General features: G+C 39.5%; 7 protein-coding genes and 1 non-coding gene across 25 annotated transcripts; 5 read left to right on the forward strand and 3 right to left on the reverse strand.

The window, feature by feature from the left end:
* Positions 1–21,783: 21,783 nt before the first annotated feature.
* Positions 21,784–57,279, reverse strand: TXNRD2 (thioredoxin reductase 2). 6 transcript variants are annotated; one of them, XM_068412483.1, is made up of 17 exons: positions 57,190–57,279; positions 55,959–56,024; positions 55,199–55,255; positions 54,410–54,554; positions 54,019–54,093; positions 52,677–52,755; positions 51,990–52,052; positions 51,394–51,464; positions 47,538–47,557; positions 47,068–47,159; positions 44,341–44,515; positions 36,225–36,361; positions 30,765–30,860; positions 30,432–30,524; positions 29,048–29,119; positions 27,132–27,229; positions 21,784–24,875 (listed from the first exon to the last, which is right to left on the reverse strand). In XM_068412483.1, exons 1-17 carry the CDS (start codon positions 57,263–57,265, stop codon positions 24,752–24,754), a joined length of 1,539 nt encoding a protein of 512 aa, XP_068268584.1. In that variant the 5' UTR covers positions 57,266–57,279; the 3' UTR covers positions 21,784–24,751. The 6 variants fall into 6 exon arrangements, with proteins under 6 accessions (XP_068268584.1, XP_068268583.1, XP_068268588.1 ...); XM_068412482.1 differs by having other exon boundaries at positions 54,019–54,111; XM_068412487.1 differs by having other exon boundaries at positions 54,019–54,111; positions 57,206–57,266.
* A 6,252-nt stretch (positions 57,280–63,531) lies between these two features.
* COMT (catechol-O-methyltransferase) lies at positions 63,532–83,029 on the forward strand. Of its 2 annotated transcripts, none has more exons than XM_068412587.1 (5): positions 63,532–63,603; positions 75,587–75,869; positions 77,657–77,850; positions 79,092–79,223; positions 81,723–83,029. In XM_068412587.1, exons 2-5 carry the CDS (start codon positions 75,587–75,589, stop codon positions 81,900–81,902), a joined length of 789 nt encoding a protein of 262 aa, XP_068268688.1. In that variant the 5' UTR covers positions 63,532–63,603; the 3' UTR covers positions 81,903–83,029. The 2 variants fall into 2 exon arrangements, with proteins under 2 accessions (XP_068268688.1, XP_068268687.1); XM_068412586.1 differs by lacking the exon at positions 63,532–63,603 and adding an exon at positions 64,981–65,135.
* Positions 83,030–86,887: 3,858 nt separating this feature from the next.
* Positions 86,888–359,355, reverse strand: ARVCF (ARVCF delta catenin family member). Of its 7 annotated transcripts, XM_068412184.1 has the most exons (20): positions 358,865–359,229; positions 358,349–358,407; positions 339,857–339,922; positions 265,633–265,698; positions 188,713–188,751; positions 180,094–180,252; positions 170,430–171,037; positions 162,191–162,690; positions 155,196–155,379; positions 140,604–140,721; positions 139,173–139,344; positions 132,371–132,442; positions 107,100–107,227; positions 105,991–106,141; positions 104,428–104,620; positions 103,132–103,243; positions 102,468–102,558; positions 101,223–101,276; positions 95,782–95,873; positions 86,888–92,158 (listed from the first exon to the last, which is right to left on the reverse strand). In XM_068412184.1, the coding sequence occupies exons 5-20, from the start codon at positions 188,749–188,751 to the stop codon at positions 92,153–92,155; spliced, it is 2,679 nt and encodes an 892-aa protein (XP_068268285.1). In that variant the 5' UTR covers positions 265,633–265,698; positions 339,857–339,922; positions 358,349–358,407; positions 358,865–359,229; the 3' UTR covers positions 86,888–92,152. The 7 variants fall into 7 exon arrangements, with proteins under 7 accessions (XP_068268285.1, XP_068268287.1, XP_068268284.1 ...); XM_068412186.1 differs by lacking the exons at positions 339,857–339,922; positions 358,865–359,229 and adding an exon at positions 359,249–359,355; XM_068412183.1 differs by lacking the exon at positions 339,857–339,922.
* A 252-nt stretch (positions 359,356–359,607) lies between these two features.
* TANGO2 (transport and golgi organization 2 homolog) lies at positions 359,608–392,828 on the forward strand. Of its 4 annotated transcripts, none has more exons than XM_068412267.1 (10): positions 359,608–359,791; positions 362,212–362,348; positions 367,133–367,254; positions 371,022–371,110; positions 373,019–373,138; positions 374,179–374,293; positions 381,363–381,433; positions 382,712–382,865; positions 385,440–385,544; positions 386,649–389,680. In XM_068412267.1, exons 3-10 carry the CDS (start codon positions 367,199–367,201, stop codon positions 386,767–386,769), a joined length of 831 nt encoding a protein of 276 aa, XP_068268368.1. In that variant the 5' UTR covers positions 359,608–359,791; positions 362,212–362,348; positions 367,133–367,198; the 3' UTR covers positions 386,770–389,680. The 4 variants fall into 4 exon arrangements, 3 of the variants coding, with proteins under 3 accessions (XP_068268368.1, XP_068268370.1, XP_068268369.1); XR_011049191.1 differs by lacking the exons at positions 359,608–359,791; positions 362,212–362,348 and adding exons at positions 362,810–362,874; positions 389,837–392,828 and having other exon boundaries at positions 386,649–389,102; XM_068412269.1 differs by lacking the exons at positions 359,608–359,791; positions 362,212–362,348 and adding exons at positions 362,810–362,874; positions 389,837–392,828 and having other exon boundaries at positions 386,649–386,787.
* Positions 392,829–398,839: 6,011 nt separating this feature from the next.
* On the forward strand, positions 398,840–421,551 carry DGCR8 (DGCR8 microprocessor complex subunit). Of its 2 annotated transcripts, XM_068412674.1 has the most exons (15): positions 398,840–399,032; positions 401,651–401,791; positions 404,652–405,652; positions 406,102–406,264; positions 406,684–406,826; positions 407,546–407,828; positions 409,501–409,698; positions 411,131–411,232; positions 413,210–413,308; positions 414,539–414,621; positions 415,824–415,924; positions 416,385–416,491; positions 416,706–416,833; positions 417,257–417,370; positions 417,679–421,551. In XM_068412674.1, exons 3-15 carry the CDS (start codon positions 404,930–404,932, stop codon positions 417,760–417,762), a joined length of 2,328 nt encoding a protein of 775 aa, XP_068268775.1. In that variant the 5' UTR covers positions 398,840–399,032; positions 401,651–401,791; positions 404,652–404,929; the 3' UTR covers positions 417,763–421,551. The 2 variants fall into 2 exon arrangements, with proteins under 2 accessions (XP_068268775.1, XP_068268774.1); XM_068412673.1 differs by lacking the exon at positions 401,651–401,791.
* Positions 421,552–423,354: 1,803 nt separating this feature from the next.
* On the reverse strand, positions 423,355–430,314 carry TRMT2A (tRNA methyltransferase 2 homolog A). Its single transcript, XM_068412196.1, has 11 exons — positions 429,616–430,314; positions 428,815–428,923; positions 428,150–428,331; positions 427,129–427,243; positions 426,757–426,872; positions 426,012–426,123; positions 425,800–425,922; positions 425,078–425,153; positions 424,463–424,579; positions 424,140–424,236; positions 423,355–423,803 (listed from the first exon to the last, which is right to left on the reverse strand). The coding sequence occupies exons 1-11, from the start codon at positions 430,224–430,226 to the stop codon at positions 423,515–423,517; spliced, it is 1,947 nt and encodes a 648-aa protein (XP_068268297.1). The 5' UTR covers positions 430,227–430,314; the 3' UTR covers positions 423,355–423,514.
* Positions 430,315–430,731: 417 nt separating this feature from the next.
* Positions 430,732–442,139, forward strand: RANBP1 (RAN binding protein 1). 2 transcript variants are annotated; one of them, XM_068412197.1, is made up of 6 exons: positions 430,732–430,925; positions 432,948–433,084; positions 434,960–435,117; positions 437,126–437,254; positions 439,180–439,245; positions 439,434–440,200. In XM_068412197.1, exons 1-6 carry the CDS (start codon positions 430,911–430,913, stop codon positions 439,586–439,588), a joined length of 660 nt encoding a protein of 219 aa, XP_068268298.1. In that variant the 5' UTR covers positions 430,732–430,910; the 3' UTR covers positions 439,589–440,200. The 2 variants fall into 2 exon arrangements, with proteins under 2 accessions (XP_068268298.1, XP_068268300.1); XM_068412199.1 differs by lacking the exon at positions 439,434–440,200 and adding an exon at positions 440,245–442,139 and having other exon boundaries at positions 430,746–430,925.
* LOC137670279 (small nucleolar RNA SNORA77) lies at positions 439,333–439,465 on the forward strand. The gene has a single exon (XR_011049236.1). It is a non-coding gene; the product is annotated as a small nucleolar RNA SNORA77 (small nucleolar RNA).
* Positions 442,140–444,227: the final 2,088 nt, after the last annotated feature.

The following is a 444,227-nucleotide window of genomic DNA, read 5'->3' on the forward strand; positions in this document are numbered from 1 at the left end:
GCTCGTGGTGCCGGCAGCGGGACCCCACGGCAGCGAGAGCCCGCGCGGCCGCCGGGAGGCAGCCCCACTCTGCGGGTCCCCCGGCGGCGAGGGGCTTCGCGCCCGTCCGCCGTCGCCGCCACCCGCTCCGTAACGCGGGAGGATCTTGCCGTCACCGGGAGAGAGGGCCACGCTGGGCCTGAAACGTGTCACTGCTTTGTAGAGCCAGACACGAACACCAGGACCTGCGAAGGACAAGATCTGCCGGCACAGAGAGTTGTGGCACTGACGAAGAGTGCTTGAACCAGCGGGGAAGGCCTTGGCTGGGGCACTGGTGTCAGGCTGTTCTTGCCATCGAGCATGTGTCGAGTCAGTTTGTGACTTACGTGATTCACTAGTTCTCGTTACAAAGTTTGATCAGTGGGATGCACGCTAGGCAATGTTTTTGTCTCTCTTCCATTCATTTGCCAGGAGCTCTGCTGAGCACAGGGTTATTGTGTTCCTGAATTCATTTGCCTCTTCTGGCAACTGCTGTCAATCTGGATTTGTTCTGGGATAAACAGATGCAAGTCTTTCAGTGCAGCATAGCCACACTTAGTTTTCCAGATGCTGTCTTGCAGTAGAGCCTCTTCAGAGAAGAAAGTTGCCTCCTGAAATGGTTTCAAATGGAAGTTTATGGTTAGGTGTCATAATTGGACTAAATCAGGCAACAGTTAAATCACCCAGTATGTATCGTGGCTACGATACCCATCCACCCTCCTCACAGGTGATAGCAAGCTCAGTGCAGGCATGTACACATGACAGCACTGCAGAAAGGCATAGTCTTCCCCCTTAAGTGTCCCCTGTTGCTCTCCAGTTACACCAAGACTTTCTCAAGGAAAACAAATAAACCATAATTTGCTTGTGTCACCTGGCTAGGAGATAAAAGCTTTGTCATTTATGTAGCTTCTCAGAAGGCTATACTGCTGTAATTCCAGCTATAAAGATTGGTACCTCATAAAACTAATGTTTTTCAGTTTTCCTGCCATTTTTGCCTATGGAGCCAAAGAATCTTTCAAAGCTAAATTACACCTAGAGTACCACAGTGCTGCTAAATTTAAGTGCTATTGTGTTCCATTTCTGTTGGTGCAAACAAAGGCATGGAGATTTTTTTGTGAGTTTGTGAAGGTAAATCTGGGGCTTGCATTTCTGCTCCAATTATATCAAACCTCACATCAGTAGGAACACAGATTCCTAAATCCTTGCTCGAGAGGGCTCTTAAACAGCATTCAGTGGTTATGAAAACGCAGTACACTGAGGAGGCTATGCCTCTCATTATTAGGTATGTCCTAAGCACAGATAAATACCTTAGGTATTGTATAGCGCACAAATATAGCCCCGTATTTCCCCACATGTTTTGCTGAAATTATTTGAATTAAGAGATTTAGAGCAGCAGATCATTGCTATAAAATGCTATGCATAATGAAACCACATGTGCAGTATACTTTCAGGTCTTTAATTTGTTAGGAGCTAAATGTTTATTAGAATATGGTACAGTTAATATTCCCTACAGTTGCCTTGAAAATAAAATACCCCTTTCACAACACAAAGATAATGAGTTAATATGGCAAGATAAGGTAGTTACCAGAATTCAGGAATGACAGAATCCAATTAATTTAACATGAATTAATGCAAGATCAAATTTATTACAGTTGGATGCAATTTGTAATTGAAAGTTCCATTACAGGGCACGTTTTTACATGTTATCTCCCATCAGTAAGGTCTAAAAAAAGCAGATTCTCCATTTTGAACAGCAGCAACGTATTTATTATATCACCAATAACTCCTTATGTGTTTGCTGCAAGGAACTTCAGGGACTAGCAGCCCAGTTGTGCACTTGCTGTGCTTTTGCTCTTTCTAACAGGGAGCCATGACTGAGGCTTAAACAGAAAACTGGGTTTCATCTTCTTTGGCTGCTTTGCTGGGCTACTCCTGCCTTGTTACTTGTTCATCCCTTTTCCCCTTTTTCACTCTTCTGGGGATCACTCCTCTTCTTTTTTGGGTAGGAAGGGTGAAATCAGCCCTCTAGTCAAATAAACCTTTCAACCTCCTATCTTCAAAATAAACACTTTTATTGTGGACAGTCCAAGCTCCTCAGGTAAAGCTTTAGGTCTCAAATCCAAAAGATACACTGTGTCCTTTTAATAATTTCATAGTGGAAACCCTTTATTTGCCCATTCCTGTGGTGTTATGGAGGTTTTCAATGATTCTGGTTTAGGTTTCGGGATTAGGTGAAACCAGAGTGCCTTAAACCTCTTTAGAGGTTTGGGATTAGGTCTGCATCAGGCCTAATATAGCCTTTCTGTGCAAGTCTAAATTAAATGGCAGGAATATTTGTTGTGCGCTGATTCACAGGTGTTTGGCAAAATACCAGAAAACATAAATGAACCACTGGAAGAATCATGAAGGCAAAGCCATCGAAACATGAGTATTAGCTAAGTACTGCAGTATCACTTGCAACTGTGAGGTCTTTCAGATTGCTTCTAAGTGATTTTAAGCATGGATATCATTTTTATGTGTCTCTTTCACATGAATGTGAGTAAATTGAAGATCTGTCGTGCAAATGGATCATGGATTTTTATTTGGGTATCACATTCTGGTAATTGCTGCCTGTTTTATAGCAAATGTATATTAAAGTTCGTCAAACAGCTGATATCACTGAAGCTCTATTGTTTTATTGTACACATAAATTCTACTCCTTCTCTGGGGTATGCATTGCCCTGACAGAATATGCTAGGTCACGAGGAGAAAAGCACAATAGATTTATGCCTGTTATTAAAACATCACCCTGTCTGGCTCAGGAGGCAGAGACATTTGCCTCATTGATGACCATGGACTAATTGGAGGAGACTCGTAGTGTAGGCTGTCTACTGTGAGGCTTTTCAGCACTTTTCACTAGCTTTGTCTCTGGTAGGGATATTTTTCCTCTACGTGCTCAGCTCCATAGTTTGTAATACTGGCAAGGCCTGACTAACTGGCCATACCCCTAAGGTACTCTCTGAGCTGAGCAGATTTCATCAAGCAGAATGAAGAGCAGCTCAGCACTATAGTCGCAGGATCTCTGCAAACTGCAGCAGCTGGTTTGGCTGCATTTGTGGGGAAAAGCTGAGCTTCAGGTGCCTGGCTCTGCGAAGCCTGGCCCCGGTATCAAAAGGAGCCGGATACGTAGTTATCGGGAGGCGATGCACAGAGCCCAGTGCGTTAGTTCCTACAGCTGTCCAAAAGCATAACTACTGATTATGTGCCTGTCAACCCTCTCCAGAAAAATGTATTTTGAATGCATTTCTCTTCCCAGAGAGACAGATCTCAATTTCAGTTGTAGACTTGCCTGTATTTAGAAAGTCAACTACATCTCAGAATTACAGGGATTCTCTGGAGTTTTTTTCCATGCCAACAATCAGTTCTCTTGCAGGCAAGCTTTTTTGCATTCCTATGGCAAGTCTTCCAATCAGCAATGCATACAGCCAGATCCTATCTTCTCATGTCTGCTTGCAAAAGCAAAACAAATAGTTAAGTTTCAAAAGAATATGTCCCCTCTAATCAGATAAGCTGTAAAAGTAAGAGGGAGGCTAACTAGAAGCATTTAATAATCTTAGAATCTGTATGAAACATTATTTATGGCTTAAGAGCTACACAAAGCTTGAGCTTTAAATGTAAGTTCTTTCCCTCTTTAATGGTGCATGTAAGGAAGAACAAGAGAGAAATGTTCCAGTCAAGGACAAAATAATAAAATAATGAGCAGAAGAATAATGAAATGGAAGTATTAGGGGCCAAAGGAGGCTGAGTGGGAGTTTGTCTTCATACATGATTGATCTAAACTTGAAAAGAAAAAACCAAAAAGACTCCTCATCCTTAAATGAGATGGTTATTTGAGCATAAATAACAGTCTCATGTCAAATATGTTGCTATTTCCAATAGAGTCTTTTCACTACAAAACCACAACATTCTCAGCCCTAATCTCCTCAGATAAAACAATGGGGCTGGTGGCTGTGAATCAGCACTTTGAAACCAACCTTTGAAAACAGCAACACGTTCAGGGTGAAGAGAAATGGAGGAGACAAAGAGCTGCTGTTTATAGAGCTTTGCAAAGCGAGGCCCCACCTTGCTTGCTTGGAAACATGCTGTAACACCCGAGAATTGTTTGTCTCTCTGGGTGGGAAGTCCAGCTCCACACAGCTACCTCAAGGGACCGGGTTATTGATGTGTGTGTGTGTTTAGTCCCACACTAGGCCTAGCTGTCACTGAAATCAGGAGCAGTGAAACACAAAAAGCCTCCTGAATGCTTCAGCCTTGGATTATTTTACCTTTCAAAGCAACAAAGGGCTCTGACCAGAAATCTGAAGGGTTCTTGCATTTTTGGAGCTCATGGAAGGTGGTGGGTCATCCCAAGCAGAGAGAGGGGGAACAGGAGCACGACAATGTCAAATGGAGACTTGCTCAGCTCCAGCCTGGGGAGGAAGGGTGCGGTGAGAATGAACAGCTGGGCTCTCATGCCAAAATGAGTGCTCCTCCTTTCCCAACCCATTTGCAGCCACATAGCCATGTCCCCTCCCTCGTGCTCACCCTAGGACTCATCTGAGGAGCGTCAGGACTGATGCAAGGCAGGAGCGTGGCGCCAGGAAAGGAGAGGGCCTGGAAGGGAGAGCGATCACACTGGAAGAGACCTGCCCTGAGTGGTTGCACCCAAAGGAGCAGGCCAGCCAGGACACAAAGGTTTCCATCCAGCAAGTGACACCTCACCTTAAGCAGGAAGCGCATTTCCCTCCGCAGCCAGTGAGGAAAAATAGCCTCTTAACTACATGGGAACATTCCCTCCACCTTTTTTTCTGATTCCACTGTTTCCTATCATAACACACAAACAACAAGCTTTGAAATCCAGAGATGCCATCCCACGGGAAGTGGAAGAAGACTGGTCTCAGCACAGACCCCAGTACTGCTGTGCTCTGGCTGGGAAGACCTTGCGCTGGTAGTGGGGGGTGTCCTATGGCAGTAAGATCTGGAGCAGGACCAAATGGGGAAACACTGTGGCATTTGCATTTTCATGTGGGTTTTAAGGGCATCGTCTGTAACTCAGGGAAATTCCTGATGGTCTTTTTGAGCCCTTCTCAAAAAAAAAGATAAATGGACTGGGCATTGTTCTTCTCAAAAGGATCACTGGAAAATGGCCTTTGGACATGGTCTGGAGGCATCAGCTGCACAACCACCCCACCAGTGATACCCTTGCAGCAAAGCTCCTGAGGCAGAGCCCAGATGAGAGAGATGCTGACAGGATGCCAAATCCAAACCCTCTGGAACTAGGCAGAAAAGAGCACCAAGGGGCAAACCTATATCTGTGTCCAGCTGCAAAAGCCCATGCTTTTGTTAAGTGCGAACAAAAACCTTTGATCCAAACATCCCCACTTTTTAGGGATTCCAAAGTCGAGTGAAAACACAGTGGTTTCACCCTAGCTTGAAACACAGCCTCACACCTTTGATTTCTGAGGACAGATCATTTTTCTTGGGGTAGGGCACGTGGACAGCAACAGATACTTCATGTCTGGTTCAGACAGACCAACCAAAAGGCTTAAGTGGACACACACACTACCAGCAGCATGTGATGGGATTTAGTGCAAGGAAATCCAACTCTCTGCCCCACCTCCTGAGCTTATCCTTTAAAGACCAGTCCTGTGCTCACAGCTGGAGTTTATGTGAGTCCTGCCTTATTAATTAAGTGTAGCCAGTGCCTTTTCCCCCTGAATTCCAACAGAAGCAATTAGAAAGCAGATACTTCACACATAACAGCTGGTTCATTTAATGCCCTCCCCATGCTGTTTGCTCCCCTTCCCCCAGCCAACTCATGTCCCCCTTTTCCATCCTTTCATGTAATGGAGAAGGAGAGTAAAATCAAGGTGGCAAAACCAGGGGCAGCAGATAACCATATTCTTATTAAAAGTCATCTAGTGTAACACTGAAAGCAGAGGAGTGCTGTTAAGAGCACGTTTCTGAGCAGGGAATCGTAACATTCACCTAACAGATGGGAAAAAGAGCCTTGGGTGTCTACTGTGTCCTCCTTAAAAGGGGATCTGTATCAAAGTAGCAGCATATTTTCTTCACCGCAGGCTGTTGATGTCATTAGAGCAAGTCTCTTTTTTATTTAATGCCAGAGTTAAGAGTCACATAAAATTGGCACAGGTGAAGGCACCAGGCCCATTAAGTTGTGCAACGTGACTCTCTGGGAACTTTCTGAATGTTCGTGCACCTCCAATTTATTTATGCTTGGGCAAGCCAGCCCCAGAGCCTCTCCTCCCTGTTTCCCAGTATGAATACAGCCTCAATCCTGCCATTAGACCTGTAAAAACCCCATTCAATCCACTAAATTTCCCCCACTCCCAGGAAAGATCCAGTTACAGGAAGGGGAGTCCTGCCCTTCTCTGTGTTATGTGCATCACTGGGAGATGCTGTGGATGTAAAATCAAACCCACAGCCAAAAACACCCACCGTAACACTGAAGGTGAAATCTGCCCTTGACAAACAATTTTAAGTGCATGTTCTGCTCCCAAACAGGTACTCTAGAGGCCAGCTCTTGACTTAAGACAGGTAGAGCTTTTCAGAGGGAACCAAGTTAAGAAGAATGGAGATTAATTTGCCTCTGCAAAACACTTTTGAAGGAGGCAAATAATTCCAGTGTATTTGAGGCAAAGCGGTGCTCAAGAGTCACAACATCTCTTTTCCTAACGTGGCTGGCATTTTTTTAACATAGAATTTATAGGTACAATAGAGATCTTGTCCCACACAGAGCATCTGCTCATGACATCGATAGGAATAATAACATAAGAGTAGGACAGCCTAAAAGTACCCCAGTGCTGTGAGATTTTTCTGCTAGATGATTCCTCACTGATCCTGAAATCAGGCAGCATCGTGAGGACATTTTCAGTTATAACATGGGGAAGATTTAGGTCCAGCTATAAACTTCCCATTTCCTTCCTCAAAGAGCTAGGTGTCAGAGAGGCTGCTATTGCAGTTATCCATCCAGATGTTTGCCATCTTTATTACAAATTTTCAGGAATCTTACAACACTTTTGTACTCTACAGCTGCCTGATGAGGCAGCTCTCTAATACCTATGTTACAGACAGGGAGAAAAAGTTAGGAGGGATTAAATGATCTGCCCAGCTTCCCACAAGACAACACAGGTGTGGCTAGAAATCGAAACCTCCCAGCTTCCAGTCTTTGCTGTGTTATACTAATCTGCTTATATGCTTTGCTGTTAAAAAAAAAAACAAAACACTAAAAAAACCAACCCCAAACATCATTTCAGTAATATGTTTGTTGGAAAGTAGTATGGGTAATCCCCATCAAAAAGAAAGATTAGCATAGTCTAGAAACTGCTACGGCTGATTAGTCAGCTGAACCCCCTTTTTTTTTTCCTGGACCTTTCTAGAAGGAGAAAAATAAAAGGGAGGGACATCCCTTTATAACTGCAAAGGCTTCAGCTAATGAGAGCAGAAATCGCATTTTACATTTTGGCAGTTAGCAGTAAACACTATTATTAAAGCTATAATAAGATCAGCTAATGTATGAAATATTAGTGATGTCTGAGCACAAAGTAGAGCCCTCATCTCTTTAGTTAAAATTACAAAATGATTAACAGCCCAATTAAAAACATTTTTGTTTTTGACATGATAAATTATACTTTATCTACCTATCTGTAGATATAATTGATTATTTTATCCGTTTGCTGTTGGCTGTCATTAAAAAAGACAGATACCATGGCTTTCTGGCCTCTCTCCCGCTGAGAGAAAGAACAAATCCTGCTATTAACGACAGACAGCATCATTATGAAAAAATTCCATTTGCCACTAGGCAACATAGCCGAGTTCCAGTAATTATTGTATTAGTCAAGCCGTTGAGAAGTTCCATAAAATTGAGAGAGTTTTTAAGGAGCATTCAGCGTTATTTGGCAACTTTTGTGATGTAACAATTAAAACCATGCTCCAGGCCTCAAAATGTGCAGGAGATTGCCAAAATCAGATAAAACCCTAGAGGGCCCCTGACTCGCAAAGAAAAAAAAAAATCAAACTGTTTACTTTTAGGATCAGACATTCATCAACATTTGGCTTTTGTTTCAGCCTGTGTCAGATAATAACAGCACCACGTTTTCAGTCGGTTTCTAACAAAACTCTACACAGTTTGATGTCAGGCCTCTGAGAGTTAGCTGGGGCTGACACCAGCCTCTCCTCAAGAGAGGGAAATCTTGTGGGAGCTAATGCTACCAACCTTGCTTGGCAGATCAGACACCTGAGAGCACTCAGCAGTACCTTCTGGAGTGAATCATGTCCATTCCTCAACAGTGAGCATCAGGAAATCACTGGGGAGAAGTGCAAGCTTTTCCTTCCTCTCACGTCTAGGAGCTGAGCCAGGCAACACCTCAAATTGTCAGGGCTCCAGGGGATAAAGCAGAAGTCTCCTCTCGAGGTACCCCATTAACCTGTCAAGGAACTGCTGAAAAAAAATTTCTTTTAAAATCACTCTTTAAAACTGCCAAAGGAAATTGCTACTGAACAAACTTATGGCCAAGTTTATCATCTACCTACTTCTCAACTGAGTGGTGTTAAGGAATAATGATTTACAGTACCAGAAATTAAGGTACAGTATCAGGCTTCTTCAGTAGAAGCTGAAGTTGGTTACAAAATGCAGACCTGGTTTAGCCTAATACAGACAATAGGAACCACTTCAAGAGCACATCTGTTTGTAAAAGGGATTGATCTTCCTTCCCAGAAAAATATGCCCAAGTCAGGAAGTCTCCACATATCAAAGAATTGTGATGGGAGCAGTAGTTTCCAGGGCAGTCAAAGGGAGCTGGGATCTGAACACGGGACAAGGAGCCAGGATACTGCTGTTGTCAATAGGGAACGGCAGTAGGGCAGGGTTTAGCACTAGCACCCTGCCAGTCTCCACCTGGAACATGCCGTACCAAGTAGGACAGATAAAAAGATACACTGGAGCCTGCCATAATATGGCCTTTCATCACACAGCTCCCGGATTGGAGATGGCTGCCAACTGTTAGGGCCTGCTGACCTATTTAATAAAAAAACCCAAGCCCACAACCCTTAGCAGTCATGGCTTCTATCTGATTTAAATGGGAACAGCGACACAGCACTACAGGCAAAGGGCCAGCCACCTGTGTCGCACGGGCAGCTCTTGAACCATATGTGGCATTGCCAAGGCAAAGGCAGGAGCTCAGACTTGTAAGAGAGAGGGTGTGTGAAAGAAAAGCTGCTCCTTTCTCCCAGCTCTGAGACTTATCTTGCTGCTATGCAAGGCAGGCATGCCTGAGTCCCACTAAGCTCAGGAATCAGCAAACGCTGGAAGCTACTGCCACATTTTCCAGCATGTTTAACCTCTAGTTTGGGTCTGGCAATTGCTAGGGTGTGGTGAGATGTGTTGCTATAGAAGTATAAACCCCTCAATAACTAACTAGCTGCTTTTTGGGAAACAGCTTGCAGTTTTCTTCAGCAGAGCTAAAGCCTATATTGTGGTAGTATTAAATTTTCTAGCATATGGAGCTGTCATCTAAAGTGAAGCATCCTAGGTCAGCTCAAGAACTTCGGTCAGTATCTGTCAGCTTGGAGAATGAATAATTTCAGCTCTTATTCCTGAATTATATGAGTAAATTGTGCCAGGTCTTCAACATATTAGACTAGTGCCAGATGAAGGCTTAGGAAGTTTTTTTAATATATGTTCTTTATTAGCATTAAAACTTTTATTATTAAAAGAATTATGTTACAACATACGTGCACAAGATCCATCTAAACTTTAAAAAAAATCAACTGAAAAAACTACATTCCTAATATTTTTTGTTAGTCCCTTTGGCTATAGCTCATCTGAGCCATGAGTGAGGAAAATGCAAAGTCCAGCACACAGCAACAGGAACTCAATGACGAAAGAGGGAGAGTGAAACGGGTTGATAGTGCAGCGTTTGTGGGTATTTCTGAGAACAAGATGAACTGATTGGAAAAAAATGATAACTTTGTAGTGAAATTGTGGGGACTTTGGATCAAGGGCTGCAAAGAAGGCTAAACTCCTTGATTCAGCCAGCTCTCCTCAGACCACTCCTTAGTTCCCCTGTGGACTGCAGGAACAAGCCTGCACAATTCAACCAGTTTCTACCCCAGCCTGGCTATTCAGGTTCTAGTTTGTAGGTGCTTGCGTCTCCCCTCGGTTGTGCCAGCTGGCTGGTGTTGCTGTTCAGAAGGATGCCAGATGGCTAGTAGTTTAGCCAACCTGATTTCCAGATGACTGATTTTTGTAGCTACTGCTTTAATTAAAATAAAAAATATATGTAAAAGACACGAGTTTATCACCTGCTAACACATGCCACGGTCATCTCTTGGTCAGTCGTCATGCAACAGACAGAGCTGCAGACTTCTCTTCCACAACACCAGTATCCAGAAGAAAAAAAGATTAGTCCATCTGCTAAAGCTATCAGGCCCTCCGTGCTTCACTGTACCAATTCCTATTTATAGGATCCAGTGCCCTCTACTGAGCAGAACCTAAAAAAACATTAATGTGTCCCAGGCCCCACAAAGGTATTGTTAAAGTACAGCAGTATTAGAGCTGAACAGTGGGAAGTCTACATCTCCCCCCTGCATGCCCACACATGCACCCATTGCCCCATCTGCCACCAGCGTTTCCAGGTTATTGTAAAGCAACACATGGAAAGTATCGAGGAACTTGCAATGGCTACAGAGCTGTCAGAAGAGTAACATGTCACTTGCTGGAAGGGGAAATCCATGTGGACATATGGTAGTCGTGAAAGGAGCTGGACTAGCAACCTTGGCAGGCTTGAGTCGACCAGAAATGTTGCTGCTTTGCCTTGATCTTTATTTACAATAAACGCCTTGGCTCCAGCTCAGCGTTTTATCTGGGAACAGCCGCCGGCGTTTCTGCGACCATGTTCCGTCTCATTGGTGCACTGACATATTTACACGCGGGCCGGGGCCGGGGCCTTGGGCAGCTGTGAATAAGGGGCCATATATCAAGAGAGGAAAAAAGGATGCAAAGATGAATTTTATGAAATATTTTCCATTTTTCTTTGACTTCGTTGTGCATTTTGCTACGGCCCATTGGGCACTCACTCAGCACTTGGACACTGTGCTCCATGCAGTCTCGCCTATATTTCTAATTGTGTCTACATGCCAAGCCTAGCCCAGTACCTGAGGCAGCCCACAGGGAAATGGAGATTCAAAAAAAGAAAAAGGTGGGCGGGAGGGAAATTTCCTGCCCTTCAATGGCATGTACCACAGGAAAGAGAATGATGTCTTGTAAGTTACCAGTCTTTTCTGAGTCCTGCAGGACACAAGCTGTTGCATTTTACATCTGAGTGCCAAGTGAGAGGAATTATTTCCACTACTTTGTGAGAGAAAACAATCAAGATCCTTTTGCAATTTAAGGAGGTCATATCATTTTTAATTTCTTCTTCGGGCAATGGAAAGGGTTAATTCCTTACAGTGTTGACTTAATCCTTTCCTTTTTCCCTGTGGCTGACTAATAGGTTAGAAGTGTTCACTCTGTTTAAAAAGACAAGCTTTGGACATAATATTAATGATATTGTATGTGCAATAAAATTAGAAAACAAACACAGAGGCACCTGGGGAGTCTGAAGGCATCTTCTGGCCTTTCTGGGCTGACAGCACAGAGTGGCCCTCCAACATTTCCATGTGGAAAAACATTATCTAGCACGAGAGAGTTTACTCTGAGTGACCCTCTTGCCTTTCAAACAATGGGAAGTCAGGACCATTGTGAAGCTGAAAACTTGTTTCATAAGAACAGACCATCGCTCAACAAGCTGAAGAGGGGAAAAAATAAAAAAGGAACACGGAGAAACAATCAGAAAGAAAAGCTGGACATCTGAATAGAATAACTGCTGGTGTCTTTCCTCTGACATTGACATCCTAACAAAGGGTGTGAGAGTTTTTCCCTTGTTTTTTTGCAAGGTGAAGATGTTTGAGAGAGCACTGTTTGTTTACTCATTTGTCTTAGAGTTCCACTAGCACAAAAATGTCACTGCAAATACTCATCCAAGTCTCAGGTTCATCCCACTGGAATGCAAGAACTGCATGGTCCCTTGATAGCCTATGTGAGATCCAAACCAGCACGTGGAAGTGCTTATTTCTCTGTATTGTCTATTTAGGAGGTCTACGGGAGAGAAGCACAATTCCAGTTATGTCACCTTGGTATGGTCTGAAAGCTAGGTAGGCCTAATTGATCACTTGTAGATACCACAGATGTGTACAAGGCCTTGGTACAAGTGTACCACACTTCAAAGACTTGTCAGGCTTTGTGCAGGTGTCCCATCCTAAGTGTCATAGTACATGCAAAATAAACTAGATGCCCTACTGCTGCCAAACCATAGATTTTTCTGGTACAGCTGTGCTTAAATGGAGCTGAATCAAGGCAATCTTACCTTGGATGAAGGGCCAGCAGTTCCAAGGAAGAGATCTTCTCCACTGAGTAAAACATCTGTCAGTACTGTTGAAGAATCTTCTCAGATGGCTCTTTGGAACTCTCTTCTCTGGATGATTTCATTACCTGCACTGGAGCAGCTGAAGGTGCACTGGAAAGGAGTGCTGGAGGTCCTCAAGCATGCCCAGAGCTCGGCAGGAGACTAGCAGGGGAAAAAAAGACAGTCACCACTTTAAGCTAAGGCATGGGGATCATTTAGTGACTCACCCAAGATCACACAGTTGCTGCTTACACCAAGAATTAGACCCATCAAGCCATCCAACACCTCTGGATTGTTCATTGAGGATTAGAGTGCATTTAGGAGTCCATTTTAATATATAAAATGCAGGATTTGGAGCTATGATGGAATGGTAAATTAAATACTGAGGAGTTTGTCACATCTCTGTTCAAAGCAGGCTAACATTTCATGTAAGGAATTACATGCTTCAGACAGTTGCAATCTTCTGCGCGAATAATTTAAGCTTACTTTGTCTGTTGTATTCTGATTTAAATTTTTATTGGAAATATAAATACCTATGTCGGTCACCAAACCAAATAAAACAAACATATTGAGTAGGGTCTATTATAGACTAATATGGAAACAAATAATCTGCAAGTGTGGTTTTATTTATAAGCTTATTTGAGTTTTTACTTTAGGCTCATATTAATCGGGTTTGTGGTTTCCACATCTGTACTGCTGATGCCCAGTGAAGACAGCATGCCAAGTCGGACCTGGGCATCCTCCAAGCTCTAAATGGAAAACATATGCTTCAACTCTAGCTACCTCAAGACAAGCAGGGCAAGTAACCTACCAAGTAACCACAGCGGGTGCAGCAGGCAGAGCAAAACTCTGGGGAGCTTTCTGAGGTGCCTGCTTGCAAGCTTCTTGCTTCTGACTTGTTCCAGGGGCAGCCAGGCTGCCGCCTGTATTATATTTGCTCTCTCTGATGATCAAGAGATACCAATTCCCTTCACAGCCTCCCTTTTCCTCTAGCTTTAGCTAGAAATTCCCAGACTGGACCAGTTAGTTCACAGTGTCAGCTAGTAATACATATTCTAGAGGAAGATGGAAGAACTCCTGCAGGATGATGGCAATGCAGTATGAATTCTTTCCAGAACCCTTGATTATTTTTAATATTTATAAAAAGCATTCTGAATGTTCACGAGAGCCATAAATATATATAAAAAAATGCCCATGCCCCTTGTCAAGCCAAAATGGATCCAGCTGTTCCGCAGTGCTGGTCTCTGATTGCAGAGAATCCCTGTATTAATGAAAGATGTATAAAGGGAATCCCAAACTAGAAATATGATCTCTGCTAAAGACTGTTCAAATCAACTATTAGAGAATATTTTAGTGAAGTACGTGAATACAAAGCTGATTCTCAATACAGCTGAGACCCAGTCCTGAGAACCCATCTCCATGAGGACATCTGTACTGCTTGCAGACACTTTTCAGAGCAAGCTGCTTCCAGACAAACTTTGTTTTGTGCTGGTACAACATCTCCAGAGTTTTGTGCCACTATAACTGTATCACTACAAGCCCATCCCCTGGGGCCCAACAGAACCTCAGCACAGTATGAGTGCCAGACCTGCTTCTTCCTTGAGCACAGGAGGGAGACCAGTATGCAAGCTGTAGCAAAATGACCTATATGACAGTAGTGAGAGAAAAGGAAGCAGTATCACTGGTGTAAACACTAGAAATTTGGCAGAGGCAGTCAAATTTATTCCCTATGTACCCTCTGATGGTCATCCGGCAGCCTCTGCCACCTGTAGCAATTATCTTTCCTGACAATTTTGACAAAAGTGACGCATAGCAGTGCCATAAAACATGTTTTTTCAAGTTACTATAGCATCGTCTGTGTGTGTTGTTCACACACCAATGCCATGATTCATTTTAAGAATTCAGAGCAGGGAAAGCGGGACTATGGGGAGGATAAAAAAAAATTAACACAACCTCAGTGCCCCAGCCATGTTGAAGGGAATCACTCCATCATCTATCATTCTCCTCCTCACAGAACTGCTTTGCCCAACACGGCTGCTCCACTGGCTCCCAGGCAGAGGCAATTGTTATGAAACTGAGATGGCAAAAGAGCAGTGTCTGATAACAGAGGGGCAGATCTGTCATCAGCACAGAAGGCAGTCATTCCTCGTGGCAGTGGCTAGAGAAAAGAAGATGCAATTAACAATTAGCTTTGGTAAGAGAAGACAAAACCCTTAAAACACAGTTTCTACTGCAGCAAATCAAGCCACAGATTTAAGAATTAATGGTTCAAAGTCTTGGTTCTTGCTTTCCTAGATACACTACAAGATGAAAGAGAGAGTGAATTTCTCCTGCCACTTCATTCTGGCTAGCTAAGAACTGGGGCTTAGCCATGGAAAAAGGCCAACCTCTCAACAGTTACAGGAAATGAGAATAGCTTTGCAGCATTTCCAAGCAAATCCAGCACACCTTCAGCTTTGTATTTTAGGCACAAAATTCAGGCTTCTCACCCCAGAAAACAAAATGGAAGCTTTCCAGTGGGTGTTGCACTATCTTCCCTTCCCATCCTCCCCTCGCAGCTCCCCGGTTTCTGAAGCGAGAACCAAATTCACACAGAGCTCTTGGTGTGTCAAACAGGCTTTGCTTTCATGGGTTTGACCTCTGAGACGCATCTTCCTTCTGGAAAAACATGGTCATGCCAGTTACACTGTTTATATACATAAACTGAAGGTTTATCTACATTGCTTTCTTCTAATCAGCTCTCTTAAATACTGCTGTGAGTGCAGCCCTGGCAACAACTGACCCAAGAAGCTGTGTCCCCAAGCAGTCAGTCTAAGCTATGCTGTAGGAAAAGGCATGATTCAGAGGACATCATTTCTAGACATGTGTGTCTTGTCAAGCACTGCCTCAGAAGAATGGACTGGATCTTTAGCTTAGAAATTCCAGCTATAATTTAGATCTGTTGGACTTCATTTCCAGCAGACACTAGATCCATGCAATTCAGATCAGCAATTCAGATTATGTCATCTTCCACAAGCCAGTACTTGAAAAAAAAAGAAACAAAATCACTCCCAGTTTTTTACTAAATGTACAAAAAAAGTGTTTGTGTGATTATTTTTAATAATTTTTATAGATAAAAGTATATCTAACTACGCTATCAGTGTTGCCCACTTGACAGATGCAGTTTAGGCACAGCTTGGTCTGCATCAATGGCCATAGCTGCAGATTCTCCTAGAGCACCTAATTATTACAAGCCCCACGAGCATGCTTCTGGTGGGGCCACATCTAGAGATGTGCAAGGAATATCATCAACTAACATATGCATAAAAGCACTATTTCTGGTGCAAAGTCAGGTATATTCCTCTCCCTAAGACACGCTGGGTGTGGATTAATTAAGACTCAAATGACGTTAAAGAACTACCTTGTTCCATGATTTCAGAGTCCACAGATGCAGGAGACCAAATCCAGCACAGCCTACAGGCCTACCTCAACATCCTCTACAGCACTGCCAGCCATTCTCTCCTCCCTCCTTCCGATCACTTTGGTTCTTTGTGCCCTACAATAATTTCCCCGTCTGTTCTTCAGCTTCTTTTCTTCCTTTGTCCATAGCACACTACAAATTATTTGTGGTTGCAATGATTAATTTCACAACTCACACCTAATTTGACCCTAATAACTTTGCTGCAAAGTAGCAAAAGGGACAATTCCTTGTTGATTCAGACAACTTATCACCCCATGAACACAATAAAAAGGCAGAGCTGGTTATCAACAGGGAGATGCCCATTAGTATTTTTACAGGCAGAATGTCGTGAGGTCCCTTATCAAGCGGGGAGAGAGTTGGCATGTACTCCAGGCATGCAGGGGAGAGGCAGACTGCTTTTAGCCTGCAAGGCCACACAATATGGGAAGTGGTCGCTTGAAAGAGGAGTGGGAAGAATGACAGATGGTTTGTGCCTGTGCGTTTTTTTAGAGGACACCAGGTTCCTGCCATGGGAACAGCGTGGACAGTAAAGGCAGCGACTAGACGTGAAGAGTGACAAAGCAAGTCAGCCACGGACGGCCCGTGGGAGGCCAGAGGAAATGCACCATTAGTCAAAGTTGGAGGAAAAATAAAATGCGATGACAACTGGGCCATTCATGTGCTTCCCCTTCAAGGACTGGCCAGACCCTTCAAAACTCAAAAGACTCAAGTATCAGCTTCTTTTTCTCTTCAGCCAGGCTAATGTGCACCGGCACAGTCTGAGAAACTCCCTTGTCACTTATATTAATTCTTATCTTGTTGTTCTTGGCTACACTTCACTGAAGTACAGTGAGGGAGAGGGCCTCAATCAATAATGTAGATCCAAGTGAGCACCCCCCTCTGCTGTTCTTAGGCATCAGCTCAATAGCTTAGAGCAAATGCTCACTCAACTTGTGAACTTGGGAAATATTAGGACTTCCAGAACTTAAGTGTAAGACAATGAGGTGGCCTTACAAGGATGTTTAAGCCCCACACATGGACAGTCTCATAAGCCCAGGGTAGCTTTCTGCACTTCGCAAATTTGCTACTCGATACAAAAAAATGCAAGACCTTAGAGCTCTCCATAACCACAGCGACAGAGAAGGCGGCCTTGCATTTCACAAGCAGATTTCATCAGATGTTCCACTTTGCCACTGTCATGGGAACCCTGAGGCGCTGTTGTCACAGCTTGCGAATCTGATGCATTTTGTCATTAAGAAAATATGATGCCCATCATCAGAAGGTCCAACTGTAAACATTCAGAAATGGCTGGTCTCTTATTCTTCAATGGGGACTACACCACAGCTAAGGAACTTATTGAGAACTGCCTCCTTTGGAGCTGTGGTATTTCCAGATTTGGAAAGTACAAGGGAGTTATAGGAAGATGCAAGCAGAAAATCCTGAAATGCTCTCTTGCGAACACATTGGACTCTTACCCCATTGAAAGGGAATTAACTTCTTAACACTTAAATAGGGTTAAAAGTAGCTAAGTAAAATAGAACGAACATCTCACAAAAAAGCAGAACAAGAAAAATTTGAGGAGCAAGGAAGAATACAATTAAATCCCCAATTAAGGACAAGAACCAAAGTCCTGACCTGAAACTTTAAGGTATCCTGGATATATGTAGAATGAACAAGGCCATAAATCAATGCAAGCAAAGTCTGAAGTGTCAAGAGAATTCTCCTTATTTTTCCTGTGTTTGAAATATGTCTAAGAAATAAACTCAACAAGAATTAAAGAGGTAAAAATCAAAAGCACTCTCATTTCATGATTCAATTAGATCCCAGTCTGGTGTAAATTAAATGAGTCAAAAAAAAAAAATCCTTTGACATTCTGACAGCCATTTCTTAAGTCTCCAAAGCAGCCAGTATTCTTTAAATTGCTTTCTGTATATGGTTAATAATCTCTGTTTTCTACATTACAGGAATCATTCATCTAAGCTAGAAAAAGTGAACAGTGCTATCAGAGTATGAACACCCTGCTGCCTAAACTACTATGTCTAACAACATCTTCCCAATTATTCAGGAGTCTCTTGCCAGCAGAACATTAGTTGACTCCATTTCTCTAAGGAAAATGCCTGGGTTTCCTGATGTTTTCAGCTGTGTTTGTACAACTTGCCTTCGTGTGAAGTTGAAAATTAATGCACTTCCTCTTGATCCTTTGAGAGAGAGACAAAAAGGAAGATTATAAAGATTAAATAAAAATGCCAAAACTCAATCCTTTGTCCCTGTTGAACAAAGGTGTTTAAAAAAAGATTGCTGTGCATCACTAATTGCGTTACAACGTACGACATTGTCATTTTTGATGGCTCAAGCTCCTGCATAAAGCTAAAAGCTGCTACGTAACCTGTTGCTCTGATACAGTGTGAATAGAATATTGGTTGGCTGCATTACAGTTCACTCACGCATTAGTAAGAGATAAAAATAAAACAAGCTTTCAATTCTAACTATTTTGTTAGGAGTACACAATGGAATAATATATTTGGGCCTTGTCGCACAGGGAGCCTGCAAAGGAGGAAACATTTATTTATTTATTTTCTTGATTTTTGTTTAAAGCCTAAAAGCTGTCTTTTTTCACTGTTTTCTTTCCCTTGGTATTTTATTTTACTATTTTATTTTACTATTTTTTATATTGCAATAGACAAAGACTGAACAGGTACCTATAGGCCTTTTGTTTTAGATTTGAGTTATGTTACCACCTAGCTAATTCTAACTCCTCGCACAGCTTTGGGAAAACTGAGTCTCCTTGTGAAAGATTTAAGAAGAGGGATCTTGCTGTTCGGTTTTATGCCGAAACAAGGAAGAACAAGGCTGCTTCCCATGTTGATTTAAAGTAAAGGGAAGAAGTACAGGAAAAAAAACCAACAGTCTTTCTGGTCTTCATATGATCTGAAGGAAAACGGGGGAGGAGGTGCAGAAGGCCTGAGTATCTTTACAGTTCATCTTTCATGAAGTATAAAGGGTTTCCTTAAATTATTGTATTAGTATATTTGACATACTCTACCACAAACTGCTGAGACTTCTACCTGGAAAAATTTCCCCCCACCCCCTCCTTGGAGATGCTGGTTCTGACAGGCTGTAACTCCCAATACCTCTACCTAGCTAACAATGCAAAGCACCTTGTTCAAACAAGATTGGTCTCCATTTCACACTACCCCCCCAGGGAATATCCACTTTTCTCTTCATACTATATCTTTCTGACTGATGCAATCAGATTCTGGAAACTTGCCGTATTAGTTTATATTCCAGCTTCTTAGGGATGATGTTAATTTTCCATTGTAGGACCAGAAGACTTTAGATGTGCTAGATCTTGTCTATAAGAAACAACAAAAAAATGGTGTGCACACTACTTAGGTGCCATGCTTAGAAATGGACTTCAGTGAACAGCACTTCTTGCAGAGAAATGCTAAGGGTTAAAAAACAAGACACTCTCCTACCTCCAACGGTGCTTGAAACAAGGTATTTTACAATTACATGGTGAATAAATAACTATGAATTTTATTACTTATTCACATGAGATATTCTGCTTAACTTCTGCACCAGTTCACCATCCTAATTGTTTTCTTCCTAGATCAGTGGTTTAGTACTAAGCCTTTATACTGCGATGGCCAAAGAGTTCCATTATATCCACTAAAGATCAGATCATTTTCTTTTGTTTCCCACGGCAAATAGGATCCCATTCATGTCCCAAACAGAACATCAGTAGTTGGAATGGTGTTTTCTTAAGGTGCATATAAGATTAAAGACTGAAATCAGATGCAGTGTTGCCAAAGCCTTTGTAATACGCATGTTTTTCATGGCAAGATGATTGACGAGAATTGCAGTAAGGCGCTGAAGGGGATATTTCACCTGGCCCATCAAAACTCAATGTAGGGGATTAGAACTAAGAAGAGCTGACAATATTGACTTTGAGTGCCACAACAGAAACATAATTAGCTCTTTGACATGTAGTGGACAGAAATACTCCATTTTTAAAAAATCAGTTAGAGTAATTACACCATATCTGTTGCATGCTGCCCTGGAAAAAAAAAAAAAAGGTCTGCTCCGCCATTTCCTCTTTTCCTAGTAAAATTCATGTTTGGCACTAGAATAAATGCATGCAAACCCAGCCTTTCTGCTGGAAGAACATCAGGAAAACTTTGTGCATAAAACTAAAAAACGTCTCTTAAAAGAGAGCACACAGATCTGAAAGAATGAAAAAGTCAATGAATTTTATACAAGTTTACTTATTGCAAAACAAACTGTCTGCACTATGCTTATTAAAGGCATATTTCATTGCCTAATCATAGATGTCTATTGTACCTTTTATGTTTTGAATCATAATTGCAGTCTGTTCCCCAACTGTAATAATGAAAGACATTTTGGCATATGCTTATATTGATTCCCCTTTAACAAAGCACTTAAGACACATACTTGCATCCCACTGAAATTAATGGCTAACATTGAGTACATTTATTTCACTGGGATTTAGACAAATGGCAATTTATACAGGCACAAAATTGCCTACTTTGTTCGATAAGCATGAGCCTCTGAAGAGAAGACTTCAAACTCAGAAGTTTGTACAATTTGCAACTGTTTTGGTTAAAATTGCCATAGTGCAATGTATTTCTGTCAGAATAACCATGCTAGCAAGAAAAAAAGTGTACCTGCTGTACTGAAATATCTTTTCTGACTCCTGGTCTGCAATAATCTAAACTGTAGAAACATTTTCCAGTAGGTATAACGACACACAGTGCATGCATAAATGGGAAAAGGTAAAACTTAATTGTACACAATACCTTAGCATTGAGAACAAGCTATCATTAGGAATAATATAAATAATGCAGTATATTCAATTCCTAATTTATAAAGATTACTGTCTATGTGCTTGTCTGTTATTCTTGTTTGCTTCAGGATTAAGTGGTATATGAAAATAAGGAGAAAAAAACATCAAGAATTATGCTTACCTTATTCCCTTTTTTAGCCACTGTTCTCAGCTATCCTAATCAGTTAGAACCTGCAACGAAATATTCCAGGAAATTAAAACAGATTAAAAATGCAGACATAAAAATGCCTTTAAATACAATAAAGTCAATATTCCTTCTCAGCATCAAATCCAGGGCATACACTGAGGTAATATTAAAGTAGCCTGTTTCAGCAGCTCAGCATCACCTGACTTATCATCAAAGTAAGTGGATTTGAAGAAATAAAAGAAAATTTAGGTAAATTTGAACAACGTAGTCCCTTTCTTTTCTGACACAGAAGTTTCTCAGATTTTTAAAATATATTTTGCTAGTCATTTCCCAATTCATTTTTCAACATTTTTACCTAGCAGTACCCATAGCTACTAACTGGCTTTGCTGCAATGCATTTTTCCACTACATGTTCTAGTCTAAAACCCCAAGTGAATAGCTAATGTTGAATAATTTAGCCCTGTACAATACTCTGACTCCACTGTATTTCAAGGGAGTTTCCTCTTGATGAGTCTTCAAGAAGCATGTCAACACACATGGACTGTGAAAATACCTGTTAGACCTCATTAGCTGGAATAAACAGGACAGTATTTGAAACCATACTTACCAAGTCTAGAGGTTGTCTTAATTTAAATTTAAAATAAGAAGGTCATCCAGCCTGGAATAATCTCCATAGCTATTCGGTTTGCACACTAGAGACAGAGAGGTATCGACATTTCCTTATTAAAAGGTCTGTCCACTTCTTTGTTTCCTTAACACATACATCAACCAAGAAAAACAGCATTAAGATCAAAAAAGAAATCTTTCATAAGCAGAAGCCATATTTACAAAATTAAACAAATACAATAAAACATTTACTAGAAAAAAAAATTTTTATTAATTCACAACAGAATAAATATTGGGAACATACATATGAGGGACCCAGCAATACTCAGACTTGTTTGCACCATGGTGTGGTTTGACAAACAAGCCCTCATCAGCTGGCATCCTGAGAAGAAGCCCGACTAATTTTTTTTTCCACATTTTCACATATAATCAGTAATTTGCAGTGCACATCAGTCATTTCAATTGACGTTAGTCAGGCTTTTAAAAACAATTCTTAAGGACCATCCCTGGAGAATCCTTCAGGAAAAAAAAGCACAATCACAGTAGTTGTCATTATTCTGTCTTGCTGTTGATTCTGACATTAGGGTTATGTAGGTGTGAATGTATGTGTAGTTGCTGTTCAAGATACATCAATTTTCATGCAGTCCACTCAGCAATTCTAAAACCAAGAGAGTTCTATTACTTCTGAGAACAATGACATGCCTTAGTTTTACACCCCATATACACTGAGGACACATCTCCTTGAGATCTCTTTACTTGTTGTCCCAAATCATTATTTTGAACTTTATGATGAATGAAATTATCTTACCATTTGTCTGTAGGGGCAGACAACTCAGTCTGCTGGATGCATTGGTAGGACAGAGAAGAGAAGCAACTTTCACATGGCTAAACACCAATGTTTTCATTTATGGGTACAAAAGGAACTGTAATAGGTAGTCACTAGGAAAAAAAATATTGCATGCATACACATTACAGTTTAGTCAGAGGTGGGATATTTCTCACAGCAAAATCTCTGTAGACTGAGATGCTCAGTATCTCAAAGTTTTGAAATATTAAGAAAAACTTTTTAAAAAAACCCTAACTTACTATGAACTTTTTTTTTTTTAAACAGCTGGGAAAATCTAGTAGGGTTTTTGGCTGTATCATACTCATAAGGCCTTTATTAAAGGAAATAGGAACTTCTGAATGTGCAGGTATGCACACATTTATATACAGATATAAAGTTTTCATCATTTCTTCTAAAGGCAGTTGCAATATTCAGGCAGCGTTTCAACTACACTTCCACTCAAAGTATTTCTTTTCAACTACAAGCTTATGGATGACTTCATAGATGAAAAATGGCATCAGCAGATCTGATAGGGAATGCCACTTGCAGTCAAACTGTATCACTCCTTCCTCTTTTATGGACCAGAAATATCAGGAAACTTCATAAAGAAAGCATTTAAGATTTCTTTTGTTGTTGTTTAAGTCAGAACAAATCTTTGAAAATGGAGTATTCTAGTGTCAATGAGAGTGTGATAAGTGCTATTACATCGTATTTTAGAAGGAAGGTCTGATCACTTTTTGTCCAAGTTTCTCTTCCTTTCTCACGGAAAGGAAGATTTCACACTTGAAATAAACCAATCATTTGTCTGTGTTGCATGCTGCAGCGGTGAAATAGCAGTCAAAGAAAAAATAACAAAGATACACATGATCACCAGGCTATTCTTCCAAACTGTGCAACAAGCAGAAGGACAGCTATGAAAATATCAAATTTCACACACAAAAACACTGATATAAATTAACTGCAAAAAGATACATTTTGTTTCACCTCAAGCTGATGTCTTCTTTTCCTAAATGCACTATTCTACTGTAAAGGGTGCAAGAAACTAAGTGACTATGCATATAAAAATGTTGGCAGCTGCAACTTGGATTGAAATTCAGGGCAGTTAGTTTTGTGTTTGCCTGTGTTAGGCTACCTCTTTAACAGGGTTCTGCTAAAGAAGCTTCACCATCAGATTTCTGTTTCTTTATTGCCACAAATTAGTCAGCATCTCCCCCTTCTGGATAGCAGGAAAATAAGCAGAAATTTGCAACAGATGAATGCTTTCTTACTCTCACCAACACTCAAAAAAAAGTTTGCAGATAATTATTTTCCATCTTTGTTCTGAGCAGGATCATTTCTTTTCTAGATCACCGTTTAATATAGTTCCCTTCAGTAACATGTTTTATTAAAGCCAGATCTAAATCCATTCAGATGTAGTATCCAGCTCACCAGTGAGAAAATCTTAAAAACAAACCAAAATGTATCACTGTGTCAGCCAGATTTCTGCATTCTATAAAACAGAAAATGCTGCATGAGTTGGATTATTAATGGCTTTGATTCTACTTGTCAGCATTGCTTAATATATGGTGTTCAAGCAGTAATTTGTGAGATGTGTCAATTTAATTTGAACTGAATTAGAAATTTCAAGAGTAAGCAGAGAAGTCACCATAAAATTCAACTCTTTCTTTAGCACCTCTGAGCCCATTCATTCTCAGCCTTTACCATAATGTTATGACCAGGCTGCCACTGATTAATCCATTGGGATTCATCCAGTAGCAGCAAAGCTTCAGTGATTAAGTGATTTTCTATTAAATTCCTGTACATATTACATTTTAAAGAAAAAACCTAAAGATGACTACTTACCCATTGTTACACACTCTGGGAACTTGTTTCTACTAGTGAGTACAAAGTCTCAGTGTTCAAGATTAGGATCAGTAATGAGCTATCCAAGTACTTAGGAGAAAGTATCATCACCAAAATTCTAAGGAAGGTCCTGTCCGATTCCTAGCATCTGTATGAACATTACGTGGGACACTTCTGTTGGCAGTCAGTCATGCCAACAGAGAAACTCAAATGACAACTGTTTAATTTGTAGATGGCCTCAGATGTCACTGGCTTCTGTTATATTTACATATATAAAACTGTGATTATTCCCTAGCTCCCAGCAAGAGACGAGTTATAGGCACTTCGAAAGAGACAGATTTGTTCCAGCAGGACTGCATTGGTTTTAGAACTGTGATGGTGTGAGGACAATTTCTTTGTCTGGCTGTGAGAAAAAGCTGTCTACAGGGAGAAAAGAGAAAGACTCCTGAAACTCAAACCGTTAAAGCTGTTTCAACTCTCAGCACCCCTTTTCTTTACAAATATATGTTGTGCTTTTTTTCCTTCTTTCCAGGGATGGTATTTAACCTCAGCAGCCTGTGACTGTTGCATCCAAGCCAGAACGCTTTGTAATATGCAACTTGGTAATTTCTTCAGCACAGGTAGGGTGAATGCCAATTGTCTTCATTAGTTGAGGATACGTAGCACCACATCTACCAAAAAAAAAAAAAAAAAAAGGACCCATAAAGTCAAACACTATTCACGTGAAGCAGCTAGAATCTCCTAAAACATCAAAGTAATTCTGCTCTTGCGCATTTTATCAGGTAGAGGAGTTGCATTTATTCTTCAAACAATGCTGTCTATTATTTCTCACATACTTACACAACAACATTTAAACGCCCAGCTTCACAACACTGTTAGCTAGGGAAGAATTGTCATAAGAGTTGAGACAGAGAGAATTAAGCAATTTACCCCAAGTCACAACCGAGCCTATGGCAAAAACATATGACAAAACTGCAGCCTTCAGCTTTTCTTGTACACACATGTGCGTTTCACTAACTCTGACTCCAGATGGAAAAACACACACATACACACAGAGGAAGAAAATCTTAATTAGGACTGCTGGCAAGAATCTGTCGAAGGAAATAATACCAGAATATTCTTCCATGATCTTAGAGAAAGTCTGGTGCTTACGCTGAAATTATCAACATCATAAGCAGGAGGAAAAAGTCACTCATTTGAAAAAACAAAACAAAACCACCAAAAAACCCCTTGAGCTAATATCCCACTTGCTTAATTCCTTTACTCGTCTAATAACATTCTTAGACTTGATGACTTTCCTTTGAGCTGCTATTCCTGGCAGGTCATGCTGTAAAAATAGCTGAAATGGCCCTAAATTTAAGAACTGTTTCAAGCTCTCTATGGAATAATGTTCTCTCTCTCTGAAAAATACAGGGAAGAGAGCCATAGATGTCTTCTGCTGTCCCCACCTACATCCAAAAAAACACCAACAAGCAAAAAATCGTTGCTGAGTACAGATGTTACTGGAGTGCTAAGTGGGGAGGGAAGATGGAAAATAATGCTTTGGAGAGACTGAAGTAAGACCTAACATTTGACAAAGGGAAACAGCAGCTCTTGCAGCGGGTGTTCCACATTGAACGCTTTGGATTTGTGAAATACAATAGAAACCAATACAAGAATGTGACCTGTTGAAAACCTCTTACTGTGGCTAAAGCTTTAATTTCCCTCAGGCAAGGCAGAAAAGCACTCCAGTTTCATGTGCTTCCTTTTCACTGGTTATTTTGGATAAAACTTCAAAACAATGACATCCTAAAAAATGTAGTTCTAGAATCTATACCACTGGCAATTAATGGACTACAAACACATGTTGAAAATGTGTACTGAGGGTACATTGCAATCAGTGATTTCCAAGATATTGCTCACATGATACTTGCGGTCCTGCCTTCTTAATCCTTTCTGCTTCTCATTTATGCTAGTCACTCACAACTGTAAGACTAAAACTGCAATAAAATGGTGATGATATTTAGGAAAACGAAATACCACCACAACTGGAGGTGATTTCTTGTGTCCCAGACCACTTTTTCAAAGAGGAGTTAAAAACTATAATTTAGTAATATAAATACACAAATCAACATTTCTGAAGATGTGAATCAGCAATAAGAAAAGAAATGAAAAAACAAATAAGAAATAATTGTAGCACACAAGAGGCAGAGCAGTAATTCTCCATTTAACCGGAGAGGACCCAGAATCACTCCTTACTCCTTCAAAGGGAGGACTTCTATATCAATATTTGAGCAAAATGTTAAACAACATCACAAAGGTCCACCTATTTGAGTAAGTTTGTTATTGCAATTATCAGATAGCTCCAGACAAAAGTACCTCCCCTCTCCTATCACCCTACAGAAGTTTATTTCTTTATCATATTGTGGTTAGCTTATACCCCAGAAACATAAAAAATTCATGCAAGTCCTTGCTGAGCTTTTGAGGAGCAATGGCTGTGCGCATTTAAGATGAGATTAGGAAAGGAAATGCTTGGCAGGTGTAAAGAAAGGTTTTTATGAAAAGCACAAATATCCTTTTAAAGAAGTGACTTGCAAAACTATATGGTGATTTCCTATCCTGTGCACAGAATGCAAAAGAAGCTACGCTCTGAGAAGACTAACATTAGCAAGTTAATGCACAATTTTATTCTTTGCTTTAACTATATCAAGCCAACAATATATTTTCCTCAGTTGTTCCTTAACTATATCCAGTATTACAGTAACTAAATCCAGTACATCTTAATGAAGAACTGCAGTATTTTTAGTGAAAATATGCGCAATACTACATAGAAGTAACAAAAAGCATGGATTCTTTATAGTGTTGCCAAAACTAGGCAGCTATCTTTTATAATCTTACAATAACTTAAAAAGAGGCTTTAGAAGCTAGAGACATTCTTTTGTACTTACTTGATTCCAAGAGCAAATCCTTGAATAACTTCGCCTGCATTTGGTCCAATGAAATGAAGGCCAAGTATTCGTTGCTCACTTTCTCGTAAGCACACCATCTGAAAACAATACATTACATAGAGATCTTTTCTTAGAACATCTAAAGATAAGGCATGAAGTTGAATTAAATGAAACTGAAGTGCCCTGAAATCCTAGTTCAGCTGTTGATTCCCAGTGTGCCAAGAACTTGCGCACTTGCTTATATCTTACTGACTTCAATAGGTCTTATGCTTGTCCTTAAGCACTTTCCTGAATCGAAGCTTTATTAGTGTATTTCTTTCAGACTTCAGGGAGCCACTGACAACAATAATTTGTGGTAAATTTAATACTTTGTTGTTTGTCATTTGTATGAAATCCTCAAAATACGTTCTGTAGTCTAGTAACCAGACTAGTGTTATTTTGACACTGAATGGCCGCCTTAGCAGTTCTCCAAGCCTGCGCAGTTATTCTCAGCAGCTAATCAGCTGTATTTCCAAAGATGACGACTACCAATTATAGGATATTTTGTGCCTTTGTGATTCAGTCACTTAGAGTAGCATGTTTGGTGACACACATTTACCACATCAGCCACATAACCTAAAAAAGAGTCAAGCCTTGGAAGCAGCCGAAGTTGAAAGTGAGTTAAGTATCTGGGAGGGCCCAAGTCACTGCACCCTGAACTTCTATTAGAGAACTTAATGAAAACGTTTTAGTTCCTTTAAGGACGCTATCTTTAGAATTATGAAAAGAAAGTCAGTCTCTCTCCCTGTGTCCTCCCATCAAGCATTAAATCATCACTAATCTAATAGGTTCTGCTATTCAGTAAAGGTTTGGATTTCTTCATTAGGAATCCCAGGAACAGCAGCAATCCTGATGTAGTACTTTATATATTGAGGAGTTTTAAAGAAAAAACCCTCTTGCATTAAGAGTTTGAAACTCTCAAGTTTAATGTTTGTTCATGTGTTTCAGGAGTTTAGTAAGGACTATATTCAATATCATCCAACAACTATTATGCTATTACTACTTCACCCTCAAATATTTACTTTCATTGACATAATGTAAAGGGAATAGCTAAAAAGAAGTAGCATCACCTTAGTTGCACTGATACTTGGGACAGTTAAGGCAAGCTACTAAGGCACTTACACGAATCAAATGTGACAAAATATAGTTAGAAAAACTGGTTGCAACTATTGACAATGGATATTCCCTTACATAACACAACAATAACAACATAATAATTAGTGATGGACCTACAGAAGTTACTACATTTGTTCAAAAAAAGATTGTTCTATGATATTGAGGAGAAAAGAAAGAAAAAGAAAATTATGATACATGTTACCAACATGACACTTCACCTTATCTAAGATTCTCTACTATGGGCAAGTGCATCAAAAACCTTTACAAGACTGAAGCAACTGGATTGCTCTAGAAGACACATTTCAAGTGCAACACTTTGGTCTAAACCAGGAGGTTTTTGTTTTCATGAGTAAGACTGAACAGTTACTCTAGTTTTGTAAGCCTTATGCTTAATTTTTTTGAAAGTAGAGTACTTTCCCCAAGAGATGACAACTCAAATATTACATATAACTAGTTAAGAACTTTCCTGGGGGAAACAGAGATTAATCTCTATAGAATTTGGAATATTTCTTAGGACCTTAAGAGCAGTTCAAAGATGGTATCAATTAGCAGAATGTCCGCTCTGAAAAATGCCAATATCTGTAAAGCAATTTCAAGATGCAATGGGATATGTAATGAATATTAAACATTTGAAGTTACACTAGAGAAATAGGCTGTCACCAAGAAAATATCTCATCCATCTTGAGCAGTCCTCCATAAAGCTGGCGGTACCATATCTCCTGTTTTAAGTTAAAAGCAAGTTAAAAGCTCACAACACTCACTTTCATATAGCATTGAGTTGCATCTCTTTCAGCCACTGTAAACTCTAAAGGTTTATAATACGCATGGTATACCTAGTAGGGAAAACAATAACATTTTGTGTTAGAAAGTACTATTATGTCAAAAACTGCTATGTAGTATTATAATGACTACTATTACTACATATTTATAATGTCATAGAAAAAACCCTATTTATAACATATTCATTATTTTAAAGAAAAATATGGAAAGCACAGTAAGAGTTTAACACAAACTTTTCTTAGAGAACCATTAGCTTAAAAACAAAACTGAAAAAAAAAAAAAAAAATCACAAATAATCATGTTACTCAAACCAGTGTCCCAAATTAAAAATACTAGTTTTGTTCCTTTAAGCTTCTTCCAAAAGTTTAATACCATGTTTACTGAAAATAATGAAATCCAAGCTTTCCATATCTATAATAATGCATACCACAAGACAACCCAAACTATAATTTTTGCATTCTGAATACTAAACACCTATTTTTTTATTAATGATTTTTGTCTGGGGCTCCAAGCTAAATCCACCAGCTGAACTTGCTCTCCAATACATACATAACATTAGCATCTTATGACACACATACATCAACTGTCTGCCTTAATCAGATGAGAGCAATTGTTTTACAGTAATTTATATCATTCTAGATGGCACTAGCACCCAGAAACACAGATAACAGTTCTAGAACAGATTTTTGAAGTACAAACTATATTTCAGAATCATAAAAGACAAAACTAATAACTGACCGGAGTATTGTGCTTTGTATTTCCATAGCTTACCGAGTCATACGCTGACAGTCTTTTTGATGAGTGAATAAAAGTAACACAACATATCTTTTCAAGGGTGACTTGTTTTAATTTTGTCTTATTATACAGTGATTGTGAATTTCTTCATCATGAGTACCTTAATATCATTCCTCATATCAGAGGGCTGGGTGTGAACATATGCCATAACAATATGCAGTGCTCAGGCATATTATATCAAGACATTTTAGCCACAAAGACACTTAGCAGCTTGTGTGAATATTTCTGGGGAAATCCCAAAAATTTAGACTAAAGGACCGGGCCAGCAATTCTGACAATTAAAAGGAACATAACCGTTATTTAATGATGCTGCACAATATAACTTACTAAAATGGCAGGTAGTTTAAAGCTGTCACACCCTATCAATAATTTTAAGCCCACTAGGTAACAGTTTCCATTGTGACATGCTGCAACACTTTTAAAGTCCTGAGCTTTTCTGAAGACACCAACTTCCTAACTGTGAACACAGTATTTTGGGGACCAAAGATTTTGCCTGATACAACAGCGAAACTTCGGTCTTTTCATAGTGCAACTCTGACACCAAGTATAAAATTAAAAATGCTTTCATACCTCAATATTATCTGATCCATAACACTGCACAGCCGCTTCTTCTGACAGTCCAACACAACCATATTCCAAGGGAGTGAAAACTGTAGTAGGTACCTGCTTGCAGGGAAACAGAAAGGGTTACTATTGAACCATATGAAGCAGCTGCAAGGCAGATAGAGGGGAGACTTTTGCATGACTTAGAAGTGTAACTCTGTCACACACATCTACTTTTGGCTACTGTCAAAGCTAGATTCCAGATGACAAAATGCAATTCCTTTAAAAATTCTTTTTCTTTTTTTAAAAAAAAAGCATAAGATTTGTTTTTTCTTATTGAAAAAAGAAATAACAACTCACATTGTCATAGTCCATCATTTCTGAAGAATGGCCAAAAAGACGCCGAGCCAGCAGTTTTCCTGCAGCTATTGCTGTGGGTGTTAATTCAGGACGCCCCTAAGAAGAGAGCACAAAGCTTGATTTTACCTAAGAGAGAAGTAGCATCCAAGAATTTCTCCTGGGACAATGGTCAGAGGAAGGCCAAACCTTTGGAATTCCAGCCTACTAGCCAGGGCTCCAAACAGAGAAGGCAATAATAATTTCTGTCCAAACATGCTTTTCAGTCTCTGAGTTTAATATCTGTCCTGATGAGGGTGGAACAAATGCCATGGATGTGTCAAAACCTTGAATGTGTCAATCTTATCATGTCACCCCTTGAAAAGCAGAGGATGTTCACATGCTAACCATTCACTTCCCCCTTTCCTCCCACAGTAAGTCATCAAGAAATATTTCAGATGGTCTTTTTGAAGCAGGAAAAGCCTAGTATAAAGCAACAGTGTTTTTATAACATCAGACTTTTTAAAAAAAGTCGTCTGCCACATTTTCACAGAACACAGGCACAAAACGTAGCTATTTGTAGGCACTATTACTGACTTCCTCTGTTGGTCCTGGATCAGAGAAGTAGAACGCTATTTTGCTAGCGCTGCAACCTATAGGTTGAGTTGGTCCTAGTCTCAGGCTCTGGTATTAGAGAGTGGCATGAAAAGGATTGCCATTGGCAAATGCTAACCTCCTGCAAGTGAGGAATGGAACGATAGCAGGATATGACCAGGACGTGCTCCAGTTCGAGCCGTTAGTCTTGGCTACTTTTGATATCCAAACAGGACTATGCAGTGTGCCAAACCCTAATTTTGAGGGGTAGCACAATACCACCGGTGCATCAGAACTCCAGTACTAGTTTTAAGGAAGCTGGAAGTTTTTGCAAATTGATGGAAGGCATTTTCAAAGGAATTTTTTGAAGTCTGAGGAAGAACAGTCCATGTAAGTTAATACGACCTAACAAACTTCATAAATCTAGTAAAAAATGTTATTTAAGAGTTCATCCAAGACACATCAAGATGTCTGTCTGAGATGAAGAAAGATGTCACAAATCTAGAAGGATGATGTAGAGACATAAGAAAGCCATAACTGAAAAACACCTTTGTGGGACAACACGGAACGCCTTATAAAGCCTGTGCAGTTTTGATTCATACAGGTCCTATTTAGATACAACACTTGTCACACTCCTGCAAAGCCCCACTTGGAGGTAGTCATCCAATAAGCCCTCAAAAACAGCCTTCCACAGAAAATAAAATAAGGATTCCCCACGACACACATTCAAGTTTTTCAAACTTGTTTTTTCATTATTATTGGTGGGGTACCAATATTCATTATTTCATTATATTAATTAATCATTTCAGCATTTACTGGAATCCATTCCTCTTTCCCAGTTTATCTTTTCTGTACATTGCTGGATAGATTCTGTACATGGTATTAGCTACTTCAATACACATACCATATCAATTAACTGCATATTAATATGCATTTATGGTTTTATCTGTACTAATAATCACTTAAGTCAAAACTTCCATTGCAAAAAAACAAACTGAAACAATTGTCTAACCTGATAACAGAAACTGTGATTCTAATTGTTAATGAAGACCAACCTATTTTTCTACACAGCTCGTGACAAATCACAAAACTGCAAGTCTGTCCCTTTTTTCCCCCCTAAGATCCAACAAATAATGGTTTTTCAAACCCAGCATTTTGACTTTCAAGTCTGTAAATGTCATTTACCAGATGAAATTTGCCATTTGTTTTTTCTTATACACATTTGCCTGAAACATGGCTGCCAATCATTTCTGTAGCAGGAAATACAGATGTTGTTTTGGCATTCCAGAAATGAATAGAAGATTGGAACGAGAGATAAAATTGTGAAAGCACTGCCATGCATTCCATAAAACCCAACTAATTACTAAAACATCCATGCAGATAAAGCCTACTTTCTCATAAACAATGACTTAAGGACCTTCCCTGGTAAATATTTTGCAATGAACATTCACTTTGCAGTCATGTGTAGAACTACTCTGCTGATTATTATGGATATGAATTGTTCATAAGAATCCTCCAATGTATTATACATTTAAACGAGATGGCTCCTAAGAGAGTTTAAAAAGCTTTGAAGTAGTGTGTATTTGTTCTAACACAACTCTTTTTGGTCTTATTTCTATTCAAAGCAACGTACTGTACATTCCACCTTCTCTACACATCTTTGTTATAACACCCTTTGAAATACAACAGATGTATAGCAGCATGACCATATGATAAACCTCCTTCTGAGAGAACTTCTTTATAGTGTATGCCATGCTTTTCAACAAGAATACTACTGGAGGAAGGATTTTAACACAGAGAGTTTATATCAGCGCTGAAAAAAATTTCAAACTAAAATTCCAGCTTGATCTCCCTCATCCTGATTACAGAAGATCAAAATGCCTCAATGCAATTTCACCTGCCAGTTGAAAATAATATTTTGCCAAAGCTTGAAAAACTTTTTTTTGAAGGTAGACAAACTGACTGACCTCTGGAGGGTTTTTTCCCCCCCTTTTCTCCAAATGAACAGCTTGGATAACACTAGGATTCCATTTGCCATACAAGGGTGCAACAAGACACCCATGCACACATAGCTTCCCTGTTGTGCCAGCTGGATGTGACCCCCAAACGAAAACAGTCATTCTGAGCATATCAGGAAACTCGCCTTTCCCCTCTCTCACTCCTGTTCCAGCCAGGGCACTGAATTAAAACAAAAATAGCAGTTCTCGCTATTTGGTAGCAATTTAGCGTCTATTTAGTGTGGCATAGTAAAGGAGCGAGGCAGAGGGCTTGAGAACTACTTGCAAAGGTATGAGCAAGAGCACTTTATGGTAGCAAAGAGACTCTGACAGGGAGAGAGCAGGGTAAAGAGAAATCCTGAGCAGGAACACAGGAGAAAAAAAAAAATCTTGTTCTTATAAGTAATATTAGGGATCATTGATGCTCATTCACAGGAAACATTCCCCTTCCTGCGCTCTTTTAGTAGGTCTCACCCAGAAAGTATCACACATCACGCTCCACAGCTTTGTGGTTCTTAGCAGGATACACTTGATTCTTCTGTGTGTATTCTTTGAGATGTGCACCAACACAGAACTTTCTTTCTCTGCTGGTTCCCATGCCAATGAAATTTATTATCCAAATTAATTCTGCTTTAAATAAAAGACAAAATTAATTTAAGTATTCAAATAAAATAACTTTATTGCTTAGCAAGTGGAATTACATGGCTCACATTGTACTGGAGTCAGATAAGATAATGGCAATGACTTCTACCTTTTAACTCTATAAATGCATGAGTACTATACTGTGATTTCTTTAATTCTCTGTATTGAGCCCATATGCAGATAAAAGCTTAAGAGAATATTTCTACACAGCACTGATTTAACTCTTCAGTTTTTCCCCAGTTGTACAATGGGCACATTATAAAATTGTGTTGCTGCTTTTAACACATTTAGAAGTGCCTATTGAACAACTCAAGTTCAAAATGTGCACTAATAAGGACAAAAGCAGGAAAAGGAAATCCAAGTTTTAACAACAAAATGAAAATGACAAATAAATGAAGATCTGATTTTTTAGATCCAGAGTAGGAAAGAGGAGAGCATCCTGCCTCCAACTTTATATTTCTTACTTGACTAAATCCTCAAAGGGCAGAAGACAAAAAGCACCCAAAAGGAAATGACTTGCCCAAAATAACACTGCAGATTGGCAGCAAAATGAGCAACTGAATCTAAGGCCCTGCCAGCATTGCCTCTAACAACTGCTTCTTGGATGAAATTAAAAAGAAAAGTTTGGAAAGCAGGAGGCCAACCAAGGCACATATCAGGGACAAACAGGTGTAGGAGGTCATTGCAAACAGAAGGAGGACTTCAGGAAATATCCCAGAGCAAGAAGTGACAAGTACAGAGGGAACCTATATGTGAAGTGAAAAGAAAGGAGAGGAACTGTACGTAATCCCAAAGCTCTGAGTGACTGGACAGGACAGAGAAGCTGTGGAGAGTAAGAAAAAAAGGAGAAATAGCTGAGCAGGAAAGAGTTTTAACACAGTTTAAAAGGAAATGGCAAGTCATTCACATGAAGATGGAGACAGACAGGAAGAAACACGTGTCTACATAGAGGGGAAAGAGGTCAGGAATGGTCAGCAGATTTATGAGATTTAAGCATCTCTGGCAGTTCCAGAGTCCAGTCAGGAATTTGCAGGGCTATTCCCAAGACATTAGGTAACCTGTTACTTCTCTTCAAAAACTCAGAGCACCTGTAGGGTTTATAAATTTGAGAGACTTTTAAAAGATGTTAAACATGGCAGAATGAGAAATCTTTAAAAGGTCTCTCATATTATATACTGTGTATGGTGTTTGGATATTGCTATAGTATTTGGATTTACCAGACTTTTTAAACAGATGTCTTCACTATATCAAAACCAATCTTGATAGGAAGGCATGTGCTCAATTCTATTAAGTTCAATAACAGCCGAAAGAATTCGGTATCTTGCAATGCCCAGCCTCTATATTCTACATATTGCCCAAGTTCTTCAGGAACAGCAGGCAGCTGGTGAAAATATCCTCCTGTAACTGTTCAGTTCAGAATCCAGACAAACATTATTTTTTATGAAGACAAAATATTTGAAGATGCCAAACTTACAGTAGATACTGAGTTCTTCTGCAAACTGAAAATTGAGGGATTGAAAGTATTTAAGTGCACTTTGATCAAGACAAGACATTCTTGTCATAGATAACTGTAGATTATCAATAGCACTAGATTAAGGCCACAGAATTCTTTTTTTGCATCTATAATAAGTAAATTATTTTCCTTAAGTTATAATGTCCCCTCCTTTAAAAAAAAAGCACACAACACACAACTCATGTTTACTTGGCATAATTATTCACGAATCGTGAATGGAAGTCAAATACATTTAGTATTTGCAGCAATGACTTCTTATTCTAGAGAAAGATACTTTTGTCAGAAGCATTTTGTGACTAATCTCAATTAAAATCCAAAATACTAAAAATGTAATTACAGAACTTGCCACAGTCATTCCCACTAAGTGTATTCAACTCCAGAAGGTAAGAACTGCTTTCACTCAGCATTCACAGGCAGTATGAAGTCATACGTCTGAAGTGATAAAAACATTATTAGAAAGATAATTGAAGTGATAAAGACATTATTATTAGCCTCTGACCAATGATGCATTCCCTGATAAGCATCAGTAATAATCTCTAATGTCGAGATACTTCACAAGATCCATGCAAAGGAAATTACTGACCCAGGTGGCTGGCATAAACACTACAGCTCTGCAAAATGAAAAAGAGCAAACCACTAAGATATATGCTAGAGCATGACAACATCTGGGGACTAGTTATTAGTCAGGAACAAGGTTGGCTTCCTGTTATTGTAAAATAGTTTATGTAGGCTCAGTACCTCTGTTATGTCTCCAACTGCATAAATGTGAGGAACAGAAGTAGCTTCACTGGCATCAACAATGATCTTTCCAGTTTCAGAATTAGTTTTCACTCCAACTGCCTCCAAATTGAGAGTTTCAGTGTCAGGGGCTCGGCCTTAAGGAGAAAAGAGAAATTAAAGTAAAAACTATTGTAAAACGTCAGCTATGTTAATCTAAAAAGCTGGCATCCTCCACTGTAGGTTTGCAAGAAGTTTGTGCTATTTGATAGTCCAAGTAGAGACATGAGAAAACTTATACTGAAAACACTGTAAGGGTTGAAAGTATGGATATTAATTTCTTTGTGAAAGGAGCTCCATTACTATTGCCTTTGCTCAGACTATTTCAGAGAAAGTTATCCTTTAAAAATGTGCAGGACACCATCCACTGCAAAGAGTGCAAAAATCAGACAGTTTAATATGTCTTGCACGTTCTAAATTCAGTTTCCTAATGTAGCATCAATATACATATAATAACTAAGCAACTTCTACACCGAAAATTTCCATTAAACACTAACAGAATGGCACTCAATACTAACAAACAGCCTGTTGTGCACACTTGTGGATAAAAATTATTAATAATGCTGTTCAACATTAAACATTACTGATGTCATCTTTTCTTGTTATCTCACACACTAATTTTAAAGCTTTTTTAGTTCCCTCAGCTTGAATGAAAAAGTTTACCCACTTTGTTCTCAAGTCCTTAATGCTGACTTATTTAGCTCAAACTCTGAGCTATTTCTGTAGTTTAGAAAGACTATTCCTAGAGTTTAGAAACACTATTTTAAATGGATTTTAAAACAAATGAGGCAAATTTTACCAAGCGTAGATTTCATTACAGCTTCCTCTTTCAACAATTTTAAATTATCTCATCTTTAAAATATATTTTTGTAGTGTTTTCTGCATAAGAGTTACCATTTATCAAAGTCTTGATAGCATTACACTGAGCTTTCTATAGAGTATCTAGCAAAGCAATTCCTGATCCAGCAATTGGAATCTTAAACCCTATCCAATTTTTCAAATGTATTTGAAGGTTAATAAGCATAGTGAAATTACCAGGTACTCCCAGAATTTGCAGGGACACACAGGATCACATAGAAAAGATTACCTGAATACAACCAAATGAAAGGAAATTTTATAACATTGCATCCTTTTTTAGAGGCAATAAATGAATATGGATATATCTACACCTACATATATAGGTCTCCTTTGCGTGAGTCATGATTTTGTGTTTGATGTTAATACAGAGGTATAGCAAAGCAAAACAAAAAGGGAAATGTGTTTTCATTATAAAAACAAGCTCTTTGATGTTAATGCAGGAAATTATTAAACAAAAGGAAAACCTGGCTTGTCAATACAGACCTAATTATACGTAAACATATGATTCACTGCTTTATACATCTGCATATAGCCAGGCCCTGCAAACAATGTCACATCTGAATGCCTCCGTAAAGACTTCTGTGTATTAATTTCATCTGGTGAAACCAACACTTCCTCTGGGAGTACTGACTGAAGCTGTCGGCACTTGGCTATCTGTCTGTCTTCCCTTCTGTTGTCCCCATGGGATGTTGATCTGCTGTTCCTTCTCTGCCCCCTGCTCCCCAGTCCTGATGCTATCAGGCAACAAAAATAATAAACCTCCAGGACCTTATCTTGGCTCGGATGTGAAACAACTTCCTACCGTTGTATTTCTTTGTGTATTGAGAGTAAAGCCTGGATATTCTGCAAATGGACAACTAATGGGGTTTTCTAGTTTCCCCTTTTTCCTGCCAGGCAGAGCCAAGAGAAAGCTTAGCACGCAATGGCAGGCACTGAAAGAGGGAAAAAAGAAAAACTGTCAATAGAGTCATTTAAAGACTTGTGACAACAACAGCTGAGTTTATCAAATCTGCAGGATAACACTTAACCTTTCGATTCCAATCTATTTTAACATGTGTACAGTTTGGTATTAATAGCTAAGAGTTACAAAAAATGTGTTGCTACTCACAGTGAAATTTCCCTCTCAGCTTTGCTGCCTAAATATTATTTCTGAAAGCAAACCCAAAACTTTAAAAAACTGAACTGAAGCTTTATTGGCCTTTAGCCCCATGCTGGCTCACCTCAATAAGCCAGAATTTTACTGATCTTGCTTCACCTCAAATTCTGTAGCTTAGGTTCATGATTAGCCAATGTGTCTTGGTAAGTTTTAATGTCAAATTCAGGAAATTCTGATGTTTCCTAACATTCACTTACTCGTATTAGAGAATCAGTTCTCACCATTTCTCAGTGGAATTGGATCAGAAGGACGTTTGTTTCATACACGTAACTCCTAAGGTTTTTATATTTACAGCTTCAAGAAAGCATGAGTTTACAGCTCATTTCTAAGATCCAGAGGGCAATACAAAACTATACCAAATCCTACCAGACACACAACACAGAGATGGCTCCCCTTGGCAAAAGCCGGCACATGTGCTTTTAGTTTCAAGGTGTCCACTGCCCTGAAACTGCCACAGAACAAAGAGTGTATGATTGTATAAGATACAAGACTAGATTTAGCTTTTATTCAAAACAGTAAGATATTATGCCAGACATCTAGAAGAAAAGTGCCAATTCAAATCTGACCCTTACAAAGGTTACCTGACTCCTGCACTTTTAATACCACATCATAATCTCATCTTTAATAGACCTGTACAATAACCACACAGCTGTGAAAATCACACAGATCCCTGCTTTAAAGGCCTGACCTCCTTCACTTTTAACTTTAAAAGAAAAAACAGCTTTTTGATCTGTTTTTGTAAAATCTAACAACATGGCTTCCTAAGGGGGCTTCCAGCCAGCTTAGCTACAGAGAGTGACAAGACTGGTTAAAGCACCCATCTCAGACACGTGCCAGGCTGGTTAGACTGTGATGTAACATTTCTGTCCCATCATCTGCTGAGGGGCTCTGGTAATCACACTTGCACACAGAATAAGGTGAAGGCAATATCAGGTTGCTGTGAACTTCAGGTGCGGGAACTTCAACAGTGGAGACTGAAGCAGCTAAACTGAGAAGAAATCATAGGAACAGGCATAGTCAAGTAAGTAGCAGTAGTAAATGAGTGATAGCATACTCTTGCATCCAGTAAGATTTCCCAGGGTGATAAAGGTGCAGCTGACAGCAGAATTTTATAATGGGTCTTTTGCCCAATAGTCTTCTCCACTTCTTCCCTATACATTGGCAGTTTGACACATTACTTCATAACTTTACCCAATCTGACCTCAGTTTGGCCATAATCAAAATCTCAGCTGTGTTCCCAGTCTTGGTACTCTCTCATCTTGTTCTGGGTGCCTGACACACTCCCTAGATTAGTTTCAAGACCACTACCCTGTCCTCCTTCAAATCCCTCCTCAAAACCCACAAGGTTTTCATTAAAACATAGCCAGCTGATAATGACTAATAAAGACCAACTCAGTGTAACTAATGCTCAGATTACAAGAAAATATTGACTACAGTAAAATTAACTAAGGTAAAAGAAAGTTCAGAACCCTTACCACATTGATAGCAGTGTGCACTAATTTTACAAGGATGTTTTTGAACATTTCATTCATTACTGATAAACTTTCACCATGCCTGCCACAATTTGAAAAAAATCTGCCCCTTAGTCAGTGCTAGGGCAGTAACTGGTTCTTTGCCAAGTGTGCTAAGCTGTACTATTTCTTGTAGCATTGACTAGTAATACTTATTACACAGAGGAGTCATCTCAGCAGAAAGCTTGTGGCAGCCATGGTGTATTCAGTAAACACCTGAGCATCACCATCCACTGTACATCTGAAGTTACTTGTGTCTGGAGACCTGTTGCTTTGGTCCTACCCAAACAACAACAAAAAGCAACTCTCACATGCAGATTAGAGGCATAGCCTGGCATATAACTTTTCTTCAACATGCATAAGTGATTTTTGTAGTTACAAGCTGGTAAAATAAATAGCATAAAATAAGAGTTATACTCAAAGTTTATGGGTGGGTTAAACAAAAGAAGGAAAATGTACCATCCAGGCCTCTTTCAATGCAAACAAATAACTAGCACATTAAAAATAGCCCTGTTGAATAAAGTCTGACTGAATGTCGTTAAAACTAGATATTGGGAAAAAACCTAAAAGCACTGGCTGATGTAATGGGAATGACAATTTTCATTAGAACTGCAGAAACCACATCTTACCAGGACAGTGAATTAAAATTAATGAGAAAGAGACATGGGAACTTCAGAACAAAGACCTAGAGCCTCAGCAAACCACATCACATTAGCACTAACCGTTTTCTGAGATCAACCAAGGTGCATTATTTTTCACTGAATAGTTCAAAGGTTAAAAAACTGGATGGCAAGATTTTGTTTGCAAAGATGAATCTAAAGCCCTTTTTATAGGGGCTGGCAGAGACACGCTCACAGGAGATCACAGCAATATTTTACCATATGGGACTTTTCAAAGAAAATCTCCAAACAAGATTTCTGTTTTCTTAGTTAATCCAAACTGATTTGGTGGTAAGACTTGAAGAAAACTACTATAAAAATATGTTATGTACTTAACCCTTTCATGATATTTAAGAGTGAGGATCTCATTTTACTGCACTACAAAATAAATCTGCCAAGCATCCAGTCTGACACAAAGGACAATATGCTTGATAGCATATGATGTGCAACACCTGATACCTGTTCAGCTATACACTGAGCTAAAGTCATAATTCCTTTTTATAGCAAAGATGATATTATTTCAAAGACATGGTGGCTTTCCTCTAAACTTATGAATGCAAAGAAACTTAAGAATGGTGGTTGTTCTGCTCTCATCAAGGAGAAAACTTTTTTTGTAAAGCTCAACTTAAAATCTGCTGCTGGTCATTGCTCCTTCTGTTAAGAATTTACTAGCACACTACCTCACTTTCTCTGTCAAACTAATTCCAGGATATTTTGTAAACACCTGCTTAGTTTATTCATAAATTCAGTGTTGCTCCTGTACACAGTAAGACCCCATTAGGTATGTATTAACTCAGTATCTTTTCTACGGAGTTTGTGAATAATCTGGACAAATTCCAGTTACAGCAGTGATCTTTTGCCATCTATTGCCAATTCCTTTTATATATTAGCTGTGCTGCAACTGGTAAAAACATTCAATCCACAGGTTTCAGTCCTCCAATAGCTGAAACAAACCCACTCTACAAAGCTTGACCTCCTGCAACTTTGCCCTGCAGTTCAGCGGTTGCATCTGTTTATAAAGGTGTCAGTCTCTATCCTTTTCTTTGGATGAAGACTCTATGTTCAATCTGTACATGCACACACTTACCATTGCTTTGTAGCTCAGGTATATCAGGCACCTAACATAGAAATTTTTTTGTGTGTCCTTAGGGGCAGGGGGAACACTATGCAATATTAAAAGTTTATTGGTTCCATATTGAAAGAAAAAAAAATCTCAAAAGTTTATAATTTCAGAAGAATTCTCACAAAAGCAGAAGACAGAGCACTACTGAAAGACAGAAGGACATTATAGGACTAGACAGGCAGAATCAAATAAAGGTCAAGAAAGAGCTGTTTCACTGATCTGGAATATAACAGTATAGTCACTCAGCAAGGTAACACCAGCCCATAATAGTTACCTACAAAAGCTTTGGACTGAAACCTTTAAAGTTATCAAAATGAAGGGGGTTTTTGCATCAAATATTTTGACTGGTTCAAAAAAGCTGCTAGAAAAGCAAAGAGAGCATTGTGCCTGCTTTTATGGGCTTACCCATGCAGGCAGAAAATTACACATTCCAAAAGATAAATAAAACTCTTCATAGAAACACAACATAAATTTTTCAAAGGGCCTACATCAAGAGATAATACTGTGGCTTACCAAACTCAAACTATGTCCCACTGTTAGTAAATACTTTTAACATTATTCATAAAATCCTACCAAAATTCCACAATGTGCTTACAAAAATTAAGGAAATATCTACTATAATTCAGGCTACAATTAGTTAACAATAGCGGCTGCTTTTTAACTAACTCTACAAGCTGACTTTCTTCAATCAGTATTGTAACTGGCACATCTGCAGACAGGAAATCCTCAACACTACCAAATTTCCCAGCCTATTATCTGAGACACCTGGTGTGGGTGTGTTGATACAGAGCAAAACAATGAATCATACCGACTGCACATCAATTAACCAGCTTTAACTGTTAATGTGTTTAATCCGTAAGGGTGGAGTGCCAATTTGAACACTAAAAAAAAAAAAAAAAAAAAGTCAACACAAGTAACCCAAACCCTCAAACTGTTAATTTTGCAGTTTCTAAATATGGATTGTAACTCAAATCTATGACAAAAATTATAATACATGTAGTTCCTCTATATCAAAATAGTGAGTGGAGTCACTAAACCAAGATTTTTTTTCATATGATTTCAATTTAATAGCTCTTTTTTCCATCTTTGACAAAAGTAAACAAATTGACTTGACATTTCACAGGTGTGACTCCACCTCAGTGTACTTTTACCAGAAAGCTTGAGAAAATTAAAATACAGCATTTAGAAACCCACTTTTTGGAAACATTTTCATCTCACCTCATGAATATTATTCTACAGTTTTCAGGATTATCGCATCTCCAGATAGCATGACCTTTTTTACTCTTGGCAAGCACTAGTGTCTTTGATTGGTTCTTGTGAGCATAATCCATTCTTCTAGGCTGTTTCTACAATTTATAGAAGCCCATTACACTTCTAAGAGAACAGTAATCACAGCAAGCAAAATAAAATGTTTGTCACAACACACAACCTGCTCTCTGTTTGGGGTATTAGGAAGACATAAAGCTGACTTAACCAGGGGAAAGGAACAACAGGACAACAGATTTAGTCCACTGGGCAAACTATAAAATATTGTAAATGATCTGTTCCTCTTTCCTGTAATGGATCTATTCTACAACCACAAGAATTTAACTTTATCTGTTATCAACAAATGAAAGAGTAATGCTTCCCCACTACTGTAAAACAGTAGCGTCAGATAAAAAGAACAGGTTAAAAATGAAGCAGTTAAAGGAATTCCTAAAGCTGCTAGTAAAACTGATCATTCTCCTGCATCAAAACAGATTTATTGGGCAGTAAGTTTAAGCCTGTTCACTTTGTTCGCCAGATATCATCTGTTTGCCAAATATAACTACTACCTTTAGTCATCCATTATTTATCTAGAATTCCAGATATTCAAAAGCATAAGAAGCACAGAAGACAAGAGGTCTCCTGTTCTGGTAGGCTTGCAGTCCATCTGAACCAATACATGAACTTAGGGCTAACTCGTAACAGCAACAAACGAGCAGCTTGGGGAGGCAATGCAGGAGGAGTATTTTCGTTCCTGTGGGCTGGAGCCTTGTACCATACATCATGTAGCGTGTTAATCCTTACAAGAGGTAGCATTTGACTCAAAGGAGGCAAAACCCAGATTTAATTCCATTTCTCGTGATTATGCTCATAGCCATTTGTCACAAAAATCTTTTAAACTGATTTACTCTGACTTAGGTATCATATGTCAATTCCGAGGGGTCTGAGACACCTGAAAGTTCCTAAACAGATTTCAAAAAAGCTCTAAAGTTCCAAGGTTCCCTGTAACGAGCTCAGATTTTTAGGGACAATGACTTCTTTTTCTCCAAATTGGACGATGGCTGCAGTAACAAACTTAAGCAGCACAGTTTAGAAAAACTCCTAGAAGAAACAGTAGCCTCTTGAACAGGATAAACAGGAGGAACTTGTAGTGAATAGCTTCATGAATAAGTCAAGAGTATGGACTTAGAGAACACTACCTGCACCACAGAGGTTGCTGGAATTCATGCTCTCACCTTCTAATAAATGTGAGGAAGACTAAATGGTCTCCCATTTATTGCAGCTCATGCAAAAGTAGTTACCATGGATTTCTTCCATTCACTGTAACTTTCATGTGTTTTTAGACTAAAAGTGAACAAGTCAGGCATGCAAAAAAAGAATTAAAAAAAACTATCAATGTTTACGTCACTAAATATTTAATGTATAAAAAAAGGAGGGGGCTGTTTGGCCCCACACAACATGATGAGGGAACTTCATTTTCAGAATGGAAAGTGTTGCAAATAAATGTTAAGATAATCAAGTTTACCTACTGCCCACATCACTGTGTTGAAGGAATCGGCTTCTTCTGTGCCCAGGTCAGTATTTTTCCAGGTGACTCGCAATCTGTTGCTCTCCAATTTTTCAACTTTGATTGGGAAACATCTCTTTAAAAATTTTGTGCCGTAAGATTCCATGTGCTCAGTTACTAATGATGCCATTTGCTGTTGAGTAGGGGAAAAAAATTGTTTATTCTGAGATATATGACCTTTTTAATGTAAAGCCCTCCTTCAGCTGTCTGCATGAAAATCCAGTAAATACACTGCGCATTTCAAACATTCTTTGTCACTTAGTTACTATGCATTGTCAACACATGATAATTCATTGAGCCACTGACCTGCAACTCCATTCCAAGAGGCATCTACATCTGAATATTCAAATTCTTTCAAAAAAGTAAAATAGTATATGAATAAAATGGTTGCTTTTAAATCATTTGATGCTTATACAAAAATAGCATATAGATCATATTCAATTTAACATTACCACAACTACCATTTTCTGGCAGCTTGATGAGAATTAAATACTTTCGTAAAGCTAAGGAAGAAAAGTATTTCCCTTTGCCATGACACCTGTCATTTCTCTGCAATGACTATGAATCACTAAGGTTTCCTGGAAAGTTCTACTAGAAAAAGGAAACAAAGCTTTTGTCCTAAGAGCCTGTTTGAAATAATGCCACACCACAGTCAAGTAGTAAAGTGTCTCATTAACAGGTTTATCCAAAGATGTCATTGCTCTTGACTGAAGTAATTCTGGTTGCACTTTGTCAAAGAATATGTTTCTTACTGAAGGGATATTATCACAAAACCACTCACACAGAACAACTACATGCAAGCTCTCAGCTTACAATACTTTTAAAATCAATTTTCAAAGTTGATATTAACTAGTATGAAGGTAACGGCAGGGTTATATCTCTTCAGAAACATGATAGCTCACTAACCAGTTTCCATCAGGTTCAATGTGGCTACAGACCGAACATAATTATTTTATGTCTATTAATACTTTCTTAACTTTGAAATGTCCATTGTGCTCCTCCTACAAAGGATCAAGTTCTCAAAGAAAGCCCTACTGTAAGTGTTTTATGAAGTGCCACACACACACTCTTAACACTATTCCCTGCTTGCTGAGATCTCATGCTGTTACATGTGTAGATTTCTTCACTGATGAGTGCAAATCGCAAGACACATTCTTATACAATGTTTTGTAAACCCTGGTACACATACCACTAGTTTTAAGGAAGCCACTTCAAAGTGGGAGTGGCTGGCATGCAACCAGGAGCTGTCACTACCTGCAGTGGTACTTGTCATTGCTGCTTCTAACAGCAATACTTCTTCCTCAAAAACTGTGCTGTTACATATGAAAATAATTTTCCTACACCCTGTGTATGCAAAGAAGTTCTTAAAAACAAGCCCGTAGCTCTATCACTCTTTCATCAACTTTGGCCTGTAAATGTTTTGCACTATTGCAACTAAGCATTAAAAAAAAAAATCTTAATTCACGATACCAGGAATAATTAAGTTAATGTGCATTCATTCCCATTCTGAGAACACTATTTTCAAGTGATTAACATGACACAGGCTTCATTCTTGAGGCAGACATTTTCCAAAGTTATATGCCTGTGAAAAAATTTATTGGAAACTTCAAAGAAAAAGTTCACTGCACATGTGAGTGAAAACCCAGAACTCTCTCAGTGTTTTAAGGACACTACAGAAACTTTTCCTTCAAAGTAGTGTTAGCATCAAATCTTGCGGGGACAGAAGATTCACAATCATCTTTAACATGATCTACCAGAAGAACTATCAGGCCATCAAGGAGATCATCTAACCTGTAGAACAGAGGCTACAAACTCACATCCAAGTAATGCCTTTACTGGATCCAATAACTTGTCTTTAACCTAAACTTGCTATACTACCTTCTACTGCTTCTTTAGACAGTTAGACTTTTTACACAAATCCTATATAAAAACTTTTGATGTTGTTGTTGCCTTTTGTAGTTATTATTTGCAATTGCTTTTATTCTCTATATATAGTAATGGGTTTCTGGCCAGAACTGTTTTCTGTTTTGTCAGCACAATCATGACCACTTATACTTTTAAATAAAACTCCTCAAAAACCTTTCCCAATTTTGAAATACAGTTTTTTCTCTTTAAATTTCCCTGCTTTAAAGTTTTTGCTTTTAATTTTCTCTAGTTTAGGGTTGATAGTTTCACTGAAATCACTGGGGTTTTTTTACCTAGTTATAACTGCCACTGTTTTGGAAGTGGTAAGGTCAAGATTTCCAATTCCTAAGTCTTTACAAACTTTCAGCTTAGTGATTTGTTTATATTTCTCATAATGAACTCCACATTGAACTACTTCATGTTAAGTCCAATAATTTATTTTAAAAATCATTATCTGTAACTCTTAGAAATTCAGGATTATTTTAAAGAGATTGTCTAATGTTTTTAGCAGTAGCATAAATCCCTCCTCTGCTTCCCAACCTTTTCAATCTTGTTTTCAGTTAAGCAGGAAGAAAAAAAAAGATTTACTTTTCTGAGTACAGTATCAAGAGATACGATATGAAAACAAGAGCTAATATTTATTTAGTTTCTCTTCAGAAAGCACATACTAGGAAATGTTTGGAGAAGCCAACAACACTTTTTATTTAGGAGACAAAAATAATCGAATATACTTTTTAATATATTTGATATGTAAGGAGATGTAAGATATTCCATACTCACCTGATCAAACCCACGAAGTGGGATACTTCTCATCATGACTGTAGTGTCCAATCCAACGCCCGTTAGAAAACCAGCACACTCAAGTGAAACATCTGGTGAAGCATCAGTTAAGGAAATATAAACAATAATTTCATATAAATGCAATATAAAAGGGTAGTATACAAGTGGTTTTTTTACCTAGAGGTATCAAGTTCTCCTCAGAGACATGTTTAGCTTGCTTTTGTTGCATAGAATAAAATTCCAAAGCCTTAGAATACTTTCCTCCTAGATAACATTGTTTTTAAGATCCTGAGAATTTATCCTCAGCTGACCTTAATTCCCATGATGCTACTGCACAGAAAACTATTACTATTCTATTACCAACTCAACTACAGGGCATGAGCAAAGGAATTCCAAAAACTGAGCTTTCATAGGAAAGACAGTTATGCTGCTTAGAATCATAAATCATCACAGCTTTTTTCAAAGGATACAGCTGGCTCCAACAACCAACCTGTTACATAAAAAGAAAAAAAGAATAAAGCAGTGGAATGAGCTTGTGCATATTTCCGCACAACCAAAAAGTTATTTTCTGAAGTATGCACAGCTACAAAATTACAGGTTTCAGGAGTGCATCCAATGTTGTTAGATGGGAAGAAAGAGTGTGGCTTGTCAACTCCAACAAAGGTAACACTATAACATATGAGCTTATTTTATTAACAGAATAAAAAAAAAGAACAGGCTTATAACACATAAGAAATTGGTTTCATATTGTAAAGATACACATATTCTGAAAGACAAAGTGAAGAAAGCCATGAAAAACTCAGAGACCAGCAAGGTTAAGAGGCATCACAAATATTTCAGCTGTGTTCTATGATATACCTCCGTTGGAAACATCTGGAGTGGACACTGACAGGTTTTGCCCGCAGTGCCTATTGCTGCTGGTGCCTTATCTTTACAGGGTGTCTCAGCACCTTTGCCTCTGAGACAGTAGGCAACATATAAACATACAGACATGCAGCAGTCTTGTCAGAACTCAAGTATATCTCAGAATTTCTAAAGGTATCTTAATTACTAAATATATATTTTAAACTATTTTTGAAAAAACTTAACACAACCAGAAGTTAAGCACATTTGAAATTCATCATCTTCCTATCAAGTAGATTATAGTCCCCAACATGAGATTTTATTCATTGCTAAATTTCATTTTGATTTATAGCCATCTGTTTTTTAATCACCTTTTTTATCCAAATGCCAAATATTTGCCCTTCCTCTCTTTAAAAGTTTGTGTATGCAGTTATAGAAAATCTGTTTAATAGATTTACCTACACTGGTATTTATCAAATACGTCCATTTTAGATCTTAATTAAAACTCCAGCTCCCATCTCTCACCATATTTCATATCCTTTCAACCAAGAATATCACTAAAGTTGTACATCAACACTTAATTTATGAGGTGTATCAGCTCTCCAGCACAGCAGTTTCCATGCCTGTCCTCAGATGCCCTATACAATGCAGCAGTTCTCTCCCTTCAAACCATATCCTCAGTTCCCTGTCTGCTGGGTACACAAAAGGCAGAACGCTCAGTCACTGTTCCAGACAGAAAAGTGGGTCCAAGGGGCCAGTCACTGACACTCAGCTGCTGGACAGGCTGCGCTCATATGCCTTTGCTGTTCATGTGTTATGCAGATTTGTTAAAATCTCACAGTTTGGAGATGCATTCCACATAATATTTCCACTTACAACAACGTCTTTTGTTAAGTTTCTGAATTAGGGAAAAAAGCAACATTAGGGATCAAAATTTCTAGTTACTATGAGAACAGCGTAGAATGTTAGTCTCTTTCTGGCTATGATTTTCATCTCTGGAAATACATGCTTTATAAAGAACTTTTCATCAAAAAACAGCAACACAAAACCACTGGTATACATGCTTACCAGGACAGAAATATTTTTCTAGAAGGACATCAAGAACCTTAGAAAATTAAAATATTTTATATGTGAACATGTATGGCAACTAAAAGCAAGTTTTAGAGGCATGATGGAGCTCTGCAGACAGCAAATTTGGCTTCTCTTTTTGGCTCTGCCTCTGACTAGTCACATATCCCTACGAAAGTTATTCTTCCGCAATACTGCAAGAAAAAAAAAAGCTCTTTATACACAGTCTATTCTACATTAAGAGAGGAGAGCAAAAATAGTAGGTGAAATGCTGGTTTGTGGCCTATACCTTACCCCAAACCAATCTGCACCATCTCCTAGTTCTAACAGAGATGCTTTTAAACTTCTGAAAAGTGCAGACATGGGGGCTGCTGCTCCGTAAGCCCCAGGGATTGCAGAGTCAGTACAACATGTTTTCTCACAAAAGACCCTAGATAACATCTATCTATCGTATAATAAAAACATACAACTTCTGAAGGTGTACAGAGAACAGGTTGAGCTAAAGAGATTAAAATCTGCTAGTCTGGGTTTTATGTTTGGCAAACAATTTAACATAGTGGGAAATAAATTTTTGCAGCATTAGGGCATCTGATTCATCTGTGATAGATGCTCTTTCAGCATGTAGCTCCTGGGAAGTGCTGCAAAAAGCCACATGCTGCCCATAAAGAAATAACTACTGGAGATTCACAGAGAATAGAATATCTGTAATTTGGGCATAGGTTTGCTCTTCTTTTTCATTAGATGAAAAATAGATGCCAGCTGGCACTCATTCATAGTATCAGCAGTACATTATTCACAATTTCTTCTAAAAAGTAGAGGGTTCCTGTGCATTGTCAATGTCTAGTAGAAACGTTAAGAAAGCAGAACCTAACCTCCTTCACACCTGCTCAATCTCTCACTCATTCTGAACATATTTCAAGGCATCTTTTCTAATTCGCTCTGCCAAAACTCTTCATCTCTAGTAGCAAGAATTTCTTCACAATGTTTGTATATCTAAGGGACTTTTAAGTTGGTTAACGGTTTGCTCTTTTTTTTTGTTTTTTAATATGTACAACTGCAGGACTGACAGTTCTGAAAGCCCCAGGCATGTAATTTGTAGCTGAGTTATGTACATTTGGAGAGGGAGAAAAGAAAGAGTAAGTACAGCACAGCTCAGACTAAAACAAAAGGTGTTAAACTGAACCTTGGGAATATTTATAACAGAAACAAATCCGACAGAAACAAACCTTTAACAACTCCCCCCTTCATTTGCTAGGACACAGACTGATAAAGCACAGAAATGCTACTGTAGCCCCTGCAGGCTTATTTTGACTAAATCTCAGGAATGCAACATATAAACACTAGACTCCCACATTACACTGTTACAACTTGCATTAGCAGCAACTGGACAAAAGCCACATTTTCAGAGAAACATCTTACAGGGATAAATCTTATGTTTAGTTTTTGTGCAGGGTTTCGGTGTTTTTGGGGTTTTTCTTTAAAAATAACTTCCTCGCATAAATCATGGTCTCAAAATTCAAGAGGTGACTGATATACTACAAGCAGCAGCAAATTTACTTTCCTTTCTAAACTGTACCAAGGAGCTTTGTTTATCTATTTGATGTTTAGCTTAACACAGTACATTTTTTATATTAGAAAGTCACAGCCACGAACAGCAGCTCTGTTTTCTTTCAAACCACCAGTACTATAGTTGCAAGTCTCTTTCTTATATATACTTTGCTTTTTCTAGAACTGCTCAATAGAGAAGAGAAAAAAATAGTATTATCTGACTTCCATGATATCAAATGTGCATTTCCTATCACAGTTATTTGCATGAGGAAATTGCTCTGTAGTGCAATGTTGACTCAGAATCTTACTGTGCTACGTGCTCTAAAAACAGACTATGGCATTTTAGTATTTCCATTAAAAACTTTTTTTTTAGTATTTCAGTTAAACAATAGCTCCCAAAGCATAAGAAAAGGCAAAAATAACCCAACTTTCTCATCATATTTTCTTTTGTTATCAGAACTGCCACCACTTAAGAGAACATAAAATTATGCTGGAGTTTCTTTCCTAATTGAAGAGCAATTTCACATATATCTGTAGCACAGAATAGGGACAGTACAGCCTTTGTTTAAGTTTATGCTGCCCTCTTGTGACTTCCATGTATAATTGCGACAGCAAACAAAGCCTAAAATTGTGAAAATTCATATTTAATTTGATTTTAGAAGGGAATTTCATAAGGGAGGGGGAATCTCTTAGTTACTAATGAAGGTTGGTAGTGTGATGTTGAAGCATAGCAAACAAATTCTCAGAAGGAAAACGGAAGGGCAGAAAAACTGGTGTATAAAAGGCAATCTTGAACATATGTTCACTTTGCCATAAAGAAAAAGTACAAATGCCAGCATCTATTAAAGCCATGGTAAGGTAACTTACGTTTTTCCAGGAGATTCTTTTAACCAGAATAGATCATCACTTGTGATTCCATACTCCAGTGCACCTGCAATCTATGAACACACTGGTAAGATCTTGAATCTACAAAGCAAGTACTGGCAGCAAAGAAAGCTAATAGCAACTTGAGCTATGTTAGCTGAAGTATAGCCAGTAGACCAAGGGGAGCATATCTGGGGCTGCCCAGATATGTTACCCAGTCTTTGTCTTTGGAGATTTTCAAAACCTGACTGTAAAAAGCCCTGAGCAACACGATCTGACCTCACAGCTGACTCAATAGCTGATACCAACCTCCTTGAGCAGGAGGTTGAACTAGATGACCTCTAGAGATCCCTGCCAACCTGAATCATCCCACGGCTCTAAGCAACATCAACATACTAAATTAATGCAATTTGTTTTCTATGGAAATGTTTTTCTGCAAAGCCTGTGCTTTATATAAAAGATAATTTTTCACATGACACAAGTAGGAAAATCTCTCATGTGTTACTTTATATTTACATTTTTCGTCATTCAAGCATTCCTTTTATCTGCACCAAAACCAGTAAAGCCACTGGAGTTGTCAGATGGCAAGAGTAACTTACATGCGTAGGATATTTTGGTCTCCCTCCAGTAGCAATGACAATATTTTCTGCAGTAACAATAGTCTACAAACAAAAATACAAAATCAAAATCAAGCATCTGAAATCCTTTTATCTGTCTTTAGATTTTACCTATGTACAATGAGCGATAAATGAGAAAGCTGGCACTACAATCTGCTATTTATATGACATAATAATCAGCAATGCATTAAAAAAGGATGGAGATAAAATAAAATAATACATGCAGGAGTTTCTCCTACACATTCTCTCAGTTTTTGTTTTAATATTAAGCTTACAATTGTTCCTATATTGGACAAGATTCTGATGACTACATGGAAGTACCAGTTTTGCACAAATGTCAGCTTTTTAAAATCAGTTTTTGCTTATGACAAAACACACAAAGATTACAGCAAGTGAATTCTGTCTCTAAGGCCTGGAGTTAAGCTACCTAAAAATAGCATGTTTTTAGAAAATGCTAGGCATCTACCCCCAAAAACTTTTGCTCTCTCAAGCTGATATTAATAGTAACATTATATAATTATTCTCAAAAAGGTGTTAAAAATGCATGTTCAGTCTCTTGTTAAGTATGCAGACACGGCTACCATTCTGTTACATCACCTAAAATCCAACACATGAAGACCTGAAATGTTTGAAGTGAATGACACTGCAGGAATCAGCACAGCGGCTCACCTCTTTACCTGCTTTTGTTAAACCACGGATTGTATGCGGATCAGAAAAACTCCCTTTCATGTTGAAATATTTCACCTTCCTGTTCAGAAGAAAATAGCAACATAAATGCACACTTAATGAAAAACAGGAATGAAATACAATCAGCTACTTTTTCCATATCTGAAGTGCTAAAGAGGATAGCAAACAGGCATAGAAAAGTAAAAGGAAGCAAGCATCTCATTTCATAGGATTGTTTGCAGCTCTCACATAATTTAAGTCACTTAATTCTTCTGTCACAGTTAACTCCTCTATACAGCGGAGTACCTAACCTTGTAACACGCTTTGGGATCAGATTATTGACCTCTTCAAATAATATCTTTTCCACTAGCCATAGCATTACTATTACTATCTATAACATTACTAATATAATGCTCATTTGAGAGAATACAAAAGTGACTCAGCAGGAGTCATGAGACTAGCACCTGTTAAATTATCTATTAATATAATTTCTCTATAAGAGGAGCTGCATGTTGGAAAACTTGGAACCATTTCTGCACTGAAAGCAAAAAATTCAGCTGCCCTAGTACAGTTTTATCTGTGGGCTTGTATAGCATATAAATTTTGGTGGACAAGCTTGAAATTATCTTGAGAAACCCTGACTGCTTCATATTAGTGCAAAACCTCTTCAGATTAAAGAGGGCATTCCCTGATCACTATGCTGTTAGAAAGCTTTCACGTATGGTCACTTTCAACCAGTATTTCCCAGAGAAAAAAAGGAAGGGAGCAGGGGGAATCACTTACATTGTGAGCATTACAAGCTCCTCTTTAGCTTGGAGAAGAGGAGACTGAGGGGTGACCTCATTAATGTTTATAAATATGTAAAGGGCAAGTGTCATGAGGATGGAGCCAGGCTCTTCTCAGTGACATCCATTGACAGGACAAGGGGCAATGGGTGCAAGCTGGAACACAGGAGGTTCCACATAAATATGAGGGAAAACTTCTTTACAGTGAGGGTAACTGAACACTGGAACAGGCTGCCCAGAGAGGTTGTGGAGTCTCCTTCTCTGGAGACGTTCAAAACCCGCCTGGACACGTTCCTGTGTGATATGATCTAGGTGATCCTGCTCCGGCAGGGGGATTGGACTAGATGATCTTTCGAGGTCCCTTCCAATCCCTAACATTCTGTGATTCTGTGTGTGATTCTGTGATTGGCAAGGGCACTTAAGAGTTCTGAGCAGAAAGGACTTACAAATTCAAAATACTAGCTCTAATGAGAAACTCCAAAGGCATTTCAGCAATTCTAAAAGGAGAAGAGGAGCTCCTTGATTACGGGAAGAAACATGAACTTCAAAGTCTTATTTACTTGTCTTGTAGTTGCACTCTGTGTCCCCAGTTCAAGGATTTCACATAATTCTGAACAGCTTGTGCCATCACAGACCTATCACAAAACAAGAAACTGAACATGAAGTCATCATGTTACAAATTCAGATTATGCAACTCAAAGATACAGGCAATTGCCAGAAATTAGGAATGTTTTACAGTACTTTTTGTTATAAAAGTAAATTATCAAGCCCAAAACAACATAATATCTGCCCTGATAAACCACCAAATATAGTTTTGTGTTTTAAACAAGGAGCAGTCTAAAAAGCTTCATGCAATATTCATTTCCCTAACTGTCCCTAAATAAACACTAACTGGGAAAAGCTGTTACGCATTTGCAGCACATAGGAGTGGATATGGGCAACAATCTTTACCAGGTATGATGAACAGGTTGGGCTATATTCCAGCCATAGTGTTGGGCATCTTTGAGGGCACTCCCTAAAAGGGCTGCTTGATGCATAAGCTTTTTAGGAATGCAGCCAACATTCACACAAGTTCCACCAAGTCCCCATTTGGTTCCTCGGGGAAAAAAAAAAAGAAAGAAAGAAAAAAAAAGTAAATGCATCAGGTTAGCATAACAATGCAATTGGGTTACTTAAAGAATTATGTTGTTCGTACAATTAGTTTGAAAGTTCTGAAACAACAGAGTTTACTATCTCCTACAGATCAGTTTCTAACTCTGCTTATGTTAATTTGTTTTGATAAAAACCATCTCTATATATTTTTCTTCTAAAATGCAAACCATCTCAATATGTTTCTCAGAGCTCTGAAGAACCACTTAGTTACTACACATTCACATTTGCTTATTTGCATATCTCATTTTACATATCGTACACTGAGAGCCTCAACATGATGCAATTCATAATTTTTAGAAATCGTAAATGACATTTTGACAGACACAATAGTCTCACATATTTAAGGCTAAAGTCTACTGCAAATGGTAGCATCAAACACTGCTAACAACCTTAACGTGCAGGGGAAGCAGGCAGAGCTGGGACATCATTGCAGGAATGAGCAGTACAGCAAGCTGGGCTTAAGGACTTGTACTACAAGCAAAGCAGGCAGCGTGGCTTTGGCCACTTTGCTGCCTGGAGCAATGTGCTCACCTAGGCAACCGTTTTACGCACATGTCCAAATATTATCCTAGTATTTCTCTTCCATACCTTGTGGAGAAGGTTCCACATAATCCAAAATGGCCACTTTCCTTCCAAACTGAGCAGCTTTAAACAAAAAGCAAGACAAGGTACTTAGAGGAGGGAGAAACACACAAATCTCAATATTTTCAGTAGCACAGGCACAGATTAAGAGTACAGGAGATGACAGCTGGTGGTTTATATTGCCTAACTGAAGATGCCAGACTAGGGATCAAGGCTGCCTATGTAGTCAGCAGATTCTCCAGAGGCAATTAATAACCCAGACTAGAGCCTCCAGCTTCCACCGACCCTAAAAATGCAATTTGACCCCAAATGAGGTGTTTAAGAACTTTGTGCGTTGTTGAACATTTTACATTACACATTGCAAAGCAGCAAGGTTCTCTATAGCAGTTAAACAGTTCTTGGAAACAGTCTGAAGGGAGTGTTAACACACATATAAGAGACAGTATAATTTAAAAAATACAGTATCTATGGATGCACTCAGAGTATTTTACAATAACAGTGAAATAAAAGCTTATTAGATTTTCCCATGACAAAAGAAATATTTTTTAAAAGGTTAACAGGAAAGCCAAACAAGATCACCCCATCTGGGGGTGTGAATTAGTTTGCAGATTAACTGTATGGAGCCAAGTTAATGATTAACGTGCAGGGACTGACGTATACCACGTTTCTTAAAAAGCTTTAGCATTATCGGTAACACTTCTCTTAGTTTCCATAAACACCACTTATGCTAAAACAAAACTTTTGTTAGTTATTTGTACATACAAACCTTCTTTTGCACAAGCAAGGCCTCCAGACCCTCCACCAATTACCAGAAGATCATACTCATTCTTTCCTGTGAAGAGGATGTGAAAAAAGAAGGAAAAGAAACAGGCAAAGAAGACGGGAGACATATGTAAGAAGGTAAATATCAAAAAGTACTCTGTTTTTTACAATTGATTGCTGCTGATTTGGGTTTTCTTTACTTTACTAGAGCACTGTATTTTTTTTAGTGTCCCAAAGCATTCTCCAAAAATCGTTAAACTATCTATTCTGGTTTCATGAATGAAATACAGAAGATAAAGCAATCCAAAAGAATTGAGGAAATAGATTAGATTTTTTCACCATGTCCCAAGAAGCTCTTTCTGCATGATTAGACAGCTGCACGTGGGATCCAGTATAGGTCTTCTGTCTCTGCATTACAGCAGTAAGTTCTACATGTAGATTTTTCAACAGGGTCATCTTATTGGACTCACAAAGCTTCAGCTGCAATGCAGGCCTTGCAAGGGTGCGGGGGAGCGGGCAGAGGGAGGATGGCCCCTTCTGCCACCTCAGCCTCCCCACAGATCAGCTAAATATCCCAGAGCAGTTTTGAAGCAGCAGAAGCCCACGGGTGAGCCACAACTCGTTTCTTAGCAAGGGCAACCCCTGCTTTCAGAGAGCTGCCAGTGGTTCAGGGAGGACAGCCAAAGCCTGCAGCATCCCCACACCAGCTGTGCCACCATAGGGGTGGGGGACTTTTCTCAGCAGTTCAGAGCGGGCAGTCAGACTAGAAAGGCCGATACCCCCCGGCCGCTGGAATTAAGCCTAGAGAAAAGGTTTGGCCGCCCCTCGGGCTGCCGCGGTACCTCTGCAGAAAGCCCCACCGCAGGGCCGCAGGAGGCCTTGCCCCTTTCACAGCCACCTGCGGTCCGGGGTGTCCCTCAGCAACTCAGGGGCCGAGGGACGGGCTCCGAAAGCCATTACGGATGGAGGCAGCCCGCCAGCCTCCCCGCCTCGGCCGCTCAGGGAAGAGAGTGGCGTCTCCGGGGGCGGGAGGGGAGGGCGGCGGTCTCCAGTCCCCACAGCGGTCGCTCAGGTAAGGCGCCCGCGGGCGTCTCCCCGCCGTGCGTCTGGTGGGAAGGGCTCGGGGGACCCTCCGCAGGCGCTCTCGGCGTCAGGAGGAGAGGACAGCCCGCTTCCCGCGAGGAGAGGCGGAGGCGCGGCCTCTACCAGGCCCGAGCCCAGCGGGCACCCCGTACCTGAGAGGGCTCGTACCGTACGGCACAGCCCCGACACCCCCAGGAGACGCTCCCGCCTCCGCCACAGCGCCGCCATGCTGTACGGCAAAGGGCCTCCGCGCCGAGCCAGGACCCCTGCGAGGTGCCCGGGCAGCGCCTGAGTGGAGGGCGGTGAGGGCGGTGCAGCCCCGTGAGGGCGGGGAGTGGGGCGGGCGCGGGGATCACCGCGCGGGCTGTACCCGCGGCGCGGGCGTGAGCACGAGCACGATGCGCGCCCTGCGCGCAGACCTGAGGGGAGGCGGCCGCTTCCCGCCCGGAGCTCCGGCTGCTGGAGCCGATGCGAAGCCGCGAGAGGCCGTTTTAGAAGGCGGGCACAGACTGGCGTTAGAGACGAGGGCTTGCGTTAAAATTAGACGTATTGGAAGGGGAAAAAATCCTCCGGTTTGCTTGACTGGCTTCCCCCAGCGATGCTGCTGCAGAAGGGGTTCAGGGAAGGCGTTTTGGGAAAGAAGAGGAACACGACACCTGCCCAGAACCTTCAGCGATATTCAGAGCCCTGTTTTTTCCCCCTCTGAAACCGCGTATCCCTTTGTGACAGACACGGGGAGAGGTGGGCTGTCACAGCCCCTTCCTCAGGTGCAGCATGCAGGCTGAAAGTTAAAATCCTCTGAGAAGGTGGTTTGAATAAAGCATCTCCCTTCCACGAGGTGTTAACAGGCAACACGTGATGCTGTTTCAGATTCATGTGGCTAAGATACAGTGTTGAGAGCAGGCGCTAGGGATTCAGGTCTGAGAGAAGAGGGGCTTCCTCAACCGAAATGGCCTGTGCTACACAGGTCATTGAACTAGACCAGCACAAACAGCTGTAACACAGTGGTTAACTGTGGTGGTACAGACACCTGCACAGGACGACCTGTCAGAGCACCTCATGCTTCACAGCCTTCAGCAGCGTTTCATGTCCCTGGGCCATATGCCAGCTGTTGACTAAACAAGGGCGATGCTGCTGACCTACTTTGGATAGGAGTTGTGAGAGTTATTAATGCTTGTAATGTATTCTGGCAGCATAAGGTAAAAGGCCTCAAAGTAGACATTGATCAAATAATACCACAGGGAACAATGTTTTTCTCATTCAGAAGCGTTGGCTGTTGGCCTTTACTGAAGCACAGTAGTGACCCTGCCCGCTGCTGTATGTAGCGAGTCGTATGTGATAAATACCACCATAGCCAAATCAGACATTGGAACAAAGAATCAGCCGCTTTTTCTTGGGGAGAAGGAGCTGGCGACAGAGAACAGTTTTAGGCAGTCATGGTTCAGCTGACTCCGGAGCAGGGGCCTGGCTCACAAGGGGGCAGCATCCAAACATTTTGTTTCAGAAACCATCAATTATCTGCTCCACAGTTGAAGAGGAAATGGCAGGAAATTAAATTACTCAAAATACAGTTTTGCAGAACTAACATCACCTCCTAGTGTAGGTCTGATCAATTTATTTCACTCCATTAATGTTTGAAAACACATGAAACAGGAATTACTAACACTTCAGTAAATAGATTGACGACTCGTCCAGTATCACTGCTGTAAAGAAAAAAAAAAGGCAAAAACCCCTCTCTGTTGCCTCCTGCATCACTAATCAATAATTCACTAGAAACACTCTTACCCACTGCAGCAGCAGCAGAAAGACATGACTAGGGCGTACTGAGAGGCCTTTGAGTTAAAGAAACCTCAAGCGTATTCAGATACTAATCTTTCATGCTTTTCAGGTACATGCATGCAAAGTTGTTTTGGCTGTTCATTTTAGCCACTATCATGAATTGAATCAGGAAGTGTTGAGCATATGCTCTTCTCACAGCATTTAGTACAGACACGTAGGATCAAGGGTAGAATTAAATCTCCCCAAACACAAAACAAGTTTATATGAAGAAATGGTCCTGCAGCATTATGGTATTTTGCTAATAAGGAAAGGCCTTAAATGTAGCAAAGCTGTTGATAGAAAACATTACCTTTAAACAGCACCTACAGTGGCAATTTAGGAAAGAATTGATGATAAATTTGGAGTAATGCTTCTAAACTCTTAAGGATGGGATCTTGGCCAAGTGAAGATTGTAACAGCCACATCGTACACTAGCATTACTGATTGCTTTCATTAGTTTAGAGCTCACAGTGTAAGTGAACCACAGCCTACGCAGCAGTGGTGAGATTGTTGCTTCTTTTAGATGTTTGTGTGTTCCTAGATGCATCAGCACACACCCTCTCTTTTCAGTGAGTCAGATGCTTTCACTTGGCATCCTTCTTAAGTCATCTGGGAACCAGAACTATCCATAGCTGCTGCTGTGCCACTGGCAGACCGCGTGAAGCTGGGCTGTCACCAGCCCTCTGGCTGTATCTCACAGCTAAGGATAAAGCACTGTGCAGTTCCACAGGCTAAGGCTTTCCCATCATCAGGACTGCCATCGTCAGAAGAAAGTACAAAGTCTGTGTAATGCCACTTGGCTTGTTTTTGCAGATTCTTACAAGCTTGATCATTGAGACCGATAGAGGCAAATATCAGCAATGAGGAGTAGTTTTTGCCCATGGTGACAATAGTAGTTAGAGGAGTAGCCACTGATATTTGCTGCAGTCAGCACTGGGCAGGTGTGTCTACGCTGCACTTCAAAAATCTTTCTCAGGGACCAGAGACAGATTCTGGTTATCAGGTGTGGTTTCTAATGTATCTTTGGCTCATCTCCTATAGCTTTCTACTCTCTTATTTTAAATCGTTTGTGGTTAGCATTAAGCTGATCAGAACAATTAGTGATATACTAATTTTTTACATATATATAAAATATATATCTTAATTTCTTTTAAGAAAGCAAGCATTAAGTCCTTTAGCGGCAAATACATTCTAGTATCAGGAATCACTTACATGAAGCATTGTGTTTCTGCAGTGAAAGCATATTTTTTTCAAAACCTGGGATTAAATAAAAACTTTTTACAAGATAGGTATGAGACTTAACATCATACTTCCACAGAATTTTGTTAGTTGGAGCCAGTCATATTTAAAGTCGTAAATCAATACATTAGATGTGGTTTGGTTTATTTCCACAGGGAGATGTTTATTCAATGTACTGTAAACAGTGTGGTATTAAAAGGCTAAAGGAAATATACATTTCAGAAATGTATATAAATCCATTCAACAAAAATAGGGGTTTTGCAAGGCATTAATTGGTTCTGTTAACAGGCAGACTTTCTCCTTTTGAATTTATTGTAAGGACAGCTTGGAATTCTGTACTTTATTTTCTCCATATGAAGATACCTTTCGTTACATTTATCAATAGCTTACTTAAATTCTTCCTCACTAAAACAGCCAGGACCAAATATCTTTCCTACCTAACATTTTAGAAATTTTGACTTTTCAAACACATCTTCTTGTCTTTCCTATTTTTCTGGCATGTTTTGCTTTGTTTTATGTTCCCAGATTAGTGACCTGGCAGGGTGGGGAAAGAAGAGAGATGTCAGGTAGATACCATCTTTGGAGGTCATTACATATTGTTTCTTTTTTAGTGGGTGGGGTGGGAAATGGGTTATATCAGAGGTTGCATTTTGTGGCATGACTTAATGAATAAGTTACAGGAGTGTCAGTAAACTGTACTGATCACTGGTTGAACTAAGAGGTCTCTGCATGAGGTAGGACTTTTCGGTTTCTTCCATCTCTCTTGTGATTGATTGTACTCTTTTTTAAAATTCTTTTTTCTTGTTGTTCCTCTGCTAGTGTGTAGCATGGTGTCCTTAACATTAAGGAGTAAGGAGGAGGGAAAGAAAAAGCACCTGGAAGAAAGGCATGTCAAATGGCAAATACAAAAGTGGAAACAGTGACTTAGTCCCTGGCAATTGAGAGAACCATATTCCAGAGCTACAAAAAGGACAGAATAAGTGGTAGCAGGGGAGGGGTGGTTACCAGTCCTTAGACTTTTTTCAAACCAAGGTAAAACCTTCTCATCATTCAAATTGCTAAATATATAGATGGTATTCTAATGTGGGGGTTACGCTGACAAGTGAGGACCCTTGTTCGAAGACACAGATCCTGGGTAAACCACAGAAGTATTTTTACCACTTTTATTTGAGGCTTCTGCACTGGCTTGTGTAGCAAGAATTTTCTAATATTACTTTTTGTTGGGTATTGCTTTAGATTGGCATGAAGGAATCTGTGGCTGTTTGCTTACAATCAAACTCTGCTGTATTTTTCTGCATTTTTGATACCTGCTTTTAAGAACTTTGACAAATCAGTCTTTAGGAGAGTTAAAAGTCAAACAACTGATAAAGGAAGAAAAGTGATTGATTTTGGTTTATGAGATCGAGGTGGTGATCAGATTTCCATGTGAAGTCTACAAAGTTTACAGCATTTTGTTAAGATGGGACAAATATATCCCATTAGCTAATAATTGTTATGTAAGGTCTGTAAGTGTATCTAAGACAACTACACTGAAAAACCTAAGAAAAGTACACACATCACAGAATTACTCTAGATCAGGTCATAATTTAAATTCCATTTTAAAATTTAATTCTAAAAGAAAACCAACCATTCTTATATTTGCTAAGTGCCCTAAAAAAGACATCTTGTTACAAAGAATACATCCTTCAGCTAACAGTGTTTCCTCTGCTGTAAACATTTGTGCATAGGTTCATAAACCAACAAAAAAATGGTTTAACATTTCAGCTTTGTTGCTATTTCTCCCTTTGTTTGCTTTTTTTTATTTTCAGAAATTTGTCTGAGAGTAAGACTCGTTGTTGTTCAGAATTTAATCTATACCATTTTATTCCTTCCTTCCTTAATATAGAATCTTCTGTTCATAGTTTGTCTTAAACAACTAATTGATTGCAAGTGAGGGAAAAAAACAGCAGAAACAGATGAAGCTTCAGGTAACACAAGTTCTTGACTTCATTCAAATGCTTCAACATATATTACCAAAATAGTGAGGGGAGGAAAGACAGAAATACGGTAGACTTAACTGAGCTCCGAAGTTTTCATGAGGAGTTACAGTGTCTTTGAAAGCGGGAAGTTTTTTTCAGTCTACATGATAACCTTTTAAGATGCACAGTAAACACGAAAGAGATTAACTGCTTGTGTAATCTGTTACATTTTGGACTACAACTTTGCTGGCCATCTTTCTTCTCTTTTAGCTGTTTCCTATTTTAGATATATCCAGCCAGTTTTGTGATTCATACAAGTCATGCTTCCTTCCTCAAAATTCCTCTTCTGCCTGTTTCTCAGCAAGAGAAACTAATTTGACTGTTGAAACCAGCAAATTCACATAAAAGAAAATCCCTCCTGCTATTCTGAAAATGCAAGCTCAAAAGAATTTTCTTCCACTCAGTGTTTCACATGATCTGTGGGGTTTATGATAATGTGCTAGCTCTCCTGTCTCCCTTTGTTTAGGCTTTTAAAAACCAGTCTTTGACCAGGATTATTAGAAGAAGGGAATGCCATTTGTTGTTATGCCAGGCATGGATTTACTGGGAAAGCTTTAGCTCTGTGCTATGCACAGCAAGGGGGGATAGCACTGCCACATTGCATCATGTGATTGCAGCTGTATATCTTCCATTTGAGACTGGAAGCTCTGTACATGAGTAAGTCTACTCAAGTTTGTGCGGACAGATCTGAGCTTAACTTTGTCAACTGTCAGAGCAAGTCAATCTGAACTAGCCAGTTATTCTGACCTGTTGCCATTCATGTGATGTTGCTCCCAAGCTAAGGCATCCTGCGTCTACATCTTCCCATAGATGTGCTCTGTGAATGCAGTATCGTGACGTTCTGCAATACCAAATCCATCTTTTAAGATCTCGTCTCTACGTAAAAATTGTATAACACCAATACATTTATAGCTTGCCACAGTTCTCTAACCTGGATGTATTAATATCAGGGTAAATTTTCACTGTCTAGACGAGGATGTCATGTGAATAGTGTATAAATGTATGCGCTCTGGAGTTTGTAGCATTGTTATTATGTTAGTAAAAACTTACAAAAATATCCATACCTATATATGCCCTGTCTTGGGCAAAAAGGTAAATTTGAGAAAGGCATAAGCCAATGTCTAACAGTCTACCAAAGAAACTTCTCTTGGAGAAAAAATTATCCCGTAATAACGTTATTACAAGATTTCAACTTTCTATTGACTTGGAAGCAACTTGTGGATATTATCACACAGTTTGGGTGGTTTAACTAACTGAACCTCTGGTTTTATCTAGTTTGCAGTTATTGCCGTTCACCATTTTTACTTATGTAATAAAATATCTAGACAACAGAAAGGGTTACTTTGCAGGCATAGCCTTTATCATACAAGTAAACAGTTGTGGGCAGGCAGAAGCAAGTTTGCTCCTCCCATGCTTCTAGCCTGAAGAATATGATTCAGCTCAAAGTTAGAAGTCCGTTAGAAGTGTTGCCATGGGACACTGCTTAATCTGGTAAGTCTTGGCACTAATTCATGCTGCTAAGCAGAAGCTGGGCTGATAGCAGCCACCAGTTCACAACAAGCTAGAGTTAACTTCAAGGACATCTCCAAAAAATAGGTGTATGCTTACAGAACGAGGTCAGTGCATAGAATAAGTTTTACTGTTTTAAGCTCTTTTCTCCACAGCCCGTCAGTAAAAGACATTCTCAGTTAATTTTAACTGTGAATGGCATCAGGGATCATGCAGACACAACCTGTCATGTTTTTACAACCAGCTTTCGACCAGACAGGCAATTACTGTCAGTGAAGCTGGAGTGCAGTATTGCTTATTTCATTCTTTGTTCTGCTTGATGTCTGGATTATAAGAAAATATTTGTGGAGCTAAAGTGCTGTTATACATGGAAGGGATACTTCAAAGTTACTCTGTACTGACATTGGGTACTATGCTATATTTGCAGGGTCTTAGTTACATTTTGTTTAGAGTTAGTAAAAACACTTTGATCTTCACCTACCTCTTTTTCCCATAATTCTTTATTCAATTCATCCACATAAAATTTTTTATTCTCTTGTCATGCTCTCAGGTAGTTCCTAATTCTTTCAAGGACCTCCCCACTCATGTGACAAAGCCTGTTTTCAGTTCTGCAGCTCCTGTTTCTGCCACATTTGATACAAACCTTTTCTTTGAATCTTTAAAAAGTTTCTAGCCTAGATCTTCAAACACTTGCTCACTAGGTCTGTGTTTTGTAGTGAGAATACAGCAGAGAACTACTAATACGTTGTGTTTGGTTTTGGTTTTTCTTATTATTTTCTTTTATGGTGCAATTTAATGCAGCTTGATTATATTGCTTCCACCTCAAAGGAAACAATATAGACAGTCAAGCTGAGAACAAGGTTTATTAGAATAAGGCTCTTCTTTTATCTTAGAGCTGTTTGTAGCAGAATATTTTTCCAACTAGAAGCTGTAGAAATTCAAATATACTGTTTATAATGTATTGATTACACCTCCTTCTGTAGTTGCTGTTAAGCAATTTGCTGTGTGTACCTCCCCTCCCTCCAGCAGCACACACTATATTTAACTTGCATGCCTAGGTCTTGTTTCTACGACTTCTGCACTGGCTGTAGCATGCCACGTCTGAGCTGAAAAAAGAAATAAATCCCTTGGGCCAAATTCATTCCTGGAGTTGCTTGATTGAACATAGTGCATTTACACTGAGCACAGATTTGGCTCATACCTGACTTTGTCAGCATTCACTGTGCTGTAACTAAGTAACAAGAACACTGTCATTAGGGGACAGATGAATAGCTTTCTCTAAGGTTATTAGAGCACTGAGCACCTTTAAGGAGTGCAGAAATCTGTGAAAGGAGGAGTTGGGGGAAAGGACACCGCTCCTTTTAGAGTGTGTGTAACAGAACTGATAAGCTATTCCTGTGATGTGATCGAATGTGACTGAATACTGCAGGCTCTTGGACTCTTATTCTATAAAATCCACATCAGAGCAGCACAGGAAAAGATCGGTGGGAACAGCTTCTGCTGTACTGAGAAAGGTACATATTTTTATTTTCTTATTTCTCAGACTTAATATTATTTGTTATCTTAGAGAATGTCAATATTTTAAACAGTGGTGAATAAGAAAGAAGCGGTGTTTTCCACATTCTGACTCGCACTCATTGTCAGGAAGCCAGTCTGTGGGCAGCAACAGCTTTCACAGAGAAAGAGTAGGACATATTAGTGTGTAATGCATTTGTACGGTATTGTAAACCTTGACAGTTGGAAGAAGTGAGATGAGATAACCCCAACTAAATTGAAAATGTAATTTATGGCTATAAGTATGCTGGAATTTGGTACTCATTTGTATTCAAGAAAAAACTGAATGCAAGTCAAGCTTCAGTTCAGTCATATTTGACTGAATAGCTGCTTTCATAAATGTGTTGCTGCAGCTGTATTTTATGGGGGTTTTCATTCTCAAGAGGGAGTTCTGCTACAGCAAAATGTCTGTGAAGAACAGACAAGAAGCTAGTACTTTTGCTTGCTAGCCCTGTTGCTGCTTATAGAGTATCTTTCTGATGCCCTTTATGGACACTCTTTACCTTCTGTCCTTTAAAAACAAACTCATATTTACCAATACTGTCAACCACATGTCATACTGGTGATCTCCATAAACAACCTTTACTTCATCTCTGCACTTAAGCTTACTTTTTTCTGCTTACTCAGCCGTGGACTCTTCTAACAAAGCCCTCAGGTTCAGAATCTCATGCATTTGCACAGCATTGAAGTATTTAAATGCAAAAGAAACATTCCCTGATTTACAGCTTTAGTTTGAATCAGTGGAAAAAGAGTTTAACCACATTAACACTGCAAACAATTTACTTGTCACTCAAGTTTAGCAATATTTCTTAGCAGCCTGCAGCTGCTATCAGGTTTATCTCTGCCAGTCCCACACTGTTGTCTTTCAGCATTCCTTCAGGATTACTGGAATTAGAAGTGACGGGGAATTTTCTGAAAAAACATAATTTTGGCAGCAGTCTGTGAAACCAGATCTTAATGTGTGAGGCTGTCTGTACCAGTTTTGCTAAAACTCTCTCAGGAGAGATTTCTCAGAAAGCAATTTCTAGCTAAAGTAAGAGACACTCTATGCCCACTCCAGCTACTTTTCTGGGGAGGGCATTCACTCAGGATTTGAGACCAAGGTCTCAAGCCCTGCCCTGTCTCAGTTAGGGTGCCTCTTCCCACGCAGTGCTTTAGTTACCTGCTGTGCTGTGGTGGATCCCACCTTGCCTGGCCTGTAAGGGCGGTTCATTTCCATAGAAACAAGCCATCATTTCAGCAGCGATTTCCTTCCTACTCTTTCAGATCCATCAGTGGGTGTCCTCAGTACCAAGTTTCAGTCGTGCACCCCCCTGGCCTGAAGAGCAGCTTGTGGAGAGCAGAAAGCTGTGCTGGCAGAGAGACAGATTTACACTAGATTAGCTGGTAGCCTTGGAAGCAGGGCAGGAGCACGCAGCGGGGATTTGGGACACTGAGGATTCAGCCCTTCATCTTTCTGATACAAAGAGAGAATGTGAAATAGGTCTGTCACAGATGATTATGCTGAAGACAACTAGCCATTTTGGTCTTTCCTCTTCCAGCCCTTTCTCCCTACCTCCATCTGGGGCAAAATCATTCAATAGGAGCTTGTTTTACCCCCTGGGGAACATGAAAATCTCAGCTGAGAAAACTTTTTACAGACCAGCTCCTAGTGTGCTGACAGGGCAGAGCACTTTGTACTTTTAGCAGTCCACTGCCTCCCAGGTGGGATTTGTACAATTCAGCTGAGCTACACCAACCACTGGCCTCAAACACTAGTACAAATAGTACAAATGCCTCTACAGTTCTGGAGTGGGCATAAGGACTATCAGAAACATGCTTCCTAGGGGTACCTGAAAGGATCTTATTCCTGGAAAGCTGTCTTTGCTCACGGCTTTGTAAAGTCCATTTCTTATCCTTGAAGAATTCTGTCACCCCAAACTCTAGCTTTAATCATGCTGTGTGTTTACTAGGCCAGGCTGGATCAGAACACTACAGATCCACACAGACTTGCTTGTTGGATGGAGACGAGGCCTCTCTGAGTGGCCAGTTTATTCTAAACCCTGCTCTTCTTTATGGGGCACATAACCTTTATATAAACTTTTTCCTTTGGGTGATAGCACCAAATACCACTTAGACAATGGCTACTGTGAAGGGAGTTTTAAGTGGGTAGCAATTATCCTAATTGAAATCTATCTGGGGGAAATGGATTAAACACCCTTATGAAGCTTAGTTGATAGGGCTCCCTAGTAGGCAACATGCACTTTTCTGTTCTTTTCCTTTCATTCAGTAAGAAGAAACCTGTATTTTTTTCCTTTCAACCCAAGAAGAGGGGAAAAAGAAAAGACAAGAGGCCTAGGGGGAAAAAATAATCATCAGAGCTTTGCATTTATATAAGTCTGAATTTGTATCATCATGGTAGCAAAGCTAAATTGTAGTAATTTGAAAAAAAAATAGGAAGATGGAAATTTAGATTTCATGCAAGAAATACTTAGTGAAAAATCATACAAAGTCTGTTCAGCTTGCTTTCGTGATGTCAGTGGAAAATCTGAATGTCAAACTCCCAGACTGAGTTTCCATTGAAGTACAAGCTATTCACATTTGGCAATATGCTGATTATTCTTCAGAGTGTTGCACTCGTTTGAGAATACATAAACAATAATGAAAGAATAGGAGGTAAAAAGATATTTTTTTGACCTTTAAAAGTACTAAAATATGAAGCTGTTGAATTGTGTTGCCTGCAGCAACAGGATACAATATGTTTGGCAAAAGTTAGTTTAGACTTTCTGACCAAAATACTCTGCCTTTCTTGCTCTGGGAAAAGATCAAGAAAAGCAAAATGCCACGAAGCAGAGATTGCCTCATTCAAGACAGCACAGAACAAAGAGTCAGGAACTCCAGTCCCAGTCATGGCACAGCACGGATCTCCTCTGGCCTAGTGCAGAGCAACAGACATTGTTAAAATATGTGTAGACATGTGCTGACTCTTCTGCACTGTTTTCGAAATGCTTCTTAAACAGCTAATACATCCTTACTAATATGCAAATCCCCTGCATACCTTAGTGCATGAGATACTTAAAGGCATAATTTCAGCAGAAACTTTTGAAGAGTTTGAACTTAAACCTTTTTAACCCTTTTCTAAAAATAGGGGGTACATCTACCTCCTTCGTACAGGTGTGTGTATGGGAGGGTTTAATCTGTGAATTTGTATGGCCTTTGTAAAAAAACTCTAGAAAATTGCATTATAACATTCTTCTCTCTGCAGACGTAGCAGCAAGTGTCTCTGCAATGAGTTAGGCCCCGTTGTCCTCAGGCACTCTGCTATTGTAGACCATTTCTATACCCTCAATACCATCAGACCGACGGATAGATTCTTTTGTGAAAAAACATTGAATCGTATAAATTTACCAAGCACTCCCCATTCACCAGGTTATATGAGCTAATAAAGTTTAAATTAGATTCTAAACCCAATTCTAAACCCTAATTAGATTCTAGCATCAGAATGCTAGAGTACTGTCTGGATGCTTGGAGACTCGTAATAAACTCTTAAACAACTGAGCAATACTTGGCAGTTAGATTAAATGCATGAAAAATGATAGCAAGATCGGTGTAACATCATCTTTCCTCAAAGGCCTGATTTGTCAGCAGGCTGAAATCACTTAAGGAAAGTGTTTGAAGCACTGTTTGTCTCCACATTTTCCCTGTTGTTCATAAACTCAAGAATAATAATGTTACATAAGTGTTTGCTGTCTTGGTATTCCAAAATTGATCTCTTTAGTTAATGCAGATAAAATCACTTTGCCTTTCCTCAGGTGTTATCCATATATCCATAGCAGGGACTTTTCTGACACAAATTAATTCAGCTTTACAACACCTTGAAAGTTACAGAAGTAGCAGTAACTTTAACTTACTCTTGTGGCAATAAAGATGCAGGTAGGACAGCTCATCCAAGATCAGATCAGAAAAATATTGCCAAAATGAGACTCAAACCTAAATCCACTGATTCAGGATCACAAAGTTTACTCTCATTCCAGTCCTGGAGAATAGCAGTCTAATGTACATGCTGTCTTTGTAGAAGAGATTTTTTTGTGATTATGTTTAGGACTTAATTTTCAGTACAAAGTAAAGCAATATCAGTTTATCCGAGCTAAAATTATAATGAGAGGTTCTGTAATTAGGCTTATAAGCATTCACCTTGATTAGAAAAATGTTCTATCCAACAGTTTTCAATCTCCCAAGTATTTTAATACCTGTCAGCTCTTATTTTTGCATCTGTAGGAAATGAGGTCTTGTTAATTACTCGTAACATAATGAACTAAGCTTCAGAATAGTTAAATAATCAAATCTGATACTTCTTTAATTCACTGTGAGGCTCACTAAGGCATATGTCCTTATTAAAACTCAGAGCATTTAAAGGTGCTTACTTTCAAGATGTTTATTTTTCTTCTCAGTAAAAATCAGTTTTTAGCAGAGGAAGGTTGTTTTGGAATCAGAAAGAAAGAGTAGCAATCAGTAGTTGAGATCAAATCTCCATACACCTTCCTCTATTAGTGTTATGAAAGCTTCATTCCGTTTTTATGAAACTTTGAGAAAAATCTCAATTTGAATTCCCCTTGTTACTTGGAGTTACCTTAAAAACTGATGTTATCAATTGTTCTAATCCTTATTTTTTCACTTCAGGGAATTCTAAGACCAACTATTTTTTTAACAGTATTTGGAAAAATTTACCAGAAAGACTGATAAATAGCATTACTGAAAGATCCTTATTGTAACCTTTGGTGAAATGGCTGGAGTCACCTGTACAAGAATAAAGAACAGGATGTATTGTTTTGTGCTCTGTCACATGGGCATTTTTATGTTTTTAGAAAAATTGGAGATCATGTAATAGTAAGGTGGTAGTGAATCCCCTAACTTAAAAACTACTGCCATAATAATAGATCCCTAAGTCTGAGCCAGTCTCCTGAAGCTTCTCTTATAGCCACTGGAATGACCTAGGTATTTTATCTTCAAGGGCAGGTGAGTTGGGAGAGCAGATTCCCACAATTTGTGTTTGTTTCTCTCTTTGAAAGTGTCTTTAAATCTCTGTAAGCTGAAACAGAGGCACTCCCATTTAAATACTGATTGTTTGATTATGGTTTGCATCAGGGGAAAATTGCTGAACTGCATTGTCAAGTTATGATTTGGTCTTATGAAACCTGCCAAAATGAGTAAGATTAGATGCATAAGAAAATAAGCCAGTGCTTTAGAAAGACTCATCAGTAGTTTGACAAGTTTGGGCATGAAATTTTAATATGTTTTCTTTTAAACTCTGTCTTCTCAAAAACAGATTTAGTGACATGTGTTATTCATTCCTTTCCATAATGTTATCCCTCCAGTTTTCTGTTTATTCCCTTGCTCAGTTTTTCATTTTGCCTATTTTCCACTTCAAATTCTAGCTTTCAAAGAGAAGGCTCACTTTGTCATGGTGTTACTAATGCACAGAAGAGGTTGCAGTGCTAACCCGTGTATTTGGAACCTCAGTACAAGTATTAAATAATAAGAGCGACTGCCTGTAATAAGTGGTTATGGGAAACTTGACTATGTGCAAGTTCAGTTTTATTGCATATTTAATGAATCTCATGAATCCACATTAAAGCTAAAATTACAGTTGCATTTTCTAAAGCTGTCATAACATGACTGTCTCTTAGGTAGTGGTAGTTTTAAATTGGTTGAATTACACTTAATTTTAATATCAAATATTTTCCAGCTAAGAATAGGAAAGCAATTACCTATTTTGGTACAGATATTTTTTTTTTTTCCCCTCTGGGTGCATCTTGCTCTTGGCAGGCTGCTTTTACAGTCTACTGCTATCCCTAAATTTATTTTCACATCTAAGAAGACAGAAATTAAAAGAGAGAAAAACTTTGAAAAAGAAACTGTGTTTAAAGAAAAGAAAAATAAAAGAAACAAGATGTGTCTGCTTTGCTCCTTTTAAAAGTTACCTTCTCTGGAAAGTGTTTTTCAGGATAATTGCCTCCTAAAGGATCACTGCTAAGAACAACCCATACTGCCAGTTTATGAAGGTGCTGGGGTGTTATACAGCAATAATAATAATTTAAAAAACCCCAACAGTTAAAAAACATTCCGTGATACAGCAAAAACAAGTGGACTTGTCTAAGGAATGGAAAAAAGCAGGATATACTGTATAGTTGCTACCTGTAAGCAACATCTAAGGATCTATGGAGGCAGGTGGGCTCTGCTGTTATGTATGGTAGCATTCATGTGGGACTCAGAACTGCAAAGATTTAAGTGAGGCATTGTAAGAAATGGATCCCTCTGAGCACTTGATCACAGGAATGGCCAAGCTGAATTGCTTCCTTGTGTAAGTTTTAGATCTAAGACCATCCCCAAATCATACGCATTTGAGCTTAAATTTATAGCTTTTTTTGTCTTCTTGACAAATATGTTACACAAAACGTGTAAACAAACCAGTGTTAACAGCCACCCACCAGTCTAGATCCAAAGAGACATGAAGAGAAATGCAGGTCAGTATTTTGCCTTCAGAGGGATTCTTGGGTGAACTTGAAGCGATAAGGTTTCATCGCTGAAGATCCAGAATTTGTTTCCCAGATGGCCCAGCAGTTATCACGGCCAGCATAGTTATCAGTTGTTGCCCTTCCAGACAAGCTAGAGGGCTGTCAGCCTGCTCATGGCTTTTGCATAAGGAATGGCTAGAAGAGAGACAAGGCTATGGCTATCTGCATAGCTCAGAAGCATATCCCAATTTACACCTTCTTGTCAAGCTAGTTGCATCTTGGTATCAGGACGTCACACTGCAGTACCTGCCGTGGGTGGCACCAGCCTAAGTACAATCTATACCTTTGAACAGATAGGGCATGTACATCTCAAACAAGGTGTCTTTCTCTGCACAAACTGCACTCTTTTAAAACATGAAATCTTTAAAAGGATACTGCTGTTCAAGTAAGGATGAGGGTGAAGTATTTGTTTGTTCGAGATCAGCTGAAGTTACTAAAAATCAGCAGGTCTAATCCAGGTAGAGTGCTATTCTCTTTTCTGGCTAAGAGAGACACGTTAAGAAATAGCATTTCACAGGCTGCAGACAAGGAAGAAGCTGTCCTCCTTTAATACATGGGCTTTTGAGCATGTGATGTCTTGTAATTTGGGTGTATAAAGCCTGTAGCAGCGTGGGAAAATAAGACAATGGAAATCTGGTTTGCTGACATACCCTTCCATGCCTGGGAAGCAATATGAAAATGGACAGGCAGGATTTTACTGTCAAGCAGATCCTTTTTGTTAAGGTATAATAAGTCATCATCACAGTCTGTTCCCTGTCTGAAAAAGAAGTCTCAATATTCCTGCAGGACAGGGAGTGGGGCTGAGTTAGCCTACAGATGCTATCTCTCCCTGCTTTGAGAAATCTTGCCAAATGGTCTCATATCTATACTAAGCAATGAAGGAGGAAAGCTGTTCCTCAAAAAATACATCACCTAGTTAATCCTGTGGCTATCCTCCATTCTTGTTGTCCGACAGATCTTTGAAGGGCAGAATCACGTAGTGCCAAAGCAACAGCCTGTGGCAAGTTGTCCTCAGAGGATGCCAAAGTATCCATTGTAATCAGAGGATTATGTCTGGCAGTAGACTGAAATAATTCTGAATGCCAACAGTCTTCAGTTCTAGAGGGACCTGAATATGGTTGGACTGCCACCAAGTGAGTCACTGCTATGCAGGGCACACGTGGTTTCCCTTGTCCAGAGGCAGGAAGGTTAGACACCTGCTGGCATCAGTAAATGGTTTCTGGGCTCCATCCATCCATTGCAGTTCAGAATAATTATTTCTCAACTGCATCAGTAATCCAAATCCATCAACAATGACCATACAATCAACTAAGCCATGAAAGTCAAGTGAAGACAAGCCAAGTGAAGGTAGAGATATATTTTTCTGTTAAACTAATGATATTTTCATAGCCCAATCCAAGTTCTCAGTGGACAGATAATGTGGAACATCTTCATGTAGAAGAACTAGAAAGTGCAGAAGTCTCATCTGGAAGGTACAGGACAGTTGGGCCTGATCAGCAGAACTACTAGGGCATAGAAGGGAAGAAGTAAAATTGACATCTGGCCTTCATGGTTCTTATTAGCTAGTGATGCTAATGATGCTGGTGAGCCCTGAAAGGAAATGTCTCAGGTCAGACTTTGCAAGGAAAGCATTAAAGGTAAGTATTAACATTGGTGACTACTTAAAGGCAAAAGAAATAGACTTCTAACTGCTCCAGACAAATCACACTTGCTGTGCAACTAAGATAAGTGGATGGGTGAACAAACATCAGCTGTACTGTAGGTTAAGCATATCTCCATGGAAACTCAGTCATCTTCTGAACTCAAAATGTGTTCTGCATGATGATTCAGAATTTAAAGCAGTGGAATAGATTTTTCCCATGTGTAATGTGCGTGTGCCAAGTACCACTACAGAATGGAGGTCCAACCACCCATAAAATTTAGGATTTTCCTGGGACAGTTTTGGGGGAAACAAACAAAAAAGGGAAGAAAGAACAGGTCGGAAGAGATCTGGGGGAATATTTAGCTAATCATACAGCCCCTTTACCTCTGGTCTTGGGCAACTTAGGCAAGATTTTTGAGGATGTTGTAGCTCCTCTGTTGGAGCAATGGTTTTGCTGAACTCCGGGTAGGTGGAACATTAATACAAGTGCAAGTGGAAGCTGTTCTCCATTTTTAGCAAGCTGGAAGAGAAAAAGACTTAATAGAGAGAATGAGAGACTAGAAAGAGCTGATTGTCATGTTCTTTAAAAATACCAGTTTAAAAAACAGTGCAACGCAAGCCAGCCTGCTGAGGTTAAGAAATTGGTTCTGAATCCTTTAGACTTGTGTTCAAATGCCTAATTAGACTTGAAGAACAAATGAACTTGGCATTCATTCATCCAAATACTAACTGGAGCACATTCCAACCTGTGCTGTCCTCCCAGTGTGCAACTGTCAGCCCCCACTTGTGGGAAGCAGAGGTGGAAAAGTGGAGGTGTTATAAGCTACTTCATCAGCAATGAGGTGTGTTTTCAGTTGCACAAGAGGAGCTTCACATGCAGAGAATCCTCAGGCAAATCACAACCCTTAGTTTGGCACCCCCTCAAAGGCTAAATCAGTTGCTTAATTTTAAGAACCCTTTCTTTATGACTGAACTGAAGCTTGACTTGGATTCAGTTTTTTTCTTGAATATAAATGAGTACCAAATTCCCACATATGAATAATATTACATAATCACATGCTGTGACTCCTGCATGGAAGTAAATGCACCTTCCTGTATACTGGTGTGTCTGAAATCCATCTGGGTAAATGGCTTTGACGGGATTTATTGCTTGAGCTGTACAGGGTGACATGCATCCCCCCATCTGCTGATCTTTACGTTGAGATGCCCTAAACTCACAAACAGAAACACACACCACCCGTGCTGCACACACATAGGCACCTGCAGCTATGACACTGAATTTCAGGGGGAGAACAGGCACAGTCCCATCAGATAATTTGAACTGGCCCATCAGAGAAGTACAATGTGCCCTTTTGTTACATCTCTTCAGTTTCATGAGCCTGGGCTCTTCTCTGATTCAGGGATTCAGCTTTATGTTTTTATAACTAGTGAGAAAACATCCCTACTTTATAAAAGGGAATTTGTCTTTTGTTCTCAAAAGTATCAGATTGATGGCTCATGTCAAAGGTTTTATAAGCAGGGAAAAGGCTACTATCTTTTGTAAACCATTTCACCTGGGTGCCTCTGCTGCAGGCTCTGAAAGGAAGGAGCAGGTCAAGTCCTACTGAAACATCAAGGTCAGCTTCTCTGCAGAGCATGCACAGAGGGCAGGTGCTAGCAAAGAGGTCTGCATGCAAGGTAGTCACTTAGGACCTGCAGACTGATTTGAAACAGAACGTTACCTAACAGTGCCCAGTTTCTGCTGATACTGTGCTGAAAATTAAAGGGTGAGATGTTCCATATTTTCTTACCAAGGCCAGTTTAGAAGTTTCCCAGTGCTCAAAAGTTAGGAGAGTGGGATCACATGCAGGCTCTAATTTAAGATTTTAAATCCTTTGAAAAACGGTTAGAACAGATTTGATGCTGAGAGGCTCCTTGTGCAGTGGCATGCTTGGAGCAAGGACTGAGCAGCTGTGTGGGGGAAGGGACCAGAGCATTAAATAAAGCTACTTGTTGAATGCTTGTAAAATTGGCTTCTAAAGGGAGTGCCACAGAGCACCATCCATTACCAAGTAACAGAGAGTCATTTTCAGCTACTCTGGACAATATCATAATTAAACTCTGTGTGTTCCTGTTCAGTATGGTTGGTTGTGGGTTATTCAGCTTAATATTTACAAAAAGGATAGCTCTCTCCCGTGCCACCTTAACCCTAGGCTGTTTTTCTCTTTCCTTCCAGATGCTGGAGAGCTCTTCAGTCCTTTTGTTCATTGTCTTGGTCCTGCTTTTCATTTTGCTGCTCCTTGCGGTGCTCATCAGGAAAAACGGCACTGCTGCCCTTATCTGGAATGAAATCATCCGAGAGAAAATAACGAATTTCATCATGAATCAGACCAAAGAACAGAGGATTTTAAATTTCGTTCTGCAGAATGCAGTCCGAGGAGACCCCTGTAGTGTGGTGGACACTATAGATAAGTACTGCTCCCAGAAAGAGTGGGCCATGAATGTGGGCAATGAGAAAGGTAATTGCAGCAGGGATCAGTTTTTGAGAGATCATTCAAGACTAGCACAGTACAGGACATCTTATTGTATTCACATGATAACTTCCATCTGCTGCAAAAAACCTAACCCACAACAGCCTTGTGGTCAGCAGAGCAGTTCTGTAAACAGTAATGCATGCTTGTGCAGATGTCTTTGAGGAGGGGCATCCAGTGAGCAATCCAGGAAGTCACAGGACCATATCTGGGTTTGTATGTTGTGGACATTGCAAGTGTGTAAGCAGAGGGTGACAATTTATGGGAGAAATCTAGGTTGTGTTATACCTCAGTTCCTATACAGGGTGGCCTTAAGGCGTAATTCATTATATTAAGTACTTTCAGATCCTTAACCAAAAGACAGCAGATTGAAAAAAAAAGTATTTTAACTGTATGGATTTTGTATATGCAAGCATAAGATAAGTCACTGTTGAAGACAGAAATCCTACCCATGTAATACAAAAAAGCAGCTATCATACATCATTGCTACTTAGAGAGTAAACCATCTTGTTCTTGCCTCCTAAAGGAAAATATGTGCACAAAACATTTTTTTCTTAGCTGCAGAAAAGTACAGTCTTTTAAAAAAACTGTAATGGCAAAACTTTAACATGTTCCCTCATGAAGTAGACACAAAAGTACCTCTTGCTGGGAAATTGCAGGGGAAATTAACTTAATCTGGGATTAACATAGCTAATGAAATACAACTGTAGGCATTGTAATAAAAATGCTTCTCTGTCATGGGTTCATTTTGTGAAACTAGCTCCTCTGCATACCAGGCTGGGGTGCTTAGGGCAACGGAACAGTAGGTGGTGGCTGAGTAGGAATTCTTAAGGCTCTAAACATTGATCATTTGGGATTACATTCTTAAAAATTTCACTCTACTTTTGCTCTGACAAGATGACCTCAAGTAAGAGCCATCAAAGTTAATGCATCTTTAATTCCTAAGATTTCAAGAGTGACCGCATGATCTCAAGATGCAAGTGTCATCCTCACACTATTCATAAACAAATGTCACCCAGGAAAATATCATGTAATGAAATGTATACGTACATTGAAAAATTCCATGACTCAGTAAAATCCCTTCAAATACTTTTTCAGATTAGTTATCTAGTTTCTAGCCATACAAGTAAGAGGAAACAGTCTTCCTCACAAATAACCCCCTTTCTGCAGAAGGAGCGAATATAGTACACTGTCACTTCTTTTTGGGAACGTTTTTTGTTGTTAACAATTGACTAATGTTTTCCATCCCACAAATCCGTGTAGTGACTCCAAATACTTTGCAACTTTATAACTAGACTTTTCTTTTGTACTTAAAAAGCAAGTATTTAGGATAAGAAATTTTGTATCAGGCTACTGCATGTAACATTTGCAACAAATATGAGCACTCAAAATTCAGGAGTGATATATTTCACAAATATGGCCAGTTTCTGCAATAAGTTCTTGGAAGAAACCACTGCATGTTTCTCTTGTAACACTATAAATATTTTCATTAATTCAGGCACTTCCTTACTCAGAAATGTTTATATTGTGAAACTAAGTAAGATTTTTTTAGTTGGAAGTTTGCATTTTGAAACTTAGAATGTTCATTATCAACTGGAACACAGATAAGCCAATTTGCAAAGGAAACAGTATATAATTTTACATCAACCCTTAATTTTTGAATGTCTGGAGCAACTGAGTAGGTGGACTTTGCAAGTTTCTTGTCACTAACTTGCTATCCTGTACGTGAACCAGTTTGATTTTGTTAAAAGTTAACCTATTTCCATTTTATTTAGGTTTAATTCTAGACAAGACAGTGGAAGAGGTCCAGCCATCAGTTGCACTAGAGCTGGGAACATACTGTGGCTACTCAGCAGTTAGGATTGCTCGGTTACTGAAGGCAGGAGCTTATCTTCTCACTGTGGAGTTCAACCCAGAATTTGCTGCTATAGCTAAACAGATGATTGAGTTTGCTGGAGTACAAGATAAGGTAAATACCATTTGTCTCTGGTTGGTACGAGGAAGCAATACATGAAGAGTGGGACTTTATCAATAGAAACTCAATAATAGGTTTAAATTTGGTATTTACTTGTCAAGCAAGTACGACACCCTAAGTGTTTGGGAACATGCAGAATTTAACCATCAGGCTCGATAGCAGGGAAAAGCTACCAGTGTCCGTGCAGAGGACCAAGGTCATCTGCTCTTTTGTATATACAGTGCAAGTGAGCTAAGTTTGTTAGCATCAGTCAGGGGTTCAAGTACGATGCAGACCCAGGTGAGAGTCAGGGTAGAGTTTGAGGCTTGTCAAGATGTGTGTGTGTGTGACCAAAACAATCAGGACTGTTCTCCAAAGTTCTTTGCTGTGTGAGTCAGGATGAAGATTCACAGGAGCAAGACCAGAAACAATCATATACATCCGTATCTCCTTAACATTTTGAAAGCATTTAGACTTCATTTTCCAGTTTGGCCTCTTCACTGGTTAGTAAAGTAGACAGGCCATTTGCTGAGAGCTATTTTCAAAACCTATAGTGACTGTAAGAATAATACGGGCCTGGAGGGAGGCTCCAGAGTCAGTTATTTCACTTATAGTCACAGGACATCAGCACACACAGTCCTTTTCACAAAATTAGTAACCACTATTGCAAAACTGGTTAGATTTACTGCCATTATTGAACTGCAAGACTGCCCCACACATTCCTCCTCCTGGTAATCAGAAGCCTTTCTATGATTTCCATCTGACATTTATTCATAGGCATTTTCTATTCTCTTTTTTTTCTTGCACCCACAGTCCTTATTAATTTAACTAGCTCCATGCCTAGTTACAGTCCCTGACCTCTCACAGCAGTACAGCTGAGGACTTCACTATATTACCTCCCAACAGCTAGACTAGAATACTGTTATTTTCTATGTAACCTAAAAGGTTCAAATCAGTGTCAAGACTGAGTACAACAGAAAACTGAACCATAGTCTAATTTGTTACAAAAGCTCACAAGAAGCAGCTGCATTATGTGCAACATAATGTGCAACAAACAAATGCATATTTTGGAACATAACTGAGTTGATTTGTCAAAAATAAAAAAGTTCACTTGATCTAACTCTATGAAATAATTCAACTGAGGCAATATTGAGCTATAAACAGGATTGCTGATGTGTGACCACAATGTAAAATGAGCTAGAGGCATGTGCTTTTTCTGCATGGTTCACAGTTCATCAGATGGATTTGCGTTTCAGGTGAAACTCCTAGAAGGCCCTTCAGACGAAATTATCCCCCAGCTGAAGAAAAAATATGAAGTGGATACTCTGGATTTTGTCTTCCTGGACCACTGGAAAGACAAATACACACCAGACACCATCCTGCTTCAGGTCAGTTTGCATGCACAATTCCAGTCTTAAAAGTAAAGCAGCAAATGCCTTGATGTCTGTGAGGCCTATATTCTTTATGAAGGACCTCATCCTCTGTAAAATGAAGAATGGCAACCAACATTTCTTACATGAAAAGAGGATTTGGGGGGCAGGATCCCAAACTTTTGTTAGGGACAACTGCCAACACTACATAGCTCAGGACTTGGCAAATATTGTTGAACCATTTTGTTTCCTGAACAAATGGGTCTGCAGAGGAAATCCTGGCTGGAGGAGTGCATGGTCTGGGTCTTCTGCTCCCTAGAAGGATTGTCTGCCTGGTCACTAACTGGAACACTTGACCCAAAACCATCCTGATTGTGGGAGCAGGTAAGACTTAGGACCTGCATATCCCAGCTCCACCTCTTCACTATTTCCTCAGTACCCCTTTTTTTTGTCTGGGTCTGTCATGCCAGCAGAGCTTTTTGATGAAATACTATTTTGGTAGCACAGCTGAGTATCAACTTTCTGTCAGTCTTTACTCCACCTAATTAATTGGCTACAAAGCAACATTTGGAGGAGTGCAGACTGCCCCAGTCAGGCACTTGCTAAGGAAGTGCTGTCCCACTCTATCTCCAGCCCGGAATGTGGAAAAATGATGCTCATTTCATCCCAACCTGCCTTAACCATTACTGTTAGCATTGCAAAACAAGTTTGCTGTAACAGCAGTAGGCAATGATAGGTGAGGTAACTACTAGAGGACTTCTGGATAGGAAGGTATTTTCAAGTGTTAAATAACTGAGATTGACAAGATCTGTATCTATCAACACAGCATATACAGATACTCTCCTAGCGTTGGAGTTGCAGGCTGATAAAATTTTCTACAACAGCCTAGCTGTTTGTATGGGAGTGTATTTTTTCAATTATTTTCTTCACAAATAAATCCTTTTTTTTTGAGGCTGCCTCTTACGTTGAGAACCTGCCAACTACTTCCTGACCCCTGCTTGAGGACTACAACATTATTTTCTCATCCAGGCTCCTCTGTTTTTTGATTTCAGCCCTGTCTTCCAGATAGCCGTTTGAAAAGGAAATTTGTTTGGGGTTATGAACAGCCAGTATTGAATTTACACAGCAGTAGCTGAAGAAAATGTTCCCTCCCTGCAGTTATTTTGTACCCAGAGAGTGTTTTCTTTTAAACTGGCTTTGTAATGATGACTGAGCAATTCGTACTGGGAAGAGCTAGTGCATCCTTATCAGAGCTTAACCTTCATAACACAGCCAAAACAAACAGTTTTGGCTGTGTTGTGATGGAACAGTAGTTTAGTTCCATCATAGTGGTCTGGTCAGTCTGATGCAACTGTGACATGAAGTTGCTTTGCTTGAAAAAAAACCTTATGAAATTAAGAGGAGAAAGATGAAGAAAATATCCTCACATTTTCTCAGATGTTACAAACCTTTTAACATGCAATTTTGGCATGTATTGCAATATGAATAGTGAATATGAAATATGAATATAAAATATTCAGATAAAATATATATGGAAAGTGGCCCAGACAGCATTCCTTTTCATGCACTTCTAGAAAAGCCTGACACAAAGAGCATCTGAAGTCCTGATCACCAGTGGAAAATACAGCATATTGTCACTTGTAGGCTTCTATAAACTGCACAACAGACCAGAGGATATTTGCTATGTCTCTGAAATTGCTTCTACTGTGCTGACTGGTGTGCAGTCACCAGAGGCAAGAGCAGTAAGCTAAACAGCCTCCACAGCACACTCATCAACAGGACTTCTCTGATATATTGGGAGCGACAAAAAACACACCATATTTTGGCTACAACTGCTGCCTGTAACCACAGGATAACAACCAGCCTGATTAACTACAGACTTTTAAAACAGCTGGTAAGCTCAGATAAGCAACTTCTACTAGACAAAAATACCAGTAAAAACTAGGTTTGTAGGTTTACTGAGGATAAGCACTGCACTTGAAGTGAGTATTGCAAGTTACTTATGCCTTGTGGAAATGTCAGTGATCTTCATTGTGCACAAACCCTGCTTCATGCCCAGCTCCTGAACAAAGTGGCAGAAAGTTGTACAAGATGAAAGGTGACCTTAAGAGCTACTACAACATTTTAATGCCTTACTAAAAAGTTTTTCAAACGTTAGGCATGAGAGCTGAACAAAACCATCTAACTGATCATGTAGACATAGTTGGAAACAATTTGAGCAGCAAACTGCACACCTCCACTGTACTTGATGTGCTATTTCAGAACCTAAATAACCCAACATGTTACTAGCCTAATGTTCTACTGATCGTGTTAAGAGGAAAAGTCAGCATTTTAAACATGACCACAAAGGATTAGAGTTACTCAGCTTCTCCCATGTCTTTTCTTCCCTTCAAACCCGTAGTACAATGGGTTTTCAGATACAGGCACTTGAGTATGACATGGTTAACATGAAAGCACATTACATTCAAGCCAATGTCTGCTTAACAGCCACCATAAAGCCATTTTTCTTCTTTCTAGGAATGCAACTTGCTGAGGAAGGGCTCGGTTCTTCTGGCTGACAATGTCATCGTCCCAGGAGCTCCAGAATTCCTTAACTACATCCGTAACAACCCCCGTTTCCAATGCACTAACTACCCATCTCATCTGGAATATATGAAAGTGAAGGATGCTATGGAAAAAGCTGTGTTTTTGGGATAAAGAGAGCCATTAATACTCAACCTTTTCTTCAAATGACGTAAATGCAACTGCACAGGTTAACTTGTCCATGCTTTTTTTTTTTTTTAATTTTGGAGCCTGTAATTAAAGCAAGTGCTAGTGGAGATCATTTTAGACTAGGTGGAAACCGAGACTGGGAGTAAGTAGGGTAACTGCTCAAAGGTCTGTTCATTTGTTTCACATAATTCAGCAAACCCCAGGTGATGCACTTCGCCTTGCCTTGACCAACACATCATCAAACAACACAGTCTATGACTTTGACCTCAAACCCGAACAGCCACAGTTTGGGCTTAGGGTGAGGTGGAGCAAGTTGCTGCAACTTCTGAAGACTTGTGTCTCCAAGCTAAACTGATTTATCATTATCAAGAGTGGAAAAAAAGCATGCATGTTGCAAGACAAGACCATTTCAGGAGCCCTGATTTTGCTAAATTACCAGCACGCCACTTAATGCAGTGAAGGCTGCTATCGTGGTACTAGATACATTTTGCATAGTTACTGCAAAAGTGAATCATTTCTGTGCTAGAGAGAAGGGCATGCACTGAAAGAAGAGAGACTTATGCAGTGAAGAGAAAATAAAACAGAATTTTGCAGAAGAAAAACAAATAAAATTATTAATCTGTCCATGCAGAGATAGGGAAAACTGAAGTAGTAAACAGATTAAAATAAACACAGTAACAGACAGATAGCAAAAGGAGCAGGCTCTTTCCAAAAGAGCACTGAAACTACATAGTATCGGAGACCTTGAGAAAATGCTGTTTATCCCCTCATATTTACTTATCCCCTCATTATATTGTATATACATAGCGTGTGCTTTTTATGGGAAGGGCAAGCTGCTTACTCTGAAGTGCTGTGTATGTCTAAAACGCTGTATAAAAATAAAGACCAGAGAATGGGTTTTACTAGGTGGGTCCTGCACACCCTGCTTAACCTCAGTGTTGTTAACACTGTATGAATAGTGAGGGTTGTCACTGAGAAGATACAAAGCCAAATCTGAAGTCTCTTAACTCACCTGACCAATGCAAAAATCCACCGGCATTTCCTGGCATGTCCTGCTGTGATTATATAAGGAGGCAGCGGTTACATTTATAAATAAAAACTGAAAAACAATAGACCAGGCACGTGACTTCCTTTGTTTCCCATGAATTCTGTACCACATTTGGAATTTCCAGCCTTGGAACAGCCATAGAAAGATCCAACAGCTGAAAATCAGACTGAAAACCAGGGATAACCATTCTCATCTTTCCCATTATGGATTTTTTCAGACTTGTTATTTGTTGTTGTCTTCCTTTTATATCCCACCTCACTGAAGTGGTATCTACCCTGACCTGTGTGCTACAGGAAATCCATCTCCAGGACACCAGTAATGAGCATAGCAGAGGATTGCCCCACAGTATAAAAGAAAACTAGAACAGGCTAAGGTGATAAAGTCAGTTTAGAAATGGACCAAGCAAACCACGGTGATCCAGTCAGCTTGTAATGTGTGCATTTCACAGGGACAGGAGAAGGCAACATGATCAGAGTTTCTTTAACAATTTAAACTCTGTCACATTCAGAAAGACAGAAGATTTACTGTACTGGATTAGATTATGCAGAAGCAGCCCCTTGTGACTCTGTTGTGCTGTCCTGCATAGAAGCAGACCCTGAGCTCTAGCACTTCCATCTCCCACTGTGCATGTCAATGATTTATTCTGTAAGCTTGCTTAGCAGCATGTCCTCTTGGTATTCAGGCTCAACTCAAAGTCAGTAGGCCAAAATCCTTCAGGTGATTCCAAGGAATTTTTGCAAAATTTGCAAAAGAAAATAATCTTCAAGCCCATTTACTGGCATACACAAGTTTCTAGAACACACTGGAAAGTCTGGATACATACAGTTGACCAGAAATTTCTTCTGTACACCTAAGGTCACAACTCCAAAGAATCCTCTTTTGTTCCTAGCTTTAAACACCTTTGTACCTAAACAGACACTCCTGCCATAGCACGGCACTTAATGCATACTGATAAACAGACCAAAGTCTCATAGATACATGCTGAAGGATGCATAAGAAACAGACTGTTCTGCACTTTACAAGAGAGGATCAGAAAAATACATTCCTACTGCTAGTTAATGGCTGAAATTGCTATCCGAGAGACTGTCAAGAAAATTAGGGAAGGAGGGAACCTGTAGAGTTAGCATGGGTATTTCAGAAGATGCATTAGTGAATAATGCATGTGTAATATATGTGCAAATATAACAGCCACCTTTTAGTATAAAAAAGGTACTCGAATTCATTAGACAGTATCTCCCACATAGCAAACTGTAAAAAATAAACACAGTGTATGTATCATCAGATTATTTACAGAATTCCATATGCAAGAAAAATTTTTCCAGTTGACCACACTTCTGAAATGCTCTTAATTATTGGTGGCAAGGGATGAAAAGGAAAAAGCCTGACTCTGTTTGCATGACTGACAATTAGAAAAAAGGCTTTTGGTCAGTTGAGCGAATATGATCTGGAGTCACTGGCACGTAAATGTGAAGTCTCCCAGGGAGAAGAGCTACTCTTCAAAATAAAGTCATGCTTTGAATTCCAGGAGAAGCAAAAGGTGGACAGTGGATCTTCTAATTCAAATATATTCTAAAAACCTACTGAGTGTTACTGCAACAGGTCTGGAACTGTGCTTCTGGAAGCACGTGTTTAAAGACTGCACACTGAGAGCGTACCACCAATAGAAAGCTCCCAATGGAAAAACTCCCCTAAAACAACACACAGCTTTCAGCCAGTTCTGACAACTCATGTCACAAATGGCTGATCCCACCAAACGCTGCTCTTTGAGATCTGTTCTCCAAATGACAGCTACTCTTGAAGTTGCCTTAGTGATTCAGGCAACACGTGAAAGTGAGGTCTGGTTTCTGCCAGAGCCTCTCTGTTACCTCAAAGGGACATGATGATGTCTTTCAAAATATTGAACCGATTCTTTAAATCAGTGTATAAGAGAGGAAAAGGATTTATGAGGAAGCCAAACCCAGCACTAGTCCCTTTCACTTCCTAATTTAATACCAAATTGAGCACCCATGTAGCAATCCTTACAAGCAGAAATTACTCATCAGTGCAGAGAGGTCATCATACGTTTGTACAGGAGCTAGTGCTTCCTCCCACTGGTATGAGGAAGTGAAAAGCATCCCCCTGAAAAACTTTGAGCGATCAAACATTAGATGCAATGAAAAGAACATATGGAAACCCCTACAAGAGCAGCAAGAGACCACTGACATCCCAACTCTCCCACCAAAGGTGACACCACCAGGACAGTGATGCATGCTTATTTGAGTAGTCAATCCATTAGGAATCAATTATAAGGTATCTTATGAGGAACAGCTAGCTATGTTTGCAGTGCACCCACACTAAATGTAGTAAGAGTTTTAGTCTTTGCCTCTGTCTCTACAGCTCAGTTAACGGTCCCACTATAAAACAACCTCCCATTGTAAAAAATCCTATCAGCTCGTACCAGAATGAGATTCTGCTGTTGCAGACAAGACACTGGGGAAGAGACCCATGAGAACAGAATATTCCCCCAAGACACTGCTGAAACCTGCAACAGATGAGGGCTGTGATATTTCTTGTCTGTTGTTACCAGGTTAACCTTTCACCTGCAGGACTCACTGCTTCCATTTGCCCAACCTGCAATAAGCTGGAAATGAAATTGCTTTGACAGCTATAAAAGGTCAGTTGTAGAAACAACATATTTGTTTTAGCTCTGTACCCTACCTAGAGCATCTGCTATTCGTTGCCGTATTAGTGCATCCACAAAGAAAACATCAGATCCCCCATTGCAGCAGAACACCCATGATACCTAGGGGCAAGATGCTAAGCTCAGGAGACCACATCTTACCACAGCACTTGTGAAATTAGATCCTCCAGCTGCAAGAACAGAATATGGAGATGATTTTACAAAACTCCTGAGGATGCATTCAGGACAGTAGAAATAAGGAGGGAAGGCAAGCTGAAGATGACCTTTCAGGTGCTGTTCGCAAGCATTCACAAGTAAATGGAACCGTATAGTGCTGTGAATGGTACGCTCAGGCATTAACATATGGCAAACTGTTTCTGGCAATGATTCAGCCTTTCCCTCACAGAAAACCTGACCTCCACTCTGTCTAGAAGAACCTGCAGGACACTTATGTCAAGATTTACTGGGCTTGGTCATGATTCATAACGGCATGGCAGTAAGTATGATGTGTTTAGGTGCCTCAGTCTCCCTACCGCTCTTATCCACACACATGAACATGCCAGGGAGAGGCAGTCAAGAGAATTAAGATCTGTCGGTAACTGGCTGTTACTTGAAATACATGGTTGACTTTTCAGTGTTGGGATTTTTCTCCCCCACACAGCAACAAATGTAAATTATTTGGCACATCCCCAAAATAAAAATTTCTCACGTCAACCAAAACTCACACATCGCCACAATAAACTTAAAGATTTTCTGTTATTTTTACACTCTTATGAGAATACTTGCACACATTTCAGAAATGTGAAATCTTTGTAAAGTTATATGGATTTTAACTTTAAAACTAACTTCCCAAATGGAAAAGCCATCAGCAAGTTAGGCTTGTGGGCCCAAATGTGCAGGCCTTTGAACGGTGATGCAGACGTCTTCCCCACAGAAATACGCTTGTATATTAAAAAGGAAAAAAACCAAGATCTACAGTCCAGGGTCCTTACAGGATTTAGTGCTACAACTCCAGCATATGGCAGAGTCAAAAATTTTCAGCTATACCATTTTAAAGGATATTCTAATTGCCCTCATTACCACTGACCTTTTACTAACACAGAGTGCTGACCTGAGCTAGAGTTGAATAATCCCCTGCCACAGAAAACTGCTGTTGCCAAGCCAAAGAATATTTGAGATACCTGATGTAACAAAAAGATAACCAATGGCACATGTATTCTTTCCAGGCATGGTTTATTGAAAACACACCAAATTGTTATCCTACATACCTGGTTTCTAACAAGCATTCTACTTGTCTGCATTATGGAAAGATCCTATAATAATAATACATTCTGTCACGGTAACATTTGTTCTATGAAAAGCATAATCCACCTTTTTTTTCCTCTCCATACTTGTAAAATCAAACCATTCTAAGTGTCTCAGTTTATAGTACAGTGTAAATACAATGCAAAATCCCACCAGTCTAAACTACAGAGAGAATGTTGAGCAGTATTACAGAAAACACATTGTTGATTTTTTTTTTTATTCTCCTACCATGAAAATTTTAAGGCACATGATAGTTACAAACACATTAGCTACTAATTACCAGTAAGCTTCTCACTCTAGTTATTTTGTTTTTCTGAACAGTAAGAACCAGATTGGCAGGCCTTGTATCTGCACTATCTTCCTCCTCACCTTGGACTTCAGAACATCCTACCCTGATGTAAAACTTAAGACAGAAAAAAAAGGTTCATAATACCTTCCCCTTAAATGCACTAGATTAGCTACTGTACCTATAAATCAGAGAATTTCTCTGTCAAAGATACGGAAACACCAGATTTTAGGGGAATCAAAACAAAGAAATTTTGTGAGAAACTATGCCTATATAAACACCTTCAAAAACTGTGAGAGCACGACTCCACCCCAACAGTCCAAAAACGTTGGCTGAAGTTACTGGCACACTGTAGTTTTCACTGAGTGGGCAGCTGGACAGCAGAAGAGGCCATAACCACTCTAATGTGCCCGTTTGGCTTCTGAAGCTTTGCTTACTCTAAGGGTTTAAGATGTGCGCCTCCCTCACAGGTAGCTGAGCCTATATGCCCAACTTTAAGGCAAGTAACAAGGTAACTCACCACCTTCAATCTCATGGAACTACTCTAGGAGTGAAAACTGTTTCGCCCAGCCTTGCATACTAGAAAGCATCACTGAAACTGCTCCTCAGATCTGGCAAGAACGTGCTCATCTGCTGTAACAAACATGCTACCCCCTGCTTCTTGATGTGTCACTTACAGCAAGTCAGTTCCTACTCCCCAAGTCAGTCCCTTTTGTGATGTCTTGGCAACAGAGACAAGGTTTACTTTCCTGATACAGACACATTCCAAATCGGTGTGTCTGAGTGCACAAGAGTAGAACTAGGATAGGCAGGTGTTTTGCCCAGAAGACACTGAAGATCAGGAGCTACGGCTGCCCAAGCTGTTCCCTGGGGAGCATTTCAAGCTGGCAACACATACTCAATACCAAGTTACACTTATGGCTAAACTGCTGCTTAACTCCAAGACAGAAAAAAAATGTCCTAAAGTCTTGACTTTCCACTCTCCTCCTTGGATTCTGCAGACAAACAGACCAGCCTGGGAAGCTGTAAGCACAAGGGCAATTGCTCACACACTCAACAGCCAAACTTGATGCTTCTCCAGGGGAGTCTTGACACACAATGTTTTTTTTAAACCTCCACAGCTTAGTGAAGATGCCTGGGAGATGTGCAAGCCACCTCCCTGGGAAGAAAGTTCTGCAGTAATTAGTTGCCATTGGAAGTCTCCCTCTCCCTTGTTATCTCAGCCCTCACTGGGCCAACAAATTTCCTCCTCCTCCTCCTCTTTAGTAGGAGTCTTGCAACACCATCGCTTCTTTCCACAACCATCCCTCCCACTAGAACTTCTGCAGGTAGAAATCTCTTCTACCCCAGCCCTTGCAGGCAGATTCCCTCCAGTTTTCACAGTGGAGCCAACAGGAAAAGAGGAGGTCACATACCTGAGCCCTAAAAAGCACTGCCTGCCTTTTAGCAGGAGACTCTAGACCCTACTACAGCTTTAGTCACACACACTGCCGCTTTCCCTTCTTTACATACAGTCCCTGCTGCCAAAATACAACAATTACGGGTTCATCCCCCCATATCCCAGAACAGCTCAAACAGCCAGTCACACTTGTGCCAACAAGGGGAGAGGTGAGGGCAGGTGTGGGCACACATCCTACCAGTGAGCTTGTGGCCATAGATAAGAAGGACATTAAGTCACCAGACCTGGTTCAAAGTATCTCGCTTTGGACTTCAGCTGGTGGGCTAATAATACAAGGCAATAGTCTCACATGCAAGTCACCCCCCAATCCATTTTCCTTCCTTGATATCCAAACAACAGTTTGGTGAGAAGAAAAAAACCACAGTAATGTAAATGATATGTTATTGCTACATACTTGGGAATGCGTCGTTATAGTAAGGCATGGGAAGGGAGGGGTAAGATGTGCGATTCCCAGGGGAAGTCTTGGTCCATGGACTTGGCATTTGACTTCTTGATATACCATCCTTTGCTTTTCTGCAGCAATACACGATGTTGTCAGCTCACAACTACGCTGGCTGCCATGAACACTTATCCCCAGGAAAACAAAGAACAGTTTGCTACAATGACCCTGGGCAGCCAATGCCATGTAACTTGACAGGGAGGTTTGCTCATCACAGGATGCAGCGTAAATACGAAAGGGTTTTTTTGGGAAAGTGGGATAGGGTCTGAATTTGCTTCTCCAATACTCCTCGGTGTTTTCAGCCCAGTAATGACAGAGACCAAAGCAGATTCCAATCCAGATTTTGAGTGTCCCCGTAGTGCCCCACTGAGAGCCACGGGGCATCTGGGATAGGAGGTCATGGACATAATTGGCCCCTAGTCACTTCACTTCCCCCTTCCTGCAGTTTTCTCTGTTAACCTCTTGCTGGCTTTGAAATATCTGTACAATAACTAAATCACAAAGTCTTAGCAGACACTCCTTTCAACAGTCAGGTCTTTATTTTAAGTGAACTTTTGCTCAGACTCCTTTGGTAAATATATGGTTTGAAGTAGATCAGGGACAGACTGACAGCACAGCCCTTCTCTTACACTGTTCTAATCAGCTACAAAGCAGGTTCCATTGCTAATTACTGAACGTCTTTAAAAAAATCCTTTCATATACAAAAAGAATACACCAAGTACATAACCAAAAGTGATATAAAACTCTTCTGTGTAGCTTGGTTAAAAGGGTCTCCGCATATTGGCAGAACAAGTATGAAAAGAGCACCGTTGATATAATATACAGTCAGACTATATATCTGGTTTCATTGCCACACTTTATGTCTACACACAGAGAGACACTGCCCCGACACAAATGCAGATAATCACAGATGTATCTCTTTGCTTCCCTTGATCCGCTGAGCATCTTTGGCCCAATAGGACTCTCATGCAGGTGCAAAAACAAATCTTCGCTATCTTAATTTGCTCCAAGCAACTCCACCTTCCCCAGGATCCAGAAGTGACCACTGCAACGTGCGTAGAAGATGAGGGTCAAAAAGGGAGGGTGCAAAGGAGCACATGTATCATCCAAATCACTGACAGCTTCTGGCATCAGTCTTTTTCCCTGAATCAACAAATGCTTCCCTCTCCTGCAAACTACTTTACATGGTTTTGTTAACCTGTTCTCTGCACAACAATATATATATATAGATATATAGACTTTTTTATTTATATATATGTATTCATGTCAAATTTTTAATATACTCAAGAAGATACAAAGCTCTTGGTACTTGCCTTTTTTTTTTTTTACGTTTTACTTTTTTTTTTTTTTTTTACAAAAATTGTAGATGTTTACTATTACAGTAATATTTTGGGGGAGGTGAGGTTGTTGGATATTTCCCCTTTTTAATTACAAAGGAAACGGCAGGCACTGAAAACGGCAAATGATGTTTGCTGGATTCAAAAATGTGCTTTCCAGTCACACCGTTTTTTAGGAGCTTGTTTAAAACTAAATGTGGCAATTGAAGAACAGTGGCAACCAAATAAAATCAGCAAAAGTTCTCTGATGCTACTAGTGAGACATTTGCTTCCTGTTCTCATCTGCTGCCCTCCCTTGACCAATGCCTGGAGAAAATCAGTGATCTCAAGTCATTTAGTTCACGGCATTACCAGATACCATATATGCAGAGTATGTTCTCGTAAGGTAAAAATTCCCCCTTACACAAAGCAGGCCTTGGCATCTTAGAGAACCGTTGCTCATGGGTGATTTTCACACCAAATGAAATATGTAATCTCAAAACAAAAATCAAAGGAACACAGAAATCATGATGATGATTTAAAAAACGCCAAACCAGTTCCCTTTGTGGCATTTTTCATCAGGATCTATAGCCCAAAGCAAACATGGATCCAACAGTGATAAATTTACCATCAAATATAAGCGACAGACCCATCTAAAATTTATAGCGTGTTCAAAATAAGACATCCTACGAAAACGCTCCTATTTTCTTCCAATGTGTTAACAGCTATGGCAAAAGAAATTGTTAATCATCATCAATGCAACACTAGTACATTTAAAATGTAAAAGCTCCTTATTGCAATCTTTGAGAACCAGAAAATAAAAAGCCAGCCAACTCCATTTCTCAGCATGGATTTCTGAACCAGGGACACGGAATCCTTCAATAAACTGCTTTTCAATATGTGAAAATAAAAACAGAGCCATTACAGAATTGAAAAGGCAGAAGTATTGTACACCAGACTATAATGATAATATAGCACTGTGATTGATATAGCTTACTCTAAAAGCGGATTATACAGCTTGCATCAATTTTGTCATCCACTCTCCAGTTCACTTGATGAGCATTTAATAGTTTTTGTTCTGCATTGTCTCCCTTCATTGAAATCCAATAAACCCACTCAACATTCCTGCACTTTCTGTGGAAATAATAAAGAAAACCTAACCATTTTTCAAAAAGCCTTTAAAAATGTTAGATTCACAGTTCCAAAGAAATCCCCCAAAACAAAAAACAAAATAATGAGCCCCAAACCAGAAAAGTGCTATTATCTTCATGGCTACACCTACAATATTATTTCAAATATTCTGCAGTTTCTCTTTCACTTGTGAAGCTGTCGTCTTTGCTGCCGCATGACCTTCACTTCTCATACTTGGCACGGTCCACACCTAAAAGTCACCTAAAAATGCAGCCAGATAGATGGAAGCTTGGATTCTCTCTTCTTGTTTGCTTGCTTTCTTCTTGCAGGAGTGAGAGGGAGGGGGAGGTGGTGGCTATTTCTGGTGGGAATGTAACCGAGTTAAAAAGCAAATTGTCTCGCTGTAAGGCATGGTGCTCCGGGGTTGGCAATGGCAGTCCGCTGTGTTTTCTCCCCACGTCCTCCTAGAATCTGCAGCCTGATCAGTGATGCAGCGCCCTCCAAATCTGAATGGCAGTGGTGACTGATGAGATCCTCTGTGTCGATTCAATGTTTGTTTCTCCCCCTCAATTAAAAAAAATGTGGTTGGACTCTAGCCCTGCAAAACAAAGTCAAAACTGATTAATACCAGCAAGTAACATGACCTTGGTGATCTCCATCACCCAGTGGTAGGGCAATGACTGGAAATGCCAACCTGTCCCCAATATATGGGTTCCTTGAAGGGTATGACTGGGAGAAAACGAGCACAGGCCTCATTTTTCAAAGTCTGTATCCCACCCGTAAGCCTTCACTGCTCAGAGGAAGAGTGCAGGAGTGAAGCATATGGGCACTACACACATACATTTATCTCTGCCCTCTGGCTGAGCCAACAAGGCTGACCATGCAGTGCTGACCAGCTGTGGGAAGCCAGCGGTGCCAGGGCCTACTCCGTGGCTGCATACGAGTACCTGGCAATGTTAGAAGACTGCTCCGGGCAGGTGCTTCCAACCCAGGAACAGAAACAATCTGTAAACGCTTAGCACTTATACTAGACTCTTAAAAGAAGGAGGGGAAAAAAGAATCCATTCTCTCCCCCTAATGCAAGTGATTTCCATGTAGAATTATGGGGGTGGATGATGCTCCATGTTTTGGAATTTGGGCCTTGAAAAGCCTATTGTCCACTCAGATGGGAAAGCTGCCCAGTGCCTTCACAACAGTGAAGATTTTCCTTCCATCATAGCCAGGGGCACAAAACCTGCTGTTCCAAAGGTAGCATCACATCTGATGGGAGTGCCAGGAGGTATAACCAGGGTAGAGAGCTGTCTAGCAAGACAGCAGGAGACAGATTAGCAGTTGCAGGAGTGAAGAAAGGCCAGAGACATTACTGAGGAACTTGGCACGTGGCAAAGGCAGAGAACTAGAAAGCGACAAAAAGGCACCTTTCTTTAGTGACAGAAAAAAAAAAAAAGGAATTGAGAAGTGGGAGTTGTGGGTCAATGTTTATTGGGTACCCAAAATCATCTCTCCTTGCAAAGTAACTTGTGTACAGCCAGCAGCTTTCCTGCAGATGGGCAGGGCTGTGTAATTCATGGGAACCTTGGGGGACATCCATAAATAGTCAAGGATATGCTTTTCCTTAAGTCTCAGGCTAATCCTTATAATGAGCATAGAGGGGAAAAAAATTGTTGGAAGCAGGAACACGCTATTCAAATTCATTCCCATAGACTAACAGCAGAAATCTTTCACATTTTAGCTGACAAACTATCATTCACGATGTTAATTTTCTGCCTGGTTATTTGACAGGTTACTTTTTAATCAAAGAGTAGTGTTTGATTGCATTTCATTTAAGATACACTGAATAATATAAACACCCCTTTTTTTTGAAATGCATTTTCATTTGTCTGAAAGGACCCAGTTAGCAGTTAGTCTTGAAGAGGTTCCACAGAGATACGGATCATGCACAAGACAAGTTAATCACTAGCACCAATTACCATTAAAAGGACCTACCATGCATGCAAATTAGACCCAGGAGTCAACAGGCTGGGGTTTAATGTCACGGGCATCCACCAGATTCACCGAAGCCCTGTTACTCCTGTTAATGTTTTTCCTATTTGTGTCATTCTGCAGCACAGGGTGAGGAGTTAAAGGCAAAACAGAGCGGATTAATCAAACAAAACCACCAAACAAGTCAGCTTAAAGGAGCACAAGGGAAAGTTAGTGGTAGAGAAAGAAACAAGATCAGCAAAGGCACAATACAGACAAAAGCATCTGCAACAGCCGAAAGGCTGCACTTCCCTGTCATCATTATTCACAATTCTCGGCCACCCTTGAGCCTCAGAGCCATGATTATCAAACAGTTCGCAAGCCAGAACACCCCACAGACACATTTCTGTTTCACAGCATAGGAAGAAGGATGAGTAGCAGCTACTCAGCTCTAACCATCTGAGAGCATGGCAGCGCACACCTCTGATGCGTCCAACAGGCTGAGTTCAGGTTACCCTCTGTCCTTAAAACCAAGAGGCAGCACAGACTATGGGAGACACGCTGTCAACATGAAATGTTTTGGGTTTTTTTGTGGTGTTTTTTTTTTTTTTTTCTCTTTCTCATGAAACTAAATCAGCCACTCACTGAACTCTGGGTTGTGTTTCACTTCAGACATACACTGGAGTTTAGGCTGCTTGATGTGATTTTGAGGGTTGTATCAGACCACTTTAATGAATTTTAAGTGGCAAAAATAACAAGTATTTGTTAATTTTCCTACCTTAGCCTGTTTTCATTAGAAAGACATCTTCTGTCAAGCTCCTATTGCTCAACATTCTTATGTCACTTAGTGCATCCACTCCCACTGCATCTTTGCAAAACACACTAGAACTGTGATGAGGTAACTTGAAAGTTTATTTTATTGATGCTGGTTCAAGCAGGGCCATCTCTTGCCACATTGGAACAGGCGGCCACACTGCATGACTTGAGTAATCAGCTCAGTTTTATCAGTTCCAAAAACAAATGAAGGAACACAACCACCTCTACCAAAAAGTCTAACTGGGCAGCCTTCAGCAGGGTGCAGCCGTACCCAGAGCTTGCAAATTGAAGAGAGTGATCTGTGCTTAGAAGTCCAGCTGGACCGAAGCCATTCTCCAGGGTATATCTTCAGGGAAAGGCAGGACACAGCACAACGTGCATGAGCAGGGAAGTTAATATAGGCAGACTGATGCAGCAGGACATCTTCCTAATTCATGATCTATGGAAATATTTTTCCTCCAAATCACATTTTTATTTCCCTTGTTCGATAACAGTGGATTTCCCTTTCAATTGACTGAAGTTTAATTGTTTCCACTGAATATGAATCACCTGGATTTTCTGATCTTATCAGCAACGTGCTGAAGGTTGTTAAGGACAGCCTTCTGCAGACTAACCATAGTGTTTTCTACCACCAGCTCTTTCACCGAATCCTCCTCTTCCTCCTTGAAATTACTTCCCCAGGGGAAAACACAAGTTTGTTCTGAGGCCAGGGACAACCGATGGCCACAGCGTTAGGCGACTTTTAAAAAGGTCTACTGAAAAGGTGTAGCAATGCAACAGAAATTACACAGAGCCTACTAAGCCACGTTTGCACACAACCTACAACACAAAGAGCTTTGTGAAGTAAGATTTTTTCATTAGAAAGTTGTCTACGCTTGTTTTTTAGAAGGCACATCTATAACTCTGCATGTCTCTCCGCCCATCTCCTTGGCCTTTGCCCATAGTCCACCACCACAACTGTGCATGAGTGTTGGAGAAACAAATACTGTTCACCACACTGCTCTACAAAGACACACAAGCTCACACCTACTTCTCATGGTGAAAACAACAAAGCAGTGGGACGGTTTGAAGTGACTACTCTCGGAACACAGTCTGAGCACACCTATACACTTTAGGGCTAGGGAATGCTGCCTGGATGAGGGTGACAGAACAAACACTTTCTATTTTTACAACCTCATCCATTTACAAGCATACAGTGAATGCCTCATTTGCTCCTGCACTGGAAAGCAGCATTTTGTTTTTATTCCTAGTTAGCCAAGTGCTAAGTTACAAAATGGTGCCTTTACCTAAAAAAAAAACCCAAAACCAAACAAACAAACAAAAACAAACCCAAAACAACCCTTTACAGCCCCCTGGTAACTACCCTATATTTCTTGCTGAGGACACCAGGCTTCCTTTCTTTTAAAGGCACTAACTAGCATTCCGCAGTAAGAGGAAGCTCACTTTTAAAGGTTCTTTCTCCGAGGCATCCCCTGTGTTATCACTGGTCTTGTATTTGCGCTCCTTGTCCCGGTGATCGATGGTGGAATACCCATCTGAGAAGAAATAACATGACAGTCAGGCACGAAGCACAAATAAGAGCAAAAACAGAGCTTATGCTAGCAGAATTCTTCAGCTGAAAGGAAGGAAAATAAACCATCAGAACCCAAAGATGCTGGCAGCCTGCTTTTCACATGCGCTCCGGCTCTGAAATTTCATTTTTACCAGCTTAAAACAAAACAGAAAAGCCCTCTTTTTATATCACTGCCAGATGCTGGGACTCATTAGCAAGCAGCACTGTTTTCATCCCAGCCTGCTGCAGTGTTCAGTGTGCCCAAGGAAAGCAGCAAGTTGTCATCTCACGCCCTGTGGCTAATGAGCTCCAAATTCAGCCCAAATCTTGTGTTCCTTGCTTAGCAGCCTGATTAATTGGCTGTGTTCATTCTCTGAACGCTCTGCAGCATGTTCCCACTCTTCCTGAGCCTGCCTACTAGCAGGACATGACAGCAATTTGGAAGAGTCCCTTTCAGAGCTCTGAAAAAAAGGGCCCGTCGAGTTGGAAGAAATCTTGATGCAAACCCTGCTGTGCTTGGACTGTCTTTCATTACAAAGTAGCACCTGTTGGTGCTTTTTCTCCTGACACTAAGAAACAATATGAAAGTGTGATGAACACAAGGAAGAAAAGTGTGAGAGGGTTTTATAAAGAAATGGCTCTAATTATTTCAGAACCTTTGCTTTGAATCAGTCGGCCAATGTAAATCTTAATTTATTTTCCTGATGCACCAGACTTCCCTCATTATCAGTGACAAATAGATCCTCTCCTGCTCTGCTATGACAGCACTGTAATCTGGAGTAAATGACACTCAAATTTATAGCTCCCTGTAGGCTTTTGTTTTCCCCTATGTAATTGAGGGATCATTAATGTTTTCATGTCCTGACAAACTGGGTTCTTAGAATACCACAAAAAGGTTTTACATAAAATACCATAAAATACTCTTGGTTTATTACTTGCCTGCAAGAGGTCATTAAGAAGAAGTCAGTCATGTTTTCTGTGGGGTTCCCATGGCATAAAGAGGCACTGTTTGCCCACAGGACAAAAGCACATGCAGCTACAGTGACTGGTACCAAATACAGTCACAGCGCAGGGCCCTAAATGATGTTTATGCTGGGCACAGCCAGGTTACGTTTTAAGAGAGCTGCAGTTTTCCTGTATGTCTCATGAATCAAAGTGCACAGAGACCTGCAACAAGCACCTGAAGTAGCAGATATTTTTGGCATCATGGATAGCAGCAGATTATTTAACCATGCCGCCTAAAAATGACTAAAGAATTTGAGTTATACGTGTAGTACACAGATCTTAAAGCATGAAAATAATTGCTACACAGAGAATTACTTACAATTATTTGTTGACAATGAAGATGCCTAACATTCTTGGCTATTCCTTTTGAACAAAAAGGAAAAACCTAAAGCCTACCAGCTGCATCCAGCTACCCAGCCAGTGTTTGGGGAGGAACACATGACCAATAATTCTCTTTCAAATGACAGGCATGAATATTGCTAGTAAGTCATATCCTAATCTAAAGATTAATCATTTATTTAGGAGTAAATAGTTCACATAGGTATGTATTTAAATAATGGAAACATGCTGATTCCCCCCCCCCCAAAAAAAATCAAACTCACAACAACTGCGCAGCAGCTTTTTACAATCTAATATTAATTATACTCACAATGATGTAATGGATCACTTTGCATTTTTGTAGTGCCATCATGGGTGATCCACAAACATTTTTTAAATGAATTGCCAATATACAAAGTAAACCTTTAACCTGCCCCCAGAAAGTAACAGCTACTACATGAAGTATGGCAGCTGTGATACTTCCCAGGGAGCAAGGTCAGAAGTAAGGACTGTAATCACAAAAAATTAGACGCAAAACAGATCTTTAATACTACTAAAAAATTAAAAAAAACGTGCTTAGCCAGGACAGCAGCAACAGGAAGATCAGGCTTTTGCACAGTGGCAGGAATCTAACAACAAAGAAAGGTCAAGACCTTTGTTCTTCATATCTAAGTTCCAACATATTTTGCAATTCACACTGTCAGCCCACTGCTGGGTGGTCTGCACGCTAACGGTGCCGCACACATCAACACTGACGGATTATGTGTTTCTAAAAACCACACGCTATACTATGACTCTGTCAAGATAAGCAGCATCAGAGATAGGAAGTTCATGATTTGACCTAATAAAATGAGAAATATCTTGAAGGATGATGCATCAGAAAAGTAATACCTCAGTGCCCCATGGACCATAGCTCTCCAAAGAAATTAGCAAGTACTGCTTTTCTCATGTTTCAGATTAATTCTAAAAAGTGATCAGAATTAACTCTGTTTCTGTGGCATAAAGAAGACCTATACAGATCTTACTGCTCCGAGGTATAAGTGCATCATTCTAAGTTAATACAATCCAACGTATAGACAAAAGTTACATTGGTCAATAGAGGCACGTCCCATTCTTGGCTTGTTTATTCCTCTCTCTCAACTTTCTGCTTGTTGTCTTCTCTGTTGCTTCACTGAACATCTCCCGTTCACTCTGCAGCAACATTTTTATGTCATCACAGATTACAGGACCAAATGCCTGCTGAGTGTCAGTCTATTTGTGCCCTTGCACAGCTCTCAATTCATAAAGATCAAACCTCCAGACCCATCAAAAAGGGGGAGGAGGAGAAAGGAAAACTTGTGCCTGAAGATGGGCATGTAGGACAGGGGCATCGAAGCTATGTGTATCTGGTCTGAACAATTCTCAGCTCACAGATGCTCTTGTCTGACTGACTGTAGGTTAATTAAGGCACACATATAGTTTTAGAGAACTCACTAATTTGGCATACAGCCTTGAGATCACAGTCCTGCTGCTTCTACGGACAGCTCAGGGTCACAGCCACCCTCAGGCAGCACTGTGACAATAAGCATTGATGATCTTCAGATTACTCGGTGCAGAGCCACTTGTCTGGAGCTGATGAGGTCTGACAGACCTGAGCTCTCTCTGCACTGGGCTGTCTAGTGCATCCCACGCTAACTCATAATACATGTTTTCTTCCATCTCCCAGGACATCCACACTCTACCCAGGCCCTCTCCAGACAACAGGAATCTGACTGGTCTAGTACCACCAGCTGATGGGGAATGTATCTTTCTGCCTCCCCAGCCACACTGACAGTGAATTAATTTCTTTTACAGAGAAGGACGACCCGCACAGCATTAGCAAACAAGCTGAGATACCAATAGCAATTTGCTTTTTACAATCTTGAAAAAGAGCCAACATAGGTTAACAGTAAAGGCCTAGGCACCAAGACAGATGAACCCTGATAAAAAGAGGCAACAGATGAGTGGCAGACAGGTGGTGACGTCCTGGAACAAGCCGTCTTGCACACTGCAGGGAGCAGGATGAACACTCTGGGCTGGAAGAACCTGGCTGAACGGATGGGTACCCCTCACATGTGTGTCATGGAAACTCACCGAGTTCTGCACTGGTACACTCTAACGTATTTGAGACAATTACAGATCAGTACCAAAGCAGTACAGCACAAAGATAACTGTGCAACCTGGAAGCATCTGAATTAAATGAAGTGGACAACTGGAGACAGCTGGAGACAGAAGAGAATGCTCTAAAAGACAGTGAATATAAAGTAGAAAGATCTTAGGGCAAGTGAAGTCAGAAAGAGAGGAAGGCAAGGGAAAAACATACAACTGCAACCAGGGCACAGGACTTCCTGCATTAAGAAGAAACAAAAAGGTACACCAGGATGCCGAACAACTTTCTCTGGTACTCTGTCTTGCATTTGCTTTGCAAATGCAAGTGAGGTCAGTCTCTCCTGGAGGCTCAACATAGACTGGTGTGGAGTATGTGGGGACACAACCAAACTGCTTATTGGAGGTACAATCCCAGAGGACTACATGTTGATATTCTGCTCCTTGTATCTGCCAGTTCACTCCAGAGTGGAAAAAGAACAAAGATTCCAGAATACAAGAGTCCACAATGAAGTTAAAATCAGAAAATATAGTCTAGAGTAGCTCCTCATGCAAGTATGCCCACAAGACAAAAAACATACGGTATTTGGAAGAGCCTGAAGGAAAGAGATGAAGTACTAAGTTGTTATTCCAGTTCCTTGGAATTAAGGATAGTAAACTGGATAAATTAATTTAGACCCTTCTCAGCTGACCTCTGAAACAGCACAAAGTTAGTCACACTGGAGTTAAAAACCGCTTAAGAGCTGGGGTCAGGAAAACTTGACAGATTTCATCTTCTACTAGTGATAAAAAGACTGGAGAACAGAACGGCCCAGAGGATCTGCCCGATGTTGTACATATGCTGTTAATTTGCATTTAATTTTGTACTCGAGCTGTACCAGTTACTCCTGAAAGCATACGGCAACAATTAATATTGAGACTACAAACAACCAGCACTGCCCATACTGCAGCACCTGCTAGCACACAGCTATCCTGCCAGACAACCTTCTCTGAAGTTATTTTCTTCCACTGTGAGAACAAGTGTTTCAGTGCTCCCTTAGGCAAAATACACGTGGACAGCTGATTCATGGCAGATGGCACCTCATTTTTCTGAAAATACGAAAGGTAATATATACCTGTTATTTTAACTTCTGAACATGCTTGGCTTTCAGCTTGGTTCTAACATGCTACTTTTTTCAGCTACAATCACAAATAGTGGTATATCAAACTGATTTGGAGGCATTAATATAGGTATTTAAATAAAAATAATGTCAACTGCAAGAAGTAAAGCAGATTCCCAAGAGACCACACAGCACCTTTATCTACCTCAGTAAAGAAAAAAACCCTCTACAAGTCTTAAACTGCAGAGCTTGTCAATCTCAAAGCACTTCACTGACAGCAGGTGGCTGTTCTCAGTCTGTAGGAAAAGCCAGGCCCGGCTAGTTGCAGGCAAATGAAAGGTGGAGCCAGGAGTATCATACATGCTAACTTATTTTTGGTGTTACCTACAGAAAACACAGGCAGAACGGATTTAAACACAAACATTACATTGAAGTAAATTTTCAACTCTTCTTATTTCCTTCTGAATCCCCAGACTTCCAGATCTGTAATAGGGAATGCAGCTGCCTCAAGGGCCAGAGACTAGAATGAAAGCTAGGTCAGCATATCTCCATTATATGCTTAAAGTACTGGAGAAATTGGTGTGTACACTCTACATGTATTTAAAAGAAAAAAGACAGAAAAAAAAAAAGACGACAACCAATCCTTTGTAAGGTAATGTTCTGGTTTTAAATGTCAGCTTTATCTATCTGAAAGAATATCGCCTAGAGAAATAGTTGAACTTTCCCATGAGTGACAGTGTGCTCTACTGAAACAGACAGAGGGTTTGATCTACGACTGAATTTACCTGGGCCAAGTTCATCCATAGGTATCATATCACGACTCCCAGCCTTCTCATTATCTATAAAACAGAAACATTGAAAGAACTTTAGTTACATTTGCTTTTCTCAACACCTGGTATTTTTAAATTAGTCACAGGACCAGAGAGGTCCATAAAGTGCTGTACGCAGAGACTACTGGAAAAAAACCCCCAGACTATTCAACTGTTATCCACTCAGAAAGGGAAGTTTGATTTAAGCTCTCCAGAGAGCACATGTAATCCTTACATTTTCTGCTTTGACACTCTAATATAGAACTCCCTCTCTCCAAGGGATAACAGAAACCGCAGTTCTGCTTTGGACTACCTACCACTATTAACAAGCATCTCTCTGGTTTCTCCAGAATAGAAAAGAAAGAAAATCACTAAGGGTGCAGCCTCACACGGCACACAATCCAATCCAGCAGCCTGCTGAGCCAACAGAGAGCTAACCCACAAAGAAAACAGTAAGTTTATTGTCAGATCAGCAAACTGACCCAAGTCATCCTCTGTTGGCACCATCTGCCAAATTTGATCAAAGGGAAGGTGGAAACAGGCAGAGCTGTGTGGGCCTGTCCTTTCTGCAGTAAAAACATGTCAAACTCTGCCATTGGAGACTAAAGATTTCTGAAAAGAAATTTTAACATCTGAGCATTAGAAACTAGAACCAGGTTCAGAGACAAAGCAATCATAATGAAATTAAGGCTGGAACTACACCAGTGCTGGTACGGCTGCACCAGGCCTCTTGAATAAGCAGACAGGTTTAGCTAGTGTTTGGATAAACTATCTCCAACGAAAAAAACCTGCACAGTAGAGGAAGAAACACTGCCAAAACAGGCACATTTATTTAGAAAGGAAAAGAGTCCAGTACTGAGTAGGGCTAAGGCCAAGCCCACTGCCTGGCTGAGGACTAGATTTATTAATACATAACTCTGTCAAACAAGGCTGTTGTCCTCTTTTGAAGTTCCAACTCATGCCTATCCCAAATTCTCCCAGGATGATTTAACTGATTATGTTGCATACAAGTTCAGAAAACACCATCAGTAGTGTACATTTCACAGGGAAGGAATACCGTCCATATCCAGCTAACAGGACTGATCATTCTGGGACTGTGGGGTAAAAATCACCACACAAATAAATACATTTTTACCCCCTCATGCCATAACACAGATGTGGCAAATCCAGAAAACAAGCAAGCAAAGCACAATAGAAAAAGTGATAAAGAGCAGAACTGACCTTGACTTTTATCCACCAGAGGCAAAGTGCTGTCGTCATAGCCAGACCTGCCAGCAGTACCTTTGGAACCCTTTGGAGTTGCCGAAACAGACTATGAGACAAAAATCACATAAATGTGAAATTGCTACTCAGGGAAATTGAGTAAGAAAAATAAACAAACCAACAGTATGGAGAGAGATTATGGGATGCTGCTAAGGCCCCTTTCTGTTGATAATATGGCACTGGGGTATTTTTTGTTTTCATATAGATTTGTTGGTGGAATTTTTTTCCTGTTACCTAAATGGCAGCATTGTTGGTCTGTAAAAAGAGCAAAACCTTTTCACAAGGAAAGATGAGGAGGCTGCATGTCAAGAACAGGTGGCTGCCCTATGCTGAGAATGTTTCAAATGAGAGACAACTAAGACATGCTAATTCTTCCTCCGGTAAAGCATGAGCATTTGGCCTATACAAGGTGGCATACTTCCAAAACCTAAACAGATACATTCCACAGACCACTGAAAAACATACCCAGCAAGTACATGCATGATGCTGTGACTGAATAGATTACAATACATTGTTCTATCACCTAGAAGAACAGAACCAAAGCCCACAATCTATCAGACTAAGGTAGGACATCTTCCTCTCAGGCATTTTCACAATTATATCTAAGACCCAACATCTTTACCTGGAAGTGGGATTTGTTCCACCCATCCTTCTGCAGGGCATTTCGTAGTTCTTTATAGCTCCACATCATCTGAAGAACGTGAGATGCTGCTTTTGTTTCTCTGGGAGACTGGCTGATTTGCAAGATAAAATTAGAGCTTAAGTATCAAGCAATATAAGACTATTCATATGTTGACCTCTTTGCACCAAAACAATATCCAGGAGATAACTTAGTACTCCATACAGGTATTCTTTGAACCTATAAGCTATAAGATATATGTGAAATCATTCAGTAACTTCTTCATATCTGTAGGTATTTGCTGACAAAAAAAGAAAATCCAAAAGTTGTAACTTGTGCATATTTCTGCGTTTTCACGTGTATTGCTGGGCAAGCATTGAGGCCAGGGTGACCCTTTTGTCTTGTAGCTGTCATTAACAAAAAACAGATGGATTCCATCCTGCCTGCAATTATTTAGGAAAAGAACCAACAAAACAAGTTCTAAGTCACTTTTTAAACCTTCACCCCAACTTACACATATTTCTCACAATTCAGTGAAGTTGCTTCATGGTTTAAAATACCTTACAAAGCAATTTGGGTCAGCAAAAATAAGCTATTTTTAAACACAAAATGACATTTTATCCATTCCCTACTAAGTCAGTACACAAGCACCCTCTATAAAATAATACAGGGCTAGAATCTTGGTTGGCTCTCCTATTTCATAACAATGCAACCCAACAAATTCTTCAGCCACTCTGCCAAAAGTTTGCTGAAAACACACCTGTAGTGTTTAACTGGCTGAACTATACGAAACAAACTTTTCTCTAAAGCAGTCAGAACACAGTTTTCAACAGAACTGCAGAGTGAAAATTTGTCACTTCAAATTACCACCGCCAGCCCTTCGGCCAGAACGATTACTGCACATCATTAATCGTTTTACTTAGAGGAAACGGATTTCATCACTGGCATTCCAGGAATGGAATGCTGCCACAGGAAAAAGGCCTCCCACACTAAAAACAAAGATGGTTTCACTGCAAATGATGTCTGCTAAATGCATACGTGGTGCTAAGATGTACCTGACAAGAAGAGAGCATGTCTTAACATGACTGAAGTGACTACTCAATTAACTTTTTTTTTAATCAAGCAAACCTATTAAAGGTGCTGACTGTTTTTACTGCATATACATTAATTGCTCTGAAATTAAAGGCTCTGAAAGGTTACGATGCTTGAATACTTTCACAAAGCAAAAGCTGCTGTTCATAGTGACATTTTCATGTTTGCAGTGAGGTCTTACACATTTTGCTTTCAACTGTCACTTACCTTGACTTGCTGATAGCTACCAGCTTCTGAATGCCCTGTGTCTGGATCAGAGACCTTGCATTTTCTGAGCTGTCAGTAATGATTTCATGGATGGTGTTCAACACCGCAACCACTGTATCCTCTTCCAGGTTCTTTGCTGATCTCTGCTGCCTGCTGGGCAAATTTCTTACCAGCTCACCCATGGCATAACTACCTAGATAAGAGGAAGAGATACCATTAGTCAGCCCTAATAATCATTCAGCTTCCCATGCTGAATGATAAAATTCAAGGGTGTTTGTCAGGTGAAAAACTTTATAAGGCACATGTTTTGAACCTCAAGACTGTAACCTAACAGTGTATTTATCATTCATGATTTCAAGGTGAGTAAGAGTTGATACCCAAGAAAAACTCCTTCATCATGAATGCTAAAAGGTATTGAGGGGGGAAAAAAAAGGCAATCTTTATATTGAGAATTTTACAGCCAGCATCTATATTTTGCAATGCCTGAGGCAAAAAGCATCCAGTAGCTGCTGCTAATGCCACATATTCATGCTAATACACACACATGGCTTCCTCAGCTTAGCCTTGTAATAGGCCTTCTGGGGCAAGGTGTGCAGCCATGCATTTATTAACCTTCCCGCAGCAAAGGTAAGAGTATCTCCTCCTGGGTGCAGTTAGCCTTCTCAGTGTTTAGTACTGGAGAAAAAACAAGGAGTCCAGAGTTTATCACTCCCAGGTGTGTGTCTGTACCATTTGTCTAGCTACACCTCTGAACTATTAAAAAAAGAACCTGATGTATTAAGGCAGAATCCTACCCTTGCTATTTGTTAGTATCAACTTGGATGACAGCCCTAAACGTGTGACCAATATTTCCTGGCCTGACAAGGTTAGAGTTTAAACAAATACATCAGTTAAATACAGAGGCATCTAGAGGAAAACTCAACTCACAGCTGAATCTTTCAGATTCCTGCTTATGGGCAGGTGAATGCTTATTTACCTCCTTGGATAGGAGCTAGTAAGCACTGCTGAAGAACTAACTTGAAGAAGAGTAAGTTGTTTGGTGTCCAGCTTCTACAAGCAACTACCATGTGAAAGGATGAGAAGGGATGGAGGAAGCAAGAAAAAAGGGACAATTTTAGAGCCCACCGCGCTTCCCTAGGTTAGCTCAGCATACCAAGGGCAAGACTCCCACTCTAATCTAAATAGCAGGCCTAGGGAGCAAGGTCTCTGTAACCACCACATGTGAGTAGGAGCACAAGTGCTATGTCAGCCACAGCTAAGGAAGAGACAAGAAACCTCTTAACCCACCCACTCCTCTGCACACCTACACACACTCCCCTCTCCTGCAAAAATCTACATCTGTTCTGACTCCTGAATTAGAGATCTCCCCTCAAACCATGGCTTGTTTGAATGGGCTGGAAATACATTCTGAGATGACAGCCCTCCACTTGGTGGCTACAGAGTAACCTTAGGTAGCGCAGATGGAAACTGCCTACAAAACGAATCCTCAGCCCAAGTGACAGAAATGTGAGGTCTCTCAAGGTATCCAAGATCCCAGCCTCGTTAGAAAAGTTCAGAAGATACCTATAAGATCTTTATTGCGACGATCCATGGAAAGGTTTCTCAGAGCAATGGACACAGCCCTTACAACCTTGTCAGAGTCGGACTGGAGCAGCTCCACAAGCACTGGTAAGCCTCTTTCCTTCCGCACTGTTGCACGGATGTACGTGGACCACTGACCAGAACACACAAGGGAAAAGAAACAACACAAAGTATTGTGAGTTCATATATCTGCCCCTTCCTTGCCCCTGGCATTTCTTTCAGTGCTGTAACTAATTTTTTTTTTTTCTGCAAAGACTACTTAGGTTGTGCCTGCTGAGGCATCTATAACTTAACCCATCATTCAAGTTCATCAAGCACCAAGGAAGGAAGGATGTAGAAGTTCATCCTACAGCTTAGCAAGCTGCTGGGGAAAGAGGCCAGAAATAGAAGTAAGGAGCATCATCTGCCAGCATCTGTTCTGTACACACCTCAGGGTGAAAACACATCCCTCTGGATTAGGAAAAAAGAGGTCATTTGGAGGGAAGAGTAAAGCATCCAAAGCATCTGTTATCTTCCCCCACCTCCGATTTCATGCTTTTATTCTCTTTCATGATTGATTTTAAAATACAACTGGATTCAAAACAGCTGTGAAACACCATCCTGCTGATCCTCAGGCTGCTGCTCAGTCCCGCTTTGCCACGTGGTTCTAGAAGTGATTGGGCACACCTTTAAGAGAACTGCCTGATTAGTGCTGGGGATGCTTCAGAGAGGATATCAGAGGACACACTGGAGTGCAGTTTCCTGAGCAATCTGACAATCCAATTAAGTATTCAGGACACTTAACCATCTAACAACGGGCTTTTCTGAATGGCCGCAGCAATGGTTAAGTGGTTTTAGTAGTAAAACATGCTCATGGTTAAATCATCATGAGCCCAGTGACACTTCTACTACCTAAACACCATCGGTCCAGAAGATGCAAAACATCTTAAGTGGGCAAATAAGATGGAAATAGTTTCTCTGGAGTTCCCATCTCCTTCCTTTTTAAAGGAGATATAAATGCACAAAGTAACAGTGCGCTTACAATGGGACACAGCTTTGTTCTTTACTTACACAAAGGAAACAAAAGACACTAAAGAGAAGACTTCACTCACCGTCCAGTTGCCAGCACTGAGATTCTGCAAAGCCCCTGCTGCAGCTTCCAGAGTGTTGAAGTTCTGACTTTCGGTGAGGATGGAGAGGTAAAGTCGGACCACATCTGGCTGGTACAGTAACTCAAAGCCTGCAGAGGGTGAAGAGGAGAACAGAAGCAAAAGAAACAGAGAAGGCAATGTATAAATAAACACATAACATATCTTTATTTAATCACATATGAGAACAGCCAAGAGAAAGCTACAGCACAGAAAGAAGGGCTTCTGCCACATACAGGACATTTTATGCACAGTTGTTGAAAATGGTGCACACAGGACATTCACCTGGGCTGAAGGCCCCTTTGCTTGCCTTCAGGTCGACAATTCTTTCTGAAATCTGTGCCTTGCTCTATACTACCTAGGAGGCTGAGTACCTGTGTGTAATAACAAGGTGACAAGAGACAACTTCTGTCTGCAACAATTCTTACTTTGCATCTGTAGACTGGGTTGCAAATTCACCTTGCACTCCTGTTTTCATTCAAGTCTCTCTCAGTACCTTTACAGACACAAACAACAGGGCCAAAGAGAGCAAGCTACACAATCACATCAGCCAGCCCCTTCTCACACCTAGGTGACCAAAGAAAGATGCAAGATGTCAAAGTGACTAGAATCTCCAGTTGGTAGGGGCAGGGAGAAATGCTGACTTCAGTTCAAATATGAGGTAAAGAAATACGCAGCATCGTACCACACTGGGAGACTGCGACAGACACGTATGTTAACTAAATATCCCCAGAGTCACTATATCAGCTTTGCAGTTTAAGCATGACAGGAATGAGAACTCTTTCCAGCTCTGCCACGGATTTCCTTTTATGACACTGAGTAACTGACAGTAGCATCCATGTCTTGACTTCCTCATCCAAAGGATTAGGATTTATCCACCCACCCACATTAAAAAGGGGGTCTTAGGCAAGAACTCCATCATTTCAAGTTGTTGCATATTTAGAAGCAATTTTTTTCTTTCTTCACTAAGTGTGGCATGACACACTGCATCGATGAGGGAAGAATATGCAAGCATACAGTTAAAGGACTTGCCATACAAACACGATCTCAAAGATCATGGTGCTGTTCAGATTATGTGAACAAAAAACTAAATCCCCTGAAGTGTTTTGGTGAGTGCAGGAAGGCACAAGCAACCTATGGTCAACATAGACTCATCTGCAGTCACTGTAGCTGGAAGGTATTCCTGGACTGATGGCTTTTGGGGTGTTTGCAACAAGTAAAGTTCACCGGGCATTACCTAGGAAAGGATTTCTGGAAAAATATGACATGAAAGAAAGCATAAAGGTGTGAATGAGGTTGGGGGCAAAGAGGAAATCTGAAATTTGTTTTGAGCAGAAGATTTTTTTATTATTATTTGTACACACGAAAGGAATGTTTTTCACATAACAAGATGCTGTCCTAGAAGTGTAGCATAATTCAAGGCAAGTTTTCCACAGCAAGACAGGAAACCTACAAACACAAATCACTTCCTCTCTTCAGTACTTTCTCTTCAAAATCACCCATCTCTCATACACATATTTTTCAGCACATATCACAGATTATCATCTTTCAGACATCTCAGATCAAACCTAGAAGGAAGAAAACTGAACAATGCTATCCTATCCAGTGGATAGCCTATCTTTTTTTTTTCTTTTTAAAATTCTCTGTTCCTGAAGGCTTTCTGAGATTAAAGCCTTACATTTCAAACCTAACTGTTTCTCCATATTTTTCATACTAGTTATTGCTGTGGGGCTATGCGAGTCAAGATTTCAGAACCCAATACTTTGAACCCTCTATAACACTACCCATAAACACAGGCCATGTTAACCCCCTGGATATACAGGGCTTATTTATTCCACTGAAAGCAAGAAAACACACTTCATTAGCCAAAAGCTTCTTTGCTCCATACCAAAAAACTGGTCTATGCATGAGGACCCATGAGCTCCCATGTACTGGCTTATACTTGCCCTGCTGAGCTTCTCACATGCATCCCAGCACACTTGCCTTCTTCTCAAACGACGGGATAGTTAACCTGCTCCATGTCTGTGACCAGTTTTAATGCCACCACTTGCTTGCTACGTGACACCCTACAGATATGCGCAAGCCACAACAGATGGCAATCCCCAAAGGCATCCTGCCAATCCATACCACTTACTTTCCTCTTCTCCAATGTCCTCTCCTCGTGTGGGGATCATTGCCCTCTATATTGAATGCTGAGAAAAACTGTAGTTACTTAATACACGAAGCATGAACAGTTGTATAGCTCTTCTCCATTCCTCGAATAAGTTTGTGATTATCTGACTCCAGTATGACCTTCATATCACCTTTTTCCTCTGCCACTTCACAAGGTGAATTGGCAATCTAAGAACTCCTCAAGAAAAACCACAACTGCCTGATAAGCGTGAAATATTCCTTTCCTGAACACTAATACTTAAAAAATCTCTTAGGACATCTTACTGGAATTTTGACACTGTGTTATTTTAAGGAAGCTTTGCTGAAATGTAAATCAGATCAGCAGAAGGGAGGAAGGCAGGTTCATTAACTGATAATATCCCATACAGAACATTTACCTTTCCTGTATCTGAGCTCAGACTTGCCTGTGGTTGAACAGCATGCAATTGTTCAGCCAGTCTTCCCTGATGGCTTTGTTTTAAAATGTCTAGTCATAACTTTAGCATACTTGGAAATAGCCCCACATGTTCACCCTCTCCTGTTATTTAAGTGCAGACTACAACGTGCCCTTTCTGTTAGTCTGTACGCTCCTTTTTGGCGGGACACTCTTCCTTCTTCGCAGCACCTCATGGTGTATGAATATTAAGATGCAACAACCCTCTCACCTCTGCTTACCTCCTGTGGACAGAGCTGCATTCCAGGCATGCACCTCCCACCTGCTTTCTGCCATTACTTCTCTTCATGCATGAAAGCCTCTCTCCTTTTTCCTTCTTACTAATGTAAAAGCATCTCAAAAATGTCTTCACCTTCTCTCTTCAATAATGCACAGCATTTCCCCTACCAATTACCAATATATTTCTGCTTTGGGGCATAATCCCTTAGCCTGTATGGTGGATGATGTCCACCCCACTCCACACATCCCCACTTTCCAACTACATTTATGCCTCTGTCCCATCAGGATCTGTTTTAAACAGAGTCAGTAAGTGCTACATACCACATATGAAACTCTGTCCTCCCTCATGTCTTCCCCTCTCCCCTCAACTGCTGCACGCTTCCAGCACTGCAGCACTCCTGTGTCAGCCTGGCTATGCCAGAAAAAGGCAGGCAGGAGTTGCTAAAACAAAGAATTATGAACGCCCCACATGGATGGCTGCTCATTAGCAGAGATGAGAACCTAATAGCAAGAAAGTTACTGCTGCACCGGAGGGTTTTTCCCTCATTGACAGCAAGCTGACACTTTTCATAAGCGTTATAGTCCCTTAAAAAGAAACAAATAAGTTTTATATTTTCTCCATCTGCCTCCTGTCCTAATGAATCCAGCTCTGCTATTTATAGGATGCAATTTGTCTGAATTATTATAAATTTCCTTCCAGTGTTGTGTGGAGGCCCTGCACATTTTCCATGAAGTGCTTCAAGCTCATTCCTGGGAAGCACAGCTGGTCTCACCTCCATTAAGCACCTGCTTCTCTTCAAAACTGATTTCCTTAATTTCAAGATCATCTTAATTATTTTTTCAGGTAATGCTACTTTTGTGCAATATACGGCTAATTGCTTATATCCATTTTTTAAATGGAAATGAGAAAAGAGGGTCATTAGCGATAGGTAATACATCAAACGAGAAAAATATCCACCGTTTCTCTTTTTCTTTAAAAAGCTGTTTTAATTATAGCCCAGATTCAGCACTACCCTTAAAAGATAATTTCTCCCAGAATAAATGAGACACTTCCAATGGTTACGGATTTGTGCTGAGTTGCAATCTACACTGTTTCCTCCTGGAAAAGCATGAGGATAAATCATTTATTGCTTTTTTCATTGGAGAAAGCAAAGTAAACAAGTTCACTATTAACTTTTGCCTTTTAGAGAAATGGAAAATGCTTTGGACACTGATGTCATTTTGAGTGTCAGACATTTTACAGCATCTAAGCATTCCTCCTAGCTAATGGCACGAACGTGTATACAAAGGAAGATCTTCCACAGTAGACTCATCTTCACCAACATGCAGCAGTCTCATCTTTCTGAAAAAAGGAAAATGAGCTTCTTTGCAGCAGAGTTGCTCAAAATTGGCAAACGGATTCATTCTGTGTGAAGTTCATGCTACCAGGAGATGCCAAGTGGATTATCCTTTATTTGCCCACAGAACAGTGACAGCACAGACAGCAGTTTCAATCCTGAATGGAAAACACCTGAGGAATTAACTGGGGGTGATTAGACATCTCGACCCATTCAACCCTCAGTCCATATACTGAGAATGATGCAGCAGTTCCTGGATTATCTCCTCCACAAACCTATTTGCTCTCATCTTGGCAATGCTGATCCTGTGCCTATACTTAGCTACATTCTGGCAATAACATAAAATACTGCACCAGGTGCCTATCTCCGATACGCCAGCTTAATCCCAAATTCAGACAACTCTTTGGAGCAAGGCTGCCAAATCTATTCCCCTTCACCACCCATCCCATTTAGGATTTATTCTCCCTCTATAGGCGTGGAAAATTATACACATGTGGATGCTGGTCAGATGAGAGTTCTACTGCTGTAGCAGAAATCTGCTGCTTCATTTTCTATCCATACAAAACCTCTGGGTTGCTGTTTAAAAAGAGAGGCAAATTTCATATGAAGCTGGAAGGACGATGGCAACACTGTAGGAAAAATGAAAAAACTCTTAACCCTAGAAAAAAAAAAAAAGATCCCTAAAACAAACTCTGATAGCTACTCATTCTTGCAGTGTCCATAGGCATGCTTACATCAGTGATTTGATTCAGACCACTTTTGAAGTGAATTTCCCACTTACTGCACTTTGGTTCCCAACACAATGAAGTGGCAGCACCACCTGGACTCCTTTGGGGATGAAAATAAACCAAGAGATGCACTCCAGGACCACACTGAGGGTGTGCTGGCCATGAATGGAAGTTCAAGGGCTGATGTGCTCGTACCGAGCCACCGCACTCGTTAACGTGGCCACGGGCTGTGCCGGCCAGCTCCGAGACGTGACCAGCTACCGGCAGATGGAGCGAGAGGAGCCCCAACTGCAACTTCTCTGCAAGGTCATACACTAACAGACTTCGTGGATTAAGAGAGCAGCTCCCTAAGCAACTAGGAAGCTATGAGCCAAAAGAAAGGGAAAAAAAGAAAAAGAAGTAAAAACCAGTAAAGAATCATGTCAGTAAAAGAAATGAACAATTTGATTCTGCAAGAAAGAAAAGCTCCACAGATCCTGGACTCCTGCCCTCTGCCAACATCAGGCTGGTAACTTCATTACAGCCTGTGTAGTTCATTGTTTGCAAGTTAAACAGTTGTAAACCACCATTCAGAATTATTTGCTACAGAAATGTTTTCAGAACATGTAAGCAGCAAATCAGTCCAGCAGTTCAACGCTCCCCTTCCAGGAACATCTCACCCCGCAGCACGGTTTTACAGTAGGCTACATGAAAAACCCCATAGAAGGCAGAGGGAGGCAGCTGGTTACTTTTACAAAAACAGTAATCACATCCTTAAAAAACCTGACCCATCAGCTCATTCCATCTGTGTGCTGTGCTTCAGCACCCGGTGCACAAAGCAGCTTGAACGCCAACATAAACTTGCAAGATTCTTCTAATTGAAAGGCTTAACAGCAGCGAAAATGCAGCCAGCTCCAGAGCCAAATGCTTGGCATAACTGATGGAGAATGCAGCTCGATGCAGATACATGTAGAATACCGAGTGTCATACAACAGAGGCAACAGCAAACTTCTGCCACGAATGGAGAAGAAATAATAGGTGGAAAGTTCTGAATAGTCCCTATAGCTTTCGCTTCAAGGTACAGTACAAGTCAGGACAGGTATTACGCTTACTGCAGAGATTCAATCAAGAATGCAGCATCCACCAGTGAGCAGGGAGCTCTGCAGACAGACAGAACAGCCTTTGAATAGTATTGAAAGAACAACCAGAATAATATGGGACACACGAGACTCAAATCAGGCTTGAGGAAATGTTTAAGAGGAGCTTTTCTATTTAGAAAACGAACACCACAGTGTGTGACCTTTCCAACTAATCTACTAAGTCACACACAAATTCTGAAATTATGTAAACTCTCCCAGCTTACCAGGTCCTCCCACAACGAAAGAAGCAATGGTACGCTAGTTAAAAAGGGAAGCAAGCAACTCCCGACCCCAAAGGGTGTAACAGGAATGTTACCAGCACTACCAAGTGTGGAGCTATGCAATAAAACAACACAAGGAGCTAGGCTGACTGCAGGGACGACAGAAAGGCAGCAAGGGAAGGAAACAGGAGGGGAAGGCAGTGCAGGAGAAGTAAGGATGCCTGGGAAAGCAAACTGTCTTTTGCTATTTCTATTATTCTTTACATTTCCCAAGCTCCGCAAGCTGTCATCAAAGTAACCTGTCCTACAGAGAGCGCTTTGTAAGAGGTTGGTTATACTCCACTTCATATCCAAAGAATATGCAATTCAACAAAGAGATGGCTCAATTAAACACAACCCATTTTGACCTTGTGTGAGTTCCAGCACTTCTGTTTTCTGTGAGCAGACATTTTAAAGCTAATACAGTTTTCCCTTTCCAAAGGACCCGCAAGCAGCGTTTCTCCCAACAGCGTTTGACACACTGCCCAATAACAAAGGCTTTTTTCAAGCCTACGCAGCGAAGTCTCTTGGCAACTGGAGATGTTCCGTTAACAACCTTCTCTCCTCTGTTCACTAATCAGCAGCAAAGGCTCTGGAGGACCAGTACTTAATAAGGATCTGAACGCTGCTGCAGATAACTAGAGCACTACACAAGCTACTAGTTCAAAAGGGGAATGCGCTGTCCCCATAGGCCTGTTAGGGAAGGGCAGGACATACCTGGCAGCCAGGCTGATGCAGAGGAGGGAGAGCTGATGAAGGTCTCCACTGAAAGGGAGAGGAGGCACGCGGGTGAACTGCGGCACGTTTAAACATTTGTAGGTCACCTTTGGCAGTGTTTTTTGTTTGTTTTTGAGAAACACCATTGTTACAAGCAACAATGCTTTGGACCCAAAGTTAACATTAAGCCCTTTGGCTGAATGATTAAAATGGATGGTTCATGTAAATACTTCCTTTACCCCAGTCCCAGAAGACTTGCATCTGACCTTGGAGACTTTAAGTACAGTACATGAAATGTTCACACTTGCTCTCTCGTCACTTTCTCTGATCCAAAGTTATTTTTATTTACTTCACAGTGATAACTGAATGCATTTTCTTTTAAATGGAACAGGACAAACGTTATTCCAAAGGCAAGTCTGTTCTGAAATGCAATTTGTATCTAAAAATCAAACATTAAACAATGTTCTCTCCCTCTCTCACACACAGAAAACACATTGCAGTCTCTGCTTTATGAGCTACATATCAAAAACGATCTGTTTGGAAGTACAGGTTCCCTTTTTCCCATAACCATTGTGTTTGCAAGCCCCCAGAATGCTCTCCAGGCCCTGCATCACCACTGCAAAATCTCAAAATGGGACTTGGTTCAAAATCCTGGCTCACATATGCAAGTGAATAGGAAACTAATTCTCACCAAAGGTCTGCCAGCTCTGCAGGGTTTCACAGCCTGACACTGCCAGCCATACTGTACTCCTGCTAGCTCAGGCTCACCTGACACTCTAAGCTAGGGGTGAACACTCTCTTGCCTGTAGAAATTGTGTGTCTGTGGTAGTCCTAAGGGTTGTTGTTTACTCTTGTCTCAACCACGACAGTACTTTAAGACAAAAGACAGATCAGGCTTATCACGCCAGTGATCTCACTGACAGTGGATCAATATGACAATACAGCAGCAATGCAAGTGCTCCCAGATGCAGCCAATCTTGCCTGCTGCCTCCAGGGAAGCTTCTTCCTGAAGCTTTCAGGTTGGACGCATGCCTCTAACCAGCTGATACCAAAAGGACACTGGGCACATCGATGATGTGCATTGCACTGGGGACTTCTTAAACAGACAGCAATTCGGCACATGCTCACAAGATCAATACCAAGCGTGTCGTTGATGTGTTATGTTTCCCTGGGAGGGAAAACCTGAATTTCCAGATGCCGTCTGCCACATAACAGGAATATCGGAACAACAGTGGACAAGGTCAAATGTCCATGCTTATTCTTTCAGATTTCAGTGCTGCTGCTAGTATTGACCATGGATGCTTCTGACACGTCTGATCCTGTCTCTGCGATGATTCAGGATCACCCATGACTGACTTGTTTTCTTTCTCCTCTCTGAAAGGACCCAGATGGTAGTGCTTGCTGATGCTCACATGCCCTGCGGGGTCTCTCCTTGTGTGTGGCACCAAACAGCTCTGTTGTCACCCCTCCTTTTCAGCCACAGATAGCTATTTGCAAGGATTGCACAATCCACACTGGAAATAAGAACATTGCCTGGCCCAGAGGCTTGTCTGGCTTCCTGCCTTTGGACCAGTTACACCAGTAGCTCAGGGAGGTGTCAACTTACTGTCCTCAGAGCTGCAAGCACAAGCCAAGAACATGTGGGGATGCCACAATAGTCCAAATCCATAGCACAGACAAAGATCATTCCCCATTTGCAGCTCTGGAAAGACACGGTAATGAGGTGATGCTACAGAAAGCCTCATCTGATACAAGCAAGTGTGAAAATGGACCTCTCTTCTTAATGGGGAAAGCTTTTAAATGGAGGAATCTCTAGGCTGGAACTTGCTTACTCTCTGCCGTGGTAGGGCTTGAATTCACTGCTTTTTGGAGCATATTGCAAGCCTTTTCCATTTAGCTAAGGTTTCCCAAAGGAACAAAAGAAATAGAGATAGCTGGCAAAGCTGATGAGGATTGGGAACTTGAGGAAAATTACTACTTTCCAGATTATATAAACAAATGTGTTTTTACAACTGTACATTCATGTGTATGTGCCAGAACATGTGTGTTTTCAGGGACTTTTCCTTAAACCGAAAAAGCCAAAACCCGGTAAAAACACTTTCCTTACAAAACCCACATACAGCTCAGTAAAGCATGCTATTGCTTTTGTGATCATAGCTGCCACGTGATGCCGCTGAACCAGACCCGAGATCTAAGACAGACTCTTTTCACTGTTGTTACTAGTGCAGATGCCTAATTGTCCAGTCCAACTGTCAGAAGGTTTGAGCTTACTGTATAGAATGTATTTATTAGAGAGATACTGAGCGATTCCCTGAAGGAAAGACCATAAAAAAATTACCCACAGCTATGTTCAGTAATAAAATACAATGTGTTGCTGTTAGTATCTAATCAACAAGTCCAAGAGCCTCATAACACAAAAATGTCTCACAACTAGAGTCATCACTGAAAATCAACAGCACTGTTAAGGGACTCCTTCCTTCCACTTGTGGCTGCCTGGACATAACCATTTTCTTTCCTCTGGTCTTTTGTGTGTGTTTAACTAAGGATCATGTGTTCCAAATTGCCCTATTTTTGGCCTCAAGCCCCTGTAAAACTCAGCTTTGCGTTTCCAGATGCCAATCAGCTGCTTTGACTCCAGGAAGCTAACGAGCTTTTTAGCTTCCTCCCGGCTTAGCAGTAGAAAACTGTCTGCAGAGAAAAGCTTATTGCAAAAGGAATCATGCATTGGTCCTTGGCTTCAGATGCCACTTAAGTAAATTTATGTTATGAAAAAGATTCTGACATTATTCAGAACTGTTTAGACGTTGAACAGCTTTATAAACTTACTGTCAGAAAACCTCAGCAAGTAGGGAAGCACAGAAAAGGGGAAGAAACACTACCCAAGACAGTTGCCGGGCAAAATAAAACAACCTCCATGATAATGCTTATTTAGTTGCAATATCCACATGCTCTCAGACATTAAGTACTGAGATACGCAAGAAAGGTAGAAAAAGCACAGGAAACTTTCTCACCTCTGCAGACCTCTTAAGTATCTTCTTTCCTGTCTCCAAGACAGACTGTATGACATGCACTGGATCCCAAGGCTGGGTATGGTCTCAAGTGCCCTCCCTGCTGTATGACTTACATTGGACACAGTAGGGCAGTAAATGAAAGCTCATATGGGGCTATGGAGTGGCAGAGAGGCCTCAGTGCCAAATGGTGCAAAGCTGTAAGATCCAGCATCAGGTGGGAACTGACTGGAGAGCTCTGCGCGCACCCACCTGCGAGGTGGCAGCTACGGAAAAGCAGCCAGCCATTCGGGCAGCCTGGCTGGTGTCAGAGGGGGCGATCGCAGCCAGTGGCCGCTGCTTTGCCTGGATGCAGCGGCCACACTCCCCCAGACCTCCATGGATGGTATTTCTCTCCACCGGGCCCATGCTGAGTCTGGGTGTGGGGGGACCCACAGCACCTTGTGGGATCAGCCCTTCTCTGCCTTTACGCACTGGGGTGCTGGCACTGAATCTCAACCAGCAAGGCAAAACCAAATCCTCCATCGCTCGGGAATTTACAGAAATGGGATTGCTTTGTCACGTATGGGACTACGGGGGTTTCCACTGACTGTGCTTCAAAACACCATCCTGCTGCTGAGGGCCTTTCTGCTTGGTTTGAAAGCCTGCACACTCCTGACAAGCATCTGGATGTACCAGCAATGGACACTGCTTAGAGCTGCGACAGACAAGGATCGACAGACAGTATTTCCACTCGGGCTGGCATCTGTCAGGTTCTCCCGTTCACAGCCTGTCTGAGTTTTATCTTCAGTGCCAAGGGAAAAACATCTTCAAGAAAAAAAACTAAAATCTTTAGAGCTCACACACACTGAACTATGCTTGGAAGCCAATTTGAAAACTTCTTTCTGGGTTACTCATCCTTCACCAAGTCTACTTATACTTCCATTTCTCATCACGATTTTTATATAAAGTCTCATAAATGGTCATAAGCCATTACACAGGTATTTGGTTATTCATATCAATTCAGTTGCTTGTTAGAGACCTGTCTGCTTAAGGCAGTGAAAGGCAGAACTCCACAGCTTGAGTTCCTCAAATAAGAAGGAAGAATAAAACTGTCTATTCTGCAGTGGATTTACCCTCATGGAAACATCAAACAGTTCAACATATTTCCCAGTAGGAAGGAAATATTTGGATATAAACAACGAACCTTTTTTGGGTAAAGGTTATCTGAATCCAAGCTGCTAAGAAGCTAGCAGGTCCAGTCCCAGCCTAGAGAAATGGAAGGTCAGTGATTCCTCATCACCAGGACTAGCACTGGAAGCCTGTTTGGTTCATTACAGGCAGTCCTGCAATCTTGCCTTTATAAGCATTTTATAAGTGCCATATGGAAAGATTCCCTCATGTTATTAAATAATTTATTATATGCCAACCCAAACACTTCCTCCAATCCTGTTTGTGTCCTGAAATTGCTAATTAGATCCTGCTACAGTTTCCAAAGTCAAAAGTGTTTCAGTTCCTCTCTCCATCTCATGAAAGCTGCCGCATGCACCCAAAAGCAGCCCAGTGCTTCTAATCTGCCTCAATTACAGTCACTATGCTGCTGTCAGGCAATTCAAGTATCTCCCAAGCATCCAAGAAAAAGAATATGATGTTTTCAATGTCAAATAAATGTCAGGCCAGAGTGAAAGCAACATGAACAGAAGTTTTCCTTCAACTTCTCTAACAGAAAATAGACCTTGCAGCCCAGGTTTTCACGGTACGGTATTTGGGTACTTAATTCTCATGGATTTAAGCAAGAAACCGTAATGCCTTCAAGAACAGAGATTTTCCACCCATCCTGAAAGCACCTTATCCAGGCAGGAGCTACAGATGGTAAGAGGCAAGAGATGTTGCTGCTCCTCCCTCATTTGAACTGGGATGCACTGGGACGTACCACATAGAAGGCGCCAAGGAGTACCCTCCTCCTTTCTGCCAACCATTCTCTGCAGCTTTTTAGAAAAACAGGTAAGTGTCTGCTTTTACAGAATTGTAAACATGTCTGCTGTTTGATGCACTGACTGAGTATCTGATAATCACAGGCAGAACTGACACAAAACCAGCTTTGCCCACAGAATGACAGGTTTCCTGGAAACATGGATCTTGCTATAAAACTTAAATTTGGACCAAAATGCAAGATAAGACAACATGATCTAGTGAGAAGTAGCTCTCTGAAGCCTTATCTGTCCAAACACACACACATTTTACAACCACAAATAAATCTATTTGCAAGTTTACTGTGGAGGTTGCTCATGCCTATAGAAAACTCTGAAAAGGCCAGTATAGGCGTAAATAAGGTGAGATACTTCCTCAGGAGTATCAAAATTTCCATCATGTTACAACCTATACCCATTTCTAATCATTCATATCATATAATATCATATAATAATTCATGTTATGAATGCCCTGATGGATTCTCATGGGCCATCTGAGTCCGTAGCTGGATCTAGAAATAGGCCTCCAGATTGCACTGGGGGGAGTGGCACCAAATTTTAAGTGTTTCGGGGAAGCTGGGATCCAGCCACACAGAAAACTGCCAATACAGTTTAATTTCAATGGGTTTAATCTCAGCATTGCTTTCAGCAGGCAAGTATGTAGGATTTGGAAAGGACCTGCTTGTTAGGATTTAACTATTAAGCAACACCTTGCAGAACTGCCCAAATCTAAGTCACACATGCCTTTACCAAGTCTTAAGCTTCAGACCCCAGCACTAACCTGAAGGGAAGTACTCTCCTGGAAGCAGTGCTCAGGTAATTGAATAAATGGGATTAGGTCTCATGCTCCTAACACCCACACTTTCTCATTCCTTGAGAAATCCCAAACACACAGCAATGCAACTAACACCTCAGTCATCCTTGACACTTCCTAACTCTGCAAGCTGCCTTTTGTGCTCTCCAGTAATGACTAGCACGTTTTATGACTCAATGTACAACGTATCCCCCAAAGGCGAGTGGGAAACCTGCATTTGCAAGGAATGCAGACTTCCAATTTCCTAAGTATTTAAAGGTCATTGGGGACACCCCAGGTAAGGCAGATCCTTCTCTAGATCTTATTTTTGTCCCCTCACATTTTGGACGAGTCTTTGAAGATGCTTTTTCTCATCATTTTTAAGCTCTCAGCAGGGCAAGATGCAATTATATGCTCAATCGTGATTACGGATTTGCTGGTTGTAATTTTAGAGGTCTCAAAACAAAACTTATCAAATACTCTTCCTGGCTTTGTGTAAGAGGGACAAGAAGAACTGACGTTTCCAAATGGAGCGGGCTTGCTACCTGGCTTGTTAGCATGAGCCAGCAAGAAAGTTATTGCTTTAGGAACCAGGAAACCTCATCTCTGTTCCCAGATCTGCCACTGGAATGCCGTGCAACTGCACAACTCACTTCAGCAGTCCGTGTCCCCCTTTCCCTTCCTACTCTATTTCTTTCTTGCTTGTCTAGACTTGGCCTGTTCAAATAGACTGTCACAGTGTGTCAGGTACTTACACTTTACTGGGGCTACTGGTAAAAAAGAATACGGAGGTGCTCTAAATGTCTCCTACAAAGTCACCAATACCCTCAGTAAAGCAAGGAGACCACAAGGCATGCAAAACATGACTGAACTGGACACGAGGTGGAAGGATTGCTCTTTGCATATCCTCCTTCCAGATAAGCCTGAATCATGGTCTATTCCTAAACAGACAAATAACACTTCATGCTATTACAGACTCCCAACTTTTCCTACGACCAAGACACAGAAAATTCAGGGCTGAAACTAATGCTTTGAGAGGCTGAAATAAAAAAGCTCTCTCCTTTCTACCACATACTGATCAACTTTCACAGTGATCACCTGAAAACGCCTGGGTCAGCAATCGGGCTCTCAGCGGGTTCAGAGCAATGAACAGTTGGATTGACATTGCTTTCCAAACCACGCAGAGGTAAGATTCCCCTCCCTCCAGGCGACAGGTAAATTTAAGTGTCTGCTTTACAATGTAAAATGCCTGCCTCTCACTTCAAGGTCATTTTTCTTCAATCCACAGTTAGAGGTATATGGCACATTAAGTCATATCATTCCCCTGTCACGTTGGAGAAGGGGGGAGCTTTTAAGCCTGTGCAGAGCACTCAGGGTTATAGAAATAAATATGGCTTTATATAGCAGCTTTCACATTCAGGAGATCTCAAAGTGGTTTATAAAGTAATGAGTCAGATAATAGGAATGCAGCAGCTGTGTAGGTAAATGCACTAGAAATGAATGCTGAGAAAAGAGAAGTCTTAATTTTTTTATTCTCTTTATTGGTCTTTTTGCAAAACACGACTGCAGCTTCAGTCTGACTAATGAGCATCAGTGACTTCTGCAATTTAGAATGCACAGGTTATTTGACATTCCAGTTTATTTTAATTTTCAGATTAACTCTATGATTAAAGCTCTCCATTAACTATAATAAATACTGTTCAAGTAAAAGTGGAAAAAAATGCTAGACACCTTATTGCACATACCTCCCTCTTGGCTGTGTTATAAGGAAGGCCTCCTTGCCTGATCTCTAGTACCTCAATTTGCAATTAGTTCAGAATTACACAACTATTTCATTTTTATTCCTCTTTCTCTCCCCCATCATTAGCTGTTATAGCAGACCCTCAAAGACTGATTCATGTAGTGTTGTGAGACCTCCATGGTTTACTGTGCTGGCACCAGAGAAAGTACATATTATAAGCAAAAATATATTTGTCTTTTATAAAAGCCTAAATGTCTCCTACAATTGGGGCAGGGGGGGATGAAAAAAAAAATAAAATCAATCAACCTGAGATCCACCAATTAAGATGCATTTTGCATATATACTCCTTTCCCAGGTTCCATGGGCAAACAGGCTCTCTCATTCTTCGTCCCATCTGAGTCACCTAGCTAGCTAGCTGTCATGGATTAAGTTGTTTTGGAAAAACCTTGTCCCTAAAAAAAAGTGCTGTTTTTTTTCAGACAGACTTTTTTTGGCTGACTTTGTAATCAGTTAACAAGAGTCACACAGAACAACTAGATTGAAAGAGAGTGTGGGAGGTCACCTGGGCCAGCTTCCTGCTCAAAGCAGGCTCAGTGCTGAATTTAGACGAAGTTATTTATGGCTTTGTCCAGTCAGGTCTTGAAACCCTTCAACGATAGAGAACCCTTCAAAACCTTTCTGGGGAACTTGTTCCAATGCTTAATTACGGGGCATTAGCCTGCATTTTTGTGGGCAAAAGAATACCAGACAGGACAGCTAGAGTATCCCAGACAGACGCTTTACGTAAGGCTTGAGAGATGTCTGTCTAGCATTGAGTTTTGAAAGCATCTGACTCACATAGGCCGCTGAGAAAGCTACCCACATTCCTGTTACTCCTAAAGGCACAGCCTTCATAACACTCACCCGGAGCTGTAACTACTTCCTTTACTTATGTACACACTATTTCTGGAAATCTGGCAAGGGATTTAAATCAACATTACACCATTTTTCTGCCTCAGCTGTTCTGAAACTTTCTGCTGCTCTCTCAACTTGTCAAGTAGCTTCATCAGCTGAACTTCGCTGCAGTGCTTTTGATGGACACAAGAGACAACAGCAACTTTGTGCAACAAGGTTTTTGTAATTGATTTTGACATGAAATTTCATCTCTAAATTCCGACAGAAGCTGAAGTTCCTCTTCCTTGCGCTTCACGATAATACTGGCTAGGCAACCGGGACAACTTTCTGATTCGCATCCCTCTTCAAAGTATCGTCTCATTTTTTACGCTTATGCTAAAAGGGGGGAAAAGTCTCTGAGCTTTCATTGTTGTTGTTTCTTAACCAAAATGGAGTAAGTGGCATGGCAGAAGTCTGACATAATGCAACAGGGATGGATGGAGTGAGTTCTTCACTACAATGACTAAGTCCCAAGACTAAGGCAGTTATAGTTACGTGGGATAAGCACCTCCCCACCAACTCCTGCTTTTATTCCTGGCAGACTTTCTTGGCACACATTGCTATAACTAAAGTCAACGTTGTAGCTGGGCTGTAAAACTTGCCAAGGTCTCAAGTTATGTATTGGTTTCTGTATGTACCTATCTATAAGCATCATAAATAATAAATAATACAGTTGAACTTCTCCATAAAACTACACAGTAAGTGTAATATGCATAGCAAGAATACAAAGCAATTCATAGTATCACATATTTTCAAAATACTCTCTACAGCATGAACTCCTCAGTCCATTCACACAATATCCCATTGGGGCAAGCCACTACCATCCACCTTTAACAGAAATTATGGTTTTATTTAATTTTTCTATCACTGTGGTGCTGGCAACAGTTGTGATACACAATACTTAGGCAGAATTTTGCTGTTTTGACAAACATATCACGTACGCTCCATCTGCACTGGTTATCACGGCAGCAGTGAAAACACCAGTGATTGTTCTAGTGAAGGCAGTGGAAGTAGCAGACACTTCATGAAGGAGTTCACTATAGCCCTGGCATCTGAATGCAATTAACTTGCCTAAGGCCACTCGGCAAGTCAGTAGCAAAGCTGGAATGTGAAAATGAGACTTTCTTACTTCCAGCTCTGTCTTTTGCCAAAGCTCCAGATTACTCTATCTCCTTAGTAGCTGCTGTAATTGAGTGGAGTTCCTGCTGTTTTTCATAGGCTACTTTATTATGCAAATATATATAGGCTGTTCTAGTTTAAGATGTTATAACCACATGCATAAGTCTCATTTTCTGTGCATTTATAACTTGGCCACAAACTCACATCAAGCTGGAAAGGGAATTTACCACCTGGGATTCTTGTCTTTTGAAGATACTGCTAGTTATTATAATAATCTATATTCTTGAGTGTCAGCCCCAGGCAAGAAGGAGCTGGAAGCTGACTACTAGAGTTATTTTATAGTCCCATGAGAGTCACAGGTGAAAGAACCTAAAGGTGGAGAGGGAGAATCTTGTCTCAAACTGCCATCTTTTTCCCCCACACACACTGAGGAAGACTGAAAGTTCAAGAATGCAAGAAAAGGATAAAGAGGAGGAATAGTTGTGAATGTTCACTCACTACTTCCAGGATAACCAAAGTAGCTTAGAGGTGCATCAGATTTTTCTCATTCAGAAGGAAGAGTCTGAAACAATTCAGAAAGAAAGCTGTCTTCCTAATTCATCTTGCCTGTGACCTCTAGCTGTTAAGATAGAGGTAGAAAATACAGGGAAAAGGAGGAGCTCTACAGGCAAATAAATTATAGCACAGCCAAGAAGTTATGGACAAGAACAACAACCTTATGACTTCATGAAGGGCTTCACATTCTCAGCCCTGTATAAATATAGAGCTGAATGAAATTCTCGTATCACTACAACTGTTCCTCCTGCCTCCTCCTCCCAGCAGTTGTTTCCCACTGCTCCCTCAGCTTCAACTCCAAAGCTACATAACCTAAAACTGAAAAAGACATTCACACTATGAAGTGTCCATATAGGGGGTGGGGAGATGTTAGAGGCATATAACTATCACAGTTGAAGTTTCTTCAGTTCACATCGGTTATATATCCCCCTCCATGTAGCAGAACTCTTCAAGTTCCCAACTCATATCTTCCCGACACAAAAGGAAGGTTAACTGGGCAATTTATAGGACAGTCTAGTCACACAAACATTGTGCTTCCCCTTACTACAGCTGCAAGAGCTTTTCTGTATCACAGATGCTATCTCACCTCTGCCAGCAATCTAGTCTGTCTCATCTGTAAATACAGTTCTTGCCTGGATGTCCCCACGGACGAAGCAAGGGACTGGAAAGCACGGCTCAGAGCTGCAGTGTCGAGGCATTTGCAGAAGTGAGACAGCAACCATTTGACAAACATGGTAGCAATTACCAGAACACAAAGCCAAAACTATTCTTCACATTCCTGAGCAGACAGATAACACCACAGTAAGAGCTGGTCCTGTAACAGTCTCAAATTCCTCTCACATGACTTGGTGGAACAACTAAACCCCACACAGCAGAGCTGTGAGGCTCTCAGCAGCATTACTGTACACAGTCACTGCACAGGGTTTCAGTCAGATGATTAGTATTTCTCCTGGAAAAATATTTGTTTCCACAGTCTCCAAAATGAGAATGTTGTAGGATAGCATCATATTAATGAGTGAAAAGAATTAGCGGCAGAATTCAGAAAGGTCATACACACTTGAGAAAAGCAAGGTTGAACTGTGAGTCCTTATTGATATTTGAATATTCCTGCAAAAACAACTACTACGAATATACAATATTAAACATCTACATGAATGCAAGTGATCACACCCACCAACGATGACAGTAAAACTACACTTAAGGCAGACATGCATCTTCCACCTCAAGACAATGCTGATCCTAAGACATCGCATGCATATGTCACTGGATAACAAATGTACCTAGTGGCTGACAAACACTGCCATACCTAGGTAACTACTGAACTACAAACATCACTTAAGTCACCTGTATGTCAAGAGAGAGCTAAAAGGATATAGCACTTAAAGAAAACCACATTTGGCCTACAAATGAATAGTAACATAACAAAACAAGCAGACCATAAGAGAACCTTGGACACTCAGTGATGTTCAGTGATATAACTTACCTCCCTCTACAAAGGTTTGCTGACTCCTACACAACAGAGCGCTTTGTTTTATTAAATCCAGATTCTAGCAATGTAATGCCATACAAAAGCATAACTGTGCCCTTTACATGTTTGCCAAAGCCCTGTTGCAGCAGCATGCACCAAGATAAAAGCCCAAAAGACTTTGTCTAGTTGCTGCTGTTCAACGCATTGCACAACAGACTCTCGCTATGGGTACCTGTGGGTAAAACATGCTAACTGGGGAAACTCTGCTGCTTTAACTGCTCAGCTAGTTCAATACCTCTTAAAAATAGTCTTGTTTTTTTTGAACCTTATGCCACTGAGTTACGTAGAAAGAAACAGAGGTTGTTCTACGGACAACATCCTTCAAGGCCAAGCTGTTCCAGGCTTACTACCTGTAGAAAAGCTACAAGGAAGGAACAATCCTTAAGGATTGTGCTAATGATTTATTTTATGTGTGCATGATTTATTTAGCTGTGCAGCAAGGTGAGCTTATCACAAGACAAGACTGTGAATCACTAACTACTAGGACTGCTTTAGCAATGAAGTAGCTAAATAGCATGGGTATGACACAAATCTACCATAAAGAACTGGCTGATCCTGGCAACAGGCAACACACACTGAGAATAGCTAGTGACAGGGAACATCATGACAATGAAAGTGTTTATTCAACAGGTTTCCAAGTCAGCTGTCCCTGAAAAGCGTGGCATACCCTTCTACCCATTCCTTTACCTGCCTTGTTGTCCTACATAAAACTTCTCAAGCAAGAACTGAAGAACATTTCTAATCATGTAGAATCCTGTAAAAAATCAACACTCCTACTGGAACAATTTTCTGTTTTAAGGAAGTTTTATCAAGTTAACCATTGGAGACAGAATTTTGCACTCCATTTAAAATCCACGCTAAGTAACCATTAAACCCTCTCCGTATCTGACTCATGCAAGAAATGCATACGTCATTAAAACACAGGTGTCACAGAATGTCAAGACAGGCTACAACTCTTAAAGGCTTAGGCCAGTCTACTTGAAATGAAAATAATCATTGTTCTATAATACACTTGGTATTAGTTCAAATTGCTTGAGTTGTCATGTTAAGAAAACAAGAAGCTATTTCAGACTCATTCTTTTCATTGGAAGAAGATATGTTAGGGCAGAAACAAGACAAAAGACATAATAGTACTCCTGGGCCACCAATTCACATTCCAGCTGCATCTCCTCCATATGATTTTTCAAAGCCTTCAGTTTCAGCCATAAACTTACGGTCTATGTTCTGCATAACCAAATTTAACAGATCCACAAAGATCGCAAGTAAGAATTTCTACCTGTAGAGCACTGTGCAGCAGGCCAGGAAGCAACCCACTGCCATGTTTCAACCCAGCTTTGAACAAACAAGTGGCTCAACAGAAAAATTGCAGAATATTATGACAGTAAAAGTAGAGTATTCCAGAGCAATTGGAAGTCAGCTATGGAAAGAGTACGTACATAAGAAAGGAAAAAATCCACATGTGCCTGCTCCAAATTCCTCGCAGATGTTGAAAAAAAAAAAGAATGAGAATTTACAGGGCTGGAGAAAGACTGGCAAGGCCAGGCTCCATATGAGAATTTTCCTATTCAAGGTATAAATTTTCTGACTCAAAGCATTGGAAGACAGATGAGAAATCTTTCACTGCTTTGTAAATTATGAAAAACACACGGGACCAAAATGAACACTCTACTTAGTAAAGCAACAGAAATAAGTGATACTTAATAATTCTGATAGGAATTCTCAACAACGTGCATGAAATACTTAAAAGATGTTAATATAAGAACATGTTACTTGCTCTCACAGAGAAGATCTTCCCAGTCCCTCAATTTCCACTAGCACGCACAGGAGGGGTGTGGATGGTACCATTAATCAATCAGCTCTACTCACTTATTCACAATACAACAATCAAAATCAATGACTGAAGGGAGCTGGAAAGGGCAGGTAAGTGCTTGAGTCAACTTGTGAAGATTTTAAGAAAGCAAATTAAAATGGCAGTGAAATGAGAACAGCAGCAGCTAATCTTAACTACAACCCTAAAGTCAGAGTAAAGCTTCAGCAAAGTTCCTCTCTCCCCACACTACACGTTGCCTTTAGCTGAAGACAAATTGCCAGCATTTTTGTAATCTACTAAGTTAAAGTCATTACCCTGACAGTGCCAGGAAGTCTAATTTCCTGGAGCAGTAACACAAAGATTTATAAGTGGATTTAAACACTCACCTTCTGGAACAGAAAATCTATCATCAGCATCAGGCTACACGGAAAGTGACTGAGGATTTCAGATAACGGAGAAAGAAGAAATTCACCTGCTGACAAGTTCACCCAAAATCTCATTCCCTACGTACACAGGCTGCTGACCAGGGTAAACGTATACACAAAGCTGAGCTTTCAAGTAAATTCAGCTTTTCTGTGACGTCCCTGCTGCAACAAAATAGACTTGTTCAACTAGAAGCAGCTTTAGCACTAATTCAGTATTTCCGCTCGACTCTCTCCTAAACTTACATTCCCATTAAAATGGAAGTAAGCTTAAATAAACAAAATGGAAAAGATACATTAATAACCACTTTAATAACTGATTTAAAGGACAAAATGAGTTAGCTCATCCACCAGGTTGAAATGTACCTGCCTATGTCTCCTGATGGCTGAAACCTTTCAACTCCCTAATGAGATAAACTGAAACCATAGCTGAACTTCAACACCTAAAGAACTTTTAAAGCATCTACTTTTATGCCATTAGATGTGTGTGTGCATAAACAAGCCATGAGATTTGCTTAAACCAAATAGCACAGAGGTCTGGATTTAATTGGGAATAACCTGCTAATTCCATATAAAAAGCTGTTTTGCTCTTCTGGACTTTCTCCTCCCATGTTCCAGCACTGATGAACAGAGGCAGACAATCCAACACCTTCCAGACCAGGAGGATTAAATGTTACAACCTTTACAACATCTTCGGAGGGCTGACACATATCAACGCTGATTCTTTTCAGAAAACCTTTTTCCACAGTCTGCCATCTGAGACACCGGTTTCCACTGCACAGATATGATTAATCCTGATCTTCCCTCCAATGCATGAGCCTCCTGTCACTATTCCTGCTCAGAAATAAGAACTCTGCTAACAAAGCAAAGGAATTGTACTACTCTATGTATTTAATGGGCACACAGGAGAAATCAGCATTCGCGCTGTGGTAGTGCAGAAGACAACACGCTGCAGAGGAGACGGCCAACATCACTGTCAGTGACCTACTTTATATTGGGGAAGGGATTCCAGCAAGACTTCCCCCCTCCCAGAAGCAGGAATTTTTGAAAGTACTAAATTTAGCAAGGTCCCAAGGACAGCATTCATATTTCTTGTCAGTGCTGTCCCCTTCTCATATGGCTCTATGCAAGCTCTTATCACTACCCGAAAAATTTATCCTCTCTCTCTCCAACTGTCAGAAAAAAATATTCTCCTTTCAACAAAGAGGAAACAAGAAGCTTCTCTTCTACAATCTTTCCTCATGAGGACAGCAGTACTCTGGACACTGCCAGAGCATATATATATTTTTTTAATATCAGATGAGACAGCTTCTGAAAGCGCTGCAAGTTCTCCCGTCTGACATTATCCAGTTTCCTACAGATAACAACCCTGAACTGGAAGCTTTCCCCTGCCAGAATGCCTAGCACATAGAATTATTAAAGGCTTAGAAATGGTTTCAGGGCTGCTCAAATACTGTGCTGCAGCAAAATCTGATTTCCATTAAAAAAATCAAGAGCAATCAGAAGAAAAGGAGATTCTAGTTCATATATTTGAAAAAAAGAATTGCCTTCCTTCATTCATTCCTCTCCAGACCAAATAAATTCCAAGAAAAAAAAAATTACTAGCATTTAAGCTAGGCAATAACTCACAAGACCCTTCGGACTGTTCAGGATATGATCATGTTCCTAAGCTGTCTTGTATAAAGACTGAGAAAACCTCTGCCTCCCACACAGACACGAACCCGTGCCCACCCCCCAGCTAGAAACTATGAAAGTTTCTGGTTTTATCATGTTCGGCTACAGGATAGGCAGAGATTCCTGCAATTAAGGTAATTTGGAGACCAAACGAAGCTTCCAGAATGATAGAAAATAGGTCTGAAGTAGCTCACTGCATCTAGTTCATGGTTTTTCAAGTGATCATAAGCACACTATCAATTAAGCTCAGTGATCATACCTACGAATATATTATAGGGTAAGTCATGATGTCAAGTTCTTGAAACCTCATCTTTAGATCCACCAGATATGCACCATGGATGTCGACTATAAGATTACAGGAAACTTAACAATACTGCCCCCCAATATTTGTTAACTACCACAACGTTCATTTGCTGCACTGCATGAACAAACCTTATTACTGCAGTTTCATTTGCCCACAAAGATTCCAGCTGAAAACTCACTTTAATATGGCTTTAATAATACATGAAAGAGATTAATCTATAATTGTTGATTTTTGAAATAGCACTTCATTGTGTCACTCAAACTGAGTGCTTTTGATCATTAAAACTTTATGATTTTTCAATCTTAGTAACGACGTCAAGCTTCAGCTGGGAGCTGATCTCATCAGAGCCAATTATACTCTATGGCATAGATCTGACTGGAGCTTTTAAGGGTTTTAAAACTACAATTTTATTTTTCTTATCTTACCGAACAATTCAAAGTCCTAGCTATCTTGTTCGAGCCTTTAATATCCAGGAACTCTCATGTAAACTAGATGCTTAGGAGGAAACTACTAGTAAAAAAGCAAACAAAAATGCATCACTGAATTTATTTTTTACTCTTAGCACACAAATGAATAGTTTCTCGTGACTTTTTCCATGTCAAAGGGCTTCTTTTAAAATGCTGCAGAATTAATCTCCTGACCTAATCTAGCATGAGATATGTAGTCAGACTAAAATCTATTCTGCTTAGATTAAATGGGGATATCTCAAAATTATCAAACAAAACCTCTTCAGGACTGTGTGATTTCCAGCAATTGAATACGATAACCAGCCACGTAAGCGCAGAGACACATAGACACGTGTCTCCCATCAGATACGCCTCAACACTTCTACCATTAGCAGAGACACATGAAAGATTTTTATCTTAAAAGAAAGTCATGCAAGATCCATTTCTTTGCAGAAATCCTTGATTTCCATCTTTTCCCTTTAGTGGCACCTACATTCCAATCACATTTAGAAAGGAATGAAAGTGCTGAAGCCCCTGCTATATTTTGCATTCCTTTCTTGTTCTGCACCCTTAAGAAGTCTCCCTGCTCTGCAATGTAACCAACGCCCAGCCCTGAACTGATGGCATTAAAGTGAAGGTCGGCTAGGAGAGGTTTCCTGCAGCTCTCCAAACAGGATGGCATTGCACCTTCGAAGAGGTGCATTAATATCTTGTGCAATAATGCACCAAATGAAAATTAGTGTTTAGACATTAGCCTAGAAACTGCACCCATTGTACAGGGTGTCTGTAAATGGATTAGATCCATCTATATACTGGGATTAGTTTGCACACTATCAATCAGAGCTTCACTGCCCATGAATTTAAGTGAGAGTGTTGCACTTTAGATGTGTAATTACTATACCATTACTGACTATTGGTACATCTCTAAGGATGTTAGATGTGGCCTTGGTTGCTGCCCTCAGTTTAGAGTAAGGAACTTGAAGCACAAAGTAGTTGATTTGATCAAGGTCACTAAAGCAGTATAATTCAGGTATCTCAAGTCCAAGGATCTCTCCATTGAATCACACTGTCTCTTTATACTCTCTGAAATTGTACAAGTGATGCAGGAAGAGTTTAGGATTTTCCTTCTGAAGAATACTCAGGTAGTTCTTTGTATCCACAGATCATTAAGGCAAGGGTGCTATGGGAGAGCTCTTCCTGCAAGGCTAGGCTGACAGGGTGGCACTGCAGCAGTTTCCATGACAATGGCTGAATCTTTGCAATGACATTGCACACACTTCAAATGAAAACCTGTGCAAGTCTCAAAACACCGTCCAATACTGTAAGAAGTCTGACGAGATCCCAAATCACCTCCTAATCTCCAATTAAAAAAAACACCATGCATGCAGGAAGGGAACGCAGATTGTTTGTGAAAGATTTCACCTCTGACAGAGCTGAAATACAAAAGCACAATGCAGAAAAACTTTCCTGTGAACCTCCCAATTCTGGAAAACTACAGGTACTACTCACTACTGACAGGGAGGAATACTGTATTCAGGAGAAGACTGACTATCAGTACAGACAAAAAATTGAACTCAATTGAACAGAGATGCTAGTAAGGGAAAAGGTTAGTGATAAGTGCACTCACCTAATGCATTTCATAACTCCTTACATTCACGTCTCGTGCAGGCAATTTGCAAATGGAGTTGTAAAGGAAGGGAGCGTGCACTCACCCCTCAATGGAGTTACAATCACCTAACACCAAATCCGATGGGCTTCTACAAGATTCCACCCATTTAGTAGCTTTATATAAAAGCTGGTTATACCCAGTATTGAATACAAGATAACAACAAGCACTAACACATCTATTATTTCAATTAACTGAATACGAAAGAAAGATCAGTGCGATACGCTCACGTCTCAAGCTCCTTTAAGAGCCTCCAGCTCCAAGGCTACTTGTTATTTCCAAAAGCACAAACATTAGCATTACCTTTTGCTGCTTCAGACCGCTTCGGCAAATCAAGTGTATCAAAATTCCTGTCCAAATCTCCATTCTTCTTTCCTGTGCAAAAAAAATAAGACAACAGATGGAAAAGACTGTCAGCATACTGACAGGTAAGTTACTGTCGTGCATCTACAAGATGAGAGAAGATACAGACTCAGAATATAAATCACAGACTATTACCCATATTTGTACATATCTGACTTGCAATCCAGCTGCATAGCTGTGGTTTTAGCAAGAGAAACTTAGGGACAAAAATCCGTGCTACTTTCAGGTTGATCTGCAAACATGCTTAGCACCAGCATTTCAGTGGGTCTTAGGAGTGCTTAAAATCCTGGAAAATTGTGCCATTTCCCTTCTTGGCAAAGCTATGCCTCTCCCTCAGAAGCCCAGTATTTACTTGTTATTTTCACAGAGGAATTTTGATCTGAAGCTTAGCTGAAGCAGAAACTGAGCAGCAGAGCAATATACAACAGGCTTACTTTGCAGCCTCTATTCTCATTGCGACTATCAGGCAGGAAGGCCTGGATTTAATATATTGTGCAGGCAGCAGCAAACAACTTAACCTGGAATTGCTCCTCAATCAATAAAGTGCCATTTTCACTATTTATTAGAAACTAACAGAAATAATTCCCTACTTTTGCTAAGAGACAGTTCCAAACCATTACATCAGCTTTAATTTATACAATCCTTCATAGAAAGCAGAACAAAACCTAGGTTTAGGTTTAGTTAGGTTGGGAATTCAAGGTTACGTAAGCAGCTGGGGAGGGCAGGGTTAATTTTCATCCCCTTGTCTCCCCCCAAGGAGAGACACTGCCTTGGGTAAGCTGCATGGATGCGGTAGGATAAGCAGGCACCTTGCAGTCAGGGAAATACTGACAGCAGAGAGGTATTTTGAAGTGCAGGAATCTGCACAGCTTCCGAGGACAGCAGTGTACAATTTAGCTTTCCCAAATTATTTTGAGGGGGAAAATCAAAGTTATTTAGTCCCTCTCCCTCAAGAGCTGGTGGGGGGCAAGTGCGACAGGATGAACTCAGAACACCACAATTTAAGCTGCCAGAGGCGGCTGCTGAATAAACAGGGACTCCAGCAGGCTGCTAATGGGGGTTTACAGGCAGGGCTGAAAGCTCCACCAGGCAGGATGCTTAAAAACAAACAGGAAAATGGTCCTTGAAAATGTAACGTGGAGATTAGTCTTGACTGGGAATAGGTCACGGAATGGAAAGGCCAACCCCTGCCCTGTTACAGCAGGGAGCCAGTACAGCTTCTGCACAGTGACTTCGATGGGCCACTCTACCTTTCCTCTTGACATATGGATAAACATGTGCAGTACTATATAGAGAAGAAATAGAGCTTTTCAATACCAATATGAATATTTAGAAGTAACCTCAAGACGGGGAAAAAACCCCACCTCAAGGTAATACCCTGTCCCCTCTCTTTCTTTGGAAATAGCACACACTTCTGTTTTGAAATGCCAACCCAGAACACCAGCCAACTTTAACCACTGTGCAAAACAAAACATGCCTCTAGAAGTTCTGTTCATCTGAAGTAATTTGCTTAATTAGATAAAAGTATGAAAAAGCCCATCCAAGCTGCCAAAAGGTCATGCAGCCAGGTACCATGGCACTCCTTTGAAAGGCATCTTTTCTAAAGGAAGGGACAGGAATTAGCTGCACTTTACAGCCCTCCATCAAGTTTTTGCTCCATGAAAGAACCAGAAACACGTTGCTCGGGGAACCAAATACCAGAAAGAAAAAATGCTGTGCATCACCAAAGGACGTTGCATACCATAATGGCAGCTGAACCCAGTTTAGTGGCTGCAAACCCTTGTTGATGCTTAGAGCATTGGCAGGAAAAAGCAGGGCAGAGGGAGGGGAAAAAAAAAAGCATTGAAGGATGGAAGTCAGTGTTTAGGAATGATCAGAGACTTAAGGCAGACCAATAAACGTGACTCCATTTTATCTACAAGTAGGACAAACTGTTTTTTCACATGACCCCAAATTTCATGTCTCTGGTATTAGCTAGTTTAAACCTCAGAACATTTACTCGGAGTGCCAGACCTTATTCAACACAACCACTCATTTCAGAAGTTCTCTCTATGATTTAAAGGTTGGGGTTTGGTACTTCTATTAGCCCTGCAGAACTGAGATGGCACAGTAAGAGTTCCCTTCTTTCTTGTGCAATGTTTAGTAAGCAGTATGTATTTGTGCACAACTTTTTAAGGAAGAGGTTGTCCAGGAGAGCAGTGTTGGCTGCTACGTCTTTTGAGCCAGCAATGCACAAGCAGCTGCCTGTTTACTAAACCATCTTTCATTATGACAGCACACTCCACCTGCGCTCTGGGATCTTCGGTTGCTGTCTCTCAATTTCTGGGCCTGACTGCAAATACTGGCCATCTTCTGTGAAGCCTTGCTAGTTTGTCTCTCAGCCCTCCAAGAAACTAACCCGCCTCGCAGGCAAAAACACGTCTGTTCAAACCAGAGGCTGCCAGCTGTTTACGAATGGAAGCGATTCAGAACACAGAGCTCTGACCAAGGGGATTTCAACTCTACAAATTACTTGTTTAATCAACTTGAACAAGGGCCAGGTTCAGAAATACCCGAAGCACCCACATTTTCCAGGGTTTTCCTATAGAGAGGAGGTGACCAAGCTATAAGAAGACTCCGAAAGAAATCCATCCAGAAGGCAAAGGTTTCAGTCTGTGGCCCAGCTGGTACTTTTCCCATTTGATTTTCACAGAACCCACAAATATTGGTTTGGAGTTTCTAAAAAGGTGACCAAATTTAGCAAGTTCAAGAGCCTACCAATTACAGATATTAGCCATTCCCTGGCCTGACTGGTATCATGAGAAAACCAGCTTCATGGCCAGCTTCTGTAGCTCTGAACACCCCCCTCTGCCACTCAAACCTATCAGCAATGCCAGTGCACAGGGATGCTGAAATGACCACATTAGCAGGAGAAGTCTAAGACCCTGTTTTTGTACATCTCAATTTCTGCCCTCCTTTGCCTCTCCCTGCTCCCCAAGTTTTCAAGATACGCCAGAGAAAAGAGGCTGTTGGATCAGCAGCATAGCTCCAAACTTTGCCAAGAGACAGACAGCTCTGAACATGCCAGCTGACAGGTCTGTTTTATGAGACCTGGCTGCAGGAACTGGCACAGCGCTCTGGTTTGAGAAAACTGCCTGACATGCGACTTGCTGGTGCAAGATGAGATTTACAGTCTCTGAAACAGTGGGATTAAAATTCTTTCCCTCTCCCCCCCACTACTTTTCATTATGTAAGAAACAACCAAAACATGACCTTCGGCATTTTCAATCTGTCAGAAACTCAGTACGGACTTTGAGGTGTGACCCAGCGTTATTAACCACTAACGTTGTTGATCTTCATCAAATGTCGTTTTGCTTTACTGGATAATCAAAACAGCTATTCAGCTAGACCATTTTTGCTGAAGGATTAATTCCCAAATGCTTTCTTTTTAGTTTAAAAAAAAAAAGTTGATGTGAAAGAGATCCTTCATAATAACCCCCCTTCACCCAACTCCCTGCCATCAGTCAATACTGTGCTTGTTAATACATCCACTGAACCAGACTGCATCGGAGCAGCAGAAAGCGAGGGATGAGCTCTGTCTTGCCAACATGCCCATCCTCCACAGGCTCACCAGTCATACGCTGAAATCCGCATCTCAGAACACTACTGAGCACCAGTTGTTAGGTGAAGCAATTAAATTTTTTTTTTTCCCCCCAATATTTCTCCTTTGGCTCAACTCTCCAGAGCCCACAGATCTGGAGCAAGCGTCACAAACTGCAAATGACCCTGCCTTTACCCCCGAATCAGTCTCAGTAACACAGTGGAAGTCTCCTGGGCACTCACAGCCTAAGAACTTCCCCGCGGAGAAGCGAGGGAGGCAAACTTTAGCCTCAGCCTTGTGTATTCCAATTGCAATTTTACTTATTGTGCTGGGATGAGAAACTAAAGGGCATATCCCCTGAGGCGTTCACTGGGAGTAGCTTCATCTAGCTAGTCTGAGTGCCAGTAATAAAGATGCAACAGCCCAGGCATGCAAGCCCAAGCAGCTAAAATACCAAGGATCCCCAAGAATATACATCCAAGCTGCTGGGTCTTCATGGCTACTGCTACCCAGACCAGCTAGCAAAGCTCTGCTTTGATGTGACAGCGTTGGTGAGGCAACCTGCACACTTTGGTGTTCCCTCTCTCATGGGGTTATCAGGCCAGCTGCAAATCAACTCCCTTACTGCACTTACACCAGAAATGAATAAAAAACCTTGTCTTTTCTATTCCCACTGTGGGAAGACCAAACTGAAAACGCTCACTGAATTCGAGGATTTCCCTGCCTACTGAAATGAATGGGAAGATGCACTGCGGGAGCAGAGGAGAAGGTGAATGAACAAGACCTTGATCTCAGTTCTTAGCCTTGCACGTAAAAGCTGAACAAAGCACATAATGGTGATGATGAAAAGAAAGTATTGCAAAGACTCACCTTGATTGAACCACTCCTCTAATTACCAGAAAAGCAGCAAAAGAAAAACAAAAATTTACAGGAAGGAAGAAAATACAAAGGAACAGTCACAGAGAGGCAGAATTTCACAGAACAGGTTCAGAACCTGAGTATTACAAGAATACTACAGAACTTCCACCAGTTAAAAAACAAACCAAAATATTCCACTTTCTCCCTTTTGTTCCTGCTGAAAACACAGTCTTTATCTGCGCAGCTATTTTTAATTCCTCTTTTCATTAAATGAAAAGGTGCTGACAGAATTGAGGGGACAGAAGGGTGACTAGCCCTTTGCAGAGGTGTCTGAAATGCTGTGATCAATGGCCATGAAATAAAATAAAATAAACATGGAAACATTGCAAGAATAAGTGAACAAGAGGGGAAGAGAATTGATCTGTTTTAAAGCCCTAGACTGAGAAAATTAAGGCAGGTTCAACCAAGTATTCATATAAATTTAACAGTGAGAAAAGGAAGTTTCTCTTTATGACTTTAAAAACACATTTATTAATGGATTTTAATTTTTATTTTTTTAAACACAACAGTTGCCTGTCCCCCTCAATCCTTCTGATCTGCATACTACCAGTTGCGAGCTCTGCATTATTACCAGTTGATTTCCCTCTAGAGAACAGCACATTTTAAAAAGAGCACTGCAAAAGCGGGGGAAAACCATTAAAATATACTTTGGAAATTGTTATTTCCTGCTGAACACCCAGAGCCAAACCCAAGCTGTTGATGAGTGTCCGCATTGCTTGCTGAAATCTGCGGGTTCATCCTCAGTGTCAGATGATTTTGAGACCCATTTGTCCAAAAAGACACGATCAGATGCTTTGGCTGATAAATAGAAGCTATCAGGGCGTACACAGAAGATATATAGAGGTTGGCCCCAGAGGAACCGGGCAGACACTTGACAAAGGACAGCCACTCGAGAGCGCTCTCTTTTCACTGTCATCAAGAGGATGATGGCAGCTCTCAGTCAGCACACTCCCCTCCTCCTCCCACAGTCCACACTCACAGCTTTTATGTCAAAAAATGTTTTCACTGACTGTGTTGCTCTCAAGCAGCAAAACAACAGGGACCGCAAGTGGCAGGGAACAGGCTCGAGTCAGCACATGTTCAAGGTTTCCAAGGATATCACACTGAAGTTTTAGTCATTCACTATGAGAACAGGCTGGCCAGGCAGGTAAAATTCTTCCTTAATTTTTTTTTTCCCCAGTTATTAAAAAATTCCCATCAATTTTTTATTTTATTTTTTTTTTTAAACAGAGTTTAAATCTGGTTGATGACAGACCAGTCTGCAAAAGCAAGTTCATACTGTGGTGACTTCCCTAACACATATGGAAACACGTAACATTTTAATAACATGTACAGGTCAGATCAAAGGAAGAGTAATGTGCAGCGCACAGTCTGTCAAGTTCAAACAATTCCATATCAGCTCTTCAGGACCAAAACCTTCCTTAGACCTGGCTATAAACAGTAAGCCAGGATGTGAGTACACATGAATGAGGAGAACAAAGCCTAGACAGAAAATTGAGTTAATTATCTCTGAATTCAGTCTAGAATAGTAATTTCTCTAAAATAACAAAGAAAACTGATAAAATTTGAGTGTCTCTTTCTAAAGGAAAGATGGAAGGGGGGTTACTGAGACTATTAATCCTCTCTTGTAATGAAACTCATTTGCAACACTCACGCCCCAGAGGAGAGAACAGGTCTAAAAGTGACTGACAAAAGCTACAAAATCATGTTTGCAATTTAAATTACTGAGAGAGTGACAGCATTGGGAGGTTGCATGTTTAGGTTGCGAGTGGGAGGGTAGGCTTTTAGGTTGTTTTCAAATGTGAGAGACTGGAGGCACAGAAGATGTACAGACAGGACTACCATGCACGGAGACAAACACATGCCGGCCTGCGTTCCAGAGGCCATGACACATGCTACACAGACAAGCAAATGGACTAAGCATAAATTTAACAGATGCAAGAACACAGCAACGCCGAGGAGAGGCAGAGCACATCCACCTTTGTCCAACAGCAGTGTCATCTGTCAGCACACACCACTCCTATTTAAAGCCAAACAAAACGATAGCAATTATGGAAAAAATTCCCAAATGCCTCGTAGTAGTGCAACAGAGCAGACAAACGCATGCCACGACACTACATACACATACTCCACAAACTGCACCATTGTAAACCAGCATGATCAATGTGCTTGCAAAGAGCAGGCCTACACAGCAAAATTCACCCCCAAATCCACTTCCAGTTCTGAGCTCTCTGCAACACATACCTTTAGCTTTTTTCCCACCAAAACAACCAGCATCGTCTTTCTTCTTCTTCTGAGAGCCTCCCATGCTTGTAGTCTGACTGGCATCTAGTTCTTGGTACTTATCAGCTCCAGGGACCTCTTTGTGGACGTGATACGAAAGGTTCCGCATGATGCACACGCAGTTCTCCACAGACTGTTACAGAGAAATGTATGTCATAATAAGTATTGCATCCTCTTGTTTGCAAACCATTGTATCACACAGTGGAGGGTTTGGGGGCATTTTAAAAAAGCCCACCCACCCCAAGAAAAGAACGTAGCTTTCAAGAAAGATTTAGTCAAGACCTCTTAAATGAAGGTTTGTTCTTGCTCTAAACCCAATTTTATTCTTCCAGGAGTGAAACGCTTCATAAATAAGTACCCATTCAAAATGAAAACTCTCTAATCAAAAATACCACCTGATCTTACACAAAGAATACAATTCACCAAAAGATCAAACACACAGCAGACAATGATCATATAAGGATCTTATTTTAATACAAGCCTCTCCCACTCTTCCATCCTTTACAATCCCCAAGGGGCTGGTTTTATTAAACTTTCTCTGGGTCAAAACCTAGGCCTTGTGAGGATTTCAATGAGAACACACGTTGTCCTGTAGTAATAACTAATCCATAGCACATCAGGCTCTGACAAAAGCAATGCTCTGTAGGTTGCAATGGAAACCAGCAGGTGGTTACAAAATCCACTTCCAAAATTATCTGATTAAGTGAAAGGGCTTTAAAATTCCCTTGTACAGTCCTTCACACAGTGGGACTCAAAAAAGAATAAAATAATGATGATTTACAAGCCTTAGTGGTGTGATAAAGCAATAGCATACTCTTTCTTTTTTAAACAGGTTAGACTTATGATATTCCTTATGCATACAAATACGCTTTTAAGCGCCACAGGATGAGATGCTGATAAAAACAGATTAATCAAAATCTGCTCCTAAAAAAAAACCACAATGAAAGTGCTGCAGGTCTGAAGACATATCTTAATGTCTAAGCACTACAGTCTTTAGAGATGGTGCTGAATAAAGTCTTTGAAATGGGAACTAACTCCTTTGCCGGTATTGTGCAAAGCACAATACAATGGGACTCAATTCTGATTTAGAGACTGCAACTTATAAATGTCAATTAAGTAATGCAGAACAATAGTAAAGGACCACTCTCCCCACCTATCACAACCATTTGCCTTTGCCCATCTCAGCCACACAAGGTAACACAACAGCATCATGCTGATACCCCCTCAGTAGTACCGTGGATATCATGACAGAGATGAGAGGAAGATAATTACTATATTTTCTGAAGCAAGCATAACCCTCTTCTGAGACTAGCAAATAGGAGTCAGATCCCAGTGCAACACTTCAGACTAAATTAATGGAAATAACCATTAAATTTTAATACTCAAGTTCACCTTATTGTCTGTATCCTTCTTGCCAACTGCAGACTGTAGAGCATGAAGGAGGGCATCCACCAAGCCATCACACTCTCTTAGTCTTCTGCGTGCTTCTGCTCCATCTGAACTTACATTCCTAACAGGAGAGATTTAAAAGAAAATTTAGCCCTCTAACCTTCACCATGAAGTTGAAGGTGTGTCGATTTATACTACAATTATTAAGAACTCATTACCTTGGATGAACAATTTGGAGGCGAAGTAGTCTGACAAACCCATTAAATCTCAGTAAAATATTGGCAATGCACATCTGCAACTCCCTGAATCTGAACAAAAAGGGGAAAACAGTCCCAGAGGCACCTACAAACACACTTTTCTGAGTTGTTGGCGAGTTCAGTCATATACCTTAAACTGGATAGGAGTTTTCAGAGCAAACAATACGCAAACCAAAAATTTAATTTCAAAGCCAGAACTTTTAATCTGAAAAATACTTTCACCACCTGAAGAAAAAGATGCAAAACCACAAGACTCCTCAGCAGTATTCAAGGCCACAGAAACTGAAAAATGAAAGAGATTAAAACCAGGTGTATAATAAGCTATATTTTATTTAACCAATCTCTATATAAAATTGTTCTTCACTTTCTTTGGCTCCCCATCTGCTCCACAGAAGTCAGGATGGGAGTCACCATGTACAACCGCTGTCTCCTCGACTGCTCAAAGCTTCTCCAAATCTGTTCTGTATCCCCACCTTTCTGACTGGAAGCTACTGACACCCTGTTTAAATCCCACGTGTTGACATTTAAAGCCCTCCTTTCACACTGTGTGCAGCAGATTCAGCACAAAGCCTGTCTCAGTCACATTTATAAAGTAAAAGATGACAGTATGTTTATATGGCTTTAAATTTCTCAAAACATTGCACAAGGGCATGATACAGGTAAGAGATGAGAGACAGCAGTGAAAAGCTACTCTAAGTTGTTAAAAGTTGCACATATCAGTGACTGTAGAAGTCGTCAGAGGGCAGCTATGAACTGAGCCTCACTTGCCCAGCGAGCACACACGCTACATACTGAAGCCCCAGCCTTGCACAAGCATCAACCTGCCATTATCCAATAAACAAATAAAACTCAAGTAAATTTTCCAAATGCTGCCTTTTTTTCTCTCTCTTTTTTTTTTTTAAATTTGTATTTTTCTTTTTTTTGGGAGAATGAAGTGACAAAAGGATTGTTAACAGTGCTCACTGGCAAAACCTATGTGTAAAGTTTTCTCAAAGCTGAAATGCACTAATTTCGACAACAACACAGCCAAGATTTCAGCTTTCAGGGTCTTTGAATTCCACAAACACGTGTAAGGTTTGCTCTCAAAAGCTCAGGACACAATCATTACCTTCTGCTATCAGGATCATGCAGCCAGTTTTTTTTAGCTAAAAAGAGGGACTGCCAATCTCCAAGTAATTAACAAATCAATCACGGTCCCCTCCCATGTCCCTCATCACCCAGGCAGGCTGGTACGTTAATTGGATGACTAGGAAAAAACCCACATTTTCTCAGAGACCTCTCAAAATCTGAAGACACTTAACTGTGACCTGGTTGCTGTAACAGCACATTAACTTTCAATTAAGAACACAAATGAAACGCACAGATAAATGAATCCTTTCCCCAAATCCTAACACACAGCCTCACCTCTAGCCATGGCTGATACAAGGCAGGTAAAGTGGATATTAAAATATGATTCCACAGGATATATAGAAAAAAGAATTCTACATGCTGGTTTTCCATCTCCAGTTGTATTAATGCTTTTGTATCAAAAGCCTAAATGTGAATTTTAATGTAAAGTCTTTCTGAAACTGAAATTAGAACTCAAATTCTCTGTGAAATCTTTCAGGAGTTATAACAATAAACGATAGCAGCTCCACCATCCAAGCGTATCTATTAAAGTGGAACACTACTTATTAAGCTTGAGGGTGTCAGAAATGCACTAAAAATGGTCTTATCTGGAGCTGTGTATCACATTTCTTATTTCCTCATTAAGTCTTAGAAATAGAGAGCTAAAATACATAAGGAACACCTGCAGAACTCAAAAATTAAATAAAACAAATTTAGCCAAAAAAAAGAAATCCTTCACACCTTTCTTGCCCCATGGCCCATTCATAAGAGATTTTTCTATGGTCCATTTGTGCTACCACACTTGTAGTGCATTTTACTGCTTTGGTTATCAACAGCATCACAATATTTTGTATCCTGCTTTCTTATTTCTTGATCTGTATTAGGATTAACATTAAGGTAGACATTGATAAGGCTATAATTGAAAAAGATACTACAAAAGTGCATCAGTAAGAGTGTGGTTTGCTGATATCACTTGCTGTATCTTCAACTATAGAAAATTTTACTGAAAATTAATGCCTCAAGAAAAAATGTCCACATATATCACACATAAATAAGCATGAAAACTCTGCAAGATAATTAATAGCTCATTAATGCTATGAATAAGTTATCCATCTATCAAACTTTGCAGTTTTAATGTTGTAACTAACATCAGAAAATGTATCCTTAGAAGCATCTCATGCAGAAACATCTGCTCTATAAATACCCAACGCTCTGGGGATTCTGCTAGTCCTCCCTCCTTGGGTGATTAGATTCCTGCAGCCCATGGGATTACCTAACATGGAACAACAAAACCCATTTCCTTGTCTGTAACTATAACCCAGACCTACTGCAGAGCTCAGCTCACATTTTTCTCCACAGAAGTCTGGGCAACACAGATCTCAGAAAGACTAAGTCCAGGGAGATCAGCACCTGCTTCACAGGTGCTACTCCTGCTGCTGCTCCAACACCGCAAAAGGCAGTGAAGTTCTCCCAATTCCCACGGGAATATTTGCATTTCAGGTACATGCACAAATATGCCAAACATCCCTAAGCACTAAGCAAAGGTGGGCATGGTGAAAAAGAAGACAGTATGGTTTGAGTAAGCTGTCATCTTGCAATCCCACGAGAAGAGCTGCCAGGGTTGGTTTTCATGATCCAAAGCAACCTTGAAAAGCTCATGCAACTCAGGAAAATGCCAGGTTGCATTTCTGCCTTGGGGTGTTAGGGCTCTATACTATCTACATCCTTGAAAAACATCACCCGGTAATCATCAGTCAAATTCACATCTTGGGTCTTCAGGGGGGACTGTAGCATGGAGACAAAAGCGATCATACGGACAAGACAGCTAGTGCTAGTATTGGGCATTAAAAAGGACAGAAACTGCAACCTGGTATCACACTCCACTGACCAGTGTCAGGAAAAATCTCTTCCAATTTCACATCTGCTCTAAAATTGTTCTTGATGCATCTTACAGATTTATTACATGTTATGGAATGAAAGACGTAACTAAATCATGTTCCAAAGGAAACTTTCAAGGCAAAGATTCTAAATGCCCTTCTTTCAAGAGTGATGAAAATCAACAAACAGGCGACAGATTCCAGCAGACGTTAACAGAGGGTTTGTAGTCATCTACACAGGGTGACACTCCACAGAAGGAATGCAAAGCCTCGACCAGGGCAGAAATCCCCTGAAACTCATGCAACAGACAGATATGCAACATATGGCAACCAGACTTGGATAAAGTAGAGAGCTTTCACTGAACTTTTCTACACATCTGACTAGCGTTGCTTTATATCAGAAGAAAATTAATTCTTCCGTGGATGGAGTGTTTGATACAAGACACCGAATAGAAAAGGAAGCCAAAACCCGACCTGAGGTGCTTCTTCACTCTCTTACTTAGAAGCTAGGCTGCCATGCAACAACTGGAACGGCCCAAGGATTTTGGAATTAAACACATCATCTCAGTGACTTGCTTGCTGGGGCAGTTTAATATCAAGAACCCCTACAGATGAAGTCAAAGATACTTTTTAAGTTTGAACAACTTGAAACAGGAACTCTGCAGGGCTTTTGAGGCACTGATGATGGGCAAAATCCTGTTATAAATGAAAATAAAGTTGACTGCCTGTTCAAATGGGTGGGAACAGGGAGGAGGAACTACCCAAACGACTTTTACACAAAACAGTGACAAACGATACCTGCCATCCATCCCTGGTGTTCTGTACAGTCTGCTTCCCTTGCCTCGTCTCTTCATCCCCAGAGAGGCTGCTGGTACTTTCCCTGCTTTTCATTATTTTCCCAAGAGTCCACTAAATGAAAAATGTATTTTAAAAACAATAGTATCTTTCTCACATCACACTGCAAAGAGTAATACAAAGCTTCACAGTGTGCTTACTGTGTTTATATAACACACTCAAAAGAGCAATTTTAGGAGCAAGACATGGAATTACTGTCCATGTTACTCAAAGTACATCAGAAGGGAACCAACTGTATGACTGATTTTATGTAAAACAGTAAAGCACAAATCTCATTCCAGAGACTTTAAATCCCCCGTCTTTAGCTGGAAAAAACAACCTGGATTCTTCCTCAAATTCTTGGAGTCCAGACTGTAAACAGGACTAGTGAAAGAGGATTTGTGAGGATGTTCAAATATATGCTCTCCCTGGGAAAACAAAACAGAGGAGCACTAAGTAAATGTTAAATAAAAGTAAATACCTACAAGCATAGAAAAACATCAGGCTAGGAATCCAGCCTGTTGGTATTAAAGACTTCAAAAAATGGCAGGGAATGTGCTGAGAAATCTGTTTGTGCTTTAGATAAGGTTATCATTATCACCAAATAGTCGTCTTAATAATATTCAAGTCTGAACGTAACATTTACATCCGCAGCACAGAGCTGGTATTCATCACGTCTAGGATAGGTGAGCTGTTACTATCTGTGCCACACACCAAAATTATCCTCAAGAGAAAAGATTTAAAAGTAATTAAATGCATGGCACCTAATTTGCAGTATTTCCATGCAAATCATGTAGCAATGCCCCCACTGTGCTCTCCCTAACAATCCGAAAGATAGAGATGCGGAGAGCTTTTGTGTTTGTTTTTTTAATGATGAAGAGAAACTTGAAAATACAAGCATCAGAGAGACACATATTTTTCTCTGAACACTACAACTAGTATTTCCAAGACTGTTGCTGTGTCTGCTGCCTGGCTGGAAAGGGCCATCAGCTGTTATCCCACCGTGCTGCAGATGAAGCTGAAAGCCAGAGGCTAGAGTGTTACTGAACACTTACCATCCGCTTCAGCAGGTGTAAAAAGCACTTTGTTTAGAGACCCAGCTGGGGATGAAGACAACAGGTTGGAGACTGTTTTTTTATATAAAGCGAAAGCTGAACTGGAAATTTTTAAGATCTCCTAGTAACATTTCCACTTTTTTTCTGGAAGAAGCATGGACGAGAGCTGAAGCAGAGACAGCAATGAGCTCTTGTCAACAGCCTCTGTGTCCACACTGCAGCGTCTCACACTGCCCAAATAAATCCTACTTTTTACTACTGTAAACAACCTTCTAATAGCTATTTTTGTATTGCCAGGATAAAAAGTAACATTGGCTCCTATACAGTCTGTCTCAGCACCATTGAATAAGATAAGGATACCTGTGATCATTGCAAGCCAGAGAGCTACAAACGACCAGGGCTTCCTGGTGGGTTGAGTGAGCGGCACTTCACAAGCAACGGCAGTGCTGTGGTGGAGCTGACAGGCAGTACATGCACCTCGCCAGACCTTGACTAACGCCATCACTGAGGCTTCGCTGCCCAGACACTGAGTTTTATACATTTCAGTTGATAAAAACCTACAAGGTACTCACAAGGCGAACTTAAATATATTAGTTGTTCTATCCACCTAGTCTGACAGTCAGAACCCTTGCTATAAAAACACCCTTCCACACCCACACTTTGCTTCGCTATTAAGAAATTTTTATTTGGATGTCAGCCAAAGGAGATTGATAAAATAATAGTTGCAGTAAATGTACTCTATTTCTGAGCGTATTTCTAGGTACCAAATGTCCCAACGGAGAAATATACAGCATTTAAAAATCATTCCATCATTCATGCAGAAATAGAATGAATTCCATACTTCAGTTCACATGAAATACCAGAAAGTTTAATTGGTATTCAGTTCATTGTTCTGAAAATAAAAGAGAAAAAGAAAGAAGCTGCCTGTGACACAAAGATAGCCTGATCCAGGCAGCACTGGTCAAAGAGCCCTGCACAACGCAATGGAGTCTGGCAGCAGACAGCTGAATCGGAAATCAAGCAGAGAATATGGTAAAGAAAATAGGAAGAAGTCAAAGTCCAAAAGAAACAGAAAGATAGGGGAGGTCCTACTGATGGTGATATTAGGTAGGGAGCAGCTGTTCAACTGAGAAGAGGTGTATCAGACCTGGACAGGAGATCCCACTGGAGATTTCTGCTCCACTTAAGCATCCACTTGCCAGCTAGATCCAAGAGAGAAGCAGTGGAGCAGCCCCAGTTGCCTTTGCATGTAAAACCCTTCCAGCACTTTGGGATTGGTTTTGTTTAGTTGGTCAAATGCTCAGAAGAGGACATACCAAAAGCCACCCCTGAAAAAGGACTTCCCAAGCTTAGTCTGTGCTCCAAAAACACTGGCACAGAGCAAGAGATCTACGAAGTACATTGTCACACGTCTCACAGTCATGTCAGCACTGTCTATAAGAGGTCCCTGCAATACGCAGGGGCTCAACAGCCAGCAGTACAGTTTAACAAGGTATAGATGTCAAGTCCACCCTTTGTTATTTGTGGCTTTCTATATCCAAAACATAGTGTAATGCCTTTTCAGTAAAATGCTGACTGGTTACCTCCTGCGTGACCTACTTAGAGGGCCTTAGCTTGCTCTCCTGTAATGCAAAATGAAATGTACTACACAAGAATTCCACGATGCCCAGCAGCCACTTAGCTTCCAAATTACTCCAGCCTCTGCTTGGAGGAAAGGCTATGGGGCTCTGCTTGCTTTATCACACGTTTGCTGCAATGTGAACAGAATCTCAAAAATACAAAAATGAGGTGGTATGTATCTAATAAAGGATCATGGCTTACATGCCTTCCAAAGCAAACTATGTCCATTACAGTGACTGCAGCGAGCTTTGTTTCAGTCTTGCTCTTCATCCCACCACAGTGACAGACATTTTTGTAGATTCCTTTCGCTGACAGCCAAGGGAGAAGGGACCTAGATTCATTCCTAAGGAATGACAGAAGGCAATAAGCAAGCTCACAACCTTAAATTTATACTTCAGATTTGATTGTAAAGCATTAAGGTTGCATGTAACTAGGTTATGTCTCTGCTGCTAAAATCTATGCATAATTTATTTATATTACAAGCTAAACATCAGGAACTGTCAGGAGGAACCCTAACAGCTCCTTACTAGCACGAATTAAATGCTCTGCTCATCACATAAGCCCCAGGACAGCCATATGCTGTGATCCTGCACAGTATCAGTAAGCTAATTAAGGAACTGCCTTTGCTCACTCCTCTCTATTGTGTGGGTTTTTAATTTGAGTTGGGTTTTTTCCAGTCTGGGTTGGGCAGATAAGCTTCTCCCTTCTCCGTGCTGCTTGCTGCCTTGAAAGTGAAGATTCACAGCCAAATTTCTGTTCAGTTTTTATCTCTAAAACTACTGCTTCACTGCAAGTCCAGTTCAAAAGTACCTGTTGCACAACAAAACACTGACAGTATCATTAGCTCCAGCATCTGGAGCAGCAATCTCCCAAAGGCTGAACCCAGTATGAAAACAATACGAGTGCACCAGCCTCCAAGCACAGTGGGTGGGTGGGCAGAGACATGGTGGCATCTGCCCTCATCTCCCCTGGGTGGGACAGGGAAGTGCTAAGCTTTGTAAGAAGTCCTGTCCAGGCCTCCTTGGTTAAACAACTTCCCTACAAAAGCATACAAAAGGACTACCTGAGCTATGAGAGGGGAGCACACCGATTAAGAGGAAATGTCAACCAAATGACTTTGTCAAAGAATCCTTTTTGGAGTGGGGGAGAAATGTAGCTGCCACAAGGAAGGCTCTGTCCTAACGCTAGACTCGTGAAGCTCAATTACTAATTTGCTGCTGATAAAAAAAGAGAAAATTAAAGCCAGCACCCGAAAACTCACATTTACATATCCTCTCTGTCCTACCATGTTTCAGTAAGCAAAGTTCCCCTGACACCAAGAGCAGCTCGGCTGGCAGCACAGCAGCAGCATCACCTGAGCTTCACCTCCTGTGCCCTGCTCTCCACTAGACAGCGCTTCCAGGTCAAAGATTTGCACTTCAGTGCCTTCTTTCTTCAGTCAGTTGGAGATGAAGGCTGCCTCAAGTATATGAGAGTGCAAGTAGGACAAATACTATGTGACTGTCACCACATACTATTATCATGCTTGCAGGATTTAAAGATGGATAGAGCTTGAAGGTAATTCACTGTGAAAGCTCTAATTCCCAAGCACTTTTCTTCAAAAAAAGGCCATACATTAATCATTAACAAGAAAGGAGGGCATAAGCACCTGGCTTTGACAGCCTTTCTTCCTTTCTTTCCTCAAATTCAGCATGCAGAGATGGGAAGAAAAAATGGACACACCAGTGTAACCAAGACACTCATACAGTCATTTCCAAGGTGCAGAGAGAAAAAACAAGACCACAGATTCTGTTTGACAAACCTTCTTCACCCCCATGTGCTTCACAGACACACAGACTCCTGCTACAAACAGTGCTTGCTGTAGGTGTCTGCATGCATACATATATTCACAAGTATATGAAGACATTAGGACTCCAGGAACGAGTTCACTACCATTAAGCTGTGTTACGTATGACTGAAGCACTGTAAGTTACATCTGCAGGACAAGATGCACATGCATGTACCTTAATGCTCTCTGTCCTCCTCAGAAAAAGGCTTAACACATTCTCATACAAAAACTCTATTTAGCACATCCTAAGTATGAATGATTTACCATCAAGCTCCTGCCGTCCTCTTTCCTCTGAAGTACATAAAAGTAACAGGAGCCTGCAGATACTTATAAATCATTTCTCATGCTGGTGGAGTATTTTTCTATCTCTGAATCTACCAAGTCCTCATCTCATGTCTTCAAACATCATATCTCACACTTACCATAACTCTTAGGTTTTGATTCCATGGGACCAAACTCTTAATTTATACCTTCAGGAAGTGCTTATTCCCAGTTGTTGTCTCTAGGACCAACTACTTCACAATCCTCGAGCTACTGTTATTTACCAACTTCAGGGGAAGGTAAGGACAGAGTGCCAATCCCACGTTAAATGCAGGAAAGTGAAGATCAGCGACTGACATCCAGATCCACTCAGGCACTTAGAAGCCTGAATCTCACCAAAACCAGAAGGAGACAAGGCTATTAAAAATTAGACCACAAAAAGGTTTATACCATTAATCTTGCCTGTAATTAGGTCAGTCTAGCAGCAGAACAGCAGTTAAATCCATACTCCTCAAGAGTTACAGCTCAAGTGGCCAGGTTGTCCCCTCTCTTCTCAGGAGCTGATGTTGGACAAGCTGTTATGTGAGATTTCCATCTGAAGAATGCATGTTTTCAGTGGAAGTCAAGTGGGTGCAGTTTGTTTGCGTTCATACACCCACGGCCAGGTCTCTGAACCCTGAGGCTATTTGTGAATGCGAATTTCCATGTACTTGGAGAATTGACAAGATATGTTGCAACTACAGATGGCACCCTGGAAAAAGGAACACTTTGCATCTGTTTGCTATGCAAATTAATTCATTTAACATTTGTTGACAGCAGGTCAGTTTAGTGCAGGAATCAGGCTAGAAAGTTGGCAGTTTAGGAACCAAGTTCTACTCTGTCCTCTTAGAAGTGAAAAAATCCAAGGGAGAATTAAAAGTAATTAGGCAGGAAACAGCAATTAAGCCCAGAATGAATTTCATTTTTAAACCATTAAAATCCTTGCCCCTTCCAGAGACCTAGGAACCATGGTGGATATCTACACAGAAACCAAAAAAGGTAACGAGCCTGCAGCAGTGCTCTCTGACCCATAGATGCGACACTTCCCCTCTAAAGCAGAGCAGCACCTCAGGAGAAGCCTGGAGACACAGCGAAGGTCTCTGGCACTGCCCAGGTACGTGTGAGCTAGCCTTAGCTCCATCAATCCCACACGCAATTCAACTTGTACTCTTCTCCTAATGCACCTTAATGTCTTGGTCAGAGCTGTAGCAAGGATCTCAAAATGGCCTTGTTAAGATGCACCAAAACATTACATTATTTAAACTGGAGGAGAGTGTAATTTAAAAACGCTTCTGGATTGCAAATCCCAGTAGGGATTTAGGGGTTTAAAGACAAAGACAGACAGTAACTAAAATAGACATTCTCCACATTCCATTCTTCACATTGTCCACACAATATGAAGACGTGAAACTTGTACTCCAAATGGAATAAAGGAACATCTATGCATATTTAATGATCCTCCTAGCAAACGCCTTCCTTACTTCTTCCCCTGTCCTACTTTTCTATAACCAAAAATCCACTTAATTTCAATAAATCAATCTTTGCTTTGTTTTTTTATTGTTCCTTTCCAGATTTTCACCATACCTATTTCTCTCAACAAGTTCAACAGAATATAACAATACCTTTATTTTATAAAATTACACCCAAGGTAGCATCTATCACAAGGTTTATGACCATTTTAAGCAGTAAAATTATTACACACATTGTAGATCCATTCATCATATTGGGTCCGCCCCTACAAACAAAACACAACAACAGAGGAGGAAACATCTTTTTCCTGATCTCAGGACAAGAATGTAGACAAAATTATAATCCCCTGCACTAGTTTCTGAAAAGTTCAGTCTGTCTTGGTAAAGATTACAGAAAAAGCATGCAATTAATTTCATTACCAGATCATAGTTTGCGAATTGTCTGTGCTGCCAAGTCTTTATTTTGCAAAGGGGAATACAGGATTCCCAAAACATTTGTTTGAAAAGAGTTTTTAGCAAGTCAGGTACAGGGTAGGATGGCACACAGAACCCACTCGTGTTCCAGATAGTATCAGGATTCAAAAGATCCCTACAATTGCTATAGTCACGGGAGAAGGCTTGACTTTAGAAGGAGCCCTTAAAATAAACACTAGTCTCCAAAGTCAATATAAACGTTAACCAGTTGCCTTTCCCCCCCTTGATTCTTACTGGCTACAAATACATTGTCAGTTAGCTATGGTAGTTTGGTATGGACATCGCTGAGTATCACAGGTAATCCCAGAGTTATTTATCTTATGGCAAAATAATATCTGAATGGCATTCTTGAGGATGTAACAACCTTTGCACAATTTCTCTGATTTCCAGCTTGTAAATGACCAAGTCCAATGTTAATCAGTATCATGCGCAGGGCTTTCTCAAACAGCAGCTCAGACAGATCCATTCCTCAGCACAAGTCCCCTGGCCATACAGACTAAAATCAACATCAAGCAACACATAGGGATTTTTGTTACTTTAGAAAGCGGGCAGAAATCAGGGCTATACTAAGCCAGGAAGCTATCGTAGCTTTGGGTAAGAGACAGAGGAGTGCACGGATCATGGTTCTTGTCTTGCAAAGTTAATTCCCAAGTAAGGCAACTCTGGCGCAGGTACAAATGTCTGCTAAGATATTGGCTCCAACTCCTCTGCTAAAGCATCCTTCCATCCTACATACACCTGCAGCACTACACTAGCTGTGCTGCTAATACCAGACATTAATACACCCTTTGGCACTAGCAGTCCGAGCTGACTACTTAGATACAGTTCACCCTGCCCTACTCAGACCTCAACATACACCAGCACCTGAACTCCCCAGGTGAGGAGGGAGAGAGATAAACTACACAGTAAAAAAAAAAAAGTATTGTAGACAGGATAGGACTGGAAAGGAAAATGGAATGGATCAGGATTTTCAGAAGAGGTAAAGGCAAATAAGTTTTGGTTGTTTTTTTTTTTTATTTCAAAATAATTGAAAACAAGTAATAAGTGTTTCCAAGGCCCACATTATTGAAAGAGAGACCTAGATTAAGAACAAAGCAAAGATCAGAAAGCAGTGTTTAAAAAAAAAAGTGCAAATAATTAACAGACAGTTCATGCTGTGAATCACTGAGTTTGAAATAAACTCAACCACATCTGCTGATAAACTTCATTAACTGACAAAATGATACTGAAATGAATGCCATTCTGCATGCCTAATGCCTATCTTCTGCTTGGGTATCTAAACTGCAAGGACATCTGAAACCTCAGAAGTTCAAAGATTCCCTCAGCTGTTTTGGAAGACAACGCAGCACACACCTGAGGCTCACTTCCAAAGGGCACAAAGGAGGCTGGCACACCATCAGGAGGACTAACCTCCCAATTAAATATCACATTGGCAAACAGTTTGTAGTCTGCAATAAGCTCCATTCATGGAAAATTGAATTTCTAGGAGCAGCTACTGTGTCAATAAGAGAAGAGCAGGCAAAGGGGTTTTTAAACACTGACGTCTGTCAGACAGATGGCTGCAACAATTTATTCTCTGCTGGTGTTAACTATCTCATCTTGCTGGTGCTTTTAAGGATGAGCTGCAGACGATTTCAGCAAACAATGCAAAATGATTTCCAACAGTAGTAATGATAACTACTTTTGATATGTCCATTTTTATCCCTAGATCTGGAAGTGCTCTACAAAAGGTACATAACATCATTGACATTGTAACAAGAAGTATGATCAACAAAGACAGCTCGTATCTCACCTCCTCCTGCATCTTTGTTGTCCTGGACTCACTTTATCTCACTGCAAGAGGTAAGGAGACAGCAAGACAGTTCTCCCCCTTCCTGTGCAAGCAGTTGCTCTCTGTACAGAACAGCAAAGAGACATAGACAAACTACCTTTTTCAGATTACCTTTCCCTGCTAACCTGCCATCACACCTCCATTCACCTTAAGCAACTACTTTCAAGCATGAAATCACCTTGTCCCACATCTGACTGAAGCTTCAAATTTTCCACAAGGAAGCACATAGTCTCACATGACTATGACAGCAGAGACTAGAGATGAAAGGACTGAGATACATTTTCCCCCTTCAACAACAGAAGCAGTCACTTTCACTGGCTGCTGTCCTGATGCATCTGAAGTGCATCAGGACCACTTTTAATTACCAAAAGTTGAAATTCTCTAACTAACATATCTCAGTATTGCTATGCTCCGTGTCCCTCTTCAGTAGCCTTTAGGAATATGAAACGTCCAAAGTGGCACAAGCTTTTGCATGTCCTGTAAAACCAGTACCTTACTTTAAAATTAAAAAAAACCACAAAAACACAAACAACAAAACCCCCAAAGCTATCCTGGAATGTAGAATTTCAAGTGGATCAGGGCACTGCACATGCTAAAAAAAATTTATGATGTGGATTAGGTTAGTCTACTAATGACCAATTTATTGTCTACATTTACTGGAGAATCTCATGTTCATTCAGATAATCCTGTTATCCCCCACCATGACTAATTTCCTCTTACAGAACACCATTAGAAAATGAGACACTAGTAAGTAAAAACCTATGATGTCTGGAGCCTACTTAAAAGACCTTAGTTTCCAGTGGGACTGCAAATAATTTCAGTAATGGGCCCTTTTAGAACACTTCTCATTACTTTCTTCATTTGTGAAGTTACTCAGGGGAATAGTTATTGCCATTTAGAGACCACAAGCCCAAGAAACAGAAATGAACCAACTTCTGAAGACGCATTAATCAGTAGAAATCTGACAGAAGTATACTTCAGAGCAACAGAAGGGACAATGCCAAATCTTTATTGGTTTTGTTCAAACTGACTTCATCATAAAACTGAAGAATCTAACGGGGCATCTCCGCTATTTTATCTCAAAGAAAAGCAAAATGAAAGACTGTTTAGTGAACATGGTTTTTCAGACTGCATTAGGACTCCTCCTGACCCCAGCTTGTGGTATGTACTGTCCTACTCTCAAGGTGCTCTGAGAAATGTAAATACAATTTCTAACCAGAAATTTGCAAGAAATATTAGAAATAGGTTCCTAAGTGGTCAGTAGTTCAGGTTCTTAACTGATTTCCCATAGGTCCTTAGTCACTTTAGCTTAAAATAAGAACGGAGTTCACAAAAGTGTTTGTGGCTAAAACTGGATCCACGTTTCATGCTCAGTGTAATTCCACGAAACCAGTTCCCCAGCACCTGCAAAAAAATGCCCTTTGATGGAAGAAAGCCTAAAACCAAGAAGGGAGTTGTGTGAAAACACACTTTTCAAATAAATAAAACCAGCACCATCAAGGGAAGCAGAGAAGGTACTCAAAATTTGTAGAAACAGCCCACTGATCACAGTACAATCAGCAAATGAAAGTGTGATTCTCAGTACATATTGCACAGTTTACATTGCAAAATGCCTTTTTTATACTTAGCTTGGCAGTTAACCTTACCTGGGTCACTCTCCATTGTATTATACACCTCCTTATATAGATCCACTCCCCCTAACCTGCATAAATGACCTGCTCTTCACACTGACCCCACAGGACAGACCTACATTGACAAGCCCTGCAACAAGAGAGTCCGTAGTAGGCAAATACCTCCAAGCATTGCTATTGTGGCCAGTGAAATGGGGATATCTCTGCAAAAATTAAAGACAGATGATACTTTATTTCAAATCAAAATAATTTTAACAAAATCCTGAACACAGGAAATGACGTACAGATTAATACTCCACAGTTCTGCCTTACCGTAAGCAACCAGAAGTGTTCTTGAAGACAGTTGTCCACTCAGCATCGCGAGGCTTAGAGTCCTCATTTGGCTCACTCTCCCAACCTGAATGGGGTATAATCACCTCGTTGGTAAGTGTCTGCAGACCATGGTTGATGATGACCATCTTCAGAGGCTCATAGGAGGACAGGTTCCACAGGGTGCCTGCAGGAGAAACAGTGGTTATTAAATAGCAAGAGAATAATAACTATTTAAAATCTCTAGATTAAATAGAATCACTAGATTCATAGAGAATTACTAGGAGGTTAAACCATAAAACTAAACAAAAAGGCGAAACCACTTGATGAGATACCAGACTAGCACACAGCTTAGAGAAAATTCTATGGTCTCTGCAACAGAAACATTTCCAAAAGCATGAAAGCACTTCTACCAAGACATGGATATTGTTGAATTCAAGTCCTACAACAGAGTACATAAGTGTGATGTGCTATTGGAGATTAATAGGATTTTTCTGCTATATACAAATTTTGTCACACTTTAAGTCTAGCTATGTCTCAAAAAGTAAAAATTCATCCAGTGTAGCAGGCAAGTATATTGAGCAAGCCTTAAAAACAGGGATGAATTTACAGAGAATCATTGATCTTATCCTTACCCTCTGCACAAGACAATATTTCATTCAAGACTCCTCTCTATTATTTACTTTCACATTTTCCTGTCACAGGCAGTATCTGTGTTCAAATCACCTGATGCCACAAGCATATGATTCCTTGAAGGAGCTGAGAACCAAAACTCCTCTGTCTTTCCATTTTTACCTCAATTATGAGCCAAAGTAGACAGAAATCAAACATCAAAACAATATAACAGAAGAACAGCCTTACACCTGTGGAAGTACCCAGTCTTAGATAAGTGATACAACTTCCCAGCAGACCTGCATCAGTGTCCTGACAGTTACGGCTCATTAGGTTAGGACTAAACCAGGACATTCACTTCAGAGATAATTTCTGCATAGGCCCAGCCTGGTCACAATTGGGAACTATCAGTAACAACACTTGGAGGGAGCCAGATGCACACCTTTCATCTCCAAGGAAAAGTGTGAAGACTAGCAAAGTTTCAGAGATTGAATGGAAAAGCTACATTCCCCAGAACACACAGGAAATGTTTCCTAAGTGGATAAAATATTAACCTGAGGCTCTGTGTGTTACTACAACTGAATTTGCGCATATTATAGTGCAAGCTGTAGATACTCACCTCTTGGTACACATCTCTAAAGCAAAACACAAAAGAACAGAAAAGGTGCAACTTTTTGTTCCGGTCTCTTTCAATCACTCCGAGTTTTAAAACCTACAATTTTCAAACTTCAAAAATGAATGGAAAAAGAGTTTGGATCTATTACTTTTCTCACACAGTCTAACACACCCACGGACTCTCTGGCCCCTGTCACTGGAAAGCACGTAGTAGTGACAGAGTCTGGAGCTGTGCAATGACCCAGCCTCCGCGTGAGCAAGGGCAGCTGTCTCGTGGGAACTCGCCTCCGCACTCAGGCTTTCACTGCTACAAGTCAGAAGTGTCAAATGCCAAACATCCTACTTTAATGTCAGAGTATTCTCCATATAGGGTCATGGCAGGTACCAGGTCAGGACGGGAATTTTATCTCCATTTGAGCAGTGACTGGCACTTACACGACAACCCCAAAGGCTGATGATTAGCAGAGCCTCAGAAGTCAAATGCTATGCTGTCTCCTATTCAAAGTGATCTTTACAAAATCCAGGCATCTGTTCAGACTTAGGAGACCATATTAATTAATAAAGAAACCCTGACACAGACCACAGAATGAACACCATAACGTTTCTTTCAGTCTTCTTCTAAAACCATACAAAAATACTGCTTTTTTGGCCTGTTGCCCTTGCCATTCATAGACAACACACTGTATGAGATTTTTATAACTTTTTAGGTTTCAAACAAGACTGTACAGGTGAAATATGAATTCATTTTCTCTTTGTACCCATTACAATAAATCAGCAAACAATGGGCAATAAGAAAAAAAACAAAACCAAGCAGAAAATGCTAATTGGTCCCATTCTGTTATAGAAGAAAGCCTTAATTCCTCATAACAAATTGGCTGAAAACCATACACCATAGAAGAAACAAACGCAAGTCAAAATTTATAGTAAGACTACAAAAACTGCAATGTAAGCCACCCAATCAATTTTAAATACATCATTAGACAATCTTTTTTTAGTTATTATACACCAATTCCTTAAGCGTATCAGACTCACTGATACAAAAAATAATAATTACAGTTAAATCCCTAAATGCATTGCTGGCTCAGTACTTCAAAATTCAAACGCGAAATCCGAACATCCAGCACTGAACGAAATGGATAAATCCCAGGAAATTATGCAGGATAATAATCTCTGGAGCAAACCTAGACTCAAACGGAAAACAGTGGAGGCAGAATACCCTTAGACTTAGAGATATGTGTCTAGATTTCAAAACCTTCAACCCCAATGTGTTAAATAAAATCGTCACCTCCAAACTCCCTCTTCTCCTATATTCTCGTTCACCAGTAGTTATTTCAAGAGACTAAAGGCAACTGGGATTCAACAGTATTCTAACAGGACTGCAACACTGAAAATAGCACTAACCTGCCAATCTCGCACACCCAAGTCAGCTTCACTGATGTTAGTAACTCCATCCAGACCAAGAGAACTACCTGCTTCTACAAAAGCATCATACTCATCCAGAATTTTTAATAAGTGGCTGACTGCAATTAATGGAATAAACCATTTAGGGCAAACACATTTTGACTGTCGATCTCATTGAGTGGCTACCAGACAACAGGGATTCAAGTTAAACACAATGCCTTTCCTCCATCCTCTTCGAAGCAAAAAACCCAACTGGTGACAAGCTGTCAACTTGTAGTGGTCAAGCTGAGAACTTCAACATTAACTATTGTGTTACAGAACACACCATGAAAAGGGACCTTCTTCTGACAAGCCTTCTAATAGAAAATGGAAGGAGTAAGCTCATCTGTAATCAGAAAGTTCCAGACAGCATGGTACTTCAAAGAGAAATTAGTGTCTGATCAGCTGACAGGATCTCAGCATGCATAAATGCCCAGAAGGTGTGAATTCTGAGCAAGCTGATCAATCTGCAAGTTTCTATTATAGTATTAGATCAAAATATTTCCTCTGCAGAGCATTTTGAAGGTCAATCATTTTTCAATTAAAACCAGTTTGGCAACATACAGCACCAGGAAAATCACGTTCTGCACCACTTAAAATCAGTGCAATGTCATTAAACAACAATATTACTTTCAATGTTCTCACAAAGAACAAAATTATTCATTGAAGCTACCAACTTCTGATTGCTTTTCAAAGAACTTAATAGAATTTTGGTCTTGCATATCTGATGGGAACATTTCCTCCACAAAAAAAACCCTTATCACTCAAGATAAAACTTTTTCAGCTTTCCCAATCAGAACAGATTTAATTTCTTATCAGCTAAATCCTCATTTCTCTCAATTTCTCAAGAAAAATGATCCACTAAAGTTTAGCAGTACAGTTCCAAGACCTGAAAAGGATGCAAGAAAGGATTTTGTGGAATATTTCTCATCACAACTCTACTCATGATTTACTTATGGACACACTAACAGTTAAATCAAGCTTTTCTCAGTGCAGTAGATGGGAGACATTTTGTAACTCCACACTTTAAAAGGAAAAAAAAAGTGAGATTTGTGATATTTTATGACTGTATCTTGAGTTTTCAAGGTATTTTTACACCCCTCACATCTTACCTTGAGGGACATCATGTTTTAGTGCCATCTGCAGATATATCAAGAACATCTGGTAAAACAGAGATGGCATTAACCCAGAGAAGGTTTTCAAATTCTGCTAAAACCAAATTCTGCTATCCGAAAGAAAAAACTACAGAATTGCTTAATCTGGCAGTAGCATTGTATCAGTATACTCATTGCATGTCAATACATTTGTCTAACTCGTGTTCTCCAAAACATATATTCTGGGAAGTAGTCAAGTGAACACGCTTCTGACACGTCAAGTCTCACTCGTTCAGCACTGAGCATCACACATCCGATTCCTCCCTCATGCTCCCCTGCCACTGCATCTACCTCTTCTGCATTTTTAACTTATTAGTGTGGCTTTTTCCCCCCTCCATTAACCCACCGAGCAGACCCAGCTGGCTGGCCTGATCATACTGTTCTGGACAGCTGCAGCTGCTGCATCAGATCACCAAGTTAATGAGAGGCCATGGAGCTGTACTAAAGCCAAGGACTGACTCTCAAATTAGATGAGAATTATGCTCTCTTTTGCCAGAAAGCACCCTCTCCAGTTGCATATAATGTGTCTTATTGTACACTCCCATGCCCCTGTCCTGCAGGCAAGGTCCCACCACCAGAGAAGTAAAACTTCAACACTGGAAGTGCTCAGAAATCTAAATTATTTAAATTTCTTTAAATTATTTAAATCTCTTTGGGAAGCAAGATTATTTTGTCATTTGTCTACATCTGGGATGACCAGCTGATGATAACTATTCAGCTTTCGAAAGCAGCCAGCATTGAGTTAAAGAAATATTAAACCACAGAAAAGTCAATGTGTCATACCAAATTTGAATTTGCAGCCTGTTAAAAGATATAAACAAGCAAACTCTGTATGCTGTTGCCTCTTCTTTTTTTTTTTTTTGTTTGCATTGCTGCAGAAGTCCCCAGAGATTTCACTCCAGACAGAATGAAAAACTTTCATGGCAAAGGCAGACTTTAGTTTATCACTAGGGAAAAGTACCCAGATAGGAAGTCAAGATTTCTACCATGAGAACATCTGAATTGTGATTGGAATTTTTGAGGCTGCAAAACACAGTCCTTTTGTAGCAGCGCTGGCTGAATGCTCCCTTTGCATTTCAAATTGACTCTTGTTTCTCTCTGCTGACTTTTGGAGCTCGTTTTTCCACTGGACAATTCCACATTATCAGCCGATGCTTTGAACACTGACTGCAAGTAACACCAGCATCAGTCACAGAGGCATTGCTGGAATACTCCTCTCTTCTATATTGATGCTTGGATGTCTCACACCGGATCTGGTGATATCATCTTAGAAGTGGAATGAAATTATTCCTGGTTAGGTGGAGATTAAATGCACATCATCTGTTGCTGGACATCTGTTCAGGTTAATGCCCTCAGTATTCCTCGTGTTTCTCAGTAAGGGGAAATAAAGAGCTTTAAATACCAAAAACCAAAGTGGAATAAAAATACTATATTCATTTAGCAGGAGCTACTGTCAAATAAAATGCATTTGAACTGTAAAACTAATTAATCAACTGGAAATCAAAGCAATTGCTATTTAGAGTGAAAAGGGAAAACATCCAGTTTGGTTTTGCCATCTCAAAAGTGACTGATTACCACTTAGCGTTATAATGATACTCCTTCAGAGTAAATTATAGACTGGCTTCTCCTTTCTTGAATTTAAAGAAATATATTTATTCCTTCTCAGTACTCCAAAAATAATTTTTCAGTAAACTAGAACAGTAGATAAACAGATATTCTTTATCTAAAAAAAATTAATAAATTTAAGTCAGCCATCACACTAAACGAGTGCAACAAACAGTACAGAAATACTGCCTACAGAGTTTCCATATTAAGAGACAAAGCACAGACTGCAACCAAAGCACAACCAATACATGCTGCTTAGAGGATCTCTAACAAAACCAACAGCTCTCTTTTACTAGCTCACTGGAAAAGGACTGGGAAAATATCCCTGATAATATACAGCGTAGTAACTTAGACCTAATTTGCTAAATATCCTATAATGGCCAGGCTTGGAACACCCAAGGCCACTCTTCATCTCAGAGAATTATGATTACCAGTAAAAACTTGGGAGAGCTGCTATAATTTTTTGGAGGCGATCATAGAATTACGATGTTTACTTCTAATGGCTTAATCCACATTTGCAACGGATTTGCCTGGAGAATCCGACACTGATAAGGTAGCTGAATAGTTTCAGCTCTGGACCCATTTTCGCACTCACAAAACTTTCTGAAAAATTATGTTCTGGCACTGAAATTCATTGCAACTGCCCTGGTCTCCATCCAAACATCCCCCGCTGCTTCTGAGAAGAGAAAGGGAAATCCACTTCACTCCTCATGAGTTATGGGAGACTGAAGAACAATATATTTCTCCTTAGTTTAAGCGCTTAAGGACATACTTTTCCACCCTTTCCCACTTAATGGCTGAACTTTGAAACTTGGCATATACTTTATTACTCTCTTTGGACCACGTCCAAGACTAAGTTCAAATAAAAAACAGGCTGAATAATGGAGTTGTAAGTGATTGAAAACTCCCTGAAAAGTGTGCACAAATTCAGTAACTTCAAAATTTAATTCTCCATTTTCTGATTATTGCAACAAGCAAACCCCGTGTCCAGAGCATCTCAACAGCACACTCCATGCTCCTTAAAATCTGAGTTTTCCAGCCCAGAAGTGCTGCAACTTTATACACAGCCTCAGAGGCCCCAGCACCAGGGGCTGGAAGTGCTCCTGAGGAGACCGACTGTTCTATCAATGTGAAGTAGTGGGAACATGGCAGCAGGATTGTTTTATAAGAGATTAACAATGCAAGTTTTAGATTAGTATATCTTACCTCATGATTGTAACACGCTGAGGGCAAGTGCACTACAAATTACCTGTCAATGAAGTTGCTATAACTCATTTAAGCTTCAGTAACTCAACCACACGCAGTCGCATGCTACATACAAGAAGCATCATCCATCTCCCAGCAGCCAGGGAAACCCAAGTGTGCTACATACACAGATGATCTCCATTTCCTCCTGATGGGCACGTTTGCCTTAGGCTTTCTCATACCACAAACATAGTATAGCTAAAGAAACAGCTGCAGCCAGTGATCTAAATATTCTTCTTCAATGCTCTAATCTCCAGAAATTCTTGTTCCTGAAGCTGAAAGTATTCCTCTAAAGAACAACTCATTGAAGAAACTACAGACACTGACCTGTAATTAGCTCTCTGACTTCCATGTCATTTGTTTTTCGTAATAGTCTGATCAATGCAGGGATCCCATCACAGTTCTTTATAGCCACCTTGTTTTCATTATCCTTCCCATAGGAGATGTTTCTGAGAGCCCCGCAGGCTTTGCGATGGACCTCTGGCTTTGGATGATCAAGCAGGCCCACCAAGATAGGTATCCCTTTAAGGTGCCTCACGTCCTTTTTGATTTTATCATTCTCATAGCACAAGTGCTGCAAGTAGGCTGCGGCGTTAGACTTGACCGGATCAATAGGGTGGCTGAGCATGGCAATGACTTCAGGGAGGTCAGGGTCCCTCCACCTGGGGTCTTTACGAATGCTGTCAACAGAGGGGGAGCGCTTCCCCAGACGGTCAATACTCGCCATGCTTCCTCTCTCTGGCTGTGCCAGCGGTGCTGCGTAGCCACCATGAAGGTAAGGGATCCTCTCTTCAACCATCTCTGTCTCGATGGGGTCATCGTAGCCCCTGTAAGAAGCAACAGTCCCAGGAGAAAGAAAGGGAGGGCAAAAAAAGCAGATTTAAACACTGTGTACCTCTGAGTCAGTATGGAGATTTCAGCTATGTGCAAACCTTTTAATATCACAAACATCATTAGAGGCAGCATATTTACACTTTCAAATAATTTATTTGTAGTAACTTGAAAATTAACCATAGCTGAGTGGTCAGCAGTGATGGGACTACAGCACAGTATTTGTTTGGCTAGCAATGAAATGATGACAGGAACTGCAAGTCATCAAACAGATTGCTTTCATTTTGGTCACTTAGCAAAACAATTACGATAGAGCTGGAATACATTTAGTAGGAAACACTGAGCTTAATTAATGCCGCCAGTTCCGCAATAACCCAAAACTCTAATTAAAGGCATTCAACGCCTGGGCAGAGACCACAGACACGTTTCAGCAAGTCTGAGAAGTTCCCCTACATTTCCATGTTGATACTCACACAAGTATACTGAATGCATCAATACACATAATGTCAAAGATGATGGAAAACCTAAGTCCTGAGCCCAAGCATGTAATAAAAGTCTATCTTGCACAGAATCATTTGGAATACAGGTAAGAGGCTGATGCTCAGGAGAGTTGGGTCCAACTTTAACACCAATTTGCTGGACGTCCAAAACAAGTCCAGTACTCTGAGCTTTCCTCCCCAGATCAGCAACTAACCTGGATGTTAGACACTCTTAAGATCATTTACAGCATCAGAACGAATGGGACCCATCTTGTTGTGCCGTAATTCACTGTGTGTAACTGAAGTAAGGTCAGTCACAACCAGCTGACATGCCTATTCAGATATTACTGTCCTAGCTCACACAAGAGGCAAAGTTACAATCAACACAGTTGAAAATATTCTATTATCTCACACATCTGTGAGATAACACTCAAGTCCTTTGAAGTACAAGAGGAAATCTGAAGCTTGCGCACAGTGACCCACTGGTCACAAATTCTTCAGTTTTGTATGTGAATAAGCCCGCCGGGCAATAAGGCGACCTGCACCTAACAGTTATGAACTCCCACAAACACCTTCAACTTTGCAATCTATCCTCTCTCAGGCTTTGCCTCAAAGGGCATAAATTGACTTCTTTTATATATATATATATTTTTAAACAGCAGCAGCTTTTTGCCTTACTGTTTTTTCCTGGACAGATTAGCTACTATCTCAGTATTGTAGTTATCTCAGTCAAGCAAGTAGTTTTAATTGCTACAAAATGATTCTTAAAAATTTTCATTTTAAGCACTGATTGATGTTACCGAACAATTTCTGATGTCATGCTGAAGGAAGTATAGACCATTAGAACTCAGAAAGAAAATGAAGCTTGCTGTTATCCTAAAGGGACTGCTAATTAAACTAGACTCTGGGGAGAAGAGCAACCGGAGGTGGAGACTGAACTTAGTCTTGTACAATTAACACTTTTAACGTTAAAAGCACCTCTACTGACTTTAAGTTGCTTTAATTGCTGTTCTAAACCATAAACTGAATGAAAGGATAAAAATGGGCCACTATCCAAAACTCAGAATGAATCTGAAGAAATTCTTTTATTGATGCAGCTCTTTGTGTATGTATTATTCAGTACTTGCTCTACACACTAATTTACAATGTCTGGACAGCCGTTGTATTTTCTGTTACAGAACAAAGCTGTTTCCATCATTTCAAGCAGAAAGTAACAACATTGAAAAGATTTACTTTTGTGCATATACACAAGGCAGAAGTAATAACAAAACTCCTTAACTACTCCTCAAACAAAATTGTGTTTTTACATATCCAAATTTGGGACAACCATCATTAAAACTACAACAAAAACTCATTTCTCAAACTCATCCTCATGTTAAATTCTTATTGACTGCATAAAAGAATAGTAGCAGAAGATTAATTTTAATAATCGCCCTCTGCGCAGCTGTTGCTTGCTTGACTTGGTACCTCGCAATTCAGCACGTCTCAGTCCTATGAGCTGCCCACAAGATAACTGTACACCACCTCAATTACACCCGCACCATTAAGTTTCTCTCTCCTTCTCATCCATGCAAAAACACAAAGGCAATTACTGTCTTGGGATGCAGTTTGTTTGCATTATTTCTATCAAGCCTTCCAAACAGAACCACGTGGATAGGCCCATCTTTCTCATTCTGTATCCTCTCCCCTGTGTCACGCAAAGCTCCTCAGTTTCATTACATCTGCCCAAAATAAAACTTCCAGAGTTAGGACTTTAAATTGCAACACTGTCATGACAAGGCAGAGCACCACGTAACTCCTGTACCACAAGTACTAACTTTTAAAAACTGTCAGTCACTGGTTATTAAATAGGAATGTGAATATCTGAAGTAAAGAAAGAAACAGATGCCAAAAAAAGAGAAAAGTATCCTGCCAATCTCAACCTGATTCTGCTGGACCATCTCCTTAGTAAAAAAAAAACATGATTGCAAGTCTAACACAACCATTTCAGTACACAAAGACAGCTACTTTGAAACAAGACAGTGTCTTCTCAAGAAAGAGAAAGGATGAACACCAGAAACACTGTTGCTGAAACAAGCCCACAAAGGTCAGATCCAACAAACCTCTGTAGGATGAAACAGTGTCAACAGTTACCAGCCACTGGTTAAAACACCAGTAACAAAAACCAATGGCTTTACCTGGCAGCAAAGATAACACCTGGACACGTGACCCTTCAAGACCCTGAATAATTATCTACAAACTCTGAGATACTGGTGTGATCTTAAGAGCTGTACAAGAAAGCTCAGCTAAGGCAAGTATCACACCAATTCTGATTCACAAGACTAAATGATCAAGTCTGGAGAAGGTGGAAAAAAAAAAAGAAAAAAAACCAAAACAACCCACACCATAATTAAAGGAAAAGAATCCTGAAGTATTTTACAAGGGAAGCTCTAAATTTCAGCTCTGCCATTCTTAACAGCATTGAAGGGAAGCAGCTTACCAAAACAGATCATCTGCAAAGGAGCAAAATAGTTGATCAGGCAGCACAATGCAGAACCACTCCAAGGCCTTTGTCTGCCTCAGCAGACAGAGATCCCCACTCAGTGCTGATGAGGATGATCTGGCCCAGGCCAAGGGTCATCTCCCCTCCTTTACCAGGGGGCTTGGGACCCAGAGAGGTGCAGAGTAGGCAAAGGGTGAAGAAGTCAAAAGTAAGTATCTATCAAGGAGTTAAACACACCCAGTTTCTGAAGACAAATGAGCACAATCAGCAACACATTTACACACAGAGAGAGTAAAGAAATCATCTTTCTGAGTCGGACTGGTTGGGGCCAAATGTGATTTTTCACTTTCACACCAGCAGAGCAGCTACGTGGGAAAGGCAAGCCACTAGTCACAAAAAGAGTAATGAGAGCTTCAGCAGATACAGTCATCCACGCTCAGGAGGCCAAGAGCTCTCTACTCTCGGGACTGAAGAGATCTGGTAGTACGCCAGAGTTGCTGACTACAAGCATCTTGTCTTCCATCTGTCTGCAGCAAGGCAGCTGAGTTTTTAGGATGCCGTGGGTCTCGCTAATCACCTGTCTCAGGGAATTGATCAAAAAACATTCTAGCATAGATAAAAACTGGGAGAGAGAGCTTGTGGATTTATCATCTTCTTGTGGCTTCAACATAGGCACATTTGAGTAAACAGGTGAAGGATTTACACATTTAATCCTCAACAATTTATACAAGTGTTACATTCACCACAGTTTGCAGCTGATGTCTGCTTAGGATAAAAGACCAGAAAGGCTTGGGATTTCATTAAGAGACTTTGTGCCAAACATTAAAATATAAAGACTTTGCAGAATGAGGTCCTACTTTTGCCAGTCTCTGTTCCCTGACAGGAGAACACACAAGAGGGTTCAAAACTGGATTGAATCCTCTGCTGAGACAAGTCTGAGTTATGGGCCATACAGTTAAAACATAGGAATCACCTTGACTGGAACCACCTAAAAGCTGCTAATGGATGAGCTCACTCAGGTTGCAGCCTGCCACATAAAACTCAGCCATACCTTGGTCTTCTGCTACCTGTATTCAGATCAACAAACTCCCACCAAAAAGGGAGCCTCAGAAAAATCTTCTCCAAACTGACCGCATTTTTTGCTTTACTCCGTTCATGCCCAGGCGCGTCCATACACTCCTGCCCACAACTAGACGACATCCCAGTGTTGCCTACAGCCTGGTATTACACTTACGGTTGGTCACTAAACCAAAGAGGCTGACCTACAGTGACAGGCATCTCCTCAGCTTTAAACGTGCCTTTAAAGTGCTGCTGTAAGACCACATTTGAAATGGGTGAAGTTAGGCCAGAAGTGCCAAGTGACAGTTTATCTACAAGTATAAGCCTTTATATTCTAGACTGAAAAAAGACTCCAGCAGTAGAACATGAATAACATGTATGTGATACCAATATTCTCGCACTGCCTATACATAACAGAACCAAGCGAGATCTAGTGTTACAGTTACTCAATCTGAAATCTGGTTCGTTTCCTGGTAATAATAATTTGGACCATGAAGCAACCACCAAACATAGCCTTAGTCTCTTAGATCAGGCTTCTGCCATAGAAAATTTAACAGCAGAATACTTTTGTTGTTGATTTAGTCAACAGCAAAAATTCATGTCCTGCCTACTCTGGAATCGTAACACTGGCAATAGCTGCTCCAGGGTTTTTAGGGATAAAGAAGTACCATGAATGCTAGCACCAGTGCAAACTGCAGTGATCCACTCTGGGTAGAAATTACCACAAGGGCAAGAGACAAGAAGTTAAACAGAAGATAATTAAAAAAAATAAGATGAATTATGACTTGCCTTTTTTTCCTGCTCATTTGTGTTAAATTCAATCTAATGATAAAAAAAAATAAAAATCAAATAATAGTACGGATGTTTTCTGTGAATGAAAAATTGGCATAAAGCCAATTAAAGATGTGTAAATACCTTCACAAGTAAAATTTGAGTAGTATTACATCAGTATTATACACTCAAATACCTTTCTCTCACCCCAATTTATTATGCAGTCTGACTTAAACCAAACCAGAGCACATGCTGAGGAAAAGAATATTAAGTGCCAGGTATTCTTCTTGCAGAAAACGATATACCTTACAGCAGAGACTTGATATAAAAGTAAACAAGAAACACTCAGACACAGGCACTGAAGAGCCAACAGAAGGAATATTTGCCTTTGTGCACTTATGTGAGAAGGCACATTTTTCCCCAATTTGAAATGAAATAAAAGTAGCTTAAAACGAGGCTGGTGATGACAGAAGCAGAGCACAATAGATATTGATCTCTGTGATCAACTGGAGCAGGAAAGGGATGGAAAGAACAATCTGTACTTGTAATGCCCTTGACTAGGATCCCCTCCAGACACAGCTGGGCTTCCTCCTTATCACGCAGGGTCTCACCCTGTGGTAACAGATTCAGATGAGAAACCTCCATTCAGTCCTCTCTGACAGAACAGCATCAAATCTAGTAACTGCCAGTAAGGATTCCTGATTCTACCTTTAAACTAGTAACAAACGAGGGCAGCACTTACTGGGAAGCAAATGAGAGAATAATTGAAGTTTCCACAGCGAGTTAGCCAACAGAAGAATTCTATTCACAACACAATGAAGATGCCCAATCTGACATTCGATGTGATGTAGAAAAGCTTCTAACAGTGTTATTACACCTACTCTACACATACAAACTTTTTGGATTCAAAAGTGCCATCAGTTTATCACATTCATTTAATCATTGTCACAAGGAATAACTTATTTTTAAAAACCTAGAGAGGAATAATCAAGTAGTAATTACCCTCATCTATTTGTAGTCTTCAGTTTCTTGCAGATCAGTAGCATATCTGAAATGCAGGGTTATTGAACTGTTCAAGTATTTCTTTGAAATGTCAAAAAGTAACTACTTATGAAAAGGCCCTCATAAAACCTTCTTATGTTCTCACTAGCTAAAGTTTGCTGCCACAGTCAGGCTAATTACTTGTCAAAGCCTCTTGATCATATTAAATATGGAAAAAACTCACAACAAAAGAAATGTAAAACAAAAACTGTGAATTGGTCCTATCCAAACTGCAAGGAACAATAAATCAAAGGGATGTTTAAAAAACAAACAAACAAAAAAACTTTAAAAATGCAAATGGACAGGTTCTAAGAATACATTTAATTATTCATCATGCATACAGTTTGAAAAATGTTAATACAAAAGCACTGCTGCCTGATTGTTTTTAATGAAAACTGCAAACTTGCTAGGATGCAGGGGAGCACCAATTAAAGTCTGATAGATTGATCAGTATATTGGCACCCACTGGCTGCAGGTATTCTCTTTAGCCCCACAAAATGCTGATGTGGTTCCACTGGTTGGTAAGGTTCCAAGACCAAAGATGTCACAAAGGACTTAAAGGGGGTTCTGGGAGATAGGCCTTGATACCTTTTTTTCTCTCTCTTTTTTTTTTTTTGTAAATAGAGATGACAATTTGCAGGTGCTTGATTCCATTTAACTTTAAAATGAACTTCCAGAAATGTGAAGGAAGATAGGGATATGAAAGTACAAATGAAACCACGAGTGATGTAACTTCTCCAAGTAAGAGCACTCCAAGACAAGCGAGTAAAAAAGGCCTACCCACATCCCACCAACAGCTACTGCTGATGAAGTGAAGCCTTCGTACCAAAGTATTAAGCCTAAAGACCACCACACACACAGAGGCAGGTGGTTTCCAGACTCTTTACAGCTCTGGAAACTACTCGAAATTAAAAGGAAAATAATGAGAACTAGATCTCTATCAAAACATGAATCATGAGGATATGACTTCATGCAGGTACACACAAAAGTTTGTACACTGCTTGGAAAACAAAGTATACAAGTTTTTCAGGTTCATACTCAGATGATGACTTTCTCCTGAGCAATAAGACTCTCTTCTGAAGCTTGTTTTCTCTTTTCCTCCAAATGCAAGAGCTGATAGCTGCAAGCCCAGCATAATCATCTAATATCAGAAAATATGGCATAAAATAGAACATCCCTTGGAAAGGAGACTGAACCAGAAGTAATTTGTGACTGGTCACTTCAGTTACATTAAGTGGAACACAGATGTTCTTATCTCCCCTTTATATAGGCACAGGACAAAATAATGACCTCGCCTTACACAACACTGAAATACTTCAATGAGGTTCAGCACAACCTGGTCATGCAGCTGAGGGTGTGTGGCTAGCACAGGATCTGGAGCTGAGGCTCTCAAATGCCTCACAAGACAGCTTTTATAGAACAAGGCATCCCTTCACCACCAGGTATCAGCTCGTCTGCAATCCCAACCAGCTGTTCAAAAGTTTTGTTTGGCAGATGTGCACATAACCAGACCTGTCAGAAGTCTCACAGATTACAAATCCCTCTTTTCACCTTGCTAGTGTGGGATGGCTCTGGGACAACACAATGCAGCCACAACTCCTTTTTAAGGAAGAGGAAAAAAGGTAACTTAGCCCACTTCTACAAGATCAACTTTTTCTTTCTAAATTCAACCTAAACTAAGCATCCCAGAAACACAGTGACAGGGTTCTTGAGCACTACCCTCACTCCCTTCTGTATTTCATATGCATTTTGCAGTCATTTACAAGCTTATGAAATGATGGGTTCTACTTCTTTTTGTGTCAAGTAATTCCAGAACTTACCAGCCCATCAAGAGTTCAAATGTACATGTTCAACTAAGCAAAACAGATGCAGATTAGCATTGTAGAAAACAAATGGGTTTTACCTTCCTTTGTGAGGTCTTCCTCTCTCTGGCACACCTGCAGATGTCCTCCGGTTCACAGTGGAATAATCAGGATCCAGTTCATATCCTTCATCATCTACTCCAAGGCTGCGGTTATCATCTTCCAGTCCATAGGGCTCTGGCTGGAAGCGTTCGGGCTGGGAGCGGTTCAAGTCAACATTGCTACCCACTGGCACCTGAGGCTGGGCAACAGGACCATAGTTATCCCTTCTGCTTGGCAAAGTGAAGCTACCATCATCTGGCCTGTAACTGTTTCCTGGCATGTAGGCATAGCGAGGACGGTAGTTGACACCACGAGACAAGCTGCCATAGTTATCAGATAGATCTCCATAACCATCATGACTGATATAAGGGCGATACTGGCCTTCGTGGCTTTCAGGGTAAGAATCGTTGTAGCTGTTGTAAGATCTGGTTAACGTGGAAGATGCTTGTGGTGTGATGTACCGCTCCCCATTCTTCATGTACCTTCTGTCTATTGAATCTGTGTAGCTGCCCATGGGCGATGAGCCATCCATCGATGGCAAGCCATCAGGCCCAAGTGGCACCTGACGCACTGTTCTGGTGGTGACTGTTTTGACCATTTTGGTAACCTGTGAAGAAGTAGTGAATAAATATATTAATTTTCTCCTTGCTGCACAATGTGATGAGACATACGGGGAGCTAGAAGAGTAAAACGGAGAGGAAGCATCATAAAGCATACTAGTGACATGCCTGTTGAATGGAAGCACTGGTGTACTCATGAGTTCACCTATTAGGTTCAGGATTTAATAGTGGGAAAACATTTCTGTAAGAAGCTGAAAAGACAGGTCACAGAACCAGAGTTAAGTGCACTCTGGGGCTTTTACTACCAAATCAAAACCACTGCAGCCATGTGACAGTGCATGAAAGCAGCACAAACTCATTACACCAGTTCAAATTTGCCCAAAATATTTTCAGGAGGCATCTTTCCTAGAGCAGACTTTACGATGTCGAGGAGCCACAGCCTGTCTTCCCACAATGAGCATAAATACCACATCACATTCTCTAGTTTGACAGAAATACAATTATGTGCTCCTGCCTGATCTGTACCACTTGGTAACCTGATGGAGCTCAAATCTGGCAGCAGTATTTAGGAAAACATGATCTCAAACAGAAAAGTTTTGGGCTTCTAGCTTTTGCACAGCACAACCACTTTCTCTTTTAAGATATGCTTACATCCGACCATCACCATACAAGCCAAACAGGTAGATGGTGTCATTCCATTATTTTGGTGACATTATTTGGTAATAATGAACACTAATGCCACACAGCTTTTGCAACTGCAATCACCCTAAACATACTGGGCTAGACAAGCTTCTTTAAAACATCAAAGAAAAATCTGTACACAAATACATCTTTATCTTTTCATCCTATAAATCACATCTCATTTCAACACAGCTAGAATTAGACTACGTCACATAACTGACAAAAACTGGAAATGGTAAGTGTCCAGAAGGCACTTGTGTTCCAGCTTTCTTGCTAAAGGGCAAGAACAAAAGAGTCCTCAAGAGTTTCCAAGAACTTTCTGCCTTCATGGGAAAGGTCTGGTAATCTGCGTAAGACAGTGCCAGACAAAAGCCACTACTATTTATAAACTAGCAAAGGACCTTCTGTGTTGGTTGGTATCTGGGGTCCATCAACTTCTGTACTGTCTCCCAGAGCAACAAGCAAAAGCTGTTTTGGGGAGAATACAAAGTCCAGCAGAAGCCAATTTATCCTTACCCTAACCCTAATAAAGTTACTTTAACCTATAAAAAGTTACCCTAACTCTAAAACAATGCACCCACAAAGATGAGAGGAAAAATCAATCCACCAGAGAATATTACACACAGGGAGGGGAGGAACACAAAACAAAATTGTTAAGAGACATTTTGTGTTTCTAAAGTATTAGAGTTAAATAAGCATCAGTAAATGACACTTTTCTTCATGTAAGCCGCAGAATGAAATGTGTACATCAAGAGAAACAGTAACTATAACATGTATTCCTGGATTGCTCAGTGGCTCTGAAGTCCAAATAGATATTTTGACCTATAGCCTCTGATTTAAACATTTAGATTGGCACCAGACTAGCCAAGCTGCTGCTAAAACAAAATAATTAAGAGTACATCTCTTGAAGCGGCTCCAGACATGTCCTCTAGCCAGATGTTTTCACACAGAAACCCCAAACAGAAAAAAAATCACCCAAACAGCATTTCTTTTCCTAGAGACATCTGTGAGCAAATGATACTTCAGCCTAATGAAGTAATGAAATCCTGCAAGACTGAAAGCAGCACAAATGGCTCTCCACCAACAGCACAATTAAACAGCATCACGATGCTGAATAAAGCATAGCCAGGTACCAACATGACCTTAGTATCTAGTTTGGCCCAGAGCTGAAAGAATTTTCCTCTTCAACCCAAAGGAATTTCCTTAGCAAGTAAACACCAGGGAAGATGCTAGCTTCCATGCCTCCAAATCTTCTTACTTCCCCCTTTTTTTTTTTAAAAAAGCACACATTTTAATAACTAAAAGAAACTAGAAACTAAACATTTATTTCATGACATAGAATCCAACAGCAGTTTTAGTTTATTACCTGCACACAACACTTCTACTTTCCACTCAGTTATCAGCATCACTACTGTCATGGTGTTTACAAAACTAGACAGCATTCAGAGAAAAAAAAAAAAAAAAGAAAGAGCTGGCATAGCTTACAGTAGCTCTTTGTAAAGTGGATATACACAAGGCAGCACAGCTCAGTATTCTCCTACTGAAGCCTGAAACAAAAGTTTTATTCGAAGTAATATGTTCAGAAGTGATCTTCTAAGAGCAGAAAAAGCACCAGGTCTGAAATTTCTCAGGCCTGAAATCTGGGAGTTTTGCAAAGCAACGACAGAACTGGATGCAAAGTGTCGGGCCTTTGCGTTCTTGAATTTGGGAACCAGTAACAGGAATAACAGGAAGGAAGGCAGCGTTTCAACAATCTGATGAATCAGAAATTGATACTTTTGCCCAGGAAGGAACAAAGAGGCAGCTTTCTAGATGCCAGGAAGAGCACTCACATAACCTCACAGAGCCCTTCCTCTCAGCACTATTCAACAGGAGCCAGATATTTTAAACCTAATCCCGAGTTTCTCTTTTCAAGATATACATTGACATGCATGCACAGTTTGTTATGTGTAATTTTTCATAAAATTGTCAAGATTGGACAATGTAAGATACGTAATAAACACGTCTGGCTGCAGCAATAGCACAAAAGAAGGAACAAGCTTTGACCTGCAGGATCCTTGGCCAAAGGCTTTGCAGCAGAGGCCTCGCTGCTGTATGTCCTCACCCAGCATTCCTACCGCCTATTCTGGACTCTTGCTCATTTCTGACTGCTTAATTTGTTTTGGAGAATCACTGTTATTGTCAAACAGGATGAGGAGGTAACACAAGGCAGAAATGTTATTGCAAGGACAATTGCCTACAAATATTCAGTACATGCACACAAAAAAGACAAAGGAGAATTTCAGAACACTTTGAAAAATCAATTCCTAGACAATCTGTGACTCACCACTTACATTTTAATGCTTTTTTCACCATCCTTTGGTACTCTGTTTACAAAGATTTTTTTTTTGTATGACCAACACAGAATGCAGGAGATTCATGTGCAATTTTTTCCCATTTGCCTTATTTCCCCGTCTTCAACACGAGCATAGACAAGTTTTCAATGGCCATGGCTAGTCAAAAAGACACACTCAGCATCAGCCAGCACATGTAAGAACAAGTTTACAATGTTAGCACAGCTTCACCTCTATCATTTTCTGAATCCTGCCCTGATTAATGAGTGGAAAGAATGAGGACAATCAAACCCCCCTTGTCAGATGCATAAAAAGGAACATTTCACTCAAGCATTAAAGTACACATATCTTTTAGCATAAAAGCACTGAATAATGCTAAAGGTGTTATGGTGGGGAAATCAAACTGAGTCTTTTTATATTTTGAGAGAGAGTATTTGCACTCTTGCCTCATTTGTCTGGAGTAGGCATTGAGATAGAAGATTTATCATGTGATAAACAGACTTTGTCGCCTACAGGACAATAAAGGGAAGCTTTTTGGAAGCAATTAGCCAGCACACAGAGGAAGGTCCATTTATTAGGTTTCCAAGAAAAAAAAAAACAAACCAAACCCTAAACCAACCAACCAACCATCTTTATTTCAAGAAATCCAGCTCCAGGGAATGATTCTTTATATTTCTTAAAAGAACACAGGCAGTCTTGAACAGCTGACAGCACAGTAATCTTCACTCCCAACATTTTTGTGGTTCCCTTAATACTGATGCATTACCCAGAGAGAACGAAGTTATTCCAAATGGGAGTCCCAGCAGATTGTCTTATCTGAGAGACACCTGATCCTTCAGATGCACCCAATCTTGAGAAAGATTTATTAGCATGAACTCCTCACTACAAATATGCTCTAATGAAAAATTTAGAGATACAAGTTACTTTGAGAAAGTGCAATTTGACTGCCTCTATTTCCATCTCTAAAGAAAACCTGTTTAAAGAGTTTTTTTATCCCCATTACAAATCAGAGGTGCTCAATTGTTTCAGTGCTACATTCTCATCAAGTACCAGATGAAAGCTTCAGATTACTTCCCTATGAAAAGGCTGAGTATGCTTAAAATATATTTGCAATTCTTTATTTCTTGTAAACTATATTAAGGTTTTAACCACAGTAAAAAAAAGAAAAAGTTCCAATATACCGACTTATTCAAGCTCTCTGGAACCAAAATCCTATGAGACTGCAAGTGGGTGCTTCCATTGCTGCTCCCCCTGCCCCAGAACATAACTACATGTCAGGTTTATTGACCTTACCATTGTTCTCCCCTGCAAACAGCAATTATTTTGTTAAATGATTCCCCTACAGGCCCCATGATAATGTTTTCACTAATTCTGTTTCTGGAAATACATTTGCCAATAGAATATAAAAGAAATAGTCACAAATTTGAAGCGGCTTCTGTATTTTTCTGTCCCTCATCCTTCTATTTGTCTTGAAGGACTGGAAAACTAACAAGAAAATATCCAATGATTGGACTTACTGGATGCATGTGCAGATGGTACAAGTGGATCCCTCAAAGTGCACAGTGCTCAGATACAAGAGGAGGAAAGACAGTACTGAGATTCCAGTTCAAGGGGGCTATCCTGGTCAGATGCAGTCATCTTAACTACTACCTCTTATTTTGCCTTCCATTTTGCTACTGAGGTTGGTTTTGTTTTGCTTTTTTTTTTTTTTTTTTATAAATTTAAGTATATTATAAAAGCTGACAGGGCTAAAAATTTTGTTGAAATTGTGTTATAAAACAAAAATCAGATGAGAAGAAATGTGCAGGATAAAAGCATTCTGACATTTCTGAGAGCTTATTTTTCAACTATGGACTGTTAAAATTAATCAGCCCAAGCAGGCTGAAGCTATTATCTTTCTATTAAATGCTGTGTAAGAACTCGCCCGTAGGTTTTCAAAACAACAGCTCAAATTTCTCCCCTTCAGTTTTAAGTTCAACATTTCACATTTTCAAAGGGCCCTCAACTTCGGCTGAAACCCATTCCTGCTCTGTTACCTAATCCCTTGAATTTTCTGCAAAGTTTCAAAGAACTGCAGCTTCGGGTACCTGGCACCACCACAACTGAAGAGTTTTGGTCACAAGCACTTTCCCATCGCTGGTGCTAGGAAGTGGGAGCAGCAGTTAATCACTGCTGGGAAAGATCTGGCCTTGCTGAGTATCAGAAAGCACAAGGCAAATGGGTGGACTGGAAAATGAAACAACTCTGTACACAGATTGATTTCACAGTTTGTTATCATAAAATATCATTTTCAATGAATAAAAGCGACCTAAATCTCTCCAATCTTTCAGCATTTCAAAGATAAAAATAAAAGGTGCCTGAAGAAAGAAAAAAGCAAACACTAACACAAGCACACACAAATCGTATTTGCTTTACTGGGTTCTCTTGAGCCACTTACAAACAGGCTCCCTTTGACACGTGGCAGTGTTCCAGCCGACAGGCAAGAAGTGTCCTCTCCCCAAGGTGACTTTCACTGTTACAGCATGATAGGTATTTGGCTTCCAGAGAGATTATAAAGTTGAAATGAAGTATTATCTACTACATCTTTTGTGCAGTGAATGTTATGCAGAGACTTAGTATAGCACTAAGAGAATAACAGTTTGAGGAAAATTACTCAGAGATATCTCATTTGAAAAGGCAGATGTTCTCTACTTAAAATATGTCAAATATTAAATTTTGTAATGCCTTCTTCCTGCTTCACTGCTACAGGCATCTTCAAAGATGTCGGGAAAAGCACAAAAAAACTGTCAATGCTACTAGCTTAAGGTTGTTTACTTAATACACTACTGAAGAGAATAACCTCTATAAATTATGGTTTTGAAACAACAGGGGGGAAAATAAATAAAGGAACAGCAGCATACAGGAGCACTCACGTTACAGCTTTTGCTATCCTCCAGTTCAAGAGGAGGAATTTCAGAAGCATCACGCTCCAGCAAGCTAAAGATTCATACAATTCAGCAAAAATAAATGACAATTTTCTCTTGAAGAATCAAAAAATGCATACTAAATGGCATTAGGTTGACTAGTCCCCACTTAAGCTATCCAGAAAAAAAAAGTGTACATTTGGAAAACATCTATGGTCTCTTTGGCTTTTAAAAAAAGCACGACCTGTGTTACTTACTCTGTCAGAGGAAGCATCTTGTGCTGCCACTTTCTTTGCAAGACAGATATGCTGGAGATTGTGACTGGCACTGTCCAGTAGAGCCCTCTAGTTACAGAGGTAATAAAAATAGGTTCTAAACCCTTCCTCAAAGAAGCCTAGAGCAAGAATAGCAATGTAGAGCATAAAAACCTTTATTTGTATGTTGTGCTAACTGCCTTAACTGATCACCCAAAGAAAAAAAGCTGAGCATAAACCTAACCCCCCTAATATTTAATGAACACAGCATGACTATCTCAACTTTAAACATTACCCTTATTTAGTAACAGATTAGATATTACTGAAAATAGATGTGAAGATTCCCACCACAAGAAATGTTGCTCCTTTACACAGATAAGAAGCACATGCACACTAAAGCAAGGCCAGATTAATGGGGGTTTTGGTTTGGGTTTTTTTTTAGCATTCATTTCCCCCCACCCCTTTTTTTTAAATCTGTAAGGGAACAGGCAGAGATACAGAAGAGCAGTTTCTGGGCTCAAAGATCCAACTAGTGCACAGTGCATGCCCCGTGGACATGTGTTTGCATCTCTCATCCCAGAGAAACGCTTTCCTTCACCGTCCTCATCTGAGCAGCAAGGTCAGAATTTTGCCCTTGCACTGAGATACCAGGAAACTTAATTTTCTCTGTAAGGCTCTCACATATAACAGTATGACCTATAAAAGCACTATGATGACACCTATTAGAACTGATAGTAAGTCGATGCCAATTAACTCCAGGACACTTAACTGATGCTACTAAACCCCAGTGACATGAGTTTTCATTTTCCAATTCCCTACCAAAACAAAAAGCAAGTTGAAGACCAATGTGATTAAAAAAAAAAAACACAACCTGACCTCAGATTCATATCTAAGAGCTGTTGAATTTATGCCATATTATCACAGCAAAGAAAAGTTAAAACAAAACCACTTCAGAGACAACAACCACCTCAGCAAAGTCACAGCACCTCTTCTGACAGAGTTAGGGCTAAGCCAGCCCCATCTGTGTTTTGACATTTCAGAACCATTTTTCTCAACAACTGGATTTTTTTTAATAATTTTTTAAGAGTTGGTCTTTTTAGCAATGAAATACCAGGAAACACCTCCAGATAGTACGAACGTTGAAGTCAGTGGCATTATTTGAAACAACATAAATGCAGAGCAAGGCAGCTATGCACCCTCCCCCTAATCCTGGACACCCTTCAGTGCCTGGAATGAACTACAGTAACAGGAGAAAGCCTTGCTCTTTGAAATGGAACAGTAGCTCTAGGGTTGCTGTTTTTCCATTTTTTCTTTTCCCATATGCAGACACAATGCCTGTTTTGGAGCTGCCACAGTCCTTTTCTGTGGGAAGATGAAAAAATAGCACATAGGAGAAAATCGCACCTTTTATGCTATGACAAACACGCAGCTTTATCAGTGGTGTGACTATTTCAGACAAACTATTTCATTCCATGTGGTCCCGTTATCTAGGGACCACTGCATAGCCTCGCCTCTATTTTTACAGTCGTAGCTATCATTTTATTCCTTTGCATAGCTGCACTTACAGTCTCCTAGAACTATGCACTACTATTACTGCATATAAAAAGGTGTCCATCACCACTGTAATTTTATCACTTCCTTCCTGTAAATAACAGTTGTTGATGCTGCCATTAGAAAGAAATCAGCATTTCTTTCAAATAAGTCACAGACTAAATACATTAGATTATTTGAAGAGCTAATCAAAATGTGGGGGGTTTTTTGTCTGTTTTATTTTTAAGACCTTCATCTCCTTCCAACAATGAGAAAATAGGCCAGTTATATTTATCTCCTAACTAAATGCAACAAATATTAAACCAGATACTCAGTTTATAGCAATGTGTGCAGGCCCACTGACCTCAAGAAATCAACGTTCATTTACTCCAACCTGAGGATCTGATGGCCTGAATAGATATCTTAGAGGACTGCAATTCTGGAACGCCAGTAAAAATAAACACTGATTCATGCAGCGACCTCTCTTCAACTCCTTTTAACACAGAAAGCAATTGAACAGTCTCTTCTTTTTAATCGGTGCTGTTCAGAAGTTTTAAAAAAGAGAATCACCCTTCACCTTTCACAAGCCTAAAACCTAACAAAGATTTCAGCTCAACTTCCAAGACTCAAATGACAAGGCATATTAATGTTCCAGTGGTACCCAGAAGCATGCAAGGCAGCCATGAACATACAACACCTGCTCAACAGAGATTGCAAAATTATCTTACACAAAGGAGCAAAAAAACATCAGGAAAATTAGAACATATGCAACACCTGTAATCCAGCCAAACCTGAGGTACAGGTCACTTGAGAACACACTCAGCTCTCCCCACGCATGAGGAGTAAAATTCCATTCACGAGATTATTGCGGAATTTAAATGCTGTGGTGTTATTTAAACAGGGTGTTTCTTGTTCTAAAGGACAAATGTGTAATCGCATATTGTTATTATAAATCGTAACTATTTGAAGATGTATTTCCAAGCACATTTTTCTCAGTTGCAAAAGTAATTTACTCCAAGCTCTACCAACTCATCTAATTCTCTTATCACCGTATGTGTTGCGGGGCAATGCTGTGAACTGTTTCAGTAAAATAAAGTGAATCTTAAAAGAATAAACAGTCTGGGAAGGGGTTCTAGTGTTTTTGTTTAGTTAACCTGGATAATTTCTACTGTTCAGTTCACAGCTCCGTGAACAGCTGTATCAGCACAGCTGATACAGAGCAAACTAGACGTAGAGGCAAAACTGAAAAAGCCCTGAACTCAGCTTTGCTGGCAAACAGAACATTCAAAATCACTGAGGATCACAATGGCATGATTGTCATCATTCACGCTACTCCCTGCTATTTTTATTTTGTGATTAGGTGGTATCTTGCCAATTTCCTCATTGGTTATTCACCTCTCACCTTGGTTTCAGTTCTCCTTGTGGTTCCATCTTCAGAAGTGACAATAGACACGTGGGAAGTGGGAGTGCCTGGGTCTTCCTCCACAGTAACTGTCTCTTCCACCATTTCTTGAGGCTCTTGCATCATTGCTATTGATGTCTGGTTACTGGGGCTTTGTTCCTAAAGAAGTAAAAAAAAAAAATTAAAAATTAAGCTTTCACTTCTACCACCATGGTATAATTGTTCTATAGATTGCAGCTTTCTCAAGTGAAAAACACATTTTACCCAACAACTGGCAAGTAGAGACTGAGAGAAAGAGTTATTTCCTGTCTCAAAACAGCAGGCTGCAACTATGCTGGTATGGCTGGGCTCAGCTCAGTAAATGGAAATCATGTGAAGCATCTATCAAGGACTTCATATTTATAGGCAACCTACTACAGACTAGCAGACTACTACCTTATATTTAAACCTGCTTCAAGCTTTCTCTTCAATGCCCAGCGTAGGAAGGAATTTTTGTCTGTAAAAACACTCATTCTGTTCCACAGCGAACAGGACCATTGGCTTTCAGAGCAGTTAATCTTACGCACCATTAAAAGTTTACTTCCATTTGATAAAATACACTCAGTTGCAGACTACAAAAGGCTATAAAACATCAAGACCTACTATTAAACTGACACCTTTCTCAAACTGTCCAAAACAATGATAATTTAAAAAAAATAGCTAGCTAGAGATTAATAGCTGAATTATGCGAAACGCTGCCCTTCTGACATCTTCCCTTTGCTATGTCCATAAGTTTTAACTGGCTATAAGCTTATTTAAAGTTTATAACAGATAGACAACATAAAGAAACACTAAACAGAAAGAAAATAGATCAAAGGCCAGTTCTTGCAGTGATACCGCCCAAAGAGAACGCTTCTGCTTCTCGCCAGCACTAACGTCTGAACTTTCCTTTTCCATACGCAATTGCGTGTCTCTGCACAGAAATCAGAGAAGCTCCCCTTTGGTAGATGAATGTATTTCAGAAGTTTCACAGCAAGTGGCCAACAAAGAACCAGCTTACATACTGAGAAATAAGCCTTTTCCCCAGCATTATGAATCCTCAGCTATGTAAAATGAAATGACAGACTGTTCATTTCATTATATGCCCTGAAGGTATTGGGCTACGCAGGCCTCAAAGCCAAAGCAGGGCTTCCATTTGCACGTCTTGTCCAACAGGCACACAAAGAATGTCCTTTATTAAGGAATATATATAGATACACACACAGACACACTTTTTTTACATTAAAAAAAGTAAAGGAATGACACAGGGCCCTAAACTGCAAAGTGAACACACTTTCCCTAAAGAAATCACCGTGGGCAAATTCAGTATACCTTTTCACATCACAGGAAAACAAAATGATTGGGATGAAACTGTTGCCATGCAGGTGTTGAGTCTAATTACATCAAGGTTTAAACATTCTCTACCCATGAGCAGCTTCATCACCAGGGAATGACAACATTTTATTTTGTAACATCTTATTTAGAAAAATTTCATTTTATCCCAGTGATGAACTTCAGATTGCTCCCTTTGCTGTGCCATGTTTTATGCAAGCCCTGAAGGACAATATCCTTTCAAGTGACTTTATGTTGCTGAGCAGGAGCAGGGTACTGAGGTCTCATTAAGCTCCACAGGGAAAAGTGTCATTTAATCCTTGTGTGATCTATAATTTCCTTTGAAGCCGAGATGCCCCTGTTCAGTTTCCTTTATTTACAGGTGTACTCTGACATTCTGCAACTTGGACTTCAGTAAGGAAGCCGCTTTCATTTTCAGGTAAGCGCTAAAATTAACCAACACCATGACAATAACCCTCAGGCAATCATCTCAGTCAAAACCCGACATGGATAGCCTTCAAAGGTAACACATGTTGGACCACCAGAGGTGATACAAGCAGACACCACTTCCATTTCTATTGAAACCACAAAGTAACTCAGGCTACAGAATGAATCAATGAGAATACAGCTTCTGAAATCCTAAAGAAAAACCACTCCTTCCAGTCTGCAGTACTTAATCATTATGGCAAATAACTTATGATACACACTGCATCCTTTATGGTAGGGTTCAGATGTCAGATTGTGTCTTCTGCCCACAGCTTCAGAAGGGAAACTATTAATCCCTTCACATTTTTCTTGAAGATACTATATTCTACCTGCAACTCCCTCTTCCACACCCCACAGTAAAGCTTCCCTCTAAACAGAAGAACGTACACAATATTGTAATACAGTAAAGACTGTGAACTTCTATTTGTCTTCGTGCAACCCCAGCCTCGCCAACAGCAAATAAAACAGTTACATGTAGAGATTTTTTCCATTACACCCTGTCCCCGTAAACCTCCTTGTCATCTCCAAGACATTGAATGACAGAACTGCTTCAAGGTGGGACCCTCTCACTCCTCTCACACATGTATGTACATACACACATCTCGTCCATAATCCTCATTACTAGTTGCACCTTGAGGTGACCGCATGAATTTACGTCTCTCTATTTCCCTCCAGATTCTTCAGAGGCGAACTCTGCTTTGTTGATAATAAACCTGAGGACATGGAAGGTGGAAAGAAATATTTTGCTCTTTGAGCTTTTGCAAAACTTTTTCTTTATGAAAAAAATTAAGTTTTCCTTTGTATTCAGACTGCCTGTGGGCAAAGAAAACCTTTAAAGCTAGGCACTTAGACATGAGCAAATTGCAAACTAGAGCATATTGATTTTAAATGAGCACTGTGCTAGTTTTTATCCTCTGGCTGATTCTAAAATGAAGATTCAGGGAGATATGGTACAGATCTGCATTCCTACAAGAGAAAACTATTGTTAGCAAGAGACCGTCCTAAGCATTAGAAAGAATAAAAGCTTGCAAAGTTCAAGGTAGACATCCCAACACAGACAACTAACCAGACTGCATCTCCTTGTGTCCTCCTCCTCATAATGGGAGCTACTGAGGACAGCATATGAGCAGTGAGCAAAGAGGACAGAATATCACCCAGCTTAACTCTTCCCTGAATTAGCTTAAGGAGGTGGTTCTTTGATCTCCAAAACCAGTACTTTCTCCATGTTGCTGACTTGGAGTTGTCACAAGCTAACATTAATGTAGAAAAGACGCCAAGATTTTGTTACCTGTTTTCAGTTTCGATCATTAAGGATTTTAGGTCATCACAAATTGCAGAAACTGGGTCACATTACTCCTTTCAACCACCTTCCTCTGTGATCAGCTTCTAAGTCAGTATGAAGGACGCTCTTTTGCTAAATACATCTCAGCATCTCAGATTACAAACGTTTGGCAGGTAAGCCTAATTATTCAAAGTAAAACACAAGTTGCCAGATAGAGCTGGAACATGACACCTCTAATGAATAATCCTACCAGTAGTTCCCTGCCTGCTAGAGGTAGGCAGTTCCAGTTCAGAGCAACACACACTCCTTCATTTACCTTGCTGGAGGCTTTCAAAGCAAAACCAAAAGCAAGCAGACGATTCCTCTTTTCCTACCACACTGGCCAAGACCCTGTGGTCCTTCCCATACTGTCAAACAAGAGGGTGTTCACCAGCACAAGAGGGATCTGCCATGCCACAGCAATCACTGTCATCAGCTGAGCATCTGGGAAGATCGAATCTAAAGAGAGCTTCTTTCCAGTCCTCCTCAATGGGAGACCATCAGGATCCTTGACAGTTCCTGCAGGTTGGCTCCCTCCTTCTCTAGGGACTCTCCCTTTGAAACACTCGAGGCACAACAGCCAAAGTACAGAAATGGTGTCACAGGGAGCATCAAGGGCCAGCAGCTCCCCAAGGGACGTGGTGCTGAGGAGGATCCTTTGGATGGCTGGGCAGGGGCCTTGCTGCCTGCGGCCCACTTCCACATCACCCAAGCGAGGTGGCAGCCAGGTCCAACCAAGAGGAAATATCACAGTGATGAGGGAGGCTCAAGGTCAACCTGGGAAGCAAATCTGCAGGTCAGGATCAGGTCCAGGGATAGCCAGGCAGGTCCACAGTGACAAGGCAGGTTTGAGGTCAGGCTGGGAAGTCAGTCTGCAGATTGTGGTCTGGATTAATAGGGTCCATAGCCAGGGACAGGCATGGCTGTAGCTCAGCTGGAGACCAGTACTCCTCCAGCACAGCCCAAGCATGAACTGAGGGCTCAGGGCTGAGCTTAAATAGAGCTCCCAGGTCTCTGGGTAGAAGCCCCATGTAAAGCTGGTCAGGGCCACTGAGGTCTTTCAGCACCCTCAGGGCTCTGAGGGATCCCACAGCCCCTGTAAAATGGCAGCAGGAGTTCTCTTGCAATAAACACACACCTATCAAGGTGATATCCCCCCCCCAAAATTGCAAAGCGTTACCCATGATGTTGTTTTCAAACAATAATCTTTGTCTCCTTCCAAGAAGATTATAAAACAATACCAAGTTATGAGAACAGATTCCAATCCAGTTATTGCACAGGGTTGTCAGTAGTCATGGCTTTTCTCCCTGCTTTTTTGAGTACCAAATGAATCCTATCCTGTTGATCTGTGCTTGCATCTCCAGCATGCTTCAAAAAAGCCAAGCTATTTAAAAAGGAAAACAACAATCACTTTATCCCCAGTTTGTAAAAGTTAAGTGCAGATGAAACAGCTAAAGACCTTGTAAAGTAAGCAAGAATCATATAACAACAGTAATTCTTGTTTTGTTAAAAACCAGCATGATTTACCATTTAGGGCATATATCTCCCAGGGCTTATTCTGCATTAGAATACTACAGCTTCTATAGTCATCACTATTTCAATTCCTAGAGTTATATTTCCATCCAAGCAGCTACTTTCTATCTTTTTTTAATAAAAGAATAACCTCCCCCAGGAGGATCAGACATCCTACTTTAAAACAGTAAACAAAGTTCTTTATAGTCTGCCTATGAAACAATTTAAAACAGTCTGGAAATAATATAAAATTGCAGGAGATTATTACTTCCACTAAAACAGTCCCTCTTCAAAAACACTGAAAACACGTACATCGAATCATCCTTCTCCCAGAGATACTCTTTGTTCAGTGGATTGCAACGCAGGCTATTCAGGCTCCTGCTTACTCCAGGCTACTGTCAGATACCAAATTTGAAGGTCTTTGCAAAGCACAAAGACTGGATTCTACACCAGTGGACGTGCTTGTCCTCAGTTGACCCCAGCACAGACAAAGCTCAAGTGTATCAACTCCTGTGAAACACATTACAAGACTGGACATAACTAATGGCACTGGACAACTAATTGATTAATTGTAGATATTCTCTCATCCTACTACTCTTTGTTTAATTTAAACCTTCAACATCTGCGAAGCACGATATTATTTAAAAGTGCAAAGCAGGCAAACATCGGTTTTGTCAGAGTCAAGTTTCAGGCTGACATTCTGCCTCACTGGTCTCCTTCCAACTTCAGTCTGCACTTCCAGCTCAGTCATGTCCTCAAGCTATTATTTGCCGAAGGCACGAGGAGGAGAAAGGAAGACTAAAAAGGCAAGTCTGCAGCAACACTTCAATTCAACAAGTCTTGAGATAGTCATGTTACTGGTTTGAGCATCAGATTGGTATCTCAACAGGCCATCAAAGAGTAAGAAAATCACTGGTGGAGTTTGTTGAACTTGGTGTATTTGTGGCAGACCTTTCTCCAATACAAGACCCAGCTCCCCAGCAGCTGAAGACTCTCGAATCTGATTACTATCACATTCTCCTGCCTTGTCAGAGCTCTCATTCCTTCACCACGGCCTGAAGATCCCTGCTGTGTGCTCTACCCTGAATTTGTCCAGGGAGCTTTTTGTGCATCTCAGTAGTGCAACAGCTGGAATCCAAGCTAACCAGCACATGCACATCACTGAGCCTCTGTCACTGAGAAGCAGCCACCCAGGAGACTGTCTTGCTCTTTTTATATCATGCTTCAGGAACAGAGAAACAAGTAAGCCCTCACATACAGCAGTGCTTGCACTACTGCGAGGCAGGGCACCTTCTGGAAGCGTATGGTGGCCAGTTCAAGGACTGCCACATCCTGCACTCCTCCAGTTCAGGAAACACAGCAAGGACCGGATCTTCAGCACTGAGCACAGGTGCTCAGTCACACTGCTGCACAGCTGGGATCAAACGATGACACATTCAGGCAATATGGCACTGGAACAACGAAAAGCACACGGACTAGCCTGTACTGAAACGTAGGCAGTGTATAACACTGGAAAGAGTCTGCAAGATAGACAATGATTTTAAGATGGGAATACATAAATATCTACTTTGCTGCAGATAAACTGATCTCCACTTAGCCTACTTCTCTGGTTAAATGTCACATGAAACAAGACTTTTTTTTTTTTATATATATATATATATGTATATATACAATGGATTCAGCTCACTTCAGCGTGAACCCAAACACATTAACCTATGACAAGCTTTAAGCTCTCTGTTAGAGCTCTCACGCAAGCTCTACCCTAAGGCTGGTCAGTTCAGAACATAAGGAAAATGTTCTGAAGCCCTAAATGAACGCAGGCTGTGCTGGCATGGGGTACCAGGATGAACTCAGCCACACACCACAATGCACTAACTGTTTCCCGAACACTTACACACTTCCTTTGTCCTTTAGAAACACACACAAGTGACTAACAAATAATGCCAAGAGCTTTTAAAGCACCAAGGTTAAAAAGGAACATTTCAGCAATTGAAAAAAACCTCTCAACTACAGAAGTTTTGAAAAGCCACAGAGAGCAGCTTTTTTGCAAGCAGGCATGGTAATTCACCATCTGAAGGCATCACACCTTTCAGGGAAAGCAAGAGGCGGAGGTGAAGGAGAAGGAATCAAAACCCAGACAAGGCCTGTAGTAGTAATATTCATCCCTCAAGTACTGCAAGACACACTGGGGTTCTGTTCAGCCACGCGGTAACTGCCCATCAACAGGGAAACCTACAGTGCTCACCCAACGGTCCACAAAGAGGGCTTTTATGCTATTTTAAACAATTTGAAGTGTCTCAGTTAATGGAAGACCGGGCAATTGGCCCTCAACTATTTCTAATTGACTGGAATGATGGATGAAGCTAAAGGGAAAGCTGACCCACTGAACTTTTCCATACAAAGCTAGAAAACTGAAGGAGATTGTAAACAGTTTATAAGAACGAGAAGTGGGAGAGGCAGAATCCCAGAGGCTTGGCTCCTCTCAACCTGCTGTTAAGTTGTTTCAGATGAAGGAAAACAAAGAGCTTCAACCCAGAGCAACAAACAACAAAAAACAGGGGGAAGGCCTAAACAAATAGGGTATTTTTCCCATGCTCTCCTCCCCTTTCTCCAGTAGCTACTTAGCTCTGCCATGCAAGCTGGTCCTTTGAATCAGAAAGGGCAATTTGTCACTTTGACAAGTAAGACGTCTCTCAGGGCTCTGTATTGCCTTGCCCTGCTTTTCAGATTGGCTGGGTGTTAACCAAAGATGTCAAGACATTACATCCCAGTCAACTTCAACAGATGTGATAATATATACTTAAAACTTATGTGTTAATCAGTCTCACTACACTAAAGGTAATGCTCAGCAAATCATGCATGTCTGTTGAATTTCAGAACAAAACAATCACTAGTAGTTTTTTGTACTGCAGAAGGGCAATACTGCTGCAATGTGATAGAGCAGTGTGCTCACCTAAACAGCTCCTAGGAGGGAAAAGTGAGGGCACACATCTTCCAGGTAGGGAAATAGATGCATAATAGGTTCAAATTCACGGCACCTATCTTCAGGCAGCTTAGAGAGGTATCTAAACGCACAATGACTTAATTCTTCCTCTTTAGTCAAAAAGAATAGGAGCTCCAGAGAACAGTTCAGATCTTACACAGACTAAATCACCTCCTTGGACATATCCGGCTCTTGCCACCGATTCTGCAGGGAAATGGTATCAAGCACTTCAAGAAAGCATTAAAGCTGAGGCATGAATCCAGGACTCAGAGCCCCAATGTGAGAAGTCCAGTAGAACACCGAACTGGACGAGGGTACCACAATTCATCATTCAGTCCCTTAGTCAAGCCCTTTTTCTCCCCCAGTGGTTCAGCAAGCTCAAGCAGTAAAATAGGTGCATAAGCCATTATTTTTAATATGAAAATGATAAAAGAAAAAAAAAGAACTAACGCTGGCACACACAGTGTTAGGGCTAGCCCTATTTCTTTTAGCTGTCAACAGCATGGCTACTGTTTATCTGGAAAGTTTGCCCACTAGGAAACCATACTAAATGAGCAGGAAATGACCGTTTCTCACCAAGATTTGTACAGAGAGTTCACTATGATTTGCCAAACTACCTCCCAAAGACAAACACAATGCAAATCACCATGCCTAATCTCTGACTAAACCCAGAAGACATCCGACTTGCTTTCTCTCTGGAGTCTTTCAGATGAACTAACCAAGACTAAATTAGGGAGATTTTTAGTGGGCTGAGGTTACATCATGGATTACAATTTTCCAGCAAGCTTTTTCTTTCATCTCCACCTGCTGCCTCTACAATGGCATTAAGGGTGGTGTGGGATGACTCATTTGTACATTCCTTTCTGCAAGACAGGCATTCAGCTTTCATTTCTTCTCGGCCCCACAGAGTTTAGGTCATAAATTAAACTGATGCATGTATTACTAGATATCAAATCCACAAACTTACATGCACATAGGTGTCAGAAGTACAAGCTAGGTCCTTCATCTAAAACAAAAAAAAGAGCCGTCAGTTTGACAGAGTACAGCAGCAAGTTTCTTTATGCAGCCCGTGTGTCCCAGACTCTACCCCATCCACTTAAACACATCACTACTGTGTTAAGCCAAAGTCTGCCAGACCCAGCCTGTCAGTTTTAGGCTAACACATGCACGCCTACTTGCACTGCTACAAAACTACCTTAGAGAATTGCTTTTTTAACTTCAAGGCAGATGTAAACCATCTCTGCACTCTTTGAATTACGACCAAGACTGGAACATTATTTGGGTGTCCTAGCAGCCATATCACATCAGTGGTACATTTAACTAATCTCCTCACCCACCCACAATCTTGCCTGTAGATCTGAACTACACAAAAATGCTTTTTATGGCAAAACATACCGCCACAATATAAAAAGCAAAAAAAAAGCTTTTATAATCTTGAGGGAGACAGAACAAACGGATCACTGATGAATTTTTAAACATGCTTTCCAAGAAAGCTGTTTCTTAAATAAATTATTTCTCATTCTAGGGCATACAAAGTGATTGACAATAAATCTAATCACCTGTCTCCTAAGGAGTGTGCTTGCCAATGTCTCCCACTATTAAGCACCAAAGCAAAGTTTGCTTGGCACCAAGACAGCAGGACTGCTTCAGTCCAAAAAGCTCCCCAAGAGATTACCCACGTTAAATCACACTCTGCTCCTTCGCTCTGCATCTCCCCCCAACCCTCTCAGCCCCACACCAAAAGCTACCATCTAAACAAACCATAGCAGGAAACGTGTGAACGGTCTCTAGCAGAGGCCCAGCTCTCAATAGTATGTAACCCCAGAGAGCAAAAATGCGACAGCAGGAAAGAAACTGCACGGGAGGTCTTTGGATGACTACAAGTGCATTCGAACACCAAAAGATACAAATAAGCCAACAAAGCCAGAGGCCGCTCCTTCTGCTGTAAATCGTCCAAATGGAAGAGATTCCAGCAGAAAGACAATTTTCCCAAGTGCAATGCAGTTACTGTGTTATTTCAACTACCCAAGAGAGTTCACCAAGGGCTTTTTTTTCCCAGTAGTCAGTTTACTTCACACATTCTCTGTTTATTTCAGAAGACTGAGCTTACAACCCCTACTTGTAGATGGACAGATCTCACACAGACTAGAAAGACAGCAGGTAGACTTGCTGAGCCAGCGTTAAACTAGCAATAAACCTTACAAAGAGAAGGGGGAAAAAAAGGATGAAAGAGCACTTGAATATTAGGGAAAATGCTGAGTAAGAACATTTCATCAATTCTGTTTGGCATCCGCATGGTCACTACTGGGACAACCTGTTCAGCTCCCATATCCACAGCTGGGGAAGGATGCAGGTACACAGTGGGCTCAGAGCACAGGTAACCAAACAGCTGTAAGAGAAGGATCAGAAAGGTGTCTCATTCAGCCATAAGGTCCAAGCTATTCACCTCAAAAAGAAGGTCAAAGGGCGATCTGATTACAGCTCTAGTGCCTAAAGGTGTAAAGGAAAGTTGATAGAGAACTCTTCTGTCTCTCAGCTGAAGGTTTAACTACTCCCAATGTCAGGAAGCTGAGGGCTGACAAGACACATGCATTTTGTTTTAATTTTTACACAGCAAGTATAAGTAGCACAAGTAAGAAAAACTTAGATGCTGAAATTTTCATCACCACTTAATAGGTTGGGCCTGTTTATTTTTCAGAAACACGTTTCTATTTAATCAGAAACCTGATAATGGAGAGGTGCCCATGGGCATGCACCCAAGTACCTCTACTTAACTGTTACACTGCTCTGAAGATCTTTCAGTCTAAGAACAAATTATTTAAGGCTTGTGAAGGACTGCCCCCAGCTCATCCCCAGCAAATTACACTTAAATGCAATAAAAGAGGTTTTTGTTAGAGGGAAGGGGCTACCAAAGGTTCCCCATTCAGCAATGGTTTTGGCTTAAGGAGTTGCCCCTCTCCTCCCACCAGTGAGTCACGATGAATCCCCTTCATAGCTGTGCCAGCAGTACTTCAAATACGGCCGAGTTGCAAATCAGAGCATTGTGTCAACTCAACTGAGAAACCACCATCACCAAGGAATGACTGTCCCATCCTCCAGCCTTTGCTATCTACACCACAGCTCCCAAAACCCCTTGTGCCAGCATAACTAAGATGGCTGCATAATAGTAGGAACCACTGGCTGAAGTAAAACAGAAAAAAGAAGAGATGAGGACCATTTAGCCAGACATTGTCACCTAGAAAATTCATGGGAAACCACTGGGTCCATTCACTGTATAATAAGAATGCTAAATATCAAGAGTCAGGCAACTTAGCAAGGACTGCTATTACTGCATGACAAGCATGAATCTCAGAAAGTAAAAGTCATGTAAGCTAAGGTGGAAGGTAAATATCTTCACTAGAAAAGTAAAATAGGTCTTGGTTTCTTAGTTAAATGGGTTTGTTTTTTGTTTGTTTTTTTTTAATTTACATCAGCTCTGGCTAAGTGCTCCACATGCTTGCTGGAAACATGCATCTTTCTGTGATCACTCCTATTGGCACTGCATATACAGCCAGCGCTTCTGGGTTAAAGCCTTTGAATCATAAAATCCAATCACATTTGCCAACCACCCAATTATTTACATAGTATCTTCTTTATTATTATTTCTGTTGTGCATTTGTTTGGCACTTCACAATGGAATTCAAAAACGATAAAGATTAAGACAAGATGCAGCCCTAGAGCCAGTGATCTAAGTCACTTTCAAACAGGTTCTCAGAGGGCTTTTCAGAGAGCCATTTCTCAATTAAACACACAGAGATAACAACAGGAGATCATACAGGATGAAATTAAGGACTTGTTATTAGCGAGCATCAGTCAGAAAATTAGATTCATTCTCCGAATGAGCATGAACTTCCCTACAGCTGGCAAGACAAGCTGCAAGATTGCTGCTTCAACCCCAGGACAGAACAGCTGTGTTTCACTCCCACCCCTTGTTGTGGTGTTATGCCAGGAAAGGGAATCTCTAATTTTTCCAGAGGAGCCCTGCCAAGCTGAGCCTGCAAACAGGATACGGTGTGTTAGTAAACTGCTAGCCAGCTTGCTCATACCCTGGCCAGAACTCTCTGAAGTGCCTAATTCCCTACGTACATGCTGGCAGCAGTGACTACCTTGCCTTCATGCAAGCCAGCCTCCTGTGTTAGTCTCCCTTTGTTATTTAGCATTTTCTGGCAGAATATGCGGCATCCAGGTACCCAGCTTTGCCTTCTCTCCTTTATATAAAACGAACTGCTTCCATTGAGACCCACCTCCACTACTAAAATTTTGGCAGAAATAAACTGGTTCTTACAGTGAAACTCCTGTAAGTGCATTAGAGGAACAAAGTTTTCCGTAAAGCATTAGCAGGCCATGTATCGTCTATACACACAGCTGTCTCTCTCAGAGTTCAAATGAAGTTGTTTTGTTTTTCTTCCAACTCTTCACACAGAATCAAAGAATAAACAGCCAGTCATCCCACCCACCTTTTTTTAAACAGTTGGACAGACTTGATCAGTACAAATTCAGCAGCAGCAAGCCCACCACCAGTGATGAACACCCTGTCGTAAGCAGTTCCTGCCTCCAGGACTCACCCCGAGCACGGCACTGGAAACGTTCTCAGAAATACACACTAGCAGGGTTCATTCCCCTTTGGTTTTCAGCTCTTGGGTTTACCCTGTTTCCAAGTGGAGAACGGTGCCTTTCAATCCCTTCCCAGAGTCCCCAGCAGCACAAAAATATCTCCAGGAAGGTGCTGCTGAACCCATGAGTCAGGTTTGCAGATCTGGACTAACCCATCATTCATGGTGATATTCTTAACAAACGAAGACGTCCTCAAGAACAGGCTGACAGAAATCCATAATACTCCACAGCTCAAGTTGTTAAATCAGGGAGTACAACAGTTATCAAGAGAGAAAACATAAGCATGGAAGGGAGGAAGTTTGGCAGAACGGAGATGCAAAAGCAAGCCTGGGAGCCAGAAGCACACCAGGAAAAGATGGGCAGAGGAGAAAAGGATTACAAAATGCTCGAGTCTATCTAAGGAGGGGAACAACAAAACAGTAAAGCATAGCAGGGAAAGGGGAGGGGGAGAACAGGAGAACAGGAGAGCCAAATCACTGGCTTTCACATGAAAAAAAAAACGGTAGGAAAAGGGGAGGAAGGGGGAAGTATGAGAGAAATATTTCAGTCTTTAATTTCATCATGTTAACACTGCTTTAGTGCACCGTATAAATCTTCTGATGAATAGCAGCTCTCTCCACACACGGCAGTATATTAAGATTCTTTTTTAAGGCTTTCCAAACAACACAATGTCATTCTTTGGCTTTTTATGTGGTTTGCCCAGACTATGTTTTCGTTGCTAAGCTCTCATTAGATGTGTATCTGGGACTCATACTTACTGACAGGGAAGAGATGATAAAACGCAAGAAACCTGAACACAAGCCCAGCATTTGATTTTACACAAGCCAACACTCACAAGCAACGGTATCACGCCTTGCTTGTGACTTACTGATACTTCTGTTTATGTTCAGGATGAACTGATTGTGCCTGAACTGCTCCATGCTGGCTTGTGAGCAACTCATTTAGGAAAGGATAGAAAGGGTTATTTTGAGACCCCCCTGGAGGGCACAACCCCAGATGCATCACGGCTCGTCTCCCACACCCAGAGCTCATGTGCCAGCCACACCATTTTCAGGCTCCCAGCAGGCTGGCTGGCTGGCTGCATCTGCCGCGGGAGCTCAGGGTCGGGGAGAAGGACTGCCCTAAGCCACACACACCAGGGAAGTGCAAGAACAACACAACAACAGAGCCAAAATAATAAATCTTGCTTACAAGAGGTGACAGTTAGCAAGTCGGGAAGAGCAAATTAACAATCTGGCTATTTGGGTGGAAGACAAAGATACCCATCCTGAACGGCAAGTTCTGTCAGACACCAACGAACACCTCACTCACTGCAGGCGGAAAACCAGCCTGATTCTACACTTAATTCAATTATCCGTGTCAACGGTGACCAAACACATCAGTATTTACAGCTTCCCACCATTTATCAGTTCACACATGGAGAAATTAAATCAACTTCTGAATAAGGAATCATCAGCAACTTTGATCACAGAAAAAAAAAAAAAAACAGAAAAATATTTTTGCCAAGAAATTTAAACTGAGTACAGCTCCATCTAGAAAATTAAAGGAAACCTAAGGATAACCATATCATTCACTTAACAAAAGCCACCCAACATATTATAATAGGCTCTTAGTATACATCTAAAATGTGTCTGGAAACCCAGAAAATATACCAGATAATGTGCTCTGTATACCCTCAGCAGCAGACGTTACAGCTATTCTTAATCCTAGCTTTGTAAACCTTGTAGACATAATTCATTGTGCTTTTGGATCCGTAATATTTTGCAAAGCACTGCAGTTTGCTGGCTTATAAACGTGCCCCGCCAGCTCACTGGGTAGAAAGATTTCTGCTGACTTCATGTATCATTTCAGTTGCACTCATCAGGGATTAATAATTTTCCCTGCTAAGAACATAGGCTGCAAGTACTAAGTAGAAAAGGCTACGCATGTGTCTGAAAGACTGGTGACATTTTGATAGGTGATTTTTGACTATACTAATAAAGACATTAAATATAAATTGTACTAATGAAAACCAGAGTCCTTCATTAAAAAGTGAAAAGCACATAAACAACCCAGAAGTGACTGATACTGCACAGCACTGCTTAAGAGTATTGAATCATGTTCTGAAATAACCAAATGATTTCTTATTTATTTACTATTCACTATTTATAGTGTATTCAGAGAGTTTTTCCTTGAGAAAGGGAAACAGGGCATGTGGCAGCTGTTCCATCATACTAATTTATACACGACCACAGATATTCCAACATTAATAAAAGATGCTTTATTCTCAACTAATTTCAAAAATCTCAAACTTTTTGACAAGCTGCTGAAGTAAGTCCTTCTCTAACCCAGATACCTGCTGCTCTTTAGAACATGAGGAATTTACACTTGGAGCTCTCTACCTTCTCTGACCCACAGCGAGCAGCCGTGACAGTATCAGTGGCACAACTTCAGGAGGAACGCTGGGGAAGGCACAACACGAGGCTTCTACTGGCAAATACACCTCTTCATCCAGTATGTGTGTCCAGCCCTACAGCCTCCATTCGCTTTGTCATCATAAATGCATTTTATACCCCTAACTTCTCCAAGAGGAAGTGAGATCATCAGATAAAACTCTGTATTCTTTGCAGACTTTCATGAAGAAATTTCTCCTCTTTTTCCCATAGTTGCACACATACCACAAGACATAAGACCATTTTTTAATGAAGAGGAGAGTATTTCATGTAATGAGAAGAACCTGAGAAACCATAACAGGAGACTAACTTAAGCTTTTCTGGCTCAATCCTCTACCAGCAAGGTCACATCTCAGCACAGTGCCAGTTCTGAAGCACTGCCATATTTTGCAATGAAGGTGATTTTCCATCATAGGGTATTTGCATTCCAATAAAAGGTTTCTATCTTTATACTCAGCAGGAAGTAAAAATACAAATCCACATAATTAGTTCACTGGAATTTTACACAATTAAAAAAACCCTTCAGATGACTGAGCGAATTGCTTCAAGAACATTACCTTCACACCTGCAGCAACGCCACAGCAGAAGAAAACATCACTGAAATCCATTGCTTATAGCATTAAGCAGCATTTTGCATTTTCAGCAGCCAAGCAAGTTGAAATGGTCAGTAGCAAATAGCTTTTGTAAACCATTTATACCCGTTACTACTAAAAAAGATTCACAAGAGAACTAATTCATTGTCAGGCCCAGGTGAAGAGATTTTAAGACCTTCACCGTCAATCACTATACTACAACACAAGCATTGGTTTACTGTTCTCTCTCTTGGAGCTATATGATCTTGATGACAGACAAATGGACTTTTTTCTAAAAGAAGATAAATTAAATGGAGGCTTGTAATTCAGCTGAATTGCCCTGCGGTGTCGATTAACTACTCAGTCTACAAGGCTCAAGTCAGTGCAGCACCACGTACAGATGCAAACAAAGCTGTTTCGTATTAAGAGGAAGGCACTGACAACACACCACCCATTCACGCACGGCCCTTTTTCGCAAGTGTATGTATATGCTTCAGTACATAAAATAGCTATACTCAGAGCTGATAATTCTGCACTGATGAAGTGTGTTTCTCAAAACAAAGAGACCACAGACTGCCGGGAGCTGGCCAGACTCAGCTAAGCAGGCCACAGGGCAATGGTGAAAACCGGCATGTGTTGACATCGGTTATATGTGAGAACGCTGGTGGCTGAGAGACAGCTTAAGCACTAACTGCAGTCTGCTTTGCTAAAAGCCTGGCAGCAGTAGTCTAGAGGAGGCAGCCCCCAGCCTATCATGAGAAATAACAAGTGACAATTTAGGAAAGCATGTTCACTATCCAGTCATGCATGCATGCAATCTTGGGCCAAACAGCGGATGTGCTAAAAGGTCTTCCCCAGAGGAAAAGTGTTTATTAATTAATAACATCTACTGAATTAACTGGTTCCCCATATGCTCTGCTGTATTTCTAAGACTACAGTCCTACTGATATTACTGAGCGGTGTCAGGTGTGGTGACTACCCAGGAAGTTCATCAGGACACTTCAGCCCATCCAAAAAACTAATTTACATTTTTCTTTTCACCAAATTCAAAGTGTGTCCATCTATGCAGAAGTCATGGAAAATGCATTTAAAATCTCCAACCCATAATCACTCAAAAAAAAAGCCAACACATGCTTTTACTTCAGACACAAGTGTGGCATACAGCAGAAAAATTGAAGGAAGATGCTGATCTGAGGCCACCGGCTCATCTACCAGCCCATCACCTGCAGGAACCCTGGTGTTCCTTTCACACACTTGCCGTTACACTCCTTACACCAATCTGTTCCCAGTAGCTGCTGCCACTACCACCAAACTGATCTTTTCATCCACCGTACCCTTTCCTCCTACTCCCTTTCATCAGTGCAGGAGAGGTATTTTTGGATTCTGACTACATCTGGCACACGTCTGCATAGTGACATCATTTTTCCAGTGTTATCAATCTCACTGAGAGGCTTTATTCACCCCACGTCAGTGTCAGCTGGCAGGGTCCACGACTGCACTCATTCCTGGTATAGCAGTCATCCTTCAGGCTGTCTGTGTAAGCTCAGGCTGCAGTAGCAGAAGAGGGAGGGCAGCCCTGTAAACACGTGTGTGCAAACACGAGCTAACACAGGTTGTGCATTCCCATCCATGAGGACAAATTACTCACCACGACGTTCCTCCTCCACGGTGATGCCACCTCTCCCAAAGCCCCTGGATGCACCTGCACAGTGCACAGGCCAGCAGAACCCTTTGCCAGGTTAAGGAAGGACAAGCACCCATTACAGCAGGCTCCCTAGCAGATTCAAAGACCTTTGATGTTTATTTAGTCCAAGTCTCCAATTTCAGCATTCCCTCACGTAGGCAATACCCACTTAGTCCGATTCAGAAACTTGAACACCAACAACTATAATTATCAAACCCAGTGGTGAACTCAGACAGCAGCAGCAGCATCCATGACGCAGATGGAGCTAGCTGCCCCAGCTCCCTTTCAGAAGTATTCTAAGGTCAACATCTATGGTAGAAAAGTGCTGTCCCAGCTAAACTAAAACACTGCGTTCCAAGGTTTTACTACCGTACCACCAGTACAACAACACGCTCTCTACTGCAAGCTGTACAGGCCCAAGGACCAGACGTTTGACCATCGTTTAGACAGAAACTGCTCTCGCAACATCAGAAAGGTCTTGGGTGCAGCCGTAATACCATACTTGAGACCTCAAGGAAATGAAGCTGAAAACAGCCTGTCCGCAGAACTTCAGCGAGACAACTCTGCTGCAGGAAGTGGTTAAAGCATGCCACAAAAGAAACATTTATCAATACACACAAGTGTGATCTCAATGTGTTCAAAACCAGCTTCCTACAGAGGAAGTTGCCACCAGGTCATGCTGGTAAGGAACAGAAGGGGCTGTAGAGAGGCTTAAAATCACATTCCTAAATCAGAGGCCTTGCTAATAATAGTTTCTTTACAGGTACATAATAACTAGAATAAAAATTAAAGCTAACTTCACAGAATTATATTTGCTCTGAAGCAGGCTGCAAATGAGAGTCAGCAGGATTTATGCTACCTGTCTGGCAAACCTATTTTCATTTTATCCTGGGCATATGACAAGCAAGACTTTTGAAGTGATTCGTACAAACCATTAGCGCACAATGCAGTGGTTAGGAATGCAACAAATAAAAAACGGGGGAAGACTCCTCCTGTCTGGGAGAGTAGTTTCTGAAAGATTTGCAATGCGCCACATGGAACTACGTACAGCACTTCATCTTTCTGAGAGATGGCAAATCCCTCAAAGCTATGAACCGCTCCTCTAATTCAGAATATCTGCCCCATCCAATGATTAAATCCTTTGACATTTCATTTAGGAGAAGGTATTTCTCTTCCAGATGCTAGTAAAAAGTATATGACAACAAAAATGATAAATGTTCCGTTTCCAGCCACTCTCATACAGCATAAGCCTGCACAAAGGGTTTGAAGAAGCGGTAACCACAGTACCCACAACATCATGTCAATATAACCTCAGTAACCCCCTTGTGTACAGACTGAGCTGTTCCTAGAGGCACCTATTTGCTCTTCAAGGATTCAGGCCTGAGGGGATCTTTTCCATGCACTTCATTTTGTTTTGGTTCACTACCCTGCATGCAGATATGGAAGACTTCGTAATATATTTGCTGTCCACCTGGAAGACATTAATGATTAATTTCCAAGCAAATTAAATACAGACAACTCTTGGGCTTTCCTCTGTTTCTTCATTGCTTGCTTTGAAGAAAAAAGAACAGAACCATCATGTAAAATCCAGCTAGAGATATTAAAAAATTTCAGTATTTTTCAGTCTCAGCACAATAGCTGGGGAGTCAAAGGTTTTAATCAAAACCCATGGATTAGGAAAAATGATTCCAAGTACACAAAGTGCATGCCAGATCAAATCCTGCCTTCTGTCATATGAGGTAATCATTATACAGTGGATTAATTTGCAAACATTATTTTAACCGGATTTTATATAAATCAGACTAGGGAAAAAGATGTGAAGATGTGATTTGTACTGCCAGCTTCACCCCTAGGAGCACAGACAGCGAGGAGCAAGTGAGGACTTACATGAGGTCCATGCTGAACACAGCTCTGCATGCAGAGGCAATTCACTTGGTGGTGAAAGATTACATCCACCATGACTCCTCGTCCAGCCCTTTGAAAGATGTCATATTCGTTCTTTCATGTCTGCAGTGCAGCTCTGGGGAATGACTGAACACAGCCCAAAAGGCAACCAACAACAGAAGCAACACACTGGCTCATGAAGCGCCAGTTCAGACCCCTACAGACAGCTCTTGCTCTAAAGGTATTTCAGAGGAGCTAACTCAAGCAGGCCACGAGAAGATAACGCATCTCAACTGCCAGAACATCAAAGAATCTGACAAAAGGGAGGGGGGAAATACCAATTAGGGATTGGTGAAAAGGGAAAAAGCCACCGCTACATTTTAATTTATCTATAAATCCACAGTTTCTGCAGTCTGTGGAATCAAGCCATTTGATTTAGATTTACCTCACCTATCAGTCTCTCTGCTCTTGAGAAGGAAAATATTGTTCAGGTTTTTCAAGACAGAGTTAAAAGGAACTTCCTGCAAAGATCTCCCCAGACAAAAAGCGCTAGTGACTTCTTGCAAGATATAAATATACCAAAACTCTTCAAAAAGTTTCTGACTCCAACTTTTGCTTTCACAGTACAGGTTGTCAGATGAGTTGTTGATGTCTTTTGTAGTTGTACATAACCTGGAGGCTGACTGTAGGAAAGATACAGCTATAGCTTCTCAGAGTACCTCCTGATGCAAATACTCTGTCCTGAAGGAAGAACAATGCTCTTTTGAAATAAAATTAAACCACCGGTAAAGCACAGCATTTACTCTGGAGTGAAGTCACTTTTAATAATAATAAAATCCATGCAAGGACAACTATAATGTGTAAAATTTACACTGCAATAGACTACACAGACCAGAACAGCTATCCTAACATATCTGTCCAAATTCACAGGATATTTTCCTTAGTATAAAGGCTTGCAATAGGAGTTCAGGACAATATATGAGAAAATCTTTGACAATTTGATATATAGAACACATAAAATATTAAAAGCACAAAGAAAAAAAATATCAAGAAGCAGCTTTATGAAGTGTGCTTAAATGCTTTGTTTCCTGCCTGAAAATTCCTGCCTGGGAACAGCAGGAGGTAAGAGCCTCAGCAAAAAAAAGCTGGGTGACTAGGGAATGGAAAGTACCAAATGGCTGGACTGTTTTACTAAGGAAAGGGCAGATGAACACGCACACATACCATGCAAAAGAAGACAGGGAAATAAAATTGTCTTGATTGATCTAACATTGCTGTAAAACAACTCACAGCTAGGGATTTACTAATAACGTTCTCCCAAGGTAGGCTTCACATCTTGTATCCCTGGTAACACCTTTAAAAAGAAAGCCAAGCCACACGTAGATTACACACAGCAGCATCCGCTCCCAGTACTGGTCTGTGCAGTCACAGTCAACTTCCTCAGTCTTTTTCCTTTTGTTCTTTAAAAAAAAAAAAAAGAAGAGGGGAAAAGATCACATCTCTGACATACCTTAAAGTATCCGAAACTCGGTCAGCTTTTGCAGTAATCTGAATCACTCCTCTGAATCCCCTTACATTTGTCTCATAAAATACACGAGTCTCACGCAGACAGGATGCTATATTGCAAGAGACAAAGAGAAAGCCTGCAGAAGTGAGGTCAGGGGTTTACACCACTGGTAAACTGCTGTTCTTTTTCATTGGGAGAGGCAGTGGGCTACACATGGTGTGTGTAAAAGAATGAAAGCTAAAGCAAACAGCTTGCAAGTCTTGTTAAATTATCTGTACTAAGACTCATAAAAGCCACACGACATACAAAGAGACTATTACGTTCGGTTAAGCCAACATACACGGATCAGGAAAAGACATTAGCATACTGCCAGAAGTCCCAGCATGAAAGATTTCCAGTTCAGGTTCCAGTCACCAGGTGTGAAGTATTTAAAGTCCTACAGCTGACCAGGGGTTACAAGAACAATCTGTGAGCATTCCAGTGTAAGCATCTCTGCTGAGTGATGGCTCAGCCCTAAAAACTAGTTGAGGGAAAAGAAATAGCAGCTCAGAGAATAGCAAAAATGTAGAGTGACTTCTACGTGTACTCTGACAGTACCCAGAAAACTATGTTATAGACATAATCTAATTAGACAGTAAGTCATATATCAACATTTGGTGAACTGATGGTCTCTACTACTGAATCAAAGAACCTGAGATTTCCTGACATTTAAGAAAAGCAAGAAAGTATTTTCTGAAGTTGCATGTGAGTCACTTCAAGTCTCTGATGTTCTCCCTCTAAAGGAAGCAGACGATTCTGCTGTCCTTCCAGTGAAAGCCACACTATGTTTTCTGTTGGCGGTATTTATTCATTAAAAAGAAAGGGGAAAAAATCCTTTCTGCTACAGCTAATGGTAGAAAGAACTACCTCATTCATCTAAATAAAGTCAGCTCTAAAACCTGCAATAACCATTTAAGTGCCTACTTCGTTAATTATTTCACTGTTTATCTAATTCATTATAAGCATCTAAATAATAAGCTCATTCAGCATAAGCCGAGATCAGAGACACTGAAGACACCCATCCAGACTACCTAACCTTCTGCTCATCGTGGGTCCATCCCCTGCAGCCCCACCCAGCAGCTTTATTGGGCTTCTAACCCCGAAGACTGTTCAGTCATTCCACAGCTCAACACAGCACAGCTTTATGACAGCTTCCTCTGTCTCTTCTAACATCAGTTCCTCTACAGCCTTTGTGTGGACTTTTGGGATGGTTACCTGTGATTTTCCAATTTTATTTCAGGAAAAAAGGCCGCCTTCCAGCATGAACGAGGACACCATTCCCCAAGGGAGAGAACAGGTGAACTACTATATTATTAATCCACTTTCCTTCTCCTCACCTGTTGCTTCTGAATTCATTATTTTGCATGCAGCTGCAACAACAACTTTTCATCTGAAAATCAGGATTTCTATGAATACGTAGTGGAGCTCACTTGGGAAATAAGTGCAACACACCTTCAAGAAGGCAAGAGGAATTGCAACTGTGCCTCCCACGTGCTCTCCATTATATCCTCCATCCAATCCCTTTCAAAAAGGCTCGGCACTTGTGATTTCCTTAAGAGAAAGACAAAGTGCATTTCACCTTTCTATGCCTAATGTCAGTTTGGCATTTACATACCTCAGAAGATAAATACACCTTTTCTGGCAATTTAAACATATATATTTTATTCATACGTATGTTTTTAACATACACATTTTAACATAAATAACATATATATGTGCCTCAAATTGGGGTACTTTCACCATTCTTGGAGATGGTAATTGAAGTCAGCAAACGTACTGGCCTGAGAGGTTGTATGAGCAGTTCAAACACTGTCCTCTTCCACTCCTGAGGAGTGATCTGACCTTCAGGTAGAGTGCAATAGCTGGAGCCTTGGAGGAAAATAAAAATGGGGAAGTGACTGTAAGCCTTTTGCTTGGTGGACAAGCCCACGACAACTTCACTCCAAGTGGCAAAACACAACTGGAATAAATCAAAACAAAGCCCCAGCCCCAACTGAGTTCCTACTAAGGGAGTGGTGTTTTTCTCAACTATTTCCAAACAGCAATCAGTGTGGGTGGGTGTGGGGAGTCAAAGCCTTCAGTACAAACTGTTTATTTAAATAACTCCTTTTAATTGCTCTTCCTCGCATGGCAGTTTTTAACCATGGAATCACTTGTGCTCTAAGAAGGGGTGAGTATGTACCATTGTGATCGCAATTATAGCACAGCTACTAGGACCAATCTCTCAATTTCTGAAATAAAATCTTCTTAAATAATGAATTAAAGCATAAAAAAGCCGTGAAACTGATTTTCCATTGAGCAGTAGTATAGGAACTGTCAAATGGTTTGCTTGACTGTTTACTGAGCAACCTGAAATGATGCAGATCATTACTTCCAGCAGTCATCAGTGATGTTAACCTGAAGATTTACGCAGGAGGCAAAAACCGATATTGTAATATAGCCACAAAAATGCAACTGAACAGTGTACGTAAGTTTTATATAAACAATACATTCTTCTCAGAAATTAGAGTAATTTGGGTGTGAGAGAGCAAAAATACTTAAATCTGGCCAAATACTGTTAAGACAGCCAGGGCACCAAATGCCATTAAAAATACTAACCAAAAGCCAACAATTTTTGCCTCCCAGCTGCTGTGTAGGCACATTATTTAGAGCAGCTGTGTTATTTAAAAAAAAGCGCTCATGCACACACACAATTCTGTGCAGACCTTTGACCTTGCAGTGAAGGACTCAGCGTATGTTTAGGCCAGTAGAACCTACTTGACTTGTGTCCCAGATTTAGCACTGAGAGGAAAATCCATCTGCAGCATAAGTCTAGTAAATGAATGTGGCTTAATTTAAGTCAAGAGCCAAGTCTGGCTCATGCAGCCAATGTACAACTAAGTATCAGGCAAGCAAAATGTTGGAAGGAAGAGAAATTTCTCCATTGAATGTTATAAACCAGGATAAATAAACCACAGTGACAAGGGGCATCTTTGAATTACAACTCCATCACACTTAAGCCATAGATTCTCAGCCACTTTACAAAAGTGAGAAAAAATGCCATCACTTCCCGTTTTGCAGATGGGCACCCACACGCTGAATGCTACATCAGCAGCGGTTAGAGTCAAGCTCTTCCCTTTTGACCCACTCCTGTACCCCAGGAACCATTCTTACCTTTCCAAAAACTAATTTTTCGCAAACTCATGGAATTTACTTTCAGTTTATTTCTTAACACTTCATTTAAAAGATCTTTTAGCAATCTCAAACAGCCTAACTCAGGCCAATACCACAGCAGCTACCCTAAAATGAAAAGCCCAACCTGAGCAGAAAGCTTAGTGATGCAGGACCCCTTTTCACCAGGAAGCCTCATTTAGCTGTCACCTATATTGTCATGTCTCAGGCACAGCTCTGCTAAATCCGTGTCATCACAACAGTACAAGTGAAGGAACACGTTGCTTCTGCTAGGGTAAAGCCATCAGGAGAAGACAAAAGCCGGGGGGGGGGGGGGAGGGGGGGTGGGCAGGGGGAGAATCCAACTGGAAGCTTTTATAATTTTTTCTTGAGTGTTATACTACTCTCCCCCACCCCTGAAATGGTTCAGGAACTCACACACACACACATTCAAAACCACGTATTTGAAAAGAGAAGCATGTAACAGTTTGTCCTGGAGGCACAAAACAGAACTGGGTCAGAAAATTGGGTAACGTTTGACTTGCTCAGGCCAACACAATCAGGCAAAAAATGAAGTTTTGATTGGATTATGGCCATGCTGGCTTGAAGCTGTTATCTCCTACACCGGCTTCAGTACTACATGCCTTGATCAATGACACGATCATGTTGCACATTTTGAGGAGGATGTGCTTGGTTTCATCCCTTCGCGTTTGCACGTGCACAGCATCCCTTCTTCACCCACCATCAAAGAGGAAAAACCTCCCATAACCTTTTCCTGAGCTTAACTAAAAATCACCGGGTACTTGTCAACAGAAGCAAAAGCAGTGCACACAAATGCCATCTTAGAGCAGGCACTTGAACCTCCTCTCTTGCAACACCCGAGGGTGCCTATGTAGGTATTGCCATTTGTGTTACACCATGCGATGAATACGAATGGAGCCCTGAGCTTCCTGCTTCTCACCACTTCCATCAATCCATTTTGAATACCACAAGTACCTTGATATGAGATGACTTCCAGAACGGTTAACCCTGCACTGCTTTAACTATTCCAAAATTTACACTGCTTCTCTGCTGCTAGAAAGAGTCCCAGGGTAGACATTTTCAGATCTGTTCCTATTCACTGTTCCTCTGTAATGGGCTTTCTACTCCCTCCTTTTTTATTTTTTATTTTTCTCTCCCATACGAGGAAAGAAGGCAAGATTTATTCCCCCCAAATTACTGAATCAAGACAGCTGAATAGAGAAAAAAATAGACAGCAGTGGGAGGGTAGCAAAAGTGGATAAACACAGAGGTGAAAGCACAAGGGTGGGAACCCACTGGGAGCCAGCGTAAGAGCTATTAACACCACACAGTGAAAACCATGTTTAGACAAACCCTGGGGATACACATCTGGATGGTATTGACAGAAGTGACCTTGCTACAAAGCAGGGACAGCAAGAGCTCTCCAATACCGCAGGAGATGTCCCAAGCAAACAAAGGCCCTGTTTTCATTCATATTGTATAACTTGAAATAATTCAACCACCTTCCAATAATATTTTACAGTTCACAATCACCACCTTTGCTACGTCCTGAGAAGTTAAAACCAGCATTCATTTTAAAGGCTACTTATTTCATAGAAGAGGAAACTGAGGCACAGACAGATTATCCCCCAGTGTTTCAGTACCTCCAGTTATGCTGAGCTTATGCAACACGTTAGTTGTCAGCAACAGCAAGTAAGTCTCAAGTGTATCGGTGTCTGACAAACAGACTCCTCTCTCTCCCATCATCCAAAGAGGAGACTCCAGTTCTTTAACTTTTCAGGCCACTGAAGAGTTAGGCTGATAAATTTTATTCTTTTTGTGCAGTGGATTTTGTGGAACATCCCACAAACAGAAGGTTGCCTCTGGAACTCATTTATCAGGAATTTCAGCAATGCTGTACACAGATGTTGCATATCACTTTAGGTTCCTGCTAAAACGCAAAACGTTGCTGGACTCAAATATGAACGATTAACTCCACAGGACTTTGAACTGCAGAACTCCCATGAACACTGACAGCAATTCCCTCTCATGGCCATGAGAATACCAGCATTAAACAGTGAAATGGCCAAAGCAAAAAACTCTACAGTCCCCTGAAGTTCACCAGCATGATGTGCCTGGCTAGGGCCCTGAAGCCTTTCCTCATCTTGTCCTCTTCCCCTCATACTTATTTTTCCTTCCATTTACATTTAGCTACAATTCAGATGTTTTTGCTAAACTTTTCCTAAGCATTCCCCATGCCAAAAGCACTCTCTGTCCTCAGTATCTAGTCAATTTTCTTAAATTCTCAACATGAGCTACCATTTCTATAGCACAGCGGTTCTAAACTCCGTCGATATTTTCAAACAGCATTCTCTCTCTGCTGCTTTATTGCCCATCCTACCTTAGCATCTGATGCCCAACATCCATCTCCTTCAGTACGTGCCTGAAGCACTCAGCCTCCCATTTAGTAACTCTGAAAAGCCAGCTCTTCAACCAATACATCAGCATGAGCCATTTCTTCCTCCCCTTTCAAAACAGCCTTTTACAACCATCAAATACAATTCACAGGAGCTCTGCCTCAGAGTTTTTATTACCAGCCCCTTTCAGTCAAAGGCACTGGGCCAAAATAAACCATCTCACTTATTAGTCCTACAACCTACTGTCCATCACAGCCATTCTTAGCATACTTGGGTCTACTTTGCGCTGTGTTCTAGGGATGGCTCGTTTTAATAGAGGTCTAGGGAACAGGATGCTGAAGTGGGACACCTGACTCTACCAGTGGCATAACGGAGAGCCTGGGGAACAGGGATGTATAGCGACTAACCCAATGGCATCCATCTATAGAGGCAAATAGGTACCTTTATCTTCTTTACAAGAAGCTTTATGACCTCTAAGTGTTCAAGTTCAGGTTATTTGTAGAGTCTCAGTTCCAATTCCACAAAGCCTAACCTCAATTTTTGCCCGAAATTGCTCTATTAATACCAGCTTCTTTCCTCCTAGAAGTATCAACACAATCATCTCTCAGATTCTTTAATAAGGGCTAACAAGAAAGTAAGGAAAGCAAACAACAAAGGAGACAACAATCCAGCTTAGAGAAGTTCTTGCCTTTCAGCTGGCCAGCAAGTGAAAACTCCGTATCTACAAAGGTGGACGAAGTACTTCAGAAACACTCCCTGTCCCACATTTCTTATTCCTACATACTGAGAAGCCTTTTCCATTGGATTAAAGTCCTGCAGTTTAATCTCAACACTAGTATGAACTTTTCAAGTATCTTATCCTCTCACAGATCATCCACGTACTTTTTAAAAACCTTTTTCTCAGAAAAATAAAAAAGTTCTCCTCTAGTCTCCAAACTGAAGCCAGCTCTACATACATCCATAGGTCAAATCACAAACCCTGCTATTTCTTTACATTGACACGAAGAAAAGCGTGGCTGTTGTAACAAGTACAAAGCCTAAAGAATTCTCTCAGTCACATGAAGATAAGCCCTGCTTAGATGAACAGTTGGAAAATAGAACATCACTGTACATTTTCTAGTCTTACAGACAATTTCAACTGTCTGTTGTACACGCACTTACACGCTTCTCTTACAAAGTCTCTTTAGTTGTTTTTGTAGCTCCCCAGCTCACTCCTGCCTTTACTTTATAGTTATCCTTCTGGGGAAAACTATTTTTTCTTCTTTGCATCCTTGCTGCTGATTTCCGTGTTAGTTAATCAATAGCTGTGTTTCACTATAAGCAATCATTCCTTGTTACTACACGGCTCACCACGGCACTGGTCTCGCCATCTGCTGCACTGGTGGGGCTGGCTTGTGCAACAGGATCTGCTGGCAGGCTGCAAGGCAGGCAGCCAGATAGCTGCTGGCCTATCATCATCATCATCCTTCTCCATTAGAAATACCACATCCTTCTCCCACAAAAACAGAGCAACTGTTCTCCAACTGAGCCATCCAAACCACTCTACTACCTTAGCATGAAGATACACCCCAAGCTTTGAAATAAAATGGTTTTGCATTTGAAGGATGTCAGCGGTTGCATACAGAAACTTACCCAAATATCTCCCTGTGTTGTCGGAAAGCCAAGCACAGAACAGCAGTCAGTCTGACAGACTAACAGGTTTATTGGGCAACATTTTCAAAAGCACCTGAGTTCTGCTGACACCCAGTACTTCTCCCACCAGTGCAAGCAGATGCGCATCTGGGAGGAACACAACCCTTTACAGTACAAAAGCATTACTTCACTTGTAATAAGCAAACAAAGGAACCTTAAAGTAATGATGGATTTCATCTCCTGTGCAGAAGTAAGTGTGAATAGAGCAACCATGGTCTAAGGAGGTGATAAAAGACAGAGCAAAGCGTTTGAGAACCAGCTTCCACAACAGCGCCTACAGGGACTTGTACGCACAAGCAATCGCGTGGCTGGCACCCAGCATCATGAGCATAAGAATGGCTTGTGCTTCAGCCAGCTTCTGTACGAACACATCCAACAGCAAACCACTTCCTAAAACACACAATAATCTTTTGATGCTCTTAACCCCGTAGGGGCCAGATTCCTCAATATAGTAATACAAAAATAGTACAGAGCACAATTACCTTAACATGGTTGCATCAAGATGATACAGTATGAAAATCATATACCCTGGATGTTTTGTTCGATAGTAACACAAAGTATTTTCCACCAGGACAAGGACAGTCTTTCAGTAGTAGGGTATGATTTCAAGGGGGAAAAAAAAAAGTTTTCCAGTTTCTGAACAGAAAAAAAAGCATTTACAGATATTCTTTTGAAAAAAGGACAGTTAGGACCAATTCTGCTGTCTACTTCAGAGACCTTTAAAGGACATTTTGTAATTTCAAACCAAAGCACATCAGTCTATCATGGGGAAGAAAGAGGAAGGAAAGGGGAAAGAGTTTAATTTCCCCCGCTCATCTGAATGTGCATCAAGTGAGCCTCTCAATAACCTCATAAAAATGTGCAAGGGAGACAGAAAATAATTTAGGATGCCTTTAGAGTTTATTGACTTGGCCTAGTCATACATTTAATAACATATCTTGCTGTTGGTATGGCAAGTGGGGAAAATAAAATTAAAGCTGATCTCTGGAAACTGGCAGGCTTACTTTTAAATGGAGCTCAAAACCAAACCAAACCAAAAAATCTCTGACCTCTCTTCAGAAAATACACTCTTAAACACCTCAAAATTAGGCATATTTCCTCTAAAGAAGTTTCTTAAACAAGAAATGGGCTCCAAATCATTCCTGATGGTAGATATGAGATAGAGCACTTCAAGGCTAGTCACTTGCCCTCTCCTCCTAGTTAAACACAGCCAGTGGAAGCTTCATTTACAGGAGAAGCTTCATTTCAGAACTACTCCCTGAAAGAAGTCTAGTATTTCATGTCCTTCCTATGTCAGTTTGACTCTGCCTTATTTACTTACCTCCCTCTTGAACAAAGTCCCCATATTTTGTTTGGGGATGAGGGGGGAGGTGAGGGTGGTTTGTTTAAGCCAAGAAGAGTCTGTAAAGCATGGATATATGATTTCTGGCTTTCTATTATGCAAGAATTCATCCCTTCCCCAGTCCTTCCCATCATACAGCCAGGATGCTGGCAAGTTTCCCATCATGACTTTTGCAATGATGGCTTTGCATGGCAAGGGCCCATGCCACTAGCTGCCACTGAAAAGTTACCCACACCTCTTAGGAAAGCTCAGGCCTCACTTTAATTACTTGTAACTCCAGTGGTTCTACAGAAGAGAACCACTATTTATATTTATTAAAAAAATGAATCAAACCTTGAGTTGTCTCAAGGCTGAAGTGCAGAAAGTATATTAAGAGACATGAGATGCTTCAATTTTTTTGTGCTTTTTTAACTCTTCAAACTTAGGTCAACTTCTCTTCTGGACCTGGGTCATTTCTGAACCCCCAGGTTGCCAACATAGCACACCAACCAGCACACACAAGGAGATCCCAACCTGGAGAGAAGATAAGGGTACAAGAAAATCCAGACACACTGTTCAGTCTCTAGCTTATGTCTAGAATAAGTCATCTGAATTTGATTGTGTTTCAAGAGAAACAAACTCAAACACCCGGTGGCTTTTTTTTAATTTAGTTTTGAATACTCTTGCGAGAAGGGGCTGGGGAAGAAGCCTCATGTTGCAATGGGAAGCTTTTTGCCTTAGAGCTGGAGGGAAAGCAATCCAACCATTTACCAAAAAATAAACACAGCAGAAAACAAAAACAGCCAAAAGCTCTTGAAAATGATGAAGCATAGTGTTACCTTGCACTCTGCCTCTTGATTAAGGAAGAGGTTTGGGATGCTTCAAAGGGTACAACGTTTTATTGAAAAAGCCACTACCTCAGCATTGACGACAGAACAGCCAAGTCTGCTCTGGGTTCAGTGCTGAAAGGTGCCAACCTCAACGGCCTGTCCCCAGAGGATTATCTTTGTAGCCTCCAATGCAATGCTGTTTAACACATCACAGCACACATTTTAGCTGCTAATTCAAACTCTCCAGTCAAAACAGGCAAGAGAAGCAAATGGATCATTTCTTCCCAGACTTCAATTTTAAACCTACAATCATTTATTTATACACAGCACTATTCACACATTCATCCCCAGCAGCCTCTGGAACACAAAGCTCAGTAATCTAATATGGTTAGCATGAGCCTAGATACATACATTGAAGTAAGGCCCATTTAAAAACCAAACAAACAAATAAAAAACCCCACAACAAACCAACAAACAATAAACTACAAGGGAGATGGATGATGTTTCAAGGCATGTCGCAAGACTCTCCTACTGATCACTATGCCTGTTTTTCAACTGAGCCACAACTTAAAAGCCAGTTTAATAAATACCTCTCACTTCAACAGACAGGACACCACCAGGCACCAAGAAACGTTGCAGCTCAGCAGAAGGATAATGCAGTGATCATCGGATGGGTATAACAGAGGGATTATTTTACAATTACAGCAACAATGAAAAAGCAATTTATACAGTAACACACTGATGTACTGGCAAGCACCTGTCCAAAGGGATTAAATAAATGTCTGACACAGACTACAGACAGAAGAATGTCTTTAGCAAAAGGTTTATGAACTTCCCTAGACAATCATATTTCCGTGCAAGGTCTCTTAAAGACAATATTTTGTATTTAGATCTGCTTTAGATAACAGAGGCACAATGCACAAATAAGACATAAAGAGCGCTTAGAGAATTCTTATTTATTTAAAGAAAAGCAAAAGCGTATATGAAAAGGATAGGTGACTTTTCATTGCCTCAGAAGGCATACTTCAGTAGCCCCCAAAATATCTTTGTTTCTTGGGTTAAAAATGGCCAAGGAACCCCAGAGGTGACACTGGTAGTTCTTGGGAAGTTCCTGCTGCAGCAGTGGCTTTGACAGAGCATCTCGGAAGCCCTGAGCAGGGAATACTAAGAAGCAACCATGAGAGGGGACAGCTAGCCAGGAACATTGTGTGGATGGAAAGAATGGTTCAAAATGTCCCATGTTGCCAAAGCAACATCCCCAGTATTCTCTGAAAAAGATCCTCTTAACAGAAACAACTTGCAAGAGTAACCTGCAGGGAGATCAGGCACCCTCCCAGAGCAGGGAAAATACAACTGAGAGGGGAAAAAATGTGTTTCAGAAGAGAAATTCAGGTAGTTCAAAAGGAGGGCAGATGAACATTTTTACAAACCACAGAGCTTTTAGCTCTGGTTGATTTATTAAATGGGTCGTCCTCTTTTTACTATCACTTCAGGCAACAGTTGAATTATTCAATGAGCTCCAGTTGACTATGTTGTTTCTAAAACACTTGGGCCACCTCTGGGGGAGGAAGACAGAAGGTGAGGGGGAATAAAAACATGTTTAAAAGTTAAAGAATTTAACAGAAGTGGGTCCTATCCATTTACAAGGAGTCTCAGAAGCAGGGAGGGAGGAAGTATTTCTGTAGGCTTTCCGCTAAGGGAAGTTGTACCACATAGGTACTGCCGTGAACTGGAGATGTGCAGCTCAGCTGAAAGCTAGCAAATGAAGACAGCCTTGTCTCTAATACTAGGAGATGGGTGATAACCCTTCTGCTGCTCCAACAAAATAGGATACATGGCTTCAACCTTACGGATACCGACCATGTGTTTCCATGTGTTTGGAAATAAATACATCCTTTTCCCCTGTAAGTTTCCCATCCCGACAGAACTGTCAGAATTTCTCCTGCAGTCCAATGGAGTGAAAAGGTGTTTTCAGACAGTCCTTCAGAGCTTCGAAAATGCAGCACTTTTTTGCTAGGCCAAACCAGAGTGATTCTAACCAGACAGGGAGAACAAGAATGAAGCCAGTCCACAAGTGAGGCAAATACCAAACTATCAGGCTAATAAAAATAACTCCAAATCACAATTTCTGATGGATCACCAATCCCAGGACTCAACTTCATAGTAGCCCATAGTGGCATTTAATTAATGAAAACACTGTGTGATGCTCATGTGATCAGTGGCTAGTTTCCAGATTTCAGCAGCAGCAGATGTGGTTGGTGATGAAGAAGGCAGAATAGCTCTTGCCAACTCTTCCTGACCTAGCGAAGAGGAGGCATTTGCTCCAGAAAAAAAGCAGCTTGCTAGAAGAAAGCCTGTCAACAGCAGGGAATCCTGCTATCATTTGTGCCCACATAGTAACCAAAGCTGGCTGCAGGAAAACACGTGAATCAATCAGCATGTCAAGACAAAACCAAATTAAGCCACACTTAAAAAAATTAATCAGGAACGTGAAGGGCGTGGCAGCAACTCACTGAAGCCAAAACCACACACAGTTCTTCATTACACTGAAAAAAAAACCCCAAACAAACAAACCCAAATCCCTGTCAAAAATTTACTCCCTTATGACATATTTCACTACTGCTCCCAATGAGCAGTTCCCTTGCAAACTACATATGGATGCTTCAAAGTAAAACTTTAGTTATTCATGGGTTTTTTCCTTTTTAAAGATTACAAGAACTTTATAGACACAATCAGAGCATTTTGACCCGAGGAAACTATAGGATTACACATATTAACTAATTCTCAAATATAAAGATTAAAACCAGAATGCAGCATTGACAGCTAATAAGCACATTGGACCTTCACAAGGATTTAATGTTTTCTTCTTAGCACCTGTGAGAAACTGTTATACACAAAGATCCTTCCAGACTTCTCTCAATTCTCAACATCACTGCCCCTGGAATGGTTATTTATACCTACTCAAAGTGATCATAAAGAGGTATAAATGCTACAGCTAATTATATAAATACTGATACCTACCTTCCCGAGATGTAAACAGATGTGAGGCAATAGCAAAGCCTGCTCAAAGACAGACAAGGTTCAGATGTTTGTCACTTACCTCCTCTGGCCTGGTTTTCTGCTCAGAGTTAGTCTGCAGAGCAGCAAGGACTAACATTCTCACGCCATCTCACAGAATGACAAAAATTCAGTCCAGAAATTCAAAGGCTACATAAGGCTGCCTCTCAACTACAAGTCTGGGGTTCGTGGTTTTTTTTTACATATAGAAATCACAGGCATATGGAAATGATGTGACAAAAGAATGCCGAGTTTTCTAAATAGCTGATAATCTTGATGAACGAGAAAGCTTCCCAGTTTCCATCTGAAGTCATCCAGTCTCTCTGGGAATCATGACTTTACGTCTTTAGTCTTAAACTAAATATGCGAGTTATTTAAAGTCTGCAAATAACTATAATGCCAGAGAAAGATATCTAATAGTCAATGAAAGAAGCAAATATTTGTCAAGAACACGTAAAAATGGGAAAAGCCAGCAAAACTAACAGTCAGAGACAATTAACAGGGGCCCAGACCTGGACCCTATGATCTGCTAGCTCTACCAAGTACCATGGACCAAGTACCAGAGACTGGTTATCAAATTACCTCTCTTTGCCCTCAGGTGAGATGAAGAAGTAATAGTTTATATTCACTGGATTTATTTCCCATGAAGAATTCCCATTTCTTCCAATTTTTGTCTTGAACCAAAACATTCCATCCCAACTGTTGCATTGTCTTGGGAACCCTATTTGCTTCTTCCTGCTACATCCTACATGTTTTTTATTACAAAAGAGGCAAGGGCTCTTTCCAGAAATCTTTTCATCTTTTCTTCCTGTGTCTTGATCTTATTCTAAGTTCTTCCTAGCTTTTTTCTTTGGTAGCAGTTTATCTTTTGTACAGATGAAGTCTGTCCATTTCAGCAAATCCAGGCTTTCTCATTACTGCAGAAATAGCATTGATGCAGGAATTTAAAAAATGTGGATTTAGTTTGTGCGTGCTTATTGGGATAACTGTTAATGCAGTGTAAGAATTACTCATTACAATGATTTCAAAAGGATACTTTAACAGCCTTTACGGAAAAAAAAAGAAGTTCAAGTTTCTGAATCACCTATGTAAAACAATCAAATCTGCCTTTTTTTTCCTCCTTCTTAAACTAAGAACATAGCCTTTTTGTTGTATTCCAGTAAAGCTGCTTCATTGTAACCACGCATATCGCACAATGCCAATTTTCAGGCTCTAGTGTCATTGGGAAATTCTCACTCGAGTAACTTCCATTCAGTCCCAGCCAAGAGCATTAGAATATGTATTAAGCTGACATGCCATTACCCAGAGAACAGCACCCTAACCAATCCATTTCAAACATCCATGAAGTTTATTATACAGACCCAAAATTCAATATTGAGGACACATCTTTGAAGTAATCTAGAATACCATCACTTGTAGAAAATTATTCACTAAAGCCACCTTCTTTTCAGGTTAAGTTATTTTTGCCTGTTTTTTTTTTTTTTAAATAAGTAAACAAAAATTATGACAGAAATTATGCAATAGACAGAAAAGAGGCTTATATAAAGTAAATAATGCCTTCTGTTTCCAACTAGCTGAGATCATTTGGTAAGCATTTCTCTCTCCTCTTTTTTTTTTTTTTTTTCTGTAAGAACTACCCTTCCAGTTAACAAATCAACTTTTAGAAGAGATCTGCAGGTGAGTAATGACTCCCTGCTTGGTGTGGCCACTCATGGCACCACTGAGCAGGAAAATTGACAGGACATGGTGCAAATTTGACACTGAGCAGCTCAAACACCAAATGCTGCCTAAACCTGCACACATTTTTTTATCTTCACTTTTTGGAACACCGGGTACATAGAGAAGAGCAATGCAAGCTTGAAATGCACCGATCAGTAAGTTTAATGCAACTCAAAAAGATTTATAGAGAGTTTCTATTCAAACAACTCTACCTTTCTCAGACTTTCAGAAACATCACTCCATTATGCAACCTTGAGACACCTCCCCAAAAAGACATCTTGCATTAATCAAAGTATGCAGCACCAGTAGATTATCCTCTTTCATAAGGGACTGCTAAAGGGTTTTTGGTGACGAAGAGTGTAGGGGCAATAATCTGTTCAAGACGAGTAACCTCTCCGTCAATATCCTCTCTACAGACCAGTTCCCTCAAAGTCACAGGCGGTCAGATTTTCTCCTGAGGGTCAGCAGAGGAAGAAGGCTGTGACCCATGAAAGACCCTGCCAAGGGAAGTAACGGCTCCAGGAGAAGGTGCCTCACATCAGCCTGGGAACAGAGGAAGTCGCCTGCAAAAGCTCCTTGACGACCAAAGAGGAACTGTCAGGATCTGCTTGTGTATCTACAGCTTCTACAGCATTCATGCTTCTGCCTACATTTTCAAACTGCACCTTTCAGGTAACCAAGGACTCCAAGCTGACAGAGGACCTACCATGGCTACACTCATTGCGCTAACAAAGCTACGTACATTAGCACTCTGATGTACCATACTACCAAATAAAGCAGAAAAATGGAGAGGACAGAGGTGCCATGGCATTCAAATGAGATCTTTCAAACAAAAAAACCTAACCAGGAGCAGTCAGGGCAGCAATCTGACACCATCTCCAACAAGGTACTTTAAAACACTGTACAGGAACCGTTCATGAGAGCAAACTCCTAAGTTTTCACCAGCATTCAGGTGATAAACCAGTGGCAGCTTACAAAGAAAGTTTGCTCTCAGAGTTTCATACAAGACAGTGTGCCACATGCCGCCCTGCCAGGGAGGGACTGTGAAACCTCCTTTTAAGGCCAGCCTAACTTTCAGCTTTTGAGTGCATCCCCTTTCCCTACTTCCCACCAAGTGTCCAGGCCTTCTGATGATTACCAATGCAATCAGTAGCAGTAAACAAGATTCACCCTCTCCTTACTCCAATGAGGAATCATGGAGCCTTCTTACACCCAGGGAGGAAGATAGGGAAAGCCAGGAACAGTAAACAGATGAGACCAGCCAAAGACACAGGAATGCTCACAAGCAAGGCCTGAGACTCAGCTCATACAAGGGCAACCTGGGGAAGAAGCAGAAGTCTGGTGAAAGAACAGAAGAAGGAGGAGCAGAATAAGGAACGGCCAAAAGACAGAGGAAGAAGAATTCTAAGGGGAATGAGGGAATTCTGATGGTTGGGAGAGGATGAGCAGAGGATTTTTTTTTTTTTTAAAAAAAGCGCACAGGAGGCCTTGCTGCACAGAAGCATCACACAGAAGCATTTGTACCTCCAAATTTCTCTCATATATTTTTTTTTACTATCCAGCAGAAAGATCAGACGTCCTATGTGTGCGCAAAAACTCCTCACATCTGTACTCTGTGGAAAGTTTTTACTACATATGTTTCACTTGCCATGTCTCTTACCACCTAGTGAATACACGGGGATAAACATCTGGAAGCACCACTGTTGCTGGCAACAGAGACAGCTGAAGGTCCAATCTTCAGCCCTAGAGCCATGCACACTTCCTGGCACATCGCCTGCTTTCATCTCAGCCCACATAGAGCAGGTATTATTTACTTTGCCAAAATGTTCAGAGACATTTAACCCGCCCAAGGACTGTCCACTTGCCTCCCTACAGGGGAGGGGACAGACATTAATCATTATAAAGAAAGAAGAAGAAACTCCTATAGCTCCTTTTCCTCTCTGCCCTGTAAGGAATGTGCCCAGCTGAAGAGATTCCAGCAGAAGCAAATACTCTGAGCCCTTAGGGGTAACAAGAAGGGGGAGTGACCAGGGGGCACACCTCTCCTGGTCTAGATCCCTGAATGGGGCAAGACACTACAGGATGCCCAAATATACCTTTTCTCTTTATATTGCTAGTTTATGTTAATTAACAATTATAGAATGTTACCTATGATCAAATCAGCAGACTTAGTACTTGTATCATCTCAGATTTTGCACATACAAGTCAAAATCACATCACTCACTGGGAAAGAGAGCGCAATTTTTGGTTAATTTATCCCAAACTCCAGAGAGTAACTTCTTCCTGATATTCTCTTCTCATAGAGGTAGTCAACAAACACACAGGATGCCAAATTAGTTCCCCATAGCTGTGCTAACACACTTCTCTGAAAGTAACATACCAGAGCAGGGTTCCCCAAGACAAGAGCCAGTACTAAACCCTTCTTCAACCTGATGATGGGCTCTCAGAGCTTGTACTGCCTCTCAGCAGCAAGAAGAGCACTATACCCTTAAGTATGTGTGAACTTTTTTACTATTTTTTTCAATCTAATAAAAACAAGCCATGCAACATGGAAGGTGAAGAGAGGAAGAACAGATCAGACAGCCCAGGATCCTTTTTTTCAGACTCTTTGTCTAGAAAAATAAATAAAACCAGGGAGCCTTATGGCACAGTAGGTTCTAAATGTTCTTTGTAGACCTTCCAAGCGCAAGAAAGAAAAATAAAGACATTAACCCAGGCTGTAACAATGCCAGTGACCACATTCCAAAAGCCATGGTGCAGTTAACGTACCTCACTGTTACATCAACACCAAGCTATATCCTCTTCGTAGCAGATGAGAAATGTGGAGTTGGAATTATTCAAAACAACTGGAATGGAAATCTCACATCAATTCCAGGAACAAGCCAAAAAAGTCTTAACATTTCTCCACTTGATCAGCATCTGTCACATTTAAAGGAAGACAAAAAAAAAAAACATTTTCTGTTCCCTTAAAGTCTGGAAATTTCACAGGGAGCATTTCCCCCACAATGATCCTCCTACACTTGGCTAACTAGTTTGCTGCCATTCCAAATGCCTCTGGAAACATCAGCAGGATCCACATACCACAATTAAAAGCTGGCGTGTACTCAACCACAGTGCTGAACTACCAAATGTTTGTCCTCTAATTACTGTACAACAACTCCCTCTGCAAAAATGCCCCTCCAGCACTGCGTTCTCCGATCGGCAACAGTCAGTTTTGAAGTTTGCAATAGTTGTAACTAAAGGTATCACTTTCTGAACCAAAACAGTGAAGCTTTTCTAGACATAGTGCAATCAATTTAGCTCTCTTACTCACAAAAGCTTTTAAAATCCGTCTTCAAGACTCTTCTATCACTCCAACTACCTTTTATTGGATAAAAACAGATCCTAGAAACTTAATTTATGTCCTTCTGATAGAACTGCCTCCTGTCTTCATCCTCCACACTCCAACCTGCTAGCGCAGACATTACCACTAACTGAGGCCTCATCTTCAATGAAATCCACAGCATAAAATTGCAGAAATAGGTAACTCAGAAGGGGGGGGTTCACAACCACACACAAAATTTGCGTCCAACACGTAGATCACGTATGGCAAAATAACGGTACACAAATATGCTCAGCCTCCTCTACAGTGCTCTACAAATCATTGCTCTGACTCACAGTTCATGAGGCTCACACAAAATGCCTGTTCTGGAAAGAGCAGAGTAGGACTTTGGAAGAGGCAGGGAAACGAAAAAAGTCAACTATTTCTAGATATTAAGCTACGCAGCCAGCACACACAGTGCACCCGCTACAGAAGAAGAGATGTCTTCCATTTTCCTGCTGTTACCGAACTCTTGTATTTTATCATTATCACAATTCCAGGTTATTTCAAAAGATCCTGCTGCTATTCCCTTCCACCTTCCACAGTAATCTCTGGATAAAAAATAAAAGTACTAATGGTAAGAGAGCTGCATCCTGCCTCTGCAAGCTTACAGCATTTCTGATCCAATTTCAGCTTTAGTTAATTTAATTGAGACCTTTCTGAACAGAAACGAAGATTGATCCTTCACAGAGTTAAAGGCTTCCAGCCTGAACTCATACTGACCCCATGGCGAAAGCACCCACGCTGGCCTGACAGGCCCTACACTTCAATGAAAACCCACTAAAGCCTACTGAGGAGGTGGGCCATGGAACAGCCTAGTGAGAATGAAACAGGCTCAACATCATAGGTGCCCAAAATGATTAAAGATGCAATGAAAAACGTGACGTGGGAACTTTTTGGTTAAAACAACCACCATCCTTTTCTCACTCCGAAAGTCTTAACAGCTATCCTACCAGACAGGTACAATGCAATGTTTTATCCGGTGATGAGGATACACTGTCATCGTACGAGAACAAAAAAAACCCAGCATTGGGCCTTAAATCATCACTCACACAGAATGAAATCAAACTCCTACTGTCAGTAGCGCTACTTCAGAGCTGAAAACTCAAGACTAATCTCTTCTTAATTCTTCCTGTCACTAAAAATAAAAGTAGGACTTAGCTTGAACTTTCTGTATTTGCTTCCAACTACACCTCACAACTCTCTTCCAGTCTGCTTTGGTAGAAGTCAACCTAAGTTTAAAATTCTCTTTATCATTCTCTAAAAGAGTACATAAAAGATTAAATTTTAGTTTGGGACGGAGGGAATCCTGACATGGGCACATGCTGGTTATCCATATTCAAGGGAATAAAAAAAAAATTATTCCACATTAGATTTTAAGGCACTGATGACATCCACTTTCACAGAAGTCATTGAATGATTAAACTTACTGATGAGGAGTGAAGAATAAACATTATCAAGTATGCAGTTTTATTTTATTTGCCATCTAGATGAAAGGAAGTAAAATACGAGAAGGTAGTCTACATTTCACACCTTTTCCCTGGAAATCCAAAGTGTTCAAAGCATCTGTTTCTTATTCTCCTGGACTAGAAAGAAATTAAAATATCCTACAAGAAAATATAACTAAAATATGTCTCCTGCAGTTTCTCCCAATTTAGTAATTTAGTCTTCCTACCTTGCTGCTCTTCCACACACCTACAAACTGTTATTGATGTTTCACATGCCCTTGAATTAGTAATATTCTCTCCCCATTCGTACCATGCAGGGAAGAAAAAAGAAGCAACACCGGGGCTATTCTACCTCGTGGGGTTGCACGAGATGAGCAGCTCAGCAGCACAGGCAGGCAGGTCCCTTCAGCAAGGGCGAGCCTTCGGGGTACACAGAGCCTCAGAAGAGAGAAATGAATTAGCCCCTGGAGATGCTTATTCCTTTCTGCTAACTAAGAAGCCCCTCAAGGCTTCCCAACAGACACTAAATACCTACCTGTCATTCAGAGGTTCTGAGCTCAGTGATTCCAGCCCCACTCATCCACATTTCTTTTTATACATAGCGTTCAAAATTTTGGTCCTTTTCTCTAACTGAAGAGGTTCCAAAGCGCAGAAATGAAGGCCTTTTCATAATTCTCAGAGTGCTAAAAGTAAGGTTGTTTGCAGCTTCTCTAGGAAGATCCTTGTAACTGCATCAAGAGAACTACGGAACAAAAACCTAACCACATTTCACAATCAATTTATTTACATTAGATTTCCTTGAACAAACAATATTCAAATGGAAACCACAAGCGGTTTACTTGAGAAGACAACATGCAGCAGTGAACTGTAACATCTTCTAAAAGCTGAAGTGGATATTCCTTGCAACCGTCGTCCTCTGAGATGGTCACTTGAACAGAGGGGTTCTGGAAACAAACAAAATACTATCAAAATCAGTATTCTGTTTGCTCCAAGCTGCATGAAATAAACACGCATCCTTCTAAATCAGCTGACTGGTTTTAACAGTGTCATCTGAGCTTACGGTGTGCACACCAGATTTTTTAATTTTTTTTTTTAAATGGGCTATGCCTGGAATTTTTCAGCATTTTGACATGCTCACAGTATTATTTTCCAATGTTTCAGACCAAAGGTTATTGTTTAAAAACAGTATCTAAAGAGATGCCAAAGTGTTTTCACTTCAACAAGTTTCAAGTTTCACTTTCAGTTCAACAAGGGGAAGTGAAAAGTCCTGCAGCTGCGGGGGAACAACCCCAGGCTCCAATACATGCTGGGGGACACCCAGCTGGACAGCAGCTTGGCAGAAAAGGATGGGGGGTCCTGGTGGACACCGAGTGGAACGGGAGCCAACCTAGAGAAGAGAAGCATTGGGGGGAATCTTATCAATGTAAATAAATACCCGAAGGGAAGGTGCAGAGACAGAGACAGGCTCTTTCTAGTGGTGCCCAGAGACAGGACAAGAGGCAATGGGCACAAACTGAAACACAAGAGGTTCTGGCTGAACATCAGCAAACACTTTTTCACTGTAAGGGTGACTGAGCACTGGCACAGATTACCCAGGGATGTTGCGGAGTCTCCATCCTTGGAGATATTCAAAAGCCATCTGGACACGGTCCTGGGCAACCAGCTCTAGGTGGCCCTGCTTGAGCAGACAGGTTGGACCAGCTGACCTATGGAAGTCCCTCCCAATCCCAACCATTTGTGGATTCTGTTGTTCCGTTTTAACCACCAAAATATATCCTACTGTTTTTGAAATTATAAATCTGCATTCCAGTTTCTCTCTAGACACTCCCCATCTAAGGCAAGCCAACAGGGGGAAAAAAAAAACCTCAAAGGCTTTCTGACTTGCCTCCCCCACATTCAAATCTGCAGCAGCTATAAATGCATGCATAGTAATTATCATCTTTACTTGGGGCTAAATAAACAGACTTCAGTCAGCACTGCTTTCTTACTGCGACACAAAAGCCCATGAGTTTCCTTTTGCTCATCAGACAGGCAAATACAGATATTAAAATAAGACTAGAACACTTCAGAATAGTTTGTTTTCCAGATATCTACTCAATCCACAACATGTCTGTCCAAATAATTAAGCTAATATGCTACAATCTGAAGTGATACAGATTAAAACACGGAATTCACTTGAACACCTGTTCCACGTAGTTTAAAGCGTGTCTCTACTCTTTCTATATACTTTCAGGTATGGTCTGAAAGTTGGTTTTCTCAAACACCAGAAGTACTGAGGTTTTCCCTCTGATAACCCCGAAGTAACATCCCCTTATGTCCTCATTGCAGAGCACAGCATCCAGGAACTGTAACTCGCTTACCTTGATCTCAATAACAAAGTGTCGACAATCCCTCCAGAATTCACTCCCTTTGGTGAAACAGCAAAAGGATCTTTCAAAGTTATCTTACACAGTTGACCAGAAGAGTGGAGACGTCCTTAAAGCCTTCCCATTCTTTCTCATCTCCACTCCCCCCAGCTGTATCAGATGGCCTAGCAGAGCTGTCTCTGCACACCTTCAGACTACTGTGATCCTGCTAACGTGATTGCTTTAAGAACCCAAAGCACGCAAACATACACTGCACAACCTCTCTTTTAAAAAGCTCTTTAAAATCCAGCTCTTCAATCAACATTATAAACCCTCTCCACTCTCTGCCAATGTGACCCAGCTTACTTAGAGAACAAGTCTGAGGTTCCCATCCTGCAAATCAACCTCCTTAAATCAAGCACCTTTAATCACATGGTCCCAGCTGTGGGTTAAGAGGCATGTTCTCATGTGTGTTCTTTATATCTGCCATGTATTCTTCACACCACAACAAAAACCTGCTCTGTCACACTTCTGTGCTTGTTTAACCTTTACATCACTGTATTCTACAATTAAATCTATATAATTTCTAACAGGCTGTCTCCATGGTATTGACACATCACCGCATATTATTATATGTTGACATTCACAGGCACTTCATGAGAAAAAAGGTCCTCGATTAGATTCTAAATCAGTAGCCATAGTATGCTCTAATGTGCTTCTCACTAAATTGATCCTTGCTATTGCCAGACACAAAATGCAACTGATACATTGCACACAATCTTCATTCATCACATTTCAATCAAACTTCTCTAACAAGGAAAGACTGAATTCAAGAGTGGCACCATTATCACCAGATGGCTGAAAGTTCAACTCAGCACCAGCAAAAATAACTTGCTGTGCCATCAACACTCTTAAGTCTCCTGCTCTTATTTTGGTAGAAACTCACTGGCCCCCACAGCAAAAAAACCCAAAGACAACACAAAGTCTGGATCTAGTCTGACGGTTTGTAGCATTTAAGCCACCTACAAGGCCTTTTGGAGTATAAAGATGACGCAACATCAAGCAAAAGGAATTTCCTTAAAACACCTCATTTCTCAAAACACCACAAACAGCATCACCATGTCCCCAGTGTGCTTCTGACATCACCTCTTCCACTCAGTAGCGATTTCAAAGCACACCAAATGGTGGTGGTAACCACTGGGTATCTATTGCAAATTCCAGAAGAAAACTGAGGAAACGCTTCTTCGTATGCTTCATCATTCTATTTGACTCCTTAAGAGAGAGCCCAGACATATCTTGCCACTGCTACTGATTCATTTGCTTTCCAGCGACAACTCAGCAGGAGGTACAGCTGACTCTCCTGAAGGATCACGCTGCTCCCATGGTCACTCCCCAGACCTCATCACTGAATCTGAGAAGCAGCAGAGCCTCCAGACCCCAGTGCTATGAAGTACTTAGGTGCTCACGTGGATGACTTCTAGCTCTGGAAAACTACAAAAAAAGCTTAAATTTCCGAAAGCGTATTACAACAAGCCAGGCATCCAGTAGCTCCCAAACTTTCTTGACAGCTGACAGCTAGCTTTCTGCATTTACAAAAGTCCAATGAGTTAAAGGAAGAAATATTTGTCTGTTTGTATTGTAGTCCCTCGAAAATAAGGAGTACAAGGCTATAGAGGTTTATCTTCTCTACATCTTATATTACTTCAATAGACAGTCAAATATAGTAAAATGGTGATTATTTAGCACCTCTTTAAAGCAACAACTTCCCTCCCAATTAATTTCCAGTTCCTCAGATTAATTATCTACTCAAATTTTCTTGATGCACACACTGCAAGAAGCTGAATGTGTTTCCTGTAAATTAATTGCCTTCAGAGATAATGGTGCTCCTAAAAGAACTTCAACTAACCAAAGAATTGACAAAACCATTCCGCTGAATCTGCCTGGATGGGTAGAAGGCAGAAACCAATGTCTCCAGACAGTAAAACTCCTGAGCTTGAACCCAAACAATAAGCTGCTTTCACTTGTCCTCAGGGTAATGACCCCAACATAATAACAAGAAGCCGTTCTTCACTGGCCCAAATAACACCGAAACTCAACCAAGACATAATCACTATTGCTCGCAACTTCAGCCATTGTGGACCTGCAGTCTTAACTTCTACTGAGCTTGCACATGGTCCAGACCTATTTGTCACATTTAGTGACAAAGCTCCTGTAAATTTCTGTAAAACCTGATGGGAAACTTCAGTAGAAAAGTATAAAGCAGACCTTCTGCAGAGAGATCAAGTACTTCCTTCTCTGTGTCAGACTGGAAGTACCTAAAGAAGAGTTGCAACTGTACGCTGTTGCGCTCAGAAGCAGGAAGAAGAAAGCATGTAGACCTTTCTCCACCCAGAGCCAGGAAAAGATTCATTCCAACAGCTCCTTATCTTTTCTTGGCACTTCTGTATTCTCCTACTCTGTGGCCTGATCTGAGAAGGGGCGATGCTCCAAACTCCTAGGAACAAAGCAAAAAAGCTGTTCAAGCTCAGTATATGTCAAAATCCCTTTGCTAAGAACAGCAGTTGTACTAAAAACATTTAGTGGAATAGAAACCACTGTCTTTACAGGGAGGAGAACAGCACCAGAGCTGCTTCTCCATCCCTGCACAAAGAGAACAAAGCTCCCCCATACAGAGGAGCACCCACCGCAGTGTGGCATTGCAAAGGTGCCAACGGCTCACTGCTGGACTCTGCCCTATTCCAAGGGCAAGTGCAACCAAAGCTCAGTTCCCCAATTCTAATTTCTTACCACGTTTCTTTCAGATTGTTTTGTCATTGTTGAGTGTTGGAATCTAGTTCTGTGGTCATACACCTGAAGTGTTACTACCATACACTGATTGCTGTGCAGAGACTTTCCTTTCGCAGGACGTTCTCCTCACTCAGCTGCAATAGGACTCATGTTGAAGCAGCGTCTAAAACCTGCCTTCATATTTTATCCTACTGGCATGAACCTGTATGGCTTTTGCCTCATGTTGGAAGCCTGAGGGGACAGTAGACACCCTTCTTTCAGATACAAGATGACTTCAGCATTGTACGGTCAGAACACAAGGGGGAAAAAAACCACATTTCTTACTACTCAAAGCTCTGTCATTTGAGCACAACAAAAGAGAACTTTCAGAACAAAGCATGGCTGAAAACAAATATCTGCTAAAAGCTTATACACTTCAAGCCTGTCTAGATTACTAACAAAGTGTAAGTGGAAATGAACAATCAGACAACAGAACAAAGGCAGGGCTAGCATACCATACACTGATCTTATAAAATATTTAAGCAAAGTATGTGACCATTGATAATACACACTTTGACTGAACAATAGGCTGCACATAAACAACCTTTTCTTCCTAGACCTTTAGCATATGGGTATATATGTGGGGGAGGGAGGAAAGAAAGTTAGTTTAAGAAAGACAAAAACCAACATACACATATTCCAAATTTGTATGGTACAGCCCCTAAAAAGTATATTTGTAATATTATGCACATTCTAGTTTAGAAACAGACACATGTACACACTAATAGATTCTGAAACCTATAGGGTTTTGAGGAAACATACACAAGAGGAATGATTCTGCTGAGAACAAAGCTCTCATAACTTACCTCCAGCCAGCAAGTTCAGCAGGCTGCCTTCTGCACTGAAGCTGGACAAAACCAAACAAGTTCGTGCTTTAATAATTGATAAAGCCCCTCCTCAGCTAAGGCAGGCAGTCAGCTGTCCAAGAGTATAAACACACTAAATTACAGTATTTTTATTTCACCTGCTTAAAATTCAAAGAAGTGTTTTTCAAAAGGAAGTAGAACACCAAAAGACAACAACCAGGTAACAGAGCTAAATTTAGTTTCTCCCCTTCTGGATCACATACTTCGTCAGATGACAGTGGCTCTTCATGAAATGGCCCACAGACAAAGCCCAGGTAGGCTCCCTTCCTGCTCTAAATCTCAGATCAGAAAACCCCCTGAAGAACTAAGCCACCAGTGATAATTTCTACTAAGAAACACAGGGTCAGAGATGATCATTACTTGCATGCCTTGCTATTATGCTAAACAGACTGAAATCAGGCAAAAGCAAGCTCTACAGGACCTCATACAGCATACCAGAAGTAAAATTCAACCAGACAGCAATAGAAAGCTTGCATGAAGGCAATATTCCAGGTATAGGTATGTGACATATCAAGATTCATGGAAAGATGTGATGGAGACTATAGGCTCTAGCTACGAGTTTATGAAATCAATGTCAGCCTAGGGACAGGCACTTCATAAGTAGGAAGCAGGAAAAGTGGCCATGAACCATGCTCAGTTCCAGCCATCACCAGGGACACTGTATTGAACTGCACTGTTTCTACATTACAGCTGACCCACCAGCTGCAAAGAAAAACAAGGAGCTTTGTCTCCTTTTATCTAGGAGCATTCAAATCTTATCAGAAAACAGCCATAAAACAGGCTACTGCTTTTTTGTGGTAAGTGAGGAACTCCACACGAGGAGCAACGCTTAGGCTTACTAGGAAGGGTAACTCGCACACAACAGATGAACTTCAACTTCGATAAAGTAGTAACAACAATACAAAACCACTTACTTCCTATGTTAAAACACAACACATCCTATTTATGCTCAGAGGGAAAAAACGAACAACTAAGAATGCACCATATCATGCCCATTTTCCTACTTACTCTACCCACATTACCACTGATCAATTTTTCTGGAAAAGGGGAACAATGGGTATTATCTAAAAACGCCAAAGTCTTGAGAGGACTTCAATTATTGTCTTTAAGTCTGAGAGTGACCCTTTGTAAACTGAAACATTCTTGTACAGATGCAGTAAGTCTGATCGTCATCATCACCATCCAAACATTACACGTTTTCTGTGATGGAGTTGATATTGTGCAAAAATCCAAGAGATAATGAAGACTCTCTTCTCCAAAATCATAGCTACTGTACCTCATACGCTAGCAAAATACTATACTAGCTGAAACAGCTACGAAGATGAAGAAGATAACATAAAATATAAAAATGTAACTAGAAACAAATTCTACTCTGGAAATTTACATTTTCGAGGCATTTAGACCTGTAACACTAACCCTTACCCATTAGAAGCTGGAGTGGTAGTCAAAGTCTACACTGCAATGAAACTTTCCCTATTTCCTGGCGAGCAGATTTGCCTGCAGTTGTCCTTATCTGCTCACCTACAGGTTAAAAACAAATCAAAACACAAGTTGATATTCTGAAGCACAAGTTTTCCACCATGTTTATGACTATTGTATGCATTTAGGCTCTTTGCCATTTGCAAAGTGTTTCATTAAACTGATGCTCATCAGATACAAAACAGAGAAAGTTAAATTCTGGGATAATCCCAATACTGGATAATCATACAGTTTATTTGGAAAATGCAACCAATATTGGAGATATAAAATATTAAAAAATATTTAGGTAGATAGCTCTAGTCCCTACAGCTACTACAGGATGGAGCTGCACAGTTCTGCCCCTGTTGCTGGGTTTATAAACACCTGGATTCGAATTAAACACAGAAGAGGAATGAAAAATTGATGTTACACCAGAACAAGTTTTTGCTTGGTTTTTTTCCCCCTCTAATAAAGTTGAAACATTTATGCCATTTTTACAACAACAAAATAATTACTTTTCTGTTACTGAAATTGCACAGGATACCCCTGTCACCAAGGGAAGGGGCAAACGCTTCCACGAAAGCATCACTTCTACCTGTTCAACAGGGATCCACGGGGAGCAGGAGAAAGAGAGAAAGAGAGTAAAAAGGAGCAGGGTCAGGTCATTAAGCTGAAGTCCCAGGAGGTGACCAACATCTTACTTGGGGGAAGATTCATTCAAATTTCATAAACCTATTAAGTGAATGAGGTAGGCAGAAAGGATGCTGATATCAAAAGGGAAATTAATGATGACCTGAATTTAAAGCACAGAAATCGCCCACACAGAGACACACTGACTCACAAACATCTCTGTACCGTAAGGATTCGTAAGAGAGGGTTGCATTCTGGGACATGTCAATTAAAATTAAGAATTAAATAACTCTGTGCAACGGTGCTGAATGGCATTTTCTCTCAAGAGACCACAAGTTCAAATTGAGATTTCAGCTGTGCAATCAGATTTCCATTTTAACTCTTTCATTTCCAAGGCAATTGATCAGCTCATGACAGTCTTCCCTTTCCTTCAATTCTCAACTAAATCCAAAGGCATTTTATAGAGACCTGCACCTGCCTGAAGCCCAAAGTCCAGACTGTGACAGTACTTCTACCAGAATTAAGGAGACGCAAGTTCTGCCAGAAAGGCAGCTCCATGTTGCTGAGTGCTATCAGAACTGAATCTGGAATTTCAGGGACCAGTAAAAAACTGAAACGTGGCATTGTAACCACAGACTGAGGAGCACTGCTCAACTAGTCAAACTCTGCAACAACTTTGAGAAATTCATCTTCCACAGTTGCCAGGGCCAATATTTAGTTTATTTTGTCCAACGGAGAAGTTGGCCTTCATCACCCCACATTACCTCCCACACACTAACGACACGTGCAGTCGATCCCAACCATGCTTCACAGCAAAGTTCACAGCCCGCGTCCATTCTGGATGAAACCAGGAGCCCACACGAACCTCTGGGCATTCACGCTGCATTCCCAGCACTGTTATGGGAAACACAACACAGCAGAACCACAAAAGAGTATTTCTGCTTGAGGTATGCTGCATGAAGTGCCACACAAAGCCATCTTGACAATTCTCAGGAGAACACGAAGTTGAATTTTAAGAGGGAGGGAAAAGTACCTTTTCCCAATTTGTTAGCCACCCAAAAATATAGTCTTTATAATCCACAGGAAACATTAAAAACCAACATAGTTTAAGTGGTGCGTTTCTATCATAAGATTAAATTTTAAAGGCATCTTTAAAAAGCATTTATCTATAATTTACACCCAGGAGAAAGCTAATTCTCCCTGTCCCTTTAAAAGAAAACTGTGGATTTTTTAGAAGGATAAAACAAAACACTTCAGGGAATTTTAAATACAGGAAGGAGGGATAAGAGCATGGGGGAAGAACCCAACAGTCTTTGTAAATATTTTTGTGACTCCAGTTGCCAAAACAGTATCCACATAATGTACCTCGGCCAAGTTTCTTTGAACACAAGAAAATTCAAAGAGCGATAATTCACGAAACATACACACACATTTGCAGTATATTTATACAAGCATACACAGCACTTCAGCTGCTGTGGACACAACTCTTCCTTTACTATCTTCATGTACACGGCAGATGCTGATTTTACTACTGTCCCTTTCTGGAAAGTCTCTGGAATCCAGCCAAGCTTGCGATGGGTGTTACACAATATTTGCTATGCCTCTTGGTAGAGGCAGCAAAGGAAGAAAATTACATTTTATTTGAGTATTGAAAAGTTTGCATTGGCACTGTTAAGCTGAAATTTTAAAGTGTCAGCTTTGTGAAAGAAAAAAGAAGAAAAATAAATTGATCCCATGCAACTGAAACACAAAGATGATTTTGACTGGAGTCTCAGAAACCAAGAAGGAGAAAAACTGACTGGATTAACAGTGTGTCACACTAGATTGAAAGCAACCTGAAGGCAGATGTTTCAGTTCCTATTTACACACCAAACCAGCAGCCAGATTGCTCAGTGGATTGACACAGCACTCTTAATTGATCTCTAATCGTATTTGGAGTTGGTTGAAAGGTTTGGAAGTCTGTCCCTCATTGTTGGGTGCCTATATAGCAGCAGTTTTCTCTTTGAAGACTTGGCCCTTGAAGAAACGGTAGGAAAGAATACATTTTTAAATCCATCATATTAAAAAGGGCTGTAACATTTTCAACAATGGAACTGAACAGCATTCTCCCTCTCACTTCACATTCTCATAGAGTTGATGGAAAAAACTTATTTTTGTATGTTAAAACACAGAAAGTGCAACTGCAAATACAAAGGTCTCTCACTATTACACAAATAACAAATTAGCATTTCTTTGCATCTCCTTGTACTGCTGCAGCCAAGAGAGAAGGGTATAGTGTCACCTTCTCTTTGCTTCATATTTACTGAATGTTATCCAAGGAAACCTTTTTTGCTATCTCCTACATCTAAAATGATTGATGGCTGCTGTTTTTGATGTAATTACAAATGGCTCTTCCCTCCAGAAATAACCTACTAAAAAGAACATTGTACCTTAGCAGCAAAGTATTACCCTTAAAAATTGCCAACGGTATGCACTAATACATAGCCCTGGTATTACTATGCCACTAGCTGGTGTCATGACTGTCACTGACAGATGAAAAGCTGAATAGGAAAGAGAAAAGAAATGGGATGTGATAAGATCACATCATAAAATACAAGATAAATGTGTCGCCGTGACCAAGATGCATTTTAACCTCAGGTAATAAAACAACATGTCATGGTAGAAGGAGAAAGGATGACCCTGATGAGATGAAATTGCTAAGGACAAATGCAAAATGTTCCTCATCCAGCATACATTTACATACATTTGCTCACATTTACATATGCTAATATGAGAAATACAATTTTTTAAAACTCTTGTAAGCATACCATAGTCCATTCTTTTGGCCAAAGAAGAGAATGAAGAACCAGAAGGTACAATAAGCCTCTTAAAAAGCAGGGCGGGGGGGTTGGCAGAAAAAAGGAAAAAAGAAAAGAATTAATGCCATAACTAGCAGACTTAAGAAAGTTTCCATGTATTTTATTAAATATCTACTAACTTGCCTGCCAGTGCTACAGGTTTTCCACATAATTGATTCATTGAAATTTCATGGAGAAAACTGTGCTTAACTTCACCCAACCACCAGCGTTAGTCAGCATCCACTCCCACCGTCCGAGCTTGCTGCCACCCTTCCCAGGGAGGAAGACAGAACTTTGTTTCCCCTCCTATTTGCAAACCAGCCATAGGGTTCATCTGTAACAGGATATAAACTACGCAAAGCGCTTTTGAAGCCCTTATCATGAAAATGCAGGTTTCAATGCATGTGTAAACCAAGGCATTATTATGCACATCTTGAATTCTTCAGTTTTGGGAATGCTGTAAGTATTGCCATTCTGACACCCCAGTAAGGTGAGAAGGTTACAATCTCACACCAGTCAGGAACAGGGTAGTAAACTGCTGCTGCTTTAGGATGGGCTTTCACCTGCTCACTTTCTTTACCCAAATGAGCAACAAATGAGAACATGCAGCGGGAAATATCTCACCCATGAAGTTCAATCAACTCTTTCAGGAGCATTCAAGAATCATGTAACTCTCATATGATATGAAGACCACTTCTCAAATATCGAGACACGACTGTATTTGTAAGATCTAGCAGAAAAAAAATGAAAGAGCAACTCGATGGTAAAAAACTGCTTTTGCAGCTCACCAGCTAATTTCAAAATATTACCAACTCAACAGAAAACAACTAAGGCACAATGATGCACAAGCCAAGCAGCATTTAGGGGAAGTAATGAAAACATACAGCTTTTGAAGTTACCAGCACAGCAATAACCATTCCCTTTTCATTAAGGGCAACTCCTAATATCATTAGTTACTCTTAAAAAAAAGAAAGTCAGTCAGCAATCCAGGAGTTCGAGGGGACATCTCACGGTCAGATGCTGTGAAAGCAGCGAGAACTGGATTTTACAATACCAAGCAGCATCAACACGTACTTTATAAATAAAATCTACAATTACAAAGTCACTCTTTACTTTCACAGCAGCTGGCATTTAAGTTGAAATCTTCTACAACCCAGGAAAGAAGCATTTATAACTGTTCCCTCATTAGAGCATCGTAAAAAATGATCTATAAAGAGTGGCACTCTTAAGCTAGTGAAAACCGTATCTAAGATTCATCAGAGACTTAAAATGGCAGAGAGCTCACCAAGACAGCCCAGCTGGGCAACACTGGTCTCCCAAAACATATTGCTGGTTTTATAGATGAGCTGATAACCAATGTAACTGAGGCCAGTAACATAAAGCATCTGCTGGATTAAATTTGAATGGTAATACATTCCTCCTAATTTAACGTATATGAACAATATGAGAATTACTCTGGTTCACCACTGTTACCATTAGGAAGAAGGTTTAAGAAGGACAAAACACTAACAGAAGTCAGCAAGGTGACTGGGAGTAAATGATGTACTTGGGACAACATCTGCATGACCTGATGCAGAACCAGAGCAGTTGCTCCACAGAGTTTATGCCAATATGAGACAGCGGTGCCATGGAAGAGCTTCTAGACACCATTTCAATTTAAAGAATTAGGGTCTGATTTATCAGTGATTATCAAGGATTCAGGAAGATGTTGATAGAGAAATCCAGCCACCTGCATAATCTGTTTTACAAATAAGTCTTTTTGTCCATTCAAAACAAAATAACTTGGTTTGCACTATTGTAACGCAGTCCCGTGTAAGTACAATGTAGAGTCTTATATACTGGTTTCCTTATCAAACCCTTCTCCACAGCTACCTGGAATTTAACATACTTTCAATAGCCTGTATTAAATTCCATCTCATTCAAATTTGGAAAGTTCTTCATCTCTGCATAATATTCTAGTATAAACACTGGTTTATATCTTTGTTAAATACATCACAAAACCAACCAGCTAAGGCCCACATGCTGCCATGCCTGGAAGCCAAAGGGGCCTTTATTCCTCTAACACTGAATTCGCCTGAGAATCAGATCATCAAAAGAGAGGGATGCAAATAGCTTCAGATGCAAAACTTGCTAAAATAATTTGAAAGAGTTTACAATTCAAACAGCATAATCCTGATCACACACAGGGACTGTTCACATCTCAGGGCTCTACCACCCATAAACAAATTGCTGCCCATCTTTTATCAGTTCCTTAATGAATTACAAGTTTGTAAGTTGAAAAGCCTTTTGAACATTCCAGATGATTCTGATTAGTGTTACACTACACACACCCAGAGTAATGCTACTTAAATTAAATCATCTTCTCATCTCCTCCATATATATATTTTTTACACATACCTATATATGTACACACAAACACACACGAAAACGCATTCTCTACAGTATAAAAATAAGCCTTCACATTCTGGTTTCACTTCAGGCTTTCAGGAACTTCTCTTTCTCTGAACATTACAATAGTCTGGCTATGAAAGTTTTACTAAAAATAAAGTTCAGAGCTGTGCCAAGTGATTTAGCTTGCAGAGGCAGGAATTCCCAAGCTCAAAAATTCTCCAGCTTTACTTAGAACAGTTTTCACTTTATTTTTTGAATACCAAAAGAGAAGTGTTGTGATGCTAAAGATATGTGTGTGGGATTAGCCAAAAGGGAAAACTCGGGCACTTCAATTTCCTGCTGTAAGCAGGTGTGGGCTTGACTCATCAAAGAGGCAGAGAACACCAATGAATTTTCACGTTACTGCAGCATACAGGGAGCACTGAGTCTGTGGAACCACCACCCCTTAGTAAGACAGAAGAGATCTTGCCCGCCCATTTGTAGATACAAAAGATTATGATCTGCAAAAGCGCAATTTTAGCCTCTGCATGCTCATCAAGCTTCTCTCAGGTACAGCTACAGTTGTTCACTGCTTAGGCATGCAGACAAATGAATAAAAAGAAAAATCCCAAAGCCTGGCTGCAACCTAATGAGAGGTGTGAGACACAAAGGCCACTGTAAAATCTAAAACCACCAAAGTCTGAGTTTCCGTTTTCCTTCTATCCAAGAATTTGAAATATGCTCTCTCTAGTCTCAGGATTTATTTCAGGGGCTCCATTCACTCTTAAACATCTCCTCTTGCTATTTATTGCATGGTTGGGACACAGGGAGGAATCATCAGGTCCCCCATAACCTTAGAAGGAAAAGCAAAACCAAAGACACACTGAGAACATGCTAAAACCCTCATATTCAGAGAAATGCCTTATTATTTAACACCCAAATACAGAGACATTTTATACACAACAATTTTCAACCAGCAGCCCTGATTCTACTCCTACTGAATCAGTATCAAAACCTTAATTTAGTGGCAGAAGTGAGCTCCTCAGAGAAGGGTGCTTGAGAACACGTTTGAAAACAGCCTTGTTAGAAATGTCCAGCCCGTGCGGTTTCAAATGCAACTGCTTAACATGCTTTTTTCCCCCCATTTTGATCTTCCATAACGAGTATTTCTACATTATGAAAGATGTTGAGTGTCCATACTTTTTTTTTTTTTTAAAAAAAAAAAAAAGTATTTTTAGTAACTGCAGTGTAACTTAAGCAAAAAATGCTGACAGCTTGATTCTCCCCGCACACCAGCTCACCTCACGACCTTTGGGACAGGTGGTTAAGCAGCACAGCCTTGGGAGATGCGATTGCTGGAACGCTTTGCTTGGTATGCCTATTGCTGTTACAAAGCTGTATACACACAGGCAGACACACAAATTGGACCTTATAAATCCCCATATCCCAACAGCACACAACAGCACTTTTAGAAGAACACAGCTCTTCTTGCAAGAGCATCTTCAGAAACAGAGCACTTCCATTCTCACAACCTACACACGGTCCTGCTGCAGCTCCAGAGCATCCTGGCCATGGTGAAGGACCCCACTGTGCAGGCCCCTGTATCAAGAGGTGAAGGCACATCCCTGCACACGAGTTAGGTAGTAACTGCCCGAGAGTTACAACGTCCACCCTCCTGCAGGGAATTACGGCCTCTGCGGCGGAGCTAGCAGAAGGGAACGTGTGCCTCCGCTCAGCTGCTCCAGCACACAGTTCAACATCTTGGTACCTAGTTACGAAACACATTCCCTTTGCCCAGCTCTGCTACAGAGCTCACAGCTGCTGGCAAAGGGTTTACTCTGGGAACCGGGGAGGAGTCAACATTGTAGACTGCTACGTCTCTTTACTCCAAAGTAGCAGAGCACATTAAAGCTGTTGCAGGCCTATACCCACACTGGGCAGCCCATTATATGTGAGAATCCATGTGTGAATTCATATAGAGATCCACATTAAAAATTAAGCTCTCTTCTTAATTGGTTTTTCTAGCATGACTGGCCCAACTGTTTGGAAAATTATGACGCTTTTGCATGCTGCACCTACATGAACATTTCTTTCACAAGCTTTCCATCACTGGTACAGACTCATATCAGTTATATCACTAATGTATTAACCACTTTTTCATCCTGCCAGATCTAAGATTTCATACTCTCTCACATCAGTATCATCCTCTAGTAAAACACTTCAGGGACAAAGCGCTGAGGAAGGGCAACCTTACTGAGTTTAGTGCCTGAATAAGGAATGTTAGCAAAAAACTTTCCGAAGCAGGAATAACACAGAACTGAAGAGTTTTTGGCAAAAGTCACTTGAAGTGACTCCTTTCCCCTTCACAACTTCATGGCCCTGAGGCAAGCCCGCACTTCAGGTTTCAGATCCAGATCAAAGCTGTACGTCATATAGTGACCAAACATATTTTAACAGTCCCAGACTTCAAGACCCTTATGAATTTCATGAACTCCATACTTACATTCAGGTCACTGCAGAATGTCAGACTGCAGATACTCAGCACAAGCTTCAGCAGTCTTCATCCCTCAGCAGCAGGAAGGGCAACAGTCAAGAGAGAACACCAAGAAGGTGACACCTGCCCTGCACGCTCATGGCCACAAGAACTGCTTTTCAGTATTTGTTTCTCCTACCAGGGCTCCCAGGTATGAGGCTGCTTTTGTAGCCCAGAACTTCAGGAAGCAGGACTATCCCCAGCAGAAGCCAAAAGGACAGTTAGAAGTTACTCTTGGTTCTTTTTAATTACGTCTCATAACTATCTTTACTCAGATTTTAATGTGGAGTCTCTAAACACATTAGGTCCTTCGTTAACGTGGCAGAAGTCCCTTCTAGTATCTCTCCCATTTTTGTCTGCGTGGATGGCGCAGACTTGCCATTCACCGTGAAGTCATTTATCCATTAGGCTTAGTTTTACTTAATTGTGATCATTAAAGCTAAAAGATTACTTTCTAGAGGCCCTGTAACTGCACAATAAATTTCTCTGACAATTCATGGTTTAAAACTACTGCCTTTCATTAAGCAAAGCATCCTCTAATACACTGTCGTGGTATCGGAATGACCAGTTATATGGCAAAAAGACCTCAGAATGAATCAAGAACCCTTCCTCCATCAGAAAAGAAAAAATAACATGTCTGTGTCTGATCCTCAACTAGGACAGGCAGCATGAAAATGAAAACCATGAGATTTTTTTTTGTTTTGACATGGAAGAAGAATTTACAAGTCAACTGAAATGCATGACCTAAATTGATTAACTATAACCTTCCACTCTCACTCAAGCTTTTCCTCCTATCAAAATAGAAAACTCAGAGAAAACACAGTTCTGCACAGGTCAAAAGACATTAAACACACCTTTTTTACAGTTAGCATTTTGCTCCTTACCTCCAATTTTTTTCTTCATGTATTAAAAAAAAAGCAAAAAACAAATCTCTGAAGAGCTGCTAACTATATCTATGTAAAAATCAACAACCCATTGCATGTGGTATGGCAGGTACAGTAATTTCAGGTCAGTCAGTATGAACAGGACCACATACACAAATAAAAACCCTTCCTCCCCAAGAAGTCCACAGGTAGCACGACACACAAGCAAGCACCCAGACACCACCAGCATTCGTCACCTCTAGCAGGCAGGGCAGCGATTACTGGGACTGCCTACAGACAAAGAAATGATCACTCAAGGGCCCAACTGAAAGGGCTACTTTCCCCTCAAGACAGCCAACATCCTATTTGCATAGAGAAATGATTCAGCCTTCTTGTTACTGAGACAGACGAGTTGGACACCGCATGATTAAACCAAACTGAAGCACCACTAACAATTCCAGTGCACTGAACATAAACAAGTTCATAGATGTATTATCAGTGATATTTTATCATTGCATTTTCTTATCCTAAAATACCCTGTTGTAAATTAAAAAGGCAGAGAAGAAAAAGGAGGGTTAAGATAACACCTCCTCCTAGTTTGAGGAGCAGCTCTACCCCGCCACCACCTGAATTTATAGGGTTTCCTGAGGCTTACATGGTAGATGATGGAGGTTAACAAGGTAAGCACCTATAAATTACAGAAGTCTACATGATCTCTATTTATTTAAATCTAGCCTGCAACAGCTTTACTCTGCAATGCCCAATGACACTCCAAGATAAAGAATAATATTTGAAATCTTTTTGCACAAAGCTATAAGTCCATTCTAATTATTAAGATGCTAGCTTTTTGTTTAAGATAACATTTAGAGTGAAAAACTGAAGTTATTTCCCTGGTATGTTCAACAACAAAATCAAAGAGAAAGCAACGGAACACAGTATGGGAAAAGCAAACATTCCACAAAAGCAAACAATAGCAAAGCTTTCCTTTTCAAAAGCACTATTTCTAGCTGTTCATGTCAAAGAGTTCCCCTGATTTATTGAGCAGGAGAAGAAGGTCAAAGAAAACAATAGCTTGCTTTTTTGGGTGTTTCACCAGTTAACAGAGACAATAGCAAAATCTCTCTCTAACGCTCTGTTAGGAAGAGCAGCTCAGCTTTTGCTCTTAGTTCTCGGCTAAAAAATGAGAACACAAGTAAACAATCCCTTCCACCCGACAGCTTTCTCCTTCCCACACAGCCAGGACCGCGGCACATGCGGACGCACAGAACTGCCCAGCCCAAGGGAAGGACGCAAGTTGAGCACTAACCTGTGTGAGTTCCGCAGGCATTTATGCGAGGTGCCAGTTTCACAGTCCCCAGCAGAGAACACCGCCGGCTTCCCGCAAGCCCTCTGCGGACCCAGCCTCCTGCTCTGCCAGCCTCCAGAGTCCCTCTCCTCCGTGAAGCTCGCTCCTTTAGCAACCCGACCAGCACCCCCGCCGCTGGAGAGCCCCTCCGCAGCCTCCCTACAGACAGAGCCCATCCAGAGAGAAGAGCCCACCAGCCGCCGCGCCCGCGGGAGCGCACACACCGCCGGCGGCTCGGCCAGGGCCGCCTCCCTCGCACATGGCTCTCCCTCCGCTGCCCGGCGCCCGGGAAGCTCCGTCCCGGGGGGCGGAACTGACGGGCAGCCGCAGCCGGAGCGGGCTGGGGCGCGGCCACGCCCGGCGCGCCGGGGGAGCGGGGAGCGCCTGGCGGCTCCGGCTCCGCGGCTGGCGGGACCGCGCGGGCTGCGGGGCGCGCAGCGGGCGCTGCGGCGGAGGAGCCGCTCCCCGGGGGCTCCCTGCGGGCGGGCGGCGGCCCGCGGGCGAGGGGGGCACGGGCCGGCGGAGCCCCCGGGGTTCCCCGCCCCGCTGGATCTCTCCTGCTGGGTTATAAAGACAAAGAGGGACAACGTCTCTCAGCAAAAGGGCTGCTCCCAGCGCCTCTCCTCGCTCACCCGCTGCCTGCGGAGGCAGAGCCCCTCAGGTGCCGTCTGCGCTGAACGCGCACTTGCCTCTCGAGTTATGGGGAGGGCTAACAAGAAAGCACCAGAAAGGAAATCCTCGCGCTTGCTTACTTTTTGCACTTCACTTCGACATTAATGCCATCCCCGATGCACCAACACCAGAGCAAGATGATCTTCCATCAGTCTCCTCCCTTTTCCACCTCACAGATGCAGTGAGGCTTACAGCTCAAAGTACACCTGGCCTCATTTTTAAACACCATTCACCTGCCCACAAACCTGTCCTGCATTCGTTAAAGGATTGTCTTGATAAACTACTCATTACCAAAATGAAAGCCAGATGTGCTATACCGTGCATTCACCACATTCTGCAACAAAAACTGGGATTTCACAGCATGATACAGCACGGTTTTCATGTCCATTTATTGCCAGTAAATTGGAAGTACTCAGCTTTTAACATTCAGTCTTTGAACAGGCAGCCAGGCTGCGAACCTCCATGAAATCCCTGGGAAGGAGGAGAACCTCCCATACTTCTTATTCTAGGATCTGATCCTTCTTTCTGCCTTTTCCAAGAAACTGCAGAAAGGTTATGTATTAATAAATATACTAAGACATCAAGTCTTATGAGAAGGAGACCGAGGTAGGTGTAAGCCATTCTTAACTAAACCTGAAGACTTTTTTCCCCCCTGGACCCACCACAGGGACAGGAGGGCACGCTTACCCTGCACTGGAACTACAGCCTTGCCCTTCAGGTGTAAGCAGTTAACCAGGTCTGCGAAGCAGCCAGCTAGGTCCTCCCCCCAGTGCTAAATAACCAGCCAAGTCACCATCCAAGGGGTAAGGGTTGTTTTTCCTCTTTTGTACTAAGTTCTTGCAGCAAATCAAAGCAATAAATAAATCCACCACTGTAACAGCTGGTGGCTGAGCAATGGTAATTAGGAACTGAAAGCTACTGGAATTAAATTAGAGACTATCCCTGGAAAACAGGGTAGTCAGACACAGCGAGACCAGCTATAAAGCAGAAAGGAAGGTACATCACAATTTAATCTTCTTTAATTATCAGAATAGGCGCCTTTGCACAAAAGTGTCTTCTCATCCCAGCTTCAGGTTCCCTGAAAATTCTAAAACATGCTTCCAGGGTCAATGTAATTAACATGTTAATTAATATCAGTCCTACCAGGTCAAGATGAAAAGGTGGCATCTCCTATACTGACATTTAAGATTGGAAGGAATGTTTCGAACCTATTTAATCCTAATTTCATGCCAGAGTTCCATCTGAATATTAGAGCTAAGGCTTTGTATTTTAGGGGCAGAGAACGGTACTCAACTCTGATCCTAGTTTGTTTGAAATAAAAAAATGCCACAAAGGTTGACAAGGGCAATGATAGATGTTCCACAAGGTTTACCTGAAACAAAGTATTTGCTTCACTGAAGGGAAAAGATATGCTCCAAGTCTATCTACAGTGGAATAATTTAGATGCAACTGGTAGTGGCCATTAATAAAATACTTTCAGGCCAAAGCAATGCAAAGAGAACGCATTTTGTATGAGTCTCCTGCACTTTTGTACAGCACTCTCCCCCCGCTTCTCCTTGTCCAACTTCTCTTCAGTTAACAAACTAAAATAGCTCAACTTCTGTTGAGGCTATGCTGGCATAGAAACGTACCATTTAATTTAGGCATGTATGTGGATATGTGCCAGACCTTTCTATACTGACAAAGGAAAAAACGTTATGAAGTCTATATCCATGGGGCACTGAAGTAACTACTCTTGCATGCGAAACGATGAAACCGAACACCTTCCTGGATGGACTTGCCAATTCCTACTCACATAAGAAGCCTCTCATGTTGTAAACCCACAGGTATTTGTGCAAGCCATGCAAGATTAGCATTGCTGAATTTTGAAGTCCCACCTTCTGGAGTCAGGTTGTTATTTAAAAACATAATTTTCCTTTCAAAAATATAATAGATGTGTATAGGCCTCCTGGTTGTAAAGTAAATTTTGAAAATGTTTTGACTCAAAGCCAAAGGTTTTTCTTAAAAAAAAAAAAAAAAAAGGCAAAGTACATCTCAAGTGCCCTTATTTCTTAGCCACTTGCAATATTTTACCAGCTCATATGATTCTGAATGCTGGGATTTGGCAATGCTGAAGTAAGAGAACTAATTACCTAAATAAGAGTTATGGATTAGATCCGCTTCCAAATTCTGGCAACAAACAACCTATCCATTAGTATCAGGCTGCTGACTACATCACAACCTCCCACCCCCCCCCTTTTTTTTTAAATTAACCTTAATTTCTTAATCTGTCACATTTTTCCCAGCTGTAAAAGCAGGGTGAAAACCTTCTTTCTTCTCTCTGAAAAATTAAAAATTTATAAGTAGGAAGGGATTTAATTCTCTGGAAGATGGAGCAGTATAGTATCTGGGCCAAGCTCTCTTTTCTTATTTTCTCCCATTACCTGAAAAAATTCTCCATCACTAGCGCTGCACTATAGATTGATCTGCTCTCAGAGGCAGTAAAAATGAAATGGTTTACAGCTCTGCCTGGAAACATAACATATGGCTTCAGTGATATGTAACTTCCATAAACCCAATAGAGCAAGAAGGCACAAGACGAATCAAGAATCCCAGCCAACCATATAGGCAAAAGCACCATGATCCCCCATGACAACTCTCAGAATTAGATAGCCTATATTCATATAGGTCCCTCCATGCCCAGGGTATTTTATTATAGCTCTGTGAATTCATGCAGCAAATAAAGAAGGTAAATGAAAGAACTAAAGAGGAGTACACCATGGTGTGTCAGGGTGCCCTACTGTAATGATTTTAATAGTCAAATGAAAGCAGAACATTGTTTCTCCGAGATTCATTTTGAAAACTTTTCCTGTTAGCATTTCCATCATTTTAAAATATATTTGAAAAACTACATGAGCCCTTTCAAAGAATCCGTACTTGCTCCAAAATGGTTGTACGACTCTAGAAGGACAAATCCACCAAGGTCTTTCTAACATTTCCATCAACGTGGTTTTGCCAATCGTTTTGCTTTCATACTGCAAGGTTAGAAATGGAGACCAAACCAGACTGCCCCAGTCGGGGAGTAGTTTGTATATAAATGGGGATGATTTATGTAGCATGCTTATTTATGAGCCCAGTATTAAAGGAGAGGTCTAAAGGACCACAAGGCTGAAAAACACTACAGCAAAGAGGAAGCAGACACTTTCTGTAGAGGGACACCATTAGGCAGTTCAGTAAGACCAGGGGATTTTCATCTGCATACAAACACAGCTTCCATCTTGCTACATCTCAAATCAGTCAACTCCATTTCATCCAAGTTGTCATATGACAGGATGAGAACAAGGACAGTCTGGCGATAGCACTGCTCACGTTAGAAATAAAGGACAGGGGAAGCTACATGTCACTGCATATAGGTCGCAGTTGAATCAATGACCTATGTTTCTTTCCAGCAGCTTTGTTTAGATAAGAATCAACTACATTTTACAGGGATAAAAATAGAAAAACCTCCTCCAGTTTAAGGAAAAAAAAAATAAAATAGCATTACATTTGTAACAGAATGACAACAGCAAGGAAAACAAATCAGATTTAAGGGTGGTACTGTGACCATAATTTCATGCTGTAGTTATTGGAAAGGAAAACAAAGACACTCAAATGCAGGAGAGAAAGACCCAGTATTACCCATTTTTCATTTCTTAGATTTTGTTTTGGTTTTTGGATTTTCCAGGTGATTTGTGTTGTATTTCAAGCTGCACATTACAATCACTTGCTCAGAAGATCCCAGGTTAACATGCCATACTCTCATTCAGACGGAAAAAATGTGGTTTGCCATTATGTACTGCACTGATGGGCGTCTGCACTATCAACCGATATTTGTGGTAGTTACTATCTTCCTCAAAACAAAACCTGAAGCTGTTTTGGATTTTCTTCTGAAGAGAGAATTAAGGTCTCTGTGTATGAAATTTCATTCCAGAGCGAGTTTCTTGTATTTGAAATATTTACATATGAAAATAAGACTGCAAAAAGGAAGAAGAGCTGATTGAGATAGGTTAGAAACACAGGGACTGTAGTTCCTTTTCAAACTTTTAACTACAGTATTCTAAAAATGCAACTCTGCCAGCAGCTAAAGATACATTTTAGATTAAGTCCCTAAGATGAACTCAGTATTCTGCACCATTCCCCAGTCACCATAACTATGGTTAAAAAATATTCTCTTCAGCTAGTAATTTGGTAGCTTAAAAAGGGGAAGCAGTTTTGGGTTTGTTTTTTTTTTAAAAAAAAAAAAAAATGTATCTGTCAAGAGTAAACTCTGACATTTATTTAAATCAAGGTCTTTAATTATAGTTGGCACGCAGCCTCAGGCTGCCCATGGCCATCTTTGGCCATTCTGTTCTCAGTCACACAGATGACTTCAGTGAATTACTCCACATTTGTGACAAAGCAAGCAAGAGCATCATTTGAACCGTTAACAAGATGCCTAAACTAGCAAAAGGCTCAGTAATTTATCAGTGTCGTCATAACCCAACATTCATTTTGGGCTCTTTCAGCATTAGTTCACAAGAGCTTATAGATACTGGAGGCAGATGAAATGGAATTGTAGAAAATTTTTGGTTTTAAAAGCCAGGTTGAACCTTTCAGGTCCAAAGCTCAGAGGGCTCAGGGGAAGAGGAAATTGACTGTTTGCTTGTTGGTTTTAAAGTTTCTGCAAAACATTCTTGGTGCTACATGTGGATCTGCAAGGGTAGAGGCTTACAAAGACCGACCAGCTCCCGTGCGATGCCTTGTAGGGATAAAGGTCTGCCTCGCTTGTACGCGTACGGATCAAGGCCTGTATTAGTAACAAAACATTTTCATAAAATTGAGAGATATAGTGGAAAAAAGGTTTTGTGAGGGTTTAAAATCTTTCTCTCTGAACATCCCAGCTGAACTAGTACAGTAGTATGCTTGGGAACTAAAATGTAGGAGAAATAAAAATCTTAAAAAGCCAACACAATTAATCATGTTCTGCTGTCTGAGCTGAGAAATAAACAAGCAGCAGAACATGAAAAATAAATCACAGCTTTAAAATGTAAGATGTTTTCATGTTAATTATCAAGAAGCAAATGTGGTAAATGTGACTAGAAAGTTGTTTTTTAAAAAAAACCTGTTAAACCTGATATTACTCTAATATTTTAATGTTTACATTTGAATGTTGCTGTTTTAAGACATTTTTAATAATTTCTTGCAGTTATAGTTACTGATCTTGCAACACTCAGAGACATCATGCAAAGAACAACCTAGATGCCCATTTACATAATAAGGTACACACAGCAAGCAGAATTTATTTTTAATGTGTTTCTCTTATATGTACTTCTACAAGAAAACGTAGTTCTATTAATAAAGCAATGTAAAATCATGGAAAATTATTATGAAACTGAATTTGTCATTCAAATTAAATAATTTTAATTTAAAGCTGGCACAGTTCCAGGCCAGAAAGGTAACAGTTGTGGAATATTATTCTTTCACACATCTTGGCAAACAAAATAAGAAAATCATTGCCTTTCAGTTGCTTCCAAAACCTCATTCAATAAAAATTCACACAAAACAAAAGAAATTGAGACTTTCCAAAGCAAATGAAACTGCAAAAATATTTGTGAGATGCTTAGGCTAAAGTGGTCATTGCTTTGCACTATTATAATCATTAGCATAAACCAGTTGCTGTCCTGCTGACAAACATTAGATGGCACTTTGGAATTTAGCAGTTACCATATAAAGTTGCAGGGCACATACTTAAGAGATGAAGTGTGAGACATGAAAGTGAGGCACTGTTGATGATAGAGAGAAAAAAAAGTGAGATTTCTGCAAAGGCACGCATCTTTGAGCTAAAACATGTATTTTCAACTTGCACATGTAAAACTATAAAATGGTATGTAATTAAATTTTGAAAAAAAAGTCATTGTATTGGAAAGAAAATAATTCTTATAGGACAGAGGGTCAGTTTCTCAGTTGCTGGGTTCCCTTTTTTAATTTTTTAATGAATCCTTTGGGATCTACTTTTTAAACTAGATTTGCTGACAATGTTTTATACAAACTGTTCTCAGATAATGCATCAGATTTTGAGTGGATTCTGCTGCATGCCAGTGGATTTGAGCCCCAAATAACTCTAGAGGCGTTTAGGTGGTTTGCTTATCAAGTAAATCCCTTCTCGAAAGCACTTCACAGCTTCTGATGCAGTTGGTCAAATCTTAGTTGTTGCTGAAATTGATGCTAATATTCCCATTCACTTTTGTGTCCATGTTTGTAGTATCTAAGGCCTTAAATGAAGACTGAATAATTATCATAGGGGAGAAGCTATCACAAGAAATAGAAGAACCAGGGAATGTAAATTTTCGCAAGAATACTACTTTGAGTCCATCTTTCAGAAGCTCTCATACGATAAATACCATGATGCACAAACTGTTTTTGTTAGCCTCGTGCTATCGCATTCCTCCTGCGATACAGGGAGCAGGTTCTACGATTTCTGCTGGAATTTGGGAAATCCCAGCGGAAAGGCAAACAGCAGGAGCTCCTCGAGCTCACAGTGGTGCAATGTGCCATACTGTCACTTTGGAAAGTCTCCATCTAAAACACCTGCAGTAATCCCAGAGCTGCTGCTCTGGCTGAACTTCTGTAAGGTGCAGGCTGGCTCAGCAACACTGTCTTAAGCAATCTGCAGTACTTTGGCCCCGAGAAACATCAGTTCCTTGCTTCCAGTTTCCACTGTTGCTGAGCTTTCAGCAAAAGATCTTGACTCTCTCACTGTAAACCAGGAGTTGATGCTTTCACAGAGATGGGACAATGTCCATAAAAGAGGCGGCAAAAGCTCCAACCTCCAAGCTAAACTCAACTGTTGTCATCTCCAACACAGCAGAGCCAGGGAGGGGATCATACCTCGTGCACAGGGAACACATCGCCCTGAAAAGCAGCTGAGTAACAGCTTCTGGTCCAGTTCCTAACTGTGCTGGGATTCATACGTACTGCAAATATCTCTCAGCTCACACTGAATTCTGATTGAAGAATTCATTCTCCCATGGGAATCATATTCCCAAGTCTACCCCCCTCCTTCCCCCCTGGGAACCTTTGAATAGCTGCACATATGCAGAAGCTGAAACCTGACCCAGGTCGTTCCTAGAAATTCAGTAAGACTGCTCATACGTACTGAATTTACAGGATCTGGCTGATGGCATGGCTAGTGCGTGTGTAGCTGCACAGGGATGTGTAGGCCAAAAGAACACAAGAGCTGAATGAGAGAGAGAGGGGAGCTGGGAGCAGGGGCACCAGCAGCTGGCTGGAGAACAGGCATGGTGTGACCTGACACCGAACCATTCTGTACCCCTGAATCAGAACATACATTCTATGGTTTCAGCTGGTTTTATAAAGGAATTAGGACTATCCCTACAAATTCTTTCAACGTTTTGGAATCTGCTCAGTACTAGCAGAAGTAGAACGTACAAGAGTTAACTACCGACGAGTTTTTTTCTGGGTATTTGGCATTGTAACAGGAAATAGTACTGTAACACCCAATAGTACTGTAACACCCAGGAGCTGTCATGAGCCTACAACATTGTTGTCTGTACCTGACCTTACCTGTAAGGGAGGAAAAAAAAAAAAAAAAAAAGTAATTTTCCATGCTGTTGGTCCCTTAATCTGAGCACAGACATGTTACATATAACACACAGATATGTTATATATGACACAGATATTGTTATATATAACAAAGGAAGCCGAGGCATTACAAACTAGAACTAATGACATAAACCTTTACACACTGAGCAAAGACGGAACTGCATTCTGTATGAGATGGAGAGGAGCAAAAAAGGTAAGCTGATGACTCACTGCAGCTCAGAACCCATTTTTGCTTCTTCTCTCCATATGTTCAAACATACATACAATATTAACGCACCCGTGTTCTTACTATCAAAGCACTGGAAACAGTCTCTCTGCTCTAACAGCCTGCACTATGTCAGTGTGGAGCAGAGAATCTTAAACAAAAGTAACAAAAACCAGACAGAAGAGTTATTGTTGCCCAAACTGTAACTCAGAAAGGTTAACTTGATGGTATTTTCTTAGAAAACCAATTTGAGCTAATCTTCTTGTATTTTTTTAAATTCTCGCCATGTGTTCTGATGTGCTTTAGAGTTCACCTTTTACTTGAAACTGACCTTCAATTCACAAAATGTCATTTTTGGCAGACAGGTACCTCAGGTTAACATAAAGACTGAAGAATATTGGTGCTTAATTGTGGCTATAAAACACCTGCCTTAAAAAAAAAAAGGAAAATGTGGTATTTTAGTTTTAAAGCAGGTGTTATTTCTCTGGAACTTAAGTTGAAAAACAAATTATCCAAACTGCAACTATGAAAATATTCTGTAGCTTTTTTCCATAAGCTGATTTTCCTTGAACAGCTATAATCACATTTGCAAAGTGAAGAAAAAAACAGATTTTATTAACTTGGTTGATTACTGACATTTCAAGATGGCCTGCTGGGGTACTATTTGTTGGGAAGGTGTTTGTGGGTCTTTTCTGGCAAGAGTGTTAACAGAAAAAAAAAAAAAAGTATGTGATTTCTTTTAAGCTTCTTCATTCCCACTTACCTCTCTGTCTTTCTTTCTACTCTATTTTGTTAATACCTTGGTTAAACACGAAGTTAGGGAATGTCTGCACCAAAACTATATATGAATGTATGAAAAAGCATAGTCAAACATATGTCAGACCTGGAGAAACATATGAAAAAAGGTCTTACCAGTTATAGAGGTAGGACACTAATTAAATATGATAGAGAATTTTGAGCCTGTGTTTATGGCCATACCTCTTAACAAATGAATAATCATGGTAGCGATAAAAAAAGACTGACTCAAAAACCTCATCACTTAAATTATTTAAGTTCTTTTTTCCTGGTTTGTATTTAAACAATTTATTATTGCCTGTATTTCCTTAGTTCAGAAGCAACAGCTTTTGCATTGCTGTAACTCCACCACTTTCAGGATGGCCATGTATAAAGGAGAACAACCCACTAACAGGATTTACATAAGATATACTTACCATACCTGGCATTATACTAATTATATTCTTTCAGTTTAAAGAGCAACAGAAAAAAAAAAAAAATCCAAATCTGTAGTGAAATAGTTAAGCTAGTAAAAAATGAATGTAGAGCAGGCTTCAGGGAATTGTTAATAAGCCTTTATAAATGGCATAATCACAAGCCCTATTTCAGAGAAGTCTGTCTCAGTCACGTCTAAGGGACCAAATTATTGTGCACAGTCTTACAAAAGGTTCAAACCAGTTTAGTTCTGCCTCCAACACCATATTCATGCCATGTTAACCACCGCAATTCCACAATCACACACAGGGCTGGCTTTACAAGTGACAAGTGAGAAGCTTGTATAATAATGTATATTACTAGGTGTGTAACCACATAAATATGAGATATTAAGCTATATTCATTGGTATCACACCTGATTCAGCATGGTTTGATTATTAGAAATTTCAGCCCATACAACGCACCTGCACACTTTACCATTAAGAATCTCAGCAAGCCTGATTCCTACATGGTGTGAAAAAGCACAACAGATTGACAGGATGAAACCTTTGAAGCTGCTGGCCTAATGCTGAGTCAAAAATGTATCAGTGAAGCTGGCTGGATTGAAGTTTACAGTCAAAACGTGATCCAAAACTTGTATTTTGCTTTTGAAAACAAAAGAAGCTATTTCATCATTCCTTTTAGGGGAAGAAACTAGTCACCCAAACTGATTTAACTTAAGAGCTGCAGTCATAGGTCTCTTGGCACATGTTGTTAACTGACAGACCTCTAGAAAGCGTGAACAAACCCTACAGCCATTGCTCAGTCACCATTTAGGCATCGGCAGCCTTTGCCAATTCTGTGGCATCAGGACCGTAACGGAGCTTCCTTCTTATGGGAACCACCGTTTGATGTGTAAGAAGTATTCCATAAAGCACAGCAGAATTGTATAAAACCTGCAACAGGGCTACCAATTTAATAGCGCTAGGTTTTAAACAAAAATATCATTCTAATTAAAAAATGTACACCAGAGTGAATTTATGCTGGTAGGCTTTTTTAATAACAGGCTTTGTAAAAAGCACGTGGGAATAGCTATATCTATATTACACTAACATATATGCACACACACACAATCTCCATTTTGGATTTAATCTATTCCAGTACCTCTTTAGCCAAATGTACCAGATGATATATCTAAAAAACCAAACATAACTCCCCAACAAGCCCACCACAGGGAACCTAAAAGAATGGAAATAACAGTCAAATGAAATATATTTTTAATTATTGGATGACTTTGTCTATGCAAAGACTTCTCAGATCAACTTATATTACTTCTTACAGGCGTAAGAGTCAATCTGAAAGTAAGACTCTGCACCAGCATGCAAGGGGCTGATTTCTGTTATTAATACCATGTGAGATCTGCAACTCCCACAGCTTTCCTACCTGTAAGAAGGGGGATACCACCTACCTTTTTTATAATGGGAACCCCTCTCAAATCCCTATACGTCACTGCAAGATCATTGAAGTCAAAGTATTGTTACAGTGTATTTGTTGCTAGCAGAGGTTTATTGATTGCTGTGCTTTGTTTTGGTTATGAAACATTAACAGGAATGGAAGTTGTCAATGTGTACCAATGGGGAAACAATCTCTGAATGCAAACATTGCTGTTCAGCTCCCCAGCTGATCAGACTTGACAGAGCCTCTCTGAAACCCATGGAGCCATGCCAATTTAAACCAACTCAGGATATAGCCTTGTGTTTAATAAGTTTCACATGTCTGATGTTTTAATAAAAGTTTAAAAAAAAAGAGGAATATTCTTTATTATTAAAAAGTTATGCTCTGAATTGTTAGCTATCCAGTGATAATATTGCAGCTTTGTGCATTCAGCCCGCTACAACACATACCCTACACGTGCACTTTCACATCTTCTCCCTGTCCAACTTTAGTTCCCACTGTGAAGAGCAGCAGAAGGCTGATTTCAAAAGAAATGAAATAGAACCAGGTAGATTACACTAAATACCTCACACACGAAGAGTAACAAGATCTATCAAGCTTGTAAAAGACATTATCAACCAGATGCTTTAACATGTAGAAGACACATGATAGGTGCTACTCACCAGTGACTTCGAAGCTTACTGGACTATGCCTGCATTGGTAAACTGATAAAAAGGCAGAGACTGCCAAGACTCCCACAGCTTAGGATACTATAACAACCAAAAAAATTATTTTTTACCTTCTTTACTGCAAAACGTAGGGAAGCAAACACAAATACACGTTAACAGACAGCTCTGCTCTTTTTAATACAACCAGATTTTAACTTTCAGAAACAAACAGCAATGGCCAGCCATGTGGCTCCCACCACTCAAAGCCAGAGTAAGGACCAGAGTCAGGAACATCCTTAAAAACTGGAAGGATTTTTAGGAGATTTTTATTAACCAGATAATAGCTCTATGATTAAAATTTCATTAAATGCTGCATTTTTCAGCGTAATGCAAAGGTTTTCAGGAAGTAACTAATGACCTTTTGTCCAGAGCATTCTTAGTCTGGAAGAGCGCTTTATTTGACCACTTCAAAATCTGAAGTAACGCATGTATAATGTTGCACATCTTAATTTTCTTTTCTAAGAAGGGAATAAGTTTGGGAGCATATATTACAAAAAAGTAATGAGAGAGACTCTGTTAACAAAGCCCTGACTACACACACTTCCCTAACAAATCCCTTTGACAGATTCCACTTTGACAACCAAACAACATGGAAAACTGATGCCTGGTTGTGAAGATGATTAGAGATTATTTGGCATTCTCATAAAATGGAGTTAACCCTCATTTTTTGCCCAGATTCTACTCAGAATAACTAGATTACATATAATCACCTATGCAACTTCCAAATGGAAAAGCTACTACTGGAGTTATTTTGTAATATTACTTACAACAAAAGGTTGGATAGGGTGATAAGCAGAAATTAGCCAGTCCTCACTGAAACACAGCTTCAGGGACAGCTGCATTTCCCTATAGTGTGCGAGCAATCCTTACAGACAGCAGAGCATAGGGGGCCTTTTGCTTTGTGTACTCTTAACAATGAAATGCAATATATAATAGTAAAGATGAAATCATTATATATTCTGCATAAGACTGAGGTTTCATCCTTCATTTAAACACTATTTAATTAATTCTAGTAAGTCAGGGAGGAATTTGGCCCTCAGTACATTTAATGAAAATTCACACAAATAACCTTACATTAATTCTTAACTGCATATTTAGCTAATCAAGCATTTTATTTCATAGACAAGCTACTGTAAAAACCTCAATACTAATTATTTATGAACTAAAGCTCCCCCTCTCCCTTCCCCCCATGGCAATGAGCTGAGCATACACAGATTCAGTCTGGGGTCACTTACAGGGGTTGTTTGTCCATAAGAGTCACATAGATCCCAGTAACTTAAAGTCTTTTATTAAGTTTTCTTGGAAGTGGTTAAAGCTTAAGCCATAACACTTCAGAAAACTCATGCTTCATCAGTTTTGTGGATAAGGAGTTTCATTCTGGAGCTATTAATCAGGCACTTTGCACAAAGTCATTCAGAAGAAGTGAAGGTGAACTTGACCTTCTTCTACTAAAAAAATGTTAGCACATCTCCCCTCTCCCAGCCCAGCTGCTAGTCAAGAGGATAGCAACCTACAGCTCCTACCAGCTACTGCTGTACTTTTAGCCTAACCAGTGCAGGCTGCTCCTTCCACATGAAGTCCCATATTCAAACACCTACACGTACAGAAACACGGCAGCTGTTAATAGAAAAGCTGTGCCAGCATAATATAATGTAAAGTCTGTCTGAATACAGCTCAATGCAAGTATAATTGTAAAACAGTCTGGTATAATTGGGAAACAACTTTTAGAATCCCCATAGCCTGGAGTTTCTCTCTGAATTGAACAATGTTTTCTTAGGAAACAGACCTTCACAAATGGTAGTATTGCTTCTGCATGACTTACCTTGTACGTCAGAGTGATTTGCAAGCTTAAGTAATTGAGAGATGTAAGTAGTTTATCATTGCACATTTAAACAGTTAAAGAACACATATCAAGCAAAACAATATTTGGAAATCTAAGGCTACCACATTAAGGCATCATTAAAATAAAGTCTATCAATTCAATAAACATGAGAAACAAATTATGAAGTCTTCCCTAGACAAACAATACAACTTCACAGGAGGGAAATCCCTGCTTTTCATGCTGTTCCCTCTATTCAAAGTCCAACTATTTCTAATGGAAATTTTGTTTGCTATGGAGATTCTGATTCAGCCTTCTTTTTCAATCACCAGCACATCACCATACTTAAGCAAGTGCATAGATTTAGAGGAGGGTGTGAAGATCTCTTTTTAGGGTTTAATACTCAAGGATGCATAAATTTTTAAAAGTATCCCATGAGCTAAGAGGAAGTAAGAGCAACTTCTAAGCCAAGGCTCTGAAGTCTGAGCTACCAAATTAATTGATGAAGCATACCAGCTCTGGGGTATCGGAAGACAAGCTACAGTATGAAATGCTGATGACAAACAAGATGCACCTCACTTTCTGGAATGGGAAATTCTGGTACAGGTGAACTCTAGCAACAGGTAAAATGAGCAGGCTGTTACCTGCAGTACAAGCTGCTGCCAGGCGGTTGCCAGTGGCTGACCATTGCCAATGTTGCAAATGCTCATTCGGTCTGCTGGCTGATTGGCACGCTCAAGTTGCAAGGAGACATTGCGCCGCTCTTCCTCAAGTGCACGGGTAAGCCGCTCGAAACGAGCTTCTTGCTCCTTAACAGATGCTAAAATGCTGGCAGCAGACCTGATATCATAGTCATCCATGATTGTTTTCAAATGCTCCTGCCTGTTAACTGACCAGGGCAAATGGAAAGGGTTAGGTAAAAGGGTGGGGAGGGCACAGGTCAGAGGTTAAGAATAAAAATGCACATTGTTAGTCACCCTACTAAAATACTGTTCACTCTAAGAAGCAAACTGCACTGCTCTTTGAAAAGACTTCCTTTCCATCCACTGGTTTTATTTTAAATTAAAAGTAATTAATCCAAGGCTTCCCTGTTCAAAAAAGAAAAAACCCCACCTGCTCACCTTGGAGAGAATTTACATTTAATTCCTTTGATCTTTTTGCTAAAATTGCTCTGACAGGGGTTTTCATCCCTCTTGCAAAGCTAATTTCACTGTGCAAATAATAATGTACTTAAAAGAATTGATAAAAAAGATATGGCTTTAGAGGGGATGAGGAACACAACCTTTCTCACTATAGACACCTGGAATTTTTGTCTTTAACAGCAGAAGTGAGAAGTTTAACATTAACTTCATGGTACAAGAAAACAGTTGTGTCCATTTTTTCCAAGTGAATGGAACCCCCCCAAATTGAGCAGACAGTAGCTGAAAATAGTTTTCATTTTTAAACTACAGGAGTACACTGTAATACGGAAAATATTTTTAAATGCAGATAGTGCAATTGCAGTTGAAATGTGCTTGATGATTTCAGCATGGTAGCCAATGAAATAGTCCTTCATGCAGCTGTTTGCTAATAATGCAAATGAAAAAGCCAAAATCAAACATCTTCCATGGAAAACACCCAGGACTGTTTGTCTCAATGCAGGAAAAAGAACTCAGAAACCAGCTAGACGGCATGTATCTTCTGCCTTATGTCTTCTCTAGTAGGGTTATAAAGTATTCCATTTAAAACCCTGTCTCCATGTGTGTGGTGTGTGCAGCAAAACTCCCCACTGATTCCACAGATCTATAATGTGAACATAACTTTAAATGTTTTCATAAGAGTAAAAAAACAGCAACTTAATATAAGCTTAAATGGTGGCTTAACAGAACCCTTTCACTAAAGCTGAGCAAGTAACTAGTCTACTACCATTCACTACTAAACTACTTACAGCACCTCTGAGATGAGCCCAGAGGCAAAATTTTCTCCAGCTCCTGTAATTCAAGAACAGTTCATATTCTGCACTAAGAGTTAAGTCCCTAGAAATTGTCCCTTGATGTGCAAATTGGGAGTGACACTTCCTGCTGCCAGAGATTCTTTTGTTTTCCATCTATCAACAAGGATTTCTATGAGCATTGGCAGTACCAAACCCTGGTTTCCTGAAGCTTTGCATTTCATCGTTCAGTGCCTTTAGATGTTGCACGCTCTTGACTGATGCTTTTCCCATGACTGTTACATTTATCAGGTCTCTCTCCTGTGCTGATTCCTTGGTGGCTAATGATAACATGGTCATATACTGTTATGTTCCCAAAAGAGGGATATTATTAGATATTAATCTGCATTTTTTCACACAGTTTGTTGGAAACTCATAAGTAGGCCCAAGGTCTCCCTTTTGTTGTACTTGGTTGAAATCACCCAACAAACCCAAAAGGCACTGGGGCAGAAGGAACAGACCCCAAACCAATGACACAGATCGTGATTTCATGGGAAATAACCTGCCAGTAGCTCTGTGATTCGTTGTTAACTCCTAGGGAGTTGCTTTTGAAAGGAATCAAGGTGATATGAAATCACATTGGAAACAGTATAAGGATTACCATGTATTAATCTCATAATGTTTATATATAACCACGATTTGAGCCTTTCATATTTTCAGACCAGTAAGCAGAAGTGACTTGTCTCATTTATGCATTGATTTAACTTCTACAGAGATTCTGAAAGAAAACCAAAAACCACCAAAGGCTTTGCCAGATGTCACAAACTAGTCAAATGTAGACCAAGCTGTCAACTTCGGAGACCTTCCACTCTGAACCTGGTTTTGCTAGATTATTAAAAGCGTATAAAACCTTCAGAGGGTACTTTGGTTTCTGCAAAGGAGATTCACAACCATCTAAAAGGACAGCGTGACTCAGGGGAAGTCTGTATAACGCAGGACAGGACTGCGTTACTCACCTGCTACATCTCAGCATGATTTAGCCCTGGCACAGCTACACAGAAACACAGCCAGACTTTCTGGACCTAAGCTGGCTCGTGTGCAGCCAACTTGCATGTTTCTGCTTTTGTGCTTCCCTGCTTTGCGCAGATGGAGACAGCTCTGTTTGTTGTCTTTCCTCCCAGTAGTGCAGACATGCTCACAGACTCCTTAGAGGGAGTGTGAAAGAAGTGGGACTTCACAGAGCCAGGCGCTAGTCATATTTTGGGAACAACATACATGGGGGCTGGGGTGGGGGACATTTCTAGCTACATATTCTTAAAGACAGCTACCTGGTTTCTAATTATCACTGTCCTTACGCTACAGCAGAGGAACAGCCTGACTGACACACTGATCCAAATACACCTCAGATGAGGGGATGCTCCAAGCCCAAGAAAAAAAAAAAGAAGAGTCCTGATGGGCCAGGGATTAATGAATGGAGACAGGCTCCTTAGAGGTGCTGCAGAGCAGGAACTCAGGTTTCCTCAGTCGCTCCCCCGCAGGGGCCCATCTTCCAGGCAATTCACTGTCTGCAGCTAAACCAGCTCTTTCTCACATGCAACTATGATATGACATAGCCGTTATCTTTTGGGGGCCCAAGAGGCTGGATACTTCTATGGACTAATTTCAAACAGTGAATCAAGTAGGGAAGGAGGAAGAAGATGACAAGATGTAAACTACAGTAACTAAATTTAAAAAAAAACAGGTTCCCTTTAGGATATATAATGCAAGTTTCTAAGGAAAAGCATTATCAATAGCAGCATGAAAAATCGAGAAGCACCTCATCTAATACAGATTCTGAAGCAGTAACAGCTTTAATAATAAAAGTCACAGTTGACGACTGAGCTGGTATATAAATTTCAAGTCACATTCTGAGAATGTGACAAAAATCCCATTCAGAAAATCCTTAATGAGCTATAAGCCTTTGATGCCACACATGAGAGAACCTACAAAATTTGGGTTCTATAAATGGTACAAATCCCTAGAGAGCTACAGAGCTCTCCATGCAGAAAATATAACATTAGCCTCCCTACAACCATAAATATTGTGCTTCTTTTCTCTCTGCAAGGAAAAGCACGGGCAGAAAATAAACTGTATAAATTATCAGATGTACAATTAGTGACCATAAAAATCCTAATTGCTATGCAGAAACAGCAGCAGGACCAGTGACTGCCTTTTAAGAACTGTTGGACAAGGGCAGACTTCTGCATTTCAAATGTTTTATTAGCAGATAAATACTTGCTTGCTGTTGATTGCACTTCCAATTATTTACCCAGGGTTTCAACAATTTACATTATCAGCAGTCTAGACTAGAGCAGAAAAATAAAAGTACTGACTCATGAGTTAGTTACTCAGGCTGCCACTTGCAATTTGCTACCATTTGTAAATAAATTAAGGTGCATTGAAAAAGGGTATAAATAAATGAAAATATGAGACCTATAGCAGGCAGGTAAAATTATTCCTTAGGCTGCACTTCTAAACACAGCAAACACTTGCCTACAGAGTGTCAAAAGCTACGCTGACAGCAGCAAATCTCTCTCCTGCCTACGTGACTAAATATATTAGTGTTGCATTAGAGTTAGAGCAAAGTAAGAGGATCTGTTTATTCTGACTGTTCATATGAAGAATTAATGCACCAAATGGCCTCCTGTATTGACTATAAGTCAATACAGCTTAAGTGCTCAATAGGGACGAAAATCACCCCCCAAAAAGGGTGTCCTATGCACTAATACCCCAGTTCATGCCCAAGTTTCAAGGCTCTTGCAAGCATTGACACGCCTAGGGTCACTCAGTACTCTGCAAAAAAAGTGAGTTAACTCTGCACACTAATTTTGCTAATATAGGATGGAGCTGATAGTCAAGAGTTTATTTAAAAAGCCCTTGAGATTAAGGAGGGTCAAGTTGTGTGAGATTTGGGCACCTAAATCCTAACAGTCCTGGAGAACCTCAAATCCCCTGCATTTTCTGAAGTATTCTGCCTGCCTAAGGCAATCAGGTACTTGAGCGAGCTGTATTTGAATAAAGCTGTGTCCACCAGTCAGCTACAGAACATTGCAGAGGCTTCTCTCAATGGGAGGGGAGGTGGCTCTCGGGGCACACAGGAGATTTTTGGGGTCCAATAGTCTGAATACTGAGCATAGCTGTCCCACTATTGCTTTCTCCCAGCCCAACTCCACTAGGTCCTGCTGACAAGAGATGGTACTATGATGAGCAACAAGAAGCTTGTACATACAGCAAATCAGCAGCTGTAGCAGCAAACATGAAGGCCTGTGAGCATGCATGGGAGCAGTAGCTATGTGCTTCTACAGAGAAGAAAACCATCAGAATAAAAGCAAAAGTGGGGCTTAAATAATTTATGGAACTGAAGCATATTTTCACCCTGAAGTGTCACGAGAGATGAGTAGCATAAAATGACTATTAGCCCCCATGCAATATAGTAAAGCATGCAGAGAAAACCAAGCGATACACACCAAGTGGACTACTGAGGTCTGAATGTTAGAGCTGCTGTGGCATCACCCACTAGGACTAGGGAAGTATAGACAAAGCAGGAGAGCAGCCTCAAGCAGAACTAGCTACAAGAGAGAGGAAAGAGAAGAGAGAGTTAGTTAATAAGGTATTACAGCCTTTTCTGTACACAGTCATCTCTCAGGTTCACCTCACTATGTTGTATAAATTATTTTACTGTTTTCCTCCTAACTTGAAGGAAAAAGAAACAATATTCAGAGAAGCCAATCCTGAGACTCCTAAGGAAAAAACCCACCCTGGTTAATCTGATTTATTATCAGTGATCAATACTTGCATGTTCCTGTGAGACTTACTGTAATGTCCTAAATCAGGGAAAACTCTGGACTGGAATAAGGATTTTGAATGCTACAAAACTGGATATTGTAGCCAAACATTTTAAAACACAGAAACCTAACATGACACTCTCAGAAATGAGAATAATTATTTAGGCACGCAACTTTAGGCCCCATGTTTGATGTATGAGCCCCCCCATGGCTCAAGATCATTTCATAGATACCTGTTAGAGGGGGTACATTCCTTTCTAGAAGATGCACACTGTACCATAGCTTACAGCTGCTTTGTTCTGCCTGTCTATAATGTAATCCTGTACGAAAGCCAAGTGAAAGTAGGTTTTGGGATATTAGGTCATCTGTGTAGCCCTGTAAATCTCTGATCTGTTTTGTCTTAAAACGTTTAGCACCAAAACTTCTCTGGGTCAGCAACTGCAAATTTAGTGCCTGTTTTTGCTGGAGAATGTACAGAACAGGATCGATTTCGCAAAGGCATGGTTCTGTGAAGCAGTATATCCAGTTTTAAGCTACTACCACATCAAAAATGCTGGAACCACATGGCATCAAATGCAGAGCCAGTACAAACTCACTTTGCTGGTTCAAATGTTTTAGAACATTTTTAGAGAGTAATTTTGCCCCAGCAGATTATATGCTTGACCAGGTACTGTCTGCCTTCCTGAAGCCAGCATAAACACAATTTCTTGCGCTTCAGCCAAATTACCAGAAATATGATCCTTTCTTTGCATGGATCCAATCTCAAAGGGCATGGAACCATCACGCCAAAACCCTCGTTTTTCTTAAACTAACAGAAGTAATTTCTATGCTCAGAACTTACTAGATATAACAAAACCGTGCAAAGATACGCACAAATATGAAAGTCAGGGGGCAGAGTGAGAGAAAGACTAATTCTCGAGTAAATAACCAGAGGGAATAAATGAAGCATAATTCAGTTTCTACAGAAAAAAGAGCAACACTTTGGAAGGTAAAATTTTATATATATATATTTATTTTTATATATATATATATATATGTTACACATAACAAATTCCAAATAAAGTGCTTCTCAGAACTTGTGGCAAAATCCGTCTTGAGTCTTGCTCCTCTCGTTGCAGCTCTGGTTGACTGAGTTCCAATTTGACCCTTACGTGACAACCTCCACCAATGAATAGCAATGAGGAATTCACAGAGAAAGCTGTTTCAATATAGTTCTCTCATAGGCACAGACAGACATACTGTGTTGGTGTCAAAAGAAACAAACAAACAAAAAAGCTGGTCAGTGTTTTTTTTTTGTTCCTTTGGACAGAAGCAGTCTGTGAAACAAGGCTTAAACTAGGGGAGGAACAAGGGCAGAGGAAATGCTAACAGGAAAACTCCTTGAGAAGGAACTTCAGATGTTAAGGACATAGCAATGAACACTGCAGCTCACCAGTTCTATTATTGCAGAAAAAATGTCAATGGGTAGTATTTGAGGTTTTACATCAGCAGGAAATTTAATCCTATCATCCAGCAGGAATCATTTTGTGGAAATAAATAAATTCTGCAAATAAACTTGCAGAATATCATACTACAGTCTGGGTTTGGCAACACCAACAAAAGAATCCAGACACACACACACCTTTGTACGTGCAGTACAGTTCCAGCACTTCACTCGCTACAGACTTGGCTCTGGTCAGTGGTGCCATGGCATCTCCAATCTTACCATAATGGTTCCCTGTCCATTTAAAAATTAATACTTAAATTAACCTCTTAATTAAAAGCACTGAAATCATATTGTATTAACTCACAAAAGATACAGTTCTCAGTAAAAAAGAATCCAGAATTTTCTTATATCTCATACAATCTCTCTCATGGATTAATCAGTGCATGTTTAAATGACACCAGTTGTCTTTCTACACCTTCCCTTCAGTAAAGATTCCTCACTTCAGCAGTTTGCTACTAGGAATTTTTCAGATTTTCCTTCCAAAATTGCATGCAGTGTTTTCAGGGCTTGGTGATACAGTGTGCCTACATAGCTTTAATTATGCTGTAGCACTGTTTCCCTAATAAGATACATTTCAGTTGCTATACTGTACTCCCAAATGGAAAGGAAAATAAATTAGAGCAATACAGAACACCTTTATAACAACTGCATACCTATAATAGCATAAATAATTCAGTAATGCATTAAACTTCAAACTGAAATATTTTTACAAGGGCAATTTTTAAAGTAAATGTTTTAGCCTATGATTAGTTTTATCCAATGTAAAAAATTTCCATTTCTCCTTGAAATTTATCATTTATAGACCAGAACAGCATAACAGCACCTTTCTGAAGCAGAGCTCTTGCTCTCCAGGACCTAAGAACCCGTCTACACTGAGTAAGCTGAAGTCTTCTGTCACAGAGCACTCGTTATGCCACACTGCCTTCAAAGATCAGTGTTTGTGTTAATTAAGCATAAAACAGCACAGCAAAGTGGCATCACATTACCTCACACCTACTAAGTGTCCACAGTAAGGTTTAATGGGGTATGTGATAGTCTATAAATTCACACTGTGCACTGTACAGTCTCTGTGTAAACAAACACTCCTCATATATTTTCACGAGTGTCTAGGCAGAATAGTTTTTTTTTAAATCTTGCAAATATCAAAAGACTGAACAGTGTAGAGCTGGCTGAATTCTGACTTCAGTACACATCTGCTGAATTTGAATGTGACAGTTAAAATCCCTTGCTATTGTTCTCAGTGTTAATTCTGTCAACTCGGCCATGAAAATATTAGCATCATTAATATTTCATTCCCTACATAAAGAGAATCACTGTTTTGCACAACTTAATTTCTATTTATCTGCTTTAGTTGGGTAGCATTTGAGAGACAGCACTCCCCTCCTCCCCATATCAAGAAGCCAAGTCTGAAGTCACCAGCTGAGCTGAATGGTGTGCACAAATCTCATGGAAAAATTCAGAATATTTTGAAGATTTCAGCAATTCCATTTGCTTAATACTGTAATAATGAACAGGCCTATGTTTACATATCCCCAGAAACTTTTATATTTTTCTTCATATGTTTTTCTATAGAAATAAAATGCAACTTGGAACTTAAAGCTAGAATGAACAAGTTCATACTTTGCTATCTCTTTTGGAATATGAATAGTAAATTTGCTGCTTCTCAAACCTCTGACACCTTTTCTTCTGCCTTGGAACTCTCCAAACATGATTGCTACCAGCTTGATTAGCTCACAGGCTAACTTTAACACCCTAGAACACGTCATTGATTTTTCAAAGGTCTCCCCCACTGAAATCAATAAGGAGTTCTACTTAAAAATGGATTGCATTCTGTGGTCCCTTTCTGATTCATGTATATTCAGGTTTCCAAGTATGCTCATGGCTGCTTTTGGCAGCAGCTGTATGTACCAAGCTCCACCACTTCCTCTGACCCCGGTCTGATTCTCACTGACATGAACAGACGCTTCAGCCACCATGATTCCGCTGCCAGCAGAAACAGACAATCTGTGCAAACTTCTATCGAGTAGAAAATTCCACTATAACCACCTTACAAGAATATTGTCTTCCAAGAAGCTAGAAAAAAACCCCTCAAGCAGTGCAGCATATGTGAATGTTAGATAGCATCAAGCATTAAATTAACTATCAATGCATTGCTGTCTGCATAGGGTTGTATGGATGGGCTGAGTCTGATCTCATTTTCAACCTTACTGTACTTACCTCCTTACTGTAGAGGCTGCCTTGCAAGCAGAGCCACCAAAAATCAATACATCTATTCTTAGAACAGGGCTATTTCAATGAGAAAGAGAAAAAGATAAAGACCAAAAAGCAGCATAGTTCATAACTTTACTCCCTAGTTCTTCTCCTAGTATTTTAAAGCCTGGCTTCATTAATATACAATCCAATTTGGCCATAAATAAGCCAATCACATGAACAAACTGTTATAACCTTATGCAATTACTTCCACAGAATACTTAAAAGATTTCACTAACCAATATACAAGTATCCTCATTTTTCTTGACTTCAAGATGTTTTGAGTTTTGGTAAAAGGGCTTCTATTTCAAGAGAAAAGCTACAGACAGGAATGCAGTCTGAAACGGTCTGTATGCGGGGAACTATAGCTTAGAACAGCCATATATTTACAAGCATTAAATCTCCACTTCACAAAATGCAGGAGCAAGAGAGTCAGTGGGTAGGCAGCAATTTCCATAGCCAGACCAGTTTCTCATTGGCAAAATGGAACAACTGAAATATTCCAGCAAGGCTGGAAAATCCTGCAGATGGTCATAATCATCCTTTCATAAAAGATATTATTGTGCTATCTTCTAACAGATAAAATAAATAACAAAACGGCAAGCAACAAAGATCAGGTCAGCTATGCAGTTAGGCAGACCAACAGCCTGCTTCATCTATTCCAAATGCTACAATAACGGACAATAACGGTGGCAGTAGATAGTGCATTTAAACTAACTGCCATTAGTTAGAAAATTATCATTTCCCTACACAGTTTGAAAGGAGAGGGAAAAAATCCAACTGTGACCCCACAGAACAGTGAGTGTTTAAGCTCGGCAACAGATGTGTCAAATGACTTATCCCAACCATGAGGAGTGAATTGATGCTATGAATAGTACTCTGCGGACCAAAAAACAATAATTCTTGTATCCAGAGCACACAGTCTAGCTTTGCTGATCAGTAAAACTATTTTCCTTTAAAGGAGTGGGCTTGAGTGTTTTACATGTAGATTGACACAGAGAGATAATTTGATTTCAGGCTATTGAGAGATTTCCTTCCTTTTACGTTTCAGAAGAAGAGGGCTGCATGCAGCTAAATGAGATCCGTAGATTACAGTAGAAGAAAGGCTAATAAAACTGCATAGCTACATTCCTGGGTAATAATGAATGTTTTTTAATTATAGGGCTCCAGTCTCAGGGTTTATGAGGGCATTTCCAATTACTACTTTTAAGATTAATGAAAATAAATGCATCAAAAGGAAACAGATCTTTTAATCCATCTGAATCAAATGCTTAGTATCTCCCATAGCATTTTACGCCAATAAACGAACTGGCATTGCTAGGAAAAAAAAATCACCGTTCTGAAGTGTTCAGAGCAAGCATCTTCCCTGTGGTTTTTTTACTGCTTTCAGGAGAAAAAGCAAAATAAAAAACCCTCCTGTTTTGCTAAACGTGTGTCTTGTTTAACTCTCAGTCATATCTAGTGGGTTGTGTGGCTGCTCTATTGCTCACCCAGGGAACTGAAAACATTACCATAAACAGGAAAGAAAAAGAATGTCAATATTTATGTTTAATTCTTGAAGCTACTAAATCAAATGAATTTTATTATCTGCTTACCAACCAATCCTACTGCATTACTCTCCCATATTTCACCCTCTCTCATTAAAAACAACCAGATTTCGACCTTACATTGCTTTAAACCAGGAACAGTATCAATGAAGAGATTAAAGTAATATCAAAAGAGAGAAGAAACAGAATGAGGCCCACTAGCTCTAATTCTCTCCAGTAACATCTGTCTCATTCTAAATCAAGTATTTTTTTCACCAAGCTAAATCTGGAAGCCTCAGGCACTAAGTAAAACTATAGATCTGCTTTCTGCAATGTATGTGCAGATGCAAAGATGGCAGCGATAGACCCTTCACTGTTTCGGCATCTGTAAATTGAAAATGCAATCCAAGTTCATTTCACCCTTCTAAGGTTAGGATGCAATCCAAGTTTGTGCTGATTAACACCACAGCTTTCTAGCGTTACAAGGCAAACATGCGTTTGAGAACTAATAAATAATATCTGAGCAAAATAAAAGTATTTAGCTCATCTGATGTCTTGAATAATCATCCAGTTCATGCATAAACTTATAAAGGCAGGAAAAACAGATACATTTTAATGACAGTCTCTGAGAGACTCATCATTTCATATGATGGATTTTGGCACGTAACATCTCTCTAACGTTGCCAACAGAACAGTCTTTGTTACACATTGCAAAACCATCCTGCTCGAGAGCGTTGCTGCCTGTTTGAGGGGCAGAAGCAATGTCACAAGGACTGCCAATTTAACTTCATCTGCTTTCAGGTGCAAGACATTGCTGAATCTTCAAAGTAGAAATCTTTATCACTCAGAAGCATTTTCTGTTCTATTAGCCAAGCATATTGGTTTCTTCGGGGTTACACTGACAGACAAAATAGCCTTCAGAGAATAATGTTCAGGACATGTCTCGTTCATATCATTGGGTAAATCAAGACGCCATAGTAACCCCATCGATTAGTCCAGACTCAAGTGTTCTTTACTCATTTAGATCTTCACTTGCATGAAGCAGAAATGCTGTGCTTAGTCTGCAAAGTGTTACATTCACGCATTTATCAAAAATTATTTTTATTACATCCCTGCAAATAGCAATTTTCACAACTAAGATTCGTATCTTTACTATAACAGCTTTTATTCATTGGCTTGATGCTCTATCAAAATTTAAACATTTGGACTGAAGTTTTCCCTGGTAGAGCTTTCCTTCAGGCTGAATCTCTCTTTTAGGAACACTTCAGCTAGAATAATTTGACTGCTTCTTAGATCAGTTAGGGAAATTTTTGTGCAAGTTTCTTCCATTAGCAGCACCAAAGACACGGGCAAGCAGCTTGCCATCAGTCAGCAACCCTACGGCTGCCAGCAGGGCACAGGGAGACGGTGCCTCCCTTCTGCTCTGTGTGCAGCTGAAAGGGTGGCAGAGATCACCACAACCCATGCTGATCCTCCAGGCTCTCCTCCTTTTCCTGCCTGTAAATTTGTCCTGAATTTGACCTTGTCATAAGCCTCCATTTCAACTGGTCAACTACCACATTTAAACTACGTCTTCTGTGCTGAGCTGGACCTTGATCTGAAAATCAGTAGGAATTGGGGAAAGTATTGGATTTAGGGGGTCACTATCAATTTTCTTTTGGACAGATCATTTTCTTCCAGATAGCTATAGTTAGGCACTCACCTCATCCATTCCAAGGCTATCCCTACTTTGGTATCTTTGACTAAATCTTAATGCTTTTTGTAGCTTATTTCACCCATCAATAATATTTCTTCTTTCCAGGAATGTACTTATCACTAGTGCCTAATTACAGTTATTTGGAAGCAGAAATATTTCTTCCAGATCACTGAAGATCTGCTCCAAGAACCAACTTTCTGTTCAAACATCCCTTTTTAATAACCATTCTGCTGATAACTATGCTGAGTGGGAAAAATAGTAATTTGCTTTAACTGTCTAGCCACTTTGAATGTTTAAAACAAATTCCCTCTATTATATCAAAATGAAAATCCTGCACTGTATAAATAGGAATGTATTCCAGCTAAAATAAACACTTTTAACCCTTTTCATTAAGTAACAGAGGTAAGTAGCAAACAATTCAGACAGTAAATACAATGTAGACTCTGTTGAGAATCTTTCCTACAAACAGCTTTGAAACTTTAAATGGGCTATATACACTTTCAGTTTTGACATATATAAAAGGAACAATGTTTAATCTAAAAATAATCAAATGAAAATGGAAAGAATGTTATAAAAATCAGTAACATGATAGTTGTTATTCAGAGGATTATTTTAGAAGAATGCTTGGCTAAAACTATAATCCACCTACACTGAGAAAAATAAAGCAGTACACAGAAGGGAGTAATGTTTCAGGAAAACAAACAGCAGAGTACTTTAATATTTAATCCCGTTATTCACCACCAAGCCCCCAGATTTAAAACAGACACACCAAAGTACTGAGGTGAATTCATAGCGGCTGAAAATGCTTGTGGTCATCCTCTAAGCTACAGAGGACTGGCCATAGACATAGTTGGCAGGGAGGGAATGAAGAGAGGAAAACACATCTTAAGAGTATGACCCTTACTGCAGAAAGAGGCGAGATGCAAGACATAACCACAGCCTTTAATCTGGCTTGTTCAGGTACAGAAAAACCTCAGGAAAGCACAAGCACAAGCTGGGAACAGAACAGGAGATGAATGCTTAAGAGTCCACCTGCTGTAAATGTGGCTGTAGGAAGAACTCAGTAAGAGACATTCCCGGCTCTGTCATGGGTAGAATGAAACTAAATGAGGATTTCCATGGTAGGAGGAGAAGGGAGACATGGATCAGAGATGGTGTGAAGTCACATAAGAGAAAATTGTCACCCTTGTTTTCCTCAGCTAGCACTTGAATTTTACCCTCGCCAGTGCCTCAGTTCTCAACACAGCGTAGAATTACAGAGGTTCCTGTCCTAGTTCCACAGTTTTAAGATTTCTCATGGGTATTTCATTCCTTCTGCCCCTCAACCATTCTACCACTACTTTAAAATAAATTTTAGCAGGCCTTCAATAGCATGCAAACCAATGAATTTCTGAGAGGGTGGTGAGACACTGGCCCAGGTTCCCCAGAGAAGTTGTGGGTGCCCCCTCCCTGGCAGTGTTCAAGGCCAGGTTTGATGGGGCTTTGACCAACCTGGTCTAGTGGAAGGTGTCCCTGCCCGTGGCAGGGGGGTTGGAACTAGGTGATCTTTAAGGTACCTTCCAACCCAAACCGTTCTATAATCCTATGATAGGATATTTAAAAAAATAAAGGACAATTATTTAAGAATATACATAATAAGAAAGCAGCAAAATACTCAAGAGACTTGGTGAGCAACTGCAGAAACACAATACCTTTTATAGTGTTCCTTTCTTGTAGTGTCTTTAAGATAGAAATTCTCCCTTGGTTCGATGATAACTCTGTCAGAGAAACAGAGAAACATAACAAAAAAGACATTTTTATTCCATCTAGAGGAAGTAGGAAGAGGGCAGTATTTAAAAATAATTGATAACATTTACATAATACAGTGGAAATTTATTAGTTGTATCTCCCCTTGGTTCCCCTTCCTTTTGTGAGTCATGCTCATACATAAAAAAGTGTTACTTCCAACATCTATTCCACCACCACCACCTGAGACCTCAAGAAAATCCCACAGAACTGGAGTATAGAAAGTAAACTCCATAGGAAGAGCTGTTTTGGCTAACTAGCTATTCCAATCCTCTTGATTTCTGTCCCAGTGCCACCCATACGTGCATATATCAAACATTTCCAAACTTAAAATTTGATCCAATATATATTTAATTTCCCATTAATTCATAGATTGAAAATCCAAAAATATTTCCTTCATAAGCATACACCATAGCATTTTCAGTCATGCAGGTCTAAATACCATCTAGTGACTCTAAAAATGTCAGTTGTGGCTACACAAATACACCTCATCCCATTTGACATTTTTTCTTCTATCAGCAGGCAAGAAGAGAAATTAGGGCAGGCAGACATTCACCTTTGAAATTCACCAGGAATAAGTAGGCTAATTTTATGTATTTTTTTAAAATATTCTCAGTTTTTAAGCCAGAAATAATAATGATTTATGTTTAGTGTCACCTGGAATAGACAAAAACTACTGAAAAAAATACTGGGCTACCTCCTCTTGCAAGACAGGCACTATTCTACCTCGTCTTGTGAGTGCCAGTCCCTACTGTGCTGTCCAGGTTACGGCAAATAACTGGATCAGCACATGCCGACAGACCGTGCCATTCTCATCATCTTCACATGGGTGCAGTCTAACTGACACTGGGAAACCAAATGTTGGTTTATATCGGCTGATGCCAGCTGAGAGCTTGAGCCCCAAATCCTGGGAAGCCTGGAGCTTGCTGAGGCCCGTTGCAAAGTCCCTTTTTCAGCCCTTGGCTGCTGTCCATGTGATAACGTGACCTGTACTGCAGGAGTAGGGGGGACCCACCAGCTTGGAGCACATGACATTTATTAAAACACCTGTACTTCATTACAAAAATGCTGCTTCATTCCAGTGATATACTTTTATTGCTGATTTTAATGAAGTATCTTACAGCTCTCAGATGAGAAAGGTGGAGAAAAACCTGTAATGCCTTTTCAAATTGCTTGTTCCTTCTCACTTGTAACTAATTACCCCAGTTACAGTGTTAGAGATTCTGAGTGGTTTTATGTTCACTTGCCAACAAACGACTAAAAAAATGAAATTAGACAATTAGTCTCTAGCTATAATAACTAATTAAGATAAATATTTTCAGAATAAGGAACTTAACAGAACATCAAGACACTGACACTGCAAAATGCATGTGCAAGGAAAGCATCTATCAGCAAACAATTTCTTGCCATTCAGCAAGTTCCACAACTGCATCCCAACCACCACTTTGTTCTTTTCCTACTCCGGTGAACATAATTAGTTATCAAAACTTCTTTCTAATGTGGTGAGAATGTGAGTAGCTTATTGGACTGTAGGAAAGCTTAGGGACAAATTTTGATGCTGCACCATGGCAAGTGTATGCAGCAGTGACAGATCAGTATTTTTACACACACAGCGTGATGGAAAGTACTACAGCAATCTGCCCTACCCTTCGTTTTTCCTAATGTCTTATTTTGCATCATCTGCTAAGCCTGGACTGTGCTGGCAATCCACTCATCGTACTTTCTTGGTCCCTTACTCAGCAAGCTTCTGAACATGCACCCAGTTCTTGAAAATGATTCCTGCGCAGTCAGTTGTGTGAGAAGCAGTCTCGAGCATGTAAAGCCTGGGTGAATCCACTGAATTCAGTGGACTTGCTTGGCCTTTGGTTCACACTGCGCTAGCCTGCTTCTCGGTGACGTGGAGACAGCGTTACACACCACCACTAATGAACTGCATTCTGTGGCACTGAGCGGATTCCTCACCTGTGCATAGAAATAGGTGCAATTAAAACTGCCAAGTGTGAGACAAGTAGTAAAGTCCAAAATAACTAAGAGAGACAATAAAATGGTGTGGATAGACAAGCAGACTGCTTTTCAATTCAGCTGCAATACTACTATAGGCACGTATTGCAAAATCTTGCCAAGGGCATGAATGGAAAGCCTGTACTTTGGCTCCTTCTGTCACTCAAATGAGCTTCTCTCTGGTGTTTCTGGCAGTAAAATAACTAATAAAAAATTTGGATGATGTAATTTATTTGGTAACAGAAAAATTACCTGCAAATTCATAGCTACAGCCCTCATCGCACACTTAAAACCGCAAATCAGCCCTAATGGACTAATGTTTCTCTCACTTACAGCCATGTATCACAGACAGCACTCAATCAACAAGAGTTACACCAATGGAAAAGAGACCAGTGGAAGAGAGCTCACTTGGTCCCACATTAAATTTCTCTGTCCGTGTTTGTCCGTATTGATTGCAAGAAGTTCATACCCTCCAACTGAGCGTTTTCCTTGGCAGGGGCTTTGTCACAGATAAATCACCAGAAGTATAGGCAGAGCTCAATAGTATTCTTTGAGCTGTATTTTGTATCTGCTGTGATTTACTTTTCTTAACCAAGAAACAAGGAGGTGAGGAGAAGGAATTTATTTTCCCTAAGCTCCTTCTTCCTTCACCTTATATCCCTATTTGCTAAACTGCTATTTTATTTCATGGAGAAACGTAGGATATTCTGACTGATAACATAGTTCTGCTTTTATATAAGATACCAGATAGCAAACATGAAGTATCTACATTATACAACTCAGTATATGGGTATATACTCTGTCACATCTTGCATCAAAACATATGAAACAGTCATGGGAAGTGAGGTCTCTCCACTTAAAGATGTGATACAAACACAGCTACCACACAACACACTTAACAACAGCAACACTGTACGCTCATTATAAGGCTTTCCATCAAAAGAGGCGGACTACAAGCTGCTTGTTATTCTAATATTTACACTCAATTATCTTTAGAAATTTATTTAAAATAGCATTATTTCTGTGTTACTTATGAGCTTTGAGCTCCCTTATAAACTCCTACTCATTCTTAATTATAATGTAAATCAGCATGTTAACATCAAGCAAGCAACCATTAACTAAACCAGCCGATACAAATGCAGACAAAGTTCGGACAGAAGCAGTGGCAAAATGCCCAGGAAGTTACACAACCCCTCTGAAGAGCTCAGTCAACATGGATAGATACATAGACCTTTCAAAATAGATGCTCTGGGTAACAGCAGTTACTGCCAATAAATTTTACGTAAATATTACAAAAGCGGTAAAGAGCCCATGCATCAGTACACAGACATGTCATAGATAACAACTGTGGCTTTTTAAAATGTCAGGACTGAAAATGTACAACAGCCTATAAAATCTTGCTCAAGTCATTACATGCTAACAGTGATGTAAATCATTTATCGAGGAAACGATGGCTGAACTAACTTTGGCAAGCTAGATGCACCTGTTTCCTCAACTACATTAGTGTGTTGATAAAGACATGGCATATTAAAATAAAATTTATGAAATATAGAACTACAAAAGCCAACGTATAGTGATTCACTTCAATATGATATGATACAAGCAAGTAAAATTATAGCAAATCCTTTCTACTGATGGAAACGTCACAGACTTTTGTGCATTTGGTAAATTAATATTTATAAGAAGCCCAGACAGTTTAGTGTTTTTAGTATAGGACTAGGATTTTCTCTTACACATCAAACAGAGAAGTTGCATTAAAACTGCAGTTTCTTGACTGCCACAAACCTTAATGACAGTGTTTCCAAGATTTGTTTTCCCTCATGTTATACAGATTAGCAACTGTACACAACTGGGAAATTTGCAAAATCCACCAAATAGCCATGAATTATACATTCCCAACTCTTTAAAGTTAATGCATAATAACCTTCCTATCAAGAGCCTGCTGACAGCTGCTAGTACTATTTTCCTAATATTTCTCATTACAAACACAGACATCTAGGAATGGAAAAACAAGTAGGTGTACACAGAACCTAATATCACACGGGTGCACATACATATTACACGTACACCTAATAAGTGAGGCTTTGCCAACAAGATTGTTTCAAGAATTTCTGTAGCAATAAAATTGTAGCTGAACATCTTTTAGAAAAAATGTAATTTAAAATGCATAAGAATTCATCATACCCAATGAAATTAAAACACAGCACTTGCTCACCTTTTATGAAAATTTTGAAAAGGAATTTTGTTATATTATATGCTAATATGGAGTTTCATTTAATTTAGCTGATGAATTACCTAATTTTATTTTCTAGTATATTAAGGATATCCCAATCGAACATGATAGCTCTTCATGGGGTAACCAAAGTCACCTTATATGTATTACAGAAACAGGATAAATTTATTCATTTTAAATGGGAGGTAAAGGTGACCTTCCAAAAATTTATAAGGAAATGTAATCTTGAAAAAAATAAGAAAAAAAATTAAATCCTGGTTTTAGTGATAATACAACATTAGTGCCAGTAGAGTTCAGAACAACTGCAGGAAACTCTGGTTGCAGCTGGTTATATTCTCGAGGGGAGAAATTCCTCTCCTAAAGCAAGGCAGACCCAGTTCTGTAATCGCCTCCGTGACTGTTCAGCCTGGATAGAAACTGCACCGTTAGGCCTGTAACTGTTGCTTAAAAACCCCAAGACAACAGCACTGAAGTTACTGACTGAACACCAAGAGTCTCTTAATATGCTTTTGTTTTTTGTTCCTATAAGTTGTGTGTGCGTGACTATATGATTACCCAAAAATCAAATCTTTATCATAATCTTCATTTCATAGCTCTGAAGGGCCACTGCAGGATTCAGTGGTTTTAGCTGAATTACTGCCAGGTTCATATGCCTCAGCTCAACTCCTATTAGGCAGGAATGAGAGATACTGCCCCAAAATATGCTTATAGTGCGAGTAGGGCCTTCCAGAGTGTCAAGCAAACTTGAATTTGTGTAAGAATTATTTTAGATTTGGAAAATGTGCTTTGCAGAAGAACTGTTTTCTAAATAATACAGCAGTTTCTAGTTACTAGTACTAGCAATTGTATACCTGTCAATTAATAACTATATTATACAGTGATTTTACATGATGAAATTTAATTTTAACGTTTCCAAGCAATATAAATACCACTGAAGTGCTTTTAAGAATATGAATTTTCAGTGCAGCCACCCCTAACTATAAAAATAATGAAAAGCCAAATGATCTTTGCTCATTGAAGACTTGACTTAACTTCAGCATTACACAGCTTCCTAACCAATCAAGAAGTCCAATTAGCAGTCTGGAGGGTGAGAAATTGCTTTCGAGCTTGATTTCCTAATTCAACGTTATTGTCCCTGGGCAGACCAGCAGGCTGCAACCTAAAGAGAGCAGAAGGACAGAAGGCACCAAAGGAGACCAGGAGAGAAAATGAGAAAGGAGGAATCTCAGAAGAAAAGAAGAGGAAAGAAGCAAATTGTTTAATTTGTGAGTGAATAAGCCAAGTTCAACATTGCAGGACACAAAATGCAGCAGACTCCAGTTGTGAATTTAGCCAAGGGTTTGTGTTTGAATTTCTTCAGGCAACCTATGCAATTCACTGTCATATTTAATTGAAATAGTAGATGAAAAGAACTGAGAAATTAAGCTCTCCCATTTGGCCCCTATTAGAAAATGTTTTGATGAACAGGAGAAATGTCTTGCCTGAAAAAAAAGGGAAGCTTAATACATGTGTGTCATGGCTACTCTACCAGATTTAAAACTCATTTACTGTACAGTCAAACTATAAAGTTAAGAGTGTCTTTAAATAACCCCTTCAGCTTGGGCTTCCCAAAGGAAGCTGGAATTTTTAGAAGTAAACTATAAAAAAGAAATCTTTGTTGACAATTTTAATCCAAAAAGGAAAACTGCAATTTACAATTAATATCTTACTGTACTCCTACAACATAGATTAGCTGCTATAAACCAGCACAATGCTGTAGCAGTCTCATTATGATTACAATAACCAGAAGCACTCTGCAGTCAACATTGTCAGATGTTTCTGTGTTGATCTGACATCATTCGAGAAAGTTAATTATGCTGCACTGGCTGCCAGTGTCTAACATCTACTGGCTTGGCAATTAAGCTGGCATCGTCTCAACTCTGAACAAAAGGCAGCCACCAGATATTTTGTCAAGCTAGGAAATTCCTTACTGAAAAAATGTACTCGAAAAATGTCCAGATCTTTCTGAACACTCTCTGTGCCCAAGTGGAAGAAGAAAACCAGCATGAAAGGAAGCTTAACAACTATTTTGTGAGTAAAATTATAAGGTAGCCTAGTTGAATTTGAGAACTATATTTTCCTTCATAAATCTGTATTCGTACTGAACAGTCTTACTTCTCTGTGCTGCCAACTAGAACACTTAAAGTAGTCACTATTACAATGGTACCTAACCCCTGTAACTTGCATAAGACCTTCTACCATAGACAGATTACCATTACACGCTAACAAAGTTAAAAGAAAGGAATGTAAAATACAGGTAAGATTGGAGAAATCACATAGAGAATGACAGTTTGCTGAAGGTCAGAGCCGTGAGTGAGAAGCCCAACTCCTGAATCTCAAAACATAACATGAGTGTCACCTTCTTCTTGTCCTTAGGAAAGACAGATGATTGAATGAGGCCTCAGCCACATCTCCAACTCTTACAGTTATTTATAAATGTGATGCAGGATTTTTTTTATTTTTTTGAAACAAGAACACAGAAAACTAGCTTGAAACAACTGGAAGTCCCACAGCAAACCTGCAGAATCTATAACACTGTGGGGGACGGTGGGAGATGCACACATCTTCCAGAAAACTGATCAGGTGGATGCATGTGTATGCAGCTAAACGTAATGAGCATTCCCAAACTAACAAACTACATTCAAATGGTTAGGAAATCAAGAGAGACAAGTAGTCAGATTATTTCAGATGTGCTGGAATTTTAAAATTTTAATTTATGTTCCACAGAAGCATTGATTTTAATAACGAGGTTTTGGCTAGTAGAAATTGCAAGAAGGTGGAATCTGTCACCTGAGTGACAGTGACAGAGTGTAGCATGTCTGTTTGACTTACACAAAAATTATGTATATTCTATTTAATTGCATAACTGTTTCCATTTGTCTTTGTTGAAAAATAATTTAAGAAGTTCTATTTATTAATGATGACCCTGAAGGAAGAAGTTCACATGAACAGAAAAAGGAGGATCTCTACTCTAGTCAAGCACACAAAACAGCGTCACATTAGCACAGATTAAGATCACTAATATAAATTGCTTCGATAAAGCAAGGTGAAAACTAAAGGTGAAGTACTGTAGCAATCCAAAATGAAAAACAATTGTCAGTGAAAGATATAAATAGCATCCAAACTCATTGTTCTATGAAAGTAAAAGAGATGGCTAGGAAGAATATCTAAGGATAGAAGAAATCAATCATTTGTAGTTACAGATCAGAGCTCAGTAACCTTTCCTGGCAAACTGGGAATTCGCACACAAAGAAGCAGCTTACTGAAGAAGGAAACACAAAGAATATTTGTATTCCAAGTCCCAGAACTCTTACAAGCTGTATGCTTCATTTTAGTACACTCAGGCTACCGGGCAGTTGTATTACGTAGGCTATTTAAAGGGACACCAACTTTTCAAATACTCGGCTACAGTTTTTTTCATTTCCCAGGAGAAACAGGAACAGCTAAAACGTGCAATATTAGCTCCCAGAAGTATGTGCTTCCACATTCGCAAAAAGCTTATGTAAGTACCTACAAACTTACGTTAATTGAAGCATGGTAAATACATATATTTATTAACATAGCTTGTTTCCTAGTGCTTTCAGTTCATAAGTTTAAGGACCGTAGAATCATAACAGTTTGTTGGGTTTAATCTGGCCTTTAAACACTAAAAAAGGAGTTCAGCCTCTTCTTTTAAAAGGATTAAAATGTGAAAGCAGTAGGAATTTGCTTATCCAGACACTTCTGAAGCAAAATTATTTGCTTTGCCATACCGTTTCCTTTTTATGGTGACTACTCTCATCTCTTTATCATAGGAATTACTATAGCTCTTCTGATATAGAAAATTTATTACAATCTTACTGTAAAGAAGTTGAAACAATTTCTTAGATCCACATGGTTTTCTCTTTATATTTAAGGCCGATGAAGGAAGATTAAATTAAATCATATTCCTCTTGACATCTTGCTAATTTCAAGCAACTTTGTGTTGCTTTTTCTAAGAAATATTGGGTGGGATGTGATAGAGAAAACCTGAACAAGAAAGTGTGTTAGGATTCGGAGAGTGTGCAACACGCTGGTATTTAAAAAAGAATACCATTAAACATACATTAAACAATACATTACATTACATTAAACAAAACATACATTAAACAATACATTAAACAGTAATGGCCATGCTGCTGGACACAGTGCTCTGCCAAGACTTTAAATGGATTTGATACTTAAATTCCGTGTAGAAAACACACATTATTCTGATTGTGTTTAAGCTCGCAGGATCTTATAGGGTATACTTCAATTCTGTAAGACTCCCATGTTTTTGTCCGCCCTCAAACATGACTAATTAGCTTGATTGGGTCAATTGAGAATTTAAGGCATAAGCAAGGCATTATCAGGCTTAGTATACTGCTTTGACAAGTAAGTGTTGTGATTCTTATAACAGCAATTAATGTGATATCCCTGTATCTTTGACAGGTGATTTTCAAGGCAGTCACAATAGCGAGGTCATAATTGCTTTTCCAAATCAAGAAACCCACTTACTTGGCTGCCATTCCTCAGAAATCTGCCTTGTGATCTGTAATTATGGCTATCCTCACAACAGGATGCGTGTTGCCTCTGAGGCAGTGCAGTGCTACCAGCGTTGTTTTGCAGACTGGGAGATGAACGGAAGAGAAACTCAGACCCAAGTTCACCAAGTTCTTTAGGTACCTAAATCCCCACTGACTGCTGAGGAGTTAGGACTAACTCATCTAAAGTAAAACAGAAAACCAAGTAACATAGAAAACCCATAGGAAGCCTATAAGCTTCCTTATAGGTCTTCCCAGATCTTCCTATTTTCTTCTTTCTTTTTAATAGATCTTTCAGTTCTCAAATTACTGACCTGAACTCCGGCCATTCTTCCTCTTCTTACAACCCTATGCACACAGGTTGTGTCTCCTGTTTTGCTATCCATGCTTTGATTGGGTTATCCATTTTTTCATTAATATTGTGAATAAACTACAGAAGGAGCACATAGTGTTTAGAAACTGATGAACACATGCTAGTTTGTAACTGAAATTAAAAAAAGCCATGTTCCTTCTTTATACACATTCACCATGCAGGACAGACAAAACAGCAGGCATGTTCCTGCTGCACATGGATTGCAGAGAGTATGTTTCTGTCAGCTGCAACGCCACAACCTTCAAATCCTAAACAAATGTTTTAGCCCCTGAAAAAGAGATCTGTAAAAGCAGTGGTCTGCTATCAAAAGCCAACCCTTTTAACAGGCTTCAGTTAATGACAGGTTTGAAAGTAATTCAAAGCACAAATGTCAGAAGGATGCTTAGTCCTTAATATCTGTAATAACATAATCATGCAATGACATCATATTTAGACTAACTCTGACTGTGAGCTCAGTTTCAGGAGCTGGCTGTAGTAATGAGTATATATCATTAAATATATTAATTTATATGCATATGTAATCTGGATACAATGGAGACACCACAAACAGAATTCTAGCATTTCTTTTTACATCTCCATTTCTCAGCTGCACCTAAGTCCTTACCTGTGAACGAGTAAGAAGAAGAATTTGAAGAATGTGCAGTAACATTTATTCATACATGTCAAAAGGGTGACGTCCACACCTCTCCCAAAATGTTACGGAAAAGAAAGAAAACTGTAATACAGAGAACACCGTATACAGTGGCAAACAGCATCTCCAGAATCCAGCTTTATTGAACTGAAAGCATGAAATATATTAACCCTTTTTAACCCCTTTCTGAAATCTATCAGTCAGTTATGCCAGAAGCAAAAAGACCAAGGAAAGTGATCTGACATCTTGCTACATTCCAAACTGACAATTTGGAAAGATAATTAACTCACTGAATTCATTGTCACAGTCCTCTTCACAACCTGCACAGGCTGCTATCAGCAAAGTCAGCTCTAAAGTTTCAAATCCCTAAGAAAACTCAAAATACTGTCTAATGTCAAAAAAAAAAGTATGCTGAATATACAAAAGCAGAAGAAATTTCTATAATTCCATTCATCAGCAAAAGCTTAATGAAATATCACCATTAACATCATAATGCAAATATTTTACATTTATAGAGCTTTTCCAACTTGAGACTTCAATGTGTTTTCCAAGGGAAGTAAAGTTATCACCAGCATTTGCTATTGAAGACACACCATAACGTATCCAAGGTAAAATACTCAGCAAAACCTGGGATTAGAAATAATTTTTTACTTTGATATCCATATTCCTATTCTTTGATCACCGTGCTGACTCCTAAGAATGGGATAGCTCAAAAGTGAGCCAGAAAAATTCCATTAAAATTCAAACCTGTAGATAACTATGTATTTCCACATGCATTTATGATTTCCTGCACACACAAATCCGTGTGTTCAAACATCTTTGAAGTAGTTTTCAGAGGTTCTGTGAAAATTTAGTATCTGTAGTCCTCGTTACCTGTAGTTTCAATGCATGTGAGTGCCAAGCACTGAAGCAGTAGCTATGCCTGCTGCATGCACTGGCCGAACAAATGAAACTGAATCTGAAGATTTTAACGGCTCCATTTTTAGCGTAACTATGGCAGATAAACATACAAGCTTACACACATTAATGAGTATGCTTCAAATTATAACAGCGCTGCTGAAATCTTACATAATTTTAGAAGAGGTACAGATTTTTTCATGCAGTTTCTACGTATCTTTGAACTCAGCTATTTCACTCCAATGTATATAATATTCTTTTTAATTTATACACTATCTCCAATGATTTTTCACATCACAGAAATTAAAAAGATCACATCAGCTCATTCTGCTGTAAAATTAGACAACCTTAATTGGCTATAGAAGAATTAGACTGCAGAAACTATCCAGGCTCAATCTGTTAAACTGGGAATAGAAGAAAAGGATGAAGATTTTGTTTATTGGAACACTGTTACACAGCAGTACATAACTAGATCAAGTACTTTATCCAGTACAGAAACAGGCACGGGTTGGGTTGGGGGGGTTGGTTTGTTGGGGTTTGTTTTGGGATGGGGGGGCAGCGTTCCTTCAGGTCTTTTTGGTCTGAGGTTTGACTGATTTTTTAAAAAAGGGACAGAACAGTTTCATTCCTATCTTGAAAGCACACTGAAACAATAATAAAACTCACCATTGAGTGAATGTATGAAGAATAGTCTGGTGTGTTGTTCTTCACAACTAAGTCAGCCACAGTATTTCCCCTCTGTTATACCACCAGTATGTTATGTTATAAAACTATTCTGCAATAAGTCTCAATAAAAAACGACCCTGTGTGTGTGCGTCCAATGTACACCTAAGGGTTCGACGGAAACAACAGCAGTAATAAACAGCTACCCACGAACATAATCAAGACAGTTGTTACTAAATGTAGGATCAGATACAGTCACACTCTCAGTTACGGAAGTGGAACGTTGGAGTAAAATAAAAGCAACCAAAACTGTCAAGCTGTATCTGAAACTGTGAGATTTTTTAAAATCACAGTTAAATTGAAATAATTAAACTAATTTTAGGGGGTAGAGGAATATTTTTTCATGATTTAGAGAAAAATATCCCCAAGAGAATATCAGATCATTTTATGTTTCCAGTTCATTAAGGAGAATGCAGTTAAATCAAATGAGGTAAACTGGGTACAGTGTTCATCTTGAATCATATCTAGTAATGTAAGTTACCCAGTCATAACCCTGAAATTTCATTCCCCTGCTATAGCTCTACTAAGTTTTTACATCTACTGTAAAATTGTGTAACCTTCACATTATTCCTCCTCTATGCAAAACTGCTCTTCTGAGTCCAATTGAGAAAGAAATCAGATCATTAAAAATATCCTCTTTACCCAGAAACACATGAACAAAGCTAAAAATGTAATTCTAAGTGCTGTGTTTTCCTTTCAGTTTACTATACCAATTTCAGCTGAACCACTCACCATCAGCAGCCCTTGGACTTAAATTTCTCCACTTTATTATTAACACACATACTGCCCAGAACAATGGGTACTAGTGAAGATTCTCATTACACAGAAAACTATTCCCCTTTGTACTTGAAATTTATAAATAAATGTATAGACTGTGTCAAAAGTTACTTTGAAGAACAAAGCTAGGACAGTTAACATGTTTTATTAAATAATGAGAAAAGCATGGATGCAGAATTGCACCCTGTACTCAAGCCATTAGTCCTACTGGAGCTGGGAAAACCGGCCACATGAGTGCTACTGCCCTGAAGCCACCGTTGGGGGGTGTGAAATTTCATGCTACAATATCTAAAAATATGTAGAAGCTGGAACAAATTCAACATCAGTGCAAGTCTACTGAAGTATAAGAGTGGCCTTAAATATTTCAGCAATTCCAGTACTCCAGACTCCTACTCTCTAACAGTGGCCAATAGCTGATGCCAAGGAAAAGTACAGAGACAAACTTACAGTAGTACTTTCTCAGGATAACGTTACAGACAGAAGGAATGTAGGCTGCCACCCCGGATAATGAATCTGGATGTTCTACTACAGCAGAAGCATCTATAGTACAGCCCAAATACTGCAGAACTGCATAGGAGGAGTTTTCTGAACTCCTTGTGACGTGGTGCAATACAGTGGATTGCTGTTAGATCCCTGAACGTGGAATCTTTCAGTCAAAAGATCTCTTTTGCAAGGAAAGGCAGGGAATTATACAATCCACAGTGGATTGCAAAATACAAATTTGGGGGATGCTTCTGAACACTTGAGTATGGAAGGTATTAGTTTTCTGCATATTTCCTCCACTGCATTATACTAGTTTTCTCATGGAGAAATTGGCAAAGTGACTTCAGATTTATCCTTCCTCCATTCCACCACAACAACATTGAGCCCAGAGCTCCCTCTTTTTTTCTTCGTAATCCTCTTCTCAGTACTGTGTCATAAGCTCCCATGATAACCCGAGAAGCACAGAGTTTTCGAAGAGAAACTTGAGGCACATTTTAGAGTACACTGTATCTTTAGTAAGCTAAACACAGCTAAGCCATATGGTCCTACATTTTAATGTGATCTAATCTAAAACTACTTTTTATTTTTATTTATTTTTTACAAGCTAAGACAGTCCTAATCTTCACACTATTTTGCACTTCAGATGGGTCTTCTAAAGCTGTTTTGCCTGCAACCAACTTCTGATAATTTGTTCTGGATGTTCTCCAGGACAAGAAAGAAATTGATGCACTGCAATCTCAGACATCACCTGGGACTTTCATAAGGCAATAGAAACAAAGTTCTAAACATATCCCTGACTGCTGCACACTTCACCATGGATGAAACTAATCTACGGCGCTCCCCTGTAATATGTCTCTATATTGAACTGTGTGTCCTTCTGCTTCTGTAAATACAGAAGATCCAAGTTTAATTAAGCTGACACAGAGAGATTAAGTTTGGATCTCAACTCCTAGCCTTCATGATAACTTCAAAATATTAAACAGTCGGTTATAAACCCCTGTCTCTAAGACCTAAATGCAGTACTGGTTCATGACTAGGCATCAGAGATGCTACAAGAAAACCCAAACAACAAAAAAAACAAAATTCACCTAGCACTTTTTAGGGCATTCAATAACAATTTCAAATCTTTGTATCTATTTTTAAAAATAAAATGATGGAGGGGAGATTAAAAAAAAAAATCACAGCGTGATTCTTGTGTGCTAAATCACCTGTTTTTTCAATATATGTAATATATGTCCATCTTAGGCAGTGTCCAAGATATAGTGGTCCAAGTAGGTAAATGTTTGAAAACTATGAACTTCTGTTCCATTTTTGCCTGTCATTTAAAACGTTGCTTGCTGTTTATTCTGACTCTCCAAAATTGGGATAATTCAGAAATCCAATGCAACGGTCCCTGCAAAATCTTGTTTGATAGACAGTACTTTGAAGGTACAAAAAAACATAAATACTATTTAACCACTAGAATTGTCTAGTAGTGAATCAGCTACTGCTATAAAAACAGGCAGCAAATGCCTAAAGCAGAATTTCACTTGTTTGTATTGTTTACTAGAGAGACTTAAATGACACACCAGCAGGTTATTTTGCTGATCTCACTGCCTGTACTCTGTTTCTGCTCACACATGAATCAATGATGTTCAAATCTTGTTACCTGCCTCTGCGGCTTCAAAACATCTGACTGTGTAAATTATTATTTTATCCCTTTTCATTTGGTAGGGCTAGCTGTGTTATGTACAATATTGTCATAAAGAGGTATTTTATCTCTTTTAGCACTTCAATACACCTTATAATTAACAATTATTTATTAATATCTCTGTACCTGTCAAGCCATTAACCCCACACAACACAAATGAAATTAAATCTCCCAGGAACCCCGTTAACTCTCTCTCTCCCGTTAAGAGAGAGTAGGATCGAGATTAAAAACTCTTGCACCTAATCTTAAGGCTTCTCTTTAATGGCGGTCACTTAACATTTCTTGGGCAAACTGCCATGAGGAATGTCAGCCTGTAAGAGCAAGCAACCTACCCTAGGAACTGGAAAAGTGTCAAGCCTTTCTTTGGGCTAGTGCCCGAGATTGCTCCAGCTCTGGAGTTACCCAGTGGTGTATGGCAGCAGGCAGGACAGCAATGGGAGACATCTCCTGCTCTGGGTAACACGTGCCCCCTCCTGGCACATCCAAGCAATATTCTAGGATGGCTGGTGCCTGCCTGGATGAAGGAAAACTAGTCCCTCTGTTAGTAATATCAATGCACATTACTAGAGGATTTTTATTATTAATTTTCTAGTAAACATTCACGTACGATGAACTGTTCTTAATGCTGTAGAAAATACACTGAATACGTATACTCCAAAAAACCTGGCATTTTTCAAATAGGTCTGACCTTAGCGTACATATGGGAAAACTATAGGACAGCTAGGAGATATTAGTCGTTGTCATCAAAATGTCCATTAGAGGACCAAGACAGAGGGAGAAAAAACATAACATAAAACCTTGTCTTGGTTTTAATATTTTTAGTTAATGACAGACATTACTCCATAGGGTTCATATCCCCACACCTCTGAAGAAGCAAGGTAAGATTTTCTATTATTTAATTCAGTATCCATTTAACTCAACTGAAGGACTGTCTCTATAAAGTTCATGCTACTCTCTTTCTCTATAAAATTCTGCCACTCATGAGCAGACAGAAAAGAAAAAGCAGGTTAGGACAGAATGGATGCTGCTAATATTAAACAGGATAGGTTTAATACATTAGTACCTTAAGGTAGGTTCCACTGAGCAGCCCAGTACATCTGGGCAGAGCTGCTTTGAATCTACCCTCCTTTGAGAAATGGACTTACAGAGTGCCAGCAGAACTTGTATTGTGCTTTTTAACCTTATAATTACAACAGGTTTAGACTAATTAGCTTAAAATATTTTATGGGACTCTTTATTTATGCAATTTAGCTGTTCTCAATAGTTTTCATGCTATTTCCACTTCCTCAAGTATTCAGGCAAACAATTTTTCCAATAGAATGTTCACAGAAATGCTAACACTGAGTAAAAATTAAAAATATATTTGGAAAGGCAAGTTTTGAATCATTAACAAATTACATATGATGCATGAATCTTACGGCTCACATAACTCATCAAGTCCAGACCAGCTTGAATTCTGAATATTAAAAATAGGTTGTGATTATGCAATAGACATAGACAGATGCTAAGAAAAGATAAATTGATACAGCTAAATAAGCACTACCTGATATTAAAAGTAAAGGTCCCGTCACTGCTAAGAAACATCTAAGGCAAAGAGATCAAACTGGCTTGTGAAATATTGGACTTCGAGTCAATATTATGAAGACACCTCCTAGAAGAAATAAAAGAATGAAAGTCTTCAGACAAAAGGACAGATGCGTTTATGTCTCCTTCTGATCATGCTGCTGGATAAAATGCTTTTCAGTGCCAAAAATGGTGCAAGTCCGCTCTAATCTGATAATGAAGTCATAATACCCAGAACTGATACCTTTGCGTGAGTCAGGAAGTCAGACATCGGCAGAACAACTTGTGTCTGGACTAACCAGGAAGGAGGTTTCTAAGATTTCTCTGAAGATTAAAGCAGAGACTTCAGCAAAGAGATCCAAGCAACGATGTTTAAAGATCTCTACAAGCTGAAGTACAAGGAAAATGAGCAAAATCTAAAACACATGTTGTAAGTATAACAGAAAAATTTATCTCTTTATTGGCTGAACTGCTCTGCAATATTTTAAGACTGTATTTTCCTCTTTCAGGTGCAGGAACCGTAAACATGGCTTCTACCTATCACAGTCCCTTAATCTTACACAATCTCAAGCATACTGTAGTCCCTCTTATTTTCCCTCTCCTGCATCCTTTCTGCAGTTTCCCAAGGACATTGCCCGTGTTTGCACATTTCCCCATATGGAATTACAGCAAGTAAACAAAAATGGGAAATTAATCCACTCCTGCAGAGGAACATGTTGTTCTGAGATCAGTAGGACAAGAACTGGTTCCTGGCAGATACTGGAACACTCTTCACTCAACACACTGCAAGTTAACACACAATAATGCTTCACTGTGAGGTTTTGAAGTGTTATTGCTTTTTCCAGCCAGCACAATTCTTATCCTGTGTCCTTTTTACCTCCCTCTACTTTCCACAGAGCACCAGAACTAACTCGGTAACATTTTGGTTAGAGAAGATGTCTTGTTCCAGGCTGCTTTCAGGTTCTGTACCGCCCATCCATTTCACCGAATCACTGGAGGATTACAATACTTTCCCCAGCTTATTTTCGCCAAGGAAGAACAGAAATGACAAAATGTTTCTTGCCTCATCTGTTCCCCATTGGTGCAGAGCTCTACAGCTAAAATGCTCATCAGAGCCAAGAGCGTGGGCATGATTGAACTTTAAAGAATCTAAACATCAATTGTTTTGATTTATAGCCCCAGGAGACCAAGTCAAATCACAAAAGACTAAAGTAAAATTAATTTGCCATTCAGACCTGTCTATAAGACATGCCTAGCCTGAAAAATATATTAAAAAAATAGTATTAAGTAGATTGTGTAATTGCTTCCATTGGACAAAATGGCTTAAAACTCCATCTTCATAGTGGTCATATATTCAGAACATCCCCTGCTCCATCCAGGCATTAAATCTAGGACTTTTTTTCTTCCCATGCCCCGCCATCGAGTACTACTGACTTAGACGAATACTGAATATGCAGCATCTCAAGCTGTACCAGATTTATGATATCTCTATAACTGGACTAACTGACTGTCTCTGGCATCTGTTGGGGAGGCACAGCATAAGGCAAGTTCATCAGTTCAAACCCTGGTTATAAATAGACACTGCAGATGCATTTCAGAGTAGATATTGTAGACTATTTTCCATTTGGGAACTTTGCATCTTTTAGGTAGTGCACATACATAAACACAGAACATTAACATAACAGCTTAAGAGATGCAATCTGGTATATTTTAAGCTACACAAGAATTTGCAGTTTTATAACAGCAGCAAAATGGTGGTTAGATTCAGCTGCAGGTTAACACACTGTGCCCGATTTTCATTTCTGTGATACATTGGATGTCAAGTTCGTGTGGCATGTAGATCAAAAGGTAAACTGTTAAGAATGAGTAACCGTTGTCAGACAACACGCAGTGCAGCACAACTGGGAATCTTCCCATTAGCAAAGTCGCTTGGGAAGGGCTGTCTCTCATTCACGCCGCAGGTATCTAGCTTTCAGCCACTCAGACAGGTCCCTACATCACAAACAACAAATTCCCTTCCCGAAACTAAACTGACTCATAAATTCCAGTCACTCAATATTGTAATTGTATTTCTGTGGCTTAGATTGTGGCAACAGGGAATGAAGCAAGCAGGAAGAGAAGGCTAATTGCAAAAGGTAAAGTTCCCTTTTATACTTTTATTTTATCACTGATTCATCAATAGTTGTCCTTCATTTCTGGGTCTATCATTCATTAAAAAAAAAAACAACAACGTAATCATTTGCTGAGGTCATTTAGTCTGTCAGCACTAGAAGATTTGAAAGCTTCTAATTTAGTTCTTCACAAAAGAAGCTCCCTGCTGTTAACAACTTCACAATGAATTTTCAGCACTTAACTTCAAATCAACATCAGTACTGTAGCTTAATACTTCTCTCTCAGGTACTAAGTCAAACATAAAGCTCAAATTCTGGACAGAAAGCATCACCAGCTATTTACAGTTTAGGCAATTTCTTTGTACATATAATAAATCAGAGTGCATATCTCAATCCAGCAACTGAAGTCTGATTACAGAAATATCTTAAATATTAGTTTACGCACTCAGCCAAGTTCTGCTCCAAACATCATCTGCATCAATCTCAATCAGGCTGCCCAGAGAGGTTGTGGAGTCTCCTTCTCTGGAGACATTCAAAACCCGCCTGGACGCGTTCCTGTGTGATATGGTCTAGGCAGTCCTGCCCCGGCAGGGGGGTTGGACTAGATGATCTTTCGAGGTCCCTTCCAATCCCTAACATTCTGTGATTCTGTGATTCTGTGAAGTAGCCAATTGATAGATACTATTTTGCATATCTTTTCCCTCTGTTTCAGTAGGTGTAATGAGAACAGTCGTCATAATAATATTTAAAAAAAAATACAGCTAAGTTTCTGCAATGACACAGAATGCAATCAATCTGCTAACACCTGACACCTGATAAGTTCACGGTGTCCATAAAATGTATTACTACATGTATGTGTTAGAAACATCCATATTCTTGGCTCTTTACTCCCCCATAAAACAGGAGAGTGGAATCACTCTCCTGAGATTCATAAACAGATTTTGATTTCATCCAGGAAAGTTTCCATCTTTCTCTTTGCAACAGAATGTTCTCCCATCTCAACCCATTCTCTGCAGCTTCAATATACCAGTATGATTCATGCCTTGTGGATAGTGCAGTAAGTTTACATCACTAGACACACAAAAAAAACCCGCAAACCCACAGCCAGTAAGAGTTTGAGAGCTATTTACAGCTTGTAAGACAAAAGAAATTAATATATATTTATATTAAACAAGTGTATCTTTTCTTCCTTTCTTATGGGTTCCATAAAAGAGATTTTATTTCACTCCATATATTCTATGCTTGTGTATAATGCCAGTTCCATAAGCCCTGACTCAAGTAACTTCTACTAGCCAAAGAAATCAACCCTGCCTATGGTCTGGGAGATTTGCCAAAGGAAAACAAGCTCCATGGTAAAGGTCATTAGGAATAAGAGACATTCTTTACACTGTGCTGAGCAGAGACTAATCCACTTCTTTTGGTAGGAAGTATGCAGGTAGGGGACGAGCAAACATTAGTTCCAGACTCTTCCACTCCCGCTATTCTAAGTATACTCAGGGAATCATCCATTTTGACCTCCTTTTCTTTGTTTTTGATGTCATGCACTACAAACCCCAGCATTATGCTTACTAGGACAAATCTATTGTACTATGCTGGAAATCCTCTCTAATAGTGTGGGGGATGTGAGCAGTAAGGGCAGTAAGTCAGTTGGCTGCTGTTATCATCAATCAAGCATGAAGGCTCTGCTATTCTGCAGCCTGAATTCTTTATCTAACTGATCACTCATACAGGCCAACTGTATTACAGTATTGCTTCCCAACTCCCATTACTGAACTCCTCCATTTGGAGTATTAAAAACCCCAGCTGATGAGCTCGATATTGCATGAAACATGCTTTGGAGAGGAAGGAGAGGAAGCAAGGCAGCAGAGGACAGAGAGGAGGAGATACAATCCCCTTATCCCCACCGATCTTCTTGTAAAAAGGAAGTGAGTGAAAGCTTGAAAATCAATTCAAAAGCAAATAAAGCAACAAGAGGCCACCAAGACAAACACCAGAAAGCTATTCTAAGGTTCAGAGCGAATTAAATATACAAAGAAATGAAGCATAGCAAGGAAATAATCTTACTGGCAGAATTAGCATGTCTTTTCCAGTTTCTTAGACAAGTGAGAAAGGCGATTCAGAAGAGCATTAGTAACATAACTCGGTTGAATTTGCTTTTTGCTATGCTCAGGGAGGTTTTCTATTTCAATAGCCCTCCTAAGAAAAAGAAACAGACCCCTTAAAAAACATTCCCCTGTTATTTTCTCTATCACATTCTGTACTGTTCCCCATAGAGACCTTATGTCAAAGGTGGCCTCTTTTGACTTCGTACGAAAGTTACTACTCAGCTATTTCTCCCATCCAAGAAAAAGGAAAACACCTTGCTCAAGAATCTGACTTTGGACTGTAATCTATTTCACTCTTTTCCCATACGCCCCTACACACACATGCATGCCTGCTTGCCAGTAAAGCATTAATTCAAGGACTTGACAAGAAGCTATCGTATTTTAGCCCAGAATCACCCTTCTTTCTGCTTCCTTGACCTACACAAACCTATTTTATATGCTTGTGCAGTTTCTACTGCATTTTTCTTTTTCCACTGAAAGTCACAGTTTGACAGAAAAACCTTTGAACATGACAAAGTCCAAATGTATCAGAGACAACAACTTAATCTAGAAGGATGAGCATTTGCCATAATGATCTCCACATTGTACAGCTGACAGGTACTAAAATAAGATGCTTTACCCATAAATGTCTACCTTTGGATAAATGTCTCTCATCTTACACCCTTGCCAAGCAAAATTTTTTGATTTAGAATTACATCCATCTTGTCTTAAAAGCAGAGTTACCAATCCAGAGATGTCTTTCTGTTTTCTTTTTTTCCAGCACATGGCACCACTCTCCTGTTTTGAGCTTTCACAGACCCTGGAAGCCCTAGACACTTCTCCATGAACAGCTGTACCCTAAGTGACTCTCAAAGAGCTTTTCTCTCCAGTGCAACATATAGAGACCCAGATACTATACACTACACCAAGTATCTCTTCTGCTGTTTAAAACATTCCATTCTGACCATACCTGCTGGTTTCAATATTCAGAAGTTAAAGCACTGCTGAGCAGGCACCCAGTGGGATTTCAGTGCAGAATGTAAAGAGGAATTACTTAGAAAAAAATGCCTGCAATGATGGAGCCCTGCAGTCAGAAAATGCTCCAGTTGCAAAGCCCTCTCCCACCAAATGCTGAGGATATGAGAGAAACAAGAAAAACCACAGACGGGCCTGCCCTTCCATCCTGGTCAGATAAACCTACAAAATACACATTCACAGAATTGACTGCAGTATGTGCCAGATAAATGAAAACAAATCCAAGTACAATCGCTATCAGTATGCAAGACAAATAAAACAAATATGCTCAGTATGTGGATATTCTGTAGTAGATTGCTCTGCTGTCTTCTATCACACATTGGTACAGATAGACAATAGCAAAACAGAAATAGGATTATTTTGTACTTTATATTCTTTATAACAGGAGTTTAATATGGATCCACAGAGACCTAACCACAACTGTCATCAGAGCTAGATTTTTCTCAAGTGAGTTTCTTGGGAAAGGACTGACATAATTTTCCTCATTTGTACTGTGCCAAACACAGTATGGTCTTAGTCCCAATTGACGCCTCCAGGCACTGTCACAACGTAGTCACCAGACAAGTAAGTTGATGTGCTCAATGCAAAATTCCTCAGTTTCAGTAAACAGCTTGAGAGATGTGAGGATAAAGCACCGCAACAGTGGTAAACACAATTTGATTGTACTTTTAAAATAAAGCTGCTTATTCCTGCTTTTTACTGCTTACTCCTCCATTCTCTCTCCTGCTTCTGTTACTACCTCTACCTGGGGATATAGTTTACATTTATTATTCATTCCAAAAGGTGCTTAGTTTACCCCAGGAATAGCATAAAATAAGAACTATGTACAGTGGGACAGAGGATTAAAATGACCCTTTTTCTTTCTGGGTTGTTTTTTTTTTTTTCCTAGCATTGCTGAATAAAAAGCCTGAAACATTTCTTTTTCAGCCAGTAAGTGTCAGGATAAGTGTCAGACGTAACCCAAAAAAGTTCCACTAGAGCAGCTTAAATCCCTGTTAAATTTATTCATATTTGATTCCACCCTCAGAAAGTCAGTCCTCTTCTGTCTTTTATTGTTTATATTAGACATAGTGAGTCATGGAAATAAAGTGACATGAAACCACATTTACGCTAAAGAAATCATCCCACATCTTTTCAGATTCTCTTCCCTGCTATTTCCGTAGCATGCCTCCTATTGAGTCGGTGAGATTGATTACCCAAGCAAGGGCTAAGCGCTTATTCTTGACTCCAGTTATTTAGCTGCTCACATTCTCATCTTGGCATGCCAATTTAGAGGAAACAGATGCATTATCCATCAGTTACAGAATCTGAATGAGCGCATACAGGACTATCTATCTGACCTGTGCCTATAAACAACAAAGTGATAGTAATGCTAAGCAAAGACAATAATCTAAAAGTACCATTAGTTTCCTTTTCTATGTTTGCATAAGTTATGAATACCCTAGAAGAGATGGCTATCTTTCTGCATGTAAGAGGTCAAGGGCAATCAAATGCCAAACTTAAGCACCTCAGGCACTAGGAATGCAGAGCAGAACATCTTCCAAAAACTGAAACTGGTGTGTTTAAGGTACCAGGTTGGCCATAGACTATAAGAAGGAACACATCCTGCTTTGTAGTTTTGTGATCACTACTTTTTCCAATCAAACACTATTTCTAATCTAGTCTCCCTACTATGGCAAAAGAGAAAGGTGACCAGTACTTTTGGTAACTAAATGAATGAACTGGGTGACTATGCAGCTGACAGAGAAAGTTATCTTTTTCAAGTAAGATCCTTCTGCAATACTCCAGATTTGGAATTCAGTAGTATTCTATTTATATTCTTTTCTTCACTATAAAGTGGTTCAACTACATGAGATGGAGACCCAAATATTCTATACATTTAAAAGAATGCCAGATTTAGCATAGCAACTTGCATGCAACAGCTTACATGCTTTCACTTGGCCACATAGTCAAAACACTCTGGCGTGTGAAAACACATCAGAATCATAGAATCATTTAGGTTGGAAAAGATCCTAAGGTCATCTAGTCCAACTATTAACCTAGCACTGCCAACTAAACCATGTCCCTAAGCACCACATCTACTTGTCTTTTAAACCCCTCCAGGGATGGTGACTCCACCACTTCCCTGGGCAGCCTGTTCCACTGCTTGACAACCCTTTCAGTGAGGAAATTTTTCCTGATATCCAATCTAAACCTCCCCTGGCGGAACTTGAGGCCATTTCCTCTTGTCCTGTCACTTGTTACTTGGGAGAAGAGACCGATACCCACCTTGCTACAACCTCCTTTCAAATAGTTGTAGAGAGTGATAAGGTCTCCCCTCAGCCTCCTTTTCTCCAGGCTAAACAGCCCCAGTTCCCTCAGCCGCTCCTCATAGGACTTGTGCTCCAGACCCGTGACCAGCTTCAGAATGACAGGCCTGTAGTTCCCCAGATCCTCCTGCCTGCCCTTCTTGTAGATGGGCGTCACATTTGCTGACCTCCAGTCAACTGGGACCTCCCCAGTTAGCCAAGTTAGATAAACCCTGATGAATGAGGAAAATACAAGATAGGAATTACTCAGTGGCGGTGTGTTTAACCCATGAAGAGTTCAAATCAAGAAAATGTCTTTGCTAGCTAACACACTACCCTCAGCCAGTATTTCAAAGTTAGACTGCAAGGCCAGTGAAAAATGCAGGTAAGTTCCCTTCCTTTGTTCATCCAGCTGCCCCAAGTGGTATCAAAAAAATTTAGACCCCACCTTTGATATGCTTCAAACTATTTATAGTATTGATATCAAGCAAATATCAAGTCACAGCTGTCCAACATTTGCTATTCCTAATTTCTTATAACCATAAGGTCACCATGGATTTACTGTATCTTCACCAGCAAAAGACCAGAGTTGCCTCATAATGTTCTATACACTTAAACATTAAAATTTATAGCTTCCAGAAAACTTATGCCCAGACAGTAAACTTTGACTCTTTTTATCCTATACAGCAGAAACGATTACTGTGCATATCTTCCATCAAACATATTAATGATGTGATTAGAAATAAAGAGATGACTTTAATTTTTGCAGTAGCTACAACTACAAATGCAGACAGGTGTTCTGCATAAAGCAGACCTACAGTAATCTTCCAAACTGCAAATTTCATCTTGCTCTATGCATTCTGCATGTATCAGCTTTAATAGCACCTGATCTCAATTCTTTCTTTTAAATTTAACTATCATCTCCATCCATCATCATTCAAATTAATTTTTACTTTACTTTTAGAGTGATTCTACTTCTCACCCTTTTGAATGTTGTTTCTAATGACCCTAACATGAAGATTTTTAAATTAAAAGTAAAAAAAGGCCTACTCAACATTTAAAATACCTTTTAGCTATCATGCCTTGAAAAACTCCTAATTGTTTCAGCACACCAGTCTGCAATGATTTTACTTGCTATTTATCTTTTTGTGTGTGTCTGATCTGAAACCTTTCCACTGGAAATTCTGTTCCCGAAAGCCCCAGCCCCCTGACTGGTCAATCTGCAACAGCAAGGATCACAACTTACATCCAGAGTAACTATTATACCAACTATTACTGTTGTGTTTCAAGACTAAACATATTTAAGTTAGCACTGGATGTTAGCCATGGGAAGTGTGAGCGCTCAGTGTTTGAAGGTGGGTTTTTTCCTCACTGTTTAGCTCAAGCTAAAGGGTTACAGTTTATGGTTTATGACTGAGTCAAACCTAACAAAGCTTCAAACTGCTCACATATGCCCAGTCTTACAAGGACGTCATAAAAGGTTTAAAGACACTGCTTTGAGCAGGTGTTGGACCAGATGACCTCCAAAAGTCCCTTCCAACATAAATTATTCAGTGATTCTAAGACAAAACACACTCTGGTTTCCAAAGCCTTCAAAAAGGACCCAAACCTTTAGGCTTTATTCCTCTGAATTTTCAGGAGGTCAAACGCTGACAGAAATCGGGCATCAGCAATTCCTTTGAAGTCGATGGAAATTACAGCCCCCTCATCCCTTCAGGGGGTTTTGGCTTAGAAATTTCAGTGTGACTGCTAACATGAAGAGAGACTTTGGTGTAAAAATTCTGGTGTCACTTCTTTTGCTGCATCCCTCCCATCCCAGCATGCATGGACATATCCAGTCTCCACCACCAATCCAGACATGCTTTTTCACCCTATTGAGCTGCCTTACAAACAACACTTCCTTTTACTACTAACGAGCAGAATCAGAGCACAGCAACATGATAAGCACTCTTAAAGGCTGACTGGCTTACCTCAACATCACTCCACGTTCCTATCCACCTACAAAGCCAAGAGTTACTCATTACGGGATAATTTCAATGCTATAGACCTTCATGGAAATGAGCTAGTACACCCTACTAATTACAGTTTTATCAGGAGGCTGTAAACATTTTTACTCAGAACTAGCACAAATACTGATCTCTTGAAATGTAAAAGACAGAAAGAGCTCCCCCTGCTTTTCAATACACAACATTTGCTGTTGTGAAGCTTTATTTTAAAGCCAGATATATAAAAGCAAAATGAGGTAACAAGCAGTTTCAGCATTGCTAATTCTATGCCTAGGCTGCATGAAGTCCAAGCTGATCATTCCAAATTAACTTACATTATGGCAAGAGCAGCATATGATAGTTAATACAACACATCAAGCAGGAGAGGAGTCGTCCTTCCTGCTACCTTTTAACCGATATGCCAATATGTAATTAACTTAAATGAAATCTGTTTGCAAGTCTCAAAGCACAGTATGTATTTCCAAAGTATTTCTGCAATTACAGAGCACAAATAACGCATTCTGTTCAATTTCCACTGCCATCCCTTTATCAGATTTCTGTATGGAAATTCCATCCACAGTGAATACTGCTCCATGCTGGCCACAGGACAATACCCTCACGCTTACTACTGCGTGTAGCTGCAAGGGATGGTGATCAAGACCAACAGAGAGATGGGAGAAGCCTATTCAAAATAATTCTAGCATTAATAGAGGCAACAAAGGATCCTCTCTCTCTGGACTCACTAGGATCTACATCACTGAGATAAAAAGTATATTGCCAACTTCACAGACAAATTGCTCCCATGAAAGATGTTGCTGCTTTGGAAACTCCACAGGAGAACGTACGTAGTTAATCTGTGGCTGTCACTTAGGGATTGTTTATTTGCTCAGAACAGGACTTAATGTGGCAAGTGTGAGCAAGCTTGTGTTTTAGGAGGAGCTGGGAATTGTTAACAGGTTCCCTCTTATTTCTTTGAAACATTTTGTTCCTTATTTGTTACAAGACACCTAAGAGAACAACATCCTTCATTCATTACTTATAATTATTCCATCTGTTGCGACACAAGAAATAAAATTTAAAAATAAATGGAAAAGTTCCATTCTGCTGCTGCTTCTGTAAGTATTCCAGGCTAGACAGAAAACATATAGTGTAGCTTCTTGCAGCTAAATTCCTCTGAATGGCAGAAGAAGGATGGACTTTGTATCAGATGATGCCAGTTTTTATCACTGGCACTGTTACTGTTTGCCTTTATGGCTACATTTGTATTTCTGTACCTTAGTTCTCTTATTTATAAATGAGAACACTACCCTTAGAGGTCTAGCTTAACTATGTAAAAGTAGTTAGAAACCAAATTTACTTTGATTTCTATTGCAGCTATTTTTAAAAACATGGTACTTTACACTTTCCTGAACTAATTAAAGAGTATTGAAGCTAACAAGCCATGAATGGTGCTAAAGCTCTGTGTATGCACCAGACCCCAAACATAATTTGCTCCTGAGCGTACTACAAAATCAAATAGTCTTCTGACCATCCCGTGAAACATCATGTTTGATTTACTTATTTAATAATAATGCAATCAATGGACAAACACAATGTTACTGTTTGTGTTGTTTCCAGGAAAGGAAGCACAGGAAGTAATTGCCAGTGATCTCATTAGTAATGTGCAGTTACAGTCCTTCAGACAGAGCCCTGAACATCCTCCAGGGACAGTAACTGACCATTTTTTTTGGTCATTACCCATGAGTGGGGGAAAATCCTGTACACCTAAAGCAAGTTCTGGAACAAGTTTTCAAATCCCAGTTTTTGAATCAATAAAGATAATAATAAAAAAATACAGTAAAACAACACAACATGGATCTGGGGAAAACGTCAAGTGCTTCCTTTGTGTTTTCAGTGCATAATTAATGCTGTGCAGAACTTCCTCTGCAGCTGGGATACACTGTGACATCTCTGAGGGGGTAATCATGGGAATTGAGGTCTTTATTAAGTCTGTTTAAGAAGTATTGTAATGAAACAAGAAAATTTAAAGGCTGAAGGATCTGAACATGATTTAAACATTACCTTTAACTCTGATGTAAAATAAAAATGTTTGTTCTTACTGTTGATTTCACTTACTACTGCAGGAAAGGTGAAGGCTGAACATGCATCACTGCTGTTTTTATTTGGCCATAAGTCTTTATGCAATAGCTATACCTACCCACATGTACAATACTCGTTTATTAAGCTTCAGTATCAATTCATACTACTTTCATGATGACAGCTTATACTAAAGTGATAGAAGAAACTGTGCTAACAGTACCTCACTGCAGAATGTCCCCTGAATGCTTCACTATTTCACAATCTTCAATTACTCTTGTAGTGACTTCATGCTTTCAAATAAGCAATTCTTTAAACCCCCCAAACACAATCACTTCCATTTCCACTTGTCTATTTCAGACCTACACAAACAGGGGAAATTACAGCTTGTCACCTCCCAACCAGTAGATAATGCAACATGGTCCACGATTAGGGTTTGCGTTATACCACAATACAGATACAATTACCGGCACTAACAATGTTAGTTATTCCACAGCATTTCTGCTTGAGTGTACAGTAGCTACAGCATCTTTTTGTCTGATTTATTCTTTCCCAGTTATATAATTTTCCATTAAAATAAAATTTTCTTTCAGACATGAATAAAATTATGTTCTCAGGTAGTTGGGCTCAACTGAGAGGCACCTCAAGCTTCAGATGCTCTAGCACAGGTGAAATAGCAGTACATCAAATGGAGCCGAAATTCCTTTTTGAATTGCCCCAGAGGAAACCACTGAGGCCCAACACAGATCTCATGGAATCTGAATGGTCAGTAGACTTAGTTAAAAAGACCAGTTCTACAACCTAGGTCAGAGATCAATTCATCAAGAAAACGTGTGGAATTTCTAAGCCAAGGCATTCACGTTAGAGCCTTTTCAACCATTTCCTTTTAAGACTGTAGAACCATGGAACTCATGAAGGAGGAAAGGCAAGGACACTTACGGAGTCTGTAAATGACAATAGGATGAAGCAGCCAATTAGTGTATTGATACAGTGATCTAAATTACAGCTAAGCGTGCAGAGGCTACAAAGGATGCTGTATCATTAGTCACTAATGACTTAGGGCGACAGGAAGAAGATAGCCTGGTAAAATTCCTGAGAGGCAATAGCCAGGATGTACTGTGATGATACGAAAAATAAGAAAAATTGCATCCACATCTTGCTTCAGTAGCCTGCTTCTCAGCAGAAGAGACTCCCTTTTCCCTTCCTTTCTCTCTCTTCAACACTTCTAAATGTCCCACAGCTTTGTTAGCCCTTGGGAGCCCTGTGTTACACAGCTCCCTCTACCATCCCTAAGGCAGATGGTATTCCCTTCACACATCCATCAAAACCATGCCTGCAGGGAAGTGCTGCTGAGGGACAGGCAGCGCTTTCCAGCTTTTCTTGAAGCTAGCAACTGGCTCTGCAGCAAGAATATATTCTTTTGATTAAGAGAAAAACTCCAGTACCGAGCTGACCAGATTTTGATTTGTTCCTCTAGTGTATCATTATAGCTGGAGATAGGCAACTATTTCAAAGAAGCATAGAAACAATTATGTGCTTGGTATGCGAGTCCCAGAAGCATCTACTGCTATAATTTTCTTTGTCACACATCAGCTTTTACTGTAACGAGACCTTGAGTTAGAGGAAGGGGAAAAAAAAAAAAAAAGACAAAAATCAATAAGGGTCACTGAAACTCTGCTATGGCCTGATGAAGTACCAGATTTCACTGACAGCAGTGTCATACCAATTAAACAATGAAACTCTGCCTATTAAACCCAATCTGTAGTCAACACAATGAACACTGTTCTGCTTACACTTAATTCTATGAAATTATGCATTTTCATGTGTGAGCTTCAGAATATACATGTTACCTGAAACACAGTGAAGGTGGCTGTGCACACAGGTAGGACTCTGCAATCAGTAGCAGTGAATCACCAGGTATGGGAAGAGAGAGAACTGTGGTCAAAAGCAGAAAATAAAGACCACAGATTTGTAGGGACTATTTTATTCTTGTTAAGTCCCCTCCATTTTTCAGTAGATGCACTTGAATTTCCCCCGAGTTCTAGCTCTTCAATCCAACAAAATATCACTGTGGAACCCCTTCAACTCTCCAGCTGACGATCCCTTCAAAGTATGATACACTTATTGCCCAGTCACTAAATGCAACCATCCTATTCATGACAGCACTAATACATGCAATTGCCATATGCATAAACCTGTCTCATCCATTACGTTGCAACACTGAGGCACCAGGACAATATGAAGAATTTCAATTACATTTCTAGGGTATGTTCAGTGACAATAAAAGCACTGGCATAATATTCCAATGATCCACAAGTAGGATCTCGCACTTCTGATGGTAAAGGCTGACAACTGTTTTATGTGTGGTATCAGGAGGAGTGACAGGAGTCGACTATCTGTAGATTCCAGCAATAAAAAAGCATGGACCTGTATTTCATTCCATTTTTAAAAATAAGACATTGGCAGGAAACTCCGATCAAAAGCTCCAAATTTTACCTTCTTGCAAATATTTTCTTCTCATAAACCCCATGTCTATATTTACCACTAAGAAATTAATAAAAAGCAATTCTAAAGAACAGAGAGATCTATACAAAGCCCCTGCATTCCCTCTGCACTCCCATCAGTGCTGTTTTCTGGAGGGCAGTCTGACTATGCTCAAGCCACCTGGAAGCCATACAACTGTAACTATGAATCCACACTAAAGCTTGGGTTCAGCTGCACCCATAAGTTGCATTAGCAAGGCTCAGTGCCACGCTAAACACGTCTGCAAAGATTCCAGATAGGAGCTGGTGCCACCCAGTTGGCTTTGCCATAAAAACAACATGCAGCCTTGCCTTGAGAAGCCTGTGCGGCAAACAGTATGCTACTAATGTTATAGATTATGACCATGCACAAAACAAGCTACAAATAAAAGCCATGCTAATTTTGAGTCCCATGGTTGTTTCAGTAGAACACCGGTATAAGACTAATTTCAAGCTCTACTGGAAATGCAGGAAAATCACAAGCCCTTCTGACAAGCAGAACAAGGCAGAGGCTTGGCCCTCCAAAGAGGTTCTGAATATGCATGTTTCAAGGAACTCTACAAGGAAATAGGGTGTCAACACAGGGAGAATCCTTCTCAAAAATTATGTCCAAAATGGTATGGAGGAAAAGTTGGGAATGGGAAGTAAGGTAACTTAAGTGAATGATAATGTTCTTACACTTACAAGATATTTTCATTCCAGAGGATCCAAACATAAACAACTTGTGATCTACCAAAAGCAAGAATGTAGACACCATCTTTGTAAAGTGATCACAGCAAGCTAACACTTCAGGCAGCATTACCTGATCTGTAGATGAAGTAAAGCTACAGCTTTCCACTACTGATACCAGCTTCACTCTATGCAAAACTGTCACCAATAGTATCAGGAAGACAACCGAGTAAGAGATTTCCCACCCCTGTAAAAGAATGAGGGTTACCGGCAGAACAGCTCTGTGAGGATTATTTGCAGAACGCATGCCTGTCTCTCATTTCAGTACAGTAAGTTTAAAACCAGCCTGGGACTTTTTATGCATTTCTGCATAAAATGTATAGCGAGGAAGGGATCAGATACTGGAAGGGTAATAATGTTTTTTTTAATTGAGGAACTGATGGTTTCTTTCTGTTAGTACTGTAACAGAGGTGCATTATATACCACTGTCCATTTATCTATTTCCTAACTACAGTATTCAACCACTTAAAAAAAAATTAATGAGCAGGTAAGCAAGGTAAGCACAATTTTTAATATTCAAGTGAGTATATTAACTGAGTGATGTCATTCTTATCTCCCTGTATGAATAAGGTGAATAAGAGCCAGAAATTTACCTTGTACTAGAAAAGTGACTCCTGATTCTGTGAAATAGCTTCTTTTAAATGCAAGTGAAGGATAAGGCAATAATCAGCAATTCATGTGAAATGCTGGCTATCTTACAGTCAGTGATCCTACAGCAGATTTTGTCACAGAAGACATACCAAGCTTAACGTCACAAACAAATCCCAACATAGATAATTAAATGCCATATGTAGTCAACCCCCAATGACTGCCAGTGGGCACTGAACCTTAACCTTTAGCATCAAAGTACCAACACGGGTTCACTTGAGTTAAATGAGTAATTCTCTTAGCTGGAACTGGTAGCAGTCTCTCCTTTGCTAGTCAGATGAGCCAACTGAGACATCACAAGACAGGCTTCACCAGCATGTTACACCTCTAGTAGTTCCAACTGGAAAGAGCATCCTTGTTTCCTGCCCTAAGCTACAGAGCAGTCCTGCTGTTAAACTGCTTCTATGTTTCACCCAAAGCCGGTGGCACTTCGGCTGCAAAACAGTGATTGCTCTGCATGTTTTATATATTGCAGGGATTAAAAAAAAAAAAAAGACTCAGTACCCTAGTCAAATTTTGCCAGTAAAATGTTGTGTTTCCCCATTTAATTCTGCTTACTATGAAATGACTGCAATGCTACTAATGGAACCTCCAGTACTTTTATTCTCTTATAATTTCTTCAGTACAGTTTCTCCCTATTATCCAACAGGATCACAATGTCTGTATATAGATCATTCTCTGAAAGTTATGAGCTCCAGAATAAATTATTCTGTAACAGAATTCACTATTGCAGCCTAAATAGGACACTAATCTTAATTGAATAAAACCCGTGTAAAGAATAAATTAACACTGTCCCAAGCGGCTCAGAAGCACTGAATCCCAGACACGCAGGTTCAGTGAGTAGCCACTAAATCCACCACTGCTACCAAAGAATTTGTCAGGCATTCACAAGGTACAACAGTGATAAAGCACCTAAAGACACAAATATGCAGGTTCTGGAATTTACTAAAAGACCCAATACAGAGCTGCCCCCCATTCTCTAAGTTAATGTGATTAGACCCCTAATTTACACCAGTGGCTTGAAAAATCTCACTGGACACCTACCTGTATCTTTCAATCCCTAAATATCCTTGCAAATCCAGCTCATTGTTTTATATCCTGGCTTTCCAGTGATGGTGCTACTTTACGGGGTATTTTCCCCTCTACCCTATATTACTGCTGCCTGACAAAAAAGTCATTAACACCTAATATCCACTACCCTGCCTTCCTCGTAATAGATTTGTACTAAGGCTTTCGCTTCCGCAGATGAACTTCACCAGTGTCCATACTCCAGGATGCCTTAACAGTGTATAGTTTTTCAGGCACCAACCCTGTCATAAGGATCATACAGGACTTTGGCCTTTAGTGGACTTTGGATAAAAAAAAGAAAGAAACCCAAACTACAGCCACCAATGACAAATCCAATACTACATTTTCAGTAATGTTGCTTGATACTAGTAAAGACAGTATAGCAACGGGACCCCAACTGTAGGGAACACAGAATTCATCAAGTGCTGTAGGCAGGGTCAAGAACGGGTAGCAGCCTTTACAAATTAGAGGACAAGCTAAATCTTGTTTAAAAGGGCTCTTTACACATGTTAAAAACCTGTACCTAATATCTGCAATACATTGTTAGTCTTTTACTAGTGCATCTGGTTTAGATGCAGTACACCAGAAAGAAAAGATCATTTTCAGGAATGGAGTTTCAGCATATGGTTCACGCAGCCGTCACGTTCAGCACCATCTCATACTGTAGTACTATGTACTGGAGACGAGAAGTCCACGCCCAACCATAAGCTGAACAAGAGGAATAAAAGAGCTTTCTGAAGCAAATACTGGTTTAGAAAACCTGCACATTCATTTTTTCATTTGTTGTCTCTACAGTTACACAAAAATGGTATACACATGTTCCACGTACCTGTTAGAATGAAATAAAGAAATTAAGGAAAAAAAAAAAATCAAGTGGAATCAACAGCAGAATGTCACAGGCCTTACAGCAGCCTTATTTAACAATTACATTTAGAAACTGATGAGAAAACCTCACCAGAGCCACAAGCTCAGTAGCTATAGCAACGTGCTTAGCTTCTCAGAAGAATCAAGTAAGATAACCTGCCCTAAAACAGATGCAAAATAGCTGTCATTGCACATGTGTAGTTTCAGAGACAGAAAACAACCATAAAAATTAATTTTTTTTTGAATGCACAATGCTACCTTTTACAGAAGTCAAAAAGCTACTCTACAGGCAGTGGGTGACAATTGAGTTTAATTCTTCTACTCCCAGTGTTTTAAAAGCTAAATCGTTTATCTCAAAGCTTAATTGTGCCTTTTAACAAATTAGACTTCACTGGAAATCATTATCTGTTTTCCTCCCTTCTTGTTACAATTCAAAGGCAGCATCTGTTAAAGAGCAAAAATGAACCATTTTCCCCTCATCACACAAAGAGTAAAAAGTCATTCCAAGTTCGCATTACTTCAGAAGGTAATTTCTGTTCATCAGAACAATTTGGTATGTGTTCACTCCTTCGCATCCAGTTTTGCAGGCTAATTGCCTCAAATATTTAGACTTAATTTGGTATGTAACCATCAACTATGATCATGTTACAGGAATTGCATGTTTCTTTAAGTTAGTATTCCATGTCAGTACTGCTAAAAACATTCTCTGGGTTGTATCTTTCTAATACTGTGTGATCATGTATTCCTCATAAAGCATTACACCAAGAAAACCCAAACCCAGCAGTTACCAGAACCCTTACGGGCCATTGATCTGATCCATATTCTGGAGTCCAGGAGAAGCGGTCTGGCTCAGGCATTCCTCTTCTGCAGGAGAAAACAAGGTAGCTTGTCTCTGCCCTCCATTGAAGGGGTGTTTCAGAGCAGCAGCTGAAGCTCCACAGGAGGGCTACCAACAGCGGCTGCATCCTAAATCATTAGATGGGTGACAACTGGCCCAAGCTGCACCACTGGGCCTCCTTGCTGCAAACAGCCTGGCTTACATCAGCCGCTCTTTTTACATGAAGAGCGACTACTTCAGAATTATTTAAGTACAATAAGTCGGGAGAACAGCAGCTACCGGTACATCATCAGGAGCCACATCTAGAGCACAGTTGTTCTTTATGAACCAGAACAAAAGCTATCCTGCCTCTTCCCAAGGACCCCTCTCCCCTGCACACTGGGTAGCAGCACGCTTCACAGAGCCCCACTCTTGACAGAATTTCTCCAGGAGCTTTCCGAACAATGCTGCCCCAGTTTGTTTGAATGGGTTTGGGTTTGTTTTTTTTTTAAACCTCCCTGTGCTACAGTTAAGACTGCAAAAAAGAGATGGCACAAACAATAATTTTTGCACTGCAAGGGACCAAGTCAAGACAATTAACAAGAAAGTATTAATACCGCAAGCCAGTGTTTAATTTGTGGCCTTATTTACAGAAGAAAAAGGAGTTATAAACAAGTCAACTAGCAAGGAAAATGTCAGTGCTAACTCTGAATTTGAGCTTAACAAAAAACCATACATAACAGCAAAACAACAGATTTTTAGGAGAACTAAAATAAACAGAGGCATTCTGGTTTTTAAACAAGAAGTTTTTAAAGTGTAAACAGTGGCTTCTTGTGAAGGGCTCTGCCCTTATTCTGTTTATTCTGCTTCTGTTCATAGGCAAATAGAATACAGATTCTGCAGACGTAGCTTTCTCCTGAATTTTAAGTATGATAATCCTTATCTACATCTACCTTTGTAAAAGTTTATAGATATTATAACTTAAGAAGAAAAAGAATTAATGAAAGCGAGCATAGGCTACACAGAATGCTGTACCCATTCTGGTAAGCACATGGATTCATTATTTGTTTTCACAGTAACACATTTCTCATTTCCTCTGACACAAAGTAGAATTTTATCTGAAAAAGAACATTTGTTTGTTTCTTTAAATCTGATTGTAGGTAAGAGCAGAGCATACATCAATTCAACCTCAAAATAAAAATTCTCTAACTGGAAAGAGAAGGGCAGTAATTATTTTTTTCTGAATAGCTTTTTCTTCAGCTTTAAAGTAGTACCAAAACTATTGTTCCATTGCTGTAAAGTAACAGATTTACACGTCGAGCACTAATTTACACTGACATTATGGAAGCCCAGAACAAGCATATCATGGAGCATGGTTACAGCATGACACCCAGAAATCTAAAACTGAAATTTCCATGCCTTTAATAGCAGCAATGTAGCTCACTCCACAAATTCAACTTATTGCTCTGAATTTCAAGATTAACAGTATTTAGTTTAAAAACATAATTTAGAAGTTCTTAATTTGTATTCTATATGAACTTAGACTTGCTCAATCCTTGACATTCAGGGTACAATCCTATAATATGGAAATATAAAATAACATAGTGAAGACTCTTTCGTCCCTTTGGAAACAAAGAGCAGAGAACAGTCAAGCAAAGACTGGAAGTAAATAGCATTTTAATAGGCCATTTCACTCCACTGGTTGGAGTTTGGGCTTAATTACCCAGCAGTTCAGATTCCAGTGCGTAGTTTCCCTTTTAGTAAAGCAACACACATCACTACGCTTCAGTATAAGGTCTCAGAGTATTGAAGGATAATCCCTGATTGCTAGAAAAGAAGGGACACGTCAATCACTGCTGCAATATAATCCACATATGTACTTTGTAATTTACGTCCAAGAGTTCCCATCCCATCTTGGATTTCATCTGTGGTTCATCCAATTTAAAGAATCACATGAACGTTTATTGTTCATTTGGACAGCTCATAACGTCAGACATGAACACTAGAAGAGGGACGCAAATCTATATCAGCAAGGAGGAAACTGTCCAATTACTTGCAACTACCCTTCTTTACACCCAAATTTGTTTAACCCAACTATTCCAGTTAGGTCAGCTGGCTGCTAAAAGAAACGTTTAATAGCACAGATTGGCAGTGTTACCCACTGTTTATAACAGACCATTATCTTCTGAGGATGTATTATTGCTATAATCTGTTTGCTAGCATCAGCCACGAACATGGTCTATTTTTTGATAGAAATCCAGTACTCTCAAAAGAGGCCTTTTCCAGCTTGGCTCTGTTGTGTCTTTACCAGAGAAAAATATTGAAACTCTCAAGAGAGTTGCTTGGCCCATGATCTGCCTCACAGAAGCAGGGGCCCATGCACTTTGAACCACACATATAGCAGATCTAACATTTCCATCAGCATCAGTATTTGCTTATTTGCTGTACAGACACTGCTCATATCAACACACACGTGGCAAATCCAGCATGCTCTGACGAACATTAGGTATTGGGAAAGAAGATGAAGCACATATGTAAGAGCAGTGGACATATTTACGATTTCCAAATGTCAGGAAGTCCACAAATACACATGCAAAATGCTATTTAAGAAAGACTTACCATGATTTTAATTAGATATTTGCTGAAAGTGAATAATGCTGATATTTGAGCATTTTCATGCAACAGTCAGCAAAAACTGTCTTATTTTCATAATGCACAAAGAAATGAGAGTCAACTTTATTATCAAGGTTAATATACATTTTCTGCTAGATGCAACAGTAACATTGAAATAAAAAGATAAAAAGCTGGGATATGATTAAATTTTTTTTTCCCCCAGGAGCTGGAGGTGGTACATGTTATCCAAGACTTACATAAGTAGTCTCCTGTGACTCCTTGGCTGTTGCAGAAAAATCCTGCAACCAAATCTGCTTTTGGATAACTTCAAACATTAGCGCTGTATTTGAAAGTTCTCGACTACATGTCGAATACAACAGATTTAATTTCATCAGCACTGAGTGAATGCAAGAAGTAACTTAATTTCCCACTCAGATTACAGACTCTATCTTTGGCAATTTTTGAAGCTCCCTTCTCTTTAAAAGAAGCACTAGGATTCAGTGACCTGCTCTTTAGGATAATTGTGGGCAGGCTTCGAGTTAAAAACTTGGATCATTTCAAAGCATTTACAAGTTTACTTTCCACTTCAGTTTTCCCAGAAGGATGAGAAAAGGGGATTTTTAAGACAAAGCTCTGCATCCATAACACTAAATGGTTTCAGCATCTTAAACTGTAGTGATGTTTCAGCTGAATTAAGGATGCACAGCTATGAAGTTTTAAAGATCTTTAAAGACCTTTGTGGAGTCTTCAAAGACCTTCGTGTCCAGAATTCCTACAGACTTCAGCAAGTCATGATTTGGCTCTTCAGTCTTGAGTAAGCAGCTTTATAGGAAACAAATTATTTATATGAGTCTCAGGAGCATTTGTGAAAAAAGTATTAATCTCGATCAAATATGTTTTTTCCATCCCTCACTTAACACCTCTCAATGAATGTCAGCAGTACTGCAATTGATCTGACTCCCCGTCAGTCACCCCAACTATTATTCAAAGATTTTTCTCTGATACTTCCTCAAGTGGGAATCTGGGCAAGACAGTCTTTGTTTTGTTTTGTTTTGTTTTTTTTAAAGTCAAACCCCAAAGAATGACAAGAACTCATGCTCATGATTGATTTTCATACCCCTAATACACAGATGAGAAAAAATACATACATATATTCTTGACCCCCTCAAAGAGCTTTTTTTTTCCTGGTATATTTGGTACACAACATTTAAAAGGGAAATAGAATCAACTGTTTAAAAGATAATAGAATCAACTATTAGAATGAAAAGAGACTACCATGTAGCCTATTAGCTCCCAGTATTTCATAAACTGCTACACTCAGCTCCCAGCACTGGAGAATTTTTTATAAAAAAGGAAGGGGAAAGAAGCAGTGGGTGAAAACTCTAACCACACTCTTTTTTCTAGGAGCACATTGAATTTGTCAACTGGAGAAAATGGTTCTTTAATTGTAAACAAGTAAAACTAAACAAGTCTGAATAAAAATAACAAAGCCAGGCTTAATAACTCAGAAGTTGCTCATCCTCTGTATTCTTCAGTATAAGTTTAAGCAAAAAGACAAATTCAAACACTGTACTGACCCCTATCACTTATTCTCTCTCCAGTGCAAGATCCTATGAAGGGATCAAATGATACCTGATCTCTAGCAATAGCTAAGAAAATGAGACGTAACAAATAAAGACAATTACATTAGCAGAACTGTAAACTGAATTTTTAAAATTAGTTATCATATGGGGACAGGCATGGACCATGATTAAGGCTCTATAGAAACTTATACTAAGCAGGACCCGTCTTTCAAGTAAGCTCTTTTGTTTATGGTGTTTTGGGGGCAGTGAAAAAAGGAATAGGAACACAACAAACTGACACCCTACTCAAGGTGTCAAAACACTGTTATGGGCTGTGTGGGGTCAAGTTCCAAAACATCAAAGAAACCACACTGGATCAGGTCTATGTAGGTAGAACTTCAGAGGTTAGCACGACTCCAGTTACAGCACATTCACTTTGTCTCTCCTCCTGTTCTTTATTGCTCCATGAATCAGACACAGTACGCCAACAGGACACAGGTCTAGCTGGTTATCTGCATCAGCACATAAGGAATGGTCAGCAGATAGTTGCATTGCATCAGAAACGTGTAAGAAACAGACTCAGTATCTTGAGCCTGAGAAGTGAGGAAACAAATTAATTGATCTCTTGTGTTGCACTTAACAAGCGCAACTGTAGTTACTGAATCATGCTATAGTTTAAACTGTCATATCCAAAGTGCAAACAACACGCACTTGTTACTTTAATACTCACAAGAAGGTGTGTGGCTGGAGTATCACTGCTGCAGTAGCCAATAGCAGAAGGATAAAGAGATGTATAACACAGGCATTCCCTTCTACTTAACTCAGCTGATTAACCTTTACAGATGTCTCTCGGTAGAACTTCCCCACAAACCTCTTCTGTGTCAACTAAGAGTTTCCATCTTTCATTTTTTTCTAATCCCAGGTAGGTCTAAATCTAATGGAGCCCCTGTGCTACAGCCAAGGTCACAGTGGCACGGGAACAAAGGCCAGGAACTAGTTCTGTGAGCCAGCTTCATCATCAAGAAAAACTTGATATACACCTGGAGCACTAAAAATCTGTTAAGAGAAACACTGAGATTGACTTAAGTATCTTAACAGTTGTCTTTATGAAAGCATGAGAACCTTCAACACTGAGGAACAGCCGCAGATTTCTACCTCAAAACCACTTTTGGTAAGCTCTGCATCTCACTGTTTAGCCCTTCTCTAAGCTACTGTTGGGATATATGTCAAAAACATTATTCTAGATGAGCTGCTGAATGAGAGAGTGTAGCTATATTAATCAGTTCTGGTTTGCCTAATTCAGTCTAAATGCAGTCCGAGGTCATGACACACTTTCAGCTAGGAGAAAAAACAAGACCAACCTGGAATTCCTGAAAGACTGATTAACCTTCCAGAGAGTCAGTCCCCAACTAAGTACAAATCAAAAAAGAAATATGAACCTGTAAAATTAAATCAAATGGGTCTTTGGAAGAGTACTGTTGAAACAAAGTTTAAATTTTCTAAGTAAACGTACTGTTTCCGTGAATGTGATAAATTTGAATTTACTGTTTCCTTTACAGTTAATGGGTTTGTGACAAAAATCTCAATTACATAAGTAAAAATGCAGCTTCTTTTGCAGATCCATCATGTACGTTCACAAGGTACTAACAACAGCTGCACAAGAACAACAGGCTGTCCATACCTACAGACATTTGGCATGATGTATTTTTAAAAATTCAGAAAAATTTAAGACCATTCTTCCTAAATATAGAGCACAGACAACCAAGTACAAGGACAGTTAATTTTTTAATGTATTTTTCATATAGAGTACTTAGGCTGATTGAAATCTTCACAATTAAATGAGGAGGCTATTTTCTGTGAAACTTAAGCTGTTCATCAGTTAAATATGATCCCTCGTTAGAAACTTGACAGATAACCAGGCCCTGTAATTTTACAATCTTTACTAACATATTCTACAGCCAAAGCCAGATTATCTTATGCTTCATGTTAAAAATAGATTCGTATGAATTTAATCTTTCAATTGTGCTACACCGCAGATCTCGCTGCTGACCTTGCCATGATTACAACAACATGTCAGTCCTCCGACTTTCTCCCTGCTGAGAGTCCAACTGTGGAAACTGTTTTGTTCAAAACATATTGCTGAGAGGAAAAAGGCACACTTTTCTCTCCACAAGCTAATATGCAAATATGCTCCAGAGCAGTCACTCAAATGTTTAAACAGTATTTCTCCTAGGGAACACATGGTATAGAATTAAATTTCCAGCAAATTAACATCAGGCATTGGTTGTACCTTCAGCTATTCCTACATAGTTTTTACCCTCACAGTAGGCAAGGACTTGGCATCGTCTTCTCCTGTTCAATACAGCCTTCTCTCTTAGCCAAGCAGATGCATCTTTGTAATAGATCAGTTTAGTTGTTAAACATATTTGTTTCATTAATTTGTTTCATTAATTCATATTGTCCTGTCCTTGACAGGACAAGGGGCAATGGGTGCAAGCTGGAACACAGGAGGTTCCGCATAAACATGAGGAAAAACTTCTTTACGGTGAGGGTGACCGAACACTGGAACAGGCTGCCCAGAGAGGTTGTGGAGTCTCCTACTCTGGAGACATTCAAAACCCGCCTGGACGCGTTCCTGTGTGATATGGTCTAGGCAATCCTGCTCCGGCAGGGGGATTGGACTAGATGATCTTTCGAGGTCCCTTCCAATCCCTAACATTCTGTGATTCTGTGATTCTGTAATTGAACTACAATTTTTTCCACCAAAATGAACAGTGTAATCTTAAGTTTAGATCAAAAGACCAACTGCAAATTCTCCAACCTCTGGCAGAATACTGTCTATCTTCATAAAACTTTTCATTTAAAATGCTACTGAAAAGCATTTTAAAATGGTTTCACAGATCACTTACCTTGGTTGTGTAGACAAGGAGCAAGCAGTTTGCAAGATTCTGTCCTGAAACCATTGCTCTCAGATCAGTACCCATCAAAATTTGAAAGTTTAAGAAACTAGTTATTCAAGAAAATGATTCCAGAGTCTGGTAAAACTAAACAGGGTTGGTTTTGGTCTAGATTTAATGTGAAATCTTCGATTACAGATTTTAAAAGCCTATGTATGATCTGGCTTAATCAAGTCCTCTCCTTAACAATATGAAAACACACAAAAAAAAGGTGTTTATACCTAGCATGTAGTGCTTTCTCATTTGAGTTGCTTAGAGGAAGGAACTCATACATGATTTTTATGCCTCTACAAGTTTCTTAAGAGAAGTATGAGCTTGTATTTTCAATTAATTTACTGAATATGCTCTATTACTATGTAAAAGTAATTCTTCTCTGTAACAACTGACCAAATAAATCTTAACAGCTGAAGTCGCAAATCCATTTCTTTATGTCAACAGCTTTGTCATGTCAATAAATGCAGCACTAAGCTAGGAGCAAGGATTATTAGCCATCTTCTGCTGTCACTTACCTGAGCATAGCTACATAACTTGCCTGAAACCATCAGGCAAGATTTACACTCAGCAGTCAAGAACAAAAAGGACCTAATGTATCATAGCTATCGTCAGGTAAATAAGAATTTAACATGTCTTGAAGAAAAGAAGAAAAAAAAAAAAGAAAAATTCCCTTTTGAAACACGGGAATATAATCTGTAATCTTAAAAGTTTACAGTAAAGTAGCCAGCAAACCTTGAGAAAATAACTTTGAATTCTGATTTAGTGAGGTTATTTCAAAGTTTACTATCTTTCTGCAAATTGACATAGTTAAACGTAATTGCTGGCTCTCAGCTGTGCTTACATGGATGGGTAAATGGATGGGTTCCAACAGAGTGCTGTCATCCTACCAGTGAAATTAAAGCTTCTTGCCTCCAGCATTGTAGACAATTGTAATATTCATGACAAGTTGGGAACTATTTCCTCAACATCATGTAAACAGGTTTTAGCAGGGGTGTGTCTAAGTCTCACACTGAAACTTAGCATCAGAACAAACTTTTGTATTTTAGTCTCCTGTGGCAAATTAAGAGTTAATACGATTCTGGAAAAAAGCCACAAAACTGAAAAATACTTCACTTTAAATAGCCTTAATCTGTCAGCAGTAGACAAAGTCAAAATTCATCTTCATCTGAAAATGTCTTTCAGATTCTGTAAGTACCATACTACGTACATAAGCTATCGTACCTGTCATATCAAGAGCTGGTATTTTAATATTAATGTGATTCCTTACTTTTATGTTCCAATGGTATTATTGCCTTGAAGGCAGATGAAGTAAAACACATAGGCATCTTGAATAAAACCTTCTCCACAGGCAGAAGGTAGTACTATTACTTAATATGTGGTGCTAAAGAAACATGCTATGTCCTACAGAGAAGATAAAGACGTTGAGCCAATACCGTAGATCTCATAGTTTACGGGTACAAAGAAGAGCTCAGCACAGAGCTTACTACTGTGAATAGTTCTTTTGAATTCAATGAAATCCCTTGGAAGAGTAAGCAGTGCACTCACTGTAAGCACAGAGCATTACTTTAGACACCTGATATAATGAAACATTGAAATGGAGGAATGAAAAGAATAGAGTTGTCTTCCCAAGTTGCATATTGTAAATACATGTCTGTTTCTGAAGTTATATAATCATAGTTATAATTCTTTAATAAATGCATGCTTAGAAGGACTTGCAAGAGAGGTGCAAATCAAGTAAAAAAGATGGACGCTCAATGTAAGTACTTAAAGGCTTTGGGCATTTGTATCTGACAGTGAAGGGAGTATCCCAAGTGTACTCTCTTTTTAGTACTTAAAGCAGCAAACGAACAGCTGTAATAAACCAAATTTAACTTAATTTTTTTTAGCCATTATAAAGGTGTACTTCAGATTGGGGCACACCAAGCAGAGCTACACAAAAGAAAGAACAGCAAGCTGTAAAGCATGTCTGCTAAGGAGTTGAAAATGCTTTTGAAGAAACCAACTAGAGTTTTTGGGTTCTGTCTCAGGTAATTCACCTCCAGATTAACGAGTGTGCCAGAAAAGATGGAGCTGCAGCAAGACACCTAAGGGACTCTTCCATGATACAATCAAATTTAGACTGGCTTATGAATACACAGAGAGTAAACTTATCATATCTATAATCCACACACATTACTGAAGAATTCTAATGATTTTATGCTTGTATAGCTCTGTCCAAGATCCTAGTTGTGAGTGTTAAGGAGAAAAACCCCTAATATTGACTGCCAGATGGATATGACATGCCTCACTGGTACCCTGGGTGCATCAGGCAATCTGCCTGTACTGTCTACCTGCTTCTTAACAACTGTTTTCTCCAAGTGAAACACCGCCAGGTATTTAAGGCCAGCTCCCTATTTCAAAAAAGACAACTGTCCATCTGCTCAAGCAGCTGAGTAACTTGACTGTGTATTACCTGCTACGTATACTGTTTTATTGTTACAATACCAAAGAAAGAAAGAGAGAGAGAGAGGTGTCAAAAGATCTTCGTTAGTGCTATTCAAACAATGCATCTGAGCAATGATGTTTACTTTCAGAATAATTTGAGACTGGAGAATCAGTGTCCCACTGATATCAGGAAGACTCAGACATAATGTTCTTTAAATTAAAAAAAAAAAAAAAAAAAGAGAGGCTAAATACTTAATTTCTAGTAAAGGAAGGAAATTTCATTTGCACTCTATTTTTGGTCAAAAGTGACTATCAGTTCAGAAGATCTGAAAGGTAAATTAGTTTTATTCAACACACTAAAGCATTGCTGGAAAGAAAAGCAGCACTGCTATTACTACCCTGTGGTTGACCACCCGCAAATCCATGCAACTTGCAATACCATATTGAATTTTTCTATCAGATCGTTCTGTGTGTTTTCAGGTTAGAAGTGGCCTATTTACTTTTCTGGGATCAGAAGACACAGATAAGTGAACACTTTTTAACACAGAGGATCAGAGCTCCTTATCACACTTACTTACACTTGCTCCCTCTATACAAATCAAAATGAAGCCACGTCAGTACAACACTGATATACGTTGTTCATCGTCAGCACTGTTTAATGATTCCACTTCAAGTTGGCTGTCAGCCATCAAGCCAAAATGGAAAACACGCTAAACATTTTTATTCTAGTAATACTATTGTGTACTTTTATATTCCTCATGCACAAACATCTAATTATGGATATACATAACAGGACAATGGAAGACACAGGAACAATGAAAGACAATTTACAGATTTGTTTTATTTACCTTTAAATTCCTCAGGTTATTTGGAAAGGAAATTGGAATTTATATTTTCAGTTACATTTTCCAAAAATAGTACATTGTAGAAAGTATGTACATTAAATAAAAACATGTTCAATTTATTTTAAATTAATTGACTGTTCCGTGGCTGAAGGTCTCTTTCCAGAAAGTAGAATTGTATACATAAAATGCATAACAGAAAGATTATTCTATTGATTAAGTTAAAGGTTGGGGTAACTTTTGCACATTTGTTATAAAAAAAGTATGTACCTTATAACTGTTTTCCACTATGCACTAGAAAAGTCAAGTACTTTGGTAAAATCAGAACTCTGTTTTCCTATCACCTGTCCTATGAAAACATAATTTAAAATAAATTAATACTTCACATCCTCCCTTTTTTCTAGCTAGAAGGAATAGAAGTAGCACCAATATTCTTACTTTGAATGAAAAAAGTTTGTTCCATGTAACATTATTTTGTGATGTAATAATACATAAGTAACAACAATGTACAGTTTTAGACAGAAATTAGGTGATCTGGTGCAGTTTCAGTGGGATACTTAATCATGTACCTAAATCCCACCTACTTTTAGTAGAACTAGAGTGCGTGCCTGAAGTTAGACACATACTTTAACTGAAAAAGGGTATTCAAACACAAGTACAAGGATGTCAAACACAAAATATTTACCTATACTGTATCTATACCCTCCTGTGATAGGGTCTCTTCCAATATCTGTACTGAGTAAACTGGCATAGAATTATAAAATGACACCTTAAATTTTTCATGCAACTTCTCACGCTTACAGAAGCACAGATCTGAAAGCAGAACTTGTTTCTTAGATCTTACCAAGACATGAAAACTAGTCCCAGAAGGCTTCATGCAGCATATGGTTGGATGATGTTTCTTGCAAAATAGCTTCATGCTGCTACTATAACTTCCAGCGGAGACTTCATTCCCTTGACTAGGACACACAACCAAGCCACTATCCTTCCTGCTCATTCAGTAAAGCAATTCCCTTGCACAGCTGCCCAGTCCTTACCACATTAACAGCAAACAGTAATCCTACAGCTGGCGTCATAGCAGCAGAATGAAGCACAACTACACAAACACTTAAGTGCAAACACAGGCATCTGTGCATTGCACAACTGGCCCTAGCCTTTGACTAGCAAGCATACCAGCCAACTTCTGTTGCCCAGTTAGGACAGACAGATACATGTCAGTTAGAAGACAGAACAATTTGTCTGTAATTGCTACCTCCCAGCACATCATCACTGAACTTTAAACTGGAAGAGAAGACAGGAGGAAAGACTGACTAGTCGTTGTTGACAACTGGCAAGCACCAGTATAGCCTCCCAGCAACACCATGGCCCAGATCAGTGTTCCTTCCCAGCTCTGTTGCTTCTATAGAATAACCTGCTTGAATTTCTGCAAGTGAGGAGCAGAAACACAGCGTCACAGAGGCACCTACACAGTCCCATCTCCCAGCTACTAACCAGCACACAGGAAGGACACACTCCCTTAGAAGCTGGCTCTTCCAACATCTTGCTCCCACAGACTTTCCCAGCACAGTCAGAATGGATGGTAGAGAAGTGCTGTCAAGGTGAAGTTATTTGCATGGCTTGGTTTGTCTTGAGAGGGGAGAGGAGGCCTAATTGCTGGTGCAAACACAGCCTGAGGCTTTGTTCCTTGCACCTTGCTGTAAGCAAGAGCAAGTCCTGTCTAGCAAGTAATTAGTACCCTAAGGGAAACCGCAGTGGACTCCATCACAGTTCTGCGCTGTATTTCCCTCATTAACACCAACTTCCACTGACTTTCAGGGAGTAGATAAGTAATTCCAATATTCCCATATTTGTTTGGGACAAAGAACCAATAGAAAATTCTCACTTATGCCTGGCTAGACGTAATTAAGAATTGCCCAGATAAACTAAGACTCAGGTCCCCTAGCCAAGATATGATGCTTTTGGATTCCAGCATTATGGAACTGTCTGCCTTAAACAGTTATAGAAAAGCCAGATGGAATTTATTTTGTTTCAACTAAGTTCCACAGAAAACAACTCCAATACTCATATCTGCATTGGATTACAGCCGCTTCAAAAATTGAGGAACAGTTTGACATGTGCAATTGTATCAAATCACTAACAATGAATGTGGACACTGTGCAGGGTGGGAGTTTTAAGAAAGGCCAAACCCTGATCTTTACTGGTTCAAGAAGTTTTCTGAGAATCCTAAATCCCATTAAGATGAGAGCAACTCAAGACCTTTTTTGTAGCTTTACATCTTCAACACAATACATAAAATAAGACTAGCCCTAGACCTTAACGTGCTCCGTGTTAGACAGGTTATGTGTGTGTGCGCTGACACAGGCATTCTTGGGTTAGGTCTGGTCCAGTGACAGCAGACAAAGGATTAAATCATAAACAGGTAACAGACTAAGGCAAGCCATGTCCAGTGGATTTCTGAACAACTCCTTATAACCTGCTACTTCAGTTTAAGCATAATATGTAGTTATATAATTACAGACTAAATTGTAAATTAAGTTTATTTGCCATAAAAATCATACATGGATATTTTTAACCAAAGTAAGTTGTTGAAATATGTGAAGTTAGTCTTTATAAGAAGTTTTATACTACTTAGCTTCATTGCTAGTTAGCAATTTTGTTTGGGAAAGATCAACACACAAATACAAAAAAAGCCTGCAACGTGTGTACAATTATGTGTCTTATTTAAAAATGTCATCATTGCAGTTGTGAGTACAACCAAAACATTTATTGCATAACAAATCCCTGAGTTCTCTTACATAACAAATCCCTGAATCCCAATCACATTAGCTACATACTACACATTTTTTCCACATAACTGCACGCCTAATATTCACAAAATCTGGCTGAACATTTTTCATCTTATATCCCTATTTATTTAAAAATACATACTGCTTTTCAATATTCACATTATCATTAATTTTTAAAAATACGCTTCTCTGTTTCCTCACTCCCTATTTTTGTTATGCCTAATTTGAATTAAGTTTCTAAATCTGCCCTGTAGATCATCTCATTTATGATATTGATATATACATGCTCACATGTACATGTGACTAAGGTGTTCTAGAGAAAATAAAAAAAAAATCTTAGCATAAGATTACTTACGAATCTCCTGAAACACTGTGAGCCAATTACATTTATTTTTACATATTATATATTTGTATGTATGTACACACACACTTTCACCATGGCAAAGATATCATCATAAATGAAGAGTAGAAAGAAACACATCCTGTTATGCTGTTCACCTAAAACATATTGATGTCTGTGAAATGGAACGTTGTCATTAAACATCAATTCATTTAATGTCACTGAATCTGCAGGTTCTCCAGACTGCAAGTAACCACGTTCACAAAAATATCACATTTACAGATAAGAAAGTTCCAGAATATATATGCATAGATATTTATTATACACCAGATTTGCTGAGGAAAAGGGTTTGGGGGTTATATTTAAGTTGCATAGCCATAGCTTCTAGAATAGAAAAGAATTGCCAAACTGCCCTCATTCATTTCACCTCTAACTCTTCCCCATGTGTGTATCTGACACGCATACTAAACAAGGCAAGATGTAAAATCTTTTTTGGTGGCACTTTCACTGCATTATGTGATCACATACTATCATATGTATCATGGGTAGCAATACAATTCTCAGGTTTATAGCCAGTATGCATTCTTTAAGCTTTCACTGTTCACAACATCAGTCTAAGCTGAAAAAAAGTTGCACATAATTCTTGTGCATTTTTTTCCAAAAGAAAAGACCTAAATGAATACTAAGAGCAACTATAATAACAGACACATCATGAACAGGTAGAGTTGTACCACGAGGCTTCACTAGAACTCCACAGAAATGAGCCACACAAACTAGATGTATAAATCTATTTCCTAGACAGGAGATTTGCATATCATCCAGAGCAGGCCAATATGTGGTCATTTTCCTCTGGCAACACTTGTTTTAAGAGAGTCCAGCTGTTTTGTCCCCTTTTTTTTCCCTCCTTGAAGATGGGCATGTACTTTAATTCACATTACACGTAGTGGCAGACAACTACAAAACAGAAGTGGAATTGGTCTTTGGTCCAAAATGTATAGAGAATAAAGAGAGAGAAATATACGATAGAGCCATATAATTAACCAAATTCAAGAATAATAATTCTTACTAATACTCTGATATTCTTACCACACTTCTCAGCAAAGATTTAATGGTTGAGCTGTAGAAAGATTTAATATTATGAAGACTTCATTGCTTTTCTGGAATACCACAGCAGAAAAGAAGAATCAAATAATAAAAATTAAATTACATTGGTGAAAACAAATAGACCATAGAATATTCTGTGATGGTGTGTCCTTGATTATTTATGGTGTTAGCTCACTTTCTGGGAGTCTTACTTACTGGTTTAAAACATCCATGTATCAAAACCTTGTGCAATCTATCCAACAAGGGGTTTGTACTCAACACGAGCTAGCAGTATCATTTTGCATCTTATGACTTCTCTTTTCAGAATCTACTACTCTGAACCCAAAATGTAAACTTTAATGTCAATTTAAGGGCATGACCCGATCCTCAGTATCAGCTGGGATAAGAAAATACACTGGCAATATTTTAAGAGGAAGAAAAAATGGGTTTGGAAATAAAGTCATAACACAAAGTCATAATCATAGCACCAGCTTCAATAACATCACAGGCACAACAAAATTGGATCTCATGAATCACACTGTAGCCTACTGCATAATCATATCGTCATGCATCAAAATCATGTAACATAAACTTAGGCCATAACTTAAGTACTGCAGCAGGCCCTCTCTACCAGCAGACAGTATGACCTTCATAACAGGGTTAGAAAACGACCAGCCAGACACAGAAAACAATTTTTGAAGCAGGTGACTATGAACAGAACACTGTAAATCTAGATAGTAAGTTATGCACAAAACACTTTATATTTAAAACATCATTAGCTTGACATTTTTTATTCAACAGTAGAAATTGATGTTTTGATTTGCTTTTCTTTCCTGTGAAATATAATAAACACACATACATTCTTAAAGAAAATTATAAAGCAGGTAGGGGAAAAAGCAACATGCTAATTACAGGTTGATAGACTCAATTATTTATGCACAATTACAAAATTCTGGAAACTAAGCTGAGCATTGCCATATGGAAGAACCAAACCTATTCTCAAACAAAGTTAAATTTCACTTACAGTTACACTAATGGCTATGGTCTTGATAGCAGAAGCTTACATCTCTGTTGTTGACACTGTGATACATATAACCATCCACCTTTTCAAAGCAGCTACCAGATATGGAGGGTTCACATCAGGAAACTACTGAGCACCTATTTGAAGTCAGTAAAAATTCTTCAGTAGCAATGTTCTATGGTTTATTGTGTCATGCCCAAGCATTCAGAGACTGGCTCTTTTCTTCTCTTGCCTTATCCCCACCCAAAAAATAGAGCATGTTCAACTGAGGCATAAAATAAAGCTGAAAATGCCTGCAATTCACTGAAAGAGTAGAAATAGATATAGCACAATTTGGCTGCTGCCCAACTCAGGAATAAAAGATGTGCTTGACTTAAAACACCCAATTCAAACACTGTTAAACTTCAGGAAAGTTTCAGTCCTATCCCCACAACTTTTAACACAGTCAGTGGCCTTATGATTTAACCATGATTTAATTCTAAGATCTGCTTAACTGCAGACAGCTTCACAGTAGTGGAAAATCAGTAATTTAATACAACTTAAATAAAAAAAAATAAAAAGTCTTTTGCCAGAGAATACTGGTCTTTTTTTTTAAGTCATTGCATAATACAGAGTTCAAAAAAGGAGGAGGAAGACCATGCTTCTGTTACATAATTAAAACAATACTATAAGCAAATTTATCTGCAATTTTAATATGACAATAGTAAAAGACCTAAGAAGCAGGTGTTCAGGAACATGACATTCTTAGCATAGACCTTTCTCAAGGCCTTCAGAGTTTATTTTTATGTAAATTTGCAGAGGCGACTAAGCACTAGAGTACATGTGGGGGGAAAAAAGACAAAGACTGAACTAAATCTGGAAAATTTAGAATGCATGTAATAGAGAATTGATTACAAGTTTTAGTTGGTAGCGAGTACAACAAGCAAAATAATAAAGCAATTGGATGTTCGTCGAACATTTGGACTGATTATAGGAGATGTATTTTTCTAAATACCTCAGCGGCTAAATATAAATAAACGTCTTGTGTTTTAGGATGTCAGGATCCTGTTAACTGTCCTATTCTCTCTCTGAAGGTAGCATTATAAGCCAATTTAAGTTAGAGGAAGATTGGTACACTGCAAGGTAATTTTAACACCATCCTGTAGCTAAGTTTGTCTTGTATACATGAGTCTAAATCACAAGCTCTTTGAAGCAAATGGACAGCACAGTACATCGAAAGAGCAGAAAAAAGTGGCCTTCCAAACAAATGCTAACAGAAAGCAGTCTAAACTACCTAAGGCAAAAACATGATATGCGTTTATATATAACGTTATCAACAAGAAAAGAAAAAAACAAAACCAACACAAATTTAAATTGATACACAGGGTACTAAATTTAAGAATATTCATCCACTTTTGAAAAGCAGCCTTTCAGAGCTACTGATAAGGGGAGACAAGCATACAATTGCTGCTAAACAATAGTAAAAGGGAACTACAGCTTTAGGACAGAATACAGAGACTATATTTTGAATTCAAACTCAGAATGCGTAAGCTACAGTTTGAACCTGGTCAATCTCAACAGGCTGGACACCACTGTTGTTGTATCAAGTTCCAATAGAGAATTATAATAAAAATACATTTATCATATACCACTTCCACAGACAAGGATTGGCAGTATTCTACAAACTTAAATATATAAAATCTTTTAATGTTATTAAAGAAGCCACTTAGCCATCACTGCTATCCCTCTTCATATTTTTCTCCTGTTTAGAAAAAGTGTCATTAAAGGCTCATACAGCATAAATGAAATTTGTAATGCTGCAGTAAATCAATAGAAGAGCTAGGGATAGAATGCAGACGTCCTGGCACTAAATAATTTCTCTCACTCAGAAGAAGATCATGTCTCTGATTTCAGCAAGTTACATTTTATACTCCTAGCTAGTCACTAAGCTTTAAATGAAAGTCGCAAACATTTGGAAATTCCTTGGGCAGTCAGGTTCCTCCACGCCATACTCCAAGGCTGCCAGGAGCAGTCTGACAATCGCACTTTAGGAACAGAAGTTTTAACAGGGTGGACGCACACAGCGGGAGTTAAGGGTGGACTGAACACAGGAAAATTCAAAAATTCAGAATGCCTGGATAGCAGTTCAATCATGGCAAGTGAATGCACATCAGTATAATCCAGCCAGACACCGCCCTCTCCCCCAGAGATCCAGGCTAACATTTACAAAGACATCAAGCCAGATTTATCCATCCCAGCCCTCACTTCCTAAATACACCATCTCAAACCTTCCCATACCAACAGCCCCAGCATTTTCTGGGGCACAAGATTCTTAGTCAGAGTCTGCAATTTTTCTCAGTCACTGCTACATCATATGCTAGGCTCTAGCCACAGCCCACCAACCCTTCGCAAAGCTAAGCAGTCTGTAACAGGCTGGTTAAGAAGGCATGTTCAAAAGACTTTAGCTTGCTCTTCAATAAAAACTCCACCTTTGTAAAGTCTTTAGTTATCACCAGTCCAAAGAAAGCATTTAAATGCTCTTAAATCAGACTTCCAGAGGCATTCAATGCAATAGTTGCAGTAATTCCCCCTGAATTGCTTCTTCATTAAGAGAGATAAATTTATCTAGTTCTAGAAGTTCTTCTGATAACTTTGGTGACTTTCAAGTGCCCAAGGTTCTAATTTTTAATTGGGTAACCATTGGACATCACCCAGAAGGCTCAGTCTAAAACACCTTGAAAATATAGCATTGAGTGGACGTTACAAGGAAGCTGGACTAGCAGCTGTTCCTCTTCTCCCTAGTCTACTACAGGATGGAAGTACAAGGCTTGATTACTGTTACACACTAGCATTATAAAATCTAAGTGTCTGCTCCATCAAAGCCTTTTCTATAAGAGGATTTTAGCTACCCACATAAGGTGGCAAAAATGGCAGGAGACATAGCTTGTCCTTACTTGAAACGAGATCAAACTCTCCCACACAACAAATCAGTTTACACTAATGTAAGCTGGAATCTCAGGGTAGATGCCGCTTGATTGTATCTTCAAACAATTTAAATTAGAAAGTTCTGTGGCTTATCCCATCTTGTGCATTTGTGATAATCATGTAGATCCAGCTTTCCTATTAGGTACCATTTACATATACCAAGGGGGTTATTTTTACAATGAATCTTCAGTACAAAGTCTCTGCTCAATTACACCACTCTGGCTTGTCTTTTCTCAATAATAACATGAGAGAAAGCCCGGGACCAAACATTAGAGTTCTGGTGAGGTTTTTTTGTTTGTTTTTTGTTTGTTTCTTTTGTAAGAGTAAGTCAATTTACTTTAAAAACATGTACAAGATTAATGGTGCACCAGTAATAATATTTGGTTTTTTATGTGCTTAACCCTGCTTATCTTTCTTTGGACAATAGGTTGCATTACCCACAAAAACCAGGACCTTGAAACTCAAGACAGACATTGTATTACTGTCACTTCTCCAGAAAAATCTATAGTAGCATCAGAAAAGGGCTAGTGTTTTCTGAGATGGAGGAAGATGAGAAAAGCAAGAGGAGAATTGATCAAACAGCAAAAACCATTCAAGCACAAAAACATTCCCTGAGAAAAATAAAGTACACACAGCCTTGGTATTGTATTGGGTTGGGGGGATGGACATTGTTGTGGCTGAAAGCTAAAGAGTTTCCTCAAGTTTTAGAGCAAGAAAGAATGAGTATTCCCTGAAATTCGAGGATTATTCTCCCTAAGAAACTGTCAATTAGCATAACTTTGAACCCAGCAAAACTCTTTCTGCCTACCAGATGTAACTATGGCAACAAGATCCAGGAACCTACAATAAATATGATACAGTGTCAATAACCCAGTCTTTTTCATGTAAATAGATAAAGCACAAGGAAGACAGAAGACTATTTCCAGTGCTTGAGATTCAATTTTTAGATCTCTTCAATGCTAGGAATGTTAGCACATTCCATTGACCAGTAAAATAAAGAGTAATAGAAAACCAAAGGGAAAGAAAACAACACATCTCATGGAAAAACTATTTAGAATTTAAGAAAGAATAAGACCACATTTGTGGACTTTTTCCATTAAACCTGTGAAATTCTATAAACAGATATAATCTCTATTAAGTTCTGTAAACAGGTTTGAAATTGTTTCAGAACATCTACTCAGTTTAATGAATAATTGAGATCTTTCTAGTGGAATTTTTAAGTCAATCCTAAAAATAAAATAAACAGAATGGAAAGCTTTCTAATTCTCTTATTTGGCTACATCTCCCAGTTGCATCTGTAAAGGAATGGTATTTTCATATATGGGAATGTTAAGTCAGAGCTTTATACAAAAGCATTTACAATCGTGAATCATTGCCCAAACATAAAATTAAGTTCCTTCCCCCATTCAGCATAGTATTGGAACGTCATGGAAAAGCATAACGCTCTTCCTTCCCTGCAACTTAGAAATGGCTGATAGATGGCACAACTGACGCATCACCATCCAGAGAGTATTTGGATCTTGGAAAACTTAAAAAACAATGGCTTCCTACCACCTAAAGCCTCCCTTCTGTGAAAACTAAAATAATGCAATACAGCAAAAAAAAACCACGTCCTCTGAGAATATAATGCACATACAAGAGCACAAAGCATGCGAAGTGTCATCAAAAAAGTTAAGCTCTAGACCAGAAAGCACAGAATGATGATGTGGGATTGAACACAGGGACAGGCCTAAAGCTAGAAATTAATGAGCAAGCTAGAGTGAAATGGACAGGGAAAAGATTCTTGGAGAAAAGTAAAAATGGAACACAAAAATTCAGGAAGAAAAGGGACTGATGATGGAATGACAAATCCTAGACAAGATGCAGAAATGACACCAGGGAAATGAAGGCTCATTACAAACAAGAGAGTTCTCAGCTGAGAAGCGATAGTCACTGCCTACCAAAAGGATCCTAATCCAAATGCCATTTCTGCCTCCCTGTATCTTTCTCCAGTGGTGCCCAGCTGTGAATAGCTGACTCCCTCCTACCCTAATATAAATAGCTTGAAGCCACAGTACTAAATTGCAGCAAGACTTTGAGACATATGCTGGCCTGGGGTAACTGAATGAAGACAATACAGATTATTCCATCTCTATATAGACGGGTCTTCAGGAGCACACAGTCACTTGTCACCCTCTTGCTGACAGCAAAGATTTGCTAAAGCATCTTTGCGTCCACTAACATCCTAAAAGGGACCATTAGAGTTGTGTATTGCCTCCAATTAATTGCTGCACTATTTTTCCCTTCGGTCAAATATTCCTTTAGGGTATGGATTACCTGATGCAAGTCAAAGCATGCAGAATATAGTGTCTTAATATTAACCACCCATTCATGATGCATACTTTCAGAGAGAGTATAAAAGGATAGGAGCTAAAAAAAAAAATTAAACACATCACAGCATTACATCAAAAGAGCCTAAGATTAGATCTGAAAAAAGCCTCATTTGTTGAAATATATATAGTTTAACATTTTTATGTTTCTTGCTATTCAATGACCTATTTTCTAATAGCGAAACAGATTATCAATAACTGAAAGTGCATTTGTAGTTATGTTCGACTCACGTGTGTCGGCTCTGCAGCCACTACATCCTGGACCTCATCAGAACTCAGTCCAAGTGGTTTCAGCTTCACACCATGCTTGGACAGAAATGAAGTAAGTTGCCTTGAGAATTCAGGTGTCATTCTCCCCACCTAGTCAATAGCAGATATCCATCGCAGACAGCGTATTCTCCATACATTCTAGTTGACAAAGATCCCACCGCACAAACAACAAAAAAGCCCATCCAAAACAACAACACACAATAACCAACAAAAGCCACCACCAATACACACATCCCAGCCCCCCCGCCATGTCTAAGCTCAAATATCCTGCTTAAAACTACAGAGAGTAAAGTTAACTGGAGATAATAAAGTATTTCATTTTATGTTCTAACTCAGGCTGCGTGAATAATTGATTTCTCGGTTCGGCAGATCGAACTGAATTTGAAATAGCTCCTTCTCTTGCTCAAACTCTCTCAAAATTTCATTTTGACGTGACATGTTCCATCTCAGTCTTGTAACAGAAGCTGTGAAATGAAGGCCAGATTCACAAAATGGAGAGGAGAAAGAAGAGTTCCCTTTTATAGAAAAGCTCAGTGTGCCTCCACCTTCTGTCACCCCTGAGACTCTACAGGATAGCTAAGTCAATGCAACAGCTACGGAGTGGTAGGAGTCATCCTGACCTCCCTTCCCATGCTCCCACTGTGACACACAAGTAGCAGTGAAGGAAGTGGGAGAGACCTTTTTGGCAGCAGTACCCATTAGGTTAGCTTAGATCTATCACAAAACTGCTCTCTCCATGACCAAGTACTGCATTCAAAGTGAACCTTCTCCAATGAAGAGACCAAAGGAGACTTACCTTAGAAGCAAGCAGCTAAGACATCTTTCTGAACTTAAGTCTCCGGCCACTCAAATCTAGTCTTCAGTTAATTCAAACAGAAGATTTGAAGCAAGCTGGGACATTTTCATTATCTTGGAACAACAGCAACAGAAGAAACAGAGGGCCAGGAAAGCCTGCAGTAAGCATTTGCCCAAGATGGAAGAGGTATGATTTACAGCCTCAGTGCTGAATCAGGTTTCCCACATCCTGGGCAGTGCTCTCATCAGTGCGCTTTTGGATAAAAGGGAAAGGATGTCTCATTTTCTCTGGTTTGTAAATCTGAACTCAGTATTTTTCTTAGCTGCAACTATTCAACTTTTTTTTGCAAATAGTTTCAGAACCTATGAAATTTCCTTTTTTAAGAACTCTTCCTATTTGCCAAAAACATTCCCTGAATTGTTGTGTAGTAGTAACTTCCTGCATATTAAGCATCATTCCTGCCCAACATTTCACTTGTGGATGAAATGTCCATGTTTACAGGAATGAGAGAGCTACAAACTGAGATCTTGTATTTCCAGGACATGCTGCACTTTCCAGTAAGAAATGGCAAAGCAGGAAAAGTCATTTCTCATATGCAGGAGGAAGGAAGAACCAGGACAAAACTGGACCACCAGAACAGTAATTGAGACCTTCCTGCTTTTGCCCAAATGCTAAGCCAGGTGCCAGGGCTCAGAGGCAGCTGGCAAACACCAAAGTCTAGATGAATCTATTTGTGTCATTAAATGAATAAAAAGAAGAAAGAGAAAGCACATGTCATGAAAGGATTGTGAATACCTTATAAGTGGAATACCCACTGGACTCTAAAAATACCTAAATCCTCATACACCTCATACTCCTGAACTGACTTGTTAAATTCAAAAACAAATTGTGCTCCGAACTTTCTGAGGTAATAACTTTATTACTCAAGTAATTTCTCTATTCCTCATAAGACCAAGTGATTCTTCCAAGGTCACAAACAGTCTGTCTCTTGACATCAAATTATATTTTAATTGTGACAGCACATCAAAATTTAAAGGTGAACCATGCCAGTACAAACTCAGAGCTAGGAGTTGCAGCATTACCAAGAGACAAGATACAGACTGTAGCTCACTGATGGTCTCTGGCGCTAAGAGTCAGAAGCATTTTACACATCCTTCTCTTAAGGTGCCATGAGTCCCACATCCCAGCCCTGCCACATTTCATTCAAAATCTGCCTGCCTGTCCTGACATCTAACCTCTGTAGTACATTATATGTCCATTAAACACAATTAAGTTATAAAGAATTTGCAATTAATACAGATTCTTTTTTTCCAGTACAGCATATGGAAGCAAATAGGCTACTTCTGATGAGCAATAACAACTATAAAGTTAAGACTAAAAACTGTTCCACATTTGTTTCAGATGTTTATTCATGATGCTCAAGTTGATTATCTACACCGTAACAGCAGTGTTCAGGACAACGAAGAATGCAGTTTTCCTTTACAAATTGCTACTTGTGCTTAATTTTTAAAGAAACTCCTTCACAGCCTACTATGTAGCTTATGAACAGTTAAGGCAAGTACTATCAGGTTTTGCCAAATTAGATACTGAATTTATTAATAATTTGCTGTAACTTTTAGTACAATGGTTAAAAACAGCTTTCTCATGAGCTTTCAGTCCATGTCAGATACTGTGGAAATTATCCTCAGAATCTAAATCATTACAATAAAAACAAAACAACCAGACTAAGCAGAGGCAAAGCCAAATTTTAATCTTCGTGAGTAACGTTTCTCACTTTCATGCAAATTCCTGCATGTATATTGAAGGCCATTGAAATAGAGCTAGTCAGAGATGCTAGTCAAACTAAGAAAAGTATTCATGCAAAAAGTGAAGAAAAAGAGCCATCTTTAAGCCTTTCTTTCCACATGGAGGATTTTAAATCACCTCCCTTGCTTTCTTTATAATCCCTCCTGTTTGGTTTTTTTTTTTTTCTCTCTACACTGCCCCCCACCTACATAAAATCACTATCGAGAATAAGCTCATTATAGTGCAGCAGGGGTAAGCAACTGCAGTCAGAAATAAATCAAGTGATCCAAAGCGTCATATTAGTGGCTGCCATTTGCATCACAAGGGAAGTGTGATTGCATCCCCTGTAGACAGTAACCCACACTGAGAAGAGATCCAGATTTGTCTTGATGAGTTTATGCTACCAGAACAAATGTTGTTTTCCCTCCATCTTCCAGGTCATCTTGCCAGGATTCCCTGCTACAACATGTTAATCTCAATTACTATGGTTAATACTATACTAGATTCTTTTATTTCTGCATTAAAGCTAGTTACATGAGAAGTGTGGTTGAGGACTTTATAATCATAGAGTCAAACTCATCAATATCTATACACCTGTCTTCTCTCCAGGAAGTGTTAGCACATTTACCCCCTATTTTAAGTTATTTTAGCTTTATCTATACAGACATAACTGAGAAGCAGCCTCTTTGCATTTCTTCATATTTAATTTTGTCAAAGAATCTGGATGTGACTCAGCTGAAGCCAATAGGACCAAATGAATATGATTTTGTCTCAAGTTTGTCATATGAGATTTATGTTGCCATAACATATTTATGCAGTAAAAACTATTATTAAACTTTCTACAGCATATCAGTAACAGGGATCACACAAGTCTTCTCATATAGGGGAAAAGAATACCGCTATACAAACATTTCTCGATGGTAAGCATTTTAATAAAATTTGTCGTTCTTTTAAATAGACAATGTCTATCTCACTTACTGTGTTTTCATGCAGTATTCCATGTAAATCGAGAAAAATCTGGACCTTCACATCTTAAGATATGATCAATGCATTCAATTTGTTATGTAACAAGTATCTGGAAAGAGGGAAAAATTATTTACCTATGTGTGACACTGGAAATTAACATGAATAATTTCTATCTCTTAAAACTAGTTCTTTGTAGCCTTTAAAATGCTCTAACAGATTTTCTGTAGTTATATCCCAAAGAATTTCAAAGAGGTTCACAAATTATGTTTTCAGTACATCTTTGCAGATCTCCTCCCATTTAAAATATACGCTCTTTCAGACCTTGGCAAAGTCAAATGATAGAAATATAAGAAGTGTCAGACCATTTTAAAAAGGTAAGTTTAACAGGCATCTTTAGTGCTCTTAAAAATCACCCCTGTATATAGCCTCATCTCACAATAAACTCATGTAGCTCATTGGACTTGTGTCCAAAAAAATCCAGCCCCAAGTTATTACAAAAGCTCACATTTCACCAAAATTTGTCTGAGGCATATTCCATTCCAACAACATGATTATATGGAAAGTTTACTTCTTTATCCGTCTTTATTCTGTTACAGCAGAAAACCAGCAGTCCTGCCCTGTAACTAGCCTTAACTCATCAGATTGTACAAACAAAAGACAAACAGATACTTCAGTAAGAAAACAGATCATGATATCTTTCTTTCATAAATTTATTGCAGAGATACAGAAAAAAAAAATCAAATTATTTCCTCGAGTATCCTTTGATCCCAAGTTTAAACAGTGATTTTTGTGACAGGGTTAACCATTATGATCAAAGCATATTTTGCAATTTAGCATACCTGCTATCTAGAATTAGCAAAAAGGAGAGTGCAATCCAGAAAGACACAAATGTAAGGGGCAAGGGAGATCATATTTAAAATTCCTTCCATTCCACTGGACTGGTTACCCAGCCTTTAGAAATTGTTGAGCCTCTGGAAGAAAGTTCAAACCTAGATTCTCAAAGGGATTAAGAGAAACGGGAGGGGAGCCAGCAAACTGAAGACAAGTTTTACGTACCAAGCATTCTCTTCAATAGTTCATAAGGCGTGAAATTGCCTCATATATTATTTGGCTTTGGTCCAAAGCAAGTCTAATTTGCCAATTCCAGAGAAAAGCAAATCAATGTACACAAAAGTGACGCATGGAACACATATATTTCATAGGCTTCAGGATTAAAATACGTAATTGCTTTCTTAGGAGAACACATCAAACACCATGTTAGTGAGCCTTTTATTTTCAGGAAGGTATGTAATTTGCTTTCTTCTCAGAGCCCTATACAAGACATCATGTTCCATCCTTCCCACTTCATGTTTCAAGTCAAATACGCAATCCTGCATGTCCTCTAATTTCCATAAAAATTCCATGTACAGAAAGCACTAAGTAACAGACACTAAAGGAATAAAGTATCTTCATGGCATCATTTTGGCCGATCATAGTGCAGCACCACCACTACAGTACAACAATTCAACTAACGTATAAACCAACACCAGTATTTAGACTCAATTTCTTTCCTATGTGTGCTTAGCTTCTCAACACGCGTACTCTACTTTTAGGGATTGATTCAACCCTATCAGGGAGGAAATAACATCAGGGAAAGCACTGAGAAGAAAATATGCTACTTGGTGCCATCTTTGTAGCATTCCAAAAGATGCTGTTATTAACTAATCTAAACACAGTCCTATTCCATGTTAAAATGGTTTCCTACTCTAAAAAGTGTCTAACAATTGCATGGGATTTCATATTTACTGCTTCAAGTTGCCAAAGCAAATTTTTCTTATTTTGCAAACCAAAAGACTGGTTCTTACAGCTAACTTAATTTCCATCTAGAGTCATAGCAAAGCCATTTCTGATTCATGCACTATCATAATAAATTTTCCACACATTATATATTATCTATATCCATAAAATACCCATATAAAATAAATATCAACAAAAATGTGCTTCCTTAAAAGAAATATAATTGACAGTTTAGAAGACAAGTATCAAGTTATTACTACTGGAAAAAAATCTGACAGATCTTCTCTTTCAAAGATATTAATTTTATAATAGAACAAATGGTTCTTAACTTAGAAGTTAAGATCTTCAGTCATTCACAAAACAATCATCACGCTCCCCTTGCATTTTGTGCTTGCAATTATTTGCAGAACAGACATTCATGTTATTAGAAGTGTAAGGTATTATCAATGCAAGCAAACTTTAATATCCCCCTCAAATTACATTTGCTATAGCATAAAAATAAAAATATGGTGAAGCACCTTTGGTCAGCCAGTGAGGACAGATGCACCAAACACGTCTGTAACATTTTGGCTCAACATGTAGGTAAAATTAGCAGACTAAGATATACGCCACATTGCTGGATAGCTGCAAGGACAAAGGTAGGGCTGAGAAAAGCATTTTATAGCGCATAGCTAGTTTTCCTAGTGTACCAGTCAGCATGCAAAGCAGTTCCAGGAGTGTAACTGGTCTGCTAGCAGCATACAGTCTACCGAATAACCGCTGTGGATCTAAGTCTCTCCCACTCACCCATTCCTAACCTACGGGCTCATCAGAGCATACTGCAAGCTTGGGTAGCAATGGGCCGTTCTCTGAAAAATATCATGCTGCTGTAAAAGATGTTACTGAAAAGAATGAATTCACTTTCAACCCACTTCCTTCATGCTCTGAAGAGGCCTTCAGCAACACTGGTGGCCAAAAGCAGGATGAAAACTTGCCAGCAAATACATACTGTTAGTCTGCAACACACAAATTAGACCAAAAGCAATCCTGCAAGAACAGTCACATGTATTTCACTTATGAAGAATCACAACCAAAGATTTTCTACTTCTTTTTTATTTAATACTGCTTGCCTTTTTTTTTTTTTTAATCAAATTACAGCATTACAAGGTTACAATATCAAGACACAAGGGCTTGCAAAAGTGAATCTCTTGTGATTTCTGCATGAAAAAAGTGCTGCAGTTTCCCCAAACATAAAAGTCCTTTACGCTACCTATTTAAGAAAATACCCCACAAGGTACCAGAAGAAAACTAAAGGTCACTGCTATTGCAAAACTAATCAGGATATATTTTCTCATTTGCCACCAGGTAAGGGAATTCTTCTCTTTGCAATGATTATCTTGAGTGCCTCTAGTTTCCTTTTCAATGTTTTTTGGCAGAAATTGCTCAATCACATACTCTCCACAGCATAATGGATGGGTGTGTCAAAACAAAAGGGGAAAAAAACCCCTCCTCTTACCTGTTTCTTAAAATCTACGGGAATAAATTACTGAGATTTAGGAGGATTAGGGCTGTGACACTGGAAGCAGCTGGCGACAGTGGTGCAATTGGAGCTGAGAGGAAGACTAAAAATACTCATTAAAATGTAGCAAAGTAAAGATAAAAAGCTACTACCTGGAGTTGTAATTGCCAAAAAGAAGTGTGACAATGTGGCTAGGTAATTCTCAGATTACTGGATTCTTTATCTCCTGGATTCTGTATCTTTCTCCTTCAACCGCCAGCCCTTCCAGGCAGTTCTTCTAGACCTCACAATCCATGAATAAAACACAGTTTCAGTCTTGCACCCTGTCATCTATTCATCACTCTGCTAAGTCCCTTTGCTGGCTCTGTTTCCCAATTTATGCATCATAAAATTCTGTACACGTTTAACAGAGCAGCAATTTATAAATAGCTTTTATTATACAAGGCAGGCTTGATGCTCAAACAGGAGGTCAAAGATACTGGCACTTAAAACTTTTCCATTCTGCTGTTCCTCCTAATTTCTCGCAACTAGCTATCCTCAAAGAAGAATGTTAATGTTGATTTGTAATTATCTTTTCTCTTTATGAGCCCACTTCTTTAATAATGTGCAATATCTCATTTTCATACGTGAAATATTAGAAAAATGAAGAGACCAGGCAGTTATCCCCACACTGAGTCATAAACCAGCCTCAGTTCTACTACTTGGTAAGTCCAAGGAACAGATTCTCACAGCACCATATGGATTCTTTGTTATAATATCATTTTGTTCAGAAAAATATTCTGGAGATGGGAGAACCAAATGTAAACAACAAAGGAACTATGCTTCAGTGGTAGACTGAACTGAAGCAGGGCCATTGAAATAACAGCTGAAGCAAAGGATCAGTGTATGGATTTCACATCTAGAAACCACTACTGTATACTAGTAGATGACAGCCTTCTTGCATCCATCTATAATGGCTTCTTGCCAAAGTCAGTTTAAGTCTACCAAATGCTCAACAAGCTATGGGGCTGTCATTGAGGAGATCAGCAAACGCTGCCATATGCTGGAACTGGTGACTCCAAAAGAGGTGAAGTCTACACATTTGTATGGGAAGAGAGGCTGCACAGCCTCAAGGAGCTACAGGGTAGTGTCTACAAGCTAGTAATTTCCTTTCCCTTGATTAGTGTTATGCACTGATGGAATATCCTAAAATAGCTGAATAATGGTGGAAACATGAGTCCACAAGGGGAAAGTAGTTGTATGCTAATGTCTCTCCTTGCGAAGATATTTTTAACAGCCCTTAACAATAACAACCTCCTCCTCTCCTGGCTTGGTTCATTCTCTGGCTTACCAGTTCTTTGGGCAGGTATTGCTATACTAGATACAAGTTTTCCCCACAGCACAACAACCTGTCACTATCCTTTATAAAATTAGTTCAAAACTGAGGTTCTATAGCGAAATTATCACATAAGCAAATTGTAGAGAAAGTAAATTGTAGAGAAAGCTGGTGAAGAAATGGAAGAACTCAAACCACTTGTTACTCAATTACCACTTTCAATGCTACCTAAAAATATTAAAGAAAATCATTATTGCTGAGCACTCTGAAACCAGTTTGTTAAGACACCCACTGATACAAATACTTGACCCTGCACTTAAGCATTTAAATCTTTTTAAGGTTCATAGCCCACCCGTCCCACCTTGAGGTATAAAACCTGACACATAGCCAAGAAGAAAGGCTGTTTAGAGCTCTAATAGCACAGAAACCCATTTGCAATTACTCTTTTCATTCGTCCTCTACAAATCAGTCAAGGACCCAAGCTCTTGAAGGAATACTGCTAAACCGGACTCTGGTATTACAACAATTGCTCAGTAGCAACGCTACAGATGGAATTAATTCCCAAGGACTAAAACTTCAGAGCACCTCAACGAAAAGACTGACAAAGAGGAGAAAAATGTGAAGGGAGCCTTAAAGTGGTTTGTGCTCAGCGTGTGCTGAGCCTGTCTCCTCCCTGGGCTAGCTAGCGGTGAGACCTGGTAATGTTCCACAAATGTCTCAGGCCTCACCCTCTGCTGCAATGCCTTTGACTTGCACATTCTTCTCTTCAGAATGTGCAGCAAGAATGTCACTGCAGAGCAAAGCAGAAAGCACCAGAGATGGCTCACCAGCATCAAAGGAGTGTTCTCAACACTGCAGGTCGTATGGGGAAGTAGCAAGAGAGAAGGCAAGTTCTCCCAAAACTCAATTTCTCTTCTTCAGCAGAGACAAGGAAATGAGAAAGGTGGCAGGGACAACAGGGTCGAGCATCATCAGGTTCCATTAAAGTTCTCACTAATGTTCTTATTTAAGAGTCATTAGTCTTTTGCTTTGAAAAGAGGAGCTATTTGTGCTACTAGCTTTGGTGGAAATTGGGATGATTGTACCCATCAGAGGAAAAACATCCTGAAAGCATCTCCAAATCAAATAAAGAAGAACAAAACATAAACACCAATTATTTTTTATGAGGAAGCTTGATACATTCAAATATATAAAGTGTCATGGTTGTGACAGAAAAGGACTGGGCTTGGCAACTCTTTTCTAATCAATTCCAAATGGAGGATATCTAGTTTAGAGTGTAGATGTACAACTCTTTCCCATCAAGAGGTCACACATTCAAAAGGCACACAGAGTAATATTATTACATAGTCCTACACCACTTCAAAGCTTCGTCCCAGTTTCAGTGTGATTGGCAGTACTCAGTGACCATGCTAATGCATCTGTAGTTTACTGCACTTATCAGGCTTTTGAAAACGCTTCACAAGGTCTTCATCTACCAGAGGCACAAGTCTCTAAACATTTCAATTTTTTCTGTGTGAGTTTTAATTATTTTAGGACGTGTTGAAGATGCATGCATTTATCACTGGTCTGTTCCAGTCACTGATATTGTATCCAGTAGAACAAATATTTGTAACTACCCAGCAACACCTCCTGTAAAGCAAAGCATCTCAAACACTTGACAAGCGTCAATTAAGTCTTTTCATGTAAAGATAGTATTTTTCTCATTTTGTAGATCACACATTTAATTTCTTAAAGAGGTGGAATAATTTAGCTGAATTTGTCTACAATAGGATTAACATGGAGCTGTTACAGTTGCTGTATCCAGAAATCTCTGTGCACCTGATAAGGGTAAGCCTTATAACCACATACGTGGTGTTTCGTTATTATTTTGTAAATGTCTCTTTCCATTTTAGAGTAATACTCTACACATAGAACAGCCTCATTAGAGATGTTACACTATAACTGATAAAAACCAAGGAGACAGGGTCCAAAACGCAGGTTCCAGTAGGCAAGAAATGCAATAGCTGAGACTAATTCCTTACTTAAATCCCATGACTTCAGTAGAATGCAAAGTGCAGCAATTATATCCAAATACAATGAATGCCATAATTATGACTTCAGAGATAAGTGGAAATACTTTGAGAAGCAGTAGTTCAACTAAAGCCATATTTAAAACAGGGAGTGCTAGACTTTACCTACTGTAAAACAGTCTTAAGGTATTAACAGTACTTTTCTTTTTTATTGCTTATGTCTAACATATGCTGCTTTGGAATTAAAGAAATAAAACCTTCTGTCTAACACACTACCATCAATGACTGCTACTATAAAGACACGAAACTCTCCTCTCTGAATCAAGAAGGAACTAGTATCCAAGTGTTTTAAGGGACACTTCATTTTTCCCCAAAGACCTGTAAAGCTGAGGTCTTCAATACTTGTGGTGAATATCAATGATTAATACCAACTTTAGAAGTAACAGAGAACAAGCAATTAATCCTTTCCAAGTAATATAATTTCCTCTGGAGTTATTGGAAGAAGGAATTTAAACATTTATTCTGCAAGTTTAAAAACAATCAGGAAAAAAATGCAGTAATTGCAGACAAAGTTTGATGGGAAGACTGGTTGCCTATAAATGAAAGGCCTTCCTTACACAATTTTCCTTTAAGATACAGAAAATAATGGCAGGAGAATGATACTTTATCTTCACAACTTACAGGGACAGAAAGTCACAAGAGGCCAAAGTGATTTTCAGCTAATGTGGTACTTCTGAATGTGAGACTAACAACAGGTATTCCTGATTTAATTTGGTTTAAAATCACTTGACTGCTCACTAATACAGAACTTCATGACAGCCATAATTTGAAGGCTGTTCATACGTACCAGCAGAAAATTCCATGAGCAATATAATCTGCCACTTTGAGCAGGCAGGACAGTATTTTTCAGTAATCTTTACCAAGTATTTCTTAAAAAAAAAAAAATTCTACGTGTTTGGAACTGGCAGAGATGGTAATTCTTCTGTTTAAGCCAAAGCAAAAACTAATCCCATATATCTTTCCACTAGTATGAGGACTCTGATTTCAAATAATGCCCTATAAGGAGTACACTGAAATGTGTGACAAGGAACAAAGCTTAGAAAGACAGTGCAGAAGATGGAATGAATGTGAAGAGAGAAAAAGGGAGACACAGATTTGTTGTGCAGCTCTTTGAAGGTGAGAATAAACAGACATTTGAGAGGAACACTGAAGAAAGGACAGTCAGCAGTTGGACAAGAAAATCATGTAAGCATTATGTTGGATAGACCAAGCAAAGAAATGTCAAGGGTTTTACAAGAGATCAGGGAGAGAAAGGTATGAAGTACAGGCACAACAAATTATGCTTTTTGCAATTGAGAGGACAGTTTGCATTACAGAAATAAAAATGAAGCACTGTCAGAAAGCAAAGAGCTCCTGGGTGTTAGAATAAAAGACAAAAGCACAATGTTATACAACTACAGCAAAAAACCCCAAACATATAAACCCACACAAAACCCCAAGGATCTTAATTAGATAGAACAGGGCTGGCCCATAGTCCTATTTTCTTTCATATATTCAGCCAACAAACTGCAGAGAATTCCAGCAGCTAAAATTGACAGTGACATTTTAAGTCAATGAGAATCCATTTTACTCTTCCTCCCACAACACAAATGAATAGTACTGCTAATGAAATTCCACTCCTATTATAAATTGACAAACACAATCCTGCATTTATCCCTTCCAGCAAAATTTGCCTTTTAACAAACTCAAACTATTCTGAAATACCCTGTGGTCACAATGTGACAAAACAAAATGCCACTCTCTCCTGCACTGCCCTTCTGCCCATTAACTTGACTTTACTGGACCAAGATAAAATTTTTTCTACTGTATTTTATACCTACAGTTTTGAATTAATCATATTAAAATTTACAATTTTAGTCACAGACTTTAACACAGTCTGGTTATTTATTTCACATTCGATCAAGTGTTTCTGACTGAGGATGGGCTTCTAATTCATTTCACCAAAATAACTGGCTTTAAAAAAAAAAATCCAGACCCACTGGTTTCCAGTGCTATCTCCTCCAAAGTGCCAAGGAATTACATTATATGCAGAAATTAGCAAAAGTTTACATAATAAAAAGAATTGATTGGATTTTGGACCAAGATGCAAAATGTAATCTGTGCATATTATTATTCAGAAAAATGAGAGAAAATATTCTTATTACTTCCTTTTTAAATGAGTTTCTTCAGAAAGGCTAGATAACCTTTTCCAATTTAATTGTGGTATACTAGGAAAGAAGCTCTTTGCATCTCTCAATCAGAAGTGTACAGAGAAATAATTCTGTTTCTTTCACGCAAAAAAAGAAATAGCTATAATATTTACTAAGCAGGAAAGAAAAAAGAAAAAAAAAGAGAACAGTGTTACGCTGTGAGCTGTCTGTTCTCACAAGTTAAGCAGGGTGTGATCAGCTCTCAATGTAACACACCAAACGCCCCAGGTGATGCAGTAGTGCCCTCTGCTCTAGCTGCGTTATACAGAAAATAGGAGGGCAAGAGCTTTCATATTTAAGCCAAGCTGTAAGGCGGTCGACAGCCATTAGCAAGTGTGAACAATTCCATGGCACATGTGTGCCTGCTTGACAGATTCCATTGTGAGTAAAGACTTCTTTTTTCCCTCCACAGTTTCTAGTTTGTATGTAACTCTTTCCTTCCATCTCTGAAAAATGATGCACCCCGTTGAGTACAGTCAGTAAGTTGCTCAGCCTGAAAGTTGACTAGCATGACACATCTACTAGCAAGCCCTCCCAAATCTGAGAATTCACATTGGTATCTGCTAGGATTAAAGACAATAAATAAACGAAGCATGTCAGCTTCAAAATCCAATGTGTTTTCTGTATTTAGCTTCTTTCAACATAGCTTTAATAGAAACTGAATGGCACAAGTATTACAAGTGTCACCACTCTTTAGAAAAATAAACAGCTTTTCTAGCCATTTTGTGAATAAGTCCAGACCTGTAATATTCCATCCCTTGCTTCCACCATCATCCAGACACACACTTCAAAGAACAGACTTCCAAATTCCTTTCTAGACTTCACCTTCATCTGAACATCAAGTATCAATGCCCCTAAGATGACTTCTCCTGCTCTTGACTTAAATAGCATCTTCCTCAGGGACCAATGAAGATTTTAGTACTTAAGAATTGGATTCAAGGTATCTCACCTAGTGCCTTGTCAAGCCGATTATCCCACAAGTCTCTGTTGGACCTGAAAAGTTGACTTTCCATCATGCCACAAGAAATAATAACAACTCTTTACTATATGATAGTTACATAGTAAGGGACCAACAACCAACCTCAATTTTCAAAACTGTCCTTATCTTTACCTCTCACAGAAGAATGGAAAGTCCAGGGCACAGCGAAAGAATGTAAATTCACATCCTAACTTATTTCATAGCAACTTTCCCATATAGACAGAGCTATACATATTTCTTTCCCTTTATCATTGTTGTCTTTACTTAGTAAAAGATGCTTTGTCCTCACGTTCTTTGGAGAAGAGTTATGCATGACCACAGAACTACTTAGGAATGGTTCATTAGTTTTAGGTTTTGGCACTACCTCCTTCAAGATCTACTTTCCACTCACAGGTAAGCCCTAGAATGGTAACTGAATTGACAATAGGAGGGAAAACAAGAAGGAATATATGCAGCTATGAGTCTCACCTTCGCAAAGTAAGCTCCTTTCCTAATCTGCCTCGATACACCATTGAAATTTACTAACATCAGATATATGAAAAATCATCCTCCCATGATTATCTGCTCTTCTGCTTCCAGACCGCACAATTTCCTTTTCCAGTGTTCATTTGAAGACCATTACTGCTAGTAAGTATTTTGGACGGGAAAGTATCAGCCTCTAATACTTAAAAATTAATTACCTCTTTCCTATCCACTTTTATTTCTATGGAAGGTATTGCTCATGTTCATTTGAAACAATTATTGCTTTTTATTTAATACATGACTACGTAAGGAGGTTCAGTGATAATGCTACAGCACAGAGATGGAACACCTGATAGGTCCAAGAGCAGTTAAGCATCCATAAAAGGAGCTGAACTTGCAAATTTTGGCACATTATGTTGCAAATTTTAAATAGGATTTTCACAAACCTTCACCTTCAGTGATTGGGAGAGAGATATCAGCCAGCCAAAGACAGAAATAAGCCAATGGATGAGTTGTATATACATTTCCACCTGCTGGCAGAAAGTGTTTACACAGCAGTAGTATGCTTTTATAGTGGTTTAAGTCTGGAATAAATCCAATAGATCAGTTGAGTTTTTCTTGGTTAAAAAATGAACACAAAGCAGCATTTATCCTACAGTGCCACTGGCACACAAAGATTATTATAGCAAGTCTGCTTTTGATAAGGTTGTATGCCTCCAGATCTGGGGCCCTAATATTAGTCTAACTGATGTATAATATATTTTTTTTAATTAACAACTGAGTGCTACCAACACACATGGCAGTTTCCCAAAACTGTAAGTAATAAGCTTAAATTACTAAACACAGAAACATGTTATGATGGTGTTAATCAGGTCCAATGCTCAGCAAAATAAGTATTTTTCAGTTGATGTTTATCTGAAATTAAAAGGCACTCTAAGCCAGGACTCACCACATACCACTGAATTGCTACAACATGAAACCAACTGTTCTCATTTCTTCAGAAGCGATTGTAGCAAAGCATGATAAAGTTAATACTACAGTTGGAAGAGGCCCTTTCCAAAGCACTACAGCTATGTCAAAAAGCCTGCATTGTCTATAAACACAGAGGGTGAATTCACCTCTGTTCTCCATTACATCAACAAGTAGAGTATTTCCAAGTACAGGCACCACACTCTCAACCTCACTTGGGGATTTTTCCCGCACTGTGCACTTCAGGCTTTCATCTGACACCACTTTTAACACGTCAGATTCATAATCCATCATCAGTGGGTTTTATCAGGTGTATTCCCTGCGAGTTCAATGTTCAAGTCCCAAACAGCAGTGTGAGCTAAACATTTCATGGAACAGGAGAAACTGAGTCATTACTGCAGGACTGTTCAAGAGGCATGAAGAGACTAGTTAACCATTTAGCAAACTAACATTCTACCCTCCTTTCACAAAACTTTAGTTGCAATGTTGAGGTCTCTGCTTTCTCTCCCTTCTGACCTTGATGACATGTGACAAGGCTGTTTTCAAAAATGAAAATTGAAAATTGAGGTTGTTGAGGTTCAACACCACCAAAGGCACTAGAATTGTGTGGATAATAATGAAGGCAAGATTAGGACTCGTCAACAATTCTGGAAGGCTTGTATGATCATTAAATAAAGATAATCACGTAGAGGTAAATTCTCAGGCATACAACACAGTGTAAGTCATCAGACTTAGTTTGTAAACCATGTCATGCAAAGACAATAGTAAAAGTTCAAACTCAAGATAAATAAACTTGGTGTCAGATAAACCAGATAAAAATAATTTCCAAGAGCTACATATGAAAAATCACTAATTAACATCTACATATAATATACACACCATGGAAGGGAAATTCCTTCCCAAAATTACTTAGCTCAGACTTATTTATGCTGCAAATGTTTATAAACCACATTGCTGTCGTTGGGTCATTTGAGTATTTGGGTCATATCTTGAACTTTCCAGGTGTGACTAAGAATCCGACATGTCCAAGATTTAATTTGTAATAAACTTAGCTTACTCGCAAGAAATACCAAGCATATTAAGTAGGAGTTTGATTAATCTAGAGCAATCCATCAATTAAACAAGATTAATTAATCATTCTTGATTGTTCCAGAAAAGATGGTAGAAACCCAAAATAAACAGACATTAATCTACAAGCAATGAATTAGGGAAAAAAATTAATTGCAAGGAAAAAAATGTTTATAACAGATAAAAAACTCATGTTCTGGATGGCTCAGGTCTGAAATCTGGCAGCTTGGAAGATGTTTCAAATCAAGTCAGCTCCATTTTGCACATTACAATCAAAACTGACCATTTAAATAACACAACCACAGTTCTGCAAATAAATATTTAGTATTAATTTCTGAAAAGGCAGTTATTTTTAATGTTTCACAAATCATTTCTGGGCAACCATTGGCTAGAAGCTTTTATGCCAAATTCACTTGTAACAGCTGGGGGGGCAGGGCGGGAGAGAAATCTTAATGAAAATTATTGCATAGCAAATACGGTATCTAACTTTTTGAAATGTTCACCTTTGAAATAAATAGTTAATCTTTTTCTGAAATGACATCCATGAAAATGCTGCTAATAATACTATACTAAGCTTTTATTAAGAGTCAAGAACTAACGCAGAGTTTTGAAAACTTTACACCTATTCACGAAATTGCATGCTTTCTCTCTAATCTAGATGCCCTGTTTAGACGACCAGTAATATCTGTGACTGTAGAATTGAGGCCATGTCTACCATTACTCCAATAAGTATTCATCCTGCAATTCTCCTTTGTGCCTCGTGAGAAGGCTCTCTGTCTGTTCAGACCTACTCCTGCATAAAATATAATAAAATACACTGCATAAGCAAAATAATTCTAGATAACCAATTTTTATGGTGCAACAATTTTCAGAGCTGTAGGTATTAAAACAAACAAAAAAAAAATCAATAAGCTGGCATAACAGAAATGGTTAAAAGTTCTTTCTCCTACTTAGGAAATATCTTTTTTTTTTTGTAACCAAGTAGCACAATAGTTACTCAGTTTTCATGTAACCCTAGCTATAGCAGACTATTACAAGCGTTTTTTGAAAGAAGAGGAAAAGTCTTCACATTCAGACAGTATAACGTTACTCCCACTGAAAGCCACAGAAATTCTACTGCTGACCTCAGTGGGAGTAAGAGCAGTTCCAAATGGCTCCAACTTTTCATATTTTCCACCAAGATGTCTATTGTAAAAAAATGCAATTCTATTTTATCATTAAAAGCCACAAACCAATAACCAATCTAAATACATCTAAAATTGTTTTATAAGTGAGCAGTCTTAGCCAATGAGTTGCACTTGTAAAGGAACTAACCAGCATCTTCAGGGCTGACAAGCAATAAATTGAAAGCACCATCATTCGGAAAATGTATGGCACTCCTGATTAAGGATGACATACTCTTTAAAATGAGTACAGAACATACCTCACTTCTGAAACAAGCAAATCTGTCTTAGTCATGAACTCTGTAAAAAATTGCTTTGGTAATGATAGCACAATTACTACTGTTTCTTCAGTGCAGAAGCAGCAGGAACATTTTGAAAGTTGCACATTCCTTTACTTCATAAATATGCTGCAGAATAATAATGGGTTGCTCATGTATCCACAAACAGAATCTCACTTGAGATTCATTTGCTCCTTTTTTCTAAGTCTGAACAAGTTTGGTAAGAGATAACTCCTAGTTCCTGTCACTTTATTCCCTTTCACCTCTACAATTACTTTCCCTTGCTACTATAAATTTCATCTCAGGATGACTGTTACAGTGAAAAATCTCCTAAGAGATCTCCCACCACTTCTATACTGTTTATGAAATTTAGAAGCAGTAACTTTCAGTTTTGCTTGTACTATGTAAACTGTCTTGCCATCTTTCACCCAAAATTCTACTTTCCCTAAATCAAAGTTAGAAAGAGACTAGTAAAAGAAATTAAATTAGAAAACTAAGGCTTTTAAAAGTTTAAATTATTCGAGCAATCTTATTCATTTACCAAGTACAGCTGTCTTCTGGTTTTAGTCATTTAAAAGAATAAATTTCTAAAATTATGTTCCTTTATCCCAACATAGATGGCTTTTCTTCATGTAAGAAAACTTCTGTCTGGCTATTCATCTCAGGAATGACTTCCCAAGTCATCAGAAGTCACACAAATTAATAAATTGCTTGGTCTTTGCCTATGCTGACTGTACTGTTCCAACAAGGGCCTTTCACTTAAAACCACTAAGTTAGCAGAAGGGTCAAATCCTGCAGAAAGCCACACATCCCACCACACGAGTGGATAACCACTGAATTTGTACCCGTGTTACATTCATGTGTCACAGATTCCTGCACAGAGAGCTCAGAGAACCACCTCAAATGAAGTCTGATGGTACAAACTGAACACAAAACAGAGTGGCTGAGAGCAGGCAGTTAGGAGGTGGGAAGCCAGTTCACCTCTTGCCTAAAAGCAGGACAGCAGCAGAACAGAACATTTTGAAAAGGTCCATTTATAAAGTTTTGGAAGCTTTATTATTAGCTACATTATATGCAGTTAATTATTCTGCATTTTGATTATATCGACATTTCTTTTTATATGGTGGTTTGCTATTCCAAGCAAATTCAAACTCTTGCATATTTTAGCCATACTCTGTTCAATAGTCCTACTGTCTGAGAAAGAGGCCGCTAAAGACCCTGACTATAAAATGAATTTAGTCTTTCATCACTTTATTGTTGGCTAAAGAACTACAATTGTGACACTGTCTGGAACAGTAAATAGCAAGAAGGATTAAATTAGTAACAATTTTGCCTTCTAGATTTCACAGACATGAACATGTGTAGTTAATAAAAGAAATAAGAATGTATGTAAGGAAATTCTGACAACTCTTACCACCCTTTCAGGCAAGTTGTTAGGCCCCTTTCCTTGTTCATAAAGCACAACTGGTTATGGATATCCCTGAAAAACACAAGAGACAGCTCAAACTCTGAATAGAAACTCTGTAACTAATGTGACTAATAGCTTGTCAACCTGAGCAATGGCACAGCAATGGCAACTCTATGTACAGCTTCATAGCCCAAACACTTGCCAAAACCGCAATGCAATCCCTAGTTCAAAACGGCTAAGTCAAGACTTTCATCAGCCTCTTGAGTTCCTATTTCCTGAAATCAGAGTTCATGGCAGAAATTTCTTATCTGCTTTGAGTGCTCTAGCATGCAGAGAAGTTTCTCCTGAAATGTCTGGATGACAAAACCCAAAAATCATTTGTTTTAAGTGTACAGTACTAAGATGCAAAACAGCCAAGATGTTTCCCCTTATTATCTCTTTGCTTAAATATATTTTTTTTTTTGGATCATATGCTTGATTTCAATGACCTAACACTTGCTACATACATACAAGAATCCACAGAAAACATACATACTTGAAGATACAAGGAAACTGGAGAATTTTTCAGGTCAGGTTAACAATAATACAAAGTCTTAATTCCCACTGTCTTGGGCTACACTTTGCCAAGTCTTGCTCAACTGTTCTTTGTGTTTGTTTAACTCCAAAAATCATAAATTTCCAACTGTTTTAACTGCCTTTGTTTCCAAGCTAGAAATACATCTGATTCCATACATACACTGCAAGTTGGAAGTCACACCTTCATCTAACGCAGAACACTAAAAGCTAGCAGCATTGGAGTTACAAGAGAGAAGAGGATAAATTTTACTCTGACCTTAAAATCTAAAAAACTTTAGATATCTGATTCCTCTACAGAATTTCTCAAGTTAAAAAGGAAGCAAGACACTTGAACAGTAATACCACAGAATTCTTGATTATCACTACATATTGGGCAAGACACAGAGGAATACATATATGCCCAAGTGTATCTGTACCACTACAATGCCAAAGCACCACTGGCTAGACGGGATTTGTAGGACAGTCACGCTGACATACAGGGTATGCCCTAACAGCAGTGATTTAAGTAATCAATATCACAAATAACTAGGGTGTTTTGGTTTGTTTGGTGTTTTGGTTTTGTTTTTGTTTTTTTTGTTTTGGTTTTTTTTTTTAACAGTCCTCAATAAACAGTGCTCACACACAAGGCCCAACCTGAACCCACTAATACCAGTAAAAAATGAGTCAAACTCAGACCCACACAAGATGTGTGTGCACTCAACGGGAGAAATAGCTTTTTATATCAGAGAAACTTACTCTTTTTTTTGAGAGAGAAATATGAACAAAGCTATCTGCAGACTGCTTTTATGAAGGAAGACAGTTTTTTTTCCCCCCCATTCTTGTAAGCCAGTCAGCATTTGGCTGCCTTACAAAAACCACCTATTTTCCCTGTGTGCCTTCACATTCCACAGTAAATTTTATGTTTCATTTCATAATTTACACGTTACAAGGCAACACTATGTCTCAATACAATAATTCCAGTGACTTTAGGATGACACTTGATGAAAATTTATCTAATTAGTAAACAGGATGCATCTTTAAAAGCATTTACTTATCAGAGTTAAGTATTGCAAAACAAAGGAGAAACCTCATCACAAACAAGAACATACTAGCAAGTAGAGCACGTACACAGAAATTAAGTTTGTCACAAAATAAAATTTCATTAATAGGCTCATGTTGTTCCAGAAGCAGCACTGAAGGAGATGGTAGAATCATAAGAAATGTGTTGAACCAGTACAAATCCAACCTCAGGCAAGAACTTTCCTCAAAAGTTTCATTTTTATTAGCAATTCAGACTGTCTGCTGAGCAATTCAACCCAGAGGTCAGAAGCACAATCTAGCCATTGCTTGCCCTTTTAAATTTTTTTTTAAAAAAATAAAATGAACACACGATTTCCCCTAACCAAAATAAAGGCAAACAGTGATAACAATCAGAAATAATATTAAACAGACATCAGTGGGGTAGTATTACAAATTAAAAAATGCTACTAGTAGCTTGATTAAGTTTTCAAACATTGCAACAAATCCTAAACTGACCCTTCTAAAATTATTTTTAAATAAGTATAGCAATTCTGTATGAGCCATTTTAAAAGCTTCTACTCTTCAAAAAAAAAAAAAAAGGAAAATTATGGCCTATTTAAAAAGATGAGTCATCATTAAGAATCTCCCTCATTAAGAAACACAAAAGCTGAATGGCAAGCCATTTTAATTCATGCTTTCAATATAAATCACAATGTCACTTGAGTTACAAATCTGGGTACTCTGCTACCTATACATGCCTGTAGCACCTAAGAATATTTCAGGAAGAAAATATAATTATCTATAACTTACGCTTATGTATGTTATAACTTAGTCTCTTTTTTTGAGCAACAAAGCTCAAAAAGCATGTTCCACATTCTGGTAATTTTCACTTGATTAAAAACTAATCACTATTCAGCATCTGCAGATGCTCTTGGGAAGAGAAATTCAAACATGTGACACATGCACTGTAAAAAGATCAGACTAGTGCAATTCTTGATGAGAACAATCACCTGCTATTGAAACATATCCCTAACTTTTTGCAGTAACATACTCTTAAAATTGCCAGGGCCGTGGATGTAATGTGATTTTGGATATCCTTGTACAGTACAGGTGGGCAAAACACCAGGTAAGTCAAGCAGCAAAGCAAGAGAACAAGACTTCCAGCCTTCACTTATAACCTTGTTTAAAAAGTTTAGTCTGCCAAACTCCAGGTCCCAGAAGGTCTGAATTTCTCAGGAACTGAGCCAACATTGAAACTACAGAAGCAGTACAAACGGAGATGTATTTTGAACTTGCCAAATAAGTATCATAGCTTAAAACACAACACTAAGGAGAGAAGAAATAACAGAAAAAGAGCACTTAATCTAGTGCCAGAGCAGTTACCGAGAACTGGTGAGTACACACTCTGAATAACTGCAGCATGGACTATCGTAGTAAGTCTCTCATAAATATTCAAAAGACCCACCACATTAGCAGTTCCAAACATAGTAAAGGGTGAAGGTCTCTGAAAGAGCAGCTCTAAGCATAATGCAGACAATTCTGACTGGAACCTTATGTTGAACCAAGGCCGACTGACAAGGGCATGACCTTCTATTGATGCTGAAAATGATGACTTGGTTCAAAAATTGTTTCGTTTTGCTGCCACAGATTTGACAGCTCAGGCTTTGTCCCCATGAGATGAGTAAAACATGCTCACAGGTAACCTAGTTCCACAGAGACAGGATTTTAAATCAAGGCTAAGCATCTTTATTTTAATATTACAAATACGTCCTCAAGGTGCTTTAATACAGACCAGTTGTAGAGGTGAAAACCACACACCGATCTCTGGTCCCACGACTGTGCCACAGTACTACTTTCTCAACAGGAGGATTGCACTGAGGAAAGTTATGAGTAACATTAAATATGTAAACAAAAAACAGCAAGCACTGAGCAGAAATACAGCTCAATACTCCATCACAGCAATTCTGAGGCTCTTCAAAAACATGTATAAATAAAAGGAAAGAATTTTCGCTTTATCCAGTCTAACAGGCAAGACAATTATGAATTATTTTAGCAACGTCTTTCAGCTTGTCCAAAATATTTACTGCCCATTGTTTTCATCTTCCTAGTTACAGACACACCAATGTCAGACAATATCTGTTACAATCAACTTGGATTTTCCTACCATCTGCCTTAAGTCTAGCCAATAAATTAATACTGAACAAGAAAAGGGGATGAGAGGAAGAAGAGAATCAGAATACCACAAAGATAAGCAGGCAGTTATTTCTTACTCTGAATGCCATAACAAGAACTCTAGAGGCCAAAATGTTCCAGCTGAGCCAACTATGGCTTCCTGCTGCTGTAACTCACATGGTATTGTAGAAAAGTAATTGCAAATATTACTCAAAAAGTACAAAATACCAAATAGAAACAAACAACATAACAGAAGAAACATGTATCTACTGGCAAAGTAAAAACTCATTAGAAGATTAAATTCAATATGCTTTGAAGTCTGCTGTATAAAGTGACAGTGGAAGCCTTTAAATTTAAATAAACCTTTTATAATTCTTTATTTCACTAAAGGCAGAAGTTTGACCTTAAGTGTTAATTTAAATGGATACAACTAAGTTGGTTAAAAAAAACAAACAAACTGGAGTTTCATAAATGCAGCTGCTAATGGTACCCTCAGAACTGCAGCCACATCCCAGCTTGACCCATGCTCTGTCCATCCAGCTCTCCCTTCACACCCCTTGCCCGTGGTGGGAGATTCACTGATGGGTTATACTCACTGGTGACAAACTCAAAGGGAGATTGTCTTGCATCCCTGAAACTCCTTTCTGGACTTCCTGCCCTTTGCACCATCAGGATCCTTGCAACTTTGCTGCTTCTTGTAGAAGACAGAATAATTTGAAGGATATTAAATTATTAACCATCTTATTTTCACAGAATCACAGAATGGTTGAGGTTGGAAAGGACTGTTGAAGATCATCTGGTACAATTCTCCTGCTCAAAGCAGCGTCAATTATAAGCAAGTTGCTCAGGATCTGTTCCAGTCAGGTTTTGAAAATCTCCAGGATTGTAATCTCCACAACCTCTCTGGGCAACTTGCTCCAGTGTTCAGTTCATCCTTACAGTAAATTTCCTCAGTTTTTGACCAAAATAAGACTTCTCCATTTTGTACCTATCAGCATATCAGGCTGTGCTGCCTGTTGTAGTATCCTTGATCAGTGGGAGCTGCTTAAATCAATGAGCTCTGAAAATGACAGTGAGATGTATAACCATGAAATTTATTGAACATGCCTGCATGCATTAGTAATGACACAGTATGGCCTCTGGGTCCAATAATGCAGAGAGCTGGATTCCTTCATCTTCCAATGACTGCTCTAAATTCCCTAGTTACACAAGGACGTACAAAACAGGCACACATTTTTTACCCCAGGGATATTACACCTACTTTAAACCAGTTGGATTTTGTCTTGTTATTGTACACACCCGATAAGTTTCTTTCAATTTCACAGTATCAAAGATATTTTAAATAATCAGTTTCTCACAACAATCTACTATTAACATTCCTTGCCTCCAAAAACACATCCAAGCAGTTATTCTGAGGTGGAGCTGGGAGAAACCTGTATAAACTCAAGTCTCTTGAGATTTCTATCAGAAAACAGTCACTTGATTTCATGTGAAATTACAAGAATGCACAAGCATATTTTTTTGTTCTTTGTTACAAAAGTCTCAAGTGACATTTGCTGTAAGAAAGACAACGTTAACAGGCAGTGAAATGTCAAAGGCTTCCCAAGGAGAAGTCAGTTCTGTTCACAATTCTCCTCTTAAAACACATGGAATAATTCAGGGGTATTCAAACCACACCTGTGTGAAGAAGAGAGAAATGAGTATCAGGCAGTTAATCACTAATACTAAAACTGTGTAAGTGTTATATTTGTGCATAATTCCTTTCTCATTTTATATTCTCTAGAAGAAAATGCCTTGAGAGATTTCCTCTCCCCATTAGAATTCTCCAACTCTGCTGTAAATATTTTATATCTGTGCAGCTACTAAAGTCACTATATTATCAATCTTGTACTCTAAAATAAATCAGCCTATTTCAGAGTCTTCCTCCCCCTCCTTCTTCATTACAGCTATTTTCATTCTGGACTCTCCTCACAATGTGTGCACCTGTAATCTGTATCTACATTGTATTAGTAGGAATCTCCTAATTAGATTTAATTTCTTCAAGTGAGAAAAAAAAAATGACATGCTAAGCCTGCCAGTTCTTTGAAGAATGTCCTAGAAGGTCAAATGCTGTGTATGTAAGGGCTTTGTGATCTGTTTGACACAAGTAAGATAAGGTTGGTCAACATTTCAGATGCCTTCAGTAATGAAAAGTAAAGCAACTGGTATTGATTCCATTCACATCAATCTCAAAATGGTAAACAAAATAATTATATTCTCTGTATAGCAGTCTCATGGGTACATGCAGATTTACTTAATAGATCTACAGACAGTAGAAAGCTCATTTAAATCAGACACTATGTGAAATTCTAGTTTTCTCACTTGAGCTACTATGCAGACAGTAAAGCTTCTGCAATCTCTGCATCACTTATCTTTTGAATCTAACCGAAGTCAGAAACTCTCTGAAGATCAGGACTTTTCCTACAGATTACAGCTCCAAAGTTTGTCTACTTCTGAAGCAATAGCTCTGTTCTTTAACAGAGATACCTGCATTACTGTTTTTGAAGCTTTTACAATACTGAAATATGTTGGGTTATTGCTCAAAAAAAAAAAAACATTAAAAAAAAATAAAAATAGCACTCTTTCCTTTGTGAGACCAGCTGCTTTCGCCTAGACTGAAATATTTGTGTTTATTCTGTAATTCTTATTAGTCTTTCCCATCTTTCGTGGTACCATGGCAAACTACAGCCTAGATTATTTTTTTTAGGCCTCTCAAGGGCTAAAAGGCTTCTCTCACAGACCTTGTTTCCTGCATCACTGGTGGAACAACACAGTACAATCACTTACACACTAAATCTCCAGCCTACAGCCCCCTTTTCCCAACCGCATTACTGCAAAAGACACATCTGCATTTGGCACTTCTAAGTTCTTTCATCATAGCGATCAATAACCAATTTGCTTAATAAAGTAAAACACAGCACTTTGAAAATGCAGCAGTATTGTAAGCCACGTGCAGTCTGAAGCAAAGATTTTGTATGCTATATGGAGAAATCTTGAAAAAGATAGACCAGATGATCTTACGGGTCTTTATGATTTAACCTGCTTTGACTTGTTTTCTATCCTTCTAGTTCCATTCAGTGCTCTATTTCTTTAAGATTCATTGCAACATAAGATTTTGCATCTTATTTTGATGTTTGCTGAACAATGTGGTGAGTTCAACAACTAAAGATTATTCTCTATAAGTTAATGTTAAACAACTTGTTTTCTGATGAAAACACAGAAAGGAAGAAATTAATTTAATGAAAACCTGTGTCTTGTCTTGTTCTGGGCTCAAGTGGATGGGAGTTTGGAATACTCTTTCCCAATTAAAAAAAGGGAAGAGGAGGGAGAAAAAAAAAAGAAAATTCACACCAGTTACTTTCCAAATGTAACAGTTACAAAGTGTCCCTAGTGAAACACAACACCTCCGTGTAGCAAGTATGAGATTAAACAGTTATTCCTGTTTTCTTAAATTGTAGTTAGTCATTTATTTAGGAAAATCACACAGATTATACTGTGAATTAGACTGCATCTTTCAAGCCTGCTAGCTTCAGCATCAACTTTAATACATATTTCGATAACATGGAAGCTTAAGAAAGGAAAATGCAAATATCTGTTAAGAAAACCAGACAAACTGTGAATTCAGTATTTTCTAAAGGTAATGTTACATCGAAAGCGTGCTGCATTTTAAAAAGAGGCATTGTAGTCCTTCAAATATTCATACATAAAATGAGGTAAGAAGTTATAGAATCTATGATGTCAAAGGTCCTTTCCAACCAAAATGATTCTTTGATTCTACAGCTTTGGTTTCCATAAAAAGGAGATTTCTTTGTATCGCCCCCGACTTAGTTATATCTTTCATAAATTTCAGAACATTTAACTTGTGAAATTTTCAAGTTCTTCCTATTCCTCTGTGGCACAGAAAACTCGCTTTTACTTATTTCTATATTTAGATGGAGCATGTGAAGCAAATTTCTCATTTAGGACAAAAAGATTTAATCCAAAAGAAAGGGAGAGAGTACAAGGTCAAAATAATATGGGAAAGGAAAACAACTTGTAGGACAGCTTAAGACACTCACAGTTCTGTTGGCCAACATTAAGGTTACCAACATCGCTACCCTCCTACAGAGAGGGAAATGAGAAGAATTTGCTAAATATAGAAAGAACTGTTTGGAAGGATGCCTATCCTTATTTGTGCATTCATCTGTTTAATTGTGGGCAATATAGTCCACTAGACAGCCTGAGGCAACGTGAAAGTTCAATAGTCTCTGAATTACACAATCTCAACTGGAGTTTGGACTTAATTACACAATTTACAATAGTATAAATGGAAAGTTTGTATTTTGAAACTCTTCACAGTTGTAAGTACCTCTGAACTTTTTTTGCTCAGGTTGGGGAACGTACTAAATGCCTGTGTGAAGTTTTAAACAAGCATGGTGAAAAAAGAATTCTTGTGTTTACTCTATGACCTCAACTCTTCCAAATCCTGTGAATCTCAGTAGCTAATGAGATCACAAATGTATACAAATATACATTTATATTTGGACATCAAAAAATCCCTTAGAGTAAGCAAAGTAAAAAAAAAAAAAAAATCAAGTTTTATGCTAAAAGCTCCTCTTAGTTTGGTAGTCTGAGGAAACTGACATTTTTCTCAAATTGATCTGCAAGTGCATTTTTAAAATAATTGCAATAATTTAATTCCTTAAACATACTTGCCAATACATTTTACCAAATTAATCCATCTTTATTTGAAAATAAAGCTGAAACAACCACATAAACCTAAGAGAAACAAGTCAAGGTAAGTTTATACCTGTGATTCAAACCTTCGGAGGGAATTCCTAAACCTAATTCCCTTGGTTTCAGTGACAATATTTTAAAGAAGTGTAATGGAATTTAACAGGAACTGGGTGCCTAAATCCCTTTAAGAATTTGGGCCTAAATTCCTAAGGAATCACTGAAAGTCTCAGCCAAGGTATCAACTTATTCATGATTCACAGAGAGGTTCTCACATATTCCTTTTACTCAAGATTCAATCACCACTGATCTTCCTTCAAAAGAAATCTGAGCAAATCAGGCCGCAAACCTCATCAGACCTCTGCTACTTATTAGCAGAAGGTTCAACAGCTCAAGAAATTCCTTAGTGAATTTTCCATCCTCTCAGTATGGCTTAGAAAAAAGTACAATCATAACCATCCAGAAAAATCAAAATTTTGCATTGGGAAGAGAGTGTGTTCAAACGGTCAGAAAGGAAAAATCCCTTGGAAAACAGAATCCTGTATTACCTCCTGATCATCTAAATGCAAATACTTGCCTAGCATTGTGAAGAGATCAACCTTTATACAATCAATAATATTTAGAGGTTATGTTAATTTTCAATTTAAAAACCACTGCTAACAATACAAAACAATAATTTTGTTATTGGGCTGCATGTCACTAGACAAGTTACATTAGATCTTCCTGGAGAGCTAAATGAATATAAGAAGCTTGAGTTCTGTTTAACATTAATTCTTCAGTCCGTTAAAAACTGAAGTTCCTGAAATTCAGAGTTATCACACTGCTTTTCTGCTTCAAAACAGTGAAAAGTGGTTTGCAGCATCATAAGTGAAATGAGGTGGTTATTTCCTTGATATAACCATCTACCACTGATGGATGAGCATGGGTTGGGATTCAGAAACCCCACCATCAACCCAGTAAGCAGTCTGTAAAAGCTGAAAATGGTATCACGTACAGGAACATACCCTCATGAAACACTGGTAAAAGATAATGTAGCAAATATTCTTCCAAGAAAATATCCTCATTTTGTAGAGGGCAAAATATCAGCACAAAACACGTTCTCAAGAACTAGTGGGTTAACTCATGAATAACATCCTACGAAAATTGTCTGAGGAACACTGTTCTGTCTGGATTCTTATCTGTCATACTTTGGGAGTTTTATCTCAGCATTAAGCAACAAAACAACATGTAATTTACTATTACATAAAAAAGAATATAATATCCTACTTGAATTTGATTAGATTTAGTTCAAGATTGGTATCGAAGGGTTTCACTAAACAGTCCTGATGCTAAACTTCTTAGTACTGAGTCTTGAACATTTAAAGCACAACCAGTCCTTTTACACTGTAAGTGTTCCTACAGCAGATAGAGTTTTGGTATAATGCCACTAAAGACAGGCAACAAATAAGATCTAGAAGTTAACTAAGAACTAGGATTTTATTTAATAACATGAAGAACAGTAAATTTGAATACATGCATATTTCTCTGAACTACACTGAGATTACTCTTATTGACAAATTGTAGATACATTTGGATACAAAGATGGTAACACCATTCAGAAATAGAAGGCTGTATATCTAGGAAGCTAGTGATGCAATACTTGCAAATTTGAGTTATCTGCTTGACATTCAGGTCAAGAATTAATAAAGTATACATGAATCTGTAAGAACAACTGCATTTGAAGCTTCATATAGGATTCACACACCAAGATTATTTGTGATACATTGTTTAAGTTTTCTTATCATGCTTAAAAACAACAAAGAGATTTTATTCTAGTCGGTATAAATACATAGTAATTTTCCATTGGACTTGTGGCTAATCATCTGATCAACAAAACAGAGAGGTAGCAAGTAAGGGAATAAACATGTACCTCCAGGAAATTAGGTATTACTTTCAAGGAACATTGGTATTCCAAATTCCTGGTGGTAATCTGTACCTTGTGTTCAATTTTACTGACTTTAGGCTTGGAAAAGAAAATCAGAGGACAGCATCAATCTTTTAGAATGTGTTCCTCTAATAGAGAAACACACATAAAGATGTATCAAAAGAAAATTACATTCCAGTTTAAGGACAGAACTGGAATAAGGGTTACCGTTACTGATAAAAAATTCTACCAAGGTTTCAAATTCATGGATTATACAATTCAATAAGCTTCCATCACCACATCCCATTAAAAATGGCGTCTTACCCTCCACCTCTAAAATACTGCCTCAGGAGAGGGAACACGGTTTTTTACTGCCATTAACTTTCAGCCTGCAGTAAGGAAGTGCCTTGGTCCTGAATCAGAACCCACAGGAATTTAGCAAGTGCTATTTCTGCTTGTAGTAAAATCTTCAATATGTAATTTACATCTTGATATGTCATCATTTCTTGGTATTTAACTTAGTAACAGCTTCTCTGAAGTACAGATTTTATTATATAAATTATGGAAGTAGCAGACTGGGTGTAGTGGAGACAGCATCAATTCCTGAATCAATACAAAATATGTCCCTGGTAGTAGTTGTTATTCTATGCAGGTGTGTTATTGATTACAGTCATAATGGTCTCACTTTTGCTGCTGTCAATAACTCACTACTTGTATTGTCATACTGAATTAAAAAAGAACCAGTCTAAAAATATGTGGAGAAGTTATACCCACATGGCATGACCCAGCCTGGGATGAAAAGAAGTAGAACGCTGCCAGTTTAGGCTAGGATTTGTGTTTGAGACTTCACTTGACATTACATTGATAAAATAAAGTCAAATGTGATACTTATTCAGGCAGAAGAGATTATGTCTTAAACATACTGGAAAACTCTTAAATTTATAGCTACTGCATACAACAAAACTACGCTTTCAATTCCTTGGGACCACTATTAGGACACGCTTACTGATATGCAAAACTGAATCAAAGTTTTATAGATGACTGATCATGACTGAAGCTTCCTTGCATCAGATTACCAATTGTAGAAGGAATGTTAGATTATTTTACTTTTTAAATTGAAGTTCATTTCTAAATCAAAACTTGACACCAATATACAACAGCAGAATACTAACCATAAACCAAAGATTTGTGAAGTACTGAAAAGTTAAGTATAGATAATGTTATTACCACAATTGTATGAAACACTTCATTAATGTTAGCACATATAAGCATTTTTCTTTTAACTACTTCAGAGTAGACACACAGCAAAAGAACACCATTCATTGTCACTGGCCTATCAAATGAAGAAACAGATCCAGACATGAGAGACAAAAGACTTCCAACTTCCAGCAATCTGATCTTTATGCCATTTTAACCCATTGTAGAGGATTAACGAAATATTAGGATTATATCTCAAAGGAAAGAGCAGAATATTGTTAAAAATGTCTACACCAATAATTACAGTGTTCTGTACACATTCTAGAGAAGCACTGCAACATTTAATAAAACTTGCATTTCCTTAAAAAACAAACAACACACCATTTTAAAGGGACACTGTTTTCATGAGATACTTTAATTGCATTTCCCGTGTATCCCTTGTTGATACCACAGGGATTCTCCTTGACAAACCCCAGTATAACACCATAAGTCATGCTCATGCTCACCTTTCTCTCCATTGGCAGTGCTGTCTAAGGCTTCCCTCTCTTTCCCAGGAACAGCAAAACAGAAACTCTTGCAGTAGCAAGCTTATGGATTCTGCTAGACTGCTATGAGTGATGTTACGCCAATACACATCACAAGAAACTCAACCAAACATCAACAGAATTCTTTCAAAGTTCTGACAATTGCACAAAATGACCAAAATTATTTTGTTCCCTTCAACCTTACACAACTAACCTCATAGGTGAGGTGTATGAACAGTTGTCTAAAGAAAAGTCAACCCATCAATGAGCGATTAAAATACCCACCACATGAAAGTTCTTTAAAGTTTTGATGTATACATAACAATAATATTCATGCTGTCTCACTTTCAGCACGTGACATACATGCTTAATTTAGGAAGATACTCTCTAGATGCTCTCCATATTTGCTACTCAGCAGAGAGAGAGAGAGAAACTCCTTCAAAGTGCCTGTTAAAACACTTGATTCAGACACAGACTGAATCAACCTCCAGAGAAGTGTCTCTGTCTCTATCCACTGTTTTTATTTGCAGACAGAAGCAGCTGCCCTTTCTAACTCAGGTGTCCAGTTCACACACCTGAAGTTATTGTGACTACCCCAACTTAAGTGTCACATCTCAGATTCTCCTTCCCCAAGATAGTCCACGCTTTATGAACCATATTTGAAGTCACTCTGCAATTCACTTTCCACTGGGGCATCTGCAACCTTTGTGACTCTGCATACTGTCAAAAAGATTATTCATTTTTCATTTAAAACCTGCAAAAATAAGTCTACCCAATACCACTACATACATTCAGCTCTCATCAAGCTGTGAATCCAGTAGACATGGACATTGTTGACTAGTTAAACATTGCAATAGAGTTTCTTAGCCATAGGAACAATTCAGTAAAAGTCTGTGCGATTGCTTCTGTCACTGTTCTAAATAGCAGTTGCTTAAAATTTTATCACTACATGACCCAAATTAAACAGAGAATGTTTACTGTAATGAGAAGGTCCCATGGAGGAATTGCGCTAATATACTTCCAACTCGTGGGTAGAAATTACACCACCAGAGCAGATGAACAACAGGCAATTGAATTACCAGAAGCAGTAGCTCTAGTTTCACTGACTTCTCATTGCAACAAACATAGATTAAGAAAATACTTTCTTACAGCAAAAAGTTAAGGTAGCATTTTTCTGTACAAAAAGCCAAGATCATTCCTTTTATGATAGCAGAAATAAGAGGGAAAAAAAAAATTAAGCTTAGAAAATAAAAGGCACATGTGATACAAAGCCCATATCCTTTAAAGATACTTTTTTCTGGTCAGTACTGCAAACTAAGCTACTGCTCAGCACCTCAAGGTCAGTCAATACCACCACACCTGTAACAATTCTTACGGGGATTACTTCATTAGATAATTCAAAATATATCCAACTAAGAATGCAGGTCCTGATATCAATCCCCTGCAAAATCCACTCTGCAGGATGACTGTGCAAAGGAAGCACTGATGCCAAATTCTATACTCCCAAATTATTCAATTCTTAAAGAAATAATAAGAAGAAATATTTTGAGTTTACTGTAACTACACAATGTCAGGACTGGCCCCAAACTGATTTACTCACTTCTTCCCTCTCACTTGCTTGCAATGTTTAAGCTGTAACTCTTCAGTAATGTATTTCAGAAGACAGTAAATGTTTCACAAGTCTTAAATAAACCATAAGCAGCTAAACAGTAACTGTTCTGGAGGACAAAGGCCTGTTCGCAAGGCACTAGACTTCAAACTTCCAATGGCTTATGACAGCAATATTAAGGCAAACAAAATAAATAATAAAAATTAAATTGTGAAAGATACCTTAACAGTGTCCTTTTAATCTTCAGTCAACTTGAGATATCATGTAATCACTGAGGCAGCAAAGAGATGATACTGCTTAGCTAGCAAAACATCTCAATTTCTCCCTGACCTACAAATCATAAGCTAATAGATTAGTGGTGCACTGGCATATATCCACACAGTAGCTCACAGAAACCCTGTTGCAGCTTCCGAAACAATATGCATGTGCCCCAAGATGCAGGAAAACCATAATTATAAACAACATAAACTGAAGAATGCACAGAAGATTGATACTGCAGTCAAGGACCTCATGGAACAAAGACCCTAAACTATCCAAGAAAGCCATCATATCTGTAGAGATAAAGCATACTGCATGTAGTTCAGAAACAGAAAAGTCTTCCCAGGGCAACGTGAACTGGACAGTGAAGCAGAGAAGCACAATCCTGCCCACGTGTTCTTAACGGATCTTAGTATCTTGTAACACTGCCACCAGCAGTATCACCATTGGACAAGCGTTGGATGAAAATTACTTTGTTGGGCTACTCAGCCTGGAATCTGTGATCTAAATATTACAATTCTGCTCTTTCTAAATATACTCTATAGTCAAAATCACTCAACTCGTCTCATGGTAATTAATATCCGCTGATTACAGAGAATTAAGACTTGCAAAATTGGACCAAGAGATCCTTCACAAAGAGGTACTGGTGACACACAGAACTGCACATACTCAGGCTCACAGGTTCTTTCTTTAGTGTACTATTGCTAGTAAACATATCCTATCTTGTGCAAAAAGTCTACACTTGAGAAAACACAGATTTAGAGATCTACAGAAGTACCCACTGATTTTGTTTTTCTGGGTTAATTCCTCAGAGGGCCTGATTTGGAAAGACGCGACTAAGCAGATCCCTTGACTTCACTGCAGCCACCCTCTTAGAACAAACTTCAGATGGCTCTTCCTTGGAACCAGTGACATTTCCATCAATTTTACCTAGATTGGACAACAAAAATATAACTACATAGCAAAATATGAGGGTATAAACATAGCATCAACTTCCACAGAATTTGATAAAGTAATCAGTTAAAAAAAAAAAAAAATCAATAAAGGCAGTCATCTCAAGGGTATAATGGTGCCTTACTTAGTGAAGACTCATTATTTTCAGAAAGAGGCCATTTGTTTCAATAGAGGTATGCTCCCAGTAATGACACGTATTGTAAGAAAATATATTCAGTCATGTTCTTTGCAGGAATGAGTAGTGACTAGATATGAGCTTCATTAACTAAATTGAAGTGTTCTCTACAAGAGATTAAAATATTTAAAAATGCCACCCATATAAACGTTCCTACTGGGTCTCTTGTGCATATTTTTTATCCCCAAGATTAACTGATGTCCAAAAAAGGCTTGTATTTTGGTGGGCCAAAATGTCAAACTATCCTGAAACAGTGTCAGTCAGCGAGTCTCATCAGGACTCTAAAATGGTATTTTGTTTGATGTAGTATGTATAACTTAATGATAACAGATGCTGTCCACTTACTATGAAATGATCAGCCATTCACACACCACACACCAAAAATGCTACTTCTTGAAAATGTGACTGCTAGAGGGTTGACCGCCAGCCTTTCAAAAGATTGGATATTACTAAATTGAGCTGCCTGTTCTTACAATGTTGCAGAAAAGCAGACACATAAAAAAAAATAGATTCACTAGAATTAGTTATTTGTCTTACATACTATTTAAAATGAATGCAACCTAAGCTAATGCAGAAGATCCAGATCTCTAGAACCTCAGCATGTAGAGCCAGAAGTAGCTTTACAGCTTGTTTTGGACTGCCTGTGAAATGCAAGGGTAGGAGTGAAAAGGACAAGCAAGGAACAAAAAACTTGCACCACAGTTTTTTGGGTTTGGCTTCGGCTTTGTTTTACACAAGTTAGCTGAGGGAAACAAAAACCACTTCATTACGTAAGACGGTTGCTACTTTTTTCAGATGTTTAGATAGATGGCTAACCTTCTTGCATCAGCACACATGCAGACCACATCCTACCTGGAATTTAAGAGAATACTTCAAGATCTCCTTGTTCTTATTTTAATTCTTTACCAATATCATGGATTTATGGCCTCTTCTGAAGAAAATACATTTGCCAAGTTACATGTATATTCTAAATGTTTTGTATTATGGAAAGAACACTTTTTCTAAAAAATGTGGCTTTTAATCTTAATAGAAACCTCAATGCTAACATCCAGGTGACTCATATAAAGTCTGAATAAGGTAACTGCATCCAACACATCTGATAAATTCTTTCCCCATCCATATTGGTGTAACCCCAGAGTTGGCTTTTCTCCTCCTTCTTCTGTAGACACAGATAATAAAGTAAAAAATTTGACCAAACCTTTCTGCTTTGAAGATTACTATGATGGCTATTTGGAATAGGATGCACTCACACTAGACAAGATATTGTCATACCCTGGTTAAATCATGGAATCATAGAACGGTTTGGGTTGGAAGGGACCTTAAAGATCATCTAGTTCCAACCCCCCTGCCACACTGTAAAGACATAAGCTAAATGTAGTCTCACACTTAGCTGCTGCAGCATTTGTTTACAATGTTTGTGTCAATGATTTATACTCACGCAATAAAATATTAAGAGCAACAAATTATAAACCTGGTAGCACAAGAATTCTAACAGGTTTTCCTCACAGTGTATCAATGCTGACGCTAACCAAGATCCACCACAAGCACTGCAGAAATAGTGTTGCATTACATAAAATCAGATACAGAAGCTTGGTTTTATATAACTGTAACATTCATGTAGATGGTCTTCAGGATAAGATATCTTCTCTAAACTGCAGTTTGTACAAAATTTGAAGTATAAGCAAAACGCAGGAATGTTGCCATTTCTAGTGCCGTGTCCTAACACGATACAATGGGAATCTCTCTCTATTTGTAACTCTTTCCAATTCTTCCAATATTAAAGAATTGCTGAGACTGAAATCCATTGCATGAATGAATACATGAAAAACAAAGAAGGGAATTATTTTTCATCCATTCTAGCTAAATAGTATGTCAAATCTATGGTTATATTAATTGAAATTCAGTTATTTATGTTGACAGCAACTATGGCATAAAAATAAAATCAGCAAAGTCAACTTTACAAAGATCACCAATGTCAAACACAATGCATTCTATGCATCTCTGAACAATACATGAGGATAAACTATGCAGTGAAACTGTATTGTTCTTCTAAACCTTGCCCTCCTAATACATTCCTTTAGCCAAGCAATGGGAAGGATAAACCCATTCGCTTAATGAAGCATGTAATTTAAATATTTCAGACAAGCATTTACAGAGATGTTGCTTAAAATATATTTAACAGCCATCCATCCAAATATCTTGCATGATGAAGAGCACAGCATAGTTCACAAGTTATTTTTTCTGTAGAAACTCGAAACTATCCAGCCCTTTCAGTTAGTCATCATGTATATGCTGTATTGCTTTATTATAACAAATCTTTTTTCCAAAGCAGATTTAATATGAAGCTGCAATTTTTCTCTTTGCAGTGCCTTGCAACATTTCCAAAGCCACTGAAATTTCAGATTTTAGTACTGCACCATGCAGTCCTGCACAATTTTGTAAACAAAATGTTTAAATTTATGGAAGCTTAAAGGGCTAATGTACTTAACACAGACTGCAGCATTTCATCCACAGGAAGATATAATCAGCCAATGTCAATATTCTGTCATTTAGAATCATGATTTCTACCATAAAGCATTCCCATTAATACAAAACAGCTGTTTTTTTTCCCCACAAACTTGTATCTAGTGTTTAAGATATTATTAGGATAAAAACAGGTCTTCACTTCACATAAAAAAAACTGCTTAGGGTTTTTTTTTTTAACATGCTAAGCATCACATTTTGTCTTGTGACCTACCTAAGGCACAACACTAAAAAGAGAAGTACATGTTATAAGAATTCCCCCTTCCACATACACAAGTGCCTCATAAAAAAAAAAAAAGAGAAAGACAGTCTTTACTATTTGCATCCTAGAAGTGAACATTTTAAAGAGTTGATCAAGTTTTGTAAACATTGGATTTTAATCATGTACAGCAATACTGCAGGGAAAATGAAAAGAAAAAAAACCTTAACTTTGGCTTTCAAGTCTGTAAGGGATTTCACGTTTGTGAAGAAATAGCTTAGTTTTGTTTGGTCTTTGCTACAAAGAGACTCATCTCCGATACATGCCACAAACAACCTGAGCAATGACTTCCCTCCATGACAAGAACTGCTCATCACATTGCAGGATTAATACAATGTTGGTTTGTTTAGGGGTTGCTTGTGTGTCTGACTTGCGTATGCAATTTTAGCCATTCATATACATCAACCCCCCGTTGCGCATCTCACAATAAACTGATGAACGCTGTTAAACCTTAAGCAGCAATCTTTAGCAAACAAAGAAGGCGAGTCTGCAACCGTGATGCAAGATCATCCCAAACGTACTACACCCTGCAAGAACCTCTCACAGAAAATAGCTTGGCAACCTCATTCATTCCCCCCAACCCAATGATCTGCTCACCATCTCCTCCGTCTTCTCTTCTTTCTCTGTCCTCTGCTTATTTTCCTTGCTTCTGCTGGCTTCAAGGAGGCGGGTGTACCAAAAAAAAAAAAAAAAAACAACAAAAAAACCCCACACCAACTCTTCAATAAAATACTCAGCAACCTCTGGGCAGCGTATCAAGGAGAGCCCCTTGTGTTCCTCTCCCGCTCCCCGTTCCCCGGCAGCCGGAGCCCCTCCGCGGCGCTCCCCGCCCGCCGCTCACGCCCTCCCCGCCCCGGCGCAGCCCCGCGGGTGCCCGGCTCCCGCGGAAGGCGCCTCCGTGGCCCCGCGCATTCTCCCGGGGGAGCACCCGGGCTGCATCAGCCTCTCGATCGCCTTCTTACCCACCCGGGCAACACAGCAGACGGAGCCGGGCTGGTTTTCCCCTCCCACCTCCACATTCCTATTTACAAAGGGTATCCAAGACCATCTTTATCCAGCCGGGGCGGAGGAGGGGGAGGTGGAAGCAATCATTAACCCTTTTCTTGCATTTACCTTTTCTGCTGTGATTTTTGGCCGCGTTTTTAAAGCGCACAGGGGAATTTCTCCTCTCTCCAAAGCACACGAACTCGCTGCCCTCAGGCCCTCCGGGTCCCCGCTCCCGCACCCCAGCCTGGCCGCTCGCCACCTCTGAAGGCGCACAGCCCTCCCCAAGGCCGCTCCAAAAAAAAAGGTCCAAGGGCAACGCTGACAAACGCGCGCCCTCCCGAAACTGCATTTCCGAAAACACCCGCCCGTGAAGCCGCCCCGGCCGAGCGCCCCTCAGGAGAGGCCCACCGGGAGAAGGGAACGCATTTCCCCGTCAGCCCGTGGTGGTACCGTCTTTCCAACTCTTTTTTTTTTTTTAAGCGGGGCGTTATCGTTCCTCAACATTCACACCTGGGGGGGAAGCACCGGCGGAAGGCAAGAAGCGCCCGCCCCATCGCCACTGCGGCCGGCGGGCCGGGGAGGGCAGCGACGCCGCCACCCACCCCCGCCCGCGCTCCCGCCGCCGACCCCAGCCTCGCGCTGCCAGTCTCCGGCCGCCACACAAACCGGCGCGTTGCTCTCGCGCCACGAATTTTCCTATTGGGTAGTTCCCCTGCGATGGCGCCTAGCAACCAAAGCCTCATTGGTGTATTTCCGCCCCGCTCCGCTCACTGGCTGGCCGCTCCGCGCGGCATTGGTCGGCGGGACTGTCCGTCCGAGCGGGGCGGCAGCGCGCCAGGCGGGCAGCGGGGCCGCGGCCAGCGAGAGCCGCCGGGGGAGCCGCCGCAGCCGGGCGAGAGGCGCTCCCGGTGCGAGAGCGGGGACGGGGCTGCCCGCACGGCAGAGAGCGGTGCGCAGGGCACGGCACTACCCTCCGCTGCCCGCGGGAGCCGCGCTCCGACGATGTGCTTTCGGCGGGAGCAGCAGGGACCGCTGTGTCACCTCACGGGACGGGTACGCGAAACCGCACTAACCGGCCCGCAGCCCCGAGCCCGCCGACCTGCAGGACAGCCAAAGGTTTTCTCTTCTTGGGAAACTAAATAGTACTTTTCGCAGCTGTAGGCTGGGAGATTCCGGGTGCAGCTGACGCCTGAAACGCGCGCTGTGACAGGGCTGCTCAGGTGCAATGCAGCCAGGTGCTGCTGGCAACTGGTCCCTCTGGACTGGGCTAACACGGACCTTCTCGCCATGTGCAGCGGGCTGTGCGCTGTGATCGAGTCATCTCTGAGCCTTCTCTTTAAACAGCTTGAGCTTCCTAAGCCCCTATTTTATGTCTTGTTATCTACCCCCCTCATTATTGTTACGTTCTCCCTTTGAATTGTTTCTAGTGTTTTTCCCTAACTGTGGATGCCACAAATGGTGTGATGTTCCAACATGACTCTCTCCAGTGCTGTGGACAAAGGCAGTATTGCTCCCCTGTCTCCCCTATATATTCTGTATTTTATACATTAAAGGATTACATGAGTCCAGTTTACCACAGTATTATTCTGAGAGGTCATGTTGAAACATTTATATATAGTAACAGCTAAATTCTTTTCTGAAGTACTTCTTGCCAAGCTAGTCCCCATCCCTGCATTCTTAATTTCCAGATGCGTTTGCTCGCATTTTCTTACATTAAAAATGTGCTTTATTGGACTGGGATGATTTAATTGGGCACATCAGATGATTCTGTAACTAATCAGTCATGTGAATTATGTACTCATCTACTAAGCTACAGATTTTACTAGTAAAGATTGTACACCATCTAGACAATAGAGATATTGAAAAGGCTCAGAGGAAGAACTGATCTCTAGAAAACTCTACCTGGGTCACTGCTGTCTCCTCTTTAGCAACTACTTTTTGAGAGCTCTCGGGGAAAAGATATTTAATCCATTTAAGGTGTGCTTTATGCATTCCATACAACATGCATTCCAGCACTTAAAAGATAGAAAAAAGTTTTAAACAAATGTCAGGACTATTTCTCTTTCAGTTTTTGAGGCTAACTCAGGACAGTTCTACAAGCTTTTCACTAAGCTTCTGCTTGTTTTTTAGCTGACAGCCAGTACCACTCTCTTCACTAAAGATACTTAAAGTGCATACAGAATCACTGCCTACTTGGGATCAGACTATTTAACAAACAATGGGACCTATACACAGATCCCGTAGGGTCTGAAAGGGATAACAATAACCAAGATGTTTTAAGCAGAACAAAAAGTAGACACAGAAAACAGAAAGAAGAGTCTGAATTGCCACAAAATCCGGTATTCACAAATCCTTGTAGCTGGCTGTTTTTGTGAAGCCTCCTAAAAAATGCTTTTAAATGACTCTTAAGTTATTCTAACTTCCCATATGTATTAAAAATAATTTTAAAAATTAAAAATCAGTAAAAACTAACACCATTAAGTTTTAAGCCTATGGACCGTTTTCTTCTTCCCACAGACATAACTCCTGAAGGTATGCAGACCTATCATCTGAAGATTTTTAATGGGTATCAAGCATAGAAGCTAAATAGTCTTTGGTCACAGTGATGAATCTATACTTTGAGAAACAGAGTGACAGCAAAGAACAATAAATTACATTTAATGTGCATGCATTTTACCAGTTTTAACATAACTGAGATTAAGAGATTCTCATAATTTGTCTACTTATTCATTAGATAACTGTTTTAAGTAACAACTCTGTACCTGAAAACATAAATATATTTTAGCTTTATATGTATCAAGGTTGATATATGTAGGTAATAACTACAATCTATTACTGTGTTTCAAAAGCAATAGTATAAATAGTGATGATAATATACTCACCTAGCAATTTTCATCAGTAGATCTCAAAGGACCTTGCGAAGGTCAATGCCATCATCCCATTGCTGATGATGGAGAAAGAAAGTATTGAGATGAACTTGCTCAATGTCATATGACAGACCAGTGGTAAAGCTAACAATTGACTTCAGGTTTTCTGAATCCAGGCTGAAAGGTTTTGCCTTGCAAGCCACGTTACGCACACAGATACCCCTGGGAGTTCTTTTCATTGGTGTTCCGTATCTTGTCTACTGTGTTTATCAGTGTTATAACCTAGAAGAGCAGTCAAGGCTTTTCTGGTCTTCCCTTAGAGGCTTCACATAAAACACTTTTAATTTACAGACTCCACTGAAACCCTCTGTCACCACTTGTGGAAAAAAAAAGTCAGAAATAAAGTTTTAAATCTTGTTTGAAAAACCCATGAGTAAGTTAATATTTCAGTATGAAAGGACAAAAAGGTGGCACAGATCCAACCCCAGCCTAAATCTGCAGATCTAAGTAGAATTACTAAATGTTTAATTATCACTTCTGATCATACTGTGCTTAACAACTGAAAGCAAATCTGACTTTGCTACCTGTGTTTTCCTCAATCCTCAGGAGAGCTGCCCTGCCCTGAATTCACACCATTGCAAGCTCAGGGCTTGGTGACTTTGGGGCCTTTCTGGAAGTGGAGTCTCTCCTCGCGGTAGCCATGCTAACACGCATCCCACGCAGTGACCTCATTCTAGAAATGGGTAAGTAGCTACATCCAAACTCTCTAAGATTGTCCACAGCCCACTCCTGGGTGTATCAGTCCTCAGAGGTATGAGCCCTCTGAAGCTCAGGTCAGGCCTTTGATGTTATTATTTCATACCTTGAAACAAAATACACTGGGAACAGACAGAGGCGGCCAAGCAGCAGCCCGTGCACTGTACAATACCGCAGACAACTTCTCCAACCCACTATGGCGGACGTGTACCCAGGCCCAGTACCGCCTCCCCTCGAACGCCCCAGGCCGGGCCCTGCGCACGCAGTGCCGGTGGGCCCCAGGGGCCACGGCTCCTCTCATGGCGGGCCAGTGCTGGGAGCACGAGAGGGCGGTGCCCACCGGGCACCTGTGTGCGAACCAGCCAATGACAGCCTGAGGAGGGGAGGCGGGGGATCTGTCCCCCAATAGCGCGCGGGGGGGCGGGGCGACCGGAGCCAATAGGGGCGGGCGTTGTTTTGAACTGGCTGCGCTCCCGGAAGCTGGCGGTGGGGATGTGCTGGTGGTTGCGCTGGGTGAGTGTGGAGCGCGGCGGGCCCTTCCCCTGAGGGGGCTGGCGGGGCCGTGCGGCCCGGGCCCCTCGTCCTTTGGGGTTATGGCAGAGTCACCTCGGGCCGGCGCCCCTCCTGGTTCGCGCTTGGGTGGGAGGAGTGGGGGCCAGGCTCAGCAACGGCCTGGAGGCGCCTCAGCTGTCACGAGTGGGGAGCCCGAGCCCGCGGCGCTGCCAGGCTGGGAGCTGACGGGCTCCTGGTTCGAGGTGGGGGCGGCTGCGTGTGCCTCCGACGGCGGCGGGCTGGCAGGCCCCTCCCGGCCGAGCGCCGCAGCCCCCGCGGCAGCGGTGCTGCCTCCCCGCAGCGAGCGGCGCGAAGGAAAACGCTGGTCCCGAGCGGCTTTTGCTGAGGGAACTTCTTGTCCTAAATTTCTTTAACAGCAACTTCTGCATTGTTTTAAAGTGTTCGGCCAACACTTGTCTTCTTTGGTTATGTGATGGCGTGTGGTTCTTGCACAGGTGGTACTTGTGTCACATACAAGAGTTTGATAAAATGATCGTTTTAACATACGGTGACCCTTTGATGGCAGCATATCAAGAAATGGTCACAGAAAGACCCTGAAAACTATTGATGTTTCAGTTTGCAGGTATTGAAAACACTGGGTGTTTTTGAGAGATTTCTTGGGATGATATGAGGGCAACAGGGCACAGGCTGCTGTGAGATGCACTTGATTACTAGCTCACTCTCCTCTGTGTGACATGCTGGTTTTAAAATTCAAAATGTCTAATAGAAACTTGACTTTTTTCAGTTAAAGTCAGTAACTTTTTTTTTTTACTTGAGTTGTTTTCAGGCTTCCCATAGTTCTTATCAGCAGTTTGAATTAATTGATTCAAGCATCTCAGGTGTAACTGAAGCCAACTTGCTATCTATTTGCATTATAAATACTCAGTTAATATTTTAAATGAAGTGGCTAAAGGGTGGGCTGGTATTTTTCTCTGTAATTGTTTTGGTATGTTTGGCCGTGCTTCGGTGCAGTTATGCACCTCTCTTCTGAACTACTTATACTTGTTCCAGACTCAGTAATAGGATGTCTGTGATCGCAGACTGACATAAGTGATGATCACAGACCTTCTGTCACAGGAAGTTAAGTTTAAGGGTATAAACCAGACATAGTGGGTCAGGTCAAAGGTCCATATAGACTGGTATTCTTTCTCTGGGAGGGTCTAGAGGAACATCTCTGGGGAAGAACATAAGGATAGAGCAAGTATGTATGATTATTCTAGTATTTCCTCCAACTACTTGTAACATAGCCTTTCTATGAATAAGAATAGGAAAGTGGATTTTTTTGACCAAAAAAAGGATTCATAGCTGCCTCCTCACTGAAGAGAACCAAAGAATTGTGAAAGCTAAAAATAACACTTTGTATAAAAGGAGGAGGAAGTCTAGCAAAAGACTCTGAATCTGCAGAACTGTGGCAGAGGAGAACAATTGCTAGCCCTCTTGAGAAACTGGGGGAAAGGCTGTCTTACTCCATCCCTTGAAAATGTTTTTACAACATGGTGTGCTGAAAGGTGATGTTTACTGGTTGTTGTTTCTCTTGGGAGCTGTACAGTGGACTTAATCTAGTAAGATGCCAGAGAAACTGGGGAGCTGAAAATAAAATTAGCTCATTAAACATGGGAATCGTATGCACTTTACGTGTTATTTTCTGTGTTTTCATAAGCGTTCTACTTTACATTGCTGTCTTGCAGTGAAGACTGACTCTTCACCTTGGTAGGTCACAAACCCTCAGTTAGTTACAAATCCTCTTTATACGGAGCAGCCTGAAAGGCATCAGATTATGGACCCATCTTTTCCCTCTCATCTTTATCTTTAATGATTAATATTACTACACAGGAGCATGTGCTGCACAAGGGAAGTGAAAAAGTAAATCACTAAAATGGTTTTAAAAATGCAGCTGTGAGACACTTTTCTGGGGGGAAACAAAGTAGATTAATTTTAAAAACTAATCACGTATCTCTCATTTTCCATTATTTTAAAGTTCAGTATTAAAAAAAACCTTATTCCAATACTGAAAGAAAATGCATCCAATTTTATTCTTTTATGGGCATTTGAGGAGTGTAGTGCTCAGTTTCCTTTGGACAAATTCAAAAGAAGCAGTAAAATAGTTTTAGACTCTGCTGACCACGAGTTGTTGTCGTGGTACATAAAACTGTCAGAATTCAGTGACTAATGATCCTTAGCTGTCTCTTAGACTGTGCCTAAACAACAGTTTTGGATCGGTTGAGAAGCAATTGAGATCGCTGTGGTAACTGACAGATGTTATTTATGATGCTTCATTTGCGAAAACAAAATACATAACAAATGGCTTCATTTTTCAAAGACTGCTACTGGGAGTTCTTAAGGGTAAAATGGTTTTATGCCAAATTGTGAACTGATTGCTTCTAATCAACCAAATGATGGTAGAACCCTATGAAAAGAATATACACAATCTATCATGTTTTGGTCTCTTGATAGTCCCTCTAAACGCTACCTTATGCTGGCATGAATCCACTCAGGCTTTTAACAGATCGTTAAAACGAGCAAAACAACACACTATACTGCCTAACAGAGCACAGTAGCCCAGGATAAGAATGTTAGTTACTTTAATGTCGTTTCCAAATCAGCAGTGCCATTTGGAGCAGAACGCTTAATTACAGGATGTTTGTGATTCTTGTCAAGCTGGTTGTGTGTATTAGGCGTAAGTTAGACAGCAAACTAGAAACATATTACAGAAAGAGGATATTGTTGCTATCATTTCATCCTTGATAACTGTTGTCTCATTGACTAGGAATAATTAAACTAGATTTTATAAAAGCTCATTATCCAGACAGCAATAAGTCTTCACTGTCTCCACCTTATAGTAAGTTTTTTCCCCCCATTCTGCAGACCTTGTCATGTTGCAGTTTGCATATTCTGGCTTGTATTGTCTTCAGAAAAGGAAACCAGAAGGCATGTGTTGTGCCACAACCTAGCCTTTCTTATTTGAACTAATTTTTTTTTTTTTTTTTTAAACTAAGCCACCTCCCGTGTCTCTAAGGATAGTTCTGAAGCTACACTTTCTGCTGAAATGGAGCTAGGAAGTAAGCTTTTGATCAAGCTTTGGACTTGCTGTAGTATCAAGTTGCAAGTGTGCAAGCCAGTGCTGACCTAATCTTTTTCATCTTCTCTCCTTGATCAGTGGGAGACTAGAGCTGAATGATGAGAAGGCCGAGTTGAGCACATCTGCTTTGTAATGGCAGCTCTGCACAATACGCTTGTCTCATCCCCGTAGCTGCAGCATGCTCTTTTATGTGAATATGAGCTTGAAAGAATGACACTGCTATGAAGATTTTTTGATTAAATATTTAGGTACTTATGTCTATGAGAGCCTGTCTTCCCTTTTTTTCCTATTGATGTTTGTTAATTGCCTCAAATTTCAAAATACTCAAATTCGAGTCTGACTTAAAAATCTTCAATAAAAACATATTGTAAGGCTGATATCCAGCCCTGGGTATAAAAACACAACAGGTGTTGCAAATGAAACGTCAGCTTTGGTTGAAGAAGGTACCAAAATACATTGGGTGCCTCCTTTGCCAATGAAGTATCGTTGCTATTTTAGGGGGTAGCTCTGTTTTAGCTGGCTTAAACACTTCTGTCTGAATAACAAAAAAAGGTTGTACTGTTTATGTAGGACCTATAAACACACGTGCTTGTTTCAAGGCCGGCAGGTGGAGCCCAAGATAAATAATACTGTTTTGATATTTGAGTTACTAAAAGCACAAATGTAATTTAAAGAGCTGTAATAACATCAAGCAGAGTTGATGCAGTGACAAAAAGATACTTCTGTCAAAGCAGTAGTACCAAATAATACTGAATATGGATTCTAGAAAGGCATCAAAGTGGTGAAAATATTTGTCCTTCTAGATAATTGTGGTGAGTGTTACAAACTCTGCTGCTGTTTTCTGACTGGCAGTTTTTGTGTAAGCTTTATGTTGACCAGTAACTTTGCACAAACAGCTGGACTGAATTGATTATGTGAAGGGAACTCAATAAATCAGCTAATGGAGCCTGAACAACTACTGTAAGAATTTTGGTAGTAAACCATTCATTGCAACAAACGTTTTCTGGAAGTCCTGTTTTATTTATTTATTTTTATTGTGAGCTATTAAGTGACAACATGGCAATCTTTAAGCTTCGGTGTGGAACAAGATTATCTTTTTATAATTTGCAGTATAATAGATAATCTTTATTTACTTTGTAGGCTGTTACAGAATGACCTTGCACTGAGCCTTTGTGGAAGAAGCAAGATTTAAACATCAGTTCTTCAATGTGCATCCTTCTATTCAAATTTGACCCCCGACCAGTTTCGAAAAATGCATACAGGTAAACGTGGTTCTAGTTAAAACAGACTTGTTTCTATTTTTTTTATACTTTTTTTTTTGTAGCAAATTTTTTAATTACGAGCTCAAGGCAGTATTACATGTTCAATTATACTTTTGTAATGTTTAACTTCATGACTTTCCCCACTGGAAGACTTACTGTAACCTTTTGAGAACCCTTTGTTTTTGGACTATGTCAGAAGACTTGGGCTTTGTAATCATGGACCTTTTGCTGGTCATCTATCATGTGGTGTAGGATAAATCCTTTAAATGTTGTAATCGAGAGTTTGAAAGTCCTGCCATCTACTTTATCATTTAAACTAAAGGGAATCATGTTTGTTGGGGCATCACAGCTGTAGCTGTACCCTTCTTTCAGTAGGGTAGATATGTTTAGGCCTTTCAGTTTGAAACCAACAACTTGAATTTAGCCTGGAAAGCAACAGGCAGACAGTAGAGCAGAAATATTGCAGTCATTAACCACTCTCTGTATTAATTTCTCCTCTGTTAATATGTGATGGTTCAGTCTTGTAAGCCAAGAGAGAAGTATGCTGTGAATCCAAAAGGTACTAATATTGAAATTTAACTGCTTATGTAGCTTCTGGTTAACTTTAAGTTGCCACTTTGTCCTGTTTCCTCCCAAGAACAGTACTGTCTTGTTCATTGCATAGTTCACTGCTCTGTTCCATGTTACATCATGGCTACCATCAGTATCTTTGAGTATATTCAGTATGTAATAGAAAGACAGCACTTCAGGCCAGTAAGAAGACTGTAGAGTTCTATTACTTTCTGTATTTATACATACTGTACAGGTTCCATATTACTTTGTGGGGTACAAGTACTGGTATACATCCAGAAACTGTCAGAATCAGTATGCTCAGTAAATCATCGTGCCTTTCATTAACTTCTTTTTCTGCCTTTTTGTATTGAGAAGCAGATGTCATTGTATGGAAAGAAAGGAAATGAGAACCAAAACTTCAATTGTCTATAGACTGCATTCCTTTCTGGATCTGGAATCTGCCTAAAAAGGGTTTTTGTTTATGATGTGACTGGTGCTGAATTAATATATCCATTTATTTGGTCTGACTGTGTTGCTAGTTAGCAAAAGACAGGTTCATCAATTTGATGCCTCTTGGGAGAATCCTTTGGATGTAAACTGTAGTTGCTTGCCAAGTGAACTTTCTGCCATGATCAAGTGTTTTATAAGTCAAACTTATAGTAGTTTGCTTGCTATAAAAAAATTGCGTCAAGATTGCAATTATTGATTTATAGCAGAAAACAACTGGCTATCAGTGTCAAAATAGGAAAGCACTTTTGAGATGTTTTGGCCCAAATTCAGGAATATTTAATTGTATTTAACTTTCTCGTTACCTTTTTCTAAGTGATGTCTTGCTCTATACCTCTGAGATAAATTACTCTGAGCCATCTGTGTCAGTGATAAGTGCCAGGCCATAGTGTCAGATTTTAACGTTGGATACATGACTTTAGTCTCCTTATTTTTTCCTTAATGCACCATAACTAAATCTTTTTGCTTTTCTTTATTCAGAAAAATGTTGAAGTTCTTTCTTCTTAAATTGTTCCTACATTTTTTTCAACTTTGCCTCAGCTCTCTGAAGGACATAGGTCTGAGTATCAACTGAGAATGGTACCCAGCCCTCCTAATTATCTGAACAGCTATTAGACCAAGGAAGACCTGTCTATACTATTCTCTTGCTAAGTGTAATTTTCCCTGACAAGTTGTGTGTGTTACACTCCGCTATAGCTCTGTTTATTTCATGGTGAGGTCTTGGAACAGTTTTCCTAACCAAAAGGGGTTTCCTGTACCTGCAGACATACTAATTTGTCTGTACATGTTAAAACAGGCATCTACAATTACTTTTCTTGCTGTCCTCTACTTTGCGTCTCTATCTTGCTGTCGTCTACTTTGCATCTCTAGCTAAAAGAAAATGTCTAAAATAGGCATTAAAAGTTGAAAAGACAAACTGCATTATCATTGGCCATTTTCTTGTAGCCAATAATCTTTCTCAAACTAAAACTTGTTCTCCATAACACTTAGGAGAATATTCTATCCAGGCAGACTTTGGTTTCTAGAGCAGTTTATAGGCCACTTTTCATGAGCACCTAATTAAGCAAAAGGCTTACAGTTCACTTTTGTGATACACTAATGAATCTCTGTCTTCCTGTACCATTGCAGCTCGCTGTTCTACCCTTTTTTCCTCTGTGTTCTCTCTACAGTCCTATTTGTAGTAAAGTTGAATAACAGAAAATGTTAACTTTCTTACTTTCAAGAGATGGATGTGCACAGTCAGATTAGCCTAGACTTTTCTTTCTAGTGCTCCAGTACTAACACTGCGAATGAAATGACCGTAGCATACATTCAGTAAGGTATTTGTATGATCTGTAAGGGAGTACGCTGAAGAAGTTGCTGTGTTTTAATAACTTCTGATGGATGAAATGGACAAAGAAACAGCTTTTGCTTTTGAAAGGCCAAGAACAGACTGTTCTAAATTCCTCTGAAGCTGTCTGTCTGTACTGACTCTTTAAATCTTACCTGCATTGCTGCCAAGCCTGGAACTTTTGAGGAAGACCTGTCCTATCTTGTATGTCCACTGCTTCTTAAATATCATGTTGAACTTGGTCTTTCAAGACTGCACATGCTATTTACGATAATTATCAAAGTGCAGAGCAGAGGGAACCAGGCATAGCTAGTGGAATTTTCTGTCACTGCCGTTTCCTAATAATGTATGGTGGTGTTTAATATCTGTTTGTGTTCTAAAATTATCAAATTTTAATTGGCACATGAAGAACTGCAGCACACTTTTTGTCAGGACAACACATGGTCTTGTGAAGTGATGTGTTTATTTCTAAATATAAATAATAGATTTTTATCTGGCAGCGTTTTTCAGTTGCATATTATTTTTCATAACTTCTTCTTACCTCCTGATTGTGTAGCCTCCAGGGCTGCTTGTAGTTTCTCTGCTGCAAGGGCTGACTCTCATTAACAATTCAACTGTTTTGTCCTACTGTTCTGGTAGAACTCAGATTATGCAAGCAACTACACATGCAAAAAAACCCCACAAACCAACAGAAACAGGGAGAAAGCTCCACCAAAATACCTCTTGATTGTTACAAAAAAACATGCCTTTTCCCTTTACTTCTCTGCCTCCTTGAGCATGCTGTCGTTTCTTCAAACGAATTTCAGCAGAGTTGGGCCTTTGAGGCTATCACAAATTTGTCTCCATTCTGGGTACTTACAGACAAAAGCATCTGACTTGTATCTTTGAACCACATAAACAAAGCTTTAGGTGTCAAAGTTAGATTAAAAGATGCTGTGACTACATGATCCTAAGTAATGATCCAGTAGAAACATAATCTCATGCTACAGATTTTTTTTTTTTTAGAAGCTACCTAGAAATCTGTGGGTTACCTTTTAAATTTTCTTTAATTAAGCTGTAACTTCACGTGCTGAGGAATTTTAAGGCTGCTTATGCAATCTTAATTCAGTCTCTTCTGTTGTAAGTATTATTCTTTGAAAACAATAGCTGCCTCGTTCACACGACAAGATAGACTTGCTGAATGTCTCAAGACAATGAGAAGGCTGTTGTCATATCATTCAGCCTTTACACTGAGCGATAAAGGCGAGATGGGAGGATAAAGGACGGTTTCGTACTTAAAATGAGCTAATGCTGTGGCAAGAATTGGATTCTGTACCTGCCTGCACAGTAAAGTTCTTATTTGTAAGTAATAGTATCTTTTTCCTCTTGTGTTCCACAGGCTTATTCTAGCAGCTAATAGAGATGAATTTTACCACAGACCATCCAAATCGGCAGATTTCTGGGACAGCAGCAATGAGATCCTTAGTGGTATGTATGTATTGTTGTTTTCAGTGGTTTTCATACAATTTTATAAAGGAATTATGGCCTCAAGTTTTTGCTCTTGGGGTGGTTGCATTTCTGATAAGAATTATGCTTCTTCCCTGTACTTCTGGGGAAAATGTCATAAGTTTGAAAGATGAGTTGTGCTATTATTATCTTATTTGTGTTTTAATATCTTGTGGGTTTTTTCCTAGTGTTATGTTCTTTAACTGATTTCAGTCCGAGCAGTGCAGTGGAAATAAATCAAATTAATTTGTCTGTCACAAACAATTACTTTAGCTTTGTCAGATACACTGAAATACTTCTTAAAATAGGTGGAATTAGTTATTCCACAGACTCATTGTCTGTAATACTGACTTGAAATCATTAGACAAAGCCGCAAGAAAGTGTAAACTTTCTCATTTCTTATCGGTTAATAATTTATAGGCTACAGAATAATTTTAGTTATTGATCCATCAGTTTATTAGCTTTCTACATTTTGCTAGTCACTCAGCTGTTTGGTCCTTCTTTGTAGGGAATCTGTCTGTAGTCATTTTTAAGTATAATCAATATTTCTGCCTTTTCTCAGAAACAGAAATGAAGCTCTGGAAGACAAAGCATTGTTTAAATGCAATATTTTGACTTTGCAAATACTCTTTGTTGATGTTGTGTGTTATTGTCATTGGCAGGGAGGCCTGTGAGGATAAATTACTCCCACTGCACTGCAGCTCCCTTGCTTCTGAAGTTTTGGCTGATGTTTCTGTTTTGTGCCAGACATTCTGGATGCTGCTTCCCCTGCTATGTAGCAGTTTAAAACAAACAAACAAAAAGCTATCCTGAAAACTGAAAGGGCCCTGAATTTTTGTCTTTTGTACCCTTGTCAGCTCTGTCCATATTTGACATAAGAAACCAGTATATTCTCCATCCAGGGCGTGTATCTGTGAAGATCCCATGTATATATGTCTTTGAGTTAACAATGTTATCTCAAAAGCAGCAAATTGAACTAAAGTAAATCCAATTTATTCATATGACTTAAAAATGAAAAAAATATTTTGCACTTAGCAATTCCTGGTTTCCAGAATTGCTATATATGTTAATCACAGGACATTGGTCAGTAAAGCTGTATGTTTTTCTTTTGTGTGACTTTCGGTTAAAGTAGAGAACAGTAGTAAGTGTGTTGTGTAAAGATGTGATATGGCTAAACTAATATTGAAGTTTTGGATACTGAAGAAAGAAAGGAGTTTCTGAATAAGGATCCAAAACCTGTGCTTTTGATCTTCTAATTAAAGTTATCTTATGACATGATGATTCAGAATTAAAAGGTTTCTAACAGTATACATATTATATTGAACTAGTTTTTCCATTAAATGCTTGCTGGTTAACATAAACTCGTTACAAATAGGTAGTGGGTTTTTTTTAAACTTGTACTCTCTTTCAAGAGGTTTGGTTGGGGGCTTCACTTTTGTGGGTCCCCCTCCTCAATGTAAATTACTGTTACCAGAGTCCAAGACTTTGTATCAGTTACCTAGTTTACGCTAAATTTTTCTGGTTACTTGTGAAGTTAAACTTGTAAATAACATTAATCTTCTGAGATTTGCTTCTGAGCTAATAAGCATTCTGAGCCTACTTAAAGTTTTGTATGTATTTTAGCATATAGGCAAAGCTTGTAATTTTGCTTTTACATTATTTTTCCTATTATCCCTCGTATGTTATTGCAGTAGCTTGGGAAATACTGGATAGTGCAGAATTGGCGGGCGGGCAATGTAAGCGGGCTTACCTCACTTGTCCAGAAAGATAGTCTTGTACCTACTGTATTTTATTCAGCCTGATCAAGACTTGGGATTTGCATTAAGAAATTCTGATTTAAGCTTGAGATTTTTTAAAATGAATGTAATAGCCTAACTCTTATTCCATTAGGTCTGGATATGGAGGAAGGAAAAGAAGGTGGGACATGGCTGGGAATCAGTAAGAAAGGCAAGATGGCAGCCCTGACAAACTATATGCAGCCAAAGATTGATAAAAATGCAAAAGGAAGAGGTATGAAGGAGTGGAAGTAGAAAAAGAAGTGAACAAACAAGCCCTGGTGTACCAATAAAATAGTGATTATTACAGTATTAATTTTTTTTTAACACTACTTTATGGACAAATAAAATGGTTATGTGCTGTAAACAGAAATTGTGAACTGATGAGTTTGAGTACCTGTGTGGGGAACTTGACTGGGATAATGACACTCTAATGAAGCAGGCAAAAGTAAAACAAGATGTAGTGCGTAGAGCCTGAGGTTACATTCAGACAAGAAATGCAGCAACAACTGTCTTCTCTTGACAGTAATTCTAATTAACAGTCAGAACAACTAGACAGGCATTGACCTAGGTTTAGATTGCAGTAGACTTTTTTAGATGTGTATGTTCTTGTTCAAACACCTAAGTCAGGGAAACAATGCAACTTGGATTATGCTGAGGGTTAGTCTAAAAGATTATTGTAGTCCCTTCTGCCCTACACATTGATAATCAGAGGAGCAGAAATAATAGGAAAAAAACCTCTTCCGAAAGAGTGCATCTGTGGGGTTTTGTTTAAAGTAAAAATAGTTCTGTAGCTGTCATATGGTACTGCATTGGGAATCTATTGCAATGGCAAAACATGTTATACAGAGAAACAAATGAACCATGTCATTTGTAATTCATTATAGGGTTGTATATGAGGGAAGTGAAGCAAGATAAGAAAGAGTTTGGCAAGGTGGGAGGAGATGAAAGGCACATCCAGTATAGAACAGTCAATAAATGTGAATTCCGTAGAAATTTTGACTGAGAGCTTTTGACTGAGTTCTTCAGAGTAAAAGTCAAGCTCTTAATGTGAACATGATACAATGCTGTAAGACTTTTAAAGACTGCTTGGTTGTTCGGCTTGTTTGGGGTTTGTGGTTTTTTGTGGGTGGTGGTTTTTGGTTTGTTTTTTTTTTTTTCCACTGCTATGCCCTGTTGGTAACAGGAATCTTGTGTCTTGCTGTTTGTTTTACTAAGCCTGTCAGAATAGTGAGTTCACATATACAAGTTGCTCTATGTACTTCTCTCTCTTAGGTGCTCTTGTAACAAACTTCTTGACTGCAGATCTGGACAGCTACTCTTACTTGAAGAAAGTGTCAGTAGAAGGACATTTTTACAATGGATTTAATTTATTAGCAGCTGACTTGAAGTAAGTCTACAAAACATCACAGTTCAAATGTCAAAGGGAGAAAGATAATAGCAATGATGTACATATACTTCTTAGCACAGAAGTGTAACAATACAGAAGCCTGTCACAAACGGAAGCTAGAGCCCTTCTTTTCTGCTAGTTGGCATGCAAGTTCCTATTGTTACTCTAGTCATAATTTCCTTTGTTATTTTTTTATCTTTCAAACACTGGAGGGCTATCTTGTGTTCTAATCATTACTTCCTGCAAAACTTCTTGCCACTCTTTCCCTAATAGGCCAGAGTCAGTCTTTACCCTGAGGGCTGTGTGGCTTGTGTTTTGGAGAAAACAAATCCTTGGCTCCAGAATTTCTCAGAAACTTTTTTTTTTTTTCTCTGAGCGGTGACAGGATTAGAACAACTGAAAGCCTTCAAGCTATTATTCCTGTCAGAGTGACTGTATCATTAATCTTTGCTGAAACATTAAAAAAACCCAGCGTGTAACAAATACCTTAACTTCAAGTTTCTGTAGCTGAAGAAAGGACCTTGGATGCTTGATTATAGTCAATGTGCTTGGCACAGTCCTTTCCACTGCACATGAATGTGTGTGCACACAAGTATACATGCTGATTTTTCTTTGTTTTATGCCTGATTCAGAAGAAAGGAAACCCAGGGCTAAGTCATCTCCAGGCAATGTATCAGTTCTGTTAGATGCATGCTTCATGACCATAACCAGGTATAAATTGCCAAGAGCACGCTGCTGCTTTGGCGCACTTTCTGCAGAAGCATTAATCTTATTAGGCCCTGCACCATCAGGTTGTCTTGTCCCACTCAGCTTTCCTGCATGCTTCTGGGAAACCACATCTACTTAAAGCAGAAGGTCATCGTGTTTCCTGTTTTCGGTGAAAATAATTTCTAGCACCCTATCACTAACTGGCCTTGTTTACATTTTTCACTTTCTGTATTAGACTCCCTTCAGATGGTGGTTCAGATTTAGTCATTTTTTTCCCTACTCTCCCACTTTCCTGCAAGTGTTTTGTCTTGAAAGGCCTTTATTTCAAATTCTGCCAGGCTATGAGTTTGTTTTTTTTTAATTTGCTATGATAGGATGGGAAAGCAAAAATTAATTTTGACCATGGTCAGAGGATTTGACTTTTTGTGCTCTCTGCTGCATGTTGCTGCCTGGCTAGCTTTCATAAATTGGAAGACTATCTGTAACTGAAAAGATAACAGAAGAATAGTCTTCCAACGTTTTCGAGCAAATGTGGCATTCAAGGTGTGACCTGGCAAGCAGTAAGTAGGTTTGAGTTTCTTTGTTCTAATTTAGGTAAATAGAATAGTCATAGTGGCTGCTAGTATAATGATATTAAAGTAGATGGACATTATTTGTTAAGGCAATCATTCAAGTGTTGTTCTTGTTTGTTTATTCCTCCATGCAAGGCTGGTAGGGAATTGTACACTCAATTGAATAGTCTTTCTGTGGTGATGCAGGTCATAATTCCTTGCTGAGTATCACTCTGAAAGCTGCATGTGCTGATTAACTTCTCCATTTTGACATGTCCTTAGCCTTGGATACTCTGATGAAATGAAATTCTTGGCAAGCTAATGATGCAGAGCAATTTCTAGAAGATATGTAAACTTGCCATTTTAGGAAATTAGAAGTACTCCTGAAAGAAATAAAGTATATAAATGGAAGCTACTTTTCTGTGTAAATAGAAAATGTTATTGTAGTTGATGCTATTTTGTTGGGCTATGTTACTGTTCAAAGAAAAGATTGAAGACTGTTCTTAACGTGTTCTTTTGTTGTGTAACAAATAGTGATTGGCTTTGTTAGAGTGGTGTGAAATGGAGAGGAAACTCAAATTGAAAGTGTAAATGAAGCACTGTTGGGGAGGGGTATATCTGAGCACATGATACTGCTTGACTGTAAGCAGCACATTTAGAGATATTTACAGTGTTTGAGTTTTCAGGTACACATTTCAGGAAAAGAAATTTTTATCTTCTCTCTGTGTTATTATGATGACAGTATGCTGGATGATTCAGGTGCAGTGATGTGAGGAGGAGAGCTGGAAACCACTATGCGGGTTGTAAAATCTCGTCGTTTATTTCCACAGCTTTGTGTGACTCTTATTTTAAACATGCATGGGTTTTGACACTTTTAGTGTAATCTGTTTGCTCTGTGGCATCTCATGATGTCAATTTAAACTCTATTCATTTCTTTTTTTAATAAGAATACTGTGTTGGAAAAAATACTTAGTACTTCTAGTTTTCTAATCCTTTCAGTTTATCATCTTGCTGTACCTGCCGAGTATGAGAATCGGGAATACTTACCCCTTTATGCTGAATGTACTTTTATGTTGAATGTATGGCATATGGCATATTTGGAGTCTTGTGTGGCTGCAAAATTATCTTCTAAGAAGGTGGTGTTGCTGCTCCTCCAGTTTTGACTATCAGTAGGTCTGATGAGAGAGGAACAAAGGTATCGGAAGCTGGACTGGACTCTAAGAAAATGTCTGCTTAAGATTCAGAGCAGTTTTCCTCCTTTCTCCCTTTGTGGTAATATCTGAAGTAATAGTGAGCTGCTTTTGTTGATGATTGGGACAGCATTTCTGTCTTGGGGAAACCTTTGTTTATGTCCAACAAATCTTGCTACAGTTTCTCAGACTTCCATGGGTATCTTAGACTTGCGTTAGGGCTGTTGTGGCAGCATCTCGCTGTGTTCCATCCTGCCAAGTGTGTAATACAGGCTGCCCTGAAGGACAAACTGAATGGGCAGCTTCTTGTAACTCTCGCAGCAAGTTTAGAGTCTCTGACAGGTTGTCAGTTAGAGCCCATATTGTTTATGTGCAACAAGATGCCTGTGTAAGAGGAGTGAATCACTTTCTCCGTGAGGAATAGATGAATTGTCCCTTAGAAATCAAGTCAGCTGGAGGGAGCTGCAGAAAAAGGCCTTTCATGTAAGCTTTTCTGCTCTCCCCTGGGACAGGCAGTTTTCAATCCCTCCAGGGGAAATGTAGTAAATTGTACCATCACCTGCATTGACTAATTTGGTAATGTATTGAAAGTAGAGATTATGTACTAGAACGTAATCTTCATGTTCTGATCTGGAGAGTGAAGTTTGGTTAATAATAGGTTTTATCCTTGATGTGATGATGGATAGGGCTGAGTTCCAGTTGAAACTGCAGATCTCCAGAACAATGGGGTTGCAATGTGTGTGTGGCAGGGGGAATACAAATATATATATGTTTAAAAGTGGTTTTATATATAAATATATATAGACTGCATTTTTTTTTCTTTTTTTAATGTGGAAATCTACAGTTGGTTAGTTATGTAGTAACGTCGTTGATGAGGTAAAAAAACTAAACTGAAGAAAAGGTGTTTGGGAGAAGAGTTAACTGAACTGTTGATAGTGCAGGGCCTCATAAGATTAAAACACCTGAACAGTGTGACTAGGTTTTAGAAACATAGGCTGTCTCGTTCAGTGTGGTTATTAAGACAAGGCTATGTGGGAGGGACGTGATTGCTCTCCTGAGATTAGAATGAGGAGCCTTTCCAGTAAAAAGTGAGACAGGGTCAGACTGCTGGTGTGGAAAGAATGTAGATGGGCAAGTTATCATGATTGCTCTGTAAGCTCACTTACATTTCTTCTCATGCATTGTCTGTCCTAATACCACCTTCGGCAGAGTACATCTCTCTTGCTCCTAGTGACTCCCTCATGAAAATGAGGTGCCCAGGTACTTCTGTAGTGATTCTGTACTACCACCTTTGAAATATTTCTGTGTAGATCCTCAGTCATTTGCAAGTCCAATGAGATGGACAGTCCAATGTCAAGAGAAAGGAAAAAAGCTCTGAAAAACCTTTTTATCTATTCCCTCTAGTGTCAGCTTCTGCTCAAAAAATTAGAGCAACACCAAATAAATGTTTAGACACTGACAACAAAATCAGAGTAGTGCTTTAAAAGCAGACATTGTACGCTGTGAGTATCCAGCAGTATTCTTTTCACCATTTTATTTGGTGGTAAGTGGTATATGTACAAAAATGTTTGGGCTTTATAGTTGGTGGTTTGGTGCGTGTGGGAGTTTGTGATTTTTTAGCTTCAGAACAAAAAGAGTTTTCTGATTAGCTCATGAACCATACTACTCAGTTGAAACTACTGTTGAGCATTTCAAGCTGCCAGTTTAATCTTTTTTCCTTGCACAAAGAATGTATGCACACATTATTCATAAGACAATCCAATGTCCTTGTCTGTAAAATACTCACCCTGTTAGAAGATCACTCAGAGCCCAGGGGAGTGATCACTTAGCGATAACCACGCCCTGTGGAGCTTCACTGCCTCATTACTTTTTTCTTTTCCTTTCTGTTTATATTTTTAACATGACTTGGAGCTGCCTTGAAGTTGAAGCAGGGTAGGGGTGCAGAAGTACATTGATTATATTTCATCAGCATTAAGTAGTAATTCTGGCAAACTCTGCAAGGCTTTTACGTTGCTGTGAAGCATCTCTTACTACAGAGGTTTATGCTGCCTAGAATATTTATTATTGCTTACATTTTTTGACAGAATGATGTATCTAAGAGCATAATTTTTATGTAGTTTTAGTTTCTTCTCTTTCTGCTGTCAGCTATGGCTAGGATTTTAAAAAAAAAAAAAAGTCTGCTGGGTCCTATTGTCATCACTTTAATTATGCCTTTATTACTTCCAGTGAAATTGGTGTCTATACTTGTAAAGCTGGGAGGGAAGAAAATCAGAGTCCAGGCCAGCATTTTGAGGCTATTGCTGTGATCAAGCTTACAGTGATTTTTTCTTTTTCATCTTGGCTGCTGCCTTTATGCTTAGTACTGAGTATCTGTAAACAGTAGGAAGAAAATAGGCAGAGCCAAATGATAAAAGAAAGAGTAGCTGACTGGCGTGCTGCACTAGGTTTAGGAAGTGTTGCCATTTCAGAAGTCTCTTGGAAGGCTTCAGTTGTCTTTTGACAGAAGACAGCAGCAGTGTTGCAGTGGAGGTAAGTGTAACAGAAAACACACGTCTGGGAGAATGTGGAAGGTAGAAACAAAGAGATACAAGTGTCCTTAATTAGTGACCCTACAGTTTGTGTGTATTGCCCATCTTTTTGTTAAACTCCAGGGGATCTTGTTACTGAATTTCTCAGCCATGAGAATCTCAGAACAGATGCCAGATGGTAATACTCTTCCACATCAAAAGCCATTGCTAAAGGAAGGCAGTAGTGCGTACGTATTCAGCGTGTGGTCTCATTTATGACAGGGCTTGTCTTACAGCTGTGTTCAAGGGCTCGCTTGGGCCATTTGTCTACCTTTCAATCTAAAACTGTCTTTTGAGACCTCAGGTGATAACAATTGCTCTGATCTTTTCTCTTCGTAGACCTTCTACAGTAGATACAGGTTTGACAATTTGAAAAGAAAGTAGTTAATGCACCAATAAAATAGTTTGTGTAATTGCTGGTATCTTAACTGAAAAAAAACCCTAAATGACCTTAATAATTTTGCTTTATTTGCTTAATACATAAAATGCTTGTAGTATATTTATAATTGCTACTGTAGTTTTAATTTTTTCTAATGACCCAAGTGTTGATGTTAAAATAGGCCATTAGCAGCCAACTTTTTTCCTTTTTTTTTTTACTTTAGTTTATTTGTTCTCCCTGTGCTTAGTCATTGTCTGTATTGTATTAATTTCAACTGGATTTTAATTATGGATTATATTTTTCAAAGTACTATTTCTTGCTTTTGAGATACAATATAAATAGTTTGCTCCATGAAACACATCAATTTAGCAACTTGAGGAGACCTAGAATAGTTTACTCACACATTGCTTTTTCTATGCCCCTGTTCATGGAAAAATGCAGTGTGACAGTGTACGAGTATATGACTTCTTGTATCCTAGCGTGTGAGCGGGGCCAAGAAGTCAGACTGGTCTATTAATGACAGCTCAGCTCAATGCTCTCCTTTTTTAGCTGCCAAGGGATTCTTTCTAGTATTAGTGCTAACTGTGTGCCAGCTCTAAATGTACCGATCAGAACCAGGCTTGCAGGAAGGTGTTGAACCGCAGCTGGGACAGACACGCATCATACACGTTAACATCACTTCATTCTAACCATTAACTGGGCATAAATATAAAGAATGCTGAGGAGAGGAGAGACCTGACATTGCTAAAATAACCAGCTGGTCCTAACCTAATGTTAATAAACAAGGACTTGAGAATATTAAGTATAACTTCCATTCAGTTTTCAGCCTGGCTCTAGTCTTTGTTTATGTAAGGCTTTGCAAGGGTCATAACATGCTTTGAGCAAGATGATTAACATCATCCTGTTTCCAAAAGTTTCGTTTTTTTAATAACTGAACTTAGACACCCAGATCTCCTCATAGCAGGTCTCTTGATCCTTTGAACCCCATTCCTTTTTTATTCCTGTAAGGTCCCAAGCATCTCAGATATGTAGCTTAGAATTTGCAGCCAAATAAAGTATGGCTCAACTTCTCTGGCTATCTAAAGTTTTTCCTGCCTTCTTGAAGACCTGTCAGAATCCAGTTAAGGGGAGAATGTATGGGAGTTTTGTATTTGAAATTTTAGAAAATATGTAATAGTGTCCATCTAGCTTAAATGTGAAATATCTTGGTAATTTAACTGAAGGAGCTAGTGATAGGAAGAAGAGTCAAAGACTTAGAATGCAGTAGCGATTCAAAAGAGATGATGGGAAAATCTGACTTGCTGTGTTGAATTGTCCTTTTGTTTTAACGTGCCCCGTTACCCCAAGTAACTAAATCTCCAGTTATTCAAAATCAGGCAGATTTTTATCATAAGCCTGTCTGCTTTCCGTGCAGCAGTTCTGGGTTTTTACTGAATTTTATTACAGTGATGTTTAAAAAATTATAATGGTGCTATTTGACAGTGGTACAGCTAATACAGTATTTTGAGAGGAGGAGAGTAATATAACTCATCATTTAATCTCTGGGCTGTGGTATCATAGTAGTAACAGTGGGAGAAACATCTTGCTGTGTTTGAAGACTGCATAAAATTAGAGCATAATCAAATATAGAAGCTGATGTTTTTTCAAGGAGAAATTCTTGTTTATATTTTTCAGTACCACCAAAGGAGATGTAATTTGCTACTATGGAAACAAAGGAGAACCAGAACCTGTTTTCCTAAATCCTGGTAGGTTTTCTTCAGAAAGGTCTGAATATTACTCTCTGTTATTTTAAAGGAGTCAGAATGTAGCTGTATTGCTCTAGTAATTTACCTGTTTAAGCATTGTCCTCACTAGCTTTTTCTTTGCATTCTTTGAAAAAAAAAATTTAAAAAATTAAATGTCCTTAAATTCATTTAAGTATTTACTAATAGATTTCAGTAAAGAATCGGTACTTCATTAAAAGCTTCTATCTGTGTCAGTGTACCCACCTGCACTGCAATTATTGGGATGCTCCTTAGGTAACTGTGGCTGAAGGACAGAAGTCTGTCTTGAGGAATAGAATTTTCAAAGGTTCTTAGACTTGACCCTAACTCTCCTTGCCCAGCAGTGTTAAGGGCATTGTGTGACTATGCTCCCCTAGGGACAGAGTTGGCTTTAAAAAAAAGAAACAACAACAAAAAAAAAAACAACTTTTTTTTGGTTTTGTTTTTGTATCTGTCTTATCAAGTGGCTTGATTTAAAAAAATCTAGTCCTTTGCTAGCTAACTACGTATAACAGTACTCCAAAATTCATCACCAAAAGGCCAATTTAAATGGACAAAGACATATAAAAGGCTCTGAGCAATGTAGCTGGTTAGTAACAGTTAATGACAGTGGCTTATTTTGCCTGCTTAGGTTGATGGTCAAAATGTTGCTGCCAGTAGGCAAATAGTTATTGTAGCAATTACAGCATAAATTCTTGGAAACAGCTGTTAGGTTTTGTACAGCTACAAGCACAAAACAAGTTTTAGTACAAAAAAAAAAAAAAAAAAAAAATCTGGCCCCTTATAATGAGAAAGTGAATCACAAATTTTAGGTATCTGCAGACTGTAGTAAAGGTAATTCTGGTCTTCATGCTTCAACAACAAATTCCTTTTCTGTATACATGACTGTCTTTAGGGAGAGATGAGGTTTGGTAATCTTTGTGCTTATTCATTTGTATTCTGGTGAGAAATATAGGGTACTTGTAAAGAGAACGCTCCTTCTTGTCATCAAATGTTGCCTTGCAGTGTTTTTCAAGAGTAAAATCAGAGGCAAAAAAAAATTATTATTAATATAGCTAAGCTGGAAAAGACTAGAGTGCAAAAATGATACAATTCTGTTGTACCTTTTTCATAGTTTAGCAAACCAGAGGTTAAAAATAACTGCTGCAAATAATGTGGGATAAGATAATTGTGAAGTTATTTTTTCCATAGTACATAAGTTAATTTTCTTTGCTGCAGAGCTTACTAAGTTGTTTGGGGCTTTTTCTTTTGTATATATAGGAATATATGGATTGAGTAATTCTTTGTTGGATACACCATGGAAGAAACTTCAATATGGGAAGCAGCTTTTCACAGAAGTGGTCAAGAGAAGTCAAGACCTTACCAAAGAAGACTTGGTGCAGGAGCTTCTTACAGTGATGAATAATCAAGAGCCGTAAGAACATGATAGCCAGGGTTGAATCAACATGTGATATGACTGGTTTAAAAATTGCATGTAGAAACTATTTTGACAGAAAAGAACCTTTTGCCTTATATTAACTGACTAAAAAAGCTGGGTAATGAAGGGCAAAAGCAGTGTTCTTTCTCTCCACAGAGACTGACTTTCAACAATACTGCTTTTAATCAGCAGACGCAGTAAACATTATTACTGTAGTCTTAATACTCATAGACTGTACACTGATTTCTCTGTGCCCTGTTCTTTTAAAGATTGCACTTCTCTAAGGGTAATGAGTGCAAGACAAGGGACGTGTAAGTTGCTTGCTGTAAGCTTTGTGGAGGCTCGCTGCAGGATAAAGTTCAGTTTCTTACTGCACACAGAGTAAGCACTTGTTTACATGAGCAGGTCTGTGTTAGTAGCTGCTAGCTATTCTGTATTGCTACCCAGAGGAGACACAGAGGGTAGAACCAGCTGCCTTCCTCGAAAGTGCTGTTATTTTAGGCTAAATGCTGGTAGGAGATAAGGGAGTACTTGAACAGTTCAGCTGTAGGCCTCTGGCCAAGGAAGTTCCCAAGAGATGAGTTTGAGTATCTAAGTAAGGTTCCTGCACTCACTACTGGCTGCGCAGTGAACTTGACCCCAGAAGCTAGATGCTTAGAAGTAAAGGAAATTGATAACATTTAAATGTCCAGACACAGAGCAGGGTAAAAGAGATGCTGTGGTCTGAATTCATGTCATTGCTCACCATTCAGTAACTTACATGTTTAGCCTGACTTCTACCTGTCTAGGAGGTGATTTGTGTTGAAGCGAAGCTGTTTGTGGTAGATAGATCCAGTTTCCTAACTTCATCAGTCAATTTTAATGCCAACATTCATGTTTGTGGCATTTTTCAGTGGTTCAAAATAAGTGTTTGCATAAGAACTCAGACATCTGAGCAATGAGTAGTAATTGGGAAGTCTGCTAAGCCATCTTAAATACTGTTTTCATCTGATATCAGATCGAGTGATTTTTTTAAAAAATTGTTATACATTACATTTTACTATTAAAAAGACAAAGGTATAAGATACAATGCAGTCCAAATACCTTCTCTTAATGATCAGTAATTCAGTATGATCCCATCTGACTAAAAAATGGAAATATTTACTTACAAAAAGCAGTATTTAAGACTAAGACTGTAACCTTTCCAAAGCACACTTCAAGATGAAATGATCTTTTCATAATAAATATGAAGACATGGATATGCAGTAGCTTTGAACTTTCTTAAAATATCTTATTGCATATTACTTTATGATCACTCTGTGTGTATTACAGGAATTAAGTTGGTACAGTGGTTGGTGGTGGAGTACGAGATAGAGGCTGACAGTTCTCACAGGCTGACGTGCCCTGCTCTGTGCCTTTTGTGTTGCGTCGTGGTATGTTCTAGCCATGTGCCCAGTACAGGAGAGAGAAGAGCTTAGTAGCTCTTTCGCACTAGAATTGCACTTATTTTTGCTTCTCCCTGAAACACCCACAGGTCCTCTTCTTCACCACCACAAAAAAGAAAATTATTCCAGTTAGATGTAAAGGTTAGTTACAGTGTAACAAATTGCAGAGTCTCCTCTACAGATCAGGGTGAGCTCTGAAAATGGGGCTGAATTGATTGGTCTGTTTTGTTTTGCCCTCCTCCCCAGCATTCACTGTACAACTGATAGGCTGCTGAATTATTATTATTATTTTATAGGTACCACTGGGTCTGTGCTAGGAGGCAGAAATGGGATTATTTCTTGAAGATGGAAAAAGCTTAAAAATCAAACACAAACCTACTAGAATAATAGTGAAATTGGACTTTGTTAAATAAAACTGGAATCTTTAATTATTGAAATAGGAAGCTGTACTTATGGCTCGCATTTGAGAATATGTTCTAGTGACATGAAGGGAAAGCCAGGGATGTAGGGTTGCTGCAGTAACCTTTGTGACCTTAGCAGCTCTTCTGTGGGATGCTGATACTTGCTTAATTACAATAAATGAAGCTTGATATGCTTTATAATAAAATTATGTTTCTAAATATCTTTCAAGCTTTGATAGAAATATATGTCAAGAAATTTGGGCACAATCTCACCTTGTCCTCTGCTGCATCTTCACAAATTTTATTTCAAGGATTGTCCTAGGTATTTTCCAGGTATTCCAAACAAGATTGAAGGAAGCAGAGAGATCTTTCTTCGACACAAAAAGAACTGAAATCTAACTGGAAAAATGCTGGTTTATGTGATGTGCCGCAAATTACTTGATCATTAATGTCTTAATTGAAACTAAAATACAGAAAGACAAAGAATAACAAGGAAAGTAAAAGACTTGTCAAGATATGAAAAAAATGTCTTGAAGTGAGACAAAAGTTCAAGACCTTGATAGAATCTGTAAGGGAAAGAGCTTACAAGCTGTTTTATCTTTGGTTCTCATACTTCAGTTTTGAACACAATTCACACTTGTGTACTTTTTGAACACTCAGTCAACACAGCTTGGTTCAAGATGGACGAATGTGTTAATATTGGAGAATTAATTTTTTTTTAAATTACTTTATTACTTTTTTTCCAGTCAATTACCAGACCCTGCGATTGAAGACCAAGGGAAGGATTATATACGTCCTATATTGAACAAATATGCAGCTGTTTGTGTTCGTTGCCCAGGTTATGGAACAAGGTAAAAAAATCATAGAAGTAGATGTGTACTGGATCAGTGCATATCTCAAATCACAATTATACTGCTATAAGTTTTAACTTTATAGTGACTGCTTTAAATCTGTTCAGATATTAATCAAGTATAATTCAGTAAAGTATTTCCTTACTCAGTATTCTGGTGTCTTAGATTTGCTGCTGATGAGCATTTTAAGCACACATTGTGGTTCATCTTTGGTGGGGAGTATGATGTAGCTTCAGTTCGTCTAAGACAAGATAATACGGTTCTCCTGGTTCTCCAGTGTAGTAGCAGATCTGACCACATCTAATTTTGAACTTATCAAAACGTGAAAAGCTTTGAAATCATGTTTTTAGCAGAAAAACATAATTATTTTCTATATCTGAGGAACTGCAGAACGCATTTCTCTTCCAAGAGTAAGAATAGTTTCATCTGCATAGCTAAGTTAGAGGTTTCTTTAGGTGTGTCATTGTAATATGTAGCTGCCATTTTCATACATTAAAAACCTATTACTCTTGTTCAAAAGAACACATATTTCCACTTTTCCCCTAATGCTGCTGTTTTTACTGAGATATTCTCACTTTCTGCTCAGACTGTTCTACCAAAGATACAAGAATAGAATAATGCAATGCATCTTGCGTTTAATTCTCGATGGGACAAAATTATAGATGAATCCTGTTGCTTCTGGTAGGAAATTCTAAGATTGCCAAAAATTTTGTCAGATTCGTCTCTGGTGTAGTCAGCCATTTCCACTGTAGAGATGTAAATTGATAAGCAGAGAGCGCTTACTTCTGTAGGTATTTGCAATGGTTTCTTTCTCAGAATACCAACTTAAAAAACTGAGTATCTTTACAAAATATATTCAAAGAACATTTTAAATATGGGATAATGAAGCCTTAAAATAATAAAGCAGCATCTTCCTCCCCTTGCTTCACAGGCTGCAGTCTAACTATTTCAAAGGAAACAAGGATAACTAAGTAAAAATACGGACCTCTTACTGGTGAATTAACAGGAAAAAAATGAGCTAAAACCTTTGGGGATGAGGGATGGGACCCTGCAAAATTATATAAGGGACACAAGGCTTAACCTTCTATCCTTATGTTGTTTCAGGACTAACACTGTCATTCTCATTGATTCAGAAGGACGGGTTACTTTCACAGAGCGCAACATGATCAATGCAGATGTCAACCAGTGGAAAACAAGCACCTATGAATTCAGACTGCACACTTAACAACTTTCCATTTGAATGGTTTGTAATAAAAGCAATGAGAGAGCAAGCCATTAAGCTCTAGTAAATGTTTTGTGCCAGCCTCCACAAGCTAAAAATAGCAAGGAAAGCAAAAGTTTAAATAAACTGGTAGCATACCCTATCAGGCTCACAAATCCTTTGGATAAAACCAAAAGAAGAAACTATTTTTACATTAAGTAGCAACTTATAATCAGAAATAAATTTTTAAATATCACCCTGCCTCCAGGGCAAGGCCATCTTTGCCCAAGACAAAGTCATTGCTTTTTTGTGGGTGTGTGTTTTTGTTTTTTTTTTTTCCCCCAAATCTGTTTTAAGTAGACTTTTAAATGTGTTTTCAGTTCAGAGGAGGGGAAACATTTGCTGCTTTTATTGTTCTACCTGAAGGTTTTACCACACTTTGCTTTCCCTTCAACATACGCTTTTAAGATTGTATAGCTGATGTCATTGTGCATTAAACAAATGTGTTATCTTTGTAGTATTAACTGCTTTAGTAACAGTTAAGCTTTTCAGTAGTGCCATGGTGCAATCAATGTTCTGCCTGGGGAGGGCAGAGCGAGGGGATTCTTTACATTTGTTTTCCTACAGATAGTACAGCAATAGATCTTATTTCTAAACTTGATTTGAGAGTAGATAGGAGATTAAGTTCAGTCTGTGTTCAGCTTTATTCAGTAGAAACTAAAAAAAAACATGGGAGCAGACTTGCTTATCTTCTACCAGAATAAAATCATGTGTATTGTGACATCTTGTTTCCTGATTAGCAATATTGTTCTTCTTTTCTTCGCCAGCAGGCAGGTAAGAAATAGGTATCTGTTTGCAAACAGAAGCTGAATATGAAGTTCACATATGTCAGCTGTTTTACACATGTGCAGTCATGGCTTAATTTCTTTATTGGTATAATATGTCAAAACCTGGAGTGACTGCTCATAGATTTTTAGTAAAAATAGCTATTTGTTGTAAGGTGACATTGCAGTCTTTAAATTGCTGAAAAGGTTGGGTATTAAGATGCACTTCGTATGTTCTAACATCTGTGAATTAAAAAGCTATTTAAATGCATGCTTTTTTCAATTATTCAGTGACAGTGTAGGTGATAGAAGATTCTAGCTAGTATCAAGATATTTTAAAACCCTAAGTTATTTTGCTGCTACTGGTGTTCTGTTTTGACTTACTTTGAATGCTGAATATTAAGTTAGTAATGGATCATCGCTATTTTTTTCTATCTATATGCTGAATGTGTTCTTTTTACAAGCCTCTGGTTATTAATTATTACACAGTAGCAAGAGTTCTGATACTGTTTACGAATATGTGCAACTACTCTTCTGTACTCCAGCTTGTGCATTCAAGCATTCTCACTAGTGCGTGTGTTTTGTGTCTGTAATGGAGGAAGCAGTAAATGAGACTTGCCATTAAGGTGAAGTACTGTGAAAGTCTCTTCCCAGACTTCTAATTGCCAGGAGATGCTAAAGCAGCATTTAGTCAGATATTTCCTTTGTATTTGCGTATTTAAATAGCTTCTAGATACCAGGACCCCTTGCATGACTAGTCACAGGTTGTTTGTTCAGAACTATATAAATGACTTTTTGGCCACCTTGATTGCAAGACGATCAATATCGTCTTGGGTTGTACATGGTTTCAAACTCGCAGCCTTCCAACTGTCTTTCTGAGCTGTAGGAAATGGTTAGCCCTTTTTGATTTTTTTGATGGCGTTTTAAACCATATATTTGTATGAATAAAAATGTTATTATTATTTTTATATGCTAAGAAATAGCCATAGCAGTCTTAAATTTGAATTTGACAAGGGCATATTTAAAAACAAAACTTGACTTCGATGGCTTGCTCTTGCTGAGAGTTTGCGTATCAAATTTTTTTGTATCTTAAGAAAAAAATCACCAGTGTGCATTTGAATATTACCTAAATGGCAAGCAAAATGCTTGCATGCCATTTCTTGCTAAAAGCATTTATAAACCTTAGTTTTTATAGTAGTTCTGTAATAATGAAAATTTATTCTTATTTTTTATGTATAGGCAAAAGAGAAGCAAGTCAGCTTAGATGTAGAAATAGATGACAGTAGTGTATTTTGCTTTGCTTGAATCAAAATTCTAAATCTGGGATTTGCTTTTTCTGACAAAATAAAACAAAAAGTGAAGAGCCAAAACCTCGAATGTTATTTTTTAAAATTATGTCAGAATAGTTAATAAAGTGAATTTTTTTAACTTCTTTTGAAGCTTATGAGAGTTTTGCCATTGGCTTCAGTGGAAAGAGGATCAGGACTGCAGTGCAGATATCAGCAAATGGTGCTTGTCCATAGAAATGATCAGGTATTCATGAAGTGCATAACTTGCTGTGTACTAATTATATTTTCAGTTAATCCACTGGAAAAAGTAAACTGTAGTTAAAGTTAACAGAAAGTATTTTATTTTTATAAAAGTATTTTTAAAAATAAAAGGGAGTTTTAAATACCAGTTTTAAAGGTTATAAAGGAAAAAAAGTGTATATAGGAAACTATTGCATGGCATTTTACTACATTTGCTTATATATAACATCTTTTCATGGTCAAATTTGCAAGAGATTTGTTTCCTGTCTTTTTTTTCTATCAAAATGGTAGTGAAAGAAACTTTAAAATATCTGTAAAAACTCAGTTATATTTTTTTGCTTAAAATTGTTTCATAATTGTTGTTTAAATGTGTGTTCAAAACTAGAATCAGAATAAAGTTAATCTGGTGACCAGTCTTTGTCAACATTAATAGATTGTGCATTTTTGCACATATGTTTGTGTTAATTTGTCTTTGCCTTTGTGTGATAAGATGAAGTACAATCTTTCATGAGGTATTAGAAATGAAAGAGCTTTAAGTTAAGTCCATTACTGGTACTTAATTCCTTTTTAAGAGTGCTGTATTTTTCTGGGAGTTCTGTTTGGTTTTTGTTGTGTGTATTTTTTTTTTTTAATTTTATGCTATTGCATGGTTATACTTGTCTTATCCAGGCAAGAAATTGGAAAATATTTCTTTAAAGCTAATAATCCAGGTTTGGGGCATTTTGCTTTGTTTTTCAGGTTAGTAAACAGAATACATTGACTGGAATGTTCCCAGAGCAAGTGTCACAGTAATGAATTCTCTGAAATACTCTCCAACTTCTGACAAACAATGTGTGCCACCTCCCCTCCCAAAAGCAAATGTCCTCTTGTTACTAGCCCTGGCTGGATTCCACTCCAAGCACAGCAAGATCTGGTAGAAAACACAAAGGTTCTCAAACACTGAATGTCTGAAACAATGTCTCGAGCATCCGCCTTCCTGCCATGACCTCAGAGTACTTGGAATCTGCTTTCTCCCTTGCAGACTGGATTGGATCCTTCAGATCTTAACACCAGAATGTGCCAAGCAAGCCCTAAGAAGAACTGGCATATTCTTGCCTATAAAATGGTGGAGCCATCTCAGAGCTAGTTTTAGCTTTACAAGCAGTGACCTTTTCAAACTGACAGTCACTTTGAGAAGGCAAGCAACTGGTATTGTCATTGTTAAGGTGGCAACCCAAATGAAATCCAGGGAAACTTCCAAAGTCTGTAGAAAGAAAAGCTTTATTAACTCACGAGCCTCTAAAGTTGTCACTGCCAGTTCTTGTCTGTGCAACAAGATACATTTGGTCTGGATTACTGGTCTTGAAATTAGGTGACTGCATCAGATGTTTGTGACAAGAGAAGTTAGTCATTATCAGGGACCTTGAAAACCAGTATGATGATAAATATATGTTAAAAGTACTTTGAGGGGCTCAGGTTTCCCCCCAAAAATTGAAATAATTGCAGCAGAGATACAGTACAGGTAATGCAAAGGAAAGAGCAAAACCCATGCTTCCTTAGTAAAAAGCCAGAGCCTCACAAAATGCTACTGAAGGGCAAGAATCCAGGTTCACTGGGGAAAAAGTGGATCTTGGGCAGACCTGAGACGCTCTTGTTACACCAAGTTGAGACTACCTTAATGTTCTGCCATACCTGGACATTGTGGAGGAGATGTAATTGTCTCATCTCCCTGTTATCAGTAGCTTTAATTAAATATACTCTTAACAGACCAGAGAATGAATTAGGCCTTTGGAGGTCCTCAGTATGTTCAAAGCTTAACTGATATTTATTGTTACAAATGAAATATAGCAAACCAAAGACAAAATATTGATAAGACTTGGAATACTGTTTTCATATTATCAGAAGGAAATAAGTAATTTCAAAATGAATCGATGAAATACTAAGCAGTAATAAGGCAATAATTAAAGCATCTTACATTTCAAATTTAGCTTGAAGAACTTAAATAATGCACATTTATGGCACATTTGCTATAAATAGGGTAGCAAGCATCCCTATTTATATGGAATAGTAGCTACTAGGAATTAGTTTTGTATCATTCAAATTCATGTAATAGAACACTGCTAATGTTCTTCATCTGAATTTTCTGCAGAGAAGTCTTGTTGACAGCTACTGAGGATATAGGAAATGGTCTTGTCATGGTGAAAATAGAATCTGTGTTGTAATCAGCTGGAAAGGCAATAGAATAAAGTGAGAATTACATAACCCATCGGTATGACTCATGCTGTGAAATGTAAGGTAAGGTGAACAGAGTGAAGAAAATGTTGAATATATAAAGTTTATATATAAAGTAACTATCTCTGGAGCATCCCATATCAAGAACGTACAAACTGAATGAAAAGGCAGTATCAGATTAAAGTTGCAGAAATGAAGTGGAGGAGAAGGCCATACTTAATTTAGCAGAGAACAAATATAATGAAGAAAATCTGTTACGTTGAAAGATGTTCTGAAGATTATCTGCAAAAGCTTGAATGGAAAACAAGTGGCTATTTTACAAGTAGACAAAGATGGACAGTGTAGCTTTAAGACATCCAGGCTATGTCAGGAATATTTACTGGCACTCTATTGAAACCTTTATTCTATACATGAAGTTTTGTGTGGCCTGATTAAGCTACTGTTTTATATAGAGAAATATATAATAGATTTATAAATTATATATAAAACAATATATATTTACATACATAAAAGTATATTTACAGATAATTTGGTGGAGAATTCAGATTCACTGTCAGAATGGAATATCTGTTCTGATATAACTTGTATTCAACCATGCCAAAAAGGTCCCTCTACATAGAGAATTCTGTAATGTGTTCCTAGAGAGCGTATGTTTTTAAAAGTTGTTACAACACAAAGGTAAAATAAATGGCAAGTAGGACTGCAAAGTTGAAGAATACTTGATAGTGACTTCAATGGAGGCATTAGATTTAACAGGTGAGTAAAACAAAATAACTTCCATATTCTGAATATCTTTGCTAAAATGGCACCTTTTTCAGATGCATTTCATTTCCATCTCATTCTGTGATTTATTTTATTTTGTGTCTTTACTAAATCTCAGCTTGAATGATCACATTACTTATTAAAACTGTAGTGTTTGCATTATTAAATATTTGTCTCAACAGGCAAAACATTGATTTTTCCTAAAACATTGTAAAAATGCATGTGAAGTCCTAATCTCTTTCCTGAAGAGTTTGAGCTGGAAATGGCGTTCAGTGGTATATTCTTTTGAGCAAAAAAACCCCAACAAAACCCCAAACCAACCAAACAAAAAACCCCACCAAACCCCAAACTAGAACAACCACCCTGTGCACAGATCATAAAGCTTCCACTGAAGCTATGATGTTATGTAGGTGTAAGATTTCAACTTCTTTAAATTATTTTGAATAGCATAGAAATAATTGTTATGAAAATAATTTGTGCAGAATACATTTTGATCTATGAAAATTAGTATGAAATGTAATGATGTTACTGTATGCTTGGTCTCCACAATTATGATTATGTAATAGTAGCTTAAGAAATAATTTAAACGAATGTATAAGCTGGCCTTTACGTGCGCACTTAGAAGCGTATTTAGTCCTCATTTAACTTGCTCTGAATTCGTGGGACTTCAGAACATTTTTGATAATCATTATATGTTTAAATATTCTCAGTAAAATGTTCTGAAACTGACCTAGTATTATGAAACTGTTTTATGAAACTTTATGAGCTGGTTCTTTTTTGTGGGCTCTGAGAAACGACAGTGCCTGCTAATGCAGTAAGGTGCTTTACGAGGTTGCCTCTGGTGACAGAGGAAGTGTTTTCAATGGCTATCGCATCTGACAGCCCCGATAGGCACAGAGCCAGCCTTGGTCAGTAACCTACCAGATTGTGTAAACACATTGATTGCTTCTGTTCGGTGGAGGAAACCACATCACTTTTCAGACATTAATTAAGATAGATTAAATAATAAACTGGAGAATATGTGGAGCCAGTAGTGTCTCTTCTTGTGGTACAACATTATAATTAGTATTCAATAATTGAGGCTTTTGCCTCTCGTTAGAAGAATGTACTCTTCCAAGAAAAAGGTGAATGAGAAAGCTAGGTTTTTTTCTCTCCCTGTACTAGCTCTGCTGTGAATAGCTACTGGAAATAACCACAGAGCCAAGGTCTTAATCAAATGCATTTATCCATCTCATGTTTGTCATGTCTCACTTGAATGGCTGGCATTTAGAGAGGAATTAACTGTCCTTTCAATTGCAGAGAGTCTACATTAGTACCTTAGTTTGATTAGTAGTGCCCTTACATGGTTTTTCTGATAGTCCCTATTTACTGTGCTTTGGCTCACATTCCAGGGCAACCTCAGATCACAGGGACTAAACTTTTCAGATGGAAGGGAACTGATAGATGTGCCGCAGAGATCCGCTAAGTGTACTCCAACTGTCCGAAATACACGTAGCATGGAGATTAAGTACTCAGCACCGATTGTTTTGCTGCATAAATCTGTTTGTTGGTCTGCTTGATTTACAGATGTAGCATGTGATAGATGTGTATTGTTTCGATATCCTTGCAATATGGCAGTTGCAAATTTTTCTGTTTTTAACAATATAATGTGCCAGTCAAATCTGAGTACTCTCTTGGTATAATATGCATGTGTTTAGACTGGCAAGGCAATCCCAGAATGGCAGTTACATAAAAAACAGCCATACCAGCACAACTGGGCTTTCAGAAGCATAACTTATTTTGCCTCTGTTAGGGAAAACAAAGGTACTGACATTTATGGTTTTGCTCATATAAGTGCAATGACATCTGGATTTTTGGCAGCCAAAGATTATGCTCCTGATTCATGTCTGCCTGCCACCAGCAATATATATAGTAGACCAACATAAGGAATTGGAGCAACAGTTTTTTAGCTGTGGTTCACAGCAGTCCTATGGAACAACAGAGTATGCTTTGTTACCACAGGTTTGAGTTTAAACCATCATGATGTATAATGACTCTCAAGAAAAATTGCCACTCAACAGAAGTCACTGGCTGCAGAAGTTTAGGAGAAGCCAGAATGTCTAAAGTAGTAGCTGTCAATGGAGTACTACTGTAGCTCTTGAAAAGTAACAAAGATAGACTTGCAGGGTTAGTTTTAACAGCTGAACAGTAGCACGTGGTAGAGATGAGTGATGTGAAAGCAGCCATAAGGCTGGCTCAGAGAATTTTGTTTTATGCTTAAGTTTATCTTTACAAATAGCAGATAAACATTTATCTGTTCTAGAAGAGTGCTCTGAACTATTTGGATGAAAGGGCCTATAGAGAGTAAAGTATGAAGACTGGTATTCTGTCCCACATGGATGATGTTTAATTTTTTTTCTCTAATATTCCCACAGATAAATTAAGTGTATTAAAGAATGCAGGATTTTCAGCCCTAGGAACGAGTTTGTTCTATGTATCAAGAACAAGCCAGGGCAGCCTCGGTCACTGCACAATAGCACCAACACAGGTCCAGTTGGCAATTGCAGAGAACGTTACTTATGAGTGATGTGTGCCGTCCAGTGTCTAATGTGAAGGTCACCTAGTTACTTAAAAACAGGCATCTTTTTTCCATCCAAATTTGGAATATCTTTAAAAAAAAAAAAAACAAAACAACCCAAACAAAGCAGAAAAGGTTAATTAAACCCAATGGGTCAAAGGCAGATTAATGAATGTGGAGCTAAGTGCTCTCTTCCTGCTGGTTAGAATTGCATGGAACAGTATGCATATTCCAGGATATATGAGAGGGAAAGAGCCTTGCCATTGCACACGTCCAATATTTAAAATGCAGCTGCATCCACCTTGTAAATTTTCCACCAAAGTGCTAGTGGATTTGATTGTTAGAGTGACTTGGCAAGGTCATTCAAACTATATAGCGCAGGAATTCAGATCTCCGGTGTTGTGCCCAGGTGTGTTTATCACAAGAACATTCCATATAGAAAAAGTTTTAATATAATGATAGAGTAATGTAGGTGAGAAGAAAACCTGGAACACAAAATGACTTGTGGGCTCTAACAGGGAGGAGCTGTTACTTTTCACTTGACCTTGTAGTCATCATATCCCACTTTAAGTAATACTGTCTTTAGAAAAATGCCTGCCTTATTGGGCAAAATGCTAACAGCAATCTGAAACTTTAGAGAAGAAACCAATTGGCTGAAGTTTCTCCAACAGAAAAATCAGAAGTTAGATGTGCTTCTGTAGACAACACAGTTTAGTTTGCCTTAAATCTGCACGGATGCCAACTGCAAGATTGGTAATTCCCCAGTACCACTGAGACAAAGGATGAGTCTACTTTGATTATGTGCCGTAGCAATCAACCACTTCTTTTGACATTAGAGGCCTGATCTGAGAGATTGCTCGTGGGGTCCCTTTGACATCTTTCCATGACTGTCAGGTGATGACTGACCGAGATCAGGTTGAGGAGAGATTTCAGCAAAAAGTGAGACACAAAAATATACAATGCAAGCAGATACCAGTTTGCTTCTTTTTTGCCTCCCCCCACATGGCTGAAATGTGAATACTGTATACAAACAGTCCCCTGAATAGCACTTAGATTAAAAATCTGGTTTAACTACATTACTAAGGAAGTCTCTTTTTTTTTTTTTTAATATTGTTCCAGATCTTTTGAGTGCAAACCGTCGCACTGTAGGCTGTAGCTAGAGTGACACAGCTCCATTAATCTAGTCATTATTGTTTCCACCAGGTTAATAATACATATTGTAAAGTACACACAAATCTGTTTCATACCTGAAATCTATTTTATGCCTTGATGATTAGTGTTTAAAGTGCATTTGGAAAGGTAAGTCATATTAATTTTTTTAATTTCACATCTTCAGAAAGTAAAATACCTTTTTTGTAAAACAACTTATTTCACTGAAATAAAAGTAATGCAGGCTGAGCAAAATTTGTCTTCCAGTAGATTTCACTTTTGGAATAGCGCAGTATGTGCTGCAGTTACTGACATTGTAACTAAGAATATGAAGAAGACACTGGCTCCACCTAATTTTCGTTCTGATGAATGCAGCCTGTTAACTTTACTAGGAAGCTCGTAGTTGTTTTCTGTATAGGCCTGTTTTCTGTATTTGTGTTGACAGCAATTGTTTCTTTCCAGCCTTCCTGTATCTTGCATATGAAAATCTCCTTGTCATTAGGAACTGATTTTTGCTGATGTTAATGATAGTTCATGATACTATTGTAAATGCTGATTGCATTACGCAGGTGGACCTGCACACTTCCAATTCAAAAGTCTGGATGGAAGATAAGGGTTTTGTGCACGTTTGGCAAAGCTTTCATCAGAAGTCCAGGTGATCAAAATTTTCAGGTGAATTTGCAACTTGTCAGACAGCAGATCAGATTTAATTCTCCAGAGGTCACATAGGCCTTCTGGGTTAAAAATTTAACCATGATTTTAACATTTTTTTGATGAAACCATTGTTTTGCTACTGGATTGTTATTAGTTTGTTTATGGAAAGTTAGAAGTATATTTCCCTGTAGTGTCAATGTGTCAAAGAATCAGCTGTTGCATTGTTACTTTAGGTCCTAGTGTTATGATTCTTTGAAAGCAGATGCACAATGGAAACTAAGATAGTGGTTATATTTTAATTTTCAAAGCACCACAAGCATTTTAATTCTTCCAACTCTACACAAAAATCTGTGTTTGTGCCTCTCCTGATCCTACCTGAAATGTTGCTGTTTATGTACATATAAAAAATTTAACCTATTTTCTGCAGTGTGCAATACTCTCAATGCAATACTTCAGTTATAGAGTCACATAAATTGGATGCAAATGAGCCATGATACTTGCATTTTCATATATCTTTTGAAAGGGACAATCTTCTGTCACAATGTTAGCGATTTATGAGGTGATGTGACACAGCTAGTTTACAGCAAATGCCAGCATCAACTGAAATTCTGTAATTAATGAGATTCTTTTTTTCCTCAGCTTTGAAGGTTGGAGCATGATGTAAATGGCTGTTTTGCAAACCATGGATATTTATTAAATATGCATTCTGAAGTGGTTTGTTTTAAAATTAATAAAAGCAGTCATAATTTTAAAAACACTCTAAAATAATGGCTTGAGTGCAGAAGCCTGTTATGAGGAATTAAAAATTAGAAACTGCTTTCAGTTTTTGAAGGGCAGCTTGCAAATACTCAAACCAATTTCAGTAACCTTATATGTTGATACAGTATCATGACATTATATCCATATAAATTACACCATATCATTAGATATGTTGGTCCAGTCAGTCAAAAAGATGAAAGGCCTAACAGGTCTTCAAAATATTATTTAAAATATTATTAAAATATTACTATTATTTTTCATAACAGTGTTTGGGGACCTCACAGACACGAGGTGAGTGAAGTATCAGAAAAAGATTCTCATGTCCTAAAGTTGCATATGGAAGCAAACAAAAACATTTATCATAGTTAAATGCTATTATACTGTAGGTGATTTATTACGATGTATTATGATAATATTTTGTGTCTGATGTTGATTTCAAATCAATATGATAGTGAAGGACAAGAGAGGCAACCCTATAACTTAAGTGTATCAATAAAAGCTACTATAGTTCTCTATTTCAGGGGGGAAGCTAATTTGCTCTGATACTTCATAATTTGAACAGCAAATGTTCATTAACCCTTTAGAAGTAACTTCACATAAATTGTGTAAGATGTTTTCTATAATTATTTAGGAATTGTGTCTAAACACTACAGTCAGATTTGGGGCTTATTCTGGGAACTGTTTGGTACATATGGCATGAAATATGGTCCTACTTTTATTTATCCTTTTTAAGTAAATCAGTTTTGAAGGGGGTAATGCTGTAGTTGTGCTGCTTAAAGATATAAAACAGTGTTTGCAGGAAAAAGTGGCATCTTTTCGTTAGCTAGCCTGTGATACGTGTAGGGGGAAAAGGCTTGAGCAGTCTTTCCATCAAGTCTGATAGAAGGCATTAACTTGCTCCAACCCTTGCTTCTGCTATATTTTTTCCTGATTTAAAATAAGGGCAGCTGAAGTGAAAGGACAAAAAGCATTAAGAATCCCCTGGACCCACAGATTATCAAACCTCACACTATTGCAACAGACCGAATGAGGTAGAATCCTGGTATGGACAATTCTAACTGCCCTGCCGGTGTAAGGCAGGCACAGCGGTACGTGCTGCACCGCACACGTGTCCCCCGCAGCTGGCTTTAATCGCGGAGCACCCTCGTAAGGGGGGTTCCCCGAGCCTGTACAGGGAAGGGTCGAGCTCAGAGGCTGGGCCCCGTCTCTGAGAAGCGGGGGTCTGCGTCAGCCTCCTGCAGCAAAGGCCGGGCGCGTCACCGGGAGCGCTCTGCCCGCCCGTTTCCCCTCAGCGGCCGCCGTTAACAACTACCGCCTTCCTTCGGCACCGCTCCTTGCTGAGGAGGATTCCTCCCGCGGCGGCGTTGCCCGGGCGACAGCGCGATGGCAGCGCCGCTGTAACCGGCTCGGGGCCTTCCCCGGGGCCGGGCGCCCGCGGCGGCGGCTTCCCCGGGCGCCAGACAAAGGAGCCCGCCTTCTGCCGAGCGCAGCCCCGTCACGGCCGGCCGCGCCCTCCCGCCGCCTCGGTCCCGCCCTCGCCTCCGTCTCATTGGCCTGGTACGGTGAGGGCCTACGCCTTTGGCGTGTCTATTGGCAGAGCGGGTTAACATGCCAGGGAGTTCACCAATGGCTACCGACATTTCAAGTTCGTGACAGAAGGGATTGGGAGCGCAATTGGCTTGGCGAGCGCGGAGTCCCGCCTGCGGAGACTGGAGCGGCTCGGAGCAGGCGTTTAAAGATGGCGGCAGCGGCGCGGAGTGGGGGATGGTTGTGGTGAAGCGGCCGAGTAGGGCCTACCCCCACTCTCGCAGAGGTGCGGCAGGGACACCGGGCATGGCTCAGGTGGGTGCTGCTGCCGAGGGGCGACGGGGAGGGCCTGCACGAGCGGGCCTGTGTGGCCCAATGGCCGCCGCGCGGGCAGTAACCCCTCCGTTCCCACAGGCCGCGGCGCCTGCGGGGGCCGCCCGGCGCCGCCGCGCTCACCGCCGCCTCTGTCGCGCGGCCCTCCGCCTGCGGGCCGGTGCCGCGGGGAGCCTTTAGCCGAGCAGCGGAGGCGAATGCACCGACATCCCGTCGCTCGAGCGGGCAGGGGCTGCCCCCGCCGGTGTATTGCCGTGAGGCTCCCCGGCTGGAGCGTCCTTCCCTCAGAGCGGGTGTTGTGTTTAGGCTTTGGTTTGGGTTTTTTTTGGGGGGGAGGGGGGGGTGTCGGGGGGTGTTGCCCGCCCCCAGCCACCTCCCCACTCCCTCCCGCCGTGTAATTGCATTCGGGGTAGTAGAAGGAAAGCAAACGCCATGTCTTTTTACCCTCCCGCACACCTCCTTGTCCTTGGGGTGATGGGGAGTATCAACTCCGGCGTGAGTTTCTACACTGCGTCGTGTCTCACAGTACGTGTGTGTCTTTGGGTAAAGGGAGGGCGACAGGGAGGATTTCCCCTGGACACGTCTGTTTATAGAGGCGAGAGGAGCGTGTCTCTGCTCCTCTGCAAAGTTAGGAAGAAAAAGCAGCCCTTCACCAACGTGTGTGCGGACACCCATTCACTTTTTTTAGTTCTGGTGCGTTGGGACGGTGAAGATAAAGTGTTGTGTCTGTCCGTAACTCTCAGGATTGTTCTTCATGTATTCCTTCTATTAATAGTAAAGTACAGTTATATCGTCCTCTAAATTATCTTGTTAAGTCTCTAAAAGGTTTATGCTCCTACCTTTCTTCACTTTTTTTGGCTGGAAAAATAAAAGCCTCCCTTTTGCACCTCTTTTCCTTAGGCTTCAGTTCATCTATAAAGTCCGTTTGCCCACTGAGAGGGTGGGCCCCCCACCATCCAGGCATCGCTCTCATAAACTGGGATTGAGGGCTTGCTGGGTGAACCTGTTCAATTTCTCTGTTTCCTTAGGCTGTGAGTACAGACATTGGAGGGAGATCTTTTAATCTTTCTTTTGTGAACGTACCTCTTCTCACTTCTGTTTAGGTAACTAAAAAGTTCCTATTTTTAATTCTGGGTTAGGAGTTAGATCACTACTTCCTTTGGGCAGCTCCTTTTGATTACCAGGATTATTTTGCTTTTTTAGAGAATGAGAGGGAAATTTGGTTCCTTATGTCTGTTGTTTTTCTTTACAAGTAAGAAGCTATTTGTGATGTGAAAGTAAGAATATTTTTTCTTCTTCCTAGGCTCTCATTTGCAGATCTTTTTTAAAATGGTTTCCTGTTTTACACAGTTAATTGAAACCATCTAAACCCAGCCAGAAAACTGGTCAAGCTGTAAAAGCAGCAATAGCTTTGCCATTTCTGAGGGTGCTGTTCCGAAATTATGTACTCTGCTCGTTCTGAAATGGGATGAAGTTTTATGAACCAGAGAATTTCTGCAGCCTTTTATGCATTTGCCACTGATAATGTTGTGATTGGGCCCTGACTGCTTTTTCTTAGACTGCCTTGGTGACTTACACAAAGTGCTTGTTCCTTCAGAATCTTTCTATTCTAAAGCTGATAATTGGGGGAGAAACGGGTTCCTGTATGTAGTAGCTAACTTAAAGAATATTTTTCTTTTAAGGCTTCCTGTTCTGGATTAAACAAAATAAATTCAGTCTCCTTGTTTTTTTTGGGTTTTTTTAGCAGTTGCAGATAAACAGGGTTAACTTATTTTTAGGACTGTGTGTATCAAAAAGATACAATAGGTATAGGTATAATAAAAAGAAGGTAGGTGATTTTGAGTGAGTAATTACTTTGTCAAGGGTTAAAGCTGAGTAGATCTTTAAGCATGATTAATGCCTCATAAATTCTGCTCTGTAGAGTGGCCATTTGGAGCTGGAGGATGAGGAGGACTTTGTATTTGGATAGCAAATAAAGGGAGTTTCCTCTGAGCCACTCTTCCCTTTGAGGTCCGCTGAATGTGAAGTAAGCAGTTTCTGACAAGGAATCCAGTTTCTTTTTTAAAGTTATTTTTGAAGAGAGAATCTGTGCTATGCTGTTCACTGTTCCTGATTACAGCTACAGGTATTCATGAAGAAAATATGTTCTTTATTGACTCACTTGTAAGACTGCCAACATGCTACACAGTGAAGGGAGTTCCACTTTGAGTTTGGGCAGTGCTGTTAAAAATTTTAATATTTTTTCTCCTGTCTTGAAAAGAGATACCCTTTTCTCTGTGTGCTTCCCCCCTCCCCTCTGCCCCGATCTATCTGTTCTGATTGCAGGAATAGGCAGTAGTATTTATTGAACAAAGAAGTGGTGGTTCTTTTTCCTTTCTGCCTTCAGAGAACATCTAAAAGACAACCAAGCCAAGATACTGCTTTTGTGGGGACCCGTGCAGTTTGCTACATTACATTTAGATGTCCACCACATATCTGTTTCTTTGAGTTTACTTTGTGACGTGAAACTTTTTCAAAATAAGAGCAAGCAATTAAAAATACGAAATTTCCATCTATTGGTGATCTGCAGAACATGAGCTGTGCATTAATATTTCCCACAGTTTATCCAGAGTTCCTCCAGTGTTTGTCCTGGCTGTTGCAGCTGTCAGTGGTGTTCCACATCTTTTTAAGGAGTCCTTATGGAAACTGTCAATGGAACTTGGTGGAGCTGTGGAGAATAAAATCCGTTCTTTCAGGGCAAGGTAATTAAGGATGACAATACGCAGAATAACTTATATTGTATTCTAATATTACATAACCTAGTACACTAAGTCTGTTTTTATACGTGGTTGTTGGGTTCCCTTGATCTAAGGTCTGTTTGGCTGTTTTTAACCTACAGGCTCATCTAACTCATCCATTTAGGTTTCATCGCTTCTGTCTTTCTTTTAAAATACCTGATATCGAAGGGAAAATCCTTACTGGTTTTGTTGTGTTTTTCTTTCCAGCCCCTGATACAAAGGGCATATTGTAACATCAGTTGGCAAGAAAGTCAATGGGAGCTGAGCCTGTGTTGTTCTGTTTCTCTCTGGCTTTTTGTATCTTACAGGGAGGTATTGTAGCCCACTGTAACTGTAGAGCTGCCAGACTCTGTTAGCATACCCTAGGGATGTGGCAGGTTTATGGCCAGAAATAAAAATGCTAGTTTAAACTCATCTTGGTCTAGTACTTTTTCTGGCCATAGTATGTGTACTGAGTAGTAGACAATCCCTGGCAATGATTTGGTATGCTATTCATTATTTTAAGGCCAACAAGAAGTGAAAGACAACAAGAATTTCATTGTTAATAGTGCTTGAATATAATAACAAGACATCTTTTCTGCAGAGAGCGGAGGTGTAGTATCAGCAAACTGCCAAAGCTAGGCAGGTAAAGATTAATTTCTTGTGTTTTGACATTGGTGGTGTTAAAACACTCTTTAGCGTAGGAGCAGGATGTGTATCAGGGATGTGGAAGCTGCATTCACGATCATGTCTTATGACTAGTCAAAAATAGTCTTTCTAATTGGACCAGGTAGCTCCTTGATCACATGGGAAGGTAGCGCTCTTTAAAATTCTAGAATACCAATTTCAGTATTTCATTTCTGTGTAAATTACTTCTGTTTGCTCTTTTCAAGTCTTCTAAAGACTGTAAGGTAGAAAAATTAAGACTGCTTAGGCATTTAGTTTCTGGGAGTTACTGAACTTTAACTGTAACTTTTGATTCTTTTGTTCAGAATTAACAATAAAGAAGCTAATGTTTTATTGTGAAGAACTTAATAATTTGCCATTCACTGTTGTTTTTTTTTTTCTTTTTTAATCTGAAGATGAGGAAGGGGGAGGGTTATTAGACAAATATATTTGTAGGGGTGTTCTGGGTAACGTTAGGTGTTTCAGAACCTGTTGAAAGAAGAAGGAATTGATCACTACTTGGGTGATTGTATGATCATCTTGTAAGATGGAATGGATTTAAATACATAGAACTGCTTGTCTTACTGGTGAATGAGCTGTTTTTTTATTCTGGAAGGTAATATGTTTGTATCAGAGAAGATGGGATTATCTTAGAGCTTTTATCAAAATTGAGTCTTTTTCCTTAGTAATTTTACAACGTATGTCAAGCTCAGCATCTTGAATGTGTCATGGTTTTTTGCGCATATTAAAAAAAACCAACCCAAAACCACAAAATATGAACTATTCTTCTACCCCAGCAAAGCTTACTTTATTGCCAAATCACTAAAATAAGAGTTTGCTCTGCTGTATATTTTGCTTTCTTCCAGCTTCCAGGTAGGTAGCTTCTGTATGCTGTTGAATTTTAATTGATCCTGTTATAACTCCCAATTCCCAGCTTCCTGCCTTGCTCCAGTTGGTGTTTGGATATTGCCATTGGTTTGTTCTATCTGGGCTGGCGTAGAGATACATTAGAGAATTACATTTGGCTTCTCTAAGTCCCTCATGGCAACGCAGACATTCTGCCCTGTTGCTTTCAAGTGTTACACAGTGATGCTAAGGACTCTGAGCTTATCTTGCTCGAGTACTTGGGTGGGCTTTCTCTACTACCTGGAAATCGTTTAACAGAACAGTTTCAGCCAGCTGGCTGTCTTGGGCAGAGTGACACTGCTTTATTTCTAGCTTGTAAGAAGATTTAAGCCCAGTTTGAGGTGGTACAGAGGGACTTGGAGAAACCAAATAGCAGGTAAGAAATTATGCTTCCTTTCCCCAGATGCTTATAGTCTTGTATAGATGACAAAAATATAATTGAAGAAGCCATCATAAAGATGGTAGAAACAACCCACTTATAAAAAAAACAAGCCCAAAACACCCACCCACACACACACTCCCTGTAAAATTTCCTAGAGCAATTGAATATTTTTGCCAGGTTAAATTACCTAAAACATTGGCTTCTAAATGCCTTCCAGAATTTATTTGAGCTTTAACGCTGTGTATCTAGACCTGAATTCCTCAGACATAACAAATATATAGTTCCATAACAGTATGGAATATAAGATCAAATGTCTAATATTTGGTTATCTAGAGAGTAATTTTGTGTGAGTTTTTAGTAAATTGTGAGATTTCCTGTTAAAACTTCCAGTGAGATTTCAGAAATATCTAATAACTTTAGAAAAATCTACGTGTCTTATAAGACCATAGTTGTTAAAATCTTGTTGGTTTTGCAGATTGTCTTAAACTGTAAGCTATTTATCCTTTCTGCTGTGTGGGTAAGTATGGCTCAAATACCAGGTTATTTTAAATAATGGGAGAATCCCCCCCCCAAATGCACAGTTTTTAGTCTGGTCCCTACAAATGCCATGCTTGATGCCCTGCCTGCTAACCAAGCAGAGCTAGTCAACAAATCATCCAGGCAACTATGTGTTAGCAAATTCTTGTGCTGGTGTACAGATCAAGCAGTAAAAGCAATCTAATTTCAGCCGTATTCAAAGTGGTATCATGACACCCTGCTTTTTTCACTGTAAAAATGTCACTCTTACTTCTACTTAAAATTTATGCCAGGAGTGACATTTTTTCTTTCTGCCTGGGATACTATTTCCATTTTTTTTTCTGTGACAAAGATTTTTTTTTTTTCTTCTTGTAGGTAGAGAGAAGAAAGGGAGACCTGCTTGTCCAATGAAGATGCAGTCTTAGTCTTCAGCTATTTAAGCTGAATGCATTGTGATTTCCAATAATTGAGACAGTGATTCTGAAAGCTGTCTACATTAATGAAAAGAACAATGTAGTCAGCTTAACTGAATCATCAGTGTTGCATACTGAATAGAACATGATAAACCAGTCTTGATGGACTTCTGCATGTTAGGAATATAGATATAAACATTTATTAAAACATTGGGTTTTTTTAAAAGAGTAGTTTTAAAAATGGAGAAATATGAAAATGTACCACCCCTCCCTAAAGAACCTGCAAGAGAAATGAATGTGGAGAATCATACTTGTCCCCCACCTCTGCCGCCTAACGAACAGCCTCCACCACCTCCCCTGCAAACGTCCAGTGACGCAGAGGTAATGGACGTTGGCTCTGGTGGTGATGGACAGTCAGATACCCCTGCTGGGGACACGCACAGTATCTGCAGAACACAGCTTCTCACAAAGGGATCTGCCTGCTACAAAAGTCGTCTTATAATAGACCCTACCAATAGTGACCAAAGCCCAAGAACTGCTCGTCATGCACCTTCAGTTCGAAAGTTCACCCCAGATCTTAAGTTACTTAAAGATGTAAAGATTAGCGTTAGCTTTACAGAAAGCTGCAAAAGCAAAGATAGGAAAGTTTTGTACACTGGAGTTGAGCAGGATTATAAGGCAGATACAGATTTTGGTGTTAACAATGTCAATGGGGATCTGCATGTTTGTCCTTTTGGTGGTAGTAATGGTAAGGCTGTAGGAATAGGGGGTGAAAATGATGACAAGAAGGATGATGAAAATGATATTGATCAGGAAAAGAGAGTGGAGTATGCAGTTCTGGATGAGCTAGAGGATTTTACCGACAATTTGATGGAAATAGATGAAGAAGGAGGAGGGTTCACATCTAAAGCAATCGTTCAAAGAGATAAAGTGGATGAAGAAACCTTGAATTACTCATATGAGGTAAGTAAATCCACAGGTTTTTGCTGGGTAAGAGGTTTCCAAGTGGCTAGAAAAAAACCACACAAAGATGTTCACTGAAACGGTCTCTTCTACAAGTGTGCAGTACTTGAGTCAAAAATGCAGAATTTTCAGAGACAGAAATTTGGCTGAAAACTTTTGTAAATTATGTTTGTCAAACTTCTGAGTTGGGTGGCAGCTTCTATAGTCTTGTTTAAAAATAACACTTAAAAGGCTTCTTATACAATTACAGCTCAGTTTATCATGAAAAATACCAGTTCTCTCTCACGAAAACTTATTTTCTTATTTTTCAGTCTTTTTACTGGGATCATTGGAAATTTCTAGTTTCTATCTGTATGGAAGTACATAGAGAAAATGTCTACTTTTTCTTTGCAAGGGGAAAGGGAGGTTAGTAGACCCAGAAGCATGGTGTCTGATGAAGTGTCTTTCAGGATGACTTTGATAATGATGTGGATGCTCTGCTGGAAGAGGGTCTTCGAGCACCCAAAACAAGGAGATTAGACAATGAGAAATATGGTGGTGAAAGTGATCACCAGTCTGATGGAGAAACAAGTGTGCAGCCAATGATGACCAAAATTAAAACTGTACTTAAAAGTAAGTTCATGTTCATAAAATACCTTTTTTTTTTTGTGTGTGGCTTATATCTGTAGAACAAGAGTGTATCAGCAAGCAAAGTTTAGGATAGCAGTTCTTGTTAAATAGTTAATATGTTACAGAATTTTATTGTTTGAAGGCTTCTTACCAGAGGATGTGATTTTTCATGTTCCTGAACAGTGAGGTTGATTTTCGGGAGAGCTTTTGATCATTGTCTGTTGTCTGTAATGAGAATGTATTTTAGTGTGTGGATTTGTGAAAAATTATGAAGAATATTACCTCAGTGTTGGGGAGGTGAAGAAGGATGATCTGTTTTTTTGTCTCCAACACTGTGAAACGGACGAAGACTCTGATCATTGTGGACTTCTTCCTACTTCTAAGCAGTCTATCCAAGTTTAAAGCCATTCTTTGCTTTAAAGGTCGTGGCCGCCCTCCTACAGAACCTTTGCCAGATGGATGGATCATGACATTCCATAACTCGGGCATTCCTGTATATCTGCACAGAGAATCTAGAGTTGTTACCTGGTCTAGACCTTACTTCTTGGGAACAGGAAGCATAAGGGTGAGAGCTGTCAATTACTTAAATACTGAGATTTATTAGATATATTCCTGCAAACAGTTGAATATTTTCTACTTTAGCAGGCTTCTTTCCAATGTCAGAATTAAGGTACTTGAAAAATAAACTCTTCTGTTTCTGAAAATCTAATATGTTTTTTCTTATGGTGTTTTGTTTTTCCATTTTTGCAATGAGTTTGGGCAGTTAAAGTGAATGAGATGGTTTTGTTTGGTGCCTTCATTGTTGTAGCATATGGCTGCAAAATGTTGGTTTTATTCTACCATGAAATATATTTAGATCATTTATTTGTAGCTAGAAACTAGCCTGAGCTGTGGCTTATGGTCCGCATTTACAGAAGTAAGCATGTAACGTTCATGAACGCAGGGAATCTGCAGAAATTGAATTTAATCTCATGGGCTTAAACCCCAAGAGAGTTGAATGGATTTTATGAAAGCGTATAATATTTGCATGTAATTGAACAGAATATAGTTTGGCTCTAAAACAGCAAACGCACTGTGAAGTTTAGTATCAGTGTTACACAGTGCCAAGTTACCATAGGAGTGGACGTTCTCAGATCTTGAGTAGAATAAGATTGCTGACTGAAGAGAAGCTTGAGCCTACACTGAATAAAAGTAATTTCCATCTTGATTACATCTTTTGTTTTTGAGTTTTGCTTTTGGTGACCTTGAGGTACTGAAACCTTCTGTATTATTTTATATTTGCAGAAACATGATCCTCCCCTTAGTAGCATTCCCTGCTTGCATTACAAAAAAATGAAGGAAAATGAGGAAAGGGAACAAAACAATGACATAACCCCAAATGGGGAAGTATCACCTGTAAAGCACCTAGATAAATCTTCAGAACTGGACTGCCAAACAGAAGAACCAGATTCTACTGCTGCTGATTCTGGGCCTTTAGATGACAAAGACGCCTCAGGGGGAGATGCAGCACAAGGAGCCTTAGGACAAGTTAAGGCCAAAGTTGAAGTATGTAAAGATGAATCTGTAGGTATGTATGGAAAGTGGAGTCTTTTCTTGGCTGCAGTTGGGGTAATGGCATTTGGGATACATATGCTTTATTCCAGACTTGGCAACTGAATAATACCTTGCCTGAGATCAAGTGGTCAGTTGTCTTTCTGCACAGCTTTTTGTATGCAGAGACCTGGAGAAATAGCTCTAGTGTTAGAAATCAAATTTGATTTTAGCAGGAAGAGAAACATACAGTGGAGATTTTTGCAGAAGACTTGAGAATCCACACACAGAGGTTTTACACACAAAGTGTGGAAAATTTTGGAAGTTTAGTGCTGTAGACTTTATCTCAGTTTAGGATCAATTAAGTCAGTGTGTACATATGAATTGCTGTTGTCCAGTGTGTTTGTGTGACTTCTTTAAATAGGATTTTCTATGCAGTCTCTATATTGGCTGAAATATCTATTTTCAGTATGATCTCTTAAGATAAATGGTGCAGTTAAACTAGATTTGCTTATTTGCACAAGTCTAGCAGAATAAGTTATGCAAATATAATTGCACTCATGCAAAGGAGTGTGATGCTTCATTATTTTATTTATGCAAATCTGATAGCTTTTGTACAAAAAGCTGCCTAAAGAAGTCATGCCAAAATCACTGCCAGTCTTAGAGAGGACTTAAAGAGAAAGCTCGTGTGCCACTTACCACAACTACGTATCTGAGAGTAACATCCATGTAAATTACTGCTGCTCAGAATACTGGTATAGATTGTAGGCTACTACTTAATCTTTGTAGTGTTCAAACATAAAACTTGTCCTTGTCACTACATGTGTCCTGTTCAGTCCAAAAACCATGCAAAAAGATTTAAAAAAAAAAATCAGTATTTAGCAGCAAAACTAAAACCAGTAAGCACTTATTTTCTACATGAAGTTCACCTGTTTATCTCTCTCTTTAAATAGGATCTGTTCTGTATTACTGAAAAAAATACTGAGTGATCAAGTATAAGTGTGACTTGCATTTGGAATTCCTTGTGGAAGGAAACAATGCCAGCAGCTTGCTTTTGTTTGTTTACATCTTGGGATGCTACTCTTTATTTTTGCTGATTATTTCTGCAGAAATATCCTATAAAGGAGAAGCAGCTGTACTTCAAGGGGGGCAGTCTTTCAGTACCCTGTTTGTGACAGTGAATGTATTCAATTCTGTTTAGGGGCCAGCAGGTACTCATGGAGTTCATGGGGCATCATTATATAGTGTTTCATGGTACACTGTTTAATAAATAGGCAGCAATAGTCAATTTTGGCTTCAGGAAGCTGAGGCTAATAGCATAACTACTGTTACTCACTGTGTATCTTGCGTCAGGTAATGAGAAGGTGAATAGGTGATGAAATAGAACAATTACTAGTGTTCTGTTACAAATTGTGTTGAGTATTATGGTGGTTAGGGCTTAGTAAAATCTTCACAAGTAACAGAATAAAATGTTCTTTTGTTTTGTTTTCCAGTTTGCACAAATGTTTTGCACTTGATCCAGTAACAGGAAAACTTGTAATTAGTTCTGTTAGTATGAAATAGCATCTTAACCTTGAGTATGTGAACTAAAGCCACTACATTTGCTCCTAGTCTAAAAAAATAATTATAACATGTTTAAAATGGTGGAAATTGTGAACTTAATGCTTGCTCAGTGGTAAAGTAGAGAGTAACTGGCTTGTGTTTCTTAGATCTGGAAGATTTTAGACGCTATCTTGAAAAGCGTTTTGACTTTGAACAAGTTACTGTAAAAAAATTCAGAACCTGGGCTGAGAGACGGCAATTCAATCGTGAAATGAAGCGGAAGCAGGCAGAATCGGAGCGGCCTATTCTGCCTGCCAATCAGAAACTCATTACCTTGTCTGTGCAAGACGCACCTACAAAGAAAGGTTAGTTTGCCTATGTGTAGCTGAAATATTCTGTATCAAAGACTAGTTACAGTTCTAAGCTTGACTGGAAAAAAAGAAAAAAAATCCTGTGATTAGACCACTTTCTTGTTCTAGAATTCTGTGTTCTTGGAGCCATCATATTACACAGTAAAGAAAAATACTGCCAAAACATACTTCCTGTTAAAAAGAGTAATTCCTAAATGAAAGGATTTTTATTTAAGGTTGCAGTCCTGTAAGCTGGTTACTACCTTCAGCTACTTGTTACTGTCGGTTGTTACTGAAAACCCTTCTGCCTAGGCACTCAATGCTGCTGCATTCTCAGTCCTATACCAGCTCTAATTGGTCCCAAATTAGGGACTGGTTACAAATGCCAGATTGATCCAGATTAAAACGTAGAATTAAAAATACAAATTTGAAGCAATTTGACGGAAATAGTTAAGAGCGAGCTGTGTGTGCAGTTGTGTCCTGTGGTGTGAGGAGTGGGTATCATGCCTGATGAGAAGCTGGGGGAATTAGCTCTTACCTGTATTGGCTGTGTAGCCATAGGAGTATGTTTAACTGCAGTCTGATATTTAAAATGTCCATCGACCTGTGATTTGGAATTTGTTCTTGTTTTGTACGTTGTCATGTTTCTGGGTTTCTTTTCTTTAGCAGAATTAAAGCTTATGAGTTGCATATTGACCGTTCCGTGTTACACGGAGGTGCAGTTGAATTTTTAGTTAATATACTTTATCTGAAATTCTAGATTTAGAGCCACATTGAAACCATCTAAATTAAGGACTTACTTGCACTTTATCTATCTAAATCTTAACTTTCTCTCCCATACTGCAATCTTGCCTGCTGAGGCAGGGTTTGTGCTCTTGCCTAACAGTACTGTTGCAGAGAAGAAGAAAAAAAAAAAAAATCAAAAAACCTCAACAAAATAGGACTTTCAAAAAAAAGAGCGTGTTCAGGGCAAGGGGACAGTGACCTCATCTGTGGCTTGCTGAATGGGATTTCGTGGAGGGGGGAAAAAGTGTGATTCTGGTTTGTGAATTTGAAGTCTGCGTGCCTGTTGTTAGAAGGGAGATACACCATGTGTACAGGAACAAATTAGAGGATTTCTAATCGACATCGGCTGCCAAAAATGCTGTCTGTAGAGGTCCAGAGACCATGGGACTGCAAACGCTGAACATAGAATATTTGACTTAGCTCATGATTAGTGCACTTCTAGTTGTTGATAAAAATTTCTCAAACTTATTTCTCAATAGTTTTTCAGAGAAGACAGACTTTGAGGTCATAATTATCCACGTCTGATTCAACAGCATTGCATTTAATTTGAGCTGGCACTGATCCCTTGCAGCTTCTAATTAATTATTTATTTGTAGTAGAAATTGTCTTTGAAAGACTGGAACTACTTAGCTGTCTTCCTCTCCTCCCCGGTTTTTTGTAGAATTTGTCATTAATCCCAATGGGAAATCCGAAGTTTGCATACTGCATGAATATATGCAACGAGTCCTAAAGGTTCGCCCTGTTTACAATTTCTTTGAATGTGGTAAGTCTTTTAAGTTTTTTTAATCGACAACCTGCTGTTTTGAAGGGCTTATGTCATGCTTGGGTATCTGAAAAAAAAAAAAAAAAGAAAAAAGAAAAAAAAATCAAACGATGGGCATTTTTCCTAGGGGATGCCTTGAAAGTCTATTGTGTGTCAAATTCTATCTAGTAAACATTTTGTGTGTCTTAAACATGGGTTTTTGAGGATAAGAGTGGTCTTATATTTAAAATAACAGTATGGGTTTTCACTTGGAAAACTATCCCTAAGTGAAAATGAATTTGAGTAACTTATTTGCATCTAAAAGGGCACATCAGTGAAATACCGGCAATTGCAGGTTTGCTGACTGTGCACAATTAATATTTGCTTAATTTTCTTGTCATTGATGTTCAGAAAATCCAATTGTAAGGCACACATTGTTCTAGTGAATCATCAGAATCCTGAAAAAAAAAAAAGTTAAATGCTAAACCCAAATAGTTTCTGAAGAGAAATATGTAGGCCTTCAATTATGAAGCTGTTAAGAATTTGAAAGATTTCTGCAGACCCATATGTACCTCCTCTAAAGCTGAAGTAATTTGATATATTTTTGTTATTTTGTTCTGTTCTGGTTTTCTTCCAATTAACAAAAAATACAGTAGTTTTTTTAGATATGTAGGGTTTTAAAATCCTTTAACTGCTCAAGTTATTGTATGTTATGATTGTTAGTGTGTCATGGAGGTTCATATTTAAATGCAGTCATCCTGAGAGAATTGTGTATGTATGTTAAAAATGGAAATGGAAACCAGAAATGGCTATGTGTAGACTATTTGTCTTGTGTGACTATTCTCGAAGTTCATTGATAGATTATAACTAATATTAGTGGAGAAATTACTAGTTAGGTGCAGATTGCAAAAAGTTCATATGCAGTTGGTAGGAATTGATTTGGTACAAATGTTGACTAATTTTGCTTATCGTACTAGAAGAATGGAAATAGAAGTGTCATTCTACTGGACTAAAAGTAACTTAAAGAGTTACTGAGACTACGTTGTTCCCTGGTTAGCGTGGGATTTATGTGAAATGCTGGATGGGTGTCTGTTTTTAAACAGCTTTTAATTTCGTTCTGTGTCAGTGGTGTGAGAGGGAGTTTGATAGTTCCTGACTTAGGCTGTACTGGGCCGGTGTAAGTGATGCCAGCACTCAGAAAAAAGAAAACTTGGGGAGAATTTTATTTTAGATAAATACTGGCGGGGAATGCACTTGGTGCTTAACCAAGAATCTAAAAATGTTGCATATATGGCAAATATAACTGGAATCAAATTAATGCTGGATTTTTTTTTTCTGTAAATTCCAGCCAGATTGCCTTGTCTAACTGCATTTGAGATTACTTTACGAAGTGGTATAGCATACTGCATATAGCAGACTTTTTACAAAGTGGTATAGCATACGTTCCTTGCATTTTCGCTTTTGCTGGAGTTTTTGGGGGTACCTTATGGAGGAGGAAGAAATTACACCTTTTTCAGCAGCAGGCTTGAAAGGATTAAGTCCTGCAGTCAGCATCCAAGGAATTACAAGTGGGGCATCTTGGTTTAGTATGGAATCTATAATTATTCAGAATTACATTATTCCTATATATGCATTACATAATGTAACTGAATTTTCAATATCAGAATGTGTAGCTCTTGTATTTATAGTGTGTTAGTGATGCAAAAACTTTGGAATTAACATTTGAATTCTGGCAGATTACAAATGATCGCTTAAAATTTAGAAGTTCTTCATTTGGAAGAATGAAGTACATGGTGGTAAGTCTCCGTTAATGGAAAACTCTTAGTTTTTCGTATATAAGCAATTCTTCAGTCTGTCTGAAGAGACAATTTCCATCCCTCTTGAAGTTAAAATTAAGAAGAAAACAATCTTGATAGTGGTGGTATTTCACATTCATGATGAGTATTTTACATTGGGTGTTCTGAAAAGCTTTCTTTTTCTTTCCTCCTCCATTTTCAGAGAACCCAAGTGAACCTTTTGGAGCCTCAGTGATTATTGATGGAGTAACTTACGGGGCAGGAACTGCCAGCAGCAAAAAACTTGCCAAGAATAAAGCTGGTAACATTTTTTTCTTTCTTAATACCAACTGCTGAATTGTTTATCTGTTTTCATTTCTGCTTTGAAGATGACATGTTTGCGATAGTAAGTAGGAATCATTTTGTTAGTAGTCAAAGAAGGTACACTCGTGTCTTTTTGGTAAAAGTGATAAATACTGTTGCAGAGACTTTTCTGACAACCGTAAGTACAACAAAGTACTGGGATAGAAAACCATGAAGAAACTTCAAATGTTAACTTACATGTAAACTATTGATGTATACCGAGTAGCTGTAAGAGCATCTGTTTCTAATGATCAGATCAATAAGAACATGTTGGGGAGTTTGTATTTATACCGTCCCCTGCTATATAAACACCTGTGTATGGATTTTAGCAAAATGAATCTTCGTTCTTTAAAAAACAAACAAAAAAAACCACTCTCAAGCTTTTGGTTGTTTTGGTTCTATTTCTGGTAATAAAACAATTGCACTGAACTGTGTGGTTATTGATTTCCAAGTACTTGTCTTCATTAATTAGTTCTAATTGTGTAAGTCTGTAGTAAATATGCAAATAATTAAGATCTAGATGAGAATGTGTCTTACACATTAGAACTTCTTACTGATCTCCAGATTTAAATGTCTTTTGCATAAGGTTCAAGAAAAATTAACTTCTCAAAATGTAAAATGTATAATGTACCTGTGGTACTTTCTGTACTTGTGAAACATGTCAGCGTAGCTAAATCACCAAAAGCCAGCCCAGAATTGTTTGTGCATGAAAAAAATTTATTTTGCTGTGAAAATGTAGGTAAATACTGGGTGTGCTTTTTGTACCATACTAGTGTTCTGAGTGCCGTAGTGATACAGTACTAGGGTTCTGCTGTAACAACTAAGGGGGTGATAACGACTCTTAACTTTAGGTCCTCCGGGCTCAGCATCACTTTTAAAATGAGACTTGATTATAATTTTTTTCCCTTTCGTAGGCATTTGCAAAAAGCAGTTTCTTCTTAGTTTAACAAATTGTGAGAATTTCATTATCAACTTGAACAAGTAGAATTTTTTTTCCCTTAAAAAGTGCAAATGAATGTACTTCTTACAAAAGGATGATGCCTGTATTATCTGTAGTTGTTCTCTAATATGAGTCGATATTTCTAGGGGAGATGTGAAGCTTGCTTAAAAACAAGCTTCATTCTGCTGTTTTTCTTTACAATTGTTGTTTAAAATAAACATAATCAAGATGTTTAATAATTTTCTGCAGCACGAGCTACACTGGAAATCCTTATTCCTGACTTTGTTAAACAGACCTCTGAGGAGAAGCCCAAAGACAGTGAAGAACTTGAGGTACTGAACTCTTGCGTGCTGGCTGTCGTTATTGGAGTCTGTTTTTAAAAAACATTACACTTTCAATGTCAGAAATGTTAATGAAAATTTGTAATGTTGTTTTCTCAGTCAGATGGAAATGTGAAATTCCTCATTTCTAGCAAGATCTATGGCAATGAAAATACTTTTTTTCCTATTGGAACTGATCAGAAAATATACTGTGATGCAGAGAACTAGTCCTTTGTTGAAACATCAGGTCATTTACTGAAGACCTGAAATATTCCAAGACACTACACTACCTGTACTGTCCTGGCTTCCAGAATCCTCTGATTGATGCCTTGAAAAGTTCAGAGCTAGATGCTGTCTGGTATTTCATGATCGTTTTAGAAGACCAAGCAGGAACTAAAAGTGCAGAGGCTTCTGAGACATTCTTACTTAGCTCTGAAAGCTACTTATTACTAGATCAGACAGCTAAAATTTCAGACTTTTAAGCAGTGACATTTGAGAAAATCCAAAGGAAACGTTTCTTTAAGTGGAGAGCATGTGTGCTATATTTTCAAGTGTTGGAAGTTGGCTAGAAGTATTAATAGCTAGTTCATCAGTGATATGTGCACTTTCAATTCAGCGTGTAACAGGCCATCGGTAAGGAGTAAAGGAAAAATCAGTTATCAGCCTGAGAGGAATGTTTTCATTTTAAAAAATGCAATATACAGAATGAATTGTTTGTACATTTGCTTTAACTTAAAACTGTATTATATGCTCTACACTATCGAAATGGTCATTCAGAAAATGCAGAGAATTTTTTCCATTGTTTTAAAATAAAATACAAAACGCTCCAATAGCTGTTACATTTTCTTTTATTAAACCACAGTACTTTGGTAAGTAGAATTTCGTGATTAGTTAAAACAAGTAAAATAACCTTGTCCTGAGGGAGAAAGGATGATAAAGAATTTATAAGATTGTCATTTTGATGTCCGTCTTGTGTAACGTAAAATTGGAGTTAGAAGAATTATTTACATTTCTGTCTGCAAATACCTGATTAGGTGTGGCAGTCTTAATGATGTTGGTAAATACCTCCATTATGGTTTTAAAAATACTTTTTAAAGTATTAAGCACAGAGTAACAGAATTTGTTTAATGTTGCAAAGGAGAAATGAGGGTTAAGAACAGTATTAAGGTCTTATTTGTGCAAAAGCTCAATAACCCTTTTCAATTTCTTTGTAGTATTTTAACCATATCAGTATTGAGGACTCACGGGTATATGAACTCACCAGTAAAGCTGGACTCTTGTCTCCATATCAGATTCTCCATGAGTGCCTTAAAAGGTAAGGCTGCAGAATAAGGAGCAAATTCTGTTCTGTACAGGAGTTTGGGTCGGGGCACATGGTTTGCTTGGTTGCTGGTCCCACAGCGTTCGTCAGTAACTTGGCTGTTTGTGGGCTGGCCAGGCTGACTGCACTCCCTGTGGCTATGGGAGACGTGGTGCGGGCTGAACTGGTCAGTGCTCTATATTCCTTTACTTCATATTTGCTGTTTATGCCTCTTGTCTTCTGAGATAAGGATTTAGTTGTGGGCCATATAAATATATTTGGTTTTCCTTTATACAGGCTTGCCTTTCCATTCAAGTCAAGTTACTGATCTGGAAAAGAACTCTTTATTAATTAATGTCTTAAAATTTATTATTAATGTATCTAATTCCATTGCAATGACTGTCAAAGATAACCGCAACCACTTCAATTGTTTGTAATTTTACTTAGTATATGACACTGATTTTGTTTGCTTAAGAAACCATGGAATGGGTGATACATCCATAAAGTTTGAAGTGATTCCTGGTAAAAATCAGAAGAGTGAATATGTCATGACTTGTGGCAAGCACACGGTGCGAGGCTGGTGTAAGTACAGCACTTAGTGTGACCTCTGATAATATCTTTCTCTTTTCCTGTTCTCACTTGTTGTCCATTTTGTAGGTGCTTGTTCAGCTATCTAGCTTATTATATGCTTATTCTACTCTTCTCTGGTATCTCAGTTTTGAATAACACAAATATTAGTGTTCATCTAATTACGTAATGTGCCAGTATTGACACACTTTCATGATTATTTTTACAGGCAAAAATAAAAGAGTGGGGAAACAATTAGCTTCTCAGAAAATCCTACAGCTACTGCATCCACATGTGAAAAACTGGGGCTCTCTTTTGCGTATGTATGGTAGAGAGAGTAGCAAGATGGTTAAACAGGTGAATGATTTTGTTTGATTGTAACCTACCTTGTGATTGTATTTTTGGTTTTATATTTTTCTGGGTTTCTTAATTTAGTTAAAACAAACCTTTAATGGTACCTATTTTGGCATAATAGTGTTGTTCCCTGTCATGGTAAAGGCAGTGTGTGTTTGAGCAATTCTCAGTTCTTCTGAATTGGTCCTCATACCTTGCTATTCCAGAACATAAGATGAGTGCTTTCACTGACAATAATAATTCTGTTAATCTCACATCTTCCAAGTTGAAATTATATAACCTATTTAATATTTAACCATATATTCAAGTAAATATATGTTATTACTTAAGGAAGTACGACTATCACAGATTAAACTTCTGCTCCAGGTATTTTTACTTTTTTTCATCAAAAAAGCTCCTGTTGTTGCTTGTGGTTCTGTTGAATAGGAAACCTCTGATAAAAGCGTGATAGAACTTCAGCAGTATGCCAAAAAGAACAAGCCAAATCTTCACATCCTGAACAAGTTACAGGAAGAAATGAAAAAATTGGCACAAGAAAGAGTGAGTATTTGCTCTTTTGTATTCATAAACAGGAAAATGCCATGGGTCAAAATTACCAACTATGAGAATTTTTGCAAACTTCATTTTTTTTGAGGCAGCTACTTTTAGAAGGATTTTTATCCTCTCTTTTAAACAGGCTTATGACTTAATTTTACCTACTTTGGTAAATTTATTTTTTACATTAGAACAAGGTAGCCTTTCACAAAGATTGACACATAAATTTGGCAGAAATTATTCAAAATTTTAAAATGGTGTTTTGTTATTATTCTCTTTATGACTGTGTGGTGGGGTTTCTTTCATATTTTTAGGAGGAAACACGAAAGAAACCCAAGATGACAATAGTGGAATCGGCTCAGCCTGGTAGTGAACCTCTGTGTACCGTTGATGTGTAAGGAGAAAATTTGCAAGTGGGGAGCAATAACACAAATGGAGGAACTAGATTTTCAACAATTACTTAACAATTGTTTGCTGCAGAATGCAAGATAACTTTTAAAATCCAAGCTGCTTCAGTTATGCATTGTTCTTTTTGCATCATCAGGGCAATATTACTTTTTCCTACTTTCTTTTTCTTTCCTTTTTTTTTTTTTTTTTAATACCTCTGAGATATGTACGTTTAAAGGATTGATCATAAAGATCTCTACTTGGGCAAATGCACAGAGGACAGGCATGTTCACACAGGATAAACTCAATCAAGCACTTTTTTCCTGGAAAGCCATCCATGTTGTTTGAAATGGATGTGTTTTAAGGATGAAATTCAGAATATCTATGTACAGGTTGAAGCTGATATTATATATATATACACATTCATATATATGTATATATAAAAGAAATATATGTACATCTTCTTGTATGAACATGCCTAAAACTATTTTTGTGAAAGGTTTTGTTGCATTTCAGCACATAATAATATGCACTGATAAGACACTTTGGTGACAAATACATGAAAGTGATGAGCAATGTTCCTAATGCCATAGGATTAGGCCAGTAATACTGTTTCTTTTGTTCTGTTTTGTTTTTTTTTGTCTCCTGCCAGGGTTAGTTATTCAAGATCACAGTATGCAGATTTTTTTATTACTTGAAAAGAACAAGTATACCTGGTAGTGTTAATAGCAACAGGCTGGATATCCAAAATTATTGGGGTTTATTTTAATTGAAAAAAGCCTATGTTAGTTTACAGGTCAGTTGAAAGGGGAAAATATGGCCCTCTTTATTTGATGAAAATAAAAACTGTAATTTGAAAGGCTGTTTTCAAAGCTTGGAGCCAAAATGCAGCTGACTGTGGTTGACAGTCTGAAAATATTTTGCCAATGAGGTGTTTAAAGACCTTCCACTCCCTTCTCCCAGCAATAAAACAATTTCTGATTTGTTTGGAGTCAGAATACATCTGACTTTATCAGTTAAGTCTTAATTAATTTTCACCATAAAAGCAAAGAATTAAAAAAAAAAAAGCAAACAAACACCAAACACCACAACCCTGAGATCTGAAATAACTGCAGCAATTTAGGTTTTTTAAGAAGTTTCTGTTTTTACTTTTTTAATTACATTTTTAGTTTTTAAAGAAAAATGTAACTTCTGCAATGAAAATTAGAATGTAGATTTGGAATATGACATAGAGTAATGAGTAGAATAAGACCATAACAGGTTATACTGATAGAATTCAGAAAATCACCAATATGCAACTATTATAAAATACAATCTTAGAAAACAGGCAGTACTCACTGTGTCACCTGAGGCTTTATTAAATTAAGCACAGAAGAAATAGTTTTGGCTGTAGTCAAAAGCATTGCTTTGTGGATTTCGTTCTTCATATGGGGTTCTTCACTGGGTGCTTGCAGTAAGTCTTCTCTTAGAACCATTTTTGTGGGTTTTTTGGTTTGTTCTTCAAGAGAGTGAAAACCAAGCTGGTGGTAGGGCTTCAATGATTTATCCAGGAGTTGTACTGCTATATTTTACACTCCTACTCCTGGAGGAGTGAAAGAGGTCAGTTCTCTGTAATTGCTGCAGCTCCTGGTACTTACCTGGACAGTGATCTGGGGGCTTGAGGGCTTTTTTTGTTTTGTTTTGTTTTTTTGAGGGGGGTGAGTTTGTTTTGTTTTACCATGTTACATATAGAGTGCTGCAGTATAATGAATTTAGTGCCTACTGGATTTTAACAATATTGGCATCAGTATTGTAAGACCTTATTTTAATATCACCCATTATTTGGGAAATATGTGGATTTTAATTTATATCTCAAACTTATGTTCTCTAAGATGTTGCATATAATGTTTGAGGTTAAACAGGAGGAGTCTTGAGAGTCTTACCTGTCTCTGTGTTTGAGTGATATGCTCAAAGGTCTCTGCAAATATGAATTCACCCATTTTTTTATTATTATATTTAGCTTTTCAGTTCCACGAGTTGTTATCCTGTTATAACAGGATATGGGTAGTTGGAAGACTATACATAAACTATTATTTAAAGAAGTGGCCTATCTAAAAAAAAAAACACTGCCTCTGCTTTTTTTTGTATAGCTTTAATAAATCTCCATCTTTTGAAGGGTATAAAATACTGGTGCAGTCATGACAAGCAGTGATTACTGTTTGTCTCTCTTTTTTGTTGTTTTGTTTTGTTTTGCTTTCCTAAAAACAGGGCTGTTATCTTCTATGCCTAAATGTATTACTCTTTTAGGTAGGTTTTACTTCAGCTTATGTGATTTCGGCAGAAAAATCTGTACTTGGATGGCACTGTAAAAGACAAATCACCCGGGTAGATCTTTTTATTTTTCTGAAATCAGAATGTCAATGCATTTGCAGGTCACCTGCAGAATATCCACAGATGCCTCACTTACAAATTTGTTTTCATTATTTTTAAGAGGATTGCTGTATTTACCTCAGTCTGCCACTATCAGAATCACAAGGTGACAATTGCCCTTAATTAAAACATCCAGAGATTTCATTGTGAACCAAAGCCTAGAAAGTAATTATGCATTCTAAAGAAAAAAAAAAAAAAAAAAAATGGTATTAGACCTTGCTGCAGCCTTTAACTGGAGAGATGTCCAGAAAATACCGCAGTAACTGCTGGAACAACTTAACTGCTGTTTATGTCATTGTGAAGTATTCTTGTGTTTTAATGTTTACTATTGTTTGGAGTGTAACAGTCTTGCATTTGCACATAAGCACGAGCTGCTGTGATAGAGGATAGATCATTGCATTAACTTCAGCTTCTGCATGAACACTTACAGTGTGATTCAAGATGTATCCTAAACTTGTCTTGTACCTCGTGTGTTTTCTAGGTAATTGGCTGTAAAGGTTTAGATCTTGATTGTATGAATGCATAAAACAACTGCTGCTTTTGTCACTGATATTTGTTATTTATCCCTTCTGTATTCAGAGGAGGATGGGTATTTTTATAGGGATGGAGTGTATTTTTAAGAACTGTTCCATCCTTTGGGAATTAGACAGTTTTTGCTTTGCATATTATGTGCTTCTTGACAAAAGTGTGGTATATTGACTTTAAGGATTAAAATAGTGTGCATTCAAATCTTTATGGTACTAATGGAAAACTTACTGTGACTTCCAGTGAATAGTCAGATGCTACCTATTTAAACACCAGCCATCCAGCTTTTTCTTACGTATTTATTAAACAAAACTGAAGAAGTAGTAGGGTACTCAGAAGTTTGGAAAGACTATTATGCATAAACTTAACTGTTGTATGTAAACTTCCACTTTCCTGCGATGCTGTTAGGCTTTATACAAATATATTTGTAACATCCAAGTATTTAAAAGCCTCATTATTATCTTATTAATCTCTAGACTGTACTTTGGTTCTGGAGTAAAATTGAGGAAGTGATAGCCTTCTAACTTTCCGTGGGCAGAAACATGAAGTGCAAGAAGCCATGCTGTTGTTAACCAAATACAGTGATCAGTTACAGTATTCTGATGTGTATCTGAGAAAGGAAAGCGAAAACACAAAATTTGTTCTTATTGCCCAAGTAGGTAACAATGGTTGCTGTATGAATTGTATGGGGTGCAGTTGCTTGATGCCAGTGCTAAATTGGTACAACTATAAAGCCTCATTTTCACTGAGCCTCTGCTTGCTTTTTTCTGCACAATCATATAATCCTATGTGTTTGGTCTTTGAGTACTACATGTGTATTTTTCAGACAATTAGTTTTGAGCAATAAAGTTTGATATTATAAAATGCTCCAGTGTGATCAGTATTATGATAGCTTAAGCATACTTAGAAAAAGAAACTTTTACTCCTTGATTCCTGTAGGTATTTTTAAATAGAAATTAAATCAGCACAGGCTCATTGCTTATGGAAGTACTTATTTTATCACTTTTTTTTGGTAAGGAATCAAATGTTTACATGGTTAGACATTACTTGGGATGAAATGGAATTAAAACTTTTTCCTGAATTGGAATTTTTATTTTTACTTAAATGATGTCACAGTTGGAAATGACACAAGCCCCAGTTGCTGGGTTTGGTACCTGTTGTCACACACCTACCTAACTGGAAAGGAAGGGCTATCAGCAAGCCCATGTGCTGTAAGAGTGGATTTTTTGTTCAGTCTGTATTAAATGTACATTAGAAGTATGTTCAATAACTTGAGATTTAAAGTGGTTATTCCTTCTAACAATCAGTATTATTGTCTGTTCTGTAGCGTGGATCACAATCCGTTAAATTAATGCTAGGTGCTGAGCATCTGTACAGAAGTATGAATCCTGACTGGAGAGCAACTTGTGCAAGGGTAGGAGTCTCAGACAGGTTTGTCTTCACACCCAATGACATACAGTGGAATGACATACCCTACATACAGGTTAAGGTGCTGGGCCTCCTAGTTAAGTGGTGTTCACTGTGGTGACCTGACTGTCTGCAATACAGGCTTACCATGGTAAGGTGTTGCATTAAATACAGCTGCCTTTTTCTCTTATGGCACAGGGCTCCAAGTAAAACAGTTGGGAAGGTACCTGAGATAAGATCCTTTTGAGTCCGGGGCAGAGGTTTGGTAGAAAGAAACAGTGTGTCCAAAAGTACTTCAGTTATAACCTCAAACACTGAATAAGCTGAGGTAATATTCCTGTTGCTTTCTCATTCTTCAGTAATCACTGCATTAAACATCACTCTTCCATAAATGTATTTTCCATGAGGCTGAGGTTAGCCCTTTTAAAGCTACTATGGGACCAAAAAGCTTCTGTGGGGCTACATAACTTCCCAGAGATCATTATGGCATAGGAGGCAGTTGACTGAAGGTATCAACTGAGTAGAGTTACTAACAGTCTGAGAGGAAAATGAGCATCTTTATCAAAAATGAAAAATGTCTTACTTCTTCCTGCTGAAATGGCTGGCCCTGTCTGGTGTCTGTACAGTTAATTTCTGGCTTAAGTTTTCACGAGTGAGAGCATGCCTAGAGTGAAGACATCTCGGCTTTAGTTGTACATTGTAGGAAATTATCTCAGAAACCCTTTATTGTATTGTCAGCGACGCTACAGTCTCAGAATAAAACTGATTTCACCAGTGGAAACTGTAGCATTTTTATTAGAACATGAGTTCATTTCTTCCTAGTGACGATTTAGCAAGTGAACAATTTACGGAAGGTTTAAGATTGCCGAATCTTTACTAGCTTATTCAAGAGACACGGCCCTGTTTAGAGACAGGCTAGCAGAGCTGAAAAAAGTTAGTACTGACAGTTAATTCCCAGTAACAAGATTACCTGCTTTGGGAATTAGATATTGTGTTCAGTCAGTCTGCAGGGTCCTCCTTACTCCTCAGGTGCTTTGTCGTTGTTGATAAATAGCAGCTATTCACTAACACTTCAAGTCTGGTGTATTGTACTCGCACTGGAAGGGATGGTGTTGCATTAAAAATCAGCCCAGGTTTCAAATAGTTGTATCTGAATATAGTTGTGGAATACTGTATTTATAAAGAGTGAGACCACCACATATACTACTGCACTCACCTACACTTCCCTGAGGGCAGGAGGAGAAAAGCAGGATTTGGCCTAATAGTACATAATGAAATTTAACTCAAATTAGTATGATGAAATAACTTGGAAGCCTTGCAACTACTCTGTTGTACAGAGATTTATTACTTTCATGTTACAGAAACGACGTTATTGAAGCCGTTAACAAGCAAAAGCAGTTTCTGGAAAGTGTCTCTGAGGAGTTAAGTTGATTCCCCCTCTTCAAATGCCGTATCTACATGTACAGAAGCTGCCTGGCTGGCATCAACGTTAGATGGGTTGGTACCATCCAAGCACTCCAAGTCATATCCTGCTGCTGTGACTTGAGTAGCATCAGGCGTTGCTTCAGCAGAGCTCCCATTTGCATAGTCAACCCTTTCAAAGAATATCAGTAACTCACAATGCTTGGTCTGAGGGAAGAGGTCCACAGCCATCGCTTTAACGGGACGGAAGGAGGCTCCTTTGACCCTGTTGGAAGGGGCCCGGCAAAGGCTTCATGGGAAAGGGAAAGAAACAAAACAAAGAACTGTATTAACATCTTCGTGTACTGTTCATCTCTGCTACTCTTCTAAGAAAGGTTTTTCATCCCCACGCCTCAACTCTGTGATAGGGTTATTTACCACCCCTAATATTTCCATTATTACTTGCGTATTAGGTAATACAGTTCCATGTTCGCAGTGTAGCAGCTGTCAATTGTTTCTGGTGAAAGGCAGACCTCAATGAATATGGCTTAAAAATAAAAATCTAACACCGGTCCCCCTCCCCAAGAAGCCCCTATTTTTCTCCTTGCCACATTTACTTAGTCAACTTAATGCAAGAAATACTCACTCCACAAAGTTATTCATTGCGGCTCTGGGATTACAGGATACATAGATAAGCTTCTTCAGATGTTCAGCTCTTCGAATGGCAAGAATTACCTTGGAATCTAGATGAACAAACCCAAGACAACTGTTTACCAGTTCTGCATGCATCAAAGGACTCAGAAAAATTCCAGGTTATACTCCAGCATGAACAAAACTGCTGCAATACCCAGTTGCTTCGAGCTATACCTGCAGCCTCCCGCTTAATTTATTCCATTGGTGTTTTCTTAGGTTCACCACCACACACCAATTAGGAGAATAGACTTAAAATTTAAGAAAAGGTAAACTTACGCAGCCCTGCTCGTGGTGGATCTACAATAGTAATCAGGTTCTGAGGGGCTAATATGTTAATTAGGGAAGGAACTATATCTTCAGCCTTCCCACAATGAAATTCGATATTATTCAGTTCTATAAAAAAAAATTAAAAGATGTTATCAGAGTAGATAAATAGTCAAAGCATCTTTCAGTACACTCAAATGGGATATTAAGTTCAGATGCCTTAGAAACTACAAATCGTTTAGACTACCCTGAAACCAGTGTAATTTAAACAATCATTAATACTTCAGATCATTTATACAATAGTAATTGAGCATCTTCCATTATCTGGACTAAAGCAAAACCCCACAAAAAATAGCTACTGTTAGTGTTTTATTTATGAGGGTAACTGTGGCTTCATCTCACTTTTACACTGAAATGTTTTCTTTTTGGAGAAAAAAGCAGCTAGCTGTTAGTCAACAGGAAAATTGATCTCACAAATTAACGTTGTATTTGTTTTCAAGAGAGGTTAAATGTTTAAAATGGACAAGGTTACTATTAATGTGCAATTCCAAGCTGCTTAGATAACATAAACTAGCTCTACAACTACTATATTTCTTAACAAAGATCTTAGATTTTAGCTTAACTAACCATTAATCTGGGCGTTCACTTTGGCATCCTGCACGGCTTCTTGGCAGAGTTCAATTCCAATCACTTTCTTTACTTTCTATAGAATCGAGGGAAAAAGATCCGTCTGTGGTATGTAAATGTACGTTTAACCATTATGCATAGCGTCAGCAATTAACTACTAGGCATGAATGTTGACTAGTATATGGTCAAAGAAGTACTGCCTTGCAGCCAGAAAAAAGGCTGAGAAGGGACCTGTGCAAATAAATAGGGACTTTTTAAACTGACATGGTGGGATGAACACCACTTATCCCAACCTGTACATGACAGACTCCAGTTATGCTGGCATCTTCCTTTTTTGGGGGCCAGACTTCCTTATGCTGTCTAGCTAGCTCTGCTCTAAAAATCATGTAAGAAACGTTGGTTATTCATATCCAAAGCTTGCTGAGAAAGCCCAAACTAGTGAAGTGGATAGGTTCTAGTAAATTTTGGCTGTCCTATGGAACTACTGCCTCTTTTGACTGAATTAGTTTCAAAATAAGTCAGGCTGCTCCACACAAGGGTGAGCTTTCATAATGATTTGGTAAACCAGCTACAGGCAGTTTATATCTTAATTTTTTCAATTAATTTCTAATTAATGTGTTGCATTTCAAGTACATCAAGCATTTTCTTTCACTGTAAGCACAACAATAGATCTACATCCGTTAAAAGTAGCTTATATCCAGGAAGAGAAGTTACTCACTCACCTTGGCCAAAGAAATCCCAATAGTTCCTGTACCACAGCAAATGTCAAGTACAGTGCTCTCTTGGCTCAGTTGTGCCCACTCCCTAATGGCAGTGTACAAAACTTCAGCAGCTTGTGTGTTTACCTGTGAAATTACATGTCAAATACATCTACTTCATAAACAGCAAATGTGTTTTAATGAGTCTTTAATTAGCAGCTTCGTATCATCCTTACTTGAAAAAATGCATGAGGAGAAATCCTAAATTTTAGGCCAAGAAGTTCTTCATATATGTACTTATCACCAGCCACATGCTCCAAAGGCAAGTCTTCTAGATTGGGAGATTTCCTGGGGGAGGGCAAGGCATAGGGAGACAAAATAAGGAGGAAAAAAAAGACAGACAAGAAACATGTTTGTTACAATTTTTACCAAAGCTGTAGTCATCTTGAAAACTGTAGTACTACATACTGAGCAGTAATTTATAGTGGGCCAACATTTATCATATCCTTTTAGAGACTATCTTCTTGGCTGTTTTTTTTTCTTATGGTGTACAATTGTTCCACTGATGCAAACAGTAGGACCTACATTGTCTCTAGATGAAGATAGTGTGAGCCTCGTGCTTTCTGGAAGAGGAGGGAGATTAAAAAAGTCACATAAAATAGGGAAGAAAGGAGGCAGAAGTTAGTTGTTGATAATAATAAATATCCATCTACTGCAGTAAACACTTCTACAGCTTGACAGCCAGCAAGCAGTAGTGGGTTCACCCACTGAAACTCTACCTGCCTTTATCCAGTGAACACTACAGGGGAACAGGAGTCTCTTGTGGAGAAGGTAAGTAACTGTTCAACAAATTAGTAACATTGCTGCTTCTTTTATGAAATAGACAAAATAACGGTGTGGAAGTGCTACCTACTTTTCTGTTGCAAACACCAAAAATCCAGCCACCACCAAAATCCCCCAAAGCACAGCCAAGTCCCTCACCTTTGTCCTTCCTCCACAAAGTACAGAGAAGTAACACCACTGCTCTTCCCCATCCCTTCTGTGAAGTATTTTGCCAGAGAGATTTTCAGGTCAGCTAGCTCTTCTTTACTTAATTTCTAAAGGTTTCATTTGAAAGAAGGGAGAATAATCATCTTAGTGACTTAAAAATATGATTTAGCATATGCTTTCTATAAGCATATTAATTACTCGTTCATTTGCATGTATCAGACTAGTCTAAATACAAGAGTAGTAATGCAAGGTAAACTACACCAAGTAATTATTCTATTTCTCTTTTGCATGCACTATTCACAAAATCAAATTTATGTAATTTTAAAACTGTGTGAGCTGCACAATATATATAAACTTAAATACCTGAGGATTAAAATAAACAATTGCCATAATGTGGCCATTCCTGCTGGTACGGACTGTGAGCTGTTTCCAGTGACCTTCATAGGTTTCTGGGCTGTAAACTGAGTATGGAGTTGACCTGCAATTTTCAGAAGCTCAGTTACTTAACAGAGAACTATTTTTTTGCATAACATTCAATAGTTTATTAGAGACAAAATAAACTCATGCAAAGTGATTAAAAATGTTAAGTACAAACAGAGCCTACATCGATTTGTCCAGAAAAGAATGACTTCCACATCTTAATTAAGAAAAACAAAAAAAAGAGACTGATGAATAGATCTATCTCCTAGTGCCAAATAATGCGTCCCTACTTCTCACGATCCTCTTACCTGTTTTAACCTATCCAAAATTACAGACAAGATATAGGCAGCTTCTCAGCGCATTCAGAGAATGACACAACTTTTTATAATGCCTTCATTGGCTTCTGTGCTTCATACCAAGTTCAAACTTTACATCTTCACGATTCTTCTGAGGTTTCCATTTTTGAGGATTTCATTGCTTTTTGAAGAAACCATTCCTTTTTCTAAAAAGTATTGTTGCTTTAATTTACAACTTTTATTTTATTCCTTGTTGTAGGATGATTCTTCTCTTCATGCAAGGAAGCCATTGACCTTTGTTATTCAAATTCATCTTTAAAAAAGCCTTTTTCTGAGTACTTCTTTACTCAGAAGTTAGTGGAAGAAGCTCTCAAATAACAGACACTTTTTATTGCGGACTTACACATCTCATTGCTTGCAATAAAGCTGTGTTCAGCTGGTATCTCTCCCTCCATCCCAGAACAGCTGATCAAGAGCAAGGGAAAAATACCCAGTGATCCAGGCACAAGATGTAAACATCACAGAACTGCTGAAAATTGATACTGGTATATCTTAGGTCTTAAAGTTCAGAACATACACTAAGCTTTTCACAATATTTAACTTTAAAAATATTTTTGAGTAAAATATCAAAACCTTTACTGATGATAACTCATTTTACTTATGCTCACCTTATGTAGTCTTGGAAAGCTTTTACTACTTTTTTGGCAATAGCAGGAATGTGAATAGTATCAAATGGCTCCACTACAGCACATGTACCACCCTTATATTTGCCAAGACGACAACCCACAGTTTTGTCTTCTTGATTTACACCAATCCCAATCAAGAACTCACATTTGTTGCGATATTCAGTCTAGATTTAAAATAAAGTTATGTAAGATATTTACATTGCGCTTATTTGTACATGCCAAGTTTCTCCTGAAACAACCCTCATATGGTTAAATGTATTTGCAAATGGACACAGGACATTTAATTCACATGGAAGATATTAATGGATTTTTATGTATGAGAACTAACAGCAATAATGAAAAAGTATTACTAAGTCCTGTTATAAGAGCAAAATATTGTTGAAGAATGTTTGTACTAGCCTACAACACAAGCCTGTAGGGACAGCAAATTCATTTTAAAGTTAGAATATCCAGTTAATTGTAACTATTCTTCTGATTCCTGTAAATATTTCCACACAGTATTTACCTGAAAGGCAAGAACGTCTAAAATTCATCATTCATTACAAGAAGTCAAATACTCAGTTTGTCCACTGTCTCTTAAGACCAAATAACTAATTTAGCCCTAAGCTCATTAACCCCATTGCACACTTTACCCAGGCTTACGTTACCTGTAACGGTGATGCTTTCACTCCCTCTACTGGGCAACACAATTTATTGTACTTCTGCTTCTGCAGGAACAGCCACGGTAATAAAGCTCTGTTGTTATTTCCTATTTCCCTGCCCAAACCAGAAACAAGTAAAGTACACATTTAGAAAAACTGAGGTTAACAGTTGCATGGACTTTTTTTTCTTTTATAGGGCATAAAAAAATATCAGATTATCAGATGAAGAATATTTCTGCCAAAAGAATTTAACAGGCAAACCCCCTCCATCTTTATGAGCTGTAACCTAAAAAAATAAGGTAAATATAGTCATAAAGGTATGTACTAAATTATCGATGTATCCATGCGTGAAAAGAATGCCAATTTTATCTACATAAGTGAGTAAGGCAAGAGACAGAACTGATACTTCGATCTACGAAGACCAAAGGGGATTTTTAAAGAGAAGCTCCTAACGGTAATTTACCATGTCTACAGTTTGATTACCTCTAACACCATTTGACAATGTCAATTTTTTTTGAACTTTAAGGGCACAAACATCCTCCTGCATAGGCCCTAAAACACAATGCCCCTTCATTTAGCCATCTTTTGAGGCTGACCAAGAACAGCAATAGCAAGTTTTGTCAGCTGGAACGGTTTTTAGGTCCTAGCATCGCAGATTATCTTTTATTTACTTTGTCGGGGGATCTGGTTTTTGACTTAGCTCTACCTTACTTTATTTTAGAGATAGCAAATTGTGCAAATTTAGCTATATCCCAACATAAGGTCAAGTCTTGTAAACATTACAGTAGCCTTACAAACAGGAATTACTTTGTCAGCTTCTGCAGCACTTGTTCACATTCCTGCTTCTTTCTGGCCAGCTGCTCTTCGTAGGGCACGTTCCACAGCGGGGTCACCACATCCGCGATTTGCTTGCTCGGGGGCTCCTCTCCGCTGCCCTTGGAGGGAGCCAGCCGCTTCACCTCTCCCTGCTCCGTCTCCTCTTCTTTCTTCCTCTTCTTTGCGATCGGGTCCGCTTTCGGCTTGGCAAGCCTAACGCTCAGGTGCCGGCTCTTCCACAGCACCCCATGCAGGACTTTCATGGCCTTGTCCCTCTCCTCCTCACTCTTAAACGTCACGAACGCGAACGTCTGTTTCCCAAAAAGTTTTATCTTATGAGGATTGAGTCCGTATTTGGCAAGGAACTTTTTCACATCGTTAAACCCGATGTACTTGGGGAGGTTTTGTATTTCTACTTTATAGATCTCGGAGGTGAACAAGTCTCCCTTGATGTATCTGTACACGTCGGGGCAGGCTGCGGGGCTCTGCGCGGGGTCACCCCCGCCTCCATCGGCCTTGCTCTCTGCTTCAGCCCCATCTTGAGCCTCAAGCACAGGAGCCGCGACGTGGTCGCTGTCGCACCGGCCGCTCTCCTCCGCCATGCTCCCGCCCGCCCCGCGGCCGCGCACACCGGCGCCGGCCTCGCCTCAGCCCGGACACCACGTCAGCCCCGGCCCGCGCACCCGCCCACCCGCGTGGCCCGCCCAGACCTCGCGCTTCCTCGCGCTTCCTCGCGCCGGGCTCCTGGGGGCGGGGCTGCGACGTCACCAACAAACGGCTGCAAAAAAGATGGGGGGAAGAGAAGCGATTTTTTTTTTAATGTCTGCCCCTCACCGCCACCGTTCCTCGCGTGCGGGGTCAGCTGCGCCACTTAAAAATAATAATAACAGCGATTAAGATATTGCCCCCCTCCGTCACGCACGTGGCCGCCATCTTGGGTCGGGACGCGGGGTGGCCGCCGCCATGCCGCGGGGGCTGATGGGAAGCGGCGCGGCAACCGCGCACCAAAAAAAGCTTCACCAAGGGCAGGACGGCCCCGGGACGGGGAGACGGGGACGGGGGTCAGCGTCGCGGGCCGCTGCCCGCGCCACCGGGGGCGGCGGGTGCTCTGTCCGCGCCGGGGGCGGGGCGGGAGCGCGGGGCTGAGGGAAAGTGGGTGTTTCCCATCGGGCCTTGCGGCAGCAGCGGCGCGAGCTGCGGGAATGAGGTAAAGGCGGGAGGGGCGGGGGCGCGCGGCAGGAAGCGCGGCGGGCAGCGGCGAGCGGAGCGTCAGCGAGCCCGGCCCCATGGCGGACACTAAGGTGAGGGGAGCGGGCGCACTCCGGCGGGCCGAGGAGCCGTGTGCCGAGGCGGGAAGGGCAGGCGCTGAGGGGGGAGGCAGGCGGACGCGGGGGGAAAGAGGAGGCAGCGTGGGCCGGGGATGGGGGCGGGAGAGTAACGGAAACAGGTGGGGCCCGGCCGGGGGCAGCGGGCCTGGGCGCCTCCCGGCGTGGGGGTCGTGCGGCGGCCGGCAGGAGGTGAAGAGCTTGGGCGGGCAGGGGACCCGAGGTCAAGCAAGGCGCGGGGCTGGGAAAGGACGAACTCTGGGCCTTTTCGGAGTGGGGGGAGCAGCAGCGCCGCCTCCTCCCCCTCTCCCCGGCTCGGCGGGGCTGGGGATGTCCGGCCGTTTCAGGCGGCTTCGGGCACGTGAGTCTCGCGGGCCCGTCCGTTGGCGGAGCCGAGCGTGAGAGGCCGAGGCGGTCCGCTCCCGCTCCCTCTCCGCCCGGCCTGCGCCGCCGGCGCCCCTTCCCGAGCGCGAGGCAGCCTGAGCCTCTCGTAGGCGCCGCGGCTTCGTCTGCGACTCGGGCGCTTTTGAGTGATCCCTTTCCCCGTTTCCCTCCTTTCTGCTTCTTCTCCCTCTTCCCCGCCGCTCCCCCGGCCCGGCTGACCGAGGCCTTCGTGCCGCGGCCCGGCCGGAGGAGCAGCCCCACGTGCTCCGTGTCGCGGCAGGGCGGGATCTTGCCGTGATAACGGGATCTGCTTTCCCTCACGTGTGGCTGTTGTGAATTACACATTTCTTACGGCTTCTGTAACTAGTTGGTCAGGCGCAGAACGGATAATGAATTACGATACGGGATGTGCTACTTACTACTGGAGGAGACAGTATATGAAAGTTTGGCTAATGTTTCTTTTCCTGTTTCTCGAACACAGATGTGACTTAATGTCTTTCTTGCTCTTTTTCTTACATACTGGAACACTGGGGACATAAAACTAATCATAGCTGGTGTGATGTTGACATTTTGCAACATTTCTTACCTAATTCCCCCTTGCCCCTTTTTTCTTTTTCTTTTTTAGACTGCTTCATTTCCTTTGCTTTATGCATGTGTGGTGTGTACCTGCTCTGTGATGCATATTCTAAATAGAGCCTGTAAGAGTGGACTCTCATCTGTAAAGTGAAAATAAGATTTAAGTGGCTTCGATGTACAGAGTGGTTTTCCTTTTTGTTATTGAAACAACAACGTAAAACCCCAAATCAGTTCCCTTGACCTGAGATAGCTGTTTGTGGCCTTATTAAACTTGCAGATTAATCTCCCTTTTAGGCTTCTGTAATGAATGCTTCTTAGCAGTTGCATATGTATGAAGTATTAGAGATGTTTATCGTTTACTTACTAGTCACATACTACAAAAATTCTTAAGCTTAATGAATACTATGGCAGATTCCTAAATAACTAAATAGGAAGTAGTATTTTGGTCATTTACCCATAACCTGAAGTTCCCCAAACAGTCTTGAAGCAGAAAACTTTAATTGTTTAATGAGTGTTGCAACTGTGCTTCAAAAATACCTTTGTTTTTGAGTGATTCTAAAACATAAGACTAGAATAATGAACTTGTGGATGTAGTGTGTCCCTTAAGATGAGGCAGGTGGTTGCTTTGGTGTTGGGGTTTTTTTTCTTTTTTCCCATTAATGATAGGTCATTAGCCATTAAGAAATAGTAGTGCTTTAGAAGCAGAAAACACATTATATAGGAAAAATAGTTGAATAAGCTATTGCTTCAAGGCCAAGCCTCTGCACACTTAATAAGTGGTAGGACTAAAACAGCTAGCGCTACAAAAGCACCTTTTTTTTCCTTAGTGTAACTGTATGTTGACTTTAAAGCCATATGTTTTCAGCTGTAATAATTATTCTTTATTGTTACAGGATATTTCAGTTACTAAGATCTAATTGCTGAGTAGTCATGAATGTTTTCATTTTAAACACAGATATGAGTACTTCAGATTTTAAGTACATAAAGCAAAAACCACAAAACTTGCTTTTTGCTTTTTTTTTTTTTTTTCCTCTCCAGGAAACACATGAGGAGCATGATACTTCTACTGAAAATGCAGATGATTCTAACCATGATCCTCAGTTTGAGCCCATAGTTTCCCTTCCTGAGCAAGAAATAAAAACTCTGGAAGAGGATGAGGAAGAGCTCTTTAAGATGTAAGTAGAATACTTCTGTATATTATCTAAATGTTTATTCAGCTTAAACTTGAATGTATTTATGAAAAGCCAGGTAACTTGTTAGGAATTGCTGTATATGAAGGGGTAGTCTAAGTTGGTTGATATTTACTGTGGTGGCAGAGATTGAGTGGGGGGAATAATTGATAATAATGCCCTAAGAAACTCTGAAGTCTGGAACAATAGAAAGCAGCTGGTATTACGAATCTGGCTTTGGTATTGTTTAGCCTAAAAGAAAACATTAACTTGGATAATAATTAGAGGTTTGAAGCTGTGTGATGACAGTATAAAACAAGTACCTTGAGGGGAGAAAAAAGAGATGTATACAGCATTGCTGCCGTGCATCCCCAGTTGTAAAGGGTGATGTATGACATACTGAAACAATAAAAGCAATAGGTGCAGTACAATATCAGGACATTTGTGGCAGTACCTTTCTGTTGTCTTAAACATAGTTGTATCCTTAGATTGGGCTTATTGTCAAATCAGGATAGCTTCCTTAAGATGTATTATCTGCCTGAAGAAACATGTAGCCTAAAGGCTTAAGAAGTGTTTTGAATTTGATGTGTGATGTGTTTGCTTTAAATAGGTTTTTAAAATACTGCTCTTACTTAATTGCAGAAGGGTATTATTCATCTGAGAGAGAGATTTGAGTTCTCCTTATGCAGATTCTGGTAAAACCTAAAGCGATGGTCAGTTTCTGACAAGTAGCATGGTGAGATCTCTGATCATTAGGCCTCTCTGCAATGTGAGGTGCAGTATCAGATGGAAAGAAATTTTATTATTTAAAAAGGAGGGAGGAAATAATAGTGTAAGTTCCAGTGCTCTGTCAGTTCATTTTTATGTCTACAAAGGGGGGTGAAGAAGGAAAGGAATCCTTTTTTTTTGAATGCTGGTTGTTCTGAGCGCTAAACTTGGGGAATCACCTACTGAATGCCAGCTGGACTTAGGTGAAAGCAAGTCCTTCCTTCTAAGTAGCTCATCTGTGTCAGAGCATCTGTTAGAGCAGCTTGCTCCAACATCTTGACACCTTCTTTTGAAGGACCTGGCTTATTACAAGTCCCTATCCCTTGCTCTTTTCTAGAAAAGTATATTTTTATATATATCCTGTAGTGTGAGCAGGTGCTTCCTTTCCTATAGCAGTGTCTTAAACTCCTCACTCCTCACTAGCAGAGCTCAGACTGTCTCTTGGGTCAGTTTTGACTAATGTCCCAAACGACTCCTGTTTTGTTTTTCGTTTGTTTTTTTTTTTTTTTTTTTTGGCACACTGGCATCTTGGAAGATTAAGCAGTGATGTTCTGAAGCAGGTATGTTGCACTGCAGTGCAGCACTGAGCTTCCTCTATTATCGATTTAAGAATAGCAACAACTACATTTTTGGAGTTAAAAGGAAATAAGTGACTCTAGAGGGTGAGGTACTTTGTTAACCGTTGATCAAACATTGGGCTTGGAATTATGCAAGAGTCTTTACTTAGCCTCAAGCTGCTGAATTTCGTGAATTAATAAATTCAGCTGGTTAGATGGAGCAGTTGTATTCAAAATGTATATATATATAAAGAACTCTATAGCAAAACAATCTACTGACACCAAATATGTTTATCACCCCCTAAAAATGTGTCCAGAAACTGTTGAATTTTAGTATAGCTATTACATAATTCATAATAGTGTGTTATTAAATTTGAATTTATCATATCAGTTTCTAAATTTGTATGTTGAAGTAGAACAGGGTACCTTACAAAAGGAATTGTTTTCTTTCTTGTGTGTGGCTTTTAAAAAAACAACTGTACTGTTCAGTCGAGCATGCTGTTTTGGTAAATGTTTCTATGTGCAGGCTAACTTTTTAAATTCTCTCTTCTTCAAGGCGAGCAAAGCTATTCCGATTTGCATCTGAGAATGACCTTCCAGAATGGAAAGAACGAGGAACTGGTGACGTAAAACTCCTGAAACATAAGGAGAAGGGAACAATTCGCCTCCTCATGAGGAGGGATAAAACCTTAAAAATCTGTGCAAACCATTATAGTATGTTTACATTGCTATACTACTTATTTTTGTTTTGAAAAATAAGCTTGTAGAATTGTACATTGTAGATTAAGAGCTCAGTGGCTTTTTACTAGCAGCTAGAGAATTGTTGTATGTCTTCAAATGGGCGTCAAATTTACATTAGACTGTAAATATAGTTATCTCTTGCTCTGCACACAAGGCTACAAGCATCAAAAACAATGAGAGCTTATTTTTATTAATGGAAAGAAGCTGTAGTTGGTTTTGGTGATTGCCCGCAAGGCTGAGTCTTAAAGTTGTTTTTTTTTCTTCAGACTCTGATAGTGTTCTAAAGACGCTTTAAAACCCCCCCCACACACACACACACTGGGAGCAATCACATAATGTCTGTCTATCCCAGCTAAATTTTAAAGATTAATAGAGTGTGGAAAATGTAGGCCTTAATAGTGCTGACTATAAGAAATTAATGTATGCCGGCTTGTTTTCATAAGAGTGAGAAATAAGCAATCATGTAATAATTTACTAATTTGAGCTAAATTTTTGAATTGGGAGAAGCAATTGCTTAACCATCAGAAAACAGATACCGAGGTGCTAAAGCAATCTGTAGTTGCCTTTCTCTGCTTGTGAAATAAACTGAAATGAATGTGGTACATTCAGCTAACTCATTGAAAAAGAATGTGTATTGAGAGCTGATGGAGCAGGGCAGTTTTGTTCCTTTGATACTCTCTGAATAAAAATAAATATAAAAGGGCAAGACAGACTTGAAAGTCAATATAGCTAGCAACAAGTAGACTAATTTGGTAATACTTCGTTACTTGCTTGCTTTGGTAATACTCAGGTTTTTATACAAAGTGTATATAGTATTCTGTGGCAGTAAACTATGTTTAGATAACTTGAAATAATGTGTTTGAAGTAGCTTAATACAAATCTGAAGTCAGCAGTAATGCTTCTTTTCTTTGGGTAGATCTCTTCAGACAGTCAGACTATTCAGAGGACACAGGTGTTCCTGTTCAGTAAATGAAATGGCAAATATGAAAGCAGTGTAGTCACCAACCAATAAGAATAAAGCTTTTGTTTAGGAAAATAAATGTTGCACATATGCAAAACAGAACTGATAAATTTATGGTGTTGACATCAAAAGTTTTTTTCCTAGAAAAACTGCTTTCAGTATATATTTCTTTATTGAATTTATGCTGACTCACAGGCAGACAAAAGGACTCTTCATTTTTGCAAAACATTAAATGAAACAAAATGTAATTTGATCTCTTAAATTTTAAAAATGCAAGAAAGTGAGTAGACTCTTGAGTTTTCTCCTGAGCTAAAAAAAGGACCCAGGGGTCGGGGAGAAAAAAAGCCCTGCTTAAACTTTGCATGTGTGTAATGTAAAAAGTCTTAGAGTAGTGTGAGAAGTAACATTCCAACTTCTCCAATCAGGTGAAGTAATTACAGTGTCTTGGAGGGAAAGGGCTCCATTAATGGGAGGGAACAAATGGATTGAAAATATGCTGTGCACATCTTGCAGCACTGCAGAATTCTGCTATACCTTGTAGTAGAACTTTTAAACTGATGGAAAAGAAATGAACCTGAGTTGATGACTAATGGTAGGAATAATGCTTTTTTAAAAGTGTTTTTTTGTAGTATTTTCAGTGTGCAAAAGAAGAATGAATGCTGTTTGTGTCTCTGGATGCCTTTTCCTCCTAAACCATTTGGCTGTTCTTCAGAGTTGTGCTTAGTGACTGCATCACTTAGTATTGCAGTCATCTGTTTTAAGCCAGAATTGAATCAAACTCTTAGTTTATTAACAATAGGGAATCCAGCATTCTTTTATACAGTAATGGTCTTGCATCATTTTATTTGAGGACGTAAGGAAAATATACGTGGTCACCGTTGTCTTCTATTTATCCAAAAGTAATTCTGTGTAAAGTGCTTTACATAACCATTGCAGTCAGTTGTCAATTAGATTTATGGAGGCTGGTGTGGAAAACATTTACTATTGTGCTGTGTACATCTTTTAATGCTTTCTTTTCAGTCACACCCTTAATGGAGCTGAAGCCTAATGCTGGGAGTGACAGGGCATGGGTCTGGAACACACATGCTGACTTTGCAGATGAAAGCCCCAAGCCTGAACTTCTGGCAATCCGATTTTTAAATGCAGAGAGTGAGTGGCCTGGCACTGAACTTATGTTGATTTCATGTACTGTTAATGTTACACTACATGTCTAAACACTATTCTAAACCACTGTTGTAGATATGCTGTATCTTGCCACTGCCTGGTAGTGTCAGCTAATTAGTGTCAGTTAATTACTGCTTTAACTGAGATAAGTCAGTGAGTCACTTAACCATATGTGTTGACAAACAGTGTAATAATTAGGTCTTCAGTGATATTGAGCTTTCTTCCATAGGCACTTTTTTAAACTTAAGCCATTTCATGTAAGTGTGATGCCAATTAGAATAAAACTAAAAGCAGTAATACTGTGGGGTAGAAATTAATATATGCAGCTTGCTTTCATTTATCTTGGGTATTCAGCTGTAGTTAAGATTACATTTTTGCATTAGAAGCAAGGAAATATTGACCTGACATTTCTGGTCCATCTGTGTTAGCAGAACATACGATTTTTTTTTTTTTTATTATTATTTTTGATGAAGTATATAGTATCTTTGTTTTGGTTAAATGGAACACTCAGTGAAAAGTGCTAGTCAAACCCAACTATCATCCTAGTCGGTGGGTTTTTCTGGAGTGACTGCATTGACTACCAGAACAGAAACTAGGTCTGTAATTAGGTATGGATCAGCTAGTAGGGCTGAAGGACAGTGTAGCTTTCCCAGCTCCTTAGGATTGAATCAAAGTAGTGGGGTTTTTTCTTGAAAAAAAGAAGCAAAATGAAAGAGGAAAAATGGTGTTGCATTTCTTGCTTTACCATTTGCCACACAAGTTTAGTGTGTTAGCCACCTCTTCTCCATGCATGCTAGATGGCTAATAAAGTGGCTTTATATTTTAACACTAAATGGATTTGCATACATCTGAGAAGAACTTAGTAGATCTGGTTTGCTTCTTTCTTATTCAAATATGAAATTAAAGGGTTTTGGTAACTGTTTGCTCTTCTTTGAAAAGACTTTCCCCCTTTCTGGTAGGGGTTGTTCAGCTTATTGAGTGTTTTGTCTTGATGGAGTAGTCCTCTTTGCCTGTTTACCCTTTGCAGTACTGACTAAGCAGATGACTGGTGAACAGACATAAGTATGCCCTTCAAGTATCCTTCCTTTTTGAGATGCTTGAAAAGGAATCAATACAAATACTTCCTGGACTAGTTTCATAGTGACTTCTGAATTCCTGTGGGTCAACAGTGACCTCATGTGGTCAGTCAGACCAAGTTGGCATCCAAAATTACCTTCATAGTTCTGGTTTTAGAAAGTACCTTGCCTGATCCACTTTCATGCCTTGTTGCTTGTATTACTTGTGTAGGAACATCATTGTAGCTTGATCAACTGCTTGGAATGACTGTTAAATCAAGTGGTGGCTTAGACCAAAGCATAATGAAGGTTGTGCTTCCTCAGCTGTTGTAGTCAGGAATAGCTTGAGTCCAGGCCTTTGGGTATTGAATCTGAATGAAACAGGCTTTATCTTCCATTCTTGATTTTAAGAACCCTAAGTTATGGTAAGGATGTGGAGGTCTTCTAGGGTATAATGTAGCTGATAAGGGTAGTAGTTCGAAGCTAATCTTCAGTCTTTTGCACACAGATAGTCGTATTAGCAGTCTCTGACATCATAGTCTTATTCCTGTAGGCTAGGGACGGCTGGGAGTTGTGTAACTACAAAACAGCTCCTTCTGGAATTATGTTTTAAATATTTTGCAAAATAAGCTGCTTTAATAGACTTGCTAAAGAAATAAACTGCTTCTGTACAAAGATGCGATTCAAGAATTTTGTATAGTATCTTGTATGATTTTAAGCTAGATTGCTCTGTGAGAGCCTACAAGTTTTGTTTACACAAAACTTCTCCACAGGTATCTTTCCTCAAGATTGGAAGTATTCAATGTTGAAAGGAGGTAAAACTAATGAAAAAATATCCTATTTTTACTGAAACAGATGCACAGAAATTCAAGGCAAAATTTGAAGAATGCAGGAATGAAGTAGACAAGAGAGCAAAGAAAGGTAAGGTTGAAAGTGTAAGTGTAGTACCACGCCACTTTTTCTAGCGGTTTGAGTGGTTATAGTCCCGTGGAGTATCATTGTGTTTTGGCAGACTCACTCTGTACTGAACTGCAGTCTTCAGTTCAGATGCTTTTTCTGTCTGCAAGAGTAATAGTTCACAGGAGTGACAATTGCCTTCTTTCTTGTAGAAGGCTGTTACAATTGCTGTTGGGACATTGCTTTTTTGGAAAAGGCTACTAAGGAAGCATTTCTCGTTTATAGAACACAAATGAACTGTGAACACTGCAACCACAGTGATATTTCTTCCTTCCAGTTCCCCTTCCCAAATTCTACAAATACATAATCATGCAAGTAGAATACTTATTTTTTTATTATCATATTTTGTTAACATGTATGAAGTTGCAGCATTTCTTCACAGGTCTTTCTTTATTTAATATATTAATGTACCACTTTGTAGAATTGCCTATGTGACAAGGTATCTCACCATGTAAAATAAACACTTCCATCTTTTTAAAGTACAGATTACTAGTGGTCTGCAGTCAACACTCTTCTTTAGATCAGAATCTTTTAGTCTTAAGAACTTCCTATTCCCCAGTTTCAAACTGGGGAATTTGACTTTTCTTTTGTTTGGTTTAAGACAGGCAAGAAGCTAGGGACTTGAGACATTTACTTGACTGGACACGGTATGGAGTCTGTTACTGGTAGCAGCAAAACTGCTGCTACATGTTACATGTTTCTCGGTCACTATGATTTGGCTCTCAGTGATTAAAATATGCAAGTGGTATTTCTTGAATTCTGACATCTGAGATAATTATCAAAGGAAAAGAAATGGAACAAATCCCTCCAGTGCTCAGTGGAGAATTCCTTTACTTTTGTTCTTATTCTAAATACCAGCTGTCTTTCCCCGCCCCCCTCACCCTCCACTTCTCTACTCTTTCCCCTGTGACAGGAAAATCCACTACTGCCTTTATGTAACTTTTTTCCTAATCAATCTTTTAGCAGGCACAGACAAAAATGATAGCGCTGATGAAGTTGCTGAAAAACTAGAAGAGCTTTCTGTAAAGGAAGAGAGCAAAGAATCTGAGAAGAAAGAGACCAAGGAAAAAACTGAAGAAAAGCAATAAATCATCCTGGGCCTTGCAGTTTTTCCTTTACTTTTTTGTTCATTCTTTTTCTTTTTTTTTCTTTTTTTTCTTTTTTTTTTTTTATTTTTTTACAAGGGACTTTATAAAGAACTGAATTCAACGTTCAGGTTGTTTTTTTCTAAGCTTTTGCCCTTTTGAAGATGTCTTCAGAAAATCCATTCCCCAGTCATGAAAATGTACTGTGCTAACTTTCTTTTCCATAGTGGAAACACTTATTTATAGTCATCCAAAAGAGTGAATAAAACAAACTTGAAAACGGCATCAGAGGACAGAACTGAGTTTTCTCTGTACTTTAAAGGCTTATGAATACACTTGCTTCATTGGGTGTTGAGATACATATCATACCTGTGGATTAACTAGGTTAACAGACTTTACCAACAGGGAAGATTAAGATTACATACGTGTTTCTTATATGGCTTCTAAAACTGTAATGTAACAGACCTTTCACACTTTTTCTGCTGTGTGTTCCTGAGCAGGGAATGTGCCTGTGATTCTTGAATTGCAGCAGACTTCCAGAATCAGGCGATAGAGCATTGCTGGCAGACTATTAGTGATGTTCCATCAGACAGTGAAAATAAAGGTGGGCGAGAAATGTATTATGTGAGACTTGAGAAGTATTTTTGTCTTACAAAAGAAAATCTTATCCCCACCCCAATTTGTTGATATTATGAATGCTTGACTCTAGCACAAAGTTGTTGCTGTGGTCCCAGATCTTCCATGATGTGCTGCTTGCTGAATGAAGCCAGTAGCAGCCTCTTATGCTAAGGTGTATACAAAAGAATCTTAACTGTTTGAGTACCTTACTATGAGATTCCCCGTGTCAGCATATCGTAAAAGTTGTACTCTAAAATTTATAAGCTTTTTTCCAGGGCTTTGGAGCTTGCATTGTTCTTACAAATTGGAGGGGTTCTGAACTTCTAAGATGCATGGTGGGAGGCTGTCCCTCTTGGAGAGAGGCAGTCCTACGTTCACTTTGGAACAGTTAACTATGTTGTACACACTTAAGGGGCACTCTCCTTGCCAGAATGGGCAAATTGATCAAATCTCTTCACAGTAAATCTTTTCTGTTTATCTGGTTTCAGGTTAGTGCTAGAGAGTAGGAAAATAAACTATAATAAGCAATACAATCAACACAATTTTTAAGTCTGATAGATCAATTGAACTTCGTTGTTAACCACTAATACAAGGATAGTGTTAGGACAGCAATGGAAATTGTAATACTGTTTCCAAACAATTATGAAAACTGGACAAAACTTGCTAAACTTCAAGACTGTATGATGTTAACATTGGATAGCAAGACCTTGCTGTCTTCATAAAGAGGCTTTCCAAGTAGGTCAGGCTCTGCAGTATACCTGAGGAAAATATATAAAAACATGTCTTTCTACTTAGTGCTGTCTTTTGATGCTACAATGAATGAGTCTTAAATCTGGAACTGTCATTAAGGTACTCACTTCATTCAAACGAAGTAATTCCTTTGGTGATGTGCATGTTCCCCTTCAAGTACAGCGGATACCAAAAGTCTGTAATCAACAAAGATGGTTGAAAAGCAAAATAAAATGCTCTTCAGTGTTTCTGGTTTGGAAATAACAAGACAAAGCTATTTTGAAGTACTTAACATTTGAATGTAAAAGCCAAATCTTTATCCATGAGTCACTGTAAAATCTCTGATCTGATAGTGTCAAACAGTGTGTCTAAATTGATAGAAATGACATCTAAAATTTTCAAAATAAATTTAAATTTTCATTTAAAGGATTTGCTTTTTATTTAAAGAATTCTTACTGGGAATGCATTTTTAGCCTGCAGGGGCAAAGTGATGAAGGCAGCAAAATGGGTGCGTTTGATTTCACTGTCAAGTATTGTACAGAAGAGGGGAGGAAACACTTGAATGATTTAATTTGTCTTAATCTTAGATATTGATGACTCCTGCTTAATTATATTACCTTCTCTTCTTCCCCTCTTTACTTGTTCATGCATGCTTAAATGATTTCAAGACATTTCCATTCCTGTTTAGGTTTAACTGATCCATGTTTACAGTTCATGGATTACAACCATCCGTAATGCAAGTTTGCAGTCTCAAAGAGCCAAGTACTACTACAACCACTAAGTAAAGTAATTTCTCTGGATAGCATTTGGCTGAAGAATGTCTTAGTCTTCTAAACTAAAGGATGGTTAGTCAATGTCTGGTCACTTTAGAAGCCATAAGTGTGCTGTTCTACAAATTAAAAAGCAGTAAGTATTTTTTAAATTTATCTCAGTGAAATAAGGCTTTTTTTTTGTGTAAGTCATTCCAGTGATAAACTTTCCTGTATGTAACACAGACTACCAAGAGATGGCCTGGAAATGTTCTTGTAGCTTACTGTATACTGAGTATTCTAGAGTTTTAGCTGATGTTGTGTCTTCTTGTCCCCCCTGCCCTCGTCACCAGGGGTTCATGCTTTCCCATCATCCTCATTGTTAACAGGGTTATTGAAATGATAGAACCTGACCTGTCTTGTCAGGCAATAGAGAATCTTAAAATAATAACTTGGCTCAAAAATTGAAATAGTCCTTTGACAAAAAGGTAGGCTTGTAGTGCAAAAGTTCCTTCCTGAATTCATGGGCAACTATTAAAATGTGTTAGCTGCCTTATACTTGTTTCTGAAATGGCAATAACTTAAGTGTGATGTTAATGTCTGAACCTGTTTAAAGGTATTGTGTCATAGTAAAAATGGGTCATGCAGAAACTTTTCTAATTCATTGTTCAGACACAGTACAGAAATTCACTGAATCTTTAATTTCTGCACTTTATAGGTGTGTGTTGAGATTTATTTGTCTCTAGAATCCTAGAGACAAATTGGATTCTAGGCTATTTTAACACCTGCAGTTGAATAGTAGCTACTTCCCCTTTTACTCCCAGTGAGGCAAGGTAACTACTAGCATGTTTAAATGTAGAGTAAAATAATGGGGAATATAGTTTTGTTAATGCAGCTGGCTAGAGGATAAAGTCTTTTTTAAGCACTTCTAACTTCAATAACAGCATTCCTAAGAATATGGCTGAAACTTATGCAAGGTACAAGTAAAGATAATTTTATGAGGTTTTAATCCATTTTGGGTAAAAATGGAAACTATGATAGAATTAGTAAAGCGTTGTCAGGTGCTACAGTCTGAAATTTGTACAAATTTGGCTTGCTTCAAGTGCAGAAAGATGCTATATAGCCAGGTTTAATAACCCAGCCTTTGATGGTATTAATGGTTTTGTGTGCATAAAATTGCATAGACGAGTATCTGAGAACACCTGAATGATGACTTTAACCTAGAAATCGTTAAATTTTGATGAGCATCAAAATAGTATCTTAACAGGTAGTTAAGGTCTTAAAAAATTACTTAAGTTTTTAATTATAAAAATGAATTCAAAATCGTTCTCTCTAAATCCTGTGTTAATTATTTTGAAGACTCCACTAATAGGTTTGGTTTTTTTTCTCCAGGAATAACCTTGTATTAGTGATACTAAATGTCTCATTCACAAATTGCAAACACCCCAATTTGCTGTATTTTAACACCGTAAATGATGGGTTTTTTTCCTGTGTAATAAGGTAGCTTGTATTGAACACAAGTTCTCTGTGATACCAAAACTCAGAAAATTAAAATTCTTCTCAACACTGTGCAGACCTGAGAATGTTGTGAATCTTTATTATACAACATGCTCAAGAAATACCTGTACGGAAAGGGCAAAAATAGGAGTCTGAATAGTTCTTTCAGTTTTCTTACTAAATGTCTTGGAACTTGTTTCATTTAAAAATTTGAAGGATTTGAAAATGAAAAATGAGGGATTAATTTGTACGTATACCTTCATCATGG

This window comes from Nyctibius grandis, chromosome 14 (genome assembly GCF_013368605.1).
Source record: "Nyctibius grandis isolate bNycGra1 chromosome 14, bNycGra1.pri, whole genome shotgun sequence".
Lineage (NCBI taxonomy): Eukaryota > Metazoa > Chordata > Aves > Nyctibiiformes > Nyctibiidae > Nyctibius > Nyctibius grandis.

Excerpts from the sequence above, each read along its gene's own strand:
- COMT (XM_068412587.1), top strand. The coding sequence starts at position 75,587 with ATGCTGGAGAGCTCTTCAGTCCTTTTGTTCATTGTCTTGGTCCTGCTT. Across the intron at positions 75,870-77,656 it reads GAATGTGGGCAATGAGAAAG|GTTTAATTCTAGACAAGACA; the intron begins GTAATTGCAGCA and ends CATTTTATTTAG. Across the intron at positions 79,224-81,722 it reads CAGACACCATCCTGCTTCAG|GAATGCAACTTGCTGAGGAA; the intron begins GTCAGTTTGCAT and ends TCTTCTTTCTAG.
- DGCR8 (XM_068412674.1), top strand. The coding sequence starts at position 404,930 with ATGGAGAAATATGAAAATGTACCACCCCTCCCTAAAGAACCTGCAAGA. Across the intron at positions 407,829-409,500 it reads ATGTAAAGATGAATCTGTAG|ATCTGGAAGATTTTAGACGC; the intron begins GTATGTATGGAA and ends TGTGTTTCTTAG. Across the intron at positions 411,233-413,209 it reads TTACAATTTCTTTGAATGTG|AGAACCCAAGTGAACCTTTT; the intron begins GTAAGTCTTTTA and ends CTCCATTTTCAG.
- ARVCF (XM_068412181.1), bottom strand. The coding sequence starts at position 252,110 with ATGGATGACTATGATATCAGGTCTGCTGCCAGCATTTTAGCATCTGTT. Across the intron at positions 155,380-162,190 it reads AGTCAGAGAGCTAATTACAG|GCACCCTGTGGAACCTGTCC; the intron begins GTCAGTGTCTGT and ends TTTCTCCTGCAG. Across the intron at positions 103,244-104,427 it reads GTAGCTATCAGCAAGTCAAG|CCAGTCTCCCAGAGAAACAA; the intron begins GTAAGTGACAGT and ends CTTGCAAATCAG.
- TXNRD2 (XM_068412482.1), bottom strand. The coding sequence starts at position 57,265 with ATGGCGGCGCTGTGGCGGAGGCGGGAGCGTCTCCTGGGGGTGTCGGGG. Across the intron at positions 51,465-51,989 it reads GACCAAAATATCCTACGCAT|ATTGCAGGTGCACTGGAGTA; the intron begins GTAAGTTACTCT and ends GTGTGTTCATAG. Across the intron at positions 29,120-30,431 it reads ATGGATCAGATAATATTGAG|GTATACCATGCGTATTATAA; the intron begins GTATGAAAGCAT and ends TTTCCCTACTAG.
- TANGO2 (XM_068412267.1), top strand. The coding sequence starts at position 367,199 with ATGTGCATCCTTCTATTCAAATTTGACCCCCGACCAGTTTCGAAAAAT. Across the intron at positions 371,111-373,018 it reads CAGCAATGAGATCCTTAGTG|GTCTGGATATGGAGGAAGGA; the intron begins GTATGTATGTAT and ends TTATTCCATTAG. Across the intron at positions 381,434-382,711 it reads ACCTGTTTTCCTAAATCCTG|GAATATATGGATTGAGTAAT; the intron begins GTAGGTTTTCTT and ends TTGTATATATAG.
- TRMT2A (XM_068412196.1), bottom strand. The coding sequence starts at position 430,226 with ATGGCGGAGGAGAGCGGCCGGTGCGACAGCGACCACGTCGCGGCTCCT. Across the intron at positions 428,332-428,814 it reads TGAAAGCATCACCGTTACAG|ACTGAATATCGCAACAAATG; the intron begins GTAACGTAAGCC and ends TTTTAAATCTAG. Across the intron at positions 427,244-428,149 it reads GCTTTCCAAGACTACATAAG|GTCAACTCCATACTCAGTTT; the intron begins GTGAGCATAAGT and ends TGAAAATTGCAG.
- RANBP1 (XM_068412197.1), top strand. Across the intron at positions 433,085-434,959 it reads GAGGAAGAGCTCTTTAAGAT|GCGAGCAAAGCTATTCCGAT; the intron begins GTAAGTAGAATA and ends CTCTTCTTCAAG. Across the intron at positions 435,118-437,125 it reads AATCTGTGCAAACCATTATA|TCACACCCTTAATGGAGCTG; the intron begins GTATGTTTACAT and ends CTTTCTTTTCAG.